This window comes from Pleurodeles waltl, chromosome 7 (genome assembly GCF_031143425.1).
Source record: "Pleurodeles waltl isolate 20211129_DDA chromosome 7, aPleWal1.hap1.20221129, whole genome shotgun sequence".
Taxonomy (NCBI): Eukaryota; Metazoa; Chordata; class Amphibia; order Caudata; family Salamandridae; genus Pleurodeles; species Pleurodeles waltl.
Genome location: NC_090446.1, coordinates 45914344 through 46491059, shown reverse-complemented (window position 1 = coordinate 46491059; position 576716 = coordinate 45914344). Strand labels below are relative to the sequence as shown.

Here is a 576716-nt window from a genome sequence, read left to right as displayed (position 1 = left end):
TTGGGCTTCACCTACGAAGTCTTCTCATAGTTCATTTCCACTCTCTTTTTCTATCCCTTTTCATTCACGTTAGACGGTGTGGTCCTTGGATAGGGGACGGGGTGGGGTGGGAGGGGGGGGGACAGAAATACTTAGTTCAAGACCCTTTCCCTGGCTGAGTAACCGGATTTGCATAACCTCTCATACATATGTGAATGTCCACCTATAACATAATAACCTGGAATGTGCGAGGCATGGCTAGCCCCAATAAGCACTGCAGGATCTATACATACCTTAAAAGACACAAAATACATATTGCTATACTACAGGAAACACATTTAACAATAGATGAACTACGTAGCCTTAAGAATAAATGGCGGGGCCTAGCTTATGGCACCTCATTTTCTGCATATGCTAACAAAGTGTTAGTATGGATTGCTCCAGAAGTACCCTACACAGTAGAACATCATAAAGTGGATGCAGATGGCCGGTATGTACAGATAGAGGGTTCCCTGGATGGTAAACCGCTTATTATAACTGGTCTATACGCTCCCAACACAAAACAGGGAGAATTTCTCCAGTCGCTCACTCCCCGGTTGTTTCAGGATCCTACCTCGCAATATATATGGGGACGGAGACTGGAGCTGCGTACCTGATATAGTCAAGGATAGGTCTCACCCCTCATTGGACGGTGCTCCCTGCAGAAAAACTTCCCAAGTGTTCCATAACTGGACCTCAGAGCACAGACTAATGGACATATGGCGCACGCTATATCCCCTGGAAAGGGAATATTCCTTCTTATCCCCAGTTCATCACCTTCACACCCGTATAGACCCGCTGCTCTGCTCGACTGAACTAGTTAGCAACTTCACAGGGGCTTCCTATCTCGCTAAAACAATATCGGACCACTGCCTGCTGCTAGGCACCACTCAATGGGGTACAATGAGGACGAGTATTCCCACCTGACGGCTGCAGCCAAGCTTACTGTTAGACCCACCATTCCGTCACGAGCTGTCAGAACATGTTTCGACGTATTTCAAACTCAATAATGGGACAGCGTTGTCACATGCTCTGGAGTGGGATGCCCATAAGGTGGTAGTCAGAGGTCTCTGTATGTCGACAGTGGGAGGGACACAGCGCATACTGACGGACGAGTTGAGGAGGGCGGAGACTGAGCTCTGTGATGCAGAAAAGGGGATGGTGTTGGGTGCTGTGGCCCCAGAGGATTTACGGGCATTCCGATTGCAGACGAACAAGGTCAACATGCACCTGCGTAGATACAAATATCACCATTATGTAGCAAGGGCACACTCTGAGGGAGACCGTTCAGGTAAACTGCTGGCATGGATAGTGCGGGGGGAACAGCAACACAGACCAATAGGAGCGATAAGATTAAGCTCAGGCATAGTGACCAATACCCAAGCGGGAATAAATGATGCATTTCAACTATACTTTAGCACCTTATACGCAGCACGCCCCCCTCATCCACACAATAACTGACATAATTTTTCGATGCACTCCCTTTGACTCATTAGTCCATGGCGCAGCAAAGTGAATTAGATGCACCTATTGATGCGGCAGAGGTTCAGTTAGCACTACAACAACTAGCGGACAATAAAGCGCCGGTCAGCGATGGACTCCCAGCAGAGTACTACCGCGCATTCTCAGGACAACTAATTAAGCCATATGTTAGATGGTACACGAGGTGCTTGAGAAGTGTAGGTTATCTAGATCACAACGAGAGGCAGTGATAGTGGTCCTCCCAAACCCAGGGCAGGATACGCTGGGTGTCCGCTCATACCGACCCCTTTCTCTAGTGAACCTGGATTTCAAGTTGATAGGTAAGATCCCGGCGAATCGCCTACTCCCGATGATGCCACAGCTGGTCCATGAAGACCAATCGGGCTTTATCCCGGGACGCAATACTTTCATGAACATTAGACGTTTACTACAGATCATAGGAGAAACGCCCGAGTCTGATTACGATCGAGTAGCGGTTTCTCTGGACATTGAGAAGGCGTTTGATATGTTGAGCTGGCCCTTCTTGTTGGAAACGCTGTCCCAGCTAGGGGTTGGGAGTGTTTTTCTGAAGTGGATAAAAATCCTGTACGCCGACCCTGTCGGTCGGGTTATAACAGGTGGAATAATATTGGATGAGTTTCTGAAAGGCAGGGGCACGAGGCAAGGATGTCCACTGTCCCCGCTCTTGTTCGCACTGGCGATAGAACCACTTGCTGCGCAATTCAGAAGGAGGGCGCAAGAGTGGGACATACCACACAGGGCGACTATCAGATTTTCTCACTAAACGCGGCTGACGCACTGATATATTTGCATGGCTGTACGGCCTCACTTCCGGGTATGTTGCAACTACTAGACCAATTCTGAGATATATCAGGCCTGCAGGTAAATTGGTCCAGGTCTTGTCAGTTTCTGTTAGCGGCAACACCAGAGGAATTGCAATGCAGTGCTCCGACACATGCATTACCATGGGCATACACAACCTTTAAATATGTAGGCATACAAATATACCATGGTGTCGCTGAAACCAGGGAGGGCAGCCTGGGACGCACTCTCTGTTCAATTCGAGGATCCCTGCCTTTCTGGAGATCACTCCCGCCCTCGCCCATGGGCAGGGTAGCAATCGATAAAATGATAATTCTGCCACTCATGCTCTATCACTTCGCAGCTCTACGGCTACTGATACCCCGTGATTTTTTCACATCACTAAATAGCCTCACAACGGACTTAATATGGGGAGGAGGCCGCCTGCGGGTGGCGTTAACAGCCACGCAGCTACCACTAGATTTAGGAGGACTGGTCACCCCGCATTATGAACTATACTATGCTGCATCGCAAATACAGTGGGCCTGGCGTAAGTTGCAAGACCCCCCGAATTCAGAGGCGAATATAGTGCACGCCATCCTAGGATACACAGACGTATTGCAATGGTTGTTGGACTGTGGTAGTCCAGCCGGCCAGCACAATACTCTGACGCACATAGCTCACTGGTGTTGGTGCCGCTATATAATCGACGGGAATCTGACCCCCCATACTCACCCCAGATTGCACTACTATCCATCCCAGGGATCTCTAAATTGACTAGACAGCATAAGTTGCAACAGTGGCCCAAGAAGGGCATTCAAATGATTGGGGACATATTTTTAGAGGGCGGATGATGTCTTTTGCCGAACTTTCCTCGAGATATGACGTGGACAAGGGATGGTTTCTGACATATTATGCCCTACAACAATTCACGCTTCGGACTTGGCGATGTGAAGATGAGGAACCTCCAACATCGCCTACACTGCATGAACTGCTGTCTAGCCTGGGAGGGAATTGCAGTGTATCCCAGATATATAAAGTTTTACTAGGTAACCCAGAGGTAGCTCAACCCAAGGTGAAGGCAAGGTGGGATGGGGTTCTTCCAGCCCCGTTGGACCAACAAGAATGGGGCACGGCACTTGGCTTGGTGCGATCTGTGTCTCGCAATCCTAGATTCCGCTTCACTCAATTTAACTACTTGCACCAGACCTATCTGTCTCCGCACCGGCTACAACATATGTTTCCTCGGTCTCCTCAGGAATGTCCACGATGTGGGGACGCAGATGCAACCTTTTTTCACATGACGTGGGAATGTCCACCTCTTTTACATGCATGGCAAGACATAACTGCTCTGCTGAGCTGGTTGGGTGTCTGCTCTCTCCCACACCTGCTCCATGTGTATTGGGTATCCAAACGCAGCCGAAAGGAAGGAAACAAGTACAAAGATGCATCGAGTTGGCGTTTATATTATTCAAGTGCCTCATAGAGATGCAATGGAAAGCACTGGCTGTACCAGATACCCGACATTGAATAAGAGATGTGGTGAAGTGGTCGAGGGCGGAGACTCAAGTGTTACACTCACTCCGGGATAGAGGGATGCAGATCAAGGGCATAGATGAATGCATCGCTCGAAACTAAAGATGATACCCGCCCACCATGATCACATGGATAGTACCAACCGACATACACCCATATCTGAAATAGATTAGGATCTAACTAGACCCTGCGGCCTGGAGACATACGCCATGATCCTATCCTAATTCTTGCGTCATTTGCAACATGCCACACAGTTCGTATAGCATAAACCAATGCACTTAGGATGACACACAGTGGACAAAAGGGACCAGACCAGGGGGGCTTTGATCATGATACACTGATAAAAGGTGGGACAAGAGCTGATTTTGCGATGACTATTGGTCATGGGAGGCCTGTACTGGAGTTCCCCCCGCACGCCCCTGGCTGACTACCAAGTTAGGCGCAGTGGAACATCAAGCTACTATTGCTAGAGAAATAACCTCTCCCTGCGTTGCTGATCCTTTTTCTGGGCGCTCTCCTTTTGCCCTCCCCTCCCTCTTGCCTCTCTCCCCCCCTCCATCTCAGTCCCCTCACCATGTAGCTTACCAATTAGGCTCCCTTCCGCAAGATATCAGATGTTTTAGGGTTAGTTACCTTCTCTCTGAATGCCTATTCGATTAGCTCACACCATTGTACAGTATAGCTCTTTCTTCTCTCTTCGTTCTTCTCTTTTTCTTCACTTTCTATTTGTCACAAAATTGGATTACGTATTATAAATAATGATAGGAGCAGCGGCAAGTGCTCAGATGTATGTGATACTGAGTTTTCCACATTAATAAAGAGATTTAAAAAAAAAAAATCAAAGCCAATAGCTCCCAAAGATGAGACCCATTGGAGTTGTCAGTGCTTGTTTTTTTTTCCTTTCGCTGAACTAACCATTTGCTGCACTAAGGGACAATACCTTCATGTTATAGTCTTTCCGTTCCACCTGCGATTTGACAACTTACTAGCTATGCCCCTCGCCCCGGAACACACAGCAGCATTTTCTTGCTGTTTCCACCAACACATATGTTCTAGTCCTCAGGTGAATGCAGGGTAGTAGTGTATTTGCTGATCTGTTCGGATTCCATCTCTCCATTATCCATGATAGTTACAGGGGCTGGTGGTGCTCTCACATACTGAGGCTGTGACCTTGGTTGCATGTACTAATCTGCTGGTATCATACATGTAATGCAAGTCAATTGTAGTCAACAGATGTCTGACCTGCTGTAGCACATTAGTTGTCTGAATATTGTGGCACGATATGGACTCTGCTCAAGGGCGTAACACAGGCCCCTGTGTAGAAGGCTGGCCCGGCTTATAGTGGGTACCAAGTGGTACTTACACCTTGTGCCAGGTCCAGCTATCCCTTATTAGTAGAATATAGGTGTTTCTAGCAGCTTAGGCTGATAGAGGTAGCAATAGCAAAGCAGCTTAGGCTGAACTAGGAGACATGCAAAGCTCCTACTATACCACTTATATCATATAGCACTATATCATAAGAAAACACAATACTCAGAGTTACTAAAAATGAAGGTACTTTATTTTTATGACAATATGCCAAAAGTATCTCTGTGAGTACCCTCAGTTAGAAGGTAAGTAATATACACAAGTTATATGTACACAAACCCAAAACAGGTAAGTAATAGTAAGAAAAGTAATGCAAACAGTGTAGAATTACAATAGGATGCAATAGAATAGGCAAACATAGGTCTAGGGGCAACACAAACCATAATACTCCAAAAGTGGAATGCGAATCACAAATGGACCCCAGACCTATGTGAGCTTGTAGAGGGTCACTGGGACTGTAAGAAAACAGTCAGGGTGTCCAAGATACCCCACCCCAAGACCCTGAAAAGTAGGAGTTAAGTACACCTACTACCCCAAAAGGACACAATAGTCGTGATAGGGGGATTCTGCAAGAACCACAAACACCAGCAAAGCACTGAAGACGGATTCCTGGACCTGAGGACCTGCAAGGCAAGGGGACCAAGTCCAAGAGTCGCGATAGTGTCCGGGGGGGGGGCAGGAGCCCAGGAAACCCCGGATGAAGGTGCAAGGAAGCTACCTCCGGATGGAAGAAGCTTGGAATTCTGCAACAACTAAGAAGACTAGGAACTTCTCCTTTGGATGGAAGATGTCCCACGTCGTGCTGGAGGTTGCAGAAGTGTTCCCATGCAGAAATACCGCAAATAAACTTTGCTAGCTGCAAGGGTCACGGTAGAGGCTTTTGGGTGCTGCTGAGGACCAGGAAGGACCAGGATGTCACCACTTGGAGGAGGAGACAGAGGGGGCGCTCAGCAACTCAGAGAGCCCCCACAGAAGCAGGCAGCACCCGCAGAAGTACCGGAGCAGGCACTTAGAAGATTTGTGAACTGGAGTCCACGCAGAGTCACAAAGGAGGGTCCCACGACATTGGATTTCAACTCAGCGAGTTGAGCAATGCAGGACGGAGTGCTGGGGACCCAGGCTAGGCTGTGCACATAGGAATCCTTGGAAAAAAGCACAGAAGCCAGAGCAGCTGCAGATCACGCAGTACACAGGTTTGCACTCTAGCGTGGGGAGGCAAGGACTTACCTCCACCAAACTTGGACTGAAGGACCACTGGACTGTGGGGGTCACTTGGATATAGCTCCTGTGTTCCAGGGACCATGCACGTCAAGAAGAGAGGGGACCCAGTGGACTGGTGATGCAGAAGTTTGGTGCCTGTGTTAGCAGGGGAAAGACTCCGTCAACCCACGGGAGATTTCTTCGGGATTTCCAGTGCAGGGTGAAGGCAGACAGCCCTCAGAGCATGCACCACCAGGAAGCAGTCGAGAAAGCCGGCAGGATTAGACGCTACAATGTTGCTGGTAGTCATCTTGCTACTTTGTTGTGGTTTTGCAGGCATCCTGAAGCAGTCAGCGGTCGATCCTTGGCAGAAGTTGAAGAGGGAAGTGCAGAGGAACTCTGGTGAGCTCTTGCATTCGTTATCTGAAGAATACCCCAGAGGAGAGACCCTAAATAGCCAGAAAAGGAGGTTGGGCTACCAAGAAAGGTAAGAGCCTATCAGAGGGGGTCTCTGACGTCACCTGTTGGCACTGGCCACTCAGAGCAGTCCAGTGTGCCCCCAACACCTCTGAATCCAAGATGGCAGAGTTCTGGGACACACTGGAGGAGCTCTGGGCACCTCCCCTGAGAGGTACTGGTCAGGGGAGTGGTCACTCCCCTTTCCTTTGTCCAGTTTCACGCCAGAGCAGGGCTGGGTGATCCCTGAACCGGTGTAGACTGGCTTATGCAGAGATAGGCAGCATCTGTGCCCATCAAAGCATTTCCAGAGGCTGGGGGAGGCTACTCCTCCCCAGCCCTTCACACCTATTTCCAAAGGGAGAGGGTGTAACGCCCTCTCTCTGAGGAAATCCTTTGTTCTGCCTTCCTGGGACTGGGCTGCCCAGACCCCAGGGGGACAGAAACCTGTCTGAGGGGTTGGCAGCAGCAGCAGCTGCAGTGCAAACCCTGAAAATGCAGTTTGGCAGTACCCGGGTTCTGTGCTAGAGACCCGGGGGATCATGGAATTGTCACCCCCAATACCAGAATGGTATTGGGGTGACAATTCCATGATCTTAGACATGTTACATGGCCATGTTCGGAGTTACCATTGTGACGCTACACATAGGTAGTGACCTATGTGTAGTGCACGGGTGTAATGGTGTCCCCGCACTCACAAAGTACGGGGAATTTGCCCTGGACAATGTGGGGGCACCGTGGCTAGTGCCAGGGTGCCCACACACTAAGGCCCGTATTTATACTTTTTTTGCACCGCATTTGCGTCGTTTTTTGATGCAAAAACGGCGCAAACTTGCAAAATGCCATTGTATTTTGTAGGTTTGCGCCGTTTTGCGTCAAAAAGCGGCGCAAATGCGGCACTAAAAAAAGTATAAATACGGGCCTAAGTAACTTGCCACCTAACCTTCACCAAGTGAGGGTTAGACATATAGGTGACTTATAAGTTACTTATGTGCAGTGAAAATGGCTGTGAAATAACGTGGACCTTATTTCACTCAGGCTGCAGTGGCAGTCCTGTGTAAGAATTGTCTGAGCTCCCTATGGGTGGCAAAAGAAATGCTGCAGCCCACAGGGATCTCCTGGAACCCCAATACCCTGGGTACCTAGGTACCATATACAAGGGAATTATAAGGGTGTTCAAGTGTGCCAATGTGAATTGGTAAAATTAGTCACTAGCCTGCAGTGACAATTTTAAAAGGAGAGAGCATAAACACTGAGGTTCTGGTTAGCAGAGCCTCAGTGATACAGTTAGGCACCACACAGGGAACACATATAGACCACAAACTTATGAGCACTGGGGTCCTGGCTAGCAGGATCCCAGTGACACATAACAAACACACTGACAACATAGGGTTTTCACTATGAGCACTGGGACCTGGCAAGCAGGATCCCAGTGAGACAGTGAAAACACCCTGACATATACTCACAAACAGGCCAAAAGTGGGGGTAACAAGGCTAGAAAGAGGCTACCTTCCTACACCCTGCAACCCCTGAGACCCTTCAGGGCCCCCCAAATCCTTTAGAATAACCCCATTCCAGCCAAGGCCAATGAGTATCTGTGAGATATGGGAGACGCAGGGGGCCCTCTTCACATTCTGTAGGAGTTTCCCAATCATTTTACATTTCTGCCACTGATTCTGCCAGTTACGTTTCAAGCCTCTACGTGAGGTGGCATTTTTAGGTCTGGCTAGACAGCGTATGCGCTTGAAGATATCTGTTGTTTTCAATCTGTGGGCTTCAGCCCGCCCAAAGGCTTACTATTTGCTTGTCTTTTTTGGGTTGAGTGCCCAAGCGCTCTGTCCCACCAGTATATCTCTGTGGACTTTTAACCACGCCCATGTCACACCCATCACTTTGGTTGGTTGAGCGCTTGCCTTTTCAAATTGCTTGATTTCATTAGCGAAAGGCATGCTTACCTCATGCCTTTTCCAGGGTTTAGCCCTCCTCGAGTGCACCGGCCAACTACTGAAAACATGCGAGGCTCTCTGTTTTCACCATAGTTTCTGGGCTACTTTTTATTTACTATGCAGCACGATCTGATTGTGCTAGTTTTTACAAAAATATTTTTGTGAAAATGTCCCCGTCCCCATCCACACCCCCGCCCTCCCTTGAGATTCGTGGCGGCCGCCACTGCACATATGCATTTAGTATTGAAAGTTCAAAAAATGCGATTTGCGTGGCAAGAGTAAATTAAAAAACAACAGGTTGAGGAGGTGGTAACACGTTTAATCTCTCATTTCCAAAAATACAAGGGCATTGATTTAATATGCTCAGTCAGGAAAACAATATTTGTGTGCGCGATACGAGTATGATTTGTGTACTGAAACTGAACAAATAAAAGCTATCAAGGGCGTACAAACAGAGGAATCCTGAGTGAGGCTGGGTTCTGGCCAGATGCCTATCCCCTTCGAAGCAACAAAAGACTCCCTTTTTGTTTCCGCCACCCGTTGTGGCTGCCATGGCCATTTTAAGAGAGAGGAGGAAGGCGAGAGATAATGGCAGATGCACAGCCCTCAAAGGCTGAGGCGGGTTCCTCTGCAGTGCCGAGACAGGAATTCCCAATGCCGTTTTTACAGTTTTAACGTGTGTACACTATTCCAGTGCTTAATGTGTGCTTGTTGTTTCCGGTGCTGAGCACCGGCACTTATTTGTGCGGGCCGGGGCTTATTCTTATGCCTCAAACATTTGCTGCGAGCAAAAGACACATATGTGAAAGACGGAAGAAGGAAAAACTAAAAAGCGTCATAAAGGGAGAAAGTAGAAAGTTGCAGGATGAGCTGAAGGGGCATGGGGTGGCCGTAAATGGATTGAAGAGGCCCGAGATGGCTTCAGGATTACGCTGCCTCAGTATTCAGTGCTGGCAGATTTAATTACAGCAGCTTCCTGTTTAAGAGAAGGGCTTTGAGCACCGGCACCTCTTTATTTACAAATTAAGCACTGCACTATTCACGTCCAGAGGTTAGCAAGAACAAAAGGAGAGCTTTCCTGCGAAAATTCTCATGTACTTAGATAACTAATGGACTTTGGATGGAGGCGTGGCGATGCATTGCGTGCGCCCAGAAGACACGAACGTTCAATTAGGGAAGGAACTCAAGCGAGGTTTCTCAATTACAAGTACTTGAGGACAAAGGTTGTATGTAATCTGTGTGTGTGTGTGGGGGGGGGGTGGTGTTGTTGAACATCTTTGAAGTAAAAACATGCACATCTTGGGGTTGGCAGCAGGCAGCCTACAACTTTCTGGGATCTGGTCTTATTTTATACGTTTGTGAAAGGGGTGAGCATTTATAGGGTGGGATTCGGTGACGCTGTTTTTCTCTAACTACTTTGTAATCAAATATTGATTTTAGCCGCTTATAACTGTGCACCTGAAAGATATGATTTAGAGTTCTTGAATAATGTACCTCATAAAAGATGGGCAAGTAGCTATTTAGATTGACATTATTTTGAAAGAACATAAGGATGATTTTAGAAGAGTGATATCTGGCGCCGAGCTTATCTCTATGTTGTCTTTGGAGCGGACAACGTTGAAATGAAAGGATCTAACAAATAAAAAAATGAAGTAGAAAGTTCTGGAAATGGCAGGTCATTAGACCTCTCTCGCGCGGAAAATGTTTTCTGCTTCCTTGTGACGTCACCTCAGATTGGGATTCAAATGCAGAGGTGTGCGCAGCTGTGACCACGAATGGATGGCCCAACCCCCAAAATACATGCCGCATGGTTAGATCATCAGTATATCGACAGAAGCATCCATTGTGGTTTGACCATCCTTTCCAATATACCCTCTTCCCGCCACCCTCGGGTTCTAGCGCTTGCACGGAGGCGACAATCCGAGGCACATGCTACCTGAAAAGGATATGGAGGGGGTAAACGAAAGGCAGCGGAGAAAGGGCAAACAAGAACAAAACAATCACAAACATGACATTATTATTTATATATATATATATATATATATATATATATATATATATATATTTATATATATATATATATACACACACACACCAGAACAGCAAACCCATTCCAGCACAGATGAGAGTTCAAAGCCGCTGTCAAGCTGCCCTCCAAGAAATCACATTCCAATTGCACACACTATCACACAACTCCAAACGTGCACCTTATGCAGCCTCAAAATGCAATAAACTGGCTACTAAAACCTTTTTTTACTGTTGGCTATTTAGCACATATATAATTACCATTAATTAGTAATGGGAAAGCCAGCGGAAACACGTAAGCAATTTTATACAGCCTTCCAGACTTACAAAACTCACAAACCAAACAGACTGACAGCCCCACTATGCAGACTGCACACCGCCTCGAAACAGAACCACACTCCCTTCTGCAACAAAAGCCATTTGGAAAGTCATGCCCAGACTACTACAAGGCCCAGCGATTCCTTCCTAATTGCAGATTGTGCGCCTTTCAAATGATATTTACCTTTACAGTGTTACATTGTGAAAACCGTGTAATCTGCTCTGTTCTCCGAACAGCTGCCATCTGTCTGTTGATAATTGTGAACTGCAAGTTGCATGTTTTACGCTTGTTTGTGCGGTGGTTTGGACTGCGGCACCCTCCAACACATCCATGTTTCTGTTTTAGATACTTTTTCTGGTTTCTTCACCTGACGACTCTACATCCCAAACAATGTATGCTGCAACAATGGTTTTTTTTCAAACCTTCCACATTGTGCCACGGAGAGTTGGCAGGAGGTGAACAGCACTGACATTGCATGTTATTTTTGGGAAGCTACCTCCCAGTTCATGTATTCTCCGTAACAATTCTGATTAGTGCACTGTAAATTCTACAAAGGATGTTAGATTCTCAATTGTACAGAAACATCCTGGAAATGAAGGCCATTTATGTGGCCCAAAAAGTTTGTATTTCAATGATAAGTTGAAGATCATTGTGATGGATGTGAGCAACTTCCTTCTTCTGTACCACTCCAGGAAGCAGGTGGGACCCATAAACTATTCTGTCTGCCTTGAGTTAAATCTTCTAATACTCAATCCAAGTGTGCAGCCAAAAGGTGGACAGTCTTTCTTGGTTCCTTCACAACTCTCAGGTGAAAGTGAAGCAGAATCCTAATCTTTTAGGTCAAGCGCACAAGCACTTTGACCTGTTGTAAGTATTGTAGGCTTTTAACCAGGCCCACCACACGCTCATCACTTTCACTCGTTCGTGGGTTTGCCTTTCAAAAATCCTTTGTTATCATTGGTAAATGCTTTTTGTTTGTCCCTCCTTGGGGCGGTTTTTTTACCACCTTGAGGGCCGACGCTGTTACATGGATAATTGCACGATTGCCGATAAGTTTGACTGCGAGCAAACTTCTTGTTCTTTTTGTATCTCTCCTTCACACTCATGGCGGCCATGGTGCTTTAAATCGGCTCACTTATATTACTTTTCATTTTCCAATTATGTGGCAAGAAAAGTCAAGTTAGGAATTTACAACGCTAATAGCTCTAACTCGAGCTAATGCGAGACCCATTGCATTGCAAATACTTGTTTATCGTGGCTTCCAAGGGCATCTCCAGTTTGTAAGAGGTAGTAGGGAGGGTTGCTTGGCACTTGTGTCTCCAAGGCTGGGTGGGAAGATCCACCTTCCACGAGCATTGTATCATGGTGGGCTTGTATAGTGCAAAGATGGCACGGTGGGAGATTGCAGGGTTTTATTCCTTTGTGCTGAGAAAAAGGAGCGCAGTTGTTTAACAATCCGAGGCCTGTTCTACATCAGTGCCCTGTGTAGCTAATGTGACACCCCTTCTTGTGAATATGGAAAGATTGCCACTGAGAGAGCACCCTTTGGTAAGATGCTTGAAACCATATATTTCATTTCCCCTTTTCGCCCACTCTGTGGGATTTTCGGATGGGGAAAGAGTAGACGCACACTTGCTCTCAAGAAGAGATAACGATATCAAGAGGGAGACATCGGGTGCCCCTTTCCAGTCGCGCTACCCCCGCCTTTCGGCTCTTTTCGGAAACGAAAGTGCCCAGGATCAGACAAGCTGCTGGACTTTTCTCTCTTCTGCTGAGATGGGGGCGGGCTCCTGGTATTACACAACACTTGCGGTCGGTTCTTAGCGAACTTCGACTTCCGTCTGATGTTTCTTGGAAATCACCTACCTGTACACGGAGTTGTGCAATATCTGCTATCCCTTCGAGATCTTGATCTCAAGCAAAGAGTTACACAACTCCCCAGAAAGTGAAACTAAGGCCACTGCAGAGCTGCTTCCGAGAGCTTCAGAGCTCGCCATGGCCGCCCCTCTCTCAGACCTCCAGAATGAGGTCTCCTGCCCCGTGTGCCTTGAATACTTCACAGATCCGGTGACCATCGACTGTGGACACAGCTACTGCAGGAGATGCATCACTCTGTCCTGGGGCAGTGCAGGGGGAACCCTTACCTGCCCCCAGTGCAGGAGAAAGTGTACAAAGACGGACCTCCCCAGGAATCTGCAGCTCTCAAACCTGGTGGAGATTGCTCAGAGGATGTCTCAGCAGCCAGGAGACTCTGTAGACCTGTGTGAGCGACACCGTGAGCCCCTCAAACTCTTCTGTGAGACAGACCAGAGAGCGGTGTGCACAATCTGCGACAGATCCCGCGAGCACAAGGACCATGCAGTGATCCCCATCGAAGAGGCCGCTGAGCAGTACCAGGTAGGAGCTGCAGTGTCCTCCATGAAGCAAGAGCAGGCTTGTCCCCTTAAACCCAATCTATTGTATTGCAACATTTATATAGCGCTACCTACAGCTATGTGGGGCAGTGAAGCACTTGCCTGCCTGGACTGATTGTTACGCTGTCGTGAAGGTATGAAGAACCTCAGCTGTCCAAGTTGATGAAGTATTATAGGTGCACTAACTTGTCCTGCTCATGGCTGTTTCCAGATGTGCAAAATAAGTTTCATTTACTTCCTTCATTGTCAGTTCACTTTAGCCTTGTATGAGTGAGTACCAGATATTTTTCAGCATTTACCTTCACAGTGTTATGAATTTAGGGTTTCCTCCAAAATCCATGCACCTAGCACTCACCTTCTTACCTGATGTTGTGTTTAATTCTTGATTGAGGTCAGATTTGTTTGCTCCTAAATTTCAACAGGAGGAGCAATCAGATCTTGTAGATAACCACTTACTTCCCTGGCACAGTGCAGCTTGTCAAACAAACTAAGATGATTTACACACTCCCATGACTTAGAAGATAGGACATTTTGAAAAGGATTAATCTAGCAGATGATAAGAGCTGAACGTTCTCACCTCTGCTGGTGCATCACCGGAGTTCATTTTTAGAGCGGCCATTTTTGGTGTGTGGCGCTGTAGTTCTTTTTCGTGACTTACTAATAAAGTTTGCAGATGGCGCAGGTGCGCAGCAGCTAGTCTTGGCTTTAAAATGCTGTGATCTGACATTTGTTGGTTCCATCTGTGTTTATGCTAAAAAGTGGGGGGGGGTCTTTTTATTGTCTGTACGAAACTCTGAATTCACAAAGGGGGAACATTTTAAATTCATTTAATCTGTTTTAACTTTGAGTTACTTTTACTTGCACATCATACATTATTAGATTTCCACTCCCTGTATTACCGGAGTTCTTTTGTAGAGTAGGGATTTTTATTGTGTGGTGCCCTATTTCTTTTTGGTGATGTACTATTAAAGTGGGTGGATGCCGCGGATGCATGCAGCAGGCGCGCTGAATGCGTGCCAAATGGAGCCCATCTGCGCCCGACCCCCGACCCGAATGCGACCAGCGGCAGCCACCCTGTTCGTTTAACCCCTGGTATGTCTATGCCACCAGATGTTTTATAAGTACTTAGGCCCATATTTATACTTTTTTAGCGATGCATTTGCGCCATTTTTTGACGCAAAAGCAGAACAAATTTACAAAATATAACAAAAGCAGAACAAATGTACAAAATATAATTGTATTTTGTAAGTTTGTGCCGCTTTTGCATCAAAAAATGGCGCAAATGCAGCGCTAAAAAAGTATAAATGTGGGCCTTAATGTTTCCACCAAGCACTGTGATTTGTTGCTCTCCCCAGCCAATATCGAAGGTCCTACTATCATGTGTTAAGTGCAGCGCTGTGTTTGGGGTCTCCCTAGCATCTCCCCTTGCCATTTCTCAGGCGCCAGCAGCAAGATCATTTTTGGGCGGCCTCTTTAACCCAGGGTCCTTGAGTAAACATGCTCAAGAAATATTCGATTTGCTCATTAACTCTCAGTTGGATTTTTTGTTTATCACAAAGTCATGGCTTAAAGATTGGTGTAACCCTGACATTGCACAAGATTTACCCCCGGGTTACACTACCCTTAGAGAGGATAGGACAGAATTTCACAGGGGTGGTCTGGCTATAATCCTCTGAGATGTTTTCCAATGTCAGACTTTTGATTTAGGCTCCCTCAGAGGGGCTGAAAGCCTTGACTTTGTTTTAAGATCAGCCCTTCTATGTCCTTTGCGGGCAGCCTCATCTGTCCCTCCCCTGGTCCATGTGCTAGTTTTTAAGCCTCTTTGGGTGATGCCGTTGCTCTGTCTGTTTTGCATTTTGAAAATGTTACAATGTTAGGGACTTCATCTCCATTTGGAGTGCAGTAGAAAATCAGAGGTAGCCAATTTATAGATACTTAAAGTTCCCTTGGCCTTTCTCAGTTGTTCACCTCATCTACACACACAGCAGGGCATACACTGGATGGATTCTGTTCTAATAACCATCACCTGGTAATTGACCCCCCTATCAGGCAGGTTTGGTCTGATCATATGTTGATTCCATTTAGACTACGATATGAATGAAGGAGTCCCGCTCCCCCGCCGTCAGCGTCAGGTTCCCATTTGGTACGACAATGTCGAAAACTAGCATCAGATCCTGACCTTGTTATGGAGCAATCTTCCTCTACCCCCACCTTCTAGGTAACGTGGCTGACAATAATTCAACTTTTATTAATTGGATTACTCAATCCATTAATAAATTAGCTCCATTAATTCCCTCTAAGAACAAAGCAAAATCTCTGCCTTCAGCCCTCTGGTATTCACAGACTGTGTTAGACCTACATCTGAGCCCAAACAACTTGAAGATAAATGGAGGCGATCCTATAATGCTGAAGATTTGTGTACATTCAGAAAGTCCCTGAAAATCTACCCTGGCCTGATTAAGATAACAAAAAAAGCCATTTCTCCTCCCAGATTGATAAAGCCCAATCTAATAAAAAATCAAAGCTTTAAAATTGCTAAATCATTTTTAAACCTAAAGCAACAATTAGGGATATTCCACCGTCTCAAATTTTATGCAATAAAATATCCTCATTCTTTGATGAAAAAATACGGACTATCCAACAAGGGTTTTGAATTGCCTCCTCTTTAAAGAATGTGCCGACAGGGAACATTCCCCAGACATGACCATCACTGTCAACTTTCCAGAGAATAATTTGATCTCAGCCACATCAAGCTATTTTAGCCTGTAAATCAGGATCCCCTGCATGACCCTTGCTCCCCTTGCATATTTCCCAAAGTTGTTGATTACATAAACCCTGTAATTAACAAACTTTAGAATACTTCATTGACCACAGCGGAGGTCCCCAAAGACTGGAAATTAGCAGTTGTTAAACCGCTATAGAAAAAAACAACTGGCTGATCCCACTAGTCTTTCAAACTGATTTCAGTACTTCCTATTTAAGTAAAATAAATGAAAAATTGGTTAATGAACAACTAACTGCGTTTTTGCAGAATTCTAACATCCTACAAGACACTCCACAGATTCAGCGCTGTTGGAAGTGGCAGACACGCAAAAACTGACGATAAATGCAGGAAAAATGCTGTGCTGATTTTACTAGATCTATCAGAGGCCTTTGATAGGATCTCCCATGACATCCTGCTGCAACGTGTCAAGGACCGTGGAATTTCCCACCTGGCATTGATCTGGATTAAATCCTTCCTCTCAGGTTACAGACATACGGTTATATTAGGATCTTTTTCCCCCGAAAAGACTGTCACTTCAGGGGTACCCCACTGCACTTCTCTTAGCCCACCACTATTTACTATTTACTTGGCCCTCTGATCTAATTGATTACCTCCTTTGGTATTGAAGCCACATCATATGCTGATGACACACAACTGATTCTGTTGTTGGATAAAGATTCTATTGGCCTGGAGATCAAATTTAAAAACTGACTAAAGTTATTCAGTGGATGGAAGTAAATCACCTTAAGTACAATACTGACAAAACAGGGATTATGGCCCTCATTTCGTCCTCGGTGGTCTTTGTTCAAGACCGCCGAGGTACCGCCGTGCTAAAGACCGCCAGTGCAGGTGGTTTTCCGCACGGCGTATTATGACTGCTGGCAGCCCTCTGTCCTTTTTCGGACGGAGAGCCGCCAGCCGCCATACTGGCGGTCGGTGGGGAAGTGGAGGTTGCTCCACCTCCACCGCCCCGTCATCAGAACACCGCCCACTGAATCACGACGCATGATTTGGTGCGGCAGTGTTCTGGTGACGGGGTGCTGACGGCGGAGCAGCCCCATGGATCCCATCCCCGCCCGGACGATCAACAGACAAGGTAAGTTGATCGTCCGTTAGGGGAGGGGGTGGTCGGTGTTGTGTGTGTGTGTGTGTTGTGTGCGTGCATGGGGGTGTGAGTATGTAGAGGAGGTGTGTGAGTGCGTGTATGCAGGCAGGGAGTGTGTTGTGTGTATGGGAAATGTGCTCGGGTCAGTCTGTGTGTGGGTATGTGTTGTAGAGTATGTGTGCGTGTAGGGATGTGTGTATGTGCATGTTGGGGGTGGGGAGGGGATGTGTGTATGTGCATGTTGGGGGTAGGTGTGGGGAGGGGGGTCCTGCCACCTTTGTGGGGTGGCAGGGGGGTTGGGGGTGTGGGGGAGGACTCAGGGGGTGGGGGAGACCCCTATCAGTGCCAGGGAAGGAATTCCCTGGCACTGATAGTGCGTACCGCCATGGATTTCGTGGCGGTTCCAAACCACCCGAAATCCATGGCGGTATGCAGGGTCCTGATACCGCCAGCGGTCTGGTGACGGCCGCCGGGCTGGAGACCGAAGTCTCCAGCCCAGCGGTCGGAGTGGAGAAGTGGTGGATTACCATGGCGGTAACCGCCATGGTCATAATTCAATTTTTTTCCGCCGGCCTGTTGGCGGTATTACCGCCACTTATCCCCCGTTCGCCAGGGTTGTAATGAGGCCCTATGTTACTTGGGAAGTTGGAGATTATGTTACTTGAGAAGTCCTGCTTTATGGTGGCCCAATTCCACCCCCCTCCACCACCGGCCATGTCGAGATCATAACAAACCTCAGAGTAAAGTGTGATACCTCTGTCATCCCACCCACAACTGATTACAGTGGCAAGAATGTGTTTTAGTCTCATAAAATAGTTGAAAAAGTTCTTTGAGTACCTTCCGCCAGCATACCCAAAAAACAGTAGCCTTTGCGTTGATAACATCTAGCCTGGATTGCTGTGATAGTCTGTATCCAGGTTATCCAAACAAACCATTCAGAAACTACATGTGGCACATCACTCTGTGGCCAGACTGGTACTGAAGCTCTGCTATAATTCCTCTGCATCAGCACCCCTGAAAGCGCAACAGTGGCTGCCAGTGCACAAAAGGGTCCTTTTCAAAATCCTCTTATTTGCTTTTCAAAGCTTATGGGGCACTGGGGCCAAAATATTTAATTTCTAGAGTTACATACTACTTAATCCTTTGAACGCTCAGGTTCTCGCAAGCCGAATAGCTTAAACCTCCTAAGTTCAGACTTAAAACAGGAGGAGGAAAACCTTGTGCAGTCTTGGGCACAAAGGCTTGGAATCATCTCCCCAGACACTAATGATTTATTGAATTGGAAGTTCAAGATATGGCTTTTTGGTATTTCTGATGCATTGTGCTACTCGCTCATTCTCTGATGCACAAGTTCTCAGGCCATTGTGTTTCATGGAATCATGCTCTTTGCCACCTAGCGCCAGGATGCTACTTTTGGAGAGGCAGTGCGATTTATATTTTCACTATTTATTTATTTATTCATTCATTCAATTGTTGCCAACTAATCATGCCATAGCTAAATATCTTCCACTTTAGTTTGAAAAGCAATACCTTTGGGAATATAAATCATTTTGAAGGAGTGGAAGTCTCAAAGGAAACGCCTCTCCAAACGCCCACCCTCCTGCACCTAAATGCCTACAGCATGCAATATTTTGTGAATTTTGTGACCCACAAAACAGGAGAGCTACTGTATGGCATTGCTACTCATTGACTTGTTTAATTACTTAATAATATAAATATATATATTAAAAAAAGAGATAGCTAATTCCACTTTTTTATGTGACACCATGAGAACATGTATCCCCTAAGAGACATGTTGAGAAAAAGATTTTATGTAAATTTGAAAATGTTTTCTTGGATACTGTGACTGCATAGAAGCTGGGGATCGCATGCCCCTGGCTTCATTTCAAGTATATTATTTCTACACCATTAAAATAAGGGGAGGGTTCCACCTGGCAGTGCCATGAGAGGCAACTTAGTGGCACAGCAGTGTGATGGACCACACATTGTGTTAATGTATTGGCCATTAGCCTTTGCTTTACTCCATGTATTGATTTTGGAAAATAAAACAAAATGCTTGTTTTGCTACACATTAGTCCTGCCATTGCTTTTCTACCATTTTGATGTTCTTGAATACTTTGGGATGTGTGACTGCAGTTGTGTTTGTTTCACCCTGATTGATGATCCATTTGATGTGGTTAAGGATGATCTGACCTTGCAACCAGTACTGGAGTCACCCAGGACAAGGGGAAATGTTCAGTGGATGGATATGTAGGATGGATTCTAATTGGGGCTGATATTGCATTGGGTGGTATTTCATATGGTAAGTATTTCAGTTTGGCTTGGCCAATGTCAACATCATTTAGCTTGCACTTCTCCCTCTGATGTAGGTTGGATATGTGTTGTGCAAGCTAGAGGTCTGTGTATTCACACATGGAGGGTGTTAAATTGCCATACCTTTGTAGACATTGTTATGGGCATGCGTCCATTTTTGTGTGTGTACCTTACACCTACTTTATCTAAATGTGTGACAAATGCCGTTACTGCTGTACTTACCGATAACATTTTCTTCTGGGGAAGATATATTGATGATGTCTTAATGATTTGGACTGGATCTGAACAACTATTAATGGTTCTATGAATATATCAATTGCAATATCTTTAATATTCAAATGACGTATGAATTTAGCAAGAACAAAGTCTGTTTCTTGGATCTAGAGATATCCATCACAGACAATCTGATCCATACAAAAGTCTACCGTAAACCAACAGCCTGTAATTCTGTATTACATGCGGAAAGTGCGCACCCCAAAAGTCAAATTTCAGCTATTCCCTTTGGGGAAATGACTAGACTGAAAAGAGATTGTAGCGATCCAAATGTATGTAACATAGAACTAAACAAATTGGAAGACAGGTTTGCACAAAGAGGCTATTCCAAACGTATCATTAAAACATCAAGGAAAAAGATTGATCAAACATGTAGAACTACCCTACTGGGTCAAAAGACGAAGATGCGAGACAGCTCTTCATACAGAGGAATGAGTTTTTGTACTACATATAGTCAGAATAGTCCCAATATATATCGCATTCTTTGTAAACATTGGAATGTTCTACAGACAGATGAGACACTTGCTGCTCTTCTTCCTAAGAAACCTAAAATGATCCACAAAAGAGGTAGAACTATTAGAAATGAAGTTTGCAAAAGTTTCCTACCGCCGTTGATGGAAAGCAAAACAACATGGCTTCCTAATAAAATTGCGGGTTTCTATAAGTGTGGGAATTGCAATATGTGCAGTATGGCAATGCATAAAACTACTGAATTCAGCTATAATGGTAGTGATAAATATATAATTTCCACTTTTATCAACTGTGACACAAAATTTGTGGTATATTTATTGGAATGTATATGTGGCCAGATATATGTGGGCAGTACAATAAGGCCCTTGAAGGAACATATTCAAGAACATATCAGAGCCCTAAGAAATCATGACACAGCATCACCGCTAGTACGGCATGTTAAAGATAAACATCCAGAAATGGAGGTACCATTAGTAAAATACATGGGTATAAATCATATCCCAACGAATGCTAGGGGTGGCAATAGAACATTGGATTTGCGTAAAAATGAAGCAAAATGGATTATTAAATTAAGAACGATTGAAATGGGTATGAATTTGGATGACGAATTGTACCATTTCCTTTGAATGTATTTATTTGGCATATTATTGATGAAGAACAGCATATAAATGATATGAGTTACTAACTTTGGTGACAGACATCTCATACCCTAATCTGTTACAGATTGGGGGGGTCTTACTTTTCTTTTTTGTATTCTCTACATGCTGGGGGTACCTTTTTGCTTTGCATGTTTACCTATGTGATATATTTCTGTACATATTTAGGGTAAGAATTTTGTTGCCATTATGACACTGGACGGTTGACAATCTTATTTTTCCTGTTTTTTTGTTGGCAAATAGATCTAATTTATAGCTTTTCACAAAGTCTAAATCTTATTACTTTAATAGCTTTCTGCAGAAATGGTATATGTTAGAATAATACACGATATATGATAATCGCCATTTAAAAATGGCCACTGCTCTTATTGTGTGGTAGCTCTTACTGAATACGAACCACTCCAAAATGGCCGCCGTGGTTCTAATAGATAGGCGTAAGTCCGTTTTTGCTGTTAAGTAATCTTTTCGGAGTATGATCGCGGCGCTTAGAATGCGGCAAATAGATGTAATTTGTATCTTTTCACCAAGTCTGAATCTTATTGCTTTAATGGCATTCTGCAGTAAAGGTATATGTTAGAATGATACACGATATATGATGATCGCCATTTATAAATGGCCGCCGTTCTCATTGTGTGGTAGCTCTTACTGAACACGAACCACTCCAAAATGGCCACTGTGATTCTAATGGATAGGCATAAGTCCGTTTTTGTGGTTAAGTAATTTTTTCGGAGTACGAACGAGGCGTTTAAAATGTGGGCATGAAATTTATATTCATTATCAATAAAGCTGGAAGACTCACAGGGGGTTAATAACACGGCCGATGCATCAGTTGTATGATAAGATAATACGAGCCACTTCAAAATGGCCGCCGTCTCTTTAATGGATAGGCGGAAGTCCGTTTTTGCTGTTAATCAGCTCCTTTTCAGTATGAGCGCGGCGTTTAAAATGCCGGCGAGGGGCTTGTACTTGCTTCGAATAAGTTGGAGGTTCTAAACGGGGCACACAAGCCCTTGACATTTTTGCCGAGATCTATCAGAAAACGGAATTGGGATGAATTAAAAGAACAAAAAGAGGATTATATAGGTAAGTGCACAGCACAAGTTTGGGAAGTGTGTGTCATGTAATTTAATGGAAAAATTGAACATCATTTGAGTGTTTGCTCCATTACTGGACAGTGTAGAGACATTGGTATAACGTTTGCTAGATGGGTGGATGATGACTATATAGAACTGGAGTTTCTCTTAGAGAGAATACTAGAGATATTTTGACTATTTGTATTGCAGTTGGTTCCTCAACACATGAGGTTTGCGATGCCTTTTTAGATTGATTTCGAAGAAAAAAGAGGTGACTGACTGGTTTCAAACAGGTCAGTAAAGACATTACAATATACTACATTTACATTCTGGAGAAACATTTTTGACAAGTAAAAGGAGAGTAATATAATTATTATTTTCCTCCCTTTTCTGTAGAGGATGGTAGAAGGGATAGGAACATATGGACATAGAAATGATTAAAGGTATATACTTGTGAGACTTTCTTTCCTCACCATTACACAAGGAGGGGTTGTTTTGGATAGAAAGCGGTTTATTGCCGACAAAAGGGAAATTTTTGGATATTAAGCGATCTATGCCAACAAAAAAGAATCTCCTTTTCACTTGGGTTTGCATGCGGCAGGGTTGAATATCGCTGTGGCTGTAATGGACCCACTCTTGGAGACATGGGAAGTACTTTACACTATACTTTCGGACATTTAGAGAAAAAAACACATTGCCACTAAGGTTGCGTGGTGGTGGTTCTCTTCCTTTCCTTTGTAGTCTCTTGTTTAGATTTAAATCAAGTGCCATATTATGAACATGATGTGTATATAAGAGTTTGTGCATTTAACTGACTAAAAAACGTCTTTGTTTATGTGTTTTGGAAAAATTAAAGAACAAAATGTCAGATGTATATATATTTTAACTCTTGTATAAAATTGTACATGTATATTCGTTGTTATTGATTGTTGCTTGTTGTGGTTTTCTCAGCCTTGAAGAAGTCCAGTCAGGACGAAACACGTGTCGGCTGATGGCTTTTTATTGTTTTTCGATATGTTTTGTGTATATATATATATGTGTATGTGTATAATAGGATTTTCTTCTTTTTTTGTATTAAAACTTCTATTTGCATGGACATATTTTTCTCTCGGTTAGTTTTACTGTTGTATATGTCATACTCTTTGAATAGTTTGTGTACACTTCTCAGGAAAGGGAGACAACATATCAAGTATCATAGTTAGATTTCAATAGGTTTTCCCATGTCATCTCATCAAGATATCAAATTATCTTTAAATGTAGACACTGTCTTTGATGTGCCCCACTGAGTTGTTTCTTTATTATTAGAACGGGTCCACTTTTAGTAGACCTAGTTTCACGCATCAAGGCAACGATGTGTGTCAGTGTATGAGCACTCAGAAGTTCTTTCTTATATATTCAGAATGTGCATTTATTTCAAGTAATGAGTTGCCATTTGTTGTTGATTGCCGTTACAGCTGTGTTTGTGTAGGAAAGTACCATCTTGCCTGGCATGTTACCCCCATATTTCACTGTATATATGTTGTTTTAGTTGTATGTGTCACTGGGACCCTGCCAGCCAGGGCCCCAGTGCTCATAAGTGTGCCCTGTATGTGTTACCTGTGTTATGACTAACTGTCTCACTGAGGCTCTGCTAACCAGAACCTCAGTGGTTATGCTTTCTCATTTCTTTCCAAATTGTCACTAACAGGCTAGTGACCAATTTCACCAATTTACATTGGCATACTGGAACACCCTTATAATTCCCTAGTATATGGTACTGAGGTACCCAGGTTATTGGGGTTCCAGCAGATCCCTATGGGCTGCAGCATTTCTTTTGCCACCCATAGGGAGCTCTGACAATTCTTACACAGGCCTGCCACTGCAGCCTGAGTGAAATAACGTCCACGTTATTTCACAGCCATTTACCACTGCACTTAAGTAACTTATAAGTCACCTATATGTCTAACCTTTACCTGGTAAAGGTTGGGTGCTAAGTTACTTAGGGGGTCATTCCGACCCCGGCGGGCGGCGGGCGCTGCCCGCCGGGCAGAGACCACCAGAAGACCGACCCGCGGTCAAATGACCGCGGCGGTCATTCTGACTTTCCCGCTGGGCGGGTGGGCGACCGCCAAAAGGCCGCCCGCTCACCCAGCAGGAAAGCCCCAGCAACGATGAAGCCGGCTCCGAATGGAGCCGGCGGAGTTGCTGTTGTGCGACGGGTGCAGTGGCACCCGTCGCGATTTTCAGTGTCTGCTTAGCCGACACTGAAAATCCTAATGGGGCCCTGTTAGGGGGCCCCACGACACCCGTTCCCGCCATCCTGTTCCTGGCGGTAAAAACCGCCAGGAACAGGGTAGCGGGAAGGAGGTCGGAATCCCCATGGCGGCGCTGCTTGCAGCGCTGCCGTGGAGGATTCACAGGGGCAGGGGAAAACCGGCAGGAAACCGCCGGTTTCCCTTTTCTGACCGCGGCTTTGGCGCCGCGGTCACAATAGCCCCTGAGGCACCGCCAGCCTGCTGGCGGTGCTTCCACGGTCGTTGACCCTGGCGGTCTATGACCGCCAGTGTCAGAATGACCCCCTTAGTGTGTGGGCACCCTGGCACTAGCCAAGGTGCTCCCACATTGTTCAGGGCAAATTCCCCGGACTTTGTGAGTGCGGGAACACCATTACACGCGTGCACTATACATATGTCACGACATATGTATAGCGTCACAATGGTAACTCCGAACATGGCCATGTAACATGTCTAAGATCATGGAATTGTCACCCCAATGCCATTCTGGCATTGGGGAGACAATTCCATGATCCCCAGAGTCTCTAGCACAGACCCGGGTACTGCCAAACTACCTTTCCCGATGCTTCAGACAGGTTTCTGCCCTCCTGGGGTCCAGCCAGGCTTGGCCCAGGAAGGCAGAACAAAGGACTTCCTCAGAGAGAGGGTGTTACACCCTCTCCATTTGGAAAAAGGTGTCAGGGCTGGGGAGGAGTAGCCTCCCCCAGCCTCTGAAAATGCTTTGATGGGCATAGATGGTGCCCATCTCTGCATAAGCCAGTCTACACCGGTTCAGGGATCCCCCAGCCCTGCTCTGGCGTGAAACTGGACAAAGGAAAGGGGAGTGACCACTCCCCTGACCTGCAACTCCCCTGGGAGGTGCCCAGAGCTCCTCCAGTGTGCTCCAGACCTCTGCCATCTTGGAAACAGAGGTGCTGCTGGCACACTGGACTGCTCTGAGTGGCCAGGGCCAGCAGATGACGTCAGAGACTCCTTCTGATAGGCTCCTCCAGGTGTTGCTAGCCTATCCTCTCTCCTAGGTAGCCAAACCTCCTTTTCTATCTCTTTAGGGTCTCTGCTTTGGGGAATTCTTTAGTTAACGAATGCAAGAGCTCATCAGAGTTCCTCTGCATCTCTCTCTTCACCTTCTGCCAAGGAATCGACCGCTGACTGCTCTGGAAGCCTGCTAAACTGCAACAAAGTAGCAAAGACGACTACTGCGACCTTGTAACGCTGATCCGGCCGCCTTCTCGACTGTTTTCCTGGTGGTGCATGCTGTGGGGGTAGTCTGCCTCCTCTCTGCAATAGAAGCTCCGAAGAAATCTCCTGTGGGTCGACGGAATCTTCCCCCTGCAACCGCAGGCACCAAAAGACTGCATCACCGGTCCTCTGGGTCTCCTCTCAGCACAACGAGCGAGGTCCCTTGAACTCAGCAACTCTGTCCAAGTGACTCCCACAGTCTAGTGACTCTTCAGTCCAAGTTTGGTGGAGGTAAGTCCTTGCCTCCCCACGCTAGACTGCATTGCTGGGTACCGCGTGATTTGCAGCTGCTCCAGCTCCTGTGCACTCTTCCAGGATTTCCTTTGTGCACAGCCAAGCCTGGGTCCCCGACAATCTAACCTGCAGTGCACGACCTCCTGAGTTGTCCTCTGGCGTCGTGGGATCTTCCTTTGTGACTTCGGGTGAGCTCTGGTTCACTCCACTTTGTAGTGCCTGTTCTGGCACTTCTGCGGGTGCTGCTTGCTTCTGAATGGGCTCTTTGTCTTGCTGGACGCCCCCTCTGTCTCCTCACGCAATTGGCGACATCCTGGTCCCTCCTGGGCCACAGCAGCATCCAAAAACCCTAACTGCGAGCCTTGCAGCTAGCAAGGCTTGTTTGCGGTCTTTCTGCACGGAAACACCTCTGCAAGCTTCTTCACGACGTGGGACATCCATCCTCCAAACGGGAAGTTTCTAGCCCTCTTCGTTCTTGTAGAATCCACAGCTTCTACCATCTGGTGGCAGCTTCTTTGCACCCACAGCTGGCATTTCCTGGGCATCTGCCCACTCCTGACTTGATTGTGACTCTTGAACTTGTTCCCCTTGTTCCACAGGTACTCTCGTCCGGAAATCCATCGTTGTTGCATTGCTGGTGATTGGTCTTCCTTGCAGAATTCCCCTATCATGACTTCTGTGCTCTCTGGGGAACTTAGGTGCACTTGCACCCACTTTTCAGGGTCTTGGGGTGGGCTATTTTTCTAACCCTCACTGTTTTCTTACAGTCCCAGCGACCCTCTACAAGCTCACATAGGTTTGGGGTCCATTCGTGGTTCGCATTCCACTTCTAGAGTATATGGTTTGTGTTGCCCCCATACCTATGTGCTCTCATTGCAATCCATTGCTTGCATTGCTTTCTATTGCTATTACTGCATATTTTTGGTATTGTGTACATATATCTTGTGTATATTTGCTATCCTCATACTGAGGGTACTCAATGAGATACTTTGGCATATTGTCATAAAAATAAAGTTCCTTTATTTTTAGTATATCTGTGTATTGTGTTTTCTTATGATATTGTGCATATGACACCAGTGGTATAGTAGGAGCTTCACACGTCTCCTATTTCAGCCTAAGCTGCTCTGCTAAGCTACCTTTTATATCAGCCTAAGCTGCTAGACACCTCTTCTACACTAATAAGGGATAACTGGACCTGGTGCAGAGTGTAAGTACCCCTTGGTACCACTACAAACCAGGCCAGCCTCCTACAGTTTGCTTTCATGACTTGGACTTACACATTTCCCACATATAGCACTTGGTTAAGTGATTGGTTGTCCCTGATATACTTAAAGCCACAGGTCCTGTGCACATAGAGGTTTTGAAGCAAAGTGGAGTGTGGCCCAGGGCCCCAGCCTTTCAGTGGTCCCCCTGGTAGAGCCATACGTAGTCTGAGGACAGTCTTTACTTTGTAACCTTTGAATCTTTCTTACAATGATTATTTTGAATCCCATTTACCTAACAATACTTTCAAATGTGGGTGATGTGTTAGAGTCCTTTACAGAGATTTAGCAGAGAAGGTATGTTCCAGTTTCATGACACATTCATACAGATGTATCATTGACATCAGAACTGAAGCTAGCATGTGAGCAATGTAAGGGTGTCACAGAGGTTAATAGGTGTGATACTGATGAGAAGGTGCTGTTTTGTGACAAGATTTAATGTACACATCACTAGCCCTGATTATGATATGTGCACACGTGTCGCCTTTTGTAGAGTGTACCTGTGCAGTGTCAGTGACTTGGCCAAAGAGGGCATCATAGGGCTGTAATTGGCTCATGCATTGAGAAGAATTCCGAACATGGTCCCACAAAATATATTTGGTCCAGGGACAACAAACCCCTTGCCAGGTCCATGGCAGGACATCTGTTTGCTGAGGAGTTGATGGAAATGGGTAAGGGTTTAGCTTACCGTTGGTTGCGTCCATGACAGTGTCAGTTTTGGTCATCATCAAGCACGAACAGCAACGGCAGGACGTGTACAATTGGCTCCGTGGCGCGGCAGGACGTGTGAAGCTGAGTACAAGTGAGTTTCAGACTTAAATCGTTCTTTTTCTACCAGCTCAGATATGGTGGTTAGACCGCCACATGCACGTCGGCAGGGAGGCACTTTGTAATTGGGCCAGCGGTAACACTAGCAGTCCTCCCTCCCACAGCCTCATTGGCCTATCCCGCTGCAGTTGAGATTTTCTGGTGGCGGTGGCTGGACGACAGCAGTCTTTCGTCTATGTAACCGCATGCATCGTAATAGGGTGGCCGGTCCGCCAATGGTGCAGCAGTGATTCCGACGATATTGGATGGCGGTCGCATGACTGCCAAACTCGCGATCAGGCTCTTAGTGTAACAACATTTCTCCCCTTCAGCAGGCTCTGTGGGGGGTGGTGGGGACCCACCAAGTGTGGTAATGCAACATCATCCATACCCTTTGCATCACTAAAATGGGCCATCCCACTGCCTGCCACATCCCTGTGCTGCATTCTGAATTACAAATGGTACCTCAAAGAAAATCTTAGGAACATCCACCTGAGGTTTTCTCCACTACCCTGGCCTACCCATTCCTCCCCCTCAAACTCATCAATGGTATCCACTAATAGGAAGCAGAGAGAGAAGTCTTTGTAATCCAATTGTCAAGTCCTAAGAGCATCCCACCACTGAACTGGCAAGCAGTTGTTGGATGATGGGTACTGAGATTCCAACTCTGATGTCTTCCTGTAGAAGGAGGCCTATTGTTTCTGGGGGCTTTGTTCTGCCAGATGGTTAAGGAGAACAATTAACTCAGCAAGGCAACTTGCAAGACACATTTTATTAAGGGCTGGCTCAGAGATACAAATCAACGTATTAAAGTACGTTAAAAAAGCAGACACATCAAAATTGACCTTATATTTGGATTCCAAGCTCAATAATTTGTATAGAAGGTAGCAAAGCAGACCATTTGTATGCTGTAATCTGGAAGTACAGTGAAACACACAATTTACATCATAATGTGCATCATACAGTTATTCCTGCTTTCCACACGAATGGTAATAATTTGGTCTGGGACTTATCTGTCACAGTGCTACGTGTGTGTGTGTGTGTAGATGCGAGGCTGAGTCAGGCAATGGTTTCTTCACTCAGCCTGCACATAAGCAACCTACTCTAGAGCCCCTTATCTCCACTGTTCATAGCAGTTGAAATAATTATAAAATGGCAGGCACTATTACCAAGAGCATGAGAGTGGGTTTAGGTGGTCACACGCCATAAGAGAGATCCAACAGTGAAAATCAATTATGGGTTTTCGAAGTCAGAACCCTCTTCCTCAGAATATTTAACATGGTTTTGGGAATCACAATAAAGCACAACACCATGGAACCCAGAAGACAAGAGAGTGGGTTTGGAAGCCCATCCAAGACAGTCAAATTAGATCTGAATGCGAGACTGCTAGTCACTTGGATGATGCGTACACACCTTGCAAATCTGTAATGCAAATCAATCTTCATGATTTATATGAGCCAAAATTTGATGGAGGGCTAACATCCTTCATGCCATGCTGGCCCATTTGTTCACTTTTATCATGTTCAGAATTGACACAAATTCCATTTTGCCACCATTCATTTGTAGGAGTGGATGTATCTTATTTTTCATATTATGGAGTTCTTTTGCTATGCACATTACCATAATTTTTACATTCGGCATGTACAAGCTCAAGAGAAAGGTCCAGGAAACTTGTGTAGAAATTGTGGGCGGAGGACCTTGAAACCTGATCTTTTATCCATTCTGCACAATATCCAGCACCTCAGTGTCTTTTGTTACCCTCTGCTAAGTTGGGAGATTGGTGGAAATGCTCCTTCCCACGGAAGCACTGGACAGGATGCAGGCTAAAATGTATTGCTTTGCTGTGAGGGGGGCTACCTTGCCGCTGATGATGACCATAGGCTTCTACTCCACTTGGTTGTCCTTTGCAATTTTCAAGCGGTTTTCATTGAGTTGAATGGTGTTGCATTTGTAGTAGTCTCTCCCACAAGAGTGCACACGTCTTCTGTTAATGGCTACTTCCCTATCTATTAACTTCCATCTTCATCCTGTTATTCTTGCTATCCTCAGGAGCACAAAAAGCATCAGCACAAAAGAGTAGATCCAATGTTCTTTGTTGAGCTTTAAGAGTCAGGATGATAAGGCACAATCATGAATAGTTCATCGTTGAGTTGTTATGGCAAGAATACATCATAGAAACATCAGCAGTGAAGTTGGCTGCACTAACTCTCTGTTCTCATTTAATGATGCTTCGCACTTTTAAGGATTTCTTTAAGCTCTTTTCTTTTTCATTAGGAAAAAGTTCCAGACGATGCTCTACAGCACTCCATAAGGGGCATTCTGAGAGAGTGGATGACCTCAAAGGTGTCCTAATAGTTGAGGGGCTCTGACAGAAGTTCTTCTCTACTTATTGTTTGTGAACAAGCCAATAAGGAAGATCCTAGGCTATTTATCTTTTCCTTGAAGATCCAACTACAATAGAAACAGGAGCTGGATAACCTCAAACACTTAGGATCTGAAACAGTAGCTGTATATTTCGTTTTCACTTCATGATTGGATGAACAAAGGTGTCTGTTGTCCATTAAAACTGCTTTAGTTTTGGACTAGGCTTGTGGGGTAACAAAATTTCAGGATGTCTGCACTGTACGCAGAATTGTCCTAATGTTACATTTTTTGGCAGCTTGCTCGGTAACCTAACAAAACCCATTATATTTATTGGTTGGTGAAATAAACGACAGAATGGACCCTGGAGTCTGTGGAGAAAGATACCTTCTTTCTGAGAGTCAATCCCTGCATAGAGGTGTGTGATGTGTTTTACGGTATTGTTCTCGATGTGCTCCACTTCAGGCCTCTCGGATGCTGCCCTTCTCCCTCAGAGGATGTTCTTATCAGTGACATGATCCATTGGCTACCTGAGAGGATCATCTTTCATTCCATCACAGAGAAAATATTGTTGCCAGCAGTAGCCATATTTTTTGGGTTAAATTATTTTTAAATTTTAGAATATGTGTTTCAGAATAACTTACATATTGTGACATTCACTATTAATGAAAATTCTGTGAATGAGAAACTGCATTTACTGGATTACACTTTTTATATTCCCGCGACACTTTAAAGTTAATGAAATTCAAGATAGAACATTTGAATTTTGGGAGCTCTGTTGAAGACCATGGTGTGGCTAACGGCTTATAATGGATGGTATAGGCCTTTTGCTCTAACATTCTAATGTTTTTCTTTCGGTTTCTCCCTTTTTAATTTAGAACATTCTACTCTTAGTAGGTTGAATGTTCTAATAGCCTTACAACCCTTCCTTCTAGGGCTATAGTAGTTTTCCTTCGTTATTGTCAATTACCTGTGGGTCAGGCCTATAAGTTGAGTTGAGGGCCTTTACCAAACCAGTATAGTCTTCGACATTTGGCAATAATGCTATAGTAAGCCACGCCTTTAGGGTACATTAACCAAACATTCCACAGAAATGAAAGGTAGGCTGTTTGTGTTCACTTACTTAATAAAAAAAAACGTTAATGTCAGAGTATACAGCTGACTTAAAGTGGTGTTGCTTTCAGAATTTAAATCGGTCCCTGGTCAGTCTGGACAAGGAAATAAAGTTATTTTTCTGTTTTTATGTAGTTGCAATTCACTGCTACGCTGGAACGTCTGCAGAGCGAGTTGGACAAAATTGTGAGCCTTCAAGCCAATGCAGAGAAGAAGTCAGCAGAGTTTAAGGTATTATAATGTTCAGAGGTCACCTTTCTAATTTTCAGAACACACAACACACACAGATCCTATGGAAAAATCTTTATAGTTAAAACAAAAGATTAAGTAATGTGACACACGTTTTAAGATCCAGATACCAATTGTAATATTCGCAGTAGAGGGATTCCACATAGGTTCAGGAGGGCTGTGTGCATCACAGGTTTGCAGGGTATCCACAAAAGACAGTTTTACAAATAGTTAAATGGAAATGTAATTCAAAGGTTATCCTCAAAATCTGCCCTTGATCTGACTTTCCTCCAAGTATTTTGGATACCCCTTCTCAAAGGTGATATTTCACTTGTTGGTTGCTAGACCCCAAGCACATTCTCAGATCGCTTTTTATGTGTTTCTTACATGAAAAGTGGACAACAAGCCTCCTGCTTTTCATGTGAGTAGTCTGTGCCCTCATACTCCTTACAATTCTTTGATCGATTGATATGTTGTATGTAACAGGTTACATTCTCAAGATTTATTAGCTTGTGACATACTTGACCAGTTACCCCAAGAAGGTGTTTAGTTGCACTGGCTTCCACAAAAGTTATAGCCACTTAGACATTACTTTCTGGGGGATGGCATTAAACTATCCGAGGGCACACGTCTCTGCCCAAAACCAACATGACAGAACCACTTTTTTCCCTTGGGAGAGCTTTGGGTATACCCCTGAGGTGTGTCTGGGGAAATTAGTAACCTCCCCTGCAAACCAGTTCTCAAACAGCTTTTTGTCCCACTGGAGTTGGTTCCAACCTGACTACCTGGCAATGGAAAGGTCAGGCCTTGGTGTGGTCGTCCGTTAGTGACAAGGGATGCCCCTCTGAAGCTTGTGCAGTTGCTGGCCTCATCCCCCCACCATCCTGCAAGAAGAAGGAAACACATTCTTCCTCCCAAGTACCTTTTGTTCCTTTCAGACTTCAGGCCAGGAAATAGTGACTTTCTAAATTCACCATTTCTGAAATAGTTAGACAAAATCTGACTTTAGCATTCATTTGGGCTTTGTTAACTATTTAAAAACAATTGAAGTGTTTTTCAAGCCTCTGTCAATCTGAAGTTAGCTTTATTAAGTAGTGTAATAAAGTAACCCAGTGTTTGCCGTGGCACAGCCAGCCTTGCTACAGTGAAAACAGGTGTCTTGCTTTTTCACTGCAAGGACATGTAAGGACATTAAATATATACGTACTACTTTTAAATATTAAGCACCTTGCCTCAGGGCTGCTAAAGCCTATTTTAGTGGTGTATTTACTGATATTAAAAAGTAAGATAGTTTTAGTCCAGGGTGATTTTGATAGGTCATAATGGCAGATTTAGAACTGCCCAGCCAGACTGCTGTAGCAGACCTGGTGTCATGTTTTAGATGGTCACTCTAGTGGTGGCACAAAAAGTACTGTAGCTCACTAGTGTAGGAAGCTGGCCTGGTTTGTAGTGGGTACCTAAGGTACTTACACCTTATACCAGGTCCAGTTATCCCTTATTAGTGAAATGTAGTCAGTGTCTGGAAGCCAGGCTCTCTAGGGGTAGTGTGAATGGGCAGCCAAGGCCTAACTAGGAGACATGCAAAGCTCATGCAGTGCCACTCTAGTCACACAGTACTTACACAGATGAAAGAAGATAGTGTTACAAAACTAAAGGTACTTTATTTTGGTGACACAAATGCTAAAAATACCATAGAGACTATACTTCCTTAGGAGGTAAATAATACACAAATTATGTACACTAGTGTGCAGAAATAGTTGTGAAAACAGTGCAAATAGTGAAAATTACAATAGCAAAAAATGGGCCTAGGGGGAGCACAACCATGTACTAAGAAAGTGGAATGCGAAAGTTGGTTTCCCACCTAGGCACGTGTAGTGTGAAGAAAGGCACTGGCAGTATTAGAAAACACCAAAGGTAAGTAATAGAGCCCACCCCAGAGCCCAGGAAAGCAGGAGTAAATCACAGTAACTTTCCTAGAATACAGAAGAACACGAGAAAGATGACTATGCAAGAACCAGAAACGACTGCAAGACACCAACATTGGATTCCTGGACCTGAAGACCTGTGAAGAGGGGGGACCAAGTCCAAGAACCGCTGAAGAGTCCAGGGAGAACAGGAGACCCCGCTGAAGCAGATGAAGGTGCAAAAGTGAAACCTCTGTTTGGAAGAAAAAAGTCAGAAATGCACCAAAGAAGACAGCTGCGGGGTCCTGCTTGGTGCAGGAGATGTCCCATGTCGAGTAGATGAATGCAGGCTGATTTTTGTTGCTGGATTCCACCAACAAGCCTTGGTTCAGGCAAGATACACTTTTGGCAGGAAAACGCACTGCCCAGGCCGAGGAGGTACCTGGGGGTCTCACCTCAGGGTGAGGAGACAGAGGGGGTTCTCAGAAGACCAGGCAGCACCCACAGGAGTCCCACAACACGGGGACAAAGGAGTTGCAAATGGCGGTCATCGCAGCACTACACAAAGGGATCCCACGCCGGCGGAGAACAACTCAGGGAGCTGAGCGTCGCAGGATAGAGTGGTGGGGACCTGGGCTAGGCTGTGCACAAAGGAATTCTTGGAAAAGCACACAGAAGCCCTAGGAGCTGCAAAACACGCAGTGCACAGAGGTACTGTCTGGCCCGGGAAGGCAAGCTCTTTCCGCCACCAAATTTGGACAGCTGGACCATTGGACAGTCAGGGTCACTTTAGTCCACCACCGGTATTCCAGGATCCCCACTCGTCATCAGGAGAGGAGACCCAGAGTACCGGTTGTCGCTGCAGAGAGGTGCCTGCTGAAGCACGGAAGTGACTCTGTCACTCCACTGGAGATTCCTTCAATTCTTTCAGTGCAGGCTGAAGACAGGCAGTCCTCTGTGGATGCACAACCTGGAAACTGTTGCAGTTATTGGCAGGAGCTGGAGTTACAGAGTTGCAATAGTCACCTTGGATACTCTTTTGCAATTTGTAGAGTTCCTGGAGCAGTTCTGCAGTTGATCCAATGGTAGAAGGTGAAGCAAAGGATGCAGAGGAGTCCTGCTGGAGTTTTGCAATCCAAATCTGAGGAACCACCCACAGGAGAGACCCTAAATAGCCCACAGAGGGGATTGGTCACCTATCCAGGTATAGAGGGGTCTCTGACGTCACCTGCTGCCACTGGCAACTCAGATGCTCCCAGAGTATCCCACCATCTTGGAAACCAGGATGGCAAAACCCAGGGACACTCTGGAGGAGCTCTGGGCACCACCCCTGGGGTGGTGATGGACAGGGGAGTGGTCACTCCCCTTTCCTTTGTCCAGTTTTGTGCCAGAGCTGGGGCTGGGGGTCGGTTTGGAATGGTTTATGCAAGGAGGGCACCATCTGTGCTGTTCAAAGCTTTTCCAGATGCTCTGGGAGGATACCCCGCCCCAGCATGTAACACCTATTTCCAAAGGGACAGGGGGTGACACCCCTGTCCCAAAGGAAATGCATTGTTCTGCCTTCCTAGGATTGAGCTGCTCAATCCCCAGGAGGGCAGAAGCCTGTCTGTGAGGTGGCAGCAACTGGGGCTGCAGTGAAAACCTCAGAAGACTGGTATGGCAGTACTGGGGGGTCCATGAAGGAACCCCCAGCGTGTAAGGACTTGGACCACCAATACCAGAAACATATTCGGGGTTACCATTATCCAGCTACATATATGTATTGACCTATATGTAGTGCACACTTATGATGGCGTTTGCGCACTCACGAAGTCCAGGAAAATAGGCCTGGATGATGTGGGGACACCTCTGCTAGTGAAGGGGTGCCCTCACACACAGGTGCTATGCACCTAACCTTCAGGGTCTGAAGGTTAGATATACAGGTGACTTATAAGTGACCTGGTGCAGTGAAAATGGCTGTGAAAGAGTGCTTACACTATTTCACTCAGGCTGCAATGGCAGTCCTGAAGAAGTGTTTGTATGAGCTCCTTATGAGTGGCAAAAGAAATGATGCAGTCCATAAGGATCTCCTGGAACCCCAATGCCCTGGGTACATAGGTACCATGTACCAGGGACTTGTAAGGGGGGTCGGTATATCAATTTGGAGTGGAATACTGAGTTACAAGTATGTAAGTACAAATTTGGAACCAGAGAGAGCATAAGCACTGGAGTTCTGATTAGCAGGACTCCAGTGACACAGTCAAGCATACTGACAAAAACAATGACAGGGCTACACCCTGCTTTGGAACTCCTGACTTAAGATTATTTCACAAATAAAGGTCCTGTATTGTCCGACCTAGAACTGTATGAATTGTTGGATGCTGTCAGTATCCTGAGCGTCCAGAGTTATAGGCTGGGTGAGCGGGAAGTCACGTCTAGAGCTATTGAGAGTGTAGCTATAAAAATATCAAAGCTTGTGACGCTGAGACCTAGTAAAAGGAACTGCTCCGAGTAGTATGTGTAACATGTGTCGTACTATGTATACATAGTCAAAAGGCCTCAAGGTGTCCAGCAACGTCGAAAGCTATAAGCTAAGTACCGCGAAATGTCAAATACACAGTGTTAATGTAGTGCTGACCCACTTTTTTTTAATGTTTAATAAAATGACCTTACAGAAAACAGATGTCTTTCATTTAATGTTTGCGGTGTGTGACAGCATGACGGGGGCTGCTTTAAGGAAGCTTTATTACGATACACTAGGGGTTGGAAGCTTCCGAGACTCCGAAGCTCTATTTAGAAGGGCTCGAGTTGAAAATGAATCTATAAACCGATCAAGGGTGAAGACTTTGTTAGTGAGGAAATAGGCATATTCACTCCACAAACCAGCAAGGAGACATTTTAAGAAGGGGGCCACAGTTAGCGCGCAGCTAGATTATCAGTGGCAGGCTGACATAATCAGTCTTCAAGATCTAGCAAAGCATAACAACAGTGTAATGTATATATTAACAGTCATAGACGTATTGTCCAAATATGCCTATGCAGAGGCGTTAAACAATAAAAGTGGCACCAGCGTCACCACCGCCGTTAAAGACATCTTCGCAAGAGGTTGAGTACCTCAAAATCTACAGACGCTGAAAAGGAATTTTTAAACAAATCTTTTCAGAAATTATTAAAGCAGCACGCTGTTCAGCATTTTGTAACGCACACTGAGGTAAAAGCGACGGTTGTAGAGCATTTTAACAGAAGTTTAAAATCAAAGATGTGGCGATATTTCACAGCCAACAATACCTACAGATACCTGGATGTTCTACAGGCTTTTATAGATATATATAATGCCAGTTACCATAGGACCATCAAAATGTCTCCCGTGGAGGTAACGGCGGACAGTTTGTTAATGGTGTGGAGAACTGTGTGCGGGAGTAGTCTTGAAGCGAAGGTCAAGAAACCTGCTTTATAAGAAGGGGATCATGTCCGGGTTTCAAAGTTGAACGGCGTCTTCACCAAGGGCTACCAACAGACATTTAGCGATGAGATATTCATAGTGGAAAGTGTGGAGCTTAAAGAAGGGGTATATATTTACAGGTTAAAGGACTACGACAGGGAAATGGTAACGGGTGTCTTTTACAACAAAGAGTTACAAAAGGTGCCCTATGATCCGAACAGGGTGTACAGGGTTGAAAAGGTTCTGAAAAGGAAAGGCAGCAGGGCTAAGAGGCAGGCGCTGGTCAGATGGCAGGGCTGGCCCGAGAAATTTAGCAGTTGGGATTTGGCCAGCTCGCTGCAAGGCGTGTGAGGTCGCACTGTAAGTGCTGAGATGGAGACCTCGCCTTTTTATACTACGCTACTGTCCAATGCCTCGAAGGACATGTTCCCCAACAATCAGATTTCTAATTATACGGGGAAACTGGCCAAACCGGTGGACCTGAAAGGGAACTGGAAGGTGGCCCTAATGGAGATACAGTACCCTAGAACTTGGAACACATTTGCAAAGCACAAGGCCAAATTTAATATAAAGCAGGACCCTTTGAGCATCCACTCAAGATTCCCACATGGCTATTATCCAACCGTTACATCAGTGGTGGACGCCATCAACAAACCTATAGGCAACATTAAAACGTATACGACTTTTCATCTAGTGGCGGATAACGTTAGAAGAAAAGTGTTTCTTAAAGCCCCAGAGCTCGATACAGTGTTCAACTGTTCAGGTAAATTACAGAGGGTTTTAGTGACCGTACAACATGTGTTAAGACAGGTGGATCCGGACCCTAAGGCCCATATTTCTACTTTTTGACGCAAAACTGCGCCGGTGCAGTTTTGCGTCAAAAATATTACTGCCGGCTAACGCTATTATGGTGCGCCGTGCGGGCGTCATATTTATACTTTGACGCACGGCGGCGCAAACAACAGATGGGAGTCATTATTTTTGACGCACACCGCGGCGTCAAGTCATAAAGGAAAACGACGTTAATGCGGCGGAAATGACTGTGGGTCGATTTACGACACCGCAAACCGGATATGCGCCGTTTTCTTTTTACGCAATAGCATCAAAAAAACCAGCGAACACAGCCATTTCACCAGAGGAGAGACAAAATGGATCCCAGATGCCACTACAGACCCCAGGAAGATGACAGCAGACCAGGAACCAGCCAGGAGGACCCACACAAGAACCAGGACACATTTAAGAAGAAAATAAAGTGTTGCTTTAGTGCAGAGGAACAGGAAATGCTTGTTAAGGAGGTGACGGAACACCAGCACCAACTGTTTGTCACCTCAAAGTTGCCAATCAGTAGGAGAGAGGCCATATGGCAACAAATTGTCGACAAGATTAACAGTGTGGCTGAAGTATGCAGAACAGTCATCGAGTGCAAGAAACGCTGGCATGACTGCAAGGGCAGGACCAAGGAAAAGATGGACAGGAACAGGAAGGCAGCACTGCAGACTGGAGGTGGGAGTCCAGCACACCAGGAGGCCCTGGACCACATGGAGGAGATGGTCGCAGCCGTCATCCCTGAGGAGATCGTCACAGGGATTCAAGGACAGGACAGCGCAGACTACCAGGAGACAACGCACATGCAGGTTAAATCGCATGGGGAATTATAATTCAATAATGTCAACTGCAACCGGGAGGGAGAATACCTACTACACATTGCATGTAAGTCATTATATACATGGAGTGGCATGGGTAAAGGGGCACGGCATGGGGGCATGGCCTGCACAAACAGAAGCTGGGGCACACCATTACACTACACCAACAACAGTCCCATGGGGACATGCTGTCATGCCAACGATGGAGCAAAGGGAAAGCCACGACAGGAGGGAAGGCCACTACGTCAAACTGACATCCTGGCACACGTCAGCCAACATACCCCCTACATTAACTAGGGCCCTATTAGCAATCCTCTAGCCATACCGACAACTGCAATGTAACTGTAACAACAGTTGCCACTGCCACCTCTGCTCTGTGTGCAGCTCAAGTAGCCAATGGCAGTAACCTCCCCATGTATCATACACACCTAAATTAGGGGGTGAGGATGACAACTGCAACAATCCCCAGAAATAAGACAAGGGCCCCAGTACTCTCCAATGTCAATGCCCATAGTTGTCACAAACATCAGCCAATGTAAACAACAATAGGAGCTACACAGCACTAAGGACACACCCATGCTGCATATGTCAGGGTCCATCCTGTGCCTGGGTAACAAGGCAACATCCCAAATGTCATAATGCTCAGACAACAGCATTGAGGAGGGGACACATGTAACTGGTCACTGAAATACACCCGCACAGTCAGAGGAGGAAATAGGACACTGATACGATAATCAGGGCAATCCATTGTAACACACATTCCCCAACATCAGCAGGACACATTACCAATGTCAAAACCATATCGGATCATAACATTGCCATGCGTAGGATATGCCACATGTCAATTACATCTAAGTCAATGTGAAAGATCAGAGATTGGGGCAGGTCCAGATTGTTAAGTGTGCTGACAGGGCCATCAGTACACCCACAGCCAGTGAAAGGTATCACCATGAGAATGGATGTACATGGAGGGTCGAGTAGGAAAAGGAGGTGGCAATTCTCTATTTGGCAAAAATCAACCCCTAGAGGCGATGAGGCTGACAAGTCTGATAACTCAATAACATACATTTGACACACAGGTGGGCCATAGGCCTGGAAGAATGCCCATCTGAAGGACTGGAGAAATTAACACAAAACAAGATCACAAAGTGAATTCATCAAAAGGCAGGCACATCATATCAAAATTGCCACAACACACACTAATTGTACCGTGTTTCATTGCAGAGGAAGATGGATCTCCTGCTGATATGCCTGTCCCAGATTTCCCTGATGACACGGATGACGAGCCGATAAACATTCCCCAGGAGACCATCCAAAAGGTCCTTGAAACCCTCCAGACCCCACCTTCTGTCACAAGGAGGAGCACAGAACAAGCAGCCATCGCAGAGGAACCACCCACCACCCCAATTGTAAGACTGCCAGCTCCAATACAGCTGAGGACTCAGACGACACTGGCACCAGCTTTGAGAGAACTGTAGTTGGAGTACGGCGGGAGCTTGCCAAGGAGGTGCAGGTGGGGATGCAAAATATGGCAGCCATCCTAGAGGGGGTGCGTTCGTGCATGATGTCATCTGCAGATCAGGCAGCAGCTATGCAAGCCCTAACATCTATCTTGCAGGAACTGCAGAAAACCCAGAAGGAAATCAGCACAGCTGTAACACAGTTGACCCAGCACCTACAACAGCAATCCTGTCAACGCGTGCACGAATGCAACATTGAACCCCTCAGGGCTGACCTGGCTGCCTATCATCGTGATGTGGCTGCTATTCTCAAGAACCAGCAGATACTCCTTGCTGCAGTACTGCCCTTAAGACTTTCACAGGGAGCAGCGACCGGGATGTCTGACTCCACGTCTTCTAACACTGAGGTGTGTGTTGCCCCTTCACAACCACCACCAACAAGGACAGAGGAGGCAACACACACATCAGAAGAAGAAGACATGGAACAGATCACTTTCACACGGAAAAGTACCCGGAAGCACTAGTCCCTGCCACATGGCCAACTATTACCAAGGTCCTGCACTTTATAACATGCCAGTCTTACAACTCTACTTAATGACTGTTCTGCTTACCACTGTATATTTTGTCAGCCTGCCCAGTGATTGTCTCTTTCTTACTCATTGGCAAATCCTGTCCCTCTGCACTGTCTGAAACATCACCCCAGCATGTCAAAAGCATTTCCGTAACCCCTTGTGTAGGATCACAATGCAAGGTGTCACTCCAATGTACATATAGCACTACAGCACTTTTCAATAAATAGCACTTACACAACAAATCTGTCTCTGGGTAATGTGACATATCAACTGTTCATTAGATAACTGAAATGTGCCTACTGTCAAATTACATAGCTTGTCATTACAACTGTCCTTATATTATGTAGTCTGATAATTCTGCACAGTGCCCATGATTGCATCATACTCTGCCCATCCTGAGGGACATATCTGATGAAGTGAGAAACCATACACCATCATGCTGTGCTGGACAGAATAATGCTTCCTCAGGGGATATCTAAGTCATCAAATAGTGGCTGCAGAATGTTGTCACCATGCAATACTAACACATATAACAGTGCACACAAATCTAAGCAAACACTACAAAAACTGCATGAATGAAGCTGTCTGAGTTTACATACTAATAGGTACTCATGCTGAACTGTGTCACAAATGACGTATGTGAGTCATGAAGACAAGAATACAGAAGTGCCTACGAGAACTCATCTTATAAGGGTGTCCTTGATCATCACACTGCAGTCAGACCTAAAACTGTTCCCCCAATACCAAGTCTGGAAGCACTGTTTGTGACTTAGAAAACATACTTATCGACAGAAACACATTTGGATCCATATTAACTGTGATTGGTGGTTGCAACAAATGGTGGAAACTTTGCAAGGTAGCTCTGGGGTAGCTGCCAATCTTACAGCTCAGTTGGGATTTGTTTGTAGCATAGGACACAAATGTAATAGAACAACATTCATGTACATTAATTCCAAGCCCATGATCAAGTAGCATTTAACACATACTGTTAAGGGTTAACTATATATTTATTAAATGCTAATCACAGAAGAGGAAACTGAGGGAAAAGTCTTACCTACCCTAATCTACCCTGACTACTCATTACCCACAACTGTCCCTAACTAACCTAAGCTACACTTACTTATCACATGTAACAAAACGTTTTAAACATCTACCTCCCACCCCCCTTATGAGACAGGACACATGGAGGACAACACATACTAACCTAAACACATACTATGCTATTCTAAACAAATATATATTTTTTGTGTTTTTTTTTTTTACACACAAGAACCCCAACATAGCCCCCCAACACACGTGTAATAAGTAAAAAATAGAAACAAGCAGGCCCCACACCCACTAACACTAACTAAACTGACAGCCTATACTAACCTAACATCAAGCCCCCTAAGCCCACTAACTATAAGAACAAGGAAAGAGGAGGGAGGGAAGGGTATCATGTCCATCAAATAAAGTGTCTAGAGGTTGGCCCTCCAGATGGTCCTCTTAATATCCTTGACCCGCTGTTTAATGTGCTGCATATCCCGGCTCAGGTGGCTCACCTTGCGCAGCACTTTGTCCATCTTATGTTCAAGTCTGTTGAAGGCTGCAGGGTCAACAGATGGAGCATTGGCAGTCTGTGTACCGGTGGAGGAGGTCTGTGTGGGCTGTCCTGCACTGGTGGCAATGCTGGCGCCAGGAAGTCCTGCAGATGTTGGATCAACAGTGGCAGCTGTGGGTGGGGCCACCTGTGTCTGATTGGTGGTTGTGCTTGTGGTGGCTATGGTGGGCAAAGTAGGCCCACCCTGTGGGAAGGCTCGCCATGCCCTGGAGGCACGTTCATGGCGATATTGCCGGGCCATCCTCCGGAACCCCGACTCCACCAGCAGGATGTGGTGGTATTGCATGGCCCGGTGCTGAAATTCACTGACCTAGTCTGGAGTCATGTTAGCTGCTGTGAAGACAAATGCAGATATGCTACATTAGTAACTGCATTGTGTGAAACGGCACAGCAAGTTAATCAGACATTACATCTACTGTACTTGTAACAGCTCATATCACAATACAGAGCACTGAATGTCCCTGAGGAAGTATATGGCAGGCCAAACAACAAAGGTCACATCACACAAAGCACATCCATAATCCACAAGATGGGTAACAACTGGCTTTGACTTGCAATCTGAGTTCTGACAGTTATCATCTAAGAATCATGCTGCATATCCTCCACCAAGAGCTGGGCTACAAATGTCAGTGTACGGAAAGCAAAACTAAAGCCACATGGTCTGCAAGTTGTAACTGGACTTGCCAGTATAATACCAAGTGCCAAACCTGAGTGTGTGTATACTAGGTTCCAACCAAACCGTCACTTATTCACATGTATGTGTAACATACTGGTAGCATCAGTACTAGGTACCCCATTCACAAACCCATGGCCGTGTTTGAGGGGGCGGTGGATACACAACTATAATTTGCCAACAACATGTACACAAAGGAGTGTATAGGAAACTCCACACATGTTTGTCTCTACAGACACACCACTGGTAAGGTCTATCTACAATTAGGAGTCAGCAAACCCTAGAGCACTCATAGGGTCAGACATGTCAGGAAATGCAGAACTTAGTACACAACATATACTTCCAGTGAGGCCTGACTTACATCAGACACAGAGTTGCTAGAACACCCATGATCATGAATTGCATGCACACCTAGGCCATTGCACTCAGGTTCCACAGACTTGATGCACTACATGAGGAAGTACATGCTGCTAGGAGGTTCTACCTACTGTTTCAAACTTACGTAGGTAAACAGGGAAGCAGATGTCTATTGGAAAGCTATTAGCTCTACCAATCTTGGAGAATGTGGGTCTGACAGGCTGACTAAATTGGGGCTTACTTCCATTGCGACGCTTGGTGATACAAGTGTCATACACATGACTATCCCCTGTACTCACAGTGGGGCCTACAGGGATGTCCTACAATCCCTACATGATACCATTGGAAACGCATTGGCAAACTCAAAACATGTGAGTACTGCATTCCCACTCATGGAACAAGTGAAAAGCTTACCCAACGCATCACACCTTGCTATGCGTCCAACTCACATGAGTCCATAACCAGCACACACAACACATAACAGACATATCAACACTTACTGGAGTGGTCGGGTCCTCAAATGTCGCCACCTCTCCTACAGTGTAGGGTGCCGGTCCACCTGTAAGGTATGGAAGGAAGAAATGTGCTCAAAATCTGTGCACAGTGCAACAATTTCATAAACATATACAATGTGTAGGCTGAATAAGGAAATGGCAGCCTATCAGACATGATGGTACTGCATCTGATATATCACGGCCAACTTGTACATAGCATGGGTCTCCTGTGACAGTTATGCACATATCTGCACACATACATTGGCCCTAACTATCATGTGGTTGCAAACATGCCCCATAATTGGTGTGCACTAAGGAATATGGAGTGTAATCGTCTCATCATGTGCATCCAAGAGAGACATCCAAAGCCAGGTTACTTGAGGACTGCATTACCAGTCAAACATGCCTTGTGGCCATGACACATTTATTGCACATAGGCCCAATGTACAGAGGGAGGGGCAGGGACTCTTGTAAGCCATCCTGTTGTTACAGTTTAGTCAATTGGTGTGGCCCAGCTATGGTGATTTGCACCAACCATGGAGATGTGAAGCCATATGCATACACTTGGACTGCCATCCATATTTGGATTGTGGCTCAACTAATTCCAACAAACATCTTAAGATGTTAGCTGAGGGCACCTTACACCTTTTCACGATGTTTTCAAGTCAAGAACTGACATGTATCTAAAAAGATCAAGGAACACAATAATCCCACACATTCATAGTACTTCTGTGAGCGCTTTCCTTCCACACTCACCAGACTCACCTGAGACAAATGTCTGAGCCACTTTGCTATTATCAATTGACTTGAAGGTAGCACTCATTTTCTGCATCATGTAGTGATTCTAAAGTCAGTCTAGCAATTGCGTCAACATAGTTGGCCTAAATGTTGGTACATCTGTACTTCTCTGTCAATAGTACCCTATAAAGACATGATTGGCTCCTATTTTGTTAGCTGACCTGACAAAAAGGCCACACCAATTTCCTTCATGGAAAAGTAACCTGTAAGTTTGCTGAGCACGTGCTACCTGACAGCTAGCAATTGTGATCCTTGCCATAGTGCATCAATGATCCCCTTATATTTCCCCAGCATTACACACACAGTCAGCAAGTTAGTTGGCAGACATTGCACTAATCCCCTGATGTCACTACAGAGCATTTAATCGTGCACATTAACATAAGTCGTACTCACCAACAGTGCCACCAATCATGATTCCCAGGTGGTCCAAGAGATCCTGCTCCCTGGTGATGAGGTCAGCCCACTGGTGCTTCAGCTGGTGGTCAATCCTCTGGCTGGCATACACACGCTGCAGGTGATGCAGCACCGTTCCCCACCGGATTCTGCGCGCCTCTGTTGGATACCCCTGTATGACCCTGCCCCCTGCCTGGATCATGAGCGGTAAGAAATGTGTCACCAGCCAGATGAAGCCCCCTAACTCCTCTTCCCCCATCCTGCCAAGACGTGGCCTACCACACATACTTATAATTGACGATAAGGAATAGGGGTACACTAAATAGAAAGGGGAAAAGGGTGAAAGTAGGGGTACAAAGACAGAAAAATAGTAAACCTAAACACTAAAAGAGCCCAACTATCCCCAAACTATCACTACCCACAATAGACTCCCACAAACAAGAAAAACACAAGATAAATGGACAAATGTAGACAAAACACAGTACTACAGTATACACAAACAATATTTATTTCACAAAAGGACTTTACAGATAGCACATAGGACAAAAACAGCACAAAATCTCAGGACAACACTCTCTACACAGCCACACAGTCAAGAAGGATCATAGAGGGTCATTCTGACCCTGGCGGTCATTGACCGCCAGGGCCAACGACCACGGAAGCACCGCCAACAGGCTGGCGGTGCTTCCTGGCCAATTCTGACCGCGGCGGTAAAGCCGCGGTCAGAAAAGGGAAACCGGCGGTTTCCCGCTGGTTTTCCCCTGGCCAAAGGAATTCTCCATGGCGGCGCTGCAGGCAGCGCCGCCATGGGGATTCCGACCCCCTTCCCGCCAGCCTGTTCCTGGCGGTTTACACCGCCAGGAAGAGGCTAGCGGGAACGGGTGTCGTGGGCCCCCTAACAGGGCCCCATTAAGATTTTCAGTGTCTGCTTGGCAGACACTGAAAATCGCGACGGGTGCAACTGTACCCGTCGCACCCCAGCAAATCCGCTGGCTCCATTCGGAGCCGGCTTCATCTTTGCTGGGGCTTTCCCGCTGGGCCGGCGGGCGATCTTTTGAAGATCGCCCGCCGGCCCAGTGGGAAAGTTAGAATGGTCCCCGCGGTCATTTGACCGCGGGGCGGTGTTTGGGCGGCTTCCGCCCGGCGGGCGGCACCCGCCGCCCGCCGGGGTCGGAATGACCCCCATAGACTGCAAAGTGAAAGTGAAAGTACACCCACTGTACATGATCTGTAAACAGGATATCCTATTACATGACTTCTTGTATGAAAAGACCCGCCTTTTTCGCGTTATGTGTCATTTTTTTGTTTACCAAAACTGTATTTGCGTCATTTTTTTTGACGCACAGAAGTGAATATTAACACGCATCAATTTCACTCCTGTGCGTCAAAAAAAATGACGCATATACAGTTTTGGTAAACAAAAAATGCCGCACAACGCTAGGGAAGTCAAAATTACAGTGCCTTAACTGGTTTGGGGCATTTTTACTTGTTTTTCGTTTTTTTTACATTTGGAACACATCAGAGATTGGCTAATTGAAGACAGTATGGTGTTGATGGTATTTGTTCACATGTGTGACATCATACTGCAGTGGAACATCATCAACTACACCCTTCACAGTATTTTTATAGTTGGCTGACGCAATAGATGGTCATAGGTGTGCACTACATATATGTGTTGAACAAATTGTGCAGGTTTGGCATAAGGAGAGGATAGCAATGTGAAGCACATATGTACAATACCTAAATGCCTTTGGCTCAAAGTGTGTGCTTTGACAACTAATGTGTTGGTTGACCAAATGTGTGTGTATCACATGAAGAATAATTGTACATATGGTTGTATGAATGTGACGTCTATGTGTCCAATCCTTAGATGCAAGTCAAATTGAAAAAGAGCAAGGTCATGGGTTAGTCATACATGTAACAACACCCGTAAAGTGTACTTCCAAGTTTTAGGGTCACGTAGACACCACATGTGACATAGCATGCACCAGATGGATGGCAGACGCTTGTTCATGTCAATGGTCCACATTTTCTACATCCTATGTCCTAGAGTATTGGTAAGAGCTTCCTAGGCACTAGTTGGTGAATCCCACAGTGAGTGATACACATGCATTGAGGAAGTGGGTACCATGTTGTTTGCACAGACAGACAAAGGTGAATCTCATATGTATGATGACACCACAGTTGAGGCCATAGAAGTGAGCCCCAACTATCAAGTGGCTGTGGTGGACCAGCATACAAGACAGCACGTGTCCACATATTTCCAGTGATCAATTGCACATAGGTGTCTTGTTCATGTGTGTGGTCCAATGATGATCTTGTGGATTGTTTGGGGTGTAATTTGTCACAGTTTGGTCCAGGACTCATCATGAGTCAGTGGCAGCTATTCCTGTAACTACTGAGTATCCTTGGTTGATCAATGTGAGTAAAGTAGATGTGGACATGTGAATCAACATGTGGATGGTCCCACCCTGTCACTAAAGACGTGTAATGAGACAGTCAACAGGGCAACCTTGGTGTGCTAAGTGAGATAATGTCTCAGGTGTCATGTTCCGGCAGGTGTCATTACAACATTTGTACACAGGTTGGCCTTTGCACTTCCCACTGCATCTGGGAACATCATAGCCTCTGTGCTGATTATTCTCGCAGCTATTCACCACACAGGGCCCATCACTATGTTGTGCGCACTGTGATGCTGTGTGTGAACTGTCATGGTCCTGACATTTGTGTAATATTCAAGGACATTATCAGAGGTTGCTGGTTGTGCTGAAAGCCCCGTACCAAATCCCTGCTTACATCCCTGGGATACTGTCACACTTTGTCATTCATGCATAAATGCAACCCAGACAAGGGATGGGCCATGAATTTTGCTTTTCGAAGAGGATGTAACTCAAAAGGTACAGTTAAAAGGCAGATGATGCTATACAAGGTATTTGGGTATGCATGGAAGAAGCCCATGCCCAATGTCCCCTGATGAATGAGAGGTTTGCTAATGCAAGTGTGGTACATATGTAGACACAGGGATACTTTAGTGTGACGCACAGACAGTTGCCAGTCAGGCTGACAGAATGCAAGGTGATTCAGGATCCAGTTACTTGACAAGTTACGTAATCAGTGGTCTGACTGAGACTGTTTTGAGGACAAAGTAGACAGTTGACATGTCAAACTGTGTACGTCCTGTGTTTTTGAAGGTGACAAATGAACCCAGTGGCTGTGTTACATGGCTTAATTAGTATCAAAGGTTGACAGTGTATTTGACATAATGGCAAGTCCTATGCTGTTCCAGGCATCATCACGGGCAGTGCTTTTTGAAATGTGTGTTGTGCATGGAGGTGATCATAGGTGTGGGCTGCATCTGTTTCTCACCAGTCCTGTAGGTGAGACTTGCATTCTAAGGGCCAGTAGACATTTTCACAAGGGGAAGCAATCTACATGTGCTAACAGGCCTTTGAAACTAGAAGACAGTGTATAAATTGACCTGACGTCCTTGCAGTCAGATGTTCAGTGACAATGGCATACCATAGGAAAGGGTGTAGCACACTGGTTTGCTAATGTTGGTGTGTGTGTGTGTGGAGGAGGTAATATCAGGGTACACATCTTAGTATTCCAGGGACGTCTTCCGACAGGTGGGTTGTGACCAGGTGCATGGGTGTGTAATGAGTTAGGAAATGGCCTGACATGTACATGGAATGTCATGTGCGTAATGCATGTCATATGTGTGGCACTTGTGCTGTCAATGTTCTGCTTCCATGGAACTCTAGTCACAGATAGTCCTTGCAAATATTGGATGCAGTTGGACTAACTGCTGTCAAGGGTCTGGTCAGGCATTCCAGTTACTGATGCCAAAGCACATTGACATCCTCATGTATGAGGCTTGTTTTCCCCTTATTGAGTGATGGTGTCATAGTTGTATGCCATATGCTGCGTTGGACCTTGCTTTCAACATGTATGTGTGAAATAGTTGTAGTCCTCTGCTATTGGCCTTCAAAGGAGATATGTGCATGGTATATGTCATTAAGAGTGTGTGTGTGTGTGTGTGTGACATTTGTATGTTAGGCATCAAATTAGCTCTGGTATGTTCCGTGTCCTACTCAGTATCTCAGCAATGCTCCATGAGGCAACACTCTTATTTTGATAAGTAGAGATGAAGGTGTGCAAAAAGGAATGGACAGACCATGATATGGCGATTAGAATAGGTGTTTATTTAAATTAGTTAACTAAAGTGGTGAAGGTGATCATAATCAGAAGAAATTATTTACAATCTGTTGCTGCTTGCGTATACCAGCGGCCTTGTTCTGTAGTTCCCCCTCCTGTTGCAGGCCAGCATCCTCCTCTTCCTCCTCTTCAGCCATGTGTGGCTCTGGTTCCAGGAGGGGAATGTTTCTTTTGATACAAATGTTGTGCAATATTGCACATGTGAGGATGATCCTACAGACAATCTCGGGGGAATATAGGAGGCTACCACCAGTGATGTCGAGGCAGCGGAACCTTGACTTGAGGATGCCGAAGGTCCGCTCGACAATGCTGCATGTCCTCCTATGGGCGTCGTTGTATACACGCTCTGCAGTAGTACTTGGGTTGCCAAAAGGTGTCATAATCCATTGCTGGATGCCATACCCCTGATCAGCTGCAAGAGAAAATGAACGGGATCATGCTGATGTAGCTGGCACTATTGAAAAGACCTTTCATGGCAGTAGTTGTCTTGTGTTGTCTGTGACTCTTTTGTGTACTAATGTGGCATCCTATGCTTGTATGGCTGTACCATCTGCATTGTGTTGTTTCCTTGGCTGAACGAGTGTTTGGCTGCTGACCGTTTGTCAGCTGTATGTTTTGGGATTTACAGTACAGTGTGCCCTTCCTAGCATTGTGACTTGTGATACAGGTGTCCGTGTGTCTTTACTGGGGGTGAGACGATAGTTCCATGCACAGTTAAAATTGAAAGTGTTGTTAACACGTTCATATCAAAGTACCCTGGACATCCCATACCTTGAAACTTATGCAATGTATTAATGTAAAGGTCATTGGGACACTTACAATTTGCAAGGTGACATTTAGGCAACCACACTCATTAACGTTTTAACATTAGGCTATACACTAATTTCCAACGTGTGACAGGTTCAATGGTGACTTCAGAAACATGGCTAGCGATGTCATGACCTCTGTATGTTCCTGTTCAAATGTTGCTGTTGTGGTGTATGTGTTGTGTGTCCTAAAGGGTTGCTGTGCAGTGTGTATATAAGTAGGTTTTTGTACTTACCAACAAGTAGTCCATTGCCATACCGTCCATCCTGGAAGTGTTCATTGATGGTGCAGTGACGGAAGATGTATGAGTCATGTACACTCCCAGGATATTTAGCCACGATGTTGGTGATCAGTCCCTGGTGATCGACTATGGCCTGCACGTTGATGGAATGTGTGTGCTTCCTGTTGCGGTAGAGGTGTTCAGTTGCAGCAGGTGGCACAAGGCGTACATGTGTGCAGTCGATTGCACCAAGGACGTGTGGGAAGCCACTGATTGCGTAGAACCCCTGTTTTGTTTCCTGCTGCTTCTGCAGTGTGTTAGGGAAGCAGATGTGGCGGGTGTCAGTCGAATGATGGCATCCAGTACTTTGGGCAAAAAGGCGGAGAATGATGGTTGTGATATTCCGCCAACCAGGGCACCAGTTGTTTGGAAAGAGCCACTTGCCAGCATATGAAGTACTGCAAGCAGCTTTGTTTCTGTTGGGATGGTGCGGGGTGTCACCAAAGTGGGGGCCAACTGCTGTTCAATGTTGCGCAGCAGCTGTTGAATGGCCTGCCAGTTCAACCGGTACCTCTGTATGATGTCGTGTTCCCTGAGGCCCTGCAGGGTGGTTCTTGGGCGGAATATCCTCTCCTGCCTTCTGCGCTGCCTTTGGGGTCCCTGCTGATGTTGTTGTAGCTGCTGTTGTTGCTGCTGGGCTCTGCGTCTGCGTGCACGCTGGATTAGAATCAACTCCATGGCTCCCTGTTGCTGCTCTGCTGCTCTGCTGTTTGTTCTGTGTGTTCTGATTAAATACAGGTGTGTTTGCCCCATTTTAACGCCTGCCCTGACCCAGGCATTACATTTTAACGCAAATCGGGCTGTGCTTCATTTTCTGGCTCCACCTCCCGGCCGTGCGTAATTTTTGTCCAAAAGCATAAATACGACGCACGGCCCTTTAAGCCATTTTTGGGACGGGAACGCCTACCTTGCATATAATTAACGCACGGCGGGTTGCTGCATCCAAAAAATGACGCACAAGGCGGAATTTTGACGTCCGCGGGCATCAAAGTTTAAATACGGGGCAACGTTTGCGCTGATTGTGCGTCAAAATTTTTGATGCACAATCGGTGCAGACGGAGTATAAATATGCCCCATAGTGTCCCGATATTAACGGCGGATTTTATACACTTTACGTGCGACATCGTAGAACCTCAGAGGGTAGGGGATAGTTATTCGCCGTTGTTGTGATGGGTCTCAGTGAAGGGAGAAAATAACACGTTAGTTAATATACAATATCAAAAACTCCACTACATGTCAATTTCCCAAAAACATTTTGACACTACAACCATCATGATCTACCACGATCAGTCAGAGCCGGTGGCCTTTAAATAGGGGAAAGTTATTGCTAAGCTTCATTTAAGGCTGCGCAGTGACTATTAGGAGGCTATGGAGGACCGCCACCCTACTTTCAAGGGGCCCCCGTTATGTACAGGGTCGGATTGGGGGGCTTCTTTCGGAGTTTGTTTAGAAGAGCCATGCCTTTTTGAGAAGAGGGTACGAAATTGCAAAACCTCACGTTAAAGGGACTGCTACGAACATAGCCCATTACTTCGTGGGCTCTGTGATGTTGGTTGTCGCCGAGCGCATGAACAAAGGAGGAAGGAGCTGGGTTGTTGTACAAGGCTCGGGCGGTTGTTCAAAGGAAGCTAAGTGCTTCGAGACGTAGGGGCCCACCAATGCCCTATGAAAAACGGAGGACTTCTTCAAAAGGCCCACACAAAAGAAGAGTCATAAGACAGAAGAGATCTTCCAAGAAGAATAAGAGACCACTCTCTAGTGCAAATATTTTTTAAATCAGCTATCATGGCCTTCGTACACTGCACGTTGGGTGAATGTGCCAAATCTGAGCTAAATTTGTTTTCTCTTAAACCCACAGAGACCAGCATCGAGAACAGTTTTTTCATGGAAGTATCACCTCTAGCCTCTGACGCCGATAGAGTTTTATGTGTCGGGGTCCATGGATATATATTTGGATCTCAACAATACTCTGCTACACCTCGTCTCCAAAATAACAAAGCGAACAGCACCAACATCGAGACTGATGCTAAAATGGCGCCGATCGCCTACCCCATCGCAACCATGTTTAATCAAGTGGACATTACCCTGGGCGACCGACATGTCACGCAGAGTGATAACATGTACGCCTACAGGGCCTACATAGAGAGTATTCTAAATTGCAGTTGCAAAGCCCCGGACACACAGCTTTCAGTGGGACTCTTCTACAAAGATACGGAAGTGCATTTTGAGGACATGGCGTTAAACAGGGGCAATAATGGTTTTTAAAAAAGAGCCAGCTTCACCGCCAGCAGTCGGCAGTTTGATCTCCCGGGGCGCATACATTCAGACCTTTTCTTCCAAGATAAGCTTATAGTAAATGGTATAGATCTTAAGATCGAACTCAACCACAACAAGGACGCGTTCTGTCTGACTCCTGACATGGAAGATGGTTACCACTACAACTTGATCAAAAACGGAAATCTAAAAGCTGAAATATGCTGTACAAAGACGCTGGCTACCAACATGAACATGGTTGTATTCTCTATATTTGACAGCGTTATCACGCCCAACAGCTTATATTTGACTATTATTAAAAAATTGTAAAATGGACACTGTTGAGATATGTGACTTCTTAAGCAGGCATAAATACACTAAGAAATACTTTTTAGGTGTATTTCCTAGCGACGGGCTACCTAGGGAAGTAGGCCCAGAAAGACCCGCACCGTAGTCTTTAACACCGACCCGCATTACAAGGGTGGTACACATTGGGCAGCCATGTTTCTGGATGTAGACAAGGTTATTGGACAGTTTAGCGGAATCCCCTGAACATAACATTTATACAAAACCGATATTCAAATGTATAAAAAAAAGCATCGCCCGCATTGAGTATAACAAGCAGCGTATACAGGATTCTCTAGCCATCACATGCGGGGAACATTGTATATATTTTATTAGTAAAATGTCTGAGGGTATGATGGTTAGAATTTTTTTTATCTGTATTCGGCCGATATACTAAACAACGACGGAGGTGTAAATTACGCTGTAGCCGCACAGACATGGGAGTGACCTTATATTACAAGGTTTAGAGTGTAAATGTTATAAAAGTCTTTTTAAGGGGTCTCTTTATAGGCTTTGGGGCCTGTTTTAGGCATATAAGCGACTGGGAAGTCAGGTGGGAAAATACCGGAGCGTTGTCTGTAGTCTTCTAGAGTATTGGGTTTTAAATCTACCAGTAAGTAGCCGTGGGGTTTTGCGGTAGCGTCGTTAAACGCTTCCATGAAAAACTGATTGTTTCCACTGTACATCTGTTTAGCTATAATTGATATCTGAAGCTTGTCGCAGGTTTTTTTAAGTAAGACCAAGTATGAGGCACTGAGTGTTATAGAACGACTGCTCTTACCCTTGTAATACAAGTTCTGCACAATGTAGCATACGCTCGGATTACGATGATGTGAATATTGAGTAAAAGCACGCTCGATCTCGGGGTGGTACCCGCCTTCGCGCATGAGATCATCCACAACGACCATGTTTACAAGGTGTTTAAGTAACAAGTCGTCATCGTTGAGATTACTGGGGATGCCTTCTATAAATCGGATGTGTGGGAACTTTAGGGAGAGTTCAGTGTAAAGATCTTGCCACCAAGAATAAAGTCACACAATGTTGTTCAGGGTCTGAGATAAAACACCGGGAGCGTTTTCTAACAGGTTTCTTATAAAATAACTTTTACCGCTATTTGAGGGACCTGCTAAAACGCAGGAGAATGGGTGTTGCAGCCTGGTGTCCATAGCGGTTGGGGTTCGCCACTCTAATGTCTTTTAATAACCATATGGCAGTGTTTTCTAGTCCTCGGTGAGGACCCGTTTATCAAACACTACGCACAGAATTTTATACAACGGCTGTGTTGTAATTTTCCACCTTTTTTTGGACCTGACTATGCTCGGGTGGTTTACGACTATTGCTTTGCTATTTTTGTGACCGCTCAATGCGTAGTACTCGTGCACCAGCCCCTTCAGACTGCCAACCTTTATTTTAACCGTATTGCTGCAGTTTAAATTGATACCTTTGACTTTCATACAAACCCTGTTGTTAGAGGTTTTGTAAACATAGGCCCTGGGTCCGGAGGAAGTGTAGTCAAGTATGCACTCATCCTTTTTGAGCTCGCTGGTCAAATCCCCTAGATAATCACCCAGCGGAGGATATTCATCACCCTCTTTACTCACAAAAATAACAGAGTCGGTGTTGTGGTACAAACAACGATCATGAAGCTTATCCAACAGCCGGTAAAGCTCTAGACAAGTGTGAGCGGTTGTGAAGCATGCTATGAAGATGTTTATATTGTTACACGTCGTCGGGTACTCTTTGGCGTATTTCCAGCATAGAACAGCCATCTCATTGTGTATAAATTCACAACTGGACATTGTAAGACGGGGCAAATAGATACTTAAAAAGAATGTCTGGATCTGTGACGATGGATGTGTTTGATAAGTGCAAACTTTCCCCACAAGGAATTGAGACAGAGCTTAGCTAACTGGCGTCTGGCAGGGTTAACCTTAATGAACTCAGGTCTCAGCGTAATATCCTCGTGAGCTTGGTAATCAGTGATGTACTTTTGCTTTGAGGGCTCATCGATGCACCAGTCAGGATACCCCGATGCCTCCTGTTTGTCTCTGAGAAACAAGTTGATGTACTCAGTAAAGAGTTGCATTGTGGTGTGTGGAAAGTGGCAAATTTTCTGTATTTTACCGAGATGGTACCCTTTCTCGGGGGCCGTCTGCACCTCGATGGTACACCATGTCCCCTTTAGAAGCCTATGCTCATCACTATGGGGGTCATTCTGAGTTTGCCCGCCAAACTTCCCCCGTCGAAAGACCGCTCTGCGGTCAAAAGACCACAGGGTCCATTTCGACTTTCCCGCTGGGCCGGCGGGCGACCGCCAAAAGAGCGCCCGCCGGCCCAGCGGGAAAGGCCCTGCAACATTGAAGCCGGCTCCGAATGGAGCCGGCGGTGTTGTAGGGGTGCAACGGGTGCAGTTGCACCCGCGCGATTTTCACTGTCTGCAAAGCAGACAGTGAAAATCCTGCTGGGGCCCTGTTAGGGGGCCCCACGACAGCCGTTCCCGCCATCCTGTTTCTGGCGGTGAAAACCGCCAGAAACAGGCTGGAGGGAAGGGGGTCGGAATCCCCATGGCAGCGCTCCAAGCAGCGCCGCCATGGAGGATTCTCCCAGCCGGGGGAAATCCGGCGGGAAACCGCCGGACCCGGCTGGGCGACCGCGGCTGCGGAATACTAAAGGAAGCACCGCCAGCCTGTTGGCGGTGCTTCCGTGGTCGTCGACCCTGGCGGTCGATGACCGCCAGGGTCAGAATGACCCCCTATGTCTACACTCACTAGTCTGTTTAGTTTCAGCACATGTTCGACATAGGGGTAACATTAGCCTGCCGTCGACTCTGTACGGAAGCCCTGGGAAGTAAAGCTTCAGCGGTGGGTGAATTTGACACTTAACAAGCCCAAAGTACTAGTCGAGGGAATTAAAGTTCCTATATTTGATCCTAGGATGCCCCACTGGGCACAACTTCACCTTGCTCACAAATGGATACAGACTGGTGAAGTCATAGTAGTGTATTTTCTCACACTCCCCACCGACCCAGTACAGCTGTATGGCATTTGTACGACCGCCGAATAAGGGGTTGTGGGACTCCAATGGTGCTGGTAACTACTGACTCTTAATAAAAGTGCTCAGTTCTGCATCTTTTGTTAGCTCGTCTAACCACTCGTGTTCCCAGAGGGTTCTCAAAACAAAGCTGCTGCTTTCAATATACTGCACCTTCGTCAGAGTACGACTATGTAGATGTTCAAACGTGGTGCCCTGCAGTCTATTAAACTTGTGGGGTTTGTAACAATGCGTTCACCCGTGCTAAAAGCAACCATTGAACTCAAAGGGGGTTGGTACCCCGTTAATTAACGCATACAGTTACGGAGTTCTGGCGGTACTAGAGCTATGGTTTCAGGTTTTAAAAACGTGATGATAAATAGACATGCACATTACTGTAAAGCCAGAGTAATGTTCTTAAATGAATCTAGGCATTCCACGATTTCTTTCCATTTATGGGATTTGGTTTTGATAATCCTGACCTGTTTCGTCATTTCCACCACAACATCTCTGAAAAGGTTGCACACTTTTCGCAAGATCATGACATCCGCCTGACAGTAAGCTTTCAACTCTGTTTGAAAATTAAAACAATTTTCACGGTTTTCATCGTACAACTGTAGAAAGCTCTCTTTTTCGGACTGCATCATGTACTCAACACCGTAACTGTCGGGTGGAGGCATAGGACCGCTGTAATTCTGATTAGCCCATGTTTTGAAAAAGTGAGGGAAATAACCTTTGCATCCTTCAAAACCAAAGGCTTTTAGCAACTTACTCAACTTCATGGGCAGAAAATTCAAAGTGTCTATGAACCTAATTTCAAAAGGCACAACCTTTAACAGCATCAGTTTGGAACCCTGGGTGATGAGCTCCACGTCCAGCTTTTCACGAATCAGGTCCCTGAGAATAAAGAACGAGTCATATGCTTTCGAGTTGTGTGCCAGCATTGTATACTCGTGGTATTTCGGTTGTATGGACGTGTTGACAAAATCATTCACGCACAACCGGCCTTCAAACTCCCAGTTTTCATCGGCTGTTAGATGATGGGCATAAATGTAGTTTGGCTGGTGCACACCCATCCCCTGCGTACATTCTATATTGAATACGATATAGTCTTCTGTTTTTTTCGGGGGAAGCCTTCGAGCATATAACACTTGTGTGATATTTCGGCTATAAAATACGCTTTACACCTGGGACATTGCATACCTTTACAATCATGGTTGTCAGCCTTGTAGTGCCCACAAGCACAGCACTCGGGGGACCCTAGTTATTAACTTAACATCTCTGCTCTCATAGACCGCGTAGTCTCTGAGAGCAGGGCTGTTAAGTTAATAACAGGGGTCGCCGAGCCGCACAGCGCTTGGGGGGACCCTTGTTATCAACTTAACAGACATGGTGTGGTCTCTCAGAGCAGATATGTTAAGTTAATAACGGGGCTCACCCAGTGCTTAATTTGTAAATAAAAACTCACCCATGCCCAAAGCCCTCCTCTTAAACATCTGGCTGCGGCAATTAAATGTGCGAACACTGAATACTTACTGAGGCCGAGTAATCCTAACGCCATCTCGGGCCTCTTCAATCCATTTAAAGCCACTCCTTGACCCTACAGCTCACTCTTGCAGCTTTCTGCTTTCTCCCATTGTGACACTTTTTCCTTTTTCTCTTCCTTCGTCTTTTCTATATGTTTTTTGCTTGCCGTAAATGTTTGAGGCAGTAGAATAAATGCAGACCCTAAAAAAAAAAAGCAAATGGTCAGAACCAGCAAGTACAAATTAAGCATTGCCTCCACCCTCCAAAATAAGTGCAGACCCTCAAAGAAACGTTCAAATGCTCAGTACCAGAACCAGCAAGTACAAATTAAGCATTGCCACCACCCTCCAGAATAAATGCACACCCTCAAAAACACATGCAAATGCTCAGCACCAGAACCAACAAGCACAAATTAAAGCAATGGCGCCACCCTCCAGAATAAGTGCAGACCCTCAAAAATGCATGCAACTGCTCAGCACCAGAACCAACAAGTACAAATTAAGCAATGCCTCCACCCTCCAAATCAGTGCGGACAGTCAAAAAATTGGTGTAAATGCTTAGCACCTGAACCAACAAGCACAAATTAAGCAATGCCTCCACCCTCCAAAATAAGTGCAGACCGTCAAAAAATAGGTGTAAATGCTCAGCACCTGAACCAACAAGCACAAATTAAACATTGTACCCCCACCTCTCGCCACAGGCCTCCTCCAACATACATTAATATCATTTTAAAAAGTGTTTGTAAATGTAGGCTTTACCTATCCGCTCAGCTATCCGCATATAGTTCTGTTCTTTGCAGCCTGCATCTTAACCCTCTGTGCTACTTTACAAGTCATCAACACAACCTCTAAACAAAACTCGGTCATGAACGTTAATTACAGCCTGTATCTTAACATTATAAATGCATCCTAAAGACAATTTATAGTATGTGTTTTTACATTATTAGCTTCATAAGTTATTGCTAAACACAGCGATCCCTGAGACCTGCGCCACCCTGTCCACATCACCACCAATCCTAAAGTAGACATTGCTAAATAGCTAGGGGTTACAATATCAAAAATATTTTAATCATCATGTATATTTGTCTATAAATTTAGACACTTCTATTTTTACCACAACCATTGTTTTATGTATATATACATGTATGTCTCAAAATAACCTGTACAAAAACATATGCAATTTACTCTGCTAGGTATAGTTAAAAAAGGTTGGGGCTAACGTCTATGTTAAACTACAATAGAACATATACAGGCACCACATAGTTACAGACCTTAAGTAGAAGAGGTTTAGCATCACCAATCTGTACTGTGCCCTTCTTATTTGTCTCCTTGAGGTGTTCTGGAAGCCCAAGCTCTCTGTACACTTCCAGTATGTAGTTCAGAAAAAGAGCCCTGTGAATGTGGGGGTGTTTTTATATGGCCCACACTGTGTTGATTATGCATAGGTTTTTGTGAGGGGCTGGGCTTAGAAACAGACATCTGTTTTAGGCGGACATTGCTTGTCATAGGTCTATTTCAAAACTTTTTTAAATTGCCTGGTCACTTTATACTATGCCATCTACTAAACACATTTGAACCATGGCCTGGGAACTCTTAGGGCTACATCTGTTTTAGGTTTATACTGTCTGTCTTCTGTCTATTTCAAAACATTTTTTTAAATTTCCTGGTCACTTTATACTATGCCATCTGCTAAACACCTTTGAACCATGGCCTGGGAACTCTTAGGGCTACATCTGTTTTAGGTTTGCACTGTCTGTCTTCTGTCTATTTCAAAACTTTTTTAATTGCCTGGTCACTTTATTCTCTGACATATGCTCAGGACCTGTTAATCCATATCTGGGAACCCTTAGGGCTACATCTGTTTTAGGCTTGCATTTCTAAATTGATCGGCTGGCTCTACCACAATCAATATTTGCCCACCGCCTCTTTTTGGATTAGCCAGCAGTGTGGTGGTTTGGCCTGCACTTCCAATGCTCCGCCCTGTGAGGAGGCCCCCAAGCAGCCACTTGGTCCTGAATGTCTTACATGTCCAGACCTGTCCTCTTAGGCCCTGAAACAGGTTGCACACCAGAAAGGCCCTCATTTTACACAGCCCATAGACCTAGACACAGGGGCTAGGACCCTGGCACATGGTTAACATGTGACCCCCTGATGTCACAACCCACGTGACTCACCTACACCTAAGTCAGTGCCTAAGTCACCACAGGGCGGGGGCACCCACATCACCACCTAGGTCATTGCCTACAACAGCACGGGGAAGGGCACATGTCAAAAGTTTGATGGAAGGTATCCCACTATGCTACTAACTCACATGCCCTGGGTACACTGGATACCATATAGTAGGGACTTATGATTAAGTTAAATTTGCCAGTCAGAGGTTAGCCAATTCTACAGGTACAATTCCCAATTCCCAGGTACAAGTGAATAAAAAAAACAGCAGCCTCAGTCCAAACATTGAGGGATGACCAGGCAAAAGAGTAATTTCCTTACAGTGGCAAGGACCATTATGCCCTTTAGGGGATCTTTCTTCAACTGCTAAATGCTCTTCCAGCACATTGTGCAGTTTCCTAGTTGTACCCCACAGTTATCTGCCTAGTAAGACCTGACCAAGCCTTTCATTAACTCTTTGTGCTGTTGCCGATCACGTACCTTTTCTCACATCTTCAGGCATGCATCTGGCTCACCTGCAATCAGACCACTGACTGTCCCTGCACCACCCTATTTGAGGGTTTACCAGGCTGTCTCACTAGTGGCCAGAGTGCCTCCCTCATATCCTGACTGACCTCCATGTCACTGCACAATTGCTTCACTAGTCCCCAAGATGATCAGAAATAGAACTCTGTTCTTAGTGGTTCTTATCCACTGTAACATGAACCCATCTCTAAAGCCTGCAATGTAGCCTAAACATGTGACCTCTTAGACCTCATCAAGATTTGAGATACAAAGGGTGCCACAAAGCTTCCCTTTTGCAACACAGCTCTTTGCAGGAGAAAGATGGCAATGTAAAGATTTTCACAGCTGCTGATCCTCACAGAAGTGTGGCAGTCAGGACTTGGGAACAGCATCTCACTTTGTCATTGTTTGGACTTTTGATGCCAACATGGGATAAACAGCATTCCTGTATCCTATTTACTCAAGGTTGTATTACATGTATTATGTGGGTTGTTGATCTACTCTTCAAAAAGACAAGGTTTGGGGATTCTTTAAACCCTGTAATTTTGCATACCTTTGACCGGAGTAAGAATGTAAATCCATGTTCGTAATTTAAAAAAGTTTACTTGCAGGTACTTTTTCTTGTTAGTAATTTTTCTTCTACAGATGGTGAGTGAGCGTTTTAGGAAGGAAAAGCCTCTATGAGTATACACAATGAAAATGTGCTACATATATTGATACGCACATATTCTATGGGGCATATTTATAACTGGGGTTGCGTCACTCTAGCACTAAGCAAAGTGTTATGGGAGTAACGTAGGCCCAAAATACATTTTATAAAGCCATTCAAGGCCAATTTACGTGTCCCTGAGTGGCTTCATGAATCTGGAGTAAAGTAACACAGCACAAATTGCTGCTCTGCGTTATGCTGCCCCAGGGAGACATTTCATGGGTGTTGCTTGGGTGTTCTCTTGGAACATCCATAGACTCTGACACATTCCCATATTTCCCAGAAGTGGTAGACCCGGGAATACACCAAAATGCTACACCTTCCCAGGTAAGGGAAACACCTTAATTACTCCTCAATAGTGTCCTCTATGTGTGCTGCATTCTGCAACACGGATAGAAGGAGGAAAATGCCTCAGTGGATTGTTTTATGCAGGAAGCAGCATCTTCCTGCACAAAAACAATCCTCTGGGGCAAAAATAATGCCCCTTACTTCGCAGGCACCCTTGCACTATGGTGACCTATGTATATTTACACATTCACTGAAAAAACAAAGGTTGACAGGATGTTATAGGTAGGTAAAAATTTCAGTTAAAACATGCCATTTTAAACCAATATAACAACTGAAGTTCCCCACTTATGGTTATCTAAAGGAACAATAACTTGTGCCCTAAAGTAATTATAACTCAGGCCCTAGCAATGCACAGTGTTGTCATCAATGATGTTATTTCAGAAGTTGCAGTGATGTGATCAATTATGTCATAGAACATCTCATTAGTGATGTAACATGTGGGGTAATTAGCAGTGCATAGCGAGCGGTCAAGGAGTCAGCACATCAAGATATATATATATCAGATATATTAGCTTTGTTAAATAATCATCAATAACGGTAAACAAACATTAACAAATCTTTGAGTCCTTTTTAACATTCTTTCAAGTCAGAAAGCACAGCTCTAGAACCAACCCCAAAGTGTCCCTGCACTGCAGCTGAACAGCTCCAGCTTGGAGAGCTTTAAAAAGTATTGTAAGCTGTCCTGGAGTCATGGATTCAATGACCCAGGAAACTTAATGTTATTTTTTTTCATTGTTTCTGGGCGGCCTGCTGCACTCCCTGAAGGCCTCCTTAACATTAAACAAATGTAAATTCCTCCCACCTCCTTCTAGGGAGCATCACCAGGATAACAAAATATTACTATACAGTCCTTGCACTGCATTATAGGGCACTCTTTCCCTGGAGCAGTGAATAATTGATGAGCGTCTCCTGCCACTCATATATTATTGTTCCATTTTTGGTTATTTGGTTGGGTGTCTCGCATTATATTAACTTTGGGGCCACAAGTGGATTCCGGTGTCCCCTGTGGCCCATTCCAGCTCCCCAGCGAACACCCATCCTGGGTGCGGAGGGAGCTAGTTATGTTGTTTTGCTCCATTCAGGCAGGAGCATATTTTTCTGTGCTGCCACTTTGTGAGAACAAAGCTGTGTTCCCAGCCCTGAAGAGTTTACGCAGGGAATTACATTTATATTACCTGCTCAAACTTTCCCAGGTAGAAACAGCAATGTCTAGGGCATGGAGCACTTAGGACACTTCTGCCATCAGGCCTGCTGCTCCTCAAAATAAGTAAATTGGCACTGAGGGATGGGGCCCTTCGAGCCTCCACACGCCTCAGGGAGGGCGGGCTTCTTGCCCCCTCCCAAAAAATTTAAACTGCACCGATCCCCCAGGCCCCGGCCCACCTAGGGGCTTAAAATTCAAAATATCTGGGCAATGCCCTTTTTGTTTATAGGATCTATGCTACCATTAAAAAATATGTTTTGCCTCAGTGGGGATCCCTCTGGAACTTCCCCTGCTCCCAAGGGGCTAAGGCTTATCCCCACCTTTTTTTTTTTTACTCTGTTTCCAAAACAGTAGTCTGAGTGTAATTCCTAAACTAGCTACCGTCATGTCTTTGTTGATTTAGTGGCAGACAATCATATCTTATCTTTAGAATTATCAGCTCCATGGATCCTCTGCAGCATGATATATACATACATTTTTGAACCTTCATTTCACAAAAATACTGAAAAGATTTACACCAAATCACAAAAAGCAAACTTTTTAGACTAAGATCTAACTTTCTTTCAAATTTGGTATAATTCAGTGTTCAATCTGCATGGGCAAAATGCATTTTGGGAACTTCCCCTTTTTTTAGCCCGCAGTTGACGGATCATCCAATACTTTCCAGGAAGAAGCAGAATGAGACATTTTTGGGTAGGTTTCAGGAAGATTTTTCAAATGGCACCAACATTATTAGCAAAACAAAAAAATAAATTTCCAATTGAAACATTGTCGTAGCTATAACTATGCCAGTGTCAAACGCTACTGGATTGTGTGAAATGTCTGCAAAGTCTTTAAAATGAATTCTATAAAGAATGCCTGAGATGCTCTTGAGGACATGCTGCCTCCTCAGCCAGTACCCATAGAGTGTACCAGTGGGAGCAGGACATTTATTACCTTGGGTGTCCCAGTACCACCCAGGAGACTCACACCTATGTTGGGGGCCTCTGTCTGAGTTGCAAGGCCCCTGCAGCCCTACTTGTTTCCCTGCCAGCACCCTACTAAGGTGCGGTGGAAGCCCGCTTTGTTGCTTTCCCCCCACCAGGAACATGTCCCGCACTGAGTAATGCAAAATGTTCATGCAGAGTCTTAAACAGAAATTTGAAATATGATGCATGAGGAACTCATAAGAACTTGTAGCTATGACAGTTCCTCAGGAACACTCCTGAAACCCTTTGTGAATTTTAAAAAAGGTGGACTTATGTTGCAAACCTACTGGAGTAAAATTATAACTTTGTTGTGAAAATGGATCTTTGCTTTGTATGTAATAGGGAACGTCAGCAGCTCAGTATTTGTCCTACTTTAAATAATTGTAGTTTATTTTTTAAACCGGCAGGTCCAACAAAGCATTTTGACAGTTTCTTTGCACATTTTCTCTCTCTCCTAAGATTAAAATTAAGAACGAGCGGAAAAGGATTGAAACGGAATTTGAAGAGCTTCAAGAATTGCTGGAAAAAGAGAAAATACACTTTCTCTCCAAACTGGAGATAGAAGAGAAGGAAATCCTGCACTTGTTGAATGAATCCATCAACAAATTTTCTGAGCACATGTCATCGCTGAATGAAATGATGACCACAATACAGGAAAAGAGAAAGTTGTCTTTAGTCCAACAGCTTGAAGTAAGAGCGGTTGAATCATTCTGTAAATATCTGTCTGCTCGCACTACATGTCTTCATTCTTTAGAAATGGACATGGGGGTCTTAACAGGTTTGTGTCAGTGTGATTGAAACTGATAGACTGTACTAGCAGAACAACTTAAACATATTTGTGTCTGCTGCACTGAAATTAGTTGAAATTACTGACAGAGCCTTCTAAACAGATTGTTGTCTGCAGCTTTGGAATTGTTTTTTTTGACCCCTTGGCTGCCAAGGACATAATGGTTACGTCCGTGGCTGCGGCGCTGAGGCACCATGGACGTAACCATTACATCCTAGTACTGGCCCTCTGCTGCGCCTCCACTTCCCTATGGCAGGGCTGGAAGGGGAAGCGATTCCCCTTCCACCCGACCCCCCTGACCCTCCCCAGTGAGGTCTGAAAACATCAACGCGCTGACCTCAACAGAGGCCGCCCCACTGCGCTGGAAGCTGAGCTTCCAGCGTGGATCGGAAGAGAAATGCAAGAGCATTTCTCTTCCGATCATGTGATGGGGGCCTGAGAGGCTTCAAAGTGAAGGAAAGGAATTTCCTTCCCTTTGCTGTCTCTCAGAGCATTTCAGCAGCCAGATCGTGAAGCGATCCGGCTGCTGAAATGCCCACTAGACATCAGGGATCATTTACCAAATGGAAAATGTCATAAGGGGAGCAACCCCTTGGGAAAGGGTTGCTCCCCAGGGGGACAATTATTTTCAAGGCCTTTTCTGCCCCTCCTGGAGGCAGAACAGCCATTGTTATTAGGCCGATCTAAACCTCTAGACGCCAGGGATCATATTTTTTGTTTTTTAGAGCTGGGGAGCGAGCCCTTAGGCAAGGGCTGCTCCCCTAGGGGGCAAATTATATTTAGGCCATTTCTGCCCCCCTTGGGGGCAGATAGGCCTATTTCAATTAGGCATATCAGCCCCCCTTGGGGGCAGAAACCACTAGGCACCAGGGATGTATTTTTTTTATTGTTTTACAGATGGGGAGCAAGCCACTAGCAGGGTCCAGTTCAGGTCCAGCTGCTTCTGATCAGCATGGCACTACAGGGTAATGCCTCTAGAGGCCTGCTGTGTCCCTGTGGACACACAGGCGGTTAGCTAAATGAACCTTGGAGCCCATTTCTTACTTCTTGGTACAAATGTGAGCACTTCCAGCCCTTCAGTTCTCCACAAAGCTCTTAGGACTGGTTGTCTTCCATTAATCTGAAGGTCCAGAAGTGTTCCAATTAGCTGTGGGTAGGTGCCACTTTTTCAGTATGTACTAACCAGTTGGTGGGGTGACATTTGAACACTCTATAAAGAAAAAGAAAAAAGTTCCCAATGGCAAACCTTTCTACTTTTGCAGCAAATCCTGTTTGCCTTACTGCAAACTATTCCACAGTACACCATTCTGAGGCAAACCCCTTTTGTCAGAATCTTTCTGCCCCTGGAGGGAGCTTGTGTGCCAGTGCGGGATGTGTTTAGGGAAATGAGCAGTCTCCTCATCATCTACACCAAACACGTCCTGGGACCTGTTCCCCCTCACATTGGGCTGGTGCTAAACGTCTCTTCTCTACATCTCCCAAAACACTTAAATATGATGTGCAGGTCTCACCATGGTCCCTTCCAAGTTAATGAAGTTCCTGAACCTTTCCCAGCTACCCTTCCTGAGCTCATATGAGTCACATACCTCACTTCCTGGTCTTCCTGCCAAAAGGTCTAAGCTGTTGTTTCTGCTGTGTTAGCAGTTTTCACACTTCATTAGTGGGAAGCACTGACAGGTCAATCTGTCAGCTGGCTAATGCTAATTACCTTTTCAAGCGTACCTTTTCCTAAATATTCAATAAAATATTGATTTCACCACTAAACTGAATTTTTAATAAACATATAAAATAGCGTTTTCCAGTAGCATCGCCCAAAGCAAAGTTAGCAAATTTATGATTTTATTCCGAACTTTTTCCTCATAGGACAGCTACAGTCCTTTTTTTAGAATGTAAATATTATTTGGAGGCTAGTCATTGTAGGTACATTAAATTCTTGCATGTTTCACTTTTAAATATGAGGCTCTACCTTGGGGCTACAAAGACCTACTTGTAGGTGGCCTTTAATATTTAAAAGTCAGGTTCCTGAGTTATTTCAACAGGTTCATCTACATGTTTAAAACTTGCCGGAGTCATGCTGCACAGTAAGGCCCCAAGTAATGTTTATTTGTCAGCCTATTGGATAGCACAGTACGTTTTGAAGTCCAGAGGTGACATTTACATTCTACATGCCGTTAGTGTATTTCCTGCATCATATATTATGGCCTTACTGGGAAGTTAAATATGCCAATTAAAAGTTAGCCCAATTAAGAGAAATGTCTAGTGCTCAGAGCACATACAATAGTGACTGGACAGCAGTACCCCTCTGTGTGGAGGTCTAAAACCAGCATCATCAGTCCACAACAAGTCAGGCGACCACACAAAAAGACACACTTTCTCAGAATTCTTACATCTAATTTCTTGTGATACAAAATAATAGCACCATTTTCTAATGAAAGAAAGAACGTCCCAAGCCAACATTATTTACTTTTCGCTGCTTTATCAGGGAATAAAGGAGTCTTCTAACAGGGCAATACAAGTGTCCATTAGGATATAGGAAATAACAGTCTTTTTCTATTAATTGTCTCTTAATTGGGTTATTTAACTCTCCAAGAAATAACTCCTATTGATAACTAATCACAATATGTAATATAACATAAACTGTCCCATGCATCAGAAAACATAGAAATCGAACATCACATGTGCAAAGCACATAAGCTGAGAATATGAAACATAATATTATCAGGAAATTAAAACATCTTTGGGATGATGGAAAATAGAAAAAAGAAATGGAAAATGTAGTAAGGAAAACAAAAGTTGAAAATGTAACCAAGAATAGACAGTACAGGTCAGCATGATTGACACTGAAACAATGCCTAACATGGATAAACCGCTCAGGCAATGGTGAAGCCATAAAGTAAGACAAGATGTACATAATGTGGGCACCTCTGAAGAATAAACCATAGCAGGAATCATTACTATGACAAGATGAAATTTGAATGAATCATCTACAAAGTAATGAAGGTATAAGACCTTAACATTTTTCATAGCATAACAGAGCTTTACAAACCTAAGCTAGATACTTAGGTCTTACTTGCAGAAGAGTAAAACAGTCATCAAAAACTATTTAAGAGGAAGGGCTCAATGTTTCCATATCTTCATCCCATTCTGAAACTCTTTCCTTTTTGAAGTCTTAGATTTCGCAGCATTGAGTTTGAAGGTTAGTTTGTTCTCACACCAAAATATTTGTTTCAGAATTTTCACATCTGATATCACCTTTACAAAATCAATATCTTCTAGACAAATTAATATGATCCCTCTAGGCTTACTGCTACTTCTAGGCAGGTCCTTTATAAATGTTCAAATGAATGGAGTCTGGCATGCCCTACAGTCCTGGGTGGAAGCTTTTGAAAATTATATTGGTTCTGTTGGCTAATTGTCCTGAGGAAGACCATACATTCTGATATTATTCCTTTTACTGTGATTCTCAAAGTCTTCTGCAAGTTTATTTAAAGAATTTTAATTTCAGACTACAGTTGATTACCCTTCACTACTGCATCTTCTATACAACTAATTCTTTGTTCCACCCCCTTTACTCTGTTTTCCATAATAGGCTATTTATATTCTATGCTCAAGAGTCTTAGGTTTGTGTCACCTGTCACTGTTGTGAAACTCTAACACGCAGTTCATGTAGGTTCGATCAACTGCAGGAGAGTGGGTCTCATGACCCAGGCCAGACAACCAGAGAGGTTGCCCATTGATCTCTGTAAGCTGTGTGAGCTCCTACACCATCTACCCAAGGCATGTGTTTGTCATGGTGAGTTCCTTAAACCCTGAGCTTGAAAAGGGGGTATCTAAGCTCATAGACACCGATTCCTGGGAAAGTATGTTATCTTAATATGATACTTTAAAGCTTTTTAAGTTCAAACTGAAAGGCCCTCCCAGGTTATTCCCCAATAAGAATTATTTTGAAAGGGTATAGGTACAGACATGAAGTATTGAACCATGAACATAGAAGCTCTTACTTGAAGGGGGTCTGAACCATGCTTGTTTGTGGAAAAACGCATTGGTTTTGTAAATTTTCTCATTTATCTCATTTTTCAATTCAGGATCACCCGTTGTGTGGTTTCTTAGGAATGGCAAGTAAGGTCATTATATGTTGGATAAATGCATCCCCATCCCCTAAATAAAGACTATAAGTAAGAGGAGTAAAAGTAAGGGGGATCTTTAGTCCTGAGGAAGGCTGAACGACCCAGTTGGGCGATTGAGACTGGCCAAAACATGTCTACAAGAAAGCAGACAGGAGGGATGATGGAGCACTCATAACACCATTTTATTACTATTATTGATTTTTCAATCCTATTCAGGGGGTCCTCTAGTAAAGAGAGTTTACAACTTCCATGAGGTAGTCTTAATGATTGTTTTGTTCTGCTGAGTATAACCCTACATATGTGTGTGTATTGTCTTCCCCAACTCCCATCTCTGTCCCTGGCGTTGGTCTGCCCAGAGAAGTTGTAGCAGGCCCAGTGTTGAAGCAAATGATGGGCAAAAGCATTTTTAAAGAACCTTGCGTTTTTTCAATGTGGTATTCTTGACTTGATAAGAGTATTACATTTCCTCCTTTTCCTCTTTTGTGTGTGTGAGTATGGTTACTAAAAGTAAGGGGGGATGGAAAAGGAGAGGTACCTCTCTCCCATTTTTTGTGTGTATGGATTCCAAAAATATCTAATAAGGACTTACAACAAATACTTGTTGATCTGCCATATGTTCAAGAAAGACAAATATCCTTGCATTATCAAGTAGATTGTTTACTGGAAAAGCGACAGCTGAGTAACTAACAGTATATTCTGTTCCCAATATCAGTGCCTCCCAAGCCATGTGTGGGATCGAGTATAGCACAGTATAGTTATGGAGAAGAGTGTCAGCACTCCATTTGCAATACGACGTGATACCCAATGTTAGCATGACCACATTATGACATACTTCTACACTTGTAACAAAACCTGTAGAATTTACATGTATTTTTTATGTTTTCTTCTAGGATTTGAAAAGTTTTCTCAGCAGGTAAGAACGGCAATCACCAATTGCAGCTCAGATGTTAATTCAGAAATTGTGTAACTCAATGACAAATGCAACCATGAATCAATTTAATAACATTTATTTATGGTCTTACCATGCTCACAACACACGTCTTGGCTCATTTGCACACTAAAGGATTCATTTAGTCCTTTGTTTGCAGTGTGGTTGTGCACCAGATCAGCGAAGACCAAGAACTAGCTGTTTTTCTCTGGGGGACCGCCAACCCTATTTAAAAGTCTATGCCTGCCTTGTGGGGATCCGCAGGCCACAGTGCGGTTGTTGCCCCATTATCTCTACTGCAGGCTGAGGGAACTGCTGAGTGGGTACCATATTATTTTAGCCCTACTCGGCATTTCTGTTTGCTTTTCAGAAATGAAACTCCTAATGTAGAGGATTGTTTTTTATAAAACAGTCGATGGCCTTTACAAGCAAGGAGTTTCTTGATGAGCTGTGTCATACCTTTGAGGGCAACTCCATGCAGGTAAATCTAGTGAAAATCTCCAGCTTCATTCTGTTCAACCCTATCACCCCCCCCCCTCCTTCTATTATATGCCTGTGAAGGTGTATACAATACTTTAATGCCTACCACAAAATAAATGGCTTAAAGGAATGGCTGTTGATTCATCAAAATGCCAGGGGTATCAGAACATACCCTTTGGATGTAATGACATCACAGGAAGGGACATCATGTGCCACTCGACCCCTAATTTTTCCTGAAAGTCATCTTACATGACCTTAACTTAACTTTAACTTAACATCACAATAGTTCAGATAGCTGAAGTTCCATAATACCTACAATTTAAACATAACTGCACAACATGGACACATATTGTTTTTAGATAGAACCTCTACTAATGGGCTGACTTGATCTTTGAAGGTCTTTGGGCATAATACTTGTCCTGAATTGTGTGCAAGAGGTCTCTTCTTTGCCAAACTTTTTAAAACAACAATCCAGTTTTTAGAGCGACACATGTTCACAACCAACCTGGTTGTTATAGAAATGAGGCAGAGGTGATTTTGAATTGAGACAATGGCAAACATGCTTTTAAACTGCTGTGAACCAAAATAACAAAGGGCATGATTGAGAGTAGGGTTACTTTGTCAGGATGATGGAGTATTTTACTCTGTCACTCTGATGCTGTACCTGCAGTAAATTTGTCCTGTGGGCGGTTAAGTCACCGCGTTGTAAAGCGGTTGGCTCACAGATGGCATCCCATATTACTTTGAAACTTCACTTGCATTTGTTTGTGCCTCACAAGTCTTGGCGGGCCATATCTTCTTAAGGCAAAAGTTCCTCTGTCTCTTTACATCACTCACTAGGTGTGAGCCGGTGAGACAGCTAGGAATTAGGGGCTGCGTCAAAAGTGTCACAAATCGCACCCCTGATGAGATAACGTAAAGTTGAACCAATACAGCGATAAGGGCACAGTGATGCCTTTATGCTCATGAGGTAATAAGGAGCAATGTATTATGCCACAAAGCGGACATGATAGTGAACCTCGAGGCCACCCATGACCGATGGAAGCCTGTGGAACCCCTCTGATATCCTACCTGACATATGATGGAAACCTGGTGATGATTCCATCACCTTAAAGATACAGGGCATGTTACGGGCAGCCTGCTGTGAGCTCACTTTGTTTTATTTTTATCAAACACACTTCAATTAAAAAAAAGCATGGGTGCATCAGATGAATGACATAATACATAAAACATGAAATGATAAAGAGCACATTCTTTAAAACCAAACAACAAATTGAAGCCTGTCAAGGGAAAGAGAAGTGCAAGAAGCATGGAAATAAAAGAAAAAAAGTACTTTTTAAATTACAAGGGAAAGACATTTGAGTTTGATCATGGTTCAGAAAAGAGAAGCCGAGGAGTGTACGAATCTATGTCTTCATAAGTTCAAGTTCAATAATTGTCATTGTGCTATTGTTGGCCAGATGTATCGAACATTATCTGTGTAGATTAAATCTCCCCTTGGAGGTCACCTGTTGGTTGCAGTTAGATCACTAATATTTCATTTCATTCTCTTTTCATTCAAGAGTCAAACATATGGCTATGACCTACTCCTACAACATTTGATGTTCACAGCCAATAATCTCTATGGACCCTTGAAATCATAATCCCAGGCCAACACCAATACCACAAATCACCTGTACCTCTCACACTTGAACCTTGTTCAGTTCCTCCAGTAGGCAAAGAGTAGCTATACCCCACTTCCAAGCACCCCCTAACCTGCCCCAACCTATCTCTCCATACCCTCTGCCTCAGTCAACAATAGTAAGTAATTTAGGTCCTGATTAAGATATTGGTGGATTGAATATTCCGTCACAAGTGTGACAGTTATCTTGTCCGCTGTATTACGATCTCCGTAGGACATAATGGGATCCTAATATGGCAAACAGGATATCCGCCACATTTCTGACGGAGTAATCCCCTCCTCCAAGATCTAAATCAGACCCCTAGCCTGTGTGTCCTACACACAAATCACTCACCACCACTAACTCTGACAATATCGTTCTAGGTTCAAGAGTCATACCACAGAGAAGCCAACGCAGGTATCTGCTGAACTGAGCAACAGCATCTATAGTTTTACTAAGGAGCTGGTCCTAATGAAAATGTCTGCAAAATACAGTGGTAAGCACATACGTTGGTTACTCCTGATCTACACTATTATTGTCACCCGCAGCTACTGATTCTCTATGTGTATTGAGAGGTACTTACCCTAGTGCCTAATTTCTGAAAGAATAAGTGCCAGCGACAAATGTTGTGCTCAAAAACCCCCGAATGATACTACTGAATTTCAGGGGATGCCTAATACTAAGGCTCCATTGTCCTGTTTCCACCTCTTGCCTTTTCAGGTTATCTTGTTTGCCTTCCCGTCCCCAACCTCCTTTGGGGGTGGTACGCACTTGGTGGCATCCAGCCACATCTGTCTTACACCAAATTATATATTTATTTTGCATTACACCAGAACCAATAAATTGTTTTGTTTTAGGACATCAGGGGTATCAAAATAAATGTAAGTACCAGCAAACACTGAGTATAAGATACGCAAACACACATAGTCGCCAGTAGGTAGTTATAGTTAGAACCTTGTTTCCATAGAAAAAGCATTTTTTGACTTGCCTATATCTTTGGCACAGTTTGATGAATCTTCACAAAATGTTCCCAAAAAAAGTGCCCTGGTGATTCTCGTTGCACATGGAAAATGTAGGGGTGATCTGTCAAGGGGAGACCGAGAAAAATGGGGGGGTCAAAATGTGGCAGAAAGCTAACTTTCGGTATGCAGATTACACTTTTGCTTAGTTGGTGTAAATCCGTTCGGTAGGTTTGAGATATTAAAGGAAATTCAAATTTGTACATCTGGGCTCACAAATAATTTGCGAATATTTGTGAATTTTTGCAAATGAACGTGCGAAAAGAAGCGCTGTAATTAGCTACCCGCAACCTGACTAGAAAGTTGCGGCTGCCATTTTATTTCAGGGGACACGGTCCCCAGGATTTAAAATCCTCATTGAAAGTGGCATAAGTGGTCAGGGTATAGGTACCCTGACTCCAGGGGTGTGATATAGGTGTGTTTTAGGTGCAAAATATGGATTTTAAATAATTTTACATCACCATGTGCGATATTCGCAAATATTCACGAATATGAAAAAATCTGGAAGAGAAACCATACGCTAATTCATTCACTTATACATGCACTCAGAGACTCATGCACCCACTCACACACACTAAGGCACTTTTGCACTTATTCACAGACGCACTCAGACACTGACACACCCACTCACAGACCAACTCAGACCCTCATGCACCCACTCACAGACCCACTGAGACACTGATACACCCACTCACAGACTCAGTAAGACACAGATGCACCCAGACACAGACCCACTGAGACACTCATACACCCACTCACAGACCACTCAGAGCCTCATGAACCAACTCACAGACCCACTCAGACACTGACACACCCACTCACTGTCCCATTCAGACCCTTACACACACCTTCACAGACCCACACAGTCCCTCATGCACCTACACACAGTCCCATTCAGACCCTCACACACCCACTCACAAATCCACTCAGGCCCTCATGCACCCACTCACAAACCCACTCAGACACTGTTTCACCCACTCACAGACCTACTCAGACCCTCACACACCCATTCAGTGACACATACACTCATAGACCCACTCAGACACTGGTAGACCCATTCAGACCATCACACAGCCACTCACAAATCCACTCAGACCCTCATGCACCCACTCACAGACTCATTGAGACACGTATGCACTCTCACACAGACCCGCTGAGACACTCATATACCCACTCACAAACCACTCAGAGCCTCATGCACCCACTCTCAGACCCACTCAGACACTGACACAATGTCTAGACAAGCCCTCACACACTCACTCACAGACTCTCTCCAACTCTCACACATCCAGTCACTTAGCCACTCAGACACTCCCACTCACAGACCCACTCAGACACTGACGCATCCACTCACCAACCCACTCAGACCCTCATGCACCCACTCACAGACCCAGACAGACACTGACACACCCACTCACATACCGACTCAGCCACTTATGCACCACTCACAGACCCACACAGACACTGATGCACCCACTCACAGACCCACAAGGTCCCTCATGCACCCACTTACAGACCCATTGAAGCCCTCACACACCCACTCACAAATCCACCTCGACCCTCATGCACCCAGTCACAGACCCACACATACACTGACACATCCACTCACAGACCCACTCAGACTCTCATGCACCCACTCACAGACCCATTCAGACCTTCATGTGCCAACTCAAAAATCCACTCAGACCCTCATGCGACCACTCAGAGACCCAGACACTGTCTCACCCACTCACAGATCTACTCAGACCCTCACACACCAATTCACAGACCCACACAGACACTGACACATCCATTCACAGACCCACTCAATGATGCACCCACTCACAGACCCAATCACCCACTCACAAATCCACTCAGACCCTCATGTAGCCACTCACACACCCTTGAGACCCTCTTGCACCCACTCACACACTGATGCACAAATTCTCAGAACCAGTGAAACACTGATGCACCCACACACAGACCCAGTGAGACACTCACGCACCCACTTACAGACCACTCAGAGCCTCATGCACCCACTCACAGACCCACTCAGACACTGACACACCCACTAAGACACTGATGCATGCACTCGCACACCCAGAGACTCTCACAGCCACTCCCACCCCAGATACACCCTCTTACATCTATTCTCACTCTGAGAGAGATAGACTGCAGCCAATTCCCTTTGGCCATGAGTGGCGGTCTTGGATTAACGTGTAGTCATGAAAATTACTAGTCGTTAAAAAAAACATAGAAATTCTCTGAAAAAGCAAAGGTTACAGGGACGTTATAGTTAGGTCCTGAATTTAATTCTACAAAACCAGAGAAATTCAGCAGTTATAGTTAGTTGAGCTAACTATAACTTGAGCCCATGTAATGCACTACTATGACATCACATTTTATATCACTCATAACATAGTCAGTGACATCACTGATGATATCACTGATGACATCACTGATGACTTCATCCAGTATCTGTAAATGGTTATATGTATGTATGAATGAAGGTGCGAGTGTTTGTATTGGTGATGGTTGAGTTAGTTTCTGTATGAAACCATAAGTGGATGTGTTACTAGATGTATCTACGAGGAATTGGCTGTGTTATAGTCTGTATTGGTACAGTTAGTGGGCGTCTGAGTAGCTGTATAGCTGAGAGAACGGGTGTGTGAGTGTTTGTATAGAGTACTGCCTGTATGTTTCAGCAACTGTGTTAGTGTGTAACTCTCTCTGTTATTGAGAACATAGATGAGTGAATGCCTTCATAAGTGGCTGTATCCACAGGTAAGTGGTTCTGTTACTTCTTGTGTGGCACAGTAAGTGTGTGTGTGAGAAGGTGTACACGTAAGAAAGACGATCTGTAAGCTGCTGTATGGGTAATTCTGTATGTGTGGGAGAGGTGACTGATTTTATGTTTGAGTTGCTGTTCCCATAAGTGAGTGCTTTATTAGTGAATCATTGTGAGAGAGAGTGGATGTGTGAAGTACATTTATTCATAAAAAAATGGGAGTATGAGTGGCTGTACGGGTGAGTATGTGGGTGGGTGAGTGCCTGTATGTATTGGTGACTAGGAGTAGGAATTGTTGTATGGATGCACACACACGCAACACCCCCACCCCAACCAAGAAAACACAAAACAGATGCAACAACATTACATATCCACCCCGTTCCTCTCAGAAATAATGCAAGGACAAAAGGAAGTGATTAAAGTCAGTGTAATAATATAAAGTTCTAGAAATATGTCCTCAAAGCACAAAACAAAATCTACAATATATACAAATGGAGGGACACTGCACAGTCCATAATGTCCATGGGCCACAGGGCCATATCACATAGGCCAAGTCCCCACTTGACTCCTGCCTCAATACAGAGAGAACACTGCTGGGGCATTAGATCGAAAATACACATGCACCTCAGGGGGAAGGGGAATGGGGGGCACCTCAGCCAGAAGATGGTACAACGCCACTGCTCCTGGAGGGGGCCACATGCCCATCACTCTGTCCTGGGGAGTGCAAAGCCACAGTCTCTCAAGTGGGTGGTCTGCCCACTGCTTCGTCCTGGGGAGTGCAAAGTCACAGTCTCTCTAGTGGGTGGATTGCCCACTGCTTGGTCCTGGGGAGTGTAAAGCCACAGTGTCTTTAGTGGGTGGTCTGCCCACTGCTTGGTCTTGGGGAGTGCAAAGCCACAGTCTCTCTAGTGGGTTGTTTGCCCACTGCTTGGTCCTGGGGAGTGCAAAGCCACAGTCTCTCTAGTGGGTGGTCTGCCCACTACTTGGTCATGGGGAGTGCAAAGCCACTGTCTCTCTAGAGGGTGGTCTGCCCACTGCTTGGTCCAGGGGAGTGTAAAGCCACAGTCTCTTTAGTGGGTGGTCTGCCCACTGCTTGGTCCTGGGGAGTGCAAAGCCATAGTCTCTCTAGTGGGTTGTTTGCCTACTGCTTGGCACTGGGAAGTGCAAAGCCACAGTCTCTCTAGTGGGTGGTTTGCCCACTTCTTAGTCCTGGGGAATGCCAAGCCACAGTATCTCTAGTGGGTGGTCTGCCCACTGCTTGGTTCTGGGGAGTGTAAGGATACAGTCTCTCAAGTGGATGCCTTCTTCCACTGGTTCTGGAGGGGGCTTTGTGCCCAGTGTACTTCATCCTGGCAAGGAGGGGGTGGGTGGATGCCTTCTTCCACTGGTTCTGGTGGGGGCTTTGTACCCAGTGTGCTTCATACTGGCAAGGAGGGGGTCAGTGGATGCCTTCATCCACTGGTTCTGGAGGGGGCTTTGTGCCCTGGTGCTCCCTTTTTGGCTTTGCCAGCTGGTGCTCCCTTTTTGCCCTTGGCAGCTGGTGCAGGCACACTGGCTGTGCTGATGGGTGTCTCCTTGGACCCTCTCACAACTGCAGTGGCTGCAGAAACTACAGTGGCCGTGGACTGGGTGGCTGAGGTTCTCGCCTGGGTCCTGACCACCCTAGCCCGAAGTGAAGGACAGGGGGTAGGGACAGGGAATAGGTCAAGGGTGGAGAGGAAAAGCTTTTTAGGGACACTGGGGCTGGAAGAGGGTGAAGGTTTGGTGGTGGAGGAAGATGGAGTGGTGGTAGGAGGTGACTATCTGCTGTGTTTTGTTGTGAGGTGGATGGCTGTTGGCTGTCTGAGTGCTTGCGTTTGTGTACTTTGGAGGAGGGGGCACAGACACAGTGGGAGAGGACACAGGGAACGTGTGCATGGATGTGGGGGTGGTGACTGCCAGTGAGGGACGTGTAGTGATAGGCGTGATGGTGATGGGGTAGTAGATGAGGATGTAGTGCATGCAGGTGTGAATGGAGATGCTACTGGGAGGGAGGTGGATGACGGGGAGGAGGGGGACACAGTGGAGGCAGTTGATGTTGGTGTGTCTGCATCTGGGTGGTGCTTGTGTGAGTGCCTGTGGGATTTGGGTGCATGCTGGTCTGATGGTGTGCTTGGGATACACTGGGGTTGAGGTGAATGGGACTGGGTACAGGAAGTTGGATGGGGGAGGCTAGAGACAGGAACAATGGCAGGCATCAGGGGGGAGGCCAGAGCCTGGAATGATCTCTGTTGGGCCGTCACGCCAGAGTGAATGCCATCCAGGAATGCATTTGTTTGTTGCAAATGGTCTGCCAGCCCCTGGATGGCATTCACTATGGTTGACTGCCCAACAGAGATGGATCACAGGAGGTCAATAGACTCCTCACTCAGGGCAGCAGGGCTAACTGAGGCAGGGCCTGAGGTGCCTGGGATGAAGGAAATGCCCACCCTCCTGGGTGAGCAGGCACGGGAAACATTCTGAGGGGCTGCTGAGAGGGCGGTGCTGGCACGGGGGTGGCAGCTTTACCTGTAGTTGGGGTGGGAACAGGTGTGTCCGCCACCGCCAGGGAGTTTCCATCAGAGGAGGTGTCACTGTCCGAACTGTCTCCTCCAGTCTCCACTGTGGTGCTCCCCTCGCCCTCTGTCCCACTGGTGCCCTCACCATCGGTGGATTCCGCGTCATGGGCCATGTGGGATGCAGCTCCCTCTGTCACTGGTGCCTCTGATCCTCTGCCAGATGATGCTAATGCACACAAGGACAGGGTGCCAAAACAAAAATGGGGGGGAGAGACAGAGGATACACTTGGTCACCAACCCCTCAGCCTGAGACGACTCCTGGTGGCAAACCGCTCTGGGAGCAGCCCCAACACCCACCAACCACTCGCCATGACCAAGCAAGTCAGCGCCGTCTCCTCAACTTGCTTCAGCACCCTCCGCATACTCCGCAAGATCTACAGATGGATCCCCTCAGATACAAGAAGAACAGTGACCCAAGCCCTCGTCAGCAGCAAACTTGACTACGGAAACATCCTCTACGCAAACCCCTCAAATGACTGCAATGCATACAAAAAACCTCAGCACGCCTGATCCTCGATGCCCACCGCCACAGCCACATCACTCCCCTTCCGAGAGACCAACACTGGCTCCCCGTCAACAAAAGGATAAGCTTCAAGCTCCTCACCCACGCACACAAGGCGCTCCACAACACAGGTCCAGCCTACCTCACCAGATGACTCACCTTCTACACCCCGTCCCGCCAACTCCGCTCAGCCAACCTCGCCCTTGCCACCGTCCCCTGCATCCGAAGAGCGACTACCGGAGGCAGATCCTTCTCCCACCTCGCCGCCAAGACCTGGAACACCCTTCCCTTGCCCCTACGACAGACCAAAGACCTTCTGACTTTCAAGAAGCGGCTCAAAACCTGCTTATTTGAGCAGTAGCAGCAACCCCCCCCCAGCGCCTTGAGACCCTCACGGGTGGCAGTGCGCTCTACAAATACACTGATTAATTGATTGATTGACTTGGTCAATGCCAGCGACACCACCACCGTTGGAGTACACAACACACAGGGAACAGCCCTACGCACTAGGCCATGCACTACCAGTTACAATGCTAATCACCAGGCCATGGAGTACAATACCTAACGCCAATAGCAGCACACCTGAAACCCACAGGACCCTGCCCAGTAGTAGATGCCCACTAGCATATTTGGGGCTGGATTGCATCAGAGCCTGCCCAACATGGAACCTACCCTGCCATGTTTGTCCTGGCCTAGGGGCATCCACAGGCCCACATCCCCCACCCAGATAACACCCCACCACTTGCAATTTTGAGACTGTACTCACCCCCTTGTGGCTGCTGTGATGCCTTTAAGCGCCCATCCAACTCCGGATAGGCCACCGCCAGTATGCGGAACATCAGGGGAGTGAGGGTTCGATGAGCACCCCTTCCTCGTTGGGAGGCCATCCCCAGCTGGGCCTCCGCCATCTTCCTTGCCCAGCGGCTCAGGTCCTCCCACTGTTTGCGACAGTGGGTGCTCCACCTGTCAAAGACCCCCAGGGTCCACACGCCCTTGGTGATGGCACGCCAAATACCCTTTTTCTGATGGCCGCTGACCTACAGAGAAAGATACATAGAACACGGTATCAGCCATACCATCCGGCCTGTTACACTCATGGCCCACCATATCCGTCCCTTCCCCTTACACACAGACATTGACCACCATACATGCAGCACTCTGCCCAGGCCCCCTCAGTCACCCCCCCCTTACACGAGGCTTACACACACAGCACTCGTGCATTCATGCCCCATGCATCGTGCTCACAGTTTTCTCACCTGTTGGTCTGGAGGACCATAAAGTAAACGGTGCTGGGGTAGGACCCCATCCACTAGTCTCTCCAGCTCCTCCGAAGTGAAGGCTTGGGCCCTTTCCCCAGACACTCGAGCCATGGTCGCTTCCACACACAGGTCACAGCAGCACTTGCAGTGTAGGTCCTATCCTGTTGAAGGTCAGGCAGCAAGTGAGTGAACAGATAGAAAATGGCGGTCACGTCCGCGGCGGTGCGTACCGTTACTGCTGGTGTACATCACCATTGGCTACTGGAACCCATAGGGCCCAATGATAACCAATGAGGAGTTGCATGGCGGTCCTTGACCGCCTCCCACAACGATGCACAACGTCAGCGGAATTACCTCATTTCCACTTGTCCCTCCACACAGGTCAGGCGGGCGCCATTTCAGCATCACAGCAGACATAGGCACATTTACAAGACAACACGTTAACATACTGTGTCTGTCACAACATGCAAGGCATTTTACCCTAAGGCTATGTTTGAATATGACCAGCTGCTCACCATTTTTTACCCTAGAGTTCAACCGCTGAGGTTGAATAGGAGCTGGAGACATAACCCAATGTACAGACCCCTAGTGGACCTGGCAACAACGGAGGACAGGCACATTATCCTCACCTACAGACTTGATAGGGACACAGTCCAAGAGCTGTGTGCCCAATTGGAGCCAGACCTGTTCTCAGCTATCCATCACCCCATTGGGATCTCCCCTCTTGTGCAAGTCCTATCAGTGCTCCATTTCTTGGCAAGTGACTCCTTCCAAGTGACAGTGGCCATTGCAGCAGGGATGTCACAGCCTATGTTCTCTAACGTGCTGACCAGAATGTCTTCTGCCCTGATGAAACACATGCGCAGCTACATCGTTTTCCCCCAGGTGGAGGATTTGGCCACAGTAAAGGCTGACTTCTATGAAATGGGACATAGCCCCAACATCATTGGTGCTGTTGATGGCACACATAGTGCCTTTGTCCCCCCCACGGAGAAATGAACAGGTGATCAGAAATCGAAAGAGCATTCACTCTATGAATGTGCAGATATTGTGCCTGGCGGACCAGTACATCTCCCATGTGAATGCAAAGTATCCTGGGTCTGTGCATGATGCCTATATCCTGAGGAAAAGCAGCATCCCATATGTGATGGCTCAACTCCAGAGGCACCGTTGTGGCTAATAGGTGAGCCCATGGTCCCCACCCAGTGTATGTTGGTATATGGGTGTGAGGTTGACCCTAATGGTGAGTGTGTGGCTAGCAGGTATCCCTCGATATTTGAAGGTGACTCTGGTTACCCCAACCTCTCATGGCTACTGACCCCAGTGAGGAATGCCAGGACAAGGGCAGAGGAACGTTACAATGAGGCACATGGGCGAACAAGGAGGATCATTGAGCGCACCTTTGGCCTCCTGAAGGCCAGGTTCAGGTCCCTCCATCTGACAGGTGGATCCCTGTGCTACTCACCCAAGAAGGTCTGCCAGATCATCGTTGCATGTTGCACAACCTAGCCTAGAGACGCGAGGTGCCTTTTCTACAGGAGGATGAGGCTGGAGCTGGTGGAGCCTGTGGACAGTGACTAAGAGGAGGCAGAGGAAGAGGATGTGGACAACAGAACAACTATCATACAACAGTACTTCCAGTGACACACAGGTAAGACACTGTAACCTCATTTTCCATTGTTGTTTTGTGAAGTGAATTTCCTTTGGCTGGCTGCTGTTCCCACTACAATGGCCACTTTTTGTACCCTTTAACATACCTATTTGCAGGTATTTGAGCCCCCCTGTGGCTCCTGGTGTATGGACTGTAGCACATTACAAGTCATACCTATGTATACATAACTGTACAGTCTATTTGCAATGACTACAGATTGTTAAACAACTACATCCTTAAATCATTTGATATACTCCATACAAGGGTGTTTATTTCAGTGCTGAGTAGTAAATGGAGATGTGCAATGGGCTTGGGTCATGGTGGAGGAAAGTCCAGGATAGAGTCCAGTCTATTGGTATCACAGGTGCATTGTCCAATGGGGCATGGGAAGTGGAGCAATGGCAGTTCAAGGTGGACAGGGTGACAGAGTGGGACACAAGGGTGACAATCAGGAGAGTCTTATTTCCAGGTGAGTGTCTTGGCAATGTTCTCTGGCTTCTGCCTGGATCTCAGGGACAGTTTGCTGGGGGGGGTCTTCTTCTGCAGGGGTGGGGTACTGGTGGCCTGTTGTTCCTGTGGCGGGGCCTCCTGTCCACTAGTGTCAGCGGAGGTGGAAGGCTGTTCATCAGTGTGGCTAGTGTCAGGGGCCCATTGGTGTGCCACTGCCTCCCTCATGGTGTTGGCCATGTCTGTCAGCACCCCTGCAATGGTGACCAGGGTGGTGTGGATGTCCCTCAGGTCCTCCCTGATCCCCAGGTATTGTCCCTCCTGCAGCCCCTGGGTCTCCTTCAACTTGTCCAGTATCTGGCCCATGGTCTCCAGGGAATGGTGGTATGCTCCCAGGATGTTGAGTGCCTTGTGGAGAGTCGGTTCCCTGGGCCTGTCCTCCCCCTGTCGCACAGCAGTCCTCCCAGCTTCCCTGTTGTCATATACCTCTGTCCCCTGAACCGTGTGCCCACTGCCACCGACCCCAGATCCCTGATCATCCTGTGTTTGTGGGGTTACCTGGGGTCCCCGTAGTGGTGGACACACTGCTGATTGACGTGTCCTGGGGACAGTGGTATGGGCCCGCTGTGTAGGTGCTGTCTTGGTGTTGTCTGAATGGGGAGGCCCTGTAGAGGTATGGAACTGTGCCTGGGTAACTGACTATCCAAAGGTCCCTGATGGGCCAGGTTGGTCATCCTGATCCAGGCGTGCAGAGCTGCTGTCATTACTGTGGGCCTCTTCTGTGGGAGGACTGGATGTTGCTGGCACCTCCTCTCCTGTGACTGTTGTGTGGGGGTCCTGTGGGGATGTAAATGCAGTGTTATAGTTTCTGCGTGTGACATCTTGTGCATGGGTATGCTTCCCTCTATGGTTGTTATTACCATGGCAGCTTTGCCTGGTGTGAGTTGTTATTTGGTTGGCTGAGTGATTGTCTCTAGTGTGCATGCAGTGGTGATGGTTGTGCATGCAGGTCTGTGATGGGTGTCCATGCATTGGTGTTGCGTGCAGGGCTTTATATTGGGATGAGTGGGTTGTGATGGTGGAGTATATGGGAGGTGGTGGAGTGATGGGAGTGAGGGTGAGGGTATGTGATGGCATTCAGGTAAGGGGGTGTCAGTAGTAAAGATTTGACTTACCAGTCTTCCTGCTACTCCTGCCAGGCCCTCAGGGTGCATGATTTCCAAGACTTGCTCCTCCCATGTTGTTAGTTGTGGGGGAGGAGGTGGGGGTCCAACGCCAGTCCTCTGTACAGCTATCTGGTGTCTTGCAACCACGGAATGCACCTTCCCCTGTAGGTCGTTCCACCTCTTCCTGATGTCATCCCTTGTTCTGGGGTGCTGGCCCACGGCGTTGACCCTGTCCACGATTCTCCGCCATAGCTCCATCTTCCTTGCAATGGATGTCTGCTGCACCAGTGATCCGAATAGCTGTGGCTCTACCCGGAGGATTTCTTCCACCATGACCCTTAGCTCCTCCTCTGAGAACCAGGGGTGTCCTTGTGGTGTCATGGGTGTAGTGTGTGTGGTGTGTGTGAGTGTGTGTGTGGTGATGTGTGTGCTGTGACGTGCGTGTATGGTTGATGGTGTTCTGTGGCTCTGGTTCTGTGGGTGCTCCTGGTGTGGCTCTCTCTCTGTTGTTAATTTTTTCGTAGTGGTAGAGGGTTGTAGGTAATGTGTGTGTGTGCTTTATAGTGGTGTGTGGGTGTGTTGTGTGTTGTGTGTATGTGGGTCAAGTGTGTGTGTAGTTTGAATTGTCCAATGTGGTGTTGCTTTGTTAGTGTGTGTGTGTATTTTGAGCGCAGCGGTATGTACCGCCAATGGTTTACTGTGGTTGAATGTCCACCGCAGTGATTCGTGGGTCATAATGCTGTGGGCGTAGTTCTGTTGGTGTAACGATGTGGGTTTTGCTACCACCAGTTTATCACTGACCTTTGGGCTGGCGGACTTGTGTGTGTGTCTATATAGTGGCGGATTTCTATGTGTGGGTCATAATACGGGTAGCGGTTTACTGCCACGGTCGCGGTATGTTGGCGGCAGTCAGCATGACGGTAAGCAGCACCTACAGCCAATGTCATAATGAGGGCCATAGTGTAGTGCCATATAGTGAACTAGTATACAGTGGGGTGTTTTACATAGGAGCAGCATGCAGTGGAATATCCTCGAGTGTGGTTGGCATACACTGGTGTGGTATAGGGAGGAATAACGTATAGTGGAGTAGCGAACATTGGAGTGGTGTATATTGGGGTGGCGTACTGTGGCGTACTGTGGAGTGGGGTAGAGTGTAATAGCACACGTTAGAGTGGCATAGAGTGGAGTATGGTACAGTGTAGTGGCATATAGTAGAATAGCGTATAGTGGAGTGTTAGATTGGAATAGCATACAATGGAATCACGTAGAGTGGAGTGCCGTACAGTGGAATGGCATACAGTGGAGTGGCGTACAGTGGAGTAGTGTAGTTTGGAGTGGAGTAGAGTGAAATACCATGCAGTGGATTAGTTTAGAGTGGGGTTACATACAGGATAGCTGTCTATAGTGGAGTGGCATAGAGTGGAGTGGGGTACAGTGGAATACCATACAATGGAGTAGTGCAGACTGGTGTTACATTCAGTGTAACTGCCAATAGTGGAGTGTAGTAGTGTGGAGTGCAGTGGAATAATGTACAGTGTAGTACTGTGGGGTGAAATAGAGTAGACTGGAGTAGCATACTGTGGAGTGGCGTAGAGTGAAAGGATGTACACTGGAGTGGTGCACAGTGGAGTAGGGGAGAGTTGAATAGCATAGAGTGTAGTGGCGTAGAGCAGAATGGTGTCCAATGGAATAGCGTACAGTTGAGTGGCATATAGTGGAGTTGTGTACAGTGTAATTGCGTAAAGTGCAGTGGGGTACAGTGACAAAGTGTAGATTGTAGTACTGTGGAGAGGCATACGGTGGGATAGCATAGAGTGGATTAGAGTGCAGTGGAGTGTCATACAATGTAGTGGCAAAGACTGGAGTGGTGGGGTGTGTCATAGCTTACAGTGGAGTTGTGTACAATGAGTGTAGTGAAATCCAATGGAATAGTGCGGAATGTAGTGTTGTAGAGTGGAGTGGCATACATTACAGTGGTGTACACCGCAGTGGTGTAAAGTGGAGTGGCACACAGTAGAACAGTGTACAGTGGAGTGTGATACTGTGAAGTGGAATAAATGGAATGATGTAGATTGCAGTGCCGTACAGAGGAGTGGTGTAGTTGAATATAGTATACTGAATTAGTTTACAGGGGAGTGGCATACACTGAAGTGACTTTGACTGGGTGGGATAGAGAAGAATACCATACCTTGAGTGGCTTAGAGTGGAGTTGTGTCCAATGTAATAGCGTAGAGTCAAGTGCATACAGTGAATTGACATACAGTGGAGTTGTGTACACTGTAGTGGAGTACAGTAGAAAACCATGGAGTAGCACAGAGTGTAGTGGTGTAGAGTGCATTGTTGTACACTAGCGTGGCATACAGTGAAATACTTTAGTGTGAAGTTCAGTGGAGTGTTGTATGTGTGTAGATGAAATTAGGCAGGAATGTAGAATATGGTGAGTGGAGTAACACAAGACAGCAATTTGCACTGCCTTGTGTTCCTCGAGATCTACTAACCAGCGCAAGCCATGCTTGGTGTCCTTGTGTTGCTTTATAAATCTCTGGTAAGTACTGCATTGGCCATGTGACACTATGGGCATCATTACGAGTCAGGGGGTCTCTCGACCTCCAGACTTGCAGTGGTGGTCAGGCGGCCGCCAGTGCAGCAGTCCGAGTGCCACATTATGACCGCGGCAGTTGTGCCGCAGTCTGGCAGTCCTAATCTGCCAGGGTAACACCGCCATGAGAAGGCTGGTAAAAAACAGGTGCAGGGGACCCCAGGGGGGGGGCCTGCACTGCCCATGCACTTACCTGGCCAGCACCATCGCAATGTTCAGACAGTGAACATTGCACAGGTGCTGGTGCACCCTGCATCTTATAGCATTGCCGTCCGGCACGATTATGAGCCGGATACAATGCTGTAGGGTGTTTCCCGCTAGGCCGGCGGGAGGTAACTGAGGTTTCCACCCGCTGACCTAGCGTGAAACTCTTAATGGGCTCGACGGAGAGGCAGCCACTATGGCGGCAGCCTCCCTGTTGGACGTTCGGCAGAGGGGCAGAACTGCCTGCCAAACTCATAATGAGGCCCTATGTGTCACATAATGGTAATGCAATACAATAATAAATCTGGGAGTTTGGCATACACTGTGCCATTGTATACTATGGTACTTTTGGGTTTAGGGCCCTATAAATAGGTAACAAGTAGGTTTTCTTGTTTTTATCTACCTATTTCTAGTTTATTAAAACGTTAATAGGTGTAGAAAATATTTCGTTTTCTGTATTTTGTTTTAAAAAAAGGTTTATGGTGGCCTGCGCTAGTGGGTAACAATTACGTGTATGTTGATAAATTTACTTTGTTTCTTTAATTTTTTAACATGACTGTATTATTGCACAATTTACGTGCTACACAGTAAAATATTTTTACTTTTCAAATATGTAAAAAATAGAAAATACACTGCAGTACACTATATATGCATTAGTGCTTTTTTTCTTTTAATGTAATATGTTTATTTCTTCCTTTCGATTTTGGTACCACTGTACCTTGTAGTATTTGTATAAAAAGTATACAACATTATAGTTATTTTTACCTACTTATTACCACTTTATTTAAGTGATAATAGGTAAGGAAAATGTTTAAAACCGACTAATTACGTGTATTTAACACCCTAACCCAGAACACAGTCAAAAGACAATATGGCTGCCTTTAACCTCTGTAAAGACAGTCATTAGCCCATCATATAATGCCTTGTCATCTGCATGTACCACAGTAGTTTCATGAACTTTCTGTGAAATTACCCGACAATAGATATCACTAAGGCCCTCATTATAACATTGGTGGTAAAAATCGTCTAGCGCGGCGGTGACGGCCGCCAAAAGACCGTCGCCGTGGCTACCAGCCGTCCACCGTATTATGACCACAGCCGGATTTCCGCCAGAAGGATTCATTCCGGGTTGGCTTGGATGGTATTTTACCAGTCCAAAGCTGTAATACTGTGCCTGGAGTGGTAAATGGCTTTTGTCATTTTACAGCTCGGCAAGGTTGACACGGTGTCAAACCTATGCTTAAAGACTTTGCTGTACAAAAGGCAAAAGACTTTGTTCTTATTTAGCTCGGCGTGGATAGTGTTGTAGTTTGGACTCTTGCTCTGGGCAAGACTGCTGGTTAAAGGATAACAGTATTTTTGCTTGGAGGCGACTACGCCTTTCCTACAACAAGTCGCAACTGTTGTCTCAATCTTACCGGCTCACTAGCAGCACCTCACCAGAAACACAATAGTAAAAGGTGATTTGTGGCAGCCTTTACGCATGGACTCGAGAATAATACATCTCAGGGAGTGTCGTGGTTAAACGGAGATTACCCCTTTCTCACAGATATATCATGTCTCATACAAACACAGGCGATGACAAAGATGCAGTAAAGTTTCAATAGTTTTTATTCAACATAACTGCAATTTGCGATAAGTTGCTTGGGCTGCAATGATTAGGATAATGAATAATGCAAGAAACAGAATTGTGAAGACGAGAGTCATTAGTACGAAGACCCCCACCATCTTGCAATGCATAGAAAAGTCATACGAGATGTAATATGCCCTAATACCCTAATGTGACAGGCCTAACCTTCTACCTAAAGGAGAGCTGGGTTTACTAAACCTAATCTGCCAATGCCATGTCCATGAGAGGAGCCCCCAACCCTCGTTACCTTGGAATGAGGTCTCTATCTCAGACTCCGCAGGGACACGAAGACTGGGTCAGCGTCAAGACGACGTGCAGGATCGATATCAGCGATGGTGGCGATGCCCGCTGGTCGAAATCCCTCTGATAATCTGTCTAAAGTGCAATGTATTTATACAGATCTACAAGGGCCCCTGACGTAGGTGTATTCCCAAACAATATATAACAGATATGCTTGGGACGGCAATTAATATAAACAATCCCTCGAAAGTATAGAGAGGGAAAATCCCTAAGTGTGAACACCTACTGTTTGTTTGTCTTTGTTGCTTGATCTTGATGCCTTAGCGCAGTGACACTGATAATGTAACTCATAACAAGTGGCCTAACTATAAACAAGGCAGCCATCTTAGAAGAATTAAATAATTAAATGGGCGAAGACAGGGCAAGCTAAGTAGGTTAAAAGTCACTAGGTGACAGGGGCACAAGTCTGCAAGCCAGAGGCTAAGCTAACTCCTGTTATCCCATTAAAACGAACTAGGATTCACTACACCCTGCCCATTGCCGTAACAGGTATGGCGAAGGTACAGGAACCCAATTGCTAAAATTGCTCTGAACTAAAAGCTAAAAGCATAAAATCAGCTAAAAAATCTTTAAAAATGTGTTAAAAAAGATATTAAAAACAGATCATCTAAAGCACATACAGAGATGTTATGGGTCCCGTGCTTCCCATGCCACTGGATTCAAGCTAGCCTGGCTGATGAGGGGTGAAACCCCGAAACCGGTCCCAGGATGCTTGTTTCCAGTCCAGGGAAGACTTGGCCTAGCAGTTCGGGCTGGACTGTTCCCTTGGGGAACAGGGTCAAGACTGATTTGCATATGGCTGGGACCAAACTGGAATGGCATGGGCAGCAAAAAAACGATGGATTAAACCCAGATCTGTGACTGGGGGTGAATGTCTGACAATGTTCAGCATTCCATCCATCACTTGTTGTAAAAACTTCATAAACAGGCTCTACAGAGGAGCAATCAGGAATATAGTGACCATTTATAAGCAAAAAGAAAACAGTCACAAAACCAATCCATAAAAATAATGCAAAAAATGTCAAACAGAACCATAAATAGTTCCATGGGTATTTCAAATAGTTCTTTTCAAGCCATTGATACAGCTTACTTCTTTTTTAAATAGTGTCAATCACAGTAGTGGATGAATCTGAAGAAAAATCATCAATGTCAAAAAAATAGCCAGAGGCAGTCTCTGCAAACACGAGAGCTGGTGCCCCATCTGTACTTTGGTCCACTTCACGTGAGGGCTCTTGGTAGACAGTATCATTAGTCTGTGATGTGTTTGTGTAAAAAACAACTAGATCTTGGACCGGAGTGGCCACTGAAGTGGTGACGGGAACTAGCAAGAGTTCATTTTCCGCCCTCCCCATGGTCAAAGAGGTGTCTGGAACAGCATTCAACACTCCTTCTTCACTGCGATCTTCTCACGAACCAGATCCCCAACTTTAGGAATCCAGCCAGTCGAAGTTTTCGCTAAATCCCTTATTCCTAAGGTGGCAGCACTTGCAGATGATTTATCATCACAACTTTTCTGAAGCTCCTGTGAAACAGTGAGACGTTCTTTTATGTCAAATGGTGTGTCTGCTGCCACCATACCAGGGGCATCAAGATCTGGGACATATATAGGTATCCCAAAGAGAACGTCATATGGAGTGCGTCCCCCCAAGGACCGTCTTGGCAGATTATTCAGTGCTCTTTGGACCCCATATAGGTGATTGTTGGAAATGGCCCTTTTTGCAGGGTCACCCCCAGTCTTTTTGCCTCCAGCCTCCTATTTTTTCTGACCGGCTGCTGTTGGCTTTTGAACTCTGAGCACTTTACCACTGCTAACGAGTGCTAAAGTGCATATGCTCTCTGTGTAAAATTTTATGTAATTGGTTTATCCATGATTGGCATATTTGATTTACTAGTAAGTCCCTAGTAAAGTGCACTAGAGGTGCCAGGGCCTGCAAATCAAATGCTACTAGTGGGCCTGCAGCACTGGTTGCGCCACCCACATAAGTAGCTCTGTGATCATGTCTCAGACTTGCCACTGCAGTGTCTGTGTGTGCAGTTTCAACTGTAAATTCGACTTGGGAAGTGTACCCACTTGCCAGTGCTAAACCTTCCCTTTTCTTACATGTAAAGCACCCCTAAGGTAGGCCCTAGGTAGCCCCAAGGGCAGGGTTCAGTGTATGGTTAAGGTAGGACATAGAGGCCCTAATTCTGAGCCCGGCGGGCGGCGGGTGCCGCCCGCCGGGCGGAAACCACCGAAAGACCGCACCGCGGTCAAAAGACCATGGGGGTAATTTCGACTTTCCCGCTGTGCCGGCGGGCGACCGCCTAAAGATGGCCCGCCGGCCCAGCGGGAAAGCCCCTGCAACAATGAAGCCGGCTCCGAATGGAGCCGGCGGAGTTGCAGGGGTGCGACGAGTGCAGTAGCACCCGTCGCGATTTTCACTGTCTGCATAGCAGACAGTGAAAATCCTGCAGGGGCCCTGTTAGGGGGCCCCTGCACTGCCCATGCCAGTGGCAGTGGCCAGTGGCATGGGCAGTGCAGAGGCCCCCAGGGGCCCCACAACACCCGTTCCCGCCATCCTGTTCCTGGCGGGTTTTACCGCCAGGAACAGGCTGGCGGGAAGGGGGTCGGAATCCCCATGGCGGCGCTGGAGGATTCTCTGGGCCAGGGGAAATCCGGCGGGAAACCGCCGGATCCCCTTTTCTGACCGCGGCTTTACCGCTGCGGTCAGAATGGCCCTGGAAGCACCGCCAGCCTGTTGGCGGTGCTTCCGTGGCCCTCCACCCTGGCGGTCCATGACCGCCAGGGTCAGAATGAGGGCCATAGTAATGTGTTGTATATGTCCTGAGAGTGAAATATTGCTAAATTCGTTTTTCACTGTTGCAAGGCCTGTCCCTCTCATAGGTTAACATGGGGGCTACCTTTAAACCTGATTAAAGTGTAGATTCCCTTTGGGAGTGGATGGACGTCTCGAGTTTGGGGTCTCTGAGCTCACAATTTAAAAATACATCTTTTAGTAAAATTGATTTTAAGATTGTGCGTTTGAAAATGCCACTTTTAGAAAGTGAGCATTTTTTTGCTTATTCCATTTCTGTGACTCTGCCTGTTTGTGGATTCCCTGTCTGGGTCAGTTTGACAGTTGGGCCGGTTGCACCTCACACTAGACAGTGACACAAAGGGAGCTGGGGTGTAGTCTGCATTTCCTGATGAGCCATCTGTGCTAGGAGGGGGGGGGGAATTGGTCACTTACACCTGAAAGGGCTGTGCCTGTCCTCACACAGTGCAGTCTCTGACCCCCTGGTGAGTGTCTGGGGCCTGGCCTGGGAAAGGCAGGATTTCACATTCAAAAGAGACTTTACTTTGAAGTAGGCCTCCTTCAAAGGAGAAATTGGGTATAAGAAGGGCACCCAAAACCACAGACTTTAGAACACTTCTGGAAACAAGAGGAACCTCTGCGTGGAGAAGGAGAAGTGTTGCCCTGCCTGTGACTGTGCTTAGTGGAGCTATCCTGCAGTTGCTGCTTCTGCCAGAGTAAGAGGGCAAAGACTGGACTTTGTGTGCCTTCCATCTTGTGAAGAAATCTCCTAAGGCTTGATTTAGAGATCGCCTCCTGTTGTTTGAATTCTCAGGGACAGCAAAGACTTATCTCTGCCAGCACCTGGAATCTCTGGAGAGACTCCTGCTCTGACAAGTGGAGCCCTATCCAGTCCCTAGGCCCTTGAAAGGAAAGCTGGTGGAAATCCAAGGAAATCGACTTCGGACCGACGCCGCTGCTGAATCCGGTGACACCGCCTGCACCCGACTCCGTGATCTTCGCTGGAACGCGACGACCTTCGCAGGCCCGACGCCGCTGCAGCCGCGTTGAAGTCCGCGAGTCAGTGGAAGTCGCCGCACCACATTGTGACCGACGCCGCTCGAAGTGCGTGGATTCAATGTTTCGCACAGACGCCGCAATCCCCGACTTTGCGCATCGACTTGTTTTCACCCTTCACCAAAGTTACTGTACTTGGTGGTCTACGTGACTCCGTGTCCAGCGCCACTGGTGTCGGCTTGTTGGGAACGACTCAGTAACGACGCCGTGTTAGCACCTCATCGAAGCATTTTGTGTTTCTAAGCGCTATTTTTTAGCTTAATCTTTAAAAATTCATAACTTGACTTATGTATGTCGGATGTTTGTCGTTTTGGTCTTGTTTTGTTTAGATAAATATTTCCTATTATTCTAAACTGGTGTTGTGTCATTTTGTAGTGTTTTCATTAAGTTACAGTGTGTGTTGATACAAATACTTTACACCTAGCACTCTGAAGTTAAGCCTACTGCTCTACCAAGGGGGTAAGCAGGGGGTTAGCTGAGGGTGATTCTCTTTTACCCTGACTAGAGTGAGGGTCCTTGCTTGAACAGGGGGTAACCTGACTGTCAACCAAAGACCCCATTTCTAACAGTGATGTAACCAACTGCGGCCTGAACCTAATACTCGAGCTGTTAAGGACTCCTTTAGATCACGATTCCGCCTCTCCACGAGTGAATTTCACTAAGGATGGTATGGTGAGGAATAATGGAATTCAACACCCATCGTCCCCATGGTGTCCCTGAATGCCTTAGAGGCAAATGCAGGGCCCTGGTCCAAATGGAATGCTGCAACCGCATATGTACTGATAAAGATCAGCAAGTCTTTTATAACAGTCCGGGCGTCAGCCGACCGCTGTGGCCAAACCCACAGGAATCTAGAACAATAATCTGCAGCGACTAAAATGTATTTGTATGCACCATCAGGTTGTAAGGGACCACAATGGTCCAGGTACACACACTGTAGTGGCCTGTTGGACACTAAGAGGGATGCCTGCGGTGGGCGTTTGATATTAAAGCCCTTGATCTGCTGGCAAATGTCACAACAAAGGACTTACTATGTTGTTCGTCTGCATAGACCAGGCCACCAGAAGCGTTTCTGTAGGAGTGTTATCGTGGCCGATATACCAGCATGTGCAGAAGCGACACCCTCATGCGCTGCTTTAATTAGGTCTAATCTCTGGTCTTCATTGGGGATCACTCGATCTCCAACCCAAGGAATTGTTGTGTATGCAACATTCTGCACACTGATATGGTAAGTATAGTTTGTAGGGTATCCTTTCGGAAGGGGCTTGCCTGCAGCTGAGGCTTTAACAGCAGTCAATATTTCATTATCCAATCTCGTCTGAGAACGAGTCACTGCAGCCACAGAAGCCGTAGCTACTGCTGCTTTGGCCACTTCATCCGCCAATGTATTACCAGTAACGTGTACTCCTACATGTTGGTGTCCCAATGTATGGACTACATGGACATACGGCAGCTTGTCCTTAAGATCAGCCACCCTCCCCCACAATATTTTGTGTTTAATGGTGTTCCCATTTAGAATCTCAAAACCAGTTCAGTTTCCAATGATTGAGATAATCATTGTATGACTGGACGCAGTGATAAGAGTCACAGACTATTAAAGTCTGGCATCCTGGCTCAGTATGTTTGAGCGCTAGAATAAGAGCTTTAAGCTCAGCCAACTGGGCTGTGCAGTCCCCTATGGTCTGCATTCAGCTATTGTGAGGGTGGAAAACTCCATCTTCCATCACTCCGCTCACGGCTGCGCAAGCTGACGAATATTGCTGTTTAGTACCTACTGCCGGTTGTGCTGAACCATCAGTGTATATGACAGTATAGTAGTTGTCTAGTGGAAAGGTATTTAGAGGAGCGGGGTACTCTTGTTCGTACTGGAGAAATTCTTGTGTCTGAAGTTTTGGATCGAATATATAATCGACATCAGTGGCGGTCAGAGACGTTGCCCATTGAATCCAACATGGATGTAATGCTTTAGCATTAGGAACGCTTGCTTTGGTGACAGCCTCTAAGGCCGGCACCGGGGAGACAAAAATAATACGTTTCCCCTGGGCAAGTGGCCTCTCTTTTATGACGGGCATCTGAACTGCCGTCAGAATCTTTTCTGTAGGTGCAAAACGCTGTTCAGCATTGGAGTATAAATGTGATTTATACGCTACTGGTACCGTCTCACTCTCATTGAAGGTGACATCAGTAAATCCAATGGCACCAGCAATTATTCTGATGACCAGATTTGTTTTATTGTCATGTGTGTGAAGTGTTTAGCTTCTAGCATGTCCTGTTGCATTTACCTAAAGCTGCGTGTGTGTTCAATTGTCCAGTGTCTGTTAGAAAAATTGGGCTGAACCAAGTCATAAAGTGGCTTGATCTGTTGTACATAATCTGGAATGTATGTTCTGCCAAAGTTAAAGAAACCCAGTAATGACTGTAGTTTCTTAAGTGTGTCAGGAGGGTGCAGTTTAGCACATTTTTCAAGAAAGTGCGGGGCCAGGCTCTTTCCCTTGTTTGATAGCTCATTTCCCAGGAATAATACACTGAGAAATGCTATTTTGCTTTTCTTAAAATTGAATTTGTATCCGAGGTCTGCAAACCCCAGAATCGACCCTTGTAATATGAATGTCAAGGACATCGTCTGTGAGATATATGTCATCCACGTAAGATAACGCCTCGGAATCAATATCATGTAATATTGATGTTACACGGGCTGAAAATATCCCTGGGCTATTTTTATAGCCTTGAGGTAAACGACAAAAGCGTTTCTGAGAGCCAAATGAGAATCCACTCTGGTCCCGACTTTCATGTGCTAAATTCTGGCAGAAGAATCCATTAGAAGTGTCTAATGCTGTTTTTATATTTTTTAGGCACTATATTATTTATTAGTGCCATGCGAATTTTGTATAGCATATGTGCGTGTATGACTATTTAAATGTCTATAATCAATGACTATTCTGTATGAATGGTCTGGCTTTGCAACGGGAAATAACGGATTATTCATTGCAGATGTACAGGGCTCAATCACTCCCTGATACTCAAGTTGGGCAAGGATCTCCCTCACCGGAGCTTTTGCTTCATGTTTAACAGGATATTGTGGCTGTGGTTGGGGTGTAGACCTAACGGGAATAACATGACAAGGAGACTTCTTGTCCCAACCTACATGATTGCGATATAACGCAGGTGCCTGCGCTAAAGCCCATTCAGAAGCATAGGCTTCTTTGTGTGCTTCCAGAACAAGATCGGAGAAAGAAGGCAAAATGACATCTTCCCCATGTGGGAGCTTTCGGACGTATTCAGGTGGCCAGTCCCTTTCGGCTAATAGGATATCACAAGTAAGTTCATCCCAAAATATTACACTAATAGTGCGCTCCACGTCTCCCTCTATCTGAATTTTTAAATCATAAACCCTATCGGGGGAGAACGCGGCCATTCGCTGTTTCAACTGCGATGAAATCGCTAGTTGCTGTCGCATCCATATGATCTTTCAGACCCTGGCGACATATCGTGACCTCTGCCGCACAGTCTAACTGAGTCACTGCCCAAGTCTTGTTCCTCAACAGTGTTCTCAGCATTTTCTCATGGCATTTTTAGCTGTCAATGCTGCCACTTTTTTCTTTTTAAACTGTGGCTTTTGCTGAGGAGTCTTTTCTTCTTTTTTAATGGTAGACTGCGGTGAGTCTTTCTTTTCTTTCACGTACTCAGGACGTCGATCTTGACGGCCCCCTCTCTCACTACGTCTATCCGTTGCATCCTGAAAGGAACGAGAGGGACGTGAATCAGTATATCTGTCTGGAGTTTTAATGTTCTCCCTATTTCTGAGATTGTATCTCCTTTCGGAGTTCTCCGGGTGTGGAGTATCAGCTCTCTTATTTCTTCTATCTTTGAAATCCTTTTGTTTGTCCCAGCGCTTCTTAGGGCCCTCTTGTGCCTGCTTTGTACCGTCCTTATGGGTGGTACCTTGTAACTCCAATTTCTTTGGTTTGGCTCCCTAACTATCCCGTCCTATACTAGTATAGGTATCGGAAATATTTTTCGGTAGCTGTCTCTCTTGTTCCTGGTGTGGAGTTTCCCGGAGACGCTGCTCTCCACCTAAACTTGAGAACTTCCCAGAGTTCTCCTCTCTTTTTTGCATATATATATATATACATTTAAGAAACCAAAGGTTACAGGGGCGTTATATTTAGGCGCACATTTTTAATGTACAAAACCATTGGAATTCACCTGTTCTAGTTAGAGTTATCTCAAGTAACAATAACTCATGCCCTATGGTAACTATAACTCATGCATATCCAATGCACAGTTTCTTTCTTCAAAATTTTTACTGTGTGTATTACACTGATATTATCAATGATGTTATCAAAGTGTCGTGAGTGACATCATTTGCGGGGTAAATAGCAGTGCATGGTGTGGGTGCGAGTTATAGTTACCTTAGGGCATGCGTTACAGTTACTTGAGATAACTCTAACTAAAACAGCTGAATTTCTATGGTTTCGTACATTTAAATTGTGTGCCTAACTATAAAGTGCCTAAGGTAACTAAAACTCGCGCCTTTGCCATGCAGTTTTCTTATCAATAATTGTATTGCTAATATTGCAGTGATAATATCATAGATGCCATAATATGTGGAGTAATTGGCTGTGCATGGCGAAGGCATGAGTTATATTTACCTTAAGGCGCACCTTATAGTGACTTGAAAGAACTCTAACTATAACTGCTGAATTTCTATTGTTTTCTACAAGTAGATTCAGAACCTAACTATAAAGTCCCTGTAACCTTTGTTTTTTTCGAGTGAATTTCTATGTTTTTTAAAGTAAAGTAATTTTAATTACCATACGTTATTCCAACCTCCACCGCACATGCCTAGCAGCCAAGCCCTTATAACCAGCCAACCCCGCGCCACACATGGCTTTTGGCCTTGCGCTGCGCAGGTTGGCCGCAGGAACTGTATCTGTCAGTGGATCAGTGACTGGGTACGTGAGTGTCTGAGTGGGTCTGAAAGTGGGTGTGTCAGTCTGAGTGGGTGCATGAGTGACGAGTGGATGTTTGAGTGGGTGCATGAGTCTCTGAGTGCATGTATGAGTGAATGAATTTGTGTACTAATGAGTCTGTGGTTTTTCTTTCAAATTGTTTTATATTCACGAATATTCACAAAAATGAACTAATATTGAGCATGGTGATGGAAAATTATTTTACAACCATAATTTGCCCCTAAAACACACCAATCCTCGGGTCTGGGTCCTACACCCTGAACCCTTATACCACTTTCAATTAGGATTTTTGGTCCTGGGGACCGTGTCCTGTGAAAGAAAATGACAGCAGAAACTTTCTAGTCAGGTTGCGGTCAGCCAATTACAGCACTTCTTTTTGCATGTGTGTTCCTGAAAATTCACAAATTTTCACAAAATATTTGCGAGGTCGCCACAGCCAGAGATATCCAAATTTGGATTTCCCCACATTTCTGAAAAACTACTGAACGGATTTACACCAAATAAGTGAAAGGGTAATCTGCATACCGACAGCTAGCTTTCTGCCAAAGTTGGTGTAATTCCATCCAGTGGTTCGGGCTGTAGTTGTGTCTAAAGGTCCTATTTGAATTAACATGGGAAACACAACTTTTTTGAACCCACCTTTTTCATGGCTCCCGCTTAACGGATCACCCCAAAACTTCCCATGTGAAACAAGAATCACCAGCACACTTTTTAAAAAAAAATTCATGAAGAGCTGTCAAACAGTGCCAAAGGTATAAGTAAGTCAAAAAACACTTTTTCTATGGCAGTTTTTTTTGGAACATTTCGTGAAGATTTGTCAACCAGCGCCAAAGATATAGGCAAGTATATAGCACTTTTTCTATAGAAACGAGGTCCTAACTATAACTACCTAGTGGCGACCGCCACTAGATTATATATATATATATATATATATATATATATATATATATATATATATATATATATATATATAATTATCTAGTGGCGGTCGCCACTAGGTAGTTATAGTACCTAGTGGCGACCGCCACTAGATTATATATATATATATATATATATATATATATATATATATATATATATAATTATCTAGTGGCGGTCGCCACTAGGTAGTTATAGTAGTTATATCCTAACTATAACAACCTAGTGGCGACCGCCACTAGATTATATATATATATATATATATATATATATATATTATCTAGTGGCGGTCGCCACTAGGTAGTTATAGTTAGGACCTCGTTTCTATAGAAAAAGTGCTATATACTTGCCTATATCTTTGGCGCTGGTTGACAAATCTTCACGAAATGTTCCAAAAAAAACTGCCAGCCACGTCAGCTGCTGTCTTGAAAGTTTAGGGGTGATCTGTCAAGCGATGGCCGTGAAAAAGTGGGGGTCCTAGAACACTTTTTCTTCATTTATTTTTCCACAGACATTTGATGAGTGATAGCGCCAAAACTACTGGACGGGATTACACCAAATTTGGCAGAAAGGTAGGTCATAGTCCAGAAAGCGACCATTTTGTGATTTGGTGTGAATCTGTTCAGTGGTTTTCTTGTGATTAAGTGGAAAACAAATTTGTATTTGTAGGGACACAGATCCTCCTCGGATCCGGAGGCAAAGCAAGGCCCAGATTGGCTGGCCACAACCTGAGAGAAAAGTCGCAGCTGCTATTTTGTTTCTCGCATTGCCTGGTGGATGGGAAAGAAAACAGTGTAGAAACATATAAGGGGCCAGGATACAGGTATCCGGACCCCATAGGGCACATGGAAGGGTCCGTTAGGGACCCCTCATGGGCAAAAAATTACCTTTTTTTTTTTGGGCTGATCCGTGGATTCACAGATCCTCCTCGGATCCTTGGGAAAAGCAAGGCCCTTATTGGCTTGCCACAACCTGACACAATTATTAACGTGTGCATTAAAAAAACATAGTCATTCACAGAAAAAAACAAAGGTTACAGGGATGTTATAGGTAGGGTCTGAATTTACTCGTACAAAAGCATAGAAATTCAACAGTTATAGTTAGAGTTCTTTCTAGTAACTATAATTCGCGCTCTATGGTAACTATAACTTGCGCTCTCGCCGTGCACTGCTAATTACCCTAAATTACTCCAAATTACTGAAGAGAAACTGTGCATGGCAGTGGCGAAGTTATAGTTACCTTTGGGTGTAGTTACTTAAAAGAACTCCAACTCTAACTGCTGAATTTCTATGCTTTTGTAAGAGTAAATTCAGAACCTAACTATAATGTCCCTGTAATCTTTGGCTTTTTCAATGATTGATATATATATATGTTCGATGGCATATGTAGCTGCAGATACACATGCTGTGCACATCCCGCCATCTGGTGTTGGGCTCGGAGTGTTACAAGTTGTTTTTCTTCGAAGAAGTCTTTTCGAGTCACGAGACCGAGGGACTCCTCCCATTTCGACTCCATTGCGTATGGGCGTCGACTCCATCTTAGATTGTTTTTTTTCCGCCATCGGGTTCGGACATGTTCCTTTTCGCTCCGTGTTTCGGGTCGGAAAGTTAGTTAGAATCTCGGAAAAATCGTTGGTATTGTTTGCGTTCGGTATCGGGTTAGTTACAACACATCGACACCGAATTAAGAAGAGCTCCGGTGGCCCTTCAGGGTTTTTTTCGATCCCCGTCGGGGCCTGGTCGGCCTGGCCACGTGTCTCTTCAAGGCTGATGGAACGGACCCCATTCCGCTTCTGTCCAAAATGCCATAACAAGTATCCATATACAGATCAACACCTGGTCTGTAACTTGTGTTTGTCACCAGAACACAAGGAGGATACTTGTGAGGCCTGTCGAGCGTTTCGGTCCAGGAAGACACTCAGGGACCGAAGAGCAAGAAGACTGCAAATGGCATCGGCGCCGACAGGACAAGGGCGTTTCGAGGAGGAGGAAGAAACATTCTCCACCCAGGATTCGGACTTGGAGGAGATCGATCCCTTAGAAACGCCGAAAACCGTAAGACGTCAAAACAAAGAACTCACGAGAAGACCGCTAAAGCCCAGGGGACGCCACCGCCAACAGGCCATGGCTTAACCCGAAAAATAGGTGACCGTCCATCAGCACTGAAAAAGGGCGAGCTGGTGTCGAAGTCATCCGACTCCGGTCGAGATATCGGCACACAGCAATCTTGGGCCCGAGAGAGTGGCTCCGAGAAGATTCGGCATCGAGACAGCGGCACCGAAATGGGCCGGCACCGAGAGGGCACGACACCGAAAGTAAAGAAGGTTTCGTCGGAGCCGAAAAAAGCAGCCGAAAAGGTTTCGGTACCGAAACATCTGGCCTCGGAACCGAAAATAAGTTCCTATTCAGAGGAACAAGGACTGTCCTCACAAATGAAGACACACAGATTTGGACAAGAATTAGAGACAATAGAGCCAGATCACACACAAAGACGGCTCTTTATTCAAAAAGATACGGGGAAGATCAGCACTCTTCCTCCAATCAAAATGAAACGTAAACTTGCCTTCCAAGACAAGGACTAACAGCCACACGCAAAGGTGGCTAAACAAGTAACACCACCACCATCCCCACATCACTCTCCGCAACCATCACCGGTAGCCACTCCACCAATGATGCAATCCCCAACTCATACAGGAATGAGTCAAGATGACCCTGACGCATGGGACCTTTATGACCCACCAGTGTCAGATAATAGTCCTGAATGCTATCCAGCAAGACCATCGCCACCAGAGGATAGTACAGGCTACGCTCAGGTGGTGTCGAGAGCAGCGGCATTTCACAATGTCAGCCTTCATTCAGAACCCATTGAAGACGACTTTCTTTTTAATACACTGTCGTCCACACACAGTCAATATTAGAGTCTTCCGATGTTACCCAGAATGCTAAAACACTCCAAACAAGTGTTTGAGGAGCCTGTCAAAGGGAGAGCCATTACTCCAAGAGTAGATAAAAAATATAAACCGCCACCAACAGACCCAGTGTACATCACACAACAGCTAACACCAGACTCTGTTGTAGTGGGAGCAGCGCACAAAAGAGCCAACTCTCATACTTCAGGAGATGCACCACCTCCAGATAAAGAAAGTAGAAAATTCGATGCAGCAGGCAAAAGGGTGGCGGCACAGGCAGCAAACCAGTGGCGTATTGCAAATTCGCAAGCTTTGTTAGCCAGATATGATAGGGCCCATTGGGATGAGATGCAACACTTTATTGAACATTTACCAAAAGAGTTCCAAAAAAGAGCGCAGCAAGTGGTAGAAGAGGGACAGAGTATCTCCAATAATCAGATACGGTCAGCAATGGATGCTGCAGACACAGCTGCTAGAACTGTCAACACAGCAGTAACAATAAGGAGACATGCATGGCTGCGTACATCAGGATTTAAACCAGAGATACAGCAAGCTGTGCTGAATATGCCATTCAACGGACAGCAGTTGTTTGGGCCGGAGGTGGACACTGCAATAGAAAAACTTAAGAAAGACACTGACACGGCCAAAGCCATGGGCGCACTCTACTCCCCGCAGAGCAGAGGCACATTTCAAAAGACACAATTTCGAGGGGGGTTTCGAGGGCAGACCACAGAAGCCACAACCTCACAAACAAAGCCCACTTACCAGAGCCAGTATCAGCGGGGAGGTTTTCGGGGACAATATAGAGGAGGACAATTTCAAAGAAATAGAGGAAAGTTTCAAAGTCCCAAAACTCCTCCAAACAAACAGTGACTTCAAGATCACAAATCCCCAACACATAACACCTGTGGGGGGGAGACTAACCAAGTTTTACACACATTGGGAGGAGATAACAACAGACACTTGGGTCTTAGCAATTATCCAGCATGGTTATTGCATAGAATTTCTCAAATTCCCTCCAAACGTCCCACCGAAAACACACAGTATGTCAAAACAACATATAGATCTTCTAGGACTAGAAGTTCAGGCTTTGCTACAGAAAGAAGCAATAGAATTAGTACAAAAACAACAAATAAACACAGGAGTTTACTCACTGTACTTTCTGATACCCAAAAAAGACAAGAGTCTGAGACCTATACTAGATCTCAGAACATTAAATACCTACATCAAATCAGACCATTTTCACATGGTTACATTACAAGACGTAATCCCACTGCTCAAACAACAAGACTACATGACAACACTAGACCTAAAGGATGCATATTTCCATATACCAATACATCCTTCACACAGAAAGTACCTAAGGTTTGTATTCCAAGGGATACATTATCAATTCAAAGTGTTGCCATTCGGAATAACAACTGCGCCAAGAGTTTTTACAAAATGCCTGGCAGTAGTAGCTGCACATATCAGAAGGCAGCAAATACATGTGTTCCCGTACCTGGACGATTGGTTAATCAAAACCAACACGCTAAGACGGTATTCACAACACACAAAATATGTCATAGAAATCCTAAACAAACTAGGTTTCTCAATCAACTACGCAAAGTCACACCTTCTGCCGTGTCAAACACAGCAATACTTAGGGGCGACAATCAACACAGCAAAAGGGATTGCCACTCCAAGTCCACAAAGAGTTCAAACATTTCACAATGTAATACAGGCCATGTATCCAAAACAAAAGATACAAGTCAAAATGGTAATGAAACTACTAGGCATGATGTCTTCATGCATAGCCATTGTCCCAAATGCAAGGTTGCACATGCGGCCCTTACAAAAGTGCCTAGCATCACAATGGTCACAAGCACAGGGTCAGCTTCTAGATCTGGTGTTGATAGACCGCCAAACATACATCTCGCTTCAATGGTGGAACAGTATAAATTTAAACCAAGGGCGGCCTTTCCAAGACCCAGTGCCACAATACGTGATAACGACAGATGCTTCCATGACAGGGTGGGGAGCACACCTCAATCAACACAGCATCCAAGGACAATGGGACATACAGCAAAGACAGTTTCACATAAATCACTTAGAACTGTTAGTGGTATTTCTAGCGCTGAAAGCGCTTCAACCCATAATAACCCACAAATACATTCTTGTCAAAACAGACAACATGACAACAATGTATTACCTAAACAAACAGGGAGGGACACACTCGACACAGTTGTGTCTCCTGACACAGAAAATATGGCATTGGGCGATTCACAACCACATTCGCCTAATAGCACAATTTATTCCAGGAATTCAGAACCAGTTAGCAGACAATCTCTCTCGGGATCACCAACAGATCCACGAATGGGAGATTCACCCCCAAATACTAAACACTTACTTCCAAATTTGGGGAACACCACAAATAGATCTATTTGCAACAAAGGAAAACTCAAAATGCCAAAACTTCGCATCCAGGTACCCACAACATCAGTCTCAGGGCAATGCGCTATGGATGAACTGGTCAGGGATATTTGCGTACGCTTTTCCCCCTCTCCCACTCCTTCCATATCTAGTAAACAAGTTGAGTCAAAACAAACTCAAACTCATACTAATAGCACCAACATGGGCAAAACAACCTTGGTACACTACACTACTAGACCTTTCAGTAGTACCTCATGTCAAACTACCAAACAGACCAGATCTGTTAACAAAACACAAACAACAGATCAGACATCCAAATCCAGCATCGCTGAATCTAGCAATTTGGCTCCTGAAATCCTAGAATTCGGACACTTAGACCTCACACAATAATGTATGGAGGTCATAAGACAAGCTAGGAAACCTACCACTAGACACTGCTATGCAAATAAGTGGAAAAGATTTGTTTATTACTGCCATAATAATCAAATTCAACCCTTACACTCATCTGCAAAAGATATAGTAGGATACCTACTACATTTGCAAAAGTCAAAACTAGCTTTCTCTTCCATAAAGATACATCTTACCGCAATTTCAGCTTACCTGCAAAGTACGCACTCAACTTCATTATTTAGGATACCAGTCATAACAGCGTTTATGGAAGGCCTAAAGAGAATTATACCACCAAGAACACCACCAGTTCCTTCATGGAACCTCAACATTGTCTTAACACGACTCATGGGTCCGCCTTAGAGCCCATGCACTCTTGTGAAATGCAATACTTAACGTGGAAAGTTGCATTTTTGATTGCCATCACATCTCTAAGAAGAGTGAGTGAAATTCAAGCATTTACCATACAAGAACCATTTATTCAAATACACAAGAATAAAGTAGTTCTACGGACAAATCCAAACTTTTTACCAAAAGTTATCTGACCGTTCCACTTGAATCAAACGGTAGAATTACCAGTGTTCTTCCCACAGCCAGATTCTGTAGCTGAAAGAGCACTACATACATTAGACATCAAAAGAGCGCTAATGTACTACATTGACAGAACAAAACTAATTTGAAAAACAAAACAACTATTTATTGCCTTTCAAAAACCTCAGACAGGAAATCCAATTTCAAAACAAGGCATTGCTAGATGGATAGTTAAGTGTATTCAAACCTGCTATCTTAAAGCAAAGAGAGAGCTGCCTATTACACCAAAGGCACACTCAACCAGAAAGAAAGGTGCTACCATGGCCTTTCTAGGAAATATTCCAATGAACGAAATATGTAAGGCAGCAACATGGTCTACGCCTCATACATTTACCAAACACTACTGTGTAGATGTGTTAACTTCACAACAAGCCACAGTAGGTCAAGCTGTACTACGAACATTGTTTCAAACAACTTCAACTCCTACAGGCTGAACCACCGCTTTTGGGGAGATAACTGCTTACTAGTCTATGCACAGCATGTGTATCTGCAGCTACACATGCCATCGAACGGAAAATGTCACTTACCCAGTGTACATCTGTTCGTGGCATTAGTCGCTGCAGATTCACATGCGCCCACCCGCCTCCCCTGGAGCCTGTAGCCGTTTAGAAGTTGATCTTGAACATTTGTAAATTTGTAAATATATTACTTTAAACTTCATTATGTACATACGTATTCACTCCATTGCATGGGCACTATTACTAGCATACACAACTCCTACCTCACCCTCTGCGGGGAAAACAATCTAAGATGGAGTCGACGCCCATGCGCAATGGAACCAAAGTGGGAGGAGTCCCTCGGTCTTGTGACTCGAAAAGACTTCTTCGAAGAAAAACAACTTGTAACACTCCGAGCCCAACACCAGATGGCGGGATGTGCACAGCATGTGAATCTGCAGCGACTAATGCCACTAACAGATGTACACTGGGTAAGTGACATTTTCCATATATATCAAACCAAAACCCTTTCAGGGATAGAGCGACGCATAAATTATGTAAAAGACAAAGGAGAACTCTGGGAAGTTCCCAATTTTAGGTGGAGAGCTGCTCTAGTAAGGAGCACCCTGCAACACCAGCGACACTCTAGATTTGCTCACCTCAAATGTCTGGTGTTGAGGTGAGCAAATCTAGAGTGTCGCTGGTGTTGCAGGGTGCTCCTTACTAGAGCAGCTCTCCACCTAAAATTGGGAACTTCTCAGAGTCCTCCTTTGTCTTTTGCATATATATATATATATATATATATATATATATATATATATATGTATATATATATATATATATATTTGTGAAACATTTCAAGGAAGAGCAGCATCCCAAGTCAGTGACACCTCTTTATTGTGTTGGAGACTGATCCTTCTTCGTACTTCCTTCCTAGCTGGTCTCCTGCATTTAGTGGATATGTTCCTCTGCAAGCAGCCTCTTGGTAGCCCCTGGATATATTCATGGATTACTCAGAACTCCTTGCATCTAAGGGTATATTTAAGTAGGTTTTGTTTCGTCCTTATGCCATGTAAAGCCTAAGCCAGATTTATCAAGCTACGCAAGACCACTTTGCGCAGCCCTGCATCAATTGATCAATCCAGAGTAACCCAGCGCATCGCACATTGCTGCATTACTCTGCCTGAGGGAGGCATTCCATGGGTGGAGCATGGATCTTGGCTCATTCCCAGCTTTACCATTACTGGTAGACCTTGGAATCTGTCAAAATGCCACATCTCTCCAGGTATTTTCTGCATTCCTTTCCCTTTCCACTGCCCGTTAATCCCTCCTCATGTGCCATGCTGGTCATATAATGTAGTTCAAGATTATGTGCGAGCGTGTTTGTTGGTAAATGCTTAGCTCACTTCCCAGCCCCCCAATCTTACTGACCAAGTTACGTCCCTGTCCGTGGATGGAGTGTTATGGAGCTGCCTCTCACCTCTTGGGTATTGACCAGATACAGAGGTCATGCTGTGTTAATTTTCTCAGGGCTGTGCATGTGTGACTATTGCTTGGTCCACCTTTGTCTAAAGTGTCCTTTCCAATGTGTGATGTGCTCCTTGCAGGTGCCTGTGATGTCGGCGGTGGCCCTGGGATGGAGGAGCTGAGGATTGTGCTTTTTGACCTGACAGGAGACGGCACACACGCGGCACTGAACACCCTCCTTGGCAGAGAGGACGGGTTAGAATACGAGTCAGAGATGGGAGAGTGCACCAAGAGGAGCTGTGTGCGGGATGGGAGGAGGCTGGCGCTTACAGAATGGACTTTGCCCCTAGACACTGAAGATGTCAAGGAGGAACGTCTGCAAGATGGTTTGATGTGCTTGACTTTCTCCGCCCCGGGCCCTCACGCCATCCTTCTTGTGCTGAACGTGGGGCAGACCGTCACAGAAGGAATGGAAACAATTGCCTTCATCAAAGACCACTTTAATAATGAAGAAGCGCTGCAAAGTCACGGGCTGGTGCTGCTCACGGGGAAAGAGGGGTTGAATGGTCAGACGGCGCACAGCTACGTCCAGGCGTCGGGGGCGGCTCTGAAGGATCTCATTGGTGGGTGCGGGGGGCGTCACTGCGTCATCCGCAGCAGCGCACGAGCAGAAGAGAGGGCGCGAGAGAGGTCAGAGGTCATGGGGCTGATAGACACAGTGCTGCAGCTCCGAGGAGGCGCCTTTTGCACAATTAAGGGTTATAAGGAGATCGAGGAGATGTTATTGGAATCACTGGAGGTTGTTAAAGCACGGTGCAAGGAAGAAGCGAAGATAGAAGAGAAGGCAATACAGCGCCAGTATGAGGACCTGATGACAGATCTGGAGGGCGAGAAGGATAGCGCCGAGAAAACCAAACTCATTGAGGACTTGAGGCGGGAAATGAGCAGAAAACTGCGAGAGTCAGAGAGGAAACACCAAACAAAGCTGGAAGGCGCTCGGGCGGGCGCTGAGGTTGCTTTTGCTGCTCTTGCTGCTGATGCTCTTGCTGCTGAAGGATGCCAGTGACTCCGAATGAACTCTGGCCGTGGGTTTACTTTGAGGCGGAGGGAGAGCCTCCGGTATAACCTGAAGATAGGGCACTGGGTGTGCCGGTAGAAAACCGCTCCGACTCAACCTGGCACCGGAACAGTTTTCTCCCAGCACCACTGGCATTTCGATGTCCGGCCGGTTCAAAAATAAATAAAATCTCCTAAAGCCGTCATTTTCAGCTCTTATGTGTACATACTTCAACCATCAAATATTAATAGAAAGCACTTTTGAATGTGTCTAGAGCTGTGTTAATAATCACAGACTAATAATTCAAGTAAACAAACGCAGAACAGTCATGTTACTAATGAATACAAATGATTTTGTTTAAACTCCTATTTAGTATCACGTCTGGGCCATTGCAGACTCAAGTGGCTGGTATTTTTTCTCTTGGGAAAGGGCATCCCTCTTTGAGGGTAAAAGAAGAGCTGAAGGAATGTGTTATATGAGGCTAGCCAACGTGCAGCCATCCAATCAAAGCAAACCCTCTATTGTTGTTGCAAAGGGAAGGTCCATGAATGGAATATGTTCTGTTGTGGTTTGCTGTATTTTCTATACTTGTGGTATCCAGTCTTCGCATGTTATTCTCTGGAATATTTTGGTTTACTGTGATGCCTTATGTTGCATTATGCTTTGCTATGCTCTTATGTTGAGGTTTGCTATGAAAGGGTATGTTTTGCTCTCCTGTATTGTATTGTGCTATTTTGTTATCCTGCAATGATATGCTGTGTTGTTTTGTTTTCTTCTGTTATATGTTGTGTACTATGGTGTACCACTGGTATTTTGCAATAAACCCAAATTGTTTATATTCGAAATATCTGACCTTGTTTTGCGATGTGGTCTATTGTTTATACCACCATTTAAACATGGAAGACACGTTTCAGGAGCCCGGGAGTGAGTCAGTGGTGGGGGCAGGATTAACACCATGTCAGTTACTAGTGGTAAAGCAAAAGCCGGGTGAACCTGCCTTGATCCCTGGGAAAGAAACTCTGCAGTTGCAAGACTATTAGTAGCCCCTACTAATGAGTCTTCCTGTGTAAGTGGTCTACTTGTGGAGTGTTGCTTAGATTTAATGCACATAATGTGCATGAGCCGTCCATTTCTAACTGGAGGCACTGAGCCGCAGCATGTGCACTGGCTCCATTCAGCAAGGAGCAAAGGCCTGAAACTGCAGCCCATGATTCCAACATGGCTGCTACTGGTGCATTTTGCCAAATTCACTCAGCATGCACATCTGCCGGCTATATTATGATAGTCATAGACAGTGGTCCGAGATGGTGTAGAAACAGAGGGAGTCAGGACACTTTAGGGGTCATTACAACATTGGCGAGCGGCGCGCCGTGCGGCCGCCTATGCAGCCGCACTCCCTCAGTCCCCATTACAACATCCCCGCTGGGCCGGCGGGCGCAAACCTAGTTTACTCCCGCCGGCCCAGTGGGGATGCAGCCGCAACATAGGAGCCGGCTCCTAATGGAGCCGGCGGTTTTGCGGCCGTGCGATGGATGCAGTAGCACCCGTCGTGCTTTTCACTGTCTGTTATGCAGACAGTGAAAAGCTGCACGGGGACCTGTTAGGGGGCGCCTGCACTGCCCATGCCAATGCCATGGGCAGTGCAGGGGCCCCAGGACTCCCCTTACCGCCAGCCTCTTCCTGGCGGTGCAAACCGCCAGAAACAGGCTGGCGGTAGGGAAGTCATAATCCCCAGGGCAGCGCTGCCTGCAGCGCTGCCCTGGCGGATTATCACTGCCGGGGCTAAAACGGCGGGAAACCGCCGGCCCTGGCGGTGCGTAGCGCCACGGTCGAAATATGGGTCTTCGTACCGCCAGCCTGTTGGCGGTACAGACGCCACTTTAGCCCTGGCGGTCTCAGACCGCCAGGGTCATAATGACCACCTTTATCTTCAAACGTGAAGCCACGTGTAGACATCTGCGATATACCATGGACTGGGACAACCCAGCGAGCCATTGCTATAAGAGGGCTCTCCCTAATAGTTATATGACTGAACTGGGTGACCAAATGCCCCTGTGAGTTTTTTTTTGTATGTATTGTGTATGCTGAGTGTTGCATGTAATGTCAACATGAGGTCCGCCAGGCAGCTAGAGGTGTATGTAGGCAGACCTAAAAATTAAATATTATGTAGTCAAGGCAATCACTGTCACGTTGTTTTGATATAATTAAGAGCGTGTTATACCCTTTGATGATACTTAACGGCTAATATCCGAATATTCTGAGTATGTTAACTTTTGAAATTACATATAAATCTTGCATCGTTTTGACACATAAATTACAACTGTGAAGCCCGCCTTACCATTGTCCACTTTTTCATCATTGAACCAACAACAACTTTGAGACCGAGTCCACATTTCCGCAGACTTTTTCATGACGCAACCCATTTGGTGCTGCAAAGCAGGCCTGTACAGAGATGGTATTTTTAGCAGCGTGTTACATGGCGTGAGCACCAGCGCAAAACTCTAGCAGGTTTGGTCCCATTTCCTAATCCATGACATAAAGATATTGGTAATTACAAACATTCACATAGGAACAGATTAAAGAGTCAATGAGGGTTCATACCAATTTTCTCTTGACATTGTGCCCACTATATTGAGACATTGACATTAGGGAGGTCCGGGGTCAGTGTTTAGCTGAGAGTCTGCTTCTGATGAACGTATGAGATGATGGAGTGCTCTGAGGTCAGGATCCTACTGTGTCTATTTCTCTCTTGATAACACATAGCTGGTGCTGAATGTATTAGGGTGAGTTCAATGTAACTATGAGCCTGATTATGAGTTTAATGGTCGAACCGCCAAAGAACCACAGTGGAGGTCCCAGAAAGACTGCAGTGGTGCCTGGCAATAGATCACCATATTATGATGAAAACAGCCTGAACTGCCACCCATCAAGGCAAATGTCGGCCCATCAACACCGTAGCGGTCAAAAACCCTGGCGGTCCGCACTCTAGCACAGAGGTGGGCGCAGGGAACCTCCAAGCCTATTACGCATACACAGGCCACGGTCAACCTCCCAGCTGTGATCAGCGGATGACGGTCGACCGTGGCGATATGCAGCCATCAAAGCATTATACAACTGCCTATTGGATGGTTAAAAAAAAGCTGGCACACATGGGGCCAGTGGACACACCTACAAAGCACACTATAAAAAAACACCCAACCCAAACCATGATCCTTTACATTCCCAACTGCATCATAGCCAGAACCCACACATATTTTATCCACTCCAATTTGATATAAGCCTACCATTTCTAATCCCTGCACAACATACACCCACTCCACAATTGTTCTTGTTTTCCACCAGATATTGTCCCCAAGCATTAGCACTATCCTCCTTTTTTAGGTTGATCCCAGACAGTGCACTGTCTGCAAGACCTGTTGGATGGAGTATAGACTCTTTGCTCCTGCCTGCTGCTTACCATAGGTTGAAGGCTGTGTTGCTCTTATTTTGCTGCCTCCTAACTGTTTCGGCAGCCGATACGTCACTTCCTGTACTTGGCCGAGGGGCACCAGCCAAGTACAGTTTAATTACGCCTGGGTTGTTTTTCTATTGCTTTGACGGACTAGTTTTCTTTGTTTCCTGCCTCTCATGTTTGTCAATAAGCACTTGTGTTCTCCAGGAAGCACTTGTGTTCACACACGCGGTTAGTTTTCTGCGTTTGCCCTTCACTTGGTCCTTTGCATAATCAGTAGTTACAAGTAGTGGTGTCGTGCATGTGTTTTGCACATTTTTTGTAGCTTTATATAGCATGAAGTCAACCCAGGAATGAATCCTCAACAGTGGCTCTCCCCGCACAGGGGGAGAGCCGATACTACAATATTCACTGCACTCGGGGGAAACTCAACCCAAAATGCTTTGCAGGCATTCCTTTTACAACACATGTTTTACCATAACTCAGCCTGTAGTGGTGCTAGGGCAATGGCACCACCACCAAAACACTCAGAACGATGTGCCCTTTCTGTCCTTGTGGGCCACGATAGGTTAGAGGGGGCCCAAAAATCATAACCTCTTCCACCATTCAATGCATTTTTAAACTCTCTTATAGCTAGAACGTTTGTTTTTACAGCTGAAAAGAGTTTGTGTTATAAGGGCCCTGTTTATAATAATACTCTGATGACTTGTATGGTCTGCAAATGTGTAATGCTGTATGCTCTCTATGGGCTGAAGGATGATAATTGTTCCAAGGCACTACTAACTCAATTGGCACCACAGGAAATGTAGTCATGACCAGTGGTATTGCACTTTCTGCTAATGCACAAACCCAGTTTATTTCTGATGAAGGTTTAATGTATGCATAGACAGTTTATTTCTGATAAAAGTTTAATGTACGGTATGGCTAAATATTTCAACAATTTCACTGAGGATCTGGTACTTCTCCAGCCATTTCCGGGTTTGAGGGACATTCTGAGCTTCTGACATCAGAAGAAGTTCTGGCAATGTTCTGTGACACTGTACTCTGAGTGCTTGTGGCTCCACAGGGACATCTAGCCACATCCAGTGGTACTGCACCTTCTGTGACTCTACAGGGACATTTAGCCACAGCCAGTGGTACTGCAACTTCTGCTGTTGACTTTGCAGGGGCAACCAGCTCCCAGCAGTGGTACTGCACCTTCTGGTACTGACTCCATAGGAACATCTAGTAACGACCTGTGGCACTGCATCCTTGTGCGGCTGACTCCATAGTTAAATATCTAAAAGGCCTGCTAGGCCTGAAAGTGTGTAATACACTATGCCCTCAAGAGGCTGATTATATGGTTACACTGTAATGTTCTTTGTCATTCTTTTTTCATGCGATTATGCCCTCTAGGAGCTGACTACTTGGTTACATGGCCAATATTCTTTTGAATTCTATTCATAATGTGGTGGTCGGTAGGAGCTGTGCAAACCATTACAGTCTAATGCTGAGTGTATGTAGGAATGCACAAACACAGTTTATTTCTGATAAAGGTTTAATGTGCAGGATGGCTAAATAATTAAGCCTTTTTCATTGAGGACCTTGTACTTCTCCATCCGTTTCCAGGTTTAGGGGACATTCTGAGCTTCTAACGTCATAAGATCTTGATTTAAGTCATTTCCTTCCTCTTCACCACTGTCTTCATCCTCCTCATTTGGCATTTCAGGATTCTCACCCGGTGCCCCCTGAGGTTCATCGTCCTCTGTGATGTAAGGGATGTGCCGTCACATTGTGATGTTATGGAGCACACAGCAGGCCACAGTGATCTGACAAACTTTCCCTGATGAGTAGTATATGGCTCCACCAGTCCTGTCTAGACAACCGAATCTTACTTCAGGAGACCAAAGCCCTTCTCCACTTGCCCCCTTGTTCTACCATGGGCCTTATTGAAGGGGACTTCCCCTGTCATTCTTAGTTTCCTCAGTGGTGTCAACAACCAAGGACGATTGGGATAGGCTGAGTCTCCTGTATGAAATGAGAAATAAAGGCCAAAATGAGTCACAAACTCTCTGTTCATAGCACCAGACACTGAACACACTGAGTAGGTACAGGTGAGACGTACCGACCAGCCAGGCTCTCTCTGGTTGCAGTTGTGACATCAGCTGAGGTATGGTGCCGTTATGCAGGATTAAGAAATCATGCGCTGACCCTAGGAACATGGCACAGACGTGAGGAATGTAAAGATCTGCCAAACAAAGGACCTGTACGTTGGTAGAACGGAAGTTCATCCTGTTACAATACACCTATTCTCTGTCATGCGGTGGCACCAATGCAACATTGGTTCCATCAATGGCTTCCACTACCTGTGGGAGGCGAGCAAATAAATAAAAGTCAATCTTCATATTTGCCAAGTCTTCACGTCTTGGGAATCTGATGTAGTTGTCAATGTGTTTCATCATTACAAATAGCACATCCCTTAAAACCAGACTGAACATTGGTTGGGACATACCACTTGCAGGAGCCACTGTGTACTTAAATGACCCTGTGGCCAGGAAGTGCAATACTGCCATGAGTCTCACAATAGGTGGTACACATTTTGGATTAGTGTTCTATGGCACGAGATCTGCCACTAATAGATGGCAGAGGTCATGGATGGTTTGCTGATTCAAGCAAAATCTCCTGATGACATCACCTTCCACCATGGTCTGCAGGTCTGGAAGTGGATGGTAGATTGGTAGTTCTCGCAACCTCCCTCTCCCAGGGTACCTACATGTGGAACCAACGCAGACAAACCTTTACACATTGTGGGCAAAACAACATGCCTGAGGTGTGACACCAAAGGCAGCATTTCAACACATAACAGTCAGGAAACACACTACACCCATTGAACATCACATCACAATACTGCTCAAGGGCCAACTTAGTATCTCTTTGTTATGTTACACGTGCCTAGAATATGTAGGTCTGTAATACACATGTATCTTTTATACATTTGCATCATGTCAAGGTACTGATGGATGTGACCGCCAAAATTACTGCCGTCGATGGTTCATGGAGGTCACATGATATGTATGATTTGAAACACACTGCAATGCCACATGTGTGAGCTTTTCACCATGCAAATGGGGTTCAATCAATAATACACCCATCACCATGTCATATAGCATCTTAACTTTGAATTTTACGTGTGTGGCTGTAGGAAAGTACCATCTTCCCTGGCATGTTAACCCCATTTTTACTTATATGTCAGTTTGTTTTTCCCTGTCTCACTGGGATCCTGCTAGTCAGGACCCCAGTGCTCATAGTTTGTGGCCTAAATTTGTATGCCTGTGTAGTGCCTAACTGTGTCACTGAGGCTCTGCTAATCAGAACCTCAGTGCTTATGCTCTCTTTGCCTTTAAATTTTTCACCATAGGCTAGTGACCATTTTCACCAATTCTAATTGGCACTCTGGAACACCCTTATAATTCCCTAGTATATGGTACCTGGGTACCCAGGGTATTGAGGTTCCAGGAGATCCCTATGGGCTGCAGCATTTCTTTTGCCACCCATAGGGAGCTCAGACAAATCTTACACAGGACTGCCACTACAGCCTGAGTGAAATAACGTCCACGTTATTTCACAGCCATTTTACACTGCACTTAAGTAACTTATAACTCACCAATATGTCTAACCCTCACTTGGTGAGGTTAGGTGCAAAGTTACTAAGTGTGAGGGCACCCTGGCACTAGCCAAGGTGCCCCCACATAGTTCAAGGCAATTTCCCCGGACTTTGTGAGTGCGGGACACCATTACACACGTGCACTCCATTTAGTTCAATACCTATATGTAGCTTCACAACGGTAACTCCAAATATGGCCATGTAACGTGTCTAAGATCATGGAATTGTCCCCCCATGCTAAATCAAGAATTGGGGTGCCAATACCATGCCTCCCCGTGGCTCCAGCATGGACCCCGGGTACTGCCAAACCAGCTCTTTGGGGTTTTCACTGCAGCTACCGCTGCTGCCAACCCACTGACAGGCTTCTGCCCTCCTGGGGTCTGGGCAGCCCAGTCCCAGGAAGGCAGAACAAAGGATTTCTTCTGAGAAAGGGTGTTTCACCCTCTCTCTTTGGAATTAGGTGTTAAGGGGTTGGGAGGAGTAGCCTCTCCCAGCCTCTAGAAATGCTTTGAAAGGCACAGATGGTGCCCTCCTTGCATAAACCAGTCTACACCAGTTCAGGAAACCCCCAGCCCCTTCTCTGGTGCAAAACTGGACAAAGGAAAGGGGAGTGACCACTCCCCTGTTGATCACCACCCCAGGGGTGGTGTCCAGAGCTCCTCCAGTGTGTCCCAGACCTCTGCCATCTTGAATCCAGAGGTGTGAGGCCACAATGGAGGCCTCTGAGTGGCCAGTGCCCGCAGGTGACGTCAGAGACCTCTCCTGATAGGTGCTTACCTCACTAGGTGGCCAATCCTCCTCTGAGGGCTATTTGGGGTCTCTCCTGTGGGCTTTTCCACAGATAACGATTTGCAAGAATTCACCAGAGTTCCTCTGCCTCTCCCTCTTCGACTTCTGCCAAGGATCGACCACTGACTGCCCCAAGACGCCTGCAAAACTGCAACAAAGTAGCAAGAAGACTACCAGCGACATTGTAGCACCTAATCCTGCCGGCTTTCTCAACTGTTTTCTGGTGGTGCACGCTCTGGGGGCTGTCTGCCTTCACCCTGCACTGGAAGACAAGAAGAAATCTCCTGTGGGTCGACGGAATCTTCCCCCTGCTCCAGCAGGCACCAAACTTCAGCGTCACCGGTACTCTGGGACCCCTCTCATCCTGACGAGCGTGGCCCCCGGAACACAGGTGGTGGACCCAAGTGACCCTGACTGTCCAGTGGTCCAACTCTCCAAATTTGGAGGAGGTAAGTCCTTGCCTCCCCTCTCCAGACAGTAATTCTGTGTACTGCGTGAACTGCAGCTGATAGGGCTTCTGTGCACTTTTGCAAGGAATCCTTTGTGCACAACCTATCCCAGGTCCCCAGCACTCCGAACTGCATTACTCAACTCGCTGAGTTGGCCACGGGCTTCGTGGGACCCTCCTTTGTAGTGTTGAGATGACCGCCGTGCTCAGCTTTCTTGAACCCGTGTTCAAGTACTTCTGCGGGTGCTGCCTTCTTGTGCATGGACTCTCTGTGTTGCTGATGGCCCCCTCTGTCTCCTCTTCCAAGTGGTGACCTCGTGGTCCTTCCTGGGCCCGGGCAGCCCCCATTTCCTTTAACCGCGACCTTGCAACTAGCAAGGCTTGTTTGAGGTCTTTCTCCAAAGAAACAATTCTGCAGCCTCCAGCACTCCGTAGGACATCTTCTGTGCAAAGGAGAAGTACCTGGCATCTTCCGTTGTTGCAGAATCTTCAGCTTCTTCCACTCGGAGGCAGTCATTTTGCACCTTCATCCGGGGTGTAGTGGACTCCTGCCCCCCTGGACACTTTCGTGACTCTTGGACTTGGTCCCCTTCCTTTACACGTCCTCCGGTCCAGCAATCCGTTTTCAGTGCTTTGCAGTCTGTTGTGGTCTTTGCAGAATCTCCTATCACGACTTTAGTGTGTTTCTGGGGAAGTAGGATCATTTTACTCCTACTTTTCAGGGTCTTGGTTTGGGGTATCTTGGACACCCTTAGTGTTTTCTTACACTCCCAGTGACCCTCCACACACTACACTAGGCCAGGGGTCCCCAAGTGGTTCGCATTCCACTTTCTTAGTATATGGTGTTTGTTACTGCTAGGCCCATTGCATCCTATTGTATTCTACAGTGTTTTTTGCACTACTTTTCTAACTGTTTACTTTCCTGATTTTGGTTTGTGTGTATATTTTGTGTATTTTACTTACCTCCTAAGGGAGTATATCCTCTGAGATATTTTTGGCACATTGTCACTAAAATAAAGTACCTTTATTTTTAGTAACCCCGAGTATTGTGATTCTTATGATAGAGTGCTATATGAAATAAGTGGTATTGTAGGAGCTTTGGATGTCTCCTAGTTCAGCCTAAGCTGCTCTGCTATAGCTACCTCTATCAGCCTAAACTGCTAGAACACTACTAATCTACTAATAAGGGATAACTGGACCTGGCACAAGGTTTAAGTACCATCAGGTACCTACTATAAGCCAGGCCAGCCTCATACAGTGGCCAAAAGACAACATAGTGGATGCCTGACCCCCTAAATGGACATTTGGCACCGCTGACGAAAGTCAGCCATGCAGTGGGCAGTTATAACTGCAGCAGACACAGTCCTAGGCTAACATTGTTGACTGTGACGATCGTGGGAAATGGCTGTGTCTGTCAGAGGTGGTAAATGCATACGTGATGTACATGTATGCCAATTTCTGGAAAATACCTCACTTGTCTCTTAACACTGCTGCCATCAACACCTCCAGTACTTCAGCTGCTGTGTGTCGACTCTGAGACCAATCATGCCTGGCCAAGCAGGTGAAAGGGCCCGTGCCTTCTCACAGAAGAACTGGAGAAGCTTGTTGAGGAGGTTCTTCCCCACTATAGTCAACTCTATGGCTCATCAGAGGAGGAAGTAAGTGTGATTCCCTTTTTACATACAGTCTGCTAATCGCCATCTTTTATCTACACACATGCTACATTGTGCATATGTGTGATTGTGAGTCAGTATGGTGCCTGTCCCCAAATCTGTGAAACATGTTCTGGATGTCCAGGGTGGTTATGGAGGACAATGTGCTCAGTGTACAGTACTTGAATGTTGTGCAGCATGTCCTGTGAGAAGCACAAAGTCCCCCTTCTGTTGCATCATTGTACTGATGCAATGCATCTTTGCAGCCATGCAAATCCCCTCACTGTGGATTTCATGATGGTAAATCTCACAGTCACTGCATTTGCCTAACAGGATGTGCTGGTCATCTGTACTGCTGCTAAACGTTTGAGATGTAGGCAGCAGTGTGTCAGAGCACGAAGACTCCTCAATCCAGGTCAGGCATTGACAACTTACCATGTGCTAAAGTTGTAGCCCACTGAGCCCTTCAGAGTTCCCATGACATCAAATGTGCCCCATACAGTGCTCACAGGATGTACTGTCATGCATCCCAGTGATGGGACTACAATGCTCATGTAGGTCCTGTCTACACAGCTTGCAGGGACCAAGGCCTGGCAGTGCTTAGTTGCAGTGTATACCATAAGCCAAGTGGCAACACCGTGACAGTGGCTAAACAAAGAGGCATTATACCCACACCCTTCATACAGGCATGTGCTTGGATGGTGCTAACACTGGGTAAATTAAGACTTACCTGTGGCCTGGAGTCACCAACATTGTCTACATTAGGGATGGGGACTGCAATTTCAAAATGCCCTTTTACATATGTCCATTGTCCATCTGTTTCAGTGGGTAGGTGTGGACCAATACATGTCTCTCACTCACACCGATCTGTTGACACCTGTCCATGAGCCATGTCTGTGCAGTAGAGGCCAATGGAGCAAGTGACTGTCCCACAGTGCTGATGGATGCCAAAATCAAGAAAGATCATGACAAGTGACTCAGTAAATTGGTGACATTTGTTAAATCCCAAGGAAGAGACTCTAACATTTTCACAGACTTCCCTGTAGGGTATCACATGTGTATGAAGCTGTATCGTATGATTATGATGGTACATAACACACATAGCCACTTGAAAATGGTATGTTGACACAATAGGTTGTGCACATGTCCACTTTTCCCCTGAGAAGTAGCTTCCCATGACACACAGACCAGCACTTCCAATGCCATATACATTTTAGTTAGTTTCATGTCTCATGGCGAATGCCTGTTTGCACCGTATAAGGCAAAGAAATGTGCCTGGATGTGAGATGTCTGTGCAGTCATGCAGAAGTAGTATACTTGTATACTTGGCTGCAGGTACAAATGTTGATGTGTAGGTACTGATGGAACACATAATGGGACATGTTTCTATGCTCTGGGGTATACTGTGACAGTGTGTTTGAGAAATCACTGTTAGCCGCGACCAGTGTTGGGGGCAGTCAGCAGATCAATCCATAACTACGCGATCATGTCCCTGTATCTTACACACAATGTGTAGTCCTCGGGGACTGTTTAGGACATGTATACTTCCCTGTTCTGGGTGTGTTCTAAATGTATGTATAGACAACTAGTTTTCCAAGAGATTTGCTCATTTGTCCACTTCATTTGTCTCTCGCATCCATGCCGGTCAATGCCCATCAGAAGCCAGGGATTTGGAAAACAATCCCCCAGAAGTTGCGGACCCTGGGGCTCTATCGCCGGTGGAGCATCCATTGCAGAAAGAGGTGGTAGGACCTGTGACACTGGGCCCGGAAGATTGCTGAGGTCCAGCTGGGGCTGTCCTCCTAATGTGGGTGTGATGCATGTCGGACCCTGACCCCACTAATGGCTCACATTCTGGCCCTGGCCTACTCAGAGCTTGATGCGCATTTGAGGGAGGCACAGCAGCTACCAGGGGTTGAGTTGCAGACATATTCCTCTCACATGACATTGTTTTTGAGGCAGCAATCTCCCCCAAATATGTGGTGTGGGCCCATGTGTCATACATCAGATATGTCCTGGTTTGTGTAGTTAGGAATATTGGGTCATGCTGATATTCCCTGCCTACTGCTCAGGGAACACATCAGTGTACATCCCACTACCAGTGTACTCTATTGGGCATACACATGGCTGAGTCCACTAGTCAGTCACCTCATGTATGTTGTGCTGGCTGACGTGTTACCAACATTCCACTGGTCTTCAGTGTTTCAGTCCCAATAACAGATAGCAAGGGAGTGTTGGACACTGTAGTCAGCCTTTTGTCTGCTCAAGATAGTGTATTGTCATTTGTTCCCAACAGCCCCCTTGTCTTCAGTATGCAAGAGTGCCTATGCGTCACTGCTGTCTCTCAAGTGATGCTGACCACATACATGTGACATGGCATGCATTGTCCACATTGGAAGAATCAAGGAACTACTGCCAACATAATATATTTAATCCTAATGGCTACAGTGATGTGATGCCAACCTTGTTACTGTACATTCACTACATACAAAGGGTAAGAAAACAGATCAGTTACTGTTCACAATTGTGAATGTGTGCCTTGACACATGTATGTAGCCACCATGACATGAGGGTCAGCAATGACACATCAGTAAACTTATCATACTTGTTACACATGGCTGGCTGGTTACAAATGACAAAGTACTCTCTTGAGTGGACACACGGATGGCGACAGTAATCTTTTGACTGTTATGGCTTCCTGTTGGGGTTGACACTCCATAGATAAACGACCACAACATGAGATGATTGACTGCTGGACTTAGCCACGTGTCTGCTAAAGGGAATGTATTGCCATCTGTTCCTAACTGTCCACTTGTCTTCAGTGTGCCAAGAGAGATGATGTGTCACTGCTGTCTCTCGTATGATGCTGGCAAAATACATGTGACAGGGCATACATTGTCCTTTTTTGAAGATGAAAAGTACACATGCCAACATGTGGGCACAAATGCAGATACCAACAGTAAAGTTACCCCAACCACATAACTGGACATTCACTACATATCAAAGAAAGGTACTGATCAGTAACTGTACACATTGGACAATGTATGCCATGCCACATGTATGTGGCCACCATCACATGAGGGACAGCAGTGACACATCAGCACACTTGCCACACTAAATACAGATGCCAATGTACTCTCTTGAGTGGACACACAGCAGAAAACAGTGATCTGTTGGCTGATTTTGCTTCATGTTGGGGTTGACACCCTGACAACATACAAACTGTGTGTGTTAATATCAAACGCAACATGAGGCAACATGAGATGGTTGACCGCTGGACTCAGCCATGTGTCTGCTAGAGGGAATGTATTGGCATCTGTTCCCAACAGTCCACTTGTCTTCAGTGTGCCAAGAGTGCTGCTATGTCACTGCTGTCTATCATGTGATACAGGCCACATACATGATACATGGCATACAGTGTCTAATTGGTAATATTACTGATCAGTACTTCCCTTGTTATGTGGTAAATGTACAGTTATATGCTTAGGGTGACTACACTGTGGATATCAGAATTTATGACTACAAGTCGGCATGTATACCTTACATCTTCCAAGTATGTTTCATTTAAAATTTCCTGTATGGTGAAAGTAGGTACATTTGTTGAAATAATATTCATACACAGGTGTGTTCCTACTTGTCACATTGGACATGTGTGACAATTGGATTGATGCTGGAGATCAAGTATGTCCACAGGCAGGATTGTGTCCACATAGATATGTAAGTTCCACATTTCCAGACACAACTAGACCATTCATATGCCATGTATATTTGTAGATGCAATGAAGGACATGACAGTAAGACCTACAGTAATTCACCCCAATGTGTGAATTAATGCCATTGAGGTTTAATTTGCTTGTCAGTGCTTTGCAAATGAACATTGGTGAAGGTACTTTACCTGCCTGTTGATATCCATCGGTGAGTAACATGTAGTAATGTTGGACACATATGTGAGTGTGTACACTCAGTAATCCACTGGAATCTGTTTTTGCATTACAATATGGTACAGTGCTGTGCCTTCCCATTGTCAGGAATGTTATGCGTCCTTCTTCTGCACTGGAGATTCCCTGTGCCACTGGAACATTCAATGTACTATTGCCTTTTAGTGCAGCATTGTTTGCAGGGGGTAGACAGCAGTAGCAAAAAAAAGGCTATTGATGCTCATGAGCCCAAAAGATTCCTTGTGCTATGGTCAGGTGTGGACACATGTCCCAGTCATGTAGGCAGATCATCTCCAGGGTCCCTTTCTGTGGAAGATGTGATATTTGGTAACGTGGTGTTACTGCAACTCTCATTAGGCTATTACAACAAGGACAATGATGTGCATTTGCCAGGCAGAACCAGCAACTGCAGGATAGAACAACAAAGCACAGTCACAGGCCGGGGCAGCACTTCTTTTCAGCTCTCCTCCTTGGCAGAGGTTCCTCTTGATTCCAGAAGTGACCTAAAATCTGGGGGTTTTGGGTCCACTATTTATACCCCTTTCTGCCTTTGAAGTAGGCAAACTTCAAAGAAAAGTCTCTGTTGTTCACAAGATCCTGCCTTTCCCAGTCCAGGCCCCAGGCACACACCAGGAGATTGAAGACTGCATTGGGTTAGGGCAGGCACAGCCCTTTCAGGTGTGAGTGACCACTTCTCAACCCACTCTAGCACAGATGGCTCATCAGGCTATGTAGGCTAAACCCCAGCACCCTTTGTGTCACTGTCTAGAGGAGATGCACAAACAGCCCAACTGTCAAACTGACCAAGGCAGGGATCCACAAGCAGGCAGAGTCACTGAATGGTTAAAGCGAGAAAATGACTACTTTCTAAAAGTGGCATTTTGAAACTGACAATCTAAAAACCAATTTCACTAAAAGATGTATTTTTAAATTGTGAGTTCAGAGCCCCCAAACTCCATATTTCTATCTGCCCTCAAAGGGAATCTACACTTTAATACTATTTAAAGACAGCCCCCTTTTTAACCTATGAGAGAGATAGGCCTTGCACAGTGAAAACCGAATTTGGCAGTATTTCACTGTTAGGACATGCAAAACACATCAGTACATGTACCACCTTTAACATACACTGCACCCTGCTGTGGCTACTTTGGGCCTACCTGAGGAGTGCTTACATGTATAAAAAGGGAAGATTTAGGCCTGGCAAGTGGGTACACTTGCTAAGTCGAACTGGCAGTTTAAAACTGCACCCACAGGCTCTGCAGTGGCACGTCTGAGCCATGTTTATAGGGCTACTCGTGGGTGGCACAACAAGTGCTACAGGCCCACTAGTAGTATTTGATTTACAGGCCATGGGTACCTCTAGTGCACTTTACTAGGGATGTATTAGTAAATCAAATATGCCATTCATGGAAAAGCCAATACATACAATTTCACATTGGGAGCACTTGCACTTTAGCACTGGTCAACAGTGGTAAAGTGCCCAGAGTAACAAAAGCAGCAGAAACAGAATCCAGCACACAGAAACAGCCTGGGAAGTAGAGGCAAAAAGATAGGGGAGACCACACCAAAGATGCAAGGTCTAACACTTGTGTATAACTGTGAGGGTGTTCTTGGCATTGGCTTTAGATGTGCTGTCAACAGGTTCCTAGGTGGCTTAATACATGTGCAAGACACATGGATTTAACCAGTTTTCCTTCTTAGTCAATGTGTCTAGTGAATGGGCCACCCCAATCATGTTGTGTGTGTGTTATACGATGCTTAGATTCATGTGTACTATAGTTGATGAACCAGGCATGCTTGGGATGTGCAACTTTTTGAGGCAATTGGTTAGGTAAGGGTAGGTCGCTCCCCCTGCCGCTGCAGCTCCTCCAGGTTCCTGAGTTCCTGAGACCCACCCCACAGTAAGTACCCCCCACCTCCCAGCCCCTCGTTCTGCCCCGCGCTACTCACCCTCTCTCCTGCTCCTGCTTCTTTTCCTCTTTTCTTCTTCTCTGTTCTTCCTCCTCGCTCCTCGTCTGTATTCTTCTTCTGTACTCCTCTTCTCCCCGTCTTCTCTCCTCTTCTCTTCTTCCTCATCTTCTGCTGTGGTCTTCTGACCTCTGTTTCTTCGTTTTTTGTATCTTCCTCCGTGTTCTTCTGTCTTCCTCTGTCTTCCTCTGTCTTCTTCTGTCTTCCTCTGTCTTTTTCTGTCTTCCTCTGTCTTCTTCTGTCTTCCTCTGTGTTCTTCTGTCTTCCTCTGTGTTCTTCTGTATTCTTCTCTGTTCTTCTCTGTTCTTCTGTGTTCTTCTGTTCTTCCGGTCTCCTGCTCTTCCGGTCTCCTGCTCTTCCGGTCTTCAGTCCTTCCGGTCTTCTGTTCTTCTGTTCTTCTGTTCTTCTTGTCTTCTGCCTTCGGCTCTTCTGCCTCCTCCGTCCTCTTCTCCCCGCGCCTGCCCTCCTGCTCCTGCCTCATGCCCCTCCCCCACTCGCATCCCCCCTCTATCTCCCCTATCTAACCCGTTCACTTTCTACCTCCCTCACTCCTCCTATCTACCTATCTCTCTATCCCACTATCCAACTCCCTCACTCTCCACCTCCCCCTATCTTCCTATCTCTCTATCTTTTTCCCTATCTATCGATTTCTCTATCTACCTTTTCTCTCCACCTATTTCTCTATCTCTCCCCCCCTCCCGCCACCCCCTCTATTACCTATCTTCCTATCCTCTCACTCTACCTCTCACCCTCACCCACCTCTACAACCCCCCCTCCCCTATCTTCACAACCCTACACCTATCTTTCTCCCTAATCTCCTAAACCTCCTAACACTCTCCCCCCTCCACCCTTAAACCCCCCTCCCCCAGCTCTTCTCACTCTACCTGTCCCCCCCCTCCCTCGCGCTTTCCCGCCGCGACCTCCTGCACGCCCCCGCCCCCCAGCTCCCATTCGCCCCCAGCTGACCCCTCCCCCCCCTCCTACCTCATATGGCGGCCGCTGCGTGACTGCGCCGCTGGCGCGCCAGAGGCATGCCTGTCTGTGCCCGTTCACGCCTGGCCCGCGCCCAGCGCTACGACCCCTGGTCCCCAGCTCTCCCAAGCCCCGATGATACACTACGACCCCACCACCCTCCATGCCCTCAACCCAGGACGCTCCAACACCTGCTTCCAAGCTCACCCCAAACGCACCCATGGACCCTTCGCCTGCAACTCCTGCAAACGCATCTTCCACCACGCAACAACTATGACCACAAGCCCACGCGCCATCAACCACCTCAAGTGCATCCTAGTCAACGCACGCTCCGTTCACAAACACGCCGTTGAACTCTGGGACCTCCTAGACTCCACAGCACCGGACGTCGCCTTCATCACGGAGACCTGGATGAACGCCTCCTCTGCTCCAGACATCGCCACCCGCCATCCCCGAAGGCTACAAGATCTCCAGGAAAGACCGCACCAACCAAGTAGGAGGAGGTATCGCCATCGTCTTCAAAGACTCCATCAGCGTCACCACCTTCACTGAAGACTCCCCTCTCGCCGCTGAACACCTGCATTTTCAGATTCGCACCGACCCGAGGACCACCCTCAGGATCCCTCGTCTACCGTCCTCCCGGACCTCGCGCCCCTTTCAGCGACGCCATCGCCGACTTCATCTCCCCGCACGCCCTCGCCTCACCGGACTACATCCTCCTAGGCGACCTCAACTTCCATCTGGAACAAAACAACGACCCCAACACCACCACCCTGCTCGACAACCTCGCCAACCTCGGCCTCAAACAACTGGTGAACACTGCCACCCACATCGCCGGACACACACTTGACCCTATCTTCTCCGCCAGCAAACACGTCTTCTTCAGCCACGCCTCCGCCCTTCATTGGACCGACCACAGCTGCGTCCACTTCACATTCCGACGCGAGACCCGCCACCTCCGCACTCAACCCATCCCTCGCCGACAGTGGAACAAGATCCCTGAAGAGCAACTCTTCTCCGCACTCGCCGCCAACCAACCCACCCTCACCACCGACCCCAACGACGCAGCCCTCAACCTCACAAACTGGATCTCCAACTGCGCAGACAACCTTGCTCCCCTCAAACGCTCGCAGCGACAGAACAACACCAAGCAACCCCTCTGGTTCTCTGACACCCTCAATGAATCAAAGAAAACCTGTCGCGCACTTGAGAAAGCCTGGCACAAGGACCGCACCGCTGACAACATGACCGCCCTCAAGAACGCTACCCGCGAACACCACCACCTGATCCGCGCTGCCAAAAGGAATTTTTTCACCGACAGACTGGACAAAAACAGCCACAACAGCAGAGAACTCTTCAGCATCGTCAAGGAGTTCTCCAACCCCAGCGCCAACGCCAACGCTGTCACGCCCTCACAGGATCTATGCGAATCCCTCGCCACTTTCTTCCATCGCAAGATCAGCGACCTCCACGACAGCTTCGGACACCAGACCCAACCAAACACCACCGAACCCACATCCCCGACCATCACCCTCAACAACTGGACCCACATCAGCACGGAAGAAACCAAATCCATCATGAACTCTATCCACTCCGGCGCCCCTTCGGACCCCTGCCCGCACTTCATCTTTAACAAAGCCGACGACATCATCGCCCCGCACCTCCAGACCGTCATCAACTCTTCTTTTTCTTCTGCTACCTTCCCCGAATGCTGGAAACACGCCGAAGTCAACGCCCTACTAAAGAAACCTACGGCTGACCCGAGCGACCTGAAAAACTTCCGCCCCATCTCCCTTCTGCCTTTCCCAGCCAAAGTAATAGAGAAGACCGTCAACAAACAGCTGACCACCTTCCTGGAAGACAACAACCTGCTCGACCCCTCACAGACCGGATTCCGAACCAACCACAGCACTGAAACCGCCCTCATCTCAGTCACAGACGACATCAGAACCCTGATGGACAACGGTGAAACAGTCGCCCTCATTCTTCTCGACCTCTCGGCTGCCTTTGACACCGTCTGTCACCGCACCCTAATCACCCGCCTCAGCTCCACCGGGATCCAAGACCAGGCCCTGGACTGGATCGCCTCCTTCCTCGCAAACCGCTCCCAAAGAGTCTACCTCCCTCCGTTTCACTCCGAACCCACTGAGATCATCTGCGGCGTACCTCAAGGCTCATCACTCAGCCCGATACTCTTCAATGTCTACATGAGCCCCCTCGCCAACATCGTACGCAAGCACGACATCATCATCACCTCCTACGCCGACGACACCCAACTTATACTCTCCCTCACCAAGGACCCCGCCAGCGCCAAGACCAACCTACAAGAGGGTATGAAGGACGTCGCAGATTGGATGAGGCTCAGCCGCCTAAAGCTGAACTCTGAAAAAACGGAAGTCCTCATCCTCGGCAACACCCCGTCCGCCTGGGACGACTCCTGGTGGCCCACGGCCCTCGGCACCGCACCGACCCCCGCAGACCACGCCCGCAACCTCGGCTTCATCTTGGACCCTCTTCTCACCATGACCAAGCAAGTCAACGCCGTGTCCTCCGCCTGCTTCCTCACCCTCCGCATGCTCCGCAAGATCTTCCGCTGGATCCCCGCCGACACCAGAAAAACCGTGACCCACGCCCTCGTCACGAGCCGCCTGGACTACGGCAACACCCTCTACGCCGGGACCACAGCCAAACTCCAAAATCGCCTACAACGCATTCAAAACGCCTCGGCCCGCCTCATCCTCGACGTACCCCGCAGCAGCCACATCTCCGCACACCTGAGACACCTGCATTGGCTCCCAGTCAGCAAAAGGATCACCTTCCGACTTCTCACCCACGCACACAAAGCCCTCCACGACAAGGGACCGGAATACCTCAACAGACGCCTCAACTTCTACGTCCCCACCCGCCCCCTCCGCTCCTCTGGCCTCGCACTCGCTGCCGTCCCTCGCATCCGACGCTCCACAGCGGGTGGGAGATCTTTCTCCTTCCTGGCGGCCAAGACCTGGAACTCCCTCCCCACCAGCCTCAGGACCACCCAGGACCACTCCGCTTTCCGGAGACTCCTAAAGACCTGGCTGTTCGAGCAGCGATAACCACCCCCTTTGTCCCTAGCGCCTTGAGACCCGCACGGGTGAGTAGCACGCTTTATAAATGCTAATGATTTGATTTGATTTGATTTGATTTAGGTTCTTGAGTTTGAGGGCAACTGTACATAGGGACACTGCTTTTGGTTCATGGCTATTGTTCATGTACTGACCCCTTTTGTCTTTGTTATTTCAGCAGCATTGCAGTCTAGTGTAGGAGACAGGATGGGGCCAAGTGGAGAAGCAGCTGGCCACGGGACCTCAAGTCATGACGCCATCAACTCTGAGGGACTTAGTGGCCTGGAGAGTGAGGGGAGTGTCACGGAGAGCACAGGTTCCATCTCATCATTTTCTGATTCCTCCTTCAGTAGCCACTTCCTAGTGTTGACAGAACCACCCAGACCAGCATCTATTCCATCCACCCCTAGTCCCATCACCACCCTCCCATTTGCCCCCCACCAAGTTAGCTTTGCCCACTCCCCCAAGAGGGGAGGCATCTCCTTTGCCCCAGGCACCTCACTGCCTGCCAAGGTTGCCCCAGCTGTCCTGAGTAAGGAGGTCATTGACCTCCTGAGGAGTATCTCTGTGGGCCAGACCGCCATTCTGTATTCCTTTCAGGTTCAAGGCAGCAAACTGCAACAAATGGTTGCGTACCTTAAGGGCAATCATAGTGCAATGTCTGGCTTACAGAGATCTTTTGAGGCTCTGGCCTCCTCACTGACAGCAGCCTTTCACCCCCTTTAGTCCTCCCCCCACCAACTTCCTCTTCCAAATCCCAAACCCATCACCCCAAACCCAGCCAAAACACACTTACACCTTTGCACGCACACAGCTCATCAGACACAAGCACCACACACCTACAGAAGCACCACAAGCAATCACACCACAGCCAGTCACCATACTCCCAACTACCAGCACACACACCACACCTGCAAACACCATACCAACAACCATAGCGACTGGCACTACACCACACATACACACATCCACCACCCCACCAACCACAGACACATGCACCACACTCAGCATACCCGCATACACCCACAAAATCCACAGACACAACCACAACTCAAGGCGCACCTATAGACTCCACCCCAACATTCCAAGACACATTCAGCACATCCGCAGACAGCACAACATCCACAACCACTACAGATACAATTACACATGCCAGTCCAGACACTAAACTCCCACACAAGAAACACAAACTCCTGCACTTAGACACCCAACAGTCACAAGACACACATGCAGACACCAGACACACAGGCACCAACAGGCACTACATCCCCACATACAACATCCACTCCCTCAACCTTCCAACCCCTACCCCCTCTCAACCATCCTTGTCATTTTCCCAAGGATGACATCCTCTTTGCCCTTGTCTCTACTGATCCCTCCTATCCAAAAAACAAGAAGTCCCCACCCACTTCCAAGCCCCTCCCTTCCTCCTCCAAGACCTCCCCTATCACACCATCATTGACCCTACCCTTAACCCCTCCAAAACCCAACATACTTGCACCACTTCCCAGGTCAAACACCCCTCCCAAACCTGACCCCAAGACCCTCCCTACTAAGCCTAACCCCCCGCCTAAACCAGCCCCCAAGACCTCCCCTCCCAAACCTCACCCCAAGACCCTCCCTACCAAACCTAAACATCCCCCTTCCACACCTATCCCCAAAACCTCCCTTTCCAAATCTTACCCCTTCCAAACATAACTCCCCCCGGCCCCATGCCCTCTAGGGATGTTCCATGAGGTGCCTGGATTGCCCCTAGATGCTCCTACCCGTGGAGGTACCTGCAGCAGTGTATTAGGGCAAGTTGCTGGGCACAGTACATTGCTCCGAATTGAAAAACTTTGTGTTGGCTGTGAGCCTTTGGACTATATCTAATTTTTCCATAATAAAGGATTCGTGGTTGTTTGGTTACCCATTGGTCCTTCCCTTACGTTTCAATCATTATGCTGTACCTGAGTAGCATGTGGTGTGTGACTTCAGTTGTGATTTTTCACCCTGATTGCTGATTCCTATGGTTGGTAAGATCAGACTTTGGTACCAGTGCTAGTTCATGGAAGGCAAAGGTCAAATGTTCAAGGTATGTGTATGTGGAGCTTCACCTTCTAATGTTTGATATTGCATTGGGTGTTGGTTCCTCTGGTAACTATTTCATCTTGTCTTGCCCAATGTACACACCTATTGTATGATGTTTCTTACACTGCTGGTAACTGGACAAATTGCGCCAGTGTGCCAACTTGGGATTTGTTTGTCCACACATGGGGGTATTCAGTAGTGCTACCTACCTGTCCATTTCTGTGGCCATATGCCCCATTTGGTGTGTGTCCCTTACACCTACCTGTTCTATGTCTGTGACTTATGCTTTGACTGGTGTATGTGCTGTCTGGTCTGGCACTTACACATGTACCACATAGGCCAGTGTTTTGATATACTGCTGGTTGTCCTTGATATCCCTCAAGCCTTATTTCCTGTGGTGGTGTCACTTATTAATGCATCTGTAATGTGACTTGTGACCCAATGTAGCTGGCTCCCTGGGTCCCCCCTGATACCTCCATGAGTATTCTGCAGGGGTTCTTCACAATATGGGTAATGTCTGCTTGCCACACACATTACTCTGCATCCCATTTAGCTGGCATTCTCTAGCAATGTGAGTGATATGTCTATGTCCACTTCAGGGACTTATGATGGAGTTTTTCTTTGAAAAAAAAACACAAATCAATATATGTGTAAATGTGATGTCACAACAGTCCATGGCATGTGCCCAATGTGTGGGTGACTGTAATTTGTATGTGTGTTGTTCCATGTAATTTGCTGTTGAGTGGCACAGTGTATTGCTCACTATTCCTGCTACTGGGATGCGTAGCCATATCTAGTTGTGTAGTGTGTTGCAGGGCTATGTGTGTACAGTGACCAATGGATTCCGTTGAGTGTGAGTGATTGTAGGTTAGGTTGTATGTGACTCAATGCAGGGGCACACTGTGTGTATTTTTCCCCACAGCGCACTTCATGTGTTTTCAATGGCGTCCTGTCTGTTTACATCATATTTGGTGGTCACAGGTAAGTGTTTGTCTTACTGTTGTTTGCATTCACAGTGGCGTCTATTTTGGAGGGCATTCAACAGCAGGAGCAGTGGCATTATGTCTAGTATCAGCTCCATGTCAGCACAGAATGTGTGAGGCGGCTAACAGCTGAGTTTGTGCCTTTTAACCTTCCGTTTCTGTCTGCTGTGATGTTGGTGTTGGGCCAGCGGAAGGCAGCATCGTAATAGACCTATCGGTGGTCTGACCTCTGACACACGTGTAGGCCTTTGTAGGCACTTCCGCTGTCTAGTGTTTCTGGTAGTGTGGGCGGGACCGCAGCAGCCTATTTTCTATGTAACAACAGGTATCGTAACTCCACCGCCTCCATGGTGGTCAGGGGACCGCCAAACTCATAATGAGGCCCCATGTGTCCTACAGGGCTTCTGCAAAAAACCTGCATAACCAGTTCAGCTATTGCTCCTTCTCACTCCATAGCAATATAAGACAACATTGAAGTGGCGAGATCCTTAGAATGCAAGGGGCTTATTTAGAATTTGGTTCCATAGCCCATACTGTACTTGTAATACAGCGGACGGGATATCAGTCAAGTTTGTAATACAGTATCTCACACTCCAAACTCTTTATTTAAAATACTCAGACTTATCTCTCCAACCAAGGAGGGAATCAAAGTGTAGTACAATAGCACATTAAATAAAAATTATGTGAAAAAAATGTTAAAAATTGACAGAAAACAAACATATAGATAAGTGAGGCTTGCATTAGGTGCAAACATTCAGGCCAATCACATCTGCAGTACAAAAGGTCAGAGTGTTCAAAATCCCTTAAACATTGAAGAGGTAGCAACCCATAAGGTACAATAGGCATTTCTTTATTGTAGGCAGCAAATCGTTTCTCAGAATTATTTCCAGCGATAACATACATGCTGAAAACTTAACCGACTGTCCCAATAGAAAGTTTAAAACTCAACTATATGTCATAAGCCATCAACACAGTTATTCCTCATCTGATATGCTAATTTTTATAATTGCCAGCTCTGCAGTGACTCGTGTTAAGTTGCTTATCAAATCATAACTGAGTTGCTCATTTTCTCAGTGCAGTTCAGTGATTTTGGCAAGGCTGATGGAAATATGTAAAAGAAAACAGACAGAGCCCAGGTTTATTCATGCCATGGTGATACCTATGAATCCTTCCCTACAACAGACAATATGGAAGTTTTTGAGGTGTTGGAAAAGAAGAAACGCTTTTTCCCAATAGCTCTCTGCATTGCTCTTTGTACATCAGCATTGCGCAAGCTGTAAATCAGTGGGTTGCACATGGGTATAACAGCTGTGTAGAGAATGGCGAGAAATCGGTCTCTGTTGGGAGAATACGCGGAGGTGGGTCTCAGGTACACACATATCATGCTCATGTAGTAAAGAATAAGGACGGTGAGATGGGAGGCACAGGTGGAGAATGCCTGACACCTTCCATCCTTGGATGGGATCTTTAAAATAGCAGAGATGATGCACAAGTACGAAGCCAGTGTTAACAGAAAGTAGGTGAATCCTAGCAGGCTTCCAAGAAGGAAAGTGGCCAGAGTAATTGGGTATGTGTCGTTGCAAGCAAGCTTGAGCAGTACAGTAACATCACAGAAGAAATGATTGATACGGTTAGAGGCACAGAAGGCTAGGCGGGCTATTAAAACAGTGTGGACAATAGGATCCAAAAAGCCAAGAATCCAGGAGATTGCAGTCATCCAAAAACACATCTTCCTAGTCATGAGGGAGATGTAGCGTAGTGGGTGGCAGATAGCGAAGTAGCGGTCAATAGCCATAACAGTTAGTATGAGGCACTCAATGGAAGCGAAAGAAAAGAAGAAATAAAGCTGAGACATGCAGGCTGAGAAGGGGATGGCGTTCTTCCTGGTGATTATCTGCAGCAACATGCTGGGGAAGATGGCAGAGGTGTAACTGATGTCCACCACAGACAGTTGAGAGAGAAAGAAGTACATGGGGCAGTGAAGATGGGGGTCTACCCAGACGAGTAGGACAAGAGTCAGGTTTCCAAGCAGCGAGATGAGGTAGATGAGCAGGAAGATGGGGAAAAGGACAAAGCTAGCATGAGGATACTCTGAAAAGCCAAGGATGATGAATTCCGATGCTGAGGTTTGATTTGAGTTGTGCATCTCTTTCATTCTCCAGGAAGCTGAGATGAACGTAAATGTGAGTGTGCTAGCGTGTGAACATGTGGGAGAAGGACATATACACATCACAAGGCTCACTCTTTATAAATGCATATCCTTCCTTGAAGATCTCTTCACCATCAGGCAGAGAGAGGCTGATCTAGGCTCTGATTATGAACTGCATGGAACAGAATTCCTGTGCGCACATAGTTTTCTCTGGTGCTGGAACACTCAACCCAATTTCACCAGCTGGAAATTCTGGCTGGTAAAATTGCTTGACATCTCAGCTGCAGCAGCTGCAGAGCCTCTCCCTCTCTCACTCCCCAACCTCTTCCTGTGGCAGGAGAGGACCATGCAATGGTTCCACCCACCAGGGCACGTTTTCCCTCCCCTCCTCCCGCATCCCCTGGCGTTGTCTCACCTCGCCCCACAGGGAAGCCTCTGCTTCCATGTGATGGTAAATCTCTCAAACTAGGGAATTAATGTGCGGAATCCTGCATGCAACTTTGTTTCCATACATTTATTCCCTATTTCAAGGGGTTATACTTGTAATTGCATGGTACTGGTGGGGTGTCATTGCACATGCTGGTAATTACTGCTGTTGGATTTGCAAGCAGCCAGTAGCGTCCAACTTGTAGTAGTTGCCTTAGAGGCAGTCAGAGAAAGAGGAATGAATAGGTCCATCAGCACACACATACCTAAACATTGAAGGAAAGAATGAGAAACATGGTAATGACTACGGTACACATCGACAGAGAGACATGCAGACAGGCTATATGAAACAGAAGTGGAGACAATTGAAAGTTTTACCTGACGACTAGTAGAGACATACATTCATATTTTCAAAGACTGACTAAACATAAGAGCACACTAACTCACCTGCTATGGTTCAATTTAATTTTCAATCAATTGACTTTTTCAACAATGCTTATAGTGCTGTGCCCTGGTGATCAAACCTTACAAGAAGCATACAAACACCCATAGGAAGGAGTTTGTATTGGAATCAGGAAAAACTGTTATCACCTGAGCATGATGGGGTGAAATATATGGGATGCCCTCAAGGCTGTTATTGTCCACAAATAGCCATTGCACCAGGGATGAAGTAAGCAATGATGCTATTTAAGACTGGGGAAGTCAGTAACGTAGAGCACTAGGAAATACATTGTTTTTATGCAGTAGCACCCCCCACCCCCACCCCAGCGCCTTGAGACCCTACCGGGTGAGTTGCGCACTTAACAAATTTATTGATTGATTGATTAAGCACAGATACAAAAATAAATCTGACAACAACAGTGAAATTGGATGTTACAGAGAAGGATTTCAAATGCAAATGTAATCATCCAAAATGTTTTGTAATGTCCAATTGGCCAGAAAGCAGCCCTGACCTATTTCAAGAATTTGGTGCAGGGGGAAATATGTCATGCACAAGACGATTGAGAAGATACTAATAAAATACAAAACAGTACATTGTGAACAACTCAAAGTATTAATCAAAGGAATTGAGGAAGATTTGTCACTTGCCACTAACAAGGTGTCTATGGCAAAATGTAGAGAAGAAATGGAATATGGAAAAATAAAACTAAGATTTAAATGGGAAGGAAAAGAAAATTTCAAAGAGATCAAAAAGATTATTTGAAAGGTGTATACTTTAGATGTGAAAACTTGATTGACAAACTTAAGTAAAAACATATGCTGGACAAAACTGTAGTAGTACGTCCTTCCATGGAAGTTGCAAATGAATCTGACACAGATTAAGGGGTTGAAAGCGCTTCCAGTTAAAAGGTAGGAAAACATACAGAGTATCTATTTAAAACTAAATGCACCCCATGAGGACAGGTGAAAAGATCAATGGAAACGGGGCAGAATATCTGTTTCAGCAAAGACAAATGTAACAGAAAAAAACATGAGGAGCAATAGGAAAATTTCCACCATGAAACCTGTAAGAAATCGTATGAAAACAAATATGAGGAAAAAACAAAACAAAACTTGTTAATCTATCATATCTCAAACTAACTGTGGAAATTCCAGTTTTTATACAAAAAGTCTATCCATTAATTCCGAACAGCACTTTGACTTTACAGAGACACACACATGCACGGTTTGTACAAACATTTAAATTCCCAAAAATACACACAGCAATGGATAATAAATGCAGGAAAAGAACCCACCAACCAAATACTAAAGAGACAAATGTGAGTCTAGCATTTGAGGATATTTCTACTGTAATGATACTAAATGCACTGCAACATGAATGTGAAAGGAACATCTAGAAAATATACCAACATGGTTAAGATACATTGATGATCTTTTGATAATCCGGAATAGCTCAAAAGAGAAGCTCAAGGCATACTTCACAAAATCAATATTTGTGAATATGTTTTAACATTCACATATAACATCAACATAGAAAGAAAACTGAGTTGGATATTATGTTTAACATCAAAGATGAGAAAATTGAGACTACACTCTACTGCTAAGAAAAAGTAACCAACTGTATTCCACATGGCAAAAGTGCCCATCAACAATCATTAAAAAATAGCATTCCATTTGGTGAATCTTTAGCATTGAGTAAGAGCTGTTCAGAAGATGAAGAAAAATGTGAAAAAACTAAATTAAGTTTCTCAGCTCAAGGAAGTCCAAATAAAGTGGTCACACATGATCTGAGGAAAGCAGGTGCAAAGAAATGTCTCGAGACATTGATTACTAAAAAAGAAAGAGATATCAGATTCCTTAATGAGCCATAGAATTAATCATTCAAAAAAGTACAATGACAAAACATATTCCAAATGTATTGGAATGTAACAAAAGATGATCAAGACATTGGGACACTTCTGAAATCAACTGAATTACCTAGAGAAAATCATCAGCTTTCAAGGACATTATTGTTAAAAGTAATTTGTAAAATATGGAGAAAGATTCAGGTGGTCATTCCAAGTTTGGCGGTCTTTACCGAAGACCGTCATGCAAGCGGCTGCCGAAAGACCACCAGTGATGGCGGTCTGAAGACCGCATTACGAGTCACCCACACAGCACTACCTAAAATACACACAAAAAACAACACCGTTGGCCGAGACAGCAGAGTGAAGGAGGTGACTGCACCACCAGCACCGCCACGCCGAGAACATCCCGCCCGCCAAATAACAAAACTCAAATCAGCACCACGGCCCCAACACAGTGGCAATCCATTGGCAGTCCGAACCGCCACAGGAAAATAAGCCTCACCACCAGAATACTGCACCACATTGGACAATACCATTACTCCACACCTGATACACATACACACACCTGTCCACAGCACTACAAATCACACCCCCACACATACCCACAACCCTCTGCAACCATAAACCTTATCAGAGGGAGGCAAGAGCACACTGAAAGGAGGCACTGTACCTAGATATCACCGGTACCATCACACTGAACATGCATCACACAGCACACCACTGCACACAAACACCACAGAGCCCACGCACATACCACTACCCAAACTCACACCAACAAATAGCACATCCAGCATCCCTGCACAACATACATCCCCACCCACAACCCAATCACCATGGCACCACAACAAATAAACCACGATTCACAGATGATTCACAGACGAGGAGCTGAGGGTCATGGAGGGTCATGGTTGATGAAATCGTCAGAGTGGAGCTGAAACTATTTGGAGCACAGGTCCAGCAGACATCCATAGCCCCGAAGAGCGACTTACGGCAGTGGATAGTCATCAGGGAGAATGCAGTGGGGAACCATCCACGCACAAGGGATGACATCAGGAAGAGGGGGAACGACCTTACGGGGAAGGTACGGCCATGGCTTCCAGGCACCAAATCACCATCATGAGGACTGGTGGTGGGCCCCCACCGCCTCCTCCAGAATGGTCATTGTGGGAGGAGAAGGTCCTGGACATTCTACATCCAGATGGGCTGACAGGAATACTTAGTGGAGTGGACACTGGTAAGTCAACTACACTCCCCGGCCAACATGTCCCTGTGCACAGCATGGACCCCCACCACCCTCACACCCCTTCACACCACCGTAATGTGAACAAGCCCACCATGGACCCAGTACCCACCCTTGCATGCCACAGCCCCCTATTGACACCATTCCTTCACAGGCCCAAACAGTGATGGATACCCCACACTGTAGCAAGTACCAAAGCAACCACAATGCAACACTCCCTACCCTTGCATGACTGCTACATCCACTTCACATTTCTGCAATTGCACGTTAAACCATGTCACTCCCCATCACCAATAAGTATATGAAATGCACATCAGTAGATGGCAATGACAGTAGCAAGACAAACATTAACTATTCTCCAAAATTGGCCCATTGCACCATTCCACTGATGGTAACACAAGCAGTGGACTAGTAACTGTCAATGCCATTACTGCCCTGCAACTCCAGTTATTGATGGCATACAACCATGTGTGTCACTGCTACAATACCATCATCTGCCACATACCTCTCATTCCACAGGTCTCCCAAAGACTGCCACACAGCAGAGGAGGCCAGTAACTGAATGTCCAGTCCTGGAAGCAGGTCCAATAGGGGAGGACTGGATATGGACGATGAACCTGGCCCATCAGACATGAGTGGTCAGTCCACCACCACCAGCCTCACCCTGCCCACAACTGAAACCACCTCCCCTGTGGCAGCCAATGCACAGCAGAGCTCACCTTCCCATACCAGTGTCCCAAGGTCACATCAAACATCAGTGTGCCCCACAGGACAGGGGCAGGTACAGGACACGACTGGCCAGGATGCTGTCTCCAGAGTCCTGGGAGCCACCCAGCAAATCCAGGACCAGATGGGCCAGATACTCACTACCTTACAGGACACACAAAGGCTACAGGGGCAATACTACTAGGAGGCCATGCAGCAGTGGCAGGCACTCAACGGCACCATGGTCTCCATATTAGGGGAGTTCAATGAATTGAACAATATCCTGTGGACAACCTCCACCCAACAGCAGGCCCCATCTAGTAGCCAGGCAAAACCACTGCCATCACCATCAGCAACTGCTACAGGAATGGAGCCCCAGTAGGAGGACCCACAGGCCACCAGCATCCCTACCCCTGCAGCTGACGGATCCCCCCGTAAAAGATGTCAGACATCCTGCAGGACCTGAGACCAAGACCACTCCCCCCCACCGGGAAGTGATCCCTCTTCTGAACTGCCTCCCTTGTGTGCCAATATTACATCCTGTTGGCTGTCCAAAACCAAGTTCACATCATATCGGGCAATGGACACATGGATACAGAACCTATGAGACAAACAGATGTACCACCCACTCTGATCAGCACCTAGACCATTAACCCACTCCTCAGGACTGTGATGTTGTTCACTTGATAAAAACAAATCTACACGAGTCATGGTGCACATCTCTTCATTGTATGTAGTGGCACTCCTGTTTCCAAGCAACAAATATAGACATATGTTGGCAACACAATAATGTTGAAGTGACAGATGTAGTGGTACACTCCAGCAGGTGAGTAAGTACATCCATATTGTAATGATATCCAGTGTCAACGATGCCAACAGGCAATACAGTAATCAGCTTGCAGACAGAGATGTGACTTGAAGAGGGAAAATGTAATGGAATCAGGCACAATGTTGTAAGGCATGTGAACCACAGTTATACATCCACAGCATTTGAACACATACACAGGATGACTGGCCCAGCAGCTATGATACCACACATGGAGGGGCCTGCATTGGCACTCCCCCACGTGTAGGACAGGAAAGATGTCACATAGATAACATATTCTATTGTTCACCTCCCTGAGTAGTCAGGAACAGGTACTCTCCACACAGCAGCCGACAATGCAGCATGACAAGACTGATAAGTCCCCTTACGTTTACCCAAACAGGCAGACTGAGGACTCTAAACCTTTGGTAGAACTATAAGACTGTACCGCAAAGGCACCAGCATACCACAAATGCCCTTAGCAGCAGTGCATTTCCACTACCCCTCATGGTAAGTCAGCTACATTCCAGGGTCGGAAACCAAGATCGAATGCTGTAGCCGAACACAAACCTTGATGCATGCAAATACTTGATACAGAGTGGCTTCAACAATACTCTTCCAAGTGCAGATGATAGACAACTCACAAATACCTGTACATCATTGAAAGTAGTGACGAATCAGATCAGTCCTGTTGTCATGTGCCTCATCCTCCTCGTCTGTCTTCCCCTCAGCATCAGAGTCACCGGCCCCAAACACTGCTCCAGCATCAACAGTGGGATGTGCCTTCTGAGGGCCAGATTATGTAACATCCAGCATGCCACAATCATCTTGCAGACTTTCCCTGGTCGGTACTGTAGGGCACCACCGGACACATGGATGCAACAAAATCTAGTTTTCCTGAGACCGAACGTCCGCTCAATCACTCGCCTCATCCGGCCACGTGCCTCATTGTACCTGTTCTCCCCTCCTGTCGTTGGATGTCTCATAAGGTGTCAGGAGCCAGAGCAGGTTGGGATGTCTGAAGTCACCTGTGTGGTAAAGGGAACATGACCATAGGTAACAATGCTAGGTAGAGTGCAGACTGTATTTGGAGGGGTACAAACATCTGACATGGAAAGCAGTGCACATACCTATGACCCTGGCCCTTTCTCCCTGTAGCTGTGACATCATTGCAGGGACACTGGTGTTCCTCAGGACGTAGGACTCATGTACTGATCCAGGGAATTTTGAGTTTACATGTGTTATGTACTTGTCTAAAAGACACACCACTTGTATATTGAGTGAATATGTACTCTTCCGGTTTCTGTAGACCTGTTCATTGGTCCTCAGAGGTACCAAGGCGATGTGAGTGCCATCAATGTCCCCAATTACATGTGGGACATTTGATATGTTATAGAAGGCTGCTTTCACGGTGGCCAATTCAGCACGCTGTGGGAACCTAATGTACCTGTGCACATGCTTGAGTAGGGCATCCAGCACATCCTGAAACACCTTACTGAACTGTGGCTGTGACATCCCTGCAGCCAGTCCCACTGTAACCAGAAAAGAGCCACTCTCCAGAAAATGCTGGACTGACAACACCTAGACTGTTGGAGGAATGGCATGGGGATTTTTCAAACCGTGCAGGAGGTCTGGCCTCCACTGGGCGACCAGTTCCCTGATGCACTAATGGTTCAGTAGATAGGTCAGGATGATGTGGAGCTCTTCCATGGTATCAAGATCTATGAGTGGCCGGTAAACTGGTGAATTCCTTATCACTCCATTGTGGCGATATCTGGGCTTAGAGACAAACAACAATCTGGGAACCTCTCACAATGTTGTGCACCAAGTATGACTGTCACAAAGTTTTGTTCATGCAAGTTGGCTGTCATGTTGTGGGAAGACATTACTTCACACTCCATTCCTAACCAGATGATCGCACATAATCCCTGTGAAAATGGACATATACAAGACATGCAAACATACACCTTCCAGATGTTCCACTATACGGATCGTAAATACTGACAACTTTAGTGACAATTGTGGTGATGTCACCAGACATTCACTATATATGTCATTATCCACAATGTGTGACCTAATGTATCAATTTGTGACGACATGCAGGCAATTACACATTGTGAACCCAGGACAGTCATGTTACAGACTAATATGGCATCTACCTGTCCGGTATGCATTTGACAGCTGGAAGTGACCTCGTTCTACTGGCGGATGTCGTCATGGCGGAAGGCGGTCGGAACTGCCGTGCAACTAAATATTGGTTACCATTGACATCTATGAGAAACTGGGACCAATGACAATCACTGTTGGTGGTGATGCTCATGACCGCTGTGGTCAAAACCGCCATTTTGTATGGGCCAGCTCACTTGACTCTTGGCATTTGGGCAAGACAGACCTCCACTTCATGTGCTGCTGTGTTCTGTATCTTGGAGCAACTATGGCACACACTGCAGGAGATAGGGCCCCAGCCTTCACTACAGAGGAACTGGAGAAACTGATGGAAGGGGTCATACCCCTTTATGGGCGGTTTTACGGTGCTCCAGGGTAAAAGGTCAGTACAACGTCCTTTGTTCCACATGTCGCGTGGAGTCTGCCGATGTATATGTGTGCACATTGACATGTCAAGACTGATCAGGTGTTTTGCATGCACATGATATTTGGGGTATATTGGCAGTGTGCATGGTCCATGTATGTTGTGTTTCGCCAAAGGTTTCAGCTGTATTGGTTTTAATTACATCATGTCCCCATTTTTGGAATGTTTCCCATGCATGTCCGCGCCCACCAGAAAAAAGGGCTATCGAGAGCCATCGCCAAGGAAGTGCGGACCCTGGGGCTTCATAGCCGGTAGAGCACCCACTGCAGGAAGCGGTGGGAGGACCTGAGACACTGGGCCCGGAAGACTGCAGAGGCCCAGCTGGGGACGGCCTCCCAATGTGGGAGGGGTGCCCGTCGGACCCTGACCCCCCCTAATGGCCCACATACTGGAAGTGGCCTACTCAGAGTTGGATGGGCACTTGAGGGCAGCACAGCAGCCCTGTCTGTTAGGTGACTTCTGCATGGTTGAATACTGTGACCATCACTGGACTCGGGATTTACGTGGTCAGATGAGATTTTGGGAATGTACAGTCCTGGTTGTCACACCAATTATGTAGGAGTGTGACACGTTAACTATCTTGAGACATGCAGGAAAAGAAGTGGTGGTACTATGACACACGTTCAACTGTACGTATGGGTCACTGGCTTCATCCTCCATCTCTGCATGTACTGTTGTAGTACAAGATGATTATATTGGCACTGTATGGGCAATGACAGGCAATGTTTTGTGAACCTGAAACCGGTCCCATTATGCTTTTTTCTGGTCTAGGGAGGAGCTGGCCTGGCAGTTCTGGCTGGACTGTTCCCATGGGGAACAGGGTCAAGACTGATTTTCATATGGCTGGGTCCAAACTGGAATGGCATGCCAAGCAAAAAAACTGATGGATTAAACCCAGATCTGTGACTGGGGGTGAATGTTTGATTTGCTCTGCATTCCATCCATCATCTGTTGTTTTTTCCTTCCAAATCCAAGCCACCACCACCCCCAAAACCATGACCTGCCTGTCCCATTGCTGCCCCTATGCTTTGGAGGCCTATTTGCTGTAAGGATTCAGGTTGGGGCCATGATATATGGACAGTGTGTCCTGCATTTCTGGACATTGGACTTACCATTTGGCACATTTTGTATATTGTTTATTTTTAGATTTTGTTGTAGAATACAACTGCCCACATTGCTGTGGTTGTCAAGTAGAGAAGCTTGTCCTGGTTTCTTTCTACATGCTGGTGTGGCATCTGTGTGCAACGATGTGTAAGGTCTGTGTATGGGTTGTAGCTGTGTTGTTACATTCACTGGGTAGCTGGGTTGTACCATGGGGATTTTGTAATGTGTCTGACTGCTTGCTTGTGGGATTGTATGGGGTGTAGTGTGCGTCCATGTGTATGGTGCTGCATGTGGGTTTCCTTGTTTGTTGGTCATACGTGATGTGTCACCTATGTCATTGTTTGGATGTGTGTTCACTGCTATTGATTGTGTGTCATAGCTACATACAGTTCATTGTGTGTGTGTATATGTTGTGTTGCACAACATGTCTGTCTATGCCTGCGTTGAGGTGTTTGTGGTCTTGTGTGGTTATGGGATGTGTTGGTGTGCGTTGTGCTGGATGTTTGGCACATATCTGCTTGGCTTTGTGTGTGTATTGGGTACTTGGCTTTGATGTATTTTGTGTGTGCCTGTGTGTGGCCTTCGCTGTCTGTGCATGGAATGTGTGTTATGTGTGGGAGTGTATCACTGCCATTTCCTCCACTCTGTGCTAGGTGTACTTACAGTTATCGTCTGCGTCGTTGTCGGTGGCCCTGAAAATGTATGGTGAGCTACAATGTTGGGAAGACTAGCAGTTCATTTGCTATGGCGGCCGTGGATGCGTCTCTGTGCCTGGAGATGGGTGTCCCTTTTGTACTTTCTGTTTCTGCCAGGTCTTTCGTCGCAGCCAGCCTGCCCCGGATAGGCTGGCGGTGTGGGGACATTGGCTTCCGCCAGCCTGAAGTTGGCTTCCGCCGTAGGATGTTGTTTGTCGGTGGGGCGCTGCTGGCGGTGAGTTGTCTGTGTTGCGTTGGGTTCATCACCTTACTCGTTACATGGCGGTCTGCACCACCACCCTGGCGGTGGTCAAAACTCTGCCACCGGCGTGGCGGTCAGGTTACCACCATTTTCGGAATGAGGGCCTCAGACTGTAAAAATTAGGCAAAAAAGCTTTTAACGCAATACATGCAAATATTGCAATACTTGGTGTTAAAAGCAATCTATATCAGTAAGAGAATCACTTGTACCCCACAGTTTGCTGTATAAATACATAGAGCGTTGTATCTGTTCTCTTTGAAAACATATTTTAGAACACATCCATACTGCTATGTCCACACACTACAACAGAAAACACAAAGATAATTGCTTAAGTTTGAAATATTATGGGATAAATTTAGTTGAAAAAGTCAAAGAGGAAGCGACAGGGTTGGCCAGTTGTGAAAACTGGAGTCAAGGTATATCAAAATTGAGCCCAAAAGCACTGTTTGACTCAACTATAGAAGAACTAAACTCCAATTTAGAATATATGATCTGATCTATGCACAATAAGAACTGCTTGATGAATGTAATACTCAACAAGGGTGAAAAACATTCTGTATTCATTATGGGGCCTTTTACAAGTTCGGCGGACAGGAAGACCTGTCTGCCGAACGTCCGCCGGGGAGTTTGCCGACTTACTGTCTACCTTCCCCCCAGCCCCATTATGACTTTCCTGCTCAGCCCAGTGGGAAAGTGGCGGCACCAGCACTCTTGGAACGAGCACTGTCTGCACAGTAATCGAGCTGGCGGCAATGCTGCCACCCGCAGGATGCATCCATGACCCTCGTAATGAGCACTGTCTGAATAGCAGACAGTGCGCATTATGAGGGTGCTGGGCAGAGGGACTCTGCACCTGTTTTCCGACAGCCTTTTTATGGTGGTGAAACCGCCATGACAAGGTTGGCGGAGAACCAGGTAGTAATCAGCAGGGCGGCGCTGAGTCCACCGTCGCCTTGGCGGATTCCAACCTGCACCGCTGACAGCCCGTTGGGAAACACTTAATTTGGCTATCAGACAGCCAAACCATCAGCGGTCATGACCGCCGCTGCGAGTCTGGCATTCTTTTGACAGCCAGACTCGTAGTGAGGCCTTATGTTTCTAGATGTCAACAATGTAACGCCTCAAGGGTTATTGAAAATTGTGTTGAAGTGAAAATCTGTAAAAGGATTGCCAGCAGTGATTTCATTTCTGCATAGCAAAGAGGCATTTGCACCTCGCAAACGGCGATTTTCGCCGTTTGCGACGTGCAAATACTTTGCTACATCTGGTCCATAGTTTCTTTTTCTAAATGTTTACCATAAAGTAAGGTATCTAAAATATTACAATAAATAGTTGTATGTCCCCGGTACTGGCTTTCCTCCAGCCTTTCCCAAGTGGGGTGACCGGCTGGCTGAAAGCTGAGTTGAAATCAGCAAGGCGGTGCTGAGTTCCTGGCGGAGACAGCAGTCTGGAGGCGGTCCAGCTGCCATGGTCGTAATGTGGCTGTTATAATGAGGCCTGGAGTGTGGCAGTTGGACTGCCAGCCTCGTAGTCAGGCCCTAAATCTCCCCGTGCCTGTAAATGTGTCTAAATGTAATGCAACTGGTGCCCATGTGAAGCGCTCCAATACCTATGGATCAAGTTGGCTCTTTGAAAGTTACAAAGAAATAAAATTTAAAAAAAGAACGAACAGCAGGAGTGTGAGAAACAACTGCGGGAGGGGGGATGTGGTAGAGAGCACAAACAATAAGAAGTGGGAAGACGGAACACATACACTTGTATGGAGTGCAGGATGAAACTTTTAAAAAGTACCTCAGAAGCGCACAGCCATTGGAAGGACACTTCCCCAGGGAACAGCATAATAACCATCACACCAGCATACCAAGACCATTGTCTTTGCTAATGTTTGTTTTGTTTTTAGACCGTCTGGAAGAGGCAGTGCAGCTTTAGCAAGTACGTAAGACAAAGCCAGTCATGTTATGTGGTCACCCCTTGTCCAGTGTGTGGGGGGGTGTTTCCAAAATGATAATCCGTGTCTCCTGCGGATGAGGGAGAGCGCACCTGTAACCAAATGTCAGTGTCCCACATTATTCAATATCTCCTGCTGGGTTTACATGTCACATCTCTCCATGGAAGACTGTCTGGTATTTATAGGGGCTCTTCATTGTGTTTCATTAGGTTGGACTCTGGCGAACGTGCTGATGAGAGTGTCCCCTTGAGAAACAGTGACTTAGTGAAACAAAGCATTGTGGACTGGGGTTTTGAGTTTTTTTGCATGAAGGGAACAACAAGCGCCTTTGTTGTCACTACTTTAGGCGTTGTTCAGTTACTACAAATAAATGTAGTGCACATTTTACAAATGTATGTTATTAATGAATATAAGGGGCTCAATTCACAAATGTAAAGTTAGACCAAAAATCTAACTTAGACCAGAAGTCTAACGTTACTACTTATCGCTATTCACAAAGGTAAAGTTAGACCAAAAGTCTAACTTAGATTGAAGCCTAACTTTACTACTTTTCTGTATTCACAACAGTAAAGTTAGACAAAAATTCAAATTTGGACCAAAAGTCTAACTTTACTACTTTTTGGTATTCACAAAGGTAAAGTTAGACCACAAAAACAGTTGCAAACCAAATATAAATAAAAAATTAGAAAAAAAAAAGCATCAGGAAGACTTCAAGATATTTGCTATGAATGCTTGCAACTTGATATAGGATGTGATAACCACACCATAAAGGCTCCATCCAAGGAATATAGTGTGAAAATTCCATTATATGAGCGGTTTGTGGAGGCGCTACTTGTAGCATCCATACTACTCAATGTAACATGCATGTATAGATTCATGAGGGGCAAAGGGTGCAAGTGAGTCTCAGTGTCTAACGTTACCGTCTGACACCTGAAAGGCCTGCATGTTGCCTTGCTTTGTCCTCCCAGAGCAGTGGAACCACAGCATGGGTCCCTAATGTGCCTCCAAAAAGCCCAATCTCACCAGCAGCCTCTGATACCCTTGTTATGAGGAAGATCACTTTGATGTCTGTCTGAGATGACCTGAATATTAAAGTGGTCAGAAACTGAGATTCTATATATCTATCATTTGACCTATCTGTGCTCTGGCACAGTGCACCACAACTTCCTCCTGGTGAAATTAGAAAAAAACATGGTATCACAAGAACCTTCCTTGACTGGATCATATTTTACCTCCGCTACACATTCATATTGTTTCCCCATTTATCTTGTCTCCTTTCAGCTCAAACTGTGGTATGACTTAAGGATCAATCACCTCATCTCTCCTGTTCAATGCAGACATCCATCCTCTACCAGGCCTCATGAAGTCCTTCAACCTAATCTACTACAACTTTGCCAATGGCACACTTATCTTACTTATGTTGGAAAACTTGAAGGACACAACAGCCCTCCATGCACTTCAATGCAACACCACCTGGAATTTAAGAGGGCAGGGAATAACTAGCTCTTCTCAAGCAGATGATGAAGTCTTACTACTCAGAACACTGAACCAGTCACTAACACTAGGAAGGCATGGACAGCCATGAGTTCACCCAAAAATTTGAAGTCCTTTTCATATCAGGATGGCAGGCATGACAACCTGCACAGCTAACTCCCCCTATTGTTCTTTGCTACACATTTGCAGTGACACAATATGGGCAGCCTGTGCCAATCACATACACCAACACACTTATCATGTTGCATGCTCACAACCATTTGAGGTAGTGCCTTCTGTTTACAAGCCTGAAAGCTCTAAAACAAGCTCACATAAAGAACAAAGATCACGACTTACCTAGAATTCAGAAAGACAATAAATACTTCACTTTACACAAAATTCTGACCCAACATACTATTCACCAAGGATCTACAGATAGTAAGCTGTGTGCAAAACTATCCCTCACACTCCATCTGCCTACCGCTTTACCCTTAAGGCCTTGTTACATGATGCTGCGTCAAGTCTAGAGCACGTTTCTGGGCTTCATGCACAACATAGAAATGCACCACTTTTACTCCACACCTCTACTAACAATTTCGTCCAACCATATTCCACAAATGGGGTAGCTACTTAATTAAGGGTAAGGAACTTTGACACCCTCTCAAGGGATAGCAAAGTTCTATAGAAGCTCAGGCATCCTATCCCACATATTTTTGCATCACTACATGCCAAGGCACAGCAATATGTAACTTGAGTACACAACACATGGCACCGAAGCACTTCCCACATAGGCCACAATACAACCCCACACCCTTGCAAAAAACACATCCGATGGTGCAATTTGCTACCCATCCAAAAAGCACATATGTGCCTCTTAAGGGACATGAAGTGCTTCACAAAGCAACAACAATACAATACAACATCAAACCAACTATTCTAACACAATACATAAACACAACAACTTAGAACAAACAGCAAAATGCTACAGAAGAAAGTAAAATAACACACAACAAAACAGGCACAACCCAACAACAACTCACCTACACCATTAAACATCAACAAAACATTGCAGTAAACAACTGGATATTGTAAAAACACCATAAAGAGTAACATAACAAACAAAAACAACATAACAAAACATCTATGCAGCAAAACAGCACAACAACTAACCCTGATTCATAAAAATAATAATACAGGACAATACAACCTCAACACACCAAACACCATCCACCACACATGCATCACCACCTTTGTTTGACTAAAATAAAGTGGCCATATAGGGCCTGATTATGAATAGCCCATGTCAGATGCCATCATTATCTCACCCAATAAAATCATATAACTAGGGGCCAGATGTAGGAAGCACTTTGCGAGTCGCAAACGGCAAAATTTGCCGTTTGCGACTCGCAAATGTGTGTTTCCTATGCAGAAATGCATTTTGCGAGTCGGGACCGACTCGCAAAATGCATTTCCGAATCGCAAATAGGAAGGGGTGTTCCCTTCCTATTTGCGATTCGCAATGGTATGCAATTCCATTTGTGACCGCGTATGCGGTCGCAAATGGAGTCGCAGTTACCATCCACTTGAAGTGGATGGTAACCCATTCGCAAACGGGAAGGGGTCCCTATGGGACCCCTTCCCCTTTGTGAATGGACCCCAAAACATTTTTTCAGGGCAGGTAGTGGTACAAGGGACCACTACCTGCCCTGAAAAAAAAACGAAACAAAAGGTTTCGGATTTTTTTTTAAGTGCAGCTCGTTTTCCTTTAAGGAAAAAGGGCTACACTTGGAAAAAAAAAACTGCTTTATTTAAAAGCAGTCACGAACATGGAGGTCTGCTGACTACAGCAGGCCTCCATGTTAGCGAGTGCCCATAGTCGGTATGGGGCGGCAATTTGCGACCCACCTCATTAATATTAATGAGGTGGGTCTTTGCGACCCCATACCGACTCGCAGAAGGTGTCTGAGACACCGTTCTGCATAACATTTTGCGACTTGCAAATTGCGAGTCGCTAGTACTCGCAATTTGCAAGTCGCAAAATGTTCTTTTGCTACATCTGGCCCGAGGTCTTTGCAATTTATTGGATGCAATAAGTATCATCCATTCCAACTTTTGGGGGAATACCATGCAGACTCTGGTTCTTACCTCAAGGATATTTCCAAGTCCATGTGTGCCATTTCCTCGGTTAATGCAAAAAGGTTTGACCTGCTGACATTTAAGTAGATGTGAACTGTATCTTACCTGGTAACTACTGGATGCAATAAAGGTTGCACCACTTAGAACTGTAATCCCTGCACAAATGTAATTTAATGAGTACTCATAATCAGGCTAGTAGCCCCATAATACAAGGGTGCATCTAAACTGCACAGGATTCAGAATCACAAGTTGTGTGATTATTACCACACACTCCCATTTATGCCCTGGCAGAATCTGGCAGATCAAAGCCCTCATTTTGAGGGGAAAATGCGGAACTGGAGGTATTTACCACACATGATACATACCTCGTCCTTGGCTAGGGGGATTTACCACATGTGGTGAATACTCGACCTTATTCCTCCCAAATTCTAGGGCAATTGCTAGTTGCCCCGGTCTTCTTTTGCTAGCTGTATATGCAGGAGGGTGAGGCTCACTGGAGCTCATAGCTGTCTAAGGAATAATAATTAGAAATACTCTGCATAAGCTTGCCTTCCCACACAGAGAAAATGAAAAATGTAAAAAAAAAACACACTGGTATCAGCAACTTCGAAACACTTACGGAGCACTGATCACAGAACAAACTTCCACAACATGGCACAACCTGTGCCTCACTCAGAGCTTCCAGTGCTTGGGCATTAATAAGTAAATTATTACCATATATGATTCTCCCCCAGCGTAATAGAAGATGCAGCATTCCTTAGTCCCTCTGAGGTGTCGTCTCGCGTGGTTTCAGTCCCAGTGCTTAATTTATAAATAAAAATATGCTGGTGCCCAAAGTTCTCCTCTGAAACAAGCAGCTGCTGCAATTAAATGTGGGAGCACAGAATTCTAAGGCAGCGTAAACCTGAAGCCATCTCAGGCTCTTTAATCCATTTACAGCAACTCCCTGCCCCTTTAGCTTACTCTTGCAGCTTTCTGCTTTCTCTCTTTGTGATGCTTTTCAGTATTTCTCTTCCTCCATCTTTCCCCTATGTGTCTTTTGCACGCAATAAAAGCCGGATGCAGACAAATAAGTGCCAGTTCCCCAAAATAAGTGCCTGTGCCCCCCACCAGCAACCACTGGCTCAGATTAGGCACTGTCCCTGCCATGAGATCTTGTCATCCATCTTGGGTTGATTTCAGTATTTGACTTGCAACCTTTCTAGGGACTTCCCTTGCTTTGTGAGCTCCTCACCCCTCAGTATCATGACCCTGCTGCTGCTTCTTGCAAGCTCTACGACTATAGTTACCTGTTCTGGTGCAAGTCGCTTCCACTTGCCTTTGCACATCTGGATCCACTGGAGAGTCACATCCTGCAAAGGGAGCAGAAGATGGGCCATTACCCTTCAAGTGTCATGGTCAATGCATGTGCCACCCAGCCTACACTACTGCCACATACACATCAGCGGTCGCAGGACTATACACACAGGCTCTAAGCACCCCGATCAGTGGCAATATTGGGACCAGTATGTGAGTCTATATAAAATAGTAATATAATTTCAATGTGATTCACTGTGTATTCGTTGTATATGCTGCTGGTAGGTATTCTACATGAGCATCAACAAATACCTACTGTTAACAATCCTGCACGTTTCAGATTATGTGTAGATTTAATCAATGGTGCGGTCATAAGTAACTGAACATGTGTTATTCAGAGACATCTGTCATAAAATCTTGCTAGTTTGTACCCAGAAAATTACATATCTGATAAACCGTGAGTAAAGTTGTGAAGTGACGTGAGTGCCATATGTGTTCTTGCAAATGTGGTGCAGTGTACCAACTTCCTAAAAATAATAAATATTTTTAAAAATCTATTGTATTGTGTGCATAGTTTCTGCACCCAAAATACCTATGTCTCTCTGAGGACAGAAAGAAATGTGCCTTCGGCTGACCGGGAGAAACCTCTATATTCGGAGGTTTCAGCCTGTCAGCCCGGTGGGAACAGTGTGGCGGCATTGGCCTCACTCCTTAGTGAGCCGAGACCAATGCCATCACACAGAGGGTGCCCCCAGCACCTTCAGATTGCGCACTGTCTGCCATAGTAGACAGTGTGCAATCCAAGGGTGCTGGGCCGGGTGGCCCCGGCACTGCTCACAACATGGTCATAGGCAGTGCAGGAGATCCACTGTGGCCCTCAGCACTGCTTTTCTGCCAGTCTTTTCATGGCAGGGACCCCTCCATGAAAAGGCTGGTGAAAAGGGAAATTGTGATCAACACATGAATGACCTCGACTTCGACAGCCCCAAACCTGTCCGGAACCGTGATCCTGGCTATGGCGGCAGTCCTACCACCAGGGACGTAATCTGGTGGTTGGACTGCCAGGAGTGTTGTGGTCCAACTGCCACCTCAAGTTTGGCGGTTCGAGGACCGCCAAACTCATAATGAGGCCCTTAGCGTTTAGGAATTTAGGGGCCAGATGTGCAAACATTAGGAATAGCGATTTCCTATTTGTGATTATCTCCATATTGCAATTAGGAAATTGATATTTCCAAAGTATGACTTTTTGTAGTCACAAATAGCGATTGTTAGTAGCCTGCAAATTTGTGACCCACTTGGAATCGCCACCGTCGCAGTGATGGTGGTCCGCTGGGGTCAGCAGACCATCATGTCAGTGATTGCTTTCTAATAAAGCAATCTTTTTTTCTTTGAAATACAGCCCGTTTTCCTTCAAGGAAAATGGGCTGTGTTTAAATAAAAGAAAAAAACAAAAACATTTACATTTCATTTTTATAACATTCTCAAAATGGAGGGGTTCCTAAATGGATCCCTTCCCATTTGTGAATGGGTTACTACCACTTTTAAGCTGGTAGTAAATTATTACTGTTTTGTGACTGGAATTTGGTCGCCCTGAATAAGTCTCTTCCAAATATCGAATCTCAAATGCAAATTGTGATTCGGTAACAAGTTGCCAAATGGATTTTGCCTTTTGTACAAGTATTTTTGCGGTTGCATACTGCCCAATTCTGCTAATCGGGATGTTTGCAACCGCACAAATGCTCTGTACATTTGGCCCTTATCTTTCTTTTTGGTTTGTGATTTCTCCACTTAACAGGTACTAGGTATTCTGTGGTGATCATTGTCAGAAGCAAGTGTGTTTTTCTCTTAGGAGTAGGTTTAAAAGCCTGCGTCTGAAAGTGATTCATACAATCAGAGACCAATACACAGTGTTATGTTTTTGTTTTTCTCTTGCCACTCTCAGATTCCTTTTCCTCCAGCCTGCTTAATTTACCTACCAATGGACTTTCCACTTGACTAAATGTGATACCTAGTATTTAAAGGTCTCTAGTAAACCAGATAGACATCTAGTTACTAACAGGAGGATCTATTTTAATCTGCTGAGAACCGCATCTTGACAATAGGGAAGTAAACAGACGTCTAAGGGTCTCCATCTGGACAAAGCCTAGTGATTTCTAGAATTACCTCATTGTGTCATCAGAGTGATGGATTTTGTTTTAGTGATTGAGTCACCTTGTTCTGCGCAAATATGCACTTTCATAAACCCTACTAGCTTTATCAGAAGAGATATCCTTTAAGAAAGCATCCTGCCTCTTAAGATCTTAGTTGAAGGCTGAATAAAGCTTCCTATCGGCTTTCTAGATTGCCCACAATCTTGTTTGCATATGGCAAGTGGTAGTCCCCTCTTTTTGTGGAGCTCTTACAGACACCTATACTGTTACTTTTTTCAATTATTTATAACTCCAAATCCGAATGGCAAATTTACCTTTCTCTATGAGAGGAAGATCCAATCCATCCTGAAGTGTCGCCAGTTAGCTTAACTCTCCTCTGGAGCCTGATTCCTTGGATGACCTACCTCTACTTTTATTAAGTCAGCTGCTAACGTATCCTGAGTCATTTTCCCGAGCCACTTTAGATTCAGAGAAGTGACTCTGACTTTGCCCAGGAACGACAGTTTTGGGTGGAACTTATGACATCCCTTGTGCCACATATCCTAGCATTCAGGGCAAAATGCTCCCAGTTCTTCTCTGTTATCACCTCTCTATTGACCGGTTCCATGAGCATGTACCCTTTCAGTTGTCACTGCCTTGATGTATTAATGTTCAGAAATAGATCTATGATGGTGGTAAGCTGGCCGTGCCAGTGGTCCAGGGTGGAATGTGGTGAAAGTGGTTCACCTTGTTCTGCTGCTAGTGTGTGAAGCATAGACTTTATCTTGAGCTTTCCTTAGCACTGAGACAGTACGGGATGGAGGGTTCTCGTCAAGTAGTTTAATGCTTCTGAAGGCATGTTGGGCTCCCAAGGGCAGAGCCAGGTTACCACTTACCTGGTAGACCAAAGCGAGGCATTCAAAAACTATGCATCAGAGCAAATATGACGTTCTAGGGTGACAAGATTGTATGAGGTGGAATGAAGAAAGAGATAAAGAATGGACTCTGTAGGCCATGTCGGAAGGAAATGAAAGGAAATTGAAGGCAGAAGGAACAGAAGACAACTTTGTTGAACTGGTTCAAGCTTAGTTGAGAAGAACCTTTTCTGACACAGCTGCAGTTTCAAGAGGGTGCCATGCAGGAAGTGCCTTTCTCCATAGGTTAGGTCCTCCCGTGAAGCGCAATGCCATGTAGCGGTACAATTTGATATCTGGTACCTGTGTAATGGATTAAAACTGCTCTTTGGAGCAAGCCTGGGAAGACCTCTTATAGGTCCTTTTGTTTTCAACAAAACAAGATAATTCATATTTGTTATTTGATTGACATCTACAATATTTCATCCATAATGTGACATATCATATCCAGAAATAAACCACAGCAAATTCGTCATGCTTCTTTCCTTACATTAGAACATAGTCTTGGGTCTATCTACCTGTCGGCAAGTGGCAGCATCTATTGTGTTTGGTTACGTCAGCGTTCCAGCTTAGCTCTCTATACCACATATTCCTTACAGTATCCCCTTCAGTGGCCGATTCTTTGATTAGATTATGTGTTAAGAAAGCATACACGGTCTCACGGTATGTCCACTTGGCTTCCTGAGAACTGCAAGGTAAAAAGGCACGGTAGCAGAATCATGAATGAATACAAATGTTCGAAGGTACAAAATAGTGCATGTCCATGGGCAGCAGTCTCCCAGGAATAATGTTCAGCACAACAATATGCATTCTTTTAAAGGAAGAGATCAGAAGTGGGCTAAAGGGAAAGCCAAGTTAGAGTTTACATTTGAAGACTTCTATGCAGCCTTCCAGTAGCTTCCAATCAACCCCCCGCCCCCCAAGAGCAGGATTGTTTAGACATCTCCTGATCCACAAACAACAAATGCTTGCATAATGGAGCCCCAATTAATACATTTTTTTTCTGTTGCCACAATAGCTTCCACAGGGTTTTTGTGGTGACCCAGTAAGAGGATCCTGTCGGTTGATTATCTGCAATTTATGCATCATCTACCGTCTAGCAAGGAATGTTCACCAAGCAGGGCTTGTAATTGACCATCTCAATTTCCGGTTAGCTTTGGGGAAGCTGTAGAGATTCTTGTCTTATTAAACTGACTATCACTAGCAAAAATGCTTATATCAAAGGGTATTAGCAAGTTAGCTTCTCCAGTTTGAGAGAATTAAGTATGTTTGCAAATGTTCTGCATCTATTATCTTCATTATTTCAAAGTGAAAACCATTTAAACAAGGTAAAACACTAACCCCTAACTACTGCAGTCTTATAGTTCACAGTTTTATATAATAAGTGTAAAATACTTTTTCAGGATGGCGTTAATCAATGGGAATGATACGGATCTAATCTAACCCAATCAAATTAAATTCCTAAAATTATTAAAAACATGGCTGTTCACACATACTTTTGATTGGAACTATTATATATAGCAAAGAGTTCTGATCTTTATCTATTGCAAATGTTCTTTACTTTTTTAGCTCAATGCCAGTCACTGCAAAGGTGTGCCACTTTGTGTTTCATAAATGTATTAAATACATTGATACCATTTAGTTAAGGGTTTTCCTCAGAGACCTTTGGGGGCTGATTTAGGAGCCTCTATCACCTCCTTGCACCACATTAGCGTAATTTCTTTTATGCTAATGTGGGCCAACAAGGCCAGAATCACTGTGCCAAATTTACAAAGTGGCACAATGCATGCATTGTAACCCTTTGAGTTACATTATGCCTGCGCCAGTCATAATATACGCAAAGGAGGCGCTCCCCTGTTACGGGGGCTGAAAACATAGCACAAAGAAATCTAAAAGATTTTGTTGCGTCATTTATTTTGGTGCTTTTAATGCCTGCCCAGAGCAGGCGTTAAAAGGGGCACACCATGGTTGTTAATGGGCCTCAATGGGCTTTGTCACAAATTTTGAAGCTACTCTTGCAAAACTCTGAACTAGCCTAAAAAATTGACGCTAGTTCCCCTAGCTACTGCCATGGTGCACTGTATCTTAGGTCTGGCGCACGGATGGTGGCCCCCAAGTCTCGTAATGAGGCCCTTAGGGTTATAGTTTTTATGTTGAAATATAATACACTGAAATATATTTTGACATAAGCATAATGTCCTAAATATAATTTTGAAAAATATAAGTCCATTGGGTGTACATTTTGCATAACTAACTCCAGCGTTGCCGGAGTTAAAGACTTCGCCAGTCATACCTGTTGTCCAGCGCAGGGGCAGTAGTTCCTCTCATTACAGTGTGTTGCTCTGTTCACAGATACCCTTGTTAGCCCTCTCCAGGCTCTGATGTCAAACAGATCCAGGAGATGGCCAACCGGGGTAAGGCAAAAAGGACCAGGTCAACTTGAAAAGGATTATTCTTTTTTGTGACTCGTATATCATGCCTGCTTTAATGATGTTTGTTATCTAGTGAAATACAGGGACAAATCAGCCTCTCAACACATTTTACTTACTACTACAAACATATATCATACATTTATGCCGCAATTATGCTTAGAGCTTTAATATTAGTTCATGGTCCTTTTACTGAGATAATTTCAGTGTTGCTCAATACTCTTTAGATTGATATTAACGCAAAAGACACTCATTAGAGTTAAAGGAACAAATCCACACTAGACCCAGTAGTCCTTTGGTCAGACTCAGTTCACATTTTTCTTATCGCCTTTTCATCACGTTGACACTTAGGCCCATATTTATGCACTGTTTGCTCCGAAAGTGCGGCAAAAATGTTGACGCACAATCAGCGCAAACCTTGCCCCATATTTATACTATGACGCCCGACCCCGAGGACGTCAAAAATCCTCTGTGTGCGTCATTTTTTGGATTCGGGAAACCACCTTGCGTTAATGACATGCAAGGTAGGCGTTCCCGTCCAAAAAATGACTTTAAGGCCTGTGCGCCTTATTTATCCTCCCGCATCATTTTGACTCACAGGAGGAGGCGGGCCTTTAAAAATGGCGCACAGCCTGATGTGCGCTGTTTTTTAATGCCTGGTGAGGGCAGGCGTTAAGGGACCTGTGGGCTCACTTCCATGGTTTCTGACCATGAAAGCAGTCCAAAGGTACCCTTTCCTGCCCCCAGGGACACCCCCAGCCACCCTCGCCCACCCCTGGAGGACGCCCATGGATGGGGGACCTATCCCAGGTAGGTACAGGTAAGTTGAGGTAAGTATAATTTTAAAAAAAAAATTAAGTGTCATAGGGGGCCTAATGTGGGCCCCCCTACATGCCACTGTGCCCAATGGCCATGCCCAGGGGACAGAAGTCTTTGCTAAGACAGGAGTCATTTCAATGGGGGTTGTGCGTCAAAAAATGGCGCAAGTCCGGTTTGAGCCATGATTTTTTACTTAAACCCGACTTGCACCATTTTTTGATGCACAGCCCCCATTTTTCCCTATGCCGGCGCTGCCTGGTTTGAGTCATTTTTTTTTCTCTGACCAGCCCGCAGCGCCGGCTAACGTCAATCCATAAATAAGGCGCCCGCCTGGTGCGTAGGAATGGCGTTAGCAGGCGGTACATTTTTTTACGCAAACCAGCGCCAGCGCTGCTTTGTGTCAAAAAGTATAAATATGGGCCTAAATGACATGTGACATGACAAAGGGAGTGGATAGCAGGTTTCAGCCAAAAGCATGGCCCCCCACATATTTGTTTGTTCTTTGTCTTTCTTTTTGGCTAATCCTATCTAGATCACAAAGTGTAGATGCTTTGCTGCTTACGAATATTACATCTAGAGCATACACCACAATTTCTGCTGAAGCTTTTCTGCTAGAATCCAAAATGGATTCTGAGGAATGTACTTTACAACAAATATCTGAGAACTAAAATGATTGCCAAGCAAGTTTTAGAAGTGTTGGTTGGTTGTTTGAACAAAGCATGATTTCTTGTGATTTTCCTTATCTGACAGCAATTGTGTATTATTTCCAACAAAGTTTGATTGACTACTGTAAGAGTAACAGTAGCCTGAGCCAGAAGGATCTAGACGCTGTATCATGTGTCGTTTCTTAGGATTGCTCACAGCCTAATGCTCGGACATTCTGCACCTCAACAGTACTTTTTGGCTGTATTCAAATAACACATTTTTGCTTCACTTACTGGACAAATGTGGGCAATGCTAGATGACAGCCCTAATCAGTCCCTAATTTGTGCAATGACTAATCCTCCCAATCCCTTGAATGCATTTCCTTTTCTATCCTATACGGTGAGGACTGGATTTATGCAGCTGTGTCGTAGTTTGACTCTTGTTCCGGGCAAGACTGCTGATTTAGGAGGACAGTACTTATGTTTGTAGGCGACTATGCCTATCCTACAACAAACGCAACTGTCGTCCCAAACCTTCCGGCTTAAAAGCAGCACCTCACCTAAAACCCAAATGGGTAAAGATGATTTGTGGCAGTCATTACGCACGGACTCAGAAGCGTGATATCTCAGGGAATATCGTGGCTAAACGGAGAGTACCCCTTTCTCACATCAACAAGTCTCAAACATACACAGGAAAAGAAGAAGATGCAGTAAAAGTTTCAATAATATTTATTTCATCAGAACTGCAATCTACGATAAGTTGCCTGGGCTGAAATGATTAGGATAATGAACAATGCAAGAAATATAATGGAAAAGACGAGAGTCATTAGTACAAAGACCCCCACCATCACGCAGTATCTCTCGATCTCATGAAGTGTGTGATATGGCCTAATACCCCAGTCTATAGGCCTAACCTCTAACCCAGAAGAGAGCTAGGTGTGTTAAACCTCAATCTGTCAATGCCATGTCCATGAGAGGAGCCCCTAACCCTTGTTACCTTGGAATGAGGTCTCGGGCTCAGATTCCGTGGGAACACGAAGACTGGGTCATTGTCAAGGCGACTTGCCGCAGCGATAGCAGCGATGGCATCTGGTCGGAATCCCTCTATCTATCTGATAAGGTGAAGGGTATATATACAGATCTGCCTAGACCCCTGACGTTGGTTAGTTCCCAAACAATAGATAACAAGACGTGCTTGGGACGGTAAATGGTATAAACATTCCCTCGAAAGCGTGAAGAGGGAAAGTCCCTAACGCGGACACCTTCAGTTTGTTTGTATTTGTCGCCTTTTCTTGATGCCTTAGTGCGGTAAAACTGATAAGGGAAATCAAAACATGGGCCTAAGTCACAACAAGGCAGACATCGTGAAAGAATGAATTTAATAAGTACGCTAAAACAGAGCAGACAAAGTAGGCTAAAAGTCACTAGGTGATGGGGGCATGAGTTCTGCAAGCCACAGGCTAAGCTAACTCCTGTATCACATTAAAAACAAACTAGGATTCACTACAGCTGCATGGTTCACAATTCCTGAGCCACAGACAGTTTCCACAGCCTTTCCTTTGCCTACTTTCCCTTCGCAACCACAAGGTAATGCCACATATGTTTAGGTACAAAGATGTCTAGATTCAAATATTTCTACTCTACCTTCTACATAAAGGGGACATGGCTAGAGTAACTAAGCATAGGTTCTAACTGATCACAGGAAGGAAGCATGACATTTAGGATTGTGGAAAGACTTGAGACTTACCAAGAAATGTATAATTATTCTAGATATAGGGCCTCATTTTGATTTTGATGGACAGGAAAGCCCGTCCACCAAACTCCCCAAAGGGTGGCCATCGCCATAGTGGCAACCACCCCACCTGACCTATTAGGTGTTTCCCGCAAGGCTGACAGATGGAAACCGTGGGAAACAAGCAGCAGCATTGTCTGTGGCTCGAAATCAAGCCGGTGGCAATGCTGTCACCTGAAGGGTGCACCACCACCCTCACAATGTTCACTGTTTGCACAGCAGACAGTGAACATTCGAGGGTGCTGGGCAGGGGGGACCCCTGCACTGCTCAAGCCAAGTGGCCCCTGTGGCCCCCTGCACCTGTTCTCAGCTATGAAAAGGCTGGCAGAGAATGAGGTTTTAATCCGCATGGCAGCGCTGAATGCAGTTCTGCCTTGTCAGATCATGACCTCCACCCACTGTCATCCCGTCGGGATCACCAATCCCAGCAGAGACGACGGAACCCTGTTGGTCTGACTGCCAGAGTCTTAATGTGGCGGTCGAACCGCCACAGCAATGACGGTCGAACTGCCACAGCAGGGGTGGTCCTGACCGCCACCCAGAGGTTGGCGGTCTTAAGACCGCCAGCCCCGTAATGAGGCCCATAGATGGATAATGGAATTTATGGTTAAACTTTTCAGGAACCCGTACATTGCTTATTGACATCCACGCTGTGTCCTACACTGCATAAATCTGGGGAGAGGTGTTCTGCCAAAATATCAAAGAAAAAATATTGTGATACAAAAATGTCATGTCAAAAATATCGGCAACTCACAGTAAATCATGAGACAAAATATTTAAGGTAAAAATATTGACCCAGATTTAAGAGGCCCCATGCTTGCATTGTCTACTTTGTAACCCCTTGTGCCACATTATGCCTGCACCAGTCATAATGTATACAAGGGGTGCGTTCTCGTGCTAGGAGGGGCCAAAATTTCTTTGAGTCATTTTTATCTGCATTTTTTACGACTGCTAAGAGAAGGCGTTAAAGGGAGGCTCTCATTGTTTTCAATGGGCCTCTGGGTGCTTTGCAGGATTAGCGTCAATATTTTTTACGCTAACCCTCCAAAGCACCAGACTAGTGTAAACATTTATGAAGCCAGTACCCCTGTCTACCGCAATGGTTCACCGCATTTTAAATACGGCACACACATGGTGGTATTAGGGGGGTGCTATGAGGGGCAGCGCCACTTATCATAAATCTGCCCCATTGTTTTTAAGTATATACTCAGGCATTTTTTCTAAATCATTGTGAATAATATTGTTTTCTTTAATAAAGTTGTGTGAAATATCCTATTTAAATTAATTTGGTATAAATTACTTCTTATACTTATATTAATATAATGATGATTTTTTTTAAATGATGTATAGTATGTAATTTGTAATGTGTAATTCATTTTTTTTTACCCCTTCACAGCCAAAGATGTAACGGTTACGTCCTTGGCTGCAACGCTGAGGCTCCAAGGACGCCGTTACGCCCTTGGACTGGCTCATGGGGGAAGTGCTAGCGCTTCCCCCATGAGCCTCGCCTCAACCCCACCAGGGCAGGGATGGAAGGGGAATTGCTTCCCCTTACACCTCCTCCCCACCTGCCCCAACTGACCTCATCAAAAGTCGCCCCCCGTCGCTTCCAGCGTGATCGGAAGGGAAATGCTTTGCATTTCTCTTATGCTCAGGAGGAGGGGGCAGGCAGAGACTTCGAAGGATTTTCCTTTCCTTTGATGTAATTCTGAGCATTTCTGCAGCCGGATCGTGAAGCAATGCAGCTGCAGAAATGCCTACTAGACACCAGGGAGTTTGTTTTTTTATTATTTATAAACGAAGGGGAGCAACCCTGGGGGCAATTTAGATTTAGGCCTTTTCTGCCCCCCTGGGGGGCAGAGCGGCCTATTTATACTAGGCCGATCTGCACCCGGGGGGGGGGCAGAACCCACTAGACACCAGGAATTATTTTATTTAGTTGTTTTTTCATGTGGGGAGTGACCCCTTGGGCAGTTGTCGCTCCCCTAGGTGGTAAATTTATCTTAAGCCATTTCTGCCCCCCTTATGGGCAGATAGTCCTATTTTTATTAGGAAGATCTGCCCCCAGGGGGGCAGAAACCACTGAAGCACTAGGGATTGGTGTGTGTGTGTGTTTTGTTTGGGGGGCAGCCCCTTGGGCAAGGGCCGCTCCCCTTGGGGGCACATTACTGTTGGCCATTTCTTCCCCCCTTGGGGGCAGATCGGCCTATTTTTGGAAGGCCCATCTGCCCCCAAGGGGGACATATAGCCCACCAGAGGCCAGGGAAGATTTGTTTTTAAAAGAAGAGGGTGGGGATATGGCCATACTTCCCACCCCAAATAAATGGGGATAAAGTTGTTCTGCCCACCGGTGGGCAGATGGGGCAATTACCCCAATCCACTCCCTGGGGTGGCATAGGGCAGAAAGCCTACTAAATGCCAGGGAATAAAAAAAAAAATAGTGGGGTGGTGGCTACCAACCATTATGGACATGGTTATGCTCCCACCCCAACTGAGGGGGATAACAGTCTTTCAGCTCTACCCCCCAACACACTAAAACATCTTATCCCATGGCAAGCAAGAGGACATTTGATAAATTTGGGTTGTCTAACTCTCAAAATCACCCCACTTGGAATAGTGAGGGCTGCATTTTTTGGACTTTGGGACTGTGCCATCTAGAAAAATCAACAAAATTTAGACACTTCTGAAAACTAAACATCTGAGTGAGTCTACGTTGTTGTGCTTCACATGCAACCCACACCATTTCTTACCAACAGTGCCCTGCAAACCTCCAACATTTTTATGATGGGACCTTCCGGAATCAGCAGGAGTCCACAAAATTCCTACCACCCATCATTGTCGCATATATCCGATAAAAATTCTGGCCCACTTGTCAGCCTTTTTTTCAAACTGCCCTTTTGTTCCCGCTTTGGTTCCCTCTATTTTCAACATGTTTTTGGCTCTTCCCTGTCACAGGCACGTGGTCCACCTACACAACTGAGGTATCATTTTTACTGGGAGACTGAGGGGAACGTAGGGTGGTAGGAAATGAGTGCTGGTGCGGTGATCTCACACAGAAATGTGGGAAAATGTGATTTTTTAGCTAAATCTGAGGTTTGCTGAGGATTCTGGGTAAGAAAACACTGGGGGATCTGTGCAAGTCACACCTCCCTGGACTCCCTTGGGTGTCTAGTTTTCAGAAATCTTTGGGTTTGGTAGGTCTCACTAAATGGCTGCTAAGCCCAGGACCAAAAACGTAGGTGCCCCCCGCAAAAACAGGTAATTTTGTATTTGATAATTTTGATGTGTCCATGTAGTGTTTTGGGGCATTTCCTTTCACAGGCACTAGGCCTACCCACACAAGTGAGGTATCATTTTTATCGGGAGACCTGGGGGAATACTGAGTAGAAGAAAGTTTATGGCTCCCCACAGATTCCAGAACTTTCAAACACCGAAATGTGAGGAAAAAGTGATTTTTTGTGCCAGATTTTGAGGCTTGCAAAGCATTCTGGGTAATAGAACCTGGTGAGAGCCCCACAAGTCACCCCATTCTGTATTCCCCTAGGTGTCAAGTTTCCATAAATGTATAGGTTTGCTAGGCTTCCCTAGGTGCCAGCTGAGCTAGAGGCCAAAATCCACAGGTAGGCACTTTGCAAAAAACAGGTCCGTTTTCTTTCGGAAAATGTGATGTGTCCACGTTGTGTTTTGGGGCATTTGCTGTTGCGGGCACTAGGCCTACCCACACAAGTGAGGTACCATTTCTATCAGGAGACTTGGGGAAATGCTAGGTGGAAGGAAATTGGTGGCTCCTCTCAGATTCCAGAACTTTCTGTCACCGAAATGTGAGGAAAAGGTGTTTTTTGTCAATTTTTGTGGTTTGCAAAGAACCTGGCGAGAGCCCCACAAGTCACCCCATCCTGGATTCCCCCAGGTGTCTAGTTTTCAACAATGTAAAGGTTTAGTATGTTTCCCTAGGTGCCAGCTGAGCTGGAGGCCAAAATCCACAGCTAGACACTTTCCAAAAAAGACGTCAGATTTCAATGTAAAAATGTGATGTGTCCATATTGTGTTTCCTATCACGGGCATTAGGCCTACGCACACAAGTGAGGTACCATTTTTATGGGGAGACTTGGGGGCATACAGAATAGCAGAACATGTGTTATTGCCTCTTGTCCTTCACTACACTGTTTCCTTCTAAATGTAAGACAAAGGCCCTCATTCTGACCTTGGCGGGCGGCGGAGGCCGCCCGCCAAAGTCCCGCCGTCAGGTTACCGTTCCGCGGTCGAAAGACCGCGGCGGTAATTCTGACTTTCCCGCTGGGCTGGCGGGCGGTCTCCTTCAGACCGCCAGCCAGCCCAGCGGGAAAGAGGCTTCCACGATGAAGCCGGCTCGGAATCGAGCCGGCGGAGTGGAAGCTGTGCGACGGGTGCAGTTGCACCCGTCGCGTATTTCACTGTCTGCGCAGCAGACAGTGAAATACATGTAGGGGCCCTCTTACGGGGGCCCCTGCAATGCCCATGCCAGTGGCATGGGCACTGCAGGGGCCCCCAGGGGCCCCGCGACCCCCCCTACCGCCATCCGGATCTCGGCGGTCCGACCGCCGGGATCTGGATGGCGGTAGGGGGGGTCAGAATCCCCGCGGCGGTGCAGCAAGCTGCGCCGCCGCGGAGGATTCAATGGGGCCGCGGTACACTGGCGGGACCCCGCCAGTGGTGCCGGTCCGACCGCGGCTTTACCGCCGCGGTCGGAATCCCCATTGGAGCACCGCCGGCTTGTCGGCGGTGCTCCCGCGGTCCTCCGCCCTGGCGGTCAAAGACCGCCAGGGTCAGAATGAGGGCCAAAGTGTAAAAAGACATCTATTTGAGAAATGCCCTATAATTCACATGCTGGTATGGGGATCCCGGAACTCAGAGATGTGCAAATAACCACTGCTTCTCAACACCTTTTCTTGTGGCAATATTTGGAAATACAAAGCTTTCCTTAATACCTATTTTTCACTTTTTATATTTCACCAAATGAATTGCTGTTGACCCGGTATACAATGAAAACCATTGCAAGGTGCAGCTCCTTTATTGGCTTTGGGTACCTAGGGTTCTTGATGATCCTACAAGCCCTATATTGCCCGCAACCAGAAGCGTCCAGCAGACTTAACGGTATATTGCTTTTGATAATCTGACAATACATAAAAAAGTGCGAGAGTAAAACTTAGAGAGAAATTGCTTTTTTTTCATCTCAATTCCAACATTTTTTTATTTCAGCTGTTATTTTCTGTAGGAAACCCTTGTAGGATCTACACAGATGACTCCTTGCCGAATTCAGAATTTTGTCTACTTTGCAGAAGTGTTGAGCTTTCCAGCATCCAGCATTGGTTTCACACCCATTTCTGTCACTAACTGGAAGGAGGCTAAAAGCACAAAAAATAGTAAAAATGGGGTATGTCCCAATAAAATGCCAAAATTGTGTTGAAAAATTTGTTTTTCTGATTCAAGTCTGCCTGTTCCTGAAAGCTGGGAAGATGGTGGTTTTAGCACTGCAAACCCTCTGTTTATGCTGTTTTCAGGGAAAAAGCCACAAGCTTTCTTCTGCAGCCCTTTTTTCCCATTTTTGTTTTCAAAATACAAAACTTTTGCTGTATTTTGGCTAATTTCTTGGTCTCCTCCAAGGTAACCCACAAACTCTGAGTACCTCTAGAATCCCAGGATGTTGGAAACAAAGGATGCAAATTTGACGTGGGTAGCTTATGTGGACAAAAAGTTATGAGGGTCTAAGCGCAAACTGCTCCTAATAGCCAAAAAGGGGCCTGGCACCTGAGGGAGAAAAGGCCTGGCAGAGAAGGGGTTAATTATATTACAAATTTTTATTTAGTAGCGGGTTGCTGGGTTTTTATGTGATTAGGGTGGAAATTTACTTTAAAAATATACTAATGCTTTTTTATTTTTTAATATTTTTACGTTAAGTAAATAATGAATTGGTAATTAATAATGTAAATGATTTCATTGATGAACTGTGATTTTAGTAACTTTAGTATACTTTGCATTTTTAGATGTGTAATTTTAATCGAATTACTAAATTTTCTATTAATTAAAGGGTTGTTGGATTTGTTGGGGATAAGGGTGAGGGTGTATTTTAAATACACATTATTATTTTTTAATGAGTGTGTTATTTTAATTAAAGGTTTATTCATAATTAGTTATGTAAATGTTTAGTTGATTAAATGCTATTTTAATTGTTTTTTCATTAATTTCTAAATTGATGATCAGTTTATTTAGGTATAAATATTGAAATAGTTTTATTTAATATTAATAATGTTTAATTTATAATTTGTTATAAAAACATTTATTTGTTTGTTGAGGTTTTTATGGATGGTAGGGAGGGAAGTTATTTATTTTAAATATTTTTAATTTCTTGTATTTATTAAATTATTTTTATAATTTTTATTTACTTTAATAATATTCATTTATATTGAACATACTTTTTTAAATTTAAATATAGCAAATTTTGCAGACCCCTAAAATGTGTATCTGAAATGTATTTGTACCTTTCAGAATGAAGTTTTCGATTCTCTGCAAACTGAAAAGAAAAAGTGATGGCAAGGAAGTGTCACCTGCCCGTGTGGTACCAGAATAACTATGTCAGAATATCTCCAAACATAAATATTGTGCTGTAAATACAGTTTACCAAATGAACACCCCTTTGGAGTTAATAATAGAATATGTACACCTAAAATGTGGGCATTTTGGTAAATGATACCTAGGGCACAATATTCTTGTCAAATCTGTAATCAACATTCTTACCTCTATCCATATCCCCTTCCTAGCAATTCAGTAAGAAATTTACCAATTATGTGTGATCCCAACTAGAGCAACTTACATCCTTTTTACGTTTATTAGAAACTCAAGTCATTTATTACTTATCTACCAATCTTTAACAAAACATTTAAAAAAATAACCTTCATTGAGAAGACAGCTACTCTTAATGATAGGGCATTTTTTAACAGTGACTAATGAACTTTGTCTATAAATATGAGCTCCCTAAAGTGCGACAGTCCAGGGCCTGACAGATGTATTACTATGCTATGATTAGCCTTGAAACTTTGTGGTTGTTCCTGCACAGAAAGACTTGTTTGTACTCTTCTGCTAACATGAGCGTCCCTTGTGGGCACTAAGGCCCTGATTTATACTTTTTTGCACCGCAATAGCGTCATTTTTTAATGCAAAAGTGGCACAAACTTACAAAATACAATTGTATTTTGTAAGTTTGCACCACTTTTGCATCAGAAAATGACGTTAATGCGGTGCAAAAATAGTATAAATCAGGGCCTAAGGGGCATATTTACAAGGAACTGTTGCATCGTCTCTGATGCGCCAGTTTCCTTGCATCACCCTGCACCCCCTAACAACGTGGTCGCGCTGTAATTACAATACAGCACATTATGGTGCAAGTTAGCGCAATAACATCAACATTTTTGATGCTATTGTGGTGCTTTGCTGGAGCAGTGCCAAAAATGTTGATGCTAGTCCAGCAAAGCTCAGGGAGGCCTATGTGATAAAGCACTAGCGTCAGGCATTACAAAAGTGACACTAGAGTGGCGCAGTGAAATCTAGTAAATTTCAATGCACTGTTTTTTTCAGCCTCCCTGCGGGGTAATTACCCCCTTGCATACGTTATTCCTGCCACAGGTATAATGTGGCGCAAGGCTATACAAATGGGTGCAATGCTAGCATTGCGCCACTTTGTAAATATGGCGCAGGGTGGGTGACTGGTTAACATTGCCATAATGTTAAAAAAAGTCACTTCAACAGTGCTAAGAGGTGCAAAGGGATTGTAAATATGCCCGTAAGTTCATCAAACCTTGTGAATGCCGATCTCTTGCATGTCAATGGCTAATAATAAAGGATGCTGGATGTTTGGCGAGGCATACCTTTGACATATTTCTGACTGGCATGAGGTAAAAAAGTTTTGAGCAACCTGAAGCAAGGCTCTTGGAGATGGAAAGAGATGGCACCTCCAAGGCATCACTGCTGAGTCACTGGTCTTTGCGGAAGAGAGAGTCAGTGGTGCAGTTTCTGCTACTGATGCATTGGTGCATCAGTAGCAGCAGGTACAGGTGGCGAAAGGTTATTATTTATTTTACCAGCACTTGGCTGCTGCATTGTCTGTATGATGAGGTCATTATTGGCTCTGTCTGACCAGCCACCAGCAGCAGCATGAATAGCATCAGTGCACATTCCCAACATTGCAGCGCCATGTTTATGAACATGACGACAATGCTGTATGGGGCTGCTCATCAATGTTATCATGAGCATTGCCTTCTTTATCAGTGATTCTGATAGCAAGCAACAAGTATTGGAAACAAACTGAACTACTGTTGCTACCATTAATGGCAGGACTCATCCTTGATCCAGTTGAATCCTTACCTTCTTCCAGTCTGCACAAAAAGGCTTTGTTTGAGACAGGTAAACTTAGTTCACAAGCAGGTGACGGCAGCAGCTGTAAAACTATTGAGGAAGTTTCATAGAGATGAACAGATTGAGACTAGCAAGGAGCTTCACCAATAGGTGCACCTTCAGCAAGCCCACCACTGATGGGTATACCGCCACCAAGTCCACCACCACCAGCCACACTTCCATCATGTTCTTCACTAAATCCACCACTGGGGGGGGTGTACCACCCCCAAATCAACCTGTGGTGGGTGCATCCTCACTAAGTTCAACGCCCATATGTGCACCTCCACCAAGTCCTCCCAGAGAAGACAAATGCCATAAAGTTCACCAGTGGCAGGCATACATCCACTAAGTCCACCCCCGTGGGTGCACCTTGACCAAGTCCAACACTGCCAATACCAAGGACACTTCCACCAATTTCATCACCACAGCAGCCACAAATAATGACATCCGGTGCTTTGATAAACCCTACATACATGCCGCAAAGATAAGGGGGTACTTTGAAATGAGAAGGAGGACATGGTGGTGATAATGGCAATGAAAAAGAGAGGCAAACGTCTGACCTCAGAACCACGATTAGTTGTTGAGTTCATTTTGTGGAAAGAGAGAAAAACATCCCAAGAGTAATCACTGCACAAGCAAACCTGCTGTATTGTTTTGGAAGAGTTTCTTGAGCTGCACAGTGTAATGACAACAGAAGTGACATTGGTGACCACAATTTCCATGTCATAGGATTGGAAACACATCATCCAGTCCAATATAACCATGCTAATAAAAACCCCAGAGGTTCAGCACCAATTCTGTGCATGTCAAGTGAAGTCTGAAGGATCTTACACTCTGACAAATGTACCATTTATTGTGACAACCACCTGGGAAATTGACATAGAGGCTGAATAAGACCCTGACAGGTGGCCTGTTATCTCTCAAGGTGGTAGAGGTCGTCTTTACTGCCATTGTGGACAGACTGCAATCCAGCAATTTAACAGATCACTGCCAATGACCTCTGTACCTTCAAATGAGCCTACCCCATGGCAGCTCCTGTGAAGACACAAACATCTGATGCACATCTGCTGGTTATTATTGCCATACATCAATTTTTTTGGTTTTCAGAAATCTGAGGTCTGTCTCTCAGAACACATCAAAACAAGTGTCTGCCACACCCTGGTAGTTTTTTTCGAGGGTATGGGGAGTTATTAGTTTATTATTTGTTTCTGCCCACCACGGACACATCACAGACAGAAAAAAAGTACATCAAACCGTCCGGTCAAGATAGGGTTGATGGTTTGATGCCCTCACTCCAACGGCATATGATCCATTGGAGCATCAGAGTAAGTTTCTAATGGAGGAGTCTGTGGGGCCAACACTGCTGGGATACTGAAGGTCCATCCGACTCATAACTGAACATGGGGAATGAAGGTTTGGTAGACATAGCACCTCGAATCATTTGTGATGGAGTACCCTGTCCACTAAACTCCAAATCAGGCCCTTAAAGCCTAGTATAATGTAGACTATCCCTACAAACGGGTTGCCTGTGATGCCAGCAACAGACACACCAACAAGATTGCTGAATACCTGGATACAACGCTGGGAAGTGGCAGTCTTCACCATCAGTAGCTGCCACTGAAAACCCTTGTGCCAGCTGTATCACTGGGAACAATTGCACACAGATTTGGACATTACAAGCACAATATTAAATATTTAGCACTTGCCCAAAATCTAACCTGGTAATTATATGGAATTGGTTTTGTAAATAGAATATTTACTTTTTCTACCATTCAGACAGGATGGCTTGCATGACCTATACCCTCTCATAAATCTTAGCAATTAAGAGTTGACCCTTGATTTAAAGAATCTTCTAAATATTAGCATGAATGGAGATGTGTTAGTTAGGATTAGAATTTAGATTCCTGTTGTTAGTGGTGTTATTGCTGTGTTTTAAAAAGTGCAGGTGTTGTCAGGATGAAGCACATTCGCTGATTCCCTTTCAGCCAGATAGAGACCCAACGTAATAAAAAATATGAAAACATTAAGGGCCTGATTTAGATTTTGGCAGACGGGCTAAACGTAACAGATATCTTACAAGTTCTATAGGCTATAATGGAATTGTAATACGGCGGACAGGATATCTGTCACATTTGTGACGGAGAAACACCCTCCTTCAAACTTTGAATCAGGCCCTAAAAGTTTTTTATGTCCAAAATGAAGTGTGAGCCCTTACTTTTTCCGTAAAATTTGAGACTGTAAGCTGTCTTTATCATACACAGCAGTGAATGGAAGGACCGATCACTTAAAAAAAAGAAAACATTTAACAATGTCATTCCCGCAAGAGCCAGAAGCAGTTTTGAAGGACTGCATTGGAACCCCCCAACACTTTTATAAGTATCGGAAGCACGCGCTGTGAGGCCCCTGCCCACTGGAAGAGCAGCAAAACCACAAAACCCACTCTGCTCTATCACTGATGTCAGATGGGAAGCACTGATCATCAATGGCAGACCACAGGGGGGGAAGGGATAAGGGTGGGGTTTAGAGAGAGAATAACCTGTAACCAGGGTGGAGAAACTCAAGGTTAAAACTGTTCAATATAATAATGCTTCTTGTCTGTTTCCAACGTTCAGGAAATATCATCCTGGATCTTACTGTGCTAGGATCTGTTCTTCTTTCATTCTGTCCTTTGCTAATTGCTATTCTTGTCATTTGTAATGTTTTTCTAACAGGTTTTACATAAATCTCCTTAAAACAGCATGCAGTTGAGACACACTGCATAAATTTGTGAAATAAATAAAAAGTTTGACCACAAAAAGATGAAACAACGGCTTCTTGTTCAGGGTCATGATGCTCAGACTTCTTCGAAAGCTGCATTATGGACATCCCTGCCTGTAGACAGCATATTTTCCATCAAAAAGGGATTGTGCAACTAAAGTATTATAAACAAGAATCGGGCTGTCAATTTAGGGGCTTATTTAAAAGCCGCTTGCACCACTGGTATGTCACTTTTTGTGGCTCACTGGTGGTACAGGCTGCAGGCCCGGCCATGCAAAGCCACATTGCTTGACTTTTCATGGCCTTGTAGATATGGAGTTATGGAGTAATCAAGTAAGACAAGCCAAGGCAAGTCACTTTGTTGCTTTAATTTGCACAAGGGAGGCGTTCCATGGGCATTTGAGTGGGTATTCCCACACAACACACATGGGTTTTGACGCGTTTACAAGATGTTGCAAACCTGGGAATGCATCAAAAGCCTATGCCTCCTCAGGGGAGGCATAAGAGCAGAGCAACAAGGAGAAATAACATTATTTCTCCTCGTTGTTTCCTCTTTCTGTGTGTGCTGCATCACCTCCAGTGATTGTTTTTGTGCAGGAAGGTGTCCTGTCCTGCAGAAAAACAACCATTCCTACAATGCAGTCATCCTTGCGTTGGTTCATGGCAGCCAATCGTGCAACAGTGCAGTGGGAAAAGGACAGGAATGCGCTCCATCCCATAGATACGGTGCATTCCTGCCCTTTTCTTTTGACGCAGGGAAGTGCAGCAAGAAGCCTTTTGACCCTTCTCTGTGCCAAAACCTTTTAAATGATGCCCTCAGCTTTGATTGGTGAAGTGCAAGTTATTTTTCACTTTTCTTAAGTTCTGATGGTCTGTTTTAAATGCAGACTTCGAGAACCAATGCTGTTTCTCCGTACGACTTTACATTGTACAGTGAACCTTTCACCCAAACATATTAAGTGACAAACCCCAGTTGTAATTGAACTATGCAAACGTGAAATGAGTAAGATTCTTTGACTATTTGCTCATTATACGTTCAGTATATTTACTATTACTGGCAGTGGTCATTGAGGAACAAGTCTTGAAATGGTTCTCTTATTTCTCAGAAATAATCACCCTGAACAAGTGCACCTCACGGACACTCTCTCTTCATCCTTGCCTCCACAGTATTCAACCTCCACTTTGTTAATTGTTCCATGACTCCATATGCTGATGACTCACATTTATACCTAAGTGGCACCTTGGAATGAGTTATTCATCATTTATCACACCTCCTAGACTTGTCACAACACTTCCTCAAACTCATTGTCTCCTCTGACTCCTCTAACAATCCCTTTCTTTCTGCTTACTACCCTCTATTGTTGGCATCCACCTCATCACTGTAGATAACTCTGAACCCCCAAAATTTGTTCTTGATGAAAGTTGCATCAGTTCAGATCTCAAGGAGTTGGATCACCCTTGATGTCAGATGCCTGTTCAATAGTGTCATCTTAGTACCTTCCGATCACACAGACAACAAGCCTAAGGAGGCACTGTCTGCATTTCATCATCCTCGGTTGTGTTACCGAGTATCAACACCAACAATATTGGTCCACAAGAATATCGAGGACAGAATATTGAGGGACAACATTTCCAAAGATAAGTGCATATAGAGAAGTATAAATTCACTTCTATCTCCACATCTCCGGACCTTGAAGGTATATGTACAGCATGGGCACATATACGTGTTGGGTATACAAAATCTAGACTTACTAGCTGTCAATGTTTTGTTTACTATTGTATCCTTCAATATTCTGTCCCACCGATAATGTGAGTTCGATATTGTGGGTGTACATCATCGCTCTAGCTTACACTATGTACTGGAGGTATTAGACAAATAGGGCGTAGTAAAGATGTTAGGTGTCCCTGATGCAAGGTGGAAGATGCAGGCATTGGGCATGGAATTACCCAACCTTAAGTGGGGTTTGGAGGAAGGTTTTAAAAGGTAGCGGTCACTAATTAGGGGCAGTTGGTACAATCTCTTAAGTTAGACTACACTTATCAGCATATTGGGCTAAGCAGTGATTTGTGGCCTACGCCACCTCACTATTCTAAAAAGATGGTCAGGTTACTTATTGTCACAGGACACCATTTAACAGATAATTGTGAGCCCATTTGGTTTAATTAAAAAGCAAATTGAGAATGCAGCATAGAATGCACCAATGTTCAAACAAAGCTCAGGACTGTGTTTATGGGCTCCTGCGTAAAACAACCTGGCATCTCTATTTCCGAACAAAGGCAAAGCTGTTACCAGGATAATCCTTACAGTGTAAATCCCTTGATAACCAATCCTCTTGTCTAATGTCCCATCTCTGCAACCTAGCCAAGATACGTATATATGCAAGTGCTTCTGTTGGACTGGTGAGAGGGATGCCACCCGCCACTTACTACCCATGAAGGCTTCTTACCTCCCAAGTTGCAATGCATTTTTTATGGAACTACCTGTAAATTGTGCCAATTGTCATTTATTTAATATAAAATGAGGAATTTGGGAAGTGAGTAGTTTAATCCTATATGCATCGTAAAGACAATGAATGTGCCTTTTTTTGTTTTGTCTACTAAAATCTTTGTTGCCATCTCACTTCACGATTTAGGCCTTGATTACATCTTGTTGGAACACCGCTCTTCCAGATTATAAGTCGAATACCTGCACATAGATTTTCCGGGTGCATGACCACCGGGTCTGATTTTCCCAGCCATGAATTCGGCCAGTAGAATGACACGTAGATCATGTTGGCTGGTTTCCGGCTCCTAATCGACCAGCCCCTGCCTTGCCAACCCATTGCCTGCCCTACCCATGATCATGCTCACGACCCACCCCAACTCCCATTTAGCACCTACTCAGCGAAGGTGGTGAATGGGGGTTGTATAATGGAACAGCGCATTCCGTTGCAATGCTTGGAGTTACCACGCTTGCATTACAACGCAAATGCCATTACCATGAAAGTGTCCCTTCCTGCACAAAAACAATCATCCCCACAACAGAGGCATCCTTTCACCATGGTGCAAGGGTGCTTGCATTGGTGCTAGGCATTAATTTGTCCTCTAGCGCAGGGGGAGAGGACACAATGCACTGTATTTTGTATATACAGTGCATTTCTGCCCTTTCCCGGTGGTGCAGGGCAGTGCCACAGGCGTTGTAAATGAGGTCCAACGTGTGTTACTTAGGTCCTCTGCAGAGATGAACCCTGCCCATTTGTCCAGCTCTCCCACGAGGGAAGTAACAATAAAAATCATTCCCAGCTCTTCTCCGGTGGAGAGGTAATGTCCGAGCTGTATATGGACCAGGGGTCAAGGCACACAAGGCAAACAGCTGGTGGACATGCAAACTCTTTTTTTTTGGCCACATGTAGTGATATTGTGCCAATCACTGCAAGTCTGCCAGGGAGATGGTCAGTGTGGGTGACAAGATGAGTGTGCCTCCAGCATCACAGAGGCACTACATTTGGCCACACTACCAGCCGGGTTTGTCAGTACCAGGTTTTGCAGTGATATGCACGATTCACTTTGCCAAATGTGATGACAAGCTCTGAGATGTAGAAATCAGATGTTAATCACCATTTTAGGTGGACAGCACACACTCGTTACTAAATGTAATGTCTAAGGATTTTATGCCACATGGGAGGGATTGGGTTGAAAGAGGGTCGTTTTATAGATTGAAAATCACAGGCTGATTAACATTTTTTTAATCTCGATTTTGTGTTTCGTTGTTTCAAATAAAAGGCTAAAAAATAATGTATGAAAAATGACTAAGAAACACCTTCTCCTGCTATCTGAGTAAAACGAAAAAGTGTGCCATATATTTAAGAAGGAAAGCATTTACTTACGCATCACCTGCACAGCCTAGGATCTTCACACAGAGGCTGCAGGCGAGCAGTCTGATCTGCTGTTGGGTTCCACGCTTCCCTGCATCCTCCTCCATCAGCTCGACGCTTAGGAACAAGCGGCGCACAGACCAGGCAAAGTTCCCCCTACCTGAATAGACTGTCACACTCTTGGTTGTGGCCAGAGTCACACTGGAGCCGTGTGTGTGTGTGTGTCTGTGTGTGTGTGTGTGTGTGTCAGTGTCAGTGTGTCAGGGGTGGGGGGTCCTGACAGAATCTGGACCAGCAATCTCTGGTCTGTCCCAGCGACCTAAGTGAAGGAAAGTATTGGTCAGATGGAAAGATGGTATAGTGTCCTGAAATTACCATTTGTGGGTGTCCATTTGGGAGTCCCTGAGGCTTCTTAACAACTGTTGCCTTTAGCCACCCACTGAACAGGTCACCATGTTGCAACTCGGACAGTTTTGGTAGACTAACACAGATTATGCTGCTTGAAGGCAGCAAGCAAAAGATAGGTTTTCAGATTTATTCAAAAGTCTAAGAAAACTTTCTCCTAGCCTTAGGTTTACTGTAGTCTATTCTGGAATGGAACTCCAGATGGTAGAGCCTTTTACCTGGATGGTTTCCCCCAAATCTTTTGAGTTTAAATGGAAGAACTTTTAACTGAATTGTGGATGCTGATCTTAAATTTCGGTGGCACTGGTAAAAGGGGGTGGGGGTTGCTGTTGAGGTTTAGAGCAAGTGGAGCATGTAGAGATATGTAGACTGACATCTCTCTTGGACTGCGAGCCTCTAATGTGGAGTGAAGGCAGGCATGATACTGTCTTTGGGGCACATTTACCAGAAGGTGACACATTAGCTATGATTGGCCACTTTTCTTGCACCCCCCTGCACTCCCCTAATGTCACCATGGTAGCGCCATATTTAAAATACTCCGTACCATGGTGCATGTTAATACAATAGTGTCAACATTTTTTATGCTATTGTGGTGCATTGGTCGACTAGCGCCAAAAATGATGGCGCTAGTCCAGCAATGCGTGGGGAGCCCATTGAAAACAATGGGAGCGCCACTTTAACGCCTTGGGCAGACGTTAAAAATGATGGGAAAAATTGTGCAATGAAATCTCGTAAATTTCCCTGCGCCATTTTTCTAGGCCTCCTAATGGAGGACCTGCCCTCTTGCATCCATTATGCCTGGCACAGGCATTATGTAGCACAAGGGGTTACAAAGTGGCGCAACACGTGCATTGCACCACTTTGTAAATCTGGCGCAGGGAAAAGCCACCGCGACCCCCATAGCATGCCTCACTGATGCATTGTAAGGCAATGCAGCGACTTGTTCCACCTTACCTTACTCCATACCTATGAGGCCATGAAAAGCCAAGCAAAGTGGCTTTGTGTGGCCTCGTAGATATGGGTCTGCACTCTGCGGCGCCGGGGAATCAAAAAAAGTGATGCTCCCGACACGCATGGGGCTTGTAAATCTGCCCCAGAGTGTGACCACAGCCCTATGTCAAAGCTGCCACAGAGTGAGCGCCTTAGAATGTTGAGGCCATAATATTCCCCATCACAACATGGTGGACATCCCACCTGCTGTATTACTCGCACCATAGGCTGTGAAGCACCCCTGCCGCGTGACTCTACACACGGATCAAAGTCTCTTGTTTTATATGGGTTGCAAATCCACAAACTGCACCAAACTTTGGAGTTTGTACCCTTGATTTGCGCCGCAGTATGGATGAATTTAGGCAGAAACTGAGTTGTTTCCATTTCTGGGCATGCCAGTCGGAACCAGGTGCAAATTGCCCACTAGACAGATAAATAGGGTCTTAGCCTGTCACCAGAGTCACACAAATGTACACATTCTTCTCCATTAAAAGTATGTGAACCACTGTACACGTTCACTCAGGGTTACCAATACTTGCCCCATGAGTACTCACCCACCATCGCGAGGAGTGAAGGCCCATATTCAGACCAGCTTGATATTGTGACGTTTATTTGGATTTCACTCTGGCCACGCCCTAGTGCTCTGCTGATGTCCAGGTGGCTACCGAGTTTATGAAAAGGCTGGCCCACAGACATTACTTTCTAAAGGCGGGGTGAACGTCTGCACCGCGCCACTCTTTCGGCGGCTCCTTACACTGCCTTCAACTAACAGGGCACCACCAGTGGGGCTGCAATCATATTCACATCTGGAAGATGGGATTTACTAAAAGCTATCGCCCTGAAAATATAGAAGCCAAGTATGTTTTTAACGTTATCTCAGTAAAATGTAGTATTTTCTACACTTGATATATGTTTTGTAAATTAGAGCACCGGTTGTGTAAACTTTCCTAAACAGTCGTTCATTAAGGCAAGTTAAAAGTAAGATGTTGAAGAGGGATATACAAAAATAATTTAATGCAACAATAGCCAGTTATAGAAATTTTCGGATATATATAATTAGTAGTCGTTATTTTAAATTTTAAAACGCTGATCAGCCCTAAGTACAACATTTCAGTTAACTTAAATGATACTTTAGTTAATTTTAACACTGTGTCGTTGGAAGTAAATCTGGGCCCAGAATTATTCAAGGTGTGCCACACAAGGCTATGCAAGCCCTTTAGTTAGATTTACTTAGCCAGGCAAAAGGGTGACCAGGTGTCCTGGATTTGCCAGGAGAGTCCCGGATTTTCTCCAGCTGTTCCGGCAGATTTCAGGAAATGTAGCTCATGTCCCGGTTTTTAGAGAGGTTCGACTGAAAACAGTGGGAGGTGATTTTGCTTGTTTTCCATAGCAGAGCTAGTTCGTAGGTGTTCTCCGAAAGCAACTTAATTAACAGGCATTATACTGGTTTTAAAACTTGCATTGTTTTATACTCTTAGAACCTCTTCTGTAATTCTATGTTGATCAGCTCGGTCATTCTTTGCGCTCGGTTGAAGTAAAATTGTAGTCCTTTTTCTATTTTTGTGAAATGCCCCAGTTTTTGGCTTTAAAATTCTGGTCACTTGCATGATTCTGCATGGCTTAGTAAATCCAGAGAAACGTAATGCAGGGCAAAACACTACTTTCTAAACCCTATTCTTGCTTCCAGACCCCTTTAAGGGACACCTGAACCTTATCACCATCAAACCAAAACCTTAATTAAATTCCAGGACAGTAGAGTTGCTCCGGCAGTGCTTCAGTAATTTAAATTTTAGTTAGGCCACATTAGGGACTGGGCAAATGTCTTTTATTTATAGCTCTGGGTTTGGATAGCTTCGGACATCTTTAACCTCATGTTATGGATTGTTCACAAGAAGTAGAATAGGGCGTAGAGAGCGCGAGAGGGGTCTTCGGGTCAGCCCACCTCAGCCATTGGTTTTCAAGTGTTGTCCCCAGTTTGCTAATGCTTGGAAGGGCCATCGAGGCGGTGGTATTGTTGACGATGGTTGCAGTGTCCCGTTTGTCTGATGCAGAAGCAACATATAGCTCGTCATCGAGGGACTGTGTTCATTAATTTGTTTACTCTCCTGACACAATGGCATTTTAACTGCTAATGTATGGGGTTTGTTGCTATTTGGCCCCCTAATCCGTCACACAGTGACGGTGCAATTCACTAATAGCAACTGCCCACTCATTTCTTCCGTTTTCTCTCGTAAACACGGATTGTTGGGTTTAAGCTTTTTTGTTCAGAAAATAAAGAAATGCTCACAAAGGCTTTCTTAAAGATGCCACACAGCTGCTTGCCTTTTTGGTGTCTGTCCTTTTATGTTTGCAACTAAGACCACCAAATTCATCTTCTCACTTCTTTTCATGAGACTCTACTTCCAGGATACAGCGTGACTCTCCTAATACAGTCTATTCAGCAGAAAGGCTCTACCCACAGCTCTACTGTTGTAGCCCAAGATGTTACCTCATTAGGGGATTTTCTTTCTGGGACAGCTGGTGGCAACATGTACTAAGTCGCCAAAGAATATCACACACTTCCTGTCAAAAACAGCCAGACCTATTGGCTTTGCCAGTGTTTGTTTTAGCTTTGTCTTTCTCAAATAGCATACTTGTGTACAAAAAGGTAACAATTTGCAAAAGAACATGAGATGTGAAGGATTTTTACCAAATTAGAAGTGGATGCCTGGATGCCTAGATCCTGTCTGTTCACAATATGGACATCATTGTAGATGTTTGCTGTCTCTTGCTTTACCAGCAGTGGAGCCCACCCCAGCAGGTCAGGTGATCCGTAGCACATTGTTTTCCTGTCCTTCCAGACTGCAAATGAAGCATGCATTGTTGCTTCTTCAAGCACATTTACCAATGGACTAGGGGGCAGAATTTATGAAAAGTGTTTCTGCACCTATTAAAGCACCACTTTTCTTGCGCTCCTTAGCGCTCCTCTAATGCCACCACTTGTGCGCTGTATTTAAAATACGGCGCACCATGTCGGTAGTCGGGGAGACTAGCATCATTATATTTTACGCTAGTCCGGCGCTTTGCAGGACCAGCCTAAAAAATGTTGATGCTAATCCTCCAAAGCACCCAGAGGCCCATTAAACACGATGGGAGTCTCTTTTTAACGCCTGCACTTAGCAATAAATAAATGTCAATAGATTCCTTTGTGTCATTTTTACTCTCCCCCCCCCCTTGCATACATTATGCCTGGTGCAAGCATTGTGCCACTTTGTAAATATGGCTGGCGTTTTTGCCCTTCCAACGCCACATTAGCGTTAAAAAATGATGCTAATGTGGCACTGGAATGGCGCGAGGCCCTCTTAAATCTGGGTCTTAGTGTTTCCAAGCATTTCTAACTTCAAATATCAAAAGCCCAAGACTAAACTTGTAGCTAAAAGCAGACCAACGCATGTCATAGCTGCCTAACATACAGCACACAGTTAGCATGTTGGCAGTTTCCAAAGCAGCGTGGGAGGGGGTCTCTAACCCCTGGAACCAAGGTTTAATTCAACTCTACAATTTCCCAGGTATATTTTCTACGAGGTCACAAAAATAAGTAAAAATTGCAACATTAACGACTATTATTTGCTAAATAACATTTGAATACGTCGTTTTACAGTACAAACCGGAAAGGGTTCACACATTTGCAGCTGCGAAAACTTGATTACAATTTTTCAAATGTATTAAATATAGTTGTAAAATATGTTCTATATATAACCCATAGGACGAGATTTGACATGACATGTGCATGCCCTTCTTGTTAGTTCAAAGCCTTATCAAAGGGGCAAATAGAGTGTGCATCTCTGTCACCAGGAAAGCTTTGTTTAACCCTGGGCCCCCCGGGCACTCTGGAATCAACAACTGCCCCAGTGGAGGGCAGGTTTACACTGGCGTTGGCTCAGCATTTTCTCCTTCCGACTGGAGAAAAATGCTTTGTTATTCTTGTCATTGCCATAGCTAAATTGCCTAACAGTGTAAAACTGCTCTAAACCAATGCAAACCTGCTCTAAACCGGTGCACAATTAACTTAAAGCAGTGCTACATTACCCTAAAGCAGCGCTAAACTGGCTCCCCAGTGCTATTTGCGCGTTCTGGCCCTTGTAGAAGAACCTTGATGCAAGGGGAGAGTTGTGGGTGAATATTCTCATGTTTTGCACCAGACGCACCACACAGGTGGGGTTGGGATGAAGCACAGAGAACATACATGCACTGTCATCGCTACCTGAAGCTCCGGCATGTGGCCTGGGCTCTTTTGAGAGGAAGGGCTGAAGATCCATCTGCTTAGGGGGGATGCTCTGGTCGCAGGACTTAAAAAGACTTCCTCAGGTGTCTCATAGGGCTCTTCTCTGGAGAACTGGACCTATGTTTAGCCTGAAGGCTCTGTAGGGTGGAAGTCTAGGGAGATCTTCCTCAGGGACTTGGGACACCAGGTGCCGCCAACCAGTCTCCACCTTTCCGCGCAAGTAGTCTCTGCAGTGTTGTGCTGTTAGAACAAATCCGCAGGGGTGATTTACTCTCACGAGAGTAAGGGATTGGCTCGTTTGTTGTCCTATTTAGGATCCTAGGCTAATATCACAATTGTTTCTGTATTAGGATAATTAACTGGTTTTCCCACAGGAGAGGTGTTAATTAGAACGTGATCAGTACAACTAGACCCCATAATGATGGAAATATAACTTAAGAGTTGCACACACACACCCTCTTGTAAACCTGTGAGCTGGGAGACATAGCGCCTACTTTCAACATGAGTTGCACTTATGACCTAGAGGTGCTACATAACTGCCTATTTCATCTCCTTTGCTTCATTGAATACTGACACCCCCATCTGCTCACGCTGGTAGATCTTACACATAGTTTTAGGCTCAGAGTTTTGTACGGGCAGTAGGCTTCAAAATGTGGGGTGTTTCATTTCCAACTTGATACCTCCAGGGCTTGAGCAGCTGGAGCGGATGTCAGCAGCCAACAGCAGGACACAAGGGCCACCACACCTTACCCCAAGACTCAGCTGGCCATCACAGGAAATAAAGATGCCCTCTCCCTTATCTGTTTGTAAGTTGGCCAACAGATCAGCCTGGACATGAAAGTATATCACTTTGTTTAATACGACCCCGGGAGTCAGTTCCAGGGATTTACAAAGAACAAGTGGTGCTGTTGATGAGTGTTATAGGACCAAGGGAAAGAAGAGAGAGGAGATATGTGGCATCCTGCCTGTAGGAAGCTGGCCTAGTGTGTGGTGGGTTCCCTAGGTACTTACACTATACACCAGGTCCAGGGATCCCCTTTTAGTGTAGTGTAGGCAGTGTCTAGAAGCCAGGCTTTCTAGAGGTACCTGTGGATGAGCAGCCAAGGCCTATCTAGGAGACGTGCAAAGCACATGAAATACAACTGTAGTCACACAGTACTTACACACATGAAAGAAAACACTCAGTGTTACGAAAATAAAAGTACTTTATTACAGTAACACTTTCATTAAAACACCAGAAAGCAATACTCCCATAGGAGGTAAGTAACACACTAAATATGTACCCTAGTAATCAGAAATGGGCATAAGAAAAGTTAGAAAACAGTGCAAATAGTCATAGACAGTAATGACCCTAGGGGGAGCACAAACCATATACTAAAAAGTGGAATGTGTAGAGGGGAGCTAGGGGAACTAGAAAATCCCAAAGGTAAGTACCACAGTGCCCTCCCAGCAACCGGGAGAGAAGGAGTAAATAACTGGATTTTCCCCAAACTACCCAAAAGGAATTAAAAGAAGAAGTTCCAACACCCAGACAAGACTGCAAGAAACCAGTGGTGGATTCCTGAAGAGGAAGACTTGTGGAAGAAGAGGACCAAGTCCAGAAGTCACAGAAGTGTCCAGTGGTGTGACGTCGAAGTAGAGGTTGCAGAGGAGTCCTGCTGGAATCTTGCAAGCTGTATCTGAGGACCCACCCAAGAGAGAAACCCTAAATAGCCCTGAAAGGGGGATTGGTTACCCAGACAGGTAACCACCTATCAGGGGGGGCTCTGACATCACCTGCCTGACCTGGCCACTCAGATGCTCCCAGAGTTCCCTGCCAACCTTGAATTCAAGATGGCAGAACCCAGGGACCCTCTGGAGGAGCTCAGAGCACCACCCCTGGTGTGGTGATGGACAGGGGAGTGGTCACTCCCCTTTCCATTGCCCAGTTTCGCACCAGAGCAGGGACTGGGTGTCCCTGAACCAGTGTAGACTGGTTTATGCAAGGAGGGCACCAAATGTGCACTTCAAAGCACACCAGTGGCTTGGGGAGGCTGCCCTCCCAAGCCAAGTAACACCTATTTCCAAAGGAAGAGGGTGTTACCCACTCACAAGGAAATCCTTTGTTCTGCCTTCCTGGGCTTGAGCTGCTCAAGCAGTAGGAGGGCAGAAGCCTGTCTGAGGGGTGGCAGCAGCTTGGGTTGCCTGGAAATCCACAGAAGGCTGGAAGGAGCAATGCTGGGGGTCCCCTAAGGAGCCCCCAGAGTGCTTGGGATCATACTTCCAATACGGGCAACAGTATTGGGGTATGATTCCGAAATATTTGATATCAAACATACCTAGGTCTGGAGTTACCATTATGTAGCTGGATATAGTTAGCCACTTATGTCCAGTACATGCATAAAATGGCATCCCTGCACTCACGAAGTCTAGGAAAATGAATCTGGAGTTTATGGGGGCACCTCTGCCAGTGCAGGGGTGCACTCACACACAGCTACTTGCACCCTGCCCTCTTGGTTAGGACGGCCTGCAATAGGGGTGAGTTACAGTGGCCTGGTGCAGCGACCTGTACTGAAAAAGGGTGCATGCACCCTTTCACGCAGGCTGCAATGGCAGGCCTGCCGAACTCTTTCCATGGGCTCCCCATCAATGGCATAATACATGCTTCAGCCCATGTGGATGCCCTGGTACCCGGATGCCCTGGTACCCTAATGCCCCGGGTACCTGGGTACCATATACTAGGGACTTACATGGGGGTACCAGTTTGCCAAATGTGGGGTGAAAATGGTACAAGATTCCAAGGTAGGACGGAGAGAGCATAATCACTGGGGTCCTGGTTAGCAAGATCCCAGTAAACACAGTCAAACACACTGACAACAAGCAGAAAATAGGGGAAACCATGCCAAGAAAGAGGGTACTTACCTACATAGCTCCACCCCCCCCACAAACGAAGGACAAGAAGGGTAACCTTGCCCAGATGAGTCTTCATTGTCTAAGTGGAAATATCTGGAGAGTCCATTTGTTTTGGAGTGGTTACTCCTAGGTCTATGTTCCACTGTATAGTCCATTCCCTGTAGTGATATGGATCACTTTAACAGTTCGGGATTTTCTCCTTTCTTCTGTTTGAGCCAAAGAAGGGGCTTGTGGTCCGTCTGAACTATGAAGTGAGTGCCAAACCGAGCATGGCCCCAGTTTCTTCAAGGCCTCCCTTTCTATGGCTGACCAACGCCTTTCCCTGGGGGTCAACCTTCTGCTTATAAAAGCTACTGCTTGGTCCTGGCCCTCAGTGTTAAGTTGTGATAATACCCCTACATCAAAAGCATCTGTCTGAACTATGAACTACTTGGAGAAGTCAGGGCTTTTTAACACAGGTGCAGAGCGCATGGCCTGTTTGAGATCTTCAAAAGCTTTTTGACAGCTAGCTGTCCATAAAACCTTCTTTGGCATTTTTTTAGAGGTGAGGTCATTATGAGGGGTAACAATGGAGCTGTAGTTCTTAATGAACCTCCTGTAGCACCCAGTCAGGCCTAAGAAGGCTCTCACCTGGGTCTGTGTAGTAGGGGGAGTCCAATCTAAAATAGTTTGGATCTTCCCCTGCAGTGGCTGGATCTGGCCTCCACTTACCAGGTGGCCCAGATACACCACCTTCCCCTGCCCTATCTGGCACTTAGAGGCCTTGATGGTGAGGCCTGCCTTTTGCAGGGCCTCTAAGACCTTCCAGAGGTGGACCAGGTGATCCTCCCAGGCGGAGCTAAAGACAGCTATATCATCCAGGTTAGCTGCACTATAGGCCTCCTTCCAGACCTTGGAGGACTGTGTTCACCAGCCTCTGAAATGTGGCAGGTGCATTCTTCAGACCAAAGGGCATTACTGTAAATTGGTAGTGCCCCCCAATGGTTGAGAATGCTGTTTTTGGTTTAGTATCATCTGATAATTTGATCTGCCAATATCCTGCAGACAAATCATATGCGCTTAAATACTTGGCAGATGTCGGTGTATCTATTAGCTCATCTCCTCTGGTGATTGGATGAGCATCTGTTTTTGTGACAGTGTTGAGCTCTCTATAGTCAATACAGAACCTCATCTCACTTTTCCCCTTTTGAGAGTGAGGTTTTGGGACCAACACCACTGGGCTAGCCCACGGGCTGTCAGAGTGGTCAATGAATCCTAGGTCCAGCATCTTTTGCACTTCTCCTTTGATGCAGTCTCTAACATGCTCAGGTAGTCCTATATATTTTGCTTTTTATTGGCAAACTGTCCCCTGTATTAAAGGTGTGTTCACACCATGTTGTCTGACCAGGGATTAGAGATAGCAATTCTGAGAAGTGTCCTAGAAGGTTCCTGCAGTCTTCTTTCTGAAAGTCAGAGAGACAGTCTGCCAGGACTACTCCATCAACTGCGCCATCAGCTGCAGTGTTGGAGAAGAGGTCAGGGAGAGGGTCACCCTCTTCCTCCTGTCCCTCATCAGTGGCCATGAGCAGGGTGATATCAGCCCTGTCATAGTAGGGCTTTAGGCGGTTTACATGAAGCACCCTGAGGGGGCTTCATGGGAGTGCCAAGGTATACCAGGTAGGTGACCTCACCCTTCTTTTCCACTATTGTGTGGGGACCACTCCATTTGTCCTGGAATACTTGGGAGCCACAGGCTCCAGGACCCACACATTAAAAAGTCAGAAGAGCCTTCTGGTCATGCCACTGCTTTTGCAGGTCTTGGCTGGCCTGAAGGCCTTTTTCATGTACTCAGCCATCCTTGATCTGAGGCTGAGTACATAGTCCACTCTGTCTTGTTTAGGGGGCTTGAGGGGTTGTTCCCAGTCCCCCCTCACAAGAGCAGGAGGACCCCTAATAGGGTGCCCAAACAGAAGTTCAAAGGGGCTGTAGCCCACTCCCTTCTGAGGGACCTCCCTGTAGGCAAAAAGAAGGTATGGCAGTAGGACATCCCATCTCCTCCTGAATTTTTCAGAGAGTCCCATGATCATGCCCTTGAGAGTTTTGTTAAATCTCTCGACCAAACCATTGGTTTGGGGGCAGTAAGGGGTGGTGAACTTGTAAGTTACACCACATTCCTTTCACATTGCCTTTAGGTAAGCAGACATGAAGGCCCGTATTTATACTTTTTGACGCTAATCTGCGCTAACGCAGTTTAGCGTAAAAAAAATTAGCGCCGGCTAACGCCATTCTGAAGCGCCATGCGGGCGCCATATTTATAGAATGGCGTTAGCCGGCGTTAGCCGACCGGCGCTGCCTGGTGTGCGTGAAAAAAACCACGTACACCAGGCAGCGCCGGCGTAGGGGAAAATGGCGTATGGGCGTCTAAAAATGGGGCAAGTCAGGTTGAGGCAAAAAAATCGCCTTAACCCGATTTGCGCCATTTTTTTACGACGCCCATCCCCCATTAACATGACTCCTGTCTTAGCAAAGACAGGAGTCATGCCCCCTTGCCCAATGGCCATGCCCAGGGGACTTATGTCCCCTGGGCATGGTCATTGGGCATAGTGGCATGTAGGGGGGCACAAATCAGGCCCCCCTATGCCACAAAAAAAAAAAAAAAAAAATACTTACCCCAACTTACCTTTTCTTCCCTGGGATGGGTCCCTCCATCCTTGGGTGTCCTCCTGGGGTGGGCAAGGGTGGCAGGGGGTGTCCCTGGGGGCAGGGGAGGGCACCTCTGGGCTCATTCTGAGCCCACAGGTCCCTTAACGCCTGCCCTGACCCAGGCGTTAAAAAGAGGCGCAAATGCGGGGTATTTTGCCCCGCCCACTCCGGGGCGTCATTTTTGCCCGGCCCACTCCCGGGCGTCATTTTTGCCCGGGAGTATAAATACCACGCACATGCCTCGGAGTCATTTTTTAAGACGGGAACGCCTCCCTTGCATATCATTAACGCAAGGGAGGTGTTCACGCCAAAAAATGACGCTAACTCCATGAACTTTGGTGCTAGACGCGTCTAACGCCAAAGTATAAATATGGAGTTAGTTTTGCGTCGAATTTGCGTCGAAAAAAACGACGCAAATTTGGCGCAAACGGAGTATAAATATGCCCCGAAGTTTGCACCTCTGTCTGACACCACCTCTTTGGGAAGCCCACCCTTGAGAAGATTCTCAAGAGGGCTTTTGGCACTGCAGGAGCTCTAGTCATCCTTAGAGGGATAGCCTCTGGATACCTGGTGGCATGGTCCACCACCACCAGAATAAATCTGTATCCAGACGCTGTGGGAGAGTCTAGGGGGCCAACAGTATCTGCCCCTACCCTCTCAAAGGGAACTGAAACCACTGGAAGTGGAATTAAGGGGCCTTTGGGGTGCCACCTGCCTTGCCACTGACTTGACAGGTGACACAGGAGCGACAAAACTCCTTATGATTTCTGAAATGTGGGGCCAGTGAAAGTGAGGGACAAGCCTGTCCCAAATCTTACTTTGCCCCAAGTGACCTTCCAGGGGAATATCATGTGCAAGGGTCAACAAAAAAAACTCTGTATTGCAGAGGTACTACCAATTGCCTGGTGGCACCAGGCTTGGGTTCCGTTGGCTCTGAATAGAAGAGGTTGTCCTCCCAATACACCTTGTGGGTGCCACTGACATCCCCTGACTCTTGAAGGACAGATTGCTGCTCTAAACCCTCCAGTGTGGGACAAGCTCTTTGTGCCATATCGAATTCCTCCCTGGCAGGCCCCCTTGCACCTAGGAGGTCAGCTGTATCTGCTTTCAGCTCCTCAGGTGTTGGTTTTGTCAGGGGAGTAGATTCCTCTTCCTCAAAAGTGGAATCTTCAGAGGAGGGTGGGGTAAGGGGCACCTTTTTGCCCTTCCTACCCTTGGGATTTGGAAGCTCTTGGCCCATTGTTCCAGGCTCCAAGTTTCCTTGCTCTTTTGCTTTTTGGCATGTGCCCTTGTTAAAGCAAAAATATGCACTGGGATGCCCAGCATTGCTGCATGGGCCTCCAACTCTACTTCAGCCCAAGCTAAAGTTTCCAAGTCGTTCCCTAGTACACACTCTATAGTGTCTGTGGACACAAAATATTTTGTAGGAACAGTAACACTCCCCCACCAGCTGAAATCAACAACTGCCATGAGTGGCACACAGTATTGTTATGGACGTCCGTTATTTGGTACTGATGACCAAGTAGGTGTTGCTCAGGTAACACCAGTTTTTCAGTCACCATAGTGACACTGGCACCTGTGCCCCTGTAGGCTTCTGCCTGAACACCATTTATTAAAGGCTGCTGCCTGTACTTATTCATATTAAGAGGACAGGCAGCAAGGATGGCAAGATCAATTCCCCCATCAGAGACTAAGACAGCCTCTGTTGTTTCCCTAACCAAATCAGCCACCACCACACTTCCTAAAGTGAGCCCAGCTAAACAGTTGGATTAGTTATTGTTACCAGACCCCCCACTACTGCTATTACTAGGGGCACTATTGGTAGAGGTGGGATTTGTAGTGGTGGGTGGCTTGGTGCTTTTCTTAGGGCAGGAGCTGTCTCCAGCTCTATGGCCTTTGTTTCTACAAACATGGCACCAATGCCTTTTGTTATGGGAGGAAGAGGTTTTAGACGCACCCCAGAAGAGTTTTGTGGGCCTGATGAAGTCTTGTTACTTTTTTCTTTGTCCCCACCTTTGTCCTGAGACTTACCTGCTTCCTTTTTTGTTGTTGTCACCCCCGTATGAGGTTTTCACCTCACCCTACTTCTGACCCACTTGTCTGCCTTCTTTCCCAATTCTTGGGGAGAGGTCAGATCTGAGTCTACTAAGTATTGGTGCAACTGGTCAGACACACAATTGTTCAAAATATGCTCTCTCAAAATCAGATTATACAAGCCCTCATAATCACTGACTTTGATGCCATGTAACCAGCCTTCTAAAGCTTTCACAGAACAGTCCAGAAAGTCTACCCAATCCTGAGAGGACTCTTTTCTGGTCTCCCTAAACTTGATTCTATATTGCTTATTGGTGAAACTTAATCCGTCTAAGAGTGCTGATTTCAGAACAGCATAGTTGACAGCATCTTCTTCTCTGACAGTGAAAAGTCTATCTCTCCCCTCGTCATAGAAGGAGAGCCAGAGGATAGCAGCCCACTGTCTTTGATGGACCCTTTGTACCTTACAGGCCCTCTCGAGAGCAGTGAACCACTTGTTAATATCATTCCACACCTTGTAGGGGGGAACAATCTTGTTAAGGTTTCTGGAGTCAAAAGAGTCCTCTCTGATTCTGGACTCCCTGAAACTAGAGCTGCTGCCACCATGGGGTGTTAACCCCAAACCCTGCCTCTCTCTCTCCACTGCCAAGTTCTCCCTATCTAGGGCTAGCTGCTGCTGTCCCAGCCTCAGCCTGGCCTCCTCCAGTCTCAGTTTTCTGAGCTCCCTGTCCAGAGAGTCTTTCCTGTCAACATCAGGACAGTGCACACTCTACGGGCGACTAAAATGCAAAAAAACAGCCTTTATGCAGAGCATAATTCATGCATTGTGTTTATATGCAGTATGTTAACCTTTTGCATTGCAGAGGTTAACCTTGAAAAACACTATTAATTATGTTTGCAATAACTGTTCATTTGCAAGGTATTGCTACAGGCTTACTGAGTGTGTCAGGGTGTGGTCCCTTTCTTGGACCTTCTAGAAGCTTTCCCTGCAGCATGACTGGGTGTGGTTTGTGGGCTGGGCCTGACTCTATATAAGGGAGCCAGCCCAGCTCCACGTGCTCACTATTCAGAGGTCCCGGTGCAGAGCAGCAGCAACTTCCTGAGCTCCTGTTCTGGAGGCCTACCTTGATGTTCCAGGCCTGCCCCGCATAATAATGGTGATCCTTGAGCAGGGTGGTAACGCGGAGGTCGGGCTGGGCCCCCGACCCCGTTCTCAAAGACTCTCGAGTTTTGGGCCTACTTGTGAAACTTTCAGAGTGCGCGATTCATTGCTCTCATGTAAACCTTGGTGTTCAGATCGGCAAGGGCTTGCGCGATCATTTCATGCCATTTGCATATTCTTGTTTGAATCGGCAGTGTGCGCGATTCATTTCCCGCATGTAAAACTTGATGTTCAGATCGGCACCAGCTTGCGCGATCATTTCATGGGATTTACATATTCTTGTTCGAATCGGCAGTGTGCGCGATTCATTTCCAGCATTTAAAACTTGATGTTCAGATCGGCAACGGCTTGCGCAATCATTTCATGGCATTTGCATATTCTTGTTCGAATCGGCAGTGTGCGCGATTCATTTCCAGCATTTAAAACTTGATGTTCAGATCGGCAACGGCTTGCGCGATCATTTCATGGCATTTGCATATTCTTGTTCGAATCGGCAGTGTGCGCGATTCATTTCCTGCATTTAAACCTTGATGTTCAGATCGGCAATGGCTTGCCTGATCATTTCATGGCATTTGCATATTCTTGTTTGAATCGGCAGTGTGCGCAATTCATTTCCCGCATGTAAAACTTGATGTTCAGATTGGCAACAGCTTGTGCGATCATTTCATGGCATTTGCATATTCTTGTTTGAATCGGCAGTGTGCGCGATTCATTTCCCGCATGTAAAACTTGATGTTCAGATCGGCAACAGCTTAAGCGATCCTTTCGTGGCATTTGCATATTCTTGTTCGAATCGGCAGTGTGCGCGATTCTTTTCCAGCATGTAAAACTTGATGTTCAGATCGGCAACAGCTTACGCAATCCTTTCATGGCATTTGCATATTCTTGTTTGAATCATCAGTGTGTGCGATTCATTTCCAGCATATAAAACTTGACGTTCAGATCAGCGAACAGTGTGCGCGATCATTTAATGGGAATTAAAACTTTGGTGTGTTGTGATTGTTGAGGTGCACACATTTACCCCAAGCTTTTGGATTTTCTGTGAAGATGCTAAATTTTGAATTAAATATGAAAGAACTTAATATGCACAAAGAATGTCACATTTTGATGTGACATTCTTTGTGCATATTAAGTTCCTAGTACAATTCCTATTGTTTTCCAGGGAATGTTTCAGAAAGCCTTTTGTCCTCATGTAAAAATGCAATGTTTGTTCTGAAACATTATTCTAGAAGGTTCTTGTATTTCTAGACAGTATGTGATATTTCATGAAAAGCTCATATGAAACATTGTATTAACCCAAACTTGATTTTTCCAGGTACCTAGATTTTTTGAGGCCTAGTTGGAGTCTAGTCCTAGGCCATTCATGTTTGTTCAGCACAGAGTGTTATTTCATGTTCCGACTATCCTTGAACCCTAGATTCAACAGCGTGTTATTTCATGTTCCGAGTATCATTGAACCCTAGATTCAACAGAGAGTTTTTATGAAAATCATTGTGATTATATCTTGATATTGTGTTGTTTAACTTTTTGCTTCCTATAGGTCTCCTTCCCAGCTGTTCCCTACCTAATCCCCTTTTCCTCCACTTGGACTCTCTCAGGCTCTGTGATATTCCTATTGGAGCTTTGGAGCTGTCTAGTGGTAGACATGTTGGGAACGTGCGCAGGCCCCGAGGATCTGGTCTCCCTGACAGAATAGTGAGCCCACACATTTATTATCCTCCTGGTTTGCATGTGTTCTCAGCATGGCCACATTGGACGAGCTAGTCAAAGTTAGGTAGAGGTAGAGGTAGTGTCATCAAAGGATATAGCAGCCAGCTTAGCTGAGAGAGTGAGTCAGTTGCAGGAAAGAGTGGGAAAGATGGGGCAAGGTCCTTTGGGTGCGGGTTGGCTTGGTCTTCATCCTCAAGGTACAGGAGGTAATCCTCCAACTAACATTTCTCTCAACGTTCCCTCAGCCATTCCTCTGGCTCCTCCCAAACGGTTCTCAGGTGATCCTTTGAAAGTGCAATCCTTTTTGATACAAGTAGATTTGCATTTTACCTGTCGACCAAGTGTTTTCCCTGATGCCCAATCCAGGGTGGCCTTCTTGCTATCTTATCTGACTGGAGATGCAGCCACCTGGGCAATTCCTCTTGTGCGTAAAGACAGTCCTTTGCTCTATAACTGGAGAAACTTTGTCCGTGAATTTGAACGAGTATTTGATCGAAGAACAGTGACTCTATCAGCAGACTGAGAACTGTTAGAATTGCGACAAGGCAATAAAGATTTAGGGGGTCATTACAACATTGGCGGGCGGTTAACGTCGCCCGCCAAGCTGTAACCGCTGTGCGGCCGCCAATGCGGCCGCACTCCCGCGGTCCCCATTACAACATCCCCGCTGGGACGGCGGGCGCAAACCTAGTTTACGCCCGCCGGCCCAGCGGGGATGCGGCCTCAACATAGGAACTGGCTCCTAATGGAGCCGGCGGTGTTGCGGCCGTGCGACGGGTGCAGTTGCACCCGTCGCGCTTTTCACTGTCTGCTATGCAGACAGTGAAAAGCTGCACGGGGCCCTGTTAGGGGGCCCCAAGGCTCCCCTTACCGCCAGCCTCTTCCTGGCGGTGCAAACCGCCAGAAACAGGCTGGCGGTAGGGAAGTCATAATCCCTAGGGCAGCGCTGCTTGCAGCGCTGCCCTGGCGGATTATCACCGCCGGGGCTAAAACGGCAGGAAACCGACGGCCCCGGCGGTGCGACCGCAGCGCTACCGCCGCGGTCGTAATACGGGTCTCCGTACCGCCAGCCTGTTGGCGGTACGGACGCCACATTACCCCTCGTGGTCGGAGACCGCCAGGGTCGTAATGACCCCCTTAGTTTCCTGTTTAGCTAGTTTTAATCGGTTGGTAGCAGAGACATCCTGGCCTGACAAAAAGCAAGCAGCCTTGTTCTACCAAGGACTCAAGGACGAGTTAAAAGACATTCTTGCCCAGATAGATCCTCAGCCTACAGATTGTCAAGATCTGATAAACCTTGTTTTGAGAATAGACCATCGTCTTGCAGAACGACAGGGAACACGCAAAGAACCTGAGAAAAATTCCTGCCGTGTTCATGATCATAGAGAATCACAAGTTCAGAAAGAGAACAATGAGGAACCAATGGAAATTGGAACTATCAGGCGGTCCTTAACAAATGAAGACAAAGACCTACGCCAGAAAAAGAGACAATGCTTGTATTGTGGCTAGGAGGGTCATTTTGTTAAAGAGTGTCCAGTAAAGCCAAAGAGCAAATTGGCCATTGCCAAAAAGGTTGTGACAAACATAAATATTGAACAGGAAAAACTAAAATACCCAGGATGTAAGGAGGGGTTAGTCTTGGGAGTTACCACAGACCCTTCCCAGGAAGAGACACAACTGTTAAGAAAATCACGGTATTTGAAATTGGATCTAGAAATTCAAGTAGAAGAACAAACTTACCTAAGAAAAGCTTTCGTGGACTCAGGTGCTACTGAGAATTTCATAGACACTCAATTGGTGAAAGCATGGGGGATCCCGTGTGAGAAAAAGAAAACACCAGAGCTAGTGGAAACCGCAGATGGCAAGTTCCTAACGGGAGGTCCAGTGACTCTGCAGACCCTGCCCTTGTCAGTAATTTGTAATGGACAAACTTATGACACTAAACACGTTGAGTTGGTAACCTTAGTATGGAATCATCCTCGGAATGCCCTGGTTGAGTTACCATAATCCTCAGATAGACTGGGAGGAGAGAAAGATAATATTCCAGTCATCCCTTTGTAAGGCAAGATGTCTTAAAACTTTGAATGTTCCAAATCTGAGTGAATCTCAGTTAGCTATAGTCGCTACAAAGGAAAAGACATTACCTTCACAAAATGTATGATGTATTGGAGTGGAGGGGTCACGGAAGAAAGGAGAGCCCTTCTTGTGGTCCCCAGAAACCAATAAGGCCTTTTCGGCTTTAAAGGAAGTCTTTTCCAGTACTCCTATCTTGACTCGTTCAGAGGCTGAAAGTCGCATTGTCACAGAAAGCTGTCTCCAGACATCCAGTGGTACATATCCTCAACAAGCCCACATAGCCAAGGCTGCTGAAAAAGAAGACTTCTCCACGTCCCAGTCTTGACCCATCCAGATCTTGACCGTCCAGTCATAGTAGAAGCAGGTACTTCAGATAGAACAAGTAGTGGCGAGTTATCGCAACGCAGTAAAGACAATCACAAAGCGGATGCTTTGTCCCGATTAGAATCTACCATATTACCTTCAATTCAGTCTTCCAGAGCCATCATTGCTTCAGACAAGGTCCTTTGCATCATCAAAGCTGAAGACTTCTTTGAAGAAATCCGTAATTCTTTTACTATTGAAAAATGGCAGACCTTGAAACAATATCTGCGTGCTTACGCTGAGAAAGCACTTCATTCTTGGACATCAATGCTTTGGTTAGCTGAACTAGACTACAATAACTCGTCTAACATCTCCATGGGTGTTACACCCTTTTTTGGTTTGTTTGGCTATTATCCTGATACCCTGCCTATCATAATTCCACAAGAATGTTCTCTCACATCAGCAGTGTTGGGGACGATTCAACAACTCCATCAACCCCAAAAACTGATCCAACAGTATCTAGAAAAAGACAGAGAAAAGCATACAGAGCACCACAACCCTCTGGGTACAAATTGGGCCCTATTGGTATGGCTTCCCTTCCCACTACATGAACTGCTCCCAGCTAGGCTAGAGGGTTTCCTGGGGACCCTCTGAGGGACCCTGTTGGCCCTCCTCAGAGTCCAGATCCAGTCCTTCTAACACCAGAGGGCTAGAGTCTGTTTGGTCTACATCCTCCTCCTGGCAACCAGCATGGTCCTGGTCATCCTGGAGGAGCAGGCAAAGAAGCAGACTCTTATTAGCGTTCCTACCTGTCTTCAAGTGCCTTTTTGAACACATCTCCCTCAACTCTTGGAAAGTGAGGCCCACATATGGTGAGTCCATGGCCTGAGATGTGTTCTGCTCTGAAGACATGGTGTGTTGTTAGAGTGGTGTAGGGTGTGCCTAACCTCCCTAACGTCTAGTCTTCCTAAAGAAGTTTAGAGCAAGGGATATGCCTAGACCCCTAGCTTACCTAAACTTAAGAGACTACTTTCCTGAGACTTTCGTGTAGAAAGTACCAAGTGACAGAGTGGAAAGGCAATTGCAAGTGCTTATCCCACCACTGCACCACCAATGTAGGGAGGTGGCCTGCTGTGTGGTGGATACTTGAGGTACTTATACCAGGTCCAGGGATCCCCTATTAGTGTAGTGTAGGCGGTGTCTAGAAGCCAGACTCTTTAGAGATAGCTGTGGATGAGCAGCCAAAGCATATCTAGGAGATATGCAAAGCTCATGCAATACGTCTGTAGTCACACAGCACTTACACACATGAAAGAAACACTCAGTGTTACGAAAATAAAGGCACTTTATTACAGTAACGCAATCACCAAACCACTAGAAAGGCAATACTCCCATAGGAGGTAAATAACACAATAAATATGTACACTAGTAATCAGAAATAGGCATAAGAAAAGTTAGAAAACAGTGCAAATAGTCATAGACAATAGTGACCCTAGGGGTAGCCCAAACCATGTACTAAAAAATATGGAATGCAGATATGGGACCCCCACCTAGGTAAGTGCAATGTGTAGAGGGAATCTGGGGAAACTAGGAAACCCCAAAGGTAAGTACCACAGTGCCCCCCAGCGACCGGGAGAGAAGGAGCAAATCACTGGATTTCCCCCAAACCACCCAATAGGAAGAAAAGGAAGATATTGCAATACCTAGATAAGACTGGAGTGGATTCCTAAAGAGGAAGACCTGTGGAAGTAGGGGACCAAGTCCAGAAGTAACAGAAGTGTCCAGTGGTAAGAAGTCAAAGTAGAGGTTGCAGAGGAGTCCTAAGGAGTCCAAGAGAAAGTCCCTAAATAGCCCTGAAAGGGGGATTGGTCACCTACCCAGGTGACCACCTATTGGGAGGGGCTGTGACGTCACCTTCCTGACCTGGCTTCTCAGACGCTCCCAGAGTTCCCTGCCAACCTTGAATTCAAGATGGCAGAACCCAGGGACCCTCTGTAGGAGCTCAGAGCACCACCCCTGGGGTGGTGATGGACAGGGGAGTGGTCACTCCCCTTACCATTGTCCAGTTTTGTGCCAGAGCAGGGACTGGGGGACCCTGAACCAGTGTAGACTGTTTTATGCAAGGAGGGCACATTTGCCTTCAAAGCACACCAGTGGCTTGGGGAGGGTACCCCTCCCAAGCCATGTAACAGCTATTTCCAAAGGGAGAGGGTGTTACCCCCCTCTCCTAAAGGAAATCCTTTGTTCTGCCTTCCTGGGCTTGAGCTGCTCAAGTCGCAGGAGGGCAAAAACCTGTCTGAGGGGTGGCAGCAGCTTGGGCTGCCTGGAAAACCCCAGAAGGCTGATAGGAGCAATGCTGGGGGTCCTCCAATGAGGCCCCAGAGTTTATGGAATCATACTTTGAATACTGACAACAGTATTGGGGTATGATTCTGACATGTTTGATACCAAACATGCCTAGGTTCGGAGTTACCATAATATAGCTGGATGTAGGTAGTGACCTATGTCCAGTATACGCATGAAATGGCATCCCCGCACTCATGAAGTCCAGGAAAATGGAATTGCTGTTCATGGGGGCACCTCTGCTAGTGCAGGGGTGCCCTCACACACAGGTACTTGCATCCTGCCCTCTGGGCTAGGATTGCCTGCTAGTGGGGTGAGTTACAGTGACCTGGTGCAGTGACGTGTGGAGAAAAAGGGTGCATGCACCCTTTCACTCAATAGCACACCTGCAGAACACTTTGCATGGGCTCCATATGGTTGGCATAATACAGGCTGCAGCCCATGGGGATCCCCTGGTACCCGAATGCCCTGGGTACCTGGATACCATATACTAGGGACTTACATGGAGGTACCAGTATGCCAAACGTGGGATGAAAATGGTACAAGTTACCAAGTTAGGAGGAAGAGAGCATAATCACTGGGGTACTGGTTAACATGGCTAACGCCTTTTTCCCTAGCGCCATTCTGGACCGACTAACGTCATTTTCTTAGATGCTAGCCAGTCCTTAGAGCCATAGTGTGTCATTTCTTAAATATGCCGCATGGGTGGTGCTATGGAATGGAGTTAGCTTGCGCAAAAAAATTATACACAACTGCGTTAGCACAGTTGTGCGTCTTTTTTTATAAATATGGGCCTTAGTTTCTTATCTAAGTATAGTTCCAGATATTTGTAACTGCTGATTTCTTCTAGGACTTTGTCTCCCTGCTTGATCTTAAGTGAAGGACCAAGTTGACTCCTGATGGACATTGTTTTGGTTTTATACATGTTTATTCTAATCTGTTGGCCTTGGCATGTTCTGCTAATTCTGTAAGTGCGCGCATAGGAGAGGTGCGTCAGAGTTAACGGACCCAGTCACAGTTGTGGGAGTTTATCTGGTCTAGCCTTGTGGACAAGTCAGCCATAAACAAATTGAACACTTGTGGGGCTAGAACGCACGCTTGTTTGAGGCCCACTTCAGTGTGAATTTTCCTCGAATGTCTTGAACCATCACCAGTTTAACTTGGATCCAAGTGCCGGTGTACAGCTGAACTATAGCATACAACATATATCCTATCCAGGAGCCCCTACTGGCTGAGCTTTCCTCACAAAAGCCCTCTATGCACGCAATCAAAGGCTGCATTAAGGTCTCGAAACATAGATGGAGCTTTTTCTTAAGGTGTTTGCATTTGTCGGCAATTACCGTGACGGCTCACGAGCGCGAACACCTTGGTTAAACCATATAAAACATCTGATTAATGTGATAAACATGGGAGAATTATGGAGTGAACCAGGGGCAATGGGGAAAGATGTTATCCAAAATTGAAGGAGGAGTCCTGGAACTATGTTGCACTAAGGGTTTGCAATGATCAGAAGGAAGGCAGTCTCTCAGCTCAGTTCTTGATATATAAATGTATTCTCAAATTTGAATATTATACTGACAGCATTTTTCAGTTTCATGCAAAACGTCTCTATGTACTGTTTAGGTGAGGGGTTCAACCACTACTGACTTTCACGGCAAAATGGGATAAAACTGCTTGTTCATCTAACTATTGTGCATGTTGCCTCCTAAATAGAGAGACTGAGGTCCATATTTATTTTTTTGTCCTCTGTACGCCCAAGCGCGGAAGAAATGGATTTTGCCGCTCTGTAAACTTATGTGTTTGAGACATTACTGGGAAGCCTTGCGTATTTTAAAAAGCGAGACGCAGGAAGTATTTGTATTTGTGATTTGTAATTGGGTAGGATGAAGGTTGACATGATATTTGGAAAGGGTTTAGTTCATTATTTTATAGTGTGTAGAACACTGTGTTTATCTGTGCTGCTATATATGAAGTTTTAACGCATTATCTTAATGTGAGATTTTAAAGATTGTATGTGATTTTATGATCTTGTAATAAGCACTTCTACGGCTTACAGCCAAGATAAAGTATGCATATACATACATACTGTGGCGGCTAAGATGTTCACAGTGGTCCCAGATCCTCTCTGGAAACCCGTCTGATTGAGGGGAACAAGGGTATTGGTGTTAGACCATTCTAATAAGTCCTCCAAAAGTAGTGTTCCATAATATTTGGACTCTGAACCCATAAGCGTGATCAGCCTGTGGTTGGTGGGATCAGACCGTTCTCCACCCTTGAAGATTGGATTGATTATTGACCCTCCCCAGCTGCTCGGGATTGTACCAGTTCCTTCCACCTCAATATATAACACAGATAGCGGATTAGCCTGGTATTCAGGGCTAAGATGGTAAATTACCTGTGGCATGCCATTTGGTCCTAGAGCACCATCTATACATCCTGCCCTTAACACTTCCACCTCCCTCGCCATTGTGTAATGTGGGGCAGGTGTTCATTTATATTTGATTGCTTTGCAGAATAATCAAATGGCATAAGATCACCAGCATGAGTATTAAAAGTGGATTTGCTTAACAAATGCTGTTTGCTTGTAGGGTTGTTTTTAGCTTCTGGTCCTAGTATGGTGGACAAAGAACAATAGTCTACATCTGAACATCAGAACTCAACTCTTTTTTTGTTTCTCTTTTTCCTATGTCTTACCTTTTAGGATAATACTCACCACCTTGATGACTGTAACACATTACGGGACAGATTTAAGAGCCCCTAGCGCCTCCTCGTGCCACATTAGTGTAATTTTGTTAATGCTACACCAAATTTACAAAGTGGCACAATACATGCATTGCGCCACTTTGTCACCCTTGGCGTTACATTATGCATTTGCGAGGCATAATGTATGCAAAGGAGGGGTAACCACCGTAGGGGGGGAGGTGAAAAAATGGAGCAAAGAAATCTGATAGATTTCTTTGCATACTTTTTTCGACACTTTTAACGTCTGCTTAGAGCAGGCGTAAAAGGAGGCACGCCATTGTTTACAGTGGGCCACAATGGGCTTTGCGGGATTAGCGTCAACACTTTTGATGTTAATCCTGCAAAGCTCTGAACTAGCGTCGAAAATGTTGACGCTAGTTCGGTAACTACTGCCATGGTGTGCTGTATCATAGATACGGCGCACACATGGTGGCATTAGGGAGGAGCTAAAGGGCGCAAGAAAAGTGGTGCCGCACTGGTTGCAGCGCCACCTTTCTTAAATCAGGCCCTAAGCATTTTCATTCAGTATTGTTTTGCTGCCAGTCGCCTCCTGTAGGAAAGTGTGTCATTGTGAAGTGTCCTAGTTTTCTTGGTGGAGGGTTATTTGGGCACATCCCAGAATAGACTTGTCACATGTTTCAACTCAGTCACGTTTTCCATGGCCTGAAAACGATGCCTCAGGATCAGGCTTTCTCCCCTGTGAGTATGGCTAAAGGCTGCCTTAAGTGAATGTGAGTCAAGATATTTCACAGCGTCAGACTGGTGAAAGGAGGATCCTTTGATGTCGAAAGGGTCTGTATCTGAAGACGAGACCTGCACTCCTTTGGTGAGGCAGCTTGTTAGAGGTATGGGAGGCAGTGTCCTGTGTTGTGACATATTGAAGGCAGTGTCCTGCGGTGTGAGATATGAAAGGCTGTATCCTGCAGTCAAAGGTATGGAAGGCAGTGCCCTGTGGTGTCAGGTATGGAAGATAATGTCCTGTGATGTGACCTATTGAATGCAGTGTCCTGCGGTGAAAGGTATGGTATGCAGTATCCTGCAGTGAAAGGTATGGAAGGCAGTATCCTGCGGTGTGAGGTATGGAAGGCAATGTCCTGCGGTGTGAGGTATAGAAGACAATGTCCTGCAGTGAAACGTATGGAATGCAGTGTCCTGCAGTGAAAGGTATGGAAGGCAGTGTCCTGTGGTGTGAGGTATGGAAGGCAGTGTCCTGTGGTAAGAGGTATGGAAGGCAGTGTGGTGTGGTGTGAGGTATGTAAGGCAGTGTCCTGTGGTAAGAGGTATGGAAGGCAGTGTCCTGTGGTGTGAGGTATGTAAGGCAGTGTCCTGTGTTGTGACATATTGAAGGCAGTGTCCTGCGGTGTGAAGTATAGAAGGCAGTGTCCTGCGGAGAAAGGTTTGGAAGGTAGGGTCCTGCATTGTGAGGTATGGAAGGCAGTGTCCTGTGGTATGAGGTATGGAAGGCACTCTGTCGTGTGAGGTTGAAGGCAGTGTCCTGTGGTGTGAGGTATGGAAGGCAGTGTCCTGTGGTGTGAGGTATGGAAGGCAGTGTCCTGTGGTGTGAGGTATGGAAAGCAGTGTCATGTGATGTGACATATTGAAGGTAGTGTCCTGCGGTGTGAGGTATAGAAGGCAGTGTCCTGCTGTGAAAGGTATGGAAGGCAGGGTCCTGCAGTGAGAGGTATGGAAGGCAGTGTCCTGTGGTATGAGGTATGGAAGGCACTCTGTTGTGTGAGGTTGAAGGCAGTGTCCTGTGGTGTAAGGTATGGAAGGCAGTGTCCTGTGGTGTGAAGTATGGAAAGCAGTGTCATGTGATGTGACATATTGAAGGCAGTGTCCTGCGGTGTGAGGTATAGAAGGCAGAGTCCTGCGGTGAAAGGTATGGAAGGCAGGGTCCTGCAGTGTGAGGTATGGAAGGCAGTGTCTTGTGGTGTCAGGTATGGAAAGCAGTGTCATGTGATGTGATATATTGAAGGCAGTGTCCTGCGGTGTGAGGTATAGAAGACAGTGTCAGGTATAGAAAGCAGTGTCCTGCGGTGAAAAGAATGGAAGGCAGGGTCCTGCGGTGTGAGGTATGGAAGGCAGTGTCCTGTGGTATGAGCTATGGAAGGCAGTATCCTGTGGTATGAGGTGTGGAAAGCAGTGTCATTTGATGTGATATATTGAAGGCAGTGTCCTGCAGTGTGAGGTATAGAAGGCAGTGTCCTGAGGTGAAAGGTATGGAGGGCAGAGTCCTGCAGTGTGAGGTATGGAAGGCAGTGTCTTGTGGTATGAGGTATGGAAGGCACTCTGTCATGTGAGGTTGAAGGCAGTGTCCTGCGGTGTGAGGTATGGAAGGCAGTGTCAGGTATAGAAGGCCTGGTCCTGCAGTGTCAGGTATGGTAGGCAAGTTCCTGCAGTGTGAGGTATGGAAGGCAGAGTCCTGTGGTGTGAGCTATGGAAGACACGCTCTGTGGTGTGAGGTTGAAGGCAGTGTACTGTGGTGTAAAGTATGCCTTAATTGTAACCAATTAATTTCAAGACTTCAGTGAGGCATTGGCTTCAACCATGTGAATTACACATGTACTTTAAATGATGGGACTGCAGACTCCAACAAAATGCACAATAAAAACACGGTTAAACAGTAGTCATTCCTGTTTGGCCAGGCACAAACTATGGGTTTGTCCATCAACATGCATTCAGGTTACAGAAGTGCATTCTAGTCTCCAGAGCTTCAGAAGGGGATAGTCTGACCTCCTATGGTGTAGAACTGGTTGGTGAAGATCAGCAGCAGGTCACATGTGGCAAGTGAGTCTTCGCAGGACAAGTGTGACCTCGACTGATGGCGCTGGCAGGGAATCTCACAACATCAGTCAATGAGATCACTAAGTTAATGAAAACACCATGTGTGCTGGTTACCATTTCTGGATTTATTTCAACATAACAGTTCCACAGAAGGCGACAAACACAGCAAACAGAAGCTCACAGACGACAACATTTGCATAGGTCCCAGCACACAAACAATATTGCATCGGATCAAATGGTATTGCTGAAGTTGGGATGGTGCGACAGGACTTGGAAACCAACATCTTTCAGGCAATTCATCTCTCAATTATCTCATCTTTGGATGGGATCTTCATATGTTGACAAGTAGCCCTTCATCCTTCAGACTGATAGCATTGAGGTCAGTTAAGTAGAATTGGTTTCACAGAGGACAAATTCAGCATGCTACTGCGAGGACCATGGTTCATAAACAACTTTAATGAAGACATAGGGGGTGATCTAATAGAGTTTCCACCCGCCGAATTTAAATATTTTTGGAAATAACAAAAACATTAGTTTGAAGGGCGGGCCCATCATGTTGACGCAGCCAGCTGTGTGTCAAAAAAGCATTGACAGGAACCGCTCTGACAGAGGTTCTTCCAAATGCTTTAGAAATTGCTGCCTCTTTTGACTCATTTCTAGATTTGGCAGCCAGGGAATCCATCAGGATGATAAAGTAATTTATTCCATGCCCCTGATGGAGTAAACTCAATCCGCCAAAATTTAAATCACCCCCTTTGTCTAGATTTTACCACCTCACTCTCCACTGTGCCCCCGGCTCAAGGATTTTATGTTTATTATTCAATTACACTTCCAAGGTCTTTCTTTACTGATGAGCCTCTCAAATATCAGGTTTTACATTTATGATTTTCTTTCTCCTATTCTACAGGTGTATCAGGTACGTATTTTCTTAGTTCATTTTCCTCTCCATCAGACAGATTTCCTGCCTCATCACAAAAGTGCCAACACTATTGTCTCGTCCTGTTTTCTCATAAGCCACACTTCAACCCCTTCTCGCACAGTTCACTTTAGCTTTTAGCTAGCCTCCCTTAACAAGTAGGTTAAAACGTGGTAGAGTTAGAGGTCTGCGACAACAGATCTTTGGAGGGAACTGATGATTTGGCTCCCAGAGATGGCTTTGTATGTTCTCAATCACCTCATTGAGGTGACCATTGCTGAAATAGCTCTCAAGATGAGTGCCCCCGCCCCTTGTGCCTGGCAAAGACCTCTCTGCTGCACCAGCCCCCAAGGTCCCTGGGAAATGCCTGAAATCTGTACATGAGTCCTTTGTGACAACCATCAGTGGTGGCTAAAGCGTGTGCACTGATCATGGATTAGCAACTCAGTGTGTTGGGTATTCGCAGGCATTGCTGTGACAAGAGCAGCCACCAGAACAAAAAAAGAGATCACTGTAACAACTCCGAAGAATGGAGAAGGATTTTTTACTGCTCCATATATATAAAGGATTCTGCTTCTACGAGACTATAACATGAGCTGCATCTGTTGCTAGAGGTAAATTGATAGTGTTAGCCTTTATATGGACTGATTAACCATCTGTTGTGGTGATGTTGTGGTGATGACAGAAACAATGAGTGAGTTCCACATTCAACCCACTTCTGTCCAGCTTGAAGCAGTCTATTGTGGCTCAGATAATTAGTGGTTACTCATCCAAGTTAGATTTGGCAATGAAAGCCGCAACCTATAATGACAAGCACTATTTCAACTAATGGTGCGTGTTAATAGCAACCAGTCACTTGATGAAAGAAGGGTGCCTAGATCCGCTGGCACTTGTAGTGGCCTGTGCATTGGCTATTTATCTACCTTGCTGTCCTACAACCCTGAATCAGTTCTTGCGACATCCCCTTTTAATGCTGGACTTAAAACTGCTGGTGTAAAGGCACCTGCCTCGTCTAAATTTGTGCTATTCTAAATATTTGTATTTATGTTACCAGCATCCTTTTCAGGACTGTATGCTAAGGTAATAGCCTTATTTTTTATCTATGCTAGACAGAGAGAAACCCAGCTTGGCAGAGAATCTGAGTGTTATTCAAGCTTGGAGTAAAACTATGCTGAGAGGAGGGGTATGCAAAGGGGTTGATTTGAGAAGCCGAATAATTAAATGATTTGACCATTGGAGGGAAGGAAGAGGGAGAAGCAAGAACAATTCAAGGCAAATACTTTATATACTTAAACAAGTTGGTGGCTGGTGACCAAACTGAGCATACCCCAGGAGACATAATCTAATTGGTGTATGAAGTAGGACAGCAAATATGACGGTCCTTCTGCTGATGAATCTAAGCATAGTTTTCAAGAGGATGCATTGACTACTTGCTATATAAGTGGTAGAAATCTATAGGAGAATGAAGAGGGAGAAGAGGTTGTTGGGCTAGGGCAAGCTGGTGAAGATGGAAGGATGCAACTTTGTGGTCTCCCCAGAGTGCCTTTTATGGAAGCATTTAATTTCGTTGAAATCATTCTAAGAATGTGACTACTCATGTAACTGGATCTTTATATCGGGACCCACCTTCCACCACAGCAGGTCTGCTCTTTATTCAACAGGACTCATTCACCGGAGCTTCATTACAGCTGACCAACAGACATTCCCCTCCATTGGGCTGCCAGAAACTGTCAAAGTGCCTTGATTACTTCTTCATAAAGATGATCTGTTACCTTCTCAATCTTGATGATCAATTCCCTTCCATGCTGCAACATATGTGTTCCTCAAATCCAGTAGGAATTGGGCAACCTGATAATTGACAATGGTTATTCCTAGAGTTCTTCAGAGATCAGACGTGTGCTGCTTGGGTACTGTTCATCCAACATCTGTTTCTCCTATGAAGGCAGATAAATGAAAAAAGGCAAAAAGCCATACTTCATGTAGACCTGTCCTCTAAGGGACTGAATTAAGGTTTGGTAGATTGATTATTGTGGCACAACATTACGGATATACTGTCTGCTTTATTGCAAATGCCTGAGGGTATAATAAACTTGTGTTAAGATGGACAGGATAGCTGTCACATTTTGTGCCAGAGTAACCCCTCTGCTAAACTTTAAATCAGTCCCTCAAAAATGCTTGATTTTGGGAAAAGGTGGAGAGTGGACCACAATGTGTCGTAACAGCGAACATCCGCTGCTGTCAGGGAAATATCTTTCTCACATGTTCTATCCCTTCTATGAACTGAGCTGCCACAACCCAAGTACTGCCTTCCCAGATAAAGATCCTAACATGAGATTTGTCAGAATTGATGCAGACTACTAACGAGAAAGAGGCATGACTCAGGGCCATCAGAACGAGGGAAAGAGAGTGCAATTTCTTCCCAGGACCCACACCTTTTCAGGACCACACTTATGCTCAGTTTATGAGATGATGTGTCTTAAATGGTTACTAACCAGGAGATGCTGCAGCTTGTATGTTACTCTATCCTTACAGGAGTTTTTTTAACTTAGAAAAGAGGTGGTCAGATGACGTGGGGTCCTCATGATGTTTTTCACCCTGGCCAATGCTGAATGAACATGTACATGCATGGTTAGATTGTGCAAGTGGACATTTATATGAAAGATAGATCACTGCATGCTTCTGGAGGTAGTAACAGGTTCACAGTACAATACTGCATGATTACGCACAGAACTACATTCTTGACAGAGGACTGAATATCCAGTGAAGAAAATGTAATGTTTAGAAGGTCTTTCTGACAGCTCCACATGAAGATATGGCTGCAGAGCTTAGGGAAGTGGCAGCTCAAATGTTCAGAGTTGGGTTTGTAAGGTACAAAGTGGCTCTTTAACATTCCGGATGACATGAGTGATCAGCATTAAGTAATGTAACTATTCAGGTTCAGAACTGGCTATTTAGGAGACATAGGTGAATGTTCTGCATTTATAGCTGGATGCTGAACATAAAGACCTGATCTGCCTAGACAACATACAGAGCTGCTCGTGAAGAATCCATAACTAGCTTTTAAACATGAAAAGCTTTATGGTCAGTACACTGAACAAGGTATTTAACCTACACTACTTGCTGCCTGGAACATATTACACAATATTCAACACACAGACAGATCTTTTCAGCACACAGGTCTGGCTCTTAAGCACACTGAAATCCTGCTGCAACATACAGAGCTGGCTGTCCAATCTGCAGGACATGGATGGGTAGCACACTTAGCTAGCTTTTTGACATACAGAACCTGATGTTCAGTAAATAGAGATAACTTTTCAGCACACATTACTAGCTTGTCAACATACAGAACTGATTGCTTAACATATAGAATTAGCTTTTCAACATACAAACCTTAATGTTAAATAGACAGAATGTGACATGAGGCACGGAACTAACTGTTCAGTGTGTAGGCTATACAATGCTTCTGTGTTCCATACGCAAAGCTTGTTTTGCAAATAGAAACTAGTTGTTCTGTAAGTAGAATCCAGTGTACAGCATACAGAAAAAGCTGTCCAGTATACACAAGTGGCTTTTCAGCAGACGGAAACGTTCAGCATAGTCAGCACATGTCCAGCATACCTAACATATCTTTCAGTATACGTCAAGGGATGTCCAGCATGCAGAACCTAATGTTCAACATAAGTCAAAGATGTCCAGCATACGGAAGTAATGTTCAGCATAGTCAACGGAGGTCCTGCATATGTAACATATCTTCCAGCATATGTTAGCAGATGTCCAGCATACGGAAGTAATGTTCAGCATAGTCAACGGAGCTCCAGCATGCAGAACGTAACATTCAGCATAGTTAACAGATGTCCTCCATACGTAAGATATCTTTCAGTATCTGCCAATGGATGTTCAGCATGCAGAACCTAATGTTCAGCATACGTCAACAGATGTCCAGCACACGGAAGTAATGTTCAGTATACGTAAACGGCTATCCAGCATGCAGAAGTAATGTTGAGTATAGTCAACTGAGGTCCAGCATGCAGAAGGTAACATTCAGCATAGTCAACGGATGTCCTGCATATGTAACATAATGTTCAGTATATGGATGTCCAGCATACAGAACAAAATGTTCAGCATATGTCAACAGATATCCAGCATATGGAACACAGTTTGATGTTCAGCATAGTCAACGGATGTCCAGAATACGGAACATAATGTTCAGCATATGTCAACAGATGTCCGGCATATGTAACATAATGTTCAGTATACGTCAGCGGATGTCCAGCATGCAGAACGTGGCATTCAGCATAGTCAATGGAGGTCCAGCATGCAGAACATAATGTTGAACATAGTCAATGGACTCTCAGCACAAGGAACAAAATGATCAGCATGTCCACCATAAGGAATGTAACGTTCAGCATAGTCAACGGATGTCCAGCATGCAGAACCTAATGTTCAGCATATGTCAACAGATGTCCAGCATACAGAAGTAATGTTCAGCATATGTCAACGGAGGTCCGGCATACAGAATTTAATATTTAGCATAGTCAAAGTATGTTCAGAATGAAGAAGGTAAAGTTCAATATATGTCTGCAGAAGTCCAGCTTATGAAACATCACATTCAGCATAGTCAACGGTTGTCCAGCATAAGGACTGTAACTTTCAGCATAGTCAACGGTTGTCCAGCAAGAAGAACCTAATGTTCAGCATAGTCAACAGATGTCCAACATACGGAAGTAACGTTCAGCATAGTCAACTGAGGTCCAGCATGCAGAATGTAATGATCGGTATATTCAGCGGACATCCAGTACACGGAACAAAATGTTCTACAAATGTCAACAGATATCCAGTATATGGAACGTAACTTATTGTTCAGTGTAGTCAATGGATGTCCAGAATATGGAACATTATATTCAGCATATGTCAACAGATGTCCAGGATATGTAAGTAATGTTCAGCAAAATCAACTGAGGTCCAGCATGCAGAACGTAATGCTCAGTATAGTCAGTGGACATCCGGTATATGGAACAAAATGTTCAGCATATGTCAACAGATATCCAGCTTATGGAACATAACTTATTGTTCAGCATAGTCAACAGATGTCCAGAATATGGAGCATAATGTTCAGCATATATCAACAGATATCCAGGATATGTACCACAATGTTCAGTATACCATATGGATGTCCTGCATATGTACCCCAATGTTCAGTATACCATACGGATGTCCTATACGTCAACGGATGTCCAGCATGCAGAACGTAATGTTCAGCATGAGTCACAGATATCCAGCATACGGAAGTAGCATTCAGCATAGTCAACAGATGCCCAGCATACAGAACAAAATGAACAGCATAATCAACGGTTGTCCAGCATACGGAATGTAACGTTCAGCATAGTCAACAGATGTTCAGCATGCAGAACTTAATGTTTAGCATAGTCAACGGGGTGTCCGGCATACAGAATGTAACGTTTAGTATAGTCAAATTATATGCAGAATGAAGAACGGAAAGTCCAATGTATCTCTGCAGGTCTCCAGCTTAGGAACGTCACATTCAGCATATGTTAACGGATGTCCAGCATGCAGAACATAAAGTTCAGTAAATGTCAGCTGATGTCCAGCATGTGAATCGTAAGGTTTAGCATAGTCAATAGATTTCCACCATATGTAATATAACGTGCAGCATAGTCAACCGATGTCCAGAATGTAATGTTCAACATACTTCAACAGATGTCCAGCATATGGAATGTGACATTCAGCATAGTCAATGGATGTCCAGCATGCAGAACGTAATGTTCAACATACATCAACAGATATCTAGCATATGGAATGTAACGTTCAGCATACGTCAACGGTTGTTCAGCATATGGAATATAGGGGTTTATTTACAAGCCCCTTGCGCCACCTATGCGTCACTTTTTCCCATAAAAAAAGTGACGCACTGGCAGCTCTAGAGGCTTGTAAATAAGCCCCATAATGTTTAGCATAGTCAAAGGATGTTGAGCATGCAGAACGTAATGTCCAGCATATGTCACCAGATGCCCAGCATATGGAACCTAATGTTCAGTATATGTCAACAGATATCCAGCATGCAGAACGTAATGTTCCGCATACGGCAACAGATGTCCAGCATGCAGAACGTAATGGTCAGTACATAGAAGTGGCTCTCTAGTTTAGCTAATGTATAGTTCAGCATACAAAGCGTCTGTCCAGGATAAGGAATATAGTATTCAGCTTACAGACGTGTCTGCACATGACACTCAATAAGCTGTTAAATGTACACAATGGGCTGTTATGCAGGGAGCATCACCCTAAAGATCCTTCATAAGCTGGCTACACAATTGCTTGCTCAGAACTGCACTTTCATAGTAGAGAAGTGCCTGTTCAACATAGACACATTGCTAGTTCAGGGTGAAGTGTTTACTGCCTATTCAATGAAAGTGGCTGCTTCTTCAGGGTAGAACACTGCCTGCGGAATACACCTGACTGCCTGTGCAGGAAATTCTGCTGCCTATTGGGGGTAGAGAGCTGTCTTTTCAAAGCAACTGACTGCCTGTGCAGGATATATAGCTGCCTATTAGGGGTAGAGAACTGCCTGTTCCTTAAAGTGACTACTTGTGCAGGATAAAGATATATTTTCTATTAAGTCTTGTGATGAGCCTCTTTGTGCTACCAGTATAGCTTGGTTACATTAGATTCACTACACAGCACATATTATACATTAAGTTGAGCTTTTTGTTATTGCCAACTATCAGGCACTCATTCCCAAGTGTTCTTCCCTCAGAGGTTTTAGAAACTTGCTAAGAAGGCCTTCATTTATACAACTGAATTCCTGGTGTTGAGAGTCCATAAGCTACAGGAATACATTGGTCCACAGATAACTTGAAGTTGGGAGAGCAATACACTTATATATGGTTATCTACTGGTATGAAAATAAATACATATTCATATATATATATATATATATTTGGCATGGAATAGAGTTCACAAGGACTAGGGATTAAATGGAAAATGGGGAAATATTTTCTTCTGATGAAGCACACACAATTGACTCAAACTCTGGAAGAGTTTGACGAAGATGCGCTTTCAGCAAATTGCGCTTCTGTTCAGACTGTGCCAACAACATGATGCACATATTTTGAAATGCACTGGTTCCACAGATACTCAAGATGGCGGCTTCGTCTCCCATGATACCCTGATGGTCGTCTCTTTTTTCCTTTAAGAGTGGTGCAACGTCTCCTCAGCATGGGCGTGCATCAAGGACCCCCAATTCTCACTAAATGCCCCCAGATCAGCAGCTCAGGCCGCATGGGATCAGGGGCAGGTGAATAGTTACTTCATACAGATATCCTGCAAGGACAGAAGAGCATGCATTACCATCTGAGGAAACACATATGACCAGAGGACAAAAAGCCAGGGTAAAACAGAGACAGAGCAAGAAGGAAGACAGACCTATGTTGAAAGAGTTTGGTACACAAAGAGGTAACAGTCACAGTGGAAGGCAAGGCAAGGCAGCTGAAAGGAAGACATTCACACAGCAGCATGGGAGAGAGATGGAAGCATATGCAATGAAGAGCACTATGTTATGATACAGTTTGTATGTAGCCCAGTTTTCACCACTTTTTACAACCTATGGTCATTGTTTCTGTTTATAGCATGATCTAGGGTTGATCTAGCAAGGAAGATGCTGCTGAGGAGGATTTGTTCTCGTTGATGATGTCACTGTCGCTGAGGGTTTACCCCGTGGTGGGTAGTTCTAGGACTTAATGTTAACCAGTGCAGAAACACATGATACACATGTGAATGGGTTTGCTGTTTGGGTGCTTTGCGAGCGCCAGTGTCTTTGTATGTTTCGACAGGTATTCTCACTGACCTTGTGTGGAGCTGGTATTTGTTGTGCATGCCCTCCTCTGGGCTTTGCAATGAATGGACTCAAATTGGCAATAGTTCTTTGGTGCAGTGAGATGCAGAATGTGCTGCATGGTTTGAGGCATCTCATGTGGTTTTTAGGGTGTTGTGTGGTGCTCCATGGAGTGGCACACATATTTTGAACAGTAATTGGAAAGAGATACAGATGTAAGGAGAAGACCAAGACACAGAGATTAAAGGAGAGTTAGATTTTCTTTAAAGAACAAGAAGAACTCAAATTAATTCCTTAAGTATGATGCCATTAACCCCCTCCCCCCCCAAAGCCAGGGTTCCCAAAACCTCAATAGGATAGAGACAGGGGTCTAATGTCATGATAGTCCCTAAGAAGTGAGTCCATTTTAACCTCAATACCTGCAATGCCTATTTATAAGCAACATATATAGGAATACCACAACTTCCAAAAACTACCTAAATGAAGTTTTCTTGCACACTGTGAATTCCAGGAGCAACTTTGAATACTAACATGGATTAAATTAAGGTATGAAGGACAATGATAAAAATATAATACTGCATACATCATGTTGGAATTATAGGGCAAGGTCGCTGTGGTTGTGCGGGTAGAACTTAAGTGAGAACCTTGCTGTGGTAAATTACTTTTCACTCACCTGATACAATGCTCAATAGTGGTAAAATCACTGTATCCCCTCTCCTGACCTGCAGAGTTCCCACAGATTTGTGATACTAATTTGGCTGGTAACTGGTGATCTAGACTGAATTGCAAGTACCAGCTGACATGTAATTGGGCCCTCAGTGTTGTCCCAAATCCAAGTAGTAAAATCTAGAGGACTCTAAGACCCATATTTATACTTATCTTAGCTCTGCATTTGCGTCATTTTTTGACGCAAAAGCGGCGCAAACTTACAAAATACAATTGTATTTTGTAAGTTTGCGCCGCTTTTGCGTCAGAAAGCGGTGCAAATGCGGCGCTAAAAAAGTATAAATATGGGCCTAAGGGCCATATGTACGAACACATTTTCCCATAGACACAGAATGGGTAAAACCCTTTGATACATCTGGCCCTAATATTGCATGTGAATATTTTCTATGTAGTCTCCAACTCCATTCATTTTAGGAGTCAGGTGAGTTGGGAGTGAAAGTGAAATCTCGGTGTCTTCCAAGGAACCGGCCATCGAACTGGGTTGTGGCATGTGGGACGAGCTTAAGTGGCCAAGAATAATTGCAAACTGATGGTTCTTTTTTCCATTTGGTCCCACTTTGCTTGGATTAAAACTATTACGAGGATGAGGCTTCATCCACCAAGAGATACAGGTAATAGGATGCTATGGCATCACAGAGTGGTTGGCATTTATCTAGGGTGCTCTGTAAAGCAGACCCGATTCATTAGGCAAGCCAGCTGCCTTCAGTGGCTAGTCATGATAGTTATCACATACTAACTAACTAGAAGTGGAGTATTTTTATTTCCGGGTGGACGCTGGGCACCTGCAACCACTACCCAGGATCTCTATTTTTCAGGGAGTCATTGAGGCCCATTCAGTATAAGATCAGATGGGTAGTAGGCAGCAATATGTCTTTTGTTTTCCTATAACTCAATTCCAGAAATGTATGTTGATTACATAATGCAGCCAGTAGTCTGTGATCATCGACTCCTTCCATCAAGAAACAAACTCAATTTTCCTTTATTCTGATGTCTCACAGACTTCCATGGCTAGTAGGTAGACACTCAAAGATTTGTAACACCAACTCCTTTGGTCTACAGTTTCATCTACGTTGTCTACATAAAAGTTGTAGCTTCATCAGAGAAGTTCTGTTCCACAATCTAGCTACAGTGAGGTTTTTGTTTATAGCCATTAATTTATTCTGGTTCTCCTCATCTCTGGTCTTGCAGAGGGATGATTTGATTATTCTCTCCAGTTTAAGGGCTCTTAGATATTTCATGCTTGATGTGTTCTTCACGTATTTGCTTCTCAGGACTGATACACTCCAACACAATCCAACACCATTCAGATTGTGCACTCTAGGTTTAAGAGAATATGAACAATTATCTATTTCATGCAACTCTCCTCTAAGAAACTGCTTGCTCAAATACATTTACTTAAAAAAAATTCTATTACAAATACAGACATCCCAATAATTTATCCGACTTGGATGACACAATTAAGGGAAAAACAATGCCAGGGTTATGTGGACTGGGTGCCATATTCCTGCCTCATTTACCTGTGCATTACCCAGCATGCACTGCGACACCCCTCCAGCGATGACATCACACACAGCACAAAATGGAGGCCTGCAGGACAAGGAAATGTCTTCTTTTAGCCAAATTCTGTTCCACCCATAGGACTCGCTAAGCTAGTAGCCTAGGAACCTACACATGCCATCCTTACTCCTGTCTGCAGCAGCAGGGGAGGGGAGAGCATGAGAGCTAGCGAGACACTTACCGGAATATAGCGCTGGGAGTCGGTCTCATTGTCTTTCACCTTTTCCTCTGACTCAGAAGAGCTTCCAAAGCGGAGGAGTTTGGTGACTAAAAGAAAGGTCAAGAAATTATGTGGAAACCAGGAAAATACTAAATTCTAGAAGTTTTTATTCTGTCACTGGGCATGCACAAACCAGCACATTCACACACATGCAAATAAAGGTTGTCTTTTCTACATATTTTCTATTATTTTCCATTAACCTCAATGTCATACACAAAACAGACTTCAATAAGCTTTGCTTCCATATTGATATTTCTGATAAATTGTAGTTATCTGCTAGAAAATTGGTGTGTAATGAGAGTAGAAGAGGACAGTCAGCCAGGTCACATATGTTTTTTTGAAACCTTCACTTCACTAGTTTCACATCACTCTTCATTATATGCGTATTTCAAATGTGTTATCACTGTACTGTGTAATAGGATTTTAGAAATTCTATTGTCTAGTTCCAGTTGAGTGGCCAGTGGTTGCCTCTCTGATGCGTGGGCTTGTGCGGTGAGACTGTGACTCACTTTTGATCATTGCTCGTGTTGCATTTGCGCCAGTGCTGGGTGCAGTTACTTTTGTAGTCACCCTATCTTAGAAGACTGATTGGTTATAGCCTCGATCTCAAATCCTCCTTTTTGTGGTCAGAGAAACACACAATATGAAACCCCAAGAGAGAGGAAAGGACTTTTAGACCATTGGCCATTGCTTGCGGAATAAGCCCCCATGATACTTGAGATAAACTAAATAACACATAGGGCCCGATTTAGATATTGGCAGACGGGGTACTCTGTCACAGCGGTGTTGGATATCTCGCCTGTCAAAATATAAATCCCAAAGGATATAATAAGATTTATTTTTTAGAAGACGGGATATCCGTCACTCTTGTAACAGAGTAATCTCTCTGGCGAAATCTAAATCCGGTCTATATTCGGGGTCAGACTGCAAAATCTGAATATTCAACTAAGGCCTGGAACTTCATATCTGGCTTGTGACCATTAACACATGATCGATGTTTTGAGGCACTTCCACCTCACCGTAGTGAGACCGAAGGTACAGCGACATGCTGAGGACGGTTTGCTTGAGTCTACACTCCAGGGTGTGGATCATGATAGGCTGCTATGTGTCTACTGTCTTTCTGCTCTAGGTCCTGAGGTCCATCTAACCTGCACAAGTCTAGCTTCTCAGGCTATAGTATGTTTGCTTCCTCTGACTCTCACTGAGGAAACAAGTGGGCATTCAGGAACAATAAAATACGATCAGAAATACTGCAGCATGACTATGAGGAAGAGATTTAATAACCACCATCTTGATATTGAGCTGTGTAGCTGTGTAGATACCTGGTGAGCTGCCATTGCTGGGGGTACAAGCGCTATCGTCAAACCACCCGCTTTGGCCAAGGGAGTCCCGCTTTGACTGACCATCTGAGCAGTTCATCATTTCCTGGAGAGGAGAGGAGAGGGGAGGGGGGGAGGGCACAGGAGAGGACAGGAAAGGGGATGTGAGAAGAGAGAGAGGAGAGGAGAGGAGAGGAGAGGAGAGGAGAGGAGAGGAGAGGAGAGGAGAGGAGAGGAGAGGAGAGGAGAGGAGAGGAGGAGAGGAGAGAAAAGGGGAGGGGAGTGAATGGGAAGGCGAGGAGAGGAGAAGAAAAGGGAGGGGGAAGAGGGGAGAAGCAAGGACAGGCGAGAGGAGGAGGGGAGAGAAGGGGAGAGGAGGAGAGAGGAGAGGAGAAGAGAGGAGAAGAGAAGAGAGGAGAGCAGAGGGAAGGAAAAAGAAGGGAAGGGATGGGAGTGGAGGGAAGGGAAGGCAAGGGAATGGAAGGGAAGGTTAGTCAACTATAATTGCCAAATAGGAAATGTATGCAGCACATTGTTAATGGAAATGATACTGTAGACACTGCAGTGAGTGGAAGGCAGACAGGAACGGGAAGATTTGTTTGTTTATGTGTGAGATGAAGTGGGTGAAAGGAGACATCCTGTTATTGACTTAGTTGCAGTATTTTATGTGGCTGGTCAAAGGATGCACCAACCCTGACAAGTACTTGTAAGCCCTTGCAGGCACTTCATGCAGATGTGGAACCTTATGTCAGGGTTTCAGTGGATCTGCCTACACTGCAAATGTCGTTCATGGGATGTGGCCTGCAGAACTAAACCAATATCCAGAGCCTAATAATTTGCTACCTGACACCATCAAATGGCTCAATTTACCTGATATAGTAGCCACCTCTTCCAAACCTGGCCAAATGTTTAACAAATTACATCTTGCATTTTCACCTTGTTGGTCAATGTTTGTTCAACAAGAGAAGAAAGAAGCTACAAGCACAGAGATGCGGAAGCAATCAAATGAAAAAGTGATGTTGGAGTGAATGTACAGCAGAGACTTCCCTCGGCCTTACCCCATCATTGTCTTCCTCCTCCGATGTCTCGTTCTCCCGTATCCCACTGCAGCAGCTGCTGGCGTTGGACGAAGAGCGTGAAAGGGGCTGCATGACACAGTAACCCGATGTCTGGGTGGATAGAACCCTGAGAAACACAACACAGATTTCAGAACCTTTTTCCATTTCTTTTATATTGTTCACTGTAGAACACGAAGCAGGGAGCACTCTAAATATATCAAGAACAGCTACTAAGATTGAAGGTGGACATGCAACAAGCAAGGTGCAGCATCCATTTGATGGAGTTACTCAAAAACAGAAGTTATATTCATGTTTCATGGGTGATGCTCTCCATAAGGAAATACCAATTGCATGAGCCTCCTCCCCCACTGAGGTGATAAAACAGACACTGAGCTTTAACGGATATGAAGGCTCTGTCTGTATGTCTAAAGTCAACAGTACCCAGCTGGTAAGGATGTAACTATAAGTTTAGCATTGCCAATATACATTATATGAGGTGCACGTGTACATCTACCAACAGCAGTATTCTGCTGAACAAAGTGTCAACAATGTACAGCTGGAAGGGGTTTATCTGTTTATTTAGCGTCAACGCTGTACAGCTGAAAGGGATATATTTGTACATCTAGAGTCAACACTACAGTGGGAAGGTGTGTATCTGTACATCAAGAGACAACAAAATACAGCTGGAAGGGGTTTTTATGCAAATCAAGAGACAACAATATACAGCTGTAAAGGGTGTATCTGTACATCTACAATCAACAATGTGCATCTAGAAGGGGTGCATTTGTACAACTTCAGTCAACAATGTACAGCTTGATGGGGTATATTTGTACATCTAGAGTCAACACTGTACAGCTAGAAGGGGTGTATCTGCCATCTAGAATCAACACTGTACAGCTGGAAGGTGTGTATTTGTACATCTAGAGTCAACAATATACAGCTGGGAGGGGTGTTTATACACATCAAGTGTCAACAATATACAGCTGGGACGGGTGTATCTGTACGTTTAGAATCAACAATGCATGGCTGAAAGAGGTGCATCTGTACATTTACAAGTCAACAATCAACCACTGGAAGGAGTGTATCTGTACATCAAGAGTCAAAAATGCACTGTTGGAAGGGGTGTATCTGTGTCTAGAAAGCCAACAATGTGTCGATGGAAGGGGTGTATCGGTGCATATGGAGTCAACAATGTACAGCTCGAAGGGGTGCATCTGTACATCAAGAGTCAACAATGCACCACTTGGAAGGGTGTGTCTGTGCCTATCGAGCCAACAATGTGCCACTGAAAGAGGTGTATCTGTACATCTGGAGTCAACAATGTACAGCTGGAAGGGATGTATCTGTACATTATGGGCCATATGTAAGAAAAAGCGGAGGAGTCCAGCAAGTCTCTGTTGGAAATGGCGTCCCTGCAGGGTCACCCCCAAACTTTTTGCCTTCCTCCTCTTCTTTTTCTGACCTCATGTTTGCTGGCTTTAGGGCTCTCAGGACTTCACCACTGCTAACCAGAGCTAAAGTGTGTATGCTCTCTCCCTAAAAACATGATAACTTTGGCTTATCCCCAATTGGCATATTTAATTTACTTATAAGTCCCTAATGAGGTGCACTACAGGTGCCCAGGGCCTGTAAATTAAATGCTACTAGTGGTCTGCAGCACTGATTGTGCCACCCACATAAGTAGCCCCTTAACCATGTCCCAGGCCTGCCATTGCAAGGCCTGTGTGTACAGTGTCACTGCCACTTTGACTTGGCTTTTAGAACCACTTGCCAAGCCTTAAAGTACCCTTTTTCTACATATAAGTCACCCCTAAGGTAGGCCCTAGGTAATCCATTGGGGAGGGTGCTATGTAGGTAAAAGGCAGGACATGTACATGTGTGTTTTATATCACCTGGTAGTGAAAAACTCCTAAATTCGGTTTCGAGTACTGTGAGGCCTGCTCATTTAATAGGCTAGCATTAGGACGCCTCATACACTGTTTGAGTGGTAGATTCTGATCAGAAAGGGGTAAACAGGTCATACTTAGTATGGCGAGAATAGTAATAGAAAACCCTGCTTATTGGTGAGGTTAGGTTATATATTACTATTTTAGAAAAGCCACTTTTAGAAAGTGGGCATTTCTCTGCACTTAAAACCATCTGTGCCTTTCAGCCTGTCGCCAATCAATGTCTGGGCTGGGCTGCTTGACAGCTCCCTTGTGCATTTCACCCAGACAACCACAAACACAGGGCACTCAGTCACATCTGCACTCATCTACTTACTGAAAGGGTCTTCCTGGGCTGGAAGAGTGGAGGGCTTGACACTTACATTTAAAAGGACAGTAGCCTACCCTCACACAATGAACTGCCAAACCCCCTACTGTGACCCTGGCAGACAAAACTGTACTGAAAGGGGAACTTGTGCAGTTCAAAACCACTGTTTGAAATCTCCCCCCACTTCAAAGGCTTTCTTGGAGTATATAAACTGGGTCGCTGACTCCACCAAATCAGACACTTGTGTACCTCAACCTGCAGCCTGTCAAGAGGAACTACCCGGCTGACCCAAAGGACTTATCTGGACTGCTTTGCTGTGAAGGACTGTTGCCCTGCTGTTGCTCTGCTGCCTTGCTGGCCTCTGACTTTGCTGAGAAGTGCTCTCCAAGGGCTTGGATTGAGCTTGCCTCCTGTTTTCTGAAGTCTCAGGGCCAAAAAGACTTCATCTCTTCAGGAAACTCCATGTGCACTGAAAATCAACGCATGGCCTGCCGGAAACGATGCACAGCCTGCCATGATAAATCACTGCACAGCTGAGCCAGAACAACGCAGCACGTCTTCCTGAGTGGAAATTCGACATGGCATCTGCCTTGCAACAGAAGATTTGACTCATCGCCCTTCCAGATCAACACACAGCCGAGCCGGAACAACACAGCCCAATTCCCAGCGTGGAAAATTGATGCAGCGCCTGTTTTGTGACCGAAAATTTGACGCATCACCCTACCGGATTGACGCAACACCTGTTCCTTCTTCCAGCATGTCAAGGATTTCCCTGCATCGTATATGGGCATCAAAAAGATCCCCTCATCACAGTGAGGAACCAAGACTGCGCACTGAAAATCGACGCAATACGCTTGCAGCATGGAAAGAAACGCAATGTCTGTGCCTCGCCACAAAATCCGGCGCACACCTTATTTTCCCACGCATCTCCTCCTCTGCGGTCTCTGGCCGTGTAATTTCTTTACAGAAACCAGGTACTTTGTGTAACCAAGAGACAATTGCTTATTTCTAAAAGTTAAGACTCTTAAAGCTTGCAAAAGTAATATTTCAACATATGCTTATTGAATCTTTATCATTTTGAAATTATTGCATTCAGATAATTATTATCTATTTTCTAAACCTGTGTGGTGTCTTTTTTTGGTGTTTTCACTGTGTTAATATATGATTTATTGCACAAATACTTTACACACTGCCTTCTAAGTGAGGCCTGTCTGCTCAGTGCCAATCTACCAGAGGGTGGGCACAGGATAATTTGGATTGTGGGTGACTTACCCTGACTAGGATTGTGGTCCCTACTTGGACAAGGGTGTATACCTCTTCCAACTAGAGGCTCCATTTCTAACAGTCACCTTCCCACCCTGTGTCACTGGAAAGGGGTAGGAATGCACTGTATTGAAGGCAACATGGTGCATTCCTCTCCTTTTCCGTATCCTGGCACACAATGGGCTGCCTAGCGCCAACGCAGGCATCCTTGCACCATGGTGCAAGGGTGCCTGCGTTGCATGCAGGATTGTTTTTATGCAGGAAGGGGCACCTTCCTGCACAGAAACATTCCTGAGAGGTATTTTTCTCTTTCTATGTGTCCTGCAGAATGCAGCACTTATAGAAAGAGCACAAAACACGAGAAGCAAAGACATTTCTCCTTGCTGCATCTTTCTTGGGGAGGCGTATTGTTTTGGTACATTCCCAGGTATACTTGTTCTTGTAAATCTGGGAATGCGTCAAAATTCATGGATGTTGCATGGGAACACCCAGAACACCTATAGAAACATCTTCCCAGTGCAGAGTAATGCAACACAGCGATTTGCACTGTGTTTCTTTACTCAAGATTTATAAAGCCACTCAGGGCCATGCAAGGTGGCCTTGAGTGGCTTCATAAATGCAATTTTTCATTTGCGTTGCAAAAGGGCTCATAAATATGCCCCAGTGGGTCAACAGAGTACAGCTGCACTGGGTTATTTGTACATCTAGAATCCACAATGTGTAGCTGGAAGGGTTGCATATGTACATCTAGAGTCAACAATGTATCACTGTAAGGGGTGTATCTGTACATCTAGAGCAGGTGTTCCAACCAGTCGATACCAAGACACCTTTAGAGTAGCGCACATACTTGTTTTCATTTATGTATAAGCACAGGGTCACATTTTCCTTTTAAAGCTAAGGGAAGGTTGTGTTTATTTTGCAATATTGTCTTCAGGCCACAGATTGCAGGGCCTGATAATGAGCAGTGCTGAAGTGTGGTTTATGACTGAGGGCACAGAGGTAAAGAACTGAAACACCAGGTATTTAAATCTTAAATAAAAGTCCTTGTCTACTTGTGTGAGAACAAAATGATGTTTGTGAATGTTTTTAAATGGGAAAAAATTCAAATGAAGTGTTAAGTTAATGAGTAAGTTAACTCTTCATTTTAATTGTCTCTCGTTTCAAAGTGTCACATTTACAAACAGCAGGTCTCTTGCTCCCAGTGGGCAGTAGACACTTTGCCATGTTTATATCTGAAAAATAGTCATTATTTTAAAAAGGAGAAGATGACGAAAAATATTTATATGAAACATTAAGTCAATTATGCTGTAATACTTTGTGAAGCATGTTTCTTCACTCTAAATTCCTCCAATTGAAATAAGTGGTTGTATTTTTCTGTTATAAATATGGCAGTGTGTCTACAGGCCACTGGGTGCAAGATGCCTGCTATTTGTAAAGACAACACTTGAAATGAGAGAATATGTAAATGATGAGTTTTATGGAATCCATATAAACCTAAAATTAACTCTTTGGTTTAAATCTCTCCCATTTCAAAGAGTCACATTTGCACTCAGCAAGCATATTGCTTCCAGTGAGTTTGGAGACACCTGATCTGCAGTCAACAGGTTACCACTGAAAAGGATTGTATTGGTACGTCTAGAGTCAACAATGTGCAGTTCGAAAAGGGGTATATGCACATCTAAAGTCAATAATGTACCGCCGGAAGGGATATATCTTTACATCTAGAGTCAACAAGGTACAGCTGGAAGTGGTGTTTATGTACATCTAGAGTCAACAATGCACCACTGTAAGGGGTGTATCTGCAATCTAAAGTAACAATGTGCAGCTGGAAGGGGAATATATTTACATCTAGAGCCAACAATGTACAGCTAGAAGAGGTGTAGCCACACATCATGAGTCAACAGTGCACCACTTGGAAAGGGTGTATCTGTACATCTAAAGTGAACAACGCACCACTGGAAGGGGTGTATCTGTATATCTAGAGGCAATGATGTACAGCTGGAAGGGCGGAAGGGGTGCATCTCTACATCTAGAGCCAACAGTGTACAGCTAGAAGAGGTGTATTTTTATATGTAGAGTAAATATGTACTGCTGTAAAGGGTGTATCTACACATCTAGAGTCAACAACACACCACTGGAAGAGGTGTACCCGTATATTTAGAGTCAACAATATTCCGCTGGAACAAGTGTGGTGTGTTTGTTCATCTAAAGTCAACGATGTACTACTGGAAAGGGTGTTTCTGTATATCTAGAATCCCCAATGCATCACTAGAACAGGTGTATCTGTACTTCTGACGTAAACAATGCTAAACTGGAAAAGGGTATACCTGTACATCTAAAGTTAACATCGTATTGCTGAAATGGGTGTATCTGTACATCTAGAGTCAACACTGTTCAGCTGGAAAGGGTGTATTTGTACTTCTAAGGTCAACAATGTACAGCTGGAAGGAGTGTATATGTCCACCTAGAGTCAATAATGTACAGCTGGAAGGGTTGTATCTGTACAACTGGAGTCAACAATTTACAAGTGGAAGGGGTGCATCTGTAGATCTAGAGTCAACAATGTACATCTAGAAGGGGTGTATTCTTACATCTACAGTCAACAATGCACCACTGGAAAGGGTGTATCTGTATATCTAGAGTGAACAAAGCACCACCAGAAAGGGCATTACTGTACATCACAAGTGAACAATGCCCCCACTGGAAGGGGTACATCTAGAGTCAGCAATATATGCCTGAAAGGAATTTATCTGTACAACTAAAGTCAATAATGTACAGCTGCAAGGGGTACATCTGTACACCTAGAGTCATTAATATACAGATGGAAGAGGTGTATCAGTGCATCTTGACTCAACAATACACCGTTGGAAGAGGTGTATGAGGGAGGCTGGCCTGGTTTGTAGTGGGTACCAGAGCTACTTACACCTTATACCAAGTCCAGTTATCCCTTATTAGTGTATGTAGTCAGTGTCTAGAAGCCAGGGTTCTCTAGTGGTAGAGTGGATGAGCAACCAAGGCCTAACTTGGAGACTTGCAAAGCTCATACAATATCACTACACAGTCACAGTCACAGAGTACTTACACACATGAAACAAAGTACTCAGTGGTACAAAAATAAAGGTACTTTATTTTGGAGACACACTTGCCAAATATACCTTAAATACTATACTTCCTTAGGAGGTAAGTATTATACACAATATATACACACTAGGATCCAAAAACAGGTAAGTGAACAGTTAAAAAATGGTGCAAATAGTGAAAATCACAATAGTTAGAAATAAGCCTAAGAGGAACACAAACCGCATACTAAGAAAGTGGAATGCGGATGTTAGTTTCCCACATAGGCAAGTGTGGTGTGTATAGGGGCACTGGAAGTGTAAGAAAACACCAAAGGTAAGTAATAGAACCCACCCCAGAACCCAGGAAAGTAGGAGTAAATCACAGTAACTTTCCTACTACACAGAAGAAAACGAGAAAGAAGATAATGCAAGAAGCAGAAGAGACTGCAAGACACCAACAACAGATTTCTGGACCAGATTACCTGTAGAAGAAAGGGACCAAGTCCAAGAAGGACCAGGTTGAGTCTACCCAGGAGGGGGATTCAGAGGGGGCCCACTGCAGTCTGGAGAGCCCTCAGAAGACCAGGCAGCATGACTAGGAGTCCCACAAGACGAGGACAAAAAAGGTGCAAATGGAGGCCCAAGCAGCACTATATCAAAGGTTCCCACACCGCTGGAGAACATTGCAGGAAGCTATACATCTCAAGAGGGAGTGCTGGGGACTGGAGCTGTGCTGTGCACAAAGAACTTTGTGAAAGATCGCTTCCAAGCCTTGCCAACAGCAAATCACATGGTGCACGGGGTACTGACTTGCGTGGGGAGACAAGCTCTTACCTCCACCAAAGTTGGACAGCTGGACGTCCGGACCGTCTGGACCACTTCAGTCCACTACCTGTGTTGCTGGATCCAGGCACTTCACCAGGAGAGGGGACCCAAGCCACCGGTCATTGATGCAGAGGGTACCTGCTGGAGCAGGGAAGTGATACCTTCACTTCTAGGGAGATTCCTTCGCTCTTGTGGTGCAGTCTGAAGACTGGATGCCTTCTGAGGATGCATGACCGGGGAACAGTTGCAGTTGCTGGCGCAGGAGCTGAAGTTACAATGTTGCAGAAGTCGTCCTGGCTTCTTTGTTGCAGTTTTGTAGTGTTCCTGGAGGTCCAGATGCAGTTTCTTCAGTGAGAAGCTGAAGTAACAAATGCAGAGGATTCCTGCTGGAGTCTTGCAATCCGAATCTGAAGAACCACCCAGAGGAGAGACCCTAAATAGCCCTGAAAGGGGGATTGGTCACCTAAACAGGTAACCACATATCAGGGGAGGGCTCTTATGTCAACTGCTGGCATTGGCAGCTCAGATGCTCTCAGAGTACCCTGCCCATCCTGAAAACAAGGTGGCAGAACCCAGGGACCCTCTGGAGGAGCTCTGAGCACAACCCCTGGGATGGTGATGGACAGGGGAGTGGGCACTTCCCTTTCCTTTGTCCAGTTCCGTGCCAGAGCAGGGACTGGGGGTACCTGACCCGGTGTAGACTGGATTATGCAAGGAGGGCACCAAATGTGCCCTTGAAAGCATTTCCAGTGGCTTGGGGAGGCTACCCCTCCCAGCCTGTAACACCTATTTCTAAAGGGAGAGGGTGTCACATCCCTCTCCCAAAGGAAATCCCTTGTTTCTGCGTTCCTGAGCTTGTGCTATACAAGCAGCAGGGGGCAGAAACCTATCTGAGGGATGGCAGGAGTTGGGGCTGCCTGGAAAACCTCAGAAGGCTGGTATGGCAATACTGGGGGGCCTCTAAGGAGCCCCCAAAGTGCATCGAATCATACAACCAATGCTTGAAAAAGCCTTGGGGTATGATTCCAACATGTTTGATACCAAGCATGGCCATATTCAGAGTTACCATTATCTAGCTAGACACCTGTGTCGAGTACACATATAAAATGGCATCCCTGCACTCACGAAGTCCAGAAAACTAGTCCTGGATGACATGGGGGCACCTCTTCTATTGCAGGGGTGCCCTCACACACAGGTACTCTGCACCTAGCCTTCAGGGCAGGAAGGCCTAAAATATAGGTGACCTATGAGTGAGCTAGTGCAGTGTAAATGGCAGTGAAAGAGAGCGTGCACCATTTCACACAGGCTGCAATGGCAGTCCTGTAGAAGCCTTTGCCAGGGCTCCCTATGGGTGGCAAGAGAAATTCTGCAGCCCATAGGGATCTCCTGAAACCCCAATGTCCTGGGTACCTAGGTACCATATACTAGGGAATTATAGGAGGTGATCAGTATGCCAAATTGGGATGAAATACTGGGTTACCAGTATGCAGTGACAAAATTTAGAAGAGAGCGAGCATAAGCACTGGGATCCTGGCTACCAAGATCCCAGTGGCACAGTCAAACACATTGACATTCAGGCAGAAATTGGGGGTAACATGCCAAAAAGATGCTACTTTCCTACAGTGTATCTGTATAGCTAGAGTCAACAATGTTCCGCTAGAACTATTATGTTTTTTCATCTAGAGTCAACAATATACCACTGTAAGGAGTGTTTGTGTACACCTAGATTCAAGAATGTACAGCTAGAAGGGGTGTATGTGTACATCTAGAGTCAACAATGCCCCAATGTAAGGGGTGTATCTGTACATCTATAGGCAACAATGTACCCCTGGAAGAGGTGTATCTGTATATCTAGAATCAACAATGTTTCGCTGGAACAAGTGTGTTTGTTCATATAAAGTCAACAATGTACCACTGGAAAGGATGTACCTGTACATCTAAAGTGAACAATGCTCCGCTGGAAGGGGTGTATCTGCACATCTAGTGTCAACAATATACCCCTGAAATGGGTGTCTCTGTACATGTCAACACTATACAGCTGGAAGGGGTGTTTTGTACTACTAGAGTCAACAATGTACAACTGGAAAGGGTGTATATGTCCATCTAGAGTCAATAATGTACAGCTAGAAGGGGTATATCTGTACATCCAGAGTCAACAATGTGCAGCTGGAAGGGATGCATCTGTACATCTAGAATAAACACTGTACAGCTAGAAGGGGTGTATTTTTACATCTAGAGTCAACAATGTACCTCTGGAATGGGTGTATCTGTATATCTAGAGTCAACAATGCACAACCGGAAATGGCGTATTGGTACATCAAAAGTGAAACATGCACCTCTGGAAGGGGTGTACCTATACAACTAGAGTAAACAATGTACACCTGCAAGAGGTGTATCTCTACAACTAAAGTCAATAATGTACAGCTCCAAGGCGTATACCTGTATACCTAGAGTCAGTGATCTGCAGCTGGAAGGGGTGTATCAGTGAATCTAGACTCGCAATGCAGAGCTGCGTCGTCCGGTTCAGCTGTGCGCTGACTTCTCGGTCGCAAGGCAGGCTGTGCATCATTTCTGGCAGGCCGTGCATCGATCCAGTAGGCGATGCATAAAATTTTCTGTTGCAAGGCAGGCACTGCATCAAATTTCCACTCGGGAAGCCGGGCTGCGGCCCACGAGTAACATTTTATTTACAGGCCCTGGGCAAATATATTGCACTTTACTAGGGACTTATAAGTAAATAAATATGCCAATTGGGTATGAACCAATGTTAAGGGAGAGAGTACACTTTAGCACTGCTTAGCAGTGGTAAAGTGAGCAGAGTCCTAAAACCAGCGAAAACAGTGTCAGAAAGGTGGAGGGAGGCTGGCAAAATGTTGGGGGATGACCACCCTAAGGCTGTCAGGTCTAACATGTGTCTACCCCAGCTGAAAGTGGGGAGAGCTACCCAACCCCCTGGGAGCTCTCATCACTAAGGTGGAAGAATCTTGAGAGACCATCAGCATTGACGTGGTCAGTCCCCGAGTGATGTTCCACCGTAAAGTCCATCCCTTGTAGGGAAATGGACCACCTCAAAAGTTTAGGATTTTCACCCCTCATCTGCATGAGCCATTTGAGGGGCCTGTGGTCTGTCTGAACCCAGGAGTGATTCCCAAACAGGCATGGTCTCAGCTTCTTCAGTGCACAGACCACATCAAATGCTTCTTTTTCAATGGCACTCCACCTCTGTTCCAGTGGGAATAGCCTTCTGCTAATAAAGTCTACTGGTTGGTCTGTCCTCATTGAGTTGTGCTAGAACTGCCCCTATGCCATGCGCTGAAGCGTCTGTCAGCACAATGAACTCCTAGGAGTAGTCAGGGGCCCTGAGCATGGGTGCTGTGCACATGGCTTCCTTTAGAGGGTGAAAGGCTTTCTGACAAGCCTCTGTCCAAATCAACAACCTGGGTTGCTTTTTGGAAGTTAGTTCTGTTAAGAGGGCCACTATGGTGCCATGACCCTTAACAAACCTACGGTAGTATCCAGTGAGGATTAGGAAGATTCTCACTTCTGTTTGGGTTCTAGATGGTTGCCAGGCCGTGATTGTCTCAATCATGGCCTGGAGGGGTTGCACCTTGCCACCACCTACTAGGTGTCCCAAGTACACCACAGAACCCTGCCCAATATGGCACTTACTGGCCTTGATTGTCAGGCCTATCTGTTGCAGGGCCTGGAGCACCTCTTGGAAGTGGAGCAGGTGTTCCTCCGAACTGGAACTGTAGATGGCAATGTCGTCTAGATAGGTGGAGCGGAACGCCTCCTTCCCAGCCAGGACCCCATTGACCAACCGCTGGAAGGTAGCAGGGGCATTTTTCAACCCAAAGGACATTACTCTGAACTGGTGATGTGCCTCAGGATTGGAAAAAGCAGATTTCTCATTCGTCCCCTCAGTCAAGGTGATCTGCCAGTAACCTGATGTGAGACCAAAGAGTCTGAGGAATTTGGCAGCGCCTAGCCTCTCTACGAGCTCATCAGCTCAGGGGATGGGGTGAGTGTCAGTCTTAGTGACAGAACAGAGACCTCTGTAGTCCATGCAGAACCTAAGTTCTGGCTTGCCACCGGATGCAGCAGCCTTGGGTACCAGCACCACAGGGCTGGACCAGGGACTGCTGGATTTCTCAATAACCCCTAGAGCCAGCATCTTGGCAACTTCCTCCTTGATGCTGGCCTTCACCCTGTCTGACAACCTGTAAATTGTATTCTTTACAGGGGGACTGTCTCCCATGTCAATATCATGGACACACAAGTTGGTGAGTCCAGGGGTGAGAGAAAACAGGGAGGAGTACTGCTCCAACAACTTGTAGCAGTCCCCTCACTGGTCCAGAGTCAGGGAGTCAGAGAGATTGACACCCTCCACTGACCCATCACCTTCTTGAGCATAGAGGAGTTCGGGGAGAGGTTCACTCTTTTCCTCCACAACCTCACCTGTCACCAGAAGCATGTTGACCTCAGTCCTCTCAAAATGAGGCTTCAGTCTATTCACATGGATCACGATTAGGAGGTTCCTAGGGAGTTGGAGGTCCACTAAGTAAGTGGCCTCCCCTTTACGGTTCTTTATCCCAAATGAGCCAGTCCAGTGGTCCTAGAGAGCTCTCGGCTCTCCTGACTCCATCACTCAAACTTTGGGGCACATTTCTACTGTGTTTGCACCGGGTCTGTGTCATTTTTGTTTACGTAAATCCAGCACAAACTTAACTCCATATTTATATTTTGGTGCTAGACATGTCTAGGTCCAAAATATTGGAGTTAAAGTCATTTTTGCCTGCGGAAAACTACCTTGCATCAATGAGATGCAAGTTATGCGTTCCCAGGCAAAAATGACTCTAAGGCCCTAGCGCCTTATTTATTCTCCCATGCAAGAATCACGCACAGGGGGAGGGAAAGTAAAAAAAATGGTGCAAAGCTTGCTTTGGTCAGGAACGCCATGGAATAAGCCCACAGGTGCCCTCCCCAGGCCCCAGGGACACCCCCATCCACACCAGAGGGACAGCGGACGATGGGGGATCCCATCCCAGGAAAGTATAGGTAAGTGCAGGTAAGTATTTATTTTTTAAAGTGCCACTGGGGGCCCTGAAAGGGCCCCCCCTACATGGCAGTGGGTGCAGTGGCCATGCACAGGGGACCCTGGTCCCCTGTGCCGGCCATTGCGGTGGTGGGAATGACTCCTGTCTTTTCTAAGACAGGAGTCATGTGGTATGGATCGTTTTGCATCAGAAAAAGACTATAGGCAAGTTAGAGTCATTTCTTTTACTTTAACCTGCCTAATGTCATTTTTTGGTGCAAAACCCCCTTCTTCCATACTGCCAGCCCCAACTGACTAATGTTATTTTTTTTACGCTAGCCTACCCTTTGCACCGGCTTGCACCATTCCATAAATATGGTCCCCGGCTGGTACACAGAAATGGTGCAAGCCAGGGCTAAACTTTTTGGTGCAAAATTGCGTTATTGCAGTTTTGCACCAAAAAGTATAAATCAGGGCCTTTGTCTCCAGGCTGAAACTCCAGCAGGGCGGCCTTCTGGTCGTACCAATGTTTCATAACCTCTTGACTGGCCTCGAGGTTGCTCCTGGCATTTTTCCAGAAACAATGCATCTGGTTGTGGAGAGCCAACATGTAGCTGACCACTTCCTGGGTGGGTTTCTTGGGAGCTTTCTCTAACCCCTCTTTCACAATGCTTAGGGGTCCCCTGACAGGGTACCTGTAGAGAAGCTCAAAGGGACTGAAGCCTACCCCCTTCAGGGGTACCTCTCTATAAGCAAAGAGAAGGCATGACAAGAGAATGTCCCACTTGCTTCCCATGCCCTCGGAGGCCTGTGATCCTTTCAAGGGCTTGTTGAATCTCTCCACAAGACCATTGGATTGAGGATGATAGGGGGTCGTAAACCTGAAGGTCACCCCACACGCATCCCATATGGACTTCATGTATGCAGACATGAAGTTTGTGCTTCTGTCAGACACAATCTCCTTTGGGAACTCCACAAAGGTAAAGATCCCCATCAGAGTTCTGGTCACCACCCCTACAGTCACCATCCTCAGAGAGATTGCCTCTAGGTAGCAGTTGGCATGTTCGCCAAAACCAGGATAAACCTGTTGCCTAGAGCACTTTTGGGGTCCAATGGACCAATGATGTTGATGCCCACCCTTTCAAAGGGGGTGCCAATGATGGGGAGTAAGCCTTTTCTCTGTCTTTCCACTGGCCTAGCAGGTGGGACAGGACCTACAGAATGCATCTGAGGCTGTTCGCATTTGAGGCCAATAGAAGTGGGTGACAAGCCTGGCAAAGGTCTTGTCCTGCCCTAAATGTCCTGCCAGGGGAATGTCATGAGCCAGGCCCAGTAGGAAGGCCCAGTAACACTAGGAGACCACCAGCAAAAGTGCTGCCCCAGCCTCCAGTACCTTAGGCTCACTGTAAAGGAGTTGATTCTCGAAATAGATAAGGTGATAAGGTGATCCCCAGAGGCTTCACCTGCTGCTTGGGCTGAGGTCTGTTGCCTCAAACCCTCAAGAGTGGGGCACTCTTTCTGCGCCTTGTAGAATTCTTCACTGATGGGCCCAGCCTCAACTTGCCAGCCAGACATCAAGCTCGGGTAGGTCACCTAGGGCAGCAAGGTCTTCCCTGGCTTGTTCAGGGGCCTCCTCCTCAGGGACCCCATAAACTTCCGTGGGAACTACCCCCACCCCTTGCCCCTCTCCTTGGCATCTGTCTGGGCCATACTTCAAGGCTCCAGACGCCCTTGACTCCCCTCCGATGCAGCCATGGACCTTGTGGTCATGCAGACCCACTCAGGCAATCCCATCATCTCCAAGTGAGACTTTAGCTCTACATCCCTCCAGGTAGTGTGCTCAAGGTCATTGCCTAAAAGACAATCTACAGGCATGGCAGGACTCACATCTACTTTCAGAGTACCCGAGAACCCCCCCCACTCAGAGGGAACCAGAGCTACCAGTAGTGACTCTGACTTGGTGGAATGTGTTCAGTAGGCCCTTCCATGCTGACACCAGCTGATCCCTGACAGTAGTCATGGTGGCTCCTGTGTCACACAGAGCCTCCAACCCGTGGCCCATTAATGGTGACCCACTGCCTATACTTTGAGGTATTTGCAGGCATGTGGGCTTTTGCCACCATTTCTGCATCCCCAGGGACACTAGGGTTACCTCTATCTGTTCCCCAAAACTAACTGGGACTACCTCCTCCCCGAGATCTACACTAGCCAACCCAGGTGTCTGCCCTCCAGTGGGGGGCTGTACCCTCTTGGCACACCTCGACTCGCCCTTAGAGTGACCATACTTAGCGTACTCTGTGCATTGAGGTACACACCTCCCTGTCGTACTGTCAAAGAACCTCTTCCTTTTAGAATCAGACTGGAACTTGTTACCACTATTCCCTCAATAATTATTTTGGGGGCCTTTTGAGAACTTCTTATTTTTTAATTTTTCTTCCTCCTTTTCTTCTGTTGCGGACCCTGACCACCTTTGTGGGTGTCCCCCGAGATACCCTTTTGGACACTCTGGTGTTAGCCCAGAGGTCCTCCTCCTCAGCAAGCTTCCTGGGATCAGTCAGCGTACTGTCAGATAGGTGCTAGCGCAACTCTGTAAAGCAATTACTGAGCATACTCTCTCTCAGGATTAAATTGTGCAAACTCATGTAATCATTCACGTTACTGCCCCGCACCCAACCATTCAGTGCCTTACTAGAAAAGTCACAAAAGTCTACCCAGGTATGGTTGGAGAGCTTGGTACTGTCCCTGAATCTTTGGCGATACTTTTCAGGAGTCAGTCCAAATTTGGCTGTCAAAATGGCTTTCATAGGGCCATTCTTGTTCAGATCCCCAACCTCTAGTGTAAGAAGTTGGTTTCTCCCAAGTATTGGCACGTGTTTCCATTTATCAAGGTCATCTCCCACCACATAACTTGGCACAACATCCTTGGGTATACAAACCTTTTTGTCTCCAGAAGGTCCTGTATGTATGCTGCCACCATCACTGCTAGACTCAGACTTCCTAGACTTGAGCTCCAGCTCTTTCAGACTCAGTTCATGAGCTAAGATGAATTTCTTTTCAGCCAAGATCCTTTCAGCCTCAGCTTGTTTGGCTTCTTTCTCAGCCTCTCTCTCTGCACTCCTCACCTCTGCCTCTATTTTTAATCTTGACAACTGCAGCTGGAATTCACTCTCCTCCCTCCTTTCCTCTGTGATCAGGCCGTGACTTGAGGCACTGCTCCCTGGTTTAGGAGGGGACAAAAATCCAGGGGTGTCATCCGCAACTGCTGTTGCCAAATCCTCTGGAGAGCCACTCACTTTCTTTTCCAACTCAAAATGCTCGTGTGGTTAGGCTTCTGTCCAGTCCCTCAGCACTTTTGGTACTCCTCCTTCTTGGAGGCTCCCCGGTAGGTACTCCCATCCCCTTGCAGAACCCTTGCAGCTGGCTGACAGTGTATGCCTCTAGCATGGATAGGTCAAACTCTCAAGCTCCTCCTTGAGACCCAGCCAGAGACATGATGTATAGGATACTGATCAAAGATTGTCAAGCAGAGAAATTGCAATAAAAAAGAGAACAATTCAGATTGACCTTTAACTGTGGGTAGGTAGTGTACACGTAGCTATTGTATGTCACGGCACAAACACAAGTCCTATCCTTACCGCTGATCACCAATGTTAGAAATGGGTTGGCAGAGGTATACACCCTTGTCCAGGTAGGGACCACAATCCTAGTCAGGCTAAGTAACACACAATCCAAATTATCCTCTGCCCACCCTCTGGTAGCTTGGCACTGAGCAGTCAGGCTTAACTTAGAAGGCAATGTGTAAAGTATTTGTGCAATATATAAAATAATGACACAGTGAAAACACCACCAAAATACATCAAACAGCATTAGAAAAATAGATAATATTTATCTGAATAAAACAAGGTAAACATTACAAAGATTCAATAAGCACAAGTTGAAATATCAGTTTTGCAAGATTTAAAAGAGTTTTAAATACTAGAAATCAACAGTTATCCCTTGGTTACACAAAGTATCTGGTTTGCGTCAAAAATTGCATGCACTGAGACCGCAGAGGATGAGATACGTGGAAAAATAATGGGTGCGTCAGATTTTCTGACACGGCACAGACGTTGCGTTGTTTCTTTTCACATTGCAGGGGGCTTGCATCATTTTTCACAACGCAGTCTTGGTTCCTCACTGCGATTAGGGGATCTTTTTGACACATAGGGATGATGAGGGGAAATCTTTGACATGCTGGAAGAAGGCACAGCCGTTGTGTTGATCCAGTAAGCGATGCGTTGAATTTTCCTTTGCAAGGTAGGCACTGCATTCAATTTCTACTCGGTAATTTGTGCTGTGTCGTTCCGTTTTGTTTGTGTGGCGAATCTCAGTCAAAAGGCAGGTTGTGCTTTGTTTCCAGCAGGCCGTGTGTCGATTTTCAATGCACAAGGAGTTTCCTGAACAGTTGAAGTCTTTTTGGCCCTGAGACTTCGGAAAACAGGAGGCAAGCTCAATCCAGGCCCTTGGAGAGCATTTCTCAGCAAAGTCAGAGGCCAGCAGGACAGCAGTGCAACAGCAGGGCAGCAGTCCTTTCATAGCAAAGCAGTCCAGATGAGCCCTTTGGGCAGCCAGGCAGTTCCTCTTGGCAGATTGCAGGTGTAGGTCCAGAAGTGTATGAGTTAGTGGGGTCATGGATCCAGTTTATATACCGAAAAATGCCTTTGAAGTTGGGGGGGACTTCAAAAGGTTATTTTGAAGTGCAAAAGTTCCCCTTTCAGTACAGTCCTGTCTGCCAGAGTCTCAGTAGGGGGTTTGACAGTCCATTGTGTGAGGGCAGGCCACTGGCCTTTGAAATGTAAGTGTCAGGCCCTCCACCCTTCCAGTCCAGGAAGACCCATTCAATATGCAGATGAGTGCAGTCGAGACTGAGTGTCTTGTGTTTGTGGTTGTCTGGGTGAAATGCACAAGGGAGCTGTCAACCAGCCCATCCCAGACGTTGATTGGAGACAAGCTGTAAGGCACAGATGGCTTTAAAGTACAGAGAAATGCCCACTTTCTAAAAGTGGCATTTCTAAAATAGTAGTATAAAATCCAACCTCACCAATAAGCAGGATTTTCTATTACCATTCTGACTATAGTAAATATGATCTGGTTACCCCTTTCAGGTCAGAATCTACCACTCAAGAAGTATATGAGGGCAGGCCTAATGCTAGTCTATCAAAGGAGCAGGTCTCACCATAGTGGAAAATGAATGTAAACGTTTTCCACTACCAGGACATATAAAACACACATGTACATGTCCTGCCTTTTACCTACATAGTACCCTGCCTTATGGGTTCCTAGGGCCTATTTTAGGGGTGACGTTTATGTAGAAAAAGGGGAGTTTAAGGCTTGGCAAGTACGTTTAAATGCCAAGTAGAAGTGGCAGTGAAACTGCACACACAGGCCATGCAATGGCAGGCCTGAGATGTGGTTAAGTGTCTACTTGTGTGGGTGGCACAATCAGTGCTGCAGGCCCACTATTAGCATTTCATTTACAGGCCCTGGGCAGATTTAGTGCACTTTACTAAGGACTTATAAGTAAATTAAATATGCCGAGTAGGTATGGACCAATGTTACCATGTTTAAGGGAGAGAGCATATACACTTGAGTACTGGTTAGCAGTGGTAAAGTATGCAGAGTCCTAAAACCAGCAAAAATTCAGGAAAGTGGAGGGAGATAGGCAAAAAGTTGGGGGATGACCACTCTACGGTTGTCAGTTCTAACATATCTGTAAATCTAGAGACAACAATGTACCCCTGGAAGAGGTGCATCTGTACATCCAAAGTCAATGATGTACATATGCAGGCAGTGAATCTATACATCTAGAGTCCCCAATGTACAGTTAGAAGGGTTATGTTTGTTCATCTAGAGTCAACAGGGCACCACTGGAAAGGGTGTATATGTAAATCTAAAGTCAACAATGCACTGCTGGAAGGGGTGTGTCTGTACATCTACAATCAACAATGTACAGCTGGAAAGGGTGTCTCTCTACATCTAAAGTCTATAATGTACAGCTGGAAAGGTTGTCTCTGTACATCTAAAGTCTATAATGTACAGCTGCAAGGGGTGTACCTGTACATCTACAGTCAATGATGTATTGGTTTAAGGGGTGTATCTGTACATCTAGAGTCAGCAAGGCATCGCTGGAAGGGGTGTATCTGTACATATAGAGTCAACAATTCACTGCTGGAAGAGGTCTGACTGTACATCTAGAGTAAAAAATGTACAGCTAGAAGGGGTATATCTGTAAGACAAGCATTGCCATACACAGCTGGAAGGGGTGCATTTGTAGATCTATTGACACTATAAAGCTGAACTGGGACGTATCCGTACTTGTAGCACCAACAATATACCTGAACAGAGTGTATCCCCACTTCTAGCTTCAACAATATACAGTTGGAAACAGTCTATCTGTACATCTAGCGTCAACAATATATGATTGCAAAGGGTGTATCTGTACATTTAGCTTCAGCAATACACAGCTGGAAAGGTTGATCTTCTACATATGTCAACAACAATATAAAGATGAACAGGTTGTATCTTTACTATTAGCATTAAAGATATTCCACTGATCAAGGTGCATCTGTACTTCCACTGGAAGGATGCATCTGTTTTTAGCCTCAGCATTACACAGCTCAGATGGGGTATATCTGTAAGTGTTGAATCAACAATACCCAGCTGGACAGGTTGTGTCTGTAAGTCTAGCTTCAACAATGCAACACTAGAAAGGACGTGTCTATGAGTCTAGCATCAAAAATACAATGCTTGAAAGGGTGCACCTGTAAGTCTACCATCAACAATGCACCACTGAAAGGGATTTGTCTGTAAGTCTAGCATCAACAATACACAGCTAGAAAGGGTGTGCCTGTAAGTCTAGCATCATCAATACGCAGCTCGTAAGGGGCATGCCTGTATGTCTTGAATCAAAAATGCACAGCTGGAAGGGACGTGTCCGTAAGTCTATCCTCAATGAAGCACAAAAAGAAAGGGTCTGTAAGTCCTGCATCAATAGCACATAGCAGGAAAGGTTGAGGTGTTTCCTTCCCCTCTATGGGGAATGGTTATCAAACATTTGTAGTCATAATTTCTATGTCCCTTGAGGTGGATTGGTGATCCAAAGGCATAGCTTGTTTAAATGCCAGTTACAAACATGGTGCTAAAATAAATGAATGAGAGTAAAAGACATAGGCCCTCATTATGGGCCAGATTTAGCAAGCGTTTTGCATGGTGCAAACAGCGAAATTCGCTGTTTGTGCCATGCAAAATGCACATTGCGATGCCCATTCCCATTTTGCAAGTCGGTAACCTGGTTACCAACTTGCAAAATGGGAATGCGACTCGCAAATAGGAAGGGGTGTTCCCCTTCCTATTTGCGATTTGCATTGCGATGTAGAATTGCTTTGTGACCGCGGTCGCAAAGCAATTCACAGTTAGCACCCATTTCAAATAGGTGCTAACCCATTTGCAGAAGGGAAGGGGTCCCATGGGACCCCTTCCCCTTTGTGAATGGCCCTGAAAAATTTTTTCAGAGCAGGCAGTGGTCCTATGGACTACTGCCTGCTCTGAAAAAATGAAACACAAACGTTTCATTTTTTCGTTTGTGTTGCAACTCGTTTTCCTTTAAGGAAAACAAGCTACAATACAAAAAAAAACTGCTATATTAAAAAGCAGTCACAGACATGGTGGTCTGCTGTCTCCAGCAGGCCACCATACCTGTGAGTGCTGCGAATCGGAAGTGAGTCGTAAATAGCAACCCAACTCATTAATATTAATGAGGTGGGTCTTTGCGACCCCCTTCCGATTCACAGATGGTGTCAGGGACACCATCGAGCATCTGATTTTGCGACTCTCAAATTGCTAATCGCTCAGACCCGCAATTTGAGAGTCGCAAAATCGGATTTTCCTACATCTAGCCCTTAGTAATTGGCGGTAAAATCTGCTTACTGCCGTGGAATCGGCCGCCAGAAGACAGTCGCCGCGGCTACCAGGTGTCCGCTGTATTATGGCCACAGCTGGATTTCTGCCAGAAGGATGGCGAAAATACGGATGTGGCCATGTCGGCGGATGGTGGTAAGGTGGCCGATAATACGGCCTGGCGGTGTTCTGCTGGCGGATGCTGCTGGTGGCAGCAGCGCCCGGTCCCTTGTCCTGCGGGAGGGCCCCCTAAACACAGGTAAGTGGGTGCTCCAACAGGGGAAGGGGGTGGGAGGTGTTGTGTGGGGTGTGTGTGAATGTTTGTGCGTGCGTGTATGCGTGTGTGTGTTCTGTTTTGAATGTGTGTGCATGTATGGAGGTGTGAGTGCGTATATGTTGTGGTCTGTGAATGAGTGTCTGCGTCTATGTATGAAAGTGTGTGCGGATGTATGTGTGAATGGATGTATGCATGCGTGGATGAATGTGGAACTGGGTGTGTGCATGTGTGTGTGCGTGTGCGAATGGGGGAGAATGTAGGGGGGGTTTGGAGAGGAAGGGGGCTGGGGGGGAGTTTTGAGAGGGGGGGTGGGGCTGGGGAAGACCTCTATCAGTGACAGGGAACGGATTCCCTGTCACTGATAGTGCCTACCGCCATGGTTTTCGTGGCGGTAAGGGAACCAGGGAAACCATGGTGGTAGGCGGGGTCATAATCCCGCAGGCAGTATAGAGACGGCCACCTGGCTGGAGATTGATATCACCAGCCCGCCGTGGCGGTCGCTGTGGTATATTGGCGGTTTGGCTTCAGCCAAACTGTCAATGTCATAATATGGTGGAAAGTACCGCCAACCTGTTGGCAATACTTTCCACCATATTACTGCCGACTGCCAGGGCCATAATGAAGGACATATTTTTGTTTCTCCTGGGAAGTCAGTAAGTATCGCTCAGGTGTGTTTTGTGCATATTCTGGTTGTTTTTAGAACAACTTATAAATCATTTTCTGATTCTATATGTAGCCTCGCCAATGAGGAAGCAGTGGGGAACTGAGAGCTGCGTCATGCTTGTTTGCCTTTTCCCTTCACTAGTCTCCATGTATCTGCACTACCTCTGTTCATCTGTAAAAGGATCACTGCTCAATACTGGGGTCTGGGAGAGGACAAGGAAATGATAAGTTCTGGGTGGGCTCTACACTGTGCAGATCAGCAGATGTCTCAGGGAAGGCCTCGACGACAGATATACAATAGTGAGCAAGTGTTATCAAAGTGAGGATCCTCTTTCAAGTGCATGCATTACACCGGGGCACTTGGGGCCAAAGTACACAGTGCACAATCGAGAGTGCGCACGCAGGTGCCACACTCTTACTAGCTGAAAGGTAACTCCTCGTCCTCTCTTGGGACTTTGTTTGGTGAGTGGTTTGGCTGATGGGAATTGATGGGTTGCTTTGTTTCTACTTTTTTGCATCCCATTTAAGACTGTGCCAGAGTTGCAGAATAGGAAATACAGATTACAAAATCTGACCCACATTGCTGAAAATAAACGCTTAGATGCTTGCAAATTACCAAGTACCTAACCCTGACTGGGGGTGGGCAAAGAATTCCGCTCCACCAGCGGAGTTCACAGAGTTTACACCCCCTCCCACTCCACACTCCGCGGTTCGTGAAGTACACACAAAGCAGAGTTTTTTCTCTTGCTCGCTCTCTCCAACGTTACATTGGTGGACATGAGTGAGAGAAATCGCTAATTTGGTGAGCAAGATTTCTGAACGTGAGCGGTCGCAGTAGGCCGCAACCACTCACTATGGGAAAGCTTCTGCTCGCATTGAGGAAGCTGCAGCTCAAGTAGAAAATCTACTTGAGCGGCAAAAAGAAGTTAGCGCCCTCCGACACTCCATGTGATTCAGTTTGCGCTGATTTTACAGCGCAGAGAAAGTCCCGCTCTGAAAAACAGCGCACCTTACCAAAACTCCGCCACTTGCGGAACTCCACATAGCAAGGCAGAGTTTTTTCAGCATTTTGTGGAGTTCCGCGTAGCGCAGCTACTCGAACTCTGCCCAGGCCTAACCCTGACCCTAGCCCTTGAACTAACTATAGCCATTGAAACTAACCCTAGTCCTCAGCCTAACCACAGCCCTGAGCACAGCCCTAGCCTTGAATCTAAAACCAGCCCTGAACTAAACTAGAGGCCTGAAGCAAAGACCCACCCTGAAGCTAACCCTAGCATTCGGCTTGGTCCTAACTCTAGCCCTGAACCTAACGTGTGTGCTGGACCTAATCCTAGACCACAGCCTAAACCTAGCTCTGGAGCTAAGCCTTGACCCTAACTCTAGCCGTAACCTAAGACTTACCTCAATACTTATCTCACAATATAGGTGAAGACGCTAATATTACTTCTATGCCTTCATCCTGATGATATTTTGAACATAATATTTCAAACTCAACATTCTTGGGGTGCGCCTCCACAATCAGGGGATTCGCTGCTTACCGATTCTTTCGGTTTGGGATCTCAGGAGAGCTGGGGCTGGAGGAGCCATCAGACTTCTCAAAGATACTCGAAGGGCCATCGAGGCCTTTGTGGAGCCGGTCACTGATCTCCCCCTGGGAACTAGAGAGGAAAAAGAAGTGTCTGTAAAGTTCAAATGTTACAGGAAAATTCCAAAGCATCCTCCGAGCACTGCATGATTTAGGTGACATACACAATGGTCTTCTGGGTCAGTTGTCAACAGTAAAAGTCACAGAGTTTTAATTTCACCCAAAGCTGTGAAGTTTTAGAGGAAAGGGACAGCAGGAGCATCCTAGCACCAGTGAGATCCTGGCTACGGTCTTGCTCGTAGAACCGTGGAGGATTCAGCCCTGTTTCCCAGGTCCATGAGTGATGTGCTGCTCCAGTCCAGCTTTTTACTTAGAATTCTGGGACTTCTTGTCCTGTTTATTCCCTGTTAAAACAGGACTAAAAGTCCCAGAATTCAACTAAAAAAACTGGACTTGAACAGCACACCATGCATGGACCTGGGAAACTTGGCAGCTATGATGATTGAGGCTGAGACCAAAGTAACAACACCACATGCCTGTTCCTAGAACTCTAAGGGCGAGTTTCCTAGTATATCACACAGTGCAGAGCTGCAAACAAAATTATGCCATGTGAAAGGGAGAGAGCAGATCAATACCATATCCACTCAGATATGACCCTGTTGTTCTTTTCCAAACCTTTGGCACTCTTTGGGGCTGCATAGTACCACACACCAGAGTGCAAAGGTATTTGTGTGTGAGTGTGTTGTACATAATGAATAAATTATGTTTTCTACTGGAAGATTACCCTTAAAGTACAATATGCTACGTTAAGACATAGTTTAAAACTTTTCACACTTTGGATTGTATGTATGTTGTACAGTGGAGCCAGCCCACACGAAGAGTTTGAAACATCTTGGGGGGGGGGGGGGGGGGGGGGAGAGGGGAACGTTTTCCTACTTTGCCCCTCCCTCAAGGAGGATTCATTTTCGGTGTAAAGTCTTACCTACCATTAGTAGACAGGTTTTTAAATCAAAAACCCTGCGACGTAGGGTAAGAGTGCCCTTGTACCACTCATGGGGTACTCCCTTTTACTTAAAGTAGCAGAAAGTAGCACAATATACCACTTTGTGTTACGTTAGGCAACTTTCCAGATTAAAAAGTGATGTGCAGGAATCCTTAAACACTTTGCTCTATTTTGTCTCACTCATGGTGACTTTGCACCCTCAAAAAGGGGCATATTTACAAGCCCCTTGAGCCGCCCTAACATCATTTTTTTTACACTAAGGAGGTGTTAAGGAGGCCTTTCTCCTGCGCCGTATTTACAAAGTGGTGCTACTTTGTAAACCCTTGTGCCACATTATGCCTGCACAAGGCATAACGTATGCAAGGGTGGCGTTACGTCGCAGGGAGGCCTGAAAAAATGCACAGTGAAATTTACATTTCAGTGTTCCATTTTTTCCATCATTTTTAGCACCTGCTCAGAGCAGGCGTTAAATGACGCACCCATTTTAATCAATGGGCCTCCCTGTATTTTGCTGCACTACCGTCAAAATCTGACGGTAGTGCAGGGAAGCACCACAATAGCATCAAAAGTGCTGACGCTATTGTGCTGACGCCTGCCATGGTACGGCAGTACGGCATAAATACGGTGCAACCATGTCGTAAGAGGGGCAGGGCCGACGCAAGAACAGTGAAAAGTGTAAACTCCCAAAGCACACGCTCAACATGTAAGGAACGCCACCTGGGTCCTTACACATCCGTCATATACTTTGGGGGCCCTATTGAAAGACTTGAGGGACATCACAGGAAAACAGCAACGCATGCGCCACCAGCCGCCTGTGTGCGAGTCAAACTGAGGTCAGTTATGAGCACTGAGTACTCCTAGTATGTATGTGAGTGCTGGTCCGCCCCATACGTACAGGGCTCCTGCTGCACATGCAGATTTCTGGAGCCAGCCCATAGGAACGGCTGGTTGGCAGACAGAGTTTGCTCATTCAGGCCCATATTTATACTTTTTGGCGCACAACTGCGCCAATGCAGTTGTGCGTCAAAAATTTTACCGCCGGCTAACGCCATTCCAACGCGCCATGCGGGCGCCTTATTAATGGAATAACGTTAGCCGGCGCTGCGGACTGGTGTGTGTCAAAAAAAATGACTGACACCAGGCAGCGCCGGCGTATGGGAAAATGGGGGTTGTGCGTCCAAAAATGGTGCAAGTCAGGTCTGAGGCAAAATTCAGGCCTCAAACCGGATTTGCGCCATTTATTTTGACACCCAACCTCCATTGACATGACTCCTGTCTTAGCAAAGACAGGAGTCATGCCCCCTTGCCCAATGGCCATGCCCAGGGGACTTATGTCCCCTGGGCATGGTCATTGGGCATAGTGGCATGTAGGGGGGCCCAAATCAGGCCCCCCTATGCCACAAAAAAAAATAGGAAAAAAATACTTCCCTGAACTTACCTTTACTTCCCTGGGATGGGTCCCTCCATCGTTGGGTGTCCTCCTGGGGTAGGCAAGGGTGGCAGGGGGTGTCCCTGGGGGCAGGGGAGGGCACCTCTGGGCTCCTTCCGAGCCCACAGGTCCCTTAACGCCTGCCCTGACCCAGGCGTTAAAAAACGGCACACATCAGGCTGTGCGCCGTTTTTTGAGGCCTACCCCCTCCTGTGTGGCAAAATGACACCAGAGTATAAATAAGGGGCACAGGCCTTAAAGTAATTTTTTGGAAGGGAGCGCCTACCTTGCATACAATTAACGCAAGGCTGGTTCCCCCTTCCAAAAAATGACACACATGGTGGAATTTTGACGCCCGCGGGGTCGGGCGTCAAAGTATAAATATGGGGCAGGGTTTGCGCTGATTGTGCGTCAAAATTTTTGACGCACATTCGGCGCAAACAGAGTATAAATATGCCCCTCACTGTACTAAAAGTAGGCTGTCATTCCAGTAATAATCTTCATTCTAGGCATCCAACAGCGCCATGCAGTGCACGGCCACCAGGTGGCGCTCCTGTTCCACAGTCTGCCTGCCTTTTGCAGTCTTTGCGCACGGATTCGGTCCATGCATATGCTTTGGAGTACTGATTCCAACACACACCTGATTCTATAGCAGGACCGGAGGCGAGGATTATGCATATCTTTCTTCACTTTTTATTAATCAGCAAGTTCAAAGTTAAACACAAAATTAACAGAAAAACTACAAGTTCCATGTAGCCGCCGCCATGGAAAACCAGTATCCAATGAGGTTCCTCCTTTCACGCTGGTATAAATATCCTCAGCTGCGACACACTTCCTCTTTCTTCACTGCTCCGTCAGATAAGTGCCTTTACTGCCTCCGTTTAAATTTGCTCTTGGCTTTGTGTTTGCTTTGCTTGGCGCGTTATTGCCTTTTGTTTCGACTGTGGTAGCAACGAGTGTTGCTACGGGTGTGTGCTCGACTCGGAACACGCGTTCCGCTCGAGCGCTTTGACTTTTGCATTTTTCCGTTTAGGCTGTTGTAGCAACGAGCGTTGCTACGAAGGTGCTCGGAACACGCGTTCCGCTCGAGCGCCTTTATTTTCATTACTTTCAGTCTTCTCCACACGCGTCGCACCCGACAGAGGACGCGCGTGTTTTGTTTTACGCATTCTTTTCATTCTTTGTCTACACACGCGTCGCACTCGACTGAGGGCGCGCAGTGTTTGTTTAAAGCGTGTTTGAGCGCTCGGGTGTTCTGAACACTGGGCGCTCGGTTTGTGGATTTATTTCTTCCATATTTTTCAACACCTCTGTGTTTTTTGCTGTTCCCTACCCCGTGACACCTGTTGGTCGGTAATACCCCCGAGGGGAAGACATTTTTGTTTATAATTGTGATTTTCTTGACAGAGGGGGTAGGGAATTACCCTTTATATATTTTTAATAGGGTGTAATTCTCTGTCACATTATTGTGCTTCGTCTGAACCTCAGCATGCAATCCTCTCAGGAACATGAGTCTTTTGCCAACATGTCCCCAGGTGAGGGTCCCTCTCACCGTACCATTCCCCCAGGGGTGGACGCTTTGTTCTCGCAAGCGATTTCGCACGCTTTGGCCCCTCTTAGGGAGACCGTAGCTGAAGTCACAGAACAGGTGTCCAAGGATACGGGCATGTTTGGCGTGACGGGAGCGGAGGGTGATACATCTACCCTTCCGGCTCCCAAGAATAGGCGCAAACGCGACGCGGGGCACCTGGAGGATAGCGATTTTTTATCACACTCCAAGAGTGCGTGCGCGCATACGCGTTTACCCTCCCGGGAGGGTCGATTGCCCGGAGTAATGGGTGACATGCTTCACCATCTATGGAACCCTGATTCAGGTTCACCTAAAGGCATCATGGGTGGTTCAGACGAGGATTCCTCATCTTTGGACGATGACTCAGGTCGCCCTTGGCGTCCTAATGCTACCCTACCGGATCCTTCTGACCCTGGGGATTCTGACTCAGATATGTTTGAACCGGAGGGTATCTACCATCCACGTTCCTCTGAGTGGCGGCCAGACCTCAAGGTTGCGGAGTATGTCGCCAGTAAAATTAGGCAACCCTTGGACAAGGAAGTGCGTGCTCGTTTACGGGCCGAATGCCCACGCCCATCTTTATCAGATAAGGTCGCTTTTACTCCGGATATAGACCCGAAAATTTGTACATTTTTTGCAAAATACACTAAAGGTCCCAAGAAGGGGATAGATCGCTCCTGGAGGGCATGCCAGGACAAGCTTCTCGATGTGTTGGGACCCCTCACGCAGATAATTCAATTGGCAGAACGTGCCAAACATTCTAACACTCCCCTTCAAACGGACATTGTCGCAGGATGGGCCCAGAGAGCTGTCTGTCTACTGGGCAATGCGAACTGTGCCATTTCGGCAGAAAGGCGCAGGTCTCTATTAATTAAAATTGACCCCAAATTGGGAGAACTTTCAAACTCGGAGGCAGGGGCTATTGCCCAAGGCAATTTATTTGGTGACCCTTTTGTAAAAGAATTGGGTACATTCGTTGCTAATTTTTCGGCTCTGGATAAGGCTCAGTCATCCATTAAAAAGATTTTTCCCAGTAAGGTTTTTGGCGGGGCCGGACGAGGCAGGGGTCGCTCTTCCGGCCGTCCTTACCAACAAGGCCCCGGTTCCTTCCGAAACAACGGTTGGCATGATGGCCGACAGGGAACGTTCTTCCCCAACAGAGGAAGGGGAAAAGGCAGAGCTTCCAGAACCGCACGTGGAGCAGCCAATGCCCCAGGAGGTCCCTCTGGTAAGGCTTATCCCTTTTTCCCCTCGAAATTTCGGAGGGAGATTGCGGTATTTCAAGACCAACTGGAGACGTATTACATCAGACGCTTGGGTGCTACAGACAGTGTCGGGGTTTCAAATTGAATTCTGGGGTACCCCAATTCAAGGGAAACTGCCACCACCGATAGTGTTTTCTGCAGCAGACTGCGAACTCATAGATTAAGAAGTTCAGGATCTTCTGGACAAGGGCGCCATAGCCTTAACTTCCCGGCACCCCAGGGGTTTTGTAAGCAACATCTTCTTAGTAGAAAAAAAGGACAAGGGTTTTCGGCCTGTTATCAATCTTCGAGCATTCAACGAATGGGTTGTTTACAGGCATTTCAAAATGGAAGGTATTCATTTGCTCCGCGACCTCCTTCTTCAGGGGGACTGGATGGTGCGCCTAGATCTAAAGGACGCATACCTCACCGTCCCTATTTTTCCCCCTCATCGCAGATTCCTTCAATTCATCTGGAACGATCAGGTATTCAAATTTACCACTCTCCTGTTCGGTCTCTCGTCGGCACCGTGGTGCTTTACCAAACTCCTCAAACCAGTGGTGGAAACACTGAGGTTGCAGGGCATACGGCTCATCATTTACCTGGACGACATCCTTTTATTGGATCAATCCAGGTCTCAACTTTTATCCAATATGAACACAACTATTGCTCTTTTTCAGGATCTGGGGTTTGTAATCAACCAACAAAAATCGGAACTCTCTCCGACCCAATCGTTAATCTTCCTAGGTTTTCTCATAGATTCTCGTTCGGCATCCCTCAGTCTTCCGACGACAAAGATATCCAAGATAAAGAAGGAACTGAGGAAAGTCCTTCAGCGAAACAGGATTTCTCTACGTCAATTAGCCCGAGTGGTCGGCCTGCTTTCCTCCTCAGTTCAGGCCATCTTTCCAGGTCCCCTACACTACAGAGCCCTACAGCGCCTGAAGGCCTTCCACCTTCGCTGAGGGGTGACTTATTCCGAACTCATCTCCCTATCTCAGGAGGCGAGGATGGAATTACATTGGTGGCTGGACCACATGGAAGCATGGAATGGCAGAGCCATTTTCGGAGCAGCCCCGGATCTGGTGATAGAGTCAGACGCCAGTCGCCAGGGATGGGGGGCTCGATGCGGGGACATTTTGTTTGGGGGACGCTGGACCCCACAGGAGCTCACCATGCATATCAATTGTCTGGAGCTCCTGGCAGGATCGTTTGCGATCAAGTCCCTAACGAGAGACAAAGGGGGTGATTCTGACCCCGGCGGTCTTAGACCGCCGGGGCCAGGGTCGGCGGGAGCACCGCCGACAGGCCAGCGGTGCCCCGCAGGGCATTCTGACCGCGGCGGTAAAGCCGCGGTCAGACCGGCAACACTGGCGGTCTCCCGCCAGTGTACCGCTGCCCTGTTGAATCCTCCAAGGCGGCGCAGCTAGCTGCGCCGCCGAGGGGATTCCGACCCCCCCTACCGCCATCCAGTTCCCGGCGGTCCGCCCGCCGGGAACCGGATGGCGGTAGGGGGGGTCGCGGGGCCCCTGGGGGCCCCTGCAGTGCCCATGCCACTGGCATGGGCACTGCAGGGGCCCCCGTAAGAGGGCCCCTACAGGTATTTCACTGTCTGCTTGGCAGACAGTGAAATACGCGACGGGTGCAAATGCACCCGTCGCACCTTCCCACTCCGCCGGCTCGATTACGAGCCGGCATCTGGCATCTTCGTGGGAAGGTCGTTTTCCCCTGGGCTGGCGGGCGGCCTTTTGGCGGCCGCCCGCCAGCCCAGGGGAAAACTTGAAATACCCGCCGCGTTCTTTTGACCGCGGCGCGGTATTTTGGGGGCGGAATTCTGGCGGGCGGCCTCCGCCGCCCGCCAGAATCAGAATCACCCCCAAAGTCTCATGTGTGGTTCTTCTCCGGATGGACAATGTATCGGCGGTACAGTACATAAACCGTTTAGGGGGGACGCGATCGAGAGCCTTAGCGGAACTAGCAAAGGACTTTTGGCATTTTTGTCTCCAACACCAAGTCTCGGTCACAGCAGAGTATCTTCCGGGGGCCCAGAATACTTGGGCGGATTGGAACTCCCGTTTTCTCACGGATTCCAGCGATTGGCAGTTACATCGACAGATTTTTCAGGCGATCATGACCCGTTGGGGTCCCTGCACAGTAGACCTCTTTGCGTCCAGGTGGAATGCTCATCTTCCCCTATACTTCAGCTGGCGCCCGGATCCGGGAGCGGCGGCAGTAGATGCGTTTCTCCAACATTGGGGGACACTTCAAGGTTATGCTTTCCCACCGTTTCTTCTTATCCCGCGGGTCGCAGCTCAGGTTCGCCGTCACGAGGCGACAATAGTTCTTATAACCCCCTGGTGGAGGTCTCAGGCTTGGTTCCCGACTCTGCTGGAACTCTCCTGCGAGTGCCCCCTTCGTCTCCCAGTTTTTTCCTTGCTCCTCCGGGACCCGTCGGGATTTTATCACCCCCTGGTCCTTCAGGGTCATCTCTCTCTCATAGCTTGGAAGATTTCAGGCATCGTTGGCAAGACGACCGACTTTCGCAGGAAGCTAAAAACTTAATTGCGCAGGCCTGGGCCCCTGGGACATGCAAACGATACACTTCAGCATGGAACAGATGGTCTCGTTGGTGTGTGGGCAAACACCGTGATCCCATGGGGGCCAGTATTACAGACATCATAAATTTCCTTGCAGAATTAGCGGAATCTGGTCTCGCTTATTGTACGATTAACTCTTTTCGTTCAGCTATATCTGCGGGTCACCCCCCTCTGAACAACCTCCCGGTCGGCGAACATCCCTGGATATGTAAACTTCTCAAGGGTATTAGACTCTCCAGACCTCCACAACCCAGATATGCGAATCTCTGGGATGTAAACATAGTCCTTAATCTTTTAGCCTCATGACAGGATAATCAGTATTTGTCACGGAAGGAGTTGTCTGCCAAATTAGCCATGCTTTTATGCCTCATTTCATGTAAACGTGTGTCAGATATCAGAGCTCTGGATGTATCAGCTCGTGTCTTTACTCCAGAAGGAGTCACGTTTACTATTTCTAGGAGAACAAAGAATAATACCAGGTCAGTATCCTATCCAGCTTTTCCTGATTCCCCAAAATTATGCGTGGTTAGATGTCTCAAGGTCTATGAGGAAATAACCGTGAATCATAGACCTCCAGGTGAAAATCAATTATTGATTTCCATAAAAAGACCGTTTAAGGCGGTTTCTTCTCCTTCCATTGCCAGATGGATCCGATGGATTCTGTCTGAGGCAGGTATCGATATTCAGGTTTTTGGCACCCATTGTACACAGGGAGCCATGGCCTCTAAGGCCATACAAGTGGGGGGTAGATTGGAGGACATCATGCATGCTGCGGATTGGTCTTCTGAATCTACTTTTAAAAAGTTTTACTTTAAACCAATTCATGAGGCAGCCTCACTGGTGGTGGGTAAGCTTTGAACTTGCATAATCCTCGCCTCCGGTCCTGCTATAGAATGCGAAATTTCCTAGCTATCGTGAAGGAAAGTTTCAATTCTATTAAGGACACGGAGGCGAGGATTATCCCACCCACATACTACTCTCGAGTTTTTCTGCCCACCCGAACTCTTGTATCTTCGTATGGAGGTGGTATATTTGCATGTATACCTTTATTTATTTATTTATTTATTCCTTATCTTTGCTCATGTATCTAGTTTTCTTTAAACGATGTTGATGGTCATTAGGCTTGTAATTATGATTCAAGTTTGTAAAATATGTATATTCCATACTTTATTGGCATTAGAATGCAACGTTGAGTTATCAGTTTGGGCCCTAATTTCACCGTCTTTTATAGGTTCCCAGACTACATCCAATTGACTCGAACAGGATTTCCGCAGTGAAGTCGAGGAAGTGTGTCGCAGCTGAGGATATTTATACCAGCGTGAAAGGAGGAACCTCATTGGATACTGGTTACCATGGCGGCGGCTTCATGGAACTTGTAGTTTTTCTGTTCATTTTGTGTTTAACTTTGAACTTGCTGATTAATAAAAAGTGAAGAAAGATATGCATAATCCTCGCCTCCGTGTCCTTAATAGAATTGAAACTTTCCTTCACGATAGCTAGGAAATTTCGCATTCCAGGTAACAGAAGGAGGTAGCCATACACCTGAGCGCCAACCGAACGACAAGCGAGCACCAGACAAATTCAGCCTTTGGCGGGATTCTCTGTCTCAATCTAGATGACAGCTCAGTTGTTAATTTTAAGAGACTTAAAATTTGTTCAGAAAATACTTTGAAAAACCGGTATCTTCCCAAATCTAGCTTTTAAGGAATAATATGTATGAGGGTTACAAGGACATCTTTTGCCTCACTGGGCATGTTTTGCTTTGGTTCTGACCAGATTATAGAAATGCTATCCCCTGCGAACTGGCTTTCGGGAGCGTGCGAGCACTATAGATCACGTGTTCGGACTTCAGCTTTTATTTTGGAAGCAGTTGCTCTAGGGGTTCGCCCACTCCACGTGGTATTTGATGATCTATATCTGCGGTCCACTTGGACACTCTGTCAGGCGCTAACTAGGGATTCCCCAATTTCTTTTGGATATAATTATTAGGTTCCTTGAGCCCAGTTATGCAGACTCAAGATGAGGCCAATTGGACGAATTGACCGATTCATCCCTGCTACTGGTCGGGTCAGGCTGGGCGGCATCCTTGCCCCTACTCTCGTCACACTGTGTACTGAGTATCTGGTTCCTACCTGGACCAATGCGAGAATGATGCACCAAGCCTGACCACCGGTAGGGTCCCTGCTCTCATGTTTGCAGACAACATGATTTTACTCTCCTAGTCATCAATGGGTTTCCAAAAAGTAGTAGACCATCTTGATTGTTTCTGAAGTCAGAGGGGATTTGAGATCAATGTAGGTAAAGCTAGGTGCAGGGGGTTACCCCTGTCATTCCACAAGCCCTAATCCCAGGTTAAGGGAAACCCCCCTGCAGCGGGTGCGTACATTTGATTATCTAGAGATCACGCTTACACAGGAGCTTGACTGGCATACTCACATTGCACAGTGCAGGGTTCAACTCAGTCAGCGAGGGAAATAGTGATCATGCATCGAGGCACCCAATTCCTTCCCATTGTCCCACTACTCCAAGTCTACCAACTAGGAGCAGCTCCGTATGAGGCAGAGTTATGGGCTCATAGGGACGTCGACTGCTTGATGTCAGTCAAAAACTGATATTTGCACCAATGGTCGTCCCCATTAGCACCTCCCTTCTCCCTCTTAGACTGGACATGGGCCTCAGACCACTCTCAAATGCGATTGGAGTGAGACCCATCTTGTATTGGAGAAGGGCATGGGCAACGTCTGAGCTACTCATACCAACAGATTACCAAGAGAATAATTTACTGGTCTTGAGGAAAGCCGATGACCTTTGGGCATAAGTAAGCTGAAACATGTCAACCTTTTGACCTTTTTCATGCCGCGCTAAATTTGCAAAGTGGTGTAATGCATGCATTGTGCCACTTTGTAAACACTTGGGCCAAACTATGCCTGCGCCAGTCATAATGTATGCAAGGGACGGCGTTCCCACGTTAGGAGGCCCAGAAAAATAACACAGTGGAATCTGTGAGATTTCACTGCATCATTTTTTGCATCATTTTTAACTCCTGCTCAGTGCAGGCGTTAAATTGAGGCACACCATTGTCTATAATGGGCCTCTGTGTACTTTGCAACATTAGCGCCAACGCTAATGCTGCAAAGTGCCACAATAGAGTCTGAAATTATGACACTGTTGACCCTAATGTGCGCCATGGTGTACCTTATCATTAATACAGAGCATGTGGTGGCGTTAGGAGGACGCAATGGGGCGCAAGAAAAGTGGCGCTCCTTGTAAAGAACCATCGCTTTTCTTAAATCTGGCCCTAAACGTCCTAAGCACATCTCACACTGTTTCACCTTGCCCCGGTCCCTGTTTATAATAAACAATAGCATTTCCAGGGATTGGAGACAATTTTAATTCACTTTATGCACCGATCCCACCATGTCTCTTCTGAGAAGACTCTACCTCCGCATGGAGACGAGACCTTATGATGATGCAACTGACTACTAGTGCTCTGGTGGAGGAAATGTACCTGTGAAGAAAAGCAGACCTTGGGGACCTCAATACTATTTCAAGAAGAGACTCTAGCTCCTTAAGAATGATGTGGGTGCACTGCCATCAATTTTTTTCCCCAATTTCTAGATCATCCACCAAATACAACTAACGGGCTGCAGAAGATGAGAAGCGTGCAGGGGCAGCCTATGTTGGGTCCTTTAACCCAGTGTTCCCCAACCCCCGGGCCGCGGACTGGTGCCGGTCCGTGGATCAATCGGCACCGGGCCGCCCCACTGTGGCGGGCGGTAAATGTTTGATAATTTTTCCGTGGCCCGCTTGTCACACAATGGGATAAGCGGGCCACGGAAAAATGATCAAACATTTACCGGTCCGCGGCGATAAAAAGGTTGGACAACACTGCTTTAACCGATGCCTTCATTAGGGTGAATTTGAGGAACAGCAGATTCTAGATGAGATCGAACTGGCAGCTGCCAGGTAGCACTTTTCACATTTCGATATGAGACTGACCAGTTACTACCCAGTGGGCAAGTAACTTAATATCAGGAGATTGGTTGTGCCCCTCCTGTGGAGAGCATAAAGAAATGATGGAGCGCACCATATTTTTTGCCCAGCTTAGCTGAGCAATATGAAAAAATGGATTATGCACTTTGACGGAACTTAGGTGCCAGGGAACACAAGGAGGCATTAAGAACTTTGAAGTCAGACACCAGTCAATGCATATTTTTTGCAGTCGCGTGGTGTTTTTTGTCAATGTGGAGAGTAAGGCAGAAGCAGAGTACTTAGCAAGTAGAATCTGACATCATCGTGGTACCGCTTGTGCACTAAAGGCCTCATTTACAAGCGGCCTGTGCCATCGGTGCATCACTTTTTTTGATGCACCTGTGGTGGAAGCCGTTCAGGGCCATAACTACAAGGCCACGCAAAGCCACTTTGTGTGGCTTTACATGGCTTTGTAGATAAGGTCCCCTTTCACGCAGGACTCTGCATGAAAGGGGCGTTCCATAGTGTTGCTGTGTGTGTTCCCATGCAAAACCCAAGGAATCTGACGCATTCCCAGATTTACAAGGTTTCATAAACCAGAGAATGTGTCAGTTTCGAACACCACCCCAGCGTGGCGTGAGGGTGGCACAACCGGGAGCAATAACATTATTTCTTTCTGTTTTTAACTCTTTCTCTGTGTGCTGCATTCTGCAGCACATATGGAAGGAGGAAAATGCCTCTTGTGATTGTTTTTGTACAGGAAGGTATCCCTTCCTGCACAAAAACAATCCCCGCAACAAAGGCACCCTTGCACCATTGTGCATGGGTGCCTGCATTGGTGCTTGGCAGCAATTTGTGGGCCAGTGTGGGGGACAAGGTCAGGAATGCACTGTATCTTGTAAACATTGTGCATTCCTGCCCTTTTGTTGTGATGCAGGGCAGCGCAGCAAAAAAGCTTGTGACGCTGCCCTGCGCTAAACGTTTGTGAATGAGGCCCTAAATGTCTCTATCTGCCATACATCATAGCAACTCATCTGAGCGAGGACATTTCTTAAGGTCATGGTATCCTTACTTTGACACTCGTACCGTTTTTTTTTATCCTCCAGGAACAAATCTTTTAATGTATGCATTTTAAGGCACTGGATTTAAATATTTATTGCATTCTTAATTCACTCTAAGTAGATTTTATTGTTATGACTGTTTTATTATGTACTTTTATGGCAAATTGCAGAAATAAAGATTTGATCATGAAGTTCTATCTTTCTCTGAGGTTTTCATAGCTCTTATGTCAAGATGGCGCAGGACTTTGCTATATCGCTGATAATATGTGCAGAGAGATATTGCTAGAGTTTCTGATATTTACAGAACTGCATTGAATGCCTGTGTGATGGCGTGCTCCATATATGCTGCTATGCTTTATGTAGCACTAGCACCCCAGGTCACCCTACTGGTAATCTGGAACCCATAGTAGATTGTCCCTCTTCTAATCTGGAGAATCCAGTTGTCCCTTGTTAGAAATGGGGTCTCTAGTTGGCAGAGGTAATCACCTTTGTCCAAGTAGGCACCACAATCCTCATCAGGGTAAGTCTCACACAGTCCAAATTATCCTATGTCCATCCTGTGGTTGCTTGGCACTGAGCAGTCAGGCTTAACTTAGAAGGCAATGTGTAAAGTATTTCTGCAATAAATCATGCAATAACACAGTGAAAATGCCACAAAAAGACACCACACAAATTTAGGAAAATATAAGATATTTATCTGATTAAATTAAGGTCAAATCGATCAGGATTTCATAAGTACCAGTTGAAATATTGCTTTTGCAGTGAAAAGAAGAGTCTTAGTTCATAAAAAATCAACAAATGTCTCTTGCAAGAACAAAGTATCTGGTATGCGTCAAAATTACATGCACGGAGGCCGCAGAGGAGGAGATGCGTGGAAAATAAAGGGTGTGCGTCAGATTTCTGGATGCACACAGATGATGCGTTGATCGTTTTCCACGCGTCAAGGGCTTTGCATCAAATTCTGGCACACAGGCTTGAATCATCTTTGCGATGCAGGGTCTTTTGACACCCAGGGACGATGCGTGGAAATCCTGGGCATGCAGGACGACGTCACAGATGCTGTGTCGATCCAGTGGGTGATTCATTGGAGTTTCTGTCACAGGGCAGGCGCTGCGTCGATTCCTCACGCAGGAAGTCAGGCTGCGTCGTACCAGCACGGCTATGCGTCGATACGGTGGGCAGGGAGTCGAAGGTCCAGTCGCAACTCTGATGCTGCGTCAATCTCCACTCAGGGAGCCGGGCTGCGTTGTTCCGGGGCGGGGGTGCAGTGATTTTTTCATCGCTAGGCAGGCTGTGTGTCGATTCTGGCAGGCTGTGCATCTTCTCAGCAGAGCCTGAGGCCAGCAAAGCAGCAGGGCAACAGCAAGGCAGCAGTCCTTCACAGCAAAGCAGTCCAGGTGAGTCCTTTGGGCAGCCAAGCAACTCCTCTTGGCAGGTGCAGGATCTAGTTCAAAGTGTCTGTCCCAGGAAGTGTCTAAATCGGTAGGGTCAGGGTCCCAGTTTGCATACCCAAAAGTGCCTTTGAAGTTGGAGAGACTTCAAAGAATGGTTATGAAGTGCACAGGGTCCCCTTTCAGTACTACCCTTTCTGCCAGGGTCCCAGTAGTGGGGTTTGGCAGTCCATTGTGTGAGGGCAGGCAACTGTCCTTTGAAATGTAAGTGTCAGGCCCTCCACCGTTCCAGCCCAGGAAGACCCATTCAGTATGCAGATGTGTGCAGGTGTGACTGAGCATCCTGTGTTTGTTGTTGTCTGGGTGAAATGCACAAGGGAGCTGTCAACCCGCCCAGCCCAAACGTGGATTGTAGAGAGGCTGGAAGGCACAGAAGGAATTAAGTGCAGATAAATACTCACTTTTTAAAAGTAGTATTTCTAAAATACTTCAAAACACAAGGGGGGGAAAAAAGGGAGAATTGGGCGGTCCCACATCCGGGACCGCGAACCCCAGGGTAGGTGCTACGGAGGACTTCGGCTACTTGAAAAATTTTCGGTAAGCCAGGCAAGAGGCCAGCGTGATCCCATGGAACCTGTTCTTTCAGTAAAGAGGGGTGACTAGTAGGAAAGAGAAGCCAGTCCGGCTTGACCTCAGTAAGTGACTGATGACGCCTTGACTGTGTACGATAGTCAGCAGGAGTATAGGTATATTGATATTTTGAGAGTGATTTCTTGATTTAGTAGGTCCTGAAGAAGCGTCACTGGATCCTGTTGGACCATCACAGACGCGAAACATGTCGACCGCATACTAATGAGGAGTGGATTATTTCCACCATCCTCTTTTCTTAAATGTTTTGTGTGAGTGTCCGAGCATTACCTCTGTTTCCACTCCCTACATTTTTTTATTTTTGACCATCTCCCAATAGCAAACAATAAATCATTGAGTGAGGGATTTGAGCCAATTTTATCCTTATCTTTCTCTCTCTTGTGGATTTGTTCTTTTCTCAGATCCATATTAGGTCCCACGGCATCATCGACTATATAAAAAGATCTCCGGCAAAGAGCCCCCCCTCGGGGGGTGCCCGTCAGACATTGCAGCGCCGGTCTGACGAGGAGCTGTCCGATGATGAAGCATGACACCAACCAAGGTGTGTGAGGACCATTGCTCCTGAATTTCAGGACTCCTTTTCTTTCCTCTTATTCGGAACAGTGTACCACTTTATATTTGCGTATTTCTAAAATAGTCATATCAAATCCAACTTCACCAATAAGCAGGATTTTGTATTACCATTCTGGACTTACTAAATATGACCTGTTTACCTCTTTCTGATCAGAATTTACCACTCAAACAGTATATGAGGGTAGCCCTAATGTTAGCCTATGAAAGGAGCAGGCCTCCCAGCAGTGGAAAACGAATTTAGGAGTTTTCTTCTACCAGAACATACAAAACACATAGGTAAATGTCCTGCTTTTTCCCTACACTGCACCCTGCCCTATGAGTTACCTAGGGCCTACCATAGGGGTGACGTATATGTAGAAAAAAGAGAGTATAAGGCTTGTGAAGTACTTTTAAACACCAAGTCGAAGTGGCAGTGAATCTGCACACACAGGCCTTGCAGTGTCATGCCTGAGACATGGTTAAGGGGCTACTTATGTGGGTGGCACAACCAGTGCTTCATGTCAACTAGTAGCATTCAAACTAAAGACCCTGGGCACATGTAGTGCACTTTACTAGGGACTTACAAGTAGATCAAATATGCCAATTAGGTATGAACCAATGTTACCATGTTTTAATGGAGAGAGCATAGGCACTTTAGCACTGGTTAGCAGTGGTAAAAAGTGCAGAGTCCTAAAACCAGCCAAAACAGTGTAAAAAAATGGAGGGAGGCAGGCAAAAAGTTGGGGGTGACCACCCTAAGGCTGTAAGGTTTAACATCCCTCCTTTGCGTCTTAAATTGTACTTTGTCAAGGATCAGGCCCAGGCACTCTCTACCACAGCTCTCCCTGCAAGTCTGGATTGGGATTAACTTTGGTTTCAGGAAGGCCTTTTCCATTCCTGACTTTAAAGTGAGCTATGAAATCTTTGTTTTTACTCCTATTGTTTTATAAATTTCAATTGCCTTCTCATTGTTTAAAAATAATATCTAATCGTTTTTTGATTTTCCTAATATTTGTGCTACCTGACCCCTCCTGTACCCAAAAAGGTAAATCTAGACCTGTGGAGAACAGGAGAGTAAAATCAGGATTCTCCTACCTTCCCTCCTCCTGGATGTTCTCGATGCCAATGGCGCTGCTCCGCCTTCCACGCAGGCGGCTCCCCCTGGACCGTGATGGGCTTCTGCTGGGGAGGGCGAAGGACTACACACAAGAAAACAGGAAATGAAGTGCAAGGATTACCCAAGGCAACCAGAGGACACATGTTGAAGTTAGATTTTTCACACTGTAATTCAAGCCATCCAGCCTAGGTCCAGTAATGCTGGTAACATGACAGATGTTCAGAATAACCAGGTAAGACTTTTTTCATGTAATTTAAATGGATTCATTTTCATAGTCTGTTGTTATCCTGAAAATGTGTTATCCATTAGGAGGTTTCGGGCCATGTGGTGAATGATCCATTTAAAAGGATCAAACCTGTTCAAGGTCCTTAACCAAGTGAGAACAATTATCCAGATGTGGAAAAATATGCCAGTGTCACTGCTGCCTGTTTCTGGATCCAGACACCATGGCGGAAACCTGCATCAAGAACCCGGCACAGTTTTCTTCAATAAAAAAAGGCCATTTGCCTGTACAGATCACATTGTGATATCATTGCAACGTAGTTTAACTGTCTCTCTATTGGTCAGAATCTAAATGTGTATGGCTGCTCCCAGAATTTTGCCACTCAATATTCAATCCATTGTGAAGGGTATGGCCAATCACTTCATGTTCAGACCAGCCACACCTGTTGCTTGGCAACAGGATTTGGTAACAGACGAATGTGATTGTCTAGAGCCATGTGACTATGGGTCTCAACATAGCTCTGCCATAATGGAACATTGATCTCAAATTTAGAGTTATGGGTAGAGCTCTGGTTCTGATGGAGAATCTTCAGCTGGCTCTGTGGTACGGAGCATCCTGTTGATGACTTTCCAAATACAGAAGACTTGCCTTATGTACAACCGACCTTTCAAAGCTATTACATACATGTTTTCCTGTCTACGACCATCATGCATATGATGCTGGTACTGGCAGAAAAAATAACAGTGGCCCCTCGTGCTGAGAGAAAACCCTCACGTGCATCAAGGACATTGATCTTTCATTAATTTTTCATTTTCCAAAAGCAATGCCCTGTTGTGTGGAGTATGTCTTTAGGAAACCATCCCATGTTGTCATACATGACGGGCAGGCCAGGATGGTTTGTGGGACCACAACCTCAAAAGTTTTACTTAACTATTCGAAGTGCTTATTTATGGTTTAAAAACCCACAGACCAGTTTTGCAGCAATACCTTTTGGACAGCTACAATTAATCTTTTCCTAGATGTGCCTTCTACTGTGGTCTGTGGCCCCTATTGTTCAATATATTAATGTTAAATCAGGTCAGTACCATAGTAAGAGAATCAGAGCTATGCCCATTCAGCTTAGAAGTTCTGCAGCACCTTTCTTAAGATCTTCTCCTATCTGCGACAGGACAGACAAGGCCCTTTGGCTGCTGACCTCCACAATGGAATGTGGTGCGCTAAGGGTTTCAGTGTGTGTGAATGCAGGTGGCATGTAGATATAGGGATCAAGTCATTGAGCATGCATTGGCCTTTTCAGCCTATTTCTCTCTAAGATTCAGAAATACAGAGGCTGCAGACTTTAGGTCTCAGCTTTGATTTTCAGAGCACAGACTTCCCATACATGCCAAAATGAGAACCAACAAGGTTGTATAGTTTGGGCATGTTTGGTCCACACAATGCATTACTAGTCTCTCAGTTGAATTCATCTGCTCTTCATGTGTTGCACACAAGATGGCCTCTTCTTGCTAATGTTCTATGTATGCGGTGCTGTATATACATACACTCAAATACCATATCAAGAGCTACTGAGGTGATTTAAGAATTCATATTGAAGTTGGATGGTGGGAATGACCAGGGGGGCTTGGAAGCTTGGACGGTACACATCACGTTCGGAAGCAGTAGCTTTAAAGCTTTAAAGCAGCCATGTGGTGAAAGTCTGGAGAGACACCCGACTACAAAGGGATAGGTGCATGCCCAACATCAAAGGAAGTAAGGGCTACAATGAGGCATGGAAAATCACAAGTGGGTGCAACGGAAAGACTTACCGCAGCAATGGCCTTAGGTCCCTCTGCAACACTGTGGGTGAGGACAAGGCTGGCCACTGCTGGACGGGACTGAGAAGGGGGCTTCTTTAGGGCGATCCCCAGCGTATCTAAGCTCTGACTGCGTCCACGGATTACTCGCTGGACAAACATAAGAAGAGACAGACAGACATACAGACATGTAGGAAGAAAGCACCAAAAGTTGGAAGTGGGGGGAAGGAGATGGGGAATGTTTGACCAAGAGAGACAAATACATTTAGAGAAGAACAAACCACATGGGAATAGAACAGACAGCTGAGTAAGACAGACACACAGATATATACAACACACAAAGGGACAGCAGTAGTAAGAAAGGAGATTCTATCTCAGTGATATCACAGGTGTATCCATGCTCTCCCTGGATGAGTAAGAGAGACAAACTTGGCAAAGAGAAATAAAAACGATGGAAACATAATTAACCCTAAAAGAATAGTATGGTTGTGAAGAGTGAGTGAGAAAAGGAGATGCTTGCACTGCAGATAATAAGGAAGTGTGAGAGAATGGTACAGAGGGAAAGGGGGAGAAGTAGACATAGAACAAGAAAGAGAGATGTTCAGACAAGTTCTCTCCAGAAACAGTGTAGGAGACTGATACTTTGGCCTCAACGGCTGCTCACATGCGCAAGAGGGGAGAAGCCACTCATTGAGTTTTTCAACATTGTGCTTGATGGAAGAAAGGAGCAAGGGCAGAGAGACAAAGTGAAAAGAGGAGAGACAGAGGGAAGTCACAGATACACATGGGAGGATATCATCACAGAGAATGTGGAGGGACAAATTAGGAGACATGAAGAGAAACCCCTCATAGACCCCATTTAAAAAACTCTTATTAGGATAATTTATAATTAAAGTTAGTGCCCAGCCTTCATTTTCCATGTTAATGCATTGGATAAAGTTGGTATTGAAGATGTTAACAATATAATAAATGTACAATTTTAAACAAAATGTGAACAGAATGCTGGTTAGATCCATCGGCTGAAGGCCAAGTAAGAACCTTTAAGAGATGGAGGTGTTGATAGACTAGCACATCCCCAGTTACCATCCTGAAGTCAAGGTTGGCTTGACATGCCACACAATCCACTTCCAATTAAAATTCAATCAGAAGGATTGGTCAAGTAATGAAACTGCTGAGTCAGCAATTCTGGAATGGCTTTGGTATACTGGGAAAATCTTGCAGCTCTTCAAGGAGGCTTTCAGAACCAAGCCAATCACTGAGTACAGTGCTTTCCCCTATGAAAGGGTCCAGCCCCACCAACTGTACTAAGGTCTCAACAAAAACAGAAACAGCAAGGTCAGGCAGAGGTCATCAGACCCCAGGACAAGAATTGGACAACACAGTGGTGCCTTGGAAGACACAGCTTGAGCTTTACCTACAGAAAGTTAAGGAATCTGACATGTCTCACTCTTCACAAAACCAAATACATTAAAAAGTGACTAAAGATACACATGTTGTAAAGAAGCAAACACAATTCTACTATTTAGGAAAACATATGCAGCTGAGATGACACATAAAGCGAGCAAGAGATAGAAAAACTGACCACTGAGAAAAATATTGATAGTGGCAATAGGACATACAGCCCGTGTAACACAAGAAGGTGAAAGGATGACAGAACATAGACTTTGCCAGGTAAAGAGATTATTTCCCTGTAGAGAAAATCTCATTCAATTGATAGATGTGGTTTTACCAATTCGCAAGCACAATGCAATCTACATATGCAGTTCCCAGAGAGATTGTAAAATACAACACTGTAGTGTAGACCTACAACAAGAAGAGAAATGTCACATATTCTCTCACTGCAACAATCCCATGGTACCCTTTGATTTAGCCTGTTTTGGGCCTGTGGCAGGACTCCTCTAACACTAAACATATCCCGTTCTTGTGCTTAAATTAAACCGTAATGAAAGTAGGCTTTGAACAGACCCACATCCTCATTATTTTTAGTGCAACAGTTGTTGTAGTGCAATCCTAAGAATTTGGTGGCAGCCTCATTCAGAAATAAATTTCTTGTTTAGTGTAAACCAGATTTAACACCTACCTCCCCAGATCTACAGCAGTCAGAAGTGACGGCCTAGTGTTCGTGCTCCTGCCTCTGATTTGTGACATAGGATTTGATTCCTAGCAGGTAACATAGGGAAAAATATTTTTTTGTGCAATCGGTATCCCTCTTGACAAAAAATCACATGCTCCTTTAAACACCATACTCATTGTACTCTGCTACCCAAGATACAGATGGTTAAAATTCCTGAATAGTTCAAAAGCACAAAGGTGTATTGCAGCGTCTATATTTTGGTGTCGCCTAAAGACAGTTTTTAGCTGTTTGCTGTCAAAAAACAATTTGGACAGTCAGTTCTTACTGTGGGCTTTGGATCAGCACATTGCTTACCATTGGTTTGCATTGTTGTCAATCTCATTTACTTGCCTCTTACTCAATGGCTTTCCTATCTATTCTTGTGTTTGTCCCTCCTCTTTTGACAGGATGATTTGTATCCATTCACGGCTCCACATCGAGGAATTCTTTTTTTATATTGCTATCAGCACTCTATGGAAGTGCATGTGTGCCCTATCCGCTGTGTGGTGCATCCCCCTCGCATACCCAACCCTGACTGTGCTCTTCATGTTGGTCTCATAAAGTAAGTTTGTTACATCCCCTGCTTCATTCTGCTTCACTTGTGTGTTTTTTTTATTATTTAACCTCTCCACCCACTCTCCACTGTGACATTTCATTTACTTATTAACCTCCACCCTAGTCCACTCCACAGTTGCACCTCTTACTCTTCTCGGGCTTGTGTACTTTTTACTAGTTTACTGCTGATGCATGACTGTCACTTATCATGTTCTTATTTGACTACTAGAGAAAACTGCATGCCTTCTGGCTTACTTTTGTATATGTACTTGTGTCATTACCCATGTCTCAATACCTAACCCACAAGCCCTCCCCTTTCATAACCTGGTAATAAATTGCCTGAAATTTGCCAGTCTTCTAAGCTTCCTCTACAGTGTCTCTCGACTTCACGAATTACTTGCAGGTAGTGGCATACCCCCAAACCATCTAGCAAAGTCATTTAAGTCCATGTTCTTCCACCATAAACAAATGCATGTAAGGTATTTTTCTGGGAACTTGATAACCAAAACCTAATAAATTAACCACTAATCATGGGTTCCAGGGTAGTGTTCTACTCTAGATTTTTTCAGTGCCTCGTCAGGCATAGTAGGTGTTATATAAATGCATTTACAATCCAATACAAGATATATGAGTACTCCTAAACACCGCTTCTGCATCTGCTGTGATCTTTCTCAGGTGAAAGGAAAGAACCTAATAAGAAATGCAATTTTCTGCTCCCTCTTCACCACAGCCAAAGTGTCAGGAAGGTCCTTGCTGGCAAATTTCACATTCCAGGGACGGTACCCTTGGGGAAATGCTTTGAGACAGCTGTCCAGTCATATATGTTTGATCCATGTAAGGTAGATCCCCGTTAGGGCAGTTACGTGTCTTGAGATCTAACATCAGAGGCCGTGTGTAGCACAATGGTGGCATCTTAAAGTTCAGGCTTGATTACATCATTTCAGGCTGGATAACTCCTATGCATGGTAGATCTTTCAATCCATTTCACATTGACTAAAACCCTGTATTATTCTTTGTAGTGAAATACTGCTTATGCCCTCAAGGTAGCTTCAGAAACCTGTGAGTTGTTGACATTTCAGTTTATGTGAGACTTCTCTTTTTCACCTATTGTTAAATGTGCCTTTTACACCACTCAGTTCCTCTGTAAAATGTTTATGTTGTCACTTCTACACTCTGACAACCCTCTATTAAACATTTATTAAACAGCACAGAGGATCTTCATTGCAACTTCTTGTAATACCATTATAACTTTCAAGTCTGAAACCTCATTACCTTCAGGCTAGATAACATTTGTACTTCATAAATCTTTGAGCAGAACTTCAAATACCATGTGAGATTTACTTGACCCCCCCGGATCTCTGTATATATTTTATGTGTCTATTTTATATCCACACAATCAAGTGTTGTGGGAGGTCCAACTCTGTTCTGGATGAACAGTGGCTAATAAGGCTTCAGAGCAATGGCTACTCATACCTAGAACAATCCTAGGTTTCACATATTAAGTCACTGGAATATCAAAGGACCCTGTGGCCACTCATCTAAATGGTTTTGGTGAGCACTCAATTGTGTTGGACTACCATTGAATCACATTTGTTGTCCTGGAACAAACTAGAAGTTGTTAGAGTGACAATCAGGTACCAGCACGTCTGTGGCCATTAGACGAGAACTGGCCAACATCAAATGGAAGTCCTGGGCTAAGTGTTGAGTAACACAGTGGCCCAGTGATGGAAGGCTCCTTCTTGCAGTGGAGTCTTTCTAGAAATCAATTTAATGTTTGGATGCTAGGGCTTGCAAGAGAACCACGTCCGGTAATCGCATGAGTGCTATTTTCAAACTCAATGTCAAGTAAGGGTTTTGCCTGAGATAGAAGACAGTGATCTTGACTTTAGGGAATTATAGAAACAGGCGCATTAAATTTAAGGAACATGGGTTTCTATGATGACTGCATACAGCCCCTCAACACTTTGTAGAAATGCTAAGAAAATTGCTTCTGTGCAAGTGACTGTGGTACAGAAAATGTACTTCGAGTTTGGAACTCTGACTCCAGTGTAAGCACTTTACTCTGAGTCTGCTTGTTCCAGTCCGTGCTACACTGCCAAGCCAGGCCTAAAAAACACAAAAACCCTTGTATTGTAGCATTCTAGCTTCATGCTAAGTTTGGTGTAAGCTTGTTAAACAATAGTTTTTGTGGTGAGGAGCAAAGATTCCTTTTGGAATTAAAGTGAAAAATTGTACTGTCAGATCATTTGATAGAACTGTGTCCCTATTGGATCTATATGCGCAAAATATGAACAAAAGATGCTGATCAAGACAGGAAAAGTGTCTGCCAAAGTTGGCGAAGATTTTTAAAGAAGTGCCTCATTGAAAATTAAAAGATACATTTCTATGTATTTGATACAGTGTTAGTATTGCAGAGTCTAATCCAAGTTTAGATTTGTTACAACTACTGCTCTGTACAGGTATTTTATGCTTCTAAGGAAATGTCCTTAATTCTGGCATGTCCATACAAATAAAGACTGTGAAAGTGATTTATAGATATTCTCTTTTCTCTGTCAAAATATGGTGTTAAGAATTTTTGGAATTTGATTTGAGATTGTAAAGTCATTTTTCTTTGTGAGATCAAAGAATATCAGAATGCAGACAACTCCCAATAGATGGTAGCTAAAAAAACTAATGATCTTTGAACATAGTTGACAGGAAAAAACTACAAGCTCCATTATAATTAGGATAACAAGAACTTCTGTGACGGAACACAAAATAGTAATTAATATTAACTTTGAAGCAGGGTGATGTCCTCCGACATGCTTTCTACTCTGGCATGTTTTTAAGTTTGAGGAATGAATTATCAATCAAGAAACAAAATCACACAACACAGAAATATTTGTTGAATTTGTAAGTAAGGGGATCTATCTTGTGATTTGAAGAGCCTAGTTTAGTGTTGTAATTCATACATAACTCCAACAAAAGGAGTGGGAAAATGAGGTGAATTCAACAGAACCAAAGACTATTGGCCTTATTTACGAGGCCCTAGTGGCACACTGCACCACCTCAGCTTAATTATTTTTACGTTCAAGTGGCGTTGTGTGGTGGCTCATATTTACAAGGTCACACAAAGCCACCTTGTGTGGCCTTTCATGGACTTGTAAATATGGACCCTTTCACGCATAACACTGCCTGAATGGGCCATTCCATGGGTGTTGCTGTGGGTGTTCCCACGCAACATCAGTGGAATCTGAATGAATCTGACACATTCCCAGATTTTCAAGTCTGGGAATGCGTCAGATTCCTGTGCCACCTCAGGGAAGGCGTTAAAATGGCACAATCGGGAGAAATAACATTATTTGTCCCCATTGTTTCCTCTTTCTATGTGTGCTGCATTCTGGAGGAAAACACCATTAATGGTTGTTTATGTGCAGGAGGGTGGAAGCCCCACTCAGGCATCAGCCACAATCCCTTGCAGGGTAAACCACAAAAGTAACTAAATTAACCAGGCCCCATCTCTTTCACCTGTAGTAAGAGAATTACTTGTTATCTAAGAGTTGTTTAAGAGAGTACAGATTATAGCACCATCCTACTATTCCTAAATTGAGAAGCCTATTCTTCACTCAGCCCTTCCCCCATTAATTCCTCCTCTAAGCTACCCCATTGCGGGCATCTTCCCAATATGGGGAAAAGGAAGGCTATAGATTTACCAGCACAATCCAAGGGTACTAAAATCGCAAAAAAACGCCCAAGTAGACCTTTGAATCCAGCTATACCCAATTGGTTAAACCCATTGGATGAAATAGATCTCCTAGTCAAAGAAGTTGAGTCTATGTTAGGTACACAAACAACTCTAGGGGCAACTAATTTAAAGAGAGGCCCCCCTAACGATAGGAAAATCCCAGAGTTATTTAAAAAGAAGGGGTCAAGGGATCCTACAGATACTATAATAGGGGTAGATGGAGACGGGGGCCCGCATAATTGCAAGGGCCCCCTACCGTTACCCACTTATAACATAGCGAGTTCTCCAGTATCCCAGCTGGGTCTCCCACACGTACCACATACACCAACCCTTCTACCATTGACTCCGGTGATCAAGGTGGTCCCTAGCCTATTCTGTACTAATCGTTTTGAACCTCTATTGGTAATAGAGGACTCGCCCGTGCCCACGAGTGTGCCCAAGTGCAAGTCAGTAGTTGGAAAACCCAACCCTAGTGTTATTTCACCGATCCCCCAGCTCGAGCCAGAAGGCAAAGAACCAGCAGCTAGTAGAGACAACCTGGCTACAGTTCTCCAGAGAGTTGATGAAGTTAAGGGACTGGTTTTAGTATTAATAGATCTTATGAAGAGCAATCGTGCTTGTGCTGGACTTTGTAAAGTCTGTGGGGAGGTCAGGGGGGAAGAAGTCTTCCCATTATCTGCCCCACCAATGGGGACGGAGCTAAGGGACAATTGTTGTCTCCCCACTAGAAGGGGGACAGCTCTTCTAGGGAGGGAAGACTACCGTTGTGATCCCAATATCGAAAACATGAAACCCAGGAGGTCTACAAATGTACCTAGGCACAGAGACCGTCAAGGTAGTTGGTCAAGTAATCTTACTAGTGACAGGGCCAGAGGTAGGACTAGCAAATCCGACCCACCGGAAACTGTCCAAGACTCCAGCCTTACACAACCCCCCAACAAGTCACATAAGACTCCCTCTAACAACATCACTCTCTCCCGATACAATACTGAGAGTATAGTTAATAAAGAACAGGACCTGTTTATAAGTCAGGGAACAAATAAAATCTATTTGACTAATGTTCCAAAACTATCGCCAGGGTTAGCTGAGAATCAAGCTTCCTTGATCAACAAAGTCATACATTGGATACGTTCCCGACGAAGTTGTCTCTCTGTTATTCGTTCTGACATAATATCGGCCAAGAGAAGCAGCATCACAGGGACCAATCTTGACATAATAACTATCTATTTTGAAGACAAGTATATGGTGACACAATTAATGGATTTTGATCGTCGTACCCACTTGGAACATGCAACAACCAGGGAGGGAATTAGATTCATGTTACACCCACAAAATACTGGACAAGCCATGGGACTGGCAGGATCTGATGGTTTAACTAATTCCCGCGGAGATGCTGCACGAAAGGAAGTTAATCCCAGGCTGTTGCCCAATCCTGTATGACTGACTACTGAACTAGTAACTAATGTGACGGCCTGCTCCAAGGCCTTACATTTTACGGGGGATGACAAAACATTATCACCAAACACTTGTAGTACTGACTCGAGTGTGGTAGACGCTGGATGCACACCCGTGGTGACAAACCAAGATAAATGTACATTAGAACTTATGTCATGGAATGTTGCCGGCCTGGCAAAGAAACTAGATGATGGTGAATGGGCCTCTTTTATTAAAAAAACAGACATATGTTTGTTTCAGGAAACTTGGGCGGAGGATGCCACCAATATAGATGGATTTCTCTCATTTAGTGCACCTGCTATACCTCCAGAGAAGGGGAGGGGCCGGGCAAAAGGTGGGCTCTTATTACTTGTTAACAAGAATTTGCAGTGTGACTACAAGCTTTTGGGAATTGATTCTGTAGATCTAAAAGCCATGTGTATTACGTTTAACAGAAGATTATCAATTGTTATTGTTAATGCTTATATACGATCGGTCCCAAATGGCTCCGAGTCCCATACCCTGGCTATTCTGTCTGAATTTGTAGGCAGCCTCCACCCCTCAACTATTCTAATCATAGCTGGAGATTTTAACTGCACCTTCGAGCCTTCTATTCTCACAAGTGGTTTAACTGATGAAGAAGATGAGCAGTGGGGGATCCCACAACTATCTATTACCCAGCCTTGCAAAAAATCTCGGGTGGCCATGCAATTAGCCACATTATGTTTAAATCATGGCCTTAGGGCCTGTAACGGTAGAACTCCATCTGATATGAACAGCGCACCTACTTTTAAAAGGGGCATGTCGACAAGCACTATTGATTACTTCTTGGTAGATGTTAGGTTGTGGCCCCAATTGGTAGATATGAAAATAGAAGTAAGATGTGACAGTGACCATTTCCCCTTGCTCCTTACTCTTTCTGGAGAAACGTTCAGGAGAACACTTAATAACCATGTCACAATCATTCCGCCATCTTGTTGGAACAACAAATTCACCAAGATTACATGGCCAAAAGTGGTGTCCAACCCTCATCATATCAGAGCAATATATCAGATTTTTTTAAATAATTTGGCAGAGTATGAAGACCAGGCAGTGGGGAATATTCCGATTCTCAAAATACATGACAACATGTATACCCAACTACGGTCTTTTTTTTATAAAACAAGGCGGTCAAAGACACATGAAGGGAAAGGGGCAAGCAAGGGATGGTTTGATGAGAGGTGCTCAAAGGCTAAGTCTGGGTTAAGAGTTGCAGTAATGTCTGGTTCCCAGGGGGAAATTAAACAAGCCAGGTCCCTATACAAAGCAACTTTGTCTAATGCTAAAAAGCAGTGGGAGGATTCCCTGTGGCAGGAATTATTAGATGCTTCCAGAGAGAAGAACAATAAGCGTTTCTGGGAGCTTCTGTCTAAAAGAGAAAATGGAGGTAGGAGTTGTCCCAGCAACCATATCCAACCAGAAAGCTGGGTAGAGCATTTTACTACTCTCTATGCCCTACCAGAGGGCCCAATGGACACCAATGTGGCCCACTCTCCAACAGAATTGTTGGAACCAAATTCCCGTATGGCCCCCCAAGTGGAGTCTCAGTGTGTCCCTGAGCGTTGCCTCATTTTTAAAATAGAAGAGACCCTTGAGGCTATAAATAGCCTAAAACCTGGCAAAGCACCTGGACCAGATAAGCTCCCTGGAGATCTTTATAGATCAGAACCACATATCTGGTCCTGGTATATAAATGCCATTTCAAATAGTATAGCGGCAGGGGGGCAAATTCCAGGTACATGGAAGGGGGCAGAGATCATACCCATTTATAAAAAAGGGAATGCTAATCTCCCAGCCAACTACAGGCCAATTAGCCTTATAGACAACCTACAAAAGATCTTTGCAAAACAAATTTTACAGAGGTTAATCAATTGGGTTGAGGAGTACCAAATCCTTTCCCATCTACAGGCAGGGTTTCGTGCAAAAACAAGCACGATAGACCAGGTTTTTCGATTGGCCATATTGCATTGGAAATATGTACTTGTGGCCAAACAATGCCTGTATGTGGTATTTATAGACCTGCGATCGGCTTTTGATTTGGTCCCAAGAGCCAAACTGTGGGAAGTGCTGGGTAGATTGGGAATCCCAGAGGATCTATTACTCCTGTTAAAACGACTGCATGAGAACACTTATGCCCAAGTGAGGTGGGGTGAACAAGGCGAACTGACAGAACGGATTCCAATCAGAAGAGGAGTTCGCCAAGGCTGCGTGTTAGCCCCCCTACTGTTTACTATATTTATCAACGAAGTAGTAAAGGCTGTGTCCACAGGCCAGAATGATGCCCCTTCCCTGAATACACAAAAAATCCCTATCTTGCTCTTTGCCGATGATTCACTCCTCATTTCTAAGACACCAATGGGGTTGCAGACCCTTGTTGACCGGTTTAACCAATTCTGTAGCGATTATGGGCTGGAGGTTAACATTAACAAAACAAAATTGATGGTCTTATCCAAGGGACCTAGGAAAAGATGTTCCATCCACATTGAGGGAGTACCGCTGAAGGAAGTAAGCTCTATAGATTACTTGGGAGTTAGGTTAACCAGTAAACTACTATGGGAAGAGCAGATTACGAAAAGTGCAGGGCTCCTTCAACATAGAGCCTCATCCATATTGCGTTTTTACCAAAGCTCCTTTACAAAGGTTGTTTCCCCAGCAATAAAAATTTACACGGCTAAGGCTCAAAGTGCAGCCCTGTACGGAGCGGAGGTATGGGGTTACGCTAACTGCAATAAGATCAGTGTGGGGGAAAACAACTTTGCAAGGGCTTTAATTGCATGTCCACGCACTACACCCTTGCTTCCAATATTTCTAGATCTGGGGCTAAGCCGAGTAGCAGATCTAGCTACTCTAAGACCTCTCCTTTATTGGATTAGATTATGGACAACCCCCGAACTAGATATATATAAGACCGCATTACTCGATTTACTGAAATGCCAAAATGCTAATACTCTTCCCTGGATTCGCCATGTGGCCCATTGGCTTAGGCTTTTGGGCTTGGGCGACTATTGGGAAAATCCCCACAAATTAGAGAGACGGCACAAAAATGTTTTAAAGTTAACCTATTGGTCTTATGTTAAGGACAACTACATAATCCATAAATCCCATGGTCGCTTAACTAATTCCTTTACTGATACTAAATGGTCCCCAAAGTTTGAATCCTATTTGGATGTGATACCGGACTTGCAAGGCAAGAGCTTATACGCAAGGTTTCGTTTTGGCTCACTGCCCCTGATGTCATTGATTCATAGGTGGGGGTCGATTAATCTTCCCGATACATGCCCTGCCTGTGGCAGTATTTTTGAAACCATTGAGCATTTTATGTTCTTCTGCCCAGCCTATGCGATTCCGCGAACAAAATGGATCCGCAAGATTTGCAGGGACATGGGATTCAAGAATTGCTCCTTGGCTCTACGGGTTCTAAAAAGCCATAATTCAGCTGACGTAATTCTTTCAGTAAGTAAGTATTTAGCAACAGCTTGGCGCATACGTTGCCATCTTCAAAAAGTTATTTAAGGTCTTATCTCTATATAGGTAAGATTTAGAGCCATATGTGCAAATCAAGTTATTTTTTTAATATTTTACACCTATTTACAGACATGTATTTATTTATTTACTTAAGAATTATTATATTCTGTTTTATGTGCTTTTATGGTCATTGATGAACTAAGTTGATGATGAAGTTGATCTGGATGAAGTGGGTTGGATAGGGCTCGGAATAGATTTTTCAGACATTATGTAGGTAATCATTATGTGTTTCTGCCATTTTAACACTAGTTTTAGCCATAAAGACCTATTTTTTATGCATCTGTCTGGCACTCGTGCCATTTTAACATGAATCCGATAACCATTTTAAGTTAATATATAAGCTTTTTATCACTGTGTCTTAACGACTTGACAGTGCTTAAATTTGCCAAATGATTGTGCCGGTAGTAGGCTCTCTTTGTTAAAGTATGCCATCTAAATTATTAAGGAATTATATTATTATGTAACATCAAATCAGCACTTTAAATTTTTACATCTTGGGTCGGATAGTTTGTATTTATCTTGATGATGATACCATCTGGGAAATATGTATTTTGAAATCACCCCATATTGTTTTAAGAGTTTTAAATATTTGTACTATTTTAACGTTATGAAGTAATTGTCTCAGAAACCCTGGTATCTAAATGTTAAGTTATGTATCGGGATCAATGGTGGATTATAGTAGGCCATTGCCTATAGAAGCTTTTCCTATTCTAAACCTTACTATTTTCAGCCAGTGTAAAAGTATAATGAAGAAAACGTACCTTTTTTGTACAATTTAATATGTAACTTTTATGACCTATGGTCGAATAAAGTATATGATGATGATGATGAACTAAATTAACCAGTTTGTGCTCTCTTCCTCAAACCTGGTGAAATTGGCCTACGCCTGACTGACACATTTAACTTACTTGTAAGTCCCTCGTATTTGGTATAACATGTACCCAGGGCCTGTAAGTGAAATGATACTAATGGACATGCAGCACTCATTGTGGCACCCACTAAAGTAGTAGTTTAAAACATGCCTCAGGCTTGCCATTGCAGTCTGCAGTACAGTTTTACAGTGTCAATTCCAAATGGCAAAAAAAACCTTTCTGGCCTTTTCAATGTGTATAAGCCACCCCTAAGGCAGGCCCTAAAGGCTAATAGTTCAGGGTACACTGTATTTCAAAAAAGTAGGGTTTGTGTATTTAATGAACTAAAGTTGTTGTTCACTGGTGCATCTAGTGCCTATCTCTTCCTTTGATTAATGATGGGTTACTTTATTACATTTAAAAAGTGCTAACTTTGGACTGGGAGCAGACAGAGGTATGCTGTTTGGAAATGAATTGTAATTTAAAATTATCTTTAATGGTAAACTTGGATTTCAAGTCACAATTCTGAAAATGACACTTTTAGAAAGTTGGCATTTTCATGCCCCATACATTTGTGCATTGTGCCAGTGTCCTGGGTCACATGACTGTGATTGGCTCTGTTGTGGCTTGGGCATTCCTTCCAGACAGTGAGACAAATGGAGCTTGGGTGAGGACAGGTTGGGCAATCCTGGCAGGACGACTACCCAGCCACACTTGCAGTTTAATGGGCTCTGCTTCAAACACACCCAAAATAATCTGACACCAGATCTTCCTGCTTTTTGGAGACAGAGGAAGGGAAGAACGTTCAAGAACCAGATGTGGCGGTAGGATGGGGTGCCCTTCCACACACAAAGGCTTTCACCATATGTAAATATTGAACCACTAGATCCACTCATCAGAATAATCCTAGACCAGTGGAAGTTACAGAAGAAGGACAGGCCTGTTGCCAGATGACTGCCCTGCTGTCTGTGAAGCAAGGCTAGACCTGCTCTCTTCATCCCAGGCTAACCTGAGTGACTGTAAGGGTCAGTTGGCTGACCTCCTATGTAAGCCACAGGGACAGACAGAGCTCTAGAGGACTCCCTGCAACTGCCCTGCTGACCTGCTGCAACTGGACCTGCCTTGACCTGCAAAAGGACCTGCTTGAGCACTGATGGTCCCTGCTACAATGAGTACCTGATCCCCAAGTGGTGCCTCTCCAGGCTGTGGTCCTTTGCTGGCACTGGAGTGTACTACTCTTCAAGCAAAGTTGAAAATCCTGAAGCTTGAGCTCTTCATGACCACAAAGAGGCCCGTTCGCACTGAGACTCAGTCACCCATGACAACGGTGTTAGACCTGAAAGCCCTAGGGTGGTCATCCCCCAACTTTTTGCCTGCCTCCCTCCACCTTTCTGACACTGTTTTTGCTGTTTTTAGGACTCTGCCCACTTTACCACTACTAACCAGCTTGAAAATGCATATGCTCTCTCCCTTGAGCTTGCTACATCAGTTAATACCCGGTTGGCATATTTAATTTAAATATATGTCCCTAGTAAAGTGCCCTACATGTGCCCAGGGTCTGTAAATTAAATGCTTCTAGTGGGCCTGCAGCACTGATTGTGTCACTCCCATAAATAGCCCCTTAACCATGTCTCAGGCCTGCCATTGCAAGGCCTGTGTGTGCAGTTTCACTGCCACTTTGACTTGGCATTTAAAAGTACTTGCCAAGCATTAAAATCCCCTTTTTCTACATATAGGTCATCCCTAAGGCAGGCACTAGGTAACCCATAGCGCAGGGTGCTATGTAGGCTAAAGGCAGGACATGTACATGTGTGTTTTATATGTCCTGGTACTCCTAAATGTGTTTTCCAATACTGTGAGGCCAGCTCCTTTCATAGGCTAGCATTAGGACTTCCCTCATATACTTTTTGAGTGGTAGATTCTGACCTGAAAGGAGTAACCGGTCAAATTTAGTATAGGCAGAATGGTAATAAAAAATCCTGCTTATTGGTGAGGTTGGATTTTATAGTACTATTTTAGAAACGCCACTTTTAGAAAGTGAGAATTTCTCTGCACTTTAAAACCATCTGTGCCTTACAGCTTGTCTCCAATCCACGTCTGGGCTGGGCTGGTTGACAGCTTCCTTGTGCATTTCACCCAGACAACCACAAACACAGGACACTCAGTCACACCTTCATATTGAATGGGTCTTCCTGGGCTGGAAGGGTGGAGGGACTGAGACTTACATTTCAACGGCCAGTGGCCTGCTCTCACACAAAGGACTGATAACCCCCCACAGGGATCCTGGCAGACAGGACTGGGCTGAAAGGGGACCTTGTGCAGTTCAAAACCATTCTTTGAAGGTTCCCCCATTTCAAAGGCATTTTTGGGTATATAAACTGCGTCTCTGATCCCACCAAATCAGACACTTCTGGACCTTCACCAGCAACCAGCCAAGAGGAACTGCCTGGCTGCCCAAAGGACTCATCTAGACTGCTTTGCTGTGAAGGACTGCTGCCGTGCTGTTGCTCTGCTCCCCTGCTGGCCTCTGACTTTGCTGAGAAGTGCTCTCCATGTGCTTAGATTGAGCTTGCCTCCTGTTTTCTGAAGTCTCAGGGCCAAAAAGTCTTCAGCTCTTCAGGAAACTCCTTGTGCATCAAAAATTGATGCATGACCTGCCGAATACGATGCACAGCCTGCCTTGCGACCAAGAATTCGCAGCACAGCCAAATCACAACGACGCAGCCCTAGTTCCCAGTGAGGATTTGATGCAGCATCTGCCTTGCATGGAAAATTTGACGCATCACCTACCAAGTGGAAGCATGGTCTGCCGGAAATGACACACAGCCTGCCTTGCGACTGAAAAATCACTGTACAGCGGACCCGGAATGACGCACCTCGACTTCCCAAGTGGAAATTCTATCCAGCACCTGCCTTGCGATGGCAAATACGATGCATTGCCTAACGGATTGATGCAATGCCCGTGCCTGCTTCCAGCATGTAAAGGATTTCCCCGCATTATCCCTGGGTGTTAAAAAGATCCCCGCATTGCAGTGAGGAACCAAGATTGCATGCCGAAAAACAATACAAACCACTTGCAGAGTGGAAAGAAATGACAGGTCGTCTGTGTCGCATCGGAAACTCCGAGGTACACCTTATTTTTCCAAGCATCTCCTCTTCTACTGTCTTTGTGCGTGTAACTTTTGATGCAAACCAGGTCGTTTGTGTAACCAAGAGATAAACATTGATTTAGAAGATTTAAGACTCTTTTAAAACTTGCAAAAGTGATATTTCAATTTGTGCTTATTGAATCTTTGTCGTTTTGACCTTATTTTTATTCAGATAAATATTATCTATTTTTCTAAACCTGTGTGTTGTGTATTTTTGTGGTGTTTTCACTGTGTTACTGTATGATTTATTGCACAAATACTTTACACATTGCCTTCTAAGTTAAGCCTGACTGCTCAGTGCCAAGCTACCAGAGGGTGGCACAGGATAAGTGTGTGTGATTTACAGTAACTAGGATTGTTGTCCCTACTTGGACAAGGGTGTATACCTCTGCCACCTAGGGACCCCATTTCTGCTCTTTGTGTTACAGGGGCCACCAGTGATGACCAGCCATGCAAGAACTGCACTTCATGCTACAGCTTCAACAGCTCACGGTGCCTGCCAACACAGAACTCCAGGATTGACCTATGCAACACCTTACTGGCTCTTCACGCTATTGCGATAAGTGTCTAAGACACTCTCACTGCTCCTCGCGGCTTCCTCCACCGTGAACAGAACTCTTTGCACTGGACTTTTGGAAGTAACTTTTCAGTGGGACTAACCTCATTTCCACATCCAACCCATGCTCCATCACAACTGGCTTAAACTTGTGACTTTCCTTTTAGCGTGACCAGATGACCACAAGTGGTGCTTTGTGTTTTTCAATGCTATTTTCACCTAAAGGTTTGTAATTGAATATCTTCAGACCTCTGATTGGATTTTTGTTGTTCAGGTGTCATTATGTGCATCAAACTTTATTTTTCTGATTTGGGATTTTTCTTGTATTTTTAATTTATTACTGTTTGTGTGCTGCATGCATACATTACAGTTTGCCTATAAATTAAGCCTAGCTGCTTTTGTGCCAAGCGACCACAGGGTTAACCACAGATTAATTTAGCAACTTTTGTGGTTCACCCTGACACTGATTGTCATTGTTGCCTTAGTGGGACTTCCACCCACTCAGCCCTTAACACAGTTTCTGACAGCTCATATCCACACACTTAAGTTATGTTGCTTTATGCATGTAGCTCTCATAGTGTAATCTGAAAATTGCACTGGATGAGTTTCCACCAGAGGTTTCATCACCACCCTGGCTCATAACAACAGACATAAAACCACTATGTTGGAAACCTCGTGACCACCATGGCACAGGGCTCAAAATGCAAGTGAATTTCCACCCGAAATGCATTGCACACCTTTTATGTGCTGAATCTCCCCCATGAGCACAAAGATTCCACAGTCATAAAGGTACTATTCATAAAAGTTGATTGTCAATAGCAAGAAATATAAACTTACACCACAGTGTAAGTTTACCTCTGTGAATCAAGCCCAGTGACTCTCTTCTAAAGTACTGATTCTAAATCAGCCTGTGGTGTACCAGCCAAAACTACTTGCTAGGGCTGATAGACCACATCTCACATCCACATCAATTTTAAGCATTTGATAAGGTTTGTGAAGAGTGTCAAACTCTCCTCTAGCATATCTCTCTTCTATATCACACATTCAGTACTGCTTCTGAAACAAAGGTATGCACAAATCAGTTGAACTTGGCTTAAGGAAAAGGATTGCACCAATCACCAAGTTGAAGGGAGCATGCATCTCCCGATACATTAGATCACATTTGATTGACACCTTAACTTTTTTAATATATATATTTGTAATTTGCAACTATATATTTTCACATGTTATAGTAGTATTCCCTGTCACATTACACAATTGTATGATCCACATATTTCCAGAGTACATATCAGAGAAGACCTTGGTGTTGTATTGCTGCTTTAAGTGCACAATGATGATTTATGTCTCACATGATTTAACATTTTGGTGGCCACATACAGGAGAAGGCATCTTCACTCTGTCCTCCATTCTATGATCAAGGGGAGCCAATAAGACAATGTTTCCAACAACTTGCTGATGCTCCAAGGTGCTTCTCAGGCTTTGGCAGTGGTCAACGGGAAATAATTAGCTTTTGGCTTGTTTCCAAAGATCGGACATAGCTAGAGGTATTCCTTCGATTGACCGGTCGTTTGCTTTAAAGTTGAAAATAGACGAAGCCGAAGGATGGAAGCAAGTGTTCAAGTTTCAAGAAAAGTAAGTTGAAAATATGATTGTGTTCCAGTTATTTGGAATGATGATGATGGAATCAGTGTGAATAACCAGCTCATGCCCTTGGTTGATGAGCATTTCATGCTAGAATGGAAGGTGATGGGAGGCCCTGCTATTGAACATGTAGAAACTCTCAGGTCTGAACCTGATGAAAGTTTTATGAATGGATGATTACCTCCCACTCCTGCTCACCTTGAAGTTCTCAAAGAAGCCCCCTCCACCATTTTCCATCTTGTCATCATCACTCATCAGCCCCATCATGCTCTGGCTGCGCAGCTGCAGCTCTTCGTACAGGCTTTCCATCAGGGCGCCTCGGGTCCGTTCCTGCATGGCAAAAGTAGGAGAACATCTTCATGTGGACTGTAACAGAAATATTTAACACCTTTCCCTCACTATAAGCCTTAAGCCACTTCTCTGACCCTATTCCTGCCACCCAGGCTAAGGACCTTAAGTTCCCATCTCACACCCTACTGGATGAATATCATCAACACCTCTCTTGACTATTCGAAAATTATAAACCCCCAGTTTTAGCAGCTGTTTACAGAGGTTCAAACTTGACTTTGCATTTGCTCATTCCCTCTCTCTTCTTTATTGAGTACCTCAGGAAATCATCCTTGAACATTCCTTTGTCTTGAAACTGCCTAAGCTCTTCCACTCACGTCTGTCAAAACCCATGAAAACTTGCTAATGATACACAAATTACTTTAAGTTATTTTCTCTGAATAAAATCTCTTTCTCCTCACCCACTTCCCCTCCTGCCTCTTATTCTGCAACTTCATGCTAACCCTCATTGGACTCTTTCAACATCCTCAATAGCATTGCATCTACAATTGAATCTACCATATCTATTTGTTTCTTTCCTGATTCTAGATAAAACCTACATACACATGTCAATAATAGGTCACAAATGCACAACATGAGCTAAGAACGCTAGGAGGCTTGAAACTATCCATGAATATTACATCAAGACAGTAGTTGAACCTCTAGCCTGCTCCAGACTTTAGTCGCTCAATTCAACTTCCACTTATATTAAATTCCTCTTCTATTTTTATTTCTGCCAATTTAGAATTGTGTGCACAACATTCCCTTATTCCTCCACTGGTTGCTTTAATCTCCAGTTGTATATTTTTGCACTGCCTCTCTTTTTCTATATATCTTGGATCACTGTGTATTTTTAAATTGTTAATACTGTCTGAATATTCTTTTAATGTGGCAATCACCCATCTGCTTACTTCCTGGGGTCACATTAGAGAAAGTGTACCTTGATCCACTCTGCAACACTCTGCAACACCATGTAAATGTGCGTGTGTGCACCAGGTGTGGACCAGGTCAGTGTGCAGTACTATTGCAAATGAGCTGTTCCGAGTGCACACACGAACTCACACCTGCATTGATAACAGCGCATTAGTAAATGACAGGGTGGATGTTTGAAAGCACCTGCATCTTTTACCATACAGACAGCAACCAAGCCTCTGTTTCAAAGAGGCATGAGGAACGTGTTGACAATAAACAATCCATCCACATATGAAAAAGAAAATGGAAGATGAACAGAAATCCAGTGACCTCATGAAACAGAAGTCACTCCACGCAACACAAAGACAGATCAAAACGTTAGCCAAAACAAAGTATTATACCAACACCATCAGTGAGTCTATCAACAGGAGCATAACGCTTTTAAAGATAATCACCACTGCATTAACCCCCTGTCAAAGCTGCATGTACCTCCTTTCACAGAAAAGTGCAATGCCCACAACCTCGTTGTCAGTGAAAAATTACAGACGATCCAACAGCACGTCAACAAAACCAAGCCTGCAGTCAAAGCTCTATAACTCCAAGATCTCACTGAAATACTCCCTCAAAGCCACTCTTATGAGGATGAGGTCTGACCCATGTCCTTTATCAAAACACTCTAGGGATGCTCTCTTACCTGCACCCACCAATTTAATAGCTCCCTCACTCAAGGCATCTTCCCAAAAGCTCCTCAAGAGAAGCCAGTTGACCCTACTAACTACCGACGCAATACTCACCTACAGGTCACCTGGAAGATCACTCTGCAGAACAGATACTACTATCTTACACGTCATAGACAATACCCTCCTGACCACAGATGAAGATGACCCCTGACTCCTGGTATTGCTGGGCCTGTCAGCAGCCTCTGACATAGTTGGTCATCCCACCCTCATACACATCCTCGAGTTTTAGATGAAATTCACCTACAGTGTCCTTCACTGGGGCTCCTCCTACCTTTCCGACCAACACTAGTTAGTTCACATGGTCACCTCCAGGTCCCAAAAGATCTTTAGCATTTGCAGAGTCCTTTAGGGATTGACAGTATCCTATTGTCTTCAACCTCTACATGGAGCCATTAGTGATCTGCTCACAGATAACAGCATCACGGTTAAACAATATGCAGAGGATACAAAACTCCTCTTGAAAGTCTCCTTGCCAACAACAGAAAACAAGAAACAGTAAGAACCTAGCTCAATAACATGAAACCTTCAAACCCTAACTTTCCCAGAATGCCAAGTCACTAGAATTCCCCCAGGAAAACAACCTCACCCTCAAGGAACACATTGCCAGAAAATACAAAAACAGCTTGGTACCAGCTCTCTCTTTTAAAGAAAGTCAAACTGTTTTCACTCAGAAAGTAACTTCAAAACTTCTGTTCAACTCCCTGCTTCCTGGCCTCCCACACCCCACAGGGACATCTCTTAACTGCATCCTACATGCTGCAGCACCTCTCACCATGAGTCTGAAGAAATATGATCACATCGCCCTGTTCTGATGGAACTCCATAGGGCCCCCTTGCTGACATACACCATCTTTGAAACCAGCTGCTTCACTTACAGAGCCATCACAACCAGCACCCCTACTTATCTAGCAGACAAACTCAGCATTTGGTGATCCTTGGCACACCGGCATCCAGGATACCTTCAAACTACAGAACTAAATCTGTAAAAATAAAAGACAGTGTATTTTTCCAGCCATCATCTGGAACAACCTCCCCGTGTCCCTCAGGTCCGTCCCAGTGCTGCTTCAATGTATGAAAGAGTTGAAGATTCAGCTCTTTGAAGAACACTACAGCACAATAGATTGCCTGTCCACGAATCAGCTACCTCTGCTATCACCTGTTTACTAGATACATGTCCATGACCTGCAGAGAGCAGGGCAGAGAGCGTGCCTTCAAATGGTGCTAGGCAGGGGGGCCCTGCACTTCCCCAGCCTTGGACATGGGCAGTGGGAGGGACACCCTGTAGTCCCCAGCACTGGCTTTCTGCCAGATTTTTGAAAGGCTGGTGGAAAGCTGAGTTGTAATCAGCACGGCCGCCTTCTACCCATCAGGAACCACATTCCCAGTGGAGATGGTGGCCCCCTGGTAGGTCAGCCTGCTAGTGTTGTATAGTGGTGGTAGGACTGCCACAGTTGCAGCTGTCCGACCGTCACCACAAGGCTGGCGGGCCTTGGGCCGCCATCCTTGTAAAGAGGCCCTTAGAAAATAAATTAAAGATTTGGATGGAAACAAATTCTCAAAAAAACCTTGGAGGTAGGTACCAAAGTGTGTACCCACAGACCTCTCTTGAATGTGTACAATTGCCAACTAGGACCAAGTACATTGACAACATGCAGTCATTGAATGAATGCTTACCTCCAGCTTTGCAAATTTCTCAGCTCGGTAGCAGCTATACTCTGCATTGATGAGTTTGGCTAACAAGAACTCCCGAAACTCTGAGCACTACAAGATATGGACAAGAGAGGGTGATAAAAACAAGGTTAAAATGGCTTTTACTTTATCAGAAGTGGGTTCCCACATATAAGAGGTTGTATGTCAGAAGGTCTTGGCAGCTAATATATTATGACATAAATATTGTACCCTAAATTAAATTTACAAAAATAGTGTCTAATATCGTGCATACTTCAAACTATTGACTTTACTAGAGCTAATTGTTTTTAATAATAACTAGTATGCGATATTTATGTACGGCAATATTCTGACAACAATTGCTGGTACCATTGCCATATAGGATGGCCACAACTGGCACCAGCAAAGCATTATGGTGTCTTTTACCACAGCCGGCAGCACTTGCCCTTGCGATGCCTATCACTGCTTATGCGACCCCTGGTCTCAGAGTTGGCAAAGTTGGTGCCTGGAACACAGTGGCAGCTCATACTTATGGATATCGGTTGGGGCTCAACTCTCTTTGTTTTCTCTTAATTTTTTTATTACACCAATAGTGAGTTATGTTTCATGATTCACTATTAGTGTAATAAAACAATGAAGTATAATTAACTTGAGTTTGACCTTCCCTGGCAGCTGAGGTAAGTAAGAAAATGTCTTTAAACATGTTGTGTGCGTGCTTGCAGGTGCGTGTATGTGTTTACTTGAGAGAGCGTGTGTAGTGTGAATGTGTGTGCGTGTGTAAATGTGTGTGTGAGAGTGAAATTTACAAAATAGGGCATGTGATGGGCCTGAGATGTCACTTCCGCTACCCCTGGCATTTTTGTGAATTGACACCATGTGCAATGTGCTTCTATCCAGACAACCTTGCAAACCAAGGCCAGGTTCAATGTTGCTGACTTTAGTAGTTTCTGTCAAAGTACATATCCGGCTCATGGAACCCACAAAGGATCAATAATGGGCAACAAATAGTATTTCAGACACAGTTCAATCAATTAACAGTTGCCACAGATATCAGTCACCACAAACTGAGTAGCTTAGTGAACTTTGCTCCTTTCTTTCTAAATCCTTAGCAAGATTTCCTGGTTCAGTTTTTCTTTCATCCTTTTGTGTTTCACGAGTATCACTGTGCATACACTGAACAGCCTGTATTTAATGACAATCACATAAAATGGACCCAAACATTGATCTTTTAGTTCTCAAACAAGAGTCAGTGTATTGTGTTGGTGAAAATGAAGCTTACAATTCAACAGCTTAATGTGAGAATTTCCTGGTTCATGAGAAGACTCACCTTCTGGAACACAGCTGGGTTGGGAAGAGCTGGTCCAAAGCAAGGGACATCATCCCGGGCTGTTACTGACACCTGGGAGGAGACAAAAGACAGAAAGATATCTTACTAGAGTGAGAGGGAGGAATCCAGTTGCAAAGTTTACAATTCCTGGGAAATCATTCTTCTACAAAATCATCCCGGGTGACGAATATATAGAGTCAACTGTTTGACTATGAATTATAATATGGTGTCAAACAACCTAATTCTGTAATATCCATATTTCAATAAAAGAATATTGTTTTTGCTTCAGACAAAATCCTTCATATTTCAATGGAAGGTTTCTATCTAAAAGTCAAATGACCATTCAGATAGATTAGGAAGGTGTTTACAATAGTCTGGGTTCGAGATGGATGGCACCTCTTGTTGGATTATAGGAGCTAAAGTTGATGTGCCCTGGTCACCATTGTGCACTCATGTCAGCTGCCATTCATTATTAAAGTTCTCGAAATGTGTTAACGTACATTGTAGTTAGCTCTGGCATCAATCAACCCAAGGTCTGTGGATTGATACTACAATGACCATGGACTTCCTTGTGTTTGTGACAGTCTATGTTTAAGGATCCCTATCACTGGTACCTAGGGTTAGGACATGGAATGGCTGATGCTTACTTTCTGATAAAGAGTCAGTCTCCCTCCAATGAGAGCTAAAACTCCCTTCCTTGGTGCCAATCATGATTTCCTGCAGATGATGCCCAAAATCCCAAATGGATTGGAGGCCAAACTCAGAGGCACATTTTGAGTTGACCACTGCCTGGTTAGGGCCCACTCCTCGGCCATGTTGCCTTGTAGTGTGTCCGTAAGTCAGGAACTGTCACTAGTGCTGCATGCTTGAGCGACAGATGAAGGTACCCTGATGTGCGATGGCCTACACCCTGCCACTTCACAATGAAAAGACGAGGACGGGGATGCAGAAGGAAGAGCTGAGTGAAAGGACGGTGGACCAACGTGTGTGTGTGACAATTTGTAAAAGTGCATAGAAGAACTGTGTACAGTGCTCAAGTGCATATGGGGCTCTGTATGAGTGCGTGTTTGCCTTTGTGCAAATGGGGGTGTCTGTGCATATGATGGCAGTTCTGACCACGTGGTGGCAGACCTTGGCATGTCATGCAATTACCTTGCATATGAAGGAATAACCTAGCTTATGATGACATTGCTTGGCATGTAAGCTTTTGCTCAGCAAATTATATAATTGTGTGGCAAATAATACTACTGCTTAGGATGTAAAAGCTGTTATGAACTTAGATGTCTATCTGTGGGATTTGATGGATTTATAAGATTTAACCTGGGCATGTCATGGTGAGTCTGAGTATATGAAGCTGTTTTAGGCATACAGTGGCGTACAGAGGAACATGAGGCCATGCATGGGAATGACAGTATCTTTCTGCATAGGTGAGCCGTTACTCAAAAAGGACCAGTGGATATTTGGGAAACAAATTTATACATTTTCTAAAATTGAAAACCTGCCACTGGTGGTCAAATACTCCTATTTTGGGGAAATGTCAAGTTGATATTTGGGGGCAAAATATTTTTACTATAAATTAAAGTTGGTATTTGAGGGCAAAGAGTTTGTTTCCAGAAAATTAATGTGGTGTTTTGAGGACAAAGTTAGTTTATTTTCTAAGACTGAATGCTTGAATTTGTGGACAATGAGTGTATTTTCAGAATAAATGTTAATTGGTTACAGAATTGTGTATTAACTAAAAATGAAGAGCTGGGACATGCTTATTTTCAGAAAATATCATCGATGCGTAAGATAAAAATCAGTTTAGTAATTGTATTTGTAAAATAATTCTAGCAGACATTTGAGTGATACTTAATGTGACATATATTGATTATATTATAACACCATGGCTTAGATGCTAAAGGGCACTTGAGGGCAGGTGCATCACTCTGAACATGTCAGCTTAATCAACCCAAGGGAACCTCATCAAACAAAAACAGGGCGGGAGCATACTGCCTGGACACACCAGCACCCGGTTCACTCAGATGCATTCTGATAAATGCAGTGCATGATAACACTTCCTTCCATTAAACCAGCTTTTGTTTTCACCATGGTTGGTGCAGCCAATGCTGAATATCTCTAGACATAAGCTCATGTAGCAGGATAGATGACCCTCATCAGTAAAGAGGAACACATACATGTATTTAAAAAATGTGAAAAGGACCAAACTCCTATGGGAAAACAAATCAGAATTGATAGGAAGACCATGAATTACTGGAATATACCATACACGACAATAAATCCTATAAGTTCCTAGTCATAAAACACTAAAAGTGCAGGCTGATGCCTGAGCCTATGTTTTTTGTTTCTCTGAACTACAAACATTCACAAGAGTATGCAATGTGCATTTTTCCATGTGTACCTCTGGAAATCTATAAAAAACGAATGGGAGCAACAGTACGCGTACACCCTCCTTCCATATAGTCACATTCACAAAAGAGATTGAAATTTGAAAAGATTAAAACAAATTCTAGTTCACAGAATCTAGCTTGCTTGTCTTTCATTGTATTATGAAAAAAGGATGCAGACCACTTCCTCTCACAAGGTGACATGTTTCATCATTGTGGTAACTCCTCGCATGCAACCACCTATTGCGGGTGGACTTATCTTGAGGTCTTTTTTGATAATTGTGTATGCAAGAATGTATTATTTCATTTTAATATGCGTGCTCTCCTTTTGTATTTAAGTATCCTTCTTATACAAGGTTAAAAGCTGGGGATGGGGTGGGGGTAAAGGAACCTGACTCGTCTCATTGATCGATCAACAGGTTTCTGTCCCCATGAATCTTTGTCTATGATTCTTCGAGCATCAGGACCACAAAGACCTCTGCACTTTATCTGACCTACTTCTCGTACCATAAACAACATGTGTCTGGTGTGGTCAAAGGAAAGGTAAAACTGTACACCAGGAAAACAGAGGATTGAATTAGCTCTTGCCTGGATGTTTCTCCTCTAGTATCTAATCAGAGTAACATTTGCAATGATAAAATAACAAAGAGGAGTTTTCTAGTGTCACACTTAATCCATAAGTCATTCAGCTATAATAGAGCATTATTGCTGGTGGCTCAAATAGTAACGCACACCACACAAACACCTCCATACGTGTTCATGATGTTGCCATACAGAGGGTAAAGTAATGACATGTTAACACACTACATACACTCAACAAAACAGATTTTCTTTGCTAATTAGGGGATTTCATGGTACTGTCCTAAAAGGCTCCTATTCAGCCTTTGTTGAGTTGTCCATAGCTGAGACTAGGGGTGTGTGGGGAGCTCCGCTCCGCTGGCAGAGTGAACAGAGTTTTTGGAACTCTGCGCTCCGCTTGGAGCGTGGAGTTATCCAAAAAAACTCTGCTAACCCCGCCAGCGGAGCCGAGGTCACCCTGGGCTGCAGGGCATACCAGAGCAGAGAAGGGAAGCAGCTGCTGGAAAGGACTTGTCGTTGGCGTCAGACGAGGAGGAGAGGAGAACCTCAGGCAAGACCCAAGTAAGTCCTCATCTCTTTCTTTGTTTTGTCATTGTTTGTGCACACTTGTGCACAAACAAGGAGTGAAATAGTAGCTTTTGCTGCCTACGGCACAACAGGCCTGCCAGCTTTTGCTGCCTATGGCCCTGGCCTGAATTCAGGCCAGGGCCGTAAGCAGCAAAAGGACGCTGCCGTTCGCACTGGCCTGCCCAGTGTGCACTGCACACGGGACAGGCCAGTGCATAAGAGGCCTGAAAAGGCAGCTTTCAGTGCCTATGGCCCTCCCGAATGCGCCCATCTCGGAAGCGCTAAGCAGGGTTGGACTTGGCTGATCAGGCCCAACCCGAATTAGAGATTACAAAATGGGTGCATTCAGGACGACTCCGCGCGGCATGGAATCCAGCTTTGTGGAATTCCACCGGGTTTTTTTCAACTCCACAGAATTCCCTGAAGCCAGACTCCGTTCACTTCATCCACGCCTAGCTGAGACTCACGGGCAATACAGTATTCATTATTCCCCATGGAAAAAGCCCTACTTTTACACCCCCACCAAGGCTGGGGTGATGCAGTCCATCTTCCATCCTGGAAGGGTAGTTACTCCACCACGCTAGAGTAAGTTTCTGACCATTTTCAAGGTGGGAGAAAAAGTCATAGAGAACATTGGGAATGTCCACAAATTTACATGTGTCTATGCATTTCAAAACTTCCAAGGCAAACCATGCATTGCAACACCGACTTCATACCACTTTATGTGGCTTTGAATAGCCATATAGATATGGAGTAAGGCAAGGCAGAGCAAATCTCTGTGTTGCCTTACTCTGCGTTAGGGTGGTGTCTATGGGCAATGTGGTGGGCGTTTCCATACTACAGCCTTGGAATTTGACACATCCCTAGATTTACAAGACCGTGTGAACCTGGGGATGCACCAAAATGTTACTTCTCCCCAGAGGAGGTCCAATGAGGAAATATCTTAATTTCTCCTTGTTCTTTTCTCTTTCTATGTGTCCTTCCTGCACAAAAATAATCCTGCATGCAATGCAGGCTCCCTTGCACCATGATGCAAAGGTACCTGTGTTGGCGCTAGGCTGCTAAAAAGGCATCAGTGGTGATGCATAGTTTTGGTTGCACCATCATGTGTTACAGAAGTGACATCACAATGTAATCGACAATCATGTATTGTGTTTTAACATTACTGATGTAAAGTGGAGAATCCAGATCTCTCTCTCTCTCTCTCTCCCTCTCTCTCTCTCTCTCTATATATATATATATATATATATATATATATATATATATATATATATGGAAAATGTCACTTACCCTGTGTACATCTGTTCGTGGCATGGGACGCTGCAGATTCACATGCTTTGCACATCCCGCCATCTAGTGTTGGGCTCGGAGTGTTACAAGGTGTTTTTCTTCGAAGAAGTCTTTTCGAGTCACGAGATCGAGGGACTCCTCCCCTTTCGGCTCCATTGCGCATGGGCGTCGACTCCATCCTAGATTGTTTTCCCCGCAGAGGGGGAGGTAGGAGTTGTGTATTATAGTAATAGTGCCCATGCAATGGAGTAAATATGTATGTACATAATGTGGTTTAAAGCAATATATTTACAAATTTACAAATGTTCCAGATCAACTTCAAACGGCTACAGGCTCCCGGGGAGGCGGGCGGGCGCATGTGAATCTGCAGCGTCCCATGCCACGAACAGATGTTTACTGGGTAAGTGACATTTTCCATTCGATGGCATGTGTAGCTGCAGATACACATGCTTTGCATAGACTAGTAAGCAGTTATCTCCCCAGAAGCGGTGGTTCAGCCTGTAGGAGTTGAAGTTGTTTGAAACAAAGTTCGTAGTAATGCTAGTCCCACTGTGGCCTGTTGTGCTGTTAACACATCCACGCAGTAGTGCTTGGTAAATGTATGAGGCGTAGACCATGTGGCTGCCTTACATATTTCAGTCATTGGAATGTTTCCTAGAAAGGCCATGGTAGCACCCTTCTTTCTAGTTGAGTGTGCCCTTGGTGTTATAGGCAGTTCTCTTTTTGCTTTGAGATAACAGGTTTGAATGCATTTAACTATCCATCTAGCAATGCCTTGTTTGGATATTGGGTTTCCTGTATGAGGTTTTTGGAAAGGAACGAACAATTGTTTTGTTTTCTGAATTTGTTTTGTTCTGTCAATGTAGTGCATTAACGCTCTTTTGATGTCTAATGTATGTAGTGCTCTTTCAGCTACAGAATCTGGCTCTGGAAAGAACACTGGTAGTTCTACTGTTTGATTCAAGTGGAACGGTGATATGACTCTTGGTAAGAACCTAGGATTTATTCTTAAAACTATGCTTGTGTATCTGAATAAAGGGTTCTTGTATGGTAAATGCTTGTATCTCACTTACTCTTCTTAGAGATGTGATGGCAATTAGAAATGCTACTTTCCATGTTAAGTATTGCATCTCACATGAGTGCATGGGTTCAAAAGGTGGACCCATAAGTTGTGTCAGGACAATGTTGAGGTTCCACGAAGAAACTGGTGGTGTTCTTGGTGGGATAATTCTTTTTAAGCCCTCCATAAATGCTTTTATGACTGGGATCCTAACTAATGAAGTTGAGTGCGTAATTTGCAGAGAAGCTGAAATTGCGGTAAGATGTATTTTAATGGATGAAAAAGCTAGCTTTGACTTTTGCAAATGTAGTAAGTAGCTTACGATGTCTTTAGCAGATGCGTGTAATGGCTGAATTTGATTATTATGGCAATAATAAACAAATCTTTTCCACTTATTTGCATAGCAATGTTGTGTGGTTGGTTTTCTTGCTTGTTTTATGACTTCCATACATTCCTGTGTAAGGTCTAGATGTCTGAATTCTAAGACTTCAGGAGCCAAATTGCTAGATTCAGTGATGCTGGATTTGGATGTCTGATCTGTTGGTTGTGTTGAGTTAACAGATCTGGTCTGTTTGGAAGTTTGATATGAGGCACTACAGAGAGGTCTAGCAGTGTTGTGTACCAAGGTTGTCTTGCCCAGGTTGGTGCTATTAGTATGAGTTTGAGTTTGTCTTGACTCAATTTGTTTACTAGATACGGAAGGAGTGGGAGAGGGGGAAAAGCGTATGCAAATATCCATGACCAACTCATCCATAGCGCATTGCCCTGAGACTGATCTTGTGGGTACCTGGATGCGAAGCTTAGGCATTTTGCGTTTTCTTTTGTTGCAAATAGGTCTATTTGTGGTGTTCCCCATCTTTGGAAGTAAGTGTTGAGTATTTGGGGGTGAATTTCCCATTTGTGGATCTGTTGGTGATCCCGAGAGAGATTGTCTGCTAACCGATTCTGAATCCCTGGAATAAACTGTGCTATTAGGCGAATGTGGTTGTGAATCGCCCAATGCCATATTCTCTGTGCCAGGAGACACAACTGTGTCAAGTGGGTTCCTCCCTGTTTGTTCAGATAATACATCGTTGTCATGTTGTCTGTTTTGACAAGAATGTGTTTGTGGCTTATTATGGGTTGAAATGCTTTCAACACGAGAAATACTGCCAGTAGTTCTAAGTGATTTATGTGAAACTGTCTCTGCTGAGTGTCCCATTGTCCTTGGATGCTGTGTTGGTTGAGGTGTGCTCCCCACCCTATCATGGAGGCATCTGTTGTTATTACGTATTGAGGCACTGGGTCTTGGAAAGGCCGCCCTTGGTTTAAATTTATATTGTTCCACCATTGAAGTGAGGTGTATGTTTGGCGGTCTATCAACACTAGATCTAGAAGTTGACCCTGTGCCTGTGACCATTGTGATGCTAGGCATTGTTGTAAGAGCCGCATGTGCAATCTTGCGTTTGGGACAATGGCTATGCATGAGGGCATCATGCCTAGTAGTTTCATCACCATCTTGACTTGTATCTTTTGTTTTGGATACATGGTGTGTATTACATTGTGAAATGCCTGTACCCTTTGTGGACTTGGAGTGGCAATCCCTTTTGTTGTGTTGATTGTCGCCCCTAAGTATTGCTGTGTTTGACACGGCTGAAGGTGTGGCTTTGTGTAGTTGAGTCAGAAACCTAGTTTGTGGAGGGTTTCTATGACATAGTTTGTGTGTTGTGAACACCGTTCTTTCATGTTGGTTTTGATTAACCAATCGTCTAGGTACGGGAACACATGTATTTGCTACCTTCTGATATGAGCAGCTACTACTGCCAGGCAATTTGTAAAAACTATTGGCGCAGTTGTTATCCCGAATGGCAACACTTTGAATTGGTAATGTACCCCTTGGAATACAAACCTTAAGTACTTTCTGTGTGAAGGATGTATCGGTATATGGAAGTATGCATCCTTTAGGTCTAGTGTTGTCATGTAGTCTTGTTGTTTGAGCAATGGGATTACGTCCTGTAATGTCACCATGTGAAAGTGATCTGATTTGATGTAGATATTTAATGTTCTGAGATCTAATATAGGTCTTAGAGTTTTGTCCTTTTTGGGTATGAGAAAGTACAGCGAGTAAACTCCTGTTCCTCTCTGATGAATTGGTACCAGTTCTATTGCATCTTTTTGCAACAACGCTTGGACCTCCAGTTGTAGAAGATCCATGTGTTGTTTTGACATATTGTGTGTTTTCAGTGGGACATTTGGAGGGAATTTGAGAAATTCTATGCAATAACCATGCTGGATTATTGCTAGGACCAAAGTGTCTGTTGTTATTTCCTCCCATTGTTTGTAGAACTTGATTAGTCTCCCCCCCACAGGTGTTATGTGTTGGGGATTTGTGACATTGAAGTCACTGCTTGTTTTGTGGAGTTTTGGGACTTTGGAACTTTCCTCTACTTTTTTTAATTGGCCCCCTCTATATTGTCCCCGAAAATGTCCCCGCTGATATTGGCTCTGATAAGTGGGCCTTGTTTGTGAGGTTGTGGGTTCCGTGCTTTGTCCCCAAAACCCCCCTCGAAACTGTGTTTTACGAAATGTGCCTCTGATCTGTGGGGAGTAGAGTGTGCCCATGGCTTTGGCCGTATCAGTGTCCTTTTTAAGTTTTTCGATAGCAGTGTCCACCTCCGGCCCAAACAACTGCTGTCCATTAAATGGCATGTTCAGCACGGCTTGTTGTATTTCCGGCTTGAATCCTGACGTACGTAGCCATGCGTGTCTCCTTATGGTCACTGCTGTATTTACTGTTCTAGCAGCTGTATCTGCAGCATCCATTGCCGACCGTATCTGATTGTTCGAGATACTTTGTCCTTCCTCCACCACTTGTCGTGCCCTTTTCTGGAACTCTTTGGGCAAATGTTCAATGAAATGTTGCATTTCGTCCCAATGAGCCCTATTATATCTCGCCAGCAATGCCTGTGAGTTGGCAATGCGGCATTGGTTGGCCGCTTGTGCTGCAACCCTTTTCCCCGCAGCGTCGAACTTGCGACTCTCCTTGTCTGGAGGTGGTGCGTCTCCTGAGGTGTGTGAGTTCGCTCTTTTGCGAGCTGCCCCTACTACCACAGAGTCTGGTGTTAATTGCTGCGTGATGTATACCGGGTCTGTTGGTGGCGGCTTGTATTTCTTCTCCACCCTTGGAGTTATGGCCCTGCCCTTCACAGGCTCCTGAAACACCTGTTTGGAGTGTTTTAGCATTCCAGGTAGTATAGGGAGACTTTGGTATTGGCTATGTGTGGAGGATAGTGTGTTAAATAAAAAATCATCCTCAATAGGCTCTGCATGCAGGGTGACATTATGAAACGCCGCTGCTCTTGACACCACCTGTGTGTAGGCTGTACTGTCCTCAGGTGGTAACGGTCTCGCTGGATAACAGTCTGGGCTGTTATCTGATACTGGCGCATCATAAAGATCCCATGCGTCGGGATCATCCTGACTCATTCCAGTATGAGTTGGGGACTGCATCAGTGGTGGAGTGGCTACCGGTGATGTCTGTGTTGAGCGTGGTGGAGATGGTGGCGGGGTTACTTGTCTTGCCACCTTTGCCTGTGGCTGCTTGTCTTTTTCTTGGAAGGCAAGTCTTCTTTTCATCCGAATTGGGGGAAGAGTGCTTATCTTCCCTGTGTCTTTTTGGATGTGGAGCCTTCTCTGAGTGTAATCTGGCTCCATTGACTCTAGTTCTTGACCGAACCTATGTCTTTGCATTTGTGAGGACAGTCCCTGTTCCTCTGTGTAGAAACTTGTTTTTGGTTCCGAGGCCGGATGTTTCGGTATGGAAACTTTTTCGGCAGTCTTTTTCGGCTCCGACGACACTTTTTAAATTTTCGGCGTTCCGGTCTCTCGGTGCCGACTCGTTTCGGTGCTGCCCTCTCGGTGCCGAACTTGCTCTGACCCACTGTCTCGGGTCGAGTCTGCTCTGTGCCGGTATCTCGACTGGAGTCGGATGCCTTCGACACATGCGTGCCCTTTTTCGGTGCCGATGTTCGGTCACCTATTTTCCGGGTTAAGCCATGGCCTGCTGGCGGTGGCGTCCCCTGGGCTTTAGTGGTCTTTCCGTGAGTTTTGTGTGTCGACGTCTTACTCACGGTTTTCGGCGTCTGTTCGGGATCGACCTCGTCCGAATCCTCGATGGAGAAGGTTTCTTCTTCCTCCTCCAAGTGTTTTTGTCCTGTTGGCGCCGACGCCATCTGTAGTCTTCTCGCTCTTCGGTCTCTTAGTGTCTTCCTCGACCGAAACGCTCGACAGGCTTCACAAGTATCTTCTTTGTGTTCTGGAGACAAACACAAGTTACAGACCAGATGCTGATCTGTATAAGGATACTTGTTGTGACATTTGGGGCAGAAGCGGAATGGGGTCCGTTCTATTAGCCTTGAAGAGACACGTGGTTGGGCCGACCAGGCCCCGACGGGGGATTGAAAACCCCGAAGGGCCACCGGAGCTCTTCAAAATTCAGTGTCGATCTGTTGTAACTAACCCGATACCGAACGCAAACAATACCGTCGAAATTTCCGAGATTCTAACTATCTTTCCGAACCGAAAGGCGGAGTGAAAAGGAACACGTCCGAACCCGATGGCGGAAAGAAAACAATCTAAGATGGAGTCGACGCCCATGCGCAATGGAGCCGAAAGGGGAGGAGTCCCTCGATCTTGTGACTCGAAAAGACTTCTTCGAAGAAAAACAACTTGTAACACTCCGAGCCCAACACTAGACGGCGGGATGTGCAAAGCATGTGTATCTGCAGCTACACATGCCATCGAACATATATATATATATGTGTTCTAATGGTTGATTTTCACATTCAACCATTCTTTAAAAATGTAAAGAAACCCTGGGAAGAGTCAAACTTGTTAGGTCAACCATAAGGTATTGCAAGAAGTAGTAAGTACCTCTTAATACAACTCCAGAAAAACATATGTTTTGCAGCCAATTTCTTTGGATAGTTATAGAATGGTTTGCTTAGATGTCCACTCTGTTATCATTGGGTATCTATTGCGGTACATGTATTGTCATGATGCAGTTATGACTAGATAAAGAATTCTCAGTGGTAGAGTTAGGAAGATCTCATGAGATCAAATAGATTCTATAGGATATTTTATGCTCTACAGCTGTTCCTGTAGTCGTTGCCATCCTGTAGGAGACCATGGCAAGGCAACGATTGGTAAACCTTCGACCAACAGACCAGACTTGTTCTGAGCCCGTCATTTCTCTCTCACCTTGTAGGCAGTACCCCCTTGAAATCCATGCACTGCCTGCACTACAATGTAGCAGTGGATGAAGTTGGATGCAATCATGTCTGGCACAAAGGGGGTGTTCTCATCCTGGAAAACAATGGTGACAATGTCGTTTCCAATATGACGCTTTCTCTGAAGCTGGAAGAGAGAAGGGACAAAGAGAGGCAGGTCAATGGTGTCATGTGGGATCAATGTGATTGGTCCCTATCACCTCAAAATTATTAACCATTCAGTTATCTCCTTTGGTTTTGTCTACTGGAAATACAGAAACAAATAGTTATAGCTACAAAAAATGTCATACCTTAAGGGAAAAGTGTACTAGGAACAGGGTAATGAGTTGATGACAAGTATATTGAGTCAGATATATCAACTTGCATGAATATTGTGTCAGAAACATTGCATCTACAAAAATATCAAATGAAGAAGTACACATATATTATTGTTTTAAAAAATATAATTGTTTATTTCAATATAGTTGTATTAAATATTGTTTTCACTTAATGTCATATGTATTAGGTTCCTGAAGGGGTGGTGGTGGTTGGAGTTGTGGTTAGCCACGGCAGAACTGATGTCAACACCGCCATGCTAATCTTAAATCCAGTTTCGGCCAGCCTTTTCATGGCAGGGACCCTCCATTAAAATGGCTCATGGAAAGGCAGTGCTGGGGGCTTTTGAGGTGCCCCTGCATCTCCCACGCCAATGTTGTGAGCAGTGCAGGGGCCCCCCTGCCCAGCACCCTCGCAATGAACACTGTCTACTAGGGCGGCAGACAGTGTGTATTCCGAGGGTGCTAGGGGCACCCTCTGTGCAACGGCATTGGCCTCAAGTGCCACTGCACAGTTTCCAATAGGCTGACAGGTGCAAAACTCAGATTTTTGAGGTTCCTGCCAGTCAGTCCAGTGGAAACCTTGTAATCGGCTTGGGGAGGAACCGTCAGCTCCACGGCGGTCTCCTCTCCACGAGGGTGGTGGCACAACGGTCGCCAACCAACCTCGTAGTGAGGCACTAACACTATTTAGTTTCAATTACATAATTCTTTTGTAGTTTATCAATTTAAATACATTACTTATAATGCTATTTTTGATATACTTACCTTTTTATATTCTGTTTCATGAAATTTGGGACACAGCATTTTGGCAGTTTACGTACAAATTAAGTAAACTTGAATATTTTTATAGTCAAAATTTTGGCACTGTATTCTGGTAAGTTAAAATTGCTGTTTTCGATATTCTGTTATCCAAGTGCAGTAAAAAAGCATCTTTCTATTAATGTAGAGAGGAGCAGTACTCTGATATGGGGACTAGTAATGGGTGCATGCAGGGAAGGATACTGTTAAGAGGTAATAAGTAGTAGCAAGGGGTTGTGGGACTCAAGGGTTGGTAGCATTAAGATGTAGTTAGGAGATTTTAGCTTTCAGGAAGGGTAACGTTAAGGGATATTAAAGGTGTTTTACAGTTAAGTGAAGAAAAATAGTATTGAGTGGTTGTTCATGGTTTCTAGGGTTCAGGGATGGCTGGCATAAAAGTGTAGTAAAGTATTATTACCTTTAAGGTAAGGGAATAATGTGGTAAAGTGTTTTTTTAACGGTTCGCGACAGAGTAGCAAAAAGGGGAATTAAAGGGGGCTTAGACTTAGGGACGACTATCATTAAAGCATAGCAAGGGGTTTTTAGGGTTGAGGAAAAGGTAGCATTAAGTGATAGTGGGACGCAGGGATGGGTAGTGTAAGAAGGTAGTAACAGTTCTTTATTATTTTGGAAATTTTAAAATTATGGGGTATTAAAATGCAGTTATGGGCTTTAAGGTTTCAGGAATATTTAGCCTTAAGGAGTCACAAAGGCTTTTTTAGTGTTTAGGGAAAGCTAGCAATAAGGAGTGTTTTGCAGTTTTAACATCTCAGAGATAGGTAGTGAAAGAGGTGCTAAGGGGTTATTAGGGTACAGATTGATAAATTAAATAATGCATGTAATAGAAACTACAATTAAAGTTCAACTTTTTTTTAATTGCCATAGGTAATAATGAAGAACACAAATTATTAACCTGACAATTTCAATTCAACCTTAACGTAGTTGATATTTTGATAGTGACTTTATTACGTACAACCTCTTTTACAGCAGTGTTCATGATGCTCCTCTCCTTAACCATGTGTGTTTCTTTGCACCTTTGTCTCATTCCATCACTGTACCTACACAATGTGGAGTCTTTGCATTATGGAAACATTTTACCAAATTTATTTTTTCCAGTGTTTAATTTGCCAGGGCCCAAAGTTTTGTTCAAAACCGGCCAGCCAGCCCTGTTGAAGTTGTGGTAGTCTTCGTGGTCTTCATTCCACCTCGTGGTCTTCATTCCACCTCATGCCTCTTTAATCCTCCACGAGACGGTCCCTGACTACTGGGAGAGGATGTGGAGTAGCGGGCAGAGCTGCCAACCCTAGAGTAGGGGGATCCCAGTTCGAATCCCAGTGTTGGTCCAATCACTTGATCTCCCTGTGCCTGTGGACGTCGCCTGGATACCCACATGGATGATGAGCTGATCTCTACAAATCTGAGTATTTATTTATGCCACTCCTGTTGTTTTTTTCATCCCTTCTTTGTCCTTTTGTCACAGATTTTTAGTCTCTCTCTGTCTTCTTTTCCCCTTTTGTCTATTCCCTTTTTTGGTCCGCATCGATGTTTGGTGAGGAAAAATAGCTGCTACTCCAAAGAATGGGTGCCACTAAGGCACCAACTCACATTAAGCACTGAATTTGTCCTAAATATAATTTTGTCTTTAATCACTTTCCTTAAAATAAATGTAAGGAACCAGTTATTGCAACCGAGCTCACCGTCTAACACATCCTACTACTGACATTTTCTTTTCAGTTTCTGGATGAAAGAAGGTATCTGCAATCCTCCATCCAGTATTTACACAGAATATCAGAAACAGCAAGGGCCAGAATATTGTGTCAAGGACCCAAATATCATGAAGGTAAGTTTCTGTAGGCCACCGCTATGTTTACTACGTTACTATGTTTTACTTTATATACTGTACTATATATAACTCCACGTATATGTACCGTGATGATATCTAAAGGTATTTAGATGTGGAGTTAAGAATAGTAAATGTGTTCTTACGTATTTGCACTTACCTTCTTGATATTTTGGTACTTAATTTTTATGATACAATATTATGTCCACACAATATTTATGTGTTTCGACATTCTGTCAGTGATCCGATCAGCTGCCTCTCTAGGTGTTTCAGGATAGCCATTCTGGACAATATTTATCCCTCACAAGGCCTGCCCTATGCCTTTAGTCATATCCATCCCTTGACTCACACTGGCATTCCACTACAGCCTTAAGGGCATCCCTGCCTTACTGACAAGTGACCCACTGGTAGATGCAATAATTATTGACACATAGGTGTTTGGAATTTATTGTATGTGATAATTAACACCTTTTCTGAGATAGACTTACAGAATTGGGTATAACATGCAGATTTTGGTGCCTAGTGTAAATCCACATGTCCCCATATTTACTGGGAATTTGACCCCAATAAATGTTGTCAAGTTTGGCCTGCAGAAATGTACCCAGAGAAAATAGCAGTGATGTGGTGATTGCCATTAAACTTTGAGTTCTGGGATGTGATAACTGAAGTTTCCTTACTTATCCACTGGTAATGTGGCCCTTAGTGCATTCCCTTACAGACCTTCTAAATGGCACACTAATGACACACATTCCACCTTTCCGCACTGCAGCAGGAAGTGGAGCTAATGATGCGTATGGTGGCTTTTGATCAGCTGTCTTCATCCATCTGTCAGTTAAATTGTCATTTACACTTTTCTTCTGCCCACCACAGCATATAGGTTATATGCCAGCCCAGTACGGCAGCTGGCTCCACTCAGTGTGAGAGATGGTTTGTCTTTGTGTACAGTGGACACATCTGCCAAGGAAATAGTCCCCTTCCATATCAGGACTGGTGGAACAATGTCTGTGTGCTTTACTTACCTTCCTTTCTATTTTTCCAGAGGCCTGGCATCTCTACAGCCAATGCTACCAGACCTTTGCTGGCAATGGGGAGTGCTGTATCTAAGTCAGGCTCTGCAAGTGACAGTTATCTTCAAATGTGATTTTCAATGTTTTTTAATAAAACGTTGTTGAAGAACCATTCTAAGAAGGACCACCTCTGCATGCATGTGGAAGTCTGGGCAACCATCTTTAAATGTTTTTTGCATTTTATATCTTTTAGCCATTTTATCTATTTTGAAAGATTAAAGTAATAAAGCATGACAATATAAACAAGCATTTGAAAATCCAATTGGTCTGCATCCAGACATTAAAGATCAGGCATTGTGCGTTGCCCTTATTTGGTTGAGTGAGGAAGTAAAAGGGCATGATAGTGTTTGCTCAAATCACAGACCCCTTCCATAGCATGGCCTCTGCTTTCTGTAATAGAACGGGTACAATCATGTGGGAATGATCATCTTTTGCAGGCACACATGCTGCCCACTTCATCCCACCTTTCAGGATTTTCTCCCCCTTCCTCTCCTTAATCCTTCTTCTTCATCAAATTCCACATACCATCCACTACAGGTGAGATATGTTGGTAAGTGAAATCAGAGTGGATACTAACTTTTGCCACATTCGGATAAGTGGATAATGTGTGCTTCCTGCTAGCACACCCGCCTTTCTCCACTCCCTTCCACGCTTGCACCTTCAAGGTGTAACTTCCATCCACTTTGCCCTTGTGAGGAAGCGAGTTGACCTAGTCTATAGATTTGCTACAGAAAGAGAGGATCTGAGCTTTAATCCTATTTTCCTTACAAGACTGAAGGGAGAGATTGGAAGTATTTTACTTTTCATTTCTCCTGTGGAAGTATACACAAACAGGTAACCCCCTTTACACCTTTATAGAATAACCCTGGACCTTACCTGCTGGACGTCTCCTTCTGTGTAAGGCAGCTTGGTGGACACATGAAACATGATCTCCTTTCCTCGGTAAGTCGTATAGACAGACTCGGACCCCGTCTGACCCCGGGTCACATCCAGACCCCCGCGGAACCTATGAGCGGGAAGGAGGGATAGAAGGAGAAGATAAGAACCACTGAGATGCTTCACTCAACGTTGCAGGAAATGAAAATGTAAAAACCCAATTAAATCAATTCTTATTTTTATTAATATTATTATTAGTGGTAGTAGTGTCACTATTAGTAATACTACCTCTACTACTACTATTATGCCTAATAATAATAATAATAATAATAATGGTAATTAATAACATAATATTATCATTCTTAGGAGCAGTAGTAGTAGTATTACCATTAATATTATATCTTACGTGTATTATGCATATTATTATTGTTGTTAATATTTATAATAATTTTGATATTGGTTGATGATAATAATAAAAACAATAACAATAATAATAATAATAATAATAATAATAATAATAATAATAATAATAATAATAATAATAATAATAATAATAATTGGTAATACAACTATCACTGCTGCTAATAATAATGATAATAACACTGAGTATTATCATTTTTAAGCATAATGATTTAATGTATTATTATTGTTACTAGTATTAGTATACTGCAGTAGCAAATTAAGTAGCACAGTAATAGTCTTTTGGTATTTAAATACTAAATAAATAAAAAAGTAATGTTATATGTTGAAGCTTTCTAATGCATTTTGCACTTAAAATGCAAAATAAAATTCTGTACTAAATTGAACGTAAATCAAGCTCATGTACATTCCTGGGAAACATCTTGAAACTCCAGCACTTTCCTGGTCCTCGGCTAAAAACCACCCTTCCACCTCCATCTGCAGTGTCATCTTCATGCTGAAATCTTGCCCCCACTACACATTTGCCAGGTGGGTTTCACAGAGAAAAACGGAGATAGGTCCCCTGGTTTTCGGCGGTTTTTGAATCCTACCAATCAAATCCCTAGTGCAAGAGGTTCCCCAGTGCCTTATGACCAGACTCAGTGTCACGTTTCAGGGGTAGGGTCCAGAGTCTCGGACACATGGCTTGAAATAGGCAGGCTCTAAACTTCTAGCCTCGCCCTCTTCACGTCTCTGTTGTCTTGGGCTCCACAAGCTCCAATCACCAGGCTTCTGGAGGCTCCACAGGGTTCATCTAGGACACCACAGGAGACAGAGTCCTCACTGCCCTGAGGGGAGACCACAAAGGTGACTCCAAGACCAGAGAGGGAAGTGTAATCAATGACAGGACACTGGGTCAAGAGAGAGCAGCCCTACTCTAGCTCTCGTCCACAAAGTCAGGGACTCCTTCTCTCTTGATCTCTCAGGGAGCAGTGGAGAGCCAACGAGGAGTCGGCAGCTGGAGCGGGGGCGGCGTGCACTGGTACAGCCCCAGGCTTCTTGTACCAGCCTTCCAGTTGGGTTGCTCTGAGTGAAGCCCTGCTCTGAGGAAAGTATGACTCTGGCATCAAGCAGGACTTGGAGGTGGTTCAGAGCTAAGGTGACTGGTGAGACTGCATGAGTTGTGGGTTTTGCTGGAGTTTCCTTGTTTGCTGGGAATGTATGCTGTCCTTGTGTGAGCGGCCAGAGTGTTGCCTCTTCAACTTCCTGTTTACAGTTTTTCCAATTCTGCACCTATTTAAGTGAGTCTTTTTTGTAGCTCTGAAGTTCACTTCTTATATTTCTTCTAAATTTCGAAGTGGCTCCATCATTCACATCCTATAATGACATCAGCTCTTCCTTCGCCCATCCCCGCACAGAGAAGATTAATGACATGAAAAAGGTATCTGTCAATCAAAACAGGAGGTGGTAACCACCCACTAGGCTTGGAATTAGTGATCTTTGTTGCCCCCTGAGAGCAATAGCAATAACACCTCCTTTAATTAGCTCATTTATAGGTCATCTTCGGTCGTTTCTAACTTATTAGGCCTTTATGGGAATTTATAATTCACCCAGTAACTAATTTGGATGTCAATTAACACCTATATGACCCAAATAAGAGGTTCTTTAGTTATGGGAATGTTTATATCATTCAACCAGGTTACTTAAATACCGTACAGATGTTTAATCTCTGATAAAATGTTTCTTTTCTCCTTTATTTTACAAATAAAATTTCTCCTAACTAATTTTTTGATTTTAGAAACAAATACATGCACCTTTACAGCTGCTGTCACAAAGGAGATACACAAATGCACTTTTCTTCTAATTTTGAAACATATCTCAAAAGCACATCTGGGTCCATATTCTGACAAGGCCCTCTAAAGTGGCAGAACAAGGGGAATGGAAAGAAGCTAACATTTCTTGCCACCCCCACAGTCCTATAAAAATCATATTTCCATCTACAGGCAAGCAGGGCTGACCTGTGCTAGTACATAATCTGAATGCCTGCTTGGATGTGCTGGTGTGAAGGGGCCATATATGCCTACAGAAGCATAGGATGCCTGAGGATCAGTATAGGCTTTGGCGTCACAGGAAGTCCACAGGCAGGGACAATGGTTAGGAGTTCACAGTAGGCATGAGGATTGCTTTACATGTGGCACCAACCAGGATACAGCTCTTTGCACTGACAGGGATTTTGCAAAGAGTATGAAAGCCAACGTCATGCCTTCCAAGCAGCGGGAGCTAACATGCTGAGGTGCAACGTGAGATCAGATGGCCTTCTCAAAACCCAATGGTTACTCACCCTCGAAAGTTCTGCAGCTGAACCCTCTCCCCCAAGAAGTCCAAGAACTCAATGAAGCCCAAGCTCTCTTCATTGTTACTGAAGACCTCTTCCTCTGTTGTCTAAGGAGAAAAAAGACAGTGCGATGACGTGCTAGCCATGGACAATATTGTCGACACACGAGAAATGGGTGTTGGTAGTAAAAGAAACAGAGAAAATCCTCTTTGAGGTTCTCTTGCCACCATGTTGTAGCCAGCGATAAGGAAGTCTCTGAGGGTGGGATGGATCTGATTCCCCTCACAGAGTGAGAAGTATGTGACATTTAAACTCAGGGTAAATGTGGCACTTGGATAATTTTGACAAAAGACATTTGCTAACAAAGAATGATTGGCAATCAATAAGGGATTCATTGGCCAGTTGTTCTCAGTGTCTTAAACAGAGTGGCAAACTGCAGGGTACAAAGAGAAAACTAGTCATCAATGTTGGCAACCCATTTCTACCACCTCTCTCTACGGTGCACATGCCTTTGGAAGCCCTGGATTATACTTACTAAAGATCTTTTTTTTTTGCAGTTTTACAGAGCGCAAACTCGCCCCAAATGTATTGGAGCCCTTTACATGACCACAAGGACTCCTTCATTTTTTTTAAATTTGGGCATTGGGAGATTAAGGCCCATATTTATACTTTTTGACGCAAACCGGCGCCAGCGCAGGTTTGCGCCAAAAAGTTTACCGCCGGCTAACGCCATTCCAACGAGCCAACCGGGCACCTTATTTATGGAATAACGTTAGCCGGCGCTGCGGTCTGGTTAGAGTAAAAAAAAAAATGACTCTAACTGGGCCGTGCAGGCGTAGGGAAGAATGGGGGTTGTGCGTCAAAGAATGGTGCAAGTCAGGTTAGAGTCAAAAATCTTGGCTCTAACATGACTTGCGCAATTTTTTGACGCACAACCCCCATTGAAATGACTCCTATCTTAGCAAAGACAGGAGTCAAGCCCCCCTGCCCAATGGCCATGCCCAGGGGACTTCTGTCCCCTGGGCATGGCCATTGGGCACAGAGGCATGTAGGGGGGCCCATGTTAGGCCCCATATGCCACTTTAAAAAACTACAAAAAATAGTTACCTCTACTTACCTGGGATGGGTCCCCCATCCATGGGAGTCCTCCAGGGGTGGGCGACGGAGGCAGGGGGTGTCCCTGGGGGCAGGGAAGGGCACCTGTGGACTGCTTCCATGGTCAGAAGCCATGGAAATTAGCCCACAGGTCCCTTAACGCCTGCCCTGACCCAGGCGTTAAAAAATGGCGCACATCAGGCTGGGTGCCATTTTTTAATGCCCGCCCCCTCCTGTGCGTCAAAATGACGCAGGAGTATAAATAAGGAGCACATGCCTTAAAGTGATTTTTTGCACGGGAACGCCTACCTTGCATATCATTAGCGCAAGGTCGGTTTTCATGTCCAAAAAATGACTCAGACTCCATAAATTTGGTGCTGGACGGGTCCAGCACCAAAGTATAAATATGGAGTTAAGTTTGCGCTGAATTTGTGTCAAAATAAATGACGCAAATCTGGCGCAAACAGAGTATAAAAATGCCCCTAAGTGACAAACCTGGTTCCCCAATTTCAAAGTCGGCAGTTCTAGCCAAACCACTACATTCTTACATAGAAAATACAGCACACAATGGAGTGGTGAGGATTGCACCAAATATGGATTCCAACAATATTCTGGCATAATAATATCAAGGACAGAATGTCGAGGGACAAAATATCGAATAATAGTCCATACAGAGATGTATAGATTCACTATTCCTAACTCCATATCTAAGCACCTTGTTGATATGTGTACCACATAGACGCATATACGTGGAGTTAGGTATACAAAATCCAGACTTACCATTCAATATTTTGTTTCCAATATCCTGTTCTCAGTATTCTGTCCCTTTGATACTGTTGATTTGATACTCAAAGGTCACTAGTGCAGAGAAACCATAAATTGTAAAATCTTGCAAACACAGTACAAAATACAAATTACTCAGTCACAAGTGTGTACCCGTGCCAGCCTTAGTAAATATACGATAATGTGGGAATGGCTGACTGCCTTATGATAGCAAAGTCTGGTCTGAAGATGTCCTTACATATTGAGTACCAAAGAGTCGTCACAGTAGTGTCTACTGAGAAGTAGCTATATAACTAGCAGCACAAGAGTTGTGTGTGAAAAGGACACCAGAGCTTCTCATCCTGGGTAGAAAGTGCTCATGGCTAACACTAATTACTCACTGCGGAAATATCCCAATACATACAGCTGGCCACCACAATACTTCAACAGGAGTATGGATGGAACAGAAAAGCAGATAGTGGATAGGGTTTATTTCTAATTGTAAGTGCATTTAATGCCTTTTTTCTCTCATCATCCTCTTCCAAGCATTCTCACTATCAGGACTAGTATGCAACTTTCTTCTTGCCAATCCCCAAACACTGACTACAAAAACCTGCCTCCGCCTCTACGTGTATGTGGAGCCCTCTCCCTCAGAATGGCAGGTGACCGTGGTATATTTTTATAGTTGGTCCAGAAGGAGGTAGAAACACCAGCCTCCACTCCTCTTATCCCAATGGGCATCAAGTGGCTTACTAACGTCATATCTGGAATGGACGATAGATGCTGGTGGGTCAATGCCGCACCACTTCAGGTGTTTCTGCAGCTAAAGGAGCCTCTTGCCGGACAGAATTGTGCAGTGAGGTCTGAAGACCAGCATGCACTCAGTCTTGGCTTTTCTTGGGCTTTTTCAGTAGACTATCTGTTGAGTATGTGTCCTTTCATTACAGTCATCATTGGCCAGAAGTGAGGACAACACACAGGAATTATTTTTGTAGTAACTTCTTAGAAGTTAGCACACTTGAATAGTAGTGCACAAAACAAGGAGACATAGAAATGACTGTGCATTAATTGTAATACGCTTCTCATCCCTCTTGCAGTTTCCTGACTGCAAGACATAGCCAGCGATAAGAACATTTAAGAGGCTCGATACTGGATAATTTACCTTACTGGCTGTAAATCAGTGCAGTGCACTAAAACGAGTTGTACTCTGTGAACTAAATAATATTCCACAAGCAAATGAAAGAAGACACACATCTGCAATTCACCTTAATTACTGTGGGACATCAACGACAATATGTAATATTATTCTGGTGTACTAAATGTGGTTCCAACTCCTGACCTACAAGATATCCCAAGGCAATACCAAATGAATGGGAAAAAACACATGCAATTCACCTTAATGACAGTGAGACATCCACAACAGTATACAAATCACTATGTCAAACCAAGGCCCCCCATGAGCTAAAAGATGCCCCAAGATGCAGGGAAATGAAGGAGAATAAACACCTGCAATTCACCTTAATGTTAGTATGCAAATCAATGCAGTGTGACAAACCAGGGTCCACCTAATGAACTACAAGATGTCCCAAGACACCAGAAACTAAAAGAGAAAACACATCTGCAGTCCACACAAATGACTGAGGCATCAACTAAAATATGGACATCATTGCTGTGGCCCAAGCCAAGGCACACCCAGGAACTACCAGGTATCCCAAGACACAAGGTAATGGAAGAGAATACCCTCTACCCTCCTGCAATTCACCTCAATGACTGTGGGACATCTACAACAATATGCATGTCATTGTGGTGTCCCAAGCCTTGATCCAAACCACAAACTGAAAAATATCCAAAGACACAATGAAATGAAACCCAATGCACACATGTAAATCTCCTCAAAATTGGGAGAAATAACCAACAACATGTAAATCTTTTTACGGTTTACTAAAACGGGGACCCATCCTATGAATTGCAAGATATTTCAAGACACAAAGAAATAAAACATGATACACCTGAAATTTACCACAATGACTGCTAATCATTGTGTAATTATTTGTGGTGTACCCATCTGTGACCCACCCCATGAACTTCAAGATACCCCATGGCACAAGGTAATGAAAGTGGGTAAACACCTGCAATTCACTACAAATGCTGTGAAACATCAACAAAAGCAAGGCTTCGTGGTGTACCAAACCAGAATCCACCTGATGGGCTACATGATATTCACAGAGAAGGTGGAATTACCATCCACACTGCAAAGAGAATGACATGCTGAGGGTCTCTGTTGACAGTACACATCTATGATTCACCTCACTGCCTCATGGGTGATGCCTAAGATGGAAAAATAGGTTTCTGGTGATGCTTAAAAAGAGGCACTCTAATTAGAAGGAAAAGCTGCATTCTAAAGATCTCTAGATGGGAGGAAGCCTTTCAGAAGATTTAGAACCTACACCAACAATGAGTTTAAGAGTTTTGGTTAAAATGGGTGCTCCTACCACATCATAGAAAATTGTCTTCAAGAGTCGTCGCATCATGTGGGCATTCTCACAACACATTATAAGTCTGATTAAGGTGAACATTTCAGACCTCAAGCAGCGTCCTTCGCTTAGAGATGTCTGGATGTCCCTCACCTGTCCATGTTTTTGGTAGATAATCCCAAATTTGAAATTATTGCTGATGACGTGCTCGTCAAACGTGACCACCAGTTGGGATGCCTGGACAAAAAACAGGAGACAAAATAAGTTGTCACTGGAAGTTATCTGGTAGCTGGTGTTTCGGCTAAAAATGAAGCTCTGTTTCTTACCTTCGGATAGAGTACCGGTAGAAATCTATCCACATTGACCTCCTCACACAGAAGCTGAAAAGACACATAAGAATTAGAGAATGTCACTCCATCTCTTGCCTGCATGGCTCAAACGGGGAGTTGGGGACCTGTTCTGTGACAGCATGTCTGGCTTGAAAAAAGATTATTGTCTTTATCTGTTCACAAACCGAAACTCCAAGGTGACTTGCAATATCCTGTTCATGTATTGTGGGGGTGTTTTATTCCTTATAATTTTGCTGTGCTGCCTTACCAGTTTTCCTAAAGATATTGTTATCCCTCTCCCCTTATCTAGTTTCCAAGTGGTCTTGTGTCAAGTGTGACACCTTCTACCAGTGCTAACATTTTAGGCACGACAACTTTGCGCAGTTAAAAAATGAATAATTAGTCAAAGAATGCAACATGTTATTGATAAAAAGGGACACACTGAAGATGTCATATACAACGAGGTGCAAACTGGCAAAAGTGGAACTGCAATTTAGAAGGAATAAAACTATGTGAAAATTAAGCTAATTTTGACAGGAAATCTATTCAACTGCTTGTAAACAGAACCATGTCCATACAAGTTCTAAAATGAAAAAATAAGAAGTACCCTTCTGGTAAAAGCCCAGGCCCTATGATGTACATTGCTCTGTTGGAAACCTTCTGGTTCTCAAAATGATATGGGTTGCGACCACAAAACGACTTTTTGTTATGTACTAATCCCATTTTGTGATTCAGTACATGATTACTGTATATCTCGTTGGATTTAAAAATCCATAATGAATCTCTAGTTGGAAGGGGCGTTTTTAGCACACTCCTTCCAAATGTAGGCCCATATTTATACTTGTTCACGCAAAACTGCGCTAACGCAGTTTTGGGTGAAAAAGTTTACTGCCAGCTAGAGCCATTCCAGCACGGCATCTTATTTATGGAATGGCGCAATCTGGCACAAAGGGTGGGCTAATGTCATGGATAATGACGTTAGCCAGGTGGGGGTGGTGGTATAGGAGAAGGGGTTTTGCACCAAAAAATGACGTTAGGCTGGTTAGAGTAAAAAAAGATGACTCTAACCAGCCTAGAGTCATTTCTTGATGCTAAACCTACCATACCACATGACTCCTGTCTTATAAAGGACAGATGTCATGCCCACCATCCCAATGGCCAGCACGGGGGACAAGGGTCCTCTGGGCATGGCCATTGCACCCAGTGCCATGTATGGGGTCCCATTTCGGGGGCCCATGGCACTTAAAAAACAAAAACTTACCTCTACCTACCTATACTTACCTGGGATGGGGTTCCTCATCCTCCACTGTCCCTCTGGTGTGGGTGGGGGTGTCCCTGGGGAGGGCACCTGTGGACTCATTCCATGGTGTTCTACCATGGCAAAGGGTCGACAGGTCCCCTACTCCTGCCCTGACCCAGGCGTTAAATAATGGCGATAAGCAAGCTTAGCACCGTTACTTAGGCCCGCCTCCCTCCCGTGCACCATTTTTGCACAGGAGTATAAATAAGGCGTTAGGGCCTTTGATTCATTTTTTGCCCGGGAACGCCTACCTTGCATCTCATTGACGCAAGGTACTTTTCCACAGGCAAAAAATGACTTTAAGTCCAAAACTTTGGCACTAGACAGGTCTAGCGCCAAAGCAAAAGATTTGGAGTGAGGTTTGCGCCAAATTTGAATTAAAAAGAATTACGCAAATTCGGCACAAATGGGGTATAAATATGTCCCCTAAGCTGCAATGCAGTGTATCAATGTTTTGCAACCATAGTCTAGTCGCAGTATATTGAAAAGGTAGAGACTCCCCAGTTGGGATGGGACCCCTTCTCCTTTGTGAATGATAAGAAATGTTGGTGATTAGGCAGTGGTCCAGGTGATTGTTATCTACTCCAAAAAACTCTAAACACTATTGGCCCAAATTGAAGAAGACCTAGCGCCTCCTCCCACCATATTAGTATCACTTGTGATGATGCTAAAGTGTCTCAACAAGGCCAAGGGCCAGATGTATGAAAGCATTTTGCATTCGCAAACGGTGCGAATGCCCGTTTGCGAATGCAAAATGCCATTTCAGAATGTATGAAATACATTCTGAACGCAATTTTAAGGAATCGCTAAAGTAGCGATTCCTTAAAATTGCGACCCTGTTTAAAGAGTCGCAAATTGCGACTCTCTAAATTAGAAATCGCAAATAAGGATTCCTTATTTGCGATTCCTTAGCACATTTATGAAGCAATTCCTAAATGCGATTTTGGCATTTAGGAATCGCTAATTACCACCAAGTTGAACTTGGTGGTAACCATGTGCAAAATTTAAAAATGCATTTAAAATGCATTTTTTAATTGTACATGTAAAGCACACATGCCCTTTTGGCATGTGTGCACCTTACATGTCCCCCCAAAAAAATTTGGGCTGCAGCAGAAGGGGCCTTAGGCCCCCAGCACCCTGGGGTTTTGCATTTCCAAAATTGCGATTTCTGGTTCAGAAATCGCAATTTTGGAAATGCAAAAAATTCGCAGAAATGGGCCAACGCATAGGTGCGAATAGGGCCGATATCGCAATTTGCGACTCTGTAGTAGCATTTGCGATTTTTAAGAAATCGCTATTACTGATTCGCAAATGTGATGCATGGCACTTTGTGAGTCGGAAATATTGATTTCTTAAAAATCGCTATTTCCGAATCGCAAATGGCCTTGATGATACTTCTGGCCCCAAACGCGCTACGACAGATTTACAAAGTGTCGCAATGCATCCATTGCACTACTTTGTAACCTTTTGTGAAACATTATGCCTGCGCCAGGGATAATGTATGCAAAAGGGGAGTTCACCCATTAGGGGGACTGCAAAAATGGCACAGCTGAATCTACGAGATTCCACTGCGCCATTTTAAGCAGCTATTTTTTACACCTGCACACAGCAGCCGTTAAAAAGGGGCACACCATTATTCTTAATAGGCCCCTATGTACCTTGCAGGATTTGTGCTAAAATTTTTGGTGCTAATCCTGCAATGTACTACAATAGCGTCAAAAATGATGACACTATTGTCCCTAACCTGCGCCATGGTGCCCCATATGTTAGACATGGCGCACACATGGTGGCGCTAGGGGAGGCTAAGGGGCGCAGGAAAAGTGTCGCTGCATATAATGCAGCAGCACTTTTCTTAAATTTAGGCCTATTTTTTTTAATGCAGCTTTCAGGAAAACAGGCTCTGTAGATTACCGAACATTATTAAAAGCATTCACAGACAGGGTGGTCTGATCTCCATCCCTGTGATGGCCACCATCCAGATAAAGTTGCAATCAGGGACCTATCTCATGGATATTCATGAGGTAGGTGAGTTTGCAACTCATGCTGAATGCTAATTTTGCGACTGGAAGGAGGGATCTCGTTGCAGACACATGCATTCCATTATTCCTGATTTAGATGGGAAATTCATGTTTTTAAAATAAAAATGCCTTTATTTTGGTTTTCTCCTGCTCACTACATACTTAATCTAGGGAAAAATAAATCCCCTCTATTGTTTTCCAAATCTCCCTCTGTTTAGAGTTAGAATGTATGCAGATGTAAAGAAAAGTGTAACACCTGCCCTGCAAGTCTTACAGATGGGGCGTGTCTGCTTTCTTCTGTTCTCCAGAAAAGGTGGACATTTGTTTTCGTCCTTTAGCACACTCAGGGCCAGACTTATAAGGCCCTATCACCGGCCTTACGCTCAGAAGCGCTATGCACTGTACAGTATTTACAAAGTGGCGTTAGGCCACCTTGTAAGTACGCCCCTTCAGATGCAGCACTTTGCGTGGAAGGGGAGTGCAATAGGTGTTGCTGTGGGCATGCCACAGGAACACCCATTGGATTTTTTTAACGCTGCCCCAGATTTATGAGTTTTCACATTTTGCAGCACACATAGAAAGAGCAAATGGCCATTGAAGATTGTTTTTCTGCAGGAAGGTGTCCCTTCCTGTACAAAATGAAGCTCCACCACCATGGTGCAAGGGTGGCTGTGTTGGCGCTCAACAGCAAATTTAGCCCAAGGGGCGACACAAGGGTGCGCTGTATTCTGCTGAATACGGCGCATCCCTGCATTTTTAAAATGACGGAGCGCGGCGCTGCCAAATTTAACGCAGCATCGTGCTCTATTATTTTCTCAGGATTCTGGCCCTCAGGGTGATTTTAAGCAAATGCACAACATTTCCCTTGAACCTTCTGAGGGAAGATGAGGCTGTCTGCTTCATGATACTGCAGAGGACCTTGCTCCCGAGTTGTAATACGTCGCAGCAAGAAAGTAATGACACTTTACTGGTGTGCTCTGATATCTGAGCACCTCAGTATGAACATTAAGCTTGGGTGGTTGTGCCTACTGTGTGCTTCCATTATTCCTAGGTCCATTTTGAAGTAGTCACCTTCCAGGAAAGGACTTGAACCCCACCTCACCTTGGCCATCTGCACAGCATTGGGGAACTCGGTAAGGCAGGAGATGGGGATCAGATCATGTTTGGTGCACGTCCGCATCCTGTAAAAAGCAAAGTCCAAATTAGAAAAGCTTGAAAGGTGGGGTGATTATGTCACCTGCAGTGTTTGAGGACTTTTCACATCACCCACTCTTTACAGCCTCCCCGTTACAAGAGTGGTCTGGTCCAAGGTAGTAAGTGACGCATTTGAGATCTCTAATGTTCAGAGATTCCCTAATGTCTAACACAACATAGAGAGATTGCTGGTGTAGACTGAAACTGTTCAGCAGATCAAACAGATCAAGATGGCAGCTAAAGAAGACCATTTCTCCTGCTGAAGACCCCTGTTACCTCCCAATCCGTGGCTTGCAGCGATTGATTCACTTTTACTGAAAAGTGTGCATTTCTATCCTACACAGCTTAACATATTTTTGCCCAGGAATTTTCAGGGATCATTTTGACCTAATGAATTTCCAGGACAAACTCCAATATGATCTGTTGTGATAAGACCCACAAGCTGCGGGCAATTAGGGTCGAAACATTGACAATACCCGCAGGTATCCATGCTCAAAGTAATAGAAAGTAAACTCCTCCTTCCTAATTCTTCTGCTCTCTCTCTTGTTTTAATCTCAGGCTCCTGTAATGAGTGGACCACTGCCTGTGCTAATATCTGTCTGACCTGATAAAACCTGACCCTGCTGGGTATATATGTATTGTAGCCAATATATAACTCTGGCTTATGAGCCAGTGCTTGGCAATGTGGACTAATATTCATAATATTCAGATTTTGGTACTTAATGCAAAATAAACATCTTACAGTAATTACTGAGAATTGCTCTTTGACCTGCCATCAAGAATTACTGGGGAGTCAAACTCCTAATTGTGACAGGTGTAGAAAAAGTAGTTACCAGGTCCATCACAGTTAACTGGGCCACTTGTGATGAGCATAATACTTGTATGACTCCATGAAACAAAAGTTCTTCTCTTGAGTTTCTTTCTTAGTATAGTCATTAACGTGCTATAGACAAACAACAGGCATATCATCTAAACACTTCCTTGTGAAAAGGTGTTCTTTCTTTGTGTGTTGTGAACCCAGGCTCCTTCCTACCCTGTTTGATAGCTGGAGAAGGATAGCAGGTGCACTTAAGTATGTAATACTGTGCGGAGAGTGAACAATGGCTTCTTAAAAACTAAGGCCCGTATTTATACTTTTTTTAGCGCCGCATTTGCGCCGCTTTTTGACGCAAAACGGCGCAAACCTACAGGCCCGTATTTATACTTTTTTTAGCGCCGCATTTGCGCTGCTTTTTGAAGCAAAACTGCGGAAACCTACAAAATACAATGGTATTTTGCAAGTTTGCGCCGTTTTTGCGTCAAAAAACGACGCAAATGCGGCGCAAAAAAAAGTATAAATACGCGCCACAAAATACAATGGTATTTTGCAAGTTTGCGCCGTTTTTGCGTAAAAAAACGATGCAAATGCGGCGCAAAAAAAGTATAAATACGGGCCTAAGTGTCAAAGATTTGGGAGCAACCAAACACAAGACTTGCCTTTAGAGCCCAGGGTGTCAGATGCAGTGTCATACGATTGACATCAGTATGGAAATACATCACGAGATCTTTAGAAATGTGCATCACAAGTTATCAACCTAAAAATATATTAAAAGCAAAGAGGAATGGAACAATATTAACTAGCATTAAAATTATAAAAGAGGGATGCTGGAAATACAGGAATCGCCTAAATGTTTGAGGAGATGGACCATTAATATAAATCAAGAACATATTTGCATTATTTAGAAGAACAGCTTAGTGGCTATCGTTGGCAGCTTACCTCAGTGCAAAGGCTTGGTCGTTCAGGGGTTGCTGAGAGATGCAGGCACCGGCACACATCATTTTGCCTAATAAACATTTAAGAAATGTAGGACCAGTAGGGCCAGATTTACCCAATGCAGTGCAGCAACCACATTTGCTGTGCTATGTTGCATAAGTGGGAAATCACAGCACAGAGACATGTCTACTAAGATTGGCCTGCTCCTCGTGTCATCACCTCTCTTGCACGACGTACAGCCTTACAGCCTCATGGAAAGGTGAGGGTTCACTGTCTGTAATAGCATTTTACATAAAGTAAACCATTCCAGTACAATCCCCATGTCTAGACAAGCATATAGGGTCCTGAGTACTGAATATGTGCTCTGCGCTGCAGCACGCATGCATTGTGTTGGTCTTATTGGGAAATAAACACATTTCCCCTTGTTAACAAGTGCTTAAAGATAGATTTTGACTGAGTTAAAAGTTTTTAAGTGCTTTGGAGTTAGCTGGACAGGTCTTATGGCCAGATTTAAAGAAAAGTGGTGCAACGCGTGCTGTGCCAAAATTGACAGTGCCACACTGCATCACTTTAGAAACACAGTGATGCGCTGTATTTAAGGGAATACTGCGCACCCCTGCGTTTCCTCCTGCACTGGTGCTAAATTTAGCTGCCAGCGCCAACACAGGCATCCTTGCACCATTGTGCAGGGATGTCTGCGTTGAGGGGTTTGATTGTTTATGTGCGGGAAGGTGTCCCTTCCTGCACATAAACAATCACTAATTGCGCTTTGGCACTTCTGTGTGTGCTGCAGAAATCAGCACACACAGAAGTGCCAAAGCAACATCTTCAAATGATTGTTTATGTGCAGGAAGGGACACCTTCCCGCACATAAACAATAATTTCTGGCATTTTGCTTTTTCTATGCATGCGTCAGAATTCAGCACGCATAGAAAAAGCAAAAAATGAGGAGGAATAAAAGTATTCCTCCTCGTTGCCCCCTGCTAACGCCCCTGGGGTGGCGTTAGATTTTGCCACTGCCTCAGGTTTACAAGATTTCATAAATCCGAGGCAGCGTCAAAATGCAATGGATGTTGCTGTGGTATGCCCACAGCAAAAGCCATTGCACGCCCCTTCCACGCACAGTGCTTTGTGGAAAGGGGACGTATTTACAAGATGGCGTTAAGCCACAAAAAGCGGCTTAACGCCACCTTGTAAATACAGCACTGTGCTTACACTAAAAGTGACATTCCTGTGGCGTTAGGGGCCTATAATTACGCCCCTTAGTTTTAAAACAGTGCTGCCATATGACAGAGGCTTGCACACACCTGCCTGGCCTTATTGCCAACTGGAAGCCCTCCCTTTGTTACAGGTACAATGAAATATGGCCAATTTACATGCCTGAGGAGGTCTTTGCTGGGCTGTTTGCCGAACTCCCCAGTGTTCTCCAGCATTGACCAGCCCTGTTGGTTTATTCCAGTTATGAGGCACCGGTCTTTAGGTTTGCTAGGCATCATGTGAGTTTCCATGACTACAGAAGCAGAGAGGAAGTATGACTGAACTTTGGATTAGATTTCAGCTACAGGCAGATGTGTTCCAAAAGCAACCTTCAGTTTGGCACAAACTGGGGTAAAGTAAGAAGCTCGTAACCCGGCTAAAATCATTTGGTGAAATTGCTGCCTAATGACATAACACATCTGACCTTCAATGAATTCTAGGTATGAAACTGGCAAATCGTCTGACCTCTACAGATGTAAATGACGTGCCTTTTCCCCTTCTCAAACGACAGATCCTACTTTCAGCTCAGAAAGCCTCTCTAACTGCAAATAATCCACACAAAAATGTGGAGAGATTCTCTCCATTGGCATGGCTGTTTTGTTGGTCTGAGTCCTTCAAGGGGCATTACTAACTTTAAGTGGTTCATGGTTTTTCTTCTAGATTGCAGTATTCATCTCATGATCCTCTGGTCTTTTTGCAAACATGTGGCATCCAGAAGCAAGGCAATCACTGAGGAGTCAGTTTCAATATCACCCTTTACTGCTGACTCAGCCACAACCTCCCAGACGTCATAAACGCCTCTGGCCATCTAATACTCCACTGAACTAGTAAGGTCTAACTCCTCGGTCAGGTGCATCCTTTTGTACAACAAATCCTTGGGATACCAGGGAAAGTCCATGCAGAAGATGTACGTGGAGCCTCTTTCAAGATCTCAAAGGCCTTCTGTTAGCGAGGAGCTCCAGCAAACTCTTTGAAGTCATTTAACTTTATCATTGGTGCCTGAAGGGTCTCATAATCCTTTTCAACTCACAGATTGAGGACAAAGAAGAAGGATACTCCCTTAGGACCATATTTGAGAGTCCCTACCGCCTCCTTGCGCCACATTAAAGTCATTTTTTTAATGATAATATGGCCGACCAGGGCCAAATTCACCGCACCAGATTTACGCCAGATTTACAAAGTGGCGCAGTGCACCTCTTTGTAACCCTTCACGCTACATTATGCCTGCGCCAGGCATAATGTATGCAAGGGGGGCTTGCCCCCATTAAGTGGGCCAAATAAATGGCACAAAGAAATCTAAAATATTTCTATGCAACATTTTTTTGAGCATTTTTAACGCCTGCTCATAGCAGGCGTTAAATGGGGGCACACCATTGGTTAAAATGGGCCCCTATGTGCTCTGCAGGAGCAGCACCAAAATGTTGGCGCTAATCCTAAACAGTACATTAATAGCGAAATTCTGACACTATTGCCTCTTACCGTACGCCATGTTGCGCTGTATTTTAAATACAACGCACACATGGTGGCACTGGTGGATCGCTAGGGGGCGCAAGAAAAGTGGTTCTTCTCTAAATCTGACCCTTAATTCTTTAGGAGGCTTCCATTCAGCATGGATTGGATCGCAGATCCTCACACCTCCCCCTTGATGATTCTGCTATCCCTCAGTGCTATGCCACAAAGGCCCCATAAACGCCACAGACGCTTGCTCTTGATGTGCACCAAGAAGCCTTCTTCAGTTGTACTGAAGACAGCAATGGCTTCAAGTATGACCCACTGTTGTCATCTATACCTGCCATGAGGAGGATGACCTCCGAAGGGGACAACTGCATCCCTGTTACCAGAGAGTACTATTGTAACTGTATTTGTACTATATATCTGGGTTCTTGCATGTGCCAACGTATTAGGTCAAGAGTATATGGATTTTGTCAGAGGCTAACTTGTCAAAAAAGATAACCAGCTTGATATAAGAGGTAAAACAGGTGAAACATTTGTAGTCAACACAGAACCTCAGCAACTGCATCATTAGGAAAGACCAATGGGTCTGACAGAAGACTTAGTGAGGGGTCATTCACTGTATACCTAGCTTCTTTGCTCTTTGTGTTGTCCTTTAGTATTCCTAAGATGGAGTGATGCCTGTTTTAATAGTTGTACCAACCAAGCATTGATGCCCTGCACATGCCTATTTGCGAGCCAGCGGAATTATAGTTGCAAAATATAATAGTTCCAACGTAGTGCGCTGTGCCCGTGGTGCCTCATGACTACTTCAGAGTGCTTAAGGATAAGAAAATATGGGGTATAATATAATTTGTAACGTTCTGTGTCAGTGGTTCTTAACCTTTTGATGGACCCCCATTTAATCATTGTTGGCATCTGGGGACCTCCACCTCCAGTGACTCATTACTGTAAACAGAGGACCTTGGCTTAACCATTTTTGATTACAGTAACCATAAAACAATACACAAAAAATACAAGCACAAGCAAATACATAGATTAAGAAATATGTGATTTATTTGCAAATATAAAAATAACAAAAAAAAGGATTTTAATAGGAAGGTTGGACCTTTTCTAAATTCAGTTGACACCACTCAACGCCCATACTATATTCTGTTTGATGCACTTGCACTATTCCCACAAGTCTGTGGATACTCATCTAGAAATCTTTTCAGTTGTATATTTTGCTTCTTCATTTATGCACACTTTATTAATCTCTTTCATATTATTTTATTTGCTAAGCGGTCTTGCACCCCCTAAGGAGGATTCGTGGACCCTCAGGGGTCCCCAGACCACAGGTTAAGAACCACTATTCTATGTTATAATCTGATGGAGGAGTCAAGGGCTCCATCTGAATATTTACGCTCCCTCCAAATAGAAGAACACAGTGCATTCCTGCCACACCTTTTTCGAATCATCACTTGAGGACTGCATGACTTATGCCTAGGATTTGTTGTCCAGTTGGTGCACATGTTGATTGATGATTGAGGCCTGTAGCAGTCAAATCATTGGCCAGAGTGAGGCCCAATGGAGTGAGGGTTACTCTTCAGCTGGAGGAGGCTGAGGAGTGTGGCCAGTGCCTCATGTCGTGGTACCTAACAACCGCTATGACATGTCTGCTGAGTGAGGGGGACTAGAGTGGAGCTGAGCAGTGGTGAAGATCTTTTGTTTACCATTTCTGCTTCAGGGTTCCGATGATGCCCGCCGGATGTTTGTTAGGGACTGCAGGGTGACATGATTGTGACTGATGGCAATCCTTCATCCTCCCATCTTCTACCCTCCCCAGGGCAATTCGATATGGTTGTAACTCCCCGTCTCTCGTGTCAGAGTAACTGACACATACGTGACAAGGACTGCAACTTTGCGGCCACCTTGGGCTTCCAGAGAAGGCATATTAAAAAAAAAACAGGCAGACTTGGATTGATTGGCGCGACGCAAACATGTATCTAGGGGCAAATATAATTAGCTGTGGCCTGGTGTTACAGTTTCAAACAAGAGAGACTTGTGACCAGAAGGTTCCCCAGCAAACCACTTAATCTTCGATACTTTGACAGATTCTAGGTTTTAGTACCTTTCTATTTAGCATTTAGTGGGTTAAGCTGATATTCTAAAATTGAAACCCGTACCATACCTTGTGCAGGTTCAGTGACAGAAGAGACAGGGTTTGACTGGCAAAAGTCAAATACACCACAAGGTTTCACAGCCCTGATAACCATGTTGTGTTTGAGTGCCTTTGCCAAAAGGTCTATGTAGTGTGACCCCAGGAGGGAACAAAACCCTGCAGTGAGCCCGAGGTGTCAGATTTGTACATTTTAAGTACAGCTGACTGTGGTAGAATTGGACAATGTGGTTATTGTCAACAGAGTATTAATCTGAAGGCCCTATATTTACATTATGTTACATTGCTTGAAGAAGGTACCAAGATAGAGCTTAACAGTGAATTCCTGGGTGGGACGTCCACCTTTGAAGGGTCTTGCCATCATCCCAGTGATGCTACAGTGAGATGTGTACCTGCTGAAGCTACATTGGATGTGATAAGAAGCGATGCGCCTGATTTAGACATTGGCGGACAGCTTACTCCGTCAGACGGTGACTGATATACCATCCGCCGACATCTATATTCCAAAGACTATAATGGGATTCAGATTTCGGCAGATGGGACATCCTTCACCCTTGTGACAGATATGTAAATCAGGCTCACTGTCTCTGATTGCCTTTGGTTCTTTAGGCGAGGGGGACTGAGTTCTCACGTCTCTTTTCCTCAGAAAGAGATAGATATAAAACTAATCCTGGAGGATTTTAGGCTTATCAGACTCTGGGGAGGCGTGTGCTGGGCAGAGTTGCCTCCCATAGCAGTGCTTGAGCAGCTCCTATCTGACATCATTATGTGAGTTCCTTATTCTTGCCCTAGGCTGTCAGAATGATATACTTCTCCTGTTTACCTGCCCACTGACCTCCTCACTTGTATCTGTTAGTCTCCTCACCTGTCACAACCCTCTCAAGGTGTAAATCTGTCTGTAGGTACATTCATGATATGAGAGAAGTGTGAATCTGTGCAAATAAAATTGCTTGTAAACCATTGTAATAGCTAACACCATGCTGATGTGTTAGCAGCCATCTTGTTTTTGTATTGTGGCTCCTCGCTTCTGGTGCACTTGACCCCATTCTCGTGTTTGGCATCCTAAGCAAGGATTCATAAAATAACTAGTTTAGCTGCATCTGATAGTTTACGTTTTTGTATCTTTCTCAACGTCCTTTGTCATTCTTCTTGTGAAAAGGCTGTGCGCCAGCCAATGTACGTTTCAGTTTCTGTCTTGTACTCTCATTCAGAGCAATGTCAGCAAACAGTCATGTGGCTAGAGGAGAGGTCAGCATTACATGCTCATTGCTCCAGAGGAGCATGCTTCTACTCTGCATACCGATCTTGCACTTTGCCTGCAGGAGCGGCTCCTCCATGAGAGCGGAGGAGTGTCATCCCGCTACAAAAATGCCCCAGAGCAGCTGAAAAATAAAATGGTTATAAAGATTATTTATTACCATTTTATTTTTCAGCAACCCATCCTGAGCTGGTGTCAGGCTGAGGAAGGGCAACTGTTGCTGAGTTGCAGTAGGGAGCTCCGCACTTATGTTTAAAGTGCCTATGTCAATTTGGCTGGCCGTCCCGCAACGGCCAGCTAGACATGTGCATTTTAAACTTCTCTAACCTAGCTGTCTTAGACAGCGGACTTAGAGAACGCACAAGCCTCCAGTGCTCTCAAGAGCGCTGAGAGAAGCCGCTCCCTCCAATCCTGATGCTTTTCATTTGCTGTTCAACAGCATGAGAGCAGCACCAGGATTGGATAGTGCAGTTTCCTGGGTCCGGAGCGTCGAAGAGAGAAGGACTTTGTGGCAAGTCAGGAAGGTAAGTGTCATTTTTTTATTATTATTTTAATGCCATCTGTATTTTGCCTCCCCCACCACTCCAAATACAAGCCAGCCGCCACTGTTTGCCTGTCTTCCTCCCTACATGAGTGCAGACTTCACATAGGCATCCCTGTGTTTTCCTCAAATTTCTCTGACAAATTGGTGCCTCAGGTGAGAACCACTGCACTCGGCTGAGAAGGGGAGAGACCAATGGCGGCTGGTGACATTTGAAACTGGTGGGGTGTAAAAGCTGAGTGTAACTTATGTAGCAAACGACGTGAGCAAGCTAGACAAACGTGGGTTCCAGGGTGGGTCCTCCACCAGAAATATTGAAAGAAGATTGGCAAATGGTGCATTTTAAGCAAATTAATTCAGTGATAGAAAGGCTAATAAATCAGTGGGAAAGTATAGTCTTGAAATATTAAACACATTAAAAACGGCTCCATATGTTACTGCATTAATATATTCATCAGTTACAGTAAGTGCAGAGTGTAGAGCGCAACAACTTCCGCCCAGTAAAGTGTGTGCTTGCCCAGTGTCTACCACTGCGTACGGCAACAACTTTGGAAGAAACTTCTCTAACCAGGCTTCTGGAGCACCTGCAGTGCTGGCTGCAGTCAGTCATATAGAAATATGTACTGGCAGGCCTTTTAGTGGATTTGAAAAATTGAGGGCTCTTTAAAAGGTAACATGTAAATTACATTTCTGTGATTCCCATAGTGTACCACCAGACTGGTATTTTGGTTTCTCTCTTAGATTTACCCCTAAAACCTGTCAGTACTACTGGCTTTGTCAACGGTTACTAGCTTTTTAAAATAAATGAGTAACAAAAATGGTTTGTCATAAATAATTGAGTCTTGAAATGTTTCAATTCTGAAATTGTGAGTCTGTGAATTATTTGGTATTGAGGCCTGTGGAAGACGTTTTGGACTTCTGTTATGTGCGCTTGTATGTTAGGTATGTTTGCCCTTTTTCTCTGCATATCTCGTCCATATGCACATCTTCAGTCCCTCTCCTTCCTCTTCAGCACCCTCTTTTCATTCTTTCCTGAATGAATTTCCTCACATCTCCCTCACTTCACCACTTTCAAACATACACTGCACTCACTCACTCATGTTTAAGCAATTTATTTCCTTTTGCCTTGTTGATATTTTGTCATCTGTGCACCCCTTTCACACACATTTCCACAGAATTTCATTTGTAACTGGAATACATGACTATTGTCCTGTATGCTCTGGAGAGAGGCCAACCCACTGACAGGCACGTTGCTTTGGTTTCCCCCTCTGAGCTCTCAAAGTCCTTCATAAACACCTGGCACGGCTCAAAGTATGCACAATGCAAGACCAATAAGATGCACAGAAAACAAAATACAGAAACACAACATGATAAAATTGTTAACACTCACGGGAAATGCAAGATTAAGTAAAACGTGAAATAAGAGGGAAACTAATTTGCTGATATGCATTGTCCTGACGTTTTTAACATTCATTGTGTGTAAATCAATCAATGTTTTAGGGATCAATGTTAAGGCATAAAGATAGAGCCAGTTTTGTCCTTATACAGCAGATAACTGTCTTTACCATAAGCACATATTTCTCCCTTTGTGCTTGACTTAGATATTTGTGTCAACTTTGCAAGGAATCAAAAACCCTGCTCGTCATCAATTTCACGAGGGAACAAGTACAGCATTTGTATTCCTAAAGGGGCCAGTGACATGCAGCCAGGGCATGGGGTGTCACAGTGGGGTAGGTTAGCATAACCAGGGGTCTCAGCACAATGTACATAACACAAGATTAGCATAATAACACAATTACCGAGGACAAGGCACCAAATCATACGTGCTTTCATCCACTTCTACGTGTGATGAATAGGAAAGGGTGGGATCTGGGCCTGTAAAATGACAGATGGCTGCCCTCATGCAGGGATGGAGACCCCAACACCCCGAACTGTGATGCTGAAGGCATCACTAGCCCACAGTGGACACTACCATAGACTACAATGGCAAAGAAGGCTTTAGAATGGTAAACCCAGCGTCTGTGTCACAGTTCAGAAAGTTGATTTAGTGTATGACTTATGTCTCCTGGACAGGCAGCCTGGGACTAACAGCCCAGACTTAAATACATTGATTTGTTTAGAGATTAAATTGAATTTCTAAATAAATTGATCTATTTAATATTTGTGCAGGAATGTGTAGATGTTTCAGTGGTGCTCAGCCTCTGAGCCCTAATGGAGAAACCGCCCTTGGGAACAACTGAGACCAGATTTCACACAAGGATCCCAGTCGCCAAAGCTAATGGAGATCTTGTCTTGTGGAACTGGGGTGGAAAGAGAACAAGCACTTGAACCGCCAATCAGGTAAGACCTCAGACGGTGTTAGCAGAGATAAATATACTTGAGAAGTTTTTATGTGTTTATTCCTAAATTGTCAGGGGCAAGCTGAGTGAATGTGTGATTTCATCCGTGTAGGTACGACAGGTAAACATGGGTTGGGCAGGCAGGTCTTAGGGAGTCGCAAGACTCAGGAAAGTGTGAAAGCATTCAACGCTAAAGAGCAATTGAGCTTTAGAAATAATGTAGATAAGTGGAAGACAGGCAGGAGTGTCAAGACCCTAGCGCGGACCCCATAAGGATGAATGTGCATGCAGCAGAGACTCACTGACTCAGACACCTAAGAAATTCCATGAGCTTCACAGCTGAGACTGGAAAACTTCCCAGATCATGGGGGTTAGAGATACTTCTGTCCTCCCTCCTTAAGAGCAGTCAGCAGATAAATGGGAGACTCCTCCTTTTTCCTTACAACGCTACCTCCCTCCCTGCGACAAGCTGCAGCACAAGGCTGGCCAATACCTTTACTTGTTCCTAAAAGGGTAAATGAGTAAAGGATCGGGGCAAGAAATCTAAAAAAGAAGTGCCCTTGGCAAGAAGGACACCATGTACCACCAGTATGAAAAAAGCATTTGTACGTTTCTGAAACACTGTGTGAGTCTCATTCAGAAAAAGAAAAAGAAGTATTTTCCAGAGGAAGATATATTTGATTTCAAATGCTTAGGAAACTCCAGAAGGCATAGATAGATCCAAAATAATTAGATAGACAATGAACAATGGCCATCTTCATGAATTGGTATGAGGAAGTTACAAAATAAAGCATATATAAAAAAATGCATGAGAAGAAGCAGATCCACAAGAAATTCAAATATTAAATTATTCACTTGAGGGATAGAGTTAGGGCTTTTGCACCCCCTGCACCATCTCTTCCTGATCTGCTTCTCCAGATTACTGTTGGCATTAGACTCTGGATTAGTGAGGAAGGGGGATATAGTGGATGTTTTAAGTTTCCTCAGCCGACGGCTGATGCTGGGGGAGCTGCACAGAGGGTGCCTATATCGTACAGTGCTAGATACCCATAAGGCACAGGGGCACAAGGAGACAAGCTCAAGTGTGTGCAGCAGCGCAACTAGTCATGCACTACATGATGGAGATCAAGATGAGAGGTGGACTCGTGCGCCTTATACCCTCAATCTGCACCTTGTGTCCATTCTCTCCCAGCCAGACTCTGTACAGCACAAGCTCACAGCCCAACTATTACCTGAGATAGTCCTAAGTGCACCGCGAGCTGACTGGCTAGAGCCTCCATGCCGAGCAACTGTGACGGACCACACACAACATCTTCCAACAACAAGGACCAAGACGATCCCTAAAATGAATCTGCAGAAACACTCCTGTCTCTGAGAGAATGACCAGGATTGGAAGGGATATGATAATACATGCCCCATGATACCTGAAGGCTTGGTCAGTTTAAAAAAAAAAACAATTTCCGAATTATGTGCCAAAACCCATTGAGATGAGGTGAGGAGTTACAGGTTATGTCTGAATGATACAAGAGCATCTGGGCAGGTGCTGAGTGAAGACGCGAGCAGGTTATAGAGAAGGACATTTGGCTGCAACATACACTGGCTGACGAAGCTTCCTTAGCAGCAGCTACGAATGGATTGTTTAATGCTGTGATGGGTGCATGTCCGATCAAGGCAGAATGGATGAAAATCTGAAATTACAAACAGATTAAAACAGGTTCACCGGGCTGATTACATACATAAACTAAAGGACGTCTTCAAGAGATGTTCTCACATCATCCAACCTCTTGAACAAGCTCAGCAAGCTGTAGGTGCTGCTTTTATTTAGGGAGTAGTGTGGAAAGTTCAAGACCAGTTGCCTACTACCTGTATCAGGTCCATCAGAATAGGAAGACTGAGATACGCAGTCTGCAAGCCCTGAGGAGCATTGGTGCAGGCTCTCCGTACGAACGGTTGAAGGCAGGAACTGTGACTAGAATCTGTACCTGAGCGGATAGTGTCGCTATATTCAAGAATTGTGCCTGACTAGACTATGCAGTTGCATCAAAGAATTGTGCTCAGGTCGACTACCACTGCATCAGAGACTGCACCTGATGCGGCTACTCTGACTTCGAAGCCCTGTACTCAATCCTCATCACATTTGAGTCCAGTAGTGAGTTTGTCGACAGCTGGAAGCCTACATCATCTCCAAAGCCTCCAAACACCTTAAAGGACTCCAGTCACTGGCTCCCATTGCTACCCGCTGCAGCCTCTGACCACAAGCAGGACGGACCTTCAGCCAGCACACCGCTTCCCAGAAGAGGGAGTGAGAAGGACCCTGCCAGCCAACCGAGGAGAACTTAAACACCACTCTAGCGAGGCCTGTAAGACAGTGTTGTGGTGGAGATTTCAATGGCAGATTGTAAAAGGGTCACAATACTGTGATCAGAATATGGAGAGACAATGGGAGGTATGTTGTTAATGTTAACTCCACAGCTATGTTTCTGGAAGATATACATATCACCAAGTAATGTAGATGTGGAGGTATGTATAGAAAATCCATATAAACTACCTTTCGATATATTGTCCCTCAACATTCTGGTCATGGTATTGCAACCCTTCAATACTCGAAAATCCTGACCTACACCATAAAATCAGAACTATGGGAACTATAGCCTGTTTGTGAAGTATTAAGCTTCACATGAGTATTATGATGTTTCCTTACCAAAGCAAAGCGGTGGGTTGGACGTTCGGTTATTGCACCGTTGGGATTGTTGAGTCCTGATCTTGCGCACTTCCAGGCTAACTTTTCAAAATGCTGCGGTTGTTCTCCATTGCCCCACTGTGCCCCCCTGAACAGGGACTGACACTAACCTTCGATAGAGACTTGCTTGTTTTCATCTCCACTTCGGAAACACGCTAATGACTTCACTTCAAGGAGCAACCTACACTCAGGGGCGGCTCCTCCACTAAGCGGAGGAGCGTTGCACCACTGGATTGTGGGGAAAGGAAAGCCTTTCACTGGGAGTAAGGGGCGGGGCTGGAGGGAGGGGGTAGAGGAGGGCTGTAGGAGGGGTTTTGCAGCACAAAGTGTGCATGTCTGTTTGGCCGGCCGCATTGGCCCGGCCAAACAGACATACTCACTTTGCATGTTCTCTATCTAGCTGTATTGCACAGCCGAGTGGAGAACATGCACGGGCTCCCACTCCCAGTCTAATCAGTGAAGCAGGCTGCTCAGACCAATCACAATCCTGCTGTCATGCTGGTGACAGCAGCCTCATGATTAGGTGGGAGCCTGTGTGCAGCCGGAAGAGGACAGAAGGGAGACAAACTCATCTCCCCTGGAGGTAAGCATTTTTTTAAAACATTTTTTTCACCCTGTCCGCCCCTTCCTGTCATGCCCCGCCACCCACAATGAGTGGCAGCCACCACTGTTTACACTTCAACCTACACTATTAAAACAATTGCAATGGCCTTCCACCGCTTGGTTAAGTCCTGTAAAAAGAACTGTGTGTGGAATTATTTTCTACTCAGCGCAGGGGGTACAGTTTCATCACTAGCTAGCAGGCTCTATGCTACACAGGTCCAAAGAGATTCATATATGTCAGTGTAAACAGTAACTTTGTAGTGTTTCTGCCTTGGACAAGAGGTGAAATATGTTTTCCACCTCTTAACCAGCACACCCCTTCCATCCCACAAACCTCTGCAAATGAGGTTTCAGGACAACTAGCCAACGAGAGTCCAGCGCTCTTGTGCAATTAACCAAACCAGGTGATCTTTGTTTAACTTTAAATACCTTTCTCTGTGAAGATCAACTCAAAAGGTAGAAGGGATGTACATTTCAACATTCATACATTGTTGAGTATCTCGCCAGAGAGTAAAACTGAATGAAGATGTTTAATTTGAACTTTAGACATTCTCTGAAAGACCGAAGAAGTGCAGGCATGATGCCTATGTGAGTGTGTTCTCCATCTGGGGAATATCTTATCATTTCGAGTGATGCTGTGTCTTTATTTGAAACTAGCTCCTGTACTTTTACATGAGACTATCCTTTTACTCTCAAGTAATAGTCATTTGCCACAAGCAAATTTGAAGCCTGGGACATATTGCACAAGTGTCATCGGCCCCTAAAGGGCTTTTGCACCCATTTGTGTATTATGGCACTTCTGTAGGAGAGAAAAGGCTGCAGATGGTTGTGCGGTCCCTTCTGTAGTACAGATCTCATGAGTATATGTTTTGCGCCTGCATGATGTCAAGGGGACGCTCTGTTGTTCCCATAGAGACAGATCAGTATAAATGAGGGAACAACTTTGCCCCTGCACTTGTGATGTATTACCAATGAAGAAGCAGATGCAAACTGACTGCCAGATAGCGCACTGAGTGTACGACACCCAGGAAATGGCATGCAATTAGTGCAGTGGTTCCCAACCTTTTGACTTCTGTGGAACTCCACTGTATCATTACTGGACCCGGGGACCCCCACTGAATCATTAGTGGAATCCAGGGACCCCACACTGAGTCATTACTGAAAGCTGGGGAACTAATGTGTTAATAATATTTAATTTTCTAAGCAGTTGCAGACCCCCTGAGGGGGCTTCGGGGACCCCCAGGGTTGCCAGGTTGGGAACCACTGCATTAGTGCATCCTTTGGGCACCTGGCAGGTATCGCCTCACCAGCGGCGGCCGAAGTCACAACTTCCATAGTCCTGGGAACCCTGGGCACTCCTTAAATTCCTCTGCATTTAAAGATGAACCAACAGTTTGAAACCCCACATCTGTCTTTCAATGCTACACTGTCCCCAGTGCAGGCAGAAGTTTGCACTTGCACTAGAGATTGCACAGACAGCGTCCATGCTCTAGAATGCTGCAGCAGAAGAAATGGTTCATTATTTGTGGAATGTGTTCCTTGTAACTGTGTACTTTTCACATAACCTTCACTGGGTGGAGAGAGAGAGAGAACCAGAGATGGAGAAAGAATTTGGCCACCGAACACTCACCTCAGCAGCAGCCGCAGGTGCTCAAGTTTATCAATCTGCTCATACCTCACCGAAAGGACCATGTGGCCCAGGTTGGAATCAGTGGCATAGAAATTCTGGTGTTCCTAGGGGGAAAAAAATGTCTGTTAACAGATAAAACTTCATGTCATAGGAAAGTTTATTTTTCTACATAATTTTAATTCAATATTTCAATGGCATTCTAAAACACTTTGTGCAAAACAAACAACCATTGGCAAAGCCATGTGGACTCACTTGGCTAACTTGCTGCAGTTGTGTTTGCCTGTGCTGAATGATTTATTTTAAAAGGTGCCTGTTCTGCAAAAGCCAAAAGTGGCATCCAGCCGTCTTGAAAGTCTATTTCTTCTACTTTTAAGACGGCCACCATGTTGCGCGACCCCATGTGGTGGACACAATGTGGTGGCCATCCAGAAAATTATGTTTTCAAACATTCAAGATGGCTCAAGCTGTCTGTACAAAGACCACAAAAATCACACATGGTAGACTAAGAACTAGATTGTGATTATGTTCTTTTGGTGCCTCTGGATTTAGGAGCAAATCCAGGGATGCTGAGGTGGGAGTGCACATCTTTACAATGTGACTCCCTGGGATGTGGCCTGTGACTCCGCTTTACTGCACAGTGTGATACCCTGTGAACTGCACTTCATCTGAGGAGTGTGTTTCCTGCGTGAGAAAGAAGACACCACAAGCTTTCCGCTGGTAATATTTTATTCCTGGAGCTGCATGAGTCACGTGACTTCCGTTTAGCAGCCGACGCCTGAGCTGACTCTTTCTGAGTCCCTTTAAGGACATGAAATGTCTGAGTGTCCTTTTTGGATAAGAAACTTTCTCTGCTCCCCAAATCAAATCAATTTTTAGAAATGTTTGTGCCTCCTGAAGAAATGAAGAAGTGTTTCTGCTTAGGTGGGCTCCCTGGTCATCTGTCACAAAACAAAGCATCTGCGTCACTGATACTTCAAACCTCACTAGCCACCGATTGCAAAGCCTGATGCATGAAACCCCTGACCTGGCTGAGTGATACAGTCAGAACCTGAGGCCTAGCTTCATAGGGAGGGATGTTTGGGGTGTTGCACCATCCTGTATTTTCTGATAAATAGTAGAGTGCAGGTGCTTTCAGGTGGGCATGGTGAAGTGTCTGTCGGAATTGACAAGGAATGTTTTCACATTAACTCAGACAAAAACGCACACACACCCTCTACCTCTCTGCTTGAAACTCTTCAACAATGTTGGTTATTTGATCAAATATTAGGCCAGTGTGATGTGCGACTTTTCTTGCCCCCTCATTTCACACCCCCTAGCACCACCACGTGTGCAGCCTATTTATGATACAGTGCACCATGGCACACATTAGGGAACTAGCATCAAAATCTTGATGCTAGTTTGGCGCTTTGCAGCATTATCGCCAAATGTGTTGATGCTAATCTTGCAAAGCGAAAGAAGGCCCATTGAAAACAATGGGCGCGCCATTTTAACGCCTGCCTTAGTCAGGTGTTAAAAATAACGCAAAAAATAGCACAGTGGAATCTCATAGATCTACTGCACCATTTTTCTGGGCCTCCTAACGCTGGAAAGCCCCCTTACATACATTATGCCTGGGGCAGGCATAATGTGGCACAAGGGTTTACAAAGTGTTGTCGCTTGGTGAATATGACGCACAGTTTTTGCCAACCTATTTGCCATATTAGCGTACAAAAATGAGGCTCAAGGTGGCACAAGGTGGCACAAGGGGCTCATAAATATACCCCATTGTGTTTTCTCTCACTTAGTACCCCTACCAATCTGCATTATTATCCTTTTCCACTGCCTGTTTAGCCACTCTCATGTGACCTGCTTGTCCTATAATGTTTTTTACATTACATGACACCCTGATTGTTGGAAAATCTGAAGGTCACTGCCAATCCTACTGACCAAGCTACGCCCCTGGTGAGAACAAGTGCCTTGACATTTTCAGGTACAATTATGTAGCACAAGGTAAGCAGGAAGTATGTGGCTCTGGGCACCTTAACTGTGGAATATGCTGAAACTTTATTAAGCCACCATCTGCACATGCCACCTTTCCACAACACTGCCTCCTCCATTGAACATCCCAAACTGGTTCAAGCTCAGGAGCTGTGCTTAGATGCAAGTTAGCTCACAGAGGCAGAGTCTAAACACAAATAATGGCCCCAGTAAGAGTTTCCATAGAGATACCATGGTCAGACATCTCGATTCCAGGCAGCATCTCTACTATTACTGGCCATTGTGAGTTACTGGGTGCAGAATGGGACAAAACATGCTGGACCAAGAATTGATGGGTCCAATTCTAAATGCGACTCACTACTGTAGGCCAGTCTCCAGGACCATTTTTCCACAAAATGAATTAAATCAACGCAGAAACACATTTGGTTTTACCAGCTGCACTTCTGCACCCAGTACAACTTGGAATAGGGGGGGTACCGTTGCCTGACTCATAATGATGGTGACACAAACTTCTGTCATAAAACGGTACTTTCAACTTTTCGCAGAACAATTACCAACCAATTCCTAAAACCAGGGCCAGAAAAACACACTGTTAACCGGTTTGCTGCTAGGCCAAACGTTTCAACACAGTTTTGGCATTTTACTGGGACGTAGCCCATTTTTCCTATTTTTTCTGCTTTCAACCTCCTTCCAGTTAGTGGTAGAAATGGGTGTGAAACCAATGGTGGATCTAGAGAAGCTATGCATTTCTGAAAAGTAGACTAAAATCTGAACTGTGCAAGGGGTCATTTGTGTAGATCCTATAAGGTTTTTCTAAAGAAAGTAACAGTTGGAATAAAAATATATTGAAATTGAGTTGAAAAAAAATGGCCCTTTGTGTCTACATTTTCATCAGTAACTTCTAATTATGACAGATTTCGACAAGCAATATATTGTTGCATCTGCTGGACCCTTCTGGTTGTGTGGATATACAGGGAGTGCAGAATTATTAGGCAAATGAGTATTTTGACCACATCATCCTCTTTATGCATGTTGTCCTACTCCAAGCTGTATAGGCTCGAAAGCCTACTACCAATTAAGCATATTAGGTGATGTGCATCTCTGTAATGAGAAGGGGTGTGGTCTAATGACATCAACACCCTATATCAGGTGTGCATAATTATTAGGCAACTTCCTTTCCTTTGGCAAAATGGGTCAAAAGAAGGACTTGACAGGCTCAGAAAAGTCAAAAATAGTGAGATATCTTGCAGAGGGATGCAGCACTCTTAAAATTGCAAAGCTTCTGAAGCGTGATCATCGAACAATCAAGCGTTTCATTCAAAATAGTCAACAGGGTCGCAAGAAGCGTGTGGAAAAACCAAGGCGCAAAATAACTGCCCATGAACTGAGAAAAGTCAAGCGTGCAGCTGCCACGATGCCACTTGCCACCAGTTTGGCAAGGTGTGCAATACTCAGAGACATGGCCAAGGTAAGAAAGGCTGAAAGACGACCACCACTGAACAAGACACACAAGCTGAAACGTCAAGACTGGGCCAAGAAATATCTCAAGACTGATTTTTCTAAGGTTTTATGGACTGATGAAATGAGAGTGAGTCTTGATGGGCCAGATGGATGGGCCCGTGGCTGGATTGGTAAAGGGCAGAGAGCTCCAGTCCGACTCAGACGCCAGCAAGGTGGAGGTGGAGTACTGGTTTGGGCTGGTATCATCAAAGATGAGCTTGTGGGGCCTTTTCGGGTTGAGGATGGAGTCAAGCTCAACTCCCAGTCCTACTGCCAGTTCCTGGAAGACACCTTCTTCAAGCAGTGGTACAGGAAGAAGTCTGCATCCTTCAAGAAAAACATGATTTTCATGCAGGACAATGCTCCATCACACGTGTCCAAGTACTTCACAGCGTGGCTGGCAAGAAAGGGTATAAAAGAAGGAAATCTAATGACATGGCCTCCTTGTTCACCTGATCTGAACCCCATTGAGAACCTGTGGTCCATCATCAAATGTGAGATTTACAAGGAGGGAAAACAGTACACCTCTCTGAACAGGGTCTGGGAGGCTGTGGTTGCTGCTGCACGCAATGTTGATGGTGAACAGATCAAAACACTGACAGAATCCATGGATGGCAGGCTTTTGAGTGTCCTTGCAAAGAAAGGTGGCTATATTGGTCACTGATTTGTTTTTGTTTTGTTTTTGAATGTCAGAAATGTATATTTGTGAATGTTGAGATGTTATATTGGTTTCACTGGTAATAATAAATAATTGAAATGGGTATATATATTTTTTTGTTAAGTTGCCTAATAATTATGCACAGTAATAGTCACCTGCACACACAGATATCCCCCTAACATAGCTAAAACTAAAAACAAACTAAAAACTACTTCCAAAAATATTCAGCTTTGATATTAATGAGTTTTTTGGGTTCATTGAGAACATGGTTGTTGTTAAATAATAAAATTAATCCTCAAAAATACAAATTGCCTAATAATTCTGCACTCCCTGTATACGGGGCTTGTAGATTCACCAAAAACCCTATGTTCCCAGAAGAAACTGCACCTTGAAATGGTCTTTCACTGTCTACGGGGTACACAGTAATTCATTCGTAAAATATAAAGAATGAAAATTAGGTATCAAGGAAACCTATGTATTTCCAATATAGCAATAAGATATGGACTTAAGAAGCAGTGATTATTTGCACATCTCTGAATTTGGGGATACCCATTATAGCATGTGATTTAGAGGCCATTTCTCAAAATGACTTCTTTCTTACACACTGTCTTCCATTTGGAAAGCACAAATGCAGAGAAAGACAATTGGTAATAATACTTTTTCTACTTTTCTGTATTCCCCTAAGTCTCCTAATAAAAATGGTTAGTTCTGGAATCTCAGGGAAGCCAAACATGTTGTAAAATCCAGTGTTCCCCTTTGTCTCCCGTTTAAAATGATACCACACTGTTAGACCTGAAACCTTGGTGTGGTTTCCCCTGTCTTTTTTCCCTCTGCTTCTTATGTTTTGACTGTGTCCTGGACTTTGTTTTTGTTAGTTTTGGTACTCTGGGCACTTTACCCCTGCTGACAAGTGCTAAAGTGCAAGTGCTCTCTGTGTAAATTGTATGGGGAACTGGCTTTCTCATGATTGGCATATTTGATTTACTAGTAAGCCCGTAGTAAAGTGCTCTAGAGATGCCAAGGGCCTGTAAATCAAATGCTACTAGTGGGCCTGCAACACAGTTTTTTCCACCCACATGAGTAGCCCTGTAGACATGGCTCAGGCCTGCCACTGCAGTGTCTTTGTGTGCAGTTTTCAACTGCCAATTCTACTTGGCAAGTGTACCCACTTGCCAGGACCAAACCTTCCCTTTTTATACATGTACGGCACCCCTAAGGTAGGTCCTAGGTATCCCTATGGGCAGGGTGCAGTGTTGGTTAAAGGTGGAACATGTACTGATGTGTTTTACATGTCCTAACAGTGAAATATTGCCAAATTTGGTTTTCACAGGTACAAGCCCTGTCTCTCTCCTAGGTTAACATGGGGACTGCCTCTAAAAATCTTTTTAAGTGCAGTTTCTCTTTGGGAGCAGAGAAAGAGATCTGGAGTTTGGCATCTCTGAAGTCACAATTTAAAAATACATATTTTGGTAAAGTAGATTTTTAGGTTGTCAATTTGAAAATGCCACTTTTAGAAAGTGGGCATTTTCTTGCTTAAACCATTCTGTGACTCTGCCTGACTGTGTATTCCCTGTCTGGGTCAGACTGACAGTTGGGCTGTTTGTAACCCCCCTCTAGACAGTGAGATAAAGGGTGCTGGGGTGTAGCCTGCATATCCTGATGAGCCATCTGTGCTAGAGTGGAAGAAGGAGTGGTCACTACACCTGAATGGGCTTGTGCCTGTCCTCACACAATGCAGTCTCCAACCTCCTAGTGTGAATCTGGGGTCAGGCCTGGGCAAGGCAGGGTCTTGTGGACGACAGAGACTTTCCTTTGTAGTTTGCCTACTTCTGAAAGCAGAAAGGGGTATAAGTAGTGGACCCAAAACCCCAGATTTTTAGATCAGTTCTGGAATCAAAAGGAAACTCTACCAAGTAGAAGAGCTAAAGACCTGGAGGAGGAATACAGCCCCTTTGCCTGTGACGGTGCTTTGCTGGGTTGGCCTGCAGTTGCTGCTTCTGCCTGAAAGAGGGCAATGCTTGGACTCTATGGTATATTCATGCTTGTGAAGTTTCTCCAAGGGCTTGAATTGAGCTTGCCTTCTGTTCTGAAGTCTCAGGGCCATCAAATATTTCCTCTACCAGACTGCTTGTGCCAAGCTGCTCCGACTAGATTGAGTGTCCCTGCTTGGACAGAGTGTAAACTGACTGCCAACCAGAAACTCAATTTCTAACACTCACTTGTGTAGGTGGGCCAAGTGCCTGCGACAGGGAAGGCCAAACGTCTAGAAATTGAGGGGGAACCAAAGTGGGTCAAAAAGGGACATTTTTTCATGTGTTTTAGGATGACTCTCCTTTGGGCATCCACTCAAAGTGGGACAGAGTTTTTATCAGTACAGATGGGGCAATGCTGGGTGGCAGGAATTTTGTGGATTGCTGCAGATTACGTGAGTTTCCATCACAGATATGTATGGAAAATGTGCTATTTCAGGCAAAGTTGGAGGTTTGCAGGGCATTGTGGGTAAGGAAATGGTGTGGGGTGCATGTGAAGCACACCACCCTGGACTCCCCCAGATGCTTAGTTTTAAGAAGTGCCTGAGTGTAGTAGGTTTTTCCAGGTGGCAGCTTACCCAAGTCCAAAATGTGCAGCTGCTCACCATTGCAAGTTTGACGATATTGGGAGTTAGCCAAGCTCTCCTGGCCCAAATGTAAAATCAACATCCCAAAGAGTCAAACGTTCTCTTGCGTGCCATTGAGAGGAGATGATTTAGTCTGAGCAGAAAGACTGTTGTCCCCCTTCAGTTGGGGTGGGGGTATAACCATGCCCACCCCTCCTTTTTTTTAATTCCCTGGCATCTAGTAGGCTGTCTGTCCCCCCAGGGGGTGGGGAGTCGCGAAAGACTGTGTCCCCATTTATTTGAGGTGGGGGAATGGCCATGCACATAGTGGGAAGCTCCCACCCCTCTTTTTCTAAAAATAATGTTTGCTGACATCTAGTGGGCTTTCTCCCCCCCTTTCGCCCAGGGGCAGATCGGGGGTAATTACCCTATCTGTCCCTCAGAGGGTCAGAAAGACTTTGGTGCCCAGTTGTGCGGGGTGGGGGCATGCCCATGGCGGCAGCCCCCACCTTTATAAAAATATATATCCTGGTGTCTAGTGGGCATTCTTCCTCCTGTGGGGAGCAGAAAGGCTGTGCCTATTTTTAGGGGGAGTTGGGGCATTGCTGTGCCCATTCTGGGCAGCCCCTAGAACTATCTAAAAAAAAATCCAGGTCCCCAGTGGGATATCTGCTTCCTTGGGGGGAAGATTGGTGACAATAACCCCCATTAACCTCCAGTGGCCACAAAGACTTTGCCTACTTTTGGGGGTGGGCCAATTCTGGGCAGTCCCCACCACTCTTTGTTAAAAAAAAATCCATGGTGTCTAGTGGGCTTTCTAACCCCCATCTTGCCCCCAAGGGGCTGCAGAAAGACTGGTCCTATTTTGGGGGGATGATGGGAGCATCTGCCACCCAGAGGGACATAAAGGCAACGTCATTTTAAAAAATTAAGGGCCGCTCCTCCACTCCCTGGTGGCATACTGGAGTGGATCCCTGCTTGGGAATCACCCACCCGAGGCAATCCCCAAGGAGGAATCCACTAGAAAAATGTATCGTTGGAAAGGGGAGATCCTCCACTTTCCAACGTTACCTCTCTCGTTGAAATCGGTGCTCAGGGGACTGAGATATGCCCCTGACCGCCGAAGAACATGAAAGCAAATGTGCCAATCATTTCATTTTACTTTAAAAAAAAATCTCCGTACTGACGTGTGCACAGTTGCCGATCGTCATTGCAGGTAGGGGATATTTTTTGCCTTGGTTGCTGGAGACTCGAAATATCAAAGTGAAATCCCTCTAGTGCCAGCACCAGAGGGATTTCATGTGCCCTGTGGGCCAGGAGCCATCCAACGCACATGAGCACTCAGGCGTCGGACAGCTCTCGGCCATCCTACGCATGCAAAGTGTTAAGATTTGGACACTAAAGGGCCACTAAGAAATTGGGAATAACTAGGTGAATTATATTGGTGTCCTCAAACTATTATTCCTCATTCTCTGCCACATATTCGTCTGGTAACTTTTGTACGGGGCACATTGAAAATAACAAACACCACATAATGGGGCTTAAATGATCAAAGAACAGAGAAGCATCGCCTTCAGTGTCAAAGTGCCTGTACGTATGACTTTGGCCATTCTATAAGACCTGCTTGGGATTATGGATCAAAAGCATTAAGGGCATGATTTAGATTTCGGCGGATGGGTTACTCCTTCACAACAGTGACGGATCGCCCGTCCGCCGAAATCTAAACCCCACAGGATATCATGGGATTTAGGTTTTGGCTGACAGGCTGTCACCATTGCTATGGAGTAACCCATCTGCCGAAATCTAAATCAGGCCCTAAATTCGTAATCACCAGGGCTCCTGGAATTATGTGATTGAGTGGCCACAGCAATTTTTGCTTAATTATAGTTGTGCCACATTTGCAACATAATCCATCACCTGGCACATAATCTTCATATTTTAACAAACAATATGTATTTTTAGGTCAAATGGTTTAAAGTTACAAAAAATGCAGCAAAACGTGTTGTTGCGCAGTGGAAGGCCCCTAAGCAAAGCCAGACTGATCGCCTTTCTATTGCTTATTTCTGTATTTGGGTGTTAAATGGGTGGGTGCTAGTGCGTTACAACCAATACTCTGGCAGTGTCACCAAGTTTCATAAGCATTTGCAATGCAATGGGTCTTGCCTTTGCTTGAGCTAGAGTTATTGTGCTGTAAATTCCTAAATGGACTTTTCTTGCCACATAAATTGGACACAGCAGTGTCCAGCTAGATGAAAAACACCTAAAAGACGAGGGAATGTTACCAATAAACAACACACTTAAACATAGCAGCGTGGGCTTTTTTTGCAGTAAGGATCAGTAGAAGACATGGCAAGTGTGCTTTCTGCCAAGTACTGCACTGGTGAGGTACACAGTGGAAATAACACTTGCACAGCTTTCTCAACCAGAGAATGAATAGTAAAAGCTTAGTTGACATAAGCGAGTTGATTCAAAGTTCCATAGCTGCCATGAGCACGGAGGAGAGACACAAAATGAAAAAGAAGTTTGGTCATAGTCAAACATATCAGCTATCATGCAATTATCCACGTAACAAGGTCAGTTTGCAAGGCGGTAACAAAACCTCCCTAAGGTGGGACAAACATAAAGCATTTACAAATGATAACAAAGGGTTTTTGAAAGGCAAGCCCATGAACGAGTGAAAGTGATGGGCCTGAGGTGGGCGTGGTTAAAAGCCCACAATACATATAACAGGTAGAGCGCTTGCGCACTCGACCTAAAAATGAGCCCCTGCTGTGGTGATCAATGCCGCCTGTCAAGTATCCTACTGTTCTATGTCCAAGGTCAAGAAAGAGGGGTACCTCAGGGTTCTCCTGGAAATCTTTTGCAAGTGCCCATTATTTTAAAATACAAAGCACCTTCCCCTCTAGCAGGTAAGTCCAGGAATAAGAGTTGTCCTACAGCTCACATTGTAGGGCAATTCAGTGACTAGCCCGTATGCAGAAAATGCAAAGCGTTTAGCTGGCCAGTGGCATGTTGGTGAAACACGTTGGTTTTCCTGACTTCTACATTATACATCCATAAGAAACAATTGCCTTCTGTCACCTTGGATAATACTGAGTTCCTTCTATCACAAACAAATCAAGGATGCACTTACCTGACATAAGGACCTACGAAATTCAATTAAATGGACACTCGCAAGATTCTGTAATTCTGGTGTTAGTAATTACAGAACAAATACCAAATACAATGCATTGGAATTAGAAACAATTATTGATGCAAATGTTTGCCTCACTGTTGACTACACTTCTGGTGTTGGTAAGCTCAGAACGAATGGGTTTAATAACGCCAGTAAGTTACATCGGACGTGTGGGATCTGTGGCAAATGTACCTTCTGGATCAGAAGTGTAGGTGTGTGCCCATCAAGTCCTACAGTAACTTTTTAAACCAATGATGGTAGTAAAACCAGATCAATAAAGGCATGTCAAGAAGATATCAAAAGTTCTATATGTCACTTCCAACCTGTTTATCCTCGGCTACTCATACTAGCGCACACCACACGTGTCCACATTCGGAAGAATGCACTTTTAGCATTCCGTCCTTAAATCTCATACACGCACTGCTGATGTGTGAACTGTCTGTGAAAACAAAAGGTTGTGTGCCAGGAGTGTGTTCTTATTTTTTAATGAAAACATTAACTAAATCAAAATAATCGAGTCCAGTGCTACCAAAGCGTGATATGTTTGCAACACATAAAACATAATATCACGTCAGCGTGGATCTGTAAGTGAGCTGTGTATAAGTCAATCCAACTCAAGTTTCACCCTATAAAAGACAGGACAAGGTGGGAAACTAGTTTTGACTTTTTGATAGATTTAAGAAGTACATTTTTGCGCATCTTACTGGGATGGCTTTCTTTAAAATGAAAAAAAAATCAGAGGGAAGTCATAGGGCGTGGGGCCAGAAATGCAGTTCAAGGCTGCTGATTTAATAAACAACTTTGTTCTGGTGGATTTTCAGCTGTTATCAGTGTTCGTCGTGTGATTTCATATAGTTACCGATTATAAGATGGAGATGTGCATTATTTCAAGCATGGAGGGGCTTTATAGGCGAGCATGTTCATTTGCGATACGAGGTGCATTCAATCCTTATATTTTTCACGCACAATCCGATTTTGCTTAGTGTGCAAAGACACAATAAGGAAACCCATTGTGAAAAAGCCCAGGAACCAGGATAATATTTAATAACCAACTGTTGGGCTTTTAAATTTGATGTGAGGCAGTCAGAGCTGTCTACATTCTGTAGCCAAGCCACACTGCGACAATGTCCTGCACTGCAAACACCTAAAGTGTTTACTTCAACATTCATCTTTAGAGTGATCAGAATCCACACAGTTGTGATCCCAAGGTGTTTTTGTCATGAGGATGCGGCGCACCCTATAAAGTTAAATGTTTTGAGGGGTGGTTGGGTGGTGCATCAGCTGTGAGGAGTATTCCTGAGTGAGCAGCAGAACATTCTGTTCTCCACTCTGAGGAAAGAGAACCCGCAATGCTCGCGGTGAGCGAGGCACAAATCTGCTGTTGCTGGACACCCCTTCCCTACCCGGGGCATTCCCCATCACTGCTTGGCGCAAGGCTCTGCTAGATGGGAGGCCCGCATGCTCACCCGATCTAAGCCAGCTTTTGGTGTATACAATGTGGCAGAAGCAGGGTAGGCAAGCCAGTGAGCCCCACTTCTGCTCCTCAACCTGGTCCCCGATGGGCGCCAGTCGCTTAACTTCTCATTGTCCCCTACTCACAGTATCAGCAGGCCAGGCTCTCACATCCAATCAGGAGAGGAGCCATCACCCACATGTGATCCATCGCCCTCACCTGTTGGAGAAGTGTTTTCAGTCGCCCCCACTACTGTAAAAAGCAGTTATGGCTATGGCAGCTATATGCATCTGGGTAAACACATAGGAATGCTTGCGAAAAGATGTACATCTGAGCTTTCACCGAGTGTTTAAACAACTCTGCTGCTAACAAATGTTGCAACGATAGATGCAAGATCGTTAACACCTTACCCGTCCACCAAAGCGGTGTTACTTCTCAGGGCAAAAGGCTTCTTTAGCACAAGTGTCTTCCTCCATCGTTAAAGAGTATTTTTCCTGCCTGCCATCTCACAAACACACTGCTCCTAGCCGACAAAGTACGGCCCCGGGAAAGCAACAATGATCTCGCATTTCATCGAGTTAGACAGAGCAAGGTGGTTTCAAGGGACCCCTTAAAGAGGCAATGTCAGTTATAGCCTTGTGGGGCCCAGAGCTGCCCTCGCAGTGTTATGTGTGTTTTTCTGCCTGTTTCTCATTTTTTCCAATGTATTTAGTTTGTCTAAATAAACTCTAAGTTGCATATTTGTTTTATTTAAATGCAGGCTTGTGGAATCATGCTTATACAAGCATCATGCCTGCAGTTACTAATCAGCAGAGCACTCCCTTTTAAGCAGCTCCGAGGCAGCGCAGATGGTCTTTTCCAGCTATGGCCCCAACAAACAAGGGTGATCTGGCCCTGGAAAAGCCCCCCTTTGTTGTTGGTTTTATGTTTCAGAGGAAGCTGGGGGGAGGAGGGACTTGCCCAAGGTGGATGCTCTGGAACACACACCCACAGTGTAAGATGAACAGCCAAAAAGTTTACAAAACAAGTCCCCTACAGAAGAGATAAACAGGACATAGCGTAGTTATGCAGTAATTGGTGCTGCTCCCAAAGTGAAAAAGTCTGGACAATGAGGTGGAAATGACCACTAGCAAGCAAGGATATTTGAAGGACACTGGAACCAACAAATGAAATAGCTTTGAACCACAGTATAAGTATACTTAAAAGTATACAACACGTCAAATGTTTACGCTCAACCTAAAAATGATGAAATAATGAAGTACTATTATTACAAAATGTGCCACATTATGCTGAATAATTTGTCTTTTCTTGCCACATAAATTACTCAATACTGCCACATCTTTTGGCCTTCTCCTGCTTTATAATTCCAATGACCCTGATAATCTTCAGCACTCCTGTGTTTTTCTCCAAACCACAGCCAGTAGTATAACGTGAAATGATGGGACGCCATTGCTGAATGTCCTGAGAGACCCTGGCATCTCCCAGATTGCACAGATATTAATTGGTCTTGGGCTCAATGGGGGCGCTGTCAATCATTGCCCCCCCAAGAAAACATTAGTGGAGCACACAAACACATCAATTATATGCAAAGTTCAAAAGACCAATTATGTCTTAGAAACAAGGTTACAGAATTCTCAATTATTTTAACAAAAACATGTTACAAGTTGGTGAACATGATAATTGGTTCTCTTAGCATGGTCTATAAAGACATAATTAAATATAAATACATACATTTTTTATTGTAAATCACATACAAAAAAAAAAAAAAACATCACAAATACTACTACAACAATCATATGATGAACACCAGGCAACAGCCGACACGTGTTTCGTCCAAACTGGACTTCTTCAAAGCTGATAAATTTCAATAAAAAACAACCAATTATAAAAACATACATAACAATAACAAACATATACATACATTTTCATATAAAAAGTTTTTTTCTCTCGTCAAATTACCTCAATTGACCAAAGATGTGAAGTCACAATTAGACAGAAATGTGCAAAGAGAACCACAAGAGAATCGTTGCCCCCTCCCCTGCTACGCTGAAAGGCCTGCTCTGGAAAACATAGTGGCTTGCCTGAGTGTTTAACTACATCTTATTCCATGCCATGTCACGCATTTAGAAAGGCATTCAATGGCATGGCTTAGAGGGTGAGGGTACCTCCCTCCAAACCAAAAAACCCTGCCACCCCACTGCACTGCCGGGGCTTCAGGGTCTCCGTTACCCACTGATCACAGCGCTGAATGTTTATGAACCATGAAATATTTTAGGATGGCCGCCACTCGCCCTCCTCCTCACAACACGTGCTGAGCCTCCTTGAGCTCTCTTACCTTGCCTAAGAAGTGGTGGCGGTACAGCTTGGCCGTCGGGTCGCACTCCAGCTTCAGCTTGGTGCAGGGGGAGGGGAGCTCCATGGATGTCGGATCTGGGAGGTCATGGCATGTCCCTTCTATCCAGTACCCCCCAAACTGGGGCAGGATGATAAGCGGGTAAGGACGCCCCTTCTGCAACACCTTGGGGAGATAGCAAGGCACAGGAAAATGCAAGACAGGAGGGAATACAAAGAAAAGAGGGCTGTAAGACGCCAGAAGCAGAGAAACAGATATAAATAGCAATAACAGAGGAAAACATAATAAAAAAGGGAAGATGAGAGGAGCAGAAAAGAGGGAGGGAGGGAAGAAGATTAGATTGAAGAGAGTGGTGAAAGAAGAAAAGAAAATGAAATAAGCACAATGATGAAGAAACAAAAAGATGAAAAAGAAATTTAAAAAAAGACAGATAAAAGGAAAAATAAATTATGCTTGAAAGAAAAAGTCAACTTAAGGGCTGAAAGGGGGAACAATGAAGGTTGGAAAAGGTGAGTAACTGAGAAAAAGGAAGGACAGACAAAAAGGGAGGGGCTAATATAGGTGAATAAAGGAAAAAGACTGAAAATGAAATAGGAAAAGGATGAAGAAAATGGGAAAAGAGAAAGAATGAAAGAAATAAAAATGGGTGGAAAAAGAAAGAGAAATAAAGAATAAAATTATTTATACAAACACTTGATTCAAGTTTACAGTTGCCGGTCAATAACGAAAGAGGTATAATGGGACCAGTGAATGACATCATGATGAACCCAACCCTTAGTATCAATCCTTTGATTTTAAGGGCTTTGGAAGGGAACCATATCCTCCATACTGATGGTGAGCTCTAGGCGTGGATAGAGTATGGACCAAACGGAGCGTAGCTTCGGAGGGGTGTTTGGGTGTCACACCACCCTAGTAAAAGTATTTTCTGATAAACAGTTGGGTACAGGTGCTTTCAGTTGGGTTTTATTGGGGTGTCTGTTGCAGGGGCAGCTCATCTGTTAATGCGGAGGAGTGTCGCCCCCTGCCAGCAGCAACAGCTGTAAAACATTTACAAGAAAACAATAATGAACTGAGTTTATGATTGTTTTCTTGTAAAGAGGCAATACCATGGGTATGACGGGCAGTGAGGGGGAGTGCATAGCACTCCCCCTCAGAGTGCATGTGTGTTTGGCTGGCCGTCTCGGGCCGGCCAAATACACATGCGCAGTAGGCTCTCTCCAGCCCAACAACACAGTTACTGGGCTGGAGAGAGCTTGCACAGGCTCCGAGTCTGCCTGGAGTGCCTTGGCTGGGCGCTCCCAGCCAATCCAGATGCTGCTTTGGGCAGCGTCAGGATTGGCCGCAGGGCAGGCGAGGAGCCTGTGCCTGCAGCCTGCGATGGAGGAGCGGAGTAGAGTGGCATGGCTGCAAGTGAATGTAAGGGTTTTTAAAAAATGTTTATTAAATTAATGTTTATTCCCCCCTTCTGCGTGCCGCCCTGCCCCTTCCACACCCCGCGACCCTCGACTGGTCTGTAGTATTCAGCAGGAGTTTTCCATGTATACAGAAAAAACGCACACCTCTCTGCTTTGAAAGTCTTCAAAAATGTTGGTAGTTTACAAAATATCATGGGACATATTTATGAGCCAGTTCATGTTGCATTTGCACCATGCAGTGTGGTACTTGTGCAGCGCAAACCTTAAGTGAGGTTTATGAAGCCACAAAAGACCTCTTTTCAAGATCCTGAGTGGCTCGATAAATCTGGAGTAAAGCAACGCAGCGCAAACCGATGCATTGCCTTACTCTGCCCTGGAAAGGCAGTCAATGGGCGTTGTGTGTGTGTTCCCAAGCAGCTCACATGTCTTTTGACGCATTCCCAGATTTACCAGAATTGATAAACCTTGAAATGCACCAAAATGTTACTCCTTCCCAGGGAAGGCGTAACAAGAAGAAATATTTATTTCTCCTCATTACTTCCTCTTTTGATATGTGATGCATTCTGCCTCGGGGATTGTTTTCGTGCAGGAAGATGCCCCTTCCTGCACAAAGGTGACTTGCTACACTGCACTGCATCACAGCCTCTTAAATATGCCCCTTTGCTTTCTCTCACTTAGTACTCCTACAAATCCACACAACATTGCGTGCCAGCCCGATTGTTGGAAAATCTGGTGATCCCACCCCTCCAATCTTACTGACCAAGCAGAGCCCCTGGGGTTGCACTTTAAGTGAGGGGGCTGCTGCAGGACACTGACAGGTAAAGCTTCAGAGACATACTCTGGCAGGGCTTTCAGTGGGCCGGGTCCTGCCGGTGCTCAGCACTGGCAGTTCTAACAAGCAGTCCCTTTTGGGCTCTCCATTTTTGCACTCACTCTCCGACTGCAAAAAAAACACCTTAATTTGGCAGCAGTACCACCCGTCACTGCTTTGTATGTAACTTCAAGGAGACTCGTTATAGTTATTTCACAGTTTCATCATTTCTGAACTGAAGCATTGATAAAGCCAATAATCCTGCCTTGTTTTAAGCGCGATGTCAGTTATATGATATATTTGGATGCCGTAACAGAAAGAAGCAGCAAAATGGCAGTAGTGCGGCACACTATGCTAAGAAGGGATTTTTAGCTAACATGCTTTAAGCCACACCTTTATTTACATAGACCACACCCCTTACACAGCTCCCCTATTTTTTTTATCCCACTTAAAGCCCTGTAGCATATTTACAAGAAAGTGGTGCATCAGTCCCGATACGCCATTTTTCTTGTGTCGCTCGTGTCCCACCTATCAACACCATGGTTGCGCCATATTTACAATATGGTGCACCACGGCAGTCGTTAGGACAATAACAGCAACATTTTTGCTGCTATTGCGGTGCTTTGCAGCACTAACATCATACATTTTTACGCTAGTTCAGTAAAGCACAGGGAGATCCACTGATTAAAATGGGTGCGTCTTTTTTAATGCTCTGAGCAGGCATTAAAAAACACCGAAAAAATGGCGCAGTGAAATGTAAATTTCACTGCGACATTTCTTCAGGCCTCCCTGCATCAGAACACCCCCCTTGCATACATCATGCCAGGAACAGCCATAATCTGGCGCAAGGGGTTACAAAGTGGCACAATTCAGGCATTGTGCCACTTTGTAAACATGGCATGGGAGAAAGGCCTCCTTAATGCCACCTTAGTGTAAAAAATAAAATTACACTTTGGGGGCACAAAGGGCTTTTAAATATTTGTATAGCTAGCGTTGCTGTCTTTGTAACTGAAAAATACAAATCTGCAACGTGCATTTTAGGATCCTTTGAGATTCACAAGAGGTGGGGGCGGCAATGGCCCTCCTTGTGACTTGCACGCTAATGCACCCCCGGTTGGTGACCACAGTTTCATAGAGAAATTAATATTCAAACACCCCACACTTTTGAATACCACAAATTTAAAACAGGGGGTGTATTAGACAATTTTAGGGACATAGAGGTATTTTTATGAAACTGAGGCCCTGATTTATACTTTTTGGTGCAAAACTGCACTAACGCAGTTTTGCACCAAAAGGTTTAGCACCGGCTTGCACCATTTCTGTGCACCAGCCAGGCATCATATTTATGGAATGGTGCAAGCTAGTGCAAAGGGTAGGCTTGCGTAAAAAATTTTTACGCTAGTCGGGTGGGGCTAGCGGTATGGAAGAAGGGGGGTTTGCACCAAAAAAATACTTAACTTGCTTAGAGTCATTTTCTGATGCAAAACCATCCATACCACATGACTCCTGTCTTAGAAAAGGCAGGAGTCATGCCCACCACCCCAATGACGAGCTAAGGGGACCAGGGTCCCCTTGGCATGGCCACTGCACCCTGTGCCATGTAGGGGGGCCCATTTCAGGGCCCCCAATGGCACTTAAAAAAAAAATACTTACCTGGGATGGGTTCCACCATCCTCCGCTGTCCCTCTGTTGTGAGTGGGGGTGTCCCTGGGGCCTGAGGAGGTCACCTGTGGCCTTATTCCATGGTGTTTCACCATGGAAATAGGCCCACAGGTCCCCTAACACCTGCCCTGGTGTTAAAAAGTGGTGCAAAGCAAGGTTTGCACCATTTTTTGACCCCTCAATTTTTTTACCCCTCCCATGCGTGATTAGAGTCATTTTTTGCACGGGAACGCCTACTTTGCATCTCATTGACGCAAAGTAGGTTTCCACGTCCAAAAAATGACTTTAACTCCATAAATGTGGTGCTAGACGGTCTAGCACCAGTGTAGAAATAAGGAGTTAGTTTTGCACCGAATTTGCGTTAAAATGTGACGTAAATTCGGCACAAAACAAGTATAAATATGCCCCTGAATGTTTTTTCATCACTGCACTAACCGTACAGTTTCTGACACTGTACGAATGCATTACGAAACATTTGGGTGGGGAATCGTTTGCATTCTAAAGGCGTTGTAGCGCTTTGTCAAAGCTGAACACTGGAAACGTTTTGATTACTTACATAAACACACCAATGCTGACATCTAGCGGTAATTTGGAGTATGACGGCTGCTGGACAAAGAAGGATTAGATATTGTCCATTCTTACCTGAAGTAAAATCCAGTCTTCCAGCAGAACCTCAGCATGTGTTTTATACTAGCGCTGGTCTCAGTTCCACTATCCACTTCCTAGATCACGGCCTGCAATTCCTGGTGTTAATGGTGCCATTCTGCAGGACTGAAAGACGTTGGAGGAGACACTTGCTTTTTCACTACAAGGTGTCCTACAGAGACTTCTGGCCTTGTTCCTGTTCTACAAGAATAATATTGAAGGTGTGTATATCCTCATGCCTCGTGCCAAGGATTGCAGGAGGATTTAATCTAATCATCCACATGAAAGGAGTTAGTCATTTCAAGGTGGACACACTTCAGAGTGTTATTGTCTTAATGAAGAAAGGAGAATTTTTGGCAGTGTAGGACTTGGAATATGCCTATCTCCTTATCCTCACACATTATGAGGGGTTCTCTATAGGGAACATTTCGATACACCTCTAAAGGGATTCAACAAAAGTGGAACTGATCACTATTGTAATGAAATATAATTTGTTTGTGCAACTTAATTTGTTTTTATTTTGCCACGAATAGTATCTCACAAATATCACACCATTCCTAATCCTTTGGAACAATTTATTAGGATTTACATAAGCAAACCTAGGAAAAGACATGCGCAACATATGTTGTACAAACAAAAATGATCCGGTGCTCCAAGTAGTCCTTGTTAGCTATTTAGGTTTGTAGGTGTCCTAATTAATTCAAAGGTTGTGGTTGAGGGGATACTTGGGTTTCATTCTTATGAGTGAATTGAGGAACACCGCAAAAAGAAATGGTTGATGCGTTTCCACACTTGCCTTTTGAGGCTCCTCGGGACTTTGAGACAAGGGCGTAGGACACATCCACATTTTCCATACAGTAAGAAGAGCCAGAAGTCCATCCTCCATACAGCAATGTCAGCATGAATCCAAAACGTACTCAAAGCACAGAAGGTGCCCAATCTCTGGAATAAATCCAGGATACAGCGCGGCTGTTGCGGCTCTCTCTCGTCCGCATCTGCGTCGGATGCCCGGGTGTGCTGACCCTTCTCCGAGCACATTCTCACAGTGGCGGTTGGTGAAGTTTGAGAGTGGTGGGGCTGGGCGTGGCCCGGGGAGGAAGAGGTTCACATTTTGGGGGGTGGGGAGCATGGCAATTTTTGGGATGCTAGTCACCATTTCAGTGTTTTCAATTTGGCACCAACCCATTTTTCTAAGTACAATCCATGTTATTTCCACATTATTGTGGGCTACTTAAAACGGATCAGCGGATGGGGACTAGTGAAGAATTAGCCTTCCTTTGCAATATTACGTGATTACTTTAGTGGTTGAGTCCTTCTCCACCCCCACACCCCCTACATGTTATCGTATAGCGTATTATGTGCACTACAGTGGCTAGCATGGTTTTAAATCACATATATCATGTTAATTGTACTGTCTGTTTTTACACCAACACTAAGATGGTGTCTGGAGAGAATCTGTCTCCCTGGCCACACAACATGTTTGCACTAACAGATGAATCCATCACTGCCCCCTAAACATGTTAATGGGCAATTTCAACATATACCGTGTTTGGCATGCGTTTCGGTCACAACTGTGCGCACACTTGGCACCTTCCCCTGCAGGAGTTTTAATGGGTTTGCATGCCCTTTGGGGACTTCTGGCCCAGCGTTAACTATATCTGCTCTGTGGCTGGTTCAAGGGAGAAGCCAAAAAATTGAAACACCACGCACTTCGAACAAAAGCTCTTACTATATGGCACCAAGCAAGCAAAGCAAGTCATCACATCCCTTCCCAAAAGAGCGCTCCTGTTTTAATTGTATCCATTCCCCATTTCCTCCTTCCATTCGCCTGCTGATATCCACCATTTCATTCTGTCATTTATTCATTCTTTCATCCATCATTCAGTCTTTCACCATTCTGTCTGTCCACCCATACATTTCCAGTCTATCCATTCATCTCAATATGTAGCCATCAAACCTATCCATCCACGCACCTATCATTCATCCATCCTTTCACGCATCCATCTTTTCAGTCACTCACTCATTGATCCATCCACCCTTTCATAAATCCATCGACCCTACCTTTCACTCATCCATCCGTTATTTCCCTCATCCATTTATCCATCCATTAATCCATTTATCAATCCACCTTCCCTTTCACTCATCCATCCATACTTTCACTCAGCCATCCTTTCACTCATCCATCCATCATTTTATCTCTCGTAATCTTTCCATCCATCCCTCATCCACCTATCCATCCACCTTTCACTCACCCATCAATTCACTCTTTAATCCATCTATCTACCCTCCCTTTCAATCATCTATCCATTTTTTCACTCATCCACCCATCCACCCTTTAATCTATGCATCAACCCACTTTCACTCATCAATTCATTCGTCTACTCATCCATCCTTTCACTCATCCGTGCATTCCTTCGTTCATCCATCTATCCACACTTTCACTCCATCTATCCATACCATCACTCAACCATCCATACCTTCTCTCATCATCCATCCACCCTTTCATTCACCCATCCATACTTTCTCTCATCATCCATCCACCCTTTCACTCATCCACCCATCCATACATTTACCCTTTCACCCTCTCTTTCATGCATCTATCACTTTTTTAACGTATTCATCCATCTACCATTTTATCCACCCTCTCTTTCACTCATTCATCCTTTCTTTACTCACCAATCCATTCTTTTACTCACCCATCCTACATCCATCCTTTCACTCATATACCCACCCACCCTTTTACTCACCCATCCATCCTCCCTTTCATTCATCCATCCATCCATCCTCCCTTTCACTCACACATCCATCCATCTGACTTTTCACTCAACCATCCATACTTTCACTCACTCAAGCATCCATAATTTCTCTCATCATCAATCCACACTTTCACTCATCTATCCTCCTACCCTTTCACCCTCTCTTTCATTCATCCATCCATCATCCATTCTTGAACTTAATCATCCATCTGCCCTTTTACCCATCCATCCATCCTCTCTTTCACTCATCCATCCATTCTTTTACTCATCCATCCTACATCCATCCTTTCACTTTTACCCCCCAACTGTTTTACTCACCCATCTATCCACCCTTTCACTCATACATCCATCCACCCACCCTTTCACTCAGACATCCATCCATCAGCCATCCATCCATTCACTCACACATACACCCATTCACCCTTTCACGTTATTTATGACCCCCAGCTGACATTTTTGTTGCCTCACCTGGTGACATGGAGGGAAGCTTCAAGCCAGGCGAGTCGGGACTCAGGGATGCTGACTAATTCAAATAAACACATGCACATGCAATGTGCAACAACTTGCTCTTTGCTTCACTGTCCCCACGAGTCTGCTTGCTGGCAGTAAATATAAGGCATACCAGAGCTCAAAAGGCATCCAGCATGAACTGCAGCGTGGGAAGCAGCACCTCGAGTCTGCGCAGTGTGTCTTCAAAAGTCCAGCTCACACACCGCGCACACTCGATTTCGTGGCTTCCTGCTTGTAGTCTCTACCCCACTCGTCACAGGGTCTGGTACCACCCCACCCTGTGACGAGTTGGAAAAGGGTGTGGTGACAATGGTCTCCTCTCACTGATTGACGTGGAGGCCGAGAGCTGCAGGGCTTGAATCTGAAACGCCCAGAGCTAACTCTACCTCCACGTCATCACGGGGTGGAGACTGAACCTTTGATTTAGTGTCTTTGCCGAGTTGTGACCTCACAGGCCTCAGGGCTGTGAGATTGTCAGCCCAGCAAAATTCTCTAGACTTTGTGCCTGCCCAGGAAAGCGTCACTCCACTGTCACCACTGCAAGGAGTACGGTCATTCCGTAGTGTAGAGCAGCCTCAGAAAGAGAATTCAACATGTATATACACTGTGTTCATTAAGTTGTTTTAAGGAAGCAGTTTCAGCTTTGCTTCCATGCATTATTTGTCACCGAGAATGTAAAGGGGGCGGAGCCCCGACGCCCTTGAAGAGAAACCGCCACTGCATTCTCAGGTCCCTCATCAGCAGTTTGAGCCTGAAATCTGTTCCAAGGTTGTTTCCCAGCTCCTGCCTCATGTAGTCGCTTTCCTTGAACAGGGGAGTTTCTCTTTACTAGTACTTCTATAACCGTCTGATGCATGTGCCTATAATGATCCAGACATTGGTGGATATAGAGAATGTTTGCAATCTGTTGACCCCAGACGTATTTCTTGACAATCACAAGAAACCCATATTAGAACCAACTCGGGGCCTTCAATCAATCCGGACAAGATTTTAGGCATATGTGGAAAAGGTGCCTTTATTCCAGAGCCAGCCATGTCAGATCCAAACTCACTTAGCAGCCCTGATGCCTAAATAGTCAGCATCTGTTTGGAATTGAATGCAGATTCAATCGGGCATGTTGAATAACCCTCCAATGTTTGGAGCAAAGGGGACATCTTTCTGAAGATTCTGGGTTCTTATACTTTGATTTCTTGTGCTTCCTGTAGGCTTGTCTCTTGTTTGTTGTTCCCTGGGCGTGTTTCCACTCTGCATTAAGACACATTCTCCATTTGTGGGACACATGTAGCAGCAGTAGAGATCAGTAGTAGAAGGGATTATCAAGGAACATATATGATGGATGGTTCCAGGGGGAGACAGTGAAATGATGTTGCTGTCCAGACACTCCTTTGAAGAGATGAACATCTGCTTTCATTCATAGCATCCCGCATAAGAGGGTAGGCATTTCAAGAGCAGATTGTTTGAGTTGGATGTTTTTCTCTCACTAGTTTTGTTTATTCCAAACTGTGTTTATGGAGATGTGTGAGTGATTAGGCAACCCTGTAAGGAATCTGTTTGCAAAGAGAAGTCTGCTCAAGTTTAGAGCTGGAGGGTGCTTGTAGGGTGGATGCATTGACCTGGCCCTGGTCCAGGAGTTTTCTCTTAGCCTTTCTCACTTTCTGTCATTCCAAAGCTTGTAGCCCATTGCCTGAGGGTCAGTAATAGGTCCATCCTAGAGGTTCTGTTTTGTCCCATTAAATCAAGGTTCACGATCCTTCGCTAGATGTTTTCTGTGCAGGACTACATCCCTCCAGTATCACCAGCCTCTCACTCTCTTTTCCTCTTGAGGTTGTCTGTTCGGAGGATGCTCCAGTAGAGTGGGAGATTGAACGATTCGGCTTGCAACTATTAGATTTTCTACTACAGTTCATGCTTTGAGGCAGCTTTCTACTCACTAAGCCTACAGGCACCATGGGGGCTTCCAATTAAAACTGGTGTTTGTAGAAAGGGCTGGTTCTGTGGGAGTGAAACCCAAGCCTAACCCTTTGGCTCCTTTAACATGGCTTTGTCTGGGGTTCGTTGCAAGTGAAGCCAAATCTTCTGTAGAAGGCCATCAGCGCCTAGACAGCCTTGGGGGGGGTTTCCATTCAGTGTCTATTCTCCTTAAAATATTTTCCTTCACCCATTCCTCAGGGAAGAGGTTGCTCCTTGAATCTCTGTCTGGTTCCATCTGTTCTGCTAGGGGTGATCTTTCAGCTCTTAAGGGAGGTTTCCCTCAAACGTCTGACCTTAACAACCTTCTGACAGTTACAACCTCTGCTAGGAGGTTGGGTGAAATGGGGTGATTGGTTTACCAAGCCCTCTACCTACTAATTTTCCAGACAGGATGACTCTTTGTTAAGGTTCTGGGATTGTCCCTAAGGTTACGTCTACATTTTATAGCAAGACTGAGACCGTTCTTCTGGGCTTTCATACTAACCCTTAGACTCCTTCAGAAATCAACTCGGTCTCCTGGGTTGAATACTGTTATTTCTGTTTCTCTGGATAGTTTCTTCCTTTCATCAATGGAACAGACTTTTTATTAACGTTGGCCCGGCTGGAAAGAGATTCAGTTCCTCTTCTACCCTAAGTCACTGGATGAGGTCAACCATTTCACTAGCCGAGCACCTCTCTAGTAGAGTGCTGTCAGAACACATCCACGGTCAGTCTACAAGGGGGTATGGCTACCTCAGACCCAGTGGGTCCATCTTAGACAACAGTGAAGCAGCTACATAGGAAATACCTTATATACCTTAGCGCCTCTCTACAGGCTGGATGTTAATGCCCTAAATCCTTTATCATTTGGCACTCAGGTAGGGGCTGCTGTCTCAAGCAGATGGATTGAGATATTTTCATTAAAAAACCACATGGGTGTTACTTACATATTTGATGTTATCAGTGTGTTATTTTGGTGCACTTTAAACCTGCTGTATGGCTTCAGTACGTCTTTACATGTAAGCATGTGAACAGAGAAGGAAAATGATGGGGTAATCGGATTACTTACTAGTAATCCATTACTCTGATTTGTCCCTCCTCACCTCAGGCCTTACTCCTTCCTAACTGATCTTAGCTTCAGCCTCAGGCTTGATTATATGTACTGGGATGGCTGATGGGTAAAAAGCTCTCATAGAGAATCTCATGGGAGGAGAAAGGTCTTTCATTTGAAGGAAATTTCTTAAAAGGTGTCTACAGGGAGGAGACTCCTCGCATGGAAGGCTTGGAATGAGGAAGAACAAAACGGCATAATGAGATTAAGTAATCTGAACATCAGTGGGCAGATACACCAGCCACATGGTGCAGGGCTGCCCCACATGGTTCTTTTTACACTAGCCACATGGTGCAGAGCTGTCCACGTGGTTCTTGTTAACTAGCCACATGGTGCAGGTCTGCCCAATATGGTCCTTTCTACACGAACCACATCGTGCAGGGCTGTCCTACATGGTTCTTCCTACACTAGCCACATGGTGCAGGAATGTCTCACATGGTCCTCCCTTTATAACCTAAGATCTCCCAGTCAAACTTCAGATATTGGTCATGCTGCGCTGTTCAGACACGGCTGGACACATGTTCTGAATAGTGAATACAGATGTTCATCTTTCCAACGACAGCATTACATTGATTTGTTTTCTTGTAAGCTTCATTGCTCATTGATGTGGCTGCTTACCTCGTGGATGCTGGGGTAAGGGATGTACTCCTCTTCCCTCTATTAAATAAAAACAAACATGTTAAGCTGAACCAAGAAGCAAGTTCTGCAATAAGTTTCCAGTCAACACCAGAATTGCCACAATCCTCCTGCAATTCAGATAGGAACAAAATAATCACAGTTTCTTACAATATAAAATGTTCCTTTGCTAGGTATCTCTATGAACAGCGACTCTCCCTCTTTGCAAACAATAATGATTCATGTCTGTAAGGTCAAGCCTATGTGCTGATCCCTGTTGTTCTTTGACTAAGTTTACCCCATAAGAATACCCCACTATCTACATTGACATACAAGACATTCCCACATGGTTTGCTTAGTTATCGGTTTGCAGGATAGAGCCCACTCCTACACTCATACCGCCCACGCTCACCAAATCATACAAGGGAACTAAAACCTGTTTGGGCCACCAGGCTATATATGAATCCCTGGCTACTGGCCTCTCACCCTTTCAGCCTTGATGCTTGTAAATGACTCATCTATGCCCTATGCCACCTTAGTTTCCCAGTGAGGGTTTTTGAATTAATTTCATTTTAATAAAAATGAATGTTACATTATTTTATAAATAAAAAAAAGCTGTTAAAATACTTTATAACAAATACCAAATGTTTTAGTTTTAGTTTTTTTTTCAACATTACATTATGGGGGTCATTCTGACCCCGGCGGTCTCAGACCGCCGGGGCCAGGGTCGGCGGGAGCACCGCCGACAGACCGGCGGTGCCCCGCAGGGCATTCTGACCGCGGCGCTTTGGCCACGGTCAGTGCAGGAAAACCGACGGTCTCCCGCCGGTTTTCCGCTGCCCGTCAGAATCCTCCAAGGCGGCGCAGCATGCTGCGCCGCCTTGGGGATTCTGACACCCCCTACCGCCATCCTGTTCCTGGCGGTTCGCCCGCCAGGAACAGGATGGCGGTAGGGGGTGTCGCGGGGCCCCTGGGGGCCCCTGCAGTGCCCATGCCAATGGCATGGGCACTGCAGGGGCCCCCGTAAGAGGGCCCCGCTTGTATTTCACTGTCTGCATAGCAGACAGTGAAATACGCGACGGGTGCAGTAGCACCCGTCGCACCTTCCCACTCCGCCGGCTCGATTACGAGCCGGCTTCATGGTGGGAAGGTCGTTTTCCCCTGGGCTGGCGGGCGGCCTTTTGAAGGCCGCCCGCCAGCCCAGGGGAAAACTCAAAATACCCGCCGCGGTCTTCCGACCGCGGTATGGTATTTTGGCGGCTCCCGCCGGGCGCGCGGTGACCGCGCCCGGCGGGAGTCAGAATGACCCCCTATATGTTTTATATTTTTAACTATTTGAAATTATTGTATTTAGTTTCACTTTATTTCTTATGTTTTTTTTATATTTAGTCCCTACATTAATTATTTTCGATGGGGGAGGCAGTGTTCCAATACCAGTGGTTGGACATGTGTGGTACTGGACTTACTCCAGCTCTGAGCTGGAGTATCTCACTGCTGTTTTGTGTGTAGTAAGTTTAGTAGTACTGTTTGTGAATAGCATTGGGCTTACTCGTTTGTGGGTGGATGCATGTCCCTCCATAAACCCTTACCACATTTACTTATAGGTAGTAAACTTACATGGTCATTTGGGTTTAACAGGTGTGTTTTTAGGGCTATGTGTGACAGTAATTCTATAGAAAGGAGACTTAGAAATATCACACTTTTCGATCCGACTAATCAGCTCTAAAAAATGCAAACTACAGGCAGATTTATTAACATTTTGCATCAGGATTGCATTACAAAAATGACACAACACAGCAGAAAATGTTGACTGTGCACTACTTTGCATTAATTTGCATCTCAGAGATATTTAATGGGTGGTACATATGCGTTCCTATGCAACCACCCATGGTTTATGACGCAAAGCACTGTTTACTAACAGTAGCAGACAGGGTTTTACACCAACAAATAACACCTCTTTGACCTTGACATTAACTTGGAGAAATGTTTTTAATTCTCCAAACCTTTTTCATTTTGCTCGTGTGCTGCACCATACAGCCCATCCAAAGTTGGAAATGTCTTAAAGTTTGTCTGCTCACAGTTTGTTGCAGCACAAAATGTATGCTAGACTCATACAGACACCTTTACACTATGGTGCAGTGGTGTGGATGTGGCGTTAGGAAGCCTGATTATGCACCGGCGCAAGGAAGAGTACAGCATAGTTGCATATCGTAGTAGATATAGGGGCATATTTAAGAGCCTCTTGTGCCGCACAGTATGTTGTAGTCAAAATCTATGCTAGACTCATGCAGACACCTTTACACTATGGTGCAGTGGTGTGGATGTGGCGTTAGGAAGCCTGATTTTGCACCAATGCTAGGAAGAGTACAGGATAGCCGCATATCGTAGTAGAGCCCGTAGAGTGCCCATATTTATACTTTTTTAGCGCCGCATTTGCACCATTTTTTTATGCAAAAGTGGCACAAACTTCCAAAATATAATGGATTTTTGTAAGTTTGCGCCGTTTGTGCATCACAAAATGACACAAATGCGGCACAGGAAAGGTGTAAATCGGGCCCACGGTGTTTTCCTGCTTTTTCCCTCTCATTCAAGGCAACACAGAAACATTGGTCGCCACCCCCCTATGAGTGACATCTTTGTAGGTCTGTCCCTACATGTGAGCAAAGGACCATTTTGCAGAAGTTATGATGTGCTTATGAATATGTTATGTCCAACTTTATCTGTATGAGAAATCCTTGACAAACAGACAGAGACACACACACACATACACACTATGGAGGAAATAAATGTAAATGATATTGAGAAAAAAAGAAAGGGGTAAAATCAGGAAGGGAAATTCGAAATGATGGATGAAGGCAGGAAAGAAGGAAGGACATGTAGGAAGATAAGATAATGTGGGGGGGGAGCAATGAGGAAGGAAGTGTTTAGCAGTAGACGGAAACAAAGAAGAGATTGAGGAAAAGGATGGGAGATGGAAGTGGAATGGAAAAGAGAAGAATTAGAAGGAAGAAAGAAAGAAAAGCGGAGGAGAAAAGGGATACCCAAACAAAATAAAGAAAAGAAAGGGGAAGAAAGGTAGAAATGACACAAATGAAAAGTATTGGGGAGTTTAGAAAGTTCTGAATGTTACCAAAGAGGCAGCCAGAGAGAAGTTAGGGAGAAATGAAGCGAAAGAAATGATGGGAATAAGAGAAGGAGAAAGTGGAGAAGAATAGATGTAGGTATTACAAACTAAGAAACTGGAATATGTGGTGTATGTGAAGCGACGCTCTGAGTGAACACCAGCCCAGCCTTACGGTTCACTCTCCCAGACAACACTCACATCAGTAATGGGAGATACCCAAGACACTGACCTTGAGAGGGGAAGGAAGAGAACACCTCTGCTCATCAAGTCGACTCCCCTACAAGAAAGAAGAAGGACATCAGAGATACACAGTGAGAAAGACAGAGTGAGATGGATAAAGAAGAAGAGAGAGGAAAAGGAGGCAAATGAAACAGGGAATCAGAACAGAGAGGGAGGGAGAGAGGGGAGCAAAATGTATAAAGAGAAACAGATGGTAAGTGAAAGAGAGAAAAAAGGAGAAACAAAGAGGAAAAGAGAGAGGGGAAGGGAGAGGGAGGAAGAAAGAGAGAAAGAAACAGGGATAGGGACCGTGGGAAGAAAGAGGGAAAGGCAAAGAGGGAGAAAAGGGGAAGGGATAGAGTGAAAGGAGAAACAGAGAATAAGGGAGAAAAAGAGATAGAAAAAATAAAGACTAGAGAGAAACAGAAATAGAGAAGGAAGGAGGAAGAGTGAAAGAAACAGAAAGAGAGATACAAATCATTTTTATTTTTAGAATAGATTGTGAAGACACTGTTAAAGGGCCACTATCTCACAGGACCCCTCATCGGCCACTGTCCCTCTCAAGGACTCTCTCAAGGACTTCAGTTCAATGAAATCCTTCAGGACACTTGTCTTCTGTAAGCCCTGACCAGGGGACCAGATGACAGTGTCAGTCCATGAGAGGTCTGTCCTCGTCACACTGTAGTGCACAGAGCCGCTGACCTTGGGAGGCCCCGTTAAGTCATCAGACAGTACCTGTGGTGGCTCGAGAGAGTTGCCCCACCTCACAGGACTTCACATGTACCACTAAACACTACATGAGCTGACCTGGGGATCCCACGGTACAGACAAGCAACTCTTAATTATAAGGAAAGGCCATCACAGTTTGAGGCCCAGAATGGCACCAGTAACAAGTACAAATGGAGAAACAATGGATAAAATGCAAATTCACAGCTGTTGGTGCATATCACTGTTAAGTGAAATTTAGTCGAAGAGGAGTTGAGGGGAACCTGTCACAACTTCACTGCCCTGCTTTTTCCTCTGCAGGCTCCCCCATCTTATGATTTAGTGCCCGACCCCCACATCCCGACAGGGTCGGACTGGCATGTAGGGCAATCAGGCAGTACCCGGCAGGCAGGCCTTTCATTTTCCTGATATTTACACAAACGTTGCCTGCAGAAAGCTCAAATCCATGCAGTCATTCAGACCTTCAAAATACGTTTACAGGCTGCCTTTCCAGGTTACAAACTGCCCCAATTTGCAAACATGGGCCTCTGTTTAGCTCTTTGATTTACTAATCTGAGTCACTTTTATTTTGGTGCCCGGGCCTATTTTCTGCGCCAGTCTGAGCCTGCCCCCCAATTTGCTATACTTTATTAACCTTCTAAATGATGGAAACCTCCCTAAATAATTTTATTGTCCCTTTTTCCTTTCTAGTCAATTCCCCCTCTGTCACCATCTGTTGCATTTGGGTTTTGGTCTCGCCTACTTTCCACGCTCTTTGTTTCAGTTGTTATTTTCTTATTTTTGCTGCATAATCATCAGGTTCACGATACAAATCCAGAAAACAGATTATCAGCAATGCAGAAAATTACAGGGAGGCAATGGACTAGACACTACCAAAGTGGGTATTAGACACGAGCAGCTAAATGGTGTCAGGTTAATGCTGGGGGAATCTATAAAACCAATATGCAGTAAACAGCGTCTTCACTCACAAACACATGCATCCATGTGCCAGGGACCCACCTGCATCTTCTCAATCATCTCAAACAGGTCAACAGGCTGCAAAGAAGAGACAAAAAGATTATCAGGCTAGCAGAGTGCCACCTAGGTATTCACCAGTTTAGTTCAGCTTTTAATCTATCCCCGTGCACTGAGGACAAAGGACCCGATTTAGAGTTCAGCGGATGGGTTACTCTGTCACAAATATGACGGATATCCTGTCCGACGTATTACGATCCCCACTGGATATAACAGAATTGCAATATGGTGGACGGGATATGCGTCACGCTTGTGATGGAGTAACCCCATCTGCCAAACTCTAAATCAGGCCCAAAGACTTCAGAGGTTCGAGCTGTGAAACAGAACCAAGATTTTAAAAAAAGAAAGTAAGAGTGGAATCCAACCCACTCGGTAATCACTGTGTTTGGAGGTCAGTCAGTGAAGCCAATCAGTGAAGTCAGTTGTTTTGGGGAGGCCAGAAGATAACTTTTTAGAGCCGCATTTGCGTCATTTTTCGACGCAAAAACGTTGCAAAATGCAAAATACAATTGTATTTTGTAAGTTTGCACCATTTTTGCATCAAAAAGCGGTGAAAATGGGGCGCTAAAAAAGTATAAATATGGGCCAAAGTGTCCTGGCAGGATGAAGATGTGAGGCATCAGGGGCAACACAGCTGTAAAACTATTGCTGCTTCCCCTGCTGCCCTTCAAGGATAAGGAGACCACCAGGAGAAACAAAACCAAGAGTTTAAACAATGGTCTCTATCATGGATACAAAGCTTGGATAAGACACACGGCCAACAGAATTAGGACAGGGATCAACTTTCCTAATCTTCCATGATGGACTAATGATGTTGACAAAAAAAGTTCAGGGAATGCGTAGAAGAACAAGAAAGAGCCCCGGAAATACCTGCACCACAGGTACGTATCCACACGGTATTTCTGCCTCCCTGAGAGACAGGTTAGGGAGTTTACCCTTAATCAAACAGGGGATTGTAGTGTCTTGCATCATTTAGAACAAAACCTTTATGGCTCCCGGAGGACTCCGTATCAGTGTGTGATGTAATCATTAGAATAGAGTGCATGAGAACTTATTTTGGAATGTTGGAGTCCACAGGTACACGCAGAGGAATAAAGTTGTGTGATTTACAGCTCCATGTGTGACCTAGTCATTCAGCAGGTATCAGGCTTGGAGAGACTCTACATGAGTATGCGAAATTTGTGTAGTTTGCCTTTGTGTAATTATGCAAATTTTCAGAAAAATAATGGGAAATTACGTGTAATTACGTAATTCCACTCATTCTAGTTATTACAAAATCTCAGAATTAATAGAATTCCTTGGATGTCAGCTGACCCCGGACCCGAAAACCAGAACCATCTTGAATGGCAACTAAGAAAAAGTTGAGGGTTTTAAGCATAGTTATGATGTTCGCAGGAAATTCTGGTTCAGATAAAGCAGTGGGATGCACACAAGTCACACCACCCAGGATTGGTGGAGTTCTTTGTGTGCGTCAGCCGACTCCAGGCCGAGATACAGCATCTAACCTCATGCCAAGGATAATTCAATTCAAGTGATCCTTACCTTGTGAATACTGGGCAAAAGGGGGGAGTGTGAGTCCTGGGTGGGCGAGTCTAAGACATCGGTGATGCAGTGCTCGACGTCATCGGGCTGCCTGCTAAGAAGGCGAGAGAAAGCACAGGTTAGCGTTGGACAGTACGCCAAAGCCAACTTTTCCAACAGGAATGCATTTCACACCTCTTCACAACCTTCAGTCATGTCAGTTAATTTGAAATGAACTCATACGGGTTTCCTGGATGAAACCACTACGCGGGTACCCCCGACCATATATTCCAATGCTCCTGATTGAAAAGATTTAAACAAATACAATTCCTTGAGCAAGTTCCCATTTCAAGCTTCCTCCTCTCAAATGCAAAGAAATAAGGGAGTGAATTCCGCAAGCTTTTCCTTCAGATGTCCCCCCTTGCAGTTCCTTAATTAAATCCTCCCTCCCCCGCTGCACACATAGGAAGCACCCCGGCTCTTCACCCACACAGTTATCAAATTCACACTGTTGGAGCGGTGCTTAGCAGTGAGCCCATCTCCAGATTGAAAGGTGCTTTGTGGTGGCTGGTGGGGCATGGGTGGGATGCAGACATACACGTCCCATGTGAGCCTCAAGTGGAGAGCTGATGCAACATCTAAACGTACGGGCTACGAATTAATAAGACTTAAGTCCTAGGCCTGACTTCACCCCATAGTGTCATTCTGAGCAAATTGATTCACCTGTTTTTAACCCCCTAACCCACCCTGCACCCGCAGATGCTCTCATATCTACCCATTGTGGTGGGGTAACCCGTCCAACTAATTCTAAATTAGGCCCATAGTCCTTGAAAGGCTGAGGTGCCCTTGCATCCGTATTTCACACACCTCTGTAACAGGCATATGAACACACCCTCTTACCACTATGGAAACCAGAGGAACATTTCTACAGATTATATTTACAAGTCACAGAACCTGCAGTTCCACAGTGACTCTAGGATCGTCACACAGGCTACAACACACAACTCAGTTTAAGGTTATAAATAGAGTGTCCCTGGGATCACATAAATAGGTCTCAATTGTTTATATGCTGCTGTGCTTTAAACAGCCTGAGGTATGCACTGTACATTGTATACACAAGCATTGGCAATGACAATAACTCTGGCTTTAAAGGAATTAATACGTATTTGTGTGGAAGCAAAGAACAGTAGAATAATAGTGGTGTAGGTTAAATTATTAGATGACAGTAGCACTGTCAGGCTAGACCAAAAAATCCCCTTCAGTGTGCATGTATGTTTGGCCGGCCGTCTCAGGCTGGCCAAACATACATGCGCACTAGGCTCCCTCCAACCTGGCAATGCAGTGCCGGGTTGGAGAGAGCAGACAGAGGCTCCCACTCTGCCTCGGAGCACCCTGGCTGGGCGCTTCAACCAATCCTAACGTTGCTTTCATGTTGCCAGCAGCATGAAAGCAGCTTTAGGATTGGATGTAGGGCAGACTGGGAGTCTATGCCTGCAGCTGCATCAGAGGAGCAGCATGGTGGTGGTGCGGTGCAGCAAAAAAGGTACTTTTTTTTTATTATTATTTTTATTGTCGCTCCCCCGCCACGCGTTGCACTGCCACGCCACTGTTCCCTCCTGCAAGCCGCCACTGAGTAAAAGTGCTGCTGTAGGTGGTAATCTGGACCCCCTATTTGTGTTGCTTATTTCAGATGGCAAGCCTTGTTATAGCAATCCCAGTGGAGACACATACATAAACTAAGAGACAGAAACACAATAATTTGCCCAAAATCGCACAGTTTTTTAAAGTTTGAAAGCTGTAAATGGATGTCAGATCTGTTTTACCCACAGCCGTTACCTTCACCTCCAGGGCAGGCGCCGCTTCTCTCCCCTCTGATATCCCACAGTAGTTTGTACAGTTTCTGCCTTGATTTTGCAACCCCCCCCATGCAGAGTCAGGCAGACTCCCTTAGCTCCTGTGGCGCCTCAAGTATTCTCTGGCCTTCCCTATCACAGGCTCTCTGGGTTTTTTAGAGTTTCTGAGTGTGGTGCACAGTGACACCAGCATCAGCCTGTTTTGAGACCAAGGAGGAAGCAATGTTGGAAATTACATGTAAGATGTGGGGGTACCAGGCTGTGGCTGAGCAGGGCTGAAGAGAGTTGAAAAAAGTGGGGGGCTCAAAAATGGGGGGAAGCTATGTAATTAAGAGCATTGTTAAACACATAAACTAAATTCCTGTGATAGCCGTAGTTTGCCACTCATCTGGTATATTGTTTCCTCTCTCTGATTTCTGTAAAATCCTACAGGTATGCAAAACAACTCAAGTACAAATAAAACCAGCCATGACTTCTGCCTTTGTCAAAGGTTATTAGTTGTTTATTACAAACGAGCAACAACAACGTTATTGTAAATAAGTAACATTGCAAATGTTTCAATTCTGAAACTGATAATCTGAATGAAAGATTACCGAGGCCTGTGGAAAGGGCAGTGGTCTTCAGAGTATCTCAGTCACTCCTGTTATGTTCACTCTATGTTAGACAAGTATGCCCTTTTCCTCTCCACATCTTCTCCATCTTCTCCATCTGCACATCATACATCTCATGTTTTTCCTCTTCAGCACCCTTGTTCAACTCTCCCCTGAATGCACTTTCTTGCATCTCCTCCAGCAACAGACAACGGACCCTTTCACCTCCAAGCACTACATTTTTCTTTTACTTTACCCATGCCAATATTTCACCAACTGTGTACTTCCTTCGTACACATTTGCCCAGAATCACAACTGCAAACTGGATTAGATGGTGCGCTCTGCAGGGAGGCCAAGAATTGTTTGACCATCTATTCTAAACCCATTTATGACCGACTGACAGGAACTGCACTGATTTCAGTCTCCGCTCCAGAGCTCTCAGTCATGACCCGCTATAAATACCTCGTGATGATTCAATCAAAAGTATGCACCATACAACAATAACATGCTTCCCCCAAAAAATACTGAAACACAACGTCCTGTAAATAGCTATTACCCTTAGCGAATGCAAGATTAAGTAAACAAGCATTTGCAATGCAATAAGTCCTGCATTTTCTTGAGTTAGAGCTACTGGCATTGTAAATTCATAAACGGGGGTTTCTTGCCACTTAAATTGGTCAACCCCTCCTCATAATTTCATCTTTTCTGCCATATAATTCCAGTGGCCCTGCATAAACCTAAAGCACTTCCATGTAAACCTAAAGCACTTCCATGTACCTTCTTCCTCTATCTGCAGCAAAAAATGAAAATGTTGCTATTCAGCAGCGTTTAATTGGGCAAAGCTTAATTGACGCTAACAATGTGTTTACTGAAGACAAGTATGCACTTACAAAATACACAATTTCCACTTAAAAACTATAGTCAAACCACGGAACACATTGGCCACACGGATAATAAATATTTTTTTAAGCTAATGCCTGCATATTAATACAATTGTGTCTTTTAATATTTATGTTTACATGTTGTTTTATTGGTGTGTCCCATATGGTGTTTGGCTGCAATTTACACTGTTTAGGTGTGATTCACTCCATAAAGTTTTATAGCATTTGATAACATTATTGCTGTCTACAGAGCAAGCCAGCCGGTCATTTACACTCTTTCATCTGGGTGATGCTGTCCTTTCATGAACACGTTCTAATGTTTCTGCTCTCTGATTTTGTTTTTCACGTTAAACTTTCGTCTCCTCAGCAGTCTTTTTTACGTTAATTGTGTTTACGAGTAAAGAGTGATTCATGTCCTTGTGTTTAAAAAAAATTTCTACAACATGATAACATCTTGCTGTGTAAACTTCCAGCCTGGCAGCTTGTTTATAGTTTGAAGCGGAAGGACATTTTCAGATATTAGAGTTTGCATTTCTAATAAATTATTCTTTATTTTGCCCACAGTAAATCAATGAGGCAGAAAAATAACTGATGCCCCTTTAACAAAAATTGTTTGTGCCCTGCAATAGAACACACCGGCTCAAATTAAGCAATGCCAACACAATAAGTGTGCCTCCTTTAGATCCAGCTGTTACTCTACACAGAAGACTGATTTATTTTTCCTTGATAGCGAAGCCATGAGCTTTATGTTTTTTGCTTAAGAGACCCACAATTGCCTTGTTAGCATACACAAAAGTATGTTTTTTCTAGGATCAGCTGTCACTTTACACTGCATGCTAATAACTGCAGCGTGTACCTTTATGAGTACTGACTACTAAAACAGGCTAATTTGAAATTGTTAAGAAGCTAATTTTCAGTTGTTTGTGTTGCACTTTTGTTTTGGTTTTGTTATGACTTTTCCAAGTGTCTCTTTTGGTCATACTAAATGCAGCACGGGAAGCAAGGCATGAAGCTTGGAATTATTATAAGGCAGTGCAGAGTGTTAATGTGGCTGCTGCAAAGAATGTGTCGTGGGCGGATCACAGACTGCATTCAATCTTCAAATGCTAAAATAGCTCTGGTGATTAATGTTATTTCTGGAGAGAGAACAAACTTTTCTCTAGTAGGAACGTGGACTAATTATAAAGTAGCACAGAGGGTTAATGTGCTTGCTGCGAAGAACATGAACTAGGCAGATCACCACTAGCAACTATTGTAACAAGCTCTCACGAAAGGCGATATTTATGGGCTGCTGGGAAGCAGCGCAAACCTCATGGAAGGACAGATGGGGATTGATGGGGATTGTTTTTGTTGAAGCTCTTTTCCCCTTCTGAGGTGTTTCTGAAAGCGATTGAAACCAGGGGCCGGCTCAGCCCCTGCGCTCCTGATAGCCAGGGATGATTTTGGTTTGTGCGCCAATTCTAACCAGTGCCGTAGTACTCCCATAGTTAAAAATAAAAACATGAACTGTTCAGAATGAAATATTCCAAAAACACAGGCTGATTGGCCCGTGCCCTTAAAACCGAGGCTGTTGTGAGAGGAAGGAAGGGGAAAAAAAGAGAAATAAGTACAACACAAACCAAAGACATGATCAGTAAAGAACTAATGAAAAATGAAAGTAATACATTTTCACCCAAGCGAGTGTGATGGCCACCATGAGCATGAAGAGACACAAAAGAAAAATGTAGTTCGCTCGCAGTCAAACAAATCGTCAAAAGTGCAATTAGACATGCCACAGTGGTAACAAAACCGCCCTAAGGAGGGACAAACATAAAGAATTTACCAATTAAAAGAAAGGATTTTTGAAAGGCAAGCCCATGAACGAGTGATAGTGATGGGCGTGCAGTAGGTGTGGTTAAAAGCCCAGGTATATACCAACACGTCAGAAAAGCAAGCAGCACTTGCGCGCTGTTATGCTCAACCTAAGAATGAGAAAAATAAACAGGAACTAATTCTCTGTCATCGATTACCTTAATGTTTTATTTACATTAATTATTCAGAAACGAATAGTGTTATTTACTGTAAAGTCAAGAACATGAGTCCAAATAGTGACCAGCTTCAATGTCTGTTTATAATTACTGCTGGGTCTGAGACCTCGAGTGACCCAGTGCACTTAACGCGCCAGCCATGACTCATGTGAAGGACACAATGCATGATGTATACAGTGTGTTTCGGGAGAAGTGCTGCCAGGGATCTGATGTGATGAGAAGTGTTGTGAGATAATTTATGTGAGTGATGCAGATGTTGTGACTAATATAGGAGGTGTGATGTAAGTGGCATGATGGAATCTATTGTAAGGGATGTGGTCCATGTTGAGTGTGTAGAGAAAGTACTGTGCATCTGTAAGTACAGGTTGAGCGGTCTGCCTTTGAGTACAGGAAGGGAGGCATGCCTGTGTGAGTGCCGGGTGACTGGGGTGCCTGTGTGAGTGTAAGGTGAGGGGTGTGTCTGTGAGTGCATGGTAACTGGTGTGCCTGTGTGAGTTGTGATTACAGGGTAAGGAGTGTAACGTTGAGTGAAGAGTGACTGCTGTGCCTGTGTGAGTGCAGGAGGGTGTATCTGTGAGTACCAGGTGACTGGGGTGCCTGTGAGTGCAGGGTGAGGGGTGTATCTGTGAGTGCAGGGTGAGGGGTGTATCTGTGAGTGCAGGGTGAGGGGTGCCTGTGAGTGCAGGGTGAGGGGTGTATCTGTGAGTGCAGGGTGAGGGGTGCCTGTGAGTGCAGGGTGAGGGGTGTATCTGTGAGTGCAGGGTGAGGGGTGTATCTGTGAGTGCAGGGTGAGGGGTGTATCTGTGAGTGCAGGGTGAGGGGTGTATCTGTGAGTGCAGGGTGAGGGGTGCCTGTGAGTGCAGGGTGAGGGGTGTATCTGTGAGTGCAGGGTGAGGGGTGTATCTGTGAGTGCAGGGTGACTGGTGTATCTGTGAGTGCAGGGTGAGGGGTGTATCTGTGAGTGCAGGGTGACTGGTGTATCTGTGAGTGCAGGGTGACTGGTGTACCTGTGTGATGAGAAGTGATGTGATATAACATGTGAGTGATGATGATGCTGTCAGTAATACAGGAGGTGTGATGTAAGTGGCATGATGGAATCTATTGTAAGTGGTGTGGTCCATGTTGAGTGTGTAGGTGAAGCACTGTGCATCTGTAAGTGAAGGCTGAGTGGTCTGCCTTTGAGTGCAGGAAGGGAGACATATCTGTGTGAGTGCAGGGTAACTGGTATGCCTGTATGACTTGTGAGTCCAAGGTGAGGAGTAAATCTGTGAGTGCAGGATGACTGAGGAGCCTTGTGAGTTGTGAGTGCAAGGTGAGGGGTGTGTCTGAGAGTGAAGGGTAACAGATGTGCCTGTGTGAGTTGTGAGTGCAGGGTGAGGGGTGTGTCTGTGAGTGCTGGGTGACTGGTGTGCCTGTGTGAGTTGTAAGTGCAGGTTGAGGGGTGTGCCTGTGAGTGCTGGGTGACTGGTGTGCCTGTGTGAGTTGCAAGTGCAGGTTGAGGGGTGTGTCTGTGAATGCCGGGTGACTGGTGTGCCTGTGTGAGTTGTGAGTGCAGGATGAGGGGTGTGTCTGTGAGTGCTGGGTGACTAGTGTGCCTGTGTGAGTGTAAGTTAAGGGATGTATCTGTGAGTGTGAAGTGACTGCTGCGCCTGAGTGAGTGCAGAGTGAGGGTGTATCTGTGAGTGCCGGGTGACTGAGGTGCTTGTGTGAGTCGTGAGGGCAGGTTGAGGGCGGTATCTGTGTGTTTTGATTGACTGTTTTACCTGTGTGAGTGCAGGGTAAGGGGTGTATCTGTGAGTGCAGGGTGAGGGGTGTATCTGTGAGTGCAGGGTGAGGGGTGTATCTGTGAGTGCAGGGTGAGGGGTGTATCTGTGAGTGCAGGGTGAGGGGTGTATCTGTGAGTGCAGGGTGAGGGGTGTATCTGTGAGTGCAGGGTGAGGGGTGCCTGTGAGTGCAGGGTGAGGGGTGTATCTGTGAGTGCAGGGTGAGGGGTGTATCTGTGAGTGCAGGGTGAGGGGTGTATCTGTGAGTGCAGGGTGAGGGGTGTATCTGTGAGTGCAGGGTGAGGGGTGCCTGTGAGTGCAGGGTGAGGGGTGTATCTGTGAGTGCAGGGTGAGGGGTGTATCTGTGAGTGCAGGGTGAGGGGTGTATCTGTGAGTGCAGGGTGAGGGGTGTATCTGTGAGTGCAGGGTGAGGGGTGTACCTGTGAGTGCAGGGTGAGGGGTGTATCTGTGAGTGCAGGTGACTGGGGTGCCTGTGAGTGCAGGGTGAGGGGTGTATCTGTGAGTGCAGGGTGAGGGGTGTATCTGTGAGTGCAGGGTGAGGGGTGTATCTGTGAGTGCAGGGTGAGGGGTGTATCTGTGAGTGCAGGGTGAGGGGTGTATCTGTGAGTGCAGGGTGAGGGGTGCCTGTGAGTGCAGGGTGAGTGGTGTATCTGTGAGTGCAGGGTGAGGGGTGTATCTGTGAGTGCAGGGTGAGGGGTGCCTGTGAGTGCAGGGTGAGGGGTGTATCTGTGAGTGCAGGGTGAGGGGTGTATCTGTGAGTGCAGGGTGAGGGGTGTATCTGTGAGTGCAGGGTGAGGGGTGTATCTGTGAGTGCAGGGTGAGGGGTGTATCTGTGAGTGCAGGGTGAGGGGTGCCTGTGAGTGCAGGGTGAGGGGTGTATCTGTGAGTGCAGGGTGAGGGGTGTATCTGTGAGTGCAGGGTGAGGGGTGTATCTGTGAGTGCAGGGTGAGGGGTGCCTGTGAGTGCAGGGTGAGGGGTGTATCTGTGAGTGCAGGGTGAGGGGTGTATCTGTGAGTGCAGGGTGAGGGGTGTATCTGTGAGTGCAGGGTGAGGGGTGTATCTGTGAGTGCAGGGTGAGGGGTGTACCTGTGAGTGCAGGGTGAGGGGTGTATCTGTGAGTGCAGGTGACTGGGGTGCCTGTGAGTGCAGGGTGAGGGGTGTATCTGTGAGTGCAGGGTGAGGGGTGTATCTGTGAGTGCAGGGTGAGGGGTGTATCTGTGAGTGCAGGGTGAGGGGTGCCTGTGAGTGCAGGGTGAGTGGTGTACCTGTGAGTGCAGGGTGAGGGGTGTATCTGTGAGTGCAGGGTGAGGGGTGCCTGTGAGTGCAGGGTGAGGGGTGTATCTGTGAGTGCAGGGTGAGGGGTGTATCTGTGAGTGCAGGGTGAGGGGTGTATCTGTGAGTGCAGGGTGAGGGGTGTATCTGTGAGTGCAGGGTGAGGGGTGTATCTGTGAGTGCAGGGTGAGGGGTGCCTGTGAGTGCAGGGTGAGTGGTGTATCTGTGAGTGCAGGGTGAGGGGTGTATCTGTGAGTGCAGGGTGAGGGGTGTATCTGTGAGTGCAGGGTGAGGGGTGTATCTGTGAGTGCAGGGTGAGGGGTGTATCTGTGAGTGCAGGGTGAGGGGTGTATCTGTGAGTGCAGGGTGAGGGGTGTATCTGTGAGTGCAGGGTGACTGGTGTATCTGTGAGTGCAGGGTGACTGGTGTACCTGTGTGATGAGAAGTGATGTGATATAACATGTGAGTGATGACGATGCTGTCAGTAATACAGGAGGTGTGATGTAAGTGGCATGATGGAATCTATTGTAAGTGGTGTGGTCCATGTTGAGTGTGTAGGTGAAGCACTGTGCATCTGTAAGTGAAGGCTGAGTGGTCTGCCTTTGAGTGCAGGAAGGGAGACATATCTGTGTGAGTGCAGGGTAACTGGTATGCCTGTATGACTTGTGAGTCCAAGGTGAGGAGTAAATCTGTGAGTGCAGGATGACTGAGGAGCCTTGTGAGTTGTGAGTGCAAGGTGAGGGGTGTGTCTGAGAGTGAAGGGTAACAGATGTGCCTGTGTGAGTTGTGAGTGCAGGGTGAGGGGTGTGTCTGTGAGTGCTGGGTGACTGGTGTGCCTGTGTGAGTTGTAAGTGCAGGTTGAGGGGTGTGCCTGTGAGTGCTGGGTGACTGGTGTGCCTGTGTGAGTTGTAAGTGCAGGTTGAGGGGTGTGTCTGTGAATGCCGGGTGACTGGTGTGCCTGTGTGAGTTGTGAGTGCAGGATGAGGGGTGTGTCTGTGAGTGCTGGGTGACTAGTGTGCCTGTGTGAGTGTAAGTTAAGGGATGTATCTGTGAGTGTGAAGTGACTGCTGCGCCTGTGTGAGTGCAGAGTGAGGGTGTATCTGTGAGTGCCGGGTGACTGAGGTGCTTGTGTGAGTCGTGAGGGCAGGTTGAGGGCGGTATCTGTGTGTTTTGATTGACTGTTTTACCTGTGTGAGTGCAGGGTAAGGGGTGTATCTGTAAGTGCTGGATGACTAGGATGCCTGTGTGAGTTGTGGGTGCAGTGTGAGGGGTGGATACGTGAGTGCTGGGTGACTGGGGTGTCTGTGTGAGTGTAGGGTGAGGGGTGTATCTATGAGTGCTGGGTAACTGGGGCACCTGTGTGACTTGTGGCTGCACGGTAACTGGTGTGAGTTGTGAGTGCAGGGTGAGGGGTGTATCTGTGAGTGCAGGATGAGTGAAGTGCCTGTGTTAGTTGTGAGTGAAGGGTGAGGGGTGTATCTTTGAGTACAGTGCCACTGGGGTGCCTATGTGAGCTGAGTGCAGAGTAAGGGGTGTATCTGTGAGTGCTGGGTAACTGGGGCACCTGTGTGAGTGCAGGTTGAGGGGTGTATCTGTGAGTGTCGGGTGAATGGCGTGAGTGCAGGGTGAGGGGTATATCTGTGAGTGCAGGGTGACTGCTGTGCCTCTGTGGGTGCAGGGGTAGGAGTGTATCTGTGAGTGTGAGTTACTGCTGTGCCTGTGTGAGTTGTGAGTGCAGGGTGAGGGGTGCATCTGTGAGTGCAAGGAGATTTGTGTGAGAGCAGGGTGAGTGGTGCACCTGTGTGAGTTGTGAGTGCAGGGTGAGGGGTGTGTTTGTGAGTGTAGGGTGACTAGTGTGCCTGTGTGAGTGCAGTGCGAGGGGTGTATCTGTGAGTTTCGAGTGACTGCTGTGCCTGGGTGAGTTGTGAGTGCAGGGTGAGGGGTGCATCTGTGAGTGTCAGGTGACTGTTGTGAGTGCAGGGTGGCTGGTGTACTTGTGTGAGTTGTGAGTGCAGGGTGAGGGGTTTGTCTTTGACCTTTAGGGTGACTAGTGTGCCTGTGTGAGTTGTCAGTCCAGAGTGAGGGTTGTATCTGTGAGTGTGGGTTGACTTGTGTGCCTGTGTGATGAGAAGTGATTTGATCTAACTTATGTGAGTGATGAAGATGTTGTGAGCAATATAGGAGTGTGATGTAAGTGGCAAGATCGAATCTTTTGTAAGTGGTGTGGTCCATGTTGTGTGTATAGGAAAAGCTCTGTGCACCTGTAAGTGCAGGTTGAGTGGTCTGCCTTTGAGTGCAGGAAGGGGGCATGCCTGTGTGAGTGTAGGGCGACTGGTGCATCTGTGTGATTTGTGAGTGCAGGGTAACTGGTGTGAGTTGTGAGTGCAGAGGGAGGGGTGTATCTGTGAGTGCAGGGTGACTGGTGTGCCTGTGTGAGTTTTGAGTGCAGAGTGAGGAATGTATCTGTGAGTGCAGGGTGAATGGTGTGCCTGTGTGAGTGCAGGAGAGACTTCTACCAACATGAGTGCAGGGTGCCAGGTATGTCTGCATCAGTGCAGGGTAAGCTGTGTGCCCCTGTGAGTTCATGGTCAGTTGTGTACCTTTCCGAGCACAGGATGAGTTGTGAGTTTGTATGAGTGCAGGCCGAGAGGTGTTCCTATCTCAGTGCTGGGTGAACGGTGCGCTTATGCGAGTGCAGGTTAAATGACTCATTGGCATTGCCAGTGTTTGCGTTTTCGTTCTGGAACAAGGTCTAATATGAGTTAAAGCTGTCTCTAAAGAGATCCAGACCAGTTTCTGAGTTTGAGTTCAAGAAAAATTGAAGCACTGCTAACATTCATGACCCATAATGAAGCAAACCTCATGCAGCGTGGTTTTCTGGCACTGTGCGAACGGATTTCAAATGCAACATCGCTGGGCATGAAAAACCGACACAAAGGCTGCCCGGACCCGAAGTGCCCGTGCGGAAATCGACGCATCGCTCTCTTGCGAGGGAGAAAAATGACGCATCACCGACCCGACCGGAGAAGAAAGGAAGCATGGCCTCACTTGCGAGTAACAAATCGATGCATCGCTGACTTTTCCGATGCACGCTTGCCCGTGCGGCTTTATTTTTGCTGCAAACCTGGTAATTTTGTTAAACAACAGTGCTCTCACTATTTTCTATGGATTAAGACTCTTAAGCCCTGATTTATACTTTTTTTTGTGCCGCATTAGCGTAAGTTTTTATGCTGCTTTTGCATCAGAAAATGACACTAATGTGGCACAAAAAAAGTATAAATCAGGCCCTTATTCTTTTTAAAATTTACATCTTGACTTCTGTAAGTTGGATTTTTGTTGTTTTGGTCTTGTTTGATTTAGGTAAATATTACCTATTTTTCTAAACTGGTGTGGTGTCCATTTTGTAGTGTTCTCACTTTATTACTGTGTGTGTTGGTACAAATAATTTACACATTGCTTCTGGGGTTAAGCCTTTCTGCTCATGTCAAGCAACCCAGGGGGTGAGCATGAGTAAACCAGGTGTGTTTCTCCTTTACCCCGACTAGAGTGAGGGTCCCTGCTTGGACAGAGTGCAAACTGACTGCCAACCAGAGACCCCATTTCAAACATAGACATATCACAAAAAACGAACACATGCTTTAAAAATGTCAGACCTAATGACATTGCCAATCTTTGTTAATAGTCCCAGCTAAAAGAGTAAAAACAATTCTGTTGTGAATAATTAAATTTGGAAATGTTTCAAGTCTGAAAAGATGTGATTGTGAATTGAATTTTACTAGGATCTTTGAAAGGGCTTCTGATCATTGGAGTGTCTCAGTCTGATCACCCCTGTTCTTTCTTTACACTGCTCATCTGTAGACTTTCGCTGTTAGCCACTTACACCTTGTTTTTCTCCACATCTGAAATCCTCACTCTGCATATCTTAGACGTCAGCTCTTTCCTATTCCTGCATGCGCCGCTTGCATGGATCCAGCCGCCACACAAACACCCACCCTCTCTCTCCTCAACTCTACACCCACTACTTTCTTTTCATGCTAGCAGTATTTTGACATATATGGATTACTTCCTCAAACGCTGTCATATAAAATAGAAATTACAATGGGCACATATGTGAAAAGTTTCAAGTGCACAGCATGCTCACTTCTCTATCACACCAACCCATGTAGGGAGTGGCTCCATTATTTCAAGTGAGCTCATGTGTCTTAATACAACTCTTTGCCCACGCTCACAGGTTTTTAAAGCATCTTTAGCACAGGGTGGCAGAGGTAATCTCACTAAGTTAGCGGAGATAGCGCCATGCACCCTGCCACACACATGCACTAGTATAAGTCTACAGCATTGTGCATGTGATGTGAGCACAAGGAAAATTAAAAAAGTACAGAAACAACATGATCTAAAACATGCAACTATGGAGTGCAAGATAAAATAAAATGTGGCTTTCTTGCTAATTTGGATTTCCTAGAGATTGCTGCTGCTAGTTTCAAATTAATTTGGGAGATGTAGGGAACAGGGCTTGTGTTTTAGTACCCCCCACACACACTTTTTGCTTGTTTTTTAGATACAACTTTGACTGAAGTGCACTGGGCTCCTGCTAACCAGGTCCCCAGTGCCATAGTTCCTTCCCCAAAACAAGTCACACCTGGTCACTTGATACCCAAGTGACCAGGCCCTTTAGCACATCTGTAAGTCCCTAGTAAATGGTAGCCCTGGTACCTAGGGCCTGAGGTACTAAAGAGAGTCCCTAAGGACTGCAGCACAACTTTTGCCACCCTAAGTGACCCCCACCAAGCACATGACTGGCTGCCATTGCAGGCTGTGTCTTGGTGCAGACCATAATGAAAACGCATGTCACACATTCCTGTGCGCCACGTCCCCTAACATTGCATGCAATCAATGTAAGTCACCCCTAAAGCAGCCCTCACAGCCCTAAGGAAGGGTGGATAGTATTATATGTGAGGGCGTATCTGCAAGAGCAGATATGGCCCTGCTATGTCTTTGTAAGTCAATTCTCAGACATAATAAGTGGCTAGGGAAGCCGTTTTCAATGCATTTGCTGGACACTGGTCAATACAGGTTCCCCAGCTACATGATTGCTTCACTCAAGATAGTGATGTTTGGTATCAAACATCTTGTATTGATAAGCCAACACTGATTCCAGTGATGGGTTTATCAATACATACACCCAGAGGGCACCTTCAAAAACCAACCAGCCTCTGGTGTGCTTGATGACTGGTTTCTGCCAGCCTGCCACCCGAGACACGGTTCTGGCCCCCTAGGGTGAGAGCCTTCTGCTCTCAGCAGGCCCAGAACACAAGCCTGTCTGGGAAGAGGGTGTAACACCCCATCCCACAGGATGACCTGCTGCTTAGCCTTCCTAAGTTGGCAAGCCTCAAAGGGCTGCTGCCTTTGAAATGCAAATCTGGTTCCCTTCACAGAAGGGGAAGCCACCCTCTCTGTCCAGAGCCCACTTGGCACCTGGCAAGCGGTAAAATGAGCAAGTCAGATAGGCGTGCTACCTCCAGGCTAGTACCACCCCTGAGGTGGGCTACTGCAACATGGACATGATTTCTCAGAGGTAGCTATCTTAGAGATGGCATACATAGGAATTCTGGGACAGGGCTATGCCTACTTCACATGGGAAGTGGTAATCTAGGGTAGTGTAGTGACCCAAGGGTCAGCAGCCCATTGGCTACTACCCTAAACACCCCTAACACCCCTATATTCAGTATTTAGGGGAGCCCCTGGCAATACAAAAGCAGATTCTGATGACCTAAGAAGACCAAGGACTCTGAAGAGCCGAGAAAGCAGAAGAGAAGAAAAGAAGCTACGGACCTGGTACCAACCCTGCCAGCCTGTCTGCATTCCTCGTCAAAACCAGCACCAAAGTCGACTCATTCTGCAGCTGTGACTCCAGAAACCTGGGAGGACTGCCTGCCTTCGAAAAAGATCAAGACCTCCCATGAACAGCGGCCAGTTCTCCAGCAAACTCCAAAGATGGGACTCTGTAGCCTCCGGAACTACCAAAATCCTACACCTGAAGTCACTACTGCACCCGCCATCTCCAACCCAAGTTGAAGTGTAACACCAGTTCCAACAAGGTTTTACAGCCTTCCAGAGTCCAAGTCCATTGTGGTTTCAACCCTCCTGGACTCACCGACAATGCCTCCAGCTGCTCCGTAAAGTCTCCCTCTACTGTGACATCTCTGGTAAGGAAATACGACACCTAAGGACACCTCCCCTTCAGCCCTGAGCCATGGAGAAGAGGACTACAGGTGCCTACGTGTGCCAGAGCATCGTGAGGCTGGAACCCCACTGTGGGTTCAGCCCAACTGCTTCCTGGCCAGAGCTTGCAGCCTCTTTTCGCAGTGACCAATCTTCATTCAAATGCATTGGTACCTGATGCTGTTTTGCACCCTGCACCCGGCTGCCTGATCTTGCTGGAGGTGTACTGCTGAACCTTGTCCACTACTCACTTTAACTCCTGGAGATTGGTCTTGTAATTCGCTGTACTCTACATCTGCAGAACTTGTTTTCCCTCTCATAGGATAACATTGTGGAGCTCAGAAATTGCAGTGTCCACCTTTTAAAGTGAAAATAATTCCTGTTGGTAAAAATGTATGTACCTGAATGATTTGTCCCTGATGCCTAAACATATATAAACATACTTGCTATTTTTATAAATTGGTGTGGGTCTTCTTTTTGAGTTGTGAGTCTCATTTATTGACTATTGTGTGTATTTGTGGATGTCTTGCACTCCCCTGTGTTAAGCCTAAGGTTGCTAGACCACAATACCTCCAACCAGAGCACTTTGGGATTACATAGCAAGCCCTATCCACTCATTTGGGAACCCAGCATTGATACACCACATAAAGGGCGAGCTTCCTAAAGAAGCCGGATGCAAATATACAACAGTCAGTCTGTGACCTGCTTCCTCATCCGAAATACAGTGGGCGTGAAGGGGGCCCCCGACCTAACTCTCATGCCACTGACCAGGCACAGTTGATAAAATACCTGCAGTAGCACTGGATCCATCATATGAGGCTGGGCTTGGCCTTTGATATCATTAGTTTATTAGGTTATCCAGCTGCTCGCAGCTGGGACGATACTCTAGCGGCCCACGTGTGTCTCTGATGGGTGGGGCAGCACAAATTGCTTTTGCCGCTCAGCACCAAAGGCAATATTTCTGGATAAATACTAGAACTTCGCAGGGGTCACAATAGCAAGGAGTGAATCCTTCAGGCTGCAGTATATTAAGCTGTAAATACCACAGCAATTTCCAGCACAGACTGCGGTTACTCAGCCCGGAAGCGCCTTTCATGACCCCCGACTGTCTGGAGGAGCGAGGTAAATGCGTGACTAATGCATGTTAGCGCGGTGATGTGTCCGCCCGCACTAAAATGTGTTAGTCTAACACCTGATGCAAGTCCTTGGCAAGGCTGAAGGTACTATGAACAAAAGCAACTAAGTACCCTGCCCTCCAAGGTCCATCCTTCAGATTTTGAGTCTGGCGTACTGCAAATTTTACCCTGTTAGTGCAAAATGTCCTCCAATTGCCGGCTACAGCAGGAGGCGCTGGAGATGAGTCTTCCGATCGACCGCGCAATTTCGAACGGATGGTTGGAGAGCTTCTCTTTAAGACTCTGTGGTCACTAGGTACAGTCTTGTCAGGTATATCCTGGTACATGGAACTGTAAACAAAAGAGAAAAACAACCTCCACACTTTTGTAGAAAATTGGTAGAGTCATTAGTTTCTTTGTGAGTTTGTCTTCGAAAAATAAAAAGAACATGAAAGGTTTGACAACTGGCCACCATGTTTTACATGGCTGTCCACCAAATGATTCCTACACTAACAGGAACCACCATGACAGCAGTTGCTGCCAATGTACAGAGGCATCAGACATCTCTAAATTTGGCGAGAAGAATACAGGCAGGGTGGTTGTCTCAAAGTCCTCCACCACCCTGTGCGCCTTTCCTCTGTCTGCCAAATCTGAAGCAGGCCTTCTAAGTGGCAGGATGGGTGAAAGACAATAGAATGGAATGTTTCCCCACTGGTTAGACTATTTGCAAGTATTTGTCCTGTCACCTCTTGGGTACTTGGTTGCCAGTAGTATGCCTGGAAAATGAGACTGGCACAGCTTTCCAAACCATACTACCATTGTTTCTGAATTCCAAAAATGTGCATCCATTCCAGAACTCATGTGAGTGCTGATTTACTACTTTTTTGTAAAACAAGTCACTTTATATTTAAGCTCCAGATCAGAAAAATGAACAAGTTAAACCCTTAGTGAAATCAGGATGATCAGAAAAACAGACATAGACATAGCAGGCCCGACTCAGGGCCAACAGACCCAAAGTGCAAGCTAAGAATGGATGTATTTGGGGATGTCACACACCAGACACCCCTCCTGAACCTACCCACCCCCGCACAAAGGGTGGGGACTGTAACCTATCAGTAGATGGGTGTAAAGCATACTTGTCTGAGTGCCGGATATGGTTACCTATGCGATATCAGGATAAGGTTGTCAGAGTTAGGACTGATATAAATATTGTGTCCTCAATTTCATGTAGAAAAATATCTACCCAATGGAGTAATAATCGAAACTTTACATTAAAGGGGAAGATATTATTTTTGTAAATGGTATGTAGAACCCGAACTGCATGTTAGACTATATTTCTGAATATGATATTCTGACATACAACCTATAGATCCCTCCTCACCAAGTGTATTGTATTTTGTTAGTTTAACTTCAATGCTTAATGTCAACCAGCAAACTAAGGAAGCTAACTGGACAGTACATCAAGTTTCGTCAGTACTCAGCATCACCCACAGGAGTGACATCCCCCATCTCAGGAGGAGGAATCATCACTCCAGGCTTTTCTCAGATTTACAAAAGCTTGCAGCAAGTGAGAAGCAATGACAAGTCTTGCAAGGGTATTTCCTGGCCACCACAAAATGTGTTTTTGCTACTGGAATGGTACCTTTTTCTCAGGGCAAAAACCTGTTTGCGCTAAATTGTGTCAAGGGGGCATTACTGGGGAGAATCAGCATAGATTTCCATAGGTTTTTATGCAAGCTCCTAGAAGCAGGAGTTCATAAGGGGAAATGTGTTAGTTTCTCAGGCAAGCCATGCACTGCATGTTTGCTGCAGTGCACAGCATACATCCAATGCGCAGCAGCCTTCTGAGTTGGTCGAGGTTTGGGACTTTGTATTGGAAGTGTTTATTTCCAGTACAAATCCTAGGCTAGGCACTGCACACTCACCTCTGTACCATATAGCGTGGTTGTTACCCAAGGCAACCTGTTTGTGCTGCAGCAGGTGGGATGACAGCAGCAGACCAACCTAAGATGCTAAGGCTCTGTGCTGTGTTTTCTCCCTTGTGCAATACAGCACAGCAAATTTGGTGTCAGTGCTGCGTTGCATGAAAAGTTAGTAAATATGGCCCTTGCAGATGTAAGCAGCAGAAAGTACTCACCTTGGGGCTGTGCAGGCGAAGAACTTGTCTACCCTGTGGAAACAAGAGAGAAGGGATCAGAGTGAATTATTCAACTCGGGAGCAGCTGCAGCTGGAGTAATGGAGAACCACCCTGGGTGAAACTGGGCAGCCAAAACTGATCCTTGTGCACAGCCCCTGTCCACAGTGTTCCTTACCACACAGTCTCCTACCCCTGTCAATACTGCTCCTTCCCATAAAGCTCTTGACTCCTGCTGCTGCTGCATCTACCCGCGTAGCCTGATCCCTGCCAATACTGCACCTTCCCCAACACACCGACCCCTGACAATACTACATCTACCCACAAAACTCAACCCTGCTAATATACTGCATCCACCCAGACAGCCTGATCCCTGCATGTACTGCATCTAAAAGCACAACTCAACCCTCTCTATACTGCATCTACCCACAAAACTCAACCATGCTAATATACTGCATCCACCCAGGCAGCCTCACCCCTGCATGTACTGCATCTAAAAGCACAACTCAACCCTCTCTATACTGCATCCACCCAGGCAGCCTCACCCCTGCATGTACTGCATCTACCAGCACAACTCAACCCTCTCTATACTGCATCTACCCACAAAACTCAACCCTGCTAATATACTGCATCCACCCAGAAAGCCTGATCCCTGCATGTACTGCATCTACCAGCACAACTCAACCCTCTCTATACTGCATCTACCCACAAAACTCAACCCTGCTAATATACTGCATCCACCCAGGCAGCCTCACCCCTGCATGTACTGCATCTACCAGCACAACTCAACCCTCTCTATACTGCATCTACCCACAAAACCCAACCCCGGCTAATATACTGCATCCACCCAGGCAGCCTCACCCCTGCATGTACTGCATCTACAAGCACAACTCAACCCTCTCTATACTGCATCCACCCAGGCAGCCTCACCCCTGCATGTACTGCATCTACCAGCACAACTCAACCCTCTCTATACTGCATCTACCCACAAAACGCAACCCTGTCTATACTGCATATACCCACAAAACCCAACCCCTGCTAATATACTGCAATCACCCAGGCAGCCTGCCCTGCATGTACTGCATCTACCAGCACAACTCAACCCTCTCTATACTGCATCTACCCACAAAACTCAACCCTGCTAATATACTGCATCCACCCAGACAGCCTGATCCCTGCATGTACTGCATCTACCAGCACAACTCAACCCTCTCTATACTGCATCTACCCACAAAACTCAACCATGCTAATATACTGCATCCACCCAGGCAGCCTCACCCCTGCATGTACTGCATCTACCAGCACAACTCACCCCTCTCTATACTGCATCTACCCACAAAACTCAACCCTGCTAATATACTGCATCCACCCAGACAGCCTGATCCCTGCATGTACTGCATCTACCAGCACAACTCAACCCTCTCTATACTGCATCCAACCAGGCAGCCTCACCCCTGCATGTAATGCATCTACCAGCACAACTAAACCCTCTCTATACTGCATCTACCCACAAAACCCAACCCTGCTAATATACTGCATCCATCCAGACAGCCTGATCCCTGCATGTACTGCATCTACCAGCACAACTCAACCCTCTCTATACTGCATCTACCCACAAAACCCAACCCTGCTAATATACTGCATCCACCCAGGCAGCCTCACCCCTGCATGTACTGCATCTACCAGCACAACTCAACCCTCTCTATACTGCATCTACCCACAAAACTCAACCCTGATAATATACTGCATCCACCCAGAAAGCCTCATCCCTGCATGTACTGCATCTACCAGCACAACTCAACCCTCTCTATACTGCATCCACCCAGGCAGCCTCACCCCTGCATGTAATGCATCTACCAGCACAACTCAACCCTCTCTATACTGCATCCACCCAGGCAGCCTCACCCCTGCATGTAATGCATCTACCAGCACAACTCAACCCTCTCTATACTGCATCTACCCACAAAACTCAACCCTGCTAATATACTGCATCCACCCAGGCAGCCTCACCCCTGCATGTACTGCATCTACCAGCACAACTCAACCCTCTCTATACTGCATCCACCCAGGCAGCCTCACCCCTGCATGTACTGCATCTACCAGCACAACTCAACCCTCTCTATACTGCATCTACCCACAAAACCCAACCCTGCTAACATACTGCATCCACCCAGACAGCCTGATCCCTGCATGTACTGCATCTACCAGCACAACTCAACCCTCTCTATACTGCATCTACCCACAAAACTCAACCATGCTAATATACTGCATCCACCCAGGCAGCCTCACCCCTGCATGTACTGCATCTACCAGCACAACTCAACCCTCTCTATACTGCATCTACCCACAAAACTCAACCCTGCTAATATACTGCATCCACCCAGACAGCCTGATCCCTGCATGTACTGCATCTACCAGCACAACTCAACCCTCTCTATACTGCATCTACCCACAAAACTCAACCATGCTAATATACTGCATCCACCCAGGCAGCCTTACCCCTGCATGTACTGCATCTAACAGCACAACTCAACCCTCTCTATACTGCATCCACCCAGGCAGCCTCACCCCTGCATGTACTGCATCTACCAGCACAACTCAACCCTCTCTATACTGCATCTACCCACAAAACTCAACCCTGCTAATATACTGCATCCGCCCAGAAAGCCTGATCCCTGCATGTACTGCATCTACCAGCACAACTCAACCCTCTCTATACTGCATCCAACCAGGCAGCCTCACCCCTGCATGTAATGCATCTACCAGCACAACTAAACCCTCTCTATACTGCATCTACCCACAAAACCCAACCCTGCTAATATACTGCATCCACCCAGACAGCCTGATCCCTGCATGTACTGCATCTACCAGCACAACTCAACCCTCTCTATACTGCATCTACCCACAAATCCCAACCCTGCTAATATACTGCATCCACCCAGGCAGCCTCACCCCTGCATGTACTGCATCTACCAGCACAACTCAACCCTCTCTATACTGCATCTACCCTCAAAACTCAACCCTGCTAATATACTGCATCCACCCAGAAAGCCTCATCCCTGCATGTACTGCATCTACCAGCACAACTCAACCCTCTCTATACTGCATCCACCCAGGCAGCCTCACCCCTGCATGTAATGCATCTACCAGCACAACTCAACCCTCTCTATCCTGCATCCACCCAGGCAGCCTCACCCCTGCATGTAATGCATCTACCAGCACAACTCAACCCTCTCTATAATGCATCTACCCACACAACTCAACCCTGCTAATATACTGCATCCACCCAGGCAGCCTCACCCCTGCATGTACTGCATCTACCAGCACAACTCAACCCTCTCTATACTGCATCCACCCAGGCAGCCTCACCCCTGCATGTACTGCATCTACCAGCACAACTCAACCCTCTCTATACTGCATCTACCCACAAAACCCAACCCTGCTAACATACTGCATCCACCCAGACAGCCTGATCCCTGCATGTACTGCATCTACCAGCACAACTCAACCCTCTCTATACTGCATCTACCCACAAAACTCAACCCTGCTAATATACTGCATCCACCCAGGCAGCCTCACCCCTGCATGTACTGCATCTACCAGCACAACTCAACCCTCTCTATACTGCATCTACCCACAAAACTCAACCCTGCTAATATACTACATCCACCCAGACAGCCTGATCCCTGCATGTACTGCATCTACCAGCACAACTCAACCCTCTCTATACTGCATCTACCCACAAAACTCAACCATGCTAATATACTGCATCCACCCAGGCAGCCTCACCCCTGCATGTACTGCATCTAACAGCACAACTCAACCCTCTCTATACTGCATCTACCCAGGCAGCCTCACCCCTGCATGTACTGCATCTACCAGCACAACTCAACCCTCTCTATACTGCATCTACCCACAAAACTCAACCCTGCTAATATACTGCATCCGCCCAGAAAGCCTGATCCCTGCATGTACTGCATCTACCAGCACAACTCAACCCTCTCTATACTGCATCCAACCAGGCAGCCTCACCCCTGCATGTAATGCATCTACCAGCACAACTAAACCCTCTCTATACTGCATCTACCCACAAAACCCAACCCTGCTAATATACTGCATCCACCCAGACAGCCTGATCCCTGCATGTACTGCATCTACCAGCACAACTCAACCCTCTCTATACTGCATCTACCCACAAAACCCAACCCTTCTAATATACTGCATCCACCCAGGCAGCCTCACCCCTGCATGTACTGCATCTACCAGCACAACTCAACCCTCTCTATACTGCATCTACCCACAAAACTCAACCCTGCTAATATACTGCATCCACCCAGAAAGCCTCATCCCTGCATGTACTGCATCTACCAGCACAACTCAACCCTCTCTATACTGCATCCACCCAGGCAGCCTCACCCTTGCATGTAATGCATCTACCAGCACAACTCAACCCTCTCTATACTGCATCCACCCAGGCAGCCTCACCCCTGCATGTAATGCATCTACCAGCACAACTCAACCCTCTCTATACTGCATCCACCCAGGCAGTCTCACCCCTGCATGTAATGCATCTACCAGCACAACTCAACCCTCTCTATAATGCATCTACCCACAAAACCCAACCCTGCTAATATACTGCATCCACCCAGACAGCCTGATCCCTGCATGTACTGCATCTACCAGCACAACTCAACCCTCTCTATACTGCATCTACCCACAAAACTCAACCCTGCTAATATACTGCATCCACCCAGGCAGCCTCACCCCTGCATGTACTGCATCTACCAGCACAACTCAACCCTCTCTATACTGCATCCACCCAGGCAGCCTCACCCCTGCATGTACTGCATCTACCAGCACAACTCAACCCTCTCTATACTGCATCTACCCACAAAACCCAACCCTGCTAACATACTGCATCCACCCAGACAGCCTGATCCCTGCATGTACTGCATCTACCAGCACAACTCAACCCTCTCTATACTGCATCTACCCACAAAACTCAACCATGCTAATATACTGCATCCACCCAGGCAGCCTCACCCCTCATGTACTGCATCTAAAAGCACAACTCAACCCTCTCTATACTGCATCCACCCAGGCAGCCTCACCCCTGCATGTACTGCATCTACCAGCACAACTCAACCCTCTCTATACTGCATCTACCCACAAAACTCAACCCTGCTAATATACTGCACCCACCCAGAAAGCCTGATCCCTGCATGTACTGCATCTACCAGCACAACTCAACCCTCTCTATACTGCATCCAACCAGGCAGCCTCACCCCTGCATGTAATGCATCTACCAGCACAACTAAACCCTCTCTATACTGCATCTACCCACAAAACCCAACCCTGCTAATATACTGCATCCACCCAGACAGCCTGATCCCTGCATGTACTGCATCTACCAGCACAACTCAACCCTCTCTATACTGCATCTACCCACAAAACTCAACCCTGCTAATATACTGCATCCACCCAGGCAGCCTCACCCCTGCATGTACAGCATCTACCAGCACAACTCAACCCTCTCTATACTGCATCCACCCAGGCAGCCTCACCCCTGCATGTACTGCATCTACCAGCACAACTCAACCCTCTCTATACTGCATCTACCCACAAAACGCAACCCTGTCTATACTGCATATACCCACAAAACCCAACCCCTGCTAATATACTGCAATCACCCAGGCAGCCTGCCCTGCATGTACTGCATCTACCAGCACAACTCAACCCTCTCTATACTGCATCTACCCACAAAACTCAACCCCTGCTAATATACTGCACCCACCCATGCAGCCTGCCCTGCATATACTGCATATACCAGCACAACTCAACCCTCTCTATACTGCATCTACCCACAAAACTCAACCCCTGCTAATATACTGCATCCACCCAGATAGCCTGATCCTTGCATATACTGCATCTACCAGCACAACTCAACCCCTCCCTATACTGCATCTACCCACAAAACTCAACCCCGGCTAATATACTGCATCCACCCAGAGAGCCTGATCCCTGCATGTACTGCATCTACCAGCACAACTCACCCCTCTCTATACTGCATCTACCCACAAAACTCAACCCTGCTAATATACTGCACCCACCCATGCAGCCTGCCCTGCATGTACTGCATCTACCAGCACAACTCAACCCTCTCTATACTGCATCTACCCACAAAACTCAACCCCGGCTAATATACTGCATCCACCCAGGCAGCCTGCCCTGCATGTACTGCATCTACCAGCACAATTCAACTCCTCCCTATACTGCATCTACCCACAAAACTCAATCCTGCTAATATACTGCATCCACCCAGGCAGCCTGACCCCTGCATGTACTGCATCTACCAGCACAACTCAACCCTCTCTATACTGCATCTACCCACAAAACTCAACCGCGGCTAATATACTGCATCCACCCAGACATCCTGACCCCTGCATGTACTGCATCTACCAGCACAACTCAACCCTCTCTATACTGCATCTACCCACAAAACTCAATCCTGCTAATATACTGCATCCACCCAGGCAGCCTGCCCTGCATGTAATGCATCTACCAGCACAACTCAACCCCTCCCTATACTGCATCTACCCACAAAACTCAACCCTGCTAATATACTGCATCCACCCAGAAAGTCTGATCCCTGCATGTACTGCATCTACCAGCACAACTCAACCCTCTCTATACTGCATCTACCCACAAAACCCAACCCTGCTAATATACTGCATCCAACCAGGCAGCCTGCCCTGCATGTACTGCATCTACCAGCACAACTCAACCCTCTCTAAACTGCATCTACCCACAAAACTCAACCTTCTCTATACTGCATCTACCCACAATACTCAACCCCTCTCTATACTGCATCTACCCGCACAGCATGACTACTGTCAACACTGCAGCTACCCGCAAAACCCAAACCCTGCCTACACTGCATCTACCTGCACAATCCAACCTCTGTCAACAATGCATCTACCCTCACAGCCTGACCCCTACCAATATACTGCACCTACTCAGAGAGCCTGACTGACCCTGCCTACACTGCATCTAACCACACAACCCAACCCCTTATAATACTGCCTCTACCCGCACAACCCACCTGCTCCAACACTGCATCTACCCACACAGCCAGACCACTGCCAACACTGCAGCTACTCACAAAACCCAACCCCTGACAATACTGCACGACTTGACTGCTTTCAATGTGGCATCTACACTCACAGCCTGACCCCTACCAATATACTGCACGTACTCAGACAACCTGACTGACCCTGCCTACACTGCATCTACCCGCACAGCCTGACTACTGCCAACACTGCAGCTACCCGCAAAACCCAGTCCCTACCAACACTGCATCTACCCTCACAGCCTGACCCTTACCAATATATTGCACCTACTCAGACAGCCTGACTGACCCTACCTATACTGCATCTACCCGCACAACCCAACCACTTCCAATACTGCATCTACCCGTACAACCCTACCCCTTCAAATACTGCATCTAGCCGCAAAGCCCGACTACTGCCAACACTGCAGCAACCTGCACAGCCTGACCCCTACCAATATACTGCATCCACCCAGACAGCCTGACCCCTGAATGTACTGCATCTACCAGTACAACTCAACCCCTCTCTATAGTGCATCTACCCCCACAGACCGACTATTGCCAACACTGCAGCTACCCGCAAAACCCAATCCCTGCCTACACTGCATCTACCAGCACAATCCAACCTCTGTCAACACAGCATCTACCCTCACAGCCTGACCCCCTACCAATATACTGCACCTACTCAGAGAGCCTGACTGACCCTGCCTACACTGCATCTAACCACACAACCCAACCCCTTATAATACTGCATCTACCCGCACAACCCAACCCCTTATAATACTGCATCTACCCGCACAGCCCGACCACTGCCAACACAACAGCTACCCGCAAAACCCAACCCCTGACAATACTGCACGATTTGACTGCTTTCAATGTGGCATCTACCCTCATAGCCCAACCCCTGCCAATATACTGCTTCTACTTAGACAGCCTGACTGACCCTGCCTACACTGCATCCACCTGCACAATCCACCCTCTGTCAATACTGTATCTACCCTCACAGCCCGACCCCTCACAATACCTCATCTATCTGCACAGCCTGACCACTGCAAATACTGCATCTAGCCACACAGCCAGACCACTGCCAATACTGCATCTACCTGCACAGCCAGACCACTGCCAACACTGCATTTATCTGCACAGCCACACCACTGCCAATACTGCATCTACCTGCACAGCCACACCACTGCCAATACTGCATCTATTCAGCTGGCTTGACCCCTGCCTACACTGCTTCTACCCACACAACCCAACCTCTGCTAATACTGTGTCTTCCTGCACAGCCTGACCCCTGCCAATACTGCATCCATTCAGCTAGCTCGACCCCTGCCAATGCTGCTTCTTTATGCACAGACACAGATCCCTGAAATTGCAATTCATACACATGCAGCCCTGTCTTTCGCAGCAGGTAAGATGGGACCACACTGTAGATGTATCTTCTCAGGCTGCACTATTTTTCTTAGTTTATTCTTTATTGTGGGGAATGTTACAGGCCAAGGATGGCCCAAAGGGCAGCGCAGTTGAAGAGAAGTAAACTGTGACTCCAAAACAATAAGGTAAGTGGGAATTCCAATGTTTATTATCGCAATGTCCTCAAGCTTTTCACCCAAGACTCTCTCACACTCTGGATATGAAATAACAGTTATGACTAAAAGAGAGACTGTTCAACACATTTCAAAATGTGCTTCCCAATTAGGACAGAGATCATAGTATGTTTTCTCTCAAAGGTGGATTCATGTGGGGGAACACCAAAATTCAGGGAAGACTTCTATCCAGTCTCTGGCACTCCAGGGCACTCAGCCAATCTGTCCATGCTCCAGGCGTGGCTGTCATCCAGATCTACCAGATTTCCCTTGACCTCTTTGATCCTGAGAGGTTTGGGAAAGGCCTTGGATTTGAGTGCTCTAGTTTCCTGTTTCTTAGTAGCTACCCAATGCCCCATGTTCCAGTTAGGGTTCTTCACCCCCGCTTAGTGTCATACCATTACTTGGAGTTATTTTGATGCTATTTCACATTTTCATTGACAATGTCCCTCTGGACCCTACTCAGTTGCTTGCATTCAGTCAGTTGGGTGTTAACTTAGTACCTGGTTGTGTACCCTTGAGCAGCATCAAAGATTAAACACCTGACGCAAATTTGGTGTCATGTGATAACACAACATCATACCTTCTAGAGATATTTCCATAATATTCTGAGCAGCAAAAGCCATTTATATATAACATTTTACTGTTGTTTGTCCTCTCCTTGAAACCATTGACTTATGACAATAAAGTGTTGTTTTGAAATGGCAGATGGATATTTCTTCTAAAAACCTCTTTATCTCTTCAGAAGCAAACACCCCATTGTTATTGATAATCGTGCCAGGAATGCCCTCAATAGAGAATGTTCCTAAAAGCAAATCTAACACAGTTCACACGTTGATATTGTCACTAATCTGGTGGTGTTCCAATGCAAGTGGTAGTCTACTAGAATGAACATGTATTTGTTGGAAACACTAGGTAAATTAATGGGTCCCAAAATGTTTCAACCAATTTATCCCAGGGTTCAACTGGCATCTTAACTGGTGATGCTGGAGCCCTGCAGGTAGATTTGGTCTTGTCACTCTACTTACATTCATAACAATCCCTCATCTTAGTTTCTACAATAGAATTCACATTGGGGAACCAGTACTCAGCTCTGACTTTATTTTTCGTGGGGCTTCTTCCCAACTGACCCACATGGGCAGTGTCAGCAATGTGCTCCCACAATCCTTCAGGGTTTACAATGTTGCTTGACTTCATGATAAGATTTCCTTTTATTGTTAATTATTTTTTCATCCTCCAATAGTGATAAACGTCTTCAGGTAAACCCTTGCAGCTTTCCGGCCAGTCATTTACAATGATATCTCTTACTTGAACCTGGCAGTATCTTTCATCAAACACTCTCCCCATTCTTTCTCCAGAATAGCAGGAATATTCACTGTCAATACAGATTCTTCAGCCACAACCACTTCCTTCACACAACTTTCCACAGGTACGCAGGGCAGACAATATGCTACAAAGTTATGAGTACTGAGAACATATTCCAGTTTAAAATTGTGATCTCCCAGTCCCAAGAACCATCTGGATATGGAGGGAGTAGTTCTCTCAATTCCTTTGGTAAAGCATGCTGTTTCTAATGGGTTTTGATCAATTTTCAAAGTAAACCGTAGACCCACGGGTAACATTTGAAATGGTTGATTGACCAGCAGCGAGCTAATGCTTTCTTTCCCACAGTGGTTATGTTCGGATCCTTTGACAGGTCTAGATGTAAATGACTTTATTCTTTCATTTCCCTTCATGATCTTGCTCACGTCACTGGTAAATATGGTCTTGGATTTGACTTTGAACTTTCCAATGTTGTGAGCATTGACTATGGCATTTTCTGACTCTCATAAAGGCATCTTGGGACTCTGGGTTCCAATCAATTGAAATGCCCTTTTCTAGTAATAACCAGAAGCGATGTGCAAGTTTGGGAAAGTTCTTAACAGATTTGAACATGTACTTTGTGACTCCCAAAGTGATTTAAGCTTTTCTTTAGTAGTAGGAGAAGGTGAATCTTTCACAGAATCAATTAAGTTGTGTTTTGATTTACCTACTTCTCCAGAAACTGTGGCGCCCAGATACTCTACGTATCTCACTCAAATCACACATTTATCCATCTTGATAGTAAAAACTACGGGCATATTTAAGAGCCCCAAGCACCACAGGAACGTCACTTTCGTGATGCTCCAGTGGCACTATGCCCTGCCCCGTATTTAGAAGGTGGCGTTATGCCACGTTTAGTGGCTTTGTGCCACCTTGTAAGCATGTCCTCTTCACATGGAGCACATTGCGTGGAAGGGGCGTGCAATGGTTCTTGCTGTGGGCGTGCCACAGCAACACCCATTGCATTTTGATGCTGCCTCAGATTTATGAGTTTTCATAAACCTGAGGCAGCGCCAAAATTTAACGCCACACCAGGCGTGGTGTTAGAGTGGCACTACGAGGAGACATGCTTTCCTTTCTCCTCGTTTTTTGCTCTTTCTATGTGTGCTGCGTTCTGCAGCACACATAGAAAGAGCAAATCGACATTTACAATTGTTTTTGTGCAGGAAGGTATTCCTTCCTGCACAAAAAGAATCTCCCCTCAACGCAGCCATCCTTGCACTATGGTGCAAGGGTTGCAGCATTGGCGCACCGCAGCAAAGGTAGCACAGATGCAAGGGGAAACACAGGTGTGCTCCATATTCTATTAAATACGGTGCATTCCAGCTTTTTCGAAAATGACTGTGTGCGACGCTGCCAAATTTTGTGCAGCGACGCACACCATAATTTTCTGTTAAATCTGGCCTGTTATCTCTAAGGTTAAAGAGAACCTTCATTAAGGAATTATAATGCTCAACTCCTGATGCACCACATATATAAGTGTGTCATCTTGAAAACAAGTGTGGGCCTGATTCACAAAAGTCAACGTACAATCTTGTGTAAGTTTACAATTGTTTGCTATTCACAAAGGGATTTCTGAGTAGTATCTTTACGAGAGCGGAGTCTCTGCACATAAAAAGGCCTATCTTTTTATGTGCAAATACTCTGCAATCATTAAGATACTTTGTGTGTGGCAAACAATAGTAAACTTACACAAAAGTGTAAGTTACCCTTTGTGAATCAGGCCCATGATGTTTTGCAGTACATGTTACATCACCCTCTGGAATACCACTGGCATGGAAGCTAGTCTTCACTGCATCTTACAAAAGCTTTAGGCACCAAAAGTAGTTGTAAATGACATAAGAGACTTCTTCTTATTGTGTAGGGTAATCTGGATGTAAGTACAGGATAGATCTAGAATGCCAAGTTATTTAGCACCATGAATGGTACAAAGCATTTCATTGATCCCTGGTAGAGGCTGTCTATCCACCCATATGTTTTAATTAAGGTCCATGAGGGCTACACAAAGGCATATGCCTTTATGGCACAACTGAGGCTAATCTTTCAGAACTTTCAATTTGCACTATTACTCCTTGTTCCTCCAATTTGTCAAGTTCTATACTTTTCGGAAGACAGTGGAATTTGCCTTATGTACTACAGACATAGGGGCTCACTATGAGTTTGGCAGACGGTTTACAGTGTCCGCCGAACATCCGACATGGAGGCTGCGCCCCACAGGCTACCTCCCCGCTGGCCCCATTAAGAGGTTTCCGCTAGGTCAGTGGGCAGAAACCTGAGTTTCTGCCTGCTGGCCTAGTGGGAAACAGCCTACAGCATTGTCTCTGGCTCGTAATCGAGCCAGCAACACTACTGTAGAGCGCAGGGTGCACCAGCACCCTTGCAATGTTTACTGTCTACAAGGCAGACAGTGAACATTGCAATGGCGCTGGCCAGCGGGGCCTCTGCACTGCCCATGCCAAATGTATGGGCAGTGCAGGGGCCCCCTGGGATCCTGTACACCAGTTCTCTGCCAGCCTTTTTATTGCGGTGGTACTGCCATGAAACCGCTGGAGGAGGAAGGGGTTGCAATCCCCAGGGCAGCGCTGCTTGCTGCGCTGTCCTGGTGGATTAGGTTCGCCGCCACCTTTGGGACCACCGGGATCTCCGATTCAGGTGGAGCTGGCAATTCCCTGGAGGCCCGACAGCCATACTCGTAATGAGCCCCACAGTGTTAGATTTTAGTTTTATTTTGCGCAGAAAGTTTTTAGCAATCCTAATTTGTCATAAAACACCTCTGGGAAACTACTGTTTAAACACAGATAAGCAACTGACCTCCTTTTATGAAAATCTGCTCTTCATTGTTGGGGCCTCATGTAATACAATATCTTTTTGGGGTAGTCAGTATGACAAGTTGGGCCCTTGCATAGTAATACCGACCTTTCCCACAGTGGATGTACCAGAGAGCGTTAGGAGATACCCAGATAGCACATCTAGGTAGAAATGTAACCATTCATTTTGAGGCGTAGCAGGAATCAGGAACATGTCAAATTAGTGCAGGATTTTGGGAGTCACCCTTTTAACACCAGAATATGGTGAAATTTTACATCTGGAGTTGAGAGAGCGCAAATTATAGTTACCTTATGGCACAAGTTATAGTTATTTGCAATAACTCCAACTATAACTGCTGAATTTTTAAGGTTTTGTATGAGTAAATTCAGAATCTAACTATTTTTTTCAGTGAATTTCTATGTTTTTTTAACATAAAGTAATTTTAATTACTATACATTAATCCAACCAACCTGCAGCCAGGCCCTGTGGACAATCCCCTTCGGACGTGCACAGCGGGTGTTGGACGCAGGGCCCTTTCCCTCTGGCTGTGAAAATAGGTGTGAGAGGGTGTCTCTGAGTATGAGAGTGGGTGTGACAGTGTCTGCCTCAGTGTGAGAGGGTCATTGTGGGTGTGAGAGTGTCTGTCTGGGTGTGAGAGGGAGTCTCTGGATGTGAGACTGGGTGTGACAGTGTCTCTGTGAGTGGATGTGTGAGTATCTATGTGGGTCTATGAGTGGGGTATGTGAGAGTCTGAGTGGGTCTGTGAGTGGGTACATGAATGTCTGAGTGAGTCTGTGAGTGAGTGCATGAGTGTCTAAGTGTGTCTGTACGTGAGTGTGTGAGTCTCTGAGTGGGTCTGTGAGTGGATGAGTGAGTGGGTCTGTGATTGGGTGGTGAGTCTCTGGGTAGGTCTGTGAGTGAGTGCGTGAGTCTCTGAGTGAGTCTGTGAATGGGTGCATGAGTCTTTGAGTGGGTCTGTAAGTGGGTTTGTGAGTCTTTGAGTGGGTGTGTAAGTGTCTAAGTGGGTCCATGAGTGCGTGAGGGTCTGAGTAGGTCTGTGAGTGGGTACATAAGTCTTTGAGTGCATCTGTGAGTGAGCTTATGAGTTTCTGAGTGGGTCTGTCAGTGAGTGCATGAGTCTGAGTGCATCTGTGAATGCATGAGTTTCTGAGTTGGTCTGTGAGTGAGTTCATGAGTCTGTGAGCAGGTCTGTGAGTGGGTACGTGAGTCTAAGTGGGTCTGTGTGAGTGTGTCAGACTCAGCAGCAAAAGAACCTCACCTGCCTGTTTATCCAATAAGAGTCCACGGTTTTGCACAAAAAGTCTACCCAACTGAAGTATTTTCTACTGGTTAGTTAGTAAATGATACTTCATTGGGTAAATTTCCAGTGTGTATTCTACACTACAGCTGCATAATGAACCACAAGGAAATGTCTCCAGGCGACCTTTTGTGCATTTAGTAATGGGGTTGTTCCTCATGCGTCTTTCCCCAGAAATCTTTGATAACATGAATCCTGTTATAGAGAGGCCAATGTGACTACCAAGACGTAAATCTCCTCCAAACCAGGGTCCTTCCTCTTATTTACTTGACGTAAGTGCTTCTTTGTTTTGGAGAGAAGTCCTCATATTCCTCAGAATCAAGAACCCAACACTAAAATTGGCAGGAAATGTACGGGGGGCTCTTGGTAAGGTGTACAACATCCTGGTAAAAGGCAGGAAGACTTTTGCATATTACTAAGGTGAACAGTATGGGCCAAGCGGTCAGAGTTTTCAGGTGATTTGCACATTTCCATACTTGTAGGAATTTAAAGGGAAGGGGGCTGTGCGGCCCCCTTTCCTGGGCCGATTTTAGCCCTGGGGACCTCATTCTCCGGGTCCTAGTGTTCATTCAGGAGAGGAGTGGGGCTGCACAGCCCCCCTCTCTGGGCTGATTTGGGCCCCAGGGACACCATCCCGATGGGGCCTGGCCATCTCTCCTGCGTTCCTCGGACACCTAGTGTGCAATGGGACCATGGCAGGAGCTTTAAGGCCCCCTCTGATCCTGCCGGCTACCTGCCTCCTGCTAATAATACAGCTCCCTGTGTGCAAGAGCAATCATTTCATTTATTTCCCTGCCAGCATCTCTGCGGGCAGAGAAAAAGATGAAGCCTTTGCTTTCAGCCGATGGGAGCAGTTTGAAAGCTCTCGCCCACTGGAAGTAGAGTGTTTGCTGTGACTTGGCGGGAGCTGTCACAGCTCCGCCAAGCTATGTCCAGGGGGTGGGCACCCTGGGACATAGCAGGAGATGGCCCAAGGCGGTGGCAGTCCCAGGGAGGTGGTGGTCTCCAGGGCCAGGGGTCTGCAACGGACCCCCTTCATTATTTTTTTTCCAGCCCTGGGGAGGTGGTGGTGGTTCCCCTGGCTGCCAGTGGTGCACCGGCCACCTGCATACATTTTACATTTAGCCCCAGGATGGTGGCGGTCCTCGGAGCTGCGGAGGAGGCCATACGGGCCACCCCCATTACCAGTACACATTTTGCCCCAGGAAGGTGGTAGTCCCAAGGGGGCTGCACAGCGCCCGCATATTTTAACACCATTGCCCCCGGGCGGTGGCCCTGGGGCTAATATAAGCTCTAGGAGGGGGCCCTGAGTGCCCCCTCCTTTTTAATCCCCCAATACCCCAGAACTTGGCCCACCCAGGAGCAAAAATAAAACGGCAGGAGACTGCCTTTCTTTTAAAAATCCAGGAAAAATCTGCAGGTCTGCAGATATTTTCAAGATTTAAAAATAAAATAAATACTTTTAGCACTGGCGGGGTCCATGAGGGACACCTAGACCAAGGCTAGGGGCTCAGGGGCTCAGGCTGACCCTTCTCTGAACCCTTTTCTTTTTTTCAACTTTTTTGGGGACTCAGTTGACGATGAGTCCCGAGATGGCTGCCAACAAGTCCTTGTTGAAGTGTTGGCAGCCGATCAGATATCAGCAAATATCAGCACGGGGACAGTTGGATCCAAGGCGGATCTGCGCTCCTACATATCTATATTTTTTGCTCTTCAATATCTCTAAACCACTGAACAGATTTACAACAAATCACAAAAAGTGTTCTTTCTAAACCAAGAGCTAGCTTTTTTCAAAATTATATGTAATTCTGTCCGGCAAGTCAGGCTGTAGTCATGTTCAAAACCCCTATGGGGAAATGCATGGGGGAAATGCGTTTCAGGACCACCCCTTTTTTTCAGCAGCTGAACCAACTGAAGTATAAGTTTTGAAAATTGTGTGAAGGTTTGTCAAGCACTGCCAAAGTTATTAGTTGCCAGTAGGTAATATGTGAGATATATACAGATAGATAGATAGATAGATAGATAGATAGATAGATAGATAGATAGATAGATAGATAGATAGATAGATAGATAGATAGATAGATATATAGATAGAAAAACAAAGGTTAAGGTGATGTTATACCTAGGTATGGTAATAAAGTAATTATAACTCTCACCCCTACCAATGATGTAATTTCAGATGCTGCAGTGAAGTTATTAATGGTGGCATAAACATGTAATAACATATGTAATGAGTTGTATTGGAAGTAATTAGCAATGCATGGCAAGGGTTTGAGTTATAGTTACTTTAGGGCACAAGTTAGTTACTTGGGATAATCTAGAACTGGTTAATTTCAGTGATTTTGTTATTTGAAAATGCTATGTGTTAGCTGACATTTTTAACAACTTATAGTAACGCTTTAATGTTCGATCAGTGAATTTCTAAGGCTTTTTAAACGCAAAATAAGATATTATTACCATGCCTAACTATAAAGTCATTTTAACCTTTGTTTTTTTGCAAAGAATTTGTGGGATTTTTTAATGTGAAATAATACTTTATCGCCATATGTAACACCAACTCCACGCTGCACATTGGCAAAAGCTGTGCATGGTGTTGGGTTTGTCACATGGCCTGGTCTGAAGCCACACCTTATGTCCAACCTTCTAAGGGCAGCCAAACACCCCATGCCTTTGGCTGTGTGCAGCATGGGGGTTGGCTGCAGGGCCTGGCCAGGTGCAAGCCCTGTGTCCAACTCCCTGCAGACAGCCAACCCCACGCCATGCAGTGGGGTTGGCCAATAGCAGATTAACTTGCTCCCAAACCCTCCGAGGCCAGGCCTTGTGTTTGACCCCCCTGCAGACCTACTGACTTTGTCGAAGGATCGAAACACCAAAATATATAAAGAGGTCAGCATATCAACATATTTGAAGCAGACCTATTGTTTTGTAAAAAAAAAAAAAAAAAAAAAATACTCATAATCAAATGTATATTTCATTAATTCACACAGTGCAATGTTTCATAAAAGTGATCACCATTAAAAATTGTATTAAAGAAAACATCAAATTATCTTTGAGTCTTTTTTTGTTATTTTTCAGCAAAAAATGCAACCATAAAAGCCCCCACAAGAGGGCCCTGCACTTCAGCTACAGGGCATAAAGCTCCAGCTGGAAGTGCTTTAAAAAATATGATAAGCTGTGTTGGGGTCATGGATTTAATGGCCCAGGAAACTTACTATTTTTTTAATGTTTCTGTTGGGCTACTGCACTTCCTGCAGCTACCCAGATCTCTCAGTTTTGTTGTGATCTGTGGTGGGAGCCCCGGCAGCCCGTGGCCCTGCTGGCTCCCTGCAAGCAGCACTAAGAGTCACACAGGAGCTGGCTTCCTTTTCTATAATTTTTACATTTTTTTAAAACTGGGGTGCCCCAGTGCCCACATCATTTTTTATGTTTGGGTCTACAGGGGGAGCCCCAAGGCCCCCAAGCCCTGCCGTCACCCTTCAAGTGGAGGACTGCCATCTTTGTTTTTTCTTTTTTTTTTTAAGTGGGGTTCCTACACATAGCAGAAGCACGGGCAGGGAAACAGAACTCTCCTCCCACCCAGAGGGACCATTTTTAAATCTCCCACCAGCTGTGTTCCTGCAGGCAGGGAAGGCATGTTTGCTCCCATCTGGTGGGAGATTTAAATATGTTCCCTTCAGGCAGAAGCAACCTTATGTTTCCCTGCCCTTGCTGGTTTGCTACTGTGTCCCGGGGGTGGGCTTCTCATGACACAGACTGTGAGCCAGCCCTGGGGGCTGGGTCCTCAGAGCCCTAAAAGGATTAAGGATGTGGACGGCCATCCCTTTCCTTCTAAAGTTAATTTTGAACCCAAGGGATGGGGTCTCTGGAGTCTTTTAAGGCTCAGGGAGATGCATTTCCCCTTTTTTGTGAAATTTGACCCTGAGGAATGGACACCCTAGGGCCCATTTGGACTCGGGGAACATGTCCACTCCTCTTTAGTAAACTGTTTGAACCCCAGGGGCTTGAGGAGGAGCTTGCGTGCACCTTCTCCTTCTTTTTTACAAGTTGTGCCCTCTTGGACTTGCCCACAAGGGCTACCCCCATATATTGTAAATAAAAAAACATTTTCAGAACACCAGGCTAGCTCACAGAGGGCTCAGGTCTGGTCTAAAGGTGCATCAGATTCTATGTGTTAAATACTAGGGACGATGTCTGTCACTAAAGGGGTTTAAAGTTTTCAGATCCTGGGACCTTGTCATATTGCTGTCGTGAAGCGCAGGTCAAATTTACCTTAGTACACTAGATCTGCACAAAAACCTCTTAGTGCAGTGCCCTGAACATGCACGTCTCCAAGAGCAGGGGAGGCTGGCTGGGTGCACACAGTGTCTCTCCAAAGGATGCTCTACACCAACCACATGAGTGGAAAGAAGGCGGATTACATTTCCCATGGAGCCACACCTCTCCCACAAGGCTTGCAGTGGTGGTGGCCATCTTGAAACCTCAGAGTATAAGTTCCTCCTGATCCAGAGCATCCTCAGTAGGCAAATGAGATGCCCAGTTGCTGCAGATGGAACTTTGTTGTCAGAGTTTCGGAAACTTCACAGACTGTTATTGCTGAGGAACTTGACAATAGACTGTGGTGTATTCAGTGAGGTATTCTAGCACAATACGGTGTAAGCATACAGACAGTATGCTACAATTTATGAACCAGTCATGTTGAAAATACTTCAACCCATAGAATAGCTATGAAAGTAGTCATGTTTAGCAAGCAGCGCGTACTGGCTCAGAGTACCATCTGCATATGGTCCATAGTTTCTAATGGTGTTTCACCTCTAGATGGATACAGAGCTTTATTCAACTAGAGATTTGAGAATACAGAGGTTGTTAAAAGATATTCCACACACAATATCTGACATTAGATGCTGGAAACAATGTAAAAAGAATATTAAGAGTCTCTTCTCGTGTTTAGATATCAAGGTGCCAGTAGTGCGGACAAAGCCTGGCTGTGCAAGCCGGCAGTGTGATGGCTTCCATTGTCTCTGTTTCTCTCTCCTCCACCATTCCTCTATCCCTGGGTCCGCTTCTAACCAGCCTATTGCCAGTGTACGGCTGGCAGTGGATGTAGAGATGTGTGGAAGTACACATGGTTTCCACTGGATCCAGACTGCAAGGTTAGTGCATCTTGACAAATGGCTGCAGGTCTCACTAAACCAGTCATTGCTATCAGGAGCATGGTAAAGGCATCTCTTACTTTCTAGATTGTCTCTGAAAAAAGTGTGAACGGTCCTTACCAACTTTGAAAGATGCAAAGCTGATGGATTGGCAGATTGCTGCTTCATTCAATTTCCTCACAATTTCAAACACTGCATTAGGTGCTGAGTATAACTGTTCTCGATATTAATTACTACAGGATATAAAAACTGCTTTCTTATATATCTTCAGTTTCTGATGATCTATACTTTTGAAGTCAGGATTTGTGATGGGAATAGAAAATGTTTACTCATAAATTGAGTGGCGTTGTGAGGGGCAGATCCCCAAAGATCAAAGTCTGATAGTCAACCAAGACATTTAGGGGCACATTTAAAAGCCCCTAGCGCCATCTACTGACACATTAGCGTCATTTTTTTAATGCCAATGTTTCGTTAGATGGGCAAAATCCCTGCACCATATGTACAAAGTGGCGCAATGCATGCATTGGGCCACTTTGTAACCCTTTGCGCTACATTATGCCTGCTCCAGGCATAATGTACGCAATGAGAGTGTTCCCTTGTTAGGGGAGCCAAAAATGGCACAAGGAAATCTAACAGATTTCCTTGCATCCATTTTTACAGCACTTTTAACGCCTGCTCAGGGCAGGCGTTAAAAGGGGGCTTCCATTATTTATAATGGGCTCCTATATACTCTGGAGAAGTGCCAATATTTTGGTGCTATTCCTGCAGAGTACATCAATAGTGTCAATAAAAATGACGCTATTGCCCCGTGCCCTGTGCCATGGTGCACCGTATCTTTGATACGGCGCACACATGGTGCCAGTAGGGGGAGCTGAGGGGGGCAAGGAAAGTGGTGCTGCACCGGGTGCAGGGCCACTTTCCTTAAATCTGCCCCTTATTTTTTTTTAACTCTGCCCTAGAGAAGTTGGTAACAAGGACTCACCAATCATAAATCTGTCCTGGTTACTTAATTGGTCAGAAATAGACTGTTTTTCACAGGTTAAGGAACCAGATCCAAAGATATTTGTGTAATCAGCAATGTCCAGGGTATAACCAGGGGTTAATGCACTTGCTGAAGACATCTGTAAACAGCCTAGTCACAGGCTTGAGTCACCATGAAACAGCATGGAGGGTTATTATGCCATCTGGCAGGCACAACATGCAGCCTGAGGGCCACAGGTTTGAATTGTATGCAGGTGTGCTTTTGCTGCAGACCTCATGTATTACCTGCAGGTCCCAAGTGATATTCCTTGCAGTGTAGTTCACTGACCTATGAACCAGCATCAAGGATCCAAACTGCAAGGCATGAGTGAAGAACATTTCTGTTTGTAGCAATCTTTTGTTATTCTAAGGTTGCCAAGCTCTGTAATAAGTGAGATAGAAGAGAGACACAGAGGCCCGTATTTATACTTTTTTAGCGCTTCATTGGCGTAATTTTTTGACGCAAAAGCGGTGCAAACTTACAAAATATAATTGTAGTTTGTAAGTTTGTGCCGCTTTTGCGTCAAAAAGCAGCGCAAATGCGGCACTAAAAAAGTATAAATATGGGCCAGAGAGACCAGGCTCTGCAATACGTGAGACAGAGGAGAGACACCTAGAGGCCAGGCTCTGTAATAAGTGAGACAGAGGAGAGACACCGAAAGGACAGGCTCTGGAATAAGTGAAACAGAGGAGAGATCCCAAGAGGCCAGGCTCTGCAATAAGTGAGACAGAGGAGAGACACAGAGAGGCCAGGCTCTGCAATAAATGAGACAGAGGAGAGACACAGAGAGGCCAGCCCCAGATGAATCCGATATGGGGAGACAGGACTGGAAGATGCAACCCTATGGACCATCTGAACTGGCAACCATTTCCCAGAAGCTGGATGATCTAAAGTGCCTGGCAGTAACAATGTTAAACAAAATTTCTCGACTACCTCAACAGAGGGCAGTATGCAATTGTAAATTGTCCAGTGAGGTTGATTATAATCCCGAGCAGATTGAGGGGCCAAGTATGTCGGTTGTAGCGGATATCAAAGACAAAGTGGCCGTTCTCCGCACACGCCCAAAGCCCAGGGCAAAGTCCGGAAGTAAAGTGATGTACAGAAGGGCGATAGGCCCATCCGTACCTGCCACCACTGGGCAAACACCCAACTTTGACCCAAATATAAATACAAACAAGTACACACTCAGTTCAGGGGACTATAGTATTTCCCATCAAATTGTCACTTCTAAGGACTCTAGAGTTCCACCCTTTGGTCAATCTAGACCAACACAGGTGTACGACATGAAAGGGAGACATGGTCAGAGGAAGAAAGATGCCCACATCAATATGACAGGGGTCCCCAGGATGCCAGCCGGCCACAGGGAGACGCACGACTCTCTTATTAATAAAGTCATCTACTGGATACGTATACAGAAGAAATGCCTCTCTGTCATCCGGTCTGACATCCTGGAGGTGTGCAGACATGGCCAACTTGGGTCAGAAACCGATTATATTTCTATTCTTTTTACCAATACTACCCTGGTTGACAATCTTATTGCCTTTAACATACGGACTGGCTCCTTGAGAGCTGGTAGAGAAACTGGCATTGGTCTTTGTACGCATCCACCTGGGGACAAGACATCCAGTTGTTGCAGTTCAACCGATGACCACACAGGAGGGGCTCGAGCTTTACTCAAGAGCTGTCCACCACCTATGACAGAGAATCCTTCTCCCTCGCTATCAGATTTGGACTGACTAAATGCTGCCCCTCCTGCAGGGAATCCCAAAGTAGCTATCAAGGCTGGTAGAGAAGAATGACCTGGGAATTCAGAGTCTGTCCTATACTTGAGAACTAGGACTAAAACATCCATGCCCCCTAAACTTACCATCATGTCTTGGAATGTTGCAGGAATAGAAAATAAGATGGGAGATTCTGAGTGGACCGGTTTCATTAATAAGCAAGATATATGCTTATTTCAGGAAACCTGGGCTGAAGAGGTGATCCATGTAGATGGGTTCATAACTTATTTCTCTATGGCTCAACCTGCCTCTGGGGGTTTTGGTAGACCGATAGGTGGGCTCATGATCTTGCTGAACAAAAGACTGACATGTGAGCACTCAGTATTACGCTTTAACTATATGATTTATTGGGTGTTCAACTAACGTTTCAACCTGGTCTCACAGTGATTATGGTTAATGTGTATGCAAGGTCCGTCTCACGAGGCATAGAGTCTAGGGTACCTGCCCAGTTAGCCGAACATATGGAGCTCTTGCATCCATCCGACCATCTGGTGGTTGTGGGTGATATTAACTGTTCCTATGTATCTAAGAACCTTATTAGCAGTTTGACAACAGAGAAAGATGAACTCTGGGGTATCCCCCAATCGAAGGAGGATGTCCCCTGCATTGGCTCTTGTGTCGCCGTGCAGATGGCTTCCCTCTGCCTAGGATTTGGATTAAGAGAATGTAATGGTCGCACCAGATCCAATCTAAATCGTGCTTCCACCTTTAAGCGAGGGCCTTCTTCTAGCACCATTACTATCTCCTGGTGGATATCAGGCTTTGGTCAAGTACTCTAGATATGAAGGTAGAACCTCGCTATAACAGCGACTATAACCCTCTGTGTCTCACCCTAACTAGTCACACATTTGGTAGAGTCCAGCATTTAGAGACTACTGATGTCCCAACTCCTTGGCCTAAAGTAATATCAAACCCATACTTGATTAAGGAAATCTACTCATCGTTTCTAAAACTTTTTTCTAGCTTTGATGAGCAAGAGGTCGATATTATCCCCATCCTGACCATCCATGCAGAAATGACAAGTATTTAACAAGGGATTTTTTATAAGGAAATTAATTCCAGGCATACCACTGACACTATTCAATCTAAGGAATGGTTTAACAAGGATTGTGTCCATGCGAGGTCCAATTTAAAAATTGCCCTCAAAAAGCACTCACCCGGGGAGATCAGAAATGCTAGACTCAGGTATACCAAGGCTTTGGAACTAGCAAAAAAAAAGTTGGGAATATGAGATCTGGCAGAAGATGCTGGATGCAGTTAAGAATCGAGACGATGGCTCCTTCTGGAGGTTGATGGCCAGTAGACATAGAGTGGGTAATGACACCATCAGCATGCATATTCAACCTGAAAGTTGGATGGCCAACTTTTCCGAGATTTACGATTCACCCGCACAACAAGATCTTGTGGGCTATGGGGGCGACAATTGCAGATTTCCCTCGAGGGCTCTGCGGAGGACATTGTTTTTACAATAGCTCAAACCACTGCAGCCATCAATTCCTTGAGGCCAGCCTTGGCGCTTGGTCCTGACAAGATACCAGGGGATCTGTTTAAATCTGAACCCGTCATTTGGGCGTGGTACATAAACACACTGTCGAATACCATAGCAGCAGGTGCCCCAATCCCGGACTCGTGGCTAGGGGCGGAAATAATCCCCATATATAAAATGGTGATGTGGGCTTGCCCATTAATTATAGACCAATCAGTCTCATCGACAACTTGCAAAAGATCTTTGCCAAGCAAGTTTTAGACAGGTTCATGGAATGGGTCCAAGACAATCAGATACTATCACCTCTCCAGGCCGGTTTTCGATCAAAAACTAGCACCATGGACCAGGTCTTTAGGCTCTCTTTGTTATTCTGGAAATATGTTACTCTAGCCAAAAAAAAATTGTATGTTGCTTTTGTGGATCTAAGATCTGCCTTTGACCTTGTCCCTAGAGATAACCTATGGGAAGTTTTGAACAAAATTGGTGTTCCGGGGAATTTAGTGCATTTAATTAAAAGGCTGCATGAGAATGCTTATGCACAAGTGAGATGGGGCAACCAGGGGGAACTCACTGACCGAATAGACATCAGACAGGGGGCGCGCCAAGGGCTGTGTCCTTGCCCCTACTCTTTTTTCCTTGTTTATTCACAAGGTGGTGCAAGATGTATCCGATTGCCTAAATGATGCCCCTTCCTTGAACAATCAAAAAATTCAGATTCTACTATTTACTGACGACTCTCTTTTGATTTCCAAAACACCAATGGGCCTTCAGGTTTTAGTGGACAGGTTTAGTGTGTTTTGTGCAGATTATGGATTGGAGCTTAAATCTAGTAAAACCAAATTTATGACCTTTGGCTGTGGTCCCATTAAAAGATGTACCATGCATATTAAATGGGACCCCTCTAAGCAAGGTAAGCTCCATTGACTACCTAGGTGAAAGAATTAGCAACGATATGCAACTGGAGGCCCAGGTTGATAAAAGCACAGCTCTCCTATTACATAGATCAGGGGCCATTTTGCGTTTTTATAAATCCACTACTGTGAAAGCTGTCTCTCCAGCTATAACTTTTTTTTAGCGAAGGCCCAGGGTGCCGCGGTCTATGGTGCAGAGGTTTGGGGTTTTTCCAATACTAGTAAACTATCCGTGGGGGAAAATAGCTTTGTAAGTTCTCTTCTGGCATGCCCTCGTAATACACCATTGATTCCAGTGTTTCTAGATCTTGGGTTCTCCCGCATTTCTGACGTAATAGCATTAAGACCCTTAATTTTTTGGGTATGTATTTGAACTACCCCTGAACTAGTTGCATATAAGGAGTCTTTACAAGACATCCTAGATAGACCCAATGCACTCTTTATTCCCTGGCTCAAGCATATTTCGAGATGGTTCCATATTTTGGGACTCAGTGACTTCTGGAGCCAACCGTATAACTTAAGGAGGATCCAGAAGCAACATCTGAAAACAGTCTATTGGTCCCACGTCAGGAACAACTATATGTCATGCACATCACTCGGTAGACTGACTTCCCAATTTCTTAACTTCAAGTGGTACCTCTACTTTGAACCCTTTCTTGATTTAATTTCTGACCAACTAAGCAAAAGCTTGTATGTCCGGTTCAGGTATGGATGCTTACCTTTGAAGTCCCTTCCTAACACCTGGCATCCCACTCTGTCAACAGACTTATGTCCAAGTTGTAATGGTACTACGGAAACTATAGTACACTTTATGTTTATTTGTCCTGCTTATGGGACTGCCCGGCGGAAGTGGCTTCGTTGAGCTTGTAGGAATATGGGTATGAGACACTGTAAAGACGCTTTAAGGTTAATGATGAGAGACACCTCCACCCTTTTAATCTGTGCGGTCAGCAAGTTCCTTGCAGCTGCATGGCATGTACGTACACGTCTCTTAAAAAGTCAAAATGATTTATTCTTAGGTGAACATAGTTCTTAACTTATTTATTTTTGATCTTACACAATATGTTTATGATTACCGTGACCTTGTGTCAGCTGTAAATCAGGAAGACAAAGAGAGATGATTCTCCTTCATATTATCAGTGGCTAGTTAGCCTGGGGTGGATCCAGGTGAAGTATATTAAGGATTTTATGCAAACGGTTTTTTTTTCCGTTTTTTAATTCGAGCTCTTTTTAACCTTGTATTTATTATGTTTTGATTGTAATTTTAGCTGTTGTGATGTTATTTGCTTTGATGGTTAAATATGACCAAATAAAGCTTGTGTGACGATGATGAGACAGAGGAGAGACACAGAGAGGCCAGGCTCTGCAATAAGTGAGACAGATCAGAAACACCAAGGGCCAGGCTCTGCAATAAGCGAGACAAAGGTGAGACACAGAGACTCAGACTCTGCAATAAGTGAGACAAAGAGGAGACACATAGGGGCATATTTATACTCCGTTTGCGCCGGAATTGCGTAGTTTTTTTTTACGCAATTCCGACGCAAAACTAACTCCATATTTATACTTTGGCGTTAGACGCGTCTAGCGCCAAAGTCCATGGAGTTTGCGTCATTTTTTAGCGTGGACACCTACTTTGCGTTAATGAGATGCAAGGTAGGCGTTCCCGTCTAAAAAATTGACTCCGAGGCATGTGCGCCGTATTTACACTCCCGGGCAAAATTCACGCCCGGGAGTGGGCGGGTCAAAAAAAATGACATACGGCCGCTTTTGCGCCGTTTTTTAGCGCCTGGAAAAGGCAGGCGTTAAGGGACCTGTGGGCTCTGAAGGAGCCCAGAGGTGCCCTCCCATGCCCCCAGGGACACCCCCTGTCACCCTTGCCCACCCCAGGAGGACACCCAAGGCTGGAGGGACCCATCCCAGGGACATTAAGGTAAGTTCAGGTAAGTCCTTTTTTTTTTTGTTTTTTGTGGCATAGGGGGGCCTGATTTGTGCCCCCCTACATGCCACTATGCCCAATGACCATGCCCAGGGGACAGAAGTCCCCTGGGCATGGCCATTGGGCAAGGGGGCATGACTCCTGTCTTTGCTAAGACAGGAGTCATTTCTATGGGGGTTGGGACTCGTAAAAAATGGCGCAAATCGGGTTGAGGCGAAAAATTTGCCTCAGCCTGACTTGCCCCATTTTTTGGCGCCCAAGCTCCATATCCCCCTACGCCGGCGCTGCCTGGTGTACGTCGTTTTTTTCCACGCACACCAGGCAGCGCCGGCGGCTAACGCCGGCTAACGTCATTGATTAAATACGGCGCCCGCATGGTGCTTCAGAATGGCGTTAGCCGGCGCTAATTTTTTTGACGCACAACTGCGTTAGCGCAGGTTTGCGTCAAAAAGTATAAATATGGCCCATAGTGCCAGGCTCTGTAACCAGTAAGACAGAAGAGAGACACGAAAAGGCCAAGTTTTGCAATAAGTGAGTCAGAGGAGAGACACAGAGAGGTCAAGCTCTGTAATAAGTGAGAGAGGAGATACAGTGAGATGCCAGCTCTGCAATAAACAAGACAGAGGAGAGATACAGAGAGGCCAAGCTCTGTAATAAGTGACACAAATGAGAAGCACCAAGGTTCAGGCTCTGCAATAAAAGAGACAGAGGAGAGACACAGAGATCCAGGCTCTGCAATAAGTTAGAAGAGCAGAGACGCTGAGAGACCAGGCTCTGCAATGACTGAGACAGAGGAGAGACACAAAGACCAAGGCTCTGCAATAAGTGAGACAGAGGAGAGACACCGAGACCCAGGATCTTCAATAAGTGGAACAGAGGAGAGACACCGAGAGGCCATGCTCTCCAATAAGTGAGAGAGGAGATACAGTGAGATGCCAAGCTCTGCAATAAACAAGACAGAGGAGAGACACAGAGAGGCCAGGCTCTGCAATAAGCAAGACAGAGGAGAGACACAGAGAGGCCAGGCTCTGCAATAAGCAAGACAGAGGAGAGACACAGAGAGGCCAGGCTCTGCAACAAGAGAGACAGATGAGAGACAAAAAGAGGGCAGACTCTGTAGTAAGTGAGACAGATGAGAGATGCAGAGAGACCAAGCTCTGTAATAAGTGACACAAATGAGAGGCACCCAGACCCAGGCTCTGTAATAAGTGAGAAAGAGGAGAGACCCCGCGACACAGATTCTGAAATAAGTGAGACAGAGGAGAGACCCTGAGAGGCCAGGCTCTGCAATTAGTGAAACAGAGGAGAGACATAGAGAGGCCAGGCTCTGCAATTAGTGAAACAGAGGAGAGACATAGAGCGGCCAGGCTCTGCAATTAGTGAAACAGAGGAGAGACATAGAGAGGCCAGGCTCTGCAATAAGTGAGAAGAGGAGAGACACCCAGAGGCCTGTCTCTTTAATACGTGAGACAGAGGAGAGACACTGAGACCCAGGCTCTGCAATAAGTGAGACAGAGAGGAGACACAGAGAGGCCAGACTCTGTAACAAATCAGACAGAGAAGAGACACCAAAAAGCCAGGCTCTGTAATAAGTGAGACAGAGGTGAGACACAGAGACCCAGGCTCTGCAATAAGTGAGACAGAGGAGAGCCACTGAAAGACCAGGATCTGCAATAAGTGAGAAGAGGAGAGACACTGAGAGGCCAGGCTCTGCATTACGTGAGACAGAGGTGAGACACAGAGATACCAGGCTCTGCAATAAGTGAGACAGAGGTGAGACACTGACAGGCAGGCTCTGCAATAAGTGAGAAGAGGAGAGACACTGAGAGGCCAGTTTCTGTGATAAGTTAGACGGAGGAGAGACAGCAAGAATCCATGCTCTGCAGTAAGTGAGACAGACACAGAGTAGGGACACTGAAAGGCCAGGAGCTGCATTACGTGAGACAGAGGAGAGACACTGAGAAGCCAGGCTCTGTAATAAGTGAGAGAGAGGACAGACACCGAGACCCAGGCTCTGCAATAAGTGAGACAGAGGACAGACACCGAGACCCAGGCTCTGCAATAAATGAGACAGAGGAGGGAAACCGAGACCCAGGCTCTCCAATAAGAGAGACAGAGGAGAGACACTGAGAGGCCATGCTTTCCAATAAGTGAGAGAGAAGAGATACACTGAGATTCCAGGATCTACAATAAGTGAGAAGAGGAGAGACACTGGGAGGTCAGGCTCTGTAATAAGTAAGACAGATGAGAGACACCGAGAGGCCAGGTTCTGTAATAAGCGGATAGAGGAGAGATACCCAGAGGGCAGGCTCTGTTATAAGCGAGACAGAGGAGAGACACCGAGAGACAAGGCTCGGCAGTAAGTGAAACAGAGGAGAGACACATAGAGGCCAGGCTTTGTAATAAGCGAGACAGAGAAGAGATACCGGGAGGCCAGTCTGTGTAATAAGCAAGACAGAGGAGAGACACCCAGAGGCCATGCTCGGTGATAAGCGAGACAGAGGAGAGACACCCAGAGGCCAGGATCTGTAGTAAGTGAAACAGAGGAGAGACGCAGAGAGACCAGGCTCTGTAATAAATGAATAGGTCTCTATTTATTGTGGTAACTCATGTAAATATAGACACACACAGATGCTGTTTAGCACATTACAACAGCCATACTGGGTTCCCCAAACCAGAGGAAAAGTTGCCAAGAAGGTTTGTTTTCTCTATATAATGCATTTAGGAGATAAATAGTGAATGTGACAAACAGTTTGATGACTGGATATAATTTTCTTTAAAAAGTCCCTCAGGTATTCTTCCTGGAAGTTGGAATGTTACTCCAAATAGCCAATTGCATGAAGTGAGTGAGAGATAGTCCTCTGACTAGAGCCAAAGCCCTCTCTCTGTGTACTTTAAAGAACAGCTTTGCATTTTCATAGGTCACTCTGTCTTCTCCATCGGCCAAATGTCCAGGAGAACCGTAGCAGCTTTTTCTGTTCCTCTTTTGCTCCCTAATGGAGTAGTAAGTTATGCTCCCTGAGAGTGACACTCAAAGTGTGCCCCTAATCCACAGTGGAGGACGGTACCTCCTCCTTACGAGGTGATGGGGTGTCTGATTGCTAGTAGCACTTATTAATTAAAATGAAGTGATGGGTGGGATACTGAAATATTCTCAGCCACTAGTAAGCACTCTGGGTTGCATCCCAATATATTGTTTTCTTGCCCACCATGCCACCTCAGACAGGAACTAGCCATATGCAAATCAACATTGGACCTGCTCCAATAGGAAGAGTCTGGCCTGAGCTGCCACACCAGGTCCCCTCTGAGAAGGAACACAAGCAACACCAGACTGGTTTCATCAGTAACGTGCAGGTGGAGTCCTGTGGCGTCCCGAGCCCGTGGTCCAAGTCTGGACACACCTGTTGCACTTAAGGCATCAAACTGAAAAATACAAAAAACTAAAGGGCAGAGCACTATTAATGTGCTTGTTAGAAACTTTTTTCATAACATATTATCTTAATTATTTATTGTGTATTTGTGTCTCTCTTTAATTATGTGCAACGTTTTGACATCCACTGGAATGTAATTTAAGCTCACCAACAAAAATTAAAAAGCACTACATAAGTATCCTGAGGCTAAGCAGTAGAAGCGCTGGGCTCGGACCCATGTTCTTACTGAACATGTCTCAGAGATCTAGCTTTGAACAGTTGTCTATACTTCAAGCCACCTGTTGAACGGGTGCAGCTCTGCTTGAAACAAGGCGCTATCCTTGTGTCAAGTCCTCAAACATGTGCATGGCTCCAGGTATGTATTACAATGTCAACCCCTAAACTGTCAACGTATGGATGCATTGAGACCATTATATAGACTTCTGAAATATGGATATATGGATATATTGAGAACATGTTGCCTCTGGATATATTGTCAGGGCAGAGTTCATAATAGTAATTAGAACACTGGAATCTTGAAGACAATGGACTAGCTCCGGGCTTATAATGGCCGGTAGAAGCCCAGAGCTCCAACATTCCAATATTTTCTTTCATGTTTCTCTCTTTTTAATTTAGCACATTCTACCCCTGGTGTTTGGAATGTTCTAATAGCCTTATAGGCCTGCTACCTCACCCTTTAACAAAAGGTACAGGCCTATAACTTGGGTCAGGGCCTTTATCAACTAGTATAGCCCTCGGCAGCGGGCTACAGGACTCTAATCTGCACTTGTTCTGACAATCATTTGGCGATCGCTATTACAATCATTATTTATCTGTAGGTCAGTATAGTATTTTAGGGGTGGCTACAGTGACAAGCACCCAAGGCACAAAATACAGTGGCAATCCCCAAGGGCATCTACTCATAGATTGAAAGTCCTCTGTATATGTGCTCAGGTCTGCTAACCTGGAAACATTTCTCACCATTTGAGAGCACAGACCTGGCCATGGTGGGGCGGAGCCTGTAGATGGGGCCAGGGCACTCATGACTTCGCAGCTTGAGCTGTTGTGAAGGAATATTGGCGATGTTGGGTCCTGGAAGGGAGGTGGTGACTCCTACCCTGGCCAAAACCTAAAGGGCTTTTCTAGTCACCTCCCATAAAATTGCATGGGTTGCTGTGAAATCTGTGATGGATTTTATGAATGCCGGGGATTCACATGCGCGCTAGACACCCACACTAAGTAAGCGATTTTCTAGCTCACCTGGTGCTCACCTTGGGATATCAGCTCTTCTCCGAATGACCTTGTCAAAAGAGCCAATATCATATGACACAAGTTGGCACCAGTTGAGTGGGCAAGTCTATGGGTGCCAATCCCCTCGATCTTGGCAGTTCATTATCAATCAATCAATCAGTAGATTTGTAGAGCACAACTTGTTACCCTTGAAGGTATCCAGGAACATGACTAGTTCCTGAGAGCCAATACCCAAAGTCCTACGGCCCTAATGGCCACAGGAACAACATCCCTGTACCAGAGTCTAACACCGCCCTGATGTAGCCAACAGAAGACGACCTTCGAGGGCCAATCCCTATACATAATGGGTCCCAGGGCTGAACAAGCCACTATCATTTGCTAATAAACAGCTGAATCAACCCCTTGAGAATGCAGGACTTAAATTACTCTGTGGTCAAGATGGAATCGAAACAGACTACCTGTTAAACAGGCCAACTGGAAGTACATTCAGAAATGTCTTTACAAGTGTGGTCTACCTGGTATTCTGAATGATAAAGTGATATTGTGAGCTACTTTCAAAACAATAGCGCAGAAGAATATTAAATCATACAGCTGGTGTGAAGATGGTGCTTCTCTGAAAACCTACATACTGTGGAACCCCTTAGAGAAGCCTGCAGTGTCATCCAACAGATGGTTTGGACCAACAAGTCCTTCCTGACATTTAAAAAATCTGGTTTAACCATTTGGGAGGTCCTAGTTTAACTAATGGGAAGTACTGGTTTAACCAATGGGAAGTACTGGTTTAACCAATGGGAAGTACTGGTTTAACCAATGGGAAGTACTGGTTTAACCAATGGGAGGTCAATGCAAGTAGTGGTTGAGTAACTGATCCAAGAATGCCAGCTCCCTCCTGAATCTTTTCTGGGCTTTTTAATGGTAATCCTAGGGGTAAAAAACAGAGAAGGAATTTTTGGACGGGTACTTTTTTAAAAATCCTAATAGTGTGTGGGTGCTATCGAAGAAGCGTTTAATATGTTCCACCAATCCTATCTGCATTAGAGTAACTTAATAGCTCCCTTTAAACTTAAGAGCTCTCTTAACCTGAACATATTGCAGGGTTTCCATTTCAGATGACTGCTCAATAAGAAACATTGACGGTTGCTCACCAATAGTTTTGAATTAAAAGAACTAGTTATACATCACAGTGGCTAATATTTCATACTTTAGTGTTCATTTCCTACACCTGAAAGCGATTATTTGTATCAGTTTTTTGTATAAACAAAGGTCCAGATTTAAGGAATGCGGCGCTTAAGCTTGTGAAGCGTCACTTTTCTTGCGCCCCTCTGCGCCCCCCCAATGTCACCATGTGTGCACCGTATGTAAGATACAGCGCATCATGGCGGTGTTAGGAACAATAGTATCAAAATTTATGACGGTATTGCAGCGCTTTGCTCCACTAGAGTCAATTGTGATGCTAGTGGAGCAAAGTGCAAGGAGGCCCATTGATTTCAATGGGTCCGTCCATTTAACGCCTGCTTTCAGCGGGCGTTACACATGACGCCAAGAACGGCACAGTGAAATCTTGTAGATTCATTGCACCACTTTTGCGGGCTCCTTGCCCTGGAATGCCCCCTTTTCATGCATTATGCGTGCCACGTACATAATGTGGCGCAAACTGGCGCATGCATTGGGCACTCAGTCTAAATACCGTGGCGATTTTGCAAGCCTAACGCCACATTAGCGTTACAAAAATGACGCTAATGTGGCACTAGGTCTTTTTAAATTTGGGCCAAAGTGTATTGACAGCAGAACACAGAAGTGGACCTGGGGTGCCTGGAATGTTGACATTTTTGTTCCCGGTCTCGCTTCCCATCCAATGAGCGGATCTTTTGTTTTTAGTTGTATTGTACTGCTGGCAGTGTCGGGCAGGTATTCTTGAACCAGTTGTAGGTATCTGATTGTGTATAATTGTAAATATTGTAACTACTTTAAGTAATCCATTAAACGGTCACAGTCAATCTGTTATTTATTTTTTTGTTGACGTATGAAATTGAAATGGTTTCTGAGTCATTGATAAAATGTTACTACTGCTAAAGAAATAACATAACACACTACTATTTCTACAAGTTACTGTTACATCAAACGGCTCTACTGACAAACTTGTGTAAACATGGCTGCCCCTTCCTCTACATGTGAGTAGCCTCGGTGTGATGCTGTGCTCTGAACATGTACATCTGACTGTGAGATATGAGAACACACCAATATCAGAACACATAGTGAAAGGCACAAACTGCTTCATGAGCTGAGTAACTTTAATTTCCCGAAGACAAAAACTAGTGATATCCAGTGCTAAGCAACACATTAGATGAAAAGTCCTTTTAAACTGCACTCATTGGGAAACGCACAGGGATTAAGGCACAGGGACACAGAATGATCTGCCCAGGATCACATGAATTGCGCAAGTGTGGTCTGGGACCCGTGCTTACAATCTAGGTCTTCTCTATACTTTTTCAGTCAAGATCAGAACTCCACTGCCCAATTGTATGTGTGAAAAGTGCCCAGTCCTCTAGGCGCTATGAGTATTCAGTGATCATTACTCTGGTAATTCCCGTAACGTTTTTATGTCATTGGTTAATATGTTCAGCACTCCACGGCGAGCCTGCGGGGTATGTGTCTTTCTATGATCTGCTCGCTTTCCATCTGATACTTCCCTGTGCTATATACACTTCGATGTGACATACTTTGTACTCCTCTGCTGGTCCACTATGCTATAAAGTATATTTAGGGGGCATTTTCTATACTCTCCTGCTAGTTTCATATGCTACAGGGTAACTTTAGTGTGCATTCACTGTACTCCTGTGCTGATTCCTTATGCTATACTGTACCTTTAGGGGTATTCTCTGTACTCCTGTGCCGGCTCCCTATGCTATAATGTATCTTTAGGGGGCATATTCTATACACCAGTGACGGCTCCCTATGCTATACTGTATCTTTAGGGAGATTCTGTGTACTCCTGTGCTGGTTCGCTATGCTATGAGGAGTCTTTAGGGGGTAGTCTCTGTTCTCCTGTGCCGGCTCCCTATGCTATAATATATCTATAGGGGGTAGCCTATGTACTCCTATGCTTGTTCCTAATGCTTTAATGTATCTTTAGGGAACATTCACTGTAGTCCTGTGCTGGCTCCTCCCTATGCTATAATCTATATGTAGCTGGCATTTTCTGTACCCTTGTGCTAATCAACTGAACTTTATGTGCTTTTAGGTGAAACACATGATTGCAATGCACATTCTTCAATGACATTCTTCAATTGGTGCCCTGAGCAATATATATCTTTAGGTGACATGCTCTACACTTCTTTGCCAGCCCCGAGCTACGTATATCTGACTTATATAAGCTATGTGAATCATATATGCACTTGTGAAATATACTGTGTTCACATAAAGTGCCCTCTAAGTTACATGGTACCATATATCGCTTTATGCCTATGTCATGAGGTGTGCGTTTGGGGAAGTGACGTGCTCAGCATCACCATGTTTACCACCTGAGCCATGTTAAATATATGTGCATTTATGCAACACGCACTGTACACAAAGTTATGCGGTGCAATGTGTGGCTTTTTGCTTATCTCGTGAGGTGTGAGTTTGTGGAAGTGACATGCTCAGTTCACTTGTAACTGACACCAAATCGATTTATTCCTGTCCACAGATAGCTCGTGGGTCTACAGTTACTGCAGGTAACATGCAAGGCATGTGTGTCAAATTATCAGGAAACAGCTCTGCATCCCAGAGCCAGCACCCAGTCTGTTTGTTTCTGTTGATAGCGTGCCACATACCTCGGTGGTTGCACCCAGCTTCACAGGTGCATACCACCAGTGTTTTAAAGGGACAGACACGTCTTGTGGGAGAGGGGAGAGGATGTGGCATAATGGCCAGAGCTTCCGACTTTGCAGCTGGGGAACTCGGGGGAATATTTACAAGCCCCTAGTGCCAACTTTTTTTACGCTAAAGTGGCCTTTCTCCCGGGCTGTATTTAGTAAGTGGCACAATGCTTGCCTTGCGCCACTTTGTAAACCCTTGTGCCACATTATGCCTGCACCAGGCATGATGTATGCAGGAGGGGCGATCCGACGCAGGCAGGTGCAAAAAAAATGGCGCAGTGAAATTTACATTTCATTGCACCATTTTTTCCTTCATTTTTTACGCCTGCTCAGAGCAGGCGTTAAGATGACGCACCTATCGTAATCAATGGGCCTCCCTGTGCTTTGCTTCAGTAGCATCAACATTTTGGATGCTAGTGCAGCAAAGCTCCACAATAGCGTCAAAAATGTTGATGCTATTATCCTAAGGACCGCCATGGTGCGCGGTATTGTAAATAAGGCGCAACCATGGTGTCGTTAGGTGGGGCAGGGGCGACGCAGGAAAAGTGGTGCATCGGGACCAGTGCACCGCTTTCTTGTAAATATGCCCCTAGATTCGAGTGTCGGCGTCGGATCAACATTGTGTGATTCTGGGCACATCACTCAATCTCCCTGTGTCTACCAAAAATAATGTCTCCTTGTGTAACGTGACTGGTGCTCATGTAAAGCGCCCCAATACTTTCTGGTGGAGTTGGTGCTATATAAAACCACAAAAAAAAAAAGGAGTGTTGTTCATCACAATATCAAAACATGGTGGTACAAGAACATACTACGTATGTATATCTACATGTGAAGTTAAGTACAGTAAACCTACATAGAAATACCTTTCCCTCGCTTTGGTTGTCGATGTTTCTGCTACAATATTTTTGTAGAACGATACTTAAAATTCGATATTCGCCACCATAACACCAAGGCGTGCATTTTTTTAGAGGGTAAATATGTCTTTCAGAAGCAGCTGAGCGCTTTACATAGGACACACTTCCTAGGCGCTAGACTCTTGTGAGTGGGGTTCACCTGAGGACGGCATCCTAAGTGCTCAGAGTGGCTGCCGGGGGCGGGGGTCTCTGTACAGTGTATTGCTATAGATAATAGGCTATTTCTCCCTATGACGGGCTTTAAGCTACACATTCTTGCAGGTGACGTGGGGGGGGGGGGGGGGGGGGATGACTGCAGCGTCCCCAATAAAACCTGATATAGTTTGGATCGAGAGTGAACAGTCAAGGTACACTTTCAATGTGTTCGTCTGGCAGCTCCTTTGTGTTGTTAGAGACAGGATGTCACGTATCCCCTGTGCCTCTAGTGAAATGATGTCGGCCAGCACCCCTACTCTAAAAATTGTTCCAGCCCCACCCCCTCCAGAGGTCAGTCCCATCACCCGCCCCATCCTAGAAGCGATAATACAACTACCGATCCCAAAACTGAAAGCTGAACAAAAAGGAACTGCATGATTTGAGTTCTAATCCCGGCTACCCCATTTGACCACTACGTGTGATGCTGGGCACATCTCCAGGCCTCTCAGATCACCTAATTATTCAGAGTTTTATGTCTGCCAAAACTGGACGCATTTAGAAACTAAACACCAGCATGGCAGGATGTTTAATAAACAGGGGTAATGTTCTTTTACCCCCCCCCCCCATTCTGTTCCACCCTCCCCATGTCTACAAGGACTCTTACTTCTCTGAGGTCTTAGTGGGACACCAGAGCCCGGGGCGCAGAAAGGTCACACCTACCCTCCATAGGCGCCAAAAGTGAAGCTCCTCTTCCTGGAAAACATGGCCTCCTCTCGGGGTGCAGAGCAGGTCTCTGAGTCCTCTCTCGTGCCCAGCCGGCTGCTTCTCTCTGGCCGAGCGCGGCATCGGCGTCCCAGGGAGGGCGGGACCGCTCTCCGCCCCTGGGCGCTTCAATGGGAGTGCAAGAATAGCGGCTCGCAGCTTGAGGTGAGCTGAGGCGCGCTGAGGGGAGGAAGCGCCTGCGGAGGGCTGCCCGGATGGGGGGGGGGGGGGGGGGGGGGGAAGCTGCTGGTGGCGGCCACATTATATGACAGCGGAGCTTCGGGAAGGAGATGGAGGACAGACTGAAAGGACGTGTTACATAAATATATTCACCGAGAAATCCAAAGGTTACAGGGACGTTGCAGTTAGGTTGATGTTTTACTCCTACAAAAACCATAGAAGTTCAGCAGTAATAGTTATACTTTTCTTAAAGAAGTATAACTTGTAGCCTAAAGTTACTTAACTGCACAAGTTGCAGTTTTTCCATATGAGTGTAGCTCTGACTGCTGGATTTCAATGGTTGTGTATGGGTAAAATGTCAGCCTAACTATGATGTACCTGTAATCACTGGTTTTCTCAGTGAATTTAATTTTTTGGGGATGTAAAGTAGTACCGAATTACCACAACCACTGCAGCACTCGACCAAAAGCCCTGTGGGCAATCCCCTGTGTGCATTCAACCCTACACTGTGCAGTACCTTCCGCCCTGCACAGTGGGTTTTGGTATGTCAGTGGGTATATTTTTTATTTCATTTTTTCTAGGATTCACAGATCCTTCGCAAGCCTACACGGGGGGAGCACGCTGAGCACAGTGGGGGAACCTCGGATCCATGATTTGCCCAGAAATAAATTGGGCAATTTTGGCCATGAGGGGTCCCACAGGGACCCTTGCATGTCCTATGGAATCAGGGTAGCTCTATTATGAATCCTTATGTATGTTTTGCAATGTTTTTTGTTCCCCGTGGCCCAATGCAAAAACAAAATGGCGGCTGTAACTTTCCTCTGAGTTGTGGCAAACCAATTATGGCCTTGCTTTTTCCCCGGATCCGATCATCCTCCGCTAGTGGATCCGCGAAAGTCCCCGATCCTAGATATCTATATTTCTTCTTTATTTAACAACTCCAAAACTACTGAACAGATGTACACCAAATATCAAAAACGGTTCTTTCTGGACCAAGATCAAGCATTCTGCCAAATTTGGTGTAATTCCGTTCAGTGGTTCGGGCTGTAGTCATGTTCAAAATCCCTATGGGAAATTGCATGCGGAAAACACATTTTGTGACCCTCCCTTTTTCTCACCCCCTGCTTGACAAATCACTCTGAAACCTTCAAAATAGCAGCTGAAAAAAAATCTGGCAAAAGAAAAAACGCTTAGGAATTAGGTCCTAAGTAGGTAATATTTAGATATAGACATATATATTATCTATCTATCTATCTATCTATCTATCTATCTATCTATCTATCTATCTATCTATCTATCTATCTATCTGTCTATCTATCTATCCCTCTATATACATATTTGTTTTTACACTGCAAAGACTGTCACATAGAATATTGAAAACTGAAAATTGGGGTGTAACCCATTGGAGCTAGGAAGAGGTGTTGATAAAATATGCCATACATCCCCTATTTGTTAGAAACATTTCTAGATGGGTGATCTCCCCAAAACAATTCTGGGGAGATTCGAACTTGATCTGCAGAGCATGACATACTGAACTGTCACATGGGTGGTCCTTTAGAACTGCCTCCCAAATTCCAGGGCTTTTGATCAAATTCATTGGGAAAGTTACTTTTGAATATGCACCATTTGGTCCCATTCTTTTCCACACTTAGGGCCCTATTATGAACTTAGCAGCCGACTGTTGAACTGCCAAGACGACATTCAGGAGGACGCCGCCAAGCCTGCGCCCCGACCACCATATTACAATGTCCCTGCAAGCAGTCAGATCGCGCACTGTTGCTATTGTAGACAGTGCGCATTCCGACTGTGCTGGCAAGGGATCGCTGCACTGCCCACATCATGGGCATGGGTGGTGCAGGGGCCCACCTGTGGCCCTGTCCCTACCTTTCCACCAGCCTTTTCATGGCAGTCTGTCCCTACCACGATAAGGCTGGCCGAAAGGCAAGTCATGATCAGCACGGCGGTGACGACATTGGCAGCGCTGTGCTTGACCACGGCTTACCGCAGCACTGCAACAGAGGGATCTCTGATCCGGCGGTTGCGGCCGTCTTGTGGTTGTCTGACCACCAGCATCCAAATCTGGTGGTCAGACCACCAAGTATGCAGCGGTCGGACCGCCACCACGAGTACTCTGGTCCTACGACAGCAGTTCTCGTAATGTGGCCCTTACTCTGGGTGGGAAGAACTCCACTCAAGACCCAATTTGATGGGGGGTGGCTTTCTTACTCTACTTTCTCCCTCATTCCATTTTCTACAATCGTTTACAGCCACCCTGACTGAAAGGTCACCACCACCCACAGACCATAGATTGCTACTATTCTTTGCCAGTACCATAGTGAGGGTGCGGGGGCAGGGCTCTGTCCTTGGCAATTTTATAGGTCTGTGTTGAAGTGATTTTGTGACAGGAATCCAGCAGTGATGCTGGTCTTTTTCAGAGTAGAGTTGTAATTCAACACACTGTGCCTGGTGGCCCTGGCAGGTATCACGGTACTAACTGTTGACATATGCTCCCACCCCTTGTGCTCAGCATCACCACCTTGGCAGAGAAGGTAACACTTAAACCTTCATTATAATTACATTTACTTGTCAGCAAGTGCAGAAGCCTCCAAGAGGTTGCTGATCACCATAGAACTATAGATGGCAGCATCTTGCAGCTGAGGGATCTTTCATGTCATGTGCAAAACCCGCCCTCCCCCAAGAACATGCATACTACACTTTACTTGCATGCAACATGCAATACTGTGCAAGGGTGCTGCTGCTGTTAATGCCGTCTTTTATCAAACCTCGTCTCCCCTCTTACAGTCTGGACAGGATCCCCCTTTGTTTGTTGTAGACATGGACTATGCTCAAAGCCACTGGAAAAGCGTGATTGTGCACCTGTGGCGTTTTCGCATCACTATGAATTTGCCTTACTAGCCATATACAACACTATCTGCTACAGGACTTGCACATTTTAACAAAAAATGTGTTACAAGCTAAGAAAGTTCAACTGTAATTCAAATGTCAATGCTCGGCTTGCAGAGGAGAGCCACACACTTAATAAAAGTGTCTGGACACTGGGCAGCCACAGGACAGTGACTGGAGATGTCTGTAAAAGTGTAAAAGAGGTGACTAAGTTGCCCAAAGAGTATGCATCCTCATTTGATAGAATAGGGGAAGGGCCATGAATCAAAATTATAACTAGTTAAATGTAACTAAGGACTAAAGGGCAAGTCCTTTTTTCATTATTTTTCATAACAGTTTCAACACAAACTTATGTTCACATAAAAGACTCTGGCTTCAAAGCTGTATTTATTTCTGTAGGAGGCTGGCTCAGTTTATGGCTTACACCTATGGTGTGTCAATCTATACTGAGTTCAGGCAACCATTAGTGATAGTGAATAGGTGTCCATATATCAAAAGCTCTCTAGGGGTAGCTGAGACAAGCAGCTGAGCCTTACCCAGGAGGAATGGAAAGCACTAGTAGACTAGCACTTGTATATCTCCCTTTGGAGATATCTACACAGAATATTCACAAAATAACCAACAGAAACAGCATAAAATGTACAGGGCCCTATTGGGGGGGGGGGGGCAAACCATATACTAAGAAAGTAGAATGTGAAATAGAGAACCCAACCAAGGTAAGTGTGGTAGTTAGCTAGGGGTAGATGACAACACCAGAGGTAAGTACGGTAAGTGTCCCCAGCGACAAGGTGCAAGGTAGTAATCTACCCCATGGATAAACACGGGGAGTACTGGGTGGCGTTCATGTGATTCGGGACCCTTCCCAGTGGACCGCAAGGAAACCAACAGACAAGGTTGGAGAAAGCCCCCAACCTGGCATACTCAGAAGACAGGAGTACCTACATGAGGGGCCCAGATGCAGAGGGAAGAAGGGACTCTCACCAAAGTCAGTGGAAGCCTCAGATTGTCCAGCTGCTGTCACTACCTGTGAACCAGGCTGGTGGAACCCAGGGATGTATTACAGATGTGGAGGACCTCACAAGGAAGGGGGACAGAGTCCAGCACCCTTGGAAGTGCCCAGGTGGTGCAGATGGCAATGCCTACCCTCCTGGAGGTGACGTTCCTGCAAGTAGGTGGAGGAAGAAGTCCAGCTGTGGGGTCCAGGGGCTGCAGAAGATCCTAGGAGTCTCCTACGATTCAGATTGCAGGAGGGTCAATGATCAGCCTGGTCACCAACAAGCACTGGCAAATGCAAGCAGGAGCTCATTATGTAATTGCAGAGTTTTGGGGACCCCCAAGGTCCAGGAGACTCTACCCTTGAGGGGGAGTCAGGGCTAGCCCTCAGCATGCAGGAAGGCCAGCAGAGGTAAATGGTACCCCAACGAGAAGACCCCTAGGTGATGGACACAAGGAGTCACAAGGAGGCCTCAACAGCGCAACAAAACAGAAGTTCCACATCGCAGGAGTTGCAGGACAGGGGCTGATCTTTGAGTTGCAGAGTGCTCTGGAGGCTAGGGCTTCTTGGCACCTGAAGATCTCCTGGAGGAAGAGTCAACAAACCTTGGCAAGTACAACAGTCACAGTGCACTGGGGTTTCAGTCTAGTGGCAGGAGCAGGGGCCCACAGCCTCCCAAGTTGGTCAGAAGATAAGCAAGACCCGGAGGAAGCCACAGACCCACCATCTGTGAAGCAGAGCCTTTCGATGTCCTGGGAACAGCAGACTGGTCGTTATTGTCTTATGGTGCCTGAAGATGCAAGGAAGTGACTCCAAGGGAGATTCCTTCGTGCTTCCAGGTGAAAACAGAGTTCTTGTGACCCTGGAGGATGCACAGCCTTGGATGTTGCAGACTTTGTGCAGGATATGGAGAAACAATGTTGCAATGGGAGCCTTCCCACCAGAAGCAGACATGTTTCAGTTCCAAAGCAGAAGATGCTCAATTAATCTGAGGACCCATCCATGTGGAAGCCCTTAGATAACTCTAAAAGCGGGTTGGTCACTCTCTGAAGTGACCCAGGGACATCATCTACCTGGCATATTCAGTAGGATGCTCTCAGTGGCCTCTGCACATTTTGTTTCCAAGGTGGCAGAATCAAGTGGCCACCTGGCAGAGCTCTGTGCACCTCCCTAGGGCAGGGGCTGGACAGGGGGATGGTCACTCCCCTGTCCTTTGTGCAGTTTCTCACCAGAGCGGGAACCTGAACTGGTGCAAACCAGATTAATCAAGAAGGATACTAAATGGAACTACTCAAAGCAGCCTGGTGGTGGTCAGAGGCCACCCCAGCCAAGCCCTAGACACCTAAAATACAGGGGAGGTGGTCACACCTCTCCCTTGCAGGAAATCTTTTGTTCTGCCTATCTGGCCTAAGCTAGTCTCGCCAGCAAGAGTGCAGAACAGTGTCTGAGGTCAGCAGCAGTGTGGGCTGGCAGCTTGACCCTGTAAGGCTGCACAGTTAGAACCGGGGGATCCTCTAAGGAACCCACGAAGTGCAGGGCACCATGCAGCTAGCACTGGAACAGGTGTAAGTGCATGATTTAAAAATGTTTGATAACAAACATGCCTAGGTTCGGAGAAGCCATTATGTTGTTGGACCACTCATGTTGACCAGTGTCAACTATATACCTTAAGATGGCTTCCCCGCACTTACAAAGCCTAGGGAATAGAGTCTGGGGTTTGTAGGGGTACCCTGCTCAGGGATGGGTACCCTCACACTTAGGGACATGCACCCTGCCCTTGGGCTGACGGGCCTACCAGAGGGGTGATTTACAGTGTCTAAGTGGAGCAACCAGGATATAAGGCAAGCCCTATATTTGTGATGAAAGGGTGCATGCACCATTTCCTGCAGCCTGCAATGGCAGGCCTGCAGACACAGTTTGCATGGGCTCCCATGAATGGCACAAGACATGCTGCAGCCTATGGGGGACCTCTGGTATGCCACTGCCCTGGGTACCTAAGCATCATATACTAGGGACTTACATGAGTGCACCAGTATTCCAACTGAGATTGTAAAAAGTTACCAAGCAACCACATTTAGCGGAGAGAGCACTGGCATTGGGTCCCTAGTTAGCAGGATCCCAATGCACTACAGTCCGCAACATACTGACACCAGGCAAAAAAAGTGGGGGGTACTACACCCAGTAGCCAGCTTACTAGAATTTCAACATGCCATTCAGAGGTCGGAAAACTCACAAATGTGCTGCAACTCTTTCTAAGGTTCCAAATTTGTTTTATTGCTTGTAAGGTCATTTGTCATTAACAATAAAGTTGTGTTCGTGTGTCACTGCACAATAAACGTGAAATACACCACACTGTTCTGCCGAGCTGCATAATTAATGCATAGTTTGAGTTTCCTTGTTAAATAATTTAGTCACCTCTGTCGCATAATTTGGTTGCCCTCTGCTGCATTACTCTGTCAGCACTGGCCATGCTAGGTGGAGGCAGATGCTGGATCTTTTGCTGGTGAACAGATGTGCATATCTAGAGACTTTAAGAGGCACTTTGGCTCCTGCAGTCAGAGCCTGCCCTGGCCCATGGGTTCCAGCCAATCCTTATACCACCACGGATCAAAATATTGACATGGTGTAGGAGGCTGGCCTGGCTTGTAGTGGGTACCAGAGGTACTTACACCTTGTGCCAGGTCCAGTTATCCCTTATTAGTGTAGAAGAGGTGTTTCTAGCAGCTTAGGCTGATAGAAGGTAGCTATGGCAAAGCAGCTTAGGCTGAACTAGGAGACATGTAAAGCTCCTACTATACCACTGGTGTCATATGCACAATATCATAAGAAAACACAATACACAGATATACTAAAAATAAAGGTACTTTATTTTTATGACAATATACCAAAAGTATCTCAGTGAGTACCCTCAGTATGAGGATGAGAAATATACACACGATATATGTACAAAATACAAAAATTATGCAGTAATAGCAAAAGGAAGTCATGCAAGCAGTGTAAAGTTACAATATATTGCAATAGGAGCACATAGGTATAGGGGCAACACAAACCATATACTCCAAAAGTGGAATGCGAACCACGAATGGACCCCAAACCTATGTGAGCTTGTAGAGGGTCGCTGGGACTGTAAGAAAACAGTGAGGGTTAGAAAAATAGCCCACCACAAGACCCTGTAAGGTAGGTGTAAAGTGCACCTACAACCCACAGAGAGCACAGAAGTCGTGATAGGGGGATTCTGCAAGGAAAACCAACACGAGCAATGCAACAACAGTGGATTTCCAGACCTGAGTACCTGTAAGACAAGGGGACCAAGTACAAGAGTCGCAACAGTGTCGAGAGTGGGCAGGAGCCCAGGAAACGCCAGCTGAGGGTGCAAGGAAGCTGCCACTGGATGGAAGAAGCTTGGTGTTTTGCAAGAACGAAGAGGACTAGGAACTTCCCCTTTGGAGGATGGATGTCCCACGTCGTGAAGAAGCTTGCAGAGGTGTTCCCACGCAGAAAGACTGCAAACAAGCCTTGCTAGCTGCAAGGGTCGAGCTTAGGGTTTTTGGATGCTGCTGTGGCCCAGGAGGGACCAGGATGTCGCCACTTGGATGAGGAGATAGAGGGGGTGCCCAGCAAGTCAGGGAGCCCTCACAGAAGCAGGCAGCACCCGCAGAAGTACCGGAACAGGCACTTAGAAGAGGAGTGAACCGGAGTCCACGCGAAGTCACAAAAGGGAGTCCCACAACGCCGGAGGACAACTCAGAAGGTTGTGCACTGCAGGTTAGAGTGTCGGGGACCCAGGCTTGGCTGCGCACAAAGGAAATCCCGGAAGAGTGCACACGAGCCAGAGCAGCTGCAAATCATGCGGTACCTAGCAATGCAGTCTAGCGTGGGGAGGCAAGGACTTACCTCCACCAAACTTGGACTGAAGAGTCACTGGACTGTGGGAGTCACTTGGACAGAGTTGCTGAGTTCCAGGGACCACGCTTGTTGTGCTGAGAGGGGACCCAGAGGACCGGTGATGCAGTCTTTTGTTGCCTGTGGTTGCAGGGGGAAGATTCCGTCAACCCACAGGAGATTTCTTCAGAGCTCCTGGTGCAGAAAGGAGGCAGGCTACCCCCAGAGCATGCACCACCTGGAAACAGTCGAGAAAGCCGGCAGGATGAAGCGATACAAGGTTGCTAGTAGTCGTCTGGCTACTTTGTTGTGGTTTTGCAGGCGTCCTGAGCAGTCAGCGGTCGATCCTTTGGCAGAAGGTGAAGAGGGAGATGCAGAGGAACTCTGGTGAGCTCTTGCATTCGGTATCTGAAGAATTCCCCAAAGCAGAGACCCTAAATAGCCAGAAAAGGAGGTTTGGCTACCTAGGAAGGAGGATTGGTTACTAAGAGAGGTAAGAGCCTATCAGAAGGAGTCTCTGACGTCACCTGCTGGCACTGGCCACTCAGAGTAGTCCAGTGTGCCAGCAACACCTCTGTTTCCAAGATGGCAGAGGTCTGGGGCACACTGGAGGAGCTCTGGGCACCTCCCCTGGGAGGTGCAGGTCAGTGGAGTGGTCACTCCCCTTTCCTTTGTCCAGTTTCGCACCAGAGCAGGGCTGGGGGATCCCTGAACCGGTGTAGACTGGCTTATGCAGAGATGGGCAGCATCTGTGCCCATCAAAAGATTTCCAGAGGCTGGGGGAGGCTACTCCTCCCCAGCCATCACACCTATTTCCAAAGGGAGAGGGTGCTACACCCTCTCTCAGAGGAAATCCTTTGTTCTGCCTTCCTGGGCCAGGGCTGTCTGGACCCCAGGAGGGCAGAAACCTGTCTGAGGGGTTGGCAGCAGCAGCAGCTGCAGTGGAGACCCCGGAAAGGCAGTTTGGCAGTACCCGGGTTCTGTGCTAGAGACCCGGGGGATCATGGAATTGTCTCCCCAATGCCACAATGGCATTGGGGTGGCAATTCCATGATCTTAGACATGTTACATGGCCATGTTCGGAGTTACCATTGTGACGCTATACATAGGTAGTGACCTATGTATAGTGAACACGTGTAATGGTGTTCCTGCACTCACAAAGTCCGGGGAATTTGCCCTGAACGATGTGGGGGCACCTTGGCTAGTGCCAGGGTGCCCACACACTAAGTAACTTTGTACCCAACCTTCACCAGGTGAAGGTTAGACATATAGGTGACTTATAAGTTACTTAAGTGCAGTGGTAAATGGCTGTGAAATAACGTGGACGTTATTTCACTCAGGCTACACTGGCAGTCCTGTGTAAGAATTGTCAGAGCTCCCTATGGGTGGCAAAAGAAATGCTGCAGCCCATAGGGATCTCCTGGAACCCCAATACCCTGGGTACCTCAGTACCATATACTAGGGAATTATATGGGTGTTCCAGTATGCCAATGGGAATTGGTGAAATTGGTAACTAGCCTGTTAGCGACAATTTGGAAAGCAGAGAGAGCATAACCACTGAGGTTCTGGTTAGCAGAGCCTCAGTGAGACAGTTAGTCACTACACAGGTAACACATACAGGGCACACTTATGAGCACTCGGGCCCTGGCTGGCAGGGTCCCAGTGACACATACAACTAAAACAACATATATACAGTGAAAAATGGGGGTAACATGCCAGGCAAGATGGTACTTTCCTACACATGGCACAAAACATAGTAGTGGGGTAGGAATACCCAGGTGCCACCTCTGTTTGGACAGAGCAGGAAGGGTTAGCAGAAGGCTTTGGTTTACCTCTGCCCAGGTGGTGCCACCAAGTATTTCAGATACTTTTGCAGGGTCTGGCTCAGTAAATTCAAACCATCTGCAGCCACCTCCTGGCATTGGCCATGTTTGATGCCTTGTCATTAATAAAGTGCAGTAGAAGAAGGCTGTGCCAGGCCATCAGCAGGGCAAACCAGCCTGTGCCCTTTTCAAATAGCTTGCTGTTTATTTATTCACAAACCTCAGAATCTTTCATGATGGTGGCCTAGTGGACTCCAGGCGACAAAGGGCCTGATTTAGAGTTTGACGGAGGGGGTTACTCCATCACAAACGTGACAGATATTCCATCCGCCGTATTACGACCCCATTATAGCCTATGGGATTCGTAATACGGCGGACGGGATATCCGTCACATTTGTGACGGAGAAACGTGTTCGCAAAATTCTAAATCAGACCCTTTGATTTTGATGGACGGGTTACTACGTCACAATGTGGATGGTCATGATATCCTATGGGATTTATATTTTGACAGATGGGCTATCCGTCACTGTTGTGACCGAGTAACCTGTCCGCCAAAATCTAAATCAGGCTCAAAGACACCCGGGGTCCTCTCTAGGGCTTTCATTTTTCAAACTGTTGTTTAAAAAATAATTCACTTTCCTAAAACAGAGACTTAAGATCTCCAAATGCACTAATGCGTTTATTAAAGTTCCACACCAAGACTGTGGGGTCCAATTAGCAATGAGGTATCTGGTCACCCTATAGAATGAGCCCTATTGGATGTTTTAGGCTTAGGGTCTCTTCATACACATTTTATTGCACTTTTCTCCATAGTGACCATAGATTAATGGGCATATTTCCATTTGTGGATCCATTTCAAGGCATATTGTGGATGGCTACATTTTCTGACCGGTTCTGTTTCTCTTTCTGATGGTCTGTGACCACCGCCTGAGCTTCCTGTGATTTGCAGGCACACATGCTTGCGTGAAAGGGAGCGAGGATTTTTAAAAAGGATAATAGTAAGGCCTTAATTAGGCTGCTTCATCAGCAGGGAGCTAACCGGCTGGATGCATTACAGAGGCCGGTCCCGCTAATGTAGCCTGGCTAGACCACAAGAAGTGGGAGCGGTAGAGACACTACTATTGTGTTCCACTCCATCTCAACGGGCAGCGTTTCTCAGAGTTTCTAGAACAAATAACGGTAGAGGCTAGTGCCTAAATTGAGCTAGTGGCTGCCAGTGGGAATTACTGGCCCTTATTTTTGAGCACCAGCCCTTATTTTTCATGTTTGGACATTTCCTGTGAGCAAAAGAAGGAAAACACACACAAACAGGAAAGAAGGATGAAGAGAAAGATGGAAAAGCGCCACAAAGGGAGAAAGCAGGGACCTTCAAGAGTGAGCTAAAGGCAGAGAGAGTGCTAAGCAGTGGATTAAAGAGGCCTGTGGCGTATTCAGGGCTACGGAGCCATGCTACCCAGCATGCCGATGTTTCATTGCACTTTTTCTCTTACAAATTAAACACTGGATAGAGCAGATTCAGGGTCAGGCGCTCTAGGAAAATGCTACTATTGGCATGGTTGCCCACTTTTTGCCTAGTATTGATGCCAACTTTGATTGAAAGTGTGCTGGGATCCTGCTAACCAGCACCAGTGTCCTTTCCCTAAAACTGTGTGGGATCCTGCTAACCAGCACCAGTGTCCTTTCCCTAAAACTGTACCTTTGTTTCCATAATTGGCACAGCCATGGCACACAGTTAAGTCCCTTGTAAAAGGTACCCATGGTTCCAAGGGCCCTGTGGCCAGGGAAGGTCTCCAAGGGCTGCAGCATGTATTATGCCACCCTGGGGGACCCCTCACTCAGCCCATGCACTCTGCCTTGCAGGTGGTGTGTGTTGGTGGGGAGAAAAAGACAAAGTCGACATGGCATCTCTCTCAGGGTGCCATGCCAACAAACCACTGCCTCTGGCATAGGTAAATGACCCCTCTAGCAGGCCTGAAAGCCCTAAGGCAGGGAGCACTATACCACAGGTGAGGGCATAGCTGCATGAGCACTATGCCCCTCCAGTGCCTAAGTCCATTCTTAGACATTGTAAGTGCAGTGTAGACATATTGAGTATATGGTCTAGGAGTTTGTCACTACGAACTTCACAGCTCCATAATGGCTTCACTGAACACTGGAAAGTTTGGTATCAAACTTCTCAGGACAATAAACCCACACTGATGCCAGTGTGGGATTTATTGAAAAATGCACACAGGCAGCATCTTAGAGATGCCCCCTGTATGTCAGCCAACCTGGTAGTGTAGGACTGGCCGGTCTGTGTCAGCCTGCCACTTCCAGACAAGTTTCTGACCACTTGGGGTAAGGGCCTTTGTGCACTCTGTGGTCGGGAACAAAGCCTGCCCTTTGTGGAGGTGCTTCACACCTCCCACCCTGCAGGAACTGTAACACATGCCGGTGAGCCTAAAGGCTCAAACCTCGAGTTACAATGCCCCAGGGCACTCCAGCTAGTGGAGCTGCCCGCCCCCCGGGCAAAGCCCCACTTTTGACGGCAAGTCCAGTGGGAAAATTAGGGAAAACAGGGAGGAGTGACCACTTCAGCGAGGACCACCCCCAAGTTGTCCAGAGCTGAGGTGACCCCTTCCCTGCAGAATCCTCCACCTTGGTTTGGAGGATAAGGGCCAATAGGGATAGGAATGGGCCCCCTCCCCAAAGTGAGTGGGCACAAGGAGGGTGTAGCCACCTTCAGGGTCATTAGCCATTGGCTTCTGCCCTCTGACCCCTAAAAAGCCCCCTAAATCTTGTATTTAAGGGCTCCCCTGAAACCAGCTCATCAGTTTCCTGGCGGCCTACAAGAAGAAGAAGGATTGCTAAGCTGAAAACCCGAGCAGAGAAGAAGGAAGACGGCAACTGCTTTGGGACCAACCCTACCTGCCTGTCTCCTGCTTCAGAGAACCTGCAAAAAATACCAGCAAAACATTCAGCAGGACCAGCAACCCCTGCGAACTCCAGAGGACTGTCCTGCACCCAAAGAGGACCAAGAACTCTGGAGGACAGCGGCCCTGTCTGAAGAAACCAACAACAAAGGACTCTCACCTCACTCCAGAAGCCTGAGTATTGACCCCTGTGCACCCGATGCCCACCGGTCATGTCCAGGTGGTACATCCAGCAAGAGAGGATCCCCAGGCGATTGCTAGCAAGTGCCCTGCCTGGGTTGACCTCTCCACCCCTCCACGACAATCCCTGCAGAGGGAATCCCGGGGGTCCCCCTGACCGCGACTGCACCGGACGAAGATAACTGACAACTGAAGAACCACTGCACCCGCAGCCCCCAGGCCTAGGAGAAACCGACCCCTGGTGCAGCATCATCCAGCAGGCGGCCCTCCTCCCTGTCCAGTCAGTGGTTCACTCGATAAGCCCCCCTGGACCTCGCCTGCAGCCTCTGAGTGACTCCTGGGGTCTCCTCATAGACCAGCATTGGAAATCCGACGCCCTGTTTGCAAACGGCCGCCCTCGTGCCGCTGAGGGTGCATGTTTGGTACCTACTTGGGGGTACTCCTGTGCTCTTTTCAACCCCCCAGGTGTGCCCTCCAAGCCGCAGGTACTTACTTGCTGGTAGACCAAATTCTGAGTGCCACTCCTGTCTCCATAAGAGCCCACATTAATTGTGCTCCACTTTGACCTCTGCACCTGACCGGCCCAATGTTGCTGGTGGTGGGTGTTTGGGGTTACCTGGAACCCCCCTGACGGTAGACTACTTAAAACCTGGAGACAGGAACTGTATGTACCTACTTACCTGCAAAAACTGTATTATCTTTTCTTCCCCAGAAACTGTTGAAAAATGCAGTGTCCACTTTTCAAATAGCTTTTTGCCATTTTAAGAAAAACTGTGTACATTGTCGATCCCATTCAAAGTCCTGAACATATAAATGCAAAATACCTTTCAATTTATGTAGTTACCTGAAAACTGAATCTTTGGGTTCTAAAAATAAACTGAGAAAATATATTTTTTTCTACATAAAATCCCATTGGTCTGGAGTTAAGTCATTCAGTGTGTGCTTCTTCCATTGTTTGTGTATGTACAACAAATGCTTAACACTACCCTCGGATATCCTAACTGCTCGACCACACTACCACAAAGAGAGCATTAGCATTATCTACTTTAACCTCTGTTAAGCCTCTGGGGAACCCCTGGACTCTGTGAACACTATGGTCCATATTTATACTTTTTTTGCGCTGCATTTGCGTCATTTTTTGACGTAAAAGTGGCACAAACTTACAAAATACAATTGTATTTTGTAAGTTTGTGCCATTTTTGCATCAAAAGATGACGCAAATGCTGCGCATTGTATTTTGTAAGTTTGTGCCGCTTTTATGTCAAAAAATGACGCAAATGCAGCGCAAAAAAAGTATAAATATGGGCCTATATCTCATTTTGATATAGTATATACAGAGCCAGCTTCCTACAGACACCCACCACAAAAGTCTGGCATTTCCCAATGGGCTGAAAGATAAGGGGATGCTTTTGCGGCTCATTGGCATTGATATCATCAACAATTTCATTTGAGACGTCATCAGTTATGTCATTTAACATTCCATGAGTGATATAATTCGTGAGTTCATAAGCAGTGCATGACCTATAGTGATAGTTAGTTCACTGTAAGATAAGAATTGTTGGACCTCGCCTCTGTTTACGGCTAGCTTTCTGCTATGCTTTGGTTGCCACTCTTTGCAGGTGTCTGACCTCATCTGCAGATAGCCTATTGAAGTACACAGTGGTAGTTGGGCGCACAGCCTAGAGATAGCAGCTTCCAGTTTGAACCTACGGTCCTGACCATAGTGCTGCAGTCTGTGGAAGCTTCCTTGCTGTTGAGGGGCACCACGGGCTAAGCTCTTGCATCCCACCCACTGTCAGTGACGGGCACCAATGCACACAGCGTGGCCAGGCGTGCACCGCTTCCAGGATAGATGACCAACCCCTCTGTGCACAGCCTTTGGCCAGCACAAAGGAGGCTCGGTGTGTGGCCTGGTGTGAGGCAAGGCCTTGTGCCCTGCCATGAGTGGACCCCCAAACCTGCTGAGCAGGGAATTCACGGTCAATTAACAACACCGGGTGGGGGTTTCAGCCCTCCACAAGCGACCAAACCCATTGCACACATGCATCCAGTCTTGTGCCCTGACTATGACGGCCAAAAAACCTCTACTTTACAGACTGTTTCAACGCCTTCTGAAGATACACAGTACAACTGCACACTGCCTTTGGCCACGAGCTGAGTCAAATCCTACTCCTCGCTGCCTTAGCCTGTGAGCATTGTGGCGATGCTAAGAGTATTGTCTGTGGCAAAACCATGGACTCCGCCATCCACATGGCCCAGACCCAGCTGTGCATGGTCTTCAGGGGGCAGTGCTCAGGGCTTGGCCTGTAGTCAGACCCTACATTTCACCTTCCATAGATGCCCCAACCCCACTGTGCACAGCCTTCGATCTTGCACAGCAGCGTGTGGTGGAGGGCCTGGTCTGTAGCCCGACCCTGCTCTCCACTGTCTGCCAGGCCCCAACCCACATTGCTCAGCCTTCGGCTAGGTGCAGCAGTGCCTAGCCTACAACTATCCCCTACACTCCACCGTGTGCAGACGCCCTGATCCTGCTGCTCACAGTCTTTGGACATGCACAGCTGTGGCAGGGCAAAGATCCTGACCCAGCTCCACTCACCCTGCAGATGCCCATTCCTGGATGCCCTGCGCAGAGGGAGTGGGGCATAGGGTGCAGCTGTGTGTCCATGCTCCACAGGCAGAAAGTCCCTAGGGACCCAACATTTTTAGGAAACCCGGACCCCCAGTTTGGATCTGTGCTCCCTCCATAGCAAATTTTAGTACCACGTTATCCCACGCAAATGTCCTTGCACATGACTACCATGGTGGGGACACTTGCTCCCAAAGTACTGCGGTGGACTCACACATGGAAGTCTGACTGTGTGGACCCAGTGACAAATTGTATCTTTTTTTTACTTTTGTGATGGATCCACAGTTCCAGTACTGCAGATCCTCTTGCACTAAACAATTCACACAGCTCTTTTTCTCTGGATTAACCCCTGAGCACATTTTGAATGCTCATTTCTCAAAAACTACTGAATGAAGTGACACCAAGTCAACAGAAGCACAAACCTTGAGCGAAGTTTTAACTTTGTGCAAACTTTGGTATAATTTTGTTCAGCAGATTTTTCTACATTGAAGAGCAAACTTTCCTATGGGAATTAAAATTGGAAATTGTACTTTTGCGCGCCCACCCCATTTTCATCACACCTGCTTAACCTCAAACCTTTATATACTGGACCCAGAAGGAATTACCTTCTTTTTCTGAAATAAGTGTTTATCCATCAAAAGAATGCACATTAACGAGAGGGGATTAGAAATGTTAAATTACTAATCACTGTGATAATATTTCATGAATCAGCATTAAACTAATCATCCCTTTAGCATTTTGTTTTTCTCTTAGCATGTTAAGTTTTATACAGATAAATCAAAGAGGGACAGGGGATTTTCAAAAACTTCCTCCATATGGTAATAACTTTGGTACCTTATCCCAGACCTGAATGAAATTTGGCAGGACCATTTCATGTTCATCTTACTCTTGATAGAGGATGACAGACTTAAATGAGGGGATCAAAAAAAGTGTTCACTTGTACATAACTTTGGTGGTGGTTACAAAATCGTCATGATATTTTGCTGCCTCATTCACCTAGTGTATGCATCTCAGATCTGACAAAGGGGCAGACTTAAGTTGGGTTAAAACATTTGTTTATTTGCTAATATCTTTAGTGTGGTATGAAATTCGGGAGAACGTTAGCATGTTTACCTGGCCCTTAGTATATTTGGAATTTTGTGCAAATCATGAAAAAATGAAGGCATTTCTCCTTGTTGTGCCATACTAACACCACTCCGAGGGTGGTGTTCGATTTTGGTGCTGCCACAGATTTACGATTTCTTGTAAATCTGGGGCAGCCTCAAAATACAATGGGTGTTGCTGTGAAACGCCCATAGCAACATCCACTGCACACCCCTTTCACGCAAAGCGCTGCGTGTGAAGGGGGCTATTTTACAAGATGGCGTTAAGCCAACGGCGTCTTGTAAACACGGCGCAGTGCACAACACCACTGGAACATCACAAAAGGTGACGCTCTTGTGGGGATAGGAGCTTTTAAATATACCCCTTAGTGCCTTCCAAAGTTCATGGATCTTCACTACAGAGCACCAAAATTATTAGCACCTGAAACTGTTTTTGCCCTCCACCTTTTTCAACATTGCCCACCGTGATGGGTCTGCACAAATCTTTCTATACCCACAGAAGATTAAAGTTGCTAAATATCTGCCAACTTTAGGGCAGAGGAGTGTCCCCCTCCAGCCAGCAGCGTCAGCTGCAAAACCTTTACCAGAAACCGATAATAAACTGAGTTTATTATCACTTTCTGGTAAAGGGGGTGGGTCCACAGGGGTGAAGAGCAGTGAGGGGGAGTGCACAGCACTGCCCCTCACTGTACATGTATGTTTGGCCTACCTTTTTGGGCTGGCCAAACACACATGCGCTGTAGGCTCTCTCCAGCCCAGCAACACAGTTGCCGGGCTGGAGAGAGCATGCACAGGCTCCCAGTCAATCCTAATGCTCTCTGAGCAGTGTCAGGATTGGCTGGAGGGCAGGCTGGAGCCTGTGCCTGCAGCAACAAAGCGGTGGAGCGGAGGAGCGGAGCAGAGCGGCAGCGTTCAGGTAAGAGGTTTTTTTTTAAACTAAGTTCTCGAAAACTACTGAATGGATTTACACTAAACAACAAAAGCACAACCCTTTGAGTAAAGCTCTGACTTGTGCAACTTTATTCTGCTGTTTTTTTCTGTATTAAAGCACTAAGAACTATATAGGAATTAAAATTGGAAATTTCTTGGCCCCCACTTGACAAATCTGCACAATCTTTGCCACAAAAGACCCAAAGTACATCAACTTTTTATTTGGGAAGTTTTGTGCACATTCTTAGGTCCCTCTCCTAAAAGTGTCACTGGAGTGAAGCTGCACTTCGTAGATGAAACCCATATAGTCTGATCCCAACCTGGGGTCTCTTGTGTTCTTGCTTAGTGGGGACCTGGCCTGATGGTTTGGCTGGATTGTTTATTTCCTAGCAAATGGGCAAAGATGTTTCAGTGGTTCATGATTGCTGATCGGGAAAAGGCAACCATAGTACACCAGGGCTAGTCGTGACTTTCCATATCTACCCCTGCTAGCAAGAAGCAAGGGGTGGAAGGCTTCAAAGCGACAAATGTCCATGTCAAATGGGCTTCTGATGACGAGTGAAACACCTACATACAAGTCACTAGATCTCTGAAGGAGTTCATATAGGATATACAGAGAAATTGTGTCTTAAACTGGAGGTATGTCTTGCAGGAAAAGACCTGCTGCACCCTATAAAGAGAGGACATCTCGTAGCCAAAAATTGTACCTTAAATCAGCTCTACTCTATAGCTTGGTATAAAGTTATGAAATCAGTTGTGCAAACCAACATACACGTTGGAAGATTAAGTGCAAATTATAATATGATGGAACAAGATAACTCTCACACAACAGGAGATACATCTTCATAAAAGCTTATTATTTGCAACTAATGAAATTGCTACCAATTAATCGGGTGTCTATATAGACACTAAAAGCTCCAAGATTGACTTCTTAGCTGGAGTACTTCTCAGCGAATGATGTTCAACAGAAAGTGATGCGTCTTGTATTGATGACCGAAAGATGGGGAGTGATTTGAACCCGGTACCCAAAGGGCAGCAGCCAATCGAGGTAGCTCACCCGCTTGGCATCAGGACATCTGGGAAGCGTCTGTTGACTTATGAGGTAACACAGGTTTCGCTTTTATCTTGAAGACGAGTCTCTAAGGATCTCCTGTGAAGTACATTATGCAGCCATGACATTGCCTATGCATCAAAAGACATGTCTCAGACGAGCGGCTGTTAACTTACAAGACTAATGTGACCATTGCTCTAGCATCACGAGGCATGCTGGGAGATAGGCCTCTTTATTTTAAGAGAAGGATGTCCCACGCGGCATGCGTCTCATGGGAGCATCAATTCATTTCTACTAAAGCAAAGATGCTTCTTGGTTAATGATGACTGATCCATCACTAGAGGGGGGTGCGACTGAGTGCGTTCTTTTTAGAGCATATGTGGTCCGCATGCGGTCTAGGGGTGCTGCTGTCAAGGAGAATGTGGAACAGCAAGCTATGCCTCGAGGTAGAATGAAGGTCATTACGTTATTATGAAATCTACCTCATTTGCTCCAAGGTTCACTTTTTTTTTTTCTTTCTAAAATTGGCCACAATAGTGGCACGTGCATGAAAGAGATTTCAGTGCAGAGCTAAAAACAGCTGGTCAAAGAGGAAGGAGCAGTACTTAATTTGAGCTGGTGGTTACAGGTGGGGCCCATCGGCACTTATTTGTAGGTCTTGCCCATGACAGTGCATGCGCTGCACGAGCTCTCGCTTTTCAGAGATATTGTATTCAACAAGGCGCGTGCAGTCTGCCCATTGCCCAACATTTGGTGGCTTTGTTGTCCCTCTTATTCTCTGACTTCTAATTGGCCAGCACAATCTAGCTTCTCTTCCTCTTCTTTCACCTGTAGCCCTGACCAAGTACTAATTGCTTCACCGCACCTCATTGGCAAAGCAAAACCAGCAGTGAACAGGCATTAGTGATGCAAGACCGAGTGGCATTGCCAATGCTTGTTGAAAGTACACATCTTTAATAGTAATAATAAATGTAAGCTGTCAGTTCATTCACAGCAAATTGTCACTTTCAAAAGCCACTGGGAAGAAGTGTTTATTCATCCCTCGTTTCTACACCTATATCAGTGCTTAATTTGTAAATAAAAACGTGCCGTGTTCAAAGCCCTCCTCTCAAACACGAGGTTGCTGTAATTAAATGTGCGAGCACGGAATACTGAGGCAGGATCCTGAAGCCATCTCGGGCCTCTTCAATCCATTTACAGCCATTCCCTGCACCGTTAAGCTCATTCTTGCAGCTTTCTGCTTTCTCCCTTTGTGACGCTTTTTCGTTTTTCTCTGCCTCTGTCTTTCCCATGTGTGTCTTTTGCTCGCAGTAAATGCTTGAGGCAGAAAAATAAGTGCCGCCCCTCAAAAGTAAGTGTCGGTTCCTCAGCACCGGAAACAACAAGCACAAATTAAACACTCCCCTATATACTCTGTAGCAATAGTTTTAACACTTGTGAGATGAGAGGAAACGCATGAGGCTCTGTATTTAGGGCCGTATTTATACTCCGTTTGCGCCGAATTTGCGTCGTTTTTTTCGACGCAAATTCGACGCTAAACTAACGCCAACTAACGCCATATTTATACTATGGCGTTAGAGGCGTATAGCGCCAAAGTTCCCGGAATGTGCGTCATTTTTTAGCGTGAACCCCTTCCTTGCGTTAATGATATGCAAGGGAGGCGTTCCCGTCTAAAAAATGACTCCCAGGCCTTTACGTGGTATTTATACTCCCGGGCAAAAGAGACGCCCGGGAGTGGGCGTGGCTAAAAACGGCGCATTTGCGCCGCTTTTTAACGCCTGGGTCAGGCATGGCGTTAAGGGACAAGTGGGCTCAAAATGAGCCCAGAGTGCCCTCCCCTGCCCCCAGGGACCCCCCCTGCCACCCTTGCCCACCCCAGGAGGACACCCAAGGCTGGAGGGACCCACCCCAGGGACATTCAGGTAAGTTCAGGTAAGTATTTTTTTATTTTTTTGTAATAATTTTTTTTGGCATAGGGGGGCCTGATTTGTGCCCCCCTACATGCCACTATGCCCAATGACCATGCCCAGGGGACAGAAGTCCCCTGGGCATGGCCATTGGGCAAGGGGGCATGACTCCTATCTTTACAATGATAGGAGTCATGTTGATGGGGGATGGGCGTCGTTAAAAAATGGCGCAAGTCGGGTTAAGACGATTTTTTTGCCTCAACCTGACTTGCCCCATTTTAAGACGCCCTAACGTCATTTTTGCCCAACGCCGGCGCTGCCTGGTCTACGTGGTTTTTTTCCACGCACACCAGGCAGCGCCGGTCTGCTTGCGCCGGCTAACGCCATTCCATAAATACGGCGCCCGCATGGCGCTTCAGAATGGCGTTAGACGGCGCAAAATTTTTTGACGCTAAACTGCGTTAGCGCAGTTTAGCGTCAAAAAGTATAAATATGGGCCTTAGTGTCGTGAAGCCATGAGCCTGTTGCAGGCAGTGCCACATAGAATGAGTGGTTTAATTGGGCACCCGCTGTCCCTGTTGGTCCTCACCCTTGCATAGCCCTGGGACAGAAAATTAGGGGGAGGGGGATATTCAGATTTTCCAACATTCACGCTGCCGTATAATTTTAAAATACATATACGGCAAGCAGGGCACATGAGAGGGGCCAAGGGGCAGTGGAAAGGGAGAGGAATGCGGATTGGTAGGGGCACTAAGTGAGAGAAAACACAATATTTTGTCAAATAACCATCATCCAGGAAGACTTCCAAAGCAGAGATGGGAGGGGGTGTTTTTCTCTGTGTGTTTGTAAAAATGTCTTCTGAAATCCGACACACACCTCGCCATAGACGGAAAGCTCCTCTACCTACAACGTTCCAGGATTCACAATTATTAGGGGGGTGTAACACCACACACGCCGCCCCTGAAGCTGCGCCCCTGGCTAGCGCCAGGACCCCCGGCAGAGGGTTAGGAGGAGGCTGAGAAGCCGTCAAGGGCACCTTGGACGGCGGATGCTGAAGGACCAGAGCCTCGGAGCCCCCACCCCCGCGGCTGGGAGGCAGGAGATGGATGTCTGCTGGACTAATTAACACATTTTCAAAGCATCCGGAAATGTCAGTGTGAACAATCAGGGCTGGTCCTGCTGTCAGCGCACGCGGAGGGGGGCAGCCCAGGGGGCGGGGGGCTGCTGCAGGGGCACGTGCTGGAGCCCTGTTCTTCATTCCCACCCCACCTCTCTTTCACTCTATTTATAACCCTTCCCTCTATTGCTCCTAGGTATGACACAGCCTTGGGCCAAGTTAGGGAAGGGTCCTGTGTCACGAGAAGGGGGGGAAAGGGTGTGGGAGATGGAGGGGGGCTTGAGGGGCTGGATTTAGGACGTGTCCGTGTGGCACCGAGACGCCACGCTGTGCTTTTGTAAAGTAAAGGTCGCCTCTGCTCCGTCTATCACACCTCAGTCCTGGGCCTGCAGTGTTTGCCAGTCACAGCATCTCACATCACGGGATGAGCGGCTGAGCCCGTGTCATGGCGAAGGGAAGATGCTAGACTCGCTGTTGCAGCCACTGGAAGTATGAGGGTGGAGAGGGCCAAAATATGCGGCAAGAAAGGGCAAATTATGCGGGACATTTTGTATAAGTATTCAGTATTTTATCATTTGTAAACTTGGTAACACTGTCGGGGCATTGGTTGAACCTCATTAGTACCATTTTAAGACCCAGATACTGCAATAAGCAAAAAAAAGGTAACAAGCCCAGCTTTTCACTGTGCAGCAACACGTGCTGCTGCATTTTTAGTACCTTTAGAACCACTTGAGCTTGAAACAATTTTTTTTATCAAAATCTGCAGATAATGCGGCAGACAATGGATTATGTGGCACATCCAGCAAATCTATGATTACGAAAAATTTTGCTGCAGCCACAGAATTTCACAATTCCAGTGGCCCTGATGACTTTATACTGAGTCACTGGACAGCACAGTGAGTTGAGATAGGAACGAGGAACAGAGGAGGTCAAGAGGTCACATAGTGCATGTGCAGTGGCACTGCTGGAATCACTAATGCAAAGGTTCGTGACCTTTTGACATCTGAGGATCACCTACTTAATCATTACAAACCGGGGACCCCCACTGAGTTATTATTGGAATTGGGACCGCCACTGAGTTATTACTGGAAACCAGGGAAACCGGTCTAAATATTTTCGATGATTTGAACCGCTAAATGATAAACAAACAGTACAGAAACAAAAATTGTATTTAACAAGGGGCTTGCAGCCTGCCCATTGCCTAACATTTGTTGGCTTCATTGTACCTCTTATTTTCTGACTTCTAATTGGCCAGCGCATGCTAGCTTCTCTTCCTCTTTTTTCAGCTGGAGCACAGACCAAGTACTAATTGCTTCAGCTTGATTGCTGTGTTTCTGTTGATTGTGCCCCTAATTCACACCAGTGAAGTGCCCATGGCCCTACTCTAGCCTCAACCCTAGGCCAGTCCCAACACCTAGTAAGGTGTAACGTTATTTTCTATACTTCAAAGATGGCCACCACATTGCATTTACATTCAACATGGCTGCCATCTTGGGAAGTATATCAAAAAGAGTTCAAGATGGCTGCTACCCATTATTGGTTTAGCCTATGACTGCACCGCATTGGCAACGTAAAACCAGCAGCGACAGCATTTCATAATTCCAGTGGCCCTGGTAACTTTTTACTGAGTCACTGGACAGCACAGTGAATTGAGATAGGAATGACGAACTGAGGAGGTCAAGAGGTCACATGGTGCATGTGCAGGGGCCTTGCTGGAATCACATGATGCAATGGTTCACTGAGTTATTATTGGAATTGGGACCGCCACTGAGTTACTACTGGAGGCCAGGAACCCGGTCTAACTATTTTCGATGATTTGAACCTCTAAATGATACACAACCAATACAGAAGCAAACATTCATCAAACAAATACACAACTGATTAAATAATTTATTTAATTCACAATCACATATAACAAATATCAAAATTGTTAATTTAAATAAATAGGAGGGCTGGAGCGTTTCTAAATTGAATTGCGGCCACTCATCGTCCATACTCTGCCTGTATGATGCACTTGTCTGCTCTCACAAACCAATCTAGGGATACTAACTTAATGTTTAGCCTCCAATTTCAAATTTCTTCACATTTACAGAACATTTTAAACTTTGAAATTGTTCATTTAGCTTCTTTATTTTTATAAACTTTATTACTCATTTACTATTGTTTAATTTTCTACGTAATCGCGGACTACATGAGTAGGCTTCGAAGACCACCAAGGAACCCCAGACCACAGGTTGGGAATCACTGATGTAGTGCTCTGGTTAGGAAACGTGTCATTTGTTTATTGCACCAGGAAATATACTAGGTCTGCAAGAACAGCTAAACGGAGGAGTAGGTCCTCACTTGAACATTGTGCAATGGTCTTTTGACCTTGAAATAATGGAGATACCCAGTGAGCAGTGCTCCTGAACACAACAATAAGCAGGGTCAGACTGAACTGGCCTGATTGGTTGGTCTCATAGGTCATTTTGGGGAAATCTTTGGCTGTTTATGGGGATATCTTTTGGATGAAGGCAGGCCTGTTTTGGGGTAGATGTGGGCTAGTATTTTTGGCTGGATGTGGACCAGTATTTTTGACTGTATGTGGGTCTGTTTTTGGATGCATGTGGGCTTGTTATTGGTGGATGTGGGCCTGTTTCGTGGCTGGATCTGGGTCTATTTTTGAGTGCATGTGAGCCTGTTTGTTTGGCTGGATGTGGGCCTGTTTTTTGGCTGGATGTGGGCCTGTGTTTGGGTGGATGTGGTCCTGTTTTTTTCCTGGATGTTGCGCTGTTTTATAATCTGCTGGGCTGGTTGTTACTGTTGATTTCCCTGATATTAAAGTAAATATTGAATTCAGCAAGCTCAAATCAATGCAGGCTTCCATATCTTATAAAACAAAGATACAAAGTGTCTTTACAAGTTCAAAACTGACCCATTTTGCAAATCTGGGTCACTTTTTAGCTTTCTAATTCACTAATGGGGCCACTTTTAATTTGGTGCTTGGAACTATTTTCTGTCCCAATCCGACACTGATAATAAGGCAAGAACCACTTCTCAGACTGTACAATTCTGAAAGAATAGTACCTTTCAGTAAATTGTAAACCCTAATAACAATGAAAAATGCCTCTGTGACAACACAAAGCACTGTATCCCAAAAAACTATCCCCTATGGCAACCCAAAGCAAGGCATTGAGTGGTTGTGCAAGTGTCTGGCAGGCCTCAATGGCTGGTGGGCCACTGGGGCAAACTCCAGACAAGTCTAAGGGCCTTATTTCAAACTCAGCAGACTGCTTACTCCATCAAAACGGTGACGGATATCTGATCAGCCGAAATCTAAATCCAATAGGATTTAGATTTTAGCAGACAGGATATATGTCACGGTTGTGACGGAGTGACCCGTCTTCCCAGTTCCAAATGAGGTCCTAAGTCCCCAGGTAGGGATACGAAGAGGTCCAGCTGTAGGGTCAAGCTGGCCAAGAGAGAATGGTGGCTGGGGAGATGAGTCATGGGAGTGGGGGTGAGTTATGAAGAAGGTTCAGTGATACCCAGATGAATGAGATCCAAGCGGAGCGGCAAGCATGCCAACAGGTACCCTGCACCCCTTCCCCCAGGACACAGTTAAAGTTACATTTATTCTCTGGACAGGACTCTTCCGCTGCAAAAGAATGAGTGCTTATGTCCCAAGTCTTAGATCCATCCTCCTTGGAGAGAGACTGCTCTTCAGACACCTGAAGTTCTCTTGGCAGGGTGTGAATCTTTTGTGTTCTTATAACTCCATGCGCAGTGCGGCTTACATGTAGTTTTCTCCACAATGTTTTTTGTGGCATCACTCAAGGGTACCAAGAGGCAATGGAGTAACTGTCTTTTCAGTTGAGTAACTAGGCCACGTGACCATTTGCATCATGGTCTACACAGGCTGGCAGAAGGGCACTGAGCCCAGGACATGTAGCGTGTGTCAGAACAGGTAGCAGAGCAGCAGAGCCACCTGACTCCCTGGCACCGCCTGGTTGGAAGGAACCCAGTTCATGGCTCTCACATTGCTGCAAGAGATAGGGGTCCCCTATGAATTGTTAATGATTGTAGGAGCAGCGCCTGGTGTCTCCCCAAGTGACCTACCTGGAGGTCAAACAAGACTGGTCCATGAGACATGCTAGCCGGGTGAGTCTCTGTGTGGCACTGACCCTCTCCTGGACAACATGTTAGCAACATTTGTGATTCACAGCTCAGCAACCAAGGGAGAGGATAGCAGGACACCCTACTTTTCAAGTAGGGTAGCCATTTACAGTTCACCCTGAGTGAATAAAATTGGGTGAAGGTAGTCGAAGGCCAGAAAGAGAGATGGCAGTGAAATCTGTCTCCACACTTATAGACGTAGAACCTGCAGCCCGTAACAGCAGCCATCTAGAGCTACCTTCATGGGACTCCTTAGCAGGATTCAAGGAAGTATGGCCGTCTTGCACTGGTTGAGTCATCATCGGTAGCCTAGAGGGTAAGTTGCTTAATTTAGAACCTACGGTTATCCTGGCTTTTGACTTTGTGCTGTAAAAGACACATAGTTCTAGTCAAATTGCTGATTTTCACTGTGCCTAAAAACTGCAAATGTATAAAGTTCTTCAAATACTTGTCCCATGTCAATGTCCATACACACCAGGGGCAAAAATAGGAGTCTTTTCCTTAACGCCTGGTTGGAAGTGGCTTCTATTATCTGAGCAGGTACCTTACCACCACCATCTTTCTGAAACACAGACCGTGTCTCAGGACGGTCACTGAAGGGTGCAGCAGGGAGCGGGAAACAACCCTATACTTTATTAATGAAATAAGAGATCTCCCCGGGTGAAACATCCAGCAGACATTTCATTTCAGTGATTATATATTTATAGCTGCTCATAGAAATCTCTGTTGTGAAAGGGCATCAGTCCATCATTCCAGCCTAGAGGTAGCTGGAAGGAGAGACCAGCAGTGCCGGTGGTGGGCTGTCGGCACAGACATGCCAACAGGGTGACTACAGTTGTGGTTGATGTAATGGAATGGAATGGTGTTTTCAAGCTTCACAGCCCTACAGAACCGATAAAGTATAGCAAGTAGCAATGTAAGGTTCACTCAAACAGGCACACACACATATACTCACACATGCATGCACACACACATGCACAAACACATGCTATTAATTTTTTGATACACTCACTCAAAGTACCTAATGACACTACAGGGACCAGCCCTCATAACACAACAGTCCTTAGAAAGATAGAGTTTGTCTGGATATGTCAGGATTTACCCATGCTATGATGGCTGATCCATGCCTTACTGCAGTTACACATGCCCACACACACACACACACACACACACACACACACATTACATGACTAGCATTGACAGCTGAACCACATGCCTGAGCATCAGGGGCATAGCTGCGGGGGATTGTTTAAGGGTGCCACATCCTGCTAATAAATGGATTCTGGTGTGTGTAGTTGGGTCCAGGGGCCTCCAGTGGGGCATAGAATATCTGTGGTTGGGTTTCCACTCGGATCGGCAGCCCTCATGGCACAGAAAAACATCTCTGTGAAACTTTGCAGAGCTTGAATACACTCACCCCTCCTCTTCTCTCTCACACAAAACAAGCCAAGAACAAACAAGGGACTGGATGGCTCTCATGTGGTGCAGAAAAGTCTTTCAAATTTAAAACAATTTTCATCCATTTCGAACATTTCAATGGCAGTGATTGTTGGGAAACCTCAGTTCCACGCCCCCGAATCCAACTGACTAAGCTACAACCCTGCGACCCATGTAATACACAAACAAAAACAGATGCAGTACAAGCAGCAGCCACAGAACCATCCCTCACACAGAACAGGTGCAGCACATAAAACAGCTGTGCAACCTTCCCTCACACATACTGATCATAACTAGCACAGACAACTACAGTCTGAGGATCCCACCCCGCTCTCACACAACCACACACAAGCCGAAAATGGAGGTACAGTTCAGGCTTCCGTCACATCATACACTAACACAGCACAAGTGGCAGTAAGGCAATCCACACACAGAACAGGCTTCAAGTAGACAACTGCAGTAAACCTCCCGCTTGTGTACAAAACAGGTACAGTATGAACAGCGACTGTGCAAACCTCCATCATACACATCACTAGCGCAAGCTTCCCTCAGATATAGAAAAGTATTCACCGAGGACAACTGCAATGCAAGATCTCTTACAAGCACACTCAGTGTAGGAATTGCACAGGTAGCAGAGCAGTGGAGGTTTCTGGGACACACTGAACATGTACAGCACATGTAGCAACAAGGCAGGGGTCCTTACTTGCAGGAAAGCAGAAGTGTACAGACAGCAGCATTGCAAGCTTCCCTACAGTATGACATGGACAGAAGAAGTGCAAACTCCCTCAAACACAGAAAAGTACAGAGATGGACAGCAGCAATGCCACCTTCTGTAGTATCAGAGACACCCATGTATGTCATATTGCGAGAGTGCCAGATTTCTGGTCAGAATAGTATTTGTGCAGGGAACGGTACCTTCCAGCACAAAAACTGTCCTTTGAGCCATTTCTTCTTTGTATGTGTGCTGCAGAATGCAAAGAGGAAAAAATTAGGAGAAGTAAAGATGTTTCTCCATGTTAGGCCTCTGTTGCTCAGGCACATTGTATGGCACAAACCCAGGTTTACAAATCCTTTCAAATATGGCTTTGCATCAAAATACATAGGTGGATGCAGGGGACCACCCATTCACCACTCATGTAACACCTACCTGGCAAAAGATAATGCAAGGCAAAAATATGTGCTGCTTTGCTTTACCTTTTTTTGCAAAGCCATGAAGATGCCGATTTGCGTGGCTTTGTAAGCCCCCTTCATTATGTGATCAATTCAAGAAACAAGTGTGTTTATGGGATGAACTTGAGTTGTCATAACAAATGGATCTGTCACGCTAATCAAGTAGTATCTTAGCTTGCTAATACTTTACAGACTCAAATTGATACCACCATCGACATTTTCATTCATATGAATAAATAATTTTCCTGGCAGGGGAAAAAAGAATAAGGAGGTCACCTGTATCCATGCACTTTATCAATTAATTTGTAAACCCATGTACAGCAGTTCATCCTAGTAATCCATTATTACATAATATACAAAGTACCTTGTTTACATAAGACATCTATAATGTCAAATTATAAATGAGACTAAAAATCCAATGATCATTCCAAACCCTTCAAACACAATCATTCATCTGGCGGTGGGAGATTCAGAGGTAAGGTGGTAATGTAATAGTCAATCTATTCATTGCATTCTTGTTATTACAATCAGATTCTCCTCTTTCATGTTTCTATTTCTTATCTTCCCATTATCTTTGCATACACATTTTCCCTTGTCAATTTTAGCCCTAATCAGGATGTATAATTACTTTATGATTTATACTTTCATGTTCAGTTGTTTTGGGCTTTATGCAAAAAGATGTGCCCGTTACAGGACTTATCATAAATGCCTGAATTTACAAGTGAGAATACACATTCCTGAGCAGCTCCTAAGAAAAAATACAAAGATTCCACCAGTGTGGTGGGAGTTCCACAATGAGCAACTATTCTCAAAGGGCTGGTTTGTGGGTGTTCCAAGGAGGTGTCACCTGCAAAATGAGAACAACTACAAACTTTCACATTAGTGAGTATTCACCAAAAATGTCCAGGTATTTTCCTTCCCTGAAAACACTTGGAGATTTACTGCTGTCAAGCTCGGAAAAAAAAATGCATTTTCTGAGAGGGATCATCCCCAAATAGGTGTTGTTTTAAGGGAAATTACATCTCCAAAAATTTGCTCTGTAGGGAAAAGTGCCCCCCCCCAATATGGGGGAGCGTGGCCCCTTAGGAATCGGGGCCGCCGTGGCCCGAACCCTTCGCACTAGTTGTGCGTCGGACTGGCCACTTGCTTCTGCCCTCACACCTCGCGAAGTGTGGGGGTGGAAGTAGTTATAGGAGAAAGTTGCGGCTATGACCGCCGATCCGGTCTCAACCGCTGCGCTCCAGTGGGGGTGCTATTTAAGCGCCCCCCCAGAAAGGCTGGTCCTTGTTGTGGCGCGGCAGAGGATGAGCCGACGGTTCGGCGTTGTCGTTGAAGGTGCTCGCGGGCCTGACTGCTTCTGCGGAGAGAGTTTGCGGGTGGGGAGGGCGAAGGACCTTTGGGGCCCTGGTCGCCCACATGGCGGGAGAAGAAGTACTAAGGTAGCCAGAAGCAACAGAGGGGTCCCCAAGGCTGGGGCCCCAGGATAACACCAGAGATAGGATCCTGAAGTCCTGAACCAACCTGTGGATGCACACACCAGATTAGGGGGTAGGGAGCCCAGATCGCTGGGTTGGCCATGGGGCTCCCGCTCCTGGCTGCCCCGTTACACCCTTTGGCAGATTGGTGTTTGGAGAGGGGGCGGAACCCTAAGCGTGTGGGCAAGGAACAGTGAAGTCAGGTGAGCTGCCCCCCCTAGGGATACAGGTGAGGTACAGTTCATCTGTGTGACCCAAGGGAGGTTCAGGTCAGGAAGGGATCCTGTCACAATGATTTATGGTTACAGATTGAAATTTATAACTATGGTTATGTGATCATATATATGTTATTATAAATATGTTTTGAAGTTTCTTTGAAGTGATTTATGGCTACTAATGTGTGTTATGGAATTAACAAGTAAAAAATTAAAATAAACTTCTTCCAACAAATAAATTTGTCGGTCTGCGTATAGCCAGTGTTGGGGTGAGGGCCTGCTGGTGGTCTCTGAGTTCTAGGGAAAAGCACCCCCAATTATGGGGGGAGTGCGGCCCCTTGGGAATCAGGCCCGCCGTGGCCTGAACCCTTTGTAATAGTTTTGCGTCGGGCTGGCCACTTGCTTCCGCCCTCACACCTCGCGAGGTATGGGGGCGGAAGTAGTTATAGGAGAATGTTGCTGCTATGACCGCCGATCCGGTCTCAACTGCTGCGCTCCAGTGGGGGGGGGGGTATTTAAGCGTGCCCCCCCCCCAGAAAGGCTCGTCCTTGTAATTGCGAGTGTGCTTAAGTATTTCATTTGTATTGTGCAAATTTGTAGAGGTGGATTTCCGTATAATTGCCGAGTGAGTGTTCTGGCAACCAGTTGCAGATTCCCAGGAGTCCTTGCAAGATTTGTATCCAATCTACTGCTTCTCACCATTCAGTGTCAACATTTTGTACCACTGTATGGGATCACATTGAGGTCAGCGGGAAATCCCTGGGGTGCTCACTGAGCAGAGGGGTGGTGATCAAGGGACTGTTATCAGGGCAAGTAAGTCTCACTACCACATACTCTCAATTACTTGGCCAGCTTTTAGCAGGGGCGAAGGGTGGTTGTGGCACTCTTGTGGGAGATACCTCTCTCTCTGTAGCAATTTTGTAATTGGTGACTAGGAGGTAGAAGATGGACTCTTAGAGTAGCCTACTGCCTCTCACTACCAAGGTGTAAATAAAGGCCATTTTTAGGTTTGGTATAAGCCAAGGCCTTTTTCTAAAAAATAATAAATATGCTTGCACATCAAGAGAGCTTTGGGTCACCCTCCTCAGTCATTGGCTTCTTTGCGTGACCCACCTTCATCTATTGGATCAAGACAGTATCAAACACATCTTAGATCACCTGAGAGGAGTATTCCCCACCCATGGAGTTGCTGTGACCTTTGGGCGTATCATTCCACCTTCTAGAAAGAGGTTTCTTTGCAATACATGAAGACCTATTCTACATCTGAAAAGTACACACAGTCATCACACATACAATTGTTTATCTCAGACAGGCACTGCATACAGAAAGCAGTGCAGTGTGTCTTTTTGTAGGGTTTTGCCAGGACGTGAATGCAAACCTGACGGAAGAGGGCCACCTAATTGCTTTTTTTGTTTATGCAATGAAGCAGCCAGACCCCAAAAGGGCTGCCCCGATTCCTCAAAGGGTTCCAGCACCTGGCATGGTGAATGGATAATGGCAGTCTTGCCTTCTGCTCTGCCTCACCCACCTTGAGAAGGCTTCACTGCAGTCTGCCACGCATAGCAGTCTAATCTTACTCCAAAGAGGTCTACCCACATAACCCTACTAGTCCTGGGTAAACCATAAGCCTTACATAAACATGTGGTGCACTAGTAGGAAAGAATAACAAAAGAGTTCATCCTAACACGGGGTAATCAATCCACCCGTAAGAAGTGAAACTTAATTTCAGAGTTTATTCATATTAATCATAAACAAAACAAGCGTGGAAACATTGAAAACCAACAATCTCTTTCAAACATCAGTTAAAATATATACATCGATTTATAGACAAACACTTAAAATGAAATGTCATTGATCTGCATGAAATACGGTATCATAGCTCTCCAAACGATTTAATTGACAATGTGGTTATCCATTTCTATTACACATGAATCCACAAAACTGTGATGGTTGCTCGTAAAACAGTCACATATCTCATTCGTTGGTGTTATTCCTTCTAATTTTGAGATAATGTGTAATGTAATCCTTAGTGCCTTAATATTTATTGCAACCTCACAGAATCCTATTGTCAACGCGTTTCGGCCCCATCCCTTCTGGGCCTCATCAGGACAAATTGGAGAAAACAATACCTATTAAACATAAATACAAATAGGTTGTGGTCATCAGTTCCCGTCAGAAAAGTAATGAAAAGATGTATGGCGTTCCACGCAAACATCTCGCAAGTCTACCAGAAGGAAAGCAAATTGCAGACAGCCAGCTGCCTGCAAGAGTGCTCCTGCCACCAGCAGAGTTAAGAAGCCTCACCACTACCAGCCCAGTCCGTGGCTCTCCGTGAGATCCGTAGTTGCCAAAGTCCACTGAGCTAGTCATCCGTAAACTGTATCCCAGCACTTGGTGCGTGAGGCAGTACAGGACTTCAAGACCAATATGCATTCCCAGAGCTCTGCAGTCATGGCCCTACAAGAGGCCAGCAGGCCTACCTGTTCGAGCACTTTGAAGAAACAATCCTGTGCACCATCCACACCAAGAGGGTCACCATTATGCCCAAGGAAGCTCACCTGGCCCGTTGTATCCGAGGCAAGAGGGCCCAAGGGGACAGCAGATCGAGTCTAGCATAGTCCATAAACCACAAAGGCTCTTCTAAGCGCCACCACCATGTCACACACCTACACACCTTTCCCAAGCACCTGGGTACCCTCTCAGGTGTTTAGTGCCACCACTGTTACCTCCATGATTATCACCACTATTTCACCACCATTCCTACCACCACAATTCCCATCATCACAGTTTCCACCATCACACTACTATCTTTGCTACCACCACTATCACAACTTGACGTTCTTGGTTTTTTTAGTGTAAGAGCATTGTGGGGGTGATTCTGACCGCCGGGGCCGGGGTCGGCGGGAGCACCGCCAACAGGCTGGCGGTGCTCCGCAGGACATTCTGACCGCGGCGGTATGGCTGCGGTCAGAACAGGAAAACCGGCGGTCTCCCGCCGGTTTTCCGCTGCCCTGCTGAATCCGCCATGGGGATTCTGACACCCCATACCGCCATCCTGTTCCTGGCGGTTCGCCCGCCAGGAACAGGATGGCGGTATGGGGTGTCGTGGGGCCCCTGGGGGCCCCTGCAGTGCCCATGCCAATGGCATGGGCACTGCAGGGGCCCCCGTAAGAGGGCCCCACAAAGAATTTCAGTGTCTGCTTAGCAGACACTGAAATTCGCGACTGCACCCGTCTCACCTTTCCCACTCCGCCGGCTCCAGTCGGAGCCGGCTTCCTCGTGGGAAGGGGTTTCCCGCTGGGCTGGCGGGCGGCCTTTTGGCGGTCGCCCGCCAGCCCAGCGGGAAACACAGAATCACTGCGGCGGTCTTCGGACCGCGGAGCGGTGTTCTGTTGGGGGAACTCTGGCGGGCGGCCTCCGCCGCCCGCCAGAGTTAGAATGACCCCCTGTGTGTTTGGCAGTGTTTTGTATGTGTTTGTGTATGTTTAAATGAAAGACTGATGTGTTTATGTGAAAAATGATGTATGTGTGTACGCGCATCAGTGGTAAAACAATCACTGGCAAAGCCAACGCGTCTAGCTTTAATGTGGTAAACTTATTCAAACCTTGTTTGTGTATGCCTGTGCTTGTATGCATTGCTGCATGGAAGACATGAGAGCTAGACCTATTGGGTTTGACACTGCTTTTTAGATCCTTCCATTATTCAGGAAGTGACACCAATATTTCCTCATCTATGATATTCTTCCTGTGGTTATATTCAAGTGTTAGAATCTTCAACTTCATCATGTCAAGTAGAAACAATGTCTGTGTCTTCAACACCTGAATTGTTTGACAATAGCAATAAAAAAAGGAAATTCACTCAGTCAGATTAAAATATAGGACCACATTTGACTGGAAGTACATTGCATTACCAACTAACTTTCATAGAGCAGGATAAACCACAGGCCTTACGAGATCTGCTTATTACTTCTTAAATGTAATCTGCAATAGTGTGACGACACTACATCCGATCCATTACATTGCTAGACGGTAAACTGAAAATAAGGTAAGGGCTAAATAAGTTAAGGGTAAGGATCACATAAATAGAAAACAGGGTTAGATAGCTCAGATAACCTTAAAAGGGGTGGGTGGTCTAAGAGGTCTCCCAGCCCCTCGAGAAGATGTGGTATACTTCGATGTAGTGAGTCTGATGTGCTGACCCATGATGTGGTGGCTCCTAATAGTCACAGAGGACTCTACAACAAACCAATAACAGGGGTCTTTGGTGAGCAGAAGGAGTAACAGCCTAATCTTGGCCTGGATTTACCCACATTTCATGCAGGGCAATACAGCACGTCAACTTGATGTGCTGCTTTGAGTAAATGGAAGCGAGCCGAGGTGCACCATATTTACTAACAGGTTGCCCACTTCTGCTCCCTCACAGCGCTGATACACTTCAGGCAGCCTGGGGCCAATGCAGCCACTCTTGACCGTGGTGCACAAAACCCATCTTGAGACATATTTTCCTCTTTCTGTGTTTGCTGCAGAATGCAACACACATGAAAAGAGGAAATACAAGAAGAAATTACAATATTTATCTTCCTTACTCCACTCTTGGGTAGGCACATCATTTTGGCGCAAACCCAGATTTAGTAAACATGAGTGGATGCATGGGGACACCCATGCTCTACCGTGTAATACAATGCAGCGCTGTTACTTGTTTTAAAAAAAAGCTTTACAAGGCAATGCAAATTGGCCCTTGTGTGGCTTTGTAAATCTTGATTAGCATTTTGCCTCATAGCTGTGCCAAAAAAGAGGTACACACAAGACTCAAAATGTTAGTAAATCTGGGTCGTAGTGTGAAAGGTAGAAAGTAAATTCAAAAGCATAACATTTGAAACAGAAAAAGGGAAACATTTAGTTAGAATATAAAAGCAATATATGTGATCATCATAGAACTTGGAAGCCAAAAGTTCAAAAATGTTTACACTTTTCAAATAAAAAAATATTTTTGTTAAAGTAGTAGAATGCTCTTATGCGAATTGAAAGCCTGTGAGTTTAATCCCAAATCTGAATGTAGAAGGTAAGTTCTGGCCCCCTCTATCATGGCTCCACTTAACACTGGCTTCAGAGAATAAACCTTGTTGTCTCTGTTTCTTCCCTGCCAGGATATGGGTATAGTGCATGTTTTGTGCATGCTTCCCTCACTCACTTATTAAATTGCCCCTGTTTTCTATTCTAGTTCACCTTCTTCCCTAAGACCAGCAAAGCAGGTCCTAACACATTTCATTCTCTGCTTCCATTCTCTTTATCCAGGTACACAAGCAGTGGCAGAGAAATGTGGCTCCTAAGTGTTCCTTTTCATATGTCTCTGCTGCTGCAGCTGTACACACTATCATTGCAGGGCCTTTCCTACTTTGAATACACTGGTTGCAGTCGCCTCTTCCCCCTATTTAATTCCCCTGGTGCGCTGACTGCAAAGCCTGGTCTCACCCTCTCTCCAGTTCTCTGCATACAGGTGAGCAGGGCCTGGCCTGTCGGCTTTTTAACCCTCCTGAAACACTTGTTGCAACGCAAGGTGTCCTAACTCTCTAATTCTCTTCAAACACTGACTGCAGATTACCTGGATATTTAATCTTCTCGATACAAAGGCTGCGGTGCCTTCCTCTCTCTTAGGTGTTTAACTCCCCTGATATGATGGTTGCAGAGTGTGGCTCTCCAAGTCCTTAATTCTTCTCATATACTGGCTGTGAAACCTAGTCCCTACTAAAGGGGGAATGTCCCTTTACATACATTATGCCTGGTGCAGGCATAATGTAGCACAAAGGGTTACAAAGTAGCTCAATGCATGCATTACGCCACTTTGTAAATTTGGCGCAGCGATTTTGGCCTCGTTGGGTCACATTAGTGGAAAACAAAATATGCTAATGTGGTACAAGGAGATGCTAGGGACTCTTAGATCAGCCCCATAATGTGGGCTTACCTACGATCAGTCCGCTCTTTGATCGGCGTCAGTTGATTTTACTGTCACTCTTCTTTGCGTTCTAATTGATGACTTTCCTTGTTTCAGCCTGTGCATCTTGTGTTGGTCCCTGCCTTGGAGCACAGCCTCTTTGCCATTTCATGGCTGGCTTCTATGCTTCCTCTGCTCCCTTTTAGGCAAATTCTTTTTTTAACTCTTAGTGAGAGTGCATGTTTTTTCCAGCTGCCCGCTCATGCTTTTCTCCCCTCTCTCTGTGTTGCTCTCTTTTGCTCATGTGCTTCTCTCTCCCGCTCATTCTCATGTTGCTCTCTCACCTGTGTGCTTCTATCTTCCACCCTTCATGTTACTCTCTTTCACTCATATGTTTCTCCATTTGCCGCTGGGTTCTCTCCCTCTGCTCTGTGTTCTCTCCCTCTGCCCCTTAGTCTCTCACTCGTATTGCTTCACCCTGCAACCCCCACCTCTAACCCCTCCGGCAACCTGCTCATCTGTTTTAATGTTTCTTATTAAGAAAACACTTTTATTCTACTTTTATTTTTATTTACTGATCCATCTCAGAAGTCCATTTGTAGACAGGTGTATGGATGTTGAAAGCAGGGAAGCACGCATGCAGATGCCTGCAAAATGATGTGGTGGCCATGTCATTGTGCCTTTTTTTAGTCATGTTGCACAGCAGCACAGTGCTAATCATCATGGCTGAAAAACATTGGTAAAGCCAATAGATCTCATAGTCAATGCTTTTTGCCTTTGCCAATGTTGTTGTTGTTTGCCAATGTTGTTGCATTTTAATCCTCCTGATACACTTGCTTCAGGGCCGGCCCCCCAGGTTTTACAGTCTCCTGATATACTACCAGCTGTATACACAGTCCCCAGCCCTGTAAATTCCATTGTTAAGACGGTGACTGCAGGGCCTACCACGCTTGGGTATTTAAGTCTCCTGATATACTAGCTGCAAAGAGTCAGGGCCTGATTTAGATCTTGGTGGAGGGGTTACTCCATTGCAACGGTGATGGATATCCCATCCGCCCAAACCTAAACACCATAGGAAACAATGGTATTTACATTTTGGCAGATGGGTTATCTGTTAATATTGCAATGTTAACAGATAACCCTACGCTCAGCCCAGGTCTCTCTCGCAAAAGTACCCCGCATCAGGAAAACCAGAACAGGAGGGCGTTCCTTTTCCTACCTCGCAGCCGCCGCCTGCAACGCCCTCTCTCTCCACATCAGACAAACCACCTCCCTCCTCAGCTTCACCAAGGAACTGAAGATATGGCTTTTTTAAGAACCACCTCACTGGTAAACGCTGTGCTCCCCCCCCCAGTGCCTTGAGACCCTAAAAGGGTGAGTAGTTGTCCTATACAAGCACTGATTGATTGATTGATTGATTGTAATGGACTAATCCCTTCCCCTAGCTCCCTAGTTCTCTAATTCCGCTCATGCACAAGCAGTGGAGCCTCACCTTTCAAACCTCTCTATCCTCCTTCACACAAGAACTGAGGAGGCCTTTGCTGCCTCTATATTCTCTGCACAAGTTAAGGAGCCTGGTCCTCCAGGTCATCTCTTTTGTACGTCACATATGGGCTGTGGTGCTTGGCCTACAGGGCCTCAGTTTCATCCCTCACTCATGGGCATCAGAGCCTGGCCTCTGGGGTCTCTGATTCCCCCCTCACACACTGCCTTCAGTGCCTGCCCCCCAAGCTTTATTTTCCTTCTCTCTGGTACTGGTACTGCTGAGTCAATCCCCTCAGAGTCTGTTCTTTCCCAAGACAATGACTGCAACATTTGGCCTCTCAGGGTTTTGGTTTATGTGATCCCTAGTTCACTAGCTACAAAATATGATCTATCAACAGAATTTGATACTCTGCACCACCACATGATACTACAAAGACTCCATAGTCTGAGAATATGGGAAAATGCTCTAAAGAGGATTGTCTCCTACCTACAAGAACAGGCAATGCCGGGTATACCTACCACCTTTCACATCGGTCCCTACACTCAACACTGTGGCATCTCTCACAGGCCCTTCAGATGTGCTCTAGTATTCAACATCTACTTAACCTCACCTGTTATAACTAAGGAGATGATACTCAAGTCAGCCTAAAATTAGATGACTCAGAATGCTTCTACAGATCCAAACTTGATTACTATCCTTGCACAAGAAATGCATGGATGATGAACAACCATCTAAAGCTCAACACTGCAAAAACAGAGATCATGACCTGCGGACAATTCAAAAACACCAACTATGTATTCATACTTATCCTTGATGACACTTGTCGAGAAGGTAAAAAAAAACATCCACTGCATAATAAAAACAATGCAAAACATCTTCCCTTACCTTGGATAGCATCATAAGCATGAACTATTCTCAAATTGTAATCTCTAAGCTTGACTATGCCAACACCTATATCTTGTGGTCCGGGTTCACCGTATGCAAAATACACCTAAGCACTGCCACGAGTCCCCGTCTCTGCCTCTACCCAACAGAACACACAACTCCAGTCTTTCAGTATTGTCACTGGTACCTGTCATAGAAGAGCAACGTTCAAGGCACTACACGGGATCATGCAGCCTCCAAGGTTAAATTCAATCCATACAAACAGGATAGGACACTGCGTCTCGGGCTTGCACCGTGCATCATCACACCGCCTTTCAGTAAGGACGCCCAAGTAGACACTGCTTTCTCAGCAGGCCCAAGCTCTGAAACTCACTACCAGCCAAGATTCAAAGCATTCACAAGCATTTATACTTCAGAATATAGCAGAAAATATGGCTATTTCCATGATAACTAGCGACCTGATTTAGAGTTTGGTGGATGGGGTTACTTTGTCACAAATGTGACGGGCATCCCATCTGCAGTACACTGATCCCATTATGACCTATGAGACTTGTAATACAGTGGAATCAGGCCCTGAATCATGCCAATAACCTGAGCTAGAAGCCAGATTAATAATAGTTCCTTAATCACAATCTAGAGACAAAAGATATATAACAGGCCAATAAGCACACAACAGTCTATGTTGGGTAAGTTATGAAGCGCTGTCCTGGGTTTAGCCTGGGTATTATATAGTGATGTCAAGTCAAACATAAACTCCTCGGCCTCCATGAATACTAATACCATAACCTGCAATGGTCAGGCAGTGAAGCGTAGTTCATATAGGCTGCATATTAGCTCTCTTATACTGTATGACCCTCTTCATCTTCGCTGATGCACCGTCTGCAGAGTGGGGTGCCTTTGGGTTTTAGTTCCTCCCCTGATACTCTGGCTTCTGGCTGCAGAGTGCAGCACCTCTGCATCTCTGCTCCTTCAATGATACACTGTGCGCAGAGTGTAGCCGTTCTGTGTCTCTGTTCCTCCTCTAGGACACTGTCTGCAGCTTCTGGGTTTCTGTTCTTCTTCTGATACTCTAGCTGCAGAGTGCAGCACCTCTGGGTCTATGTTCCTCTCCTGATACTCTGGCTGCAGAGTGCAGCACCTCTGGGTCCTTGTGCCTCTCCTGATACTCTGGCTGCAGAGTGTGCCATTTCTGCATCTCAGTGTCTCTCCTGATACTCTGTTGTCTGCAGAATGTGCTACCGATGTGTCAGTAGGTCTCTGTGTCCCTCCGGATACTATGGCTGCAGAGTGTGGCCCGCTGCATCTTTGTTCCTTTCTTTCTAACCTGTGTGCAGAGTGCAATGCATCTGGGTTTGCACTGTTGCAGGATGTGGCCCCTGTCCACTTCTTCTGATCCACTGCCTGGAGAGTGTGGAACATCTGCATCTCTCCTGATACTCTGTCTGCACTGTGCGGTACCTCTGCATCTGTCTTGATTCTCTGTCTGCAGTGTGTGGCACCAATGCATCTCTACTGATGCACTGTCTGCTTAATGTGGCACCTCTGTATCTCTCCTGATAAACTGTCTAAAGAGTGAGGCACCTCTGGGTTCTTTGTGCCTCACCTGAAACTCAAGTTGCAGCATGCAGTACCTTCACATATCTCTGTCAATGCCTCCTCTGATACACTGCCTGCACACTGTGGCATCTCGGCATCTCTCTTCATACACTGCCTGCACACTGTGGCATCTCGGCATCTCTCTTCATACACTGCCTGCAGATTGTGGCATCTCTGCATCTTTCTTCATACACTGTCTGCAGAGTGTGGCACATCTGCATCTCTCCTGATAAACTGTCTACAGAGTGTGACTCCTCGGCATCTCTCTTCATACAATGTCTGCAGAGTGTTACATCTCTATCTCTCTGGATGCACTGTCTGCAGAGTGTGGCACCTCTGCATCTCTCCTCATACACTGTCTGCAGAGTGTGGCACCTCTGCATCTCTCCTCATACACTGTCTGCAGAGTGTGGCACCTCTGCATCTCTCCTCATACACTGTCTGCAGAGTGTGGCTCCTCTGCATCTCTCTCCATAACTTTTCTGCAGTGTGTGGCATCTGTGCATCACTCCAGCTGCACTGTCTGCAGAGTGTGGCACCTCTGCATCTCTCCTCATACACTGTCTGCAGATGTGGCAGGTCTGCATCTCTCTTCATACACTGTCTGCAGATTGTGGCACATCTGCATCTCTCCTGATAAACTGTCTACAGAGTGTGACTCCTCGGCATCTCTCTTCATACAATGTCTGCAGAGTGTTACATCTCTATCTCTCTGGATGCACTGTCTGCAGAGTGTGGCACCTCTGCATCTCTCCTCAAACACTGTCTGCAGAGTGTGGCACCTCTGCATCTCTCCTCATACACTGTCTACAGAGTGTGGCACCTCTGCATCTCTCCTCATACACTGTCTGCAGAGTGTGGCTCCTCTGCATCTCTCTCCATAACTTTTCTGCAGTGTGTGGCATCTGTGCATCACTCCAGCTGCACTGTCTGCAGAGTGTGGCACCTCTGCATCTCTCCTCATACACTGTCTGCAGATGTGGCAGGTCTGCATCTCTCTTCATACTCTGTCTGCAAAGTGTGGCTCCTCTGCATCTCTCCTCATACACTGTCTGCAAAGTGTGGCTCCTCTGCATCTCTTCTGATACACTTCCTATAGAGTCTGACACCTTCACCTCGCTCCTGATACACTCTCTGCAGAGTGTGACACCTCTGCATCTCTCCTCATACACTGTCTGCAGATGTGGCAGGTCTGCATCTCTCTTCATACTCTGTCTGCAAAGTGTGGCTCCTCTGCATCTCTCCTCATACACTGTCTGCAAAGTGTGGCTCCTCTGCATCTCTTCTGATACACTTCCTATAGAGTCTGACACCTTCACCTCGCTCCTGATACACTCTCTGCAGAGTGTGACACCTCTGCATCTCTCCTCATACACTGTCTGCAGATGTGGCAGGTCTGCATCTCTCTTCATACTCTGTCTGCAAAGTGTGGCTCCTCTGCATCTCTCCTCATACACTGTCTGCAAAGTGTGGCTCCTCTGCATCTCTTCTGATACACTTCCTATAGAGTCTGACACCTTCACCTCGCTCCTGATACACTCTCTGCAGAGTGTCACACCTCTGCATCTCTCCTCATACACTGTCTGCAGATGTGGCAGGTCTGCATCTCTCTTCATACTCTGTCTGCAAAGTGTGGCTCCTCTGCATCTCTCCTCATACACTGTCTGCAGATGTGGCAGGTCTGCATCTCTCTTCATACACTGTCTGCAGATTGTGGCACATCTGCATCTCTCCTGATAAACTGTCTACAGAGTGTGACTCCTCGGCATCTCTCTTCATACAATGTCTGCAGAGTGTTACATCTCTATCTCTCTGGATGCACTGTCTGCAGAGTGTGGCACCTCTGCATCTCTCCTCATACACTGTCTGCAGAGTGTGGCACCTCTGCATCTCTCCTCATACACTGTCTACAGAGTGTGGCACCTCTGCATCTCTCCTCATACACTGTCTGCAGAGTGTGGCTCCTCTGCATCTCTCTCCATAACTTTTCTGCAGTGTGTGGCATCTGTGCATCACTCCAGCTGCACTGTCTGCAGAGTGTGGCACCTCTGCATCTCTCCTCATACACTGTCTGCAGATGTGGCAGGTCTGCATCTCTCTTCATACTCTGTCTGCAAAGTGTGGCTCCTCTGCATCTCTCCTCATACACTGTCTGCAAAGTGTGGCTCCTCTGCATCTCTTCTGATACACTTCCTATAGAGTCTGACACCTTCACCTCGCTCCTGATACACTCTCTGCAGAGTGTCACACCTCTGCTTCTCTCCTAATACAATGTCTGAAGAGTGTTGCACCTCTGCATATCTCTGCATACTCTGCCTGCAGAATGAGCACCTCTGCACCTCTTCTGATACAGTGTATGAAGACTATGACACCTCTACATCTCTCCTCATACACTGTCTGTAGAGTGTGACACCTCTGCATCTCTTCTGATACACTGGCTGCAGAGTGAAGCACCTCTGCATCTCTCCTGATTCACTTCCCGTACAGTGTGATACCTCTGCATCTCTCCTGATTCACTGTCTGCAGAGTGTCTCATCTCTGCATCTCTTCCGATACAGTGTCTGCAGAGTGTGGCACCTTTGCCTCTCTCCTGATCCTCTGCAGAGTGAGGCACCTCTGCATATCTCCTGATAAACTGTCTGCAGAGTATGACACCTGTGCCTCTCTCCTGATACACTGTCTGCAAACCGTAGCACCTCTCCATCTCACTTCATACACTGTTGGCAGAGTGAGGCACCTCTGTGTTTCTTCTCATACATGGTCTGCAGAGAGTGGTGCTTCTGCATCTCTCCTGATACATGGTCTGCAAAGTGTATCACATCTACATCTCTCTTGATGTGTTGTCCTGCACAGTGTGACACCATTGCATCTCTCCTCGTGCACTGTCTGCAGAGTGTGGCCCCTCCGTGCCTCTCAATGTACACTGTCTACAGAGTGTGGCAGATGTGCGCCTCTACTGAAACACTATCCGCAGAATGAGGCAACTCTGTGTCTTTCCTGACGCACTGCCTGCAGAGTGTGATACCTTTGCATCTCTCATGATGAACTGTCTGCAGAGTGTGGCATATCTGGATCACTCGTCATACACTGTCTGCAGAGTGAGGGACCTCTACATCTCTCCTGATACACTGTCTGCAGAGTGTGACTCCTCTGCATCTCTCCTGATACACCACAGAGTGTGACACCTTCACCTCGCTCCTGATACACTCTCTGCAGAGTGTGGCACCTCTGCATCTCTCCTCATACACTGTCTGCAGAGTGTGTCTCCTCTACATTTCTACTGATACACTGTCTGCAGTGTGGGGCACCTCTGTATCTCTTCTGATACACTATCTGCATAGTGAGGCACCGCTGCATCTCTCCTCATACACTGTCTGCAGTGTGGGGCACCTCTGCATCTCTCCTCATACACTGTCTGCAGAGTGTGGCACTTCTGCATCTCGTCTGATACAATGCAGAGTGTGTCACCTCTACATCTCTCCTGATACACTTTCTGCAGAGTGTGACACCTCTGTCCCTCTCCTCATACACTTTCTGCAGAGCCTGCCACCTATGAATCTCTCTTCATACACTGGCTGTAGAGAGAGGCACATCTGCATCTCTCCTCATGCACTGGCTGCAGAGTGTGGCAGGTCTGCATCTCTCACGACCCACTGCAGTGTGTGGCACCTCTGGATCTTTGTTCCTCTTCTGATACTCAGGCTTCAGCTTGTGGCACCTCTGCATTGCTGCTCACCCCCAATACTCTAACCCCACAGTCGGCATCCCTGTTCCCCTCATGACACTGTAGCTGCAGAGTGCTGCACCTCTGGGACTCAGTGTCTCTCCTGATGCTCTGGCTGCAGCGTGCTGCATCTCTGGGACTCTGCATCGCTCCTGATACTCAGGTGCAGAGTGCTGCACCTCTGGGACTCTTTTTGTCTCCTGACACTCTGGCTGTAGAGTGCTTTACCTCTGGGACTCTGCCTCTTCTAATACTCTGGCTGCACAGTGTGGCACCTCTGGGTCTCTGTGTCTCTCCTGATACTCTGGCTGCACAGTGTGGCACCTCTGGGTCTCTGGGTCTCTTCTAATACTCTGGCTGCAGAATGTGGCCCCTCTGGGTCTCTGGGTCTCTCCTGATACTCTGACTGCACAGTGTGGCACCTCTGGGTCTCTGGGTCTCTTCTAATACTCTGGCTGCAGAATGTGGCCCCTCTGGGTCTCTGGGTCTCTCCTGATACTCTGACTGCACAGTGTGGCACCTCTGGGTCTCTGTGTCTCTCCTGATACTCTGGCTGCAGAATGTGGCCCCTCTGGGTCTCTGGGTCTCTCCTGATACTCTGACTGCAGAGTGTGGCACCTATGGGGCTCTGTGTCTCTCCTGATAGTCTGACTGCAGAGTGTCGCACCTCTGGGGCTCTGTGTCTCTCCTGATAGTCTGACTGCAGAGTGTGGCACCTCTGGGGCTCTCCTGATACTCTGGATGCAGAATGTGGCCCCTCTAGGACTCTGTGTCTCTCCTTGTACTCGGCTGCACAGTGCACCTCTGGGTCCCTGGTTCCCTCTAACTCTCATTTCAAAGCTCTGCCCCTCTGCCTCTCACTTCCTCCTCTGACACTAGTACTTGAAATAGACAAATATAAGTTCATGATTCACTATTTACTGCCCCAAAGCACTTTAAATCATCATTCTTTATCCAGTAGATGTATTTATACATAAATGACTCTGTTTTGTTTTGTTTTAATAATGTCACTGTTTTAAAATGTTTTATGGTTCAAAATGCAAGCCAGGCCTTCTGCAGTGTTAATACATAGAGGGGCTTGCTGCTCTCCCCACTGGTAATGAATATGGATGCGCATAGTGAATTATGACTGAGACCTGTTGCAGAGATGCACTCTCACACCCAGGCTGATTGGTCAGTGCTCTTGCAGGACCTTCCACTCAGGCCCCCGGATAGAGCCTATGGCCTGATCTAGAACTCAGCGGACGGGTTCACCTGTCACAATGTCGATGGATATCTTGTCCGCCAAAATCTAAATCTCATAGGAATTAAGGGGGTTTTGATTATGGATGACGAAAAGTGGTTAACATTGTGACGGAGTAACCTATCCGCTAATATCTAAATCAGCCTCTATATCTCTTTTATTCATGAGACAACAGGAACAGGCTGTTTTTATTCCATGTTGATTTGGCGCTGCACACAATGCAGCCCATTAGTGAAGTTGGCACCTCTGCAAAGTGCCAGCTGGGAGCATTGCACAAAGGAGGTTTCCATAAGAATGCTAGACTGCCCACACTGCCCACTGGAGGGCCCCAACCATCATGCCCATCCAGCCCGTCAACAAAGGGACATTGTGTGTGTGTGCGCGCCCAATGATGAAGCATGTCACTATTAGAGTGAGTGGGGGTTACTTGTAAAAAACAATTTGCTTTTTTTTACCCTAAATAAATCATAGACACCAAACTATTTAGGTGTAGGAGCATTGGGTTATTGGTAGACGGATACTCATTTGTTTGGGTTTTTGTCATGGGAGAATATCCAACTGTTCCATAATAATCTTTAGGTTTCTCCTCCCTTCCCGGTGGTCTCTCCTTCCTCCATATGGGATTCCTCCTTCGTGTTAGTTGGGCACCAGCCCACCCCAGGTGGGGAAAAACATGGAATCCTGACACTGCGCCCATTCAGTCGATGGCTTCGTGGATGAGGCCCCCAACCTGGTCCCATTGGGATGGGGACTTTGGATGAAGTCCCACTACAGGGCACCTTGGGAAGGCCAACTCTCTTCATATGGGCGACTTAAAAGCCAGAGCACCTGCAGATGTCCTAAACCTAAGAGGCAATGAACTCACACTGTTCGCGAGATATGAACAAACATGGTAAGTTTGTAGAAAAACTGTGGTTGTTGGTTTCCGCCATTCTATTATTCTGTTGACTCCTTCCACATACTTTTATTTTGGTGAAATCCTCCAGCTTGAAGTCAATGCTGTAATGTGAACAGACTGTGCTTTAAAGAATGTATATAACAGGGGTTGTGACATCCAGTCAGTGGCATCGCCCTACCCTGGTAGGCAGAACACCAGAGATGGTTATGCTGACAACCGCAGACCTGAGATCTCAACCCTGCTTCACCACTTGAGCAAGGTGTGTGATCCTGGGCGCATCGCGGTATTAAACCCGCCATGCTGGTTCACAACCCCTCATAACTATGGTGAGAGGAGACCTCTCCTCTCACGCAGAAGGCAGGCAGGGTCATAGGCTTGTGGGCAGGACTGGGCAGAATGTTAATTAAGCAGGAGTGATCGGGCTGATTTCAGTAATTCTGCATTACTCTTTGATGCAGATTCCCCAATAATTACTAGGTTACTCCCTGCGTAATTGAGAGTAATTTGGGGAGGAAATCCTACCGCGAGGACACATTTAGCGAGTGCAAGTGCTATTCCTGTTCTGCTGCATTTAGTGCTGCTTCTTAGTGCAAAATCTATTCTCACATCCGTTTCAGATGTGAGGGTACGAAAATAGTGCTAAATGGCAATAGTACTTAGTGGGTAAATCCTACCCCAAAAGTACATCTAGCAAGAAGCTGCCAGTTCTCGCTATTCATGTTCTGTTGCTTTTCGCACTATTTCTTAGAGCAAAGTGCATCGCATGTCCATTTTGGATGAGAGGGGATATTTTTATGCAGAGAAATAGCACTAAATGCAGAATTACCCCTCTTGTGTAATTTGCAAAATCCTTAAATAATTCAGTGCTCCAAGGAAATGCGTAAGTTCTGCCCATCGCTAGGGTGGTCCGTGGAAGGGTGGGGCAACTAGTGTGGGAGGTTGTCACGGAGAACTTGACCACCCTGAACCGACCTCAAACTTCTGCCTGAGCATCACTCTGGTGCTGCAGGAGGAGGGGGTGCCTGGAGGGGGCGCACTTTGAAAACTCTACTTTGCTCTTTTTAGTTTGTTTGTGTTTTTCCCTGATTCCAGGGCTTGTGAAAAATGTGGATTTCAGTTCTCTAGCTCTTCGCCAGGGCTTTCAAATCACTTTCTGTTGCTAGAAATGGGTATTGTGTATGTTGTAATTATGAATTACTAATATTGTTATTCTAATACTGATAATATCAATAATAGCGATATTATCATTTCCACGAGTGCGCTGTGCGCGGGGGAGGGTGTCTGTTTGCAGACTTTTCATTGGTGCAAGTTACTGCTCGATGCCCTCCCGGCCTCCTGCTTCATCTCTCTCTGTGTGTCTCTTCCTCCCTAGATCTCTCTCTCGCTCTCTCTGTGTCTCTTCCTCCCTAGATCTCTCTCTCTCTCGCTCTCTCTGTGTCTCTTCCTCCCTAGATCTCTCTCTCTCTCGCTCTCTCTGTGTCTCTTCCTCCCTAGATCTCTCTCTCTCTCGCTCTCTCTCTCTCTCTCTCTCTCTCTCTCTCTCTCTCTCTCTCTCGCTCTCTCTGTGTCTCTTCCTCCCTAGATCTCTCTCTCTCTCGCTCTCTCTGTGTCTCTTCCTCCCTAGATCTCTCTCTCTCGCTCTCTCTGTGTCTCTTCCTCCCTAGATCTCTCTCTCTCTCGCTCTCTCTGTGTCTCTTCCTCCCTAGATCTCTCTCTCTCTCGCTCTCTCTGTGTCTCTTCCTCCCTAGATCTCTCTCTCGCTCTCTCTGTGTCTCTTCCTCCCTAGATCTCTCTCTCGCTCTCTCTCTCTCTCTCTCTCTCTCTGTCTCTTCCTCCCTAGATCTCTCTCTCGCTCTCTCTCTCTCTCTCTCTCTGTCTCTTCCTCCCTAGATCTCTCTCTCGCGCTCTCTCTCTCTCTCTCTCTCTCTCTGTCTCTTCCTCCCTAGATCTCTCTCTCGCTCTCTCTCTCTCTCTCTCTCTCTGTCTCTTCCTCCCTAGATCTCTCTCTCTCTCTCTCTCTGTCTTTTGCTCCCTAGATCTCTCTATCTCTCTCTCTCTCTCTTTCTGTCTCTTCCTCCCTAAATCTCTCGCTCTCAATCTCTCTCTAACTCTTCCCTTTGCCCTCGCCCTCTCTCTTTCGCCCCTCTCTCCCTCTCTTTCTCTCTCAACCTCTCACTCTCTCTCCCCCCCTACCTCTCTCTCTCTTCCCCCTCTCCCTCTCAATCTCTCTCTGTCCTTTCCTTTGTATCTGCCACTCATCCCTCTCTCTCTCTCTTTCTCAATCTCTCTCTCTCTCTCTGTCTCTTCCTCCCTAAATCTCTCTCTCCTACTCTAACTCTTCCCTTGCCCTCGCCCTCTCTCTCTCGCCCCTCTCTCCCCCCCTTTCTCTCTCTATTATCTCTCTCAATCTCTCCCTGCCTCTCTCCCCTCCCTACCTCTCTCTTCCCCCCCCTCTCTCAATCCCTATCCCTCTCCTTTCCTTCGTTTCTGCCACTCATCCCTTTCCCTCTCTCTCTCTCTCTCCTTCCCACTCTCTCTATCCTCCCTCTCTCCTCTTTCTCTCTCTCTCTGCCCTTCTCCGTCCCTTTCTTTCTGCCAGTACCACCTCTCTCTCTCGCTACCCTCTATCTCTCTCTCTCTCTCGTCTGCTGCGGTCACCCCCTCACCCCACTCTTTCCAGCCACTGCCTCTCTCCTCACATCTCCCAATGCTTCTCTCCCCAGTCCTCAGACGTGAGTTCTCCCCATGCCCCATTGCCCCAGATCTCGGTGGGTGCCCCATCTCACCCCTCCCTCCCTCCATCACCAACCTCCGCCCACCCCCTCCAGGAGACACTGATAACCTCCAAAGAGACCGCTCTGTTCGTAGGACAGTCTGCGGTTCTGCTGCGGGTGTGAATTCTGAGGGGGGGGGGGGGGGGGGGTGATGGTGCAAGGCTGTACGATGGACACCCTGGCCATGTGCGTGACATAAAGTGGCCCTTGGGGGGCGCTTGACGTGGCATCGTCCAGAACAGCAGCGAATGAATGAATAGACACATACACACATGCCTCTTCCACACTCGTCTCTCGGGCCCCCTCCACAGCTCTCCACCGCCTCCCTGACCCGACCCCTCCGTTTGTCGCATTATCTCTACCTGCCGCCCTGCCAGTCTGGGTGCCACCCCGAGGTGCCGTCTCCCTTCTATACCGCTCCATCCTTACTGGCCATGCGTCCCTCTCTCCTCCCTGCATCCCTCCCTCTCTCTCTCCTCTCACCACTCCGTGCCCCCTATTTCTAGCTCTGCCCCCCTCCCAAGCACCCTGTTGAGCTGTAAACACTCACCTTTATCCTCGTTGTCTCCTCCCGGTCCCTTTCTGCTCAAGACCCCCTGTGTGCGCTGCATCTCCTCTCCCCCACCCCTCAATTCTTGCCATCCATCCCTGGTCTCCCCTCCGCCCCCTCCCTTAGGCACTGCACCAAAATCCTTCTCTGCCGGATGCCCCGCCTCCCCCGGCGCCCCCACCCCGGTCCACAGCACACCGTTCCCAGCAGCACACCTCTCCTCCTCAGTGTGGCAACCTCCCACCCAAAACACTGCCCTCACCCCACCCACTCACCACCCTGCCCTCACCCCTGCCCCGAGGGTGCCCTGCCTCCCCCGGCGCCCCCACCCCGGTCCACAGCACACCGTTCCCAGCAGCACACCTCTCCTCCTCAGTGTAGCAAACTCCCACCCAAAACACTACCCTCACCCCACCCACTCACCACCCTGCCCTCACCCCTACCCCGAGGGTACCCTGCCTCTCCCGGTGCTCCCCTCCCCTCACCCCAGTGCACAACGCACTGTACACAACAGCACACCTCTCCTCCACAGTGTGGCAAACTCCCACCCACCACACTGCCCTCACCCCACCCACTCACCACCCTGCCCTCACCCCTACCCCGAGGGTACCCTGCCTCTCCCGGTGCTCCCCTCCCCTCACCCCAGTGCACAACGCACTGTACACAACAGCACACCTCTCCTCCACAGTGTGCCACCCACCCACCTGACCTCGCCCTACCCACAGGGCGCCCCCCGGATCACACACTGCACTAATTGCTGCGGCGAAGAATGTCAGTCCTACCTCAGTGCGCAGCCTCCTCCCCGCGGGTGGCGGACAGAGCCGGCGGCACCTGCGCCCCTCTGCAGGGCATGAATTATTCACGGGCGGAGAGGGATGCGGGAGGCAAGCCATGCGCTCAGAGGTGCGTACCTCCCTCACGCACACCTCCTGCGGGGCACCTCTCGCACCTATCCTTTCTGGGGGCACACACATGAGCGCACCTCCCTCACGCACACCTCCTGCAGGGCACCTGCGCCCCTCTGCAGGGCATGAATTATTCACGGGCGGAGAGGGATGCAGGAGGCAAGCCCTGCGCGCAGAGGTGCGTACATCCTTCACGCACACCTCCTGCGGGGCACCTCTCCAACATCCACACCTCCCTCACCCATCCTTCCTGGGGGCACACACATGAGCGCACCTCCCTCACGCACACCTCCTGCAGGGCACCTGCGCCCCTCTGCAGGGCATGAATTATTCACGGGCGGAGAGGGATGCAGGAGGCAAGCCCTGCGCGCAGAGGTGCGTACATCCTTCACGCACACCTCCTGCGGGGCACCTCTCCAACATCCACACCTCCCTCACCCATCCTTCCTGGGGGCACACACATGAGCGCACCTCCCTCACCCACACCTCCTGCGTGACACCTGCTCCCCTCTGCAGGGCATCAATTATTGAAGGACAACAGGGATGCGGGAGTCAAGTCCCGCGCGAGAGGTGCGTACATCCCTCACGCACACCTCCTGCAGGGCACCTCTCCAACATCCACACCTCCCTCACCCATCCTTCCTGGGGGCACACACATGAGCGCACCTCCCTCACCCACACCTCCTGCAGGGCACCTGCGCCCCTCTGCAGGGCATGAATTATTCACGGGAGGGATGCGGGAGGCAAGCCCTGCGCGCAGAGGTGCGTACATCCTTCACGCACACCTCCTGCAGGGCACCTCTCCAACATCCACACCTCCCTCACCCATCCTTCCTGGGGGCACGCACATGAGCGCACCTCCCTTACGCACACCTCCTGCGGGGCACCTGCGCCCCTCTTCTGGGCATTAATTATTCACGGGAGGGATGCGGGAGGCAAGTCCTGCGCGCAGAAGTGCGCACCTCCTGCGTACACCTCCTGCAGGGCGCACTACTCCAACACCACCTTCACCCCCCCCCCTTGCGGGGCACTGCCCCCCTTTGCAGGGCATCAATTATTCACGGGCGCAGAGGGGTGCGACAGGCAGGGTCCTGCGCGGCGCAAGGTGCGCACCTCCCTCGCGCACACCTCCGGTGGGACCTCTCCAGGGCACAAGTCCTAAAAGAAGTGTGGGGGGGGGGCGTGGGGAGATAACCAAGTTTGACAGTTCATAAGTGATATCGCACGTGAGATCACAGGAAGTGGCATTACCCCAAAAAACTCACAGGAAGTGTCATCACAGCAAGTGGCATCTGATCTTATGGCCTCACAAATATGCTTAGCAGGCCTGTAGGGACTACATTCGAGCGAATTACCAGATTTAACATATTAGATTTTGTGTTGGGGTTGTGCCAAAAAAGTGACAAAACCCAAACGCAAAATCTGGGCCTCAAATTCAACATTTATTTTTTAACATCTCTGCCACAAAGAAATTGACACAAGTAGAAACATAGCAAAGAATCTGTTCTGCTTACTTGGTGGCAAAGTCTGCCTTTTAAAGAATCTGATGGGGTTAAGGCACCTGCTGCAGAGGGCTTATGTCTGGTCAATCTCAGGGAACAATAATATTGGAAAGGTCACTCTGGTGGTTAACACGTTTGCTGGACAGATGTCTGTCTCTCTAGTCCCAGTTTTGAATCAAAGTAACATAGCGGGCTGAAGTGTCTCCTGTAAAGCACATCATGACAGATTTTTATTTTATGTAAATAGGTACGTGTGCTATTGCTTTTAAAAACAGAGATCGTTTTGTTACTTGCAGTTCATAAACAGTAATCCTTCTAATATAGCACACCTACCTCACCCATACCTCCTGCGTGGCTTACAAACGCTCACCTTCCTCACGCATACCTCCTGCATGGCTTACAAACGCTCACCTTCCTCACGCATTCCTCTGGCATGACGCGCACAGATGCTCACCTTCCTCATGCATACCTCCTGCGAGACGCGCACAGATGCTCACCTTCCTCACGCATACCTCCTGCGTGACGCGCACAGATGCTCACCTTCCTCACGCATACCTCCTGCGAGACGCGCACAGATGCTCACCTTCCTCACGCATGCCCCTGGCGTGACGCACACAGATGCTCACCTTCCTCACGCATACTTCCTGCGAGACGCGCACAGATGCTCACCTTCCTCACGCATACCTCCTGCGTGACGCGCACAGATGCTCACCATCCTCACGCATACCTCCTCTTTCAGACACACACTCACACTCCTGCTAAGACACATTTACACACATAGACAAACACCTACAAATGGCCCAACATGGACACACAGTTGCTTAGCTGTTAGTGCCGGGTCTAGGGTTTGTGGGTCCACGGTACAGAATAGGAACATGCAAAGCCCCTCTAAGATGTGACATCACAGGATGTGACATAAATTGAATATTAATTTTCTGGCATTATTGATGCAGCTTTGCAAGAAACTACTTACTTATTGTAGCTATCACTAAAATGGCTAATTTATAAATAATAATCATCATGAAATAAGTACATATATTTTAAAGCTGTATTAAGTGGAAATAGCATTACATTAATCAAACTGTCTGGAAAAGCTAGGCTTAGGTCTCCCCAAAACTGATATGATTACTACGATGTTCACCAGTAGTTTCCAGATTAGGGCGTGATTACAATTTAAAGTCAGATTGCCCCCGAACTATACAGCAGGACTTTAAGTGACTCCCCAGCCTTCCCTTTGCCCTAGAGAAGTTGAAGATAAAGTACTTGGGGCCTCATTTACAAGCCCCTTGCGCCCGCCCTGCATCATTTTATTTACGCAGCAGCTGCGTTAGCAATGCACCACACTGCTACATATTCACAAACTGACGCATTGGGCCAAATGTGTCAGTTTGTAAAGCCCTTTGTCACATTATACCTGTGCCAAGAATAATGTATACAGGGCAGACTTTCCCACGGCACAAGCAACGTAGAAGTGATGCAGTGAAATTTTAAACTTTTCACTGCATCACTCCATGAATTCACTGCATCAAAATTTTACCGACTGCTCAGACCAGGCGTAAAATAAATGCAGGGCTTTTTCCAATGGGACTCTCCTCGTATTGCTGGAGTTGCGTTAGCTTAATGACGCAACTCCAGCAATGCATCAATTTAGTGCCAACAGATGCATCGGATTTCTGATGCATCTGTGAAAACATGCGCAATGAAGCTCTGTATTGTAAATACAGCACATCCACGGTGTTGTTAATGGATGTGCCACAGGCACAAGAAATCTGATGCATTGATGATGACAAGACAGTTTCTTGTAAATGAAGCCCTTGGTTTTAAACAGCCATGGGGGATCAACACAACAGATACATGCTACATATGTCTCTAGCTCTATATGAAAGAAGAGAGTAAAGAGGGAAAAAGGATCGATACATCCTGTTGAGGGAGTCCTCACACCTCAGAAGTGGTGCCCTCACACACTGACAGAGTGCCATGCTTTATCATCAGGCGAGCTCCTCATCCAGCCGGTGATACAATGCCCAACGGGCCCCATGAGAGGGCACTGAGACGGAGATCTTTTTAGTAGTGCCGCAGATGATGGTAAGATATGGTGTTTGAGGTTGTGTTCCTGTAGGTGGTGAAAAAAGTGAGAATTCAACAGGAAAGTGTGGTGTTAAACTGTCTAGTGGGTACAAAAGTGACAATTTAATGTTAAGGTCCCCATGGCAGGGTAAAAAGCAGAGTGCCACCAAAGGTGCTCAATGTGCCCAGGTGGCCTATTAGAGTAGATAAGGTAGGGTCAACATGTTTCGCGCTGCATGGTCCAGCCGGATCTGAAGCACTCCTTCAGGACCAAAAAACCTACCCTACACAAAAGAGGATATGTAGTGGTCTGTGTGCCCTAAGAGATTAAAAACAAATGTTTGGGCTCCTTCAGTTTACTCTTTCAGGCTCATGCCTGTTTGATAGGAGACAGCATATATTTCCTCCATGAGCAATTTTACACATGCATACATGCTCGTGCTAAAATACAGCTCACAAATATTTTCTAGGACTAAGATTTCCTGGTCTACGTCTGTAAATTCTTGTGCATCCATGAAATATGTAAATCTGAACTAATGCAAAGACGTATACCACAGGTCCTCTTTTGTTACTTTAAGAATTGGGCCCCTAATTAGGTCTGGCGTTAACAAAGACCTTTTGTTTATATTAAAGTTTTGTTTCTCTCTGTCCATCTGTTGTCCGGCTTCACCGTGAGTGATAACAATCTGCTCTTTCACAAGGAGCATATCTGCATACAAAGTGGTTTTGTTCTGTGCCAGGAACTACTGTGGTAATGTGTGCTTTTTGGGACCAAAAATAAAATTGCTTTAAGAGTCATGTCAAAACAAGGCACATGTTGACAAGAGGCTGACCCTCAATTTTGGACCTTTTGGCTTTGCCAATACATGTTTATTTTCATGTTTACCATAATCTTGGTGAAACTGGCTACACAGATTTTCCATTATGAATATTGTTTGGAAATACTAGCATACATTAACACATTTTACTAGATGATTCTTCAAAGAAATGGTACCTAAGATTTCACAATAATTTAGCAAAACAAGTTTTCCCTGTGGACATTTTATTTTGAAAGCACTGGATCATCAAGCTTCTGCAATTATTTGCATTTATTCAGAGAGCATTTTGAGAGCATTATGTGTAGTTCATATTGTTAAACTTTGCAAATGTGTACACATTGTTTAACTAGAACAACTGTCAGTAGTGCAGTTGGAGCTTACAGCATTTATTTACAGAGGTCACCAGAATAATAAAGGCTTTGCATTAAAGAAACATAAATGCAAGTTTGAACAACCATTGACATATGGACCAAAATATTAACTAACTGTAGACAATTGCTTTCCATCCCCCATACTTCTGCAAAAGACTAGTTGACATAGTTGTGGTGTGGGGGGAGCAGGGTTTGGGTAGATGTGGAAGAGTTTAGGGAAGAATAGATAGAAAATGGCTGCAGAGATGAATGGATGGGTTGAAAGACATGAGCAAAATGGTGAAAAGAATGACTGATGCAGAGAAAGTAAGGACAAGAGGATGGGGACTGCAGGATGAATGGATAAGAAGGATGTAAAGTGGTAAGAAAATGGAAAATGCTGGAGAGAATGAAAGCAAAGAAAGTCTGAAAGGAGGATTGTGAGAGAAGGTCTCTTTTTGCATGGTTAGCCCCTACTTTTTTCCTGATGTTTATGTATCCTAGAAGTTATAGTGCCCAGGGCCCCTGCTAACTAGGTTCCCTAGGCCAGAGCTCTTACCCTAAATCTATTGTGATGCTTGGCACAATTGGATTCACTCTTAAATATCACTGTAAGTGCCTAGTAAATGGGTACAACTGTACCCAGGGCATGGTTTATTAGGGGTAGGCCCCGGAGGGCAGCAGCACTGATTGTGCCACCCTCTAGGGCCCTGCACCCAGATACACCCAGTACTGCCATTGCAGGCTTGGTGCTCAGGGGCAAATCTAAATAGACAAATTCGACATGGCACACTCTCTGTGTGCCCTGTAGACCCTAACACTGCATATATTATGGGTAAGTCACCCCTCTAGCAGACCTTCCAGCCCTAAGGTAGGCTGCACCACACTATATGTGAGGGCATAGCTGCATGAGCAATATGCCCCCACTGTGTCCTTGCCAAACCTGGGACATAGTGAGTGAACAGAGCAGCCATTTTAAGACACTGTACAAACATGAGTTCCTCAGCTACATAATGGCCACTCTGCACCCTGGGTTGTTTGGTATCAAACAACGTAGGATGATAAATCCAAACTGGTACAAGTACTGGATCTATCACTAAATGTACCCAGGGGTCACCTTAGAGGTGCCCCCTGCAAAAGCTAATCTAACTGGTATGGTTTCTGACTGGTTCCATATAGCATGCCACCTCCAGACAGCCAATAGTCAAACCTTGGGGGAGAGCCCTATTTCTCTGGTTTGTAAGACAATGCCCTTCCTGGGTGGAAGAGCTAACACCCCCTCCCTCAGGAATGTGCATTGCCCTGGTGGTGAACTTCAAAGAGCTACTGCCATTGAAACTCAAGCCCCCAGGCCTGATGCTAGCAGCAGATAGCTTCCCCCTTTGTCAACCCCCACGTTTGGCGGGAGCAAAGGTGGGAAACCTAACGTATGAGGAGGGGTCTCACCGAGAATGCACCACCCGTAGGGGCTTGCAGGTGAAGTGGACCCTCCATTTCATTTTCCTCCATGTTAGATGGCAGGCAAATAGCCAATAAGGTTTAGGGTAGTGACCCTTCCAACAGGAAGTGGTCACAGTAGTGGGTGTAGCCACCCAAGGGTAAGTGTCCCACTGGACACTACCAAGTTCCCCTTAAAACGCCCACTAAAATCAGTATTTAGTGGGCTTCCCTAGACCAAGAAATCAGATTTATCAGGAAGAAAAGAAGACAGCACCAAAGAACCAGACAGCACGAGAACAGAGGACCTGTTGCACCAGAAGAAGCCCCAAGACCCCTGCTTGCTGCACAAGAGTCCCAACAATCGCCACTGCGGAGGAGCTGACCACTGAACTGACCTCAGAAGACCCAGAGGACTTCCAGACTTCATAAATAGCTGATATCTCCCTCCTGAGTGGAGACACCACTCAAGAACCACAAGAAACCTGCAAAGAACCAGCAAACCAGTGAGGGTCACTTCACTGACTGGCCAATTTCTCCACAACCATAAGTCACTGCTGGACCTGATGACACACCAACAGCAACCCAGATGAGACCTACAAGTGTGCCAACTTTGGTGGCACTGTACCCTCCCATGGCCCAGTTGTACCAATACCCCAAGTACTAGTCAGTGCACATTGGACTACAGCAAAAACAGCTCTCCCAGAGCTGTAACTGGACCAGGAGGAAGCCCCAGTTGAGCGATTTCATGAACACCCAGGACCTCCCACCAGAGCACGCTAGTCATCCTGCAAGGCCCCCAGAAGAAGACTTACCTCCAGTGCCAAAGGGTTCCATTGTGCACAGCCTCCAAGACCTCCAACTTGCCCTTCCACCCTGAGCCCTGCATCACAGAACCAGCTGTGTGCCATGGGTCCCTAGCCCCTTGTGACCTCAGCAGCCCAAGGGGACCCTGAAAGACCACCTTTAACTCTGCAAACTAGCACCTTTTCCAGGTGGCCCCTCCAAGTGGTCCTGTGCCAAGAGACTTTCCAGCTCTGCTCCCGCCCGAACCGGGAACCGCCCAAGGCTCTCCAGCTGGCACAGAGTGCCCACCAACCTCATCAACCATCTTGCAAAAGAAGAGACTGGTAACTCAGCTGGGTGATTTTGTATGCATTTTTACAGGTGGCTGTTAGAAATGGGGTCTCTAGTTGGCACCAAATAGGGACCCTCACTCTAGTCAGGATAAGGGAGATACCCAGCTCAGATAACCCCTGCTCACCCCCTTGATAGCTGGGCACAAGCAGTCAGGCTTATCTCAAAAGCAAAGCATAAAGCATTTTCAAATAACACATAGTAATAGGGAAAATCACTACAAAAGGACACTGCACCAGGTTTAGGAAAAAGCCAATATTTATCTGTATAAAACATGACCAAATAGGAAAAAATCCAACATACAGTAAATAAGATACAAATTTTCCAAGAATTATTTAAAAAGACAGTTCCTTGAAGTCGATAGCTCCACCTGAGGCTATCACGGCGTTGTGATCAACAAAACCAACAGTTCAGTCCGGCTGCGGTGTCGCATGCCAGCTACGGTGTCGGGAAGACCCGCAAGCAGTATCTTTGGAATTGCTGGGTGTCATGATCCACACTATGAGATGCGCAGAGCGGCGTCACTGGCATCATGATGTTGGTTCTGGAGGTCGGGCCCTTGAAGTCACACGCATTGCGGATTGAACTCTGGGCTGATGAAGTCAGGAGCGCTGGCATGGATGGCGACAGGGCTGCGGTGCGAACCGGGATGATGTGACATGTGGTGCCCACAGGTCACAGTGCAGGACCTGGATCGGTGACGGCGGCCAGGGGCGTAGGTGAGACCAGGCTGTGGTGTGAAACGGGGCGGTGCGATGAGCGGTGTCACCAGGTCACAGTGCAAGCAACGACATCGTCTTTGCTGAAGCGCTGTCGTCGGTAGGCCCAAGTCAGCAGTGCAATGCAGGATGGGCTCCGTGCGGCACCCACGGGTCATGGTGCAGCCAGGAACGCCTGGTGATGACATTGGAGTCGATGGTGCTGGCGTTGGTGGACCGTGGATGCGGTGCCGGACGGGATGGTGCTTTGTGTACCTCATCAGTGGTGTCCACAGGCCACGGTGCAGGCAGTGGCACTGGTGTCAGCAGGAGCGTCGTCGTCATGGTGCCCAGGCTGCAGTGTGAGCAAGGCGATGCTGGAGTGTGGGGCCCACAGGTCACAATGCAAGCAGCGGCTCGGGGGTGCCGTCAGATGGCGTCGTTGGTAAGATCAGGCTTGTGGTGTGAAGTGGGGCGGTGCAGCTCCATGTGACGTCACAGGTCAGGCTGCAGGGCAGCGGTGTCATTGGCGGTGTCAGTGTGGTTTTTCTTCCTGCACAGCACAAAGCACACACTTCCCTGTGCTGCAGGCAGATGAAACTGAAGTCTTTGGTGTCCCTGAGACTTCCAACAGGAGGCAAGCTCAACTCTATGCCCTTGGAGAACTCTCTCAAGCAGGATACACAGCAAAGTTCACCCTTTGCTCTCTTTTAAGGCAGAAGCAGCAACTGCAGTCCAACCCAGCAAAGCAACACAGCAAAGGGGCAGTACTCCTCCTCCAGCTCTTCAGCTCTTCTCCTTGGCAGAGGATTCTCTTGATTCAGAATGATTCTACAAGTCTGGGATTTTGGGTCCACTACTTATACCCCTTTCTGCCTTTGACGTAGGCATACTTCAAAGGAAAATCTCTGTTGTTCACAAGACCCTGCCATGCCCAGGCCTGGCCCCAGACGCACTCCAGGGTGTCAGAGACTGCATTGTGTGGGGGCAGGCACAGCCCTTTCAGGTGTAAGTGACCACTCCTCCCTCCACTTTAGCCCAGATGGCCTATCAGGATATGCAGGCTACACCCCAGCTCCCTTTGTGTCACTGTCTAGAGGAAATTGACAACAGCCCAACTGTCAGTCTGACCCAGTTGAGGAATACACAAGCAGGCAGAGGCACAGAATGGTTTAAGCAAGAAAATGCCCACTTTCTAAAAGTGGCATTTTCAAACTAAAAATCTAAAAACCCACTTCACCAAAAGATGTATTTTTAAATTGTGAGTTCAGAGACCCCAAACGCCTCATCTCTATCTGCTCTCAAAGGGAAACTGCCCTTTATGGATATTTAAAGGCAGCCCCCACGTTAACCTATGAGAGAGATAGGCCTTGCAACAGTGAACAACTAATTTGGCACTATCTCACTGTGAGCACATGTAAAACACATCAGTACATGTACCTCCTTTAACATTCAGTGCACCCTGCCCATGGGGCCATCTAGGGCCTACCTTGGGGGTGCCTTACATGTGTAAAAAGGGAAGGTTTGGGCCTGGCAAGTGGTACACTTACCAGGTCAAATTAGCAGTTTAAAACAGCACCCACAGAACCTGCAGTGGCAGGTCTGAGACATGTTCACAGGGCTACTCATGTGCGTGGCACAATCAGTGCTGCAGGCCCACTAGTAGCATTTGATTTACAGGCCCTGGGCACCCCTGGTTCACTTTACTAGGGACTTACCAGTAAATCAAATATGCCAATCATGGATAAACCAATCACCAATACAATTTACATAGGGAGCACTTGCAACTTAGCACTGATTAGCAGTGATAAAGTGCGCAGAGTCAACAAACCAGCAAAAACAGAGTTCAGTATACCACAAAAACAGGAGGTCAGAAGGCAAAAAGACAGGGGAGACACGGCAAGAAGCTGCCAGGTCTAACAGTGGCCTTCCATTGATTCCTAGGTTGCATAATTACGCACAGAAAGATTAACGTTATGAAAACTTTGAAAAATCATAACTCACAAAGTACTTAATGTATCTTAACCATTTTGGTCTTAACAATTATATAAGAATCTGAAGTATTTTTATAAATTCTGGTTTCGAGCTATTGATTGAGTGTGTGTGGTGTATGATTGATATTGTGAGTCCATCAAATGCGTAGCGCATCTCCTGGATTAGCCTAACTGCTCGACCAGCTATCCACAAAAACTGGAGCTTTTTGTGATCTGATTTTTACCTCTGGAAACCGTGTGGTTGCCTGGACCCCTGCACAGCGTGCCTAGGTTTGCACACTACATAGAGGGCCAGCATCCTACAAGGATGGACAGAGAAAGATGGAACTTTAGGGAGAACAAGTTGCTGAATGACTGCCGAGCTTGCTTGCTGAGTGCAATTTGAAATATGTCAGAAAATGGGGTCTGTTTTATTTTCTGGCTACTCCTTTGAACCTGCGATTAGAGAATCTACCAGAAAGCGCATACTGAAGGTAAATACCTTGTTTGGCTGCAGCAAGCAGTACTCTCAGGGGCATATTTATACTCTGTTTGCACTGAAATAGCATCATTTGTTTAACACTATTTCAGCGCAAACCTAAATCCATATTTATATTTTGACGCTAGACCCGTCTAGCGTCAAAATAATGGAGTTAAAGTCATTTTTGCCTGCGGAAAACTACCTTGCGTCAATGAGATGCAAGGTAGGCGTTCCCGGGCAAAAAATGACTCTAAGGCCCATGCGCCTTATTTATCCTCCCATGCAAAAATGGTGAACGGGAGAGAGGCGGGCCTAAATAATGGCACTAAGCTTGCTTAGCACCATCATTTAACGCCTGGGTCAGGGCAGGCGTTAGGAGACCTGTGGGCCCATTCCCATGGTTGAACACCATGGAATGGGTCCACAGTTGTCCTCCCCAGGCCCTGAGGAGACCCCCACCCACACCAGAAGATGGGGGACCCCATCCCAGGTAAGTATAGGTAAATATTTTGGGATTTTTTTAAAGTACCATTGGGGGCCCTGATATGGGCCCCCACACAGAGCTCTGGGTGTAATGACCATGCCCAGGGGACCCTTGTCCCCTGTGCTGGCCATTGGGGTGGTGGGCATGACTCCTGTCTTTAATAAGACAGGAGTTATGTGGTATGGTAGGTTTAGCGTCAAGAAATGACGCTAGGCTGGTTACAGTCATCTTTTTTTACTCTGACGAGCCTAACGTCATTTTTTAACGCTAAACTCACTGCTCCCATACCGCCACCCCAACCGGCTAACGTCATTCTCTGTGGTGTTAGCCCACCCTTTGCGCCGGATTGCGCCATTCCATAAATAAGACGCCTGGCCAGCGTCTTGGAATGGCGCTAGCCGGCGGTATACTTTTTGACGCTAAACTGCATTAGTGCAGTTTAGCGTCAAAAAGTATAAATCAGGGCCCTAGGGGCATATTTATACTCTGTTTGTGCCAGATTTGCATCATAATATTTAAGTAAATCCAGTGCAAAAGTAGCTCCAGATTTATATTTTGATGCTAGACATGTCTAGGGCCAAAATATTGGAGTTAAAGTCATGTTTTCCCTGCAGAAAACTACCTTGCGTCAATGAGAAGCAAGGTAGGCGTTCCCAGGCAAAAAGTTACTCTAAGGCCCTAGCGCCTTAAATATTGGCGCTAAGCCTGCTTAGCACCATTATTTAACGCCTGGGTCAGGCGTTAGGGGACCTATGGGCCCTTTTCCATGGTCAGAGACCATGGAAACAGCCCACAAGTGCCCTTCCCTGTCCCCAGGGACACCCTCACCCACCCACACCCACACCTGGAGGACACCTAAAGATGGGGGGACCTATCCCAGGTAAGTATTTGTTTTTTTTTGCAAAGTGCCATAGGGGGGTCTAACTTGGACCCCCCTACATGGCACTGTGCCAAATGGCCATGCCCAGAGGACTTAAGTCTCCTGGGCATGGCTATTGGTCTGGGGTCATGACTTCTGTCTTTACTTAGACAGGAGTTATGTCCATGGGGTTTGTGCGTGGAAATAGTGACGCTAATCAGGTTAGAGTAATTTTGTTTACTCTAACCTGACTAGTGCCATTCTTTCACACACAACCTCCTGTTTCCCCTACGCCTCCCCCACCCGGTTAGCGTCAATAATATTTACGCTAACTGGGCCTTACCGCCGGCTAGCATCATAGCTTAAATATGACACCCGGCTGGCGTCCAGGAATGACGCAAACCTGCGCTAGCGTAGGTTTGCGTCAAAAAGTATAAATCAGGGCCTTAGTTTTCATATGTCACCTTACAATTTCTTTTAATGGGCTCATAGTAAATAAAGAATTCGTTTTTTTTTTAAATCACTGCTGTAATGCATAAAGTGAAGGAATACAAGGGAATCTGTGTTTCCAGAAAGGTTGGTGCTGTATCTAGGCAACGGGATGCTGACTCTACTGGATTCTAGACCGGATTCCACAAGGTGAGCAGGCCGTTGCTGGGAATTGTGGAAACTGTGAGGACGTGTCAGGGGTTGTTGTCCTGGACTCATTAAACTTGATTTCAATATTAATTTGAGTGTCCTGGTGACTCAAAAGCTACTCCAATTAGTGGCTGTTTTTTATTACAAAACCAGGAGATGAGGGCCCCAAATCCTTGCTTGCATTAGGGTCCAGAGAGCCCTTGCTAGACCTCTGGCTGACCCTGCACTGAAGAGCTAGAACACAGGCCCGCTGGGCTTCCAGGAAAGCACTGTCATGTGCAGACACGCCTGCCAGAACCCGCACAGGACCGGCACCCGGCGTGAGCTGGTGTTTGACAAGTAGATCCTGCTTCTGTGGGGGCTGGGTGTGAAATGATGCTCTGTAGGTACATGACTACAGAGATCTGCTCTGTGGGGCATTGCTGGGAGCTGAGCATCCTGAAACCTAGCAGGGCTCTGTGCAAAATTAAAGAGGGCAGTTTGGCTTGAGTCAGGCACGCCAGAGGGCTCAGCAGATCCCAGGTGATCACATTCTTTGGGCCTCCACAAGACGAGCAAATAGTTCAGAGCTTGAACTATGTCCTTCCGGGAAAGAGAAACCACTCCATAGGAAGCATCTGCTGCCATCTAGTGGCACTAGCCTTGATAGCTGCCTGGACCTTCATTAATAAAAGGTCAGGCGTGTTTTAAAATCTATAAATAAATGAAAGCTGCAGCACAGGTCCTGAGGAGTATTGAGCCCTAGCCCCACCCCTTTTTTTGAACCACACCTTCTGAGGGGTCACTAGTGTAAGTGTACCAGATGATGTGATGTCACCAATGATACAATATCCTGCTCAAGGTTGTTGTTTAACCATCGGGGAGGTCTGGGAGTTATTGACTTCAATTGATCCAATTCAACTAACACGAATGAAAACATTGATTTGTTAAAGAAAAACTCAGGACTGGAACATTGCGTCCTTGACAAGATGTAGACAGTAACCTTGACGTGTATCTGTATATTGAAGGGGGAGGAGTTCTGCTGCTTCACTGTTATTAACTTGAGGGATAGCTCTGCTGTCGAAGGAATGATTGGAAGCTATTTAACCTGAGAGCTCTTGTGTGAGACGTCAGTGTTTCAATGTTTTTCACTCCGGGTACACAAAACGGCCAATCCGTCTGATCACTTTCTCACATTTTCTGTGCTATTGTCATTTGAGGAAAGCAAAGGTGGTAAACAAGGTCCCTGGTGGTGAAGGTCACACTGCGTGCCAGAGGTGAGCCGGGACCAAGTGTGGGCTGAAGTGAGAAACTCTCAGAGACATTCAGGTTTTCCGTTCCTTTGGCAAAGTTTTGTGATCTTCACTAGGTAGTCAACATAATTTCAGCACAACTGCCTAATATTCATTTATTTGTGGATGGTAGATTTGCCAATACTCTGTATTAGACCTATGCTGAATTTTTGGCGGTGTCTCCAGGTGGTGGGCACCAGCACTCATGTTTGGGATTCAGGATTTATATCTCCTCATCAGAGTAAGAGAAAAAAGACCAGAAAGGAAACTAAGAAGGAGGAAAAAACCGCAGGAATTCAGTGACAGAGGGAGAAAGCAGAGACAAAAGGGAACTTGGAAGAGTGAGAGGTGACAGGAAGTGAAGATGGTGGAATGAAGAGCAGGAGGTGGAATCAAGACAAAGCAGCTTTGGTACTTAGCCACCCTGGCGTTTGTGCGCGTTGGCAGCAAACTTCTAATCAAACTTTGGGCTCCTGCACTTATGTGTATGTGTTATGCACTAGAAATTGTTCCTTGGTTTAGACAGCACCAGTCAGACACCAAGGGCCAGATTTACAAGGCCCTATCGCCACCGGGGCGTCACCTTTTGCAGTGCTCCAGTGGCGCTAACCACTTCTCCATATTTACAAGGTGGTGTAACACCACTTTTTGTGGCTTTACGCCTCCTTGTAAATATGGGCCCCGCCGATGCCGTTTTCTGCATCAGGGGTTCGTGCAGTGGGTGTTGCTGTGGGCGTTCCACCGCAACACCCATTGCGTTTGACGCTGCCGCAGATTTACAAGGAATCATAAACCTGAGGCAGCGCCAAAAACTGGCCGGGGGTGGCGTTAGCATGGCAAAAAGTGGTGGAATACTTTTATTTCTTCTCGTTTTTGCCTTTTCTATATGTACTGCATTCTGCAGCACACATGGAAAGAGCAAAAGGCCAGGAATGATTGTTTATGTGGAGGAAGGGACACTTTCCTGCACATAAACAATCATTCAAAAGTGTCGATTTGGTGCTTCCATGCATGCTGCAGCACACATAGAACTGCCAAATCGCCATTGTAGATTGTATATGTGCAGGAAAGGGCACCTTCCTGCACATAAGCAATCAATCCCCTCAATGCAGACACCGTTCCACTATGGTGCAAGGATGCCTGCGTTGGAAGCTAAATTTACCCGCAGCGCAGGGAGACACACAGGGGTTTGCTGTATTTTAGTAAATACGGCGCATCCCTGCATTCCTAGAGTAACACAGCACAACCCTGAAAAGTTTGGGGCAGCACTGCGCTGTGCCACTTTCTAATAAATCTGACCCAAATTGTGTTACCTGCATCTTCTGACAAGCTTCAAGAGAGGCATGAAATGTAGCATGGCAGCAGGTCCCCAGGTATCTCCATATATTGTCTGTGCATTGACATGTGGTGCAACAAAGTCTGACAGAAAGGGGGCAGTTGTGTGCTTCACTTTAACTTTCAAGCCAAGAGGTCTCCCCCATCAGACCTGTTGGCTTTGTTAATGGTTTTTATCCATGCTCTTCAATACTGCGGCTGTTGTGCAGAATTGCTATCAAAAATGCAAAGATGTGACTGCTGTGTCATTATGTAAGCACTTATAGGCGTTCAATACATTTGTGCACATATAAAAAGACACTTTTATATTAATTTACTGATCTTCAGAGGATATATTTTTTTTAACAGTAGCATTTAAAAAAATATATGTATAAGTAGAGGATGGAAGGTGGGGTGAAGCAACTCTGGAGGGTGGGGTGAGAAACAACATGGCAGGTAGGGGACGAACCAACACCACGTGGGGGTGGGAGAAACACACAAGTAAGAGAGAGAAGCACATGTCAAGAGACCACAACATGGGAGGAAGAAAAGCACACACGGAAGACAGCTGGAAAACACATGCACTCTGATGGAGTGCTTAAACAAAGAAAAATCAGTTCCCTATAAGTGAGCAGGGGAAGAATAGAAGCCAGCTAAACATAGACTTTGTAGAGCGGCCATGCACCAGGAGTGAGACAAACACAAGATGGAGAGGTTGAAACAAGGAAAGCTATCCAATAGAAACAAAGCAAATATGAGTGACAGTAGGGCCAACCAATGGCAGGCAGTGGGTAGGTGTAAGCTCCTGTATGTTCTTGGTAAGTCCACAGCGTGCACGGTCTGGGTGGTTCAATCCAAAAAACAGGTCTTCTAAAATTAATGCAACACGGGCCCACACAGTTCTGGGAATTTTGCAAGGGTCTTTGAGTTTAAGTTTACATGGGCCATACATAGCCAGGCTGTTACTGAATCTCTTTCTTGTCATAACAAATGTTACATTTGCATGAAGTGTGACATCAACTGACTACTCCATGGTAGATGGGCGTGGCCTTTACCCATTATGTGTCATCAAATTGTAGACCAGTAAGGATTAGCACTTCTGCAATTTTGGGACGGATGATATAAGTAAAATAAACTGGCAAACCATGTGCTACAGTTCTCAAGTTAAAATTCCTGCAGGCCAACTCAACCTTTAACACTTTTGAGGCCAACTCAACCTTTAACACTTTTGAGGTCAACTCAACCTTTAACACTTTTGAGGGCAATAATAGAGTACAACTAAACTGCCTGTTATTTAGAGAGGTGAGAAACAGCAACAACTGTGGTATGTAGTGTTAGATTAAAATGCACCGACTGCACTGTCTTTCTTACAATAACTATTGTAATTTTGTTAAAAATAAATATTGTCACAGTACTTACACAAACAATGCATCTCCCTGATATCTGGGCCATTTTTCGTGCCACTCTCTAGATATAATAAGCCCGGCCCTCCACCAGGCCACCAAAATGTATCTTGTGTCCAGCATCAGAACTGTCTCTTGGAAATCATCTCTCTTCTGCTACAAATGGCAACGAAAACTACTAAAACCTGGGATAAATGTGTCAAAGTCATAACATTTCCAGACAGCAACGTGGCAGGGGAGTATTAAACAATGAGCTGACAACAACTATGATAGAGGCCATACAGGCTGTGGCAGGAAGTGTGAGGACTATGTGACCACAGCTGCAGTGCTTAATTTGTAATAAAAACATGCCGGTGCCCAAAGCCCTCCTCTCAAACACGCGGCTGCTGCAATTAAATGTGCGAACACGGAATACTGAGGCGGCGTAATCCTGAAGCCATCTCTGGCCTCTTCCATCCATTTCCATCCTCTCCCTGCCCCTTCAGCTCACTCTTGCAGCTTTCTGCTTTCTCCCTTTGTGACGCTTTTTCGTTTTTCTCTCCCTCCGTCTTTCCCATATGTGTCTTTTGCTCGCAGTAAATGCTTGAGGCAGAAGAATAAGTGCTGGTGCTCAGCACCGGAAACAACAAGCACAATTAAGCAGTGCACAGCTGTCTTTTTCAGACATCATATGCTGTATTCCTGTGGTAGATGTTTCAAAATAGTGACAACATAACCTGCTTCTGAATCTGGGTGTAGCCAAGAGCGAGCAGAGTACTGGCTCTTTTGAGAAACTTCTCAAAATGTTTTACATTTGAAGGCGCTGTTAATAAACTACTGAAATGAGTCTTATATTTAGAAAGGCACAAATTACGAAGGTGAAGTTTGAAATTGGTAGGAGGCAACTTGAAAGATTTAGGGCCTGATTTAGATATTGGCGACGGGGTTACTCTGTCACAGATGCATATCCCGTACGCCAACATCTAAATTCCGTAGGATATAATGAGATTTCGATTTCAACGGATGGGATATCCATAAACGTTGTGATCGAGTAACATGTCCACCAATATTTAAATCAGGCCCTATGTCTGTTCGCAGACAATTCTGCATGGCAAAGGGTAGCCAACACCCGTGGTCATTGGGGCATTTACCCATATGCAAAGCCCCTCAATCGCAGTGAAATTAAAGCACATTTTTGCTGATTGTAAAAAAAAAACCTGTATAAAAATCATTTAAAAATTGCGTATGATGAGTGGCCCTTAAAATTGTGTCTTCACGTGTTGCAGAAAACACAGTTTTGAAGCAGACACCCTAAAGAGAAACATCTGCCTTGTGGGCTGATAAGATCAGATCTTACATTCCAGCCTTTAAGGTGGAGGAAACAGAGAGGGGAAGAGGGGAACGGAGCCTGCACTGTCTACAAGCCGTGAATCGAGCTGGGGAAGAGTTTAGGCAGAGTATCAGCGGGCCCCAAAAGAATGCAGACTGCTCAGGTCTGTAATGCTCTCTCAGATGCTTTTGTATTTTCTATTATATTTTGAACCTAATCTGCATCAAATGCAATCATTTTTGTTAATAATTAAAATATCATTTTACAGGCCTCAGGGCAACAAGGAGCAAGGGGCGGGGAAGAGGGAGAAGCAAACGAAGCAGACATCTGGAAAACAGGTGCACTCTCATGGAGTGCTTCACGAAAAAGAAGAAAACAGTTTTTGAAAAACAAATACTGGTGGATGCCTAGAAGGTGTCGAACAGAGAGGCGGTAAAGAAGCTATGCTCCACAGAAGGGACAAAGGCATTCTGGACAGGCTAATAAAAATAAAGCCAGGAAATAGAAAATGAGCAAATGTAAGTGGCAAAACACAAAGTCAATGGTAAGCAATGGGTGGAATTCATTCTTAGGTAAGGGTTCAGCATGTTTCCCATATGTCTTTGCAAAGAGAGAGCTGCACTTTCTGATAGACTTTAACCGAAAAAGCAGGGGCAGCTCCTCTGCAATGGCGGAGGAGCGTCGCCCCCTGGCCAAGAGCCAGGAGATTAAAAATAAAATGATAGTTGACTATTGTTTTAGTTTTTATCTGCTGTGTCAGCCAGCAGTGCAGGAAGGGGCAGGGCTGGCTCACCGGAGGTGCGAGGGTGGAGGAGGAGAGAGCACTAAGTGCGCATGTGTGTTTGGCCAGGTGTTTCAGACCGGCCAAACACACAGGTGCACTTAGCTTTCTCCAACTCAGCTGTGTTGGACAACTATGCTGGAGAAACAGCACAGACCCCCAGGACTGTATCTGGGCAGCAGTCCGAGCCGCTCAGACTAATTCTGGTGCTGCTTGCATGCTAGGTTTAGCATGAAAGCAGCACCAGGATTGCTGGGGAGCCTGGGCTGGTGTCCAAGAGAATGCTGGGACACCAGCCATCAGGACAGAGGAGCGAGGTGGCAGGAGCCGGCGGGAACGGTGGGAGAGTCTTACCAGACATCTTGGACAACCCTGGAAACTGTGGGCCTGATTCACAAAGGTAAAGTTAGACCAAAAGTGTGACTTGGATCAAAAGTCCAAGGAATACTTGGTGGAGTAAGAAATCCCTTCTTGTGTCAAATGTCTTTATTTTTAGTGCTGGGGGTTGTCTTTGGGGTGTTGGGAATGCATTCTCTCATACTCCTTTGCTTCCTGGAGAGGGAAATGAAAAGTCAGAGAGAGAGGGAAATACAGAGAGAGAGAGAGAGAGATAAAGAATGTGTGTGTCTTTGTGTGTGAGACAGAGAGCGAGACTGTGTGGGGAGTCATACAGAAGGGCAAAGGTGGCTTGGGGAGAAGGCAAGGACATAATTTAAAATCAAGCACACAGTTCTGTATCTAAATGCCATACTCTAACACTACTGGCTCTGTAACGCAGTAATCGATGTATGGAGAAAGATCACAGGCTTCCAGTCCTTCAAAGCAGTCACACCTTCCTTCACTTCAGAGGGCAATAGATTAAGCTGAAATTGAGAATTCTTGGCGTTCTGTATGCAAGGGGGGCCCAAATTGCTTGTCCAATGGGCATGTCCTGAGACATGTCTCTTCATGTTCAGTTGATGACCCATGTTGCAGGTAAGATCTGCACATGCTCCCTAGTGCAATGTGTGCCTCTTCCTCTTGGTGGTAGTTATGAACCCCCCTTCCTCTGGGCACTGGTATATGACACATGGAACGGGTACACCATTCTTTCTATGGGCACCAGTATAAAGCACTACATTCATCTCCCGTCACTCTGGTGGTCATCGGTATTTTATCACACACACAGCAGGTATGTCTTCCTTCCATGGTTTTGGAAGGTCTTGTCCATGAGGTTCTGGATCTGGATTCTGAAGGGGGTCATGCCATGAGTTTCCCATGCTAGTTCTTGGCTTTGTGATGACTTTCTGGATGAGGAGCCAAGGATGTTCTCGGGGTGTTGGAGGACCCGGTCTTCATCAGTGTCAGCCCTTTGTAGAAAGGGACACTTTCTTGGTCGGCACCTGGGTATGGGCTCAGACATGTCCTTGGGGTACTTGAGGTTCTGTCCCTGGGAGTGTGCAGCTCTCTCCTTGAAGGAATGGTCACTAGGGAGATGTTAGGTGACAGTCAAGGTGGATGTCTGACCATAGTACCGTGCATGGTGAACAAACACCTGAGGAAAATTGAACCTGGAGACCCTGTCACTAGGGTGTAGGGCCAAATATCCTTGTCCTGGTAGGTCCTTGATAAGCAAAATAAATGTGTAGTTAAGGTGTCCACTGTCATATGCTTATTACTGTTGAGCGTCTGGTAGAAACCCTATGTCTTGCTGCATAGTAGCAGCTTCTGTCACCTTTGAATTATTTCACATATTTTATTGTGTGTCTAACTCCCTTTTTTGGTACAACTCAGAACAGCCATTTGTGTTCCTGTGGGCAGACTGGAATTCAGACACCTCCTGCCCCAGACTCATGGACTCGCCCAAATGAATCTGCCTCTCTGATTGCCCCCTATGTGCACTTCCCTCCTCCAATGTGTCCATTTTTAGGGTTTTGTCTCATTGGGGGATTTTTCCGGAAGTCTTGAAACTCCATTCTGCCACTCTGAAAGGGTTCAATGTAACCTCTTGTTAGGTGCGGCCCTTCACCACTCATAGCTCACACACAAAGCGATCATGAGTTCACGTCTGTTGCCATGTGTTTCATGCACACCCATTACTCCATGCTTAAACCACACAGCTGACCACCCACCCAGTGTTTCTCGTGATTCTGTACATGGATGTCTCTTTGATGTGTGGGGTGCAGACTAGTGGCTGAGTACGTAGTCCTGAAGAATTTGACCAGGTGGCACTGGGTCAACATTGGTAGGGCAGGCTTTGCCCACGCAACACGCCCCACACCTGGTCTTGTCGATGAGAGAGCACCGATTTGGTAACCTCAGACAAATCATATTTACCCACCACTGATCTGTCCACCCTTCACAAAATAGTTTTCATAAATTTCAAGTCTGGGCAGAGGGACTGTGCCCATCTGTCTACCAGTGCAAGTCAGTACCCACACTGTTTATTTTTTTGACAAGTTTAAGCAAAACCCTTGCGTGGAGGACCATCAGCTGCGTGCAGCACTCCATAGCTCGAATCGGGCCTCTGCAGCAGAGTCCTGTACATCACACAACATTGGGTTGTATGCAGTACATTTGGCACATGTGTGACCATGATTAATGGCTTCAAAAGACATGTGTGTTGCATGTGCTAGGCTCAATCATCTTCTTTGTGGTACAATATGAGCCTTATGTACCATCTCCAAATCTGTTGGAATTTAGTAATGGACACCCAGCCTTCCTCCATTTTTCATCTGGGTGAAATTCAGCTATCAGCATATATGGGCTGCCAAGACAAACATGAAATATGAGAAAAACCTTTGATCACTGAAAATCCATCAGTGTATTACTTGGGTTTGATGACCAACCATAAAATTAATGGTAAGATGCAGGTAGTGGAACTATCTGACAGCAGCAGAGGAGAGATCACTAAGGTAAAAAATACATTGATGAAAGGCCAACCAATGGGAGGAAGGTACATTGCATTAAGACACATGAAATAGTATGAGACATTACTCAAAAGAGAATTGGCAAAACCAGTAGGTCTGGCTTGCATTTTTAATCCTAAAACAATAAAGAAACTCCTGCTACAGTGAAAAACAAGATAAGAAGAACTGATCTTTGTACATAATAGATCTATGAGAAAAAGAATGTAATATGTGATGATTCAGGGTAATCCTGAAATGTAATATAGTCCCTTATGAACTTGAATGAAATCACTCGACATGATACATCAAACAGCCAATAGCATGAGGTGAGAGAGTAATACTTCTATGGGTTGAGCAAAAGCCAACTCCTTGTGTATTTAAAAGAAGTCCTAACAATAAATGGGCAGGTAGCTAGCTGCTCCTCAGGCCGGATCCAAGATTCTCTCACCACAGATGAAGCAGATGTCTCTGCTGGAGAGCCTGAGGTGGAATTGCAAGAGAAATGACCAAGGCCACAGAGATGCGAAGACGATTTGCAACACTAAATAGTAAGAGGGATGAGTTTAATCTAAAAAGTGAGGGAAACCTAAAAGGTAAAAGGGGAAGTGGTAAGCACATAAAGAGCATAAAGGGGGAAGAAATCTCAAAAACGCCATTCAGCTTCTTCTGCCCCCCCCCCCATGTATCCACGCCGCCATGACAGGAAGACACCATTAGTCAGCACCTCAGATCAGACCTTCTCCCAGAGCTGCAGGAGATGTGACATCAAATGGCCAAACCTTTACACAGACGGACACAGACTCACTAAGAAAACAGCCAGAGGTGGGGGGTTACCAACCTGATCATGGGACACGTACCTCGCCCCACTCCCCAAACCCAGCCCAAGCACACAGAGATCCTGAATGAACTAAACCGGGGTGAATGCTTGTGCCCCTTTGTGAAAGAGCTGCAGTGCGAGATACTGGTAAACATTACAAAGAATTAGTATGTTTCTGTGCAGGCCTCATGGTTGTAACTGAGAGCTGCACCCTATAAGCTGTGTCCACTGCCCAAGGTGTCACTGAGAGCTGCACTCTGGAAGACGGGGTGCTGTTCAAGGTGTCACTGAGATCAGCACCCTGTAAGACGTGTCCACTGTCCAAGGTGTCACTCAGAGCTGCACCCTGTAGAACATGGCTGCTGTCCACGGTGTCACTGAGAGCTGCAGCCTGTAAGATGTGTCCTCTGCCTTAGGTGTCACTGAGAGCTGCAGCCTGTAAGATGTGTCCACTGTCCAAGGTGTCGCTGAGAGCAGCACCCTGTAAGCTGTGTCCCCTGTCCAAGGTGTCACTGAGAGCTACACCCTGTAGGACATGACTGCTGTCTAAGGTGTCACTGAGAGCTGAGGCCTGTAGGATGTGATCTCTGTCTAAGGTGTCACTGAGAGCTGCACCCTGTAGGACATGGCTGCTGTCTAAGGTGTCACTGAGAGCTGCAGCTTGTGGGATGTGTCCTCTGTCTAAGGTGTCACTGAGAGCTGCATCCTGTAGGAAGTGTCCGCTGTTCAAGGTGTCACTGAGAGCTGCAGGCTGTAGGATGTGTCCACTGTCCAAGGTGTCACTGAGAGCTGCATCCTGTAGGACGCGTCTTCTGTCTAAGGTGTCACTGAGATCTGCAGCCTGTAGGACGCGACCGCTGTCCAAGGTGTCACTGAGAGCTGCAGTCTGTAGCATGTGTCCGCTGTCCAAGGTATCACTGAGTGCTGCACCCTGTAGGACATGCCCGCTGTCCAAGGTGTCACTGAGAGCTGTTGCCTGCAGGTGTCCGCTGTTGAAGGTGTCACTGAGAGCTGCACCCTGTAGGACCTGTCTGCTGTCCAAGGTGTCACTGAGAGCTGCACCCTGTAGGACGTGTCCGGTGTCCAAGGCATCACCGAGAGCTGCATCCTGTAGGACGTAGCCCCTGGCCAAAGTGTCACTAAGAGCTGCACCCTGTAGGATGTGTCCGCTGTCCAAGGTGTCACTGAGAGCTGCGTCCTGTACAATGTGGCCCTTGTCTAAGGTGTTCCTGAGAGCTATAGCCTGTAGGACGTGTCAGCTGTCCAAGGTGTCACTGAGAGCTGCATCCTGCAGGATGTGACCGCTGTTCAATGTGTCACTGACAGCTGCACCCTGTAGTATGTGTCCACTGTCTAAGGTGTCACTGGGAGCTGCAACCTGTTCGATGTGACCGGTGTCCAAGGCATCACTGAGACCTGCACCCTGTAGGATGAGTCTGCTGTCCAAGGTGTCACTGACAGCTGCAACCTGTAGGATGTGTCCGCTGTCCAAGGTGTCACTGACAGCTGCAACCTGTAGGATGTGTCCGCTGTCCAAGGTATCACTGACAGCTGCAACCTGTAGGATGTGTCCGCTGTCCAAGGTATCACTGAGAGCTGCAGCCTGTACAATATGGCCCTTGTCCAAGGTGTTCCTGAGAGCTATAGCCTGTAGGACGTGTCCACTGTCCAAGGTGTCACTGAGAGCTGTGGAGCATATAGGGTGTGACCGGTGTCCAGGATATCACTGAGAGCTGTGGAGCCTGTAGGATGTGGCCTCTATCCAAGGTGTCACTGAGAGCTGCATCCTACAGGATGTGACCGCTGTTCAATGTGTCACTGAGAGCTGTGCAGTCTGTAGGATGTGTCGGGTGTCCAAGGTGTCACTGAGAGCTGCACTGTGTAGGATGTGACCACTGTCCAAGGTGTCACTGAGAGCTGTGAAGCCTTAGGTTTGTACAATACACGAGAGAGAGCTGAGTAACCTGAGGGATAACTCTGCTATGTTAACTTCTGTTTGCAACCTTTACTCTACTTTTTTAAAGCATTCTTTTATGTGAAGAAATCGGCATTACAAACATATAAATGATGCTACACAACCTTGAAAGCAGTACTTAAGCTATAACTTCATTCAGTTTATTTTGTAAACTCATATAATGATTGAAGCACAATGAGCTGTTGCTACAATAAAAAAAAACTTTTTATCACATGTGTTTCATCATTCTGACAAATGCTGGTGTGTTTCAGAGTTCAAAGCCCTTGTCTCCTTCTGGGCCAAATTCCACTTGTGTCTGTTGTGTGTAGTAAGAGGCGGAGCTTAGACGCAGCGTGGTAATAACCCCCATAGTTGTGCGAGAAACCCCAGGCTCCTCATTCCGTGCTTTCTTACCCATCAACTATGGACACGTGGTACAGTCACAATGTCAGTCATCGCTCATCAACATGCTCAGCTTTGCTTATCTTCCACTGTAATGTAAAGCATTCAGTCCCATATTTAGACTTTTTTAGCACCGCATTTGTGTCATTTTTTGACGCAAAAATGGCACAAGCTTCCAAACTTCCAATTATATTTTGTAAGTTTGCAACGCTTTTGTGTCAAAAAGGGACACAAATGCGCAACGGAAATAGTATAAATATGGGCATATGGGCCTCAGTTCATAAATGGTTTTATATATATATATATATATATATATATCAACTTTATTGCATAGTAAAACCATAACTTGCATAATCATGCCATGTATCATCCTTACAGCTATAACATCTCTCTTTAAACGGTTGTCATAAGTAACTTTTCTGAACTGCCGTGACAGCTCTCCTTCTGTCGATAACTTGGTACGAGGCTTCCCATGCTCCCGAATGTCTCAAGTTTGTAGCCCTGAGGCCACGCCTGGGCTACAAGTGCGGTGTCCACCCACCGCTGACCATTTCTTACCCCTTTGTTTGTCCTCAAGGAACCCTACTGTGAGGCAACCCAAGGACCCTATTTGGGCAATTATGTGTCCCTGCCATGAGGCATTCCAAGTACCTTATTCAGGCCATTGCCCTTTCACATTTTTGTGTGAAGTTAATTATTGTTAAACCTTGCAACTCCTGCCATGCTGGTGGTGGTTTACCGACCTCTGACACCTCCTCCCAAAGACTAGTAAAAACCCAGCAGCTTGAGTGCCCCAACGATGTTCAGGAGGAACATGTCTGTCCCTGCAGACAAGGTGAACCTTGTCATCTGCATAATATCCTGGCATCCTCAGGTTGATGGGGCAATGCCTCAAAACTCTCGGCCCATGCCTTTACTGAACTGGCTCATTGCTATGTTCAACTTGCTCCTGGATCGTGTACCGCCCCACGGTTCTCTGCCCTCTGCCACTCATATTTTACAATGACTTCTGACCATAACATGTTGGCCGTGTGCGCTAATCATGATAGGTGGAGTAGATCCATTTAAATGGCCTACAACAGAGTTTTCCGACCCAACGCAGCAAGGTTGTTGCCCCCCAGATGAATGACCACCGCATTGGGGTTCTTGTGTGCCTGCTGCCCTTCCCGAATTGCCGGTAGAAACTCTACTTCATGCCTGGTTTGTCCAGCCATATAACCTTGTTGTTGCGCAGCCATATGCCACCATAGTTTCTTGGTGCTGGCCCACCACACCTCCCTTGTGATGTATGAATGTGCTATTATCCACACTGTTTGTTTCTCATTTTCATTCCTCATGATAAGTGAGTATGCCCATGTTAGAATGTTGCCATGTTAGCATGATGCTAGCCTGAACTTAAACACTGACGAATTCCACCTCCCTATGCACCAGATCCCCTCCTCCGCCATGCTATGTGGTGCTGCAGTCGTGGCCGCCCAATGCGGAATGAATGAGATGCAAAGCAAGCAGGTGCTAAGCCTGTTCTTGCTAAGGCCAAGCGTAATACTGCTGAGAATTGAAACCTGCTGAGAAAGGTACCACCCTCATGTGTGAACAGTGTGGGCCATCCCCTATCCTGATCTGCATGTAGCTGACTACTTGCCTACACACACCTTGACACCACAATGCAGAAAGGGCCATCCGAGGTTTGGCCATGTGGCCACACCGTGCCCTTTTCAGAGAGGGTGCACACATGGGCAGTTGTTACTCTCCATCCCCACAAGGTCACACTTTACATTATGAGGCAGTAAAAACTTTTTAATGACCCCCAAACCATGGGACAAAACTCCCCCATGGTGTGGGAGGTGTCATTATGTCTTTATTTAAAAAAAGAAAATCCCACCACTTTGGGTTTTTTTTAAGGACAAACTAAATTGAAAGTTTAATGAACAGCTGTGTCATTGTGACAAAGCCTTCTGCAAACTGTGTAAGAGGTGTGTGCACAAGGAGTGTATATTATAAATTGTAGGACAACTTCCTCGTGAAAGCAAGAGAGTGACTGTGAGTCCAGGGAAATCCAACTTGGATCACCCGTGGTAAAGCACAACACAAGGTGAAGGCAAAAGGATATATTCTCCAGACTATTAAAGTGCATTGCTGACATTCCCCAGCTTTGGGTGTGGTATCAGACAGTAAGGTGTGGGAGGTTGGAGACAGGCCTCTTTTAGTGATGCAGAGGTGACCTTTTCAGCACAAACCTGCTGAGTGACTTCTTCTTAGCACCATTATTTGGCATATTGGAAACCATGCAGAGGTGGAGTCGGAGGTCTTTGTTAGGCAGGTGGAGTAATCCGGGCCGGACCCGCCCCTGTGTCTCTCCCAAAGGCTGATGACCGCCAGGTGCAAAGTATTCAGACATGACTGTGCTCATGTTTTAGGTAATGTAATTTGATAAAGTCCTCATAATTATCTGCTGTGGAAACCATCACCTGAAACAGACAGGGTTTGCTGTGCAGAGGAGAGAAGCATTAACAGAGGGAACCCACTTTGGACCAGTTCCAGGGCTCTAACAGTGGGACTGGCACTGAAAGTTTCCCACTTGGTTACTGATTTCTCTCTGGCTGAAAAGGTAGTACTCCACCGAGAAACCTGCTTCCCAGAGGTGAAGGGACATCATCTGAAGCTGTGTCATTGCCTCACTCCCAGAGCCGACCAACTGGAGTAGAAAATACCACTTTGGGGGGTATTACCTAGAGGAGCCCAGCTTCTCTGACTAGGTATTAGAAGCTGTCAAGAAATGTGGACTGGTGAGGAGATCCAGGTCATTTTGGCCCATATTTATACTTTTTTTGCGCCGCATTTGCACTGCTTTTGGTGCAAATGCGGCGCAAACTTACAAAATACAATTGTATTTTGTGAATTTGCGCAGCTTTTGCGTAAAAAAATGACGCAAATGCGGCGCTAAAAAAGTATAAATATGGGCCTAAGGGCCAGATGTAGGTAGGTGGCAATTTGCAACTCGCAATTTGCTATGCAGAACGGTGTCTCAGACACCTTCTGCGACTCGCTATGGGGTCGCAAAGACCCACCTCATTAATATTAATGAGGTGGGTCGCAATTTGCGACCCCATAGAGAGTCAGGGCACTCACGGGGATGGTGGCCTGCTGGGAACAGCAGACCACCATGTCCGTGACTGCTTTTAAAGAAAGCTGTTTTTTTTTTCAAAGTGCAACCCGTTTTCCTTAAAGGAAAACGAGCTGCACTTTGAAAATAAAACCGAAACCTTTTGTTTCGGTATTTTTCAGGGCAGGTAGTGGTCCATTGGAATTATTGGAAAAATTGGAAAAATTATTTTTTATGCCAGACACAAAGGGGAAGGGGTCCCATGGGGACCCCTTCCCGTTTGCGCCTGGGTTACCATCCACTTCAAGTGGATGGTAACTGCGCCTTCATTTGCAACCGCAATCGCGGTCGCAAATGAATATACATAGCATTGCGAGTCGCTAATAGGAAGGGAACACCCCTTCCTATTAGCGAGTCGGAAATGCATTTTGCGAGTCGGATCCGACTCGCAAAATGCATTTCTGCATTCCGGTGAGGCTTTTGCGACTCGCAAATGGCGTTTTTCGCCGTTTGGGAGTCGCAAACGCTTTGCTACATATGGCCCTTAGTGTCAAATTCTGGTAAGCCTCTGAACCCACCAATTTGTTCAAAGTGCCTTCCTGTTTCTGACTAAGGGCTTGGTTTAGAGTTTGGGAGACGGGTTACTCTGTCACAAACGTGATGGATATCCCATCCACTGTGTTAGAATTCCCATAGTATATAATGGGATTGTAATAGGGCCAAAGGGATATCCGTCAAATTTGTGACAGACTAACCCCATCCACTAAACTCTAAATCAGGCCCTTAATCTTTTTACCAGCAGTGTCGACCACCGGTGGTGAGTGTAGCCTCAAATAATACACAATTTTTGAAAGTGTAATAACTGACGTAAGCCACTCTCACAGAGACCATGACACAAAAACACCATAAAGGCAGACACGTATGGGCAACTCGATGCAGCATGTCAGCACTTCGAAGAAATTAAGATAAAACCTACATATGCCTTCTAAACATAAATGTTAAAGTGACTAAGGGCCACTGCTGACCTATTCCTAGAACAACCCAAGGCACATTTACAAATATGTCCCAGAATGCAATCCAGCAGCCAAATTTATTGGGTTGCAGTGTGTGAGAGGAGGAGAGGATAACTGGGACATATCCACAAAGATATTGCATTACTTCTCTTTTGCCCCTGCCCTTGAGCTCTTTGAGACTGCCTTACACCATGGACACATCTTTGTACCAGGGTGCCAGGGTGTGTGCATTGGGCCAAGCCTGGGTTTGGTACTGGAAGGGAAAACTTCCAGTACAGAATCTTATGCTTAGACTCACCTTAAAACGTTTCCCACATTGGATGTGTGCTGTACCGTACATCATACATGCATGTTTGGAAACGTTTGGAGCAATTAAGCCATTTCTCCTATTAACGCTTCCCTTGAGGAGGTGTTACACTCTGGGAAAAAGCCTGGTCTATCATCGTTAGTGGATAGGATTCTGGGGAGAATGCGATGTGAAGGTTGCATGAGAAGAGGCATGTACCACCCATGGAATGCCCCTTTGATGCAAAATAGAGTAGAGTAGTGTGAAGTGTGATCTGTGGCACTTTTTGACGACTTTCCAGTTTTGTATAGGAAAGTAAATAATTTGTGCACACTTTGCCCCAGTGTACATCTCTTTTGTGACTTGGCACCAGCATAAATCCTAGATAAATCTGATCCCACATCTTTATCAGGTACCATCAGTTCCGGTGCTGATCCTGGGTGAATATTATGTGGCTATTGATTTCTTGAGGACTATTCTTCTCCACCCATCTCTACCTCACATGGGATCCAAACTCACAGCCTCTGCATAGGGTGCATGTTTGTTCTTATTAGCTGGGTCTGGTTTTCAGTGAGGCAGGAACAGGAAAATCCTGTGAATTCTGTAATAAATCCTAATTCGAATCAAACAACCCAGTGGAATGTACTTCACTGTCCTTCCTGTGGTGGACATATTTCTACTGGGGAACTCACGTTCAATTTTACCATTTTCTTCAGAAATGGGGAGATTTTCCATCAACTCAGAATCCCCCCAAGATGCACTTGTCCTGGTGTTCTCATTTCTTCCAGCCTGGGCTCTATTTATTTGGCTGAAAGTGAGATCTCACAATGCCCCCTTATTGACATGGGGCATCATTCTTTCACTGTTTTGTTTTAGCTGCTACAGACTTTGGACCACCTTCTGCTTCTGCAGGAACCAAGTCTAGAGCTTGGCCGAGTGGTTTGCTAGCATTCACGAAGGAAGCAAAGAGTGCCCACGCAGGCTGCACTGAACAATCAAGAATGGCCAATCAGATCTCAGAACATTGCAGAGGCGATGGCAAAGGGCATCTCAGCCTCCTCAAGGTGTTATATAAAGCTTGTGCACCACAAGGTTCATTGCCTAACTGATGAGTAAAAGGGTCACCAGAGCTATTCTTAGCTGTGAAAAGGAGCAGTGCAATGCTCTGCTGGTAGCAATAACTGGAAAACACGTGAACCGGCTGCAGGTGTCGCAACAGGCAGCCACTTACTATCATCTCGCGCCAGGTACTCGTATCACCAGTGCTCAGGTGACAACGCTGGCTTCCGATTAAGAGCGCGGTCTGCTGTACTTCCCGGATGGTTGCGCCACGATGATCCCAGGCCAGTCAATGAGCTGCGTAAAGGGTAGGCTGTCATTACATATGGTGGGCCTACAATGGTGCTGCAGCAGAAGAAAATCTGATGGACATTCCAAGAGAGGAGCCAGTCCTTCACTGTAAGGCAAGAGCAGGAATCAGTCACGCCCTTCAGTCATTACACATTTAAAATATAGAATGTGTCACTGGAACAGGAGAGATCCTCATGGGACTTTCTGAAGTTCTGCCAGTCTTTGAAAGGCTCCATTCTGATGATTCAATCATTCCCTCTGGCTTTGTTGGCTTGTGGACACCCTTTTATAGTTAGCTCTAATCGAAAGTGATAAAGATGACGGTGCTGAATTCTTTGTACGTAAGTCAGTTATTATTCAATTTCTGAAAAACAAATTCTCATAGAAATTACAAAAAACAAGTTAAGATAAATACATATGCAAATGTATTACACATCAATAGTTAAAATATATCTCCTCACACAATAAAGTGCTTTTGATTTGTACAAATAGCATTGACATAAAAATGAAAAAGAAAGAAAAGACTATAGGGGTCATTATGAACATGGTGGTCCAGACCGTCATGACGGTGGTGGTAGAAAGTACCGCCACCAGAATGGCGGTCTGGACTGCCATATTACGAACACTGGGAGACCGCCACAGGTGGCCCTCCACCACCGCCAAGCAGCCTGACAATTGTGAAGTTCTCTATCAGACAGGGCAGCACTGCTCCAGATGAAGAACCTGTGTTCCTCCAGCCTTTCCCTGGTGGTTTCCCCACTAGGAAAAGGCTGGCAGAAGGGGTGCTCCGGGGCCCCCATGTACAGCCCCGTCGCTCAGGTCACTGCCCAATTTACAGGCAGCGATATGCGCGACGGGTCCTGCTGCACCCGTCGCACTGCGGCATTGACGATGGCTCCATGTGGAGCCGTCGGCATTGTCCAGGCCCTGCACTCCGCTGGGCCGGCAGGCGGAAACACTGTTTCTGTCCCCCGGCCCTGCTGAATGTTCTTTATTGGGCCGGCGGGGTCCTCAACGGGCTGGCGTCTGTGTTAAGACCTCCAGCATAAACACGGCGGGAAATCCTGCTGTGTTCATAATGAGGGCCTGTATCATAGAGGAACATACAATTAGTTACCAAAACAATGAATCTGGATTATTTTAGGAAGATTTGGTTTATATCTGTTTGCAGATCATTTCTATCCTCTGGTGATGGGTACTCATAGACAGAGCATTAAGGGGTTCTTTGAGATTTTGTTGGCCAGCCCTCCTTATTTAAAGCTGACCACCTTGTTAGAAGCCCCCATCAAAGATGGCCCCTGCATCCATGTGAGGTACCACATTGAAGGGTGGGTGTGAGTTCTGCAATACCAACTTAATGAACCTACCAGCACTTATGTGACCCCTAAAGACAGACATCCAGAACTGAAGTACATCCTCAAGGGTAATATAATTAAGGGCCTGATTTAGAGTTTGGCAGAGGGAGTTACTCCTTCACAAACGTGAGGGATCTCCCATCCGCTGTATTACAATCCATTTATATCCTAAAGAGATTATAATACAGCGGACAGGATATCTATCACATTTGTGAAGGAGTAACCCTTCGGTCAAACTCTAAGGTGGTCATTACAACCCTGGTGGACAGTGTTGAAGCGGCGGTAAGACCGCCAACAGGCTGGCGGTAAAAAAATTGCAATTACGACAGTGGCGGAAACCGCCAACAAAGACAGCCACTTTAATACTCCGACCGCCACGGCGGTACAAAAAAACAGCTTGGAGGTCACCGCCAACAGACAGGCGGGAGACAATGTACCACCCACACTATTATGATAGGCCAATCCGCCACCTTTTCCGGAGCGGATTCACTGCAGATAAAAACACGGCGGAAACAGGAATTCCAAAGGGAAAACGTTCACCTCTAGACTCCCCACGAGGAACGAGGACACCATGGAACCGGAACACCAAATTCTACATGCGAAAGTCTTCCTGCTCCTCTATCAGGAGCACGAACGCCGGCGGCGACGACCACGGTGAGTACTGCACCTACGACACAGGGGAGGGGGGAGGCAAAAAACAAGGACAAACACACGCAACACCCCCACCCCCACCCTCACCCACAATAACACACACACTAATACATGTTGATACATTACAGTTACACCCCCCAAACCCCCTGGAAGAATGCAAAGACAAAAGGAAATGATTGTAACAATTGTAATCTATTAAAATCCAGTACTCCAAAATATATTTACACTATAAACAAATATATACACCAATAATACAAGTCCAGGTATCACACCATTTATAGTCCGTGGACCACTGGGCCCAAAATGCATGGGCGAGGCCCACACTCTATACCCAATCAAAACAGAGAGAACACTGCAGGGGCATCAGATAGAAATACAACAGGCACCTCAGGGGGAAGGGAAGGGGTGGCACCTCAGCCGGATGAGTGCACAACGCCAGATCCACGAGGGGGCTCAATGCCCACTGTTCAATCCTGGGGAGTGCAAAGCCACAGTCTCTCAAGTCTCTCCAGTGGGTGGGTTGCCCACTGCATTATCCTGGGGAGTGCAAAGCCACAGTCTCTCAAGTCTCTCCAGTGGGTGGGTTGCCCACTGCATTATCCTGGAGAGTGCAAAGCCACAGTCTCTCAAGTCTCTCCAGTGGGTGGGTTGCCCACTGCATTATCCTGGAGAGTGCAAAGCCACAGTTTCTCAAGTCTCTCCAGTGGGTGGTTTGCCCACTGCATTATCCTGGGGAGTGCAAAGCCACAGTCTCTCAAGTCTCTCCAGTGGGTGGTTTGCCCACTGCCATATCCTGGAGAGTGCAAAGCCACAGTCTCTCAAGTGGATAACAGTCTCCACAGTTCTGGAGGGGGACTGGTGCCCAGAGTGCTTCATCCTGTGAAGGACAGAGGTAGTGGATGCATGTCTCCACTGGTTCTGGAGGGGGACTGGTGCCCAGAGTGCTTCATCCTGTGAAGGACAGAGGTAGTAGATGCATGTCTCCACTGGTTCTGGAGGGGAACTGGTGCCCAGAGTGCATCACTCACCCCTTGACGGACCCAGTTGCATCAGTGCCCCTGCCGCTCATGGGCTAGCGGTGCTTGATTTGGCAGTGCCCTGTTCAGCGGTGCTTGATTTGGCGGTGCCCTGTTCAACGGTGCTTGAGTTGGCGGTTCCCTGTTCAGCGGTGCTTGATTTGGCGGTGCCCGGCCCAGTGGTGCTTAGTTTGGCGGTGCCCTGTTCAGCGGTGCTTGATTTGGCGGTGCCCTGTTCAGCGGTGCTTGAGACGGTGGTGCCCTGTTCAGCGGTGCTTGAGTTGGCGGTGCCCGGCCCAGCGGTGCTTGAGTTGCCGGTCCTTCATGGCCCAGCGGGGCTTGAGTTGGCGGTCCTTCATGGCCCAGCGGGGCTTGTGCTGCGGTCCTTCATGGCCCAGCGGGGCCTGTGTCGGCGGTGGCCTCCTGGCCAGCTGGGCTGGGGCTGGCGGGGCCCTCCTGGGCAGCTGGGCTGGGGCTGGCGGAGCCCTCCTTGGCAGCTGGGCTGGGGCTGATGGGGCCCTCCTGGGCAGCTGGGATGGGGCTGGCGGTGGCCTCCTGGGCAGCTGGGCTGGGGCTGGCAGGGCCCTCCTGGGCAGCTGGGCTGGGGCTGGCGGGGCCCTCCTGGGCAGCTGGGCTGGGGCTGGCGGGGCCCTCCTGGGCAGCTGGGATGGGGCTGGCGGTGGCCTCCTGGGCAGCGGGGATGATGGCGGTCTTCTCCGCCATGCAGCTCTTCCCAGACTTGCCGGGTTTCTTGTGGCCCTTCCCCACCTTGGGAGGTGTAACAGCTGACTCCACACTCCCACCGGGACCCCTGGGAGTGGCTTTGGTGGCTGGAGTCTTCCCCCTCTCCCGCCGGGCACTGGCCAACTTCTGATGCTTCACAGGGGGGGGGACTGGCTGTGCTGTGGCTCCGTGCCACACTGGTTGTCATGGTGGCCGGTGCACGCCACATACCTGTGACAACAGGCACCACTGGTCCCGTAGATGTTGTGGCTGAGGTGCTACTTCGGCACCTATGAGATGGACGGGGTGAGGGAGGTGTGGGAAAAAGGTCAAGGCTGGACAGGAGAATTCTTTTGGGCACACTGGGACGGGTAGCTGGAGGGGGTTTGGGAGTGGAGGAAGAGGTGGTGGTAGTAGGAGGTGTACATTTGTTGACTTTGGGTGCAGGTGCATGCGCTGGAGGCTGTCGTGAGGTGGATGACTGTTGGGTGGGTGTGTGCCTGCGTTTGTGTATCTTGGGAGGGGGCGTCACAGACACAGTGGGAAGGACACAGGGGACGTGTGAATGGTAGTGGGGGTGGTGACTGCACGTGAGCGGGGTGTGCCGGTGGGTGTGCTGGTGAGGGAAGTAGTGGCTGTAGAGGTAGTGCATGAGTGTAGACGAGTCTGGGAGGGAGGAGGGAGATGAGGAGGAGGGGGACACAGTGGAGGCAGTGGATGTTGGTGTGTCTGTATGTGTGTGTAGCTTGTGTGAGTGCCTGTGGGATGTGTGGTGCTTATGTTTGCCTGAGCTTCCCTTGTGTGTTGAGGTGTGTGCAGGATGGGTGGAGGAAGTTGGAGGGGGGAGGGGGGAGGATAGAGGCGGGGACAATGGCTGCCATCAGTGCTGAGTCCAGAGTTTGAAAAGTTTGCTGAAGGGCCTCCTGACCAGAATGAATGCCCTCCAGGAATGCATTTGTTTGTTGCAACTGCCTCTCTACACCCTTGATGGCATTCAAAATGGTAGACTGCATACAGTGAGGGACCTGAGGAGGTCAATGGCCTCCTCACTGAGGGCAGCAGGGGTGACTGGGGCAGGGCCTGAGGTGCCTAGGGCGAAGGTGATGCCCACCCTCCTGGGTGAGCGGGCACGGGGCAAAGGCTGAGGGGCTGCTGAGACGGCGTGCTGGTAGGGGGGGTGGCGGCTGTACCTGTAGATGCGGGGGGCACAGATGTTTCCGCCACCACAAGGGAGCTCCCATCAGAGGACGAGTCTGTGTCGCTGGTCTCAGCTCCTGTCCCCGCCGTGGAGCTCCCCTCGCCCTTCGTCCCACTGGTGAATTCCGACTCTGTAGTCTCGCCCTCCAGGGCCATGTGGGATGCAGCTCCCTCGTGCTCCGGTGCCACTGCTTCTCCGCCTGATGATGCTAATGCACACAAGAACAGGAAGACCAAAAAAGGGGGGGTGGAGACAGAAGAAAGACATGCTGAGTGCATGGATTACCGCTACCGTTGGCGGACAAGACAGACACAGAGGCCCTCTGCACTACGCCGCACTCTTGGGCTCCACAGTGCAATTCCTGGGAACTGGCCTACAAGGCTATGGACAACATCTGCACACATAGATGACACAGGGGCATGAATAGCTGTACTTGGCACTCTACAGAGGTGGGATGGGGTGCCTTACGGAGGGACCTAGCCTACGGAACACGTCCTGGCCTAGGGAAACCCACAGCCCTCCTCCCCCACCCAGACAACTCCACTGCGCACAAAGTCAGCTGAATGAGAGTGTACTCACCCCCTTGTGTCTGCTGTGATGCCCTCAAGCACCCATCCTACTCCGGGTAGGCCACCGCCAGGATCCTGAACATCAGGGGGGTCATGGTTCAACAGGCACCCCTCCCACGTTGGGAGGCCATCCCCAGCTGAGCATCCGTTGTCTTCTTGCTCCAGCGGCGAATGTCCTCCCATCTTTTCCGGCAGTGGGTGCTCCGTCTGTGGTAGACCCCCAGGGTCCGGACGTCCTTGGCGATGGCACGCCAAATATCTTTCTTCTGGTGGGCGCTGACCTACATGAAATGTACAGGGGAAGAAGAGAAGTCATTACCAACTGCACCATCAAAGTGAGTGGCCCCCATCCCTACCCTTGCCATGTGGCACATGCACTCACCGTCTTACATGCACGCAGCACTCTGCCCCCTTCCTTCTTACATCCAACCCTCTCCACACAGGCATAGCCCATACAACATGCTCCCTGTGTACTTACCTGTTTGTCTGGAGGACCGTAGAGTAGCGTGTACTGGGGGAGGACCCCATCAACGAGCTTCTCCAACTCCTCCGATGTGAAGGCAGGGGCCTTTTCCCCAGACGCACGAGCCATTGTCTCTTCCAGACTGAGGTCACAGCAGCACTTGCAGTGTAGGTCTTCTGTCGAAGATCAGGTATCGAGTGATTTAAGTGATAGAGAATGGCGGTCATGTCCGCGGCGGTGCGTACCATCACCGCCAGCCTACATCGTCATTGGCTCCTGGGACCCATAGGGTCCAATGTTAACCAATGCAGCATTGAGCCGCAGTCTCCGACCGCCTACAGCGACGGTGTACAACGCCAGCGCAGTTAGCTCACATCCCATTGTCCCACTTTAGAGGTCAGGCAGCTGCCATTTCAGGGGCCCACATGGCCTCATTTTTAACTGCGTCACACATACCTAGGCCTAGTCTCAACACACATACAGGACACCTTTTGTGTATGATTGGTGTTCTGTGTAAACTGTGGGTACGTACCTCTGAGTTGTTTGACTCTGTGCTCGCTGTTGTCCTTCATAGGCACCGTCCGCTGGGACATGTGAGGAGATGGCGGCATCCTCCGGTGTACAGACCGTTGGTGGACCTGTCGACAATGGAGGAGCGACATTTGATATTCACCTACAGGTTTGACCGTGCCACAATACAGGAACTGTGTACCCAGTCGGAGCCAGAACTGATGTCAGCAATCCGCCATCCCACAGGAATCCCCCCTCAAGTGCAGGTGCTGTCAGTGTTCCATTTCCTTGCAAGTGGGTCATTTCAAACAACTGTAGCCATGGCATCAGGGATGTCCCAGCCTATGTTTTCCAACGTATTGTCCAGAGTGTTGTCTGCCCTTCTGAAACAAATGCGGAGCTACATCGTTTTCCCTCAGGTGGAGGATTTGCCTACAGTGAAAGGTGATTTCTATGACCTGGGACATATCCCCAACTTCATAGGTGCCATTGATGGGACCCATGTGGCTTTGGTCCCTCCCCACAGGAGTAAACAGGTGTACAGAAACCGGAAGAGTTATCATTCTATGAATGTACAGATGGTATGTTTGGCAGACCAGTACATCTCCCATGTGAATGCCATGTTCCCTGGCTCAGTGCATGACGCCTACATCCTGTGGAATAGCAGCATCCCTTATGTGATGGGTCAACTCCAGAGGCACCGTGTGTGGCTATTAGGTGAGCCCCTGGAAGCAAGACAGTGGGAATGGTTGTCTGGGGTTATCCCTACAGGTTAGTGTGTGTCTAACAGTTGTCTCTCGCCATTTGCAGGTGACTCTGGTTACCCCAACCTCTCATGGCTACTGACCCCAGTGAGGAATCACAGGACCAGGGCAGAGGTACGCTACAATGAGGCCCATGGGCGAACTAGGAGGGTGATCGAGCGGACCTTCGGCCTCCTGAAGGCCAGGTTCAGGTGCCTCCACATGACAGGTGGATCCCTATTCTACTCACCAAAGAAGGTGTGCCAGATCATCGTGGCCTGCTGTATGCTTCACAACTTGGCTTTGCAACGACAGGTGCCTTTTCTGCAGGAGGATGGTCCAGATGGCGGTGTTGTGGCAGCTGTGGAGCCTGTGGACAGTGATGAGGATGAAGCAGAGGAAGAAGACATGCAGAACAGGGACTCAGTGATCCAGCAATATTTCCAGTGAAACACAGGTGAGAATACAATCATGCCTACTACATGTACTTTTACACTACTACCTCCATCCTGTCTGTCGTTTTCACCCAGTGTATGGTCACTGAGTTGTCACTTTCCCTTACTGTTTCACAGATGTGGGTCCCACTGTGTGTCATCTTCTTGGACTAGAGCTGTGTGACATAGGTATGTTGACATTACTATTTCAAAAACATTTTGTCACTGTAATTGCAAATACACTATTTCGGAATCACAGACAGACTCCAGATCATTTTGTGCTTTAGGTGTGTTTATTTAAATGCTAAATATTGGAGGGGGAAGTTAAATGGTGAGGGGTGATGGAGGAGGAGTGTCCATGGCAGAGTCCAGTCTATTAGTCTCACAGGTGCATTGCCCATATGGGCATAGGAAGTGGAGCTGGAGCAGTTTAATTATGGACAGGGTGACAAAGTGGGACAGTAGGATGACAATCAGGGTGGTCTCATTTCTTGGCGGGGGTCTTGGCATCGTTCTCTGTCTTGTTCCTGGATCTCAGGGACCGTTTGCGGGGTGGTTCTCCGTCTGCAGGGGGTGGGGTGTTGGTGTGGTGGTCCTGTGGCAGGGCGTCCTGTCCACTTGCGCCGGCGGAGGTGGTGGGCAGTTCATCGTCCATGCTAGTGTCAGGGGCCCCTTGTAGTGCCACAGTGTCCCTCCTGGTGTTGAGTACTTCCTTCAGCACCCCTACGATGGTGCCCAGGGTGGAGCTGATGGTTCTGAGTTCCTCCCTGAAGCCCAAATACTGTTCCTCCTGCATGCGCTGGGTCTCCTGAAACTTGGCCAGTACCGTTGCCATCGTCTCCTGGGAGTGGTGGTATGCTCCCATGATGGAGGAGAGGGCCTTGTGGAGAATGGGTTCCCTTGGCCTGTCCTCCCCCTGTCGCACAGCAGCCCTCCCAGTTCCCCTCTGTTCCTGGGCCTCCGTCCCCTGGACCGTGTGCCCACTGCCACTGCCCCCAGGTCCCTCTTGTTGTTGGGGTGGTGGGTTAGCCTGGGTTCCCTGTAGTGGTGGATACACAGCTGATTGACGTGTCATGGGGACGGAGGTATGGGCCCGCTGGGTGGGTGCTGTGCTGGTGTTTCCAGAGGGGGGAAGGTCTGTGGTGGCCTGTGCCTGTGTGAGGGGAACCGACTGTCCGGAGGTCCCCGATGGTCCGGGCTGGTCATCTAGATCCAGTTGGACAGAGCTGCTGTCATCACTTTGGGCCTCTTCTGTGGGTGGAGTGGACATGTCGGGACACTCCTGTCTGGTGACGTTGAGTAGGGGTCCTGCAGGGGTGGAAAGGCATGATTATTGCATCTGTGTGTGCCATGGTGTGCAATGGGTGGGTGACCGTGTACCCCAGTGCTGGCATTCCTGTGTGGGACCTTGTGTGATGATGGTTTAGGGGGTTGTATGGCTATGTGCAGTGTGCATGCTTTAGTGATGAGTGGCCATGCTTTGTTGTTGCATGCAGGGCTTGGTGTTGGGATGGGTGGTTTGTGATATTGGTACATTTGTGAGAAGTTGGTGTGATGGGGGTGAGGGCGAGGGTGGGGGTATGTGATAGCATGCAGGTAGGGTGGGGGATGTAATAGTAAAGCTTTGACTTACCAGAGTCCATTCCTCCGCCTACGTCTGCGAGGCCCTAAGGATGCAGAATCGCCAAGACCTGCTCCTCCCATGTTGTTAGTTGTGGGGGAGGAGGTGGGGGTCCGCCGCCAGTTCGCTGAACCACCAGGTGGTGTCTTGAGACCACGGAACGCACCTTCCCCCGTAGGTCGTTCCACCTTTTCCTGATGTCCTCCCGATTTCTTGGGTGTTGTCCCACTGCGTTGACCCTGTCCACTATTCTTCGCCATAGCTCCATCTTCCTTGCAATTGAGGTGTGCTGCACCTGTGATCCGAATAGCTGTGGCTCTACCCGGACGATTTCCTCCACCATGACCCTGAGCTCCTCCTCCGAGAACCTGGGGTGTCCTTGCCGTGCCATGGGGTGGTGTACGTGATGTGTGGGGTGGAGTGTGTGGTGATAAGTGTGGTGATATGTAGTGGTGTGTTGTGTGAGGTGCGTGGAAGTTGTGTGGGTGATGGTGTTATGTGCCTGTGGATGCTGTTGTACTTGCTGGTGGTGTCTCTCTCTGGCCTTCTTTCTGTATTTTTTGTTGTGGGGGTTTGTGGGTGATGTGGGTGTGTGTTTTATATTGTATTGGGTGTGTGGGAGTGGTGTGTGTATGTGTCTCAGGTGTGTGTATTTTGAATCGTCCAATGTGGCTGTGTTTTGTAAATGTGTGTGTATTTTGAGCGCAGCGGTGTGTACCGCCAATGGAATACTGCGGTTGAAAGACCGCCGCGTGGATTCATGTGTCATGATAGTGTGGGCGTATTTCTGTTGGCGTGACAGTGCAGGTTTTGTTTTCGCCAGTTTATCACTGACCTTTGGTGTGGCAGACTTGTGTGGGTGTCTGAATTTTGGCGGATTCCGAGATGTGGGCCATAATAGCTGTGGCGGAATTCAGCAGCCGTGGCGGTGTGTTGGCGGTCTTCTGCACGGCGGTAAGCGGCTTTTACCGCCAACGTTGTAATGAGGGCCTAAATCAGGCCCTACGTTAGTTGTTAGAATGTGGGTTTCTGAGTGGCAGAGGAATGCATGTAGTCGAAGTGGGAACTGCACTCCTAGTCAGGGTAAGTCAGATACACAGCCTAAATTAACCTGTGCTCACCCTCTGGTAGCCTGGAACAGAGAAGGCAAACTCAACTTAGGAGATAATGTGTAAAGTATTGGCACAACACTTCAAACAGTAAAGCAGTGGAAACACTACACAAAAATAATCAGCACCAGGTTAGAATAATAGAAGTTTGTTGTTGATGCGTTATCGTCGGTCCTGGCGGTGTAGGTAATGTTGAGCCTCAATGTGATGTCTCCTGCGGCACTGATACAGTGTTGTCAAAGGGTATGCATTGGTTCCGACCAGCACAGCAACGGTGATTCGTGGAGTCTGGTAGGATACAGCTAGCAACCCCACTTCCAAGGGCCCAGGACTGGATTGGCACCACCTGGCAGAGCAGGACTCACAGATGACAGAGTCCAGAAGCTGCAGCAGGGTTGCTAGAAGTCTTTGATGCCCCTGACACATCAGAAAAGGAGGAAAGCCAGCAATCCCTTGGAGTCCCTCTGGTTCTGGGGATGTAGAAAGGCAAGTTCAATCCTTCTCACTCCCAGGCAAGGAGGGCAACATAAAGCATGGCAGGCACAGCAAAGCAGGAATCCAGCAAAGTACAGCAGAGTCCAGCATAGTGACTGTCCTTTCAGCAGTGCAGCAGTCCTTTTTTCTGGCAGAATGTCCTCATGTCCAGAAGTGTACTGATTTGGTGGTGTCTGGGGTCCAGTATTTGTACCCAGTTGTGCCCTTGAAGGGGGAGGCTTCAAAGCGAGGCCTTTGAAGTGCACAAAGTCCCTGCCCTTTTTGCCGTGGCTCCAAACACACTACAAGGGGTTATGCAGCCCCTTTTGTGGGATCAAGACACAGCTCATTCTGGTGTAAGTGTCAACTCCTCCCTCCCATCACGCAGAGGATGGCCCATCAACATGCAGATGGCTACTCAGTCACACCTAAGGTCCCTCTGTTTGTGGCTGTCTGGTGAGAATGCACAAGAGTCCAGTTGTCACCCACTCAGACGTTTATTCAGAGACAGGAAGAAGAAACTAGATAATTTAAAATTTGAAAAAGCCAACTTTCTAAAAGTGGCTTTTTCAGAATTACCGAGTTCACCATGAGTTTTCTTTTTTAATTGGAATTCCAGTGACACCACACTTGGGTGTCCGATCTCTTTCCAATTGGAAATTAGACTTACAAAATGTAATAAGGCAGTCCCAATGTTAACCTTTGGAAGAGATAGGTCTTTCAGTAGGGAAAACACATTTTTCACTACCTGGACATGAAAAACTTAAATGTACATATCCAGCTTTTTAAATACACTACATCCTGCCCTTGAGGGCTGTCTAGTTCCTAGCTTAGTGGTGACTGGCAAGAGGGTTAACTTTCCAGGTCGATATTGCAGTTTACAATTGCACACACAGACTTTGCAATGGCAGGCCTGAGCCATGTTTGAAGGGCTAGTGATGTTGGTGGTACAATCAGTGCTGCATGCCCACTATTAGCATTTAATTTACAGGCTGTGGGCAAAGGTAGTGCACTGTACTAGGGACTTATAAGTAAATTAAATATGTCAATTGTAGATGAGCCAATTTATCATGTTTTAGGGAAAAAACACATGCACTTTATCACTGGTCAGCAGTGGTAAAGTGCCCAGAATACTAAAGCCAGCAAAACAAGGTCAGCAAATTAGGAGGTCAAAAGCCAAAAATTTAGGGGAAAGCACGCCAAGGATGCCAGGTTTAACACTTTGTTTTTTCTGTCCTGGACCTCATGATTAACATTAGAGGTGGGTGGTGAACTCCACTCCGTTCGCGGCGTTTGCAGAGTTTTTCCCACTCCGTGGTCTGAGTAGAGTGTGGAGTTCCAAAACACTCTGTGTAGTGGAGCGGGCAGAGTTTCTTCTCACTCGCGCTTGTCAACGGTGAGTTGCCGAGCGCGAGCACGGAAAATCCTACTCAAGACCACCTCCCGACGAGATTTCTCAACACAAGCGTTTGCAGTATGGTTGCGACTGCTCACATTGAGAAACCTTCAGTTCGCATTGAGGTAGCTGCTGCTCGAGCAGAAAATTAACTTGAGCGGCAGCACCCTCTTGCGCTACGCAGGGAGGCATGAAAAATCAGCGCTGCCTGGTGCTAAAAATCAGTGGGAATGGCGCAACCGAACACACTCCGCCGTTTGCGGAACACCATGTAGCGTGGCAGAGTTTTTTGGGCACCTTGTGGAGCTCCGCAAAGTGCAACTCTGAGAACTCCTTTCAGGCCTAGTTAACATGCCAACTTGGACAGCAGGTAATGGGGCATATGCATACCTATCTGTATATTTTGCTGCAGAGGAATTCATTGGTCAGTATTTTCTATATGGAAACAAGATTCTGTCTTTGACCTGTAATATCCTGCCCAATACGTTATAATAATGTTTGATCTCTCTTTCTCTCTGTCTTTCGCTACACACTCAACACTTCAGACCCCATTTTGATTCAGAACCTTTGACACAACTTTATAAATATCTCACATTTGCATTTAATAGGCATAATTGTTCATCAAATAATATACAATTTAATGTCATGTGTCATTTGGTGGACCAAGTTAAAAAGTTGAGCTTCTTTCATGAGCTGAATGACGTGTTGTAGTTCAGATATTCACTAACAAAATTTGTTCCTTAATGTTTGTGATGACAAAATATTTTTTAGTAAATTTGCCAAGGTAAGTAGACAATGCTCACTTCTTTGTGCTGTTGCTATAGCATGTAGTTCCTCACTCAACATGTTTTGGCCATAATGTAGAATGTAAACCTACACGGACTTCTATTTCAAAAAGATGCGGGCTGACTTGATGTAAACAATTAAACAGTTAAAAAAATAGCATGGAGTTGTACTTACATAGTCAATTTGGAAAAAAAGTTCTTTTAAGGAGACTTTTTTGTGTTAAGTTTATTTATGTTAAGGCCACTTGAGCCTTTACCTAGAAGTATATGTGTGGTACATTTGTGGCATTGATCTGAAGTACTTCAATTCCATCTCTGGTGTTTGAGTGAGCAGTGAAGAAACAGTGACAGAGGGACAGAGGGAGAAATCAGGGATGAAACAGGACTTGCCAGAAAGCAAAAGGGACAAAGGACAAGTTGTGGTGGAAGAAAGAGGCTTCAGGTGGGATCAATTCTAAGAAGCCTTATTATTCACCAGCTCCAACATTTTGCAAAATGTGTGGCAGGACCCAAAGCAAAACCAGGGCTCCCAGCTCTTATATTCATCACAAATTACACATTGACCATTGATGAGGCAGATGCCATCTGAGGTGCATTAAACACACCTCGAGTGAGAGCTCAGGGTCATTGAGAAGGGATAGTTGGCCTGCAGTGCAGAGTCTGAAGAAGTGGGATTCCTTTGATAAAGGAGGATTGTGCATTTTTCCCTGTAATACATGTGAAAAACATATTTAAACCCCACAAAAAGCTCAGCATCATACACACTGTGCACGGTGGTGCTCAGGATGCCTCCATGCCAAGCCAGACTCAAATCATGAAACTCTTCCCAACCTACCGCTGCCTCATTCGCAGAGCGTGCCTCCTGGCGAACCGTTGTGTAGCATACAACACAACACAAGTGCACAACACACCTCTTCACCACACAATACAAGTACACAACATATCTATTCACTATACAAGTACACAAAACATCTATTCACTATACGAGTGCACAATACATCTTTTCACTGCGCAATACAAGTACACAACACATCTCTTCACTACACAATACAAGCACACAACACAGCTCTTCACCACGCAATACAAGTACACAACACAGCTCTTCACCACACAATACAAGTACACAACATATCTATTCACAATACAATACAAGTACACAACGCATCTCTTCGCTATACGAGTGCACAAAACATCTTTTCACTGCACAATACGAGTACACAATACAACTTTTCACTAAACAATACGAGTACACAACACATCTCTTCACTATACAATATAAGTACAGAACATATCTCTTCACCACACAATACAAGTACACAACATATCTATTTACTACACAATACAAATACGCAACATATCTCTTCACAATATAAGTGCACAACACATCTTTTCACTGCACGATACAAGTACACAAGACATCTCTTCACTATACAATACAAGTACACAGCACATCTATTCACTACACAATACAAGTACACAACACATCTCTCCATTATACAATACAAGTGCACAATACATCTCTTCGCCACACAATACAAGCACATAATACATCTCTTCACTACACAATACATGTGCTCATCATATCTCTTTACCACACAATACAAGTACACAACAAATCTCTGCACTACACCATACAAGTACACAAAACATCTCTTCACTACACAATACAAACATACAACAGAGATCTTCACTACACAATACAAGTACACAAAACATCCCTTCACTACACAATACAAGTACACAACAAATCTCTGCACTACAGCATACAAGTACACAACAAATCTCTGCACTACGCCATACAAGTACACAACACATCTCTTCACTACACAATACAAGTACAGCCTCTGAACAGACATGGGCACCTGATTCTTGAAGTATCTGCAAACACCTTCCTGCTGGGTAAATTCTATTGGTTACAGCCCTGGGCTCGCCCAGGGTTCACCTCACTCCAGCCAGCAGTGCACTCCTCGGCCCCTCTAACGCACAGGCGTATCTTACTGTGCATTGCGTGTGGTTAATGCTCTTGCATGTTCCAAGGAGCTGAGGTGTGTTAACAGTTTTGTATGCCTAGGACACACACTCGTTCCTGATAGGGGAGAAAGCACACCTTTGATGAGCAGTGGTGCATGCGCAAAAGAAAATGTGCAGGTGACCTAAATGTTCCTTATGAGGCCCCTGACTTCCGGCCTCTAGTCCCGCCCACTTCCATCACTGGCAACAACCACTCTCCGTCCAGTGAAGTCCAAAGCTACCTTGCCACAAACAAGTGAGCCCAGTGACACAGTTTTCCACAAAGGGGGCTCGGTGTGGGGTCTCGCACAAAGAAATATTCCCCTTGGTGCTTTACATATTTCAAAAACAATTAATTCCTTCTTACATTTTCTAGTAGAATTGTTATAATTACACATATGTGACCACCATTGTGTGTGCTCTGCAGAGAGGCCAAGGTTTGGATGAGCATTCAGTGTGAACATCTTTATGACACATTGATTGGCACTGTCAGCGACAGAGCCCTGTTGTGCAGTCATGAACACACATCCACAAACGAGCACACCTAACAATGACAAATCAATCCGCACTATGCGCTGTACGAGACTGCTGTGTTAGACAAAAAACAAAACAGCAGGAACACAACATCTGGGAAAAGTTAAGGCTCCTAATAGGGACAAAAATACAATGTAACATGAATTCTGAAATGTTAAAATATTACAGCGAATGCATCATTGACCCGGGTTACCTCAAGGGTTCCTGCGCACCTGAGTGACAGGGCCTGGAAGGAGATATTTCAAACTTTTTATTAAGCACTGCTGGTGGGGAGCACAAACCCTGACACACACACACAAACACACAGCGAGAAAGAGAGACACACACACCCTCCCTGGCTTTCTCACTCACACACACACACGCAAACACGTACACACACACACACTCGCTCTCTCTCACTCACAAACACACACACACACACTCCCTCTCTCTCTCTCCCTCACACACACAAATACGTACACATACACTCACACACACCTTCTCTCTCACACACATTCCCTCTCATACACACATTTTGTCTCTCACACACATAGAAACACGTACGCATTCTCTCAGACACACACATACACACATATTCTCACACACACACATGCTCACGCACACACATGGCCCTCTCTCACACACAAATTCTCTCTGTCTCTCACACACATACACACACATTCCCTCTGTTTCTCTCTCTCTCACACACACACAAATGCAGACACATATTATCTCTGTCCCTCTCTCTCTCTTGTCAGCCCATTAGTGTTATGTAACCCGGCAGCACCACGCACCAGCCTCACATTGTTTACACAACACTAACGAGCTGTCGAAAAACAGTCCCGGTCCCCTAAAATGAGAGCCTGTCGGGATCACCGCCCCAAATTAATCACTAGAGACGACAGACTTCACTGCGCCACAGTTACACAAACGTGGCAAGGCTTTGAACCAACGTATTTGGCCAAACCATCTATGAATCAAATGTAATAAAGGTGCAAACACACAGAATCTCTGAACACCCGCCGTCGATCACTCTATAGCGTCAGTCCTCGTGCCCATAGATCTGACACGTCACCTTAACTTTTGAACTGTTAAGGGTGTCTTGGTACTTGTATTTCAATATATGCATACTATAACACATTTACTGCACAACCCTGCAGAGCACAGTGACAGTACATAACTGAGGGACGCGTGTTCTAATACCGATCAGACAGTTTCCTTCCGGCTTCAGTGTACACACAGTTGCAGGTACACACTGCTTTGTAAAGTGAATATATTAGGCACTGATACTGAACTATTTGGATCTAAAAGACATTTCAGAAGAAATTATTTGTACAATTATTAAATGGTGCATCTTCCTATAGTAAAATAATTATGTTCCAGGGTTGCTCAGTACTTAAATGGGTACTGTCAGTTACACCGAAGACATTTAGGAGACCCGAAAGGTAATGCGTAGGAACCAATGGTTTTGTTTGTTTGTAACGGTGTATCCATCACCTGCTGCTGAATTTAGCAAAAAGCACTGGTTTTCAGTGGTGTACTGTACAAAGTTATGCGGTGTATGCAGAGCTCCTCTTCATTCCAGGCTCTTCCTGAAATGTGATTCTTTCAAGTATATTCAGATAACATTCATCCATCGTGCCTGCAGGGCTTCAGAATCTGTGCGGGTGACGTGAAAGTAGAACTCGTTGAAAGCCTATAGTCTGGGGTTTCTTCTAACAATATAAATTGGTTACTTTGCCTCTGGCAGCCGCCGCAAATCTCAAGGGAAGGGAAGGGGTGGGGGCCTGGAAGGGAAAAAAATAATTTAAAATATAACTTACCTCTTTCCGATGATGCCGCCGTGACATGCCGCCTCAATCCTCTTCTAGCGTCCCAGCATTCACTGCTGAGACACATCACAAGCTCCCCAGCAATCCTGGCACTGCTTTCATGCAACACCTTGCTTGAAAGCAGTCCCCGGATTGGTCTGAGCTGCAGTGACAGCCGCGCAGACACATCTGGGGCCTGTGCAGTATCTACAGCATGGCTGTTCAACACAGCGGGGCTGGAGAAACCTAAGTGCGCATGTGTGTTTGACCGGCCTCAGATGGGCGGCCAAACACACTTGCACACCTAGCGCAGTCTCTCCTCCTCCCCCTCCCACCCCCACTGGCCCAGCCCCGCCCCTCCCTGCACTGCTGTGTCAGAAGCTGAAAAATTAAATGATAAAAAACTATTGTTTTATTTTTCTGCTTCTGGCAGTCAGTGGGGCGATGCTCCTTCGCCATGTCGAAGGAGCCGCCCCTGTACTTTGCCCTTATTTTTGGATTGCTGATGCCTGGTAGTTTAGGGGCCAGATGCCACGCATCACAGGTGACACTAGCATATTTCATTGTTGGATCCAGCACGCATCGCCACACTGAAATGCTTTGTCACCCACCCACCGCTCCTCGCTGCCTCTCGGACTTGCTTGAGGCTTTTTTAGCGTGACGGTGGGATTCCCAGTATCAACTGGGAGTCTGCAGGGGCCGGACACCTGTCAGAGCCTCACAGGTCGAGAAAAGGTAAGGAGAGGTTGTCATGAATATACGGACACGTTGTCATGACACATTTGGTGGCTGAGATTTTGGTGCAGATTCTCCCTCCTCACGTTATTGCTACTAGGCCTGGGTGGAGTTCGAGGAGTTCTGCTTTGAGGAACTCCGCAAAGTGCCAAAAATACTCCACCGCTTTACACAGAGTTCTGCGAGCAGTGGAGTTTGGGTAAGTCGTGCTGTTCGCACTGATTTTCAGTGCCAGGAGTTTCTCCCACGCTGTAAACTCAGTGCAAATGGCATCACACGAGTGCCAGAAGGCGCTCACTTCTTTCTGCTGCTCTAGTAGATTTTTTACTCGAGTGGCAGCTTTCTCAATGCGAGATGTAGCTTTCTCATTGCGAGCAGTTGCAGCCTACTGTGACCACTCGCGACCGTTCTCATTCAGAAATCTCGCTCGCACGTGCCATGTATTGCGTCACTTTGTAACCCTTTGCATTACATTATGTCTGCCCCAGGCATAATGTATGCAAAGGGGGCGTTATCCCTAAGGGGAGTTAAAAAAATTACACCAGGAAATCTAAGAGATTTCCTGGCGCCATTTTTTTTCCGGCACTTTTAACACCTGCTCAGAGCAGGCATCAAAACGAGGTTTCCATTGGTTACAATGCGCCTCTGGGTGCTTTGCAGGATTAGCGTCAGAATTTTTTACGCTAATCCTGCAAAGCACCGGACTAGCGTCAAAAATTCAGACGCTAGTCCCCTAACTACCGCCATGGTGCGCCGTATTTTAAATACTGCGCACACAAGGTGACGTTAGGGGGGCGCTAAGGGGCGCTTAAAAAGTGGCGAGGCACTAGATGCAGCGCCGTTTTTCTTAAATATGCCCATAAATATCCTGGGCAAGCTTGCCATGCCACCCTCTGTTCCTGGGCGGTTTTTCCCGTGTGGTTATATTGAGGGTGAGGAAAAGTGAACACGTCACCGGGAAGGCGAGGAGGTCACCGACATTCAGTCAAAGCCACGCGCCATTCCACTGCGGTGACAGGTTTTGCGTTATGTAATGTAAGGTTACCCAACGCCTTATTACGTAATGCCATGTTAGAAATATCTTGTACACGCTGCCGGCATCACTCTCCCTGCTCCAGCAAGGGCCCAGCAGGGAAGGATAGCACAGAAGGCAATTCATGCTTTCGAGTACTGAGTTTATCACTCTTGGAAGGATTAAACACCAAGACGGCCCTTCTTCTCTTCTGCAGCTCGGCATCTCTGCATACTGTGGGAGAATATGTAAATGAAGTAGAAGGGGGGCTAGGTGGGTGGAAGGTGGGCGATGTTTTAGCAGAGAAAGGGGGTTAATTCTCATATTTTAAATGTTTTAATTTACAATGTAGCTGGAAAACTATATATATATATATATATATATTTTTTTATTTTTATTTTTATTTTTTTATTTTTTTTATCGATGTCATAAACCTCTGCATGTAAGGAGCGTGCGTGTGTGGCTACTGTAATTCCGAGTATATTTTTAATGACAGTTCAGGGCTCTGGATTATTTCCAGCAGTGAGAGGCGTCAGAGCCTGCTACCTACTAACAGCAGTACATTGTGACCTGCTGGCTCCGCATGCTATTAATACTCCATTATAACCAGGTCAGGCGGAACCAGGAGCACCGTGGACACCTACAGAAGTCTCCCTGTCCTGATGCAACAGAGGGGCCACTCCCAGCACATTCCAATCCCAGCTTTCCCAACACGGCGTGGCTACACAGTGTGATCTTTGGCTAATCACGTGTTTGCGGCGAGCCCGCATCCTTTAGTAGGTTCTATTCAGTTTTAAACATATACCCGGAGTTTTTCTCTTGTATCCTGCGGGTACATTACCATGGCAAGAGGCTGTGCCTGGTAAGAGGCTGTGCCTGGTAATGATTGGGGAGGAGAGAAGTTGGGGGATAAAGGGAAGGGTCTGGGGCAGATGTTCGGGTTCATGGGACTCCTTGAGGGATAGGCCCTGCCCGGTAGGTGTTCTAGGACAGTGACATAAGGTGTAGACCCGGAGAACTCCCAAGCAGTAGGAAAGCCCTGCCCTGGGGGTTCTGGACTCGAGGCAAAGCACTATTGGGAGGTGCGGGGTCTCCTGGAGATGGTCTGGAATCCGAGAAGGGTGAATAATTAGCAAAGGGTTTATGGGGTGACTTAGGGGACAGGAGCTATGAATGTCGAGTACCTCGTAACACTAGGAGTTATGAGTGGTAAATGCCTCATAATGCTTCGAGCTAGGAGCTATGTGTGTGTAGAATGCGTCCTAGGAGCTATGTGTGTAGAACGCCTCTTAGGAGCTATGTGTGTATAGAACGCCTCTTAGGAGCTGTGTGTGTATAGAACGCCTCTTAGGAGCTATGTGTGTGTAGAATGCCTCTTAGGAGCTAGGAGCTATGTGTGTAGAACGCCTCTTAGGAGCTATGTGTGTAGAATGCCTCTTAGGAGCTAGGAGCTATGTGTGTATAGACCCCTCTTAGGAGCTATGTGTGTAGAATGCCTCTTAGGAGCTAGGAGCTATGTGTGTAGAATGCCTCTTAGGAGCTATGTGTGTAGAATGCCTCTTAGGAGCTAGGAGCTATGTGTGTATAGACCCCTCTTAGGAGCTATGTGTGTAAAACGCCTCTTAGGAGTTAGGAACTATGGAGCATATTTACAAGAAAATGCAGCATCACTCCTGATGAGCCACTTTTCTTGCGTTGCCCCTGCCCCACCTAACTACACCATGGTTGCGCTGTATTTATAATACGGTGCACCATGGCGGTCGTTAGGACAATAGCATTAAAATGTTTGACCCTATTGTAGCGGTTTGCTGCACTAGGGTAAAAAATGTGGTGCTAGTTCAGTAAAGCACAGGGAGGCACATTGATTAAAATAGGTGCATCATTTTAACGCCTACTCTGAGCAGGCATTAAACATGACAGAAAAAATGGCACAGTGAAATGTTATAAATTTTATTGTGCCATTTTTTCGGGCCTCCCTGCGCAAGGATTTACAAAGTGGTGCAATGCAAGTATTGCCCCACTTTGTAAATACGGCATGGGAGAAAGGCCCCCTTAAAGCCACCTAGGAATAAAAAAAAAATTAAACAAGGGCAGCACAAGGTGGCGCTAGGGGCTTGTAAATATGCCCCTGTGAGTGTAGAAAGCCTCTTAGGGATTTAGGGCCAGATGTAGGAAACAGTGTGCACGTTGCAAACAGCGATTTTCAATGTTTGCGAAGTGCAAACTGCACTATGCAATGCACAAAACCCGTTTTGCGATTCGGTAATCTGGTTACCAAATCGCAAAACGGGTTTCCGAGTCGCAATTAGGAAAGGGAGTTCCCTTCCTAATTGCGAGTCGCAGTGCCAGATTGCTTTGTGACCGCGAACGCGGTCGCAAACCAATCGCAGTTTGCACCCATTTGAAATGGGAGGTAACCCATGCGCAAAAGGGAAGGGGTCCCTATGGGACCCCTTCCCCTTTATGAATGGAACTGCAAACATTTTTTCAGAGCAGGCAGTGGTCCTATGGACCACTGCCTGCTCTGTAAAAATGAAACATAAACGTTTCATTTTTCGTTTTTGTAATGCATCTCGTTTTCCTTTAAGGTGTGTAACGTACTTCACAGAAGGGAGAGATTTGTGCAGATTCTGGTCTTTCAATGAATTCCACAAACGCGGGTCCATTGTAGATGGGTGTAACGTTGGAGAGGTCTGATGGGTGCTGTCTTGAGGATGGTTTAACATGGGGGTTCGTGTGTTCACTGGTGAAGTGGCTGGTGATGAGGGAGTGGTTGATTTCAACTGTAGGTGGGAGGGAATGATGCTGAACTAGAAACAAAGCCCTTAAAGATGTGTGGAGAAAAGGGATCTCCCAGGGAAGCAACAGTTCCACTGACTTTGGTGACCTTGGAGAGTTTATCATCACTGGGTGGGCTGAAGGAGGGAAACCTTGGAGGGAGAGCCGGAGCATGTAGAGGGTCAGGTGCTCATCGAGGGACTTGCTCTGAAGGAAGATGATGTCCAGGGTTTTTCTTTAGAAATTAAGGGGCACATTTTAAAGGAAGTAGAGCAGGGCAGCACAGCAGGTGACCTTGCTGCGCTGCCCTGCGCCATAGGGAAAGGGCAGAAATGCACTGTATACAGTGAATTTCTGTCCTCTCACTGAGCTTGTGCCCTTTTTGCTATCTAGTGCCAATGCAGGCACCCCTGGACCACAGTGCCAGGGTGCCTGTGTTGCATGCAGGATTGCTTTTGTGCAGGAAGGGACACCTTCATGCATAAAAACAATCCATGGAGGCGTTTTTCTCTTTCTATGTATGCTGCAGAATTCAGCACACATAGAAAGAAACAAAACAAAGGAGAGATAGAGGTATTTCTCCCCGTTACGCCTCCCCTGGGGAGGTGTATGGTTTTGACCCATTCTCAGGTTTTCAGATTCTTATAAATCTGGGAAGGCCACAAAATCCATAGGTGTTACATGGGAAACCCACCGCAACACCAATGGAACGCCTCCCTGGTGCAGAGTAAGGCAACGCAGTGACTTGTGCTGTGTTGCCTTACTCCATAGCTACGAGACCATGAAAACCCAGGCAAAGTGGCTTTGCGTGGCCTCTTAGATATGAGTCTGCTCTCTGCACCACCAGAGCATCAAAAAAAGTGTCGCTCCAGTGGCGCACGGGGCGTGTAAGTATGCCCCTAAGTGTGTTGCCAGATAGTTACAAGGGATCTCTCTGGATGATTCCAGGAGAGGTGCATTCTGGGTTCCAGACTTCAGCAGTGAATTTGTGGAGTTCTGTGGAAGTGCTGGTGCACCTGATGTGTACCATGTAGTGGTGTCTATGCTGTCCTGATTGTGCTTCGTATAACCTCTAATGGCACTGGAAGAAGAGCTTGTGTTTCTTCGTGGGGTGTTTCTTCCCAGCTCTTTTAGTGGTTCTCATTTCTGCATTTAATGTCCCAGAATCCTTGGAGTCTTTGGAGAACAGGCCTGTCCTGATTCCATCCCCTTGGTCAGTGAGTTGACACCGAGGTCTGTAGTTGACTATTCAGACATTCTTTGCAGTGGAGAGTAAACCTTCACTACCACACAACAGGCTTCTTCACCCTCCTTTCAGTGCAGGCTTTGTTCTCTTGGGACTCCTTCCTTTCTTCTCGACTGTCTTCTCTTTCTTTCCGCCTCCTTCTCGCTCTGCCATCTCCCATTGTCTCTCGCCACATCTACTTCGCTCTGTCTTTATCTGACCTCTTCATTTGTTCACTTACTCTTCTTTTTTGTCTCTTTTCTCTCTTGCCTTCCACCACCCCTCTATCTTTTGCTCCTTTTGTTCCTGTGCCTGCGTGTTTTTGATTCTCACCCACTGTTCTTGTTCCCCCCAGTGCATCCTCCCATCTTCACTTACCTTCTCACTCATAAGCTTTCTTTCGCCTCTACTTTCTATCTCACGTATCCACTGTTTAGCCCTATTTCATTCACGCTTGTGTCTCCTTTAAGTATGTCTGCCTTCACTTCCCCATCTTCTGCATCTTTCTCTGATGTTTATATTTTTGTCTCTGCTTTCTCTCATCACTTCTCTGGATCTTTCTCTCTCTTTGTTAACTTGTGCCCTCTGCCTTTCTCCCTCTTTTCATTTATCTCCTTCTGGTTTTCACTTATTTCCTCACTATCCCTCTAAATCTCTAATACTTTCATTCCCACTGCTTCCTTTTCATTCTCTTTTCTCCCTCTTTTTTCTTCTCCTCTCTCCTTAGTTCATTTCCCAGGTTCCTAACTCTGCTGTTAAGCCATATTCTTTTTTTTGGATATTTTATATAGCGCGAACTCGCCTCAAAGGCATCGGAGCACTTTACGCAAGCACCAGTTACATTACGCAACGTCACCATTGATTGTTAATAAGGGTGAGGAGACTAAGGGCCTCATTTAGAGTTTGGCAGATAGGTTACTCCGTCACAAACGTGTCAGATATCCCGTCCGCTGTATTACAATCTCCATAGGCAATAATGGGTTCGTAATTCGCCGGACCGGATATCTGTCACGTTTGTGATGGTACAACCCCCGCAAACTCTAAATCATGCCCTAAGTGATTTGCCCAATGTTAAGCCAATGCCAAGACTTGAACCTGGATCCACGGTTGGCAGCTCTGCCCGCAAAGCCACATCCTCTCTTTTGCTTTGCCTATCTCTATCTTGCTTTTTTCTCCTCCCTTTCTGTCTCTGACACCTTCCTTCCTTTTTTAATCTCCTTCCTTTCTCATGCTAAGCACAATCCTTGCTCTGCTCTCAATGCCACAGAGCCAAAGCGCCAGATGGTACCGTGTTCAGAAGCTGCACAGCCTGGATGCCAGGTTTCATCAATAATGTCAGTGTCAGGGCTTGGACCCCAGCACACGCTGCCAGTGTGGGCATCAAGCGGGCATTCCCCTGGCTCCTGGCAGGTCATCCAAGGCTTCTTGGAGGTTGGGTGTACCGATCTGTGGTCTTACAAGTACACCATTCTTCCCTTTGAAGAACACTCCATCACCACAAAGTAGTACCAGCCCACCTCAGATCTCAGGACCCAGCTTCCCTTCCATTTAGGTTTTGACAGTATCCTTGCCTTTGATCTTGCATCGTTGCTTTTGAGCTTGTGTCCTTGCCATTGACTTTCTGTCCTTGCCTTTGACCTTGTGTCTTTGCTTTTGACTTTGTGTCCTTGTCTTTGAGCTTGTATCCTTGCCTTCAACCATATGTCTTTGTCTTAGACCTTGTGCCCTTGCCTTTGACCTTTGACCGGAAACAGCCCTGGGCTGCCTTTTGGCTAGGTTCTTGCTGTATAAATACCACCTACAGACTAAGTCACAGAGCCCCATGCTGTTGTGGCCTGATACAGCTGAGTGTACCCCGTTTTCTTAACTGCTCAACCTGTTGATCTAGCCAGGGGAGGACACCTTCATGGAGGGCAAAGTTACCTGGGACACAAGCGTAATGAGCAAAGTCCACACCAGTCAGCCAGCGTGTCATTACATGCCAATTGTTATAACAAAACTCCGCCCCAGAGAAGCTGCAAGAAGGAAAATGATGCTGTTAAAGCTGTTGCGGTTTACTTTTTTGTGGACAGACAGACAAATATGGGTCTGCAGCTTAGAGCTGCTGCTGTACACCTGGGTGGGTTCTGATGCCATTTGATTCAACAAGATGAACTCTATTTTTCTAGATTGGGATTCGTCTTGTGTTGTGTTTTCACTTTATTACTGTTTGAGGAGCTGCAGAGATACTTCACACATGGCCTTGAAGTTAAGCCTGACTGCCCTGTGCCAAGGTGCCAGAGGGTGAGCACAGGATAATCAGAGGTCTGCTTGTGCCCCACCCTGACCTCAGTCAACCAACGACCTGATATCTCACGGCAGCCAGTGGCGTACACCTCACTTTATGACCCTAACAAGATAGATCTGGTGGTTAACGACCTTGCTGCAATCAATGGTTAAAGGTCTGAATTATCAGCAGTCAGTTTACTGGATCACTGTACCAGCTGCAGGCAACTGGTGCCACCTTTCAGCCATACTAAGGTATCCTAGAAGACAGCTCATGGGGGCAGCGCGCCTGCTGCTGAACTCTTAGTGTAGTCAGCACAGCTGAGCTGGAATCCTGGTACAGCACCTCAGGGGGGGGGGGGGGGGGGTCCACTGCAAACATCTGCACACAGCATGCAAGACATACCCTTTAATCCTGGCAGGGTTCGACTCGATCTTTCATTATGCTAAAGTTGTAAATCAATATTATGAGCTAGGTTGTCCTGGATACCTGTTATTAAGTTTCAGAACACGTCCTCATTAGTACTAGTTTACATATGAACATCGACTTACACATGTGCTAATAAAATGTATTAATACTTTAATTGCTATAATCTCTTGGTGGATCTGTGGGTTAGGCACAGGGTGTACCTTGGAGGCCAGCCTGGCTGCCGAGTAGGCACAGGGCAGCCTTTGTGCAGCTGGGTCACTCTCACCCTCAGACAGCTTGGGGTGACCAGGTCAGAACTTGCAGAAAAGGAGGTGCTGGCTGTCCTTGAAGTCAGGCACTTGCAGGTGCGCTTTGGCCGAGGGTTTGGCGCTTGACAGAGGAAGTTAACATTCCAGTCGCCCCCCGGCCTTGCCACCTGTGTCCACGGGGCACAAAACACACCCGAGGTGCAAACACCCCGCTGCATGCCCGGGCGCAGCAGCTGATAGCAAAAGGGGGGCTGATCTTAGAAGACGGGGGGGCGGAGGGGGGGGAGATGAAACGTAACTGGGTCAGGTATCAAAGTGAGGGAGAGCGAAGTTTCACTGGTTTTGTATTTCGTGTCACACGGTTCCATTACTTTTATAAATGCTTTCACAGTTTATTTTCCATTTGTCCCGCCTCTGTGCATTTTACTATATATTTGAAAGGTTGCTTCTGCCCGTGACCCTGGTGAGCCGGGAGGCACAGGAGGTGATCCGTCGGGCCCGGGCTCTGGGGTCCTCCAGTGCCCGCTTCATTCCTGCTCAGAGGCAGCACTGGAGAGAGAGGGGGGGGCGGGGAGGGAGGGCCCAGGGCCTGGCACTGAGGTCCTCCAGTGCCCGCTTCATTCCTGCTCAGAGGCAGCACTGGAGAGAGAGGGCCGGGGAGGGAGGGCCCAGGCCCAGGCTCTGGGGTCCGCCAGTGCACGCTTCATTCCTGCTCAGAGGGCAGCACTGGAGAGAGAGGGGCGAGGAGGGAGGGCCCAGGACCTGGCACTGAGGTCCTCCAGTGCCCGTTTCATTCACTGCTCAGAGGCAGCACTGGAGAGAGAGGGGCGGGGAGGGAGGCACTGAGGTCCTCCAGTGCCAGCTTCATTCACTGCTCAGAGGCAGCACTGGAGAGAGAGGGGCGGGGAGGGAGGCACTGAGGTCCTCCAGTGCCAGCTTCATTCACTACTCAGAGGCAGCACTGGAGAGAGAGGGGCGGGGAGGGAGGGCCCGGGCTCTTGGGTCCTCCAGTGCCCGCTTCATTCACTGCTCAGAGGCAGCACTGGAGAGAGAGGGCCGGGGAGGGAGGCACTGAGGTCCTCCAGTGCCAGCTTCATTCACTGCTCAGAGGCAGCACTGGAGAGAGAGGGCCGGGGAGGGAGGGCCCAGGCTCTGGGGTCCGCCAGTGCACGCTTCATTCCTGCTCAGAGGGCAGCACTGGAGAGAGAGGGGCGGGGAGGGAGGGCCCAGGACCTGGCACTGAGGTCCTCCAGTGCCCGTTTCATTCACTGCTCAGAGGCAGCACTGGAGAGAGAGGGGCGGGGAGGGAGGCACTGAGGTCCTCCAGTGCCAGCTTCATTCACTGCTCAGAGGCAGCACTGGAGAGAGAGGGGCGGGGAGGGAGGCACTGAGGTCCTCCAGTGCCAGCTTCATTCACTACTCAGAGGCAGCACTGGAGAGAGAGGGGCGGGGAGGGAGGGCCCGGGCTCTTGGGTCCTCAGGGCCCGGGCTCTTGGGTCCTCCAGTGCCCGCTTCATTCACTGCTCAGAGGCAGCACTGGAGAGAGAGGGCCGGGGAGGGAGGCACTGGGGTCCTCCAGTGCCCGCTTCATTCACTGCTCAGAGGCAGCACTGGAGAGAGAGGGGCGGGGAGGGAGGCACTGAGGTCCTCCAGTGCCTGCTTCATTCCTGCTCAGAGGCAGCACTGGAGAGAGAGGGGCGGGGAGAGAGGGCCCAGGACTTGGGAGGGAGGGCCCAGGACCTGGCACTGAAGTCCTCCAGTGCCAGCTTCCTTCACTGCTGTGTTTGTGTAGGAGGCTGGACTGGTTTGTAGTGAGTACCAAGGGGTACTTACACCTTGCACCAGGCCCAGGTATCCCTTATTAGTGTATAGGGTGTCTAGCAGCTTAGGCTGATAGATAATGGTAGCTTAGCAGAGCAGCTTAGGCTGAACTAGGAGACGTGTGAAGCTACTACAGTACCACAAGTGTCACTTGCACAATATCATAAGAAAACACAATACACAGATATACTAAAAATAAAGGTACTTTATTTTTATGACAATATGCCAAAGTATCTCAGTGAGTACCCTCAGTATGAGGATAGCAATTATACACAAGTTATATGTACACAATACCAAAAATATGCAGTATAGTCTTAGAAAACAGTGCAAACAATGTATAGTTACAATAGGATGCAATGGGGACACATAGGGATAGGGGCAACACAAACCATATACTCCAAAAGTGGAATGTGAACCACGAATGGACCCCAAACCTATGTGACCTTGTAGAGGGTCGCTGGGACTATTAGAAAATAGTGAGAGTTAGAAAATTAGCCCTCCCCAAGACCCTGAAAAGTGAGTGCAAAGTGCACTAAAGTTCCCCAAAAGACAAAGAAGTCGTGATAGAGGAATAATGCAGGAAAGACACCAACCAACAATGCAACAACTGTGGATTTCCAATCTAGTGTACCTGTGGAACAAGGGGACCAAGTTCAAAAGTCACAAGCAAGTCGGAGATGGGCAAATGCCCAGGAAATGCCAGCTGTGGGTGCAAAGAAGCTTCTACTGGACATAAGAAGCTGCGGTTTCTGCAGGAACGAAAAGGGCTAGAGACTTCCCCTTTGGTGGACCGATCCCTCTCGCCGTGGAGAGTCGTGCAGAAGTATTTTCCCGCCGAAAGAACGCCAACAAGCCTTGCTAGCTGCAAATCTTGCGGTTAGCGTTTTTGGACGCTGCTGAGGCCCAGGAGGGACCAGGAGGTCGCAAATTGGACCAGGAGAGAGAGGGGACGTCGAGCAAGACAAGAAGCCCTCTCTGAAGCAGGTAGCTCCCAGAGAAGTGCCAGAAACAGGCACTACGAGGATGCGTGAAATGGTGCTCGCCGAAGTTGCACAAAGGAGTCCCACGTCGCCGGAGACCAACTTAGAAAGTCGTGCAATGCAGGTTAGAGTGCCATGGACCCAGGCTTGGCTGTGCATGAAGGATTTCTGCCGGAAGTGCACAGGGGCCGGAGTAGCTGCAAAAGTCGCGGTTCCCAGCAATGCAGTCTAGCGAGGTGAGGCAAGGACTTACCTCCACCAAACTTGGACTGAAGAGTCACTGGACTGTGGGAGTCACTTGGACAGAGTTACTGGATTCGAGGGACCTCGCTCGTTGTGCTGAGAGGAGACCCAAGGGACCGGTAATGCAGCTTTTTGGTGCCTGCGGTTGCAGGGGGAAGATTCCGTCGACCCACGGGAGATTTCTTCGGAGCTTCTGGTGCAGAGAGGAGGCAGACTACCCCCACAGCATGCACAAGCAGGAAAACAGTCGAGAAGGCGGCAGGATCAGCGTTACAGAGTTGCAGTAGTCGTCTTAGCTACTATGTTGCAGTTTTGCAGGCTTCCAGCGCGGTCAGCAGTCGATTCCTTGGCAGAAGGTGAAGAGAGAGATGCAGAGGAACTCTGATGAGCTCTTGCATTCGTTATCTAAAGTTTCCCCAGAGACAGAGACCCTAAATAGCCAGAAAAGAGGGTTTGGCTACTTAGGAGAGAGGATAGGCTACTAACACCTGAAGGAGCCTATCAGAAGGAGTCTCTGACGTCACCTGGTGGCACTGGCCACTCAGAGCAGTCCAGTGTGCTGGCAGCACCTCTGTTTCCAAGATGGCAGAGGTCTGGAGCACACTGGAGGAGCTCTGGACACCTCCCAGGGGAGGTGCAGGTCAGGGGAGTGGTCACTCCCCTTTCCTTTGTCCAGTTTCGCGCCAGAGCAGGGGCTAAGGGGTCCCTGAACCGGTGTAGACTGGCTTATGCAGAATTGGGCACATCTGTGCCCAAGAAAGCATTTCCAGAGGCTGGGGGAGGCTGCTCCTCCCCTGCCTTCACACCATTTTCCAAAGGGAGAGGGTGTAACACCCACTCTCAGAGGAAGTCCTTTGTTCTGCCATCCTGGGACAAGCCTGGCTTGACCCCAGGGCGGCAGAAACCTGTCTGAGGGGTTGGCAGCAGCAGCAGCTGCAGTGAAACCCCAGGAAAGGCAGTTTGGCAGTACCAGGGTCTGTGCTACAGACCACTGGGATCATGGAATTGTACCAATAATGCCAGGATGGCATAGAGGGGGCAATTCCATGATCTTAGACATGTTACATGGCCATATTCGGAGTTACCATTGTGAAGCTACATATAGGTAGTGACCTATATGTAGTGCACGCGTGTAATGGTGTCCCCGCACTCACAAAGTTCAGGGAATTGGCTCTGAACAATGTGGGGGCACCTTGGCTAGTGCCAGGGTGCCCTCACACTAAGTAACTTTGCACCTAACCTTTACCAGGTAAAGGTTAGACATATAGGTGACTTATAAGTTACTTAAGTGCAGTGTAAAATGGCTGTGAAATAACGTGGACGTTATTTCACTCAGGCTGCAGTGGCAGGCCTGTGTAAGAATTGTCAGAGCTCCCTATGGGTGGCAAAAGAAATGCTGCAGCCCATAGGGATCTCCTGGAACCCCAATACCCTGGGTACCTCAGTACCATATACTAGGGAATTATAAGGGTGTTCCAGTAAGCCAATATAAATAGGTAAATTGGTCACTAGCCTGTTAGTGACAATTTGGAAAGAAATGAGAGAGCATAACCACTGAGGTTCTGATTAGCAGAGCCTCAGTGAGACAGTTAGTCACTACACAGGTAACACATTCAGGCACACTTATGAGCACTGGGGCCCTGGAGAACAGGGTCCCAGTGACACATACAACTAAAACAACATATATACAGTGAAAAATGGGGGTAACATGCCAGGCAAGATGGTACTTTCCTACAGTTTGTCACAGTTCACCCTCAGAGGCAGCACTGGAGAGAGAGGGGCGGGGAGGGAGGGCCCGGGCTCTGGGGTCCTCCAGTGCCAGCTTCATTCACTGCTCAGAGGCAGCACTGGAGAGAGAGGGGTGGGGAGGGAGGGCCCAGGACCTGGGAGGGAGGGCCCAGGACCTGGCACTGAGGTCCTCCAGTGCCAGCTTCCTTCACTGCTGTGTTTGTCACAGTTCGCCCTCAGAGGCAGCACTGGAGAGAGAGGGGCGGGGAGGGAGGGCCCAGGCTCTGGCACTGAGGTCCTCCAGTGCCCGCTTCATTCCTGCTCAGAGGCAGCACTGGAGAGAGAGGGGTGGGGAGGGAGGGCCCAGTACCTGGGAGGGAGGGCCCAGAACCTGGCACTGAGGTCCTCCAGTGCCAGCTTCCTTCACTGCTGTGTTTGTCACAGTTCGCCCTCAGAGGGCAGCACTGGAGAGAGAGGGGCGGGGAGGGAGGGCCCAGGCTCTGAGGTCCTCCAGTGCCCACTTCATTCCTGCTCAGAGGCAGCACTGGAGAGAGAGGGGCGGGGAGGGAGGGCCCAGGACCTGGGAGGGAGGGCCCAGGACCTGGCACTGAGGTCCTCCAGTGCCAGCTTCCTTCACTGCTGTGTTTGTCACAGTTCGCCCTCAGAGGCAGCACTGGAGAGAGAGGGGCGGGGAGGGAGGGCCCAGGCTCTGGCACTGAGGTCCTCCAGTGCCCGCTTCATTCCTGCTCAGAGGCAGCACTGGAGAGAGAGGGGCGGGGAGGGAGGGCCCAGGACCTGGGAGGGAGGGCCCAGAACCTGGCACTGAGGTCCTCCAGTGCCAGCTTCCTTCACTGCTGTGTTTGTCACAGGTCGCCCTCAGAGGGCAGCACTGGAGAGAGAGGGTCGAGGAGGGAGGGCCCAGGCTCTGGGGTCCTCCAGTGCCCGCTTCATTCCTGCTCAGAGGGCAGCACTGGAGAGGGGAGGGAGAGAGAGGCGGGGAGGGAGGGCCCAGGCTCTGAGGTCCTCCAGTGCCAGTTTCCTTCACTGCTGTGGTTGTGACACTTCGCCCTCAGAGGGCAGCAGTGAAGAGGGAGGGCCGGGGAGGGAGGGGAGGGAGGGCCCGGGCACGGCCGGAGAGGGCACACCGCTCCCTGTGTGTACCTTCCAGACACCACCCCCCCCCCCCTGGAGTGCGCTGAAGCCAGCGGAAAACTAGCGTCAGCGTTACTCAGCATAACACCAGCCGGGGGAGTGTGGGGAATATGGAGGGGGGGGGAGTCAGGCAGTCTCCTCCAGTGTCAGTGGAGGCTCGGGGCCTGCCTGGAATCAAGGGAGTGGCCATGTTATAAAACACCCCCACCTTAAACCAACCTCCCCTGGCACCGAGCACGAGGCGAGTACACCCGACCCTCTTTGGACGAGTTTCACTGACTTCACCTTTTCATTCTCCTTCCATCTATCTACTCATCCATCGTCTCACCTTTCATCGATTCACCCCTCCGTCTGTTCCTCTTTTAAGAGTTCTCTCCACCCATCCATTCACCCACTTAACCAGCTACACTTTCTTCCCGCCATTCTTCCATCCATCCACCCTTCATTCAATCCCATCCATCCACCCATTCATCCACCCACCACCCACCATTCAATCCTGTCCATCCATTCAACCATTCCAAATTTGATGCACGCATGTGCCTATCCATCCATCTATTCACCCACCCGTCTATTTTTTCCTTAAAATTCTGTTCACCCATCCATTCACCCACTCACCCAGCTACAGGTTGATCCATCCATCCATCCACCAATCCGTCCATCTGTCCATCCATCCACCTACCCTCCCCTCAATCCATCCATCCATACATATTCATTTAACCGTAATTTCATGTAGGCATCCATGCTCTCACGATTTCCATGTACCTGTCTATCCATCCATCTCTTCACCCACCCGTCTATTCTTCCTCAAGGTTTTAGCACACGTGCATTCACTCATGTACCCAGCTACATTTTTTTCAATACTTCCGTCCATCCACCATTCATTCATCCACCCATCATTTCACTCCTCCTTTCACCGGTCTGACAGTCTCCCTCACTGCATTCATTCACTTTCAGATGTTCATCCTTTATTCATTGCATTTTTCTGTTCATTCTTCCGTCTTCCCTTCACCTCGCGCTCTCGATTGGACACGATGGTGCTTGTTTCATCGGCCACAGAAGGATGACAGGCTGACTCATGCCCTCTTAGATTCCATCCCATGACTTCGCAGTTGCAGCAGGAGTTCAACCCACTGAGCTATCGTTCCAGGTCCTAAACCATAATTTCTGCTGTAGAAGAAAACTCATTCTCCTTTCTTCCTTCTTCACAATCCCTGCTTCTCTCCTACTTACACACATCCTTCCTTCTAGCTTCTGGCATCCTCGTACAATGGTGCAAGGGGGCCTGAGTTGCATGCAGGATGGTCTTTTTGCAGGAAGCGGCACCTTCCTGCACAAAAACAATCCAGAGAGGTGTTTTCCTCTTTCCATGTGTGCTGCAGATTGAAAACACACATGAAAAGGGATAAAAGAAAGGAGAAATAATGATATTTCTCCTCATTACACCCAACGGCCTCTCCTCCGCTATGGTGGAGGAGCGTCACTGCCCCGCCAGCAGCAGCCGCTGCAAACCTTTAACACCAAAAGGATAAAAACCTATGTTTATTATCCTTTCATTGTTAAAAAGGGGGGGGCTAATGGGGATGACAGGGATGAGGGGACTGCACAGTGCACTCCCCTCAGTGCGCATGTGTGTTTGGACGGCTGTCTCGGGCCACCGAAACGCACATGCGCACTGTGCTCTCTCCAGCCCGGCACTGTGTTTGCTGGAGAGAAAAAGCACAGGCTCCGAGTCTGCCTGGGAGCGCACTGGCTGGGAGCTCCAGCCAATCCTAACGCTCCTCAGAGCAGTGTCAGGATTGGCTGCAAGGCAGGCTGGGAGCCCGTGCCTGCTGAGGGGACGGAGGAGCGGCGTGCGTCACACGGGTACGTTTTAAAAAAAAACGATTTTTATATCCCCTGATGGGTGCCTCCCCGCCCTTTATAAGCCCCGCGAGCTGCAACTGGTTACACCTCTCCTGACGAAGAGCATTTTTTTGGCGCATTCCCAGGTTTACAGAGTCTTGTAAATCTGGGAATGAGTCAAAATCCGTGAATGTTGTGTGGGAACACCCACACAACACCCATAGAAACACCTCCCTGGCGCAGACTAATGCAACGCAGCAATTTGCACTGCATTACATTACTTGAGATTTATGAAGCCTCTCAGGACCACCCAAGGTGGCCTTGTGTGGCTTCATAAATCTCTCCTAAGTTTTGCGTCTCTCTTGCGACGCAAACCAGGCCACAAATATGGCCCGTAGTGAATAGTCTGTCCATCAGCTGAGTGTGCGTCATTCTAAAGACTGGTTTGCTCACTCTCCTTTCCTGTCCTGGGCATGCATGTTCTAGGTGAGTGCTGTGAGGTAGCAATATATAGTGTGTGCCTCTGGGCTTCTCTTCATCTGCTATGTAATTCTGTACTCCTCCTTGGCTGCCACTCTGTTCCTGGACCAATAAAAAGAGCATTCCTCATTACTTAAGAAGTTTACTTCTAAGTACTCATTCTATCCACGCCATCAACTACCCTCATATTCTGTTTAGCACTGTTCTGCTTTTTGTAGCATCTTTTGAAAAACACTGCAGTACGGATGCTTGTTCCTGACTTCAAGCTGACCTCTGTGGAAGACGAAATAATCATCAGTACTTTTTCTCATGGGTAGAAATACTCAATTTTAGATTTGGATATCTTGGAAAATGACTAAGAATATTTGATTTCTCATTTATATATTATGCATTTTTTATAGGTGTATTTATCTTTTGAAAGAGGAAGGCTTTTGGTAATCCAGAACAAGCCCCTCCCAACACAAATGTTTTTGTATTTGTATTCTCTATTGTGACAAACGGCCTCCTTTGCAATTTTAACCTGGGTTGTATCTGGGCCGATGCAGAATTGTTAGAATTGGGATCTTTGGAATGCTCAAAGAGATTTAATGGATCTTTTCTGGTTGTCAGGTCTCATGGGATGGACCTTCTGTTTGTACACCGTTGGATGGCCACCTTTACCAGCACACACACCTATTTATCACACCTAACTTTCCAAAGCAAGCAACAAGGAAGCAGAGTTTGTGTGGAAATCCCCTTGTGTTACACATTACAGAGGTTGGGTGATACCAGATCCAGGTCAATTCTATTGACCTCCAGTTATCACACCCGTTAGATAGTCTACCATTACCTGGGCGTGATAAGATATTATTATTACTGCATTCACAGGGTGTACCTAATCCTGCTATCAGCTGTATTCTTCTGCTATACTCGCCTGGCGGTACAGTGGTTAGGTCGATGCAGTGGTTGTGATATACATATGCGGTATAGCATTAGAGACGATTAATGAAGCGAAGTTCCAAATCATGGGAATCCCAGAGTTCCTGGGGTAGGTATGTGCTCCAAGCGCACGCGACCATAAATACAATCATTTTACTTGATTTAGCACATTTATTGAGTCTTATCAAATATGTATCTTGCAGGGATGGCCCCTCCGCCATGGTGGAGGAGCGTTGCCCCCCGCTTAAAGGAGGAAGCAGGGAAGCAGAAAAAATAAAAAGATAATGAAAGCATTTTTATTATCATTTAATTTTTCCATTTACGTAGAGCGGGGTAGGGCCAGCATTCTCTGTGCACAGGGGGGCTGTGGAAGGAGTGCTAGGTGCCCTCCAAGTGCACACGTCCGGTTGGCCGTCCGTCCAAGGTCACACAAACTGATATGAGCACTTAGAACTTTTCACCCAGCTGTGTTTCACAGCCGCGTGGGACCAAGTGCAGGCTCCCCCCCATCCCCCCCCCCCCCAACCGTGCGGCATTTCAGCCCGCTCAGGCCAATCCTGTGTAACAGCATGAAAGAAGCGTCTGGACTGGGTGGGGGAGGGGAGGAAGGCAGAAGCACCTAGGCGGCGGGAGCAGTGGAGGAAAAGAGGCGCAGCGGGTAAGTGTTCTTTTTAAAAAAATGTTATTATTTGCCAACTCCCTCTGCACGCTGCCCCACCAGCCGTCCCTGTCAGCTGCCACCCTGGTATCTTGTGTTCCAACCTGAGAAATTGTGGACTATTCTGACAGTAAAATCCTTATATTCCAAGATCACACAATCATTGGGAAGACACCCGTTGATCAAATAGCCAATGGACATGATTCACAATATCAGATGTATGAACATTATTTTGCATTACACTAAGAGAGAGTATATGGGAGAAAAGGGGATAGAAGAAGAACACAACCGTACTCGACTCCCAAAGCTCTAGTAAATCACAAAACAGAGTACGGGGTTCTTGTAACGAAGGTAGGTCGGTAGTGTACCAATTGTGACACTGGACAACTCGTAAACCTCAACTGGAGGTGAAATGTGGGTGCGCTATGGTGTGGTGTGTGGTCTGGGAGGGGGATTTCCTTTACGGACTAGGTGGTCTCACACACTATATAGTGTCATGCTTCATCATATGACCACCTAGCCCCACCCAGGTAGGACAGTGCCACGTGGGCGGACTCAACCTCACTGTTAAAGGAACAGGAGGGAGTGCGTAAATCAATTTTATTTCTGGAAAGGGGATCCAGCTATGCTAGGGAAATAAAAACACCTACTCAGATACCCGGGTGAATTTTTAATAAAGGGTTCCGTGTGGTGTGATTAAAAAGAAATGGGGGACCGGTGTGAGAGCAATGACTCACAAGGTCACCTATCTAAAAGAAGTAGCTGACATGTTTCTGCCCTTGAAATTGAGCTTTGGAGGGTCTCTGGGCATTCATCAGGGCATTGGATCCCTGTTGCATATGCTTATTGGGCGCTGCATATAGAAATCACATTAGAAAAGGGGTGAAAGAAGGGCCTACCTTTACCAAGGGAATACCTAGGGAGGACCTACAATAAATGGGATAAAAACAGACCAACAAAGTGATAAGATAAAACACAGCAAACCACAGCAAACGTGACATGGTTCATGCAAGAACAGGAGTACTGGTTGCATTTTATGAATAACAATTGCATCAATACTAGCTATGTGCGTAGATACGTGGAGAACAATAGGAAGGGGAAGGCAATTTCTTACCCTAACATACGAGGCTAGTGGCCTCTGGTATCCTGGAGAGGGAGCGTCCCCATATAGTCAGACTCTAAGGTTCGAGGGAAAAAGGCAAAAGGGAAGAACCCATATGAAGGTAGAAGGAAACAACACAAAATGGGGGAGAAGGAAATCTCGAGGGAGTAGATTGAAAAAAAAGGGAAGACGAAGGAGAAGGCAAGTGAGACTGAAGGCAGAGGGAGACAGAAACACGCAGCCCACACAGAAAAGTGAAGCTGAAACAAAAAGAACCTGAGAGGATAGAAAAATAGAGGGAAAGGCGTGGGGACAATAGGGGTTAAACAATAACAGAATCAGGGAAAAATGGAAGACAGAGGAGGAAAAAGGTAGGAAGAAAAGGTTAAGAACAGGAGGAGAGGAAAAAGCCAAGGGAGAAAGGGGAACAAATGGGAAAGGGGAGGAAGAGAAGAAAGAAAGGAATGGAGAGAGATCTCTTATCTGTAAATCCAACGCTGGCCGACTCACTGCATCAAAGGTGGGCGCTCTCTGTGCGCCTATACCTGACCTCTACTCAGGACCGCTTGAATGAAGTGGCCTGGATGTGGTAGGTAGATATAGTGGTCCTAATTAGGTAGTATGGGACCCAGCTGCTGGCAATCACTGTCGCGACCCGGGGCGGGCAAAAAACGGTCCACATCTTACTAATACCCACAACGAAGGAACATCGTCAGCACTTCCGGTTTTTGCCCGCCCCAGGTCGCGACGGTGATTGCCAGCAGCTGGGTCCCATACTACCTTAACCTTTTCTTCCTACCTTTCTCCTCCTCTGTCTTCCATTTTTCCCTGATTCCGTTATTGTTTAACCCCTATTGTCCCCACGCCTTGCCCTCTATTTTTCTATCCTCTCAGGTTCTTTTTGTTTCAGCTTCACTTTTCTGTGTGGGCTGCGTGTTTCTGTCTCCCTCTGCCTTCAGTCTCACTTGCCTTCTCCTTCTTCTTCCCTTTTTTTCACTCTACTCCCTCGAGATTTCCTTCTCCCCCATTTTGTGTTGTTTCCTTCTACCTTCATATGGGTTCTTCCCTTTTGCCTTTTTCCCTCGAACCTTAGAGTCTGACTATAAGGGGACGCTCCCTCTCCAGGATACCAGAGGCCACTAGCCTCGTATGTTAGGGTAAGAAATTGCCTTCCCCTTCCTATTGTTCTCCACGTATCTACGCGCATAGCTAGTATTGATGCGATTGTAATTCATAAAATGCAACCAGTACTCCTGTTCTTGCATGAACCATGTCACGTGTGCTGTGGTTTGCTGTGTTTTATCTTATCACTTTGTTGGTCTGTTTTTATCCCATTTATTGTAGGTCCTCCCCAGGTATTCCCTTGGTAAAGGTAGGCCCTTCTTTCACCCCTTTTCTAATGTGATTTCTATATGCAGCGCCCAATAAGCATATGCAACAGGGATCCAATGCCCTGATGAATGCCCAGAGACCCTCCATAGCTCAATTTCAAGGGCAGAAACATGTCGGCTACTTCTTTTAGATAGGTGACCTTGTGAGTCATTGCTCTCACACCGGTCCCCTATTACTTTTTAATCACACCACACAGAACCCTTTATTAAAAATTCACCCGGGTACCTGAGTAGGTGTTTTTATTTCCCTAGCATAGCTGGATCCCCTTTCCAGAAATAAAATTGATTTACGCACTCCCTCCTGTTCCTTTAACAGTGAGGTTGAGTCCGCCCAGGTGGTACTGTCCTACCTGGGAGGGGCTAGGTGAACATTATTTTGGACTGCAGGAACCTGCTCTTACAATCCTCTTAGTCTCAGGGCACAAGTTCTATTTGCAAATACAAAACTTTTGATAGGGCATAGTTTGTTTTTTGTCTAATCGATACATTGATTAATTTGACAAATAATACATTCACACGTTTTGGGTGTGGGTTTGGGCCCTATTTTACTGTTTATCATGTCATATTGAAATAAAGTAAATATATTAAAAAAAAATAATACATGCACACAAATTAATCTAAAATCCAATATGTGACAATGTGGGACGTCATGGTGGCTGTACATGGATGGGTGAAGTCCAGACCTAGCTACAAACCAGTCAAGAACTGGACAAGAGTGTCCTATACTTAAATCTTGTTAGCCGAAGCCTGGGAGGGTACTGCTTCTAGCAGGCCGCTGCCACGGGTACCTTATAGAGTTTCGAGAGGTGACCAATGGATGCCCCTTAATTGTTGGCCAGCCTACGATGAGGGACCACCACAGGTACAAAGCCACCTTAAAGCAGAGTGTGGAGGTTAGGGACTGCATCACATAAAGTGAGCCCTGCTAGTGCTAATTTCATACTCTGTGGCACTGTTTTGGGCTAAGAGTTGTCTTAAATAGTTGAAGAGCTGGAGCAGCGCTATTTTACCACCGTGGTTTCTTGCCAGGGGGGATCTTTAAAGTCATGCCCTACTGATGGCAGTCTAGAACAAAATACTGAGCATCAAACAACGACGTCCATTCAATCTCCAGCTGACTGAAGGAGCGTCATTAATGTTTTCAATTTCCATCTGTAGTTTCCCCTCTAATATGACTTAGGGGTCTAAGGATCCATTAGAAAAACCACCCAATGCTCAGTCTCCCTAAGTGTACAAGGGGAAGAGGTCTGTGAGTGTGAATTACACATTCATCAGGTTCCCACAGATAAATAAGAGGGTTGGTGATGTGCAAAAAATGTGCAATTTACTGTTGTTTAAATACGTGTAATGTCAGAAAAAATACAAGATATTACATATCATTTCTCGAAATGTAAAAACAGCATTTGATGTAATTTAAAAAAATGAAATGTGCCCCCACCATGGCACATTTCAAACTAAAAAAGTAACTCAAAACACACAAGTGCTGCAGGCAGCAGTCTCCTGTGTTGTGGTTGTTCATATGTGTTCACAATAAACTTCGCCTGCGCACAGCCATGGCGTAATAGTGTAATTTTGTGTGAAAGACATACAGTGAATTTATACAAATTACTCAAGGTCCCACTGGCAAAATGAAAATTTCATTTGAGCCTAATGAGGGTGTACATTCTCCTTACGTTTAACATTATTAGGGACATCCAGCGACTTCCATTCATTGTGTTCAGTTGTGAAAACAATTTTCTAGTACATCCAAACTGCATTACATTTTCGAAATCATTCCAGTTCCAGTCAACGTCCCAGGAAAATGCTTCACCACCATATTTTTCATTGCTGCATTTTTAAGAGATTGTTGGTGATTAACCTACTCCTTCTGACCACTTTAAGTACTCCTCTCACCTCAGTTGTGCATTGCCTTTATTATATTCTCGAAGAGAACACAAGTTGTCAGTCTGTGACTTTACTCCTCCGAAGCCTGCAAGCTCATCTGTGGACTGCCTCAAGGTTCATCATTTAGCCCCGCCCTCTTCAATGCATACATGATCCTGCTGGCTAATGTCATCCCTGCACCCATTTACATCCTCTCCTGAACCAGTGACACACAACTGATACTCTCTCTCGGACAAGACCCTCAACCCATGAAACAAGATCACCGCCTGCATGACTGAAGTAGCTCACTGGATGGAAGCCAACTGTGTCAAGCTAACAAGACAGAACACCTCACCATGGGAGTCCAGCTGGGGACTGGCCGAGCATGCCCCCATACCCGGCATCCATGCCAGGAACCTCGCAATCCCCATCAATAGCAAACTGGACATGACCATACACTGCATCCTGCTTCCACGCCCGGACGATGCTGAGCAAGACCTCCCACCGGCTACCAAGCAACACCAGAAAAACTGTCACTCACACCATAGTCACCAGCAAGTTGGACTATGGGAACACATTCTACGCCAGGATCACCTAGCAACTCAGTAGAAGACTACAAACCACTTTGCAACATTTCTCTGTCCTTGGAGCCACTATTTTCAACAGGAGGTCCCTTTGTTTGAAGACTACAAACCATCCAGAACTCAGCAGCCAGAATTATCTACAATCTCCCACACAGAACTCACATCACGCCACACCTCAGGGAACTGATTCTCAGTAGACAAGTAGGCTCATTTCAACATCTTCACAAACACACAATCTAGGCACTATGCAAGTTGGGTCTCACCTACCTGACCAGTCACATCTCGTTCCACCACTCACCCAGACGCCTCTGCTCCACAGGAGTCCCACTCACACACATCCCATGCATACACAGAACCATATCAGGAGGATGGGTGTTCTCTTACACCGGTCCTAAAGCATGGAATGACCTCCAACTTCACATCAGAGCCTCCTTTACTCACCTTGGTTTCCACAAGAAGCAATCTACCATAGCCAGGGCTATGCACACACACCTACTCTCTTATACCCTTGTGTGTGTGCTTTACAAATGCACGAAGCATAACACAAATCACTTGCCACATTACACCTTCATTATTTTTTTCATTCATTGCATAGTTAAAAACGTAATTTCTTCTTGATGTATTTTAGATTCTTTTTTTAAGTATTGAATCATTGTTAGATTTCACACCATTTGTCTCATTCTGCTTCTAAGTCATTTATGTTGTATATGAGGATCAGAAGGATCACATCTGGCAGCAAGCGAAAGCTGGGTATAACCTTCACCGCCTACTGCTCAAATTTGTACCCATTAATAATTTGTATTCATGTTAAAAATGTGTAAATCACCCAAATATACTTCTGCTTTTGCCCTTGAGTTACATGTTACCAAAGGTGCATTTGTCTATAAGTGCATTTGACGTTCTTAGCGTCACAAGGGTGAGCGCACTTGTGGTGGTGATTACACATTAACAAGTAGTGAATAGTTTATCTTTAATGAGAATCAATTAAGGGAGAATGGAATGTTATTTCACGGGTCACCAGACTGATGAGTCATTGTTACACATCTAATCTCGCATTACTAGTCATATGCTGGGAAACACAGGGTTTTTCTTGTGAGGTGTGAGGATAGAGTGAGAAAAGGTACTTTACTCTGATTAGCCTTCCTGTCCCAGTACCTGCTAAGTGAGGTGTGTCCACCGCTCCCTGGGCCCGTGTGGTTGATCTAAAACTAAACCTTCTCCATAGCCACCCACCACATCTGCATCCAACCCTAAAGCCCCCTCTCTCTCACCTGGATTCATGAACAGGGCAGGTGCCCATGCCATGGTCAGTCATCGCCAAGCACTGTGACTCGAGGCTGCAAGGGGGGGGCAGGGATGCCTGGTATGAGGAAGGGTGATTGTACAAAGGAGGTTCCCAGTATGTAACCGGTGCATCACTTCTCAGCCCACCCTCATCCCCAGGCTTTACTAATGAGGCTGTGCTAGAGATGCACAGCCAGACCTAATGCAACACCTCTGTTTTATTACAGGAGGAGCTCAGTCTGTGGTCTCGGGGATCGGCCGGCAGCGCCCCAGCTTGGAGCACCCCCAGGGGTTGCATCATAGGGTGGTGCACGTAAGCACCTCCTTTCCTCAACCCACCCCCAGGGGTTGCATCATAGGGGTGGTGCACGTAAGCACCTCCTTTCCTCAACCCACACCCAGGGGTTGCATCATGGGGTGGTGCACGTAAGCACCTCCTTTCCTCAACCCACACCCAGGGGTTGCATCATGGGGTGGTGCACGTAAGCACCTCCTTTCCTCAACCCACACCCAGGGGTTGCATCATAGGGGTGTGCACGTAAGCACCTCCTTTCCTCAACCCACCCCCAGGGGTTGCATCACGGGGTGTGCACGTAAGCACCTCCTTTCCTCAACCCACCCCCAGGGGTTGCATCACGGGGTGGTGCACGTAAGCACCTCCTTTCCTCAACCCACCCCCAGGGGTTGCATCACGGGGTGGTGCACGTAAGCACCTCCTTTCCTCAACCCACACCCAGGGGTTGCATCACGGGGTGTGCACGTAAGCACCTCCTTTCCTCAACCCACACCCACACCCAGGCCTGTTCAGGGGGTCGAATAAGCAGGATTTAGAGTTGGAAAGCGCTCTCAGTTCCCCAGGAAAGGAGCATGTACTGGAGGTTCAGGGCTTGGAGCTTTTGCTTAACTTCAGTGAAAGACAGACAATGTTGTAGAACTGTCTTGGTATAATAGGGGAAGAGGATGCATGTGTTTTGATATCGAAGGTCAAGCTTCATACAGGCCTTTATGAGGACAGCGTCTCGATCCTGGAAATGTGGTATTTAAGCAATTAGTGCACATGCCAGTGCCCCAGGGGGGCTGATGTGGGGCCAAGGATCGGTGGCCCGCTTCACCACAAACCATAGCAAAGGCATTGCCTCCAGGACCCATAAGAAAAACCGAGTCTCCAGGAATTGTGCAACATATGGCGTCTCAGACCCCTCCACAAGTGTAGGGACAGGAGTGTTTTTTGGCATCTTCAGCCCTCTCCTTAAGGCCATTGCAGTAGAGCAGTGACCTGCCACTTCAGGACAGCCACATCATCCTCCACTGAGGACACCCGGAATTTGGCCTTGGTGACACAGGAAGCAACATTTCTAATGTTTTGCCAGAGTTGTGCGATATCCACCCAAACTTCTCCCAGTCTGGTCTCCAGTGTAGATTTTGAACCTTGTATGGCCCTTCGAATGCTGGCCAGGTCTGGCTCGGTATGTTCCTAAGAGGCCACCATCCCAGGTGATTCAGGTGAGTTCCCATACCCCACCGGTGCTGTGGTGAATCAGTCTATCTTGGTTTGCGCCTGCGTGGGCCTTATCTTTGCCCATCTTAGCTGCCGCAGGGCTGAGTTTGTTCACTGAAGCTTAAGGTGGAGCCGCAAACTGGCCCCCTTGGCCATAGGCAGCATGAGAAGCTAGGCTTCCCCCGAAGTAGGTTTACTCGGATGTGCTGTCAGGTTTGGTGATTGTTGATGGATTCCTTAGCGGGTCCAGGTCCCTGTTCAGGGCAGATATGCAAACATGGGTCATTTTTTAGGTTGAGCGCGCAAACGTTTTGACCGGTGGTAAGTATTGTGGGCTTTTAACCACGCCCACCACAGGCCCATTACTTTCCCTCAGTCATGGGCTTGCTTTTCAAAAATAATTTTTTATCATTGGTAGATGCTTTACATTTGTCCCTCCTTGGGGCAGTTTTGTTACCGTCTTGGACACTGACCCTGTTACATGGATAATCGCACGATTACCAATATGTTTCACTGCGAGCAAACATCTTTTTCCTTTTGTGTCTCCTGCGCACTCATGCTCTTGGCGGCATAGCACTTTGAATTGGCTCACTTATGTTAACTGTTTAGGTCGAGTGTAAGCCTACGACCTCTTGTATACTTTTAAGTATACTTCTTCTGTAGGCTTCCAGTTATTTAATTTGTTAGTTTTAGTGTTATTCAAAAATCCTTGATTGCTAGTGGTCAGTCATGGCTCTTTGTCCCTCCTTCACTGTGTGGGAGCAGGGACCAACTACTGTATAATTACACTTTGTCCTTTTTATCTGGTCTGTAGGGGACTTTTTTTAAAACTTTGTTTTCTGCTCCTGTCCAGGGAAGCTTCCCTTTTCATTTGCAGAGCATTCTCCCTGTGAGATTAGCTGTAAACAAGGCTATAAATCAGGCTGTTATCTTGGTCATATTTGGTCTTTGTGGGCTCTCTGTACTCTCTCTCAGATGCCTGGCTCCCGCCGTTCCTTGGCTTGGATTTTCTTTACCAAGTGTGTCTGCCTGTGTGCTGAGAGCAGAGGATCACTTGTAATTGCTAATAGCCTAGCCACCCAGCTCTACCAGGGCTCCGCAATCCTTAGAGAGAGTGCCCACTTTGGCTCCATACTGCTCCATACTGGGATCCCACTCACAGCTCCATCAGTGTACCTCAGCTGTGCCAGTGCCTGGAAGCCCACACATGTTGTCTGCCAGAGCACCTCAGTTCTTGCAGTCAGTACACTCTGGTGCTCCATGTAGGAGGCTGGCCTGGTTTATAATGGGTACCTGATGGTACTTACACCTTGTGCCACGTCCAGTTATCCGTTATTACTAGATTAGTAGTGTTCTAGCAGCTTAAGCTGATGGAGGTAGCTATAGCAGAGCAGCTTAGGCTGAACTAGGAGACATGCAAAGCTCCTGCTATACCACTTACATCAAATAGCACTATATCATAAGAATCACAATACTCAGAGTTACTAAAGATAAAGGTATTTTATTTTAGTGACAATGTGCCAAAAATATCTCAGAGGATATACTCCCTTAGGAGGTAAGTAAAATACACCTAATATACACACAAAAAAAATCAGGTAAGTAAACAGTTAGAATAGTAGTGCAAACACTGTAGAATACAATAGGATGCAATAGGCCTAGGGGCAACACAGACCAAATACTAAGAAAGTGGAATGCGAACCACCTAGGGACCCCAGGCCTAGTGTAGTTTGTAGGGGGTCGCTGGGAGTGTAAGAAAACACTAAGGGTGTCCAAGATACCCCACCCAAAGACCCTAAAAAGTAGGAGTAAAGTTACCCTAATTCCCCAGAAACACACTAAAGTGGTGATAGGAGATTCTGCAAAGAACACAACAGACTGCAAAGCACTGAAGATGGATTCCGGGACCTAAGGACCTGTAAAGGAAGGGGACCAAGTTCAAGAGTCCTGAAAGTGTCCAGGTGGGGCAGGAGCCCACTAAGCCCTGGATGAAGGTGCAAAATGGCTGCCTCTGGGTGGAAGAAGCTGAAGATTCTGCAACAACGGAAGATGCCAGGAACTTCTCCTTTGCACAGAAGATGTCCCGCGGCATGCTGGAGCATGCAGAGGTGTTTCCATGCAGAAAGACCACAAACAAGCCTTGCTAGCATCAAAGGTTGGGGTTGAAGACCAGGAGGTCGCCCCTTGGAGGAGGAGACAGAGGGGATGCTCAGCAACACAGAGAGCCCATGCAGAAGCAGGCAGCATCCGCAGAAGCACTTGAACATGGGTTCAAGAAAATTGAGCATGGCGGTCATCTCAACAATACAAATGAGAGTCCCACGAAGCCGGTGGTCAACTCAGTGAGTTGAGCAATGCAGGACGGAGTGCTTGTCGACCTGGGCTGTGCTGTGCACGAAGGATTCCTTGCAAAAGTGCACAAAAGCCCTAGCAGCTGCAGTTCACGCAGTACAAAGGATTACTGTCTGGCGTGGGGAGGCAAGGACTTACCTTCACCAAATTTGGACAGATGGACCACTGGACTGTCGGGGTCACTTGGATCCAGCTCCTGTGTTTCAGGGACCACGCTTGTCATGATGACCACCAGGAAACAGTCGAGAAAGCCGGCAGGATTAGGCGCTACAATGTTGCTGGTAGTCGTCTTGCTACTTTGTTGCGGTTTTACAGGCGTCCTGGAGCAGTCAGCGGTCGATCCTTAGCAGAAGTCAAAGAGGGATATGCAGAGGAACTCTGGTGAGCTCTTGAATTCGTTATCTGAGGAGAAGCCCACAGGAGAGACCCTAAATAGCCCTCAGAGGAGGATTGGCCACCTAACCAGGTAAGCACCTATCAGGAGGGTTCTCTGGTGTCACCTGCTGGCACTGGCCACTCAGAGGCCTCCATTGTGCCCTCACACCTCTGTATTCAAGATGGCAGAGGTCTGGGACACACTGGAGGAGCTCTGGGCACCACCCCTGGGGTGGTAATGGACAGGGGAGTGGTCACTCCCCTTTCCTTTGTCCAGTTTAGCACCAGAGGAGGGGCTGGGGTATCCCTGAACCAGTGCAGAATGGTTTATGCAAGGAGGGCACCATCTGTGCCCTTCAAAGCATTGCCAGAGGCCAGGAGAGGCTACTCCTCCCCAGCCCTGAACACCTATTTCCAAAGGGAGAGGGTGTAACACCCTCTCTCAGAGGAAATCCTTTGTTCTGCCTTCCTGGGACTGGGCTGCCCAGACCCCAGGAAGGCAGAAGCCTGTCTGTGGGTTGGCAGCAGCGGTAGCTGCAGAGAAAACCCCAGAGAACTAGTTTGGCAGTACCCGGGTCCATGCTGGAGCCCCGGGGATGCATGGGATTGGCACCCCAATACCAGATTTGGCATGGGAGGACAATCTCATGATCTTTGACATGTTACATGGCCATAATCGGAGTTACCATTGTGAAGTTACATATAGGTATTGACCTATATGTAGTGCACGCGTGTAATGGTGTCACCACACTCACAAAGTCCAGGGAAATTGCCCTGAACTATATGGGGGTACCTTGGCTAGGGCCAGGGTGCCCTCACACTTAGTAACTGTGCACCTAACCTTCCCTAAGTGAGGGTTAGACATATAGGTGACTTATATGTTACTTAAGTGCAGTGTAAAATGGCTGTGAAATAACATGGACGTTATTTCACTCAGGCTACAGTGGCAGTCCTGTGTAAGAATTGTCTGAGCTCCCTATGGGTGGCAAAAGAAATGCTGCAGCCCATAGAGATCTTCTGGAACCCCAATACCCTGGGTACCTAGGTACCATATACTAGGGAATTATAAGGGTGTTCCAGTGTGCCAATTAGAATTGGTACAAATGGTCACTAGCCTGCAGTGACAATTTTAAAGGCAGAGAGAGCATAAGCACTGAGGTTCTGATTAGCTGAGCCTCAGCGACACAGTTAGGCACCACACAGGGAACAGAACCTATGAGCACTGGGGTCCTGGCTAGCAGGGTCCCAGTGAGACATATAAAACACACTGACAAATAGGGTTTTCACTATGAGCACTGGGGTCCTGGCTAGCAGGGTCCCAGTGAGACAGTAAAAACACCCTGACATATACTCACAAACAGGCCAAAAGTGGGGGTAACAAGGCTAGAAAGAGGCTACCCTCCTACACTCCAGTACTGGGACCTCAGGCACAGTTCCATCAGTGCACTGCAATTAACACACTCCAGGCCCTCAGCCATGCCAGTGCCAGGAACCCCACACACGCTGTCTGCCAAAGTGTATCAGTTCTTGTAGTCAGTACACTCTGCTGCTCCAGTACTGGGACCTTGGGCGCAGCTCCATCAGTGCACTGCAGTTCACACACTCCAAGCCCTCAGCCATGCCAGGGCCAGGAACCCCACACAGCTGTCTGCCAGAGCACCTCATTTTCTGAGCTTAGCTGTAAACAAGGATATAAATCCGGATTTTATGTTGGTCACATTTGGTCTTTCTGCCTGTGCTATCCAGAGCCCCCACTCCAGATGTAACCTCATGTCACTTAGGAAACCTTTGCAGGGCTCTTTTGGCTCTCCAACCCACATGCAGCTCAGGCAAAGCATCTTCTTCCAAGCGTTCAGTGCCCACTGCTGTTCCAGTACCGGGACCACTTACCCTGCTCTACCAGGGCTCCACAATCCTTAGAGACAGTGCCCACTTCTGCTCCATACTGGGATCCCACTTGCAGCTCCATCAGTGCACCCCAGTTCACACACTCCAAGCCCTTAGCTGTGCCAGAACCCCACATGCTGTCTGCCAGAGCACCTCAGTTCTCACAGTCAGTACACTATGTTGTTCCAGTACTGGGACCTCGGGCACAACTCCATCAGTGCACCTCAGTTTACACACTCCAAGCCCCTAAGCCGTGTCCGTGCTAGAATCCCACACACGCTTTCTGCCATAGCATCTCAGTTGTTACTGTCCATACACACTGCTGTTTCAGTACTATGGTCCCGGGTGCAGCTCAGTTCTACCCCAGCGAGGTCACTTGCTTTTCTATACTAGGACCCCGCTCATATATAGTTCCATTACAGCAGCTCAATTCTAATATTCAGTCCCACTGGCAAGACCCAAAAGAGCCAAACACAGCTGAGGCACCTCAAGTCTAACATCCAATTCCACTGTCTATGGGAACCACCACAGCTCCGCCAGAATCCATCAACTGTAACATTCAGTGCACATTTCTTCTCAGGACTAAGGCTCACACACACGCCCTTCAGGACTCCTCGCTTCTGTGGTCCAGAGGCTTTGGCACTTCCATGCTGGGTCCCACTCACAGCTTCACCAGGGCACCTCCAGGCTAACACTCGGCAACACTGGCACGGCTATACTAGGTCCCACACATAGCTCCATTAACATACCTCACTTCTGACTTTGTGTGCCCATTACTATTCCAGTACTGCAGCCCACATACAGCTCTGTCAGTGCACCTCAACACTAACCTGCAGCGCCCCATTATTCCAATACCAGGAACTACACGGCGCTCCATTTCTCATTCCTCACCCCCTGCCTTTCTGTTATTCCAGCACTGGGCCGGGACACAGCCCTGTCTATACCCCCAATCCTGATCTGAAGCACCCCAATATTGCTGTATTGGGGTTCACATACAACTATGCTAAGGCACCTCCTGCTGTTCTGCAGTGCCCCTGCTGTTCCACACTCTGACTTATGTTTGAAGAACTGGCGATCCAATTAAATCTATTCTTAGCTGCCATCGTTATTTGGAAGGGTCTGTTTCACCTATCTCTGTTCTTTTCTTTACTCTGTTTACTGTCAATGTTTTCTTTCTCCCCCACTTTTCTCTTTCCAGATATTAAAATCCACACGCTAACAGTATTGCTCTTCCTTTCAACTGTTTATTTCTACTTCTCTCCATTTTTTTTATTTCTCTCTTCCGCTTGCTACCTCCTCTTTCAAACTCGCAAAAACATGGTTATTTCTTTCCTTGTTTCTTCTGCTTTTTTCTTCATCAGGCGTTCGTTCTTTCACTATTGTTTCTTTTCCCTTCATTCTTTCTTTGTCTTTTTTATTTGCTCTTTCCTTCGGCTCGGTATGCGTCCTTTCACTTTTTTTTTAGATCTTTCTTCCATTCTTTCTCTGGTGTTTTTGTTATCTTTAGCTGTAAATTCACATTTTACTATAAGTCCCTCTTTTTCCCGTCTGTATGTGGATGCACAAGTTAATTGTTGGGACCCGAAGTGTGAAGTGTTTTTCCCATTCCGTGTCTGTGGGAAATGTGTCAGTACATACATGCCCTGGCTCTTTCACTGCTTGTTCCTCTCATCATCTCTCTTTTTTTCTCTAATGTTCATTTTTTTCTTTTTTTTCACACTTCTTTCATTATTTTTTCCTCTACCTTTCATTAACAAGCTTACTTCCCTTTCTTCTTTTGTCTCACACATTTGCTATATTTCTTCTCTTAGCTGTGTTTTTTTTTTTGTCGTTCTTTCTTTCCCTTCTTTCTTTATTTCTTTGCAACCCCTTCTCTTTCGTCCTTTTGTCTGTTGCAATCCTTTTGCTTCTCTTTTTCTGCCCCATCCGCTTTCTCTCCTGAGGGCTAGTTATCAATGGAGCAACAGGTTCAGCGGCACCAGGACCCAGAGACCTATGGACCTCACTCAACTCTAATTATTAAAGTATTTTCCTACCAAAATTACAGTCACCCATTCTCCTTTCTTACTCCAGGGCCCTTGACACCATTACGCCACTTGTCCTCTCCTTCTTTACTCCAGACTCCCTCTTTCCTTTCACCCTCCAATCCGTCCCAAATTATATTTTTGTTCTGGTGTTTTGAGCATTACAGTTTAATGCCATTAGTTTATTTATTGTATATGTTTTAAGATAGAGGAAGAAGATAAATGGAAGTGCTTTAGTTAAATGCTGAGCCACTGGCATTATAAGGCAGGAAAAGACAAAATTATGAGGCAGAGGTGACCAGGTTATGTGGTAAGAAAAGTTCAGTTATGTATTTAAAATGCCAATAGCTCTAACTCAAGAAAATGCGAGACCTATTGCATTACAAATGCTTGTTTACTTTTCATTTTTCATTTATGTGGCAAGCAAGTTCCAGTTAGGAATTTACAACGGCAACAGCTCTAACTGTAGCAAACGCGAGACCCATTGCATTGCAAGTGCTTGTTTAGGTATGAGTTACTAATTAGGGCCACTTTTATTTTGGTGCCCGGGCCTATTTTCTGTCTCAGTCTAACACTGATGTTCATGCTTCCAGGGTCGACAGAGATTTTACCCCTGTCCTGTGCGTACCCATGTTCATGCTGAAGGCCGCAGTCTGTGTGCTTGTTTTCCCTTCAGCTTGAGATGACTGAAGTGTACACAGATTTTATTGCATCATATGATTTATTGCTGCACCAAGATGTCATGGGTAGCACAAGTTACATCAGCACCCAATTATGTCACAGTTCTGCCACCTTGTCTCACCCCTGGCTCCTCAAAGGTTTGCTCTTCCAAGTGCTGTGGAAGGGTCGTAAATGTGATTGCCAGGCGTGTGTGCCAGATGGGAGCATGCAATTATGTGAAACACCCATCAGTGGGTTTACCAACAGACTGATCAGTGTTTGTGCAGAAGAGATGCTCTGTTTTGTGTGTGGGAATAAATCACAGAGTTGAAGAGGAGGTCTGGTAAACTCTGATGATGTCATCAACCACCTGAGATCAGAAAAGAAGAAATCCTTTTACAGCATCCATGCAGCAAGGATCAGCGCCTTCAGCCCCAGCTCCCTCTTTACAGCAGCAAAACATGGCTGGGAAATGTACAACCTCCAAGATTGCCACCGATTCTGCTTTTATAAAAGCGACATAATCACCTGGTGAAATACCTCCCTATTTTATTCATGTTTAGTTTTTATTTCTAAAAAAGCATTCTTTTGTTCCGAAATCCCAGCCTTTTGCAGTTTGTTCGCACAAGTCAGTTTGTAATTTTTTGAAAATACACAGTTGTGCCCAGATATGAGCTTGTCTTGTTCAGCAAATTCTTCCTGTTTGGCCAAAATTCCATGTTCTCATTTTCTGAAAATGCATTGTTGTCCCTAAATATAAGGAGGCCATTTATTCAAATATCAACGTTTTGTCTCCCACGTCAGTTTATCATTTTAATTAGGTGCCTTCTCATGTACTGCTAACCCAGCTGGGCAGGTACTGCTTTGTAGATCCATTTGCTGCCTCATATGCCCAAGATCAACCATCATGTGTGACTGTGGAGCTGCCAATGCAATTATAGCACATCTCTTATGCCATGTACAGTGTACCCACACATGCCATGTACAGGTTTGTGTTCCCATGTATTTCCATATGCATTTAATGTGTGCCATGCCCCACCACTGTATGCAAGAACAGCTTCAGATGCCCATATTCATACTCTGAGCCCAGGTTCATAAGCCCAGATCAACCAATATTTTGGATTTTATGGCCTGTAATACCAATATACCACATTCACATGCCCGGGGCTGCTGAATATACTCACATTCAGCCTTCTCGCCCAACCCCAAGCTCCTATGCCCATTGCTTTACACTGCATATGCCCTCCTACTACTGCCATAGGCAGAAACCGCTATGGGTACCCAGTTCGTCATCACATGCGATGCACAGGCCTATATTCCCATGTGCATTTATGGATGTGATTATAGGCATAATGATGCCCAGGTTCAGACTCATTGCCCATATTCAGTCTTATAAACCCTCGTACCCTCTTCCATGCCCAGGCTCACGTGCCCACATCCTGTGAACCATGTACAGCCTCATTAGACTCCCCACTCGTCCCCATCATACCCTTCCTCCTCCACCCACCCCGACAGCCCATGCCTCCTGGCTTCCTCACAGACCCCTCACAACCTCTTCCCATGGTCTACAACTTCTCCCACTGGCAGTCAAGGGCCGGGTGCTACAATCACTCTCCCCCTTTGGAAGCACTCAGGAAAGGGCGTTGGTCCCCCACACCCCAGGCGCCATGCTGCCAGATCTGAAGAAGGTGGGGAGGGTATTCTCAGTATGAAGACCCAAGGGGAGGAACAAGCCAATCACATCACACCCCTCCCAAGTAATTTGGTGGTAGCAAGGATGGAGTGGAATGATGAAGGGTCAGCAGAGAAACTAACTGGTCGACACATGCCCTCCGAGACATCGGGATGCATGAGGGACATCCAGAGAACTCCTTAAATACTGTAATGTGAAGTCAGCTCATGAAGGACTTCTGTTTAATCATCAGACTTCGATCCAGCGCAAGAGAGCGAAAAACACGAAAGGGGGTAAGAAGGAAGAAGAGAAAGATGGAAAAAATCAGGGACAAATGGAGAGGGCAGAGATGTGAAACAACTTACAAAAGTCTGGGAGAGAGGTTAGGGGGTGTCTGGTGGTGGATGAAAGAGGCATGAGGGTAAACGAGACTGGAGGGCGTTGGTATCCGGCAAACCTGATGTTCAACAGAGCTGAAGGCGGCTTCTGAGAAAAACCTTAGGCATCAACACGGAGGGCCTGATTGAGATCTTGGCGGAAGAGTTACTCCGCGGCGACAGCTATCCCGAAATCTAAAGCCCATAGGAAATCAGTGGATTTATGTTTCGGCGGATGGGATATTTGTCACCGTTGTGACGCAGTAACTTGTCTGCCAAGATCTGAATCAGGCCCTTATTCTTTTACACATGCAGTACTGCCTGCTCGTGAGCATTCAGCAGGCTACATAACTGCCAGGACACCAGCAGCACTTACTAGGACGCCCACTGCAAAGCCACCTTAGCACTGAGAGGCAAACTGACCTATTAAAACTCTTACGCACTATTATATCAAAACTGAGACATCTGTAGAGCTCCTGCAAACCCCATCCCAAGTTTACATTTCATGGCCCCCACACCTCACCCATTCACCCTTTACCCAGCACACTTCCGTCTGGGGACCATGCTGGCAGAAGAAGACCTTTAACAAACTTGTGCACTGCTCAGCACCCCTTTCAGGCACTAGTCACGAGCAATCAGGGTTGAAGAAAGCGGAAGGTTATGCTGGGAGGCTCCACTGTGCCATCTGCACAGCTGTCGAGTGACTCCGTGTTATGATGTCACACCTTCAGCCAATCGTGCCTTTGGGATTTATGAACCCACGCTTATAACTGTAAGAATGGAACTACAATTCCCAGAATGCACAAGGGTGCTTTACAAAAAAAGCCAGGATTGACAGATGGTATCACAGGTGACGTTATCCCTTTGAGCTGTGCCTCAGACTCCTGCTTGCCTTTCCCGCCTCCACCAATCCCTCTATTCGTGCCTGAGATTGCTTTCCTGCGGATACACTGTAAAATTGGTGAGACCTAATCTACTTCACTCTGCAGCCGGGGAGTTTTACCCACCACTGAAGGAGACCTCAACGCTGGGTAGTTCTAGCTACAAGAAGTGCCGAGAGAGAACAGACTTTGTGGCAGCCCCCTTACGCCATTGGCTTTTATTTGTTTTTCATGTCTTACCATTGCTTGGTTGAGCTGCCAATCAAGGGCGACGCATGTCGTGGAAGGTTACATTGCCCTATTTGTCTTCCTATCAGGTTTTGGTGATGCGGCTTCAAGATGTTCTTTTTTAGACTGGAGAAGTGAAATGACGTAGCTTGTGTTTGCAGGCAGTGTCTTATTTGACATATTTAGTTATCTGACACAACAGAATTGTAAACAATGAGTTATGTCTTTTTCTTTGAACTGCAGTGTTGTTTGAAGGCCTCAGGACCTTTCACTAACAGCCCTTCCATGGTGATTTGTTTTACCGGCTGTCACGTTGTTGGATTTATAGCGCTCTTTGTTCACAGGTACAGATGTGTGCCCCAGGCTGTCTTAAAGACCTAACCAAAATACTGGCCCTTTGTCAAAAGTGTCTGCTATGCAATGTGTTCTGGGGAATGCCTTATATGTTCACCACGTACAATGCAAACCAACTTCATCTTCTGACTCTTTTCAAAACACTCTGGAGAATTTAGCCATTCAGCAAAGCTTCCCCCTTCCCCGTGTCACACGGTTTGTACGAGGTTAGTAGGACTGAGCATATAACAACAAGAACTTCATAATATAGACTCTTAGCGTAATTATAGAATCAGTAGTGGTTGGTTTCTTTCAGCTAGCTCACAGTACCACATCCAAAACCTTCAAACTGACCAGGGTAATAGATGTAGTTGGCAACCTCGAACATGACACTCTAATCCCCAAGGAATCCGTAGAAACATATCTACCATTTCTTTTAGTCACTCTTGCATGTTGAAAGTAAACACAAGATACGAAAATGCATTTTCAAAACATCCCAAGGTGTTGCTTCTTGATAGAACAGTTGCGGGCAGTGCACCCTGACACACTCACTCTATCTCTCTTCCTTTACCAAAAAATCAGGCCCTTGGCTTTTCTGTTTTCTTTTATTTATTGTCAGCTGGACAACAGACTGATGCTCCAGCTGCACCATAGAGGCTGCACACATTAACCCAGTTCTGTCCTCCTTAAAATAACACAATGTGACTCCTGCCCATCTCCACTTCTTAACCCCTGTATATTTAAAACCACCACAGTACACCTGCGTCATCCAAACTAGATCACATTCTTGGGTCAGTTTGTTAAGTCTCTCAGAGCCATGTGTAAACATGCTCTGTGATTTCCCAGCTGTGTGCCACAGTGCCCATTCTAGGCCTGATTTACGTCCTGGCAAACGGCCCATTGTTCCACCACAGCAACGGAGTAAATGAGTCTGTCGCCCTGGTGGAGGGACCACCCACCAAATGTATAAATGACTGCCAAGCTGGAGCCCTGTACCAAACAGGTTTATTTTCTTTTATTTCCAAAAAGATTATCCTAAAAAAGTATTTTCTTTTTGAAGAAAAAATACAATGGTCAACTCGCCATGGGAGTCCTCGCTCATGGCGAGGGAAGGATTTAGCAGTTTTCGCTGCCCCTTATGCCACGGTTTTCCTGACGTGACGGGCAGTGGAAACTAACATGCAATTCCACCCATCTAAATTAGATGGGCAGAAGGACAGGTCAGCCTCTCAAAGGCCTACACTCCGCAGGGCCTTCAGACAGGTTAATCACAGTGGAGATGGAGTAGTCTCTGCCGTGATTAATCCATAGGTCTGCCTGCACATACATTTGGGGGGCAGATTGCATTCTTGGTTGTAAGGATACTCTGCCACTTTTGCAATGGAGTATCCTTATCGCCAAGAGTTAAATCAGCCCCTAAATGAAGCTACAGCACTCAGTCAACCTGAGAGCAGTGAAGGGCCACAGCAGGGAAAGATGTGCACAACACAAATATAAAACATGTGGCTTAACATATGTTAATGCAAATTCTCATTTGCTGACGTACGTTGCCTGATGCCCACATACAGTCATGCCTCCAGAGTACTGTCTTTTACCTGTGTATGGTTCCATGCCCAGGTACATTTTGATTTTCCCATACACAATATCATTCGCACGCGTAAATATAAAATATGCAATTTGAAGTCAGCAGTGTCCTAAATTGGAAGAGAATGACTGGCTTCCGGACCCAAGTCGCACAGTCTGGCCCATACATTTAAGTAGGTTTTCACATAAGGTATCTTTGACTCGCCATGGCTCGGATGGCTTGAGCAGCAGCCTGTATGCCATGGGAAAGTGAGTGTGGCACTTGGGTTACAATTTATTGTACATAATACACTAAAAAGAAAAAAAAACTTTAACGGGTTGGACTGTTTCCATGGGGAAAAGGTCAAGACTGATTTGCATATGGTTGGGTCCAAACTAGCATGGCATGGGGAGCAAACAAATGATGGTTTTAACCCAGATATGTGACTAGGGGTGAGTGTTTGAAAAGTTTCAGCACTCCGTCAATCATCCTTTTGTCTTGCTAAAGTTGCCCTAAGTGGGGAAGGTATGCCTGAATGTGGGTCCCGGGTGCACCGTGCCACTGGATTCAAGCTAGCCTGGCTGATGAAGGGTGATACCCTGAAACCAGTCCCAGGATGCTTGTTTCCAGTTCAGGGAGGACCTGGCCTCACAGTTCGGGCTGGACTGTCCCCATGGGGATGAGGGTGAAGACTGATTTGCATATGGTAGGGTGCAAACTGGGGTGACATGGGGAGCAAAAGAAAGATGGATTAAACCCAGATCTGTGACTGGGGGTGAGTGTTTGAAACGTTTCAGCACTCCGTCCATCACCCTTTTGTGTCACTTTCTAAAAGTGGCATTTTGAAACAGACAATCTAAAAACCAACTTTACCAAAGGATGTATTTTTAAATTGTGAGTTTGGAGACCCCAAATTCCAAATCCCTATCTGCTCCCACTGGGAAACTGCACTTAACCTATGGGACAGATAGACCTTACAATAGTGAAAACCAAATTTAGCAGAAGTCCACCATCACGCCATGTAAAACACACCAGTAGGTATCCTACCTTTTAAATACACTGCACCCTGCCCACGGGGCTACCTAGGGCCAACCTTTGGGTGCCTTATATGTATGAAAAGGGAAAGTTTGAGCCTGGCAAGTGGGTACACTTGCCAGGTCGAACTGGCAATACAAAACTGCACAAACAGACACTGGAGTGGCAAGTCTGAGACATGTTTACAGGCTACTCATCTGGGTGGCACAACCAGTGCTGCAGGCCCACTAGTCGCATTTGATTTACAGGCCCTTGTCACCTCTTGTGCACTTTACTAGGGACTTACTGGTAAATCAAATATGCCAATCATAGATAAACCAATCACCAATACAATTTAGACAAAGAGCATATACACTTTAGCACTGGTTAGCAGTGGTAAAGTGCCCAGAGTCCTAAAGGCCAGGAAAATGAAGTTCAGCACAGGGTCATAACAGGAGGTCAGAAGCCAAATAGACAGGGGAAACCACACCAAATGCTGACAGGTCAAACATCACTGATATGGTGATTTTGTAAAGATACCGTACACATATTCTTGAAATGAGGAGAATAGCGTGCTTCATTACAACAATGTTGGAAATAGCCTTCTCTGCCGCGTCACACCCAAACGTTTTGCCTTTTCCCTCCACTTTTTGCCAAAATTAGGTTTTTTTTGGCTTTAGGACTCTAGGCACTTTACCACTGCTAAACAGTGCTAAAGTGCTTATGCTCTCTCTCCAAAACATGGTTTGATTGGTATTTACCTAACTGACTGATTTCAATGTACTTATAAGTCCCTAGTAAAGTACACTACATGTGCCCAGGGCCTGTAAATTAAACACTACTAATGGGCCTGCAGCACTGTTTATGCCATCCACTTCAGTATCACTTTAAAACAAGCCCCAGGCCTGCCATTGCAGCCTTAATGCAGTATCAAACTCCCATGTCTACTTTGCATTTAAACCCCCCTTGCCAAGCCTTAAATTCTGCGTTTGTTACATATAAGACTCCCCTTTGATAGGCCTTAGGTAGTCCACAGGGCAAGGTGCTGTGTAATTAAAAGTTAGGACATTTGTGCTTTCAGGTTTTACATGTCTCGGTGGTGAAAAACTCCCAAATTTGTTTTTTACTAGAGTGAGGCCTACCCTTCGGATAGGATAACATTGTCACGACTCACGTGCTGCTTACGCCTGGAATCCGCAGATCGAGTGGTGTGGGTCTTGAGTGTTCGGCTTTGGCCCAGAAAGGGGCGACTCTTTCTGGTAGCCACGGTGGTGTAGGCAATGGAAACGCCAAGAACAGACCGTGCCCTTCAGAAATAGCGCCAGAGGGAAAAAAAAAACTAAAAAAGGAGAAAAAACCTCCAAACAGAAAGATTCCTGAAACAAGAACAAAAGAACAGGAATCAACAGAAACAAAATTCAGGTAACACAGAATTGACGAAATCCAGAACCGAAAGGCAAAGAATCAGGAGCGAAGACACTATCAGAACAGAAAGTGTTGCAGCGCAAGGAAAGGAAGAAAACACATCCCTTAAATACCAAAAAACAGGAAATGACCAACAGGAAGTAAAAGGACACCATCTTAGATAGGGAAAAGTACATAGAACAGAATAGAGTAGGAACCATAGAGAATAGGGAACAAGGAATGCTGGGAAGAAAAAGGTAACATGGGAAGGGGGAAAAGACATACAGGAAGGTACAACCAAAAGACCCGAGAAAAGAAGAAAAGAAAAAGAAGAAAAAAGAACAGGTAAGAGGGGTCAGGAGGCACAAGAAACGCGGAGTGCAAAAGCAGAGCGAGGCCCCATACCAAATCTGGGGCCTCGTAAGGTGCATGAAAGGCTAGGGGCGCGCCGCGTCCTGTAGACGCGCTGTGCGGCCCGAGCCGAATGTTCGGCTCGCACCGCACCACACGGCGTGACAGTAGGTCCCCCTCCCGAAGGCCCAGGTTTGAGGGGGAATAAACGGTGAAAGCGATGAATCAGAAGAGGTGCGTGAACAGAAGATGCATCTTCCCAAGAGCATTCACTGAGAGGATAACCCTTCCAATGAATTAGATACTGAAGACGTTTGTGAAAAAGACGAGAGTCACAAATTTCCTGTACCTCATATTCAGGGACATCATCCACTAATACAGGAGGAGGACAAGGAAACTGACGAGAGTAAGGGTCAGGTACATAAGGTTTGAGCTGGGAAACATGAAAGACTGGATGAATCTTCCATGTATGAGGCAAGTGAAGACGGACAGTGACAGGATTAATCAACTGAAGAATACGGAAAGTCCCGTAGTAGCGAGGTGTGAACTTATTCTGAGAAAGGCGTGAGGGCAAGAATTTGGATGAAAGCCAGACTTTATCTTGAAGGTGATAGTCTGGAGTGGTCCTACGTTTCTTGTCTGCTATTTTCTTCATATATCTCTTGGTGTTTAACAAATTGGATCGAATTAGTCTATGGATTTGTAGAAGTCGTTTGGAAAGAGAAGTAATTGCGGACAGAGGAGAGGTTGACTGAGGAGAAGTAGGAAAAGAGGTAGGATGATAGCCATAAGAACAGAAAAAAGGAGGGACCTTGGAGGCACTATGGACAGTATTATTGTAGGAAAATTCAGCAATAGGGAGATAAGTGTTCCAGTTGCTTTGGGTAGAATTGCAAAAACAGCGAAGGTATTGCTCTAATCCTTGGTTCAGATGCTCGGTCTGTCCATTGGTCTGAGGATGGAAACCTGATGACAGTGCTATATTGATATTTAGTGTCCTACAAAAATATTTCCAAAACCGGGAAATGTACTGAGGTCCTCTGTCAGATACAATGGTATGTGGAAGTCCATGGAGACGGAAAATATGGTCGATAAATATCTGGCTTAGTTCTTGGGATGTAGGTAGCTTTTTCAGGGCAGTGAAGTGAGCCATCTTAGTAAAGGAATCAACAGTGACCATGATAACCCGGTTTCCTGCTGATGGTGGGAGCGAACACATGAAATCAGTAGAAATAGTGTGCCATGGAGCTGGTGGAACGGGCATAGGCTGTAGTAATCCTGCAGGTCTGGTACCGGGAATCTTGACTTGAGCACATATGGGACAAGCCTGAACGTATCTTTCAACATCCGGCTTCTAGGTAGGCCACCAGAAAAATCGTGAAAGAAGTTCTTGTGTGGCTTTGATGCCTCTATGACCAGCAACCGGCGAATCATGGCACATTTGTAATGCCTTTTCTCTAACTCTGTTAGTAGGGAGGAATAACAGATTCTGATAATAATAATATCCTTGTTTTTTACATAATAAGGGTCTTAGTTTCTCTACTTCGCGGTCAGACAGGCTGGAGTATTCCAGTTGTACCTCCTCCAGGAAAGACTGAGCTACTCCAATGATCTTACTAGGTTCAAGTAGATACTGAGATGGGGAAGGAGTACAATCTGGATAACGGCGAGACAGAGCATCAGCCAGAATGTTTTGGGATCCAGGAATATAGGTGATGTAAAAATCATACTGACTGAAGAAAAAGGCCCAACGAGCCTGGCGACTATTCTGGCATACAAAATTACATAAACATTGTAGATTACGGTGGTCTGTTCTCACCTCAAAAGGCTCCTTGGAACCCATCAGAAACTGTCTCCATTCTAGGCAGGCTGTTTTCAGAGCCAATAATTCCCTTTCAAGTACTGAGTAATGTTGTTCTGATGTAGAGAGTATATGGGACAAATAGAAAACAGGATGTTCAAGACCATCATCTTCTTGTTGTTGGAGTAAGACAGCTCCAATGGCTCTTTTGGAAGCATCGGTAACTACAATAAATTGTTTGTTGGTATCTGGATGTCTTAAGATGGGGGCTTGAGTGAAAGCCTTCTTTAAATTTTGAAAAGCTGTTTCAGCCGCCTTAGTCCAGACAAACCCTTTCGTTAAATTTTCCTTCTTTAAAGTGTGAGTTATGTGGCTGGTCTGTTTCACAAAGTCTAAGATGAATTGCCGATAAAAGTTTGCTAATCCTAGAAAACATTGAGTTTCTTTAATAGAAGAAGGAGAAGGCCAATCTAGAATGGCTTGTACCTTTTCTTCGTCCATAGCTATGCCGGTGGGACTTAAATGATAACCCAGATATTTGACTTCCGTCTTGTCGAACTAACACTTTTCTGGTTTACAAGATAGTTGATGTGCCCGGAGTCTTTGAAGGACTTGTTTCACATGGGAAGAATGGAGTTCGGGACGTCTAGAATAAATAAGAATATCGTCTAAGTAGATTACAACTGTCTGGTTCAAAAGGTCAGAAAACACTGAGTACATAAATCTTTGGAAGATTGCGGGGGCATTAGTGAGACCAAAAGGCATAACTTTGTACTCAAAGTGACCAAATGGGGTCCTGAAAGCTGTTTTCCACTCGTCTCCTTCTTTAATACGTAAGAGGTGGTAGGCTCCCCGTAGATCCAGTTTGGTAAAACGTTGAGCCCCTCTGACTGCTTCTAGAATATCCTTGATGAGAGGCAAAGGATAACGATCCTTAATAGTTATCTTATTCAGGCCTCGAAAATCCAGGCAAGGACGAAGATCCTTTGTCTTCTTGGGTACAAAAAAGAGAGGAGCCCCTGCCGGAGAAGACGATGGAACAATAAGACCACTATGTACATTTTCTTCCAGATACTCTTTTAGAACTTCCTTTTCGGGTTCCGTGAGGGAATACATCCTTCCAAAGGGAACGACAGTTCCAGGTTCCAAGGGAATAGCACAATCGTAGTCTCGATGTGGAGGTAACACAGGTCTGGATGGTTTTTGGAACACATCTTGAAACTTTAAATAGTGTTCAGGGACTCCTTGGACAGTATTAATGGAATAACCGGTAGTACTTTCAGTAGGTGTTAATCTTTTCGGTGACCAATATTTGTCGGAAGCAAAACAGTTCTCATGACAAAACTGTGAAGACAAGGAAATAGTCCGGGTTACCCAATTCACATATGGATTATGTCTTATGAACCACGGAATTCCGAGAATGATGGTATGGTTGGGGGATGATATGAGATCAAAGGAGATGTGTTCTTGATGGTTACCAAACTGTAAACTTAACATCAGGGTAGTAGTATCGACTGGACCAGAGGATATCAAGGATCCATCCACTGTGTGCACTTGTTCGGGAATTTCTTTGGGTTGGGTTGGAATTTGTTGAGTAGTGGCCCAAGTCTTATCCATGTAAATACCACTAGCACCACAATCTAGTAATGCCATAATCTTTTCTTGACGGCCGTCAGGTAGTTGTAACATGACAGGTAACATGAACAAGGATGTCGTATTGTCATTAAATGAACTGATGGAAGGTATAGCCGATGATCCCGTCCCCTCCCTTCTTACAGAGGACGGGAAGTGGCGTTTCCCGATGGCCTTGGCGGACGTACAGGGCAGGTACGAAGCATGTGACCAGCAGACCCACAGTACAGGCACAAACCTTTCTTACGTCTGTCTTCCCGCTCGCTAGCGGAGAGCGGGCCTCGAGTAGTATCCACTTGCATGGGTTCCCTCTCTATGTCTCTAGCAGGAGGGCGAGGTTCCTCAGAATGATGCAGATAAACCTGTGAAGTGCTTGGCTGGGAAGACCCTCTACTCCTTCTCTTCTCCAATCTTCGTTCTTGAAGACGGTACTCGATGGAAAGTGCTTGATCCATCAGTCCACGAAGATCTTCAACTCTGGTGGAATGTACTAATTCATCTTTTATTTCTTCTTTAAGTCCTCTACGAAACAAAGTCACCAGAGTACGTTCCACCCAGGTGGCCTCTGCCGCTAGCTGACGAAAACGTGTAATATATTGAAGGACATCTTGTGAGCCTTGTTGGATGTCACATAAGGCTTCTTCCGCAGAGGCCTCCAATCCTGGACGACTAAACATTTGTTTGAAGCGATTCATGAAAGCGGAATAGTCGACAATACCGGATCGTTGGATGATACCATCAGGGTTGCCCAGGCCAAGGCAGGACCGGATAAAGCACTGATAAGATAACCCACCTTTGTCCTGTCATGGGAGAATTGGGTAGGTCGGAAGGCGAAATACACCGTTAATGCATCAAGGAACTCACGTAGTTTGGTTGGTTCACCGGAGAAACGAGGAGTAGAAGCGGAGATAGTCAGAACATCGCCACTGCGGAAAGCCAAAGCCTGTCGTAACGCAGCATTCTCATTGCGTAGTTGTTGCAATTCCTGAGCTTGTTGCTGAATTGTTGTCAGAAGAGATTGATCAGGATCTGCAGCAGCCGCCACTGTGTCATCCATGGTGTTAGAGGACGTCGGGATGGTTGGGTGCTGCAATCTGTCACGACTCACGTGCTGCTTACGCCTGGAATCCGCAGATCGAGTGGCGTGGGTCTTGAGTGTTCGGCTTTGGCCCAGAAAGGGGCGACTCTTTCTGGTAGCCACGGTGCTGTAGGCAATGGAAACGCGAAGAACAGACCGTGCCCTTCAGAAATAGCGCCAGAGGGAAAAAAAACCTAAAAAAGGGGAAAAAACCTCCAAACAGAAAGATTCCTGAAACAAGAACAAAAGAACAGGAATCAACAGAAACAAAATTCAGGTAACACAGAATTGACGAAATCCCGAACCGAAAGGCAAAGAATCAGGAGCGAAGACACTATCAGAACAGAAAGTGTTGCAGCGCAAGGAAAGGAAGAAAACACATCCCTTAAATACCAAAAAACAGGAAATGACCAACAGGAAGTAAAAGGACACCATCTTAGATAGGGAAAAGTACATAGAACAGAATAGAGTAGGAACCATAGAGAATAGGGAACAAGGAATGCTGGGAAGAAAAAGGTAACATGGGAAGGGGGAAAAGACATAAAGGAAGGTACAACAAAAAGACCCAAGAAAAGAAGAAAATAAAAAGAAGGAAAAAGAACAGGTAAGAGGGGTCAGGAGGCACAAGAAACACGGACTACAAAAGCGGAGCGAGGCCCCATGCCAAATCTGGGGCGTCATAAGGTGCATGAAAGGCTAGGGGCGCGCCGCGTCCTGTAGACGCGCTGTGCGGCCCGAGCCGAATGTTCGGCTCGCACGGCACCACACGGCGCGACAAACATTGGGGATTCCTTACTACATTTAATAAGCTGTAATTCCTAATCGAGAGGAGGTGGATCTGCAAAAAGGGCCATGTCCAATACAGGGCTAGAGAATGGTACATAATAAAATACTGATAACTAAGAGTGATGCCAGGGACCAGATTAAAGGATGACTAACTATCAGTTGTTATAGAAATAATGGTATGGGGTTGTAATCAACAAAATATTAAAGATAGCTAAAAATGAGAATTATAAATAACAATGAACAAGAAATATAGAAATAACTAGAGTGGAGGTGAACAGTTTCATCCAATAAAATCTTATTAGCCAATTTGGTTCTGCATAATTCTGTTGAAAACCTGCTTCTATGAATTAAGTGTGGTAAGGAGGAGATGATCAACAATTACATACAATATGTTACGAACTGAAGCCTGTGCCACTGGTAAAGGTAAACAATAACGGAGTAAATATTGGGAATTGATGATAATGCTGGAGGATTGGGGCTAACAATCGTACACAATAAAATTCAATTAACATTGCGGATAAAGGTGCCAATTACACACAATAAAATGGTATGAATTGTCTGTTATCCTAGAGATCAACATCTGTCCAAAAAACATTTTAATAATTGGTGGAAGTTCTAGGGATAGAAGTAAACAATTACACATAATAAAATTAAAATGTTAAATATTAGCACTAACTCGAGGAATGGTGTTTACAGTTACATACAATACGTATCAATGTTACATATTAATGGAGATGTTGGGAATGGGGTAAACAATTGTACACAATACAGTGTTACATGCTAACAAGGTCAGCCTATGCCTTGAACTAAATACAAACAATGTTATGTGTTAATGGCAACGGTAGGGATAAGATTGAATTATTCCACAATAACATTTTATAAAATACAGTACAGCTGTGAAACCTCTAAACCAGTGTTTCCCAACATTTTGACGTTTGTGGACCCCAACTTATCATTACCTCAACCCGGGGTCCCCCACTGAATCATTATTGGAATCTGAGGACCCCCCCTCACTAAGTCATTACTTAAAGCTGGGGACCCTATCTGCTAAGATTATTTAATTTTCTAAGCGGTTGCGGACCCCCTGAGGGGGCTTCGCGGACCACCAGGGGTCCCCGGACCACAGGTTGGGAACTACTGCTGTAAACAATTACACACAATTAAATGCTATGAATTTACTCAAATACATATTGAGATTCCTGGTTAGAAATGTGAACAGCAGTCGGTGCAGTTGGCCATCCCAAGCACTGCCCTTCCACAGTGGATAGGAAGTGCAGCACGCGCCTATTGCTGAAGCATGCCATGATGGCTGCCCTTCCACACCACCTAGGTATATCTCGATTCGCTGGCAGGGCCCCCCTCTGGCTCTCAACATGTCTACCCACTAGAATCTATTGGGTTGAAGCCTACACTCAGGTAAAAGTAATCCATATTTGTTTTCCAACTAGCCAGACAAGTCGCAGTAAGTGCTATTACACATGCACTCAACAGGACTGCTGTCTTGGAAATAACCACACATTTACACATAAGTAGGTGCCATTTTAGGGAGGCGAACGTTAATATGCGGCAAAACGCTTATTGTCCAGGAGGACAAACAGAAGCTTCCTCCTAAGACTGTATACTGCCTCAAGTGTGCCTCCAACTTCCCATGTGGGAAAAGAGCACTGCCACATTCAGTCTTTTGTACAGTAATTCAGTTATTCCCTTCACTAGTGATAGGTTTCTCTACCTTCCCACTGCTGTTCCCTATGCAAGACGGTGTCCTTCGTCCTTGTCCTATCCCATTGCACAACTTTGGATGCTATCCAAAATCACTGTCCTGTTGCAAGACTTTGCCTGCAGTCTCGACTCCTTGTCGTGTCTTGTTGCATAACACATGCCTCTACATGCATGTCATTGATGCAGTCTTGCATTCTTCTTTCCCCTCTGAATATTTCCTTAAGAATAACCTTTTCTCAACATAGTCCCTAATAAACAGTTGAAAAAGAGAACTTCAATTTTTTGTATTTTACTCCACACATGCTCCCCCACCCTATGCATCTCATCTGCAGAGGAACTCCTCCTGCATCCTTAGCATTTCCCCCTCACCTCACAACTCATCCCTATTTAATAATATCATGGTCACGGGTTCTTCTTGCAGTCTGAATTAGCTCATGTATTATCTCCACATATCATCATTTATGCATTTCTTTTTGCCAGATTATTCAAATAATTTCTGGAAAATTCGTTTCTGCCTTTATTACCTAGCTTTTTTAGTTTATCCATCTTTCAGCTAAATCACATTGCTGATCCTTCAATGCGCTACATATGCCCCAGGGGATAGAGAATGAAAAGTGCTCGATTGAAGATTACTTTTAAGTCAGCCGCCAAGCAGCCACATGTAAGGAACAACATAACTGTAATGAGGATGCATCAACCACCTGATGTAATTCAAGCACCTGGAGTTGTCCCTTGCTGGGCAGAATGTCGGAATAATGTACAGTTGTAGACTGCAGAAAAGAATAAGATGGGACAGAAATACATTTTTGGGTAATCTTGTAAATGAGTAGTGTTGTGTTGCCTTTGTTGTGGGTCCTTGTCATAGTGATAATTGGCTGGGCTGGAAACTGTCCAACACTATGAAAACTCTATTCAGTGAATAATCATTAATTCATTGAATGCTCTGTTCTACCATGACCTAATTTCCAATAAAGTTGTTAAAAAAGACAGCCACCAATACCTGATCCTTTACTGAAACAGATAAAAAATAATGCTGAAATCTTCTGTGGAATCTTCCTGTTAGTTTTCAAATTAAAGGGTCTCTATGTATTCATTTGATTTCTTTCTCAAGTCTATTCCTTCCGCATTTGTCAAAACCACTTCTTGAAATAACTTCATAACAAAGACTTTTACAATTCTTCCTTCTCAAGTTTCTGGAATATCCAGGATATTCAAATTATTTCACCTTGCCGGATTCTCAGTGCTCTCTAGACTTTCTGACTATGCTTTGCGGTGGTAGCTTAGTTCTGTAATTGCTGGGCATCTTTTACTATCTTAACCTCGGCTGTATCTACTAGTTCTTCCAGTGCTTTAGTCCTCATTGACAAATCTTCCAATATATTATCTAAGGAACAATGTCTCTGTATTTCTTTTTTGGTTGGACTCTGCTGCATCAAGAGGTTGTTTGTATTTATTTGGTTTATTTCCTGCAACATATGTTCCAAATGTTAGTGCCACGACTTTCCAATAGAGAGGAGCCTATCGCAGCACCCATTTCTTTCAGGATGTGGCCAACCCATATCTACAACTTCTCCTCTGGGTGTCTCTTCCTTCACTCACATCGCTAAAGCCAACATTTGATTTGAAGTGGGAATTGCTAAGTCAATCTTTAAAGGTTCTAAACACACTACAGGTATGTCAGTGTGGGGATTCAGGGAGTGCTTCTTCGCTAATCGGGCTGCTGATTCATCTTCTGTTAAGAAATTAATATTTTCAGCCCCGGTTACCTCATTAGGTGGACCAACTACAGCTGAGGCGATGTGTGCTAAACTCCTATGATCTGTAGTTTGAGCCAAAAGGAGGAAGGCAGCAAAGCAGCTGTTGGGTTATCCATTTTATCCCAGAAAGGTAAGCATTTAGTTACCAAAGAATGAGAGATTTATTACCTATAATACCATTGCCTCTCAAATCAGCTGTAACTTTTGCAGAAGGTGAATATTTGGTAGATCTCTTTGCACTTATGATGTCCTTAATCTTGCCTCTATTCCGTCCACTACTCCTCTCAAGCTGTTCTTTCCCTCTGCTAGATTCATGCTTCATGGCAATCTGAAGGTATGCAGCTGTCATGTCTAGAGTTGTGAAAATCTTGGTGCCCTTTAAAGAAGCAAGCATTTTGGTTATGTTAGGTACAGGATGCCTGTCACCCAAATTCTATTGTTAAAGTCTCTTAAATCAATGCACATTGCTAATGACTGGTTTGTCTTCTTAGCTTAAACAATAGGTGATAACCATTCTTTGCTCTTAATGGCCTCAATGATGCCCCGATCACATAAGTTCTTTAATTCCTTCCTGAGTTCCTCTCTCATAGTCAAGTGCACATGTCTGACTTTATGCACAACAGGAACTGCCTCAGCTTAAATTAAAATAATTAGATGGGGAAAACATTTATGCTTTAGCAGTTTTTTGGGAAGACTTCTGGAAAGGACTTCACCCATGCACATTCCTTTACAGATGCCACACTTTCTCCTTTCAACATTACTTGTTCTGGACTACTGGGATCAAGGACAATACCCAATTTCCTCTGCTCGAGCAACCTCAATACATTTGACCCATCCTAGGGCACATTCACAGTGACATTTGCTTTGTTTCCTTTAAAACCCAATCCAGTGTCAAACTCACCCACCACATCCACATGCTTTCCTCTATATGCCACAGGTTGAACATTTGAATTTCTTAATGTAATATTTTTAAAACATTCCCATTGTTTCATTCCAATTAATGTGAAAAAAGATCCTGAATCAGTCATCATGTAGACCGAACCATTAGCCACATTTACAGAGCAAAATGGTCTTTTTACATTTTGTAACCCTACTTGCAATACATCCTGGTTTTGGTCTTCAATTTCCTCCCCAGCAAATTGTATGCAGAACACTACATTATCTTCCACTAATTCAGAACTGTGTTCTCAACAACATTAATCTGTTTTGAGGCACCTTTGTCACTGCTTGTACTAGCAGACTCACTCATCTTCGCAAACTGCCTATTTTTCTTACACTTGGCACATTTTTTATCAGTAGCTGGGCAATTTCCATCAAACTTGCTTAAGTTTTGAAATGTCCCTTCCTTTAACAGCATGCACATGAGAACTTAACAGCATTTGTTCCATATATACAGTGGTAGCTCTATGCTACAAGCAATTTCAACAGCTCTGTCAAGGGTCAAATTGACTGTGGTTACTAACTTTTCTTGACAATTTTTGTTTGTTTGTTTTTCCACAATCTGATCCCTAATCATTTCCTCCTCAAACACTCCATAATTACAAAGTGCAGCTAAAATGCTTAATGCCCCCACATAAGATTCAATCGATTTGCCTGGTAACTGTTGTCTGGCATAACATTTTTGTCTTTCCTTAATGATGTTTTTTTTCTTAAAATGAGGGTCTAACGTTTTAATGGCAGCAGCATATTCGTCTAAAACATCTCCCTCCCCCACCACACTAATGCTAGGCAGATGCTTTAACACTTTCTTACCTTCAGGGTCTAATGAATGTTTTAAAAGTGCATACTTTAGTTTTTGAGTGAAAATGACTCCTTCAATGGCCTCCAAATGGGCTTTGAAACCCTCTTTCCATTGTCCCCATTCAATTTGAGAAACTCCTGTCGTTGAGAGGAAGGCAGGCAGAGGAATGATGTTTCGCTGCATTTTATTTAGTGGAATTAAGTCTTTAACAATGTCACAGTGAGTTGAACGTGTGCTGTGAAAAAATATTTAAAATGGCTCTATATAAATTTATGTACATATAGAAGTAATTCAAATAAAAATAATAAACTTACAGGTGTGCAAATCACCGCTATTCGCAGAGTAAACACTTTCCAGGAAGATTAGCAAAAACTTGTTATATTCTACAATATCAGTCCAAATGGTGTGCGGATCACTGTGATCTCCGCTGCGCAATATTACACTAGTGGTGTGCGAAATACCGCGATCCACTGTCTTCACAGTTACACAGTGAGAAATAGGACTTAGGAGTGCGAATCACTGTGCAGAGTAAATACCTGCCGGGAAATTTAGCAACACTAGTTATATTGAACAATATCAGTCAAAATGGTGGGTGAATCACCACAATCCGCTGCACAACATTACTCTTGTGGTGTGCGGGTCACCATGATCTGCCGGGAAATGACTTGCTCACAGAGTCTGGTTGGTAGGAGACTGCAACTTAAGGATTCCTAAGGATGCTGAAGAGGAAATGCATCAACGTCACATGTTTAAGACGCAAAGGGCAGACGGTGTAGAACACAGTGACGCACGCAAGCTCACACACCACCGCCACCACCAATGGGACAATCCCTAAACACTCATGGGCTGTCGCTGTGGGAAAAACCCTGCCGGCAAAGCAGGCAAGCACGCTGCACATGGCAAGGACCCCTCCACAGTAGCAGCAAACTCCTCTCAAGATGACAACCCGAAGTGCGCTCCTCCGATCTTCAGACCATGGGCTCCGCATGGCAAGTGCCTGGTCATAAGCAAACTTTCTAACTCCCGCTCATCACCACTGAAAAGATGGTCCAAACCGAAGGTAGGTAGAAGCTCCTTATTTCATTTCACAAGAAGCTACAGAACAATGACCATCTAGGCACAGAAAGAGAACTCAATCGCCCTCTCAACGGTCCTTCATCTTCCACAGTCTCAGAACATTTATAAACACACATTCTGACACCCATCAGTGAGTCTAGAAACAGAATGAAGCCCAACATTGATGTTGCCTCCCACCTTGTCCTGTTCACACTCTAAAAGTACTTTTTCTGCTAATAAGAGAGTGTACATTGTGAGGTTCAAGGGGTGCTCCTACATTTACTGCATCCATGACTCCTTCAGGCCCTGTTTCTTAAAAAAAAAAAAACGTATTTTGAAATCCAGCTTCAGGCACTTGAATTCTACAAGCTTATACCATTGCCAAATGTGTTAGTGTACCATCCAAATTAAATGCACTGCGGCACTTCTGAGGCTTTACTTTTTGTACAAGAAAGGTATTGTCCATCACCTTGAGATAAAAAGCTGATAAGCTGGAATCGTGTGTACAGGAATTAGGCCACGGTTACAAGATCTATGCTAGGATACTCTGCTCTAGCCTGGAAGATGCCCAAGCAAAGTATGAATATAAATATGCAACAGCAAATAACTGGAGCATGTGTTGGAAAGTTAGCAGACGTCATCATTTTCAATATGGGGAATTTTGTGGGGCTTTTTGTGGCCTGGAAGTCTATATCAGATAGAAACAGAAACTACACCTAGGATTTACTATATCCAGTCTGACAGGTTTGGGTTGTCCTATGTCAGCAATTAAATCTGCTTTCTCAGACTTCTTTCAGGGCATGAGGTGTTTTCAGAGGTAGAATGGGGTGGATGGGCTACAGCTCCCTGGACTCACACAAGAGCAGCAGGCGGGTCTGAATCCTCCAATCACGAGAGGGAAATATCTTGTGTCTTAAGAAAGGAAAGGCAACAATCCCAGCTTGAAAACCAGCAGAAAGTTACATGGATAGGACTGACAATATTGTTCCAATGTGGTCTGACAGATTTAATTCAATGCTACTAGCAAGGGAGAGAGTCCTGGAATTCTAGGGAAAGGCTGTGATATCGCTCATCTTAAAATCCGATCAAGTTCCCAGGCATTGACCAACTTCCTTGCTGAAGTTTGACTATAAGATCTTTTCAGGCCTTCTGGAAAGGACAGTCATACAGGTTGTGGGTGGCGTTATCCACTAGAATCAAAGGATTCATCCCTAGGTGGCGCCTGCGTGACCCCATGTGTTAATATATCCAGATGACCGGGTGTGGGGGGGGGGGGAACTCCACTAGTCATGTACACTTTGGAGTCTGCCAAGGCCCTCGATCGTGTCATTAAGACCTTTCTGTGATTGGTATTGAAGATCCATGGAGTGGGAGGAGGCTTTCTGAGAGCTGTGTGTGTTTTACACATCTCTATCAGCAAGAGTTCTGGTCAGTAGGAGTTATTTGACATGTGCCTTTAATCTAGAAAGACAGACCACCCAATATTGTCCTCTTTTTCCATAGCTTTCTGAACAACCTATTGAACATCTAGCTCAAATAATAAAACAAGATACAAGACTCATGTCCATATTTCATGTCAGAGATTGAAGTACTAAGATTGCTTTATATTTAGACAACTTAATAGTTTGTACCCTTCAGCTCCCAGAGGACAGGTCTCCGAGTGGAAAAATTTGTTTATAGCTTTGGATACCTGTGTACGAAAAGAAACCAGAAATGTTTATCTGGAATATAAACTATGGATCTTTGCAGAGTTGCAAAATACAAGTATTTGCACATTATATTTCGTCATGTCTTCATTATGATACCAGTCCAGAATTTGAATGAGGTCAATACACAAGTGGACAGATTAATGAAAAGTGGCATGATAAATCTATGGGCGAGTAAACCAGTAGCTATACATCTATTCTGCATAAACCTACCGAATTGTTTAGTGCAATCCCTACAGCCCCTGACAAGAAGAATATCACCAAAATACAAGGAAAGTCAAAAGCTGTGCAAGGGCTGCCATGAGTGTACGGCTGTCGTGGACGACGCTGGGGTGCCTTGTTAGGAGAGAGGGACTGTCCCCACTGGACATCCATTTCTATTGCTGGGTTTTTCAACTGATGGATTATAGATCCCTAAAGGTTATCCTGATTACCCTAAAGGAGGACAACTGCCAGGGCTTTGCTGGGCAATCTATGTAAAGAAAGGTTCCTGTATACACTTTCCTCTCCCATGTACTTTAAAAAGTATTACTATAGAGACTCTGTGGTACCCTTTAGCCACAGATATTCAGAGATGTTTTAAAGCATGGGCAACATGGGCGCTGGCCCAGGTCTTCAGGCTTTCAGGGGGACCCTGAAAGTGCCAGCTGTGTTTTGCAGAGAGACTTGCCTTGATGAACTGGAATAATTCTTAAATAGGTCCTTTAAAAAACTGTTTCCTTTCATTTATTTTTAATGCGGGTGATGTGTGAGAGTCTATTACAGATATTTTGCAGAGAAATGTTGTATTTATGTTTCAGGCCACATCCATAAAAAACTGTATTTTCATTCAAAACAAGATCTCACATGTGATAAATGGGAATTCCAGCATGTCTAGAAATTAATGTACTTGATCCTTGTCCGTGGGAGCAGGAAATTCAGATATTGCCCTCACTAAGTTCTCTTTTGGTTCTACTCCACTTTCCAAACTCTTGTACCCCAAATACTCCACACATTCTACACCAACTTTACACTTCTCTGCTTTCACAGTCATGCCCTTTTCTTTCAGCACAGATAACAGGATTTCTAAAAAATTGTCATGGGAACACGTAGCTTGACCATAAATCAAAATATCATCTTGAAAACATTGATAACTCAGAATGTCTTTGCAGAAAGCTTTCATCACCCTCTGAAAAACTGAAGAAACCGAAGCCAAACCGAAAGGCATGTGTTTGAATCTAAATTCAGCATCTGGAGTAATAAAGGCTGTTAAGTGCCTATATTCATGCTTCATGGCAATCTGAAGGTATGCAGCTGTCATGTTTATAGTTGTGAAAATCTTGGCGCCTTTTAAAGAAGCAAGCATTTTGATTATGTTAGGTACAGGATGCCTTTCCAGCCAAATTCTATTGTTGAAGTCTCTTAAATCAATGCACATTGCTAATAACTGGTTTGTCTTCTTAGCTAAAACAATAGGTGATAACCATTCTTTGCTCTCAATGGCCTCAATGATGCCCTGGTCACATAAGTTCTTTAATTCCTTCCTGAGGTCTTCTCTCATAGTCAAGTGCACATGTCTGACTCTATGCACAACAGGAACTGCCTTAGGTTTTAAAATAATTAGATAGGAAAAACATTTATGTTTTAGCAGTTTTTTTGGGAAGACTTCAGGAAAGGACTTCTGCCATGCACATTCCTTTACAGATGCCACACTTTCTCCTTTCAACATTACTTGTTCTGGACTAATGGGATCAAGGACAATAACCGAGTTCCTCTGCTCTAGCCACCTCAATAAACATGACCCATCCTAGGCGACAAACACATCGACATGTGCTTTGTTTCCTTTAAAATCCAATTCAGTGTCAAACTCACCCACCACATCCACAGGCATTGCTCTATATGCCACAGGTCGAAAATGTGACTTTCTTAATGTAATATTTTTAAAACATTCCCATTCTTTCATTCCAATTAATGTGAAAACAGATCCTGAATCAGTCATTATGTAGACCGAACCATTAGCCACATTCACAGAGCAAAATGGTCTTTTTACATTTTGTAACCCTGCTTGCAATACATCCTGGTTCTGGTCTTCAATTTCCTCCCCAGCAAATTGTATGCAGAACACTACATTTTCTTCCACTAATTCAGAACTATGTTCTCAACAACATTAATCTGTTTTGAGGCACCTTCGTCATTGCTTGTACTAGAAGACTTACTCATCTTCGCAAACTGCCCTTTTCTCTTACACTTGGCACATTTGTTATCAGTAGCTGGGCAATTTCCATTTTCTTTTGCTTAAGTTTTGAAAAGTCCCTTCCTTGAACAGCATGCACATGAGAACTTAACAGCATTTGTACCATATATACAGTGGTAGCTCTATGCTACTAGCCATTTCAACAGGTCTGTCCAGGGTCAAATTGACTGTGGTTTCTAACGTTTCTTGAAATTTCTTGTTGTTTGTTATTCCACAATCTGATCCCTAATCATTTCCTCCTCAAACACTCCATGTTAGACCTGACATGCCTTAGGGTGGTCAACCCTAACTTTTTGCCTGCCTCCCTCCACTTTTTGGACTCTGTTTTTGCTGGCTTTTAGACTCTGCGCACTTTACCACTGCTAACCAGTGCTAAAGTGCATATGCTCTCTCCCTTTAAACATGGTAACTTTGGATCATACCCAATTGGACTATTTTATATACTTATAAGTCCCTAGTAATGTGCACTGTATGTGTCTAGGGCCTGTAGATGAAATGCTACTAGTGGGCCTGCAGCACTGGTTGTGCCACCCACTCAAGTAGCCCCTTTACCTTGTCCCAGGCCTGCCATTGCAAGGCCTGTGTGTGCAGTTTCACTGCCAATTTGACTTGGCATTTAAAAGTACTTGCTAAGCCAAAACTCCCCTTTTTCTACACATAAGTCACCTCTAATGTGTGCCCTAGGTAACCCCTAGAGCAGAGTGCTGTGTGGGTAAAAGGCAGGACATGTACCTGTGTAGTTTACATGTCCTGGTAGTGTAAAACTCCTAAATTCGTTTTTACACTACAGTGAGGCCTGCTCCCTTCATAGGCTAACATTGGGCTGCCCTCATACATCATTGAAGTGGTAGCTGCTGATCTGAAAGGAGCAGGAAGGTCATATTTAGTATGGCCAGAATGGTAATACAAAATCCTGCTGACTGGTGAAGTTGGATTTAATATTACTATTCTAGTAATGCCACTTTTAGAAAGTGAGCATTTCTTTGCACTTAAATCTTTCTGTGCCTTACAATCCACGTCTGGCAGGGTTTAGTTGACAGCTCCTTGTGCATTCACTCAGAAACACCCCAAACACAGGGTACTTAGCCTCACTTGCATACATCTGCATTTTGAATGGGTCTTCCTGGGCTGGGAGGGTGGAGGGCTTGCTCTGACACAAAGGACTGCCACACCCCCTACTGGGACCCTGGCAGACAGGATTGAACTGAAAGGGGACCTGGTGCACTTTTAAGCCACTCTTTGAAGTCTCCCCCACTTCAAAGGCACATTTGGGTATAAAACAGGGCCTCTGCCCTACCACCTCAGACACTTGCTGGAGAAGAAACCTGAACCAGAACCTGTATCCTGCCAAGAAGAACTGCCTGGCTGCTCAAAGGACTCACCTGACTGCTTTCTGTAAAGGACTGCTGCCTTGCTGTTGGCCTGCTGCCTTGCTGAACTCTTGCCCTGTGGTAGACGTGCTCTCCAAGGGCTTGGATAGAGCTTGCCTCCTGTTTCCTGAAGTCTCAGGACTAAAAATACTTCCATCTTTCAACTGGACTCCTTGTGCACCGAAAAATTCGACGCACAGCTTGCTCCGCGGTGAAAAATTCACTGCACGCCGATCCGGAAAGATGCCGCTCGACCCCGCAAGGATAAGATCGGCACGATGCCTGCGGTGCGACCGGAACTTCAACGCACACCCCGCCTGGACAACGCCACCCAACTTCCAGAGAGGAAATCGACGCGACGCCTGCCGTGAGGGAGAAAATTCCACACACAGCCCACAGGAACGACGCACAGCCGGATAACAAGCCCAGGATTCCACGCACAGACCCCGGGACATCTGGTAATCCTGCGACCCACAGAAGGAGACTGTCCGCGTGCCGGAAAATGACACACGTCTTAACCGCGTGAAAAATAACGACGCAAGTCCGTGTGTGAAGGGGCCAAACCGGCGCACACACCATTTTTCCACGCATCTCCTCCTCTGCGGCCCTTTGCGGAGATTTTCAACTCCAAAGCAGGTACTTTGTGCTTGAAAGAGACTTTGTTTGCTTTTTAAAGACTTAAGACACTTCATATCACTTTTCAGTGATATCTCTACAATTTCTTATTGCATCTTTTATTGCTTTTGACCTACAAATACCCAGATAAATATTACATATTTTTCTAAATACTGTGTGGTGTATTTTTGTGGTGCTATATTGTGTTATTGTATGATTTATTGCACAAATACTTTACACATTGCCTTCTCAGTTAAGCCTGACTGCTCAGTGCCAAACTACCATAGGGAGGGCACAGGATCATTTGGATTGTGTGAGACTTACCCTAACTAGAGTGAGGGTCCTTGCTTGGGCAGGGGTAACCTGACTGCCAACCAAAGACCCCATTTCTAACACTCCATAATTACAAAGTGTAGCTAAAATTCCTAATGCCCCCACATAAGATTCAATCGATTCGCCTGATAACTGTTGTCTAGCATAAACGTTTTGTCTTTCCACAATTATGTTTTTTTTCTTAAAATGAGTGTCTAACGTTTTAATTGCAGCAGCATATTCTCCTAAAACATCTCCCTCCCTGTAGGACGTTGGCTCTGTATGTGCTATTTCAAAGTAAGGAATAGCATGCACAGAGTCCAAGGGTTCCCCTTAGAGGTAAAATAGTGGTAAAAAGAGATAATACTAATGCTCTATTTTGTGGTAGTGTGGTCGAGCAGTAGGCTTATCCAAGGAGTAGTGTTAAGCATTTGTTGTACATACACATAGACAATAAATGAGGTACACACACTCAGAGACAAATCCAGCCAATAGGTTTTGTTATAGAAAAATATCTTTTCTTAGTTTATTTTAAGAACCACAGGTTCAAATTCTATATGTAATATCTCATTCGAAAGGTATTGCAGGTAAGTACTTTAGGAGCTTTAAATCATAAAAATTGCATGTATACTTTACAAGTTATTGACAAATAGCTGTTTTAAAAGTGGACACAGTGCAATTTTCACAGTTCCTGGGGGAGGTAAGTTTTTGTTAGTTTTACCAGGTAAGTAAGACACTTACAGGGTTCAGCTCTTGGTCCAAGGTAGCCCACCGTTGGGGGTTCAGAGCAACCCCAAAGTCACCACACCAGCAGCTCAGGGCCGGTCAGGTGCAGAGTTCAAAGTGGTGCCCAAAACACATAGGCTAGAATGGAGAGAAGGGGGTACCCCGGTTCCGGTCTGCTTGCAGGTAAGTAACCGCGTCTTCGGAGGGCAGACCAGGGGGGTTTTGTAGGGCACCGGGGGGGACACAAGCCCACACAGGAATTTCACCCTCAGCAGCGCGGGGGCGGCCGGGTGCAGTGTAGAAACAAGCGTCGGGTTTGTAGTGTTAGTCTATGGGAGATCTCGGGATCTCTTCAGCGTTGCAGGCAGGCAAGGGGGGGGTTCCTCGGGGAAACCTCCACTTGGGCAAGGGAGAGGGACTCCTGGGGGTCACTTCTCCAGTGAAAGTCCGGTCCTTCAGGTCCTGGGGGCTGCGGGTGCAGGGTCTCTCCCAGGCGTCGGGACTTAGGATTCAAAGAGTCGCGGTCAGGGGAAGCCTCGGGATTCCCTCTGCAGGCGGCGCTGTGGGGGCTCAGGGGGGACAGGTTTTGGTACTCACAGTATCAGAGTAGTCCTGGGGTCCCTCCTGAGGTGTTGGATCTCCACCAGCCGAGTCGGGGTCGCCGGGTGCAGTGTTGCAAGTCTCACGCTTCTTGCGGGGAGCTTGCAGGGTTCTTTCAAGGCTGCTGGAAACAAAGTTGCAGCCTTTCTTGGAGCAGGTCCGCTGTCCTCGGGAGTTTCTTGTCTTTTCGAAGCAGGGGCAGTCCTCAGAGGATGTCGAGGTCGCTGGTCCCTTTGGAAGGCGTCGCTGGAGCAGGATCTTTGGAAGGCAGGAGACAGGCCGGTGAGTTTCTGGAGCCAAGGCAGTTGTCGTCTTCTGGTCTTCCTCTGCAGGGGTTTTCAGCTAGGCAGTCCTTCTTCTTGTAGTTGCAGGAATCTAATTTTCTATGGTTCAGGGTAGCCCTTAAATACTAAATTTAAGGGCGTGTTTAGGTCTGGGGGGTTAGTAGCCAATGGCTACTAGCCCTGAGGGTGGGTACACCCTCTTTGTGCCTCCTCCCAAGGGGAGGGGGTCACAATCCTAACCCTATTGGGGGAATCCTCCATCTGCAAGATGGAGGATTTCTAAAAGTCAGAGTCACCTCAGCTCAGGACACCTTAGGGGCTGTCCTGACTGGCCAGTGACTCCTCCTTGTTGCTTTCTTTGTTCCCTCCAGCCTTGCCGCCAAAAGTGGGGGCCGTGGCCGGAGGGGGCGGGCAACTCCACTAAGCTGGAGTGCCCTGCTGGGCTGTGACAAAGGGGTGAGCCTTTGAGGCTCACCGCCAGGTGTCACAGCTCCTGCCTGGGGGAGGTGTTAGCATCTCCACCCAGTGCAGGCTTTGTTACTGGCCTCAGAGTGACAAAGGCACTCTCCCCATGGGGCCAGCAACATGTCTCTAGTGTGGCAGGCTGCTGGAACTAGTCAGCCTACACAGACAGTCGGTTAAGTTTCAGGGGGCACCTCTAAGGTGCCCTCTGTGGTGTATTTTACAATAAAATGTACACTGGCATCAGTGTGCATTTATTGTGCTGAGAAGTTTGATACCAAACTTCCCAGTTTTCAGTGTAGCCATTATGGTGCTGTGGAGTTCGTGTTTGACAGACTCCCAGACCATATACTCTTATGGCTACCCTGCACTTACAATGTCTAAGGTTTTGTTTAGACACTGTAGGGGTACCATGCTCATGCACTGGTACCCTCACCTATGGTATAGTGCACCCTGCCTTAGGGCTGTAAGGCCTGCTAGAGGGGTGTCTTACCTATACTGCATAGGCAGTGAGAGGCTGGCATGGCACCCTGAGGGGAGTGCCATGTCGACTTACTCGTTTTGTCCTCACTAGCACACACAAGCTGGCAAGCAGTGTGTCTGTGCTGAGTGAGAGGTCTCCAGGGTGGCATAAGACATGCTGCAGCCCTTAGAGACCTTCCTTGGCATCAGGGCCCTTGGTACTAGAAGTACCAGTTACAAGGGACTTATCTGGATGCCAGGGTCTGCCAATTGTGGATACAAAAGTACAGGTTAGGGAAAGAACACTGGTGCTGGGGCCTGGTTAGCAGGCCTCAGCACACTTTCAATTGTAAACATAGCATCAGCAAAGGCAAAAAGTCAGGGGGCAACCATGCCAAGGAGGCATTTCCTTACACTCCCCCACCACACTAATGCTAGGCAGATGCTTTAACACTTTCTTACCTTCAGGGTCTAATGAATGTTTTAAAAGTGCATACTTTCGTTTTTGAGTGAAAATGACTCCTTCAATGGCCTCCAAATGGGCTTTGAAACCCTCTTTCCATTGTTCCCATTCAATTTGAGAAACTCCTGGCGTTGAAAGGAAGGCAGGGGAGGAATTATGTTTTGCAGCATTTTATTTAGTGGAATAAAGACATAAACAATGTCAAAGTGAGTTGAACGTGTGCTGTGAAAAGGTATTTTAAATGTCTCTTTATAAATTTATATACATATAGAAGTAATTAAAATGAAAAAAATAAACGTACAAGTGTGCGAATCACTGCAATCCGCTGCACAACATTACTCTTGTGGTGTACGGGTGACCATGATCTCCCGGGAAATGACTTGCTCACAGAGTCTGGTTGGTAGGGGACTGCAACTTAAGGATTCCTAAGGATGCTGAAGAGGAAATGCATCAACGTCACATGTTTAAGACGCAAAGGGCAGACGGTGTAGAACACAGTGACGCACGCAAGCTCACACACCACCGCCACCACCAATGGGACAATCCCTAAACACTCATGGGCTGTCGCTGTGGGAAAAACCCTGCCGGCAAAGCAGGCAAGCACGCTGCACATGGCAAGGACCCCTCCACAGTAGCAGCAAACTCCTCTCAAGACGACAACCCGAAGTGCGCTCCTCCGATCTTCAGACCATGGGCTCCGCATGGCAAGTGTGTGGTCAGAAGCAAACTTTCTAACTCCCGCTCATCACCACTGAAAAGATGGTCCAAACCGAAGGTAGGTAGAAGCTCCTTATTTCATTTCACAAGAAGCTACAGAACAATGACCATCCAGGCACAGAAAGAGAACTCAATCGCCCTTTCAACGGTCCTTCATCTTCCACAGTCTCAGAACATTTATAAACACACATTCTGACACCCATCAGTGAGTCTAGAAACAGAATGAAGCCCAACATTGATGTTGCCTCCCACCTTGTCCTGTTCACACTCTAAAAGTACTTTTTCTGCTAATAAGAGAGTGTACATTTTGAGGTTCAAGGGGTGCTCCTACATTTACTGCATCCATGACTCCTTCAGGCCCTGTTTCTTAAAAAAAAAAACGTATTTTGAAATCCAGCTTCAGGCACTTGAAGTCTACAAGCTTATACCATTGCCAAATGTGTTAGTGTACCATCCAAATTAAATGCACTGTGGCACTTCTGAGGCTTTACTTTTTGTACAAGAAAGGTATTGTCCATCACCTTGAGATAAAAAGCTGATAAGCTGGAATCGTGTGTACAGGAATTAGGCCACGGTTACAAGATCTATGCTAGGATACTCTGCTCTAGCCTGGAAGACGCCCAAGCAAAGTATGAATATAAATATGCAACAGCAAATAACTGGAGCATGTGTTGGAAAGTTAGCAGGCGTCATCATTTTCAATATGGGGAATTTTGTGGGGCTTTTTGTGGCCTGGAAGTCTATATCAGATAGAAACAGAAACTACACCTAGGATTTACTATATCCAGTCTGACAGGTTTGGGTTGTCCTATGTCAGCAATTAAATCTGCTTTCTCAGACTTCTTTCAGGGCATGAGGTGTTTTCAGAGGTAGAATGGGGTGGATGGGCTACAGCTCCCTGGACTCACACAAGAGCAGCAGGCTGGTCTGAATCCTCCAATCACGAGAGAGAGATATCTTGTGTCTTAAGAAAGGAAAGGCAACAATCCCAGCTTGAAAACCAGCAGAAAGTTACATGGATAGGACTGACAATATTGTTCCAATGTGGTCTGACAGATTTAATTCAATGCTACTAGCAAGGGAGAGAGTCCTGGAATTCTAGGGAAAGGCTGTGATATCGCTCATCTTAAAATCCGATCAAGTTCCCAGGCATTGACCAACTTCCTTGCTGAAGTTTGACTATAAGATCTTTTCAGGCCTTCTGGAAAGGACAGTCATACAGGTTGTGGGTGGCGTTATCCACTAGAATCAAAGGATTCATCCCTAGGTGGCGCCTGCGTGACCCCATGTGTTAATATATCCAGATGACCGGGTGTGGGGGGGGGGAACTCCACTAGTCATGTACACTTTGGAGTCTGCCAAGGCCCTCGATCGTGTCATTAAGACCTTTCTGTGATTGGTATTGAAGATCCATGGAGTGGGAGGAGGCTTTCTGAGAGCTGTGTGTGTTTTACACATCTCTATCAGCAAGAGTTCTGGTCAGTAGGAGTTATTTGACATGTGCCTTTAATCTAGAAAGACAGACCACCCAATATTGTCCTCTTTTTCCATAGCTTTCTGAACAACCTATTGAACATCTAGCTCAAATAATAAAACAAGATACAAGGCTCATGTCCATATTTCATGTCAGAGATTGAAGTACTAAGATTGCTTTATATTTAGACAACTTAATAGTTTGTACCCTTCGGCCCCCAGAGGACAGGTCTCCGAGTGGAAAAATGTGTTTATAGCTTTGGATACCTGTGTACGAAAAGAAACCAGAAATGTTTATCTGGAATATCAACTATGGATCTTTGCTGAGTTGCAAAATACAGGTATTTGCACATTATATTTCCTCATGTCTTCATTATGATACCAGTCCAGAATTTGAATGAGGTCAATACACAAGTGGACAGATTAATGAAAGGTGGCATGATAAATCTATGGGCGAGTAAACCAGTAGTTATACGTCTATTCTACATAAACCTACCGAATTGTTTAGTGCAATCCCTACAGCCCCTGACAAGAAGAATATCACCAAAATACAAGGAAAGTCAAAAGCTGTGCAAGGGCTTCCATGAGTGTACGGCTGTCGTGGACGACGCTGGGGTGCCTTGTTAGGAGAGAGGGACTGTCCCCACTGGACATCCATTTCTACTGCTGGGTTTTTCAACTAATGGATTATAGATCCCTAAAGGTTATCCTGATTATCCTAAAGGAGGACAACTGCCAGGGCTTTGCTGGGCAATCTATGTAAAAAAAGGTTCCTGTATACACTTTCCTCTCCCATGTACTTTAAAAAGTATTACTATAGAGACTCTGTGGTACCCTTTAGCCACAGATATTCAGAGATGTTTTAAAGCATGGGCAACATGGGCGCTAGCCCAGGTCTTCAGGCTTTCAGGGGGACCCTGAAAGTGCCAGCTGTGTTTTGCAGAGAGACTTGCCTTGATGAACTGGAATAATTCTTAAATAGGTCCTTTAAAAAACTGTTTCCTTTCATTTATTTTTAATGCGGGTGATGTGTGAGAGTCTATTACAGATATTTTGCAGAGAAATGTTGTATTTATGTTTCAGGCCACATCCATAAAAAAGTGTATTTTCAATCAAAACAAGACCTCACATGTGAGAAATGGGAATTCCAGCATGTCTAGAAATTAATGTACTTGATCCTTGTCCATGGGAGCAGGAAATTCAGATATTGCCCTCACTAAGTTCTCTTTTGGTTCTACTCCACTTTCCAAACTCTTGTACCCCAAATACTCCACACATTCTACACCAACTTTACACTTCTCTGCTTTCACAGTCATGCCCTTTTCTTTCAGCACAGATAACAGGATTTCTAAAAAATTGTCATGGGAACACGTAGCTTGACCATAAATCAAAATATCATCTTGAAAACATTGATAACTCAGAATGTCTTTGCAGAAAGCTTCCATCACCCTCTGAAAAACTGAAGAAACCAAAGCCAAACCGAATGGCATGTGTTTGAATCTAAATTCATCATCTGGAGTAATAAAGGCTGTTAAGTGCCTATATTCATGCTTCATGGCAATCTGAAGGTATGCAGCTGCCATGTTTATAGTTGTGAAAATCTTGGCGCCTTTTAAAGAAGCAAGCATTTTGATTATGTTAGGTACAGGATGCCTTTCCAGCCAAATTCTATTGTTGAAGTCTCTTAAATCAATGCACATTGCTAATAACTGGTTTGTCTTCTTAGCTAAAACAATAGGTGATAACCATTCTTTGCTCTCAATGGCCTCAATGATGCCCTGGTCACATAAGTTCTTTAATTCCTTCCTGAGGTCTTCTCTCATAGTCAAGTGCACATGTCTGACTCTATGCACAACAGGAACTGCCTCAGGTTTTAAAATAATTAGATAGGAAAAACATTTATGTTTTAGCATTTTTTGGGGGAAGACTTCAGGAAAGGACTTCTGCCATGCACATTCCTTTATAGATGCCACACTTTCTCCTTTCAACATTACTTGTTCTGGACTAATGGGATCAAGGACAATAACCAAGTTCCTCTGCTCTAGCCACCTCAATAAACATGACCCATCCTAGGCGACAAACACATCGACATGTGCTTTGTTTCCTTTAAAATCCAATTCAGTGTCAAACTCACCCACCACATCCACAGGCATTGCTCTATATGCCACAGGTCGAAAATTTGACTTTCTTAATGTAATATTTTTAAAACATTCCCATTCTTTCATTCCAATTAATGTGAAAACAGATCCTGAATCAGTCATTATGTAGACCGAACCATTAGCCACATTCACAGAGCAAAATGGTCTTTTTACATTTTGTAACCCTGCTTGCAATACATCCTGGTTCTGGTGTTCAGTTTCCTCCCCAGCAAATTGTATGCAGAACACTACATTTTCTTCCACTAATTCAGAACTATGTTCTCAACAACATTAATCTGTTTTGAGGCACCTTCGTCATTGCTTGTACTAGAAGACTTACTCATCTTCGCAAACTGCCCTTTTTTCTTACACTTGGCACATTTGTTATCAGTATCTGGGCAATTTCCATTTTCTTTTGCTTAAGTTTTGAAAAATCCCTTCCTTGAACAGCATGCACATGAGAACAGCATTTGTTCCATATATACAGTGGTAGCTCTATGCTACTAGCCATTTCAACAGGTCTGTCCAGGGTCAAATTGACTGTGGTTTCTAACGTTTCTTGAAATTTCTTGTTGTTTGTTATTCCACAATCTGATCCCTAATCATTTCCTCCTCAAACACTCCATGTTAGACCTGACATGCCTTAGAGTGGTCAACCCTAACTTTTTGCCTGCCTCCCTCCACTTTTTGGACTCTGTTTTTGCTGGCTTTTAGACTCTGCGCACTTTACCACTGCTAACCAGTGCTAAAGTGCATATGCTCTCTCCCTTTAAACATGGTAACTTTGGATCATACCCAATTGGACTATTTTATATACTTATAAGTCACTAGTAATGTGCACTGTATGTGTCTAGGGCCTGTAGATTAAATGCTACTAGTGGGCCTGCAGCACTGGTTGTGCCACCCACTCAAGTAGCCCCTTTACCTTGTCCCAGGCCTGCCATTGCAAGGCCTGTGTGTGCAGTTTCACTGCCAATTTGACTTGGCATTTAAAAGTACTTGCTAAGCCAAAACTCCCCTTTTTCTACACATAAGTCACCTCTAATGTGTGCCCTAGGTAACCCCTAGAGCAGGGTGCTGTGTGGGTAAAAGGCAGGACATGTACCTGTGTAGTTTACATGTCCTGGTAGTGTAAAACTCCTAAATTCGTTTTTACACTACAGTGAGGCCTGCTCCCTTCATAGGCTAACATTGGGGCTGCCCTAATACATAATTGAAGTGGTAGCTGCTGATCTGAAAGGAGCAGGAAGGTCATATTTAGTATGGCCAGAATGGTAATACAAAATCATGCTGACTGGTGAAGTTGGATTTAATATTACTATTCTAGAAATGCCCCTTTTAGAAAATGAGCATTTCTTTGCACTTAAATCTTTCTGTGCCTTACAATCCACGTCTGGCAGGTTTAGTTGACAGCTCCTTGTGCATTCACTCAGAAACACCCCAAACACAGGGTACTTAGCCTCACTTGCATACATCTGCATTTTGAATGGGTCTTCCTGGGCTGGGAGGGTGGAGGGCCTGCTCTGACACAAAGGACTGCCACACCCCCTACTGGGACCCTGGCAGACAGGATTGAACTGAAAGGGGACCTGGTGCACTTTTAAGCCACTCTTTGAAGTCTCCCCCACTTCAAAGGCACATTTGGGTATAAAACAGGGCCTCTGCCCTACCACCTCAGACACTTGCTGGAGAAGAAACCTGAACCAGAACCTGCATCCTGCCAAGAAGAACTGCCTGGCTGCTCAAAGGACTCACCTGACTGCTTTTTGTAAAGGACTGCTGCCTTTCTGTTGGCCTGCTGCATTGCTGAACTCTTGCCTTGTGGTAGACGTGCTCTCCAAGGGCTTGGATAGAGCTTGCCTCCTGTTTCCTGAAGTCTCAGGACTATAAATACTTCCATCTTTCAACTGGACTCCTTGTGCACCGAAAAATTAGACGCACCGAAAAATTCGACGCACAGCTTGCTCCGCGGTGAAAAATTCACTGCACGCCGATCCGGAAAGATGCCGCTCGACCCCGCAAGGATAAGATCGGCACGATGCCTGTGGTGCGACCGGAACTTCAACGCACACCCCGCCTGGACAACGCCCCCTTATTTCATTTCACAAGAAGCTACAGAACAATGACCATCCAGGCACAGAAAGAGAACTCAATCGCCCTCTCAACCTTCCTTCATCTTCCACAGTCTCAGAACATTTATAAACACACATTCTGACACCCATCAGTGAGTCTAGAAACAGAATGAAGCCCAACATTGATGTTGCCTCCCACCTTGTCCTGTTCACACTCTAAAAGTACTTTTTCTGTCTAAATTGTGAGGTTTAAGGGGTACTCCTACATTTACTGCATCCAGGATTTCCTCAGTCCCTCTTTCTTTCTTTTTTAAGTATTTTGAAATCCAGCTTTAGGCACTTGAAGTCTACAAGCTTATACCATTGCCAGGTTTGTTAGTGTATCATCCAAATTAAATGCACTACAGTACTTCTGAGGCTTTATTTTTAGTACAGGGAAGGTATTGTCCATCCCCTTGAGATAAAAAGCCGATAAGCTGGAATCGTGTGTACAGGAATTAGGCTACGGTTACAAGATCTACGCTAGGATACTCTGCTCTAGCCTGGAGGACGCCCAAGCAAAGTATGAATATAAATATGCAACAGCAAAAAAACGGAGCATGTGTTGGAAAGTTAGCAGGCGTCATCATTTTGAATATGGGGAATTTTGTGGGGCTTTTTGTGGCCTGGAAGTCTATATCAGATAGAAACAGAAACTACACCTAGGGTGTACTAGATCCAGTCTGACAGGTTTGGGTTGTCCTATGTCAGCAATGAAATCTGCTTCCTCTGACTTCTATCAGGGCATGAGGTGTGTTCAGAGGTAGAAGAATGGGGTGGTTGGACTACAGCTTCCTGGACTCACACAAGAGCAGCAGGCTGGTCTGAATCCTCCAATCACGAGAGGGAGCTATCTTGTGTCTTAGGAAAGGAAAGGCAACAATCCCAGCTTGAAAACCAGCAGAAAGTTACATGGATAGGACTGAAAATATTGTTCCAGTGTGTTCCGACAGCTTTAATGCAATGCTACTAGCGAGGGAGAGAGTCTGGGAATTCTTGGGAAAGGCTGTGATATCGCTCATCTTAAAATCCGATCAAGATCCCAGGCATTGACCAACTTCCTTGCTGAAGTTTGACTATAAGATCTTTTCAGGCCTTCTGGAAAGGACAGTCATACAGGTTGTGGGTGACGTTATCCACTAGAATCAAAGGATTCATCCCTAGGTGGCGCCTGCGTGACCCCACCTGTTAATATATCCAGATGACCGGGGGGGACTCCACTAGTAATGTACACTTTGGAGTCTGCAGAGGCACTCGATTGTGTCATTTAGACCTTTCTGTGATTGGTATTGAAGATCCATGGAGTGGGAGGAGGATTTCTGGGATCTGTGTGTGTGTTTTACACATTACTAGAAGCAAGAGTTCTGGTCAGTAGGAGTTATTTGACATGTGCCTTTAATCTAGAAAGACAGACCACCCAATGGTGTCCTCTTTTTCCAAAGCTTTTTGAACAACCTATTAAATATCTAGCTCAAATAATAAAACAAGATACAAGACTCACGCCCATATTTCATTTCAGAGATTGAAGTACTAAGATTGCTCTATATTTAGACAACTTAATAGTTTGTACCCTTCGGCCCCCAGAGGACACGTCTCCGAGTGGAAGAATTTGTTTATAGCTTTCGATACCTGTGAACGAAAATAAATCAGAAATATTTATCTGGAATTTCAACTATGGATCTTTGCAGAGTTGCAAAATACAGGTATTTGCACATTATATTTCATCATGTCTTCATTATGGTACCAGTCCAGAATTTGAATGAGGTCAATACACAAGTGGACAGATTAATGAAAGGTGGCATGATAAATCTATGGGCGAGTAAACCAGTAGTTATACGTCTATTCTACAAAAACCTACTGAATTGTTTAGTGCAATCCCTACAGCCCCTGACAAGAAGAATATCACCAAAATACAAGGAAAGTCAAAAGCTGTGCAAGGGCTTCCATGAGTGTAGGGCTGTCGTGGACGAACATGGGGGGCTTTGTTAGGAGAGAGGGACTGTCCCTACTGGACATCCATTTCTACAGCTGGGTTTTTAAATTGAAGGATTATAGATCCTTAAAGGTTATCCTGACCACCCTAAGGAGGACATCTTGTCAGGGCTATGCTGGGCAATCTATGTAAAGAAAAGTTCTTGTATACACTTTCCTCTCCCATGTACTTTAAAAAGTATTATTATGGAGACTCTGTGGTACCCCTTACCCATAGATAGTCACAGATGTTTCAAGGCATGGGCAAAGTGGGTGCTGGCCCAGGTCTAAAGGCTTTCAGGGGGACCCTGAAAGAGCCAGCTGTGTTCTGCAGAGAGTCTTGCCTTGATGAACCGGAATAATTCTTAAACGGGTCATTTTAAATACTGTTTCCTTTAATTTATTTTTAATGTGGGAGATGTGTGAGAGTGTATATTTTACAGAGAAATGTATTTATGTTTCATGCAACATCCATAAAAAAGTTTATTTTCAATCAAAACAAGACCTCACATGTGAGAAATGGGAGGGTGTCACGGAGATTATTTGCAGTAACATGAGTGAGCTGCTGCTGTATTACAATATCAAAAACACACACCACTATCCCTGAATATTAGATGGAAACACATTTAGAATGTGGACGAGTGCGCCTGTGCACTGTCAGTGACAGCTAGGCTACAAAGAGGGCATGAAACAGCTGAAATTGGATCATAACTGCAAAGCTGTTATGAACAGGGGTCCCCAAAATACATTTGGGCCAAGGCCCCCCAAATCCTTAAGCTGTGCCTGCAGATATGGTCCTTGGGCCACTGGAGCTTCTTGCCCCACTTTTTGAACACCAACCCAGTCAGGAAGGCTATTAAAGTTGACCTTATTCTTCCAATGGAAGCCGATGAGCCCTTCCCTGCATAGTGGCATCTACGCCTCAGATATATCCGGCTATGAGATGCCTATCATAGACCTCAACAACTGATATAACTCCTCTAAAAACCATATGGAGACCACTGCTCAGATATCCTTCGGCTGGTTCCCTCAGCAATCCTGCTCTCCCAGGATCAAAGTGTAAAACCTTTTCTCCTCCTAGAAGAGAGATGAAGGTAGAAGTCTGACAGGTGAGGTTGGACATCACCTTACTACCTTTTCTAATTGTTCTACGGGATTTAGGCTAGGTCTTACAAAATAATCCGGGCTGTTCTGACTGCAATAAAGCTGTAACTTGGAGACACTTTGAGGAAGAGAAGTGCATTTTTCTTACCTGGAGAGGATTGGAGGGAGTTGCAGTTTGTGGATGTTAACACTGCTGATAACTATTCCAAACGCAAGTCCTACAACTTAGCTTCTGTGATTAGTATCACTATTGTTGAAACACTAATAAGAAGCAATGTTTTTTTTTTTTAAAAAGACTGACTAATAGTCCTATGATACGGAGTCAGAGGATGGATTTAGCTTAGATTAATTTTAAGGAGTTCATAGTTTTGCAGCCTTGGTCCAATATTGGATTCGCCAGGTACTCCCAATTGTTTGAGAGATGGTAGTGTTTGCCCATTACACGTGGCATGTTTTAATTTTGGGGGAATACATTATGGAGGACACCAGGCTCAGGTGATGGGAGTTGCTCTACTCTATGGCAGAAGGCACCTTATCAAGGTTTAGATACATTGGGTTAACATCTTGGATATTGTCGGACCAAGTTGGACATGAACAAAGGT

General features: G+C 45.9%; 3 protein-coding genes across 8 annotated transcripts; 1 reads left to right on the top strand and 2 right to left on the bottom strand.

The window, feature by feature from the left end:
• The first annotated feature begins 13096 nt into the window (after nt 1-13096).
• Nucleotides 13097-107373, top strand: LOC138303602 (uncharacterized). Its single transcript, XM_069242893.1, has 6 exons — nt 13097-13548; nt 31645-31740; nt 63870-64100; nt 69215-69237; nt 71777-71889; nt 105619-107373. The coding sequence occupies exons 1-6, from the start codon at nt 13147-13149 to the stop codon at nt 106542-106544; spliced, it is 1791 nt and encodes a 596-aa protein (XP_069098994.1). The 5' UTR covers nt 13097-13146; the 3' UTR covers nt 106545-107373.
• Nucleotides 107374-130709: 23336 nt separating this feature from the next.
• LOC138246790 (olfactory receptor 5AP2-like) lies at nt 130710-131705 on the bottom strand. Its single transcript, XM_069201552.1, has one exon. The coding sequence runs from the start codon at nt 131703-131705 to the stop codon at nt 130710-130712; it is 996 nt and encodes a 331-aa protein (XP_069057653.1).
• A 67224-nt stretch (nt 131706-198929) lies between these two features.
• Nucleotides 198930-455907, bottom strand: LOC138303601 (rap1 GTPase-activating protein 1-like). Of its 6 annotated transcripts, XM_069242891.1 has the most exons (25): nt 455820-455907; nt 369877-369909; nt 352017-352110; nt 350460-350495; nt 348745-348792; nt 345395-345433; nt 333899-334081; nt 320205-320308; nt 304382-304460; nt 299959-300012; nt 299786-299869; nt 295308-295408; nt 292568-292697; nt 287641-287796; nt 276520-276591; nt 275199-275285; nt 271745-271876; nt 253972-254109; nt 251922-252025; nt 235313-235432; nt 212465-212591; nt 211410-211512; nt 210049-210134; nt 209828-209897; nt 198930-207073 (listed from the first exon to the last, which is right to left on the bottom strand). In XM_069242891.1, the coding sequence occupies exons 4-24, from the start codon at nt 350475-350477 to the stop codon at nt 209874-209876; spliced, it is 1989 nt and encodes a 662-aa protein (XP_069098992.1). In that variant the 5' UTR covers nt 350478-350495; nt 352017-352110; nt 369877-369909; nt 455820-455907; the 3' UTR covers nt 198930-207073; nt 209828-209873. The 6 variants fall into 6 exon arrangements, with proteins under 6 accessions (XP_069098992.1, XP_069098993.1, XP_069098988.1 ...); XM_069242892.1 differs by lacking the exon at nt 369877-369909; XM_069242887.1 differs by lacking the exons at nt 209828-209897; nt 455820-455907 and adding an exon at nt 406629-406869.
• Nucleotides 455908-576716: the final 120809 nt, after the last annotated feature.

What these genes read in the sequence shown, in the direction of transcription:
- LOC138246790 (XM_069201552.1), bottom strand. Translation starts at nt 131,705, where the DNA reads ATGAAAGAGATGCACAACTCAAATCAAACCTCAGCATCGGAATTCATC.
- LOC138303602 (XM_069242893.1), top strand. Translation starts at nt 13,147, where the DNA reads ATGGCCGCCCCTCTCTCAGACCTCCAGAATGAGGTCTCCTGCCCCGTG. An exon ending in TTGAAAAGTTTTCTCAGCAG is followed by an intron (nt 69,238 to 71,776) that starts GTAAGAACGGCA and finishes ATATCGTTCTAG; the next exon opens with GTTCAAGAGTCATACCACAG. An exon ending in AATGTCTGCAAAATACAGTG is followed by an intron (nt 71,890 to 105,618) that starts GTAAGCACATAC and finishes TGCTCCTTGCAG; the next exon opens with GTGCCTGTGATGTCGGCGGT.
- LOC138303601 (XM_069242887.1), bottom strand. Translation starts at nt 406,672, where the DNA reads ATGTTTTCCAGGAAGAGGAGCTTCACTTTTGGCGCCTATGGAGG. An exon ending in CTCTTCCTTCCCCTCTCAAG is followed by an intron (nt 345,434 to 348,744) that starts GTCAGTGTCTTG and finishes TTTATTTAATAG; the next exon opens with AGGGAAGAGGAGTACATCCC. An exon ending in AAGGGGGTACTGCCTACAAG is followed by an intron (nt 276,592 to 287,640) that starts GTGAGAGAGAAA and finishes GTCTCCTCCCAG; the next exon opens with GTGTCAGTAACAGCCCGGGA.